The following is a 500,316-nucleotide window of genomic DNA, read 5'->3' on the forward strand; positions in this document are numbered from 1 at the left end:
TTCCTAAGCTGGTAGAATGGCATTTTATGCACCCCCTTGCCTATGCAAGTGTTTAGAAAGGGCTAGGATATGACCCTCAGCTGATGTAAACTAAAAAGCTGACCTCGAGCAAGGTGATGCACAAGGGGTGGGGTGGGTGAGGGGGTCATGGGGGAGGTGGTAATCACCCTGATGTTTTGAGTATCTGTCCTGTATCCATTAGTCAGAATAGTTAAATGGAATATTGACATTGGGTAAGCTATCAGCCTGCCAAAAAAAGGGTATATATATATTGGTGTCATACAGGTGGTGGGGAGGCTGAGGTGCTGGCAAGGTGGCAGTGCTTAATGGGCTGCTGCCTTCTTCAGATGGAAGATAGACCAGAGGAGGAGGAGGAAGATCAAGAGATCGAGGAAAGAGTTTCCTAACACTTCAACTAGAGAGCTGAATGCTGTTATCATAAGTTATTATAGGTTATATATTATTTCTGTCTAATTAGGTAACATATCATATCTAAACTGTTGTTTCTTAATAAACTTAATAAACCATCTTAAAATTGCCCATGTCTAGTTGACTGCCTATTTGGTATCTGTGGCCCCCGAACCTGGGAAATCTTACAATTGGTGTCAGAAGTGGGAACCACGATAGTTGAGATTAGCTCGGAATTTGAGAAGCAACAGTCTTAGGTTGTAGTTAAACATGTGATGTAGTCAGTAAGTGAAGCCAGGAGTCACAATGGTATATGCTGGGAAACGACTGATGAGTGATTGACTAAGAAAACAAGCGAGTCTGGAGCAAGAGATTACAAGTGTATTTTTGATAAGCTTTCTAAAAAGGTTCAGAAAGGGAAGGTGAAGTTGAAAAAGTTCCAAAATAAAGTGGTCTACAGTATGCATGTGGATGTCTTATAGCTGAATAAAAAGCATACGGGATTGAGAGAACAGGTCAGTAAATTATAAAAGGGATTGGCCCATTCGATCAGTTCTACTGCGAACAGGGAGCACACAACAGAGTAGGTTATACAAGGTGAACATTTTCTAAATAATCCTCAATGTGCTAAGAATTACGCTGACAACCAATTTAAGATTGTCAGTTGAGCTCGCAGTGTGGAGCATGTGTGTACTGGAAGCTACAAATATTAATACACAGGGCCCCATTCTTTGCAGACAGATAGAACATATACCCACATTGCGTCTGTTTCAGCTAAACAAAATAAGTGACAGCCATTTACTGACTCATTCCTCAGGGCAATGCCTTGATCAATCAGGGTCAAGCTGCCTGGTTTAAATTTCAAACAATGCTTGGCAGTTAACTCTTAGTCACCATCGCTGGTGCATTTTCCATGGCCACGCCACTTGCCAACCAATCAGCACTCTCTTCACATACAATATAAATTGTTGTTTTCCCCTTATATTGGTATTCTTGCGAAGTGTCCTGATGAGTGCAAGACGAAAAGCTTAGACATGTCTCTTTTTTTCAGCAATACACAAGGTGAAAAATTAGGCCAAACTCTGAAACCCACAAGGGTTGAAGTGGTCCTTGGGAAGCCACATGAATCTTTCTTTTCAGTGTTAAACAGGGACCAAGGAGGCTCCAAAGCAGAGTAAGAAAGCAATGATTTTAAACAGGTCCTAGCTGCAGGGTCCCTAAAATCAAAACGAGAGGTGGACCAGGACACTCACAAGGTCCTAATTAGCATCAAACCTCTCCCCACCGAAAGCCCGAGTGTATTCGCAGAGATCTGACCCCGGACCCGTCATCATTCACGATTCTTACCCCGACCCCTATGGAGTACTTTTGCCCAGCTGAAAGCACACAGTACATTCGAGTCAAGTTATTGTTAAAGCAGGGTGTTGTTGGCAAACGTCAAAGATTCAAAAAATTGGATTCAGGAAGAAGCTAAAATGTTTGAAATTCAAATGACACGTTTTACTGACTTTAAACTGCTGTGAAGTTCTGTTTTTAAAAAAATCAAACTGTACTAGTATAGAATTGAGAAGGCCTGTTTTGTTTTATTCATTCATGGGATGTGGGCTTCGCTGGCTGGGCCAGCATTTATTGAGAAGGTGGAGATGAACTGCCTTCTTGAACCACTGCAGTCCATGTGGTGTAGGTACACCCACAGTGCTATTAGGGAGGGAGTTCCAGGATTTTTACCCAGCGACAGTGAAGGAATGGTGATGTATTTCCAAGTCAGGGTGGTGAGTGACTTGGAGGGGAACTTCCAGGTGGTGTTGTTCCCATCTATCACCTGCTCTTGTCCTTCTAGATGGTAATGGTCGTGGGTTTGGGAGGTGCTGTGGAAGGAGCTTTGATGAATTCCTGAAGTGCATTTGTAGATGGTACGCACTGCTGCTACTGTGCGTTAGTGATAGAGGGAGTGAATGTTTGTGGATGTGGAGCCTGCTTTCTCCTGGACGGTGTTAAGCTTCTTTTGTTGTGAAAGCTGCACTCATCCAGGCAAGTGGGGAGTATTCCATCACACTCCTGACTTGTGCCTTGTAGATGGTGGACAAGCTTTGGGGAATCAGGAGGTGAGTTACTTGTCGCAGGATTCCTAGCCTCTGACCTGCTTTTGTAGCCACAGTATTTATATGGCTAGTCCAGTTCAGTTTCTGGTCAATGGTAACCCCCAGGATGTTGATAGTGGAGGATTCAGTGATGGTAATGCCATTGAATGTCAAGGGGCGATGGTTGGATTCTCTCTTGTTGGAGATGGTCATTGCCTGACACTTGTGTGGCCACACTTGCCACTTGTCAGCCCAAGCCTGGATATTGTCCAGGTCTTGCTGCTTTTGGAGATGGACTGCTTCAAGTGTCTGACGTATTCGGTATTTCCAAAATATAAAGATAAGCCTGAAGTTTGGCAGCAATCCAGTTTGCATTTCTCAAAATTTTGTATGAGCTAAAAAAGAACAGCTAAAATTCGAACTGATGACACTTCTTACTGACTATTTCTTTCAAATTTGGTTAAGCAGTGAATATTGGAACTTGAAAATTGTTTTAAAGGAGTTAAAGGATAAACACAAGACATTAGGTGATAAACATCTTACAAAATGCTGCAAGGTTTCAAAAAGATTGAAATTTAGTCTAAAATTTGGGGGAAGTTAAGAAAAAGAATTTAATAGAGCAAGTTTAAAATAGAGCTTTTTTGTGCTTGGGAAAGTTTTCTTTTAAATTACATAATGTGACACAATTGCGTGCCAAATTTTCTCTGCCCCTGCACTCACCACAAGTAGTGGAATTAACTCTTTCTGCTGACAGCTGCTTCTTTTTTATAAATTCATCACACAATCTTCAAATTACTAAAGGTATATTGGGCATTATTAGATTTTAAGTTTCTAAATTTACAGATATGTTTGGATATATTAACCCATTGGGCTCTTGGCCAGAGCCAGGTGGTGATGATTTCTAGCTCCGAGTGAAGGCAGAAGTTTTGAGAATTAAAGCAAAGCAAGAAGACTTTACCTTTCAGAGACTTAGCCTAATCCATTCAGGCCATTTGTTATCTTTGAAGACAAAGTGTTTGAGTATGGGAGACATGGAAGTCATCTCTACACCTCAAAAGCGATGACAATCGCTTTTGTCTCTGATATAAAATCAACATTTAAAACCACCAGGCCTGTTTCTGAAATTGGTATTGATAAATAACTGGACGTGAGTTGCCAGTTCAAGCATTCAAAGGGAAATTTACCTGACATTCAAGGGGATAAACAAATTCTAATTTTTCAAAAATAAAGCTAATGGAAAAACAGTCTAGGTGGTTTCTCAGTATCAAAAAAATAAATTATTTAAGTTTGTCTTTGGAAGAAATAAATTGAACACAAACAAAACCTGCCAGCCCAACAATTCTGCTATTTGAATTTGGGGGGGAGGTTGAGGGGGAGAGGGGGTGTGTGTGTGGAAAGAGAGAGAGGGGTGGGCACATTCCAAATTTTCTCTCCTTTCGGGGGGCCAATGCCCATTTTTTGGCAAGAAAAGGTGCCATTTCAAGCACCAAATATAACTTTATCTCACTATCATTCCAAACAACACCAAAGGGGGAAAAAATGGTAAGAAGGCTAAATTGATTGCTCTTTACTTAAATGCACATAGTATTCGGAACAAAATAAATGAATTAATGGCACAAATAGAGGTTAATGGGTATGATCTTATAGCCATTACAGAGACGTGGTTACAAGGAGATCAAACCTGGGAACTAAATATTCAGGGTTATGTGACTTTTTGAAAGGTTGAGAAGGAAGGGAAGGGTGGTGGGGTAACTTTGTTAGTACGAGATGGAATAAGTGCAATAGCAAGAAAGGATCTTGAATCAGAAGATGTAGAATCCAAATGGGTGGAGGTAAGAAATAGCAAGGGAAGAAGACACTGGTGGGAGTAGTCTATAGGCCCCCAAACAATAGCTATACTGTAGGGACAGAGAATAAATCAGGAGATAATGAGGGCATGTGAAAAAGGCAGTACATTAGTCATGGGTGACTTTAATCTTCATGTAGATTGGGAAAATCAAATTGGCAGAGGTAGGCACGAGCAAGAATTCATAGAGTGCATTCAGGACAGTTTCCTAGAACAATATGTTGTGTATCCAGCCAGGGATTAGGCTATTTTAGATCTGGTAATGTCTAGTGATACAGGTTTAATAAATTATCTCAGAGTAAAAGATACCCTAGGAAACAGAGACCATAATATGGTAGAATTTAGTGTTCAGTTTGAGAGTGAGAAATTTGGGTCAGAAACAATTGTGCTAAACTTAAATAAGGGTAATTACAAAGGAATGATGGCAGAGTTGGCTGGAGTAAACTGGGATAGGATTTTCACAGAAAAAATGGTTGATGAACAATGGCAGACATTTAAGAAAATAGTTCATGACTCACAACAGAAGTATATCCTAGTGAGGAAGAAGGATTCAAGGGAGGGGATAAACCAACCATGGTTAACCAAGAAAGTTAAGGTTATTATCAAATTAACAGAAAACACATACAATGTGGCAAAGATTAATGGTAAGCCAGAGGATTGGGAAAGTTTCAAAAACCAACAAAAGATGACGAAAATAAACTTTGTGGGTAAATTAGCAAGTGACATAAAAAGGGACAGTAACAGCTTCTTTAAATATATAAAAAGGAAGAGAGAGACCAATGTGAACATAGGCCCCTTACAGAATGAGGCTGGGGAAATAATAATGGGGAATCAGGAAATGGCAGAGGAGTTGAATAAATACTTTGCATCAGTCTTCACGGTAGAAGACACTAATAGCATTCCAATACTAAATAATCAGGGGGCAAAAGAGGAGGAGGAAATAAATACAATAACTATCACTAGAGAAAAAGTACTAGGGAAACTAATGGGGCTAAAGGCCGATAAGTCCCCTGGACCTAATGGGCTGCATCCTAGGATTTTAAAGGAAATAACTACAGAGATAGTGGATGCACTGCTAGTAATCTTCCAAGAATCCTTAGATTCTGAAAAAGTCCCAGAAGATTGGAAAACTGCCAATGCAACGCCCTTATTCAAAAAGGGAGGGAGACAAAAAAACAGGTAACTATAGGCCAGTTAACTTAACATCTGTCACTGGGAAAATGTTGGAGTCTATTATAAAGGATGTAATAGCAGAGCATTTAGAATTACATAATCTAATCAAGCAGAGTCAGCATGGCTTCATGAAGGGGAAATCATGCCTGACAAGTTTATTAGAATTCTCTGAGAAGATAACTAGCAGGATAGATAAATGGGAATAGATAGAATATATTTGGATTTCCAAAAGGTGTTTGACAAGGTACCACACGTAAGGTTACTTAATAAGATAAGAGCCCATGGTGTTGGGGGTAGTATATTAGCATGGATAGAGGATTGGCTAACTAATAGAAAACAGAGTTGGGATAAGGGGGCCATTTTCAGGATGGCAACCTGTAACTAGTGGAGCGCCACAGGGATCAATGCTGGGGCCACAATTATTTACAATATATATTAATGACTTAGATGAGGGAAGTGAATGTACTATCGCCAAATAAGTGAAAGATGGAATATACTGTGGGAAAGTGTGAGGTTATGCACTTTGGCAGGAAGAATAGAGGAGCTGAATATTATTTAAATGGAGAAAGACTGCAGAAGGCTGCAACACAAAGGCATTTGGGAGTCCTTGTGCATGAATCCCAAAAAGCTAACATACAAATTCAACACATAATAAGGAAGGCAAATGGAATGTTGGCCTTTATTTCAAAGGGATTGGAGTATAAAAATAGGGAAGTCTTGCTAAAACTATACAAAGCACTAGTTAGACCACACCAAGAATACTGTGAACAGTTTTGGTCCCCTTATCTAAGGGAAGATATACTCGCATTGGAGGCAGTCTAGAGAAGGTTCACTAGGTCGATCCCGGGTATGGAGGGATTTTCTTATGAGAAGAGGTTGAGTAGGTTGGAGTTCAGAAGAATGAGAGACGTCCTTATTGAAACATATAAGATTCTTAGGGGGCTTGACAGGATTGAGGCTGAGAGGTTGTTTCCCCTAGTGGGAGAGTCTAGGACCAGAGGGCATAATCTCAGAGTAAGGGGACCCCCCCAACTTTAAAACAGAGATGAGGAGGAATTTCTTCTCTGAGGGTAGTTAATCTGTGGAATTCTTTACCAAAGTGGGCTGTACAGGCTGTGTCGTTAAGTATATTTAAGGTGGAGATGGACAGATTTTTAATCAGTAAGGGAATCAAGGGTTATGGGGAAATAGCAGGAAAGTGGAGTAGAGGATTATCAAATCAGCCATGATCTCATTGAATGGCAGAGCGGACTCAACAGGCCAAATGGCACACTTCTGCTCCTACATCTCATGGTCTTATGTATCTCTTTGAACAAAATGTAGATGAGAAGGCTAATTATTGCCTTACCTTCGCAGCATGATTGAGCAGTGATTCAGTGAGGCATCTGCCTTTGGTTTTGCTTGCCACAAAAAGTCAATGCCTGCCCACATACTTGCTGTAGCGCCATGGTACATCCCAGACCAAATGCCCATCTGTCAGCCCGTGAAGAGCCCTCCCCCCCACCACAGGCTATATCAGAGTTCTACCACATCTACCTTGCAGGCCAGCCCTTGGACAAGCCTGATTTAGTGGGTTACTTTTGAGAAAATAAAATGTTGTTTAAGTGAAAGAACAGACAAACAAAATGTCTGAAATCAAATGGAAATATTTAATTTCTATCTTAAAGATATTATGCAAACATGTTATTGGGCTATAAAGTTTCCCCAGAACTCCTGAGATACAATGGCAATTAATGGGATGCCCCACTTAGAATAAGAGATGGAATTAGGGAAAAAGGACACAACACCAATTGGGAATTGGAATAATTCACCTTGGGTGTAGTTCAATGGAATATATGAATTTGAGTATTGATATACATTCTAGTGAAAGTGTAGATGAGATGAATAAGGTGGCAGCTTTCTCCTGGAGATACTTGTGTCTTTGCCTATGAACTTCTTAAGAGAGTGCAATTTGATAATCTGGCCACCACCTGAGACATTGGGACCATACAGGGGTTGATAAGCAAAGGTCTTGAGGCAAAAGACTCCTCCCCCTTTGATCTTTTGAGAAGATCACCAGAAAGTCAGGAAGAATTATTGAACGGTGCATCCTTTTAAAGACAGTGAAATCCCATATGATGAAGTTGATTGGCAAATACACAGCACAATCCCTATACACCTGATAAACCTTCCACAAATGCAAAACAAGAATTTGTGGGAGAGGGCAGAGAGATTACCACCAAGCATGCTGAAGTGATGTGTAGCGGAAGGAACATTGCCCAAATAGAAAATTTGGTAAAAAGAAAATCCTGGAGGCCACATCCAACAGATAGGGAAACGTGTGAAGATGACTTACAAAAGTGAAATTCCAACACAGGATTAAAGAAAGAATTGGACGCTGGTGTGAATACGCAGAAGTTATTTGTAACTTGTGAGGTAACTGACATGCGAGGAGAGTACATGGTGCAGCTGCATTGAAGAATAGGTCCCAGACTTGCTCAGCTACTTGACAAACCACGTGGCATGAAATGGTTAATATGGCCGGAAGAATAAGAAAACATTTTTAAACGATCAAGACACTGACACATACTCCATAGAGAAACTGGCTTTAAGACAATTAAGTTTACTCCCCCTGACTATTATTATCTTAGAGTCAAATAAAACAAATGTAAAAGGAATTTTGGATTGGGACAAATGAGGGCCAGGGAGAAATAATACTTAGTAAGAATTATCCACAAGATGGATACAGGTGAAGGGAGGGCTGGAGAATCTTTCAAGTCCATGCATAGTCTGTTGTTTTAATTATATGTACTGATATGCTATGAGCTCAGAAATTAGCAACACTCCTGCAAAAGAATAAGGCCAGGATCTTCCAGCCCTGCCTTGGTGGGACCCACTGCATGGGGATGTGGTGGGCCAGCCAAAGGGTCCATTGACTTTCGGCGGGACCGGACGACCCCGAAGGCAGGCGGGCTCAGAAAATCCCGCCCTAAGAATATTTCTCTCTCAAAGGGGGGAAATGTAAGAGTTGCAGGTGGGGGTGCCAAACCAAGTGATTAGATAATTCTAGTAGTTTTAGGATGCTATCTGCAATATGTAATCAAGAAATTAGGGACACAGCTTGTATTTTAAAAATAACTTATCTAAAAATTAGTTGTGAGAAGTCAATAAGGATACTTCCTTCTCAAAGGGAGGCAACTATAAGAAATTGGGGTCTTTAATAAGCAGGTATTTTCTGCATTTTACGGGATTAGCTAAACAGCCTTGATTTTCTCTCTGGAAAAGGGATCTCTAAACATTTTGACCTCTAAACAGTCTTAGTTAAGGCTGCCATGTTGACATTCTTAAGCTGGTAGAATGGCGTCTTATGCACCCCCTTATCTATGCAAGTGCTTAGAAAGGGCCAGGATATGACCCTCAGCTGATGTAAACTAAAAAGCTGACCTCAAGCTTGACGCACAAGGGGGCTGATAACCATCCTGACATTCTGAGTACCTGTCCTGTATCCATTGGTTAGAATAATTAGATAGATGATTGACACTGGGTTAACTACCAGTCCCCCTGAAAAATAAATTGGTGTCATACTGGTGGGGTGGCAGTACTCGTTGGGCAGCTGCCTTCTTTATATGGAAGATAGGCCAGAGGAGGAGGAGGAAGATCGAGGGAAGAGTTTCCTAACACTTCGACTAGAACGTGGAATACTGTTATCACAAGCTGTTATGAGTCGTATACTTTTTCTGTCTAATGAGTTAATATATCATATCTAAACTGTTGTTTCTCAATAAACTATCTTGAAATTACTTATGACTAGTCGACTGCCTATTTAGGTATCTGTGTCCCCAAACCCGGGAAATCTTATGGACCTGAGATGTACACTTCCATGTTTATTTTCACTCGTGTTACCTAGCCCTTATATTTCAAAATGGGGTAGGACTATTGCCCATCTCCTCTCCCCACCAACTTCCTTTCCCCAAACTCCTCTCCCCTCCCCCCACCTCCCCAGAAGACACACAATCTTTTTGAAAGTTTATTTTTAAATTGTACCTGATGACTTAATTATAAAAAAAAACTCAAGAAACAACTCGTGTGGGGAGGTGGTAGGGAAATCCATCATAAAAACTCCAGGGAACAAATCATTTTAAGTGAACAGGAGAGAACAGCAGAGAATAATGGGCTAAGTGGATAGTTCTACAAAGCTGGCAGCCCTATTAAAGGAAAGTCCATATGGCTCCATCTTTAGTTAGATTTAGCTGTAAAGAAAACATGAGCTCAGAGTATAATGAACATGGTAAGAGTTTTAAACTGTCCAGCTCGCTGCAGTTAAGCAAAATGCACCTTTGGTCTGCTAAATGTTATGCAGGAATCCACCTAGAATCTCAACAACAATAATTTGCAGTGAAAAGAGTTTCTCTAATCACTTTATTGAAAATCTTCATTATTTTGAACACATCTATTAAATCTCCCCTTAATCTTCTCTGCTCTGTGGAAAACAGCCCCAGCTTTTCTAGTCCCTCCACATAACTGAAGTCTCTCATCATTGGGACCATTCTGGTAAATCTCTACATCCTCTCCAAAGCCTTGACATACTCTACAAATGGTGCACAGAACTGAACACAATACTTCAACTGAGGCCTAGCTAGTGATTTATTGTATAAGGGTTTAGCATAAAAGTTTCTTGCTTTTGCACCCCATGGGCTGGATTTTATGGGGTGCCGTGTTCTCTGACGCCTCCAAACTAAAAAGCCAGTCAGGAGACCGCACACGTAAAAGCCGGCTTTGCCCTGTAGCTATTCTACACTTGGTGAGGCATTAATTGGCTCAGGGCGACACGTCCGCCCTCATCTGGGGAGGAAGTCCTGTCTTTAGAGAGCTGCCTGCCAATTGGATTGACAGGCAGTGCCAGGTCCAAGCAGTGGCCACTGCTGGGAACACAGCCAGTCCCCGAAGAAGTGGTGGATATGGATGCCAGACTGGAGGTAGGTCCAGAGTATTGGCAGGGGCTGGCTGGCAGGCCCTAGCAAGGTGGGTAAGGGGCCAGGTTTGAGAGGCCAGAGGAGGAGGGCTAAAGGGGGTGATATGACTTTGGGGGTAAGGGTGCCTCCAATGGCCATGGGGGAATTCCCAAGAAGATAAAAAGAGTAAAAGTAGAAGCTGCCGGGTTACCCGCTTGACATTGGTCTCTCCCTGTTCAGGTAAAATAGCATTGGGGTGGGATGAGGCACGTAAGTGACCATTAATTAGCCACTGAAGAGCTTCAATAGACCGAAGAGTAACTCCACCACCCCTCGTAAAACGGGAGACAGATGGGGGCAGGGGGGAAGATGGCAGGTAGACATTTTATGAACCACCTCTGCATTCAAACACACTGACAGGGGAGTGTAAAATCCAGCCCCACGTCTCTATGTACAAGACCAAGGATCCTGTATGCTTTTTAAAAAGACCATCAACTTGTCCTGCCACCTCCAAAGAAATGTGTACGTAAATGCCCAGGGCTCTCTGTCCCCTGAGCCCCATTTAAATTTGTACTATTTAGTTTATATTGCTTCTCCTTGTTCTTCCTTCCAAAACGCATTACTTCACACTTCCCTATATTAAATTTCATCTGCCATGTGACTTCCCATTTCACCAGTCTACGTGCTCCTGAAGTTATTCTCCTGAATGTTTACTATATTTCCACCTTTTGTGTCATCTGCAAACAAATGAGTGAATATCATGATAAGACTGACCCCTGGGGAACACCAGTACATACTTCCTTCAGTTTGAAAAACAATGTTCACTCTTTGACCCCTGTCCCTTAGCCCCTTTATTATTATTTCAGTTCTTATCTTTGTACAAAATAAGCAACAGCTCAGGGCAAAATTTTATAGTTTTGTAAGAAAAAGGTAGTTAGCATTATATAATTGTGATATTAACTAAACAGCATAAAAATAAATTCATTAGATTCATCCCAGGTTCTATTAACCCAGAAGTGTTCAGGAGGCGGTCTTCAGGGTTTGCAGGGGAGCAGTCTGTAATTTAATTTAGCAGACCAATAATCACTAGCTCGAATTAATGAGAAACTACCTCTACTGACCTTTTTTTTTTAATGTAGATATGACAAATTCATTATAAAATCTTCTTATAATCAAATTGCTGCTGTACTATAAAACCATCAAAGGCCAAAATCTCTTAAATTGACATCACAAAGGTTCCAGGCATTGAGGTGGGGGTGGAAGATGTGGCTTAGCAAATTCCACTTTAACCACCGGTCATGTCTGTCTCACAAATCATGAAGACAGATAAATTGAATAGTTAAGAACTCATACATACTTTCTTTCCCACTGTTAGGGCCAGGCTATTGACAGTAAAATGTAATAAGAGGTCAAAAACAATCAGAAGGAGAAAACATTAGGGTTCTAAGTATAAAATATTGTAAGCAGCATAAACCACACTGGTATCATCTGTCTCTATCCAGAATTACACAGTTGAGTCCAAGTCTGTCACCAACAGCTGTACCTATATTCTGACCTGCACTGCCATTGCTCGTCAGTTATTGATCCAAGGTACACATCGCATTTTGCAATTATGAAAGAATATTACTTTTTAAAAATGGTAATTGAAATTCAAATTTTATTTCACAAAGTTTTTACAGTATTTTGATTAATTCAGTTCTCTTGTTACAACTGAAAAGTGGAAAATATTGTGTCTAATAGATAAATGCCTAGGTCACATCCTGAAAATTCCAAAGTTTGTCTTCTTTGTGGGTGCGTTGAGTGCAGCACTAAGACTTAGACCCAACACCAGCCTTGTGTCAGCAGGGTCAATTATGCCATCATCCCACAGCCTGCAATGACAAGAAAAAAATTATGAAAAGTAAAAAGTAATAAATAGCAATTAAATAGTGATGAGGCCTAAACCCTGGAAATGCCTGGAAAATCAACTCAAAAACCATTCAGGGAATCTCGAGAATCTATACAGTAATCAGATTTGATGCCACTAAACATATATTGATTGACATACATCATCAGAAAATAATGCACTTAAAAGTTACAACAGATGGCAAGGAAAGCAGATCCAAAAATACTGTTCCACATTTTGTTTCTACAATACTGACAGAGGGACACAAATGCTCACTGTGTATAAATTTACTTGCAAGTATTAATCCTATCTACTCACTGGCAATAGTACATTGTGCTCCAAGGCAGGCAATACTGTATAATATAAATTTATTTGATAAAGACAGATTCCATCTGGATAAATAGTACAACTTCAGTGTGCAGCATATCCCAGCAAACAGTGGCAAGGGAGTCTGAGGAATGAAGACAGGGCAGTCTAGTGGTCGAACAAACTGGTCAAAGGCATTAAAGCAATGGGGATGGGGCAGAATCTGGCAGCATTTAGGGCTGGAGATCTGGCAACACTGGCAGATTTGGAGTCTAGCATCCTTGAGGGACAGGAACTCCAAGAAAATGGGACTCATATTACCCTTGGTCCCTTTCAGACCATATAGCTCACCCCCATAAACCTCCTTTCGCAACCTGACTGCAGTCCCTTTTCGACTCTCCTGCACCCTATCCCATCACTTTCCCTGTAGTCAGCAGCTCCAGTCTTTACATTCATGCAATAAAGCATTTAATGGGTACCTGTTCCTTCCCCCGCAATCCAGGAGGAGTTACTAAGAAATAGTATGTGCTGCGTAGACAATGTCTTTTGCTTTCTGATCGTCAATAAAATAATCCACAAACATGTTGTTGACATAGGTTCTGCCCATCTCTGAACAGTTCAAACAAGAAAAGCTGCAAATTATAATAAACATTACTTTCCTGAGATGGAAACTTTGAGAATTCAAACTTCTGTTTTGGAAAAACAAAGATATTCTCAGATGCCCAGAACCTGTGAGGAGTGACCTTTAACAATAAAGGGTGATGCACAGGTGGCTTACAGGAAAATTCTGCAAAGTGGACATGCTCAGAATGCACACTTAAGATTTGAAGCTCTCCCCATTCTTAATTAGAAATATTCAGTTGAAGCCTGGACTTTTGACACAGGCTGAGACCTTGCAGTAAAATCTTTGAGGAGGATATTAAAATACACAAGATAATTCAATGGGTAGATGTTATGCTGCTATGAAATACATACTTTTAAAATCTTCTCTAGAACTTCTTACTTTGCAAATGAGAAATTTCAGTTACTAAGAAAAAAGGACACAAGTTTTTCTAAAATTCAGTTAATTAGACTGGTAAATAAATTAACTGTGATGGCAACTTGTTGCAAACACAAATGCCATCATAAAATATTTACACAGGGGGGAGAATTTTCTCCCTGTCGGGCGGGCCGGTCAGGAGCGTGCGGGCGTGGAGCCAATAGCCGCCCGCGATCGGCTGTGTGCCGCCATTTTACGTGGGCGAGCCAATTAAGGCCCACCCAGTATGACATGCTTCGTGCCTCAGGGAGATTAATTTCATAATGAAACATTGAAAAAAAGAAAAAATAAAATTATTCAGATATGTCCCCTCATTTGACATTGTCACATGAGCTGGGGCATGTTTATGAATTTTCATGAAAACTTTTTACTGAATTAATAAAGCCTTCATGAAACCTCATCCCGCCCGTGGAAGAGGTTTCATGAAAAGTGCGAAGGCCGCCTGGGCTCTTCGCCTTGGATAGGCAGCCCTGAATATTACTTTAATTAGTTTATTAATGGCCTTAACAGGCCTTTGACAGCTCAGCAGGCACGCAGCCGACTCCAGTGCCCGCCAACCGAACTAAAGATCGGAATGGCACATGGTGACGTCGGGACACACGCCCAACGCCACTGTGTGTCATTTTACGTGTCAGCGTGCAGGGGGCCTGCCCCCGCACACCGAACAGAAGATTCTGCCTAGGGTGTTTCTATGTTGACATAAAAGTCTAACCAAAAATCATGATAAGACTAAATAAGGTTTGTGGACTGGTGCACATGCAGAAATTTTTAATAATGGATACAGAATAAATGTATTAATTTAAATTAAAAGCTTTGTGTTCTATGCATACTACCTAGAAGAATCACACTTACTTCTTCAGACATTTAATCAACCCACTGTAGCATCTTAGGAAACTTGCAAATACATCCAAGTCAAAATCCTTGAGATATTTTTGACTTTGGCACGTTTGTGACATTTGGAACATTGAAATCAAAGGTAAGACTGTAACTGTTCTTTTAATTTCCTCAAGTGGTGCATTATTTTTTTTTAAATTATAAGAACACCTGAATTCTAATAGTAGGGAAGTGGTGTACCTCAAGAGTCAATGCCGTGTTACTTTTGTTCTTGATATATGGAGATGATTTGGATGTGTGGTTAGGGAGCATGATATCAAAATTTGAAGATGACATAAACAGCAAGGATAAATTAAAAAGGTTTAGGATGCTAGATAGGTTAACAGGTGCAGGGAAGAATATACCAATGGGCCAATGCAGACACGATGGGCCAAGTGGCCTCCTTCTGCACCACAGCAATTCCGTAATTCTGTGAAGAGATAATTTTGGGTTTTCTAAACGGAAGCATAGGCCTAGATTTTCACCAAGAGGCATGACTCGGAAGCCCTTTAAAAATGGCAGGTAGGTTCCAATTCCAGGATTCCTGACCCCATTTCCGGGTTGTGCGGTTTTCGGGAGTGTCTTTAAAGAGTGTGGGCTGGTTCTTGTCAAAAGCCCACAACTGGCACTCATGACCTGGTTGGTTCCATTGCAGAGATACATATCTCCTACCCCTCTGCAATTTTCATGGAGTCAGGCCAGGTTCTTAAAGAGTTGTGGTTCACGGCCCTTAGAGGAGTCATGAACCCTAGTCTGCATGATGGTACCTTTTATAATATATATAAGGTCCCCCTCATGACCCCTATACCAAGTTACAGCCCCTCCATCCATGCCCAATGTACCCTCATGCCCCCATGCCAAGCTCAGCCCTTACACCCACCCCCTTTGGCCCCTCATGCCCCCAATGCCAAGCTCTGCCCTTCCACATACCACCTATGGCCCCTCATTCCTCCTATGGCAAGCTACGGCACTTCTAGCCCCACTGACCCATGGCACACTTTGTAGAAAAAAGTCATTCATTCAAAGTATCTCCTAACAAAAGTCTGAAGGACAAGCTAATAAAAGTGAATATCATTCAGGCCCTTTGAAGTTTCAAAAGCCACAAACTGCAAACCCTTGAAACCACTTAACTAATGCAAACATTGTGAAATTGACCACAGAGATCAGAGAGCCTGAGCTGTCAATCAAACAATGTTTCTTTTGGGGAGCAGGCATTCTCATATTTTAATAGCTGCCTGGGCTTTCGGCCAAGCCTCAGTATGTCCAGAAGAAGCGTCGTACTGGACTGGAAACATTTCTCTCTCCACAAATGCTAACAGACCAGTTGAGTTTTCCAGAAATTTGTTTTTATTTTAGGTCTCCAGCATTCGCAGTATTTTGCTTTTATGTAATAAGGATTGTTTTGTCACAGGAACTAGCTAAAATAGAGATTACAATATCTTTTAAGGATAGAACACAGAAACATTTAAAGCAGAGGATGTCACAGAGTTAACAGAAGCGAGCTCATCAGTGGAATTAGTTTGTGATTACTCTAGAGTCCTCATCCCCTCTCTGAGCTCATCTTAACCATAAGGCTTGTCCCTGTTCCTTTGACCACATTCTGACTAAACTGTTGATCACCCAACTTCTTCTCCAAGTCCCACAGCTTAGGTGATATGAGGTCTCTTCAGGCACAGTTCACCACCCTTTCAAAACCACCAACATCAGCTTCCCCTCCATAAATCCATCACATCTGACTGCTCTTATCCTTGCAGACTACTACCCAATCACTAATCTTCCTTTCCTCTCCTTGAACGTGTTGTTGCCTCCAAAATCTATGCCCATCTTCCCCATAATGCTGAACAACTCCAATCAGGTTTCCTTCCCTGCCACAGCACTGAAATAGCCATAATCAAAGTCACATAATTCCTCTGTGACCAAAACCATTGTGCACTATCCCTCTTTGTCTTTCTTGCAACCTTTGATACGATCATGGACATCATCCTACTCCCAATGTCTCCAATTTTGCTCAGCTCAGGAGAACTTCTGTTACTTGGTTCATCTCTTACCTATCCAGTTGTAGTCAGTGCAAATGCAACAATGGCACCTGTTTCGACTCCTGCACCATTATCTTTGGTGTTTTCCAAGTATTTATACATGCTACCCCAACATCTTCATCTAAATGCTCCTAGGTGACATCATATGAAGATATGGGATTTGGTTCGACATATACTGTAGCAGCACTCAGCTCCACGTCTCCACCCCATCTCTCTATGCTTCCTCCGCTCAAGTTGTCATATTGTTTGCCTGATACCCAATCTTGGATGAGTCATAATTTCTACTTGTTAAATGTTAGGAAGATTGAAGTCAGCATCTTTGGTTCTTTCCACAAAATCTGTAACTGCTGTACCAATTCCATCCCCCTTCTCAGCCACTTTCTCAGTTTGAACCAGACTATTTGCAACCTCAGCTTTCTACCTGGCCTTGAGCTGAGTTACCAACTTTAAATGCTCTCCATCACAAAGACTGCCAACTTCCACCTCTGCAATATCACTCATACGTGACCTTGCCTCAGCCGATCTTCTGCTGAAATTCACATCCAAAGCTTTGTCACTTGTAAACTTGACTATTCAAATGTTCTTCTGGCCAGCTCCCATCCTCTACCCTTAAATTACTGCTCACCCAAAACACAACTATCCAAATCCGATCTCACGCCAACTTCCTCTCACCCATCATTCTTAGCTAACTGGTCTACATTGTTCTGGTCTTTCAATGACTCAAATTTTAAATTCCCAAGAACTCTGTGTTCCTCCAAATCTGGCCTCTGGTATATCTCCCACTCCCTTAAGTCCCACCTTCAGCAGCCCTGCATTCTGGAATTCCTGCCCTAAACCTCTCCACCTCCTCATATTGATGCTCATTGAAGCTCAACTCTTTGACCAAGCTTTTACCCACATCACCTACTATTTCGTTCTTTAGTTCAGCATCGATATTTTTCTGAAGTGCCCTGGGATGTCAAAGGTGTTATATAAATGCAAGCTGCTGTTGTATTGACATAATGGGCCATATGGCCTCTTTCAATGCAATAAACATGGCCTCCTTCTGTATAATTGATATGTTGTCACCACACATACCTAACTCCAATGTGATTTCGTAAGAAGTAAATTTTATTCTGGGGCAAAAATAGAACACTGAAACTAATTACCCCGATAGAAAAAAGTAAATGCTGTTACATAAGGCTCTCAGGGTGTTTCATTTCACTCACAGACCTGGTATTGAGCGTGAACTAGTCTGCCCCATTACTTTTTCAGAAGCACCGTCCATAGATTCCACTAAATACTTCATTCGGCCTTTAAAGCTATTTGAATATCAAAGATCTTTCACAATATAAAAATCAGAATACAGCTAACATCACTATTACTCAGGTAACTGACTCACACAATTGTCAAGGAAGTATATTCCCAATGGTAACTAACCAGATGGACCACTGAATGCAGTGGGAGGAAATAAGTCTGGCGTTTCATAATGAATGAAAAAGAAATAATTACTCAAGATATATAAAGTAAGGGTTAAAAGAGTTGTTCAAAATATATATAAATTATGAAAGCATTGCAAAGCACCTGGATCCTGAAACTGTGGTAGAGCTTTTACCTCCCTCTTCAAGTACTGCTTTTATACAATAATACTGAATTTGTCATAAAACTGTGGAAATTTAGCATTAATGTTACTCCATCAGCATATCACATACGAACATATGAATTGAGAGCAGGAGTAGGCCATTCGACCTCTCGAGGATGCTCTGCCATTCAATAAGATCATGTCTGATCTGATCGCGGCCTCACCTCCACATTCTGCCAATCCCAATAACCTTTGATTTCCTTGTTAATCAAGAATCTATCTACCTCTGCCTTAAAAATGTTCAATGACCCTGCTGCAGCGCTTTCTGGGGAAAAGAAACCCTCAGAGAAAAAATTTCTTCTCATCTCTGTCTTAAACGGGAAACCCCTTATTTTTATACTGTGTTCCCTAGTTATAGTTTTTTTCCACAAGGGGAAACATCCTTTCAGCATTCACCCTGTCAAGTCCCCCCAGGATCAATCCCAGGCACATTGTATGACATCAAAAAATAACAATATTCTTTGTGTAATAAACAAATGTTGGACACTAATGTGTCATGCATTGATAGTATTTTGGGAGATTTCTGTAACTCATTAGCAGATCAAGACATAAGTTGAACAGAGGTTTTCGGCTTAGGTGAAGCTAATTCTTCAATAAACCTCTAGTAAATTAATGTTAATTGTACATAGTGTATGTACTACCTTCATTTGTACATTACAGCCTCACCTTAAAAATGTACTACATTTCAATGAAACTTCCTGCCTCTTAGATAAAAAGACTTCAAACTCTATTTTCCAGCAAACACCCTTTCACCTAGACATAACATCTATTTTAAACTGTCCCCATTTCTCACAGAAGCATCAGGGAAGGCGGTGGCGTAGTGGTATTGCCTAGTATTGGACTAGTATTCTGGAGACCCAGGGCAATGCCACTGCAGATGGTGAAATTTGAATCAATAAAAAATCTGGAATTAAAAGTCTGCTGATGACTGTGAAACCATTACCAATTGCTGTAAAAACCCATCTAGTTCATTAATGTCCCTTTAGGGAAGGAAATCTGCCGTTCTTACCTGGTCTGGCCTACATGTGACTCCAGACTCACAGCGATGTGGTTGACTCTTAAATGCCCTCTGAACAAGGGCAATTAGGCAATAAATGCTGGCCTAGCCAGCAATATCCACATCCAGGAATATTTTTTTAAAAAATTGAAACCTAGCTACCATTACAGTACCGTACAGTTAGTTTTTCCTATGTACAAAATTCTCTTTAAATTGACATCCACACAAACGGGATTAGAATGTTCCTTTTCTGATATGCTGGAACAAACCATTTCTAAGAGTAAAGAAAACAGAACAAAACATGTTTCCAGTGAGGTGCAGCACAATGTTGTGCTCAGCAGAGCAGATGTACATGATTTGAACAGATTTATCACAAATATGCCTAATTGCTTCTGTCTCCCACAAGGGCTTTACAAAACCAGCCTACAAATCCTGAACTCCTATGCTTTTGGGTGACCTTTGTTTTGTTATAAATACTGCAAACCAACTGCCTCAAACTCTCTAGCATCCATTTAAAAACTCTGGTTGAAACTGAGGCCTTTAGCTAAAGAGGCTGTCCTATGACACACCATCAATTAAGTTTTGTTTAATCCACTAACATAGCTTTCATATATTACTTACTGTGCACCATTAAATGTTAAAAACATTTTAAAATTACTTCTCATAACCACTGAGGTTTAGATTTAGTCTGAATGATTAATTATTATAAAGCTAGAACAATACTGAATTTATTCTAGGCTGTCTACATTTCTTAAAGTTACATTAATTCTTGAATATATTAAACACCTTCTTAGCAGAATTTGTCAGTGATGCAGGAGTTCTGACCAGAGGAAATAAAATGGGTGAATTGACCTGAATTCAGGCTGCTGTTCTGATTGATTTTGACTGAGAATTGTTATTTGTCTTGTTTTGGAGTAGGTGGTAATTAATCTGCACTAGTCACCCATAGACCTCCCAATGAGATATTTTGTAACTGTTTATTGCATGTGGTTTTCTACACATCAATGTTAATTAGAACATACTGGATACTGAACTTTGCACAATTTGCTCCAGGAGCCACTTGCATTTCTGTTGTTAGAAATTTGGCAATTATGAATAGTCATTAATCAATATTAAAAATGTAAATGTAAATCCTTCCATATGACTATATGAAAATTAAAGCCTATAAAAAATAGGTTAAAATGTACAAAGGTCACATCAGTCTGAAGTCCTCTAACAGCTGTGAGTTTCTGTCAAAAGATATCCAGGAACGGGGGAAGCTCCATTAGAAAATTGCTGTTACTTTCAACCTAAGTGTACATCCATAGATTTTGTGATCAAAAGATTAACAATAAGGGATCTATTTTCTCACAAAGCTACATTTGTTTTAATTGTCCATTCTAATTTCTGTGCACAATTTGCAAGATACCAGCACTGAGAAAGGAATACATTTCTATCTTGCACACCCAGTGACAGCATTAAGTATGCCACAGTGCCCTCTGAAGTACTCTCTACTCTGCCCCAACAACAAGTCTTAACCATAGTTTAACATCCTTTTTTTAAAAAAAAAGTTTAACACCCTTTACTGCACCAACGAAATTCCCATATTAGGCAGCCCCAGAGCCTCCCTGAGATTACCAATTTAGCACCAATCAACTCCAACTAAACAGCAGCTTTTTTGCTGTGGTCCCTACCAATCAAGAATAAGGTTGAGTGTCAAATTAATTTTAAGTAGGGCACACTGTTAAGAAACAGACTTGTAATTCTGGATATTATTGAAGTCCAGAGGTGAAAGGACAGCTAATACACACTGCACCTTCTAGTCTCCTCTAATCTATTAGTCCCCATTTTCTATCACAATTTTTAAACCACAAAATATTTGAAATAAAACAATATCAGGTTATTTTCTTCATAATATAGAAAGTGCAAAATTTAAAAATGTTTAACTTTCACAGATGACAAGGAAAAAATAGTTTGTTGTTAAAAAACTGAGTTACTTAAGCTCACAACAATGGCAGGAAAGTAAACATACAAAAGACAAGCTGGTTCCAGTGTAAAAGGATATTAATCAGTAAGTGTTTTCAATGTGACTCAATACCTTCATAGAAATTTTCAGGATAAACACTAGAGGTCAATAGTTGATTGAAAGAAAGAAATGCATCAGTGACCCTTGATCACCCAGTTCCTGAAGAATCAGTGACACTAATCATTAATTTAAATAGTAACAAAAACACAAAATGGAAGGATGGTAACAGAAGGCAAATGTTTTCCTTTCAAGAAACCAAGGTGAAGGGCCCAAATCCATCACACAGAACATCAGTAAGATGGAATAATTAAGTAACTCTGGATTTTAAAAGCCTAAACAGTGATGAACAATGCTGGAGGCAATGTGTTGCAGAGTTTTGAGACCTTGGGAAACAATAGATTAAAATAAGATTACTTTAATTATTGGGTTGGATTCTGATCGTAACAACCACTATAATTTTTAACTCTCTAACTGGAAGTATAATCTATTTTAGACTTAAAAAGCATCTTCCCTAGTTTTTCTTACTGTCTCTGTGGCAAGTGCTGTCTGCGTTTCGCAGGCTTTCATTGGTGCATCTGCAAAATCAGTCACCAAAACCAAGTAAAATCACTTGCAAGAACTCTACCTATGTAGTACGAAACTTAACAGATAGAAGCAATTTCAAGGCTACAATTTAATCTTGATGTTCAGTGGGTGATTAGAAACCACTTCAACTTCATCCTTGCAATTTATGACATTTGAATTTCTCAATTAGGTTCCTACTTGCAATCACTGCATGTGGCCACTACTCTACAAATTTAGGATTATACTTAACAGGAGGTTTAATAGGTAAAATCAGCTTCAAGCTGGACAGCCTAGGCCTGGATACATGCATCTGTTCCACATGAATTGCTGCACTACTGTGAGTGGACACAGTAAGTAGAGTTCATAAAGTTACATGCAATGAGCTGTTGCTTAGGTAGAGAACTAATTATTATTACTACTAATTATTACAGTGTAAAAGTGAAATTTAATGCAGCCAATCCAAACTGAAAATGTCAATTTCTCTAATTTTATCTAGCAATTCTAAACAGTATTCCAACTATGAAATGAAATAAGTGTAAGCCACTTGCTAGCAAATCAAACTTAGTACAGGCCCAGAGCTTATGGTCAGCGGTGAAGCAAGGGTGTTCACTGCTGACCTCAAAGTAAGTCTTGCTGAGGGATCTAACAATCTCTCTGGTGAGAATTTCACTATTGCCATGTAGTAGTACTGCAACAGATTGCAGCCTTCTTTACTGGGCATTTCAGCTTGGGGCTGCAATAATTGTCGTTATGTCCAAGCAGCCACCCAGCCAGGAAACTAGGAGTACTGAAATCAAGTCACTTCTAAAAATTTTAAATGGAACAAATTGGGACACATACATGGAGTGGATTAGAAGGTAAAAAAAATTTTGAACTTATTTAAAAAAAAATTTTGCTTAAAAAATCTACTAATTAATGATTTAACAGCAATCCACAACTACAAAATTACTTTTTCAGGGTCAGTTCTGTTGTTCATCAGATTTTATCTGATCAGCATTAAAAACCTAATTATACCTGACTGAACATGGCGTAACTTTTATGGGGTTTCTAGCAGTGATGTGGTTGCAGGAAAGTTGAAATTCTTGCTGATTTCAGTCATTGCCGGCTCTGGGACAGGGAAGAAAGGGTCCACAGTACAGCCTATACTGGAAGTCTGAGTGACAGACCGCAACTTAAGGATTTCTGTGCTAATCAGCACATGCCTGACACCCTGAAACTGCGGTCAGTTTCAGAGAGGTAATGACAGCGAATCCTGACAGTTCACTGCCAACCCAACCCCCATAAAATCCATCCAATAAAATCTGCTCCTTTTATCTGTATTATATATACTTGGTTACTGGGGAGGATAAAAATTAATTAAGCAGAGTACCTGTGTTCCAAATTTGAATGAGCAAACAACTAACTATCAATAGAATTTACAACTTAGCAGAGAAGACCTTGTTCTGTAATTTTGGGATAATCACTCTCTTATTACAGTCTACAAAGGAACTGGTGAAAGAAACATGTGAGCCAGATTTCGGTTTTGTTTTCAAGCTAACCCATTACATAGCAAAAAGCATATAAAACAATATTATGTGCACTGAGTTACGTACTCAGGATCAACCAACTTCACAGATGACAGGTACCCAATCTATTGTTTAAATCAAATGCCACTTTCTCATAGAACAAACAAACCTTCAGCAATAATTTTGACAGGATGCAGCAGCCGATCTAAATCAACCAAATACCTTTGGTTGTAACAAATGACTTCTATTCTAAGTGCTGACAAAAGTTGGCAAAGCCTCTTTGCTTGCTCTGTCATCAGGTACATGGTGCCACCATTGACAGGAGAAGCATACAAATTCATGGAGTCCTGAGTTCACTGGTGGACGTAACTGAGATTAAGCTATAAAATTGATTAATCGATTACACAGGATAATTATTATATTGTCAGGCAGATCGAAACAAGTTGAAGGCTTCACTGTATTTTATTGGTACACTTTTCAAATGAGCACGGGACTTTAAAGTTTGATTTATTTTCCTCTGATAAGGCAACACAAAAGACACAATTAAAATGAAATTATAATACAGAATTGGAGTTCATTAATCAGTATCATTTTTTAACAAAATGCTCCCATGCAAATAGTGATTGTATCAATGTCATTGTAAAGTATGGTAATCATCTGTTTTAGCCAAAGATTTTTTAATATACATTTATGGGATATGGATGTCACTGGCAAAGCCAGCATTTATTGCCCATCCATCTCACAAGGATCAATGCAGGGGCCTCAACTATTTACAACTTATATAAATGACTTGGATGAAGAAATCGAATGTTTGGTTGCTAATTTTGCTGATGACACAAAGATAGGTAGGAAAGTAAATTGTGAGGAGGACATAAAGAGCCTGCAAAGGGATTTAGATAGGTTATGTGAGTGCACAAAAAATTAGCAGATGGAGTACAATGTGGGAAAATGTGAACTCTTCTATTCTTCCTGCCAGAATGGACAAGCAGTATACTATTAAATGGGGAAAGATTGCAAAACTTTGTGGTACAGAGAGATTTGGGTGTCCTGGTCAAGGTCAGCATGCTAGCACATCAAGTGATTAGGAAGGCAAATGGAACGTTGCTGTTTATTGCAAGGGGAATGAAATATAAAAGTAGGGGAGTTTTGCTACAATTGCATGGGACGTTGGTGAGACCACATCTGGAGTACTGTGTGCAGTTTTGCTCTCCTTATTTGAGAAAGGATATTATAGCATTAGAAGTAATTCAGAGACATTTCACTCGACTGATTCCTGGGATAAAGGGGTTATCTCATGAAGAAAGGTTGGACAGGGTGGGCCTGTATCCATTAGAGATTAGAAGAATGAGAGGTGATCTTATTAAAACGTATAAGATCCTGAGGGAAACTGACAAGGTGGATGCTGAGAGGATGTTTCCCGTTGTGGAAGAGGTTAGAACTAGGGGACAGTTTAAAAATAAGGGGTTTCTCATTTAAGATGGAGATGAGGAGATTTTTTTTATTCTGTCAGGGAGTTGGTGGTCTGTGGAATTCTCTTCTTGGCTAATTAGATAGATTCTTGATTGACAAAGGGGGTGCAAGGGTATAGCAGATAGAGAGGAAAGTAAATCAGATGAGACCACAATCGGATCAGCCACAATCTTATCAAATGGTGAAGCAGGCTCAAGGCGCTGAATGACTTACTCATGTTCCCAATTCGTGGGGAGAATTTTCCACTCCTCAGGGGGGGTTGTGCAGGGGTGAGCACGGACCCAATTGATGCCCCCGATCAGGTCTGTGCCGCCATTTTACATGGGCGGGGCCAATTAAGGCCCGCCCAGTGTGACACACGCCTGGAAGCACTGACCGCTCCCTGTGTGGGCAGGGGGGTGTTCCCCGAGTTGGGGCCTGCGCTCTTTTGCGCATGTGCACAAAACAGCACAGAAATCTCTCTGAGGCACAGAGCTGCCTCGGGGAGATTAGTTTAAGTTCCCAAAATTTTAATAAAGAAAGGAAAAAATTTTAAGACATATCCCCTCATGTGACAGTGTCACATGAGCTGGGACATGTCAATGAACATTAATGAAAAAATTTATTGAATTAATAAACCCTTCATGAAACCTCATCCCGCCCGTAGATGAGGTTCCATGGAAAATGCGAAGGCCGCCTGGGCTCTTCGCCTGACTGTCAACCTTAAGGTTGGACGGGCAGCTCAGTTTATTAGTTTAATTCATATTTAAATGGCCTTAATAAGCCTTTGACAGTTCGGCGGGCGCGCAGCCACCTCAGGTGCGTGCCCGCCGAACTGAAAATCTAAATGGCGCACGGTGACATCGGGACACCTGCCCGACGTCACCGCGGGTCACTGCCCACTCGCCGAGCCATAGATTCAGGCCCATATGTATGTCTCCTAATTGGCCTTGAGGTGATAGTGAGCTACCTTCTTGAAATGTTGAAGTCAATGTGATGAAGGTACACCACAATGCAGTTAGGGATGGGGCTCCAGGACTTTGACCCAGCGGCGATGAAAGACAGACAATACAGTTCCAAGTCAGGATAGTGTGTGACTTGAGGTGGGAATTTGGAGGTGGTGCTGTTCCCATGCAGCTGCTACCCTTGCTCTTCCAGCTGGTAGAGGTCGCAGTCGCAGGTTTGGAAGATGCTGTCGAAGGAGCCTTGGCGAGTTGCTGCAGTGCACTTTGTAGATGGTACACATTGCTGTCACTGTGTGCTGGGGTGGAGGGAATGAATGCTTAAGGTGGGGAGAATAGGGTGCCAATCAAGCAGACTGACTGTGACACTGTAAATTTAAATAAGCAACAATTGCATACTATCAAGACAAGAATATTGGGTGGAGCAATCTTATTTTATCTCGTCGATTTAAAGCACGCACTACTTTAACTAGTTATTTTTGTACCTGGCGCTAGAGTAGTAAGGACTGCCTTCTTCTTCAAATCTCCTGATGATTGGTTCCTTTAGAGCTGCTTCATCTTCTGCAGAGAACTACAGGAAAAGTACAGAAACACTGAAACTAATGGCATATTACAGGATGATATTTAATGCAACACAGTGAAATGTTAATGGCAGTGGTTGTCGTCCTATTTCCTTTAATTTGATTATGTTCCAATTCAATACAAGTAAACAGCAATTCCTGACTTCCAGATTACATACATGACTAAGTCCTGGAAACTCATCATCTAGTTCTCAAGCTTCTAAGAGGAAAACAAAATACTGTAGATGCTGGAAATCTGAAAGCAAAACATAAAATGCTAGAAATACTCACAGGACTACTTGCATGTCAAAGCAAGTGGTAGACAAAGCTAAGCGATTCCACAACCAATGGATCAGACCTAAGCTCTGCAGTCCTTCCACATCCAGACACGAATGGTGGTGGACAATTAAACAATTCGCTGGAGGAGGCTGCTCCACAAATATCCCCATACTCAACGATGGAGGATCCCAGCAAATCAGTGCAAGAGATAAGGCTGAAGCATTTGTTACAATCATCAGCCAGAAATGTCGAGTGGATGATCCATCTCAGCCTCCTCCAGAGGTCGCCAGCATCACAGGTGTCAGTCTTCAGCCAATTCGATTCACTCCACGCTACATCAAGAAACGGCCAAAGGCACTGGATACAGCAAAGGCTATGGGCCCTGACGATATTCTGGCAATAGTATTGAAGACTTGTGCTCTGGAACTTACTGCGTCCTTAGCCAAGCTGTTCCAGTACAGCTACAATACTGACATCTATCTTGCAATGTGGAAAATTGCCCAGGTAGGTCCTGTACTCAAAAAGCAGGACAAATTCAACACGGTCAATTACCGCCCCATCAGTCTACTCTCGATCATCAGTAAAGTGATGGAAGGGGTCATCAACAGTGATATCAAGCAGCACATGCTTAACCATAACCTGCTCACTGATGCTCAATTTCAGTTCTGCCAGGGTCACTCAGCTTCTGACCTCATTACAGCCTCGTTTCAAACATGGACAAAAGAGCTGAACTCCAGAAGTGATTGCCTTTGACATCAAGGCAGCATTTGACCGTGTGTGGAATCAAGGAGCTCGAGAAAAACATGACTTTTCGAAAGGACGGGCAGGGAGGAAAGGGTGGTGGGGTAGCTTTGCTACTATGAGATGGAATAAGTACGATAGCAAAAAATGATCTTGGATCAGAAGATGTAGAATTCATATGGGTGGAGGTAAGAGATAACAAGGGGAAGAAGACACTGGAGCGTTAAAAGCAAAATACTGTGGATGCTGGAAATCTGAAACAAAAACAAAAATACCTGGAAAAACTCAGCAGGTCTGACAGCATCTGCGGAGAGGAACACAGTTAACGTTTCGAGTCAGTATGACTCTTCATCAGGACTAAAGACATATAGAAATGTGGTGAAATATAAGCTGGTTGAGGGGGGTGGGACAGGTACAGCTGGATAGAGGGCTAGTGATAGGTGGAGGCAAAGGAGAGATTGCCAAAGATGTCATAGACAAAAGGACAAAGGGGTGTTGACGGTGGTGATATTATCTAAGGAATGTGCTAATGGTGACATTAAGGTTATCTCTGGTCATCCATGGTTCTCTGGGCTTGTTATTCCTTCCTATCACCCTAGAGGGAACATATTGAGCCTGAACCCTCCCATTTCCTTTTTGAACACCCCCCACCGTTCCTCTGTAGATTTCCCCACAAGTAACTGTTCCCAGTCTACCTTGGCCAGATCCTGTCTTATTTTACTAAAATCCACTCTCCCTCGATCCAAAACATTTTTTTGCAACTTGTCGATTTCTTTGTCCATAACAAACTTAAACTGGACCATGCTGTGGTCACTATCACTAAAATGCTCACCCACTACCACCTCAGCTACCTGTCCGGCTTTATTCCCCAGAATTAGGTCCAGCAATGCACCGTCCCTTGTTGGACCCTCTACATATTGACCTAAAAAGTTCTCCTGTACACATTTCAAGAAATCCACTCCATCCAAGCCCTTAACACTATGTCTATCCCAATTAATGTTGGGAAAGTTGAAATCACCTAATATAATTACCCTATTGTTATTGTTTTTACACACTTCCACAAATTGTGCACATATTTGCTCCTCAATTTCCCGCTGACCATCCGGGGATCTATAATAAACACCTAATAATGTGGTTGCCCCTTTTTTATTCCTAAACTCTACCCACAGAGCTTCATTCGATGCCCCCTCCAAGATATAATCTCTCCTTACTGCAGTAACGGACTCCTTAACTAATATTGCAACACCTCCTCCTCTTTTACCCCCTCCCCTGTCTCGCCTGAAGATTCTATATCCCGGAATGTTGAGCTGCCAATCCTGCCCTTCCCTCAACCATGTCTCAGTAATGGCGACTATATCACAATTCCACATGTCAATCCTCACCCTTAACTCATCCATTTTACCTGTAATGCTCCTGGCATTAAAGTGGAGGCTATCCAGCCTTGCCTTACTCCCTTGAAGCTTATTGCAGCTGTACTCTCTCTGACTTGATTGTTTTACTGTATTATGATGTGTCCCTATTCTGCTAACATTCTATGTCCCCTCCCCCTGCCGAATTAGTTTAAATTCTCCCAACAGACTAGCAAATACACCTACAAGGATGTTAGTCCCGCTCTGGTTCAGATGTAGACCGTCTCGCTTGTACAGATCCCACCTTCCCCAGAAACGGTCCCAGTGATCCAGGAATCTAAAACCCTCCCTCCTGCACCAACTCTTAAGCCACGTATTCATCTGTACTATTCTCCTATTTCTGAGCTCGCTAGCACGTGGGACTGGGAGTAATCCAGAGATTACAACCCAAGAGGTCTTGCTTTTTAGTCTACTGTCTAACTCCCTGAATTCTTGATGCAAGACCTCATCCCTCTTTCTACCTATGTCATTGGTACCAACATGTACCATGACCTCTGCCTTATCACCCTCCCCCTTCCGGATGCCCAGCAAATGTTCAGTGACATCCCGGATCCTGGCACCAGGGAGGCAACATACCATCCTGGAGTCACGTTGACGGCCAGAGTAGCACCTATCTGTTTCCCTGACTATAGAATCCCCTATTACTATTGCTCTTCCTCCCTTCCTCCCCTCCTGTACAGACAGGCTGCTTATGGTGCCAGAAGCTTGGCTCTGTCCGCACTCCCTGGAGGAACGAGCACCCTCCATCAGCCTCCAAAACTGAATACCAATTTGCGAGCGGGACCCCAGGGGACTCCTGAACTACCTGATCGAAATGTGCAATGAGATACTGGGGGGAGTAGTCTTATAGGCCCCTGAACAGTAGCAATAGTGTAGGACAGAGAATAAATCAGGAGATAATGAGGGCATGTAAATAAGACAGTGCATTAATCAAGGGTGACTTTAACCTTTATGTAGACTGGGGAAATCAAATTGGCAGAGGCGGCCATGAGCAAGAATTCATAGAGTGTATTCGGGGCAGTTTCCTAGAACAATATGTTGTGGATCCAAACAGAGATCAGGCTATTTTGGACCTGGTAATGTGCAATGAGGCAGGTTTGATAAATTATCTCAGAGTAAAATATCCCATAGGAAACAGTGACCATAATATGATAGAATTTAGCATTCAGTTTGAGAATGAGAAACTTGGGTCAGAAACAACTGTGCTAAACTTAAATAAGGGTAATTACAAAGGAATGAGGGCAGAGTTGGCTGGAGTGGACTAGGAAAGGAGTTTAGCAGAAAAAACGGTTGATGACCAATGGCAGACGTTTAAGACAATAGTTCATGACTCACAACAAAGATATATCCCAGTGAGAAAGGAGGACTCTAGAAAGGGGATAAACCAACCATGGTTAACCAAGGAAGTTAAGGATAGTGTCAAATTGAAAGGAAAAACATACAACGTAGCAAAGATTTAGTGGTAAACCAGAGGATTCGGAAAGTTTTAAAAACCAACAAAAGATAACCAAAAAAAGTAGAGGGAGAAAATAAACTTTGAGGGTAAACTAGCAAGTAATATAAAAATGGACAGTCAGAGCTTCTTTAAATATATAAAATGGAAGAAAGAGGCTAAAGTGAACATAGGCCCCTTAGAGAATGAGGCTGGGGAAATAATTATGAGGAACCAGGAAATGGCAGAGGAGTTGAATAAATTCTTTGCACCAGTCTTCACAGTAGAAAACACTAATAGCATTCCAAAAATACTAAATAATCAAGGGGCAAAAGGGGGAAGGAAATAAATACAATGACTATCACTGGAGAAAAACTACTAGGGAAACTATTGCGGCTAAAGGCTGATAAGTCCCCCGGAACGTGATGGGTTGCATCCTAGGATATTAAAGGAAGTAGCTACACAAATAGTATATGGACTGGTAGTAATCTTCCAAGAATCCTTAGATTCTGGAAAAGTCCCAGAAGATTGGAAAACTGCCAATGTAAGACCCTTATTCAAATAGAGAGGGAAACAAAAACAGGTAACTATAAGCCAGTTAGCTTAACATCCTTCATTGGGAAAATGTTAGAGTTTATTATAAAGGATGTAATAGCAGAGTATTAAGTTGGTTTTTAAAACCTTCTGAACCCTCTGGTTTACCACTAAATGCATAATATAATCAAGCAGACTTCATGAAGAGGATATCATGCCTGACAAATTTATTAGAATTCTTTCAGGAGGTAAGAAGCAGGATAGATAAAAGGGGAACCAGTAGATGTAATATATTTGGATTGCCAAAAGGTGTTCAATAAGGCTATTTAATAAGATAAGAGCCAATGGTGTTGGGGGTAGTATATTAGCATGGATAGAGGATTGGCTAACTAATAGAAGACAGAGAGTTGGGATGAAAGGGGCATTTTCAGGATAGCAACCAGTAACTAGTGGAGTGCTGCAGGGATCTGTGTTGGGGCCACAATTATTTACAATATATATTAATGACTTAGATGAGGGAAGTGAATGTACTATTGTCAGATTTGCGGAGGACACAAAAATAGGTGGGAAAGCAAGTGGTGAGGATGACAAAAGGTCTACAGGGGGATATAGACAGGTTAAATGAATGGACAAAAACTTGGCAGATGGAATATGTGGGAAAATGTGAGGTTATGCATTCTGGCTGGAAGAATAGAGGAGCTGAATATTATTTACATGGAGAAAGACTGCAGAAAGCTGCAGCACAGAAGGATTTGGGAGACCTTGTGCATTAATCCCAAAAAGCTAACATACAAGTTCAGCAGGTAACGGGGAAGGCAAATGGAACGTTGGCCTTTATTTCAAAAGGAATGGAGTATAAAAATAGGGAAGTCTTGCTAAAACTATACAAGGGCCCACACCTAGAAGACTGTAAACAATTCTGGTCCCCTTATCTAAGGAAAGATATACTGGCACTGGAGGCAGCCCAGAGAAGGCTCACTAGGTTGATCCTGGGTATGGAGGGATTTTCTTATGAGGAGAGGTTGAGTAGGTTGGGCCTATGCTCAATGGAGTTAAGAAGAATGAGAGGTGTCCTTATTGAAACATATCAGATTCTTAGGAGGCATGACAGGATAGATGCTGAGAGGTTATTTCCCCTTGTGGGAGAGTCTAGGACCAGAGTATCTCAGAGTAAGGGGTTGTCCATTTAAGACAGAGATGAGGAGGAATTTCTTCTCTCAGAGAGTAGTTAATCTGTGGAATTCCTTACCACAACAGACTGTAGAGGCTGGGTTGCTAAGTATATTCAAGGCTGAGATAGGCAGATTTTTAATCAGTAAGGGGATCAAGGGTTATGAGAAAAGGCAGGAAAGTGGTGTTGAGGATTATCAGATCAGCCATGATCTCATTAAATGGTGGAGCGGACTCGATGTGACGAATGGCCATTTCTACTCCTACATCTTATGGTCTCATGGAGTCAATGGGAATTAGGGGGAAAACTCTCCACTGGTTAGAGTCATACCTAGCACAAAGGAAGATGGTTGTGGTTGTTGGAGGTCAATCATCTCAGTTCCAGGACATCATTACAGGAGTTCCTCAGGGTGGGGACCTAGGCCCAACCATCTTCAGCTGGTTCATCTATGACCTTCCTTCCATATTAATGTTAGATGTGGCGATGTTTGCTGGTGATTGCATAATGTTCAGCACAATTTGAAACCCCTCAGATACTGAAGCAGTCCATATCCAAATGCAACAAGACTTGGACAATATCCAGGCTTGGAATGACAAGTGGCAAGTAACACTCACGCCACACAATGCCAGGCAATGACCATCTCCAACAAGAGAGAATCTAACCATTGCCCAATGACATTCCATAGCATTACCATCGCTAAATCACCCACTATCAACATCCTGGGGATTACCATTGACCAGAAACTGAACTGGGCTAGCCATATAAATACTGTGGCTACAACAGCAAGTCAGAAGCTAGGAATCCTGTGGTGAGTAATTCATCTCCTGACTCCCCAAAGCCTGTCCACCATCTACGAGGCACAAATCAGGAGTGTGATGGAATATTCTCACTTGTCTGTATGAGTGCAGCTCCAACAACACTCAAGAAGCTTGACACCATCCAGGACATAACAGCCCGCTTGACTGGCACCCCTTCTACAAATATTCACTCCCTCTACCAACAATGAACAGTAGCAGCAGTGCGTACCATCTACAAGATACACTGCAGAAACTCACCAAGGCTCCTTAGACAGCACCTTCCAAAGCCACGATTGCTACCATCCTTAAGAAAAAGGGCAGCAGATACTTGAGAACACCACCACCTGGAAGTTCCCTTCCAAGCCACTTATCATCCTGACTCGGAAATGTATCGCCGTTCCTTCACTGTTGCTGGGTTAAAATCCAGGTATTCCCTTCCTAACAGCACTGTGGGTGTACCTACACCACAGAGACTGCAGCGGTTCAAGAAGGCAGCTCACCACTATCTCCTCAAGGGCAACTTGGGATGGGCAATAAATGCTGGCCCAGGCAGCGAAGCCCATATCCCATGAATGAATAAAAAGAAGTCACACAGTATCTATGGAGCGAGAAACCAATTTCATGTCGATGACCTTTCATTAGGCAGGACAAAATGCCAGAGTGCTAGGAACAGCCCTAAATAAATCAGTGTAAATAACTGTATAAGTATTAGGCAAACAGCCCACATTTATGCAGTGACAGGTCTCAGTGGGACAATCAACACGGGCTCCCATGGAGCCAGTTCTGGCAAACTGTAAGTTCCAGTTCCAGCGTAGGTCGGCTCCCCAGAACCTGCAGTGCCACTGTGGCCCTCAATAGGTGAAGATCCGGCCCAATGGCTTCAGTTTTCCCATTGATTTATTCGGGAAATTTCTACACATCCATAGCAGATAAATATTGCATGGCACTTTTTCAAAGAAGAGCAAAAAGCTAGTCCAGGGCCATGACCATCATTTATCCCTCAACCTACACCATCAAAAAATGTAGTCTAGTGATTCATCTCATTGCGCTTTTATGTGTTGTTGTCCATAAATTATCTGCCATATTTGTCTTCAAATAAATTACTTCAAAGGTAATTCATTGGACGTGATATGCTTTGGGATATGCTGAGGACGTTAAAGGTGCTATAAAAATTCAGATAAATATTTCTATTATATTGCTTCTTATGATTGTGAATTGAATTGATTGTTTAATCAATTGAACGTGCATTTCCATTCAGTATTAACGAGGAGGACTAGAAGTGAAGTTACTTTAAACTTCTAACTCTCTTTTGCCAAGAGAGTTTTTGTTTCTCTCTACTAGTGCCTGAGCCCTATCTAAAGGCCCCAAACCAAACACACAAAAACTGTGCTTCATTCATTTCTAGGATAAAGACAACCAGTATACACTCAAGATACATTTTTCAAAACAGTCTGAGTGTACATATTTACATCATTAATACCAGTTCAGAAATCCCACTCAGGCAGGCAACAAGAATATTGGGCAAGAAATGAGAAGATAAATGCTGTGACAGTACCAGGTGGATTTCCAACAATAGGGCTGTTAGGACAGAGGAGGTTCGTTATGAACTTTATTAAAATCGGACAATCAATTACTGATTCTCAGCTCATGCAAAGTACACACAAAAAATTGGAGCTGTTACAGCCAATTATACTTGTCAAATCAGTGCCTAGATCTAGAAAACAAATTGTTTCTTCATGTATTAGGTTTCTTTTCATATTGGATTGGCATGCTTACCCCAAGATAGTAGTTATTTAAGGAGGTGGATTTACCATGCAAAAAGTAAACTGCGTGCTGTTTGTACCGCCATTTCTGACTTCATTACCTTTTCTTCTTTTTAAACTCGTTCATGGGATGTAGGCAGCGCTGGCTGGGCCAGCATTTATTGCCCATCCCTAGTTACCCTTGAGAAGGTGGTGGTGAGCTGCCTTCTTGAACCGCTGCAGTCCATGCGGTCTAGGTACACCCACAGTGCTGTTAGAAAGGGAGTTCCTGGATTTCAACCCAGCGACAGTGAAGGAATGGCGATATATTTCCAATTCAGGATGATAAGTGGCTTGGAGGGGAGCTTCCAGATGGTAGGGTTCTCATCTATCTGCTGTCCTTCTTCTTCTAGATGGTAGTGGCCGTGGGTTTAGAAGATGCTGTCTAAGGAGCCTTTGTGAATTCCTGCAGTGCATCTCGTAGATGGTACACACTGCTACTACTGTGCATCAGTGGTGAATGTTTGTTGATGTGGTGCGAACCAAGCAGGCTGCTTTGACCTGGATGGTATCAAGCTTCTTGAGTGTTGTGGGACCTGTACTCATCCAGGCAAGTGGAGAGTATTCCATGACACTCCTGATTTGTGCCTTGTAGATGGTGGACAGGCTTTAGGGAGTCAGGAGGCGAGTTACTTGTCACACGATTCCTAACCTCTGACTTGCTGTTGTAGCCACGGTATTTATATGGCTAGTCCAGTTCAGTTGCTGGTCAATGGTAACTCCCAGGATGTTGATAGTGGAGGATTCAGTGATGGTAATGCCATTGTACGTCAAGGGGTGATGGTTAGATTCTCTCTTGTAGGAGACGGTCATTTCCTGGCACATGTGTGGAGCGAATGTTACTTGCCACTTGTCAGCCCAAGCCTGGATATTGTCCAGGTCTTGCTGCATTTGGACATAGACTGCTTCACTATCTGAGGAGTCGTGAATGGTGCTGAACATTTGTGCAAAAATCAGCAAACATCCCCACTTCTGACTCATGATGGAAGGAAGGTTATTGATGAAGCAGCAGAAGATGGTTGGGCCGAGGACACTACCTTGAGGAACTCCTGCAGTGATGTCATGGAGCTGAGATGACTGACCTCCAACAACCATAACCATCTTCCTTTGTGCTAAGTATGATTCCAACCAGTTGAGAGATTTCCCCCTGATTCCCATTGACTCCAGTTTTCCTAGGGCTCCTTGATGCCACACTCAGTCAAATGCGGCCTTGATGCCAAGGGCAGTCACTCTCACCTCACCTCAGGAGTTCAGCTCTTTTGTCCATGTTTGAACCAAGGCTGTAATGAGGTCAGGAGCTAAGTGGCCCTGGCAGAACCTAAACTGAGCATCAACAAACAGGTTATTGCTAAACAGGTCCACTTGATAGTACTGTTGATGACCCCTTCCATCACTTTACTGATGATTGAGTAGACTGATGGGGTGGTAATTGGTCAAATTGGATTTGTCCTGCTTTTTGTGTACAGGACATACTGGGGCAATTTTCCACATTGCCAGGTAGATCGATGTTGTAGCTGTATGGAACAGCTTGGCTAGGGGCCTCAACCTCATCTGTCACAGTTCTATGTATGAAACTATGCTACCTGAAGGGGCCCCACATTACACTGGTACCCACCTCTTTTCCTTCCCTTGTCCTTTGGTCCTTTGTAATTGTAGCTAAAACAGTAGCAGCTTGTTCACCCCCCATCACAGAGATGCGTGCATTTGGCCACATGTAGAGGAATCTTGGGCTGATAGAGAAAACAGAAAATCAAGTTTAATGGCATTCATTAATAAATACAGTAAATAAATATCTCCCCTTCCCACAAAAAACTCAAGGCAAAAAGCAGAATGTACTTAGATTTCCAGAAGGGATTAGATAAATTGCCAGATCAAAGGTCATTGAAGAAAATAAAAGTTCATGGTATAGGGGGTAACATGTTGATATGGATAGAAGATTGGCTGGCTAACAGAAAGCAGAAAGTAGGCATAAATGGGCCTTTTTCAAGTTGGCAAATGTAACAAGCGGTGCCACAGGAATCAGTGCTGGGACCTCAACTATTTAAAATTTATATAAATGGCTTGAATGAAGCGATGGATGGGATGGTATCCAAATTTGCTGATGACACAAAGATGGGTAGGAAAATAATTTGCTTAGAGGACATAAGGAGGCTACAAAAAGGTAAAGACAGTTAAGTGAGTGGGCAAAGATCTAGCAAATTGGGTATAATGTGGGAAAATATGAAATTGTCCATTTTGGCAGGAAGAATAAAAGAGAAGCATATTATCTAAATGGTGAGAGATTGCAGAGCTCTGCGATGCAGAGGGATCTGGATGTCTTAGTGCATGAATCGCAAAAGGCTAGTTTGCAGGTACAGCAAGTAACTAGGAAAGCTAACAGAATGTTATCATTTATTGTGAGGGGAACTGAATACAAAAGTACAGAGGTTATGATTCAGTTCTACAGAGCACTAGTGAAGCCACATCCGTGTACAGTATTGGTCACCTTATTTAAGGAAGGATGTAAGTGCGTTGGAAGCAGTTCAGAGAAGGTTTACCAGACGGACCTGGAACAGTCGAGTTGTCTCATGAGGAAAGGTTGGACAGGCTAGGCTTGTAGCCGCTGGAGTTCAGAAGAGTAAGAGGTGACTTGATTGAAACGTATAAGATGCAGAGGGGACTTGACAGGGTGGATGTGGAGAGGATGCTTCCTCTTGTGGGAAAATCTAGAACTAAGGGTCACTGTTTAAAAATAAGGGGTCAGCCATTTTAAACGGAGATGAGGTGAAATATTTTCTCTCAGAGGGTCATGAGTCTTTGGGACTCTCTTCCTGAAAAGGCAGTGTAAACAGAGTCTTTGAATATTTTTAAGGCAGTGGTGGATAGATTCCTGGTAAACAAGGGGGTGATAGGTTATCGGGTGTAGGCGGGATGCAGATTTGAGGTTACTATCAGATCAGCCCATATCTTATTAAATGGCGGAGCAGGCTCAAGAAGCCGAATGGCCTATTCCTGCTCCTTGTTCATATGTTCAAACTAACAGTACTGCAAATTTTGCAAATCAGAGCTTCTCTTTTTAAAAATAAAATAAATCAGAGATACTCCAAAAGGCAAAGAGTATAAATGTAGTAATCATAAAACATACAGCAACAAACCTGAACTGCAGGACATCAGCTGCCAGAAAAATCATTAATATGTTTGTTTAGCTTTATCATAGAAACTTAAATGTTTAAGACATGGAAATTATTTATTTTTTTAAAATTGACACTTCTAATTCACTGATATTGTGGACCGATCGACTATGCTGTTCTAGATTCTAATTATAGATAGGTTTTATGTACTAGACATCTATAAGGGCATTTTTTTGCTGATGATGTACATTTTTTCCTTTCACTTCTACATAGCCTTGAAAACCAAGTTAATATAACAGTATTCTGCAAAATGAGCATTTTATTTCAGCTTGTAAAACTTTGTAAAACTCTGAAGAAACTTTAAAAATAAATGAAAATGTTATTAGTTTGTCTTTTTCAAGCTATGAATAACGGAAATCTGAAATATAGCCATAAATGCTGTGCCTGAATGAGAAAAGATCGGTCAACATATTGGGTTGAGCCTCTGCTGAAAAGACTCTATCCAAGATTTGACGACCTTTTTTATCTCAGGCACGTAGAGATTTTAATATGTGCATTTAATATTGGACAGGGCAATGTGGTGGTATTGTATTCTGCAGGAATGCAATGTGCTACTATATTACATTAATCCCATTATCTTTACAATTTAATGATGTTTTTGTAATTATCTTAATTGTCATGGCACTGTAGAGCTTAGTTAAACATCTGTTTCCATCAGCTGATATGGAGTACATGCAACTTAATTGTCTGTTCCGTAAAATAAAAATCTGTCTTTGGAGGTCTTGCAGAGAACAATCACAGCTTTGGTTTTTCATTTCTTCTTTTTGAGTATCTACTGAATGTTAATCAATACTAACTGCAGGTTCGAGCAATTTGGTTATTTGGTAAGATCAATTAAATTAGATTGACTGTGGTTGTGGCGCTTCAGTAGTCTTTTCTCTCTTTTTAGGATTTTTCGTTGATGAAATATTATAGCTACATCAATTAACACAATCATTCACATCCACAGCTTTGACCTTCATTATAATTAATCAAAATGGTTACAGGACTCTGTATCAAATTAATGATATGATGATACTTCAAAATTACAATGAATATACATTCCCTTAATGAAAACCCCATTGGAAAAGTGATCTAACTGGCTAACAAGAAGTTAAAGATAGTATTAGATTGAAAGAAAAAGTTTATAATGTTGCTGAAGAGAGCGGTAAGTCTAAGGATTGGGAGAGTTTTAGATACCAGCAAAGGATGACTAAGAAATTGATAAAGAGAGAGAAAATGGAATATGAGAGAAAACTAGCAAGAGACACAAAAACAGATTGTAAAAATTTCTATAGGTACGCGTAAGAGGTTAGCAAAAGTGAACATGGATCCCATACAAGCAGAAACAGGCAGCTGTTCACGATTTTGCCACTCACTCCTCCTCTAGCCACATCTTTCTGCTTACTTGTTCCACAACTTGTCCCATTGATCTTGCATCGCCAACTCTTTTTTGTCATTTAACCACTCCTGCCTTCCACCCAATCACAGATATTCCCTTTGTTTTTTTTTTCCCACCTGCACCCCACCACCACCCTGTCACTTGCTTAAAACCTACTGTATCTCAAACTTTTCTCAGTTCTGATATAAGGTCATTGACCTGAAATGTTAACTCTGCTTCTCAATCCACAGATGCTGCCAGGCCTGCTGAGTATTTCCAGCATTTCCCATTTTTATTTCAGATTTCTATCTGGAACAAACGTCGTATCAAGTAACAGGTAGTACAGCTACTTGCCTATATGCTCTTCCACACATTCCATAGTTTCCTGCACCATAGGAACCACCGACAATTACAGTAATTTTGGGAACATTTGCACATGCAACTGCAGTCACCATTTTGGCTCCATCCTTAGCTATTCCGCCGGCTTCATATTCTCTTCCGACCATGAAACCTTATGTTAGGAAGTAATAATTAATTAGACCATATTTACTAAGCCTTCAGCATTCAAACTCTAAATTTAAAAAACATTTCAAAAGTAATTAAAGGAGAATATAACTCTGGATGAAGGACAGATACTGAGATGTCTGCCAATACAATTCTTTGTTGGCATCTTATTTTTTTTTAATTTTGCAATCTGCCTGTTATAATTATCTTCATTTATAAGGCTTGTCCATTAAGGTTCAGTCAACATTTATTTTGCTATAGAGTGGATAGGCTGTGGCGAAATCATTCGGGGTAAGGCTGCTGTTAAAATGGCAGGAGAAGGCATTTAATATCCATTAATTGCTCTTATAGCAACACTGCTGAAAGTGAAAGAATTATTTCAGATTTTTATTTAAAGCCACAGTACACCAACAGTATTGAGTGCATTAGTAACTGTTAATGTAACACAAGAGGTGTGGCAGATAACATGAATTGATCTGAATATGCAAAAGACAGAGACAGTTTTCAGTATATGTCAAGGCAATGGCTCTGGGGCAGTACTTGATGTCACACGGACAACAGCAGAGATCTGCAGGGTAGAGCTATATGGAGAAAAAAAGCGCACACACAATGTGGAAATGGAATTGACAGAATCTGAATGCACAAGCACAAATACAAAAGTTCGCAGTAATAATAAAAGGGTAATTTTACCTGAGTAAAAGCTCCATCTCAGTTACTTCTCATTGGCCCCATAGAGAAATTTGTTGAGAAGGACTGATTCTTAGGTATGTCTACAGGTGCTAAGTTACCATTTAAACTTTTAAGGGGAGGTGAAAGGATGCTGAGAAATATACTCTAAAAATGGTCCCTTCTATTATTAAAATACAAAATGAAATTGACTAAAAAGAGTATAAAACTGCAAAGATGTAGAAAAGTTTACTGTCTTTGGGACGCATCCTTCTTGGCAATTTTCATCTTTGTGTCTGTATCTCTTGTAATACATGACTATAAGGTATGATTAGGCATATAGTTCACAACTAAATGAACAGATATTGCTCTTATCCTGATTTGCCCTATCCAAAATATGGGGTGAAAATGTTCCTTTTCTTTCCCACCTGTTATGTTCTGTAGAAATATGAGGGGGATGTTCCGCTGACAGCACAGCTCAATAAAATGAGTTCCCTGCAATTAAATAAAGAGGTATATTGGTTTGGAGAGTCTTAAGCAAATAATGATAGCAAGATGCATAGTCCTGATCATTAAAAACATCATACAACATATAAAAAAAATCCTGATGTCAGACAAGTTTACATTGTTATGACACAGCAGTTGGTAAAGGCTGAGTTGTTTAAACCCCAGAGAGAAACTTGAACAACTGTCATAACCTATATTTTCAATTGGTATGTTTCAGGTGCAGCTCTGAATTCAGGAATAAGACCACCGAGCCTCAAGAGGATTTTTATATAAAACTAAATTAAACATTTATTAATTTAACAACAAATTAAACATATACACATCTGCAAATTACCACTATAATAACTTTTAAATAAATCCCAAAATTAATCACTCCTAGGTAAATCTTCACCAAGGCAACAATAACCCATAAATGTGAGGTTATCCATTTTGGTAGCAAAAACAGGCAGGCAGATTATTATCTGAATGGCTATAAATTGAGAGCGGGGAATGTGCAACGAGACCTGGGTGTCCTTGTACACCAGTTGCTGAAGGCATGCAGGTGCAGCAGGCGGTAAAGATCGCAAATGGTATGTTGGCCTTCAGAGCCAGAGGATTTGAGTACAGGAACAGGGATGTCTTGGCTGCAATTGGTGAGACCACACCTGGAATATTGTATGCAGTTTTGGTCTCCTTATCTGAGAAAGGATGTACTTGCTATAGAGGGAGTGCAGCGATGGTTTACCCGGCTGATTCCTGGGATGGTAGGACTGACATATGAGGAGAGATTGAGTCGGTTAGGATTATATTCGCTGGAGTTCAGAAGAATGAGGTGGGGATCTCATAGAAACCTATAAAATTCTAACAGGACTAGACAGGGTAGATGCAGGAAGGATGTTCCCGATGGTGGGGGAATCCAGAACCAGGGGTCACAGTCTGAGGATATGGAGTAGACCATTTAGGACTGAGATGAGGAGAAATTTCTTCATCCAGAGAGCGGTGAGCCTGTGGAATTTGTTACCACAGAAAGTAGTTAAGACCAAAACATTTCAAGAAGGAGTTAGATATAGCCATTGGGGCGAAAGGGATCAAAGGGCTGGAACAGGCTATTGAGTTGGATGATCAGCCATGATCATAATGAATGGCGGAGCAGGCTTGAAGGGCCGAATGGCCTACTCCTGCTCCTAGTTTCTATGTTTAAATGGACACCAGGCAAAGCACATTTGACCTTACAAGTTCAAAATGGGGTTCCTTGCAATTTGGTTCATTTGCAGACACAATTGTAGGCTTACAGGCTGGTTAGATCTTAAATGCCTCTGACTTACACACACAAACTCCTTTCTGTTTACACCTAGCTTTTCCTTTGAATGTAAATTTTCCATTGTATTACTAGGTTTTTAATTTTACCTTTCCACCAACAATATCTTTTCATTCCACCAATTTTATTAGCAAGGTGAAAAAAATAAACACATTGCATGGTGTCTTCTAGCCAGATGCAAGATTTTACTCCCACTCTTGAATGCTTTAATCAACAAATGCAAATGTAAACTTTACCTTTTAACTTCCTTACGTTTATCTAATTAACATCTCAATACTACTATACATCAAAGCACCCAGACTAGCTAGCTTTACTCCAATTAAGACACACACGCTCAAACACACAGGCACAGACCCCACTACAATTCCATTCTAAAAATAATTTCCAATAATATAGATATTAATTTCTCTTCATGACAACTTTTCATTTTATTACTTTCAGGGGAAAATGGAGCACAAGCATCTAGAAGTAACTGGGGTTCAGCCTTTGACCTACCAACTGAGAGTCTCCAGTGTTCTAGTTGCTGGCTCTCCCACAGCTCTGCAGTATGTTGAAAACATGCTAAAACCAATTAGCTATTTCTGTAAGGTGCGATGTTTATTTTTGACTTTAGCACTTTCTTAACATCTAACACTATAGCAATACTCTCTTATAGGTTTTTTTAAATCACACTAGAGATGCACCTTGTAAGATGTGTTTCAGAGAAGTGCTGTAAAAAGGCCAAAGCGCTGACTGAAAGTGAAGCAATATTGCATAGTATTCACAGCACAGAAACAGGCCTCCTTCCACACTTCTTCTTTAACCTCCATGAACATATCCTTCCTTCCATTCCTTTTACCCTCATGTATCTTTAACCCTTACTCTCTGTTTTGTGATTCATAGCCAGCTCACTATCCATTCTGCTACTTGTCCTGACTACATATGTCTGACCTTAAGCATCTGTCTACTATGCTGTGCATTTTGAAAAGTCTGCAGAGGACTGTTTGTGAAGGAAACAATTCCAAGATGTTTTTTTAGACCATTCTGAATTGCTGTTTAGGCTCTAAGCCACTCAATCTACACTGTATGCTTATTATAATTATCATTGTGGACAGCTGATACTTTCATCTTTGTTCAAATTTATTGGAACTGCAATCTTCCACTTCAATGAATCGCCCACATTTACTCAGGCAAAAGTGGCAATTTCTGTATAAATGATTGCTGGTGACTAATACTGTGGAAGCTATAAAAGACAAAAAGTCTGGTAGCTGTTGAACAATGTTATCTTTATTTACGGTCAAAACTCAAATGCATAAAAGCATAAGTAACAATAACCTTTTGTGAAAAATTATGATCAAATTTATTTTAAATTGAACGACTTCATACTGTTGAATCACTTCTAGTCAACTCCCTTGATGCTGTCGTCAAAGAATTTCCCCCAAAAAGTCAACAGGAAGATGAAAAATTAATTAAAGGATGTCAATTATTTGCAGTGTTTTGATAAGTGTTGCTACTTATTTTTTTAATATACTGAGTTTAGACTAAAAGTCTGTGACGGCGTAAGAATTTTACATATTCTTAACTTCTCAGAGAGAACAGCAGAATAAAAATATAAATCACTGATAATTGCAACAGTACAAGAGACTGATATCTGAAAGTATTTGACAGAGTGGTGGAAGCAGATACAACAGTGACTTTCAAAAGGGTATTGATAAATATTTGAAGGAAAAAAATTTTGAAGTTACAGGAACAGAGCAGGAGAGTAAGACTAATTAGACGATCTTTCAGAGAGCTGGCAATGGCACAATGGTCTCCTTCTGTAGTATATCATTGTACAATTCTCTGATGAAATTTTAAACTGTTATGTCAGTGTTCATTAGCTGAACAGTAAAAATGGATTCTACAGCTTAAGGTGCACAAAACCTTCCTTCCTTCATGCAGACATCACACATTTCCAGGCCTAGGGCAAAATTTGATGGGTCCCCACCAACGAGTTTGAAGGCAGGGGGTGTGTGGCCTGCCCGCCACACTCCCGCCCACCCACGACCTGTCTGCAATTTTACAGGGTGGTAGGTAATGCCTAAGGCAATCCATCCATCCTAGCCTCAATTAATGGCCACTTAAAGACTGTTTCCCACCGCGGCATTCATTTTGAGGCTGGCGATATAAGTTCGGGGACAAGGGGTGAGGGTGAAGACCTCAGGCAGGAGAACAGAAGGACACCTCCGTTACTGGGCCCTTATGAGATCGAGCGCTCCTCACCAAGGCTCGAGTCCCCCACGTGCTCCATTCCCACCTGCCAAATCACGACGTCCACACCCCTCCACACTGTGAGACCCTTGACTTCCCTGTGTCCTTGTGTTCAGCACTTTGACTCTGGGGTCTGCTTGTAGTCCCAGCAGTGGCCACCATTCCCAATGGCACTGCCAGGACTACAGAGCTCTCAGCCAAGCAGATTGTCCCGCAGCTCTCTGAGGCGGGACTTCTGCCTCCAGCCAACTAATGCTCCATGGGGTGTTAAATTGGCTGCAAGGCAGCCATGATCAACAGGGATGTGTTCCCTGCAAACTTCTCTGGTGGCTGGGCAGGACACTCTGCCATCAGAATAATTTTGCTCCTTGTTTTGCAATTTCAGTAATATTTAGCTACAAAACCTTGAAACCCTTACGTTTTGCAGCAGAATAGAAAAGCAGAAGCTTACCATTCTTTCTTGGTCTCTAGGTTCGGGATTACAATGTACATTGTGGATTACAAAATAAAACCTACTACCCTGGTGGAGCAAGTATAATACAGACCAATATTTAATAGTAAGGCCTGGTAGCGATTGATACATCACTTCTAGAAGACCAAACTATAGCCCAATGTTGGATTTAAAAACATGTACATTTAAAAATAATTTGTAATTAAGTTAACAGCTGTAGGTACCATTTGGCTCGTACAGACAGTATACCAAATGGCAAATACGTCTTTAATTTAAAAAATGGGAAAAAAATGTAATATTGGAACAAATGTATCACTCATATGAAAAATCAGCCAACTTTCAATTAAGAGTTCTCACGTAAATGCCAATTCAATAATAGTCCAAAATTGGTACAAAAAAATTATTAGGTTATCGCTCCATTTCTCTGGGGATGTAATGCAGCAGGATACGTCCTGGTGAGCAGGTTTAAAAAAAAACAGTCTTGCAAGTTTGAAAAAGGCAAAGAAAAACCTAGAAACATTTACCAGGAAGCAATAGACAAATGGAAAATATCGGTGTCTGAGGGATCGAGTTGACATTTAGATTATAGATCATTCACCAGAGTACAGATCTGGAAAGAAAGGTTGCCTGCATCCCTAGCGTTAGCTGATTTTTTTTTCTCTTTTTAGACTGGGAAAATCATTGGGGGTGAAATTGGTCATGGATGGGGACACAAAGCAGGCAGTATCGCAACTATCACCTGTTATTCAGTTCATAGGAACGTAAGAAATAGGAGAAGTAGGCTATTTCACCCCTCAAGCCTGCCCTGCCATTCAATAAGATCATGGCTGATCTACCCCAAGCCTCAACTCGTCTTTCGTGCCAACTCCTCATAGCCCTCAACTCCTCAATATCTCAAAACTCTTTCAGTGATCTAGTCTCCACAACTCTCTGGAGTAGAGAATTCCAGACATTTACTACCTTTAATTTAATTCCTTTGTATCTCAGTTTTAAATGAGTGTCCCCTTATTCTATAACTATGTCCCCTAGTTCGAGATTCCCCCACTTGTGGAAACACCTTCTCAAAATCTACCCTGTCAAGCCCCCTCAGAATCTGGTGTTCTACTGACTCCTTCAGAATTAAATATCAAATATGCCTTGTAGATTGGAAAATGCAATTTTGCCTGTTTTGTATCGCTGTCGATGTCCAATTTCATCCCCATTTTGCCAGCACTTCTTGTTTTTTCTTCAAAACTATTGCAGTTGTAAGCTTTTTTCCTCTTTCTCCCATTTCCAACATTTGTTTGCTTTTTTTGTTTATGCGATCTTCTCTTGTGCATTTTTAAACATTCTTCTTTTTAAGTCTTTTAGTTTCTGATAGAGCTGGCTATTCTCTTCACTCTTCCCCTCAGCCAACACCACAACCTTTCCCCCCAACTGTCTTGTTACTAAGCTTTATTGCTTTTGGTCTTCAGTTCTAATGAAGGCTAAATATCTGGCATGTTAACCTGACTTTTTTTTACAAATCCAAATTGACCTGCTATCCATTTCCAGTATTTTCTGCTCTCATTTCACATTTTCAGCATTTGCAGTTTTGTTTTATTTACTTTCTTAACAGTGTTCTTTTAAACCTGTTAACTTATTTTAAGGATTTATGTATCTGCACACCCAGATCTCTTTCCTCCACTACTACATTAAGACCTTTAACATTTACGGTGTATTGGGTAGGATTATTAAGGATGAGTAGTGTCCTAGGCCTAACCATCTTCAGCTGCTTCATCAATGACCTTCCTTCCATTACAAGGTCAGAGGTGGTGATGTTTGCTGATGATTGTGCAATGTTCAGCACCGTTCGCAACTCCTCAGATACCGAAGCAGTCCATGTCCAAATGCAGCAAGACCTGGACAATATCCAGGCTTGGGCTGACAAGTGGCAAATAACATTCGCGCCACACAAGTGTCAGGTAATGACCATCCCCAACAAGAGAGGATCCAACCATCACCCCTTGATGTTCAATGGCATTACCATCTCTGAATCCCTCACTATCAACATCATGGGGGTTATGATTGACCAGAAACTGAAATGGACTAGCCATATAAATACTGTGGCTACAAGTGCAGGTCAGAGTCTAGGAATCCTGCGATGAGTAACTCACCTTCTGACTCCCCAAAGCCTGTCCACCATCTACAAGGCACAAGTCAGGAATGTGATGGAATACTCCCCACTTGTCTGGAAGAGTGCAGCTCCTACAACACTGAAGAAGCTGGACACCGTCCAGGACAAAACACAGAATTACACAGTACAGAAGAGGCCCTTCGGCCCATCAAGTCTGCACCGACACATGAGAAACACCTGACCTACCTACCTAATCCCATTTACCAGCACTTGGCCCATAGCCTTGAATGTTATGACGTGCCAAGTGCTCATCCAGATACTTTTTAAAGGATGTAAGGCAACCCGCCTCCATCACCATCCCAGGCAGCACATTCTCGACCGTCACCACCCTCTGGGTAAAAAAGCTTTTCCTCACATCCGCCCTAAACCTCCTGCCCCTCACCTTGAACTTATGTCCCCTCGTGACTGACCCTTCAACTAAGGGGAACAGCTGCTCCCTATCCACCCGGTCCGTGCCCCTCATAATCTTGTACACCCCGATCAGGTCGTCCCTCAGTCTTCTGTGCTCCAGTGAAAACAACCCAAGTCTATCCAACCTCTCTTCATAACTTAAATGTTTCATCCCAGGCAACATCCTGGTGAACCTCCACTGCACCCCCTCCAGTGCAATCACATCCTTCCTATAATGTGGCGACCAGAACTGCACACAGTACTCCAGCTGTGGCCTCACCAAGGTTCTATACAACTCCAACACGGTCTCCCTACTTTTATAATCTATGCCTCGATTGATAAAGGCAAGTGTCCCATATACTTTTTTCAACACCCCACTAACATGCCCCTCTGCCTTCAGAGACCTACGGACACACACGCCAAGGTCCCTTTGTTCCTCAAAACTTCCTAGTGTCATGCCGTTCATTGAATACTTCCTTGTCAAATTGCTCCTTCCAAAGTGTATCACCTCACACTTTTCAGCATTAAATTCCATCTGCCACTTATCTGCCCATGTGACCATCCCGTCTACATCTTCCTGTAGCCCAAGACACTCAACTTCACTGTTAACCACCCAGCCAATCTTTGTGTCATCCGCAAACTTATTAATCTTACCCCCGACATAGTCATCTATGTCGTTTATATAAATGACGAATAATAGGGGATCCAGCACAGATCCCTGTGGTACGCCACTGGACATTGGCTTCCAGTCACTAAAGCATCCTTCTGTCATCACCCTCTGTCTCCTACAACTAATCCAATTTTGAATCCATCTTATCAAATTACCCTGTATCCCATGTGCATTTGCCTTCTTTATAAGTCTCCCATGTGGGACCTTGTCAAAGCTGAAATCCATATAAACTACATAAATTGCATGACCCTCATCTACACACCTGGTCACCTCCTCAAAAAATTCAATCAAATTTGTTAGGCATGACCTCCCTCTGACAAAGCCATGCTGACTATCCCTGATCAAACCTTGCCTCTCCAAGTGGAGATAGATTCTCTCCTTCAGAATTTTCTCCAATAGTTTCCCTACCACTGACGTGAGACTCACTGCCCTGTAGTTCCCTGGCTTATCTCTACAGCCCTTCTTAAATAGTGGAACCACATTAGCTGTCCTCCAGTCCTCTGGCACCTCCCCCGTAGCCAGAGAGGAATTAAAAATTTGGGTCAGAGCCCCTGCGATCTACTCCCTTGTCTCCCTCAGCAGTCTGGGGCACAAATCATCTGGACCTGGAGATTTGTCCACTTTTAAGTCTGCCAACACCTTCAATACCTTGTCACTCCCTATATCAATGTTCTCAAGAACCTCGCAGTCTCTCTCCCCAAGTTCCATGCCTTAATTCTCATTCTCTTGGGTGAAGACAGATGTGAAGTGTTCGTTCAACACTCTACCGATGTCCTCTGGCTCCACCCATAGATTGCCCCTTGGTCCCTTATGGGCCCTACTCTTTCCCTGGTTATCCTCTCCCCATTGATATACTTATGATATCTTGGGATTTTCCCTTTTACCAGCCAGAGCTTTCTCATATCCCCTCTTTGCTCTCCTAGCTTTCTTAAGCTCCACCCTGCACTTTCTGTACTCCACTAATGCCTCTGCTGATTTGCTCCCCTTGTACCTGCTAAAAGCCTCTCTTTTCCTTCTCATTGTATCCTGAATATCGCTGGTCATCCATGGTTCTTTGGGCTTGTTACTCCTTCCTATCACCCTAGAGGGAACATGTTGAGTCTGTACCCTCTCCATTTCCTTTTTGAACGGCCCCCACTGATCTTCTGTAGATTTCCCCACAAGTAACTGTTCCCAGTCTACCTTGGCCAGATCCTGCCTTATTTTACTAAAATCCACTCTCCCCCAATCCAAAACATTCTGCAGTCCGCTTGATTAGCATCACATCCACAAACATTCACTCCCACCACCACCGACGCACAGTAGCAGCAGTGTGTACCATCTACAAGACGCACTGCAGGAATTCACCAAGGCTTCTTAGACAGCACCTTCCAAACCCACAACCACTACCACCTAGAAGGACAAGGGCAGCAAACAGATAGAAACACCACCACCTGTACATTCCCCTCCAAGTCACTCACCATCCTGACTTGGAAATATATCGCCATTCCTTCACTGTCGCTGGGTCAAAATCCTGGAACTCCCTTCCCAGCGGCACTGTGGATGTACCTACACCACATGGACTGTAGCAGTTCAAGAAGGCAGCTTACCACCACCACCTTCAAAGGGCAACTAGGGATGAGCAATAAATGCTGGCCCAGCCAGTGAAGCCCACAACACATGAATGAATAAAAAATAAAAAATTCCAATTATTCTTGTTCTCAAAATGCATTACTTCGCATTTCTGTTTCTACCATTTTAACACTAATTGATCAAAATAGTCAAAGGTGAATGCGAATCCACCATATGTGCTTCCGGTTGATGTGATAAGCCAAGTGTTTTAGCATAGTGGGTGGTGTGAAGTGGCCAGTCTGCTTGTCACCTCTTGCTTTCAGTTCTCATGGCTGATTAGCAGTATAACTATTGTGAAAAGAGAGCCAAGTGGGTAAATCTCTCCCGCCAGGACACAGCCCCTTCATCAGCAAACCCTATGTAGTGCCTCCCTTCATGGTGACATACATAAACTGGGTACCTCGTGGATCCTGGCTAAACTACAGGGAACTCAGAGGAGGCCTGGCCCCCAGATGTGAGGTATACAGGCCCACCAAGGTGTAGTTATGCCCTGGTGCCCATAAACCAGATCCCCAGCTATGGGTAAATAACCCCACTGAGTTGTGGGCATTTCAGGAGAGAAGGCGGCTATGGGAGTAAACCCTCACAGAAAATCATGAGTGGATTCCCGTAGGCAGTAACCTGCTGCCTATCAGGCAGCTTTCTGGCAACACCTGCAGCAAAGCTGGTACCAAAGAGTAACTGGTTCATCCTTTCCTTTGGACAAAACTAGCAATGCCGAGGGGGAGGCCCCTTGATGCTTATGCAACTTGGGGTCCCCATACGATTTGCCCACACCTGCATCTTGGAGAGGACAGTCAAGTTTCATTGTTTATGTTGGCACAGCACAGGAAAAAATAGTTCCTGGTTATAAGCTTTCGCTTAATTGACATAGAGCACGAGCGCCAGAGGTTACTTCCGGTGGTGGGAGAGATCACCGCATCTCATTGGATAGCTATTGCCTGCCTCAAGCTGGGCAGCCCCCTGTCAGTAAGGTGCTTTCCCGCCATGACCTGCTTGCTTCAATAGGTGCTTGAAAATTAGAGAGTCATCTCTTGACAGGTGGGTTGCTAATCAATACACCAGGCAAGACAAACAAAACAAAGAAGGCACCAGTCTTTTGCATAGCAAGATGGAACATAAGGACCATGCGTCCTGCCCTTACTGAGGACCTTCTACAGGTTGATGACGCACGCAAAACAGCTATGATCGACAAAAAACTTACAAAGCTCAATGTGGACATTGCTGCACTGCAAGAAACTAGGCTCGCTCAAAGTGGATCCCTTAAAAAGAAACATTACACATTCTTCTGGAAGGGGAAAACTCAAGAGACAACATGTGAGCATGGAGTGGGTTTCACATTAAAAAACACTCTACTCGGGATGATTGAACTCCCCACAGAAGGCTCAGGTAAATTTCATACTCATTGCTTGTCAACAAGCGCGGGCCTACTTAATCTCATGTGTATATATGCCCCAACTCTCACCTCCACCCCAAATGTCGAGGATCAATTCTGTGTGGCACCTTATGCTGCCAAGAGCAGAATTTTCAGCACTGAGAGACTGTATCTTCTAGGGGTCCTTAACGCAAGGGTGGATACTGACCACACAGCTTGGCCAACATGCACCAGGAATTGGCAAGATGAATGAAAATGTACAGAGGTTGCTGGAGCTATGCTGTTACCATGGATGTTTGTGACTTCCAAACCAAGCTGCGCTACAAGGCGTCCTAGAGGCATCAAAGATCATGTCACTGGCACCAGCTAGATCCCATCATCACCAGATGAAACACCCTCGACAGTGTCCTCATCACTCCTACCTATCACAGCACTGACTGTGACGCTGACAGTGTGTAGCAGGGTCAGGCTTCAACCAAGGAAACTATACCATTCCAAGAAGAAAGGTCATCCTCAGATCAACATTTGCCGTCCCACCGTCCCAGGAGTTCAACATCCTTGATCAGGCTCTTTCAAACAACAAAACCCAAGACCAGAGTGCTATGTCAAAGTGGGATCATCTGCACAACACCCTCTATAATTTTGCACTTGCTGTGTATGGGGAAAAAGATCAGAGGAATGCTGCCTAGTTTGAGGCTCACTGGACTGAAATGGAGCCAGTTACTGCACCAAAAGGAGAGCCCTCATGAACTACAACCAAATCACCAGCAAACAAAACCGAGATACTCTCAGAGCTGCCAGAATCAAGTCTCAGCAGACTTCTCGGCACTATGCCAATCAATACTTGTTGAAATTCTGCAACTGCACACAATCTGCTGAATCCAGGGATACTAGAGGGATATATGAAGGAATCAAAAAATCAACATGTCCAGCAGCAATTAAATCCGCCCCCTTGAATACAAAGACAGGGATGATCACTACTGAACCTAGCAAGCAGATGGAAAGGTGGATGGAGCACTATCTTGAACTCTATGTAATGAAGAACGCCGTCACTGAAGAAGCTTTCAGCGCCATTCCAGGCTTTCCTGTCATGGAGGAGCTGGACAGTGAGCCCACCAATGTAGAGCTCAACAAGGCCACTGACCAGCTTGCCAGTGGTGAAGCCCTAGGAAATGATGGCATTCCACCTGAAATCATCAAAAGTGGAAAACCAGCACTGCTGCAGAATTTCCATGAACTTTTGTATCTCTATTGGAAAGAAAAATTTGTGCCTCAAGTCATGCATGATGCAAAAATAGTCACCTTGTACACAAGGGGGATCGCAGTGACTAACAATTATCGAGGCATCTCCTTGTTAAGTATTGTGGGGAAGGTCTTTTCTCGTGTTGCTTTGACCAAATTGCAGACCCTGGCATGAAGCATCTACTCTGAGTCTCTGTGCAGCTTCAGAGGTGACAGATTGACAGTTGACATAATTTTCTCACTTCAGCAGTTACAGGAGAAATGCTGCGAACAGCGGAGACCACTCCATATTGCCTTCATAGACCTCACCAAAGCCTTCGACTTTGTCAGCAGCAACAAACTTTTTAAACTTCTGCGGAAAATAGGCTGTCTGCCTGGGCTCCTGTATGTTATTTTTTCTTTCCAGCAGAACATGCACAGTTTCATCAGTTATAATACAGCATCATTGGAGGCTTTCAAGATCAGTGGCAGGGTAAAGCAGGGCTGTGTCCTGGCGCCAACTCTCTTTGGCATATTTTTCTTCATGTTGCTATTGTAAGCTTTCAGCACTCAAATGACGGTGCCTACCTGCAGCCAGAGCTGATAGTGAGCTGTTCAATTTGACAAGACTGCGCGCCAAGATCAAAGTGTGTAATGTCCTTGCTGATCAGTTTCAGTTTGTTGATGATGCTGCGCTGGTATCCCATTCTGAAATTCACTTGCAACAGCTTGTAGATCAGTTCAGTTGAGCATGGACCAACAGCTAATTTACTAAAAATACAAACCTCCATGTGTACCAGGCTTGTGTTCTCAGCACTCTCCTTCACAGTGGTGAGTCATGGACAACTTATGCAAGCCAAGAAAATCAGCTGAACAACTTCCAACTCTGCTGCCTCAGATAAATATCAGGCATCTCTTGGCAAAACAGAGTGCCAAATGTGGAAGTACACCAACATGCAGGTATTCTCAGCAGTTTGCTCTCTTGAATAGCGGTGACTCCACAGGCTGGGTCATTTGAGCCAAATAGATGACAGCCACATCCCCAAAGACATGCTCTATGGCAGGCTTGCTATTGGCACAAGACCAACAGGTCGCCCACATCTGCGATACAAGAATGTCTACAAATGAGACTTAAGTTGACCAGGATTGGAGTTGATACATGGGAAGTCCTCACGGTTGACGGGAGTGCCTGGAGACAAGCGGTCAGGAAGAGCATGGAAAAAGCAAAGAACAAAAGAAATAAGCAGACGGCAACAAAGAGAGCATGCCAGAAGGAAAAAAACATCTGTCAATCTCAGGCCAATGCTATTCATCTGTGTCACCTGCAAAAGGGACTGCCACTCACAAATTGGCCTCTACAGCCACTACAGACAATGTTCAATAAAGAAGTGACATACAGCCTGGGCACAGCCCATCATCTCCCAAAATGGTTGGATGCCCTAATGAATGCAAAGCTATTCATCCCAATAAATAAATCACAACTGAGCTGGCTACTAACTCAACTCTTGGGCCATAAAATGAAAATATATATGTCAAGGATCATACAACAGAACTGTTTGAATAAAGGTCTAAATCTTCCGGCGCTATTTATTAAATGCCCAATGAATAGCCTATTCAGCAAAAATGTACATTTCAAATTCATTGAGTTTCAATGAACAGAATTAAGCTTGCAAATCAAATCTGTAAATAACAGCATAACTTGTAAAAGTGTGTACTATTATGTAAGAGGTAAAGAAAGAGCCAGACTTGATTCTGAGTGGAGCTATGGCAGGGACACAATTTTCCTCAGTGTCTTTAAGTGGGGGAGGAGTTTACAGAAGAAGGGCCACCAAGATGTTCACTCCCAATTTCCTTGTAAAAACCCTCTTGGAAAATACACATGTGTAGACATCAGAGTTGAGCTTTGTTGTCATGTTCTTGCCCACACCTAATCGAATAACCTGTTGAGATTCACTGTTGAGGTTCACAAAAATATGGGCAAAGGGAGCTAAGAACTGTACACTGGTAAAAGTCGCATTCCAGCAGAGAAGAGAAAATGGGGGTAGGGAAGGGTGCAGTGAAGAGAAAAATAGTAGGAGTTTATTAATGACCAGCATCTCTTAAAAGTTCATCAAATAATAATTCCCTTTATTTAAAAAAGGACTGGCTGACGCAAGATAATGACAAATTTAATGAAAACATCCATCATCAGCAGCAACCGAAGGTCAATATCAGTCTTCAACCTTAAACCAAGGTAATTTTTCACAAGATGAAACATATTGACTTTCTGACTTGTCTGCACCTCTAGTTAAAGCCTGCTGATGTCACCTGGATTCAATCAGTTGTGACATTTCAAGTCACTGAGCATTTGGACATTTCAATCTGAAGTTGACTAGTGCAAGCAAACATTTCAGAATTCCGTTAGCTCACAAATTGCCTCTATTAATAATGTCATGTTTTAAGTGCACTTTGTTTATACAACTAAAACTTGCTTTTGGTAATTTCACAACTGTACATTGGGTTTAAAAAGGGCAATGCAAGAACTAAAGATCAGTATAATCAAAGTTTTGTACATGTTTTGAATCTTCAGTCCAGACATGGTGTAGTGCTCAAATAGATACTGTGGTGATTTAACAATCCATTAAAGGAGAAATGTAATGATTTCAGTTAAACACAAAGCCTCAAATATTATAAAGGAACAGATATAATGCCAGGTGAAACAGTTCTTTCTGTCACTATGATGTATTTTCAGAAGAAATTTGTGCAGATCTTCCTCTCTGTTGCCATCATAAAGATGGTCCTTTTTCATTCCCACTAATAAATTCCAAGATTGGTGTGTGTTTGTGGATTATCAACAACAGATTTATTTCAGATTCAGAACTGCAAAAGGAAAAATTCCCCGACTTATCAGGTCCTGAGACTTGGGGCTGGATTTAATGCTCCCCCACTGGTGGGTTTGAAAGTAGGGAGCATGTTGAATCTAGCAGGCCGCACCCATGGGTCAACTGAGCCCCTAAAGTGGGCAATTAATTATAACATCATAAGGAAGTAGGCCATTCAGCCCATCAAACCTGCTCTGCCATTTAATAAGTTCATGACTGATCTGATTGTGGCCTTAACTCCACTTTCCTACTTGCTTCTCATAACCCTTGACTCCCTTGTCGGTCAAAAATCTGTCTAACTCACTTGGATATATTCAATTGCCCAGCACCAACTGCTCTCTGGGAAAGAGAATTCCAAAGAGTAACAATGCTCTGGGGGAAGAAATTCCTCATCCCTGTCTTAAATGGGAGACCCCTTATTTTTAAACTGTGCTCCCTAATTCTAGGTTCCCCTATGAGGGGAAACATCCTCTTTGCATCTATCTTGTCAAGTCCTCTCAGAATTTTATGTTTCAATAAGATTACGCCATTCTTCTAAACCCCAATGAGTATAGATCCAATGTGCTCAAACTTTCCTCATAAGACAACTCCTTCGTCCCAGGAATCAGCCTAGTAAACCTTCTCTGAACTGCTCCCAATGCAATGTTTATCCCTCCTTAAGTAAGGAGAGCAAAACTGTATAGAGTACTCCAGGTATGGTCTTCCCAATGCCCTGTATAGTTGTATCAAGATTTCTCTACTTTTATACTTCATTCCCCTTGCAGTAAAGACCAACATTCCATTTGCCTCCCTGATTACTTGCTGTACCTGCATGCTAACTTTTTGTCATTCATGTACAAGGACACCCAGATCCCTCTGTATTGCAGCATTCTGCAGTCTCCATTTAAATAACATTGAGCTTTTCTATTCTTCCTACCAAAGTGAACAACCCCACATTTTCCCACATTATACTCCATCTGCCAAACTTTTGCCCACCGACTTAGCCTATCTAACTCCCTTTGCTGATTCTTTGTATCCTCCTCATATCTTGCTTTCTTACCCATCTTTGTATCAGCAAATTTGCCTACAATACTGTTTGTTCCTTCATCCAAGTCATTAATACGGATCGTAAATCCCTGTGGCACTCCACTAGTTACAGTCTGCCAATTGAAAATTATCCTTTTCTCCCAACTGTCTGTTTCCTGTTCATTTGTCAATGTTCTATCCATGCTAATATATTACCCCCAACACCATGAGCTCTTACCTTGTGTAGGAACGTTTTTATGTGGCACCTTATTGAATGCCTTTTGTAAATCCAAAGAGTACATCTACTCATTCTCCTTTATCCATCCTGCTTGTTACATCCTCAAACAACTCTATTAAACATGATTTCCCTTTCACAAAACCATGTTGACTCTGCCTGATTGTATTATGATTTTCTAAATTCCTACTACTGCTCCATATTAATGGATTCTAGCATTTTCCCAATGATTGATGTTGGACTAACTGACTTATAGCTTCCTGCTTTTTATCTTCCTCCTTTCTTGAATAGTGCTGTTACATTTTCAGTTTGCTGGGTTTTTTCCAGAATCTAGGAAATTTTGGAAGATCACAACCAATGCAAACACAAAAGGAAAAGGAAAGAAAGGAAGGAAAGGAAAGAAAGGAAAGGAAAGAATGGCAGAAGGAAAGATGGAAGAGAGGAAGGAGGGAAGGAAAGGAGGTTCTTTCATGACCATCAGGCAAATCAAAGTGCTTTAGAACCAATGAAGTACTTTTGAAGCATAGTCACTGTTGTAATGTAGGAAACACAGCAGCCAGCTGTGCATAGCAGGTACCCACAAACAGCAAGGTGGCATGATTCAGGAAAGAAGTAATATATGGCTAGCATTTTTGTGGTAATGGAATGAAAGTAATGCAGGTTCTATTAATGAGTGAGTCGCCACCCAAATGGTGAAGCTGAAAATCTACTCTGCTGGAATAATCCATTTTGCTTTAAATTCTCTGCAGTGCCTTTAAGCAGTTTAGTCACTGATGTCTTTCTAACAGACATTATTTAGAAAGAAAGGCTGTAACCAAATTACACATTATATTCCAAACATAACAGTGCTAATGAGTTATGCAGGATTAAAACAATCTGTTTGATTTGTCAAGTGCGGTTTAGCCTTGCTGATAACACCATCACATTTTCTAATGACAAGCTACCTACTAGGTATATAAATTTCATGCTTTATGTTCTAATGAGGAATACTTTACATTTGTGCACTTGGGAATTAATCCCACCTTCATTTGTCCATTTGTTCAATTCATCCTGGTTACTATGAAAACGAGCAAGCTCTCTTAGATTAATCACCTGGCTAATTAGCTTGATTTTATCAGTAAATTTCCTATTCCTAGAAATATCCATTCCAAATCATTTATGAATATTACAATGCGAACTGCAAGGGACCCAGAAGATACCTCACAATAACCTTGTCACTGACTATTTTTTCCCTCATTCCATTTTCTCCAATTACCACCACTGGCTATTATCAATCTAGCTGGCTAAGACAACTGGTTTTAAAATATGATTACAGTGAGGGACACACTTTAATTTGAATACAATGTTATTTGCAGGCATTTCTCTCACACAAAATCCATATAATCATAATTGTAATGCTACAAATGCTGTGTACAAACCTTCTTTGCAGATTCTGAGAAAAGGACTCCATTGTTTCCAATGATGCCGACTGGGTATCCAAAAATCCTTGCAAACCCTAAACATATCCCAGAGGAGGAAAAACACAAAGGATATTTTGAAAAGTATAGCAACAGAACCATGGTCGTAAATTGTTGCATTGCATGTCATAGTCATATTCAGATCCTTATACAAATTTATAGCAAAAAGTGTGAGCAGTACAGCCACTGATATCTTTCTAACAGACATTATTTAGAAAGGAAGAAAGACTTGCATTTATGTAATACCTTTGACAACTTCAGGATGTCTCAAAATCCTCTGCAGCCCATGAAGTAGTTTTGAAGCGTAGTCACTGATATAATGTAGGAAATTGACCAAGTTTACTAAATTAAAACGTACTAAGTAGATACCTTGCAAATTCACAATCATCTGTAGCTATGTCCTCTGCAGCAGTTTTGTGAGAACCAAAGAAGTGTGTTTGAAGGTGATAAATGGGTAAAAATAAATATAATGCAAATTTCATATTGGTGTATAGAAAAATAAAAGTTCACAACGTGGCTTCATTACAAACTCACACCTGCTGTGTTTGGCTCAGATGTTGCCCTGTGGTCTGCTTGCACACTTAACAATGCTGAGATTGCTTCATTATGGCTATAGTTACATGTAAAAAAGTGACTCAAATTTAAAGTTAATGGCTTTTGAATCAATCTAATTAAGTGACAGCAATGTTTTTAGAAAAAGCAAAAATGGCAATGGAAGAAAAATCTGGCAGTCAACAGAGGCTTAGACTATAAAAAATGTGTTTAGACTATGAAAAATGAAAAACAGTGCTTGATGACATTAACTGTGCAAATCTTAAAATCATACAGATTAATGTAGATTAAATGTTACTGGTAATATCAGTAATATTTGAAAGAGCTATTGGAAGATGGCTCTATGTTCCTATAGATATTAAAGACATCAAAGGATATGGGGATAGTGTGGGAAAGTGATGTTGAAGTAAATGATCAGCCATAATCTAGATGAGGCAAGCAGGTTCAAGGGGCTGAATGGCCTTCTCCTGCTCCTATTTGCTATGTTTCTAAGATGAATTGTTGAAAGTACAAAATTAAATAATGTTTGTAATTAACTATTCTCAAAAATATGTCGCAAAGTGTTTGGGCGGGGCAGGCATTTAGCTTTTTTTTTCTTAGAAAATTAAAGACTAGGCTTCAAAATCACAATTAACCATATTTCAAAAGTTACAATTAAATGAGTAAAAGGCTTGAGCAGTCCTCTACACTATTAACATCGAACTAATGACAAAAGGCAACCAGCCAGCAAATTAATCTGACTACTCTGATTATCCCATTTATTACTGGACATAAGTAAAGAAAAGATGTCAACATTATTTTCCACAAGTGCTATTAGGCCTTTTGGCAAGTTACAATTTCATAAACCACCGCCTCGATTTTCATTTTCTGTTGTTACAACCAGGATGGGAGGAGTGTGCAGTTCACCTAGCCCCGCCAACCCCCTCCATAGGTCGCACCATTAGTTTGAAAGTTTGATTCATTCACCAAAATGGCCAACCATTTACCTTTGGTCTGTTACCCAGAATAAGAGAGACTTTAACCAGGCTTTTTTCAACAAACAACAAACTTATTAGTTTATTATAAAACCAGTCTTGTCAAATAGAAAGGCAAAGCTTATCCACATACAAGGTGGAGTATGATAGTATACTAATTGTCTTTCATGGTACAATCAATCAATCAGTCAAACGCACACACAAAAAAAAGAGGAACTCTGCCAAAGCTGAAAAGTCAATGGTTCAAGGGATAAGGAAAGATGGTGGAGTCCTTGAAATGGCCTCTGGGTTATACGGTTGGTTTCTCAGTGCTGATCTGCAAAACAGTTGATGACTCTTGCACTGCTTTTCAGATGGACTCGAGGAACACTTGCAGGTACTCTATTACAGCACATAACTACTTGGGAGCAGCTTATATTCACTTCTGGCTGAGGAGTAGCTCTGGACTGAAAAATGGCTGCTGTTTTCCTTTCACATGCAATTGGTCATTTCTCTTCTCAAAGCAAAATCAAAATCAACTTTTAAACACTGTTTTTCCAGGCATGGTTTTTTCAGAGCCGTAAACCACCATGTGACCCCTTTTGTACACAGTCCACCAGGGTCAAGAGGTTTCCAGCTTCTTAATAATTGCTTAATTACCTTTTCTTGTAAAAGGATTTTTTTCTCTCAGGAATAGCAGAGTCCTGCATTAACCCTTTAAGGGACAGTGTCTTTCAAAACACAAATTCTTCCAGAATGTTATCAGTCCTTGAAGATGAACATTTTCTATGGTTAAAGTGTTCATGACACTGTTGTGATTGATAATTCTTACCTAGTTATTTGAAGACATGGTATATCATGACACAAATGTCAGGAAGATATAATAATTCTCATAATGCTATTGGAATTTATTGCACAGTAATTATGGGGTCTGTGTCTATGGGTCTATTTCTGTGTGTGTGTGTGTGTGTGTGTGTCTTAATTGAATTAAAGGCAACTAGTCTGACGGCTTCAATGTCTTAGAAGGTAAGCGAGGTTTGAAATGTTAAGTAGGTAGACATAAGTGTAAAGGGAACATTAGCATTTTTAAATAAACCAGACTAGATGGATTTCAAAGGGGGAGTGAAATATTACACCTAGCCAAGAGAAGTTCAGAAACAGTGGGCAGAATTTTCTGCCTACCGGGCAGGTGGGCCCGACTCAATCTCCGGCGGGCAGGGAGTCGATCCCCACTGGAGAAGCGGGCCCTGCCGCCATTTTAAGTGGGCGGGCCAATTAAGGCCCGCCCAGCGTGACGCCAGGTGGGAAGTGCTTTGCGCTTCCTGTGTGGGCGGGGGGGATTGCCCAAATGCGAGAGTGCGCTCTTTCGCACATGCGCACGAAAGAGCGCACATCTCCCTGAGGCTAAGTGCTGCCTCAGAGAGATCGCTGAAAGTTGTTCAAACATTAAAAATAGAAAAATTAAAAAATCCTTAACATGTCCCCCTCATGTGACAATGTCACACAAGATGGGACATGTTAATAAATTTGACTAAAACTTTAATTATTAAAGTTTTTTAAACCCTACATGAAACCTCATCCCGCTGGTGGATGAGCTGTCATGTTTTTTCAGAAGCCCACTGGGGCTCCTGGCCTGCCCGCCAGCCAGCCTTAAGGTTGGACGGGCAATTCTTTCAATGAGCTTAATGATCCTGTCAATGGCACCAACTGGCCATTGACAGGTCGGCAGGCGAACAGCTGATTTCGCTGTCCGCCCGCCTTCCTAAAAATTTAAATGGGTTCCTCCCAACGTCATCCCGCGTCATTTTCCTGTCGGAGAGCAAGCCCCGGCCCCAAATCGCCGACGGGAAAATTCTGGCCATAGTGAAACAATGGGAATTTGCATTCAATAGGGAAAATATGTATAAAGGAGCAAAGGTTGTGTGTAAGGACAGGCTTTCTAAGATCTAACAAGTATGAAAATCTCCAGCATCTAAGCCTCAAGCTGCTGTCTACAAAGAGCTGAAGTTAAGAAAACTCACTTTGAATTAGATTGTTCAGGGTACCATGTTTCTTTGCCTGGGTCTTTTAAAATCTGTGTGTCTTACTGTTGCCTTAACAAAAGTGTAACTGGAAGTTCGATTAACTAGGGGATTTAGAAATTATCATAGTAGTAATTTGTAGATCTATGTATCTATTTAATAAAGGTTTAATTTAGTTCTGTAAGAAACCTATAAGACTTGGTGTTCTTATTGCTACTGAATTCAAGGCACGCATCTCGAAATTTATACATATTGCAAAACAGTTGTGGCAGTTATTTCAAGTTTCCCTTTGGGATTTGAGCAGCTCATCATGTACCATTGATTGTGCCATAACACAAATGCCTGCAATGTGGGAAGGCGGCAGCTCACTACCATCTTCTCAAGAGCAATTACAGATGGGAAACTAATGTTGGTCTTGCCAGTGACGCCCACATTCTATGAAAGAATATCTTCTTAAAAATCCATCTGACACGAACTACGTTCCCTCACCATCTCCCTCCTTCGTCACCATATCTGGTTGAACCAGGCTATTCGCAGCCTCAACCTCATATCTGGCACTTAGCTAAGTTTCCGACCCCGTATCCTCTCCATCACAATGAGTGCCTTCTTCCATCCGCCTCTGAATCAGCGCACCAACGGCTGAAACGCTCATCCATGACTTTGCCATCTCTAAACTTCACTATTCCAATGTTGTCCTGGCTGACCTCCCATCATTCATCCTCCATAAACTTCAGCTCATTCAAAGATTCTGCTGCCCATATCATATCATATACTTCCTACCTATCACACCTATGCTCGCAGTTCTACATTGGCTCCTGGTCTTCAGCAAAATTTAATATTCTCACCCTTATATTCAAAACTCTTCATAGCTTGATCCTCTCCATCTAGTCTCCAGCCCTATAACTCTCCAACTCTGGCCTCTTGTGCATTATCACTCCCAATGTTCCATCATTGTTAGCTACACCCTATACTCTGGGATTGGAGGCCTACACCTCTCTGCTGCTCCAACTCAGTCTTCATTTTAGCCCTACTTAAAATCTACGGCCGGAATTTTCCATCCCTGTTGACATCGGGCGTCATGGCAGGCGTGAGCGGACAATATGGCGAGAAAGCCAAACATCGTTTTCACGCCATCGTGAAACCAGTTTGCGATCGTCCGCTCCACCCGTCAATGGTGGGCCGCAATTCCCACTGCCGCACGTCGGGAACGTCATTTTATACATTTGCATTTAATCATAAGCCCTGCTTGTTGGAATCATCCCCCAACATCAAATTTACTGCCCATGTCGGCAGGAAAACATGCTGGCCCAGAGCACGTCTTGACAAGCGTGACGTGCAGAAGCTGGGACTTACCGTGAGGGCCTTGCTCACATCGCGGATAACCGAGGAGCTGAAGATGCTGGAGCCCTACAGCAATCGGAACTTGGAGGAACACATTCACCGCATGCTGGGTGCTGGGTGGATTCTCATGGACATGGCTCTGCCATAAAGCAGCTCGCAGAAGATGGGAGGTCTCCATTGATGTCTGGGGTCTGCTTTGGGACATCACAGTCTTGGCTGTGGGCTGCTAAGGATGACCGTCAAGGTGGAGGAGAGGAAGGTCCAGCTGTGAGTCGGAGAGGAAAGTGTACCGTGGGCAAGGGGGTGAGAGAGGGAGGTCTAGGTTTGACTGGGAGGGAAAGGTGCACGAAGTTGGGGGGAGTGAAGATGTCAGTAGGAGATGAGGTTGGGAGGAGGGAAGGGAGTACAGGGGAGGAGGGTGCAACGGGGGAGAATGCGGCAACTAGGGACGTAGGTGTAAGGGGGGAGGAAGGTAAGAGAAGGAATTCGGAGGGGGGCAGGGCTTCGTGGGGAGGATGGAGTCCAGGGGGAGGAAGGAGTTCAGGGGAGGGGGAGGGGGCAGGGAAAGGTGTTCAGGAAGAGGAAGGAGTCTGGTGGGGGGGAAGAAGGGAATAAGGGTGGAGGAGGGAGTGAGGTTGGAAGAGGGGGTATGGGGGCGATGTCCAGGTGAACGTGCAAGGGAGCTATCTGTGGTGTCAATGACTGCCTCCAAAAAGCGAAATGAGTGTGGTCGCGGTAGGAGGGAAAGGTGTCTATGAAAGGGGCAGAGTGAGCCGGAAGGGTGGGAGGGTGAGAGTGCGACTGTAGCGGTAGAAGGGACGGCGAGGGTGGTTGGTGGGAACTTGGAGGCAGACACGGACCCTGGGGATGGGGAGGAGGAAGTCGGGGAGGTCGATGTGGATTGGGGTGGGATTCTCAGGAAGGTAGGGAATGTGCACGTTCACCTGGTCATCCTGGAAAGAAAAGGGTTCTGACTGGTAGGTGACAGTGGGGAGGTGGAAGGTGATGCCAGGAGGGTTAACAGTGATGGGGGAAAGGACATGGGTATCCGAGGGAGGGGAAAGGACAAGGGAGCTGAGAAAAAAACACTAACACTACAACCATTTTCTTAAAATCGAAAGCGAGAGAAGCCTTGTAATGGACGGGCACAGATGCTGCATGGGAGTGCGATCAGTGGGTGGCCGGAGATGCAGGTCAGCTCGGATAGACAACTGAAAGAGAACCCCGGCAGGTAGCACTGAAAATGCTCAAGACATTGAGATGAGTGTAATGGAGGAAGGTTCCGTGTGCATGAGAGAATGCTTACCCAAGACTCTGAAAGGCCCTGCCACACACACACATTTCTCCCTCCAGAATCACTGCAGAAGCACAGGCTACGTGCAACTAAACTGCTACTTGTGGGGAGGGGGGGATGCAGGGTTAGGACTCACAAAGCCTGTAAATGAAGTGAAAGTGAATATATTTTCAGATTATAAAATGACAAAATGTATTCACCTGTGTTCACCCCTTGTGATCAGAAATTCTTAACTTTTCTAGGCCTACCATTTCTTCTAGGTGCTGCCCTGACATTCACAGGAGGTGTGAAGACAGCCTGTGAAATGGTTGTCTCTGATGACTTCGGTGTGGGTCCTCTGGAGAGCTGAGGCCTCGAGGGCCCCAGATTGCTTTGGCTGTCTTCCTGTGGGCCAGCTGCTCCCTCTGCGGTGACAGAGGACAAGGTTTAGGGGGTCACAGACAGAGAAGACTCGGAGGGAGAGGACAGCCTCTAAGATTCCTGGATGGAATTCCAGGGGTGTCCAATTGCCGCTCCTCCTCCGTGGGTACCCGTGAGCCCCAGCATGACTCCTTGAGGGGAAGGAGCAGCTGGAGGGACATCGAGGTGTCCCATTTCCCTCTTGTTTTGCCAATGCAGGAACTCACCCGCGGCTACCATGATGGAGTGCAGGTTTGTGCACATCTCTGTGAGCTGCTGGACCAGGGTCTCCATGATTTCCGCTCCATGAAGACCTCAATGTGTGTACACGTGGGCACCACTTTATCAGAGAGCAGGCAGATGCACTCCTCCAACTCATGAACCATTCTGTTGAGGGCTTCCAACAGCTCTGCGCGATTTTCCCCCGCCTTCTGCTGACTCTCCACGATGAGTTGGAAGGCTGAATCCAGAGGCTCGTCATCTGACTCGGATCTCATAGATGCCTCTTTCCCAGCAGTCCTCCGAGTGCCGTGGGGGCTGGGATGAACCTGCCTCCTCCTGCTGCGAACTTGTGTCCGTGCGGTGACCACCAGGTTGTGAACCCGAGCCTGCTCTAGATCTAGGTTCCACCAAGGTGTGTATCTCTACGCTGGTGGACAGTGTGTGTAGCGCTTTGATGGGTCTTCCAAGCTGCTTATTTCCAGCTCTTCAATGGAGGAGCTGTCCTCTTGGCTGGAGGTGAGGACTTGGATGGAGCTGAGGGACTGGCTGGCTGAAGGTGTCGGGTTGCTTGGCACAGATGCCTATGAACAAAAGTTGAGATGATTAGTGCATGGCAGCAGAGTCAAAAACAGGAGGGAGAGCACTCTCAGTTGCGTTGAGAGAGGGTTGATGTGGTGCAGGATCCCCACGTGGGTGTTCACCGCCGATCTCACCGTTGACACAAGCAGGGTCCACGTCCTCACCAGTCTGCACAATGGCACACTCCTCAAAGTGAGTGAGGGGTCTAATGTGATCCACTCCACCCCCGGTCTGGGACCTGCCCCTGCTGTTGTGAGCCAGCTTCTCCTGCATGAAAACAGATGGAGAGAGTGTGAGCAGGACACATGGCACTGTGTGGAATGTTTGTGTGGTTTGCAGAGCCATGGACCGAATGAGGACGCAACCTCCAGTGGATATGCCTCTGCTGGAGATGTGAGGGTGTGTGTGAACTTGTTAGCGGTGTTGTCTCTTGAGGTGTGAGATCACTGTGGTGTGTGGTGTGGGGGGTGTGTCTGTGTGTGTGTGGGGGGGGGTGTGTGTGAGAGTGTGATGGAGGGGTGTGTGTGCGCATGCGTGTGATGGGTGTGCGTACGTGTATGCGCATGTGTGTGATGGGTGTGTGTGAGAGAGAGTTGAGAGTGATGAGAAGAGTGGCTTACCCTGGCAGAACGGATGAGAGCATTCATCTTCTTCCTGCACTGGAAGGCTGTCCTCTTTTGAAAGGCATTGGCGCTGACCACTGCTGCCACCACCTCCCATGCTGGATTGGTGGCCTTGCTTACTGGTCTTCGCCCAGAGTGGGGGTAGATTACATTGCAGCGGACCTCCACTGCATCCAATAGGGAGGTGTCACTAAATTTGGGGGCAGCATGTTTATTCCCTTTGGCAGCCGTCAGTTCCCAGTTCCTTGAAGAGTGCTAGCTCTGTGCAGGGGCGGCCTTTAAATACAGTGCCTCGTTTACCAAAGGCCTGAGGTGATGGCCGGGCAAGCGAATCAGAGGCCACTCCGCCAGCAACCCAGCATGTTTCCCGGGAATGAATTATTAATGAGGTGGGACACGCCGAGAATGGGACAATGCGGTGTGAAAAGCCGCCACTGCAGCCAGTGGATGAAACATCCTTTTCCCCACCTGCTACCACACTTAGTGCAAATCTGGAACGATTCCACCCTACCTCTCTGACTAAGATTTTAATTATCCTCCTAACATCTACACTTTAGATCCATTTTTGTCAGATTACACTTCTGTGAAATCTCTTGAGCTCATTTTTCTACATTAAAGGCACTATATAAATGCAAGTTGTTCTTGTTTATCTCATCTAACAGACTAGTTCATGTATAGACTGAACCAGGCAGGTGGAATGCAACAATCAAAAGTCCTGGAGCTCCAACGTCTAAATTGTCCATCTGAGAAGTAACCATTCTATTGCTTATACCAGCAGGATGCTGCTTTTTGCTATAAATATTATCAAATAGGTAGTAGCTAAGTTGCCCTAGAGTTACTGAAATCCCTGTCATCTTCTGTAGTGTGCACCTATTTTCCATTTTTATTCTTCCAAGATACTGGTTACCCGAGAAGTATACTTTCAAAGCAACAGTATGTAACAAACTCTTTCTGAACAACCATAACCTTCTTTGGTAACTGTTCTTATTATAACTATCATTGTACCTTTCCAAAACAATGTAAAAAATATTGTTGCTTTGCATGAGGTGGACCAACAAAGTAAAAGTCTGGTAGTTTATCACAAATATAGACTTTGTTATTATCTGTGCATAATAAAAGTGCAAGTTACACTTTAATTAAATCTTTACATAGATTTGACCTTGATGCATTGAAAGATATGGGTACCTTTTACAGACAGATCTATATTCTAGATCAAAAATTGTACCTGTAACTAAAGTGTCTCCATAAAAGGCTTTGAATTCATTAAATCTGCTTCCATCCACTATCCTGGCAATAACCTGGAAAGATAATAATGTATTATCAGCAACCAACCAACTCAATCTCCATTTTTGATTTTTGTACAGAATTTTATTATGGAACCATGAGCAGAATTTAACAGATGGCGGGGTTCCACCCACCGCCACTCCCCCCACCCCACCCTCCCCCACCCCCACTCCCCCCACCCCAACCCCCCCCCCCCCCCCCCTCCCACCCCAACCCCCCCCCCCACCCACCCCCAGGGCTAAATTAATTGCCTTAGAGAGAAAACACTCAGCAGGCAGTGTGTAGCTTCAGCAGTTGAGGTAGACTGGGAAGTTGTGGCTTGGAAAAGGATCCACTAGAGTTGAAGTCTTAAAGCTGCAAAGGGATTTATATGTATGTTAGAGTTAAGTTGGCTAAGCTAAAATCTCAAACGACGTCGTGATTCAAGAGACCAAGTTCAAGAAACCAAGAAGAGAAAGACCCCTAGAAGTCCCAGGATCCACAGGAAAGACAGAATGACATGCATTGAACTTAGGTATCATGCCATGCCTCGTGAATGAAATGTAAAGTATGAATCTTTATTGTCCAATAAACCTTGTTTGTTCGCATTCTAAATTAGTGATTGTCCTTTTTGCCAATTTGGTTATTCCTCGACAAGAATTTTCCTGCCCTGGATTAGCATAGTGTCCAAATCCTTACAGATGGCAGGAAAGCCACCTGGGGAATTTAACAGGCACACCCACCTGCAACCCTGCCAGAGGAGGTCCATAAAATTCTGCCCCATATATTTTACAGCCCAAATTGTAGCACAATGAAAGGAAACCATGAGTGATATCTATTGGGAAAGTTAAGCCTGAAAACAGGCAAGGCAGCCAAGGTTTAATGTTGCTGAAGTCAGCGCTCATTGGTAGTTTTTCAACAATCAAGATATTTAACAATGGTCTTTCTGGAAATATTTCTGTTTAATAAGCATACTCAAATCAGCAACAACTGGCAGTTATGTAGTGCTTTTAATGTAGTAAGACATTCAAAGGTGTTTCACAGGAGAGTAATCAGATATAAATTGACACCAAACCAAAAAAGTAGACATTAAGGTGGGTTTCTTTTAAAAAATAACTGAAATGTGGGTGTCATTGGGAAGACCAAATTATTGCCTAACCTTAGTTGCCATCAAGGAGATTGCTATGAGCTGCCTTCTTTTATCCCATGAAAGTAACCAAATATTTGGTCAAAGAGATAAGTTTTAAACGGCGTCTTAAACAGAGATGGGTGGAGAGACAAAGTGGTTCGGGGAGGGAATTCCTAAGCAGATGGTCCAAGCTGCCTATAGTTGGGGAAAGGAAATGGAAGATTCACATGAGCCCAGAGCTGAAGGAACACAGAGGTTTTGTAGAGTTGGAGAAATGCAGAGATCTTGGAGGATTGTGGACTCGAGAAATTTACAGAAGTAGGGCGGGATGAGGCAATGAAGAGATTTGAACACAAGGATGAGAATTTTAATTTCAAGGCATTGGCAGACCAGGAGCCAAATAGCAGAGATGACAGGTGGATAAGGCTTGCAAGCAAAACTCTTCCATTACAATGCAGCCCAGCCACATATGTATCTACTGATCAGAAATTTGGTTTACTAAAAGCCTATAAGATACAAGTAACAAGCCTATAAGATAAGATACGGTATAATGGATAATTTGCTGGGCATGCCTTTCCCAACCAATTTAGTGTCTGCCTTGTGAAAATAAAGCCCAAGAAAACATTTTGCGTGTCAATATGTATGTTCAGTGCGTAAATTAAAATGGAAAATCCTGTCTCCAAGCTCCATCTTCTCAAAAATGTTGAAAGATATCTCAATTTAGTGTTACACACATATAAATTACATTCTTAACAGCTTAGGCATGTTCCTTCAAACCCAGATGAACGAACCATGGTTCCATGTTAACTGGAAAACCTTTCATAAGTCTATACCTCTTTGACATCAACACTTTTTTTCAGATTATCACCAACTACTCCATATAACTCTTCAGCAGGGAACAGTGGTTCTTCTGGGGCTTCCACCGTCACCTAGGGAGACAAAGAACAGTGTAATTTGCTGCCTCCAAAGGCAGTACAATTCAGAACCATTTTTAAATTTGCATTTTATTTAACAGCAATAATTTAGTAACAAGAAAATACAACTTGTAACTCTAGAATATCTAAAGAGCCAAGTGTCTGAATCCTTATTAAATTTGGTATTTGAAAAGATGTCCCACAACAAGGAGGCAGGGACCCCATTAGTAAAACCGTTGTTTGCAATTTCCAAACCATTCTGAAAAGTAGGTGTCTTGCATGTATGTCTTGACATATGTGTATAAAATAATATTATTTGTATCGATCCATCTGTCTGTAGTGTCAGCTTTCCGATTAGTTGGTTCACAGTTCATTTACAGGGATATCAACCAAACAGGTGGAAAACATCAACAGAATCCAAACAACATTTGCGTTGTCTGATTGTTACACAAACCGGTTTAAAAATGATGTAATGGAGTGTGTACAGGGCCCATCAACAAGACTAGGAACAGCAGCAATCAAATTCAGTCAATGATATTCACTGAATTATAACTGCGCACGCTCTTTATTAGGTCAGTCTAAAATTAATATCACTGCCCTGCTTTCTCTCTTTCTCCATAGGCATGTACATTTTGTGCCTCAATTTACCTTTAAAATAATCAATGCTCTTTGCCTCAACCATTCCCTTCAGCAAAGCAACAATCTTCAACAATCTTCTGTGTAAGGAGGTTTCTCCTAACCTCACTCTTTTCACGATATTTTGTTAACAACTTCCTGACTGCTGGTAAATAGACTTTCCCTATTGACTCTATCAAAACCCTTAATAATTTTAAAAAACCTCTATTAAATCTTCTCTTAGCATTCCCTGCTACACTAGAAAGTGTTCCTGAATCTCAATTCTCCCTTCATAGCTATAGATTCCTGTCTTTGGAATCAGCCTAGTGCATCTATGCTGAATGCTCTCTCTGGCTTTAATGTACTTTCTAGATTCACACTACCAAAACAGCACCATGCCATTAATAAATCTTCTGTCAAAATCGATTACTTCTTTAATCTTGTACATTATGGCCCACCTATAAAAGCCAAAATTCTCTGCCTTTTTATAGCTTCAACTATCAACACTTGCATTTTCAGGGAAGTATTTGAACTTCTTCATGTTGCTGTTCATTCAGAGGCTTCAATGGATTTCACAATAATCCACCCCGACATCTGAGAGTCAACCAACCTCACTGAAACTTTGTCTCTCTCACGAGGGTTTCCAATTTTTACCTTCGGAGGTCTCGCCTTGGAATTCTGTCCAAAAGTCGCTCCAACTCGGGACAGTTTCAATGACAGCCACTTCTCAGGGTTTTAATGGCTTTCTGAGATTGCATTCTCCTAGATTCGCAAGTACACTCAAACACCAATTCGCAAGCACCATTTCAGCTCTTCAGCCGTGCCAAGCAGAACATTACTGCTCCAAAGAGACACCTTTGTCCCAACGGCCCACAGCCAGAGTCACCAATCTTTGGCTACCTTCTTGGATCTTCAGGGCTTCTCTTGAGCCCTCTTCCACTACCAAGGCTTCTCCCGCAGCACTTTTCTCTAACTGAATCCTGTTTCTCTGCTCCTTCCTTTTAACTGAACTGGGGCCTGTTTCTGTCCCATCTTTGTTCCTTACCTGGGACTCTTCTTCTTAGGACCTCTCCTGTCCCTCTCTCTTATCCCTTAACTGGGGTACTTCTTGGGACCTCTCCCTGTCCCCCTCCCTTGTCCCTTATCTGGGACATTTCTTGGGACCTCTTTCTGTCCCGCTTGCTATGGTGTTCTGTACCCAGTCACCAGGCCTGGGTTTTCATGCCATTTTTCTCCTCTCTCTATGTATAGGCACACAGGGCCTGTCCTGGCCTGAAGAACGTAAGGATGCTGAACTCCTCATGTGCAGCCTGCTCCTGGTCTGTGCATGCGCACAAAGTCCGAGGTCCATGGAGAAACAAAAAGTTCTCAACCTCCGTGCTCGACAAGCTAAGTATAAGTATCATAATACCTATCACCTTGGAAGAAAGAAAGCTTCATTACAGTGAAGGTTTCTTTACAATGGCTTTACAATTTTTTTTACAAGAAGTAATTAACATCATAAACGTATAACAAATGGCTTATTGCATTCTATACAGATAAACTTTTCATTTTGTTCCACATTTACACGTATTGTATTATAAAGTTACAAAAATTTAACCAAGACAAAAGGCAATACATGTAAGAAGAAAGATTAGCAAAATTTAAACAACATAGAATTATTATAACTCAGAGCTTACGTATTTTTTTCCTTTCACTCCCAGGCTTTAACTTGGCAAAGAATGTTTAATTTAAAGCCACAATCCAATTGTCATCCTTAGCTGTAGGCATAATTCCATCTTTAAGCTCATTTTTTGAACTCAATTGTGGTAAATTCTCTTTTAATAGGTAACTTTGGAACAATTCCAACTACACAAGGCCAACTTCAAAAAGCATCTCAAACATCACAAGCATCTTCATCAGAGCACAATTCAAATTGACTTTAAGCAATGAGAGACATGCACTTCCCCTCAATGTCCTTTATTAATACATTCCGATTCAGCGAACTTTCTGAAGAAAGGTTCAAATCTTTTGCTAACAATACGCTCTGAGCTGACCCAGTATCTCTCAGGATAACAATTTTTCTGGGTTCTTTCTTGGACAAAAATGGAGTGACTTCCTCTTCCAATTTAAATCCCTTGTAATCTTTTTCAGCTCTATCTACTCCTACTGTAAAAACATTAGTAGCACTGGGTTTCTCACAAGTTTCACTTCCTGATGCAACTTTCTCTATGGAAGTCTCTATCAATTGCACCAGTGCCACTGTTTTACCATCTATTTCCTTTTCTGGTATAGCCTTTTCTAAAGGCTCCTTAAGCGGTCTTATTACTGCCACCAGCTTACCATTCAATTTCCAAAAATGGGCTTTGAGATGCCCTGTCTTACGGCAATAAGAGAATACTGGTTTCTTTACCTCACTTTTATCCTCTACACTATCATTTTTCTTGCCTGGAACATCTTCTGCCTCCTCCATGAAGCAAGCTTCTTTTCTGTTCCTCCACCTTCCCAGTGGGTTTACCCCCAGCTGCCTATGTGATATATCATACCCATCTGCCAGAACTGCTGCTTCGCATACCCTAGAAATCAGTCGGTCTCCCAAGTGTAACCTCATAGCTCTTTTGATGCTATTTCAAAATTCTTCCAATATCATTAGCTCCCTCACATTCTCAAAATTTTGCTTCAACTTCAACGATTGAAGCTACCGGTCTCACAGCATTTCTTTCTTGCCAGCAAATTCCACAAACCTTTCATTTGGTCTTTCCTGTAAAGTCCAAAATTTCAACTCATATGCTTCAGGGACAAGTTTGTAAGCATTAGGTACTGCAGTTTTAGGTACCTCATAATCTGAAGATTGTTCTTCCAAAAGCTAGAATACACATCCATAGCCTTCCCAACCAAAATGCTTTGCAAAATGAGAGTCCATGTGTCCTTTGGCCACTTTAGCTTTGTAGCCACCTTTTCAAATGAGAAAAACTATCTCTCAATTCCATCTTCAGTGAATTTAGGCAATAGAAGACGACTCTTTGTTACATCAAAACTCGGAATGGGACTCGATTCCTCATCCGAACTACTAGGCCCTGTTTCACTCCGTACTCTTTGCTTTTCTCTAGCCAGTTCATGATGTCTGATTTTTTTTCTCTTTGAAACTCGAGCTCAAGCTTTTGCATTTCCATTTCTTACACTCTTTCTTTTCCAATTCGAGCTTTATCATTTCCATTTCATTTGCTCTTTTTCCTTGTTTTCTAATTCAAGCTTTTTAATTTCTTTTCCTATTTCAAGTTGCTTCATTTGCAACTGAATTCTAGCTAATTCAATTGAATTGTTATCTGGTTTACCTTTTCCTTCTTCTAATGCTGTGAATTATGAATTATGTCTGCTTTCTTAGCCCCTGCTTTTAACTCCAACTTCAACTTTTCTGCTAATGTGATTAACCTAGCCTCGGTTAATTGTTGCAAATCACTCAGGGAAAATCATCCCTCTCAAGAAAAGTCTTAGCAATTAGCAAGGCCATTCTGCTTTTCAATCATTATAGTAAAATTCATCGTGGATCTTATCAACCTCAACAAGTGCCAGCACTTGTATTTGTCTGTGGATTCGAAATCCCGTAAGAGTCCTCAATTTATGTTATGATCCTTGGCCTAAGCTGTTGGTGAGATCTGGTTAAAAGCCAATAATGTTTTGTTTGAAGGAGACAAAATTTGAGATTCAAGACTTGCTAATAGAATACAGCCACAAGGTTCTATGGGTTTTGAACAAACAAAAATAAACTTTACTATACAAGGCTAGAAAGATAAAACAATTTACTATATCTATCTTATACTCTAACATTCAGGGTAGGCATGAAGGACATGTGATTTAACAAGCCATTTGTGGTTAAACACACCACATTACACAATAAATGCAAAATGTGGCCAAAACAGATTCCATGGATTTCACAATAACCCACCCTGACATCTGTAACATGGGCAGAATTGTCCCAGAATTGCACTAAGCGATGTTTTACCCACCAGCCACAATGGCAGGTATTCCCACCTCATTAATTATACGGCCACAGGAAACATGCCGCCTCGCTGGCAGGAGGCCTCTGAATCACCCGCCAGGCTGTTACCTCACCGTTTCCACACTCCGGGTGCCATATCTGAACTTCAGCCACGCACACAGTTCTCAATGCTTGCAGCCCAGGACTGCTCCAGTGAAGACATGGCTCTGAAAGCCAAGAGGAGTTCAGTGACCCGTCACTAGAATATCTTTTGGAGACCCGCCACGATGCCCTCCACCCCCTCTCTGGCTGCAGGAGGTCCAGTTATCTCACCACTCTGGCTTGGGAGGCGGTGGCAGTGGTGGTCAGTGCCAATGCTGCATACAAGAGATTGGCCAGCCAGTGCAGAAAGAGGATGAATTATCTCATCCGTGTCACCAGGGTAAGGGCAACCATCTCATCACTCTAAACTCCCACACGCACAAACCCATCACGCATTCACTGGGATCTCACTCACTACCAGCTCAAGGGACATCACCACTCACTCTCTCTCACACACCCTTACATCTTCATCTGGCCCCATCTGCCCACTCATCCCTCACCATCTTGAGGCTACTTGCACAGATCAATGTGCCCCCACACACACACCTGGGATACCCCCACCTTCCCCAGTACAGCCCTCGCCCTGTACCCTCTTCTCTTGCCTGAGGCCACTTCTTCCCCTTCCCCAAGCAAGCCCTAGCCCTGTAGCAGTTGAAATGCCAGCCCCACCTCACGGCTGGTGTGGTAGGTAGAGACCTGCCTGTGAGGCCCCCTAAAAGTGATGTTGTGCTGCCTGCAAAACCTGGCGCTGATGACCACAAGCGCTGCCTAAGTCAAGGTAGACAAACAAACTTAAAGTCCCGAGCGAAGTGCAGCTTGCCAGGTGCTTACGTCCAGTTGTGAAACACCACGCCAACATGCCTGGATGATCCAGTGTGAGAGAATGATTCCGGTGAGTAGGGCTTATAACGAGATGCTAAAGTATTGAAATTAGGTTCCCGCCGTGTGGTGGCAGGAAACATGGTCTACCATTGATGGGTGGAGCAGTCAAACACAAACTGGTTATAAGGACCACGTAAAACCGAATTTTTGTGATCTCCTGATATTTTCCACTCCCACCGCAAATGGGAGCAGATGATTCTGCCCACTGAGTCAACCAATCTCACTGAAATTTCAACTCTCTCATGAGGGTTTCCAATCTTCACCTTTGAAGATCTCGCCTTGGAATTCTCTCCAAAGGTCACTCCAGCTCAGACAGCTTCAACGATGGCCCACCTCACAGGGTTTCAATCTCACCTTCCAAGGTTCCATTCCCCTGGGTTTCACCTGGAGTAAGCTCAAACACCAATTTGCAAGCATATTTTCAGCTCTTCAGCTATGCCAAGCAGAACACTACTGCTCCAAACGGGTACATTTTCCCCAACGGCCCGCAGCTAGAGTTACCAATCTTCAGTTGCCTTCTTGGATCTTCAGTGCTTCTCTTGAACCCTCTTCGACTTCCAGGGCTTCTCCCAAGCCGGCTTCACTTAAACTCTGCTCCCTGCAGACCTTTTTTCTAATTGGAGCCTGTTTCTCTGCTCCTTCCTTTTAATTGAACTTAACTGGGGCCTGTTTCTGTCCCCTGCCTTTGTCCCTTACCTGGGACTCTTCTTCTTGGGACCTCTCCTTGTCCCCTCTCCCTTGTCCCTTACCTCGGTCACTTCTTGGGACCTCTCCCTGTCCCCCTCCCTTGTCGGGACACTTGCTGGCTGTGGTGTTCCACATCAAATCGCCTGACCTGGGTTTTTGCACTATTTTTCTTCTCTCTCTATGTGCAGGGCCTCTCCTGGGCCTGAAGAATGAAAGATGCCGAACTGTGCACGTGCAGCCTACTCCTGGCCTGCATCTGCGCAGAATGTCCGAGGTCCATCGAGAACCAATGTTCCCGACCGCTGAGCTCAATAAGGTATGAGTTTCATAACAGGTTACTTATTGCTAAGTTAAATTTTTAATGTTAATTATTTAAAACACTGGTCCAAGAGCTGATCCTTGAGGAACTCCTTTTTACCTTCCTCCAATTTAAATAACGACCCTTTATCCTACTCTCTGCTTTCTACTTTTGCCCTGACTCCGCATGTCCTAATCTCTGCCATGAGCCTACCTTGTGGTATCTTAAAGGCTTTTTGAAGATCCAAGTGTATGACATCTACTGCATTATCTACTCTTTCCATTGCCTCTCAAAGAATGCTATCAGATTAGCTAAGCATGACTTAGTCGTTCCGAATCCATGCTGAGTATTTTTGTTACATTTTCTGTCTCCAGATACTCTTCTATCATATGTTTTAGTGTAGCTTTCAATATCTTTCCTATCACTTGGTTTAAGGTGACTGCTCTTTTGGTCCCAGGTGTTGTTCTAGTTCCCTTTTTGTAAATAGCAACAATATTAGCTGCCCACCAGTCCTCTGGTACAATCCCCCATTCTATACAACTTATGCATACAAAAACTAGCAACTCCACTATCTTCACGCCAGTTTCTTTGAGTATATGTGGATGGATGCATGCCTTCTGGATCTGGGGGTTTTATCCTCATCTGGATTTACTAGATTGTCAGTTATGTTCTCCCTTTCCACCCCAACTTTATTAATATAGCTGAAGAGAAAGACATGTGGAGGCATTTAATGATGCATCATGGGATTACTCAGGCTTGGCCAAGTTGCGAATTTAAGTTTTAGAAGTGTCTACAGTTAAAAAAAAACTAGAATGAATATGACCTTCTAGCCAGGCCATGAAGTTGGTGAATGGTCTATGAGTTATACTGTAATAAACAGATAGCTTGATCTCAGGGTCAAGATATGCAAAATGCTAGGCACTGCAGTGAAACGTCAGGACAGATAAGCAAAGTTCATGTTTTGGAACATCGTTTGTGCCAACAGACAGGTCATTCCATGATTGTTTTACGATTCCTCCTGAATAGCGGAGGTGAGGAATAGGTCATTCATTTGTAATTAAGGATGTAACAATTAGACCTAAAAGATGGTATATATATATATATCTGATAGAAACTGTATAACTTCAAATTGCCTTTTAGAGCATTCTGAAAGAGTATTTCCCATGTGTGCACACTTGCAGTAAATAAAGAACTGCTGCTGAGTCCACCCACAGTCGAGTGTCTTTTAGATACTCCACAACAGACATATCACCGAAGCTTTTCAACTTGCACTCATCAGGACAAATGTAAGAATGTCAAATTTCAAACAATCACAACAATTTATACTACAGGAGAAAAGGGTGCTGATTGGTTGGCATGCTGACTCTGAATGGATGAGGCGTTGCCATGACCATGTTTTCTCCACAGCAAGTCTATCGAATACCCCATAAAAATTTCCCATTGTTTTTCTGTCTCATCGTTTTTCAAAACTTTTTCTCCATTAACCTTCTTCAGTTCTACCCTCATTTCTCATAATTTGCTCTATTTCAATCTACTATCTTTGTCCTACTTGAGTCACTTCTAATCCTACTCTTAAACTTCACATATTTACTACTGAGATGTTCTCCTATTCTTATTTCTCCTATCTGTTCTGGTTCATTATTCGTTATAAGATGCAGTTCTGATTATTTTCATGTTGGACTTCACACATACTGAAGTAATTTTATGCTGGGGCAGTGGTTACCATTGACCAGAAACTAAAATGAACCATCCATATAAATACTGGGGCTAGAAGAGTAACTCACCTCCTGACTTCCGAAAGCCCAAGTCAGAAGTGTGTGGAATACCCTCCACTTGCCTGGATGAGTGTAGCTCCAACAACACTCAAGAAACTCGACACCATCCAGGACAAAGTAATCCAATTGATTGGCTCTCCATCCACCAATATTGCACAATGGCAGCAGTGTGCGCCATATGTAAAATGCACTGCAATAACTCACCAAACCTCCTTCAAAAGCAACTTTACCACCTAGAAGGACAAGGCAGCAGACTCATGAGCACGCCACCGCCTGTAAGTTCCTCTCCAAGCCGCACAGCAACCTGGCTTGGTAGTACATTGCCATTCTTTTACTGTCGCTGGGTAAAAATCCCAGAACTCCCTCCCTAACAGTACTGTGGGTGTACCTGCACCAGATGGACTGCAGAGGTTCAAGAATGTGGCTTATCACCACCTTCTCAAGGGTAATTAGCAATGGGCAACAAATGCTGGCCTGGCCAGTGATGCTCACATCTCACTAACAAATAAAACTGCCTGCACTGCCATGTTTTGACTATTTAGTTAATTTGTTGGTTATCTGTTGTTTATTTCTTAAATTAACTGGTCATTGTCAATCTAGATTTAGGCCCGCATTAAATAATACCATTACATGATATGTTAGCCAAGCTATTCCTGTCAATGGACTATTTCCTCCCAAAATCACAGCACAAGCACACCTGACATAGGACATCTTAGCATTCAACATGGTATTCTACCTTTTAGTCTATTGATTATCCCATAAAAATTTCCCATTGTTTTCTGTCTCATCGTTTTTCAATTTTTTTTCTCCATTAACCTTCTTCAGTTCCACCCTAATTTTTCATAATTTCCTCTATTTCGTCAACTATCTTTGGCTTTGTCCTACTATGTCACTACTAATCCTGTTCTTAAACTTTAGATGTTATGATCATTACTACCAAGATGCTCTCCTACTCTTACAGCTCCTACCTGTTCTGGTTTATTATCCATTACAAGATCCAGTAGTGATTATTTTCATGTTGGACTTCTCACATAATGAAGTGAATATTACACTTGGGTACACAACGGCATAAAAGTTGGGGGCGGGCCCGCCTTCACCTGGCCAGCTCTGAAACACTTTCCTTCTCAAACAATTCTCACATTTTATCATGCCGACAGACTACGCTGATAAGTGGCAAGCAACATTCGCATCACATAAATGCTAGGCAATGACAATCTCTAGCAAGAGAGAATCTAATTTTTTTTAATTCTTTCACGGGATGTGGGCTTTGATGGCCGGGCCAGCATTTATTGCCCATCCCTAGTTGCCCTTGAGAAGGTGGTGGTGAGCTGCCTTGAACCACTGCAGTCCATGTGGCGTAGGTGCGCCCACATTGCTGTTAGGAAAGGAGTTCAGGATTTTGACCCAGCGACAGTGAAGGAACGGCAATATATTCCCAAGTCAGGATGGTGAATGACTTGGAGGGGAACTTCCAGGTGGTGGTGTTCCCTTAATCATCTTCCCTTGATTCAAATAGTCACTAATCTACCAACAAAAGTCTAATGGCTCAAGAGGCCATAGTCATACTGATAAGCTGATCACAGGGATAATTAAATGTTTTGTCATATTATTGTGACATTGTGATACACATTGGATTCTGGGTCATTTTGCTAGGTATGGTTGTTAGAATTCAGTGATCTTATAAGCAGGTTTAAGTGAGGGCAATGGAATCAAATTAGTGATTCAGCAGTTTAGGACTAAGATTTGTACGCTCAATAAACACAACCCACAAGTATAAATTCTGTGTTTAAAATGTTGTATAATAAGGGCATGAGGCAAAGCTACAAATTTTACGGGTTTATTCATTCAGTAGTTATGTACTTACATCCACTTTCTTCTGATAGTTGAGATCTCGTACAGCCTTTCGTGCCAAGTGAAGTGCGTGATCATCATCCAAAGCGTAGTGATCGGTTACACCAGACTTTCTGCAGAATTCACGAGTAAATTACAAAGGAACACAGCAACATAGGAAATAGGAGCAGGAGTAGGCCATTCGGCCCCTCAAGCCTGCTCGGCAATTCAACTTGATAATTGGTGATCTTCTACCTCAACTGCATTTTCCCACAATATTCCCATATCCCTTGATATATTTAATATTCAGAAATCTATTGATCTCTACATGAATATATTAAATGGCTGAGCTTCAAAAGCCCTCTGGAGTACAGAATTCCAAATACTCACCATCCTCTGAATGAAGAAATTCCTCTTCATCTCAGTCCCAAATGGTCTCTCTCTTATTTTGAGACTGTGTCCCCTGGTTCTAGGCCCCACAGCCAGGGGAAACATCCACCCTGCATCTACCCTGTTGAGCCCTGTAAGAATTTTATATGCTTCAATGAGATAACTTTTCATTCTTCTAAACTCTAGAGAGTATAGGCTCAGTTTCCTCAATTTCTCCTCGTAGGACAATCCCGTCATCTCAGGGATCAGTCTGGTGAACCTTTGTTGCACTCCCTCTATGGTTTGCAAATCCTTCCTTAGGTAAAGAGATCAAAACTGCACACAATACTCCAGGTGCGGTCTCATCAAGACTGTACAATTGCAGCAAGACTTCTTTACTCCTTTACTCAAATCCTCTTGCAATAAAGGCTAACAAACCATTTGCTGTCCTAACTGCTTGTTGCGCCTGCATGTTGGTTTCAGTGACTTATGAACAAGGACACCCAGGTCCTTTTGGACATCGACACTTCCAAATCTCTCACCATTTAAGAAATATACTGCATTTCTGTTTTTCTTATCAAAATGGATAACTGTCCTTTTTTCCACATTATATTTCATCTGTCATGTTCTTGCTCATTCAGTCTGTCTAAATCGCGTAGAAACCTCTTTGTGTCCTCCTCACAACTCACATTCCCACCTAGTTTTGTGTTATCTGCAAACTTGGAAATATTACATTTAGTCCCACATCCAAATCATTGATCATTGAGAGTAACTGGAGCCCAAGCACATCCTTGTGGTAACCCACGAGTCAAAGCCTGCCAACCTGAGAATGACCCATTTATTCCTACTCTGTTTTCTGTCCGTTATCCAATTCTCAATCCATGCCAGTATATTACCCCAATCCCATGTGCTCTAATTTTGCTTACTAACTCTCATGTGGGACCTTATTGAAAGCCTTCCAAAAATTAAAATACACCACATCCACTGGTTCTCCCTTATGTATTCCTCCAGTTACATCCCCAAAAAACTCTAACAGGTTTGTCAAACATGATATCACTTTCATAAAGCCATGTTGACTCTTCCCAATCCTATCATCATTTTCTAAGTGTCTAGTTATCACATACTTTATAATAGGTTCTTGCATTTTCCCTATTACTGATGTCAGACGAACAGGTCTGCAGTTCCCTGCTTTCTCTCTCCCCCCTTTCTTAAATAGGACTGGGCAGGATACATTTGCTGCCTTCCAAACTGCAGGAACCATTCCAGAATCTACAGAATTTTTGAAGATGACCACCAATAAATCCACTATCTCTACATCCACCGCTTTCAATACTCGGGGATGTAGGTCATCAAGTCCAGGGGATTTATCAACTTTAACCCTCTCAGGTGGACTAAAAGATCTCATGGCACCATTTAAAGCAGAGCAGGGGAGTTCTTAAGTTCTTCCTGGCCAATGTTTTTTTTTTCTCAATCATTAAAACAGGTCAGTGGGTCAGTATCCACTTATTGCTTATGGAACCTTGACTGGCCCGTTTCCTGCATTACAACAGCAAATAAATTTCCAAAGTATTTCATTGACTATAAAGTGCTTTGGGTCATCCCAAGGTTGTGAAAGGTACTATATAAACGCAAGACTTTCTTTTCTGTGCATCAGTTCTCAAATGTGTTTCAATAAAACACACCTGTTGTGGAAGACAACTTATTTGTGAATCAACCAACAGCAGGATTGGTTTCACAGCAGCAGAGATCGAATGCCATGCCAATATGATGGGCTCAATATTCCTGTATTAAACTTGCCTTATTTTCTCCCCCTATCAATATTTGAAGTCAATATACCCCACATCGTGCTCACATAGAACACATGGCCAAGAGGGTTGTTTTTTTCTGTACAAATGTGAGTAGCCTTATAAGTAACACAACAAGTCACCAATCAGCAATAGTTTATATTCAAAACCACCCAAGCCAATCTCCCCTCCTCCCACCCACCTCACTCCAAATTAGATGCATCAGGTATTGATCCAAATCCATGGAAATATGTATCTGCAGTAAAGCTACAAAGTAATTGAGAGAACTAAAACCTAGGGTGCTATTTTTCAGCAATCTGTGCTGCTCATGTGTTACAGTAAGGTTTGTTCATTGCATTAAGTGTGACCTTACACTCTGATCCAAATGGTAAGATCCATATAATAGACTACACTGTGAGACGGTGTACTGTGGATCATAAATCCATAACTGTAACAACTGCCTTAAGAAACATCAATACGTAATGTTTTTATTGATAGACCTTGCCAAAGTACAGTTTTAAGCCTGGCAGAATGACAGGCACATTTGTTTGCACTGAATATGCAGACAGTAAGACTCCCAACAGACACTACATAAGATGGTTTACCTGCAGTGGAGATCAGCACCTCCAAGATCTTCAGCTGTAACCTCCTCACCAGTAGCAGCTTTTACCTGTACAAACACAAGTCAACAATAGTTTCAAATGTTTCTGCTTTCCAGCATGGAAGGTAGCAGAAATGTAGGTTCTTAATAAAGTTTTGCTGAAGGGTTATTTCCTTCAGCATTAATCAACGTATTGCTTTCAAATGCTGCTAACTAACTGTGCATTTCCAATATACTCTATTTTTATTCCAGTATTCTGTGCTTTATTCCTACATCTACTATCAGAAGTTTGGTAATGTTGTCTTACATTTTTAGCTATTTTGTATTGTTGGGGTAGCTTGCAGGTAAGATTTATCACTATCAGACTTCATAGAGTCATAGAGGTCTACAGCACAGAAAAAGGCCATTCGGCCCATCTTATATGTACCGGTCAAACAAGTACCTAACTATTCTAATCCCATTTTCCAGCACTAGGTCCATAGCCTTGTATGTCATGGCATCACAAGTGCACATCCAAATACTTCTTAAATGTTATGAGGGTTTCTGCCTCTACCACCCTTTCAGGCAGTGAGTTCCAGATTCCCACCACCCTCTAGGTGGAAAAATTCTTCCTCACATCTCCTCTAAACCTCCTGCCCCTTACCTTAAATCTATGCCCCTTGGTTATTGATCCCTCCACAAAGGGGAAATATTCCTTCCTGTCTACCCTATCCATGCCCCTCATAATTTTATACACCTCAATCATGTCCCTGCTCAATATCCTCTGCTCCAGGGAAAATAATCCCAGTCTATCCAATCTCTCCTCATAAATAAAACTCTCCAGCCCAGGCAACATCCTGGTAAATGTCCTCTGCACTCTCTCCAGTGCAATCACATCCTTCCTATAATGCGGATTCCAGGACTGCACACAATACTCTAGCTGTGGCCTAAGCGGCGTTTTATACAGTTCCAGTATAACCTCCCTGCTCTTGCATTCTATGCCTCGGCTCATAAAGGCAAGTATCCCATATGCCTTCTTAACCACCTTATCTACCTGTCCCGCTACCTTAAGGGACCGGTGGACATGCACATCAAGGTCCCTCTGATCCTCGGTACTTCCCAGGGTCCTACCATTCATCGTGTATTCCCGTGTCTTGTTTGTCCTGCCCAAGTACATCACCTCACACATATCCAGATTAAATTCCATTTGCCACTGATCAGCCCATCTGACCAGCCCGTCTATATCCTCCTGTAATCTAAGGTTATCCTCCTCACGATTTACCACCCCACCAATTTTCATGTCATCCACGAACTTACTGATCAACCCTCCTACATTCAAGTCTAAATCGTTTATATATACCACAAACAGCAAGGGACCCAACACCGATCCCCGTAGAACGCCACTGGACACAGGTATCCAGTCACAAAAACACGCCTCGAACATCACCCTCTGCTTCCTGCCACTCAGTCAATTCTGGATCATTTGCCAAATTGCCTTGGATCCCATGGGCTCTTACCTTCATTATCATGTGGGACCTTATCAAAAGCCTTGCTGAAGTAGACTACGTCAAATGCATCGCCTGGTCACCTCTTCGGAAAATTCAATCAAATTGGTCAGACATGACCTCCCCTTAACAAAACCATGCTGACTGTCCTTGATTAATCCCTACCTCTCCAAGTGTAGATTAATTCTGTCCCTCAGAGTTGCTTCCAATAGTTTCCCCACCACTGAGGTTAAACTGACTGGCCTGTAGTTCCCTAGTTTATCCTTTCCTCCCTTCTTGAATAACGGTAGCACATTGGCTGTCCTCCAGTGTTCTGACACCGCTCCTGTGGCCAGAGAGGTATTGAAAATTATTGCCAGCGCCACTGCTATCTCCTCCCTTGCCTCACTCAATAGTCTGGGATACATTTAATCCGGGCCTGGAGACTTATCTACTTTTAAGCCTGCCAGACCATTTAGAACCTCCTCCCTTTCTATGCTAATTTCTTTAATTATATCACAGTCCTTCTGCCTGATTTCCATACCCACATCGACCTCCTCACTTGTAAACACCAACACAAAGTATTCATTTAGAACCCTAACTACGTCTTCCGGCTCCACACACAAATTATCACTATGGTCCTTAATGGGCCTTACTCTTTCTCTTCATTCAAACTGATCAAATTTAGAGTACTGGGGTAAGATTAACTGAGAAACACATCATGGTTATTTGTGGTTTTGAAATTACGGGAGAGAAACCTCCATGCTAATAATGACATTACAGTAATTAAGACAGAGAATGTTGAAAATACACGGCATCTGTGAAGAGATGACAGCTTTAATTTTTCAGATCTGGATAAGTGCAGTAACTATTTTCAGTCTCATTATAAATGAAAATTTCCTACAGATAACATACCTCATGGGGCCACCAAATATCTAAACAATGTAACACTGCAACATAACCCATGGACGTGAATCTTGGAGTTATACCAGAAACAGTTTCATATTCCCAGAAATAAATACCCACTCAAAATTAAATTAAGAACACGCACACAAAGCCTCAAAACACAGGCAATCTACTTGAAGTTGTCATTTCCTATCTCCCACTGAGGGCCAACAGCAAAACAGGACAAAATAACAAACGCTGAAAGACTCAATTAGCACATGGTAAATATTAATAACAATGAACCACAACCAATCAATATGATCTAAATAACACAATTTTATTTTTCAGGCACTAGCTTTGATTCACAATCCTCACATTGGGTCCTCATGTTTATTGATTAGTTTCATTCTCTGAGACAACCCAGAACTCATCAATTCCTCTCTTAAATTAAAGTTTTGTAACTTGATAACATGGCAAGTCCCTGTGAGGGAACACCATGGCTATTAGTGGCAAAAGCAACCAAGGAAGAATCCATCCATCCTTTCAACCATAAAATATAAGGAGGCAATAGCTGAACTTCTACTCCACAAAGTAATTCTGGTAAAATTATTGCATTGTACAACTGCTCAAAAAAAGCACAACTGAATTTGTCCTGTGTTTTTAGCATGCCTCACTACTCTAGTATAAAAACAGGTTTGTTTTCCCTCGAGTTCATAAGATTGAGGGGTAATGATTAAAAGAGTTGATAGGATAAATAGAGAACAGCTATTGCTTCGGGTGGGAGAATCCAAACCAGGGGTGGATAACGTTAATGTTAGAACTAGGCTGTTGAGGGGTTGATGTCAGGAAGCAATTCTTTACATAACAGGTAGTGGAAATCTGGAATTCTGTCCCCCACAGAGCTGGTGAGGCTAGGTCAATCAATAATTTTAAAGCTGAAATTGATAGATTTTTGTCAGACAACAGTTACAGAACCAACGTGGTTAGATGGAATTAAGAAACAGGTTAACTACGATTTAACTGGTTGGCAGAACAGGCTTGAGGGGCTGAATCACCTACTCCTGCTCCTATGGTATTTAAAAGAGTACCTTTCCTAACCAATTCTTGAAGTCATGTCTCAAATACAAATTCCATTAATCAGGGACAAGGCCAACAACTGCGCATGTCGGACTGTGCTTCGGTGATTGCTAAACAGTGAAAGAATTCATGATCAGAGATTATGATCAAATGGAGTTACTTAAGACAAAGAGTCTCTAAATCTTTCAGTTAGAGGGCTCGGAACTTGTATTTGTTACTTTCCAAAGTGAAGTGAAATGTAACACGAATGTAAACACTTCAACATCAATTTCAGTGTGCTGGTAAATATAGCCCCTGAAGGGCTTTTGCATTGGTAGCACAAACAGGGAAAACCAACCATAGACAAGAGCAGACTTTAAACAAAATTGATCCTGGTGGCTGATGAGGATACAGGATAATGCAAAAATTTGCAATGGAGTTTGGGAGTTTACTTTTTTTACTTCCCCAAACATAAAGCAATATTGAGGTTATTATATGCATATGTACCAGAGGTGGGCCTCCTAAGAAAATTGTCCCTTGATTCTTCACGATAATACTTTCGTCAGCCATGGCAGGCACATATGCTCCTCCTGCTGTGCATGAACCCATGACCACAGCTATCTAGAACCAAAGGAGAGAATCATAGAATTGAATGCTTTATATATGAAAATGGTTTATTATAAGAAAACAAACATGAATACGATAATTTTCATTCACACTGTACCACTTACTGCCATTTTTGCATTCACTGTTTTGGGACCTCCCCTAAACTTTACGACTACAGACCAGAATTTTACGCTCCCCCGCTACTGCCTTAAGGTCCGGTGGCTTCCGGGCCTCCCACCCCGCATCCCCAGCCTCTCCCCTGAGAATCTGATCACCCCCTTCGCGCCTCCTCAGGCTTTCCCTACCCTCTGGTCCTGGGAACCCTTGAACTTGCCTGGGCCTCCTTTCCCTAAACTTGGGTTCCAACACCCTCCTGAACTTCCTCTTCTCTCCACTACAGCACTGTTGCTGCAGTGACTGGAGAGTTGCCGGCCAATCACAGCTCTCTAAGGCAGAACTTCCTCCCAGGTGAGAGGCGCAAGCCCCACCTACAGCCATTTAATACTCATTCAAGCGTGAAATGGCTGCAGGGCACTCGGAGTTGGCAGGATGTGTTCCCCGACGACTCTTCGGATGGCAGAAAGCGAGACCCCACCATCCAAAAAATTCAGGCCTAGTGTTTTTAGTTGGTCAAACTGCATTCTTCTACTTTCGATTTCCCTCATCCAAAAGAAAGAACACTAACCCTACTTGCAACCTGAAGTAACAGGGAAACCTGCAATTCAAGTTCACAACCTGTTGGTAGGGAGCTGAACACAGTTTCTACTTAGAGCAAAAAGCTCTTATACTGAAGAGGATTTTGCTTATCAAATTCCAAATTTTAATTTCTTATAAAATAGTTAGCCATATCTTAAAATGTCTTAATTGTTATATTTTCACACTTTAATTGCTGGCATCGCAGAATTGTCTCAAATAAAGATCCAACTGGCAGATCGAGCTGTATGCCTGAACTTTCCTAATTTCAAAATGCTTATGGTTCATGTAATTTCAATTTCTAACTAAAAGTGAACAATAGCAGCATATAAATTTTAAATGATTAATTTACCTGCGCAATTCCCATTGCAGACATATTGGCCTGATTATAAAAGATGCGCCCAAAATGGTCTCGATCTGGAAACACATCTGCTTGCCGAGGTAGGTTTGCACCACCAGAATCCACTGAAATGAAGCCATAAAAAAAGACTTGCATTTATAAAGCACCTCCCATGACCACGCTGAAAGTCTTACATAAAAACAGAAAATCTTGGAGATGCTCAGCACATCTGGGAGCATCTGTGAAGCACAAAATTGAGTTAACATTTTAGGTCTGTGACCTTTCACCAGAACTGATGAAAGGCCATTTACCTGAAACATTAACTTGTTTCTCTCTTCACAGCTGCGCTTGACTTGCTGAGTATTTCAGTATCTTCTGTTTTTATTTTAGAAGTATGTAATGTAGGAAATGTAGCAGCCAATCTGTGCAAAAAACAGCTTTTCTTCTTTTTACTTCTTAGGAAGTCCTTTGGGATCAAAGATGATTCACTTCCCCTCCAGTTTGATGGGTTCTAAGATGGCTTGTAAGTCCAATACACGATCTGCAGACTCTGCCACATACAGGGCAGATGGTGCTTGAAGGGACTGGTAGATGAGGTGTTTGCAGGTTTATGTGCTCTCTCCAATGCCTCTACTTTACTCCTGACAAAATCTCTCGATGTGTTCGATGCCTCCCCAAATAAACCTTCTCCACTTTGGTCGGTCACAAGCCAGGGACTCCCATGAGTAGGCAGGGATGTATGATCTCTTCAGGGATGTCTTGAGGACATCCCTAAAGCATTTCTGCTGCCCTCCTGGGAGTCTCCTGTCGTATCTGAGGTCCGAGTAGAACAGTTGCTTCGGGGGTCTGCTGTCAGGCATCCGGATGACATGTCCCACCCAGCAAAGCTGGTTTTGAGTGATTAGTGCCTCGATGCTGGACACGTTGGCTTTGAACAGGACGCTGCTGCTTGCCACTGGATTTGGAGGATCTTGCAAAGGCATCGCTGATGGTACTTCTCCAGAGCTTTGAGGTGCCTGCTGTAGGAGTGCAATATCACAGCCACCAACCTGCAGTGTGCACCCACAAACAGCAATGTGATATTAACCAGGTAATTTGTTTTTTGTGAAGCTGGTTGAGAACACCGGGAATAATTCCTCTGCTCTTCTTAAAGGAGTGCTACTGAATCTTTTACATTCACCTGAGAGAATAGACTGGGCCCCAGTTTAATGTCTCGTCTGAAAGGTGGCATCTCCAACAGTGCAGATTTCTCTCAGTACTGCACTGAAATGTCAGCCTAGATTTTGCACTCAAGGCTTTGAAGACTCTATTCTCTGGGCTCATACAGGACAGAATGGGGCATGAAGACTCAACTTACTGAAAAGGGATCAATTAACAAACTACACTACAAGGAACGTGTTGAAAATTTTCAACATCATTAATAATGGCAGTGCTTTTTCGTGTGAAACTGTTAGTTAGCAGAAGTAATATTCCATAAATTGGGCCGTAATCCGAGAAAAACTGGAAACTTTCCAATATGCACCAGTAGCTTGCAGAAAGATGCAATGTATTCAAAATGTACATCGACTTCATAAAATGCAGTTCAAAAGAAAGACTTAATAAATCTAAAGGAAAATTAAAGTTTCACCTAAATAAACGCAGGGCAGGTGGTTCTGTGTTGCAATCTCCTGTGCTCTTACATGTTTCTTCACTGTGATTGGGTAGTATGATCCCCCTTTTACTGTTGCATCATTGGCAACAATCAAACATTCAACCCTGAAAGCAATATAAATATGGTTCAGAATTAACAATGGAAAAATACATAACTATTAACTCAGCAACAAAAACAAAAAATGCTCTTTTTCTTTAAATAGTCTTGGATAAACTGGGCAAAAACGAGCTGCAAAAAAGCAATACCAGCCAAGGATCCTGAATCACAGAATGATTAGACAATGGTCCCTTAGGGTAAATTTGATGTATATGGTGCAGAATTTGGCTCCCTACTGGCGCTAAACTTGTATAATTTCTGATTGTTTTGTTCAGGCCACACTGATTCTGAAGTGAAGTGAGTTCAATACAAGATTTTATGGGTTATCACTTTATAGACGCCAGTTGCTCTTCACTTGTATTATTAACTCTTGGTCAGGATCCATAACCGCTGTTGGGGGCAGTTCAAAGGAGGTTTGCTAGATTGATACCTGAAATGAGCGGGTTGCCGTATGAGGAAAGGTTGGACAGACTGGGCTTGTTTCCACTGGAGTTTAGAAAAGTGAGAGGTGACTTGATAAGTATATAAGATCCTGTACGGTCTCGACAAGGTGGACGTGGAAAGGATGTTTCCTCTAGTGGGTGAGTCCAGAACTAGGCGGCACTGTTTTAAAATTAGAGGTCACCTTTTTAGGACAGAGATGAGGAGAAACCTTTTCTCTCAGAGGGCTGTGTGACTTTGGAACTCTCTGCTTCAGAAGGTGATGGAGGCAGGGTTATTGAATATTTTTAAGGTGGAGGTACATAGATTCTTTTTAGGCTAGGAAATCAAAGGTTATAGGGGATAGATGGGAATGTGGAATTTGAAACACAAATAAATCAGCCATGGTCTTATCAAATGGTGGAGCAGGTTTGAGCAGCCGAATGGCCTACTTCTGCTCCTATTTTGTATGTTCATATGCTTTAGCAAAAGATCTAGTTTTGTTCTGGTACTTAAATGGTACAATTACATCTTCCAATATTCATATTTCCATGAAAATCTGACTGTGAGCTCCCACTGCGGTTTGCCAGATAAAGAGCCGCTTGCCATCCATGGTTGTAATGGATGATTGTACTGACATCATAGCTTTGAAGGAAACTTGACTCAGGGGTGTTAATACCTTGCCCCTTACTGAAGTCTTCCTGCGTGGTATACTTTCCACCATCTGTGCCACCCAAACCTCTACAGTACAAGTCGGTGGTCCTTCTCATCAAATTACTCTTAATTCTCTGACATATTCTCTTCCATCAAGCATTGCACCTTGTGCCTTCTCCCTTGCACCTCCTTTAAAATATTTGTTCTCTATCGCCCCTGAAGATCACTCCTAAAAATTTCTTCCTCAGTCTCTGTAGTGAGGCATTCATCATCTCTGATGATTTCAATCTTTACTGGCTCTATTTGATCTCTCTTTTCCGATTTCACAGCCCTCTTGTCCTCACTAAATCTTTCCCACCATATAAACTCACCCCATGGAAACCCCCATGATTAAGCCATCTCAAGTGGCCTCTCTATTCACAATTCTTGAGATCTTCACCAACTATTTCCTTGCATTCTTCACCACCCACATTGCCCCTACCAACCCCACTTCTTTCTGTGCCTGCCCCTGGGATAAATTCTGCACTAAGTCACTTACACTATGAAATCCTCACCACGTATCCTTTGGTTCTCCATTAATCATGATACTTCCACAGCTGTTGAACCTCTAAATTACTCTCTCCCATCTGTTTTTAATGCCTATCTCCCTGCAAAACCATGACTCTCTCCAATCCAGGTCGTTCATTGGGTTGTCCCAATCTTCACTCCCTCAATTCCATTGGCATCACCCTTCTCCTCAAGAAAAAAACAAAACTCAACCCCTCTGCCCTTGAAAGCCACAATCCCATTTCCAACTTCCCTAAAGTTCTTGAGCGTACTGTCATGCCCAGCTTTCCCATAGCTCCATGTTTGAATCTCCTCAATCAGGTTTCTTCTTGAAACAAACAAATCAGTCACAAATAACATCCTCCGTCACTGTGATGCACTATACCTCTTTGTCCCTTTGGATTTCTCTGCAGCCTTTGACATGTTCAACTATCTCTTTCTCCCACAAATTCACTATGGAAATGGAAATTGGAAGGAGCTGGATAGCAGGTGGCTGAATTGGGATTATCTATTTTACATTATCACCCAAAATCAAAATTATCCCCAATGGCTTCAAGCATTACTTGTCAGCCCAAACCTAGATATTGTCCAGGTCTTGCTACATTTGGACCTGGACTGCTGCAGCATCTGAGGAGTCGCGAATGGTGTTGAACATTGTGCAATCATCAGCAAACATCCCCAAACTCTGTACCTTCACCACCATTTCCCTCCCATCACCCTAATTCCATTCCCCTCCACATCACTATCTCAGACTGAATAAGACCGTTCAAAATCTAACCATCCTGCTTGACTAGAGCTGAGATTTAAACCCCACATCCTCCTCATCATAGAAATAACCATATGGTTGAAAAACAAAATCCATCAAGTGTTGAAAATTTGAACCATGAAAAGAAAATGTGGAAATACTCAACAGGTCAGTTAGCATCTGTAGAAAGGACAGATATGTCTTTTTTTTATTCATTCACGGGATGTGAGCTTTGCTGGCTGGGCCAGCTTTTATTGCCCATCCCTAGTTGCCCTTGAGAACGTGGTGGTGAGCTGCCTTCTTGAACCGCTGGAGTCCATGTGGTGTAGGTACACCCACAATGCTGTTAGGAAGAGAGTTCCAGGATTTTGACCCAGTGACATGAAGGAACAGTGATTTATTTCCAAGTCAGGGTGGTGAGTGACTAGAGGGAAACTTGCAAGCGGTGGTTCCCATCTATCTGTTGTCTTTGTCCTTCTAGATGGTAGTGGTCGAGGGTTTGGCAGGTGCTGTCAAAGGAGCCTTGGTGAATTCCTGCAGTGCAACTTGTAGATAGTACACACTGCTGCTAACTGTGCTTCGGTGGTGGAGGGAGTGAATGTTTGTGGATGTGCTGCCAATCAAGCGAGCTGCTTTGTCCTGCACGCTGTCAAGCATCTTGAGTGTTGTGGGAGGTGCACTCATCCAGGCAAGTGGGAAGTATTCCATCATGTGTCTTGTAGATGGGGGACAGGCTTTAGGGAGTCAGGAGTTGAGTTATTCATCACATGGTTCCTAGCCTCTGACCTGCTCTTGTAGCCACAGTATTTATATGGCTAGTCCAGTTCAGTTTCTGGTCAATGGTAACCCCCAGGATGTTGATAGTGGGGGGTTCAGTGATAGTAATGCCATTGAACATCAAGGAGCAATGGTAGGATTCTCTCTTGTTGGAGATGATCATTGCCTGACACTTGTGTGGCACGAATGTTACTTGCCACTTGTCAGCCCAAACCTAGATATTGTCCAGGTCTTGCTGCATTTGGACATGGACTGCTTCAGCATCTGAGGAGTCGCGAATGGTGCTGAACATTGTCCAATCATCAGCAAACATCCCCACTTCTGATCTTATGATGGAAGGAAGGTCATTGATGAAGCAGCTGAAGATGGTTGGGCCGAGGACACTACCCTGAATAACTCCTGCAGTGATGTCCTGGAGCTAAGATGACTGACCTCCAACAATCACAACCATCTTCTTTTGCGCTAGGTGTAACTCTTCCTCAAAAATAAAACAAGAATTCAAATCACAAATGACAAACCCTTCGCAGATCTAAACAAAAAGGAATGGTACTACTCTGTTTAAGTGATAAAACACAACCAATAATGGCCCATGCAGCACTGGATTCTAAACCTACCATGAAACAATCTAACTTATAGTCTTGACCAACATTCAAAACTGCTGTCACTGGGCACGTTAAGCCAGCTGTCTGAAAGATTGAAAAAATATATTGTACAGCAGAGGTGCACTTCAATTTTAAGGATTTAAAAACTATCAGAATTGTAACCCAGGAGTAGTGAACTGCGTTTTTAGATAAGAATACCCAATATGACAAATAAATTTTTAGTTCTGGCTGGTTGATATATTGTGGTTTTCTGGTTGGATAGGTCAGATTTGCAGACTTATGTACACTTGCTTACAGGATAAACTGTTACTAAGCTTAAATTTGCCCTACGCACAGTTCCTCGCGGACATAATTTATCATCTCCCAGAGAAGAGCATCTTCTCCACCTGATCACAGAGAAGTATGTAACCCAACCCCCAACTGAAAAGGCGCATGACAATAGAAATCCCTCATAAGAGATTTCAATGAGGAAAGAGAAGATGATAAATAAATATACAGTACATTATCATTGGAACAAAATGTGAGCAGCTAGGGGCTAAATTAAAAAGCAAAACCTAAGGTAATAATCTCTGAATGATTACCTGTGCCACAAGCAAATTGAAGTAGGATAAATAAGATTAGAAAGATAAAAGTGTGGCTCAAAGATTGGTGTCGGAGAAATGAGTTTCAATTCATGGGGTACTGGCACCAGTACTGGGGAAAATGAGACCTGTACCACTGGGACAGTCTCCATCTGAACTATGCTGGGACCAGTGTACTGGCGAGTTGTATAACTAGGGTGGTTGCCCTAGCTGTTCGCCAGACTGAACCCTGGGATAACTGGATGGTCCTGTAAGGAGAGATTGAGGAGACCGGGCCTATATTCTCTAGAGTTTAGAAGAGTGGTCTCATTGAAGCATACAAAATTCTTACAGGGCTCGACAAGGTGGATGCAGGAAGGATAGTTCCCCTGGCAGGGGATCTTGAACAAGGGGACATAGCGTCAGAATAAGGGGAAGGCCATTTGGGACTGAGTTGAGGGGGAAATTCTTCAGTCAGGGGGTGGTGAATCTTTGGAATTCTCTATCCCATAGGGTTGCCGAGGCTCAGTCATTGAGTATGTTCAAGACAGAGATTGATAGTTTTCTGGAATCTAATGACATCAAGGGATTTGGGGACAGTGCGAGAAAACGGCGCTGAGGTAGAAGCTCTACCTCACGATCTAGTTGAATGGCTGAGGAGCTGAATGGCCTACTCCTTCTCCTATTTCTTATGTTCTTAAATGTCCAAACATTTAAAAAGCTAAAGCTAAATAGGGCAGGTAATGTGGCTGCTTGATTTTTTGCCTTGCTACCCTTCTAGCTTTTAGTGTGGTGCCCAACACATATACAGATTCAGCGAAGTAGCTTGGCAATACAGGCAATTCTAGATTTAGTGTTGTGTAATGAGGCAGATTTGATAAGGGAGCTTAAGGTGAAGGAACCCTTAGGAGGAAGTGACCATAATATGATAGAATTCACCCTGCAATTGGAGAGGAAAAAGCTGGAATCAGATGTAACGGTATTACAGTTGAATAAAGGCAACTACAGAGGCATGAGGGAGGAGCTGGCCAGAATTGACTGGGAGATGAGCCTAGCAGGAAAGACAGTGGAACAGCAATGGCAGGAGTTTCTGGGAGTAATTTGGGAGACACAGCAAAAATTCATCCCTAGGAAGAAGAAGCATACTAAAGGGAGGGTGAGGCAACCATGGCTGACAAGGGAAGTCAGGGACAGCATAAAAGCTAAAGAGAAAGCATACAATGCGGCGAAGAGCAGTGGGAAACCAGGGGATTGGGAAGCCTACAAAGACCAACAGAGGACAACTAAAAAAGAAATAAGGAGGGAGAAGATTAAATATGAGGGTAAACTAGCCAGTAATATAAAAGAAGATTGCAAGAGTTTTTTTAGATATATAAAGGGTAAGAGAGAGGCAAAAGTGGACATTGGGCCACTGGAAAATGACGCTGGAGAAGTAGTAGTGGGGAACAAAGAAATGGTGGAGGAACTGAATAGGTACTTTGCGTCAGTCTTCACGGTGGAAGACACGAGTAACATCCCCAAAGTTCAGGAGAGTCGGGGGACAGAGGTGAGTATGGTGGCCATTACCAAGGAGAAGGTGCTAGGAAAACTGAAAGGTCTGAAGGTGGATAAATCACCTGGACCAGATGGATTACACCCCAGAGTTCTGAAGGAGATAGCTGAAGAGATAGTGGAGGCGTTAGTGGTGATCTTTCAGGAATCACTCAAGTCAGGGAGGGTCCCAGGAGACTGGAAAATCGCTAATGTAACCCTCCTGTTTAAGAAGGGAGTGAGGCAAAAGACGGGAAATTACAGGCCGATTAGCCTGACCTCGGTCGTTGGTAAGTTTTTAGTGTCCATTATTAAGGATGAGATTTAAGGATGGAAGTGCATGGTAAAATCGGGCAAATTCAGCATGGTTTTATCAAGGGGAGGTCATGCCTGACAAATCTGTTAGAATTCTTTGAGGAGGTAACGAGTAGGTTAGACAAAGGAGAGTCAATGGATGTTATCTACTTGGACTTCCAGAAGGCCTTTGACAAGGTGCCGCACAGGAGGCTGCTCAGTAAGATAAGAGCCCATGGTGTTAGAGGCAAGGTACTAGCATGGATAGAAGATTGGCTGTCTGGCAGGAGGCAGAGAGTGGGGATAAGGGGGTCCTTCTCAGGATGGCGGCCGGTGACTAGTGGAGTTCCGCAGGGGTCAGTGTTGGGACCACAACTTTTCACTTTATACATTAATGATCTATATCAAGGAACTGAGGGCATTCTGGCTAAGTTTGCAGATGATACAAAGAAAGGTGGAGGGACAGGTAGTATTGAGGAGGCGGGGAGGCTGCAGAAGGTTTTGGACAGGTTAGGAGAACGGGCAAAGAAGTGGCAGATGGAATACAACGTGGGGAAGTGTGAGGTCATGCACTTTGGTAGGAAGAATAGAGGCATAGACTATTTTCTAAATGGGGAGAGAATTCAGAAATCTGGAGTGCAAAGGGACTTGGGAGTCCTAGTCCAGGATTCTCTTAAGGTTAACTTGCAGGTTGAGTTGTTAATTAGGAAGGCAAATGCAATGTTGGCATTTATTTTGAGAGGACTAGAATATAAAAGCACGGATGTGCTGCTGAGGCTTTATAAGGCTCTGGTCAGACCATATTTAGAATATTGTGAGCAATTTTGGGCCCCGTACCTCAGGAAGGATGTTCTAGCCCTGGAGAGGGTCCAGAGGAGGCTCACGAGAACGATCCCAGGAATGAAAGGCTTAACATATGAGGAACGTTTGAGGACTCTGGGTCTATACTCGATGGAGTTTAGAAGGATGAGGGGGGATTTGATTGAAACTTACAGAATACTGAAAGGCCTGGATAGAGTGGACGTGGGGAAGATGTTTCCCCATGCAACTAAGGAATTTGACTGAAAATATACCCATGAACATAACAGAATTTAAAAAAAACATTGACAGTTGCAAAGGTATTCAGCATTTAGTGAAAGCAGTAGACCGAAAATTAAACAATTTCAAATGAGATTAGAATTCTAGGTGCTTGAAGGCCAGTTCAAGATAATACGCTGAGCATACCACACCCCACAAATGGTTCTCAGATTCCACCCCTTTCAAGGAATGATTGTTGGACGGACTCTAACCATTCTGGTTCCATCCTCACTTTCAGCCATTCTGAGAAGCCACAGAAAGCATCATAAGACCTTGCACTCTCTGCAGACAAAAGGCCAATGCCTGCCGGGCTTGCCTATTGAAAAACCTGCTCCTCCTGGATCACAGAGCCTAGTGTAACTGTCATCGCTCACGACAAGATATTCTCCCCACTGTAACAAAACACAATTCTCTCCACAACAAACATGTGGGAGAAACGTTTACCAATCAGAGCAGTTATAGGCTCTGCTTAGAACTCAAAAGGCAACACTTAGACAATCGTCCAAATTCAGAAAGTGTTACAAACACACAGCCGCCAAACAATGTGCTATTTTACAAGTAGGCAGCACCCTGAATATCCTTGTGAATCAATTGTACTCCACGGACCCAACAAAGCATCCAAACCTCCAAACAACATGTAGTTCCCAATCCGTGAATAGCCTTACCAAATTATTTTTTTTTTAAAAATCACATTTCTTATGAACACATTGGCACATTCGGGATTATCTGTGTGTGAGGCATTTGGAGGGGGTGGCTAGTTTTCAGCCCTATTCTGACTTTACAAGGTGGCCTGGTTAAGGATGCTGAGTTTCTGTTATCTTCATTTATAGATAGACTGATGTCAAGATAATGGCCAGAATTTTCCCGGCGACGATTTGGGGGGCGGGGCCCGCTCGCCACCGGGAAAATGACGCGGGATGATGTCAGGAGGAACCCCCGACGTCATCTTGGTCCATTTAAATTTTTAGGAAGGCGGGCGGACAGGGAAATCAGCTGTCCGCCCACCGACCTGTCAATGGCCAGTTGAGGCCATTGACAGGATCATTAAGCTCATTGAAAGACCTGCCCGTCCAACCTTAAGGCTGGCGGGCAGGCCAGGAGCCTCAGCGGAAGAGCGCACTTTGACAGATGAGGAATCCCTCCACTCCCTGCACAGGAAGCGCTATGTCGGGCAGGCCGCTGGGCGGGCCTTAATTGGCCCGCCCATGTAAAATGGCGGCCGGCCCCATTTTGGCAGCGGGGGTCAGCTACCCACCCACCGCCGAGTCGGTGGGGCCCACCCGCCCATCAAGGTCAAAATTCTGGCCAATCAATAAGAGTCAAATCTATTCTAGCATTCCTTTCTTTTAAAACTTTTTAGTGGTAGAGCAAATGAGGCGGGGTGGGGAGTTCAGTTAGCGAGACAGTTAGCATGCAGTTCAGAGTAACGCCAACAGTATGAGGTTTGATTCCCGTTCTGGTTGAGATAGATTTGGTGCCTACCTCCTTGCCCTGCCCCCTAGTAAAATCATCGTATAAGCTATGGTTCAGCAACTCTCAAATAATTGAGGGCGCTACCTGAGAAGAAAAAGAGCAAATGAGAGAGAAAAGGAACTCGATCTAATCTCTATATTTAAATAACAGACAGTTTGTACACACAAAAGTAGAGAATGAAAATACCCAGGTCTAGGGACCAGGATTAATATTTGGTCTAAGCACTTACTATACTATAAACAAAGCTTGTAGTACAGGGGTAAAGGCTGACAAGATTATAAACCAGGTAAACACCTAAAAATGCAGCTCAGCTGAATGTGCATAGTGCATATTACTTATCTATCTGTTATACAAGCACAGACCATGGTTGCACTATAGTATAAAAATTGAACCAGGTCCCCTTTAAGGCAGTGTCTTCTAGAGGATCAGACACAAAGCAGCCACACAGAGAGTGGGAGCTGGTCACTCCAGGTCTTGTGTTTAGAGAGCCTTCTCAAAGGCAGTCTGAGCCTGGGAAACTGTTGATTAATGTGCGTGTCAGTTAACACAAATGGAAGACCAAATCAGTCACTGTAATAAAGCTGTTACTATACAAAACAGTCGTGAATCATAAGTGGGATTAATGCCATCAGACTAATAACCCTTTGTTGCAACGGTAATCACGAAGAAATCAGTTAATAACTAACATTACAGTTGAGCATTGCATTGGCGCCCTCTGGTGGAACCAAAAGTCAAGGCTCTGCCTATTCTAGAAACAGCATCACTGGTCTGAAAAAGCAGCATCAAATGGATATATTAAAACTAAAGCTGGATTCCGAGCTTCGGGTTCCAGGGTTAACCATTCTCATTTGCTTGCTTACAGCCGGGTTCAATTAAGCACATGTTCTGATGAAAGATCACTGATCTGAAACATTAACCTTATTTTGCTCTCCACAGAAGATGCCAGACCTGGTGAGAGTTTGCCGCACTTTCTGTTTTTGTCTCAAGCACATGCTACCGAGGCTTTAAAAGTCACTGGAGGGCTGATTTTCTCGGGTTTAGCATCTGTGTAGAACCTGACAAATGAGCTCTTTGAATACGTTTCTCAAGTTATAATCAACACAAATGATTCTTAAAAGTAGTCTAAAAGGCAGCGGTGTAGTGGTCATGTCACTGGACTAAATCCAGAGACCCAGGATAATGCGTTGGGGACATGGGTTCAAAACCCACCACAGCAGCTGGTGGAATTTATGTTCAATTAATAAATCTGGAATTAAAAGCTAGTCTCAGTAATGCTGACCATGAAACCACTGTCGATTGTAAAAACCTATCCGGTTCACTAATGCCCTTTAGGGGAAGGAAATCTGCCATTCTTACCTGGTCTGGCCTACATGAGATTCCAGACCCACAGCAAGGTGGTTAACTCTTAACTGCCCTCTGAAATAGCCTATCAAGACACTCAGTTGTATCAAAAACCGCTACAAAATCTAAAAGGAATGAAACTGGACGAACCACCCAGGCCTTCATCCATCTAGAATGCTAGGCAAGCCCTGGAGATCCTGCAAAGTCCTTCATGCTAATTATATTACTGCATATTAATATTACTAATATTAATAATTATAATTCTGTCACTGGGTAGAAATCCAGGGACTCCCTTCCTAACAGCATTGCGGTTGTACCTGCATCATATGGACCGTAATGGTTCAAGAAGGCAGCTCACCACCACCGTCTCAAGTGAAATTACGACGGGCAATAAATGCTGGCCTAGCCAACATCCCCATCCCGTGAACGAATAAATTTATGAGAAACCTAAAAATAGTCTGTGCACAGGAAAATTGAGTGCTAACCACCTGCTCCTAATTCATATGTTCATATTCCCTTACTCTGTACGTGAATAACATGGACCCTGAATTTCCTGTATGATTTTCAGTTGACTGCATCTGATAGCACAAGAAGAGTACGCATTGTACACTGCACAAAAAATAAACACCAAATGCTTGACATGTATAGGTCTAACCAGAGCAGCGATCCATGTACCAGGTATATTAGATTTTGAACTATACCTTATCAAAAGGTAAGTGCATAGAAGATGTGCAAGTGCAGTGAAAAGTGTAAGCTATTACTAGCCAAACCAGGGCTCCTAGGATGATGAGGGAGATAGGAAATGATGAAACAAAGAAAAAAATTATCACGCGCATCAGGCTGGTCAATTTAACATCAGTGGTGGGTGGAACTTTAGAAACAATTATCAGGGAAAAAAATAACAGGCACTTAGAGGAGTTTGAGTTAATTAAGGAGAGCCAGCACAGATTTATAAAAGGCAGATCATGTTTGACTAATTTAACTGAATTTTTTTGATGAAGTAAGAGAGAAGGTTGATGAAGGGAGAGTAAGGGATATTGTCCCTATGGATTTTAAGAAAGCGTTTGACAGAATACCACATAAAAAGCAGATTAAAAAAACTGAGGCTCATGAATAGGAGGGCCAGTGCCAGCTTGGATAAAAAATTAGTTTAGGGACATAAACAGCAGGCTGTGGTAAATGGTTGTTTTTCAGACTGGAGGATGGTAGACAGTAGCGTTCTCCAAGGTTCTGTGTGTTTTATTAAAATCTGAAAAAGACTTGGATGTTGGAATACAGAGTGAAATTTCAAAATGTGCCAATGGTATCAAATTTAGAGATGCAGCAAACAGTGAGGATGATACCAATCAACTGCAACAGGACAATAGATAGGCCAGCAGAATGGGCAGACACATAAGGCAGGTGGAATTAAATACAGAGAAGTATGAGTTGATGCATTTTGGCAGAAGGCGTAGGGAGAAGCAATAAAGACTAAATATTGTGTGTAAGGACAGGAGTTCTTGGGGGTCCATGTGTACAGATTCTTGAAGGTGTCAGGACATATTGAGAGAGTAGTATATGAGACCTTGGTCTTCATAAATAGACGCATTGAGTATTAAATCAAGCAGGTTATGCTAAACCTTTATGAAACTCTGGTTAGGCCACAACTAAAGTGCTGCATTCAGTTCTGGTCACCACTCTTAAGGAAGGGTGTGAGGGTCCTTGAAAGTATGTAGAGGAAATGTATCAGAACAATTCTATGAATGAGGGATTTTAGTTTCAAGTTTAGGCTGGGGTTGTTCTCCTTGGACCAAAGGAGATCAAGGAGAGATTTGATAGAGGTGTACATGATTATGACAGGTTTGATAAGGCTGACAAAGAAAAGCACTGCAGGAACTCACCAAGGCTCCTTAGACAGCACCTTCCAAACAGACAACCGCTACCAGCTAGAAGGACAAGGGCAGCAGATACATGGGAACACCCACCTGCAAGTTCGCCTAAAAGCCACTCACCATCCTGACTTGGAAATATATTGCTGTTCCTTCACTGTTGCTGGGTCAAAATCCTGGAACTCCCTCCCTAACAGCAGCATGGGCGTACCTACACCACACGGACTGCAGCGGTTCAAGACGGCAGCTCACCATCATCTTCTCGAGGGCAATTAGGGATGGGCAAATGTTGGCCTAGCCAGCAACACCCACATCCCATGGATGAATAAAAAAGCTTCCCACAAGCAGATGGTACAAAGGCGAGGGGACACAGATTTAGGATTTTGGGCAGAAGATATAGGGGGATGTGAGAAAGAACTTTTTTCTGCAGAGAGTGGCAATGACATGGAACTCATTGCCTATGAAGGTGGTGGAAGCAGAGATGATCACTGATTTCAAAATGAAAATGGATGGGTACTTGAAGGAAATAAGGACAGTGGCTCATGACCACATCAACCCCCCCGCCCCCTCCCGCCCCATTCCTTACATAAGTTATCTTGAATGACTTCCATAACATCCCTTTATTATAGGAAGATGGGGAAAGTAAAAGGTTAATTGAAATATAACACTTACCCAGATACTCTTCCAATGCCTGTGATGATGCCTCCTGCTGGTACCTCCTCATCACCATACAACTGATAACCCGCAAACTGTGAAAACTCCAAGAACGGAGATCTGTGAAATAAAATTAATCCTTTTTAAATTAAAAACTAAATAATTCTAACATGCTTAATATAGCTAATGATAACTAATCTCCTGGTCATTAGCTGGATCGCGTGTGGTTTGTAGGATTTTACTGCACACAAATTGACTGTGGAGTTTGTCCAAAAAAATAACAATTGTTACGAATGCCTAATTTTATGGTTCATGTGTTTTCGGAATCTCACTTTTAGTTTGGGGATATAAATGAAAAATGTTGAGAAACTGATAAACAAACCTGAAGTCATTGCAATACAAAAGGTGACCTATGTTTGTTTTATTGGTAATAGTGGGAAGTATTGGAAACTAAACATTGGACCGCTGAGTTTCTTGGTGGAGGCTGGATGTCTATAGTTGCCTAAATAAGGGGTATAAAATATTCATATGGTTTTCCCAGAACAAAAGGGAAAGTTTGCGAATAATTAATTTAAATCTCTCTCTGGGAGATCCCAGGTGCGCCATGTTGCTGTGGGGATAGGTTGCAGGGAGGTTTTTTTCTTGGCTTTGCGTTTTTATCTGTGATTTCTCACAGAAACGGGCAGTCGAAGTCAACCTGGAAGCAGCTTTGAGACGAGCAGAGAGAGAATCTGCCAGGAGCTGTAGACCAGTAGCAGCTGGCTATCTGAGAAACAAGGGCTCGAATTTTACGGCCCCTCCCGCCAGGTCCCGGATCTTCCGGTCCCACTGAAGTGAATGGACTTTTGAATGACTTGGCTGCATCCGCTGCGGCAGGACCCGCCGCACCGGGGCCAGTAAAACCCGGCCAAGGGCGTCTTCTGATTTGGAGTCACTAAGCAAGAAAGCAGTGAGGCCCATGCTTGAGCTGGGGATTCCACAATCATGAGGCGCTTAAGGAGAGTTGGAGGGTTCACCTAGCTGGATGCTAGTGAAAAGGCCCTAAGAAGTCTCATACCTCAGAGAATATTGGGAACACTGAGGAGAATCAAAGTCAATTCCTAAGAGCTTTGGCACATCTTGGTTTGGTCCCAAAAGAAGTGAAGTTCCTCTAAAGTATAGGAGAACTCTGGGGTGGAAATAAAAGAGGAGCGGGATGTGTCTTGTTGAACTTTTCGGATTTAATGTATAAGTGGTTAAGAAATATAATTTATTTCTAAATAAATACTATTAAAGTTATTAGTATTTGCTTTGTTTAACTCTTGTGCCATAGAAATTTTTGTTTAAAATGTGAAATTTTGTGCCGTAATTCTTTCAGTTAATAACCGGGAATTCAAATATCTTTTAAAAAGTTACTGATCTCTTCGGAGGTTGTAACACAATGACAGCACTCCAAAGTAATTTAATGGCTGTGAAGCATTTTTGGATTTCCTGAGGACATGAAAGATGGTATATCAATTCTGTATATTTTTCCTTCCAGGCATTAACCATGAAATGGGAAAGCATTAGCATTTAACAGTTCTGAAAATTATGATCTACTTTTGTATTCTATCAGCTATTTATGTTTTTGAGAAAAGGAAGTTGGAATATCTTGTTTAAGAACACAAACAGTGCAAAAGGAAAACGCAGCGGATGCTGGAAATCTGAAATACAAATGGAAAATACTAGAAATAGTCAGCAGGCCAGGCAGCATCTGCGGAGAAGGAAACAGAGTAAATATTTCAGATCGGCAACTTTTCATCAGAACTGGAGATGATTAGAGATGTAAAAGGTTTTAAGCACAGACAGAGGCAGGATAGGGCAGGAGAAAGTAGTAAAGAACAAAAAGGGAAGCTCTGTGATAGGGTGTAAGGCAGGAATGATTTAATGACAAAAGATGATGCAAGGCAAAAGGAGGTGGTAAAGGGACAATAAAAGAAACAAAGGGCAGAATTTTCTGCCTATCGGGTGGGCAGAGCGGGAGGGCGCGGACCAGATCGCTGCCCGCAATTGGGTCTGCACCGCCATTTTATGCAGGCGGGCCAATCCAGGCCTCACCCAACGTGAATCGCAGCTCCCGAGGACAGTGGGAGTGGGTGGGCAGCGACGGGGCTGTTTTAAAAAGTTGTTGCAGCCTTTCAAAGGCTGTGAATCATGGCCAGTGGAAGGGCTACCCAGAGCGCTGCTGGTGAGCAGGCCAGGCAGGAGGGTAGGGCAGGGGGACACTGTGCCCCTCGTTTTTCTGATGACTGCCTTGCTGCCCTCCTCGAGGAGGTGGCAGCACGGCAGGAGGTCCTCATACCCCAGGACGGGAGGAGGAGGCACCCCCCACATGACCAAACGTGCCTGGGAGGAGGTGGCGGAGGTGGTGAGCTCCCGCGACATGGTGCGACGCACCATGATAAATCACCATAGATAAATCTATACCTGTAATGCCCTGTCAGTCTTTCCACCCCACTCCCACTAGAGCTGTACCTTGAGAGTCCTGCCATCCATTCTTAATTAGCACATTCTCTTAGAAAATATCACCACCTTTAACACGTCTTTGTTCCTTTGTCTGTGACATCTTTTGATTATCTGCTCCTATCACTGCTTGCTCATCCCTACAACCATCCCCCCCGACCCCTCCAATTTCTCTCCCCCCACCCCACCCCCCACCTTAAACCAGCTTATATTTCACCCCTCTCCTAACTTTACTCAGTTCTGCTGAAGGGTCATGAGGACTCGAATTGTCAACTCTTTTCTTCTCCGCCAATGCTGCCAGACCTGCTGAGTTTTTCCAGGTAATTCTGTTTTTGTTTTGGATTTCCAGCATCCGCAGTAGTTTTTTGTTTTTTTCTTTGTGTGAGTGTTCGGCAGCAACGGGGTGAGAAGACACTGGAGACCTGCAATGTCCCACTCTGGTTGGGGTGGGCCGTCCACGAATAGAGTCCAGGTACAAGTAGCTCTAACCAATGCCCTTCTCTCCTTTTCAGGAGAAGAATGCACATATTGCCGCAGAGCGGGTGAGGACTGGCAGTGGCCCAGCACAGTTGGCGATTCTCAGCTGCTTTGAGCAGGAGGCCCTAGATTTGGAGAGGTGCCATGCGCCCAGGTCCACCGGTGTTGGTGAGGCTGGGGTGCCATGGGCAGGTATGTTTGCCCAGCAGTGAGGTCACCATTGTTCTCCCAGCAGCCATGGCAGTGCTGAATGCTCAGTAATTGAAGTTTGCAACATGGCTTGACCATTGCTTATGGAAGGATGAGCGCATAATGATCTGGGGGACAGGGGTGCACATTGACATTGTCTCCACATTAACAGATCCAATGTCCTTGTTCTTTCTTTCAGCATCATTGGAGCAGGGCCGGGAGGAGGAGCAGCAGAGGCCCCCTGAAGGCCCTGAAGTCACACCAGCGTCACACCATCTCTGCCAGGCAGGCACCAGCGCAGATACTAGCACCTCAGTGGTAATTAGAACATCAGCTAGTGCCCCGTGGCACAGCAGTGAGGGCACTTCACAGTCGTTGGAGGAGCTGGCAGAGACACAGTGCCCATGGCACCAGCAGTCGGAGAACTGCAGGGGACCAGGCACATGCTCAGTCGGTGGCTGATGATGTGCCTCTGTCAACGCAGCAAACCCAGGAAATGCGGCCGGGTGTGCGGGAGCATCTGGTGGAGATACATGAGGCTATACTTGGCTTGGTGTCCGCGGTGGAGGAGTCTATGCGGACAATCGCCGAAGCAATGAGCCTCATGGCCAAGCGCCATGTGTCCTCCATGGAGAGAGTGGTGACTCTCGAGAAGAGGCTCTACCAGGAGACCAATCAAGGCTCCCTGGGGATGCGCTCAGGCCAGCAAGCCCTCACATCGGCATTGACCTCAGCTGGTCATTGCCAATGTGGGAGATGGTTTGGGCATCAACTTTCCCAGCTCAGTGCCCATCCATCCACAGTGAACAGGGAGGTCCGAAGCGACTGCACGTCGGTGCAGCAGCTGCCTGGCGTCTCTGCGGGCACCTCTCAGGGTGCTCCAGGTGAGGGCGGCAGCTCCTCCACCGCTCTGCCAGTGACCGTTGCATCCAATGAGGCTGTGACGACTCGGGAGATGCCAGCTGTGGAACTGGCATCTCCCTCCCAGGCGGGGCCAGCACAGGCTCCACGGGCCAAAGGACGACCGCCAAGGTCAATGAGGCCAACAGGACAGCAGAGTGAGCAGGCTGTCTCAGATGCCATTCCCAGCGAGGGGTCAGCACCAAGACGCAGCACCCGAAAATGTAAACATAAGGCATCTTAGACACACCACAGGTTTATCACTGGTGCTTTTGTGTTGGCCCGCAATGAGGTCTTTGTGAGTTGGTGTGATTTTTAACACCTTTGTCATTTTGTTTAAGTTTCTGTGCTTGTAATATTAAATTCAGACATGTCACCATGGCTGAGGGTGCCTCTTTTCTTCTGCTGGTGGATGGTTTCCAAAAATGTTATGGGTGTTTTGTGAGGCATTCAGCTTTATTGACAAGGACCTTAGTTAATGTTCCTAACCTGGAAGATTTTGCACTTAGATATCAAGTACGGGGCTTACAGCCCAGGCTTGTCCTGGAGGTCCATCTGTGGTGTGCTAGCTGAAGGTTCATTGGATTAAAGCCTCCCAGTGTCCCTGCCTCCCTGGAGTATGCCCGGGTCAGCGTCTACCCCCTCAGCATTTCCCTGTGTGTGCTCATCCTCAGACTCACTGCTGGACTCATCGTGTGCAACCACAGCCACTGTGTCAAAGTCCTCATCGTCCACACCGTCCCCCCTTTCCAGTGCAAGATTGTGGAGAGCACAGCATGCAACCACTATCACCGAGACACGATCTGGGGGGGTACTGGAGTGCACCCCCTGAGCGGCCCAGGCATCGGAAGTGCATCTTGAGAAGACCAATGGCTCTCTTCACCACAGCCCTTGTGGAGGCGTGGCTCCTATTGTACCGCTGCTCAGCTTCTGTTCTTGGATGGCGGAGAGGCGTCATGAACCACCTTCTGAGGGGATAGCCCTTGTCACTCAGCAGCCCTGATTCAGCTCATCTGTTGCTGTGATCCTTTTATTATTTCTAGATGTGATTATTCCAATTCCCATGTCAGAAGATTATGGGTAGGATTTTTAGGTCCGTGTGTGGGCTCGATCGGTAGGCCTGGGAGCGGCCAGGGAATGAACCACCGCCGGCGATCGGCCCCCAACCGCAATTTCATGCTGGCTGGCCAATTAACGGCCAGCCAGCGTGAAGTGCGTGCCAAAATGCTCAGCGCTGCCGGGGTGAAGACGGGAGGAGGGCGGGCACTGACGTAAGTGCAGGTGAGCACTAAATGGAAGCTCCCTGAAGGCAGAGAGCTGTCTCAGGGGGCTGAACACTTCAAAACAATTAAATAAAGATTTTGAAATCCAGAAAAAAATATCCACGCATCAGAATCAGTCACCTGAACATATACATGATGACAATTCTGCCCATACATTTTTAAAGTTTAATAACGCAAACCTCATCCCGGCCTTGGATGAGGTTTCATCGAAAATGCAAAGTCCGCCTGGCAGATTCGCCCGTCTGCCAACTGTAAGGCTGGATGGACCACGAAAAATCGGGGACAATTGGAACCTTAACAACTTTAATTGTCTTCTTGATTGTCAGTGGGCGCGCTTCCAACACTCGCGTGCCCACCCCGCCGACCAAAATATCACACGAGCGCAGAATGCTCGCCCAACGTCATCACGCAAAAGTTCCCATCCGATCAGGTCAGGCGCGCGCCCACACACCAACCTAAAAATTCTGCCCTGTAGGTTCAAGCCCCCACTCTCGAGATTCAAGCAGAAAAATCTAAGCTGACACTCCAGTGAAGCACTGAAGAAATGCTGCATTGTTGGAGTGCCATCTATCGGACAAGAATTTAAACTAAGGCTCCATCCACTCTCACAAGTGGGTGCAAGAGATCCAAGACACTATCATGAAGAGAAGGAGAGTTATCGCTGGTGCCCTGACCTTAATTCCCTCGATCAATATCACAAAAACAGGTCATCTGGTCATTATCGCATGGCTGCATGTGGGACCTTGTTGTATGCATTTTGGCTGCCTTGTTCCTACATTACTACAGTGACTACACTTCAATGGCTAGAAAGTATGATGTTCCAAGATCCTGAATGGTGTTATATATATGCATGTCTTCTTTTCTTTTCACTCCTGGTTGGCCTTCTACAATCTATCACAACTTTAACTCACCTAAAACTCTGCTGCTCATATCCTAATGCATACCAAACCCCATTCTCCCTTTGCTCAATGACCTACATTAGTACCTGGTTGAGCAATGCTTCAATTTTAAATTTCTCATCTTTGTTTCTAAATCCCTTCATGGCCTCATCCTTCTCTGTAATCTCCTCCAGGCCTACAGCCTTCAGGGTTAACCGCACTTCTCTATTTCTGACCTCTTGCACACTTCCAATTTCACTGACCCTATCAATGATGGCTGTATCTTCAGCTGCCTAGGTCCTAAGCTATGAATCCCTCACTACATCTCTCCGCATCTCTAGCCTCCTTTAAGATGCCCTTTAAAACCTACCTATTTGACCTAGGGCCCAGGAGAGGGGGTGCAGACAGTGCCAAACACCAGGGTCCGGGGACTGTGGCAGGGGGAGAGCCCTGGCTCGGTGTTTTAAACTGAGTTCTCGTTGTCCTTCAGACGAGCTTCAGATCTGAAAGGACGGCTTTAAAAACAAATCAGAACTGTCAGCCTGATAATTCTGATTTTTTATTCCAAGCTGATCTTTCGGGTCAGTTTCACTGAGTTGATTTTTAAAATCCCACCAGAAAACCATAAAGCTGTTTAAAGCTCAGAAGCAACAGCGCAGCAACTGAGTGTGCTCTTGGTTGAAAAATTATAAGTCAAATCTCTAATTATTTCAGAACCAATTGGATGGGTGACACGGGGTGGGAGTTGGAGGGGGAGATTGAGGGGGCTGGGTGGATGAGGGAGGAAGAGGTGGATGGGGTGGGGGAGGTTGGGGTCGCAGTGTCTCTTTAAGGTTTAATACCACAAAATTAAATATTGTACACTTCTAAAAATTGTCTTTTGAATTTGAACCACCATATAAATAGCAGTCTAAATTTTCATGATGCCCTAAAAGTAAGGGCAATTCTGATGACATCCTTTGATGATGTACCAGAGGTTTGAAAATCTTGGCCTCATCAAAATAAATGTAGGACACTAAAAACCAGGAGTGATGCAAAACAGGGTGATGACTCACTATCGCTCATTTTATTACTCTTGCACTCTGGGAATGAAATGGCAATTGTCACTAAGAGGTTACATAAAGAAAGGTTTTACAAATCACTACTCGATCCTGTTTAAAATGTAGCAGACGGTGGTCACACTGTGGGACTATAATTTCTCTGGGGGGCAGGATTCCTGATCATCCATTGTAACTCTGGCAAAAAAAAAATCAATTGAAATCCCAAAGAAACAGCATAAAGGGCTTTTACCATAAAGGCCTTAATAGAAACCCAATCCTATGACTTAAGTGCTTCTAGAAATTATTTCTCTCAGAATTTTGCTGCCACATTCATTTTTTGCTGCAGTTTATTTATTAACTACATTTTTCTATTTTGGGCTGTAAATGCATAGTGTACAACACAATTTGTATGATGGCTTCTGTGGGAAGGGGACACAATCCTGTTCTTGAGTGAAGGCTACACTGAATTTTTATATCATTCTTCTCTGAAATATTCAGATCAACGATTCAATCTACGTTTTCCCAAAGCCGCTGGTAGATGTCTAATTGACAAATACTGGGGTTAGTGTCATTAGCGTAAAAGGAGCAGGTGCCATTTATGGCATTTTGTGGGCTGGCGCCAGAGAAGTAAGGATGGTAAGGCTGTATTAGCTAGAGTTGAACTGTTTTGTAAGTGTAGTGATTTCTTTGCAGCCGCTTTCCTAACATCAGTTGATTGTTCTGTGATTAATTATCCTTAGAGAATCAGCACTGTGCCTCCAATTTCACCATTGCTACAGTCACTCTGCCTACTGCAATGCAGGTGTAATGAAAGAAAGACAAAACCTACATTTATACAGCACCTTTCACAATGTCGCAAATCGCTTTGCATCCAATTAAATATTTTTGAGTTGTAGTCACTGATATAATGTTATCAAATGGTGCAACAGGCTTGAGGGGCCAGAGGGCTTAGTCCTCCTCCTAATATGTATGTTTGTATGTCATTCTGGATGGATGAGATAAACTGGGCTAGATGGCCTTTGTCATCCATAATTATCTTGCAAACAGAGGGTGGAATCATGGCTGAAGTTCTGTTCATTTTGTTGCTAATGAAAATTTCCTGTGAGCAGGCTTTGTGGGGTGAAATTGCCAGGACAGGAGTGTATAATGGGTTCACAGTGAATAAGTAACCTGTTTTACCCTGCACATGATTCTCAAGAGTCTTTTCCATTGACTTCAATCTTGTCCTTTTGTCTGCTTACCTATTATCCCACTCTATCTTGGTGCTTTTATGAGTTTTTTGAGGAATAAAATATTGTGATAAAGTAGTGTTGCATAGTAGATGTTAAAAACATACTTTAGTGAGAAACAGCAATAAGCAGTCTTCAGATTTGCTGGTCAGAAAAACACTGATACAACTGTGAACCATTCAGTCTTTGTTCCCTGGCCCCTTAAAAGATTAAAAATCACAGAGTCACCTGAGCGCTCCAGTGCATCTCACTGATAGTGAAGGTCTATGTTGTTCAATCATTCCACTTTGCTGCTCAGGAGTAATTTGATCTTTCTACCCTGTGAGATTACTGATAAAATAGAATCCAATTACACTCCTTCTCTGAAATAATAATATTGAATAATATCATGTACCCAGGCAGGAGAATGTCTTCCAATTCTTCTACAGAATGGAAAAGATCTTGTGCAGTTTATCTGGGGTTCAAGTATTGAATCTTTCCCCCAAAATATGAATTTACTGCCACTGTGTTCATATGGTACAATGTGTAAAACATGTTAACGAGGGCTGAGGCAGCCACCAAATCAGTGTTATCATCTGCACAGTGTTATAAATAACTAATGGGGTATTTTCCTGTCAAATTAACAATATTGCACTATGCTGTTAAAATAAAATTTCTCTAGGCTGTTTAATAGTCAAGATGAGATCACCTATAGGGCGCACACAAACTAACATTGCATTATATCATTGCTGCTCTTAATATTAATGACCCATACCTCAGATCCCATGATTTCTCTCCCTGGCCCTGATTTTACCAAGCTTTTTATTGTCTCGTCTTATGTGATTCTGTGTCAAATTTTGATTTCTGACGCTCCTATAGAGTACCTTAGGATGTTTTGAACCATGTTAAAGGTGCTATATAAATGCAAGTTGCTATTAGAAACAAAGAAAATAGGAGCAGGAGTAGGCCATTCAGCCCTTAGAGCCTGCTCCGCCATTCATCATGATCATGGCTCATCATCCAACTCAATAGCCTGCTCCCGCTTTCTCCCCAATCCTTTGATCCCTTTCGCCCCAAGAGTTATATCTAACTCCTTCTTGAAAACATACAATATTTTGGCCTCAACTTTCTGTGGTAGTGAATTCCACAGGCTCACCACTCTCTGGGTGAAGAAATTTCTCCTCACCTCAGTCCTAAATGGTCTACCCCGTATCCTCAGACTGTGACCCCTGGCTCTGGACTCCTCCACTATCGGGAACATCCTTCCTGCATCTACCTTGTCTAGTCCTGTTAGAATTTTAACGGTTTCTGTGAGATCCCCCCTCATTCTTCTAAACTCCAGCGAATATAATCCTAACCGACTCAATCTCTTGTTGGATATACAAGAATTACAAACCCACTTTTTAAGCGCCAACATAGTCTGCCACACTGAAGCAATGTACCCATACAAGAGTTAAGGAAAACCAGGAATGCTGGTTGATGCTGGATTTATAGAAAAGGAGGAAACTGAGGATGTTGAAAATCTGAAATAAAAACAGAAAATGCTAGAAATAGTCAGCAAGTTTGGCAGCATCTGTGGAAGGAGAAACAGAGTTGACATTTCAAGTTGATGACATTTCATTAGAGCCTGGACTTATACTGGATTTAGAAATTGTATTATAACAAAATATTTCTGAAAAAAAGAGCTTTCTGTCTTGCACTCATCTAGACAGACGCAAAAATGCCAAATTTCAAAGGGAGAAACAATTTATACAGCAATTTGTACTGCACGAGAAAAGCGTGCTGATTGGTTGGCAAGTCGACTCTGATGGGTCAAGGCATTGCCATGGAGAATGCACCAGGGAACCACTGTCCCCCACGCTTTTGTTTAATTCAAAAAATGTGCAATGCCTGGACATGTTCCTTTTGCCTCCAAAGGACAAGTCCCTGCAAATGAATATATGTAGCTTCTAGCGAGTGTATGTAAGCCACATTGCAAGCCTGACTGACAATCTTAAATTGGCTGTTAATGTAATTCTTAGCACACTCAGGATTGTTCAGCAAGTGCTGTCCAATTGCAGAATCACATCTAACATTCAACATTCAATTCTGAGTTTTGCAAGCATGGACTAGTTGAGTACGGTCAGTACTCTGCCTGTTGTGAGCAGCTGAATGGGCATGCTGTTTAATACAACTCCTGGTGCATTCTCCATGGAAACACCTCAACCAGAGTTGACTTGCCAACCAATCAGCAACCTTTTCCTACGCAGTACAAAATGTTGCTCCCTTTGTAATTTGACATTCTGGAGTCTCTCCTGATGAGTGCAAGACCCTCGAGCCTGCTCCGCCATTTGAAAAGATCATGATTGATCTGATTGTAACCTCTATTTTCCTGTCTACCCCCTGTGTGTCAAGAATCTATCTATCTCAGCCTTAAAATTATTCAATGACCCTGCCTCCGCTGCTCTCTAGGGAAGAGAATTCCACAGATTAAACGACCCTCAGACAAAAAAAAATTCTCATCTCCATCCAAAATGGGAGACATCTTATTTTTAAACTGTGCCCCCTAGTTCTGCTCTCTGCCACAAGGATCCATTCAACATCCACCTTGTCAACTCCCTTCAGGATGTTATATGTTTCAATAAGATCACCTCTCATTCTTTGAAACTACAATGGATACAGGTCCAACCTGATCAACCTTTCCTCATAAGGCATATTGAGTGATATGCAATTTCGTGATGACAGCAAGCCATAAGGCCAGCAAACAGTATGGGGAGATTGATAGTAGTTATAAGGATCTAGACAACTTAAGTGGATATGCTAAGGAAAAGCCAGGTGCAATTTAGCATGTAAACATAGGGTGGGATTTTCAGAGCCAGCTGGTGGTGGGCGTGATAGGTGGCATGCGCAGGAAATATGGCGCAACCTGTTTCACGATGGCGTGAAGACAGGTCGCGATCGTCCACTCACCCCTGCCATCGGTCAGTGTTCAGGTTCTTGGAACACCGCCGTATCATCTGTCCACGTCAGTGGGAAAGCACGCCGACATGTTTCATAACAGCACGCAGGCGATGTGCACTTGGCGACCTTCACTTTGGGGGAAATGAGGTGAGTGAGCAGTAGTGTTCTCCACGGCTTGCCTGTTGTTTCCAGGCCTCAGTGATGCTGGGGCGCAGGGGCAACTGATGCCTGGCCCCGGAAGCGACTGTTTGGTGGGGGGGGGAGCAGCGGTGTCCGGGTGCAAGTGCTGGCCAGCCTAGGAGGCGACTGCTGGGGGGGTGACTGGGGGCAAGGGCTGGCCAGCCTAGGAGGCGACTGCTGGGGGGTGACTGGGGGCAAGGGCTGGCCAGCCTCGGAGGCGACTGCTGGGGGGTGTCCAGGGGCAAATGCTGGCCAGCCTCGGAGGCGGCCATTGTTGGTGGCTGGAGGCGTCAAGTGCTGCCCTGGCACTGCATTCCGCATACAGGCAATCGAGGTGGGGGTCAGTGTAAGCGAGGGTAGTGGTCACACATCAGGGACACCTGTATAAACTGACCATGCCTCTGCAAATAAGACAGATTAGGCACAGTCACAGTGATATGATTAGGGTCGGGTCCTAGCCTGCCCACCCATGCAAGCAACGCGGTGGCACCAAAGGGCCCCCAAGCGCTCCATACCTTACCACCCACCCCCCCTCCCCACTAACCCCCCCAATCCCCCTGGCACAGACTTGGAGTCTGCTGCCACTTTATTGGACCGTGGAGCAGTTGGACTGCACAGGTTGTACACTCTCCTTGCCAATGCTGGCCATATAGCAGTCACTGCTGGAGACGCTCACAGCCCTTTGCAATCTCAGCATCTCGGAGCATCTGCTGCCAGTGGCTTTGAAAGTGATCGCGGCGCACAATTCCTATGCCAGTGGCTCTTTTCAAGGCTCCACAGGTGACCTCTGTGGGATTCCACAATCCGCCACCCACAAATACATCCATGAGGTCACAGATGCCATCTTCTCCATGGCACAAAACTTTGTGCATTTCGCCCGGGACCAGGACAGCCAGGATATGACAGCCATTGGATTTGCCCTGATGTCGGGATTTCCACAGGTGAAGGGTGCGATTGGCTCATGTGGCGCTCAGGTCTCTGTTGCTACACTCGGTGGACTTCATCAACCGCAAGGGCTTCCTCTCACTGCACATGCAGCTGGTATGTGACCACCAGAAACGCATCCTGCAGGTGTGCGCATGGTTTCCAAGAAGTGTGCATGGCGCCTACATCCTCAGTCATTCACAGATCTCTGCAGTCTTCCAGGGTCCACAGGGGCTGCAGGGTTGGCTCCTTGGGGACAAGAGGCCGTGGCTGATGACACCTGTGCGGCGGCAACAGACTGCAGCAGAGCAACCCTATAATGAGGCTCATGCAGCAGCTCACAACTGGTGGAGCAGACCATCAGGATGCTGAAGATGCGGTTCCAGTGCCTGGACCAGTCTGGTGGTGCCCTGCAATACAGTCCTCAGAGGGTGTCACACATCGTCATTGCCTACTGTGCCCTTTACAACCTGGCGCTCCAACCGGGGTATGAGCTGGCTGAGATAGAGGAGCTGGAGATCTCGGATGAGAAGGACGCTGACGGGGACAAGGGTAAGGGTGTCCTTGGTGGTGACGATGAGGATCTCACACTGGATAGATGAGGCAGGAGGCCAGATTTGTGGAGGATGATGATGACATGCTGACATGCAGTGAGGTGTCCTCATAGATCCTCACATCGCAGTTGTGAACGTTTGACTCCAGTCTAGCTTATGGCAGCGCCAATACCCTCTGCAAGAATGTTCCTGTCTTGGAGATGCAAGGGAGGCCCTAATAGTCGCTCCATCGCAGGAGAATGATGACAACATGCAGTGAGGACGATCCATAGTTCTTCAGGTAGCCTCTGAGAATGTCTGACCCATATTTAGCCGAGGGCAGCTCACTTGCGCTCCATGATCAGGGCCATCTCAGAGATGCATCTGATGCTGTGTTCGCCTACAGCACCTCAGCCCTTCAGGAGCTGGTGCACAGTATCACTGGTCGCAGATGCTGGGGTGATGGGAGCCAGCCCCACCTTAAAGGTGCTGAGAGCACGCAGAGAGAATGAGAGGACTCTGTGGTACCTGCCCACTACATTCTGGCAGCAATGACCAGAACCGCTGGGGTGCAGGCATCAGTAATGTTTCCAGGGAGCGTGAGGCTGGACCATCACTGGTCTGAAGACTGCACAGAGCACAGGGAAGAGGCCCTGGACTGAAACACCTGCCTTTTATCTTGTGCAGAAACGTTTCACATCTGAGTGACAAGAACTCTGCTCATCAGAACAAGGAGCCACAGGCAGGGAGACATTCTTCGGAGTTTATTGACAATAGTGAACAGTATTTTCGAGTGATCAACACCCATGCCCAGGCTGTGCAACTACTTTTGCCTAACTGTTCTAATCCTGCCGCTAAGTCTTGGTGCTCCCCGGACATCTACAACAGAGGTGGAGGCAGCCTGCTGACAGTGACGCCCTGTCTGTGATGACTTTGGTAGGCGTCCTCTGGAAGGCCGAGACTTGGAGGGCCCCGGCCTGCTTTCGGGGTCCTGCTGTATGGCAGCGGCACCCTCCTCGGCCTGCGAAGGCGGAGCTGCAGAGGTCACAGGAAGAGGGCATTTGAACGGGCCAGTCAATCCCAGCGTTACCTAGGTGGATGGTCCCGGAGCGTGCACCTGGTGATCTTCCTCCCTGTGGCAGTGGCCTGTGGAAGAGGACACGTTACTCACAGCATGATTGTCTGATGCACGATTGTCTGATGGATGTTGTACTGCTGGATCCTCACTTGGTAAAGCAGCACCGACCTCACCATCAGCACAGGACTGGTCCCAGTCATCGCCGGCCAGCTGGATGGCTCTGTTTTTGAATTCTGTCAGGACTCTGATCTCCGGCATTCCTCCAACTGTCTGCGAACTTTCCCTCCTGTTGTGTGCCAGTTTGTTCTGCATGAATAGAGACGGGGAGAGTGTATCAGGTTGCCTGTCGGGCCAGATGATAAGTATGAATGACCTGTGTGGGTGGTGAGTGGTCCCATGGACGGGATGAGGACAATGAAGGTGTGTGTGAAAGAGTGAATGGTGATGGCCCTTGCACTGGCAGTGAGTGAGGGCCCTGTGGATGTGTGATGGGTTTGTGAGTGTGAAAGTTGGGAGTGATGAAAAGAGTGACTTACCCTGGTGGAATGAAGGAGATCATTCATCCTTTTGCGGCACTGGATGGCTGTCCTCCTCTGCAGTGCGTTTGCGTTGACACACCGCTGCCACCGTCTCCAAAGCTGGGTTGGTGACTTTGCTACCCATCCTGCGGCCAGAGCAGAGGTAGAGCACATCCCAGTGGGCCTCCACGGCATCCAGCAGTTGCTCGAGAGGCCCGTCATTGAAGCGGGGGGGGCTGCAGTTTTTTTTCCTTTGCTGGCCATGACTCCTGGGCAGCGGTGGTGAGCTGGTGGGAATGAGAGCCCGCCTGCCATGGAAACGGTGTGTTTTGCGGGGCTGAATAAATAATGAAATGGGCTCAGGACAATACATCGTGAAAACCTGCCACTTTCCTCGGAGGGTAGGACTCCATTTTAGTTGCCCACTACCTCACTTAGTGCAATTCTGGGAAAATTCCACCCATAACATCAGTGGCACAGATTCATGAAAAATGCAAAGTAGCCGGATATTGTTTTAGATATTATTTTAACTATTGAGAAAATGATCCAGTTAGTGTGAAGCTGTTGTCAACATAGTAAAAGAAATTGTAATCAAAGTAACACCATCTGAACCTAATTCAAAAACATTTTTAAAAAATATATAAAGCCTAGTAAATTTCACTGATAGCACAATTTATTCCTGTGTAGAATTTTGGACACCACACTTTCAAAAAAATAGAAGCTGGAGAAGATTTAAAGAAGAATGTCCATACTTCGTTTCCATCACAGTTCAATGAATCCCTGAGCTATTGTATTACCTACCTCTCCTGACTTCATTCTGTACTCCACTCTCCAGCTTGAAATAGGACCATGTTAAACATCACAAATACGTTCTGGGCACCAGAATATCAGCAAGCAAACCCACAGAAAATCAGTCAATGAGGGAGAAAATTAAAATGGCAATTGTGAATACCTGTCTTCAGGCAAGTTTCTCGCTTTCACAGAAACTACACAGGTTTCATGTTGTTGAAAGTTGTTTCCAACTTGCTCTTTGCAGTGATTCACCACATAACAATATTGTTAAGTACGGTCATTTGGTAGTACAGAACTCGACCACTGCTGATAAAAAGAGACTTTTTTGTTGAAGCTTTTTGTCTTGCACCCATCAGGACAACTCACAAGAAAACACTAATCTCAGGGGAAACAACATATTTATACCATATAGGAAGAGAGTGCTGATTGGTTGGCAAGTAGACTCTGATAGGTAGAGGCATTGTCATGGTGAATGCAGCAGTTGATGGTGACTAACAATTAACTGCCAAACATTGTTTGAAATTTGAACTTGACTCCGACTGGTCAAGACATTGACCTGGGGAATGAACCAGTGAATGGGTGTCACTTCTCTACCATGGTCTACCATAAGCCTACCTTCACTGGTTGGACTCTTACAGTTCCACGAGCTATAGGATTGGCCTTATCAGCAACCTTGTAAATAGGGCCCGAGCCATTTGCTTAGCATGCAGGTTTGATGCTGAAATAGGGCGCATCAAAGACATCCCACAGGATAATGGCTACCCTGATCAAAATCATTTCACATTGTATATCGTGCAAACTCATGAACAGGCCCGAAGCCATCACTTTAGCCCCTGAAGTGCCCAGTCTACCTCAGATTACCCTGGAAGGCAAGGTATCTCAAAGTTTTGAGCAACAGGTGAAGCTAGCTGTTTCACACTGCTACTATACAGTAGCAACACAAGTGTTATTCGCCACTAACAGGATAATGCCATCAAGCCAAAAAGATGTTCTGCCTATCACACAAATGAGTAATGTGGTGTATGAATTTCAGTGCCACTGTGATGCTAGGGATGCAGGCCATGTGTCCCAAAGACTGGCAGGTCATATCAAACAGCATGTCCCTTCTGCTGAAGGGTCATGAGGACTCGAAACGTTAACTGATTTCTTCTCCACCGATGCTGCCAGACCTGCTGAGTTTTTCCAGGTAATTCTGTTTTTGTTTTGGATTTCCAGCATCCGCAGTAGCTTTTAGCTTTTTGTTTTTATGTCCCTTCTGCTGTTCGCAACGGGCAAGATACAGACCATACCCAACCAGCCCATGCTTACAAAAATCAAAACAAAGTGTCCAACATTATATCTGATTCTGCGATTGGACAACATTTGCTAAATAATCCTCAGAGTACTACAGATTATACTGACAACCAATTTAAGATTGTTAGTCGGGCTCCCAGTATGGTGCATTTGCATGTACTGTAAGCTACATATATTAATACACAGGGCCATGCTCTTTGCAGATAAAAAGAACATGTGCACACATTGTGCCTGTTTCAGCTAAACAAAATAAGTGACGGGCTTTCAGTGGTTCATTCCTTAGGGGAATGTCTTGACTAATCAGAGTCAAGCTGCCTCGTTTAAATTTCAAACAATGCTTGGCAGCTAACTGTCAGTCACCATCAACTGATGCATTCTCCATAGCAATGCCTCTACCAATTAGAGTCCAATTGTCAACCAATCAGCACTCTCTTCTCATACAGTACATGTTGTTTCCCCAGGCACTGGTATTTTCTTGTGAATTCTCCTGATGAGTGCAAGACAAAAAGCTTTAACAAAAGATGTCTCTTTTTTCAGCAATATTGTTAAGTACACCAACTGCTTTTTCCCTTTATCAGTTCTGACACTGCCACAGTATTACAATTTAGAAACAGGAATGAGCCTGTCATGCATGTTTTGGCTGAGATTAAAAAATGCTCCACAATTTTAAACCCATTTCAGCCATGTAATGGACAAAGCTGTTAAAGACAGTAACCAACAATTAGGTTTTCAAGACTATCAGCAGTGGAAATTGAAACTTTCTGCAGCAACAGAAAAAGCAATGATTGTACAGTGCCACTAATTTTCACAAGCAGTAGCACAGGCAGAAACCTATACAGAAACAATTTCCTCAGCGAGTTGATCCAAAAACAATCTATTCATCCTTAACCGTCTTTTAATTCATTTGCAGCGTAACAAGTGATGCAGGATTTTCGATGATTGGAAGTGAGTAATAAGTCTACAATTTAATTAAGGAATTCATATCATTGTTTCTACACGTCACCTGAACCAGAGGTTAAATTACAGCCCATTGTCTACTTTTTTAAATGATATAAATTCAATAAATTGAATTTATGAGTGATAGTCAATAACCATCTTATACTTATACAGGTTGGCTTCTGTGCAAAGTCACCATTATCAAATACAGTCGTACCTTTCACACAAGGGGCATAACAGGGCACCTTTTTTTTAGTACCAATGTAGAATTATAATGGAATTAAAAGCCTAGCATGAACCAAATTTTTATCTTCACTCAACTTATTCAAAATGCTCAAAATACTAGGGATGGGCAATAAATGCTGGCTTTGCCAGCGATGCCCACGTCCTGTAAAAGAATAAAAAAACTGAGGGACAGGGCAATATTGATTTTCTTTAAGGGGAAAAGCCAATGACACAAATATATTAACAGAAGAAACATTTAAATTAGTGCGGTAATTATCTCTGTATTAATGTTGAATTTCAATGTTCGGAAATTCTAAATATTTGATTATTTCCAGGACAAAGGTTAAAAAACTTAAGAGGGCAATCATTTCTATAGGGCTCTGCAGTGTGCAGAGTACAGGATGCCTGTACGCCATTGACAAGCGAAGGTTCAGGAAAATCAAAATTGGAGGATAAATTTCAATGAGATAAATTATAAAAAAAAAACGTTCTTTTAAAATATAAACAAGTTCTTTAAAGACATAGTCTAGCATGCACTTACCATCCTGCATTTTTGAACAAGATTCCACCTCTCCATCACAAGCAGAGAAGAGAATGTGCTCCAAAAAAAATGCTTAATTCTATCAGGAATTCAACTACAAAATTATTGATCCGCAGATAGGCAAAAATATAACCCTTTATTCCTAAAATGCATTTGCATTGTTACAGTACATTATTCTCTCACTTCTCGGACAGCCTACACCAGAACTAGAGTAGGCTGACATTCTAGTGCAGTACTGAGACAGCACTACATTGTTGGAGATGCTGTCCTTGGGACATTAGTCCAAGATCCTATATGCCAAGATCCAGTGGTTTGGATGGATACTACACTTCAGCAAGTAATTCGCTGTGTGAAACACTCTGAAAATGTTTCACTGCTAAGATATTATACAAATACAAGCATTTATTTCTTTGTATCGTTTACCCCCTAAAAAGTAACATTTGTATGTTTGGACCTCAAATGTTAATTTTTTTTTTGATTAGTTTAGTAGAAGCACGAGTATGTTGTGTCAAGTCTTCAAAAGTTAAAAGATTTAAACAAACAGCTGACTTGTTCTGGCTGCAGTGTGTCAGAAAAAGTACTGCCTGTACACCACTCGTTATATTTGTGTCATTGTTATGAAAGGGTGACTTAGTGCCAAAAGTACAAAATTATAAAGTAATTAAGAATGCACATGAATCAAAATAAAACTTCTCAGTAAACTAGATGAATTGAATTATGAGAATCTCACATACATGCTCATACTGCTTTGGAATTACTTGGCAAGATTTTCCACATTGAAAAAAAAATTCTCGTGATCAGGGTGACATTGGCAAGGCCGCACTTATTGTACATTCCTAACTTCCCTGAGGTGGTGATCCTTCTCTTTGAATGGCTGGAGTCTTTGTGGTGATGGTGTTCCTAGAATTGTAGGGAATTACAGGATAGTGACTCAGCTGAAATATCCTGATATGATTGTTGCATTCAATTTTCTTACAATTGAACTTTGTTTATTACTGGGTGATTTGTTAGGCAGTACCAATGTTAGGGTGCTAATCTATGACATAGGGTTGAATTTTACCACCAGCATTGGGAACCTGATGTCAAGAGTCATTTCTGGGTTGTGAATCCGGTTCAAGGCTGAATTTTACAAGAGGCAGCCAATTAATAGATTGCCTCTATGTTCATCGTCCAATTGGGGACAATGGGCAAATGGGCAGGTTCGGGAGACAGGAGCTGCAGACAGCATGGTCAACGGTAAGGGAGGCCAGCAGCTCCTTCTGTGTGACCAGTGGTAGCGCTGCTGAAGCCCAAGCAGGGAAGCACTGAAGCCGCCATCAGTATCGGGGGTAATCAGTATCAGTGGTTCTAAAGAGGAGTCGTTTTCAACTCGAAATGTTAACTGTTTCTCTCTCCACAGATGCTGCCAGAGCTGCTGAGTTTTTCCAACACTTTCTGTTTTTATTTCAGGTTTCCAGCATCCACAGTATTTCACTTTTATATCAATATCAGGGGTTGACATCTCATTAAGGCCCATGATGATCAGAGCCATCCATTGCCCGGAATTGCGCACACAATGGCATGAATTTGACAGGAGAAGATAGCAGCTTTGCCATTTTCTGCTAGAAACATTTAGATCTCCTTTAACATTGACATAGCCTTGACCTCCTGCTGTGCAGCCACCTCCTCTCACGTCGGGAATGGAGGAACTGCATAACACCAGCAGAAATTGCCATGTGGTGTATAAGTAGCCGACAATTAGTCTCTCAATAAACTTAACTGGCATCCTACTGCAGACACACAGGTTTCCGACATCTGACCCAAATTGCCCCTTGGAAAAGTGGGTGAAGGCATATCAGCATATCAGCCTGACACCATGCTTTCAGAATTTGCTTGACATTCCTCCACAAAACCTTCATGGGCCTGGGAAAAATTCAACTCATAGTATGAGGCCACAATCACATGTAGGGAGTAGGCTCCCTTCCTTTAAGGCATTAGGGAACCAGCTGGGCTTCTATGACAATCTAGAAGCCTTCAGGGTTATTTTTCTAATGCTAGCTCATAATTAACATATTTATTGAATTCAGTTTGACAACTTGCCATGGTGGGATTTGAGTTCACAGCTTCTGGGTAGCTCGTCCAGTACCATGGCTACCATGCCATGACAGCCTTTGCAACTGCTCACTTCTCCTGTTGCTGACCCCAATAAATCGTTGGGGGTTAGCCTCATTTTCATACTTATGGCAGGCTCACAGTGAGATTCCTCTGTGCATCGAGGACCTTGCCTTGATAGGGAAACCATGAAAATGATTGCCTGAAGTTAAGGACCAACTTGTGAAAAGAATTTAAAATTCCCGCACTTTGGGAATGCAACTGGTCACTCTGCAAACAACTGCACTCGTATTGGGGACTTTTAAAGTTGTAACTTCCCTCACATCCATCATAGCAACCCGAACTTTGATCGCATGCTTCTATGCATCCAAAATTCCTATGGCAGCAACATTAAAAAAATTTAACATATGACATGATGTTAATCCAAACTGTGAATTTTTTAAAATTCATTTATGGGGTATGGATGTCACTGGCTAGGCAAGCATTTATTGCCCATCCCTAATTATCATTGAGAAGGTGGTGGTGAGCTGCCTTCTTGAACCACTGCAGTCCCTGTAGCGTAGGTACACCCATAGTGCCATTAGGGGAGTTCCAAGATTTTGACCCAGTGACAGTGAAGGAACGATGAAATATTTCCAAGTCAGGATGGTGAGTGGCTTGGCAGTGGTGTTCCCATGTATCTGCTGCCCTTGTCCTTCTAGATGGTAGCTATCATCGATTTAGAAGGTGCTGCCTAAGAAGCCTTGGTGAGTTCCTGCAGTGCATCTTGTAGATTGGACACACTGCTGCCACTGTTCGTCAGTAGTGGAGGAAATGAATGTTTGTGGAAGGGGTGCCAGTCAAGCAGGCTGCTTTGTCCTGGATGGTGTCAAGCTTCTTGAGTGTTGTGAGAGCTGCAGTTATACAGGCAAGTGGAGAGTATTCCATCACACTCCTGACTTGTGCCTTGTAGGTGGTGGACAGGCTTTGGGGAGTCAGATGAGTTTCTCGTTGCAGGATTCCTAGCCTCTGACTTGCTCTTGTAGCCACAGTATTCATATAGCTAATCCAGTTCAGTTTCTGGTCAATGGCAACCCCTAGAATATTGATAGTGATGGATTCAGCAATGGTAATGCCACTGAAAATTAAGGGGTGATGGTTAAGATTCTCTCTTGTTGGAGATGGTCATTGCCCGCCACTTGTGTAGCGCGAAGGTTACTTGCCACTTGTCAGCCCAAGATACCTGGATATTGTCCAGGTCTTGCTGCATTTGGACATGGACTGCTTCTGTATCTGAGGAGTTGTGAATGGTGCTGAACATTGTGCAATCATCAGCGAACATCCCCACTTCTGACCTTATGATGGTGGCGGGGGGGAAGGTCATTGATGAAGTAGCTGAAGATGGTTGGGCCTCAGACACTATTGTTCTTTACCTGGGAAGCCATACTTTAAAGTTTACTAAAACATGTGAAAAGGGAGCAGAAAACCTTCACTACATCATCAGAGAGATATTCCATTTATTAACCCCTCGAAACTTAATGCCAGTTTTAAAAGAAAGAACCTGCATTTATATAGTACTTTTCATGACCATGGGATGTCCCAAAGCACTTTACAGCCAGTATTAAATTAATTATAGAACACTACACCAATTCAGTTAAAGTGAAGTTGTAAGAAAACTGCTTTTATTTAACTTTCTTAAGATTAATAAAAGGGAAACATAGATTATTGACTTGGTTATTGTCGGAATCTGAATAAAGACTTTTTTGAGTATTGTTTTGTAAAGGGCACAAAAGGACTGTCAGTCCTACAGGTTATTTTCTGTACTGAGTTTAACATACCAGCCTTCAACTGTGAAGTAGTTAATTATGTCAATTCCATTAGCTCTTAGACTTCTGAGAGATCCAAAGAAAATCCAGGACCAGCATTTTTATTTTTACACTTTCACACACCTAGTTGAGCACTGCTAGCTTACTCACCCCGGATCTACCAGTCGGTCAACACGTTCTCTAGGGAGCAACTTTCCTCTGGATGTATGACGCTGTCGAGCTTTTTCTCCTCCCCCTAAGTTGTAACAAAAGCAAGTTACAAACTCTTGCTTGAATATATTCAGGTTAAATTTACAGCTTACTAATAAATCTTTTCATAGGTAATACTGATGCAGTTATGAACTTCCAACTCGAGTTATTCTCATTTGCTATTAACCACAGGTGCCTTTTAGACATAATATAGGATCTGCAAGATAAAACCTGAAGCTTCTGATCTGCTCTAGATTGCCACCAACCCTATTCATGGGTGGTAAAATGGTCCAAAATTTACTGTAACCATGGAACATCAGACTTGCCCTTTTTTAGTTAATTCCAGAAGATTTTGCATGGCAAGCTGCTGTAAGTGTCAAACAATGCAGCTGGGACCTGTGTGAACAAGACAAGCAATTATGTGTCTCCTTAACCAGATAGAAGAATTGTTCATGAACAGCTCATAGTCTGAAACTGAAGTGTAAATTAGAACAGTGAATTCTATGTCAAATCAGGTATAGAAAGCACAATATGGAGGAAAAGATTGGATTAAGAGAAGAAAAGGATGTGAAAAAGGAAGTAAAAGGGTTTTACTTATTTTTTTAAAGTCTCCAACAAGAGTTAAAAACTGAAGGGCTGATACTCCACATTTGTATAAGTTAATCAGTGCCAGAGGTTGTTTTGGAGTAATTAAGGCTTATCACACTGATAAAAAGGATACTTAGACTGAAATGGGCAAGTCAAAACTTTCTGTAGCAAGCAAGTCGGTATAAACTTCAGGAACTTCACATTGTTTAATGCATTTGAATGAGGCAGATGGTGTGATGCTATTATCATGCAGCTTGTGGCAGAGTGGCACATGTCAGACACCATATTCTGGATTTTCACATGTAACTAAGATCATAAGAAATAAGAGTAGGAGTAGGCCATTTGGCACATCGCACTTTCTCTGCCATTCACAAGATCATGGTTGATCTATTACGGCCTTAATACCAGTTTCTTACCTGCCCCCAAAACCCTGGACTCCCTTGTAAATCAAGAATTTGTCTAACTCAGCCTTGAATATATTCAATGACCCAGCCTCCGCTGCTCTGCACATCTAGCCCCGTCTGAAACTGTTGTCCAATTTTCACATAAATAATGTTGAGTGCCATTAGTTTCACCATTATTTTTACAGAAACATTTTGGCCTATTGTTTTGCTCTCCTCCACCAAGAAACATTGAGAACTAAAAAGAACTGTAATACCAATTAATGGAATTATAAGTCCAGCACAAAAGACTGGAGAGCAATCATCAAGCCCTAATTCCGGCCAGGCAAAAAGGAAAAGCCTATGGGGAGAGTAAAAAAATTCTTCCGATATAAAATATTTGAAAGAAGACAACAAATCAGTGAAGTTCCTAATGAATAGTTTGTGACAAAAACAAGATGTAAGCTAATCTCATACCCAAGTGAGATCAACAAGAGGTTTACAGATTTCAATGCCTCACTATACACTTCAGAGTCCAAGGTCACTCCTTCGGCAATATCCCACCTCCCATTAAGCATGATCACTGGAGTCTCCAAAGACAGGCAATGCAACCCATACAGCAGTGCAAAGATTCCAATAAGGAAAATGCTACAGAACAGGCAACAACCGAGCAGAGTTATTAAAAATCCCTGCTCCCTGAACTGATGTCCTTCCTGTCTAACTCTTCCAACACATTGCAGATGCGAAAAACCTTATCCTGTGCTCATCTTATCAATCCATGCTCCTGCTTAATACCAATTACAAAATTCGAGCCAAGATCCTGGCCACCAAGCTGGGCAAAGTCAAGCCAGCTGAATCCACATGGACCATCAGTCTGGGTAACAACACCAGATGCCTGCACAATATGCTTTATTCTACAACAACTACCTTCCCTAGTATTTACATGGAGAGAGAGACAATTTTTGACATTGTGAAGTAGGAATTTCTTCTTGCTGTACTAGGACTGATTTAGCAACACATTCCGGAAGTGGACTTTAATCTTACACCTCAACCCTACATCTACCATCTGCACCAATGGCGTCAATTTGCAATGCCCACTGAATGAGGCACCAGACAAAGATATTCCTTATCCTCTCTCCTCTTTGCCCTGGTGGTAGAGCCCCTGGGGACATGCATCAGTGACAGCTTAGACATTCATAGGTAAAAGCTAGAGGAGCTAAACATAAAATATCATGGTAGACTGATGTCAAACCACCTTACATAGCAAACCCCTCTACTTCCCTTATCAACACTGTCAAAGAATCAATAACATTTTCCTCCTCCAGGGAATCCCTATGAACCATCCCTTAGAATGATCAGGATCTAACCGCAGATACCTAGAGGTGAAAGTAATGCCCAAACTCACTCGGCTAGACAAAGAACTGCCCCCACCCTAGTCAGTATATATATGCCGATCTAGATGGGCCAATTTGCCATATCCCTCCTGGAGTAAGAAGCACAATAAAAATGAATATACTTCCCACCTCATCTACCTTTCTGAGGTTGCCAGAAAGGGGACTATTCCACCAATTCTGAGTGTTTGACAAAGCACTTCTGCCTGGTTCCTTCAGGAAAGCATGAAACTCTAAATGACTCCAAATTCCTAAGCAAGCAAGCTCAGCTTTTCATATCTGAAGCATCATTTCTGAGCAGGCCAATTCCAATTAGATGCTGAAAGTCTCATGTAGAGCAGTGACCCAGTCTTGCAATACCCCCAGTGCAGGCAGGACTCAGCCGAATTTTAGGATGCCATTAAATTACCCTGACCACCCACCACCCCTCCCCCACCAAAGTGGTTCACAACTTACTCTGAACTATAATGTTATGATCCTCGTAGAGACCGATAGCTTTTAAAAAGAAATTCGAGCTTCCAGCTAAAAGCTAAAAGGATAACGACAAGATTTCATGTTGCGAGGTGTTTACTGTAACAAACAGACTAAAAGCATTCTTGACTAAACACTAATTTTGTAGACGACTTATACTTGAAACTACAAAACAGGACTTTCAACATAATCAAGTTGTCCTTTAAGTAGACATTCAATTCTGCCAGAATCAATCCAAAACAATTCTTAGTTCCCGAGGATTAACTTTTCTTTTCCTTTCTCAGCCTGATAACCTTTAACCCCAAAAATGTCCTTCACAATGAGAGTATTACTGGAGATCTTCCCTCTAGCGCAAGCTAGGTGAATCTTTCAGCCTCACTTTAACTCCTCAAGATATGGTCTTTTCAATCCAAGCGCAAGCTTCCACCTGCATTCCGACATCATGAAACATCTCTAGTTGCTGCCTCTCTCTCCTGGACCCTGGCAGACTAACTGTGTTTGTTTTATTCAGTGATATTTTAGGAAAACCTGTAACCCAATATCATAATGATTTCCTCTGTACCATTCCCAAGTCAAAGTCCATCACCATGGCAATGTGAATCACATGGGTCTTGCATCCAGGTAGAGATATCGATTAGCTATCCTTGAGACCCCAATTCTCTTTTATCTTGGAAGTAAATGGACATTTTAAAGCACAAATTGGTTTACAGCTTGACATTCTCAATACTTTTCTGGGAGTCTGGAGGCTCACAGTCTATCCACTGTATTAGCAGACAGGCTGCTGCCATTGTCTCCAAGCGTAAAATCCTTGCACCTTCTTCCCAGCAAAAACAATCTGGGCCCCCTTTAATCTCTAACACTCAAACCACCCAGGGCTTGCTGTCAGACAGGCTTCAGGGCAAGTCGCATGACCCTCTTCATTTTACCTTAAAATAAAGACACAGTCCCAAAATATAACAATCTTATAAACCTCATAATTTGAACAGTAACAACAGCTAATTGTTTCACCAACTGAAAGTACCATGTAACAAAATTGTACGATTACATCACAAAATGCTTGTTTAACTTTTTTTGATTAAATAATAAAAAGGCTTAACCAAAGAACCACAGACAATGCATCACTTCTTCAGTTCTACACTACAGCATCAGGCTTACGTGCTCAGGTTCTGCAGTGAGGCATGAATCAACAACCTTTTGATTCAAAGGAGACAGTGCTGCCAATTCAACTACACTGAACAGTATCTGTCACCACATAATGCATATGTGATATGATATCTCAAACCCAAACTATCTTTGTTAAATTCCAGCTAGATGACACAGCCGAGAAAGTTGTGCTGATTTTATTTGTTATCTGCTTGTTTAGTTGAAGATGGAATTTTAAGTGAACAGTTCTAATTTGGATGAATTTGCAGTTTACCTTTTATATCAGTCTCATTTGTACAAATAATTGCAACTTGTTACTAGCATTTATACCATTGGCCGGGCATCATAGATGACTGGCTGGTGAGTAAAAAGTTAAATTCAGCATTCAGAAAGAACAAACTGTCATTTAGATCAACACCATCACCATAGAGCACTTCACAACCAATTCATTATTTTTTAAGGTGCATTGTTTTTACTTAGGCAAATATGGTAATCAATTTACATTCAGCAAGGTCCACAAACAGCAAATAAGATGAATGACCAATAAATCTCTTTTTGGTCATGCTGCTCATAAAGAAATATTGGCAAGGGCTTTTCAAAGAGTGCCAGAGGAGCTTTCTTCTAAACAAGTAGACAGGACCTCAGCTTATTGCCTCATGTGAAAGATAGTCCCTCTGACAATGCCATACACCCTCAGTACTGCACTGAAGTGTCAACTCAAATAATGTGGAGGAGTGCAACTTGAACACATAAGCTTCTAATTTGGAGAAAAGTTGCTAATATCTGAGCCATAAAAAATGTGGATGTTAATAAAATCTCATACTTTGTGGTGGACTTACATATTTTGGTGAAAATTGCTGACGTTGGCAAACAAAAAGTAGGAAAGTAATCAATGATAAGTAAGTTTAACATTACTGTTTTTTTCAAATACTTACCCAATCTGATTTTCTCTGCTCGCTCATTCAATTCTGCAACTAGTATCTTCATTCGTTCATAATTTTCCTTGAAGATAACAAAGATTTGATAAGGCTATGCTTTGTTCATTTGGATTTTTATTTTCTCTTCACTCCTTTCACAGTAATTCACATCTACAACATCCAATTCTAACCACACGATAAGGTAAAGAAGAAAAAGGTTATTCACAGTAATCCAGCCAATTCAAATGGATTTATGCATCAAAAACAGAATGCTTGAAGCACAATAGGTTACTCAGCATCCATGGAGAAAACAGAATGTAGCTATTTCAATTCTGAAGAAGGATATGCAACCCAAAACATCGACTCTTCTCCACATTTTCTGATTGACCTGTTGTGTGTTCAAATTTCCAGCATCTAAAAGATTTTGCTTCTTTGCCAAGTGAGCAAAATAGACACAGTCAACTACAGATCCATTAGTCCTACTTCCATTCCACATAAATTTAGTAGTAAACTTCAGGATCATCAGTACAATGTAAGTACCTAGTAATCAGTACAGTACCTAGTAAACAGCAGTCAGCATGGATTCAGAAGAAGATCCGGTCTGACCAGCCCCTTGGGTTTTTGAAGAAGCGTCATCCCAAATGGATTATGGAAATCCCCAAGATATAGCGTAAGACGTTCCACACAAAGGTCTTTTAGCTAAACTAAATCTAAATGTGTACAACAATAGATAATTTTTTATGCTGACAAATGTAAAGCATCAGGAAAAAAATAAGCCACAGGTGTATTCCAAGAACAGTGCTGAAATAACTAAGAATGAAGTCAAAAATGATGTCACACCCTTACCAGGCTTGAAGCTCAACATGTCCAACCACTGGAAAGCCAATAGAATGGTGAACTACATAGCCAAAACCTATTCTATAAAATGAGGCCATTTTGACTTTTAGAAGGATGAGGGGGGATCTGATTGAAACTTACAGAATACTGGAAGGCCTGGATAGAGTGGACGTGGGGAAGATGTTTCCATTAGTAGGAAACATCTAATTGTTTCCTACTTCCATTCCACATAAATTCAGTAGTAAACTTCAGGATCATCAGTCCTGAGATACGGGGCTCAAAATTGCTCACAATATTCTAAATGTGGTCTGACCAGAGCCTTATAAAGCCTCAGAAGCACATCCCTGCTTTTATATTCTAGTCCTCTCAAAATAAATGCCAACATTGCATTTGCCTTCCTAACTACCAACTCAACCTGCAAGTTAACCTTAAGAGAATCCTGGACTAGGACTCCCAAGTCCCTTTGCACTCCAGATTTCTGAATTTTCTCCCCATTTAGAAAATAGTCCATGCCTCTATTCTTCCTACCAAAGTGCATGACCTCACACTTCCCCACGTTGTATTCCATCTGCCACTTCTTTGCCCATTCTCCTAATCTGTCCAAATCCTTCTGCAGCCTCCCCGCCTCCTCAACACTACCTGTCCCTCCACCTATCTTTGTATCATCTGCAAACTTAGCCAGGATGCCCTCAGTTCCTTCATCTAGATCATTAATATATAAAGTGAAAAGTTGTGGTCCCAACACTGACCCCTGCGGAACTCCACTAGTCACCAGCCGCCATCCTGAGAAGGACCCCCTTATCCCCACTCTCTGCCTCCTGTCAGACAGCCAATCTTCTATCCATGCTGGTACCTTGCCTCTAACACCATGGGCTCTTATCTTACTGAGCAGCCTCCTGTGCGACACCTTGTCAAAGGCCTTCTGGAAGTCCAAGTAGATAACATCCATTGACTCTCCTTTGTCTAACCTACTTGTTACCTCCTCAAAGAATTCTAACAGATTTGTCAGGCATGACCTCCCCTTGATGAAACCATGCTGACTTTGCCCGATTTTACCAAGCACTTCCAAGTATTCTGAAATCTCATCCTTAATAATGGACTCTAAAATCTTACCAATGACCGAGGTCAGGCTAATCGGCCTGTAATTTCCTGTCTTTTGCCTCACTCCCTTCTTAAACAGGAGGGTTACATTAGCGATTTCCCAGTCCTCTGGGACCCTCCCTGACTCCAGTGATTCCTGAAAGATCACCACTAACGCCTCCACTATCTCTTCAGCTATCTCCTTCAGAACTCTGGGGTGTAATCCATCTGGCCCAGGTGATTTATCCACCTTCAGACCTTTCAGTTTTCCTAGCACCTTCTCCTTGGTAATGGCCGCCATACTCACCTCTGCCCCCTGACTCTCTTGAACTTTGGGTATGTTACTCGTATCTTCCACCGTGAAGACTGACGCAAAGTACCTATTCAGTTCCTCCACCATTTCTTTGTTCCCCACTACTGCTTCTCCAGCGTCATTTTCCAGTGGCCCAATGTCCATTTTTGCCTCTCTCTTACCCTTTATATATCTAAAAAAACTCTTGCAATCTTCTTTTATATTACTGGCTAGTTTACCCTCATATTTAATCTTCTCCCTCCTTATTTCTTTTTTAGTTGTCCTCTGTTGGTCTTTGTAGGCTTCCCAATCCCCTGGTTTCCCACTGCTCTTCGCCGCATTGTATGCTTTCTCTTTAGCTTTTATGCTGTCCTTGACTTACCTTGTCAGCCATGGTTGCCTCGTCCTCCCTTTAGTATGCTTCTTCTTCCTAGGGATGAAATTTTGCTGTGTCTCCCAAATTACTCCCAGAAACTCCTGCCATTGCTGTTCCATTGTCTTTCTTGCTAGGCTCATCTCCCAGTCAATTCTGGCCAGCTCCTCCCTCATGCCTCTGTAGTTGCCTTTATTCAACTGTAATACCGTTACATCTGATTCCAGCTTTTTCCTCTCAAATTGCAGGGTAAATTCTATCATATTATGGTCACTTCCTCCTAAGGGTTCCTTCACCTTAAGCTCCCTTATCAAATCTGCCTCATTACACATCACTAAATCTAGCATTGCCTGTTCCCTAGTGGGCTCCACCACAAGTTGCTCCAAAAAGCCATCTCGTAGACCTTCCACAAATTCCTTTTCTTGGGATCCACTACCAACCTGATTTTCCCAGTCTACCTGCATATTGAAATCCCCCATGATCACTGTAACCTTGCCTTTCTTACACACCTTTTCTATCTCCTGGTGTATCTTGTGCCCCACATCCTGACTACTGTTCGGAGGCCTGTACATAACTCCCATTATGGTTTTTTTTACCTTTGTGGTTCCTCAACTCTACCCACACAGATTCTACATCTTAAATGGGCATAACCTTGGTTTTATTAATAAAGGCATAAAGTACAAAAGTTATACTAAGGAAATAATACCAAACATTTACAAAACAGTGTTTGGCTTCAGCTGGAGTATTATGTTCACTACACTTTATAAAGGGCGTTATGGCCTTACAGCAGGTGTGCAAGAGATTTACTGGAATGTTACAAGGATGAGGGACCTTAGTTGTATGAGGATTGAAGAAGCTGGGCTTGTTCTCCTTAGAGCAGAAAAATGTAAGAGAGGATGTGACAAGAGTTGTTCAAATTCATTAACAGTTTTGATAGAGTAAATAAGGAGTATCTGTTTCGGATGGCAAAAGGATCAGTGATCCGAGGATACAGGTTTAAGATGAACCAGAGGAGGCATGGGGAAAGGTTTTTTTAAGAAAACACAGTAAGTTGTTGTGATCACAGTAGAAGACACAGAAAGCATATCAAGAATACCACAGATCATGGCATATAAGCTGACCAGGCAAAATCGTGTTTTTTCATACATTCGGCATATAAGTTGACCCCCTTTTCAGCCATGAAACACGATATTCACATCAGTAGTGTCAATTTTTCACTCCTCAAGTGCATATTTTACTTGTCTTATAACTGGGCACAAGGAATCGAGCAGGCGATACGGGCTGTGTGTGAAGATGCAGGGGAGTTTAAGACACACCAACATAGAGCAGACCCGCATGGCAAACGATGAACAGAAATGGGTCCACCAGCAAAAAGAATGAAGTACGAAGCTAAAAATCATAACATTTGCTAATTTGTCAAATAACTGTACTGCAGCAAAAGAATTCGCTGTTAGCAAAAAATAATGGTGTGAGAATGGAAGAAGAAATACATCCTGAAGAAAAATTGCCCAAGGCCAAATGCGCCATGAGAACGGGGACCAGCCACTGGCCTGATCTTCGAAAATTATCAGCATGGTTTCAGCAGAAATGCAATGCAATGCATCTATACACACTTAAGTAGGCCAAGCCAAATCCTGGGTTCAGCAAAGATTTCAGAGCAACAACCAGTTGGTGTAGCCGCTTTGTGGAAAAAAAAAATCTAATGCTGCAGCAGCAGGCCAAGATCACTCAGAGACCACCAAAAGACCTCGATGTCAAAATCACCAGTTTCCAGCAATTTGTCATCAAACAGCAGCAAAAAGACAAGTACCCATTACGTCACATTGGCAACACGGATGAAATGCATGAAACAAATTTCAATATGCCAAGCAACCCTATGGAGTGGAAAGGTTTCAAAACATGGGCCCATAGTCATTGGAGTTTAGAAGAATGAGAAATGATCTTATTGAAACATAAGGCTTCAACAGGATAGATGATTGGTATTTCCTCTTGTGGGGGAATCTAGGACTGGGGCACAGTTTAAAGATAAGGGGTCTCCTATTTAAGAGGGAAATGGGGGAGCATTTATTTTCTCAGAAGGCCGTTAGTCTTTGGAATTCTCTTCCACAGAGAGCAGTGGAGGCTGGGTCAATGAATATATTCAAAGCTGAGTTAGATAGATCGACAAGGGAGTTAAGGGTTATGGGGGACAGGCAGGAAAGTGGAGTTAAGGTCACAATCAGATCAGTCACGATCTTATCGAATGGTGGAGCAGGCTCAATGGGCTGAATGGCCTACTCCTGCTCCTACTTCCTATGAAGTGGAATGCCTGAAAGGGTGGAGCAGATTCAATAGTAACATTCAAAAGAGAATTGAATAATACTTCAAGGGAAAAAATTGCAGGGCTACACGGAAAGAGCTGGAGAATGAGACTAGTTAGGTCGCCCTTCCAAACAGCCAGCACAGGCACAACAGGCGAATGGCCTCTTTCCATGCTGCATGATTCTATGACTGTGACCAGAATCTTGGTACTGTGGCAGGAAAGATTCAAACTTGCACCAGTAGCGCATGTAAATATGGAGCTATATGGCAACCACATTAAGTCCCCATTTTAAGTTGCCCCCTTTTAGGTCGTTTTGCTTTAACATCAGTTAGGTAATGGGGCCTGTATTCTCATATAGCGTTGCAAGTTTCATTTTAAAGTCATTTCATGCCAGGTCTGACATAGGGCCACATGACCCAATCGGCGCCATTTTTGAGCAACCTCTGCCACTCTCCGAGAGTGTGTTATAGATTGTTTCTTGGAGCAATATGTTGTGGAACCAACCAGGGAGCAGGCTATTCTGGATCTGGTTTTGTGTAATTAGATGGGATGAACTAATGATCTCATAGTAAAGGATCCTCTAGAGAAGAGTGATCATAGCATGCTAGAATTTCAAAACAAAAACAGAATTTCAAGTTCAGTTTGAGAGTGAGAAACTTGAGTCCCACACTAGTGTTCTGGAGTTAAACATAGGCATGAGGGCAGATTTGGCCCTAGTGGACTGGGCAGGAAGACTACAAGGTAGGACAGTTGATGAACAGTGGCAGATATTAAAGGAGATATTCAATTCCTCCCAAGTAAAATATATTCCAAAGAGGAAGAAAGATGGTAAGAGGAGGGGGAAAAGCATCCATGGCTAAGCAAGGAAGTTAAGGATAACATAAAGGCAAAAACTAATGCATACCAAATTGCAAAGGTCAGTGGCAGGCTGGAAGATTGGGAAACTTTTAAAGATCAACAAAGGGTTACTAAAAAAAAATAAAAAGAGCAAAGGTAAATTATGAAAGAAAACTAGCGCAAAATGTAAAAACTGATAGCAAAAGCTTCTACAAGTATATAAAAGGAAAGAGAGTAGCTAAAGTGAATGCTGGTCCCTTGGAGGATGAGATTGGGGAGTTAATAGTGGGGTACGCAGAAATGGCAGAGATGCTTAATCAATATTTTGCCTCAGTTTTCACATGAAGGACATTAGTACCACCCCAAGAGTAACAGGTAGTGCAAAGAGTATAGAGGAGGAACTTAGAACAATCACCATCACTAGAGAAAAAGTACTGAGCAAACTATTGGGATTAAAGGGTGACAAGTCCCCAGGACCTGATGGCCTACATCCCAGGGTCTTAAAGGAAGTGGCAGCAGAGATAGTGGATATATTGGCTATAATATTCCAAAATTCCCTGGATTCTGGAAAGGTTCCAGTGGATTGGGAAAATGCTAATAAAACGTCCTTATTCAAGGAGGGGTGGGGGGGGGGGGGGGGGCAGAAAATAGGAAACTATAGATCAGTTAGTTTAACGTTTGTCGTTGGGAAATTGTTGGAATCCATTATTCAGAAAGTAGAAATGGGGCATTTGCAAAGTCAAAATGCAACCCATCAGAGTCAGCATGGTTTTATGAAGAGTAAATCGTGTTTGACTAATTTTCTAGAGTTCTTTGAAGATGTGACAAGCAAAGTGGATAATGGGGATCCTGTAGATGTCGTATATCTGGACTTCCAGAAGGCCTTTGATAAGGTGCTGCACAAAAGATTAATACACAACATAAGATCACACGCAGTTAGGGGTAATATATTAGCTTGGACAGAGGATTGGCTAACCAACAGAAAGCAGAGTCGGGATAAATGGGTCTTTTTCTGGATGGCACAGGGTCCGGTCCTTGGGCCCCAACTATTTACAATCTATATTAATGACTTGGATTCAGGGTGAGAAGGTACTATAGCTAAATTTGCAGATGACACCAAAATAGGTGGGAAAGTAAGTTGCAATGAAGAAATAAGAAATTTACAAATGGATATGGACAGGTTAGGTGAATGGGCCAAAATTTGGCAGATGGAGTTTAACGTGGATAAGTGTGAGGTTATCCATTTTGGTTGGAAGAATAAAAAGGTGACTTATTATTTAAATGAAGAGAAACTTCAGAATGCTTCAGTGCAGAGGGACCTGGGTGTCCTCGTGCATGAATCGCTGAAAGCTAGTATGCAGGTACAGCATGTAATAAGGAAGGCAAATGGAATTTTGGCATTTATTGCTAAAGAAAGAGTATAAAAATGGGGAAGTGTTGTTGCAACTGTACAAGGCATTGGTGAGACCGCACCTGGAGTACTGTGCACACTTTTGGTCCCCTTACTTGAGGAAGGATGTAGTTGCATTGGAGGTGGTTCAGAGGAGGTTCACTAGATTGATTCCAGAGATGCAGGGCTTGTCTTATGAGGAGAGATTGAGCAGTTTAGGCCTATATTCGCTAGAGTTTAGAAGGATGAGAGGAGATCTAATTGAGGTATATAAGATGCTAAAGGGGATAGACAAAGTAGATGTGGAGCGGATGTTTCCCCTTGTGGAGCATTCTAGAGCAAGGGGCCATAGTTTTAGGCTAAGGGGTGGTAGATTTAAATCAGAGATGAGGAGGAATTACTTTTCTCAAAGGGTCGTGAATCTGTGGAATTCACTACCTCATAGTGAATGCAGGGACGCTGAATAAATTTGAGCAGGAGATAGACAGGTTTTTAATTAGTAATGGGTTGAAAGGTTATGGGAAAGGGCAGGAAATTGGAGTTGAGGCCGGAATGAGATCAGCCATGATCGTATTGAATGGCGGGGCAGGTTCGAGGGGCTGACTTGCCTACTCCTGCTCCTGGTTCTTGTTATGTTCTCTGTTGACCCTCCAGTTCGTGACCTTTTCTACTCCCTGATCCACCCACCACCCACTCACTACCGACCCTCTGGTTCACACCCTCAGCTGCTCCCTGGCCTTTCCTCTTGCTGTTGACCCTCCAGCTTGCGGTTTACCTCCTGCAAGTCAAAGCTGCTCTTCCTCCCTCTCGCCACTTATCTCCTGAAGCCTTCCTCACAATGAGGGGTGGGTGAGGAGAGTGGGAGTGGGAGGTTTGGCAAGAGAAAAGGTTGGCAGCGACTGAGAGGGTCAGGGAGTGGCAGAGGCCACAAACCAGATAGTCTGCAGCAACTAGGAGGATCAGGGAGTGCCAGAGGCTGAAAACCGCAGGGTCAACATGGAGAGGAAGGGTCTTCAGAGATCGGAAAGGTTTGGAGCGAAATATATGGCAAGCAGGGGGTTTGCCAAACAGGTTTGGCAAACAAGATTGGAAGTGAGCAGGAAAGGCAGTGGGCAGGACCTAAGTAGAAAGTTAGCATTTCTTTTATATTTTTAAAATTTATTTTATTTTAAAAATTATTTCATTTACCAATATAGGAATTTAGCAACATAAAGTATTTCAGCATACAGGGTATCAAGTTTTAATGTTTGATCCTACAGAGCCCACCTACAGCTTTTAGGTTGGTTGTAATGGGAAAATCTGATTTGCTTAAAGTAATCATTTCACTTAAAGTTGCACTTTTCAGGAACGCAACTTTAAGTGAGGACTTACTGTACACGTTCAAGGACTTCAGAAAGGGTCACAGAAACATATGACCTGGACTTCTCCAAAACGTCAAAAATTTTATCACTTCTAAAGTCATGTAACTGGTGCTCAGTGGTGTCACAGCGTCTGGTGCATATCTTTCTTTGCACAATTCGGTGCTTTTCATGTGGGTCCATCCTGCCCACAGTGGACAGAGACTGACCTCCCTCCCTCCGGTTGAAGTTTCCATGCGAGTCCGGGGCTCCAGGCGCGGCCTACCTGGAAGAGGGCAGAGTTGGTCTCGGGCTCCGAGCCGACCGTCGCCACTTTGTCCCCGTGGTAACCGCGAGGCACCCGAGCAGCCCAGGCGCGTGCTCTGGGGAAGCAGAGCCGCAGCTTCCGCGCGTGCAGCATCCTGCAGCCGGCTTCAGCTTCTCCAAACCGACTGTGTGTGTGTGTCTCTGTCTGCAAGCCCGGCCTGTACACACCACGAACGTGGGTGGGCTCCCTCCGCCTCAAGCACTCCTGCTCCCACTCCACCAGCGAATGAGTTCCACTTGTTTCGGGCACAACCCTCCCACATTCACAGGGATCGCATGTCCAGCCTCTGATCCCCAGTGCATTCCAGACTATCAAAATAAATAAACTAGTTTACAAGTATTAAGCTGCAAAGAATAAAGATTTTAGAGGGCAGCGATTCTTCAGACAATAACAGTTTATGGAAAAAAGATTAATTTTAAAAATTACACGTAAAAGCAGACATTTATGGAATTGCCCTATTTATGCATAAGCATTCTTGATCTTATCTCTTCAGCTCGTTTGTGGTCAGATTTGTTTCGTTGCTGGCACCTGTTTTAAAGGGATAGTGACAAGGGTTGAAAGGACATGAATGATTGCAGAATATCTAACCCTGAAGAACTATTCCCAGAGCTGCTTATTCATTTTCATGCAAAAACAACTTGCATTTATATAGCACGTTTCATGGCCACTGAACCTATCAAATCACTTAAGCCAATTAAGTACATTGAAGTGTAGTCAACCATTGTAATGTGGGAAACATAGACGCCAATTTGAACACAGCAAACTCCTACATACAACAATGTGATAAATTGTGTCTTGAGAAGCACAAATTCTTGATCTTCAAAACTACAGATCTGCTATTTATCCCCAAGGAGATTCTAGTGAGAACAAAACCACCTTGGAGTCTTCAAGTTACCTATAACTGTTCAGATGGTTCTATAGATCACTGAAGCACATACATTTGATGTATTGGGACCCTGCAGCATAGGTCTAAGTTCTCTGAGGAAGTGATAACTGTTAAGGTACATCACATAACAGGGCTTGACTTTTGACAACTTTCTCCCTGAAAGTATATTAAACTCATAAGCAGTGTAGATTCAGGGTAATCACTGGGAAGGGATTAAAATAAAAACAGGTAATGAGTAGAAACCTGACCAATACTCTCTAGAGGGGTTATGTCAGAGTTGGAGGAGTGGGTGGGTAGCTTCAGGGTCGAGTACTGAAAACCAAAAGCATGAAATATAAATGAAAAAGCTATGCTGGAAGTCACAGTTATGAATGGACTTTCACAGGTTATGATGCACTATTTGTAAATTAAGTGGATAGGCGAGAGAATGGTTGCTAGATTCTAATGAAGATGTAAACACTTCTTATGCAGTGGAATAGGAAACAAAACATAAAATAGTGGGCTGCCTTTAATGATGAAAAATAAAAAATATGTGCATAACTTTTGCTAGAAGTATCCAGTAGCAAAAAGCTGTTAAATTAAATTAGGGCAAAAGAAACGATGTAGCTTTGATCACTTATGAGGCTACACTGGTCAGTATGCATTAACAAAATATCTTCAAGAGTTTGGAACACCTCAAAATTGAGAATGTTGGGAGACAAACATTGTTGTTCATCTATTATAGGATCCTGTCATAAGAAAGGGCCTGGTGGCAATGCCAAATCTCAGCAACATATTAAATAGACAAACAGAAATTATATAAGAATTTTTATTTACACAATTTACAATCAGTCCATAGATGAATTCATCTATGCAGTAATACTGTAATGTTCCTTCCAAACAAGGAAGATGCAGAAATGACTCTGGAGTTAGACATTCAGTAAATAACTACATACATATTTGCAACCAAGTGAACACAATACTGTAACAATAATTTACATATATGCAGAGTGCTGAGTGGTGTGACTGACCCAGTTGCTTAGTCAGGGACAAGCTAAATTCAAACCATTTTTGTGCATTGCCACATATATTAGCATTACTTGTGAAGTTTTACATAATTAACTTGTTATTTACTTCCAGAGTTTTTTCTCAACACTTTGACACTGCTCCCAACACTAGGTGGCACAAATGGGGCAGTATCGGGTCGGCTGCCCGTTGTACGGAGCACGCAATGTTTGGTACCATTAACTGCAATGGGTGACCGATCTGATACCGCCCTAGAGGGATTTCTACCCCTATACATCCAATTAACAGTCAGAATTTGCCACAGATCTTTCATGGAACTCCTGATGCTCAGGTTGTTCCAGAGATTGATGACCAAGATGCAAATAAAAATAGTCAACGTTAAAAGGCCATTTCTTCACCAGCCTGGCTACAAAATTTGTTGCACATAACTATGAGATTTACCTCCAACCAAAATTGGAACCTTGCGCCACAACATGAGATAATGATTTTAGGGTGCATTTCTTCCCATCTTTGAGCCTTTAGATATATCAAAAGTGAAATAGTATTTTAAAGATATACTGCCCCAAGCATCAACATTCTACAGCATGGATTACAGCTGGGTCACTAATCACTTGTAACAAGGCTCACATTTTGAATAGTTAAAAAGAATTTGTGTCCCTCATTTTCCCCTCATTTCTATGTCAATAAAAATATTACAGTCATATCTGTAGTAATATCTAACATTACAGCCACATCTCAAGTGATAATTCATATACAATAAGTGAGATAAATTATCTGCAAATGTGATTGTGAACCCACATTAAAATAGTGGGTAAATTTAACAGCATATCACACGTCCATAATGTTAACTAATGGAACATTTTTAACAGAATACATTTTTCAAAAGGAGTTTGAAAAAAATTAACCAAAAGAACTTCTCATTTAGCACATGAATGAAAACCTAAAAGTAACCTTCTGTATATTTTGTATATAATTGTATTGAAAGGACACAAACACAAGTGCAGGTAATTTCACAAAAAGAAAACTTGTGTATCTCATTGTTGACATGTATGACATGCAAATCAATCTCGGTCCACTGCAATTTTGCACTTAAATCAATCATTAAAAATGTTAAAATTTGTCCGTCAGTGAAGATGCCCGTTTCACATCTAAACTTGCTAGCGTTTCTTTCTTTCAAATGTTCAGCAATCATACTGAAACTTTAAAAGGAATGGCAACTTCAAGCAGAAAATTTTACGCCCTTGAATCTGAAATATGAATATGCTTGCTGGACAAGGCACATTCTTCAAAGAACTAAAGAGGTAATAGAACAAAAGAGGTGATGAAGAGAAAGATCCTGACCATCAGAGATGCTTATCAATGTGCAATTCACATTATTACACCAATGTTTAAATAGAGTGAAGTACAAAAATTTGCAAATTTATCACAGAACAATTTTCTGAATAAGGTCCAAAGTAATTTGTTTAAAGCAAACCTTTAGAATCAGATTTAATACGCAGCTGCTTTTGCAATAATTTGTGCACATACATACCCAGTCCCTAACTCCATTTTCTCCCCGACCAATAAAATTTGCATCCAAGACCTGAAAATTCACAGCTTAGATGCCAATGAATTATTTCATTAATACAGTTTATCCTTTTCAATTAGACTACCTATATGTTTGTATTTTTTTCTGTGTCGTATGGGTTTTCTTGTTTGGTTTCCACTATTGCTACAATATGATGTATTTATCCCATTCAAATCATATTTCTTTAGGAAAAAAAGTAGTCTGCTGAATGCAATTGTAAAAATACATCATAATCCATTAGTATTTTGGATTCTACATTCCAAATTTAAAGTGATCCTGATTAATTACTTAGATGTTAAAGTGCAATAATTTGAGGCTGTAGTTTATAGAGGTATTCCGTTCATTGAAAGGCAATACCAAATTGTGGGTATGAAATAATGAAATAAATTAATAAATTAAACAGAATGAAATAAGCAGAAACATGAGTAAGCACACATCTGCTTTCCCCTTTCTGTAAGAAAAAAAAATCAAAATGAAAATCAGGTTGCCCACTTTGTAGTATGTGCTCCAATTGGGCAAATCCATCCCTTATAACAAAAAATTCATTGGGATTCAAGGAGAACTGTATTGGAGATTCATCAATATTGTAAACATGAACTTATGGTACAGTTAATGAAGTTATAATATATTGAGAATGGTAAAGCAGCAGAGGTTGACCAGCCTTTTGTGTTCACATTCATATCACTAAAGTATTTTATAGAAAATCTCAGTGCAAAAAAAACAGTAAAAGCAAACAAGACCTGTTTATATCCAATATCACTTTTCCCCAAATTCTGTAATTAAGCCACAAATGTATTACATTATGTGATGTACCGGCACCAATTCAATATGCAGCTTCAAGGTTATCTTTCTTCTTCATTCTTGCTCATCCTCATCTACTTCTGTGAAGATGTCACTGAAAAAATATTCAGCAACTCTTGTTGGCTGCATCTGTTCGGTGTCCTGTTCCACTGCACAGCAAGCCTCCTCTGTATAAGACTCTGACTGCCAACTCTGCAACGATGAGTTACATATCACCTGCAGACGGAATGGATTTAAGTAATGACATGGGTTGCACTCCAAATTAGCTTCTTTACTAGAAATGCTTGACTAACTTGAGAAAGTGCTTGTTTATGGATATGGTGCAAAACATGTTGGTGTACAAACATGTTCTCTCAGAGAAAATTGACACACAATTTTCTTGCTTCGAAAGCTTCTAAGCTGAATCAACACCAAGTGAAAGCATGCCATGTCCCAAGCTAAGTCTGTGCATTTAACATAAAGGATTAATCACCCCGGACTCCTTTGGCTCAACACTTTGCAATTGGCACAGGCAGATGAAAAATCGCTTGCTCACCCACACATTGGAGGGTTGACACTGGGGGGTTTACACAACTTTCAAACGTGGAAATTTACACACGGGATCCTTAATACTTCAGCTATCTTGATGCAGACTTCCTATTTAATGACTATCCTGCTTGTATGGTAGATTAGGCATTGAACTGGAAAGGAATGGAGAAATGCACTGGTGGAAAAAAAGAACAGTGCTAATCCAGTTCCTTCCTAGCATTTTATACAAATTTTGAATCAAGCTTCCATAATAAACTTAACATTAAACTGCCAGCCTTGAGCACGCCAGTACAGTTTTAAATGGCATTTTATACTGCGGAAACAAATTTATTTCAAGTTATGCATTACTAAAACAACTTAACAGTAGGTTGGGATACTTCTGCAAGTCATGCTTTCATGCTACTATTTTGTCACTTGATTCTGTAAAGGGCATGCATCACTCCATTCATAATAAATATAATCAATCATACCCTATTCATTAGTTCACTCCCCGTTGTCACCATAAACAAGATGCTGCACCTGAACTAACACTAAAATCGTAAGGAAAATGTAAAGTTAAACTCCATGCATATTTAAAGATGAGTTGATTTGAAAAATGCCTGCAACATTCATTGTATGTACGTTTACTGTGTGATAGAATGGAGTTGAGAAAATATTCCTAGCAAAGAAACAAATTAAAAGTGCCACATTAAAGGTTACTGCACAAAATAAGAGCTTGGTGTAGGGGGTAACATATTAGCATGAATAAAGGACTGGTCAGCTAACAGGAAGCAGAGAGTAGGGTAAAATAGGTCTTTTTCAGGTTGGCAAGCTGTAACTAGTGGAGTACCACATGGATCAGTGCTGGGGCCTCAACTATTTACTATCTATATCAATGACTTGGATGAAGGGGCTGAATGTATGGTAGCTAAATTTGCTGATCACACCAAGATAGGTAGGAAAGTAAGCTGTCAAGAGGAGGTAAAGAGACTACAAAGGGACATAGATAGGTTAAGTGAGTGGGCAAAAATTTGGCAGGTGGAGTATAACATGGGAAAATGTGCACTTGTCCATTTTGGCAAGAAGAATAGAAAAGCAGTATATTATGTAAATGGAGAGAGATTACAGAACTCTGTGGTACCGAGGGATCTGGGTGTCCTGGTACATGAATCACAAAGTCAGTATGCAGGTACAGCAAACGGTTAGGAAGGCAAATGGAATGATGGTGCTTATTGCAAGGGGAGTGAGATATAAAAGTAGGGAAGTTGTACTGAAGCCGTACAGGGTGTTGGCGAGACCACATTTAGAGTACTGTATACAGTTTTGGTCTCCTTATTTGAAAAAGGATATGATTATGTTAGAAGCATTTCAGAGAAGTTCCACCTGACTGATTGCTGGGATGAAGGGCTTAAATTATGAAGAAACACTGAACAGATTAGGCCTATACCCATTGGAGCTCAGAAGAATGAGGAGAGATCTTATTGAAACATACAAGATCCTGAACAGACTTGATAGGGTGGATACCGGGAGGATGTTGCCTCTTGTCGGGGAGAACTATTGGACACGATTTAAGAATAAGAGGTCTCATTTTTAAGATGGTGGTAAGGAAAAATATTTCTCTCAGAGAGTTATTAGTCTATGGAATTCTCCTGCCCAGAAAGCAGTGAAGGCTGGGTCATTTAATTTATTCAAAGCTGTGATAGATTTTTGATAGACAAGAGAATCAAGGGTTTATGGGGTGGGAGGCAGACAGGAAATTGCAATTGAGACCCCAATCAGGCCAGCCATGATCTTATTTATGGGTGGAGCAGGCTTGAAGGGCCAAATGCCCTACTTCTGCTCCTAAGCCCTACGTTCCTATATTCCTATGTTTTTGGAATTCTAAACACGGAGGGCTGTTGATGCTCACTCCTTGAGTATATTCATGTCTGAGGTCAATAGATTTTTGGGCATTAAGGGAATCAAGGGACATGCACATAGGGCAGGAAGGCGGAGTTGATTTAATAGTTCAGCCAATATCGTATTGCCTTGCAGAGCAGGTTTGAGGGGCTTATTTGGCCTACTCCTGCTCTTATTTTATGTCTCAGACTTAGAAAAAAAATCCCTCAAAGATTGGCACAGTGGTAATGTCACTGATAATGATCCAGAGGCTCTGGCGAATGCTCTGGGGACTTGGGTTGAAATCCCACAATGGAGCTGGTGGAATTTAAATTCAATTGAAATCTGGAATTAATAGCTAGACTCAGTAACAGTGACCATGAAACCATTGTCGTAAAAGCCCATCTGGTTCACTAATGTCCTTTAGGGAAGGAAATCTGGATCCTTATCTGGTCTGGCCAACATGTGACTCCAGACCCACAAAATGTGGTTGACTCTTAAATGTATCAAATAGTTGTATCAAACTGCTACGAAGTCTAAAAGGAATGAAACCGGACAGACCACCCAGCATCAACCTCAGCACTGGAAACAACAATGGCAAACTCAGCCTTGTCGACCCTGCAAAGTCCTCCTTACTAACATCTGGAGACGTATGCCAAAATTTGAAGAGCTGTTCTACAGACTATTCACGTAACAGCCTGACATAGTCATACTCACTAAACCATGAGGGAATTGCCAGGGAGTTCTCAACACTGTCTCTGGGCCCCACAAAGTCTCATGGCATCAGGTCAAACATAGGCATGGAAACCTTCTGTTGGTTACTCATCTACTATTTTCCCCCCAACCCTTCCTCAGCAGAGGAATCATTATTCCTCCATGTTGAACACCACTTGAAGGAAGCGCTGAGGGTGGTAAGGACATACAATATACTCTGGGTGGGGGACTTCAATTTCCATCACCAGAAGTGGCTTGGTAGCACCACTATTGACCGAGCTGCTCAAGTCCTAAAATACATTGCTGCTAGACTGAGTTGGTGAGGGAATCAAGAGGGAGAAACTTACTTGACCTCATCCTCACCAATCTACCTGTGCATCCGTCCATAACAGTACTGGTACGAGTCCTTGTGGAGATTAAGTCCCATCTTCACATTGAGAATACCCTCACTGTGCTAACTGGGACAGATTTCAAACAGATCTAGCAGCTCAAAACTGGACATCCATGAGGTGCTTTGGGCCATAAGGATTGTATACAACCACAATCTGCAACCTCATGGGCCGGCACATCACCCCCTCTACCATTATCATCAAGCTTGGGGATCAACCCTGCTTCAATGAAGGGTGTAGGAAGGCATGCCAGAAGCAGCACCAGGCATGCCTAAAAATGCAGTGTCAACCTGGTGAAGCTACAACACAAGACTACTTGCATGCCAAACAGCAGAAGCAGCATGCGATAGACAAAGCCAAACGATCCCACAACCAACAGATCAGATTTAAGCTCTGTGGTCCTGTCACATCAAGTCATGAATGGTAGTGGACAATTGAACAACTAACTGGAGGAGGATGCTCCACAAATATCCCCATCTTCAATGATGGGGGAGCCCAGCACAACTTGCAAAAGACAAGACTGAAGCATTTACAGCAATCTTCAACCAGAAGAGCCAAGTGGATCATCCATCTCAGTCCTCCTGAGGTCCCCAGCATCACAGATGCCAGTCTTCAGCCAATTCGATTCACTCCACGTGATATCAAGAAACAGCTGAAGGCACTGGATACTGACAACATTCTGACAACTGTACTGAGGACTTGTGCTCCAGAACTAACCACACCTGTGGCCAGGTTGTTCCAGTACAGTTACAACACTGGCATTTACCCAGCAATGTGGAAAATTGCCTAGATATGTTCTGTACACAAAAAGCAGGACAATTTCAACATGGCCAATTACCATCCCGTCAGTCTACTCTCAAACATCAACAAAGTGATGGAAGGTGTCAACAGTGTTATCAAGAAACAATTACTCAGCAATAACCTGCTGCCACTAAGCTCCTGACCTCAGTACACCCTTAGTCCAAAGATGGACAAAAGAGCTGAACTCCAGAGGTGAGTGAGAGTGATTGGCCTTGACATCAAGGCAACATTTGACCAAGTGTGGCATCAAGGAGCCCTAGCAAAACTGGAGTCAATGGGAATCGGGGGAAAACTCTGCACTGGTTGGAGTCATACCTAGCACAAAGGAAGAGGGTTGTGGTTGTTAGAAGTCAATCATCTCAATCCCAGGACATCACTGCAGGAGTTCCTCAGGGTAGTGCTGTGGGCCCTAACATCTTCAGCTGCTTCATCAATGATCTTACCTCCAGCATAAGGTCAGAAGTGGGGGTGTTTGCTAATGATTGCACAACATTCAGGACCAGAGGAGGAAACTCTGTCACTAAAAGGGTTCAAAGTTGATAAGGAGATGGTATTGGATAAACTGTCAGTACTTAAAGTTGACAAGGCACCGGATAAGATGCATCCAAGGATACTGAAGTAGGTGAGAGTGGAAATTGCAGGGGCACTGGCCATAATCTTTCAGTCTTCCCTGGACTCAGGGGAAGTGCCAGAGGACTCGAGAGTTGCAAATGTTACGTCCTTGCTCAAAAAAAGATTGTACGGATAAGCCTAGCAATTACAGACCCAGTTACAGTTTAATTTCGGTAGTTATGAAGCTTCTAGAAACAATTATTCGAGGTAGAATTAATAGTCACATAAAAATGTGGGTTGATTAGGAAGAGCCAACATGGATTTCATAAGGAAAAATCGTGCTTAACTACCTTGGAGTTTTTCGGAAAAGGCAACAGAAAGGGTTGATGAGGGTAATGCTGTTGATGTGGCGTACATGGACTTCCAAAAGGCATTTGATACAGTGCCGCACAATAGCCTTGCGAGAAAAGTTATAGCTCATGGAATAAAAGGGACAATAGCAATGTGGATTCAAAATTGGTTGAGGGGGAGACTTGGGCCTGAGTGAAACAGAGACGAAGTGAATATATTTGGGAATTTGGTTCAAAGTGGGAATTCGGTGCATAGGGGGAAAAGAGGTGCTTTAGGTAGGCGTATACTGCAAAAAGTAGTGTGAAGAGTAGGGAGGATGTGCTTTTTTTCTTGTACTCTTTTTTAGCCTCCAGTATTTGATTTCCACTTTGGTGCAGCAGGAGGAGCCCAGGTAAACCAGTAACTGGCATTATTAGTTTTATCAGTATTGTAAATATTGTATCGTCAGTATTGTAAAGTTTACTGGTAGTGCCAAAACCCATTGCGAGGTGTAAGTTTTATTAATTATAATTAATTAGCAATTATTAATTAATTAACACATTGGCGATGGCAAGGCAGGTGATGTGCTGTGATTGCAGGACATGGGAGTTTCTAGATACTGGTGTGATTCAGGGCAAACACATCTGCAGTAAGCATTTGCGGCTGCTGGAACTTCAGCTCCAAGTTATTGAGCTGGAGGCTGAGCTGCAGACACTACGGCACATCAGGGAGGGGGAAAGTTACCTGCACACTTCATTCCAGGAGGCAGTCACACCCACTTAGGATAGAATCTTCTGCTTTGGTCAGTGGTCAGGAACAGGAGGGTGTGACTGCAAGTGAGGCAGGTAAGGAGACCCAGAGGACAGGAGTGTAGGAGTCTCAGCCCTTGCAACTGTCCGACATGTCTGAGGTTTTTTCAGCTTGTTTGGATGAGAGTGGGGGCTGCAGGGTGGATGAGCTAACTGGCCATGGTACAGGAAGCCATTCAAGTGGGGGGAGTCATGAAGACTGTAGTGGTAGAAGGGGACAGTATAGTCCAAGGAATTGACACCGTTCTATGCAGCAAAGAGTGAGAGTCAGACGGCTGTGTTGCCTGCCTGGTGCCAAGGTTCGGGACATCTGCTCGGAGCTGGAGAGGAACTTGCAGTGGGAGGGGGATGACTCAAAGACATCGTGGTCCATGTTGGTACCAACGACATAGGCAAGACAAAGGAGGTGGTTCTGCAAAGTCAGTATAAGGAGCTTGGCACCAAATTAAGAAGCAGAATCTCAAAGGTCATAATCTCTGGATTATTACCTGGACCATGTGCAAATTGGTATAGGACAAATAACATTAGAGAGATGAATGTGTGGCTCAAAGACTGGTGTGAGAGAAGTGGGGTCCGGTTCATGGGACATTGGCACCAATACTGGGGAAAGTGGGATCTGTACTCTGGGATGGTCTGCACCTGAACCGTGCTGGGACTGGTGTTCTTGCAAGCCGCATAACTAGGGAAGTAGAGAGGGTTTTAAACTAAGTAGTGGGGGCAAGGGTGAAAATTTGGGAAAATGTTGTAAATCAAGGAATAGAGGCAAGGCAAAATACAAAGGTATTATTATGGAAAATGAAAAACAGATGGTGGCAGGAAGGTATAGAAAGTACAAATCTAACAGTGAATCAACAGAACAGACTAGAGGTTATAAAAAGAATAAATGGATCAAACTAAAGGTTCTGTATCTGAATGCACAAAGCATTTGAAACAGATGAATCAAGAGTGCACATAGGAATAAATAAGTACGATTTGGTAGCCGTTACTGAGACATGGTTGCAGGAGGACATGGATTGGGACCTGAATATTAAAGTGTATTGGACATTTAGGAAGGACAGGAAGTGAGGAAAAAGTGGAGGGATGGCTCTGTTAGTTAATGATGGTGTGAGCACAAGAGAGAGGAATGACCTAAGTTCTGGAAACCAGGATGTGGAAACGGTTTGGGTGAAGAGGAGAAATGATAAAGGCAAGAAGTCACTTGCGGGAGTTGTTTACAGGTCCCCTAATAGTAACCACATAGTAGGATGGAGCATAAAGAAAGAAATAATGGGAGCTCGTCAGAAAGGCACAGCAATAATCATGTTAGATTTTAATTGACGTGTAGACTGGGAAAGTCTAGATGAGGAGATGAGGAGTTCAGACAATGTTTCCTGGATAGTTTCTTACAACAGCATGTTCTGTTCTAATATATTAGCATGGATAGAAGATTGACTGGCTAACAGGAAGCAGAGAGTAGGCATAAATGGGTCTTATTCAGGTTGGCAAGGTGTACTGAATGGTGTGCTGGGACCTCAACTGTTTACAATTTATATAAATGACTTGGGTGAAGGGATGGACGGGATGGTAGCCAAATTTACTGATGACACAAAGATAGGTAGGAAAATATGTTGTGAGGAGTACATAAGGAGGCTACAAAAAGATATAGATAGGTTAAGTGAGTGGGCAAACATCTGGCAAATGAAGTAATAATGTGGGAAATTGTCCATTTTGGAAGGAAGGATAAAAGAGAAGCATAGGGCAGAATTTTGCCCTTGGTGGGCATGCAGGCCCCACCGGCTCAGCGGCGGGCGGACAACTGACCCCCGCCACTGAAACAGGGCCCGCCGCCATTTTGAGTGGGTGGGCCAATTAAGGCCCGCCCAGCGGCCTGCCCGACAGGAAGCGCTATGCGCTTCCTTTGCGGGGGGTGGAGGGATTCCCCATCTGTCAAAGTGTGCTCATTTGCGCATGCATGCGAAAGAGCACACTGCTCCCTGAGACAAAGTACTGTCCCAGGGAGATTACTGACAGTCCAAAAAACTTTAAAAATAGAAAAATTAAAAAATTATTAACATGTCCCCCTCATGTGACAATGTCACACAAGATGGGACATCTTAATAAATATCACATAAAATGTATTAAAGTTTTTAAAAACGGACATGAAACCTCATCCCACCAGTGGAAGCCTGCTGGGGCTCCTGGCCTGCCTGCCAGCCTTAAGGTTGGACGGGCAGGTCTTTAATTATCTTAATTACTCTGTCAATGGCCTCAATTGGCCATTGACAGGTCGGCGGGCGGACAGCTGATTTCACTGTCCGCCCGCCTTCCTAAAAATTTAAAGGGAATGGGATGACGTCGGGTGTTCCTCCCGACGAGATCCCGTGTCATTTTCCTGTCGGCGAGCAGGCCCCGCCCCCAAATCGCCGATGGGAAAATTCAGGCCATATTATCTAAATGGTGAGAGATTGCAGAGCCCTAAGGTGCAGAGGTATCTGGGTGTCTTAGTGCATGAATCACAAATGGCTAGTATGCAGGTACAGCAGGTAATCAGGAAAGCTAATAGAATGTTATAATTTATTGCAAGGGGAATTGAATACAAAAGTAGGAAGGTTATGCTTCAGTAATACAGAGCATTAGTGTGACACATCAAGGGTACTGTGTACAGTATTGATCACCTTACTTCAGGATTGTAAATGCGTTGGAAGCAGTTCAGAGAAGGTTTACCAGACTAATACCTGGAATGAGAGGGTTATCTTATGATGGACAGGCTAGGCTTGTATCCATTGGAGTTTAGAAGAGTAAGAGGCGACTTGATTGAAACATAAAAGATCCTGAGGGGTCTTGACAGGGTGGGTGTAGAGAGAATGTTTTCTCTTGTGGGAGAATCTAGAACTAGGGGTCACTGTTTAAAAATAAGGGGTCGCTCATTTAAAACGGAGATGAGATTTTTTTTTTCTCTCAGAGGGACATGAGTCTTTGGAACTCTCTTCCTGAAAAAGCAGTGAAAGCAGAGTCTTTTAATATTTTTAAGGCAGAGGTGGATAGTTTCTTGACAAGCAAGGGGGTGATAGGTTATCAGGGTAGGTGGGATGCAGATTTGAGGTTACTATCAGATCAGCGGACTCAGTTCTGGTGCTCAGTTCAGTTACGACCTGAGTTGTCCCAAATAAGTATATCCCTCACCAATACTGTACACAATACTCTAGGTGTGGTCTCAGCAATGTCCTGTACAGTTGTAGCAAGACTTCCCTACTTTTATACTCCATTCCCCTTACCATAAAGACCAAAATTCCATTTGCCTTCCTAATTACTTGCTGTACCTATATGCTAACTTTGTAATTCATATACAAGGACAACAGATCCCTCTGTATTGCAGCACTCTGCAGTCTCTCCATTTAAGTAATGCTCTGCTTTTCTATTCTTTCTGCGAAAGAGGACAACCTACCATTTTCCCACATTATACTCCATCTGCCAATTTTTCCTGCATTATACTCCATCTGCCAATTTTTTGCATTATTACACTTAACCTATCTATATCCCTTTGCAGATTCTTTGAATCCCCCTGACAATTTGCTTTCCTATATGAGTAGGCCATTCTGTCCATCAAGCCCACTCTGCCATTCAAACAGATAATGGCTGATCATCTGCCTCTACACCATTTTTCCCCACTATCACCATATCCCTTGATGTCATTTATATCCATAAATCTATTGATTTGTGTCTTGAACATGCTCAGTGATTGAGCTTCCACAATCCTCTGGGGTAGAGAATGTCAAAGCTTCATCACTGTCTAAGTGAAGAAATTCCTCCTCATCTAAGTTTTAAATGGTCTGCCCTCATTCTGAGACTGTGTCCCCTGGCTCTAGATTCACCAGTCAGGGGAAACATCCTACCCACATCTACTCTGTCATGCCTTGTAATATTTTGAAAGTTTCAATAACATCATCTCTCATTCTTCGAAACTCTAGAGAATACAGGCGCAGGTTCCTTAATCCCTCCTCATAAGACAATCCCGCCAGCACAGGGATTAGTCTGGTGAACCTCCGTTGTACTCCTTCTTCAGCAAGTATATGCTTCCTTAGATAAGAACAAAACTGTATACAATTCTTCAGGTGCGGTCTCACCAACGTTCTATACAATTGCAGCTGGACATCTTTACTCCTGTACTCAAATCCCCTTGCGATGAAGGCCAGCATACCATTCGCCTTCCTAATTGCTTGCTGCACCTGCATGCTAGCTTTTAGTGATTCATGAACAAGGACACACAGGCCCCTTTGGACATCAACACTTCCCAGCCTCTCACCCTTTAAGAATACTCTACCTTTGTTTGTTCACACTTATTCACAGTATATTCCATCTGCCATGTTCTTGCCCACTGACTTCGCCTCCTCAAATCCCCTGGAAGCCTCCTTGCATCCTCTTCAAAGCTTACATTCCCACCTAGTTTTGTGTCATTGACAAATTTGGAAATATTACATTTAGTCCTCAAATCCAAATCATTGAAATAGATTGTGAACAGTTACGGCCCCAACACTGACCCTTGCAGTACCTCACTAGTAACAGCCTACCATCCTGAGAATGATCTCCTGTGTGGAACCTTATCAAAAGCCTTCTAAAAATCCAAACACACCACACCCACTGGTTCTCCTTTATCTATGCCACAGGTAACATCTTCAAAAAGAACTCAAACAAGTTTGTCAAACATGATTTCTCTTTCAAAAATCCATGCTGAATCTGCCCAATCATATCATTATTTTCTAAGTGTCTAGTTATCACATCCTTATTCTAACATTTTCCCAACTACTGACATAAAACTAACGGGTCTGCAGTTCTCAGTTTTCTTGCTCCCTCCCTTCTTAAATAGTGGGGTTACATTTGCTACTTTCCAGCCTGCAGGAATTTTTCCAGATTCTATAGAATTTTGAAAGATAACCACCAATGCATCCACTATCTCTATAGCCACCTAACTTTGTATCTCAGTCCCTTTATCCAAGCCATCAATATTGATCAAACAGTTAAGGCCCAAGTACTGATCTCTTTGGCACTCCACTAGTTACAGTATGCCACATTGAAAATGACCCATTTATCCCAACTGTGTTTCCTGCTGGTCAGCAAATCCTCTATCTGTGCAAATCTCTCCAACACCATGAGATCTTATCTTGCGCAGTAACCATTTATGTGGCACCTTGTCAAATACCTTTGGAAATCCAAATACATTACATCTACTGGCTCCCCTTTATCCATCCTACTTGTTACATCCCCAAGAACTCTAATAAAATTATCAAACACAATTTGTCTTTCACAAAACCATGGTGACTCTGCCTGATTGCACAGTGGATTTTCTAAATGTCCTGCTACTACCTCCTTAATAATGAATTCTAGCATTTTCCCAGTGACAGATGTTAGGCTACCTGCCCACAGTTTCCTGCTTTCTGTCTCCCTTCTTTCTTGAATAGAGGTGTCACATTTGCAGTTTTCAAATCTGCTAAAACCTTCCCAGAATCTAGCGAATTTTGGAAGGTTACCATCAATGCAGCCACTATCTCTGCAACAGGGTTCTTTTAAGGCCCTAGGATGCAGGCCATCAGGTCCAAGGCACTTATCAACCTTTTGTCCTATTAGGTTTCCTAGTAATTTTTCTCTAGGTGATCATGATTGTTTTAAGCACCTACGTCCCTTTTGTCCCTTGATTTTCTACTATTTTTGGGATGCTGTTTGTGTTTTCTACTGTGAAGCTTGATACAAAATACTTGTTCAAAGTCTCTGCCATTTCCTTGATTCCCATTATTAATTCCCCAGTCTCATCCTCTAAGAAATCAATGCTTTACTTTAGCTACTCTTTTCCTTTTTATATTCTTGTAGAAACTTTTACAGTCTGTTTTTATATTTCATGCTAGCTTTCTTTCATACTCTAAGTTCTCCTTCTTTATTATATTTTATTCAACCTTTGGTTTCTAATACTTTCCCAATCTTCTGTCCTACCACTATTCTTCACCACATTGTCACATTGTACGCCTTTTCTTTCAATTTGATACCATGTGACTCCCCCTCCCATCTGACCTGACTTCACCATCCTATCATCCTACCCAGGTGGCACCCTACCACCATACCCAGCCCAGCATCTTACCCACCCTGACACCGTACCCACTTACCTCACTCACTCATTCACTAATACAGTGAAAATGTCCCAAAGTTTTTCACCTGTTAGTGAATGAAGACTTTCCAAAATATGGCAGCTAGTGCTGTAAAAAGGGGTGTGGCTTGACTTCCCCCAACAATCCTGCACTACAAGGAAAGACTCCCAGAACAAGCACACTCTGCATTTCTGAAGAGGCCCAGTTCAGAAGTTGAGGCGAGAAACACAGCTCCATCTTAGTGTAAAAAAATTAGGAGCAGAGTGGCAATCCGATGCTGTTTGCCACTCAGAGATTTGGCCCCTTATCTCCACCCAAACTGATTCTGCATCCCTTAATGTCACCTATTAGCACATTCCTTAGATAATACCACCACCTCTTTGTCCTTTTGTCTATGACATCTTTTGGCTATCTCCACCTATCACTGGCCCTCTATCCAGCTCTACTTGTCCCACCCCCCTTTAAACCAGCTTATATTTCACCTCTTTTCTATTTTTCCTTAGTTCTGTTGAAGAGTCATACGGACTCGAAACGTTAACTGTGTTCCTCTCCGCAGATGCTGTCTGCTTAGTTTTTCCAGGTATTTTTAATTTTATTTTTGATTCTGCATCTTGATCTTCTGAACAAAGATCATTTCTCACTGCTGTACTGAACTCATCCTTTATTAACAGAGTGAACCCACCTTCTTTTCCTTTCATCCTGTCCTTGCTAAATGCCAAATATCCTCGACTATTCAGGTTCCAGTCTTGGTCACCTTGTAATGAATGTTGCATGCATTCAGATAAATAGCTTTTCCTTCTGTCTTTTTGCCATTTGCCCTACTGCGACCTATGACTGCTGCATTCTTACGTTTGTATGCGTTGTCTCTTCCTGTCACACTCTGGTTATCATTACCCATATTATTACCCTGCACTATTGCTTCGTCTTTTCTCTTTAATTTTCCAATTCTCCCCTCATCTCGCTCCACTATTTAGTTTGTGAAGATTAATTATATTTCTTTTTATTCATTCATGAGGTGTGGGCATCGCCGGCTAGGCCAGCATTTATTGCCCATCCCTAATTGCCCTCGTGAAGGTGATGGTGAGATGCCTTCTTGAACCACTGCAGTCCATGTGGTGCAGTACACCCACAGTGCTGTTAGGGAGGGAGTTCCAGGATTTGACCCAGCGACAGTGAAGGAACAGCGATATATTTCCAAGTCAGGGTGATGAGTGGCTTGGAGGGGCACTTCCAAGTGGTGTTACCATATGTCCACTGCTCTTGACCTTCTAGATGGTGGCAGTTGTGGGTTTGGAAGGTGTTGTCTCCTGCAGCGCATCTTGTAGATGGTACACATTGCTGCCATCGTGTGTTAGTGGTGGAGGGAGTGAATGTTGTGGATGGGTGCCAGTCAAGTGGGCTGCTTTGTCCTGGATGGTATCAAGCTTCTGGAGTGTTGTTGGAGCTGTACTCATCCAGGCAAGTGGAGAATATGCCATCACACTCCTGACCCGTGCCTTGTAGATGGTGGACAGGTTTTGGCGAGCCAGGAGGAGAGTTACTTGCTGCAGGATTCCTAGCATCTGACCTGCTCTTCTGCCAACAGTATTTATATGTGATTGACTCTTAAATACCCTCTAAACAAGGGCAATTAGGGATGGGCAAAAAATGCTGGGGATGCGCTGGTAATGCCCACATCCCATGAACGAATAAAAAAAAAAACATGGCTAGTCCAGTTCAGTTTCTGGTCAATGGTAACCCCCAGGATGTTGATAGTGTGGGACTCAGCAATGGTAATGCCAATGGATGTCAAATGACGATGGATAGATTCTCTCTTGTTGGGGATGATCATTGCCTGGCACTTGTGTGTCGCAAATGTTACTTGCCACTTATCAACCCAAGCCTGGGTATTATCCAGGTCTTGCTGCATTTAGACATAGGCTGCTTCAGTATCTGAGGAGTCGCAGCACAGAACATTGTGCAATAATCAGCAAACATCCCCACTTCTGACCTAATGATGGAAGGAAGGTCATTGATGAAGCAGCTGAAGATGATTGGGCCTACAACACTACCCTGAGGAACTCCTGCAGTGATGTCCTTGAATTGATATGATTGACTTCGAACATCTACAACCATCTTCCTTTGTGCTAGGTATGATTCCAACCAGCAGAGTATTCCCCCCCGATTCCCACTGACTCCACTTTTGATAGGGCTCCTTGATGCCACACTCGGTCAAATGCTGCCTTGAAGTCAAAGGCAGTCACTCTCATCTCACCTCTGGAGTTCTGCTCTTTTGTCCATGTTTGAACCAAGGCATTAATGAAGTTAGGAGCTGAGTGACCCTGCTGAAACCCAAACTGAGCATCAGTGAGTAGGTTATTGCTAAGCAAGTGTCACCTGATAGCACTGCTGATGACCACTTTCATCACTTTACTGATGATCAAGAGGAGACTGATGGGGCAATAATTGGCCGGGTTGGATTTGTCTTGCCTTCTGTGTATAGGACATACCTGGGCAATTTTCCACATTGCCAGATGGATGCCTGTGTTGTTGCTGTATTGGAACAGCTTGGCAGCAGATTAATATTAACAAACCCATTTGAAGAATCCAGAGGGGGAAGAAAATTAAAAATAAAATAGTAACTTACTTCAGTTGTAGAACTCCTGCCTGCCTCTTCACATAATTTCCTTTTTGCAGTAGGAGAGCTGTTTGCTTTTGTTTCTTCAGCATCTTCCCCAGATGGCATCGACCTTTTTCCAGCAAACCGTGGGAGATTCATACGGGGCTTCACATATTTTGTCTTTTGAGGTTTTGTTTCACTTTCTTTCTCAGAGGACTTCTTAGATATAAAGGATAAAAATCCTCGTGGTTTACGTCCTGGCCTGTTGAAAACCAGGATCTTCGTTATTACAGATGAATGGTTAGATTTCTTTCATTGTATTATGGGAGGACAGGAGAATATAAAAGTTGTGCATTCAGACTTCTGTATCTGTGCTAATTAAAAATATTGCAACAAAGTTAAATGCCTGGATTTAAATAAAATTTTGCACTTAACCTTTTTTAAATAAAAAAATGTCAGCAGTTAAAAGTTGAGTTAAATTTACAACGTTACTGACAACCATCTTTCAGTCAAGTTAAAAAATTGCTGATGTAATTCAGTAATTTTCATGATAGAGAATAGATTTATGTCTCTAAATGAGAAACGGTATTAAAGAATGGAATGATCAATGGGGCATCTTAAAAAATTATTCAGCAAAAGACCTTCATTAATATAAACAAATTAAGTCTGTGGACCAAGGTCTACCACAGACTAGAGTTCAAGGCCTTTAAGCATTAATCCAAAGTAATATTTTCTCTTCCTCATTACTCATCTTCATTCCAATTCCAATATCTCTCAACCATGGCTTTCCTCTGTGCCATACATAACCTTTCACAAAAATGTGAAGCAAAATAGCAGAGTGGAAGAGGGTAAAGGTCATGTAGTACGCCTTTATTGGGATTTTAAAAATTAAAAGTAAAAGTTTTACTAACAACAATAAAAGATACCTTAAGCACACAAGATTACAATTATACAATTAAGGCTAGTCTTACAAAACATTCCTCCAAAAATTTTCCACTTGGTCAAACCCACCAGTAAACACCTTCCAGGCAACACTCCCTTATAGATGTCTACTATGAAATCCAATAATATTACCTTAAGCAAACTGCTGTAACTTCAATAAAGGTGTACCACATGACCTTTACCCTCTTCCACTCTACGATGGAATCCACTTCTGAATAAAACTACTTTCTGCAGCCCAAGACTTTTCTGGCTTGACTAGATGGGTGATTTAAACTGCATCCTCTCCCAGCCCAGAGCTCCAGCAATGGCTCAACAGCTCCAGCTATATCCACCTATCTTCATAGCTCCAGCTCAACAGCAACTCTTCAAAAAAAAAACCTTTTTTAACCCTTTCATCTTAGTTCCATTGCTCTCACATCTCTTTGAAACTTAAACCCTTCCAAATATAAGATCTTTCATGTTTCCATCTTGTCTTTGCTTTTGGATCAATAAAATATGATATCTCCAATACAATTTACCTATGGAACTCCTGCAAGATGCAAAAATGTTTCTTGAACCTCTGACTCCCTTTTGATATTCAAACCAACTCTCAACTTAACTAAAACACAAATGTTAGATCTAACCTATTTACTTGTATCTCAAACCTAACAACTCTATCCTTGTTATGTTTCAAACCCCCCAGAAAACCTGACTCCTATCAATCTCTTGCCCAGCTTAATTACACACACACATCCACCTCCCCCCCCCCCCACCCCACCCCCCACCCCCCCGCCAAGCTTTCTTTAGATAATAAGACAATATATCCCAAAAGTATTTTTAAAAATCCATTCTCACAAAAATCAAAACTCGTTTTAAACAGCCAACACAAACTGCCAAAAGGTTAAAGAAATAATACAAGGTGCAGATAATCAAAAGGTAGCTATGCTGTTCTTCAACAATGACTTCACAAAATTTAGGAGTCTTACGATCATTATCCCCTTTTAAAAATCAACATATGCAAAGAATTTATCAATAAGCTCTTGGAAATTTTTATTCAGCAATAAAGCTGATGATACTACCGGAGAAGCTGTCCGGGCGAAAAGTGTGATGAGCTGAATTAAAACAATTTATCATGGAAGAACATAATTGACAGTTTGTCTTTATTAGTACAAATTTAGCTTCTTCACACTGTCAAGGGCCTAAGATCTCACTCTATATTTTTATAAAATATATGTAATATACTATAAGTATGGCTAATTTATAGAATCTTTAAACTGGACAAAGGCTTTAAAATGACTGAAGCCATGGCTGGCTATGACTCACTCAAAAGAAAGTTCTGGCCTCAAGAACAGCAGCAACCTAGTTATCTCTAAAGAGATGCTAATGCCCCCTGTGACTGCAGAGATCAAATCCCAAGGAAATGTACAAAGGCCCTTTATAATTTTAAGGCAAGGCCTGGCCAATGGGGTGATCAGACTACAAAGACAAAAGGACCCTGAAACCTCTGCTGAACGTATTAATGGGTAAGCCATTAACTCTCTCAAGAATCCAGACAAGGAATATACATCAAAGTGCTGGAAAAACTCACCAGGTCTAACAGCATCTGTGGAGAGAAAGACAGGGTTAACGTTTCAAGACCGCATGACTCTTCTTCAGAGCTGGAAGAGGAGTCACACGGACTTAAAACGTTAATTCTGTCTTTCTCTCCACAGATGCTATTAGACCTGAGTTTTTCCAGCATTTTCTGTTGTTTCAGATTTCCAACATCCGCAGTATTTTGCTTTTATCTTAAAGGAATGTGCATCCTTTGACCAAACATGAATCATGTCACCTGATACCCCCACACCCCCACCAAAAAGCTGCTAGAACCGGTAATATTGCCTTCTGGACCTCGAAAAGGCAGACTGCCATTTCCATCTAGCTGGCAGCAGCAGAAGAGGGCTCTGTCCAAGTTTTGAATGCCTGGCTCCCACCTACACTGTTTTCGACTGGAACTACTGAACTTTTGTACCAGCGCCTATAAGACTAATACATCTCTACATGCCTCTCCCATCGTGGAAGTCACCACTACTGGAAAAGTGGATTATCCAGCATCCGTCTTCAACCTGCTAATCTCTATGAAGGAATTCACCATTGGACTTGTTTTGATTCTGGACTCACATCAATAATTCTTATTTTGTCTGTGGTATTTGCCCTGTACCACTTTCTTTCCCTTATCCGTCTTTTATTGTATGAACCTACCAGGGGCTATGTAGTGACACTCTCTCCCGCATTTTGTGTGTGAGAAAAATAAAATACCCCTATTAGTTCACCCTATCTCAAGTTTGCTGTGGGGTTATTAACAGAAATTGGATCACACCAAAACTGAGGAGTTGGGAAATATGCGACCGCTTGCAAAAAGTGAAATCATAAATCAAAAATCAAAAACATCTTTCTGCTTACGGACGGGTGGTGAGATGAGAAATCACAGTAGCTAAAATTAAACCCCGTCCTGTCCATAACAACACTATGGAGTTCACTAACTTCAAAGCAAATGGTATTACCGCAACCTTTCTTTGGCAGAATTATGAACAATTTTGGATTTTTTGTGCTCAAGATATGAGACGTCAATGCTGGGAATGAGACATGCTTTTCTACTCTGTCATGTAGTATTCACATCAACTACTCAGAACAAATATGGAACTCATGGTTTAAACAAAAATAGTGGGCTAACTCCACTTTTAAGAACTAAAAGGGTGAAAATCTCTCTCTGCTAACTTGAATGAAAAATTTGAAACACTGCTTTTAAATTCATTTCTACTTTTTTCTGAAAAATAATGAAAATGGAAATTTTTAACCCCAAATGAATGAAAGATGTATAAACTTGTTCAGGTGTTCAGGGAAATGGGAGTCTGAAGCTGTTCTTTACATATGTTAGAAGGGGTAATTACTCATCAGTTTTTTTCCTTCCTGAAGTGCTTTTTAAACCAATCTCATCCAAATCATATTTTCCCAAGTTACCTAGTTAGACTTCTAATAGAAGTGGAAGCTGTATTTTGCAGGGTCATCTCAGATTGTTCCGCAGTCGTGCCCGCATCGCTGGCCGCAGTCGTGCCCGCATCGCTGGCCGCAGTCGTGCCCGCATCGCTGGCCGCAGTCGTGCCCGCATCGCTGGCCGCAGTCGTGCCCGCATCGCTGGCCGCAGTCGTGCCCGCATCGCTGGCCGCAGTCGTGCCCGCATCGCTGGCCGCAGTCGTGCCCGCATTGCTGGCTGCAGTCGTGCCCGCATCGGTGGCTGCTGCCAAAGTCTTTGTAGAATGAACCAATTCAGTGACAGTTGCTGTTCCCTGTGCACCAGTTTGACCCTGGTTATGGTACACAGATCCTGGCTCCCGTTGTGCAAAGTTCGTATCAACTGATAAATTACATGCTAGTTCAGGATGTAAACCTTTTTTAGAAACACAGGGGGAAGGTGTATTTCTTATAGTTCTTGAAAGTTTCAGAGTGTTTTTGTTTTTAGCAGGGAGACTGGTGACAGGAATGCATGTAGCTCTCTTTGTAGAAATATTGGGTTTCACAGTGAGTTTACCTAGAAAGAATAAAGACCCAAGTTAGAATAAACTATGAAAGAATTTCATTTTTAAACCAAGGATTGAAACACAAGGATTCTACATCCTAAACTGTGCAGAATATTGCATAACAGCTTCACGACAGTAAATTTCATTAAAGTGATCTTAAAATTAGTTGCTGATGCACTCTGAATTGTAATGGAAATCAATAATTTAATTTATTGATTAATGAATGATAGGGGCAGGTGCAAATGAGCAATGTAAACTATCAAATAAATAACAGTCTGCAAAGAAAAATGATAACATCCAGGTTCAGTCTCTAAACAGATTGATCCCATTAACACGGGTGGTTATCACAGGCTTACACTCACAGGAAGTTTCCTTATCTCAAGATTTTTTTATTGAGGAGTGGGTGAAAAGTTAAACAGAAATAGTGAGAAAAATGATTGGATAAAGGGTGTGATTCTCCAATTGTTTAATATAATGCAGAGAAAATGACACGGATGAAGACTGTTCTCAACTCTCTATTTTGCTTAATTTATTGCTTAAATAGAACAAATGAGTCAGATAAACCCATTTCTAAGTGTTCACCATGCAGACATGCCATGAAACATTTCACTGTAAAATTAGCCATGTACCTCTTCTTTTCTGTGAACCAGACTTTTTCATTTCTTCAGCAGATACAGAACACGTTTCAGCTGCTGTTTCAACAGGAACAGGGTATACTACATTATCCAGGGGAGTGGATGTGAAGCCTTCAGTGGATTCTGATGGAAGATTTATTTCAACAGCACCATTTGAGGAACAAGTCAAACTTTCAAAATAGGTAACATTTAGTTAAGCATAAACCTGGGCTCAAACAAACTTAAACAGTGTCAGCAGTTTGGAAGTTAACACCCGCAAATGTAGAATTTCTGCTTTGAGTACAAACAAACTAGATGCAAATTGTGCTTCTTCTTTGAAGTGTGTTTATAGTGAAGGAACGTGACAAGTTTGGTGAAAATTAGAAAAATATATTACACAGGTGAAACATGGGGTAGGTTTTCACCTGAACATAAAGCATCTGGATTTAGCACCTAGATGTAAAACATCAGTTAGGTGCAGGGCAGGAGTAAATCACGTGCAAGCATCTCACCTTCCTAATGGCGTCCACCCAAGTTCAATCCACTAATCTTAACAGATGCACAAATTAAATTATTGGAGAAGTTTTAAGAGAAATGAAATCTATTCAATATCTTCACATGCTTTCAGAAGATTCTGAGAAGTCAGGTTGGTGTTCAGCCACACAGAATCAGCAATATTAATCCCATCTCCTTTCCACTTTCTAGCAATAGGAAGGCAAAATGCAATTATGGAAATTGTTACTAACTAGCATTCACAAATACTACCATTATAGTACTTCACATAAAAAGAACTGACTTACCATCATTTCGCAATATACTACTTGTTGCAGTTGCTGGACATTCCTGTGCAAAAGACAACATAGCAGAATTACAGTACTAAAGGAGTTGTTGGGACACTAGATTCATGTTAAGTAACTTACATTGTTGTAGCATATGGCAATTTATTAAAATGAACCTTTTACTTGAGCATCAAGTCATCACAAATTAGCACTAAAGAATCATAACTTTTCTTCTTCACGCCTGGTAGCTGATCAAGTATAGTGAGAGTTAAATAATCATGAACTTCACACTTGATTTTTTTTTTCTCTCTCTTACCAGTGCTCTCAAGTGTCCCTTTTTGGTAAGGTGTTGCTGTGGAAGAAGGAACTCTGCAGCTAATTACTTGCACATTTGCTATTCAGGTTAAAATTGCTGGGGTATTACAGAGTAATAATGCTGCGCACAGGTGCAGTAAGTGCCAAAGAAGCAGATTTACTTTCTCACAAAGCTCAATCCCCAATCCCTTGGTCTGAGGTAAACCAAGCTGGGACAAGAATGAAGCTGAACAGGGTTGTAGCATCCCCAAACACGAGTGTGGGCATGGGGGAGGTGGGGGGTTGTTGTGCAGGGCAGAATTGCACAGACTGCAGGAAGAGAAACTGCCCTTGATATCAAGGCAGCATTTGACTGAGTTTGGCATCCAGGAGCCTTAACAAATTTTAAGTCAGTAGCAAAAAAAAAAATCAGGGGGAAAACTCTCCACTGGTCAGAGTCATATCCAGTACAAAGAAAGGACAGTGTAGCTGTTAGAAGTCAATCATCCCAGTCCCAGGATATTACTGAAGAAGTTCCTCGGGGTAGTGTTCTAGGTGCGACCATCTTCAGCTGCTTCATCAATGACCTTCCCTCCATCAGAAAGACAGAAGTGGGGACGTTTGCTGATTATTGTAGAGTGTTCAGTACCATACACAGCTCCTCAGATAATGAAGCAGTTCCTGTCCATATGCAGCAAGACCTGTACAACATTCAGGCTTGGGCTAAGTGGCAAGTGGCACACATGCCACACAAATGTCAGACAATGACCATCCCCAATAAAAGAGAATCTAACCATCTTCCCTTGACATGCAATGGCATTACTATTTCTGAATACCCCATCATCAACCAGAAACTTAACTGGATCAGCCAGTTAAATACTGTGGCTGCAAATAGGAATTCTATGGCAAGTAACTCACTTCCTGACTCCACAAAGCCTGTCCCCCATCTACAAGACAAGTCAGGAGCATGCTGGAATACTCTCCTCTTGTCTGGATGAGTGCAGCTCCAACAACACTCAAGAAGCTCGAACCACCCAAGGCAAAGCAGCCCTCTTAATTGGCACCTCATCCACCACCCTAAATATTCACTGTCTCCACCACCTGCACAGAGTGGCAGTGGTATGTACCATCTACAAGATGTTCTGCAGCAACTGCCCACTGTTCCTTAGACAACACCTTCCAAACCCACAACCTCTACCACCTAGAAGGACCAGGGAAGCAGGGAAACACCATGACCCGAAGCTCCCTTTAAAGTCATATACCTTACACACTTGGAACCATATCGTTGTTCCTTCACTGTTGCTGGGTCAAAATCCTGGAACTCCCCTCCTAACAGCACTGAGAGTGTACCTACACCACATGAACTGTAGCAGTTTGAGAAGGCAGCTCACCACTGCCTTCTCAAGGACAGTTGGGGATGGGCAATAAATGCTGGCCTTGCCAGTGATGCTCACATCCTATTAATGAATCAAAAAAGTAATTCAACTTGTTGGTGGTGGATACACAGAGAAGTAGATGCATAGCATGAGGCCAATCACCCAACCTTACAGCAACAGAGACACAAATAGAGACCGGCTGAAGGAGAAAGATAACTAACCAATTAAAAAATTTGGAGTAAATTTAGCCAGGCACTTCAGTGGGTACAGTAGGCCTGCTTCACACACTGCATCCATGAACCACAGCGCAGATCTACCTTACAAGCCTTCAGAGTCAAAAGACTTGCAGAAGACAGTGGTGAAGTGGTAATATCAGTGGACTAGTAATCCAGAGGCCCAGGCCAATGCTTCAAATCCCACCATGGCAGCTGGTCTGCCATATTATCATATTGAAAACTGGTCTCAGCAATAGTAACCATGAAGCTACCATCGATTGTCCTTTCGGGAAGGAAATCTGCCATCCTTACCTGGTCTGGCCTACATGTGACTCCAGACCCATAGTAATGTAGTTGACTCTTAACTGCCCTCTGAACTGGTGTAGCAAGCCACTCAGTTCAAGGACAATTATGGATTGGCAACAAATGTTGCCCTTGTCAGCGAGCCCCATGAAAGAGTAAAAAAACGAAATAATAGAAAAAAAAGCACCTACCTCAAGTGAAGTACAGGTAACTAAATTTGACTGAGTAGTTTCTTCAGTTAGTCGAACATTTTCTATTGATTCCTCATCTATTGATGTGATCGTTGGGCTTTTCTTAGCAGGAAAATCTTGATTATCGTTAAAACCGTGAACTTTCCTTTTTCTATCCATTTGTCCAATATTTGATCCTGGCTTATTTAAGCTCCATTGCTGTTGTATACTTTCTGTGAGTGGTACGGATTCAGACACAGTGGGTGCTGTGGTTGTGTCCATTGATGGTTCAGAGCTGTATGCATGAGCATAACTGTTAAAATAAGATCTAATACTTCATGTATATATATTTTTGTTGAAATATTTTTACTGCAAGATAGGGAATATTAATGCTGAACAATGGAACATCGCCTCCTCTTAAAGTCAGGGCAGCACGAAGTGCACACAGCTTGGCAATACAGCAGGTGCAAAGTAAAACTTCACTGCTCTGACAAAATGCACCTTCGTCGTCACATTAGAGAGTGACACATACTGCACTCGTGTAAAGTTATCCACTTCCCATACCAGATAACGCTATGGCCATTCTAATGGGTCTGCAGATTTAGAACCAGAGATATTTACAGTGCGTATTAAAACAGAAAATGCTGGAAAAATTCAGCAGGTCTGGCAGCATTTGTGGAGAGAGAAACAGAGTTAATGTTTCAGGTCAATGACCTTCTTTCAGAGTTCATGTCAACTACGTGAAACATTAATTCCATTTCTCACTCAGCAGGTCTGATAGCATCTGTGGAGAATTTGCAGCATTTGCTGTGTTTATTTGAGATTTTGAACATCCACAGCATTTTGTTTTTATATCACAGTGCAGGCGGAAACCATTCAAATTTACTATATCTGTACAAGTTCTTTACTAAAGCAATTCAAAATTAATCCCACTACCCTACATTCTTCCCTTAGCACTACATGGATAATTTTCTTCAATGCAAAGCTGAAAGCATGTTGGCATTTTCCAAACTCATTTCACATAGGATACAGACAACCTGGAGGGAGAAGGAGCTTTCATCCCTGTCTCAGATAGACGTAAATCCTAACACTAGAAATGAGAGAGCAGTGTTCTACTCTAGAAGTGTCCAAGCTCTCTGTCTTTGGGGACCATTAGGATGCACAGAGCACCATCGACCACATATTAAAATAATGAATGCTCACGTTAACTTACATTGATCTCTTGTTGCTGATCTTGATATTCAAATTTAGGACTTGGCCACCAAAATGGCAATATTGCCAAAAAGTAACCTTTGCCAAACCTCTAAATCCAAGAAAGCCAAACAAACCAACAAACAGCAAAGTAAATTTGAAGTAAAATGGAACAGTCTTTGCGAGTGAGGTGGCCAGAGAGTATAGCCACTTATGTACACTCTAGTTCTAACCTGCTAGAGCAGCCATTCCCTGTGCACCTTCTTCAATTAATAAAGATAATGACATTGAATCTAAACAATTTCTCTAACCCAAGCAATCTTCAGTGTTGGTATAAGCATGTCTATTCCCTTTAATCTATCTAGAAATAAATATATATAATATTCACTTTAAGTCAGGCAATTGAAAAAAACCTGTAACCTGGGATATTAATTACGACACAAGAGTGAGAGTAAAAGTAAATATATTTATTTTTCTGGTCACAACACCACAGAGTCAGATTTATATATACATCCAAGCCTTTGAAGGAGGAGTTGAGCAGGGGACAGGTGCTTCCATATAGGAAGGTGATTAATCCAGTTCTCACACCACAGTCCTTAAGTATTTATTGATTGTATTTACCAGAAATTCTCTACATCTTATATTTTTATTTATTGCATTTAAATAATTTCGTCAGTGCAACTTTAAACTCAATTCTACTGTAAATTAAAATTACATCTCAATCTTGAAATTACAGGACTTACCTCACAGACTCACTAACTTCAACATTTTCCGTTGGCAAAGGTAGAATTGGTTCAGCAACCGTCAAGGTGTCTTCTAAAACAGGAATGACAGAAGTGGAAGATGCATTGTAATCCATTAAGGAGGAGGCTGGGATCTCAACTAGGGTTAATATGAATGTCTCTTCATTTGGGCTTTCCATTGTCATCATATGCTCTAAAACAAAAGTACCACAGAGAATTTAAATTCAAAGTACAAAATAACTAAAGCCATGAGTGATTTGGATATCTACAATTTTTGAAAAGGGACAAGACATATTACTGGCATAGTGAGGTACAGTCATATAGTTACATACCTGTCAACCCATTCAGACTTGACCCACAGGTAAAGTAATAAAAGATCACTATTTGCCATCCTGATTCACTTAAGGATCACCATGAATATTTGTCTGAAAACACAGGCTGCCTTGAGAAAACTTGATACAAGGCAATGTGCTACCCAACTGCACAAATTAGTTCAGCCATCAAAGACCTTTCTATTTTTTCCTGTTTCTATTGTTACTGAACATTTTAAATATTAAACACAGAGGATGTCTAGAGATAAATTTCAAATGATTAGTGGGCCAAAATTGAGAAATTTAACAAAATCTCTGAAATTTCAGTGATTAAAAACTTGATAATTGATATATCATTAATTCATCATCTTCACAAACTCTGGTTCAGTAATTGCTTCAAACCAGTACTCTAACGATACGATCAGCATATGGCACCTAAAACATATAGGGGTAAAATTAATAGACAGAAAATCATGGAATCCAAATTCCCAGTATGCTTTCCCGGTGAGTGAAGCTCCAAACTTGAAGCATGTTTTTGTAAAATTAATCCACTTCTGCAAAAAACTTAGCAGGAAGAAAAAGCAAAATAGAGTACAAGATAAAAATGGACATGGGACACCATTTAGTTCATCAATCTAGATTATCCCTAATGTCTCCCCATTGTAGTGTCAAGTTGATTCTTAAATGATTCAGGGGTTTTTGCCTCCATAGCTCTATATTTTTGTATGAAGGACAACTTCCTGATAATAGTCATAAGTTTGCCTTTAACTGGTTTAAATCTATTCTCTTGCACTACAACTTGAACATTGATTGAAGTAACATTAATCAAGACCCAGGGTGGTCTCTGGGACTAGTTTTAATTGTCTATGTGGATCAGCCTGGATTTATCGCCTCACCCAAGAGATTACATGGCTTCAATGTGCAGTAGGGTGTGGAGTGTTTGTACTGCGTGTGTATTTTCACCTAAAAGACATCACAATTATATGGCACGGGCTCGATGGGCCAATATTTCTTATCCTGTTATATGCTTGTAAAATTGTAGATTTATCTTTTTCATACCCTTAGCTTGTATATCATTGTACGATCACCTCCTTCCAAAACTAAAGGGACCAAGTTTACTCTCTTTCCACACAGCTCACAACCTTAACAATAGCAATCAGCTGTGTGGCCAGGAAACCAGGAGAACTCCCCTACTCATCCTTCAATGGATTCATGAGGTGTCTTACATCCGCCAAGAGGTCAATTAAGACCTCAGTTTAATGTTTCATCAGAAAAACCAAACCTCAGTCATTGCATCCCCTCACCATTTTTGAAGCTATGAAAGCAGCTGTTAGAGAGGCAATCATATAGAGTTAGTGTCAGCCTAGCTTATATGTTCAAATCTTGGGTGGGGCCTGAATGACCAATTGATTCAGAGATAAGCAAAAGTTCACAACTCAACCTCCAACACAAGCACCAAAACATTAATTATTATATATTGTATTATATCAAACGTATAATCCACACCAAGTAATCAGTTAAGGCTGCAATGTTGAGAGCTCCGATGTCATTCACAAACCAGGCAGGAGTTTATAACATGCAGCATAAACTCCTCCCTGATGATGGGTATGGTAGCACAGTGATCATATTACTGGATCAGTAATCCAGAACTGCCACATGGCAGTTTGAGAATTTGAATTCAGATTTTCAAAAATCTGGAAAAGCTGCCACCAACAAAAGCAACCATGAAGCTGTCAGTATGTCAAAATTACAACTAGTTCAAGTAGGAAAGGGAACCCACCATCCTTAGTTGGTCTGGCCTATAGGTGACTCCAACACCAGACCAACATAGGTGGCTCTTAACTTCCCTCTAAAGTGGCCCAGCAAGAAACCCAGTAGTTAAACTACAACAAACATGGATTGCAGCAGTTCAAAAACTTCTTGGGGAAACTAGGGGTAGGCAATAAATATCAGCCTTGCCAGTGACATCCACATCATAATGTTGATTTTTTTTTTAATTGCTTGTAACTCTCTCTCTCTCTCAATTAAATATACACTCCATATTTAAGTTCAAACAGTAAACTTACATAGGTAAGATTGGGAAATCAATTTTTAAAAACTTGCATCAAACTTACCCAAGTTTTCTTCAGATGTGTTCAATGTCTCCTGGTGTCCTACATTTTGAGCTTCTGTGATATCAACCTGTAAAAATCAGATTTTAAAGTGATTTTGTGAAAAACAAACAATTCACTCTTGTATGTTGTGTGTTAATAGCAGTTAACAAAACACGTTTCTACATTTTGCAACCCAACGAAGGGGTGCCTGGAAAGCTGGATCATCTAAGCACTATCCTATTATTATTTCTCAGAACGAAAGCAAAAATTCACAATGAGGGCTCTATTTTCCATCAGTTCAGCACAAACTTGTTAAGTCTGAATTTAAGTGTTGACAGTGTCACGCTGCAGATTCTACTCCACTGGGAACTAGATGTCCTTTCCAAAATTTTTTGTCAGCCTCAAGCAGATGTAAATTTTGATCTTCACACCAGTCACCAATCCATATTCTCGCATCTAAATGCTGGGTTTACACTCTTATTATCCAAAGAACTGAGGTCACCATTAGTTTCTCAAAAGCTCCTCCCTCCTCAATCCTTTTTAAAATTTAGAAAAGTTATTTGTGTAATTTACAAGATGACAAATATAACAAAGGTCATGGTTTGAAACTTTTATTGTAACCTTTCATTTGGTTCATAAGCTTCTCCAAGACCCACCAGAGGCGGCAGCAGTAGTAAACGGGAGGGAATGAGTGGCCCTGGAGGGCTCAACATTGACTTGGACATCATGAAGCCACACAGCACCAGGTCAAACATGGGCAAGGTAACCTCCTGCTGACTACCCACCTACTGCCCTCCCTTAGCTGATGAATCAGTATTCTTCCATGATGAACGTCGCTTGGAAGAAGCACTGAGGGTAGCAAGGGAACACAATGTAGTCTGGATGGAGGACTTCAAATGTCCATCACCAAGAGTTAAAAAAAATGACAAAAACATTCCTGAACGTCATAAAAACCCATCTGGTTCACAAGTGTCCTTTAGGGAAGGAAATCTGCTGTCCTTACCTGGTCTGGCCTACATGTGACTCCAGACCCACAGTGAGTGGTTGATACTTAACTGCCCTCTGAACAATTGCAATCAGGGATGGGTAATAAATGCTGGCCTAGCCAGTGACGCCCACATCCCACAAATGAATAATAAAAAGCATTTTTTTAAATTCATTGGATGTGAGTGTCGCATTTATTGCCCATCCCTAATTGCACTTGTTGATTCTTAAATGCCGTCTGAACAACATAGCTGTGGGTCTGGAGTCACATGCAGGTCAGACCAGGTAAGGGCAGCAGATTTCCTTCCCGAAAGGACATTAGTGAAGCAAATGGGTTTTTACAACAATTGACAATGGTTTCATGGCCATCATTAGACTTTTAATTCCAGATTTCTTTTTTTACTGAGTTCAAATTCCACCATCTGCCATGGTAGGATTTGAACCTAGATCCCCAGAGCATTACCCTGGGTCTCTGGATAATAGTCAAGCGACAATACCACTATGCCATTGCCTCCTCCCAACAAAACTGTATTCAACCACAATCTGTAACAGCAGCAACAAAATTGTATTCAACCTCAATCTGTAACCTCACGATCCAAGCATATTCCTCACTCTTCTATTACTATCAAACCAGGGGACCAACCCTGGTTCAATGAGCAGTGCAGAAAAGTATGAAAATGAGATGTCAACCTGATGAAGCTGCAACAGCTAAATAGCAGAAGCAATATCCTTTTGCCAGAGCTAAGCAATCCCACAACCAACAGATCAGGCTGAAGCTCTGCAGTCCAGTGCCATTACTGATCAAAATTGGTTGACTCCTAAAGGACATATCTGCTACACTGGGCTTGCAGCAGATGGCGAGAGAACCAACACAAGGGAAATACCTACTTGGCCTCATCCTCACCAATCTACCTGTCACGGATGCATCTATCCATTATAATATTGTTTAAGAGTGGCTACTGCTTAGTCCCTGTGAAGATGGTTCCATTTTTATGCTGCGGACACCTCCATCATATCTTTTTCATTACTTATTCTTTCACAGGATGTGGGCATCGCTGGCTAAGCCAGCATTTGTTGCCCATCCCTAATTGCCCTTGAGAAGGTGGTGTTGAGCCACCTTCTTGAACTGATCCAGTCCATCCGGTGCAGGTGCACCCACAGTACTGTTAGGGAGGGAGTTCCAGGATTTTGACCCAGCAACAGTTAAGGAACAGCGATAAAGTTCCAAATATGGAACTACTTGGAACCATACAAATATGTTCTATCACACTACCATCAAACTAAATCGATAGGTCCAGAATAGATCTAGCAACTCAAAACTAGGGACCCTCGAGGTACTGTGGGCCTTCAGCAGCAACAAAATTGTATTCAACCACAATCTGTAACCTCATGGTCAAACATATTCCTCACTCTTCTATTACTATCAAGCCAGGGGACCAACCCTGGCTCAATGAGCAGCTCAGAAAAGCATGAAAATGAGATGTTAACCTGGTGAAGCTACAACAGCTAAACAGCAGAAGCACTATCCTATTGCCAGAGCTAAGCAATCCCACAACCAAAAGATCAGACTAAAGCTGTGCAGTCCAGTCATATCTGGTTGTGCATAGCAATAGACAATTAAACAACCAAGTGGAGGAGACAACTCAGTGAACACCCGAATGATGGCAGACCCAACATGAGAGTGCAACAGACAGGGCTGAAGAGTTTGCGAACATCTTTACCTAGAAGTGCTGAGTTGATGATCAATCATGAAAGAAAAATAAAGTCCTGTATTTATATACGAACTCAGGGCATTTCAAAGTGCTTTTCAGCCAATGAAGTACTTTTGACATGTAGTCACTATTGTAATTTAGGAAACGCAGCAGGCAATTTGCACACTCCAACACACAGCAATATGTTAATGGCCATTTAATCCATTTGTTTACTGATGTTAACTGGCTACTTCGGAGGTTCCCCAGCATCGCAGCTGGCAGTCCTCAGCCATTTTGATTTATTCCGGGTGATATCAAGAAACTGCTGGATACAGCAAAGGCTATGAGCCCTGACAACATTCTGGCTGAGCACTAAACACTTATACTCAAGAACTAGCCATGCATCTAGCCAAGCTCTTCCAGCACAGCTACAACACTGCCAGCTACCCAACAAAGTGGAAAATTGCACAAATGTGTCTATCCACTAAAAGCAAGTCAAGTCCAGTCCAACCAACTGCTGCCCCATCAGCTGATTCTAAATAATCAACAAAGTGATGGAAAGTGTTGTCAATAACACTATCAAGTGACACTTACTCACCAATAACCTCTCACCAATGCTGGGTTTGAATTCCACAATGACTTCTTGACTCCACTCCACTGTCATCTTGGAACACCTCCCTTCTCTTCCTAGACTTCTGTGTCTCCATTTCTGGTGATAGACTGTCTACCAATATTCATTACAAGCCTCCCACACTAACTCCCACAGCTACCTTGACTACAGCTCCTCACACCCCACTTCCTGGAAGGACTCCATCCCATTCTCTCAGTTCCTTCGCCTCCATCACATCTCTTCTGATGATGCAACCTTCCAAAACAGTGCTTCTGACATGTCTTCCTTTTTCCTTAACCGAGAGCTCCCCGCAACTGTGATTGACAGGGCCCTCAACTGTGTCTGACCCATTTCCCACACCTCTGCCCTCACGTCTTCCCCAGAGCAATTATAGGGTCCCCTTAATCTTCACTTTTCACCCCACCAGCCTCTGCATTCAAAGGATCATCCTTCGCCATTTCCGTCAGTTCCAGCACAATGCCGCGACCAAACATATCTTCCCCTCTTTTCGTCTGCCAGCATCCCGTAGGGCCTGTTCCCTCCATGACCCCATGGTCCACTCCCCCATCACCTCCAACTCTTCCCCATGCAATCGCAGGAGGCGCAACACCTGCCCCTTTACCTCCTCACCATCCAAGGCCCCAAACACTCCTTTCAGATGAAGCAATGCTTCACTTGCACCTCCTTCAATTTGGTCTACTGTATTTGCTGCTTCCAATGCAGTCTCCTCTACATTGGGGAGACTAAGCGCAGGCTGAGTGGCCACTTTGCGGATCATCTTCATTCAGTCTGCAAGCATAACCCAGACCTTTCTGGCACTTGCCATTTCAACACACCATCTTGCTCTCATGTCCATCCTTGGCATGCTGCAATGTTCCAGTGAAGCCCAACGCAAAACTGGGGCAACAGCACCTCATCTTCTGATTAGGTACTTTACAGCCTTCCAGACTTAACATTGAGTTCAATAACTTCAGACCATGAATTCTCTTCTCCATCTTTATCTTCTTTTTAATCCAATTTTTAAAAAATTTTACTTTTTATTTTCATTTTTTATTTATTTTTATCCTTTTTACCCACAACACCACCACCCCAACCTCCTCAGGGCCATCTGCCACTGGTTTCTTTGCTGTGCTTTCACAGAGCACTGACCCTTGTTCTGCTATTAACACATTCTGCTCTTACCTTTATGCCATTATCAGCACCTTTAGTCTTTACCACCTCCTGTTCGCACTCCCTTTGTCTTGTGCCCATGACATCTTTGTCATTCTCTTAGCTCCCACCTATCCCTGACTTTCTATCTTGCTCCATCTGCTCTACCCCCTCGTAAACAGTATAAAATTCATCACATTTCTATCTCTCTTTAGCTATGAAGAGTCATATGGACTCAAAACATTAACTCTGTTTCTCACTCCACAGATGCAGCCAGATGCTGAGTTTTTCCAGCATTTTTTGTTTTTATTTCAGATTTCCAGCATCTGCAGTATTTTGCTTTTATCTATCTGACTCTAGGCCTCATTACAGCCTTCGCTCAAATATGGACAAAAGAGCTGAAATCCAGAGGTGATGTAAGAGTGTCCCTGACATCAAGGCAGCATTTGAATGAATGAGACATCAAGTAGCCCAAGTAAAACTAAAGTCAATGGAAATCAGGGGAAAAACTCTCTGCTGAATGAAGTCACACCTAGCATAAAGGCAGATGGTTGTGTTTGTTGGAAGCCAATCATCCAGGCCCAGGTCATCATTGAAGGAGTTCCTCAGGGCATTTCCTAGGCCCAACCATTTTCAACTGCTTCATGAATGATTTCTCCCTCCATCCGAAGATGGGATTGTTTGCCGATGATTTCACAGTGTTCATTTCCACTCAACTTTTCAGATACTGAAGCAATCCATGCCCATATGCAGCAAGACCCGGGTAAGCTTCAGGCTCGGGCTGATAAGTGGCAACTAGCATTCATAAAATACGGCGACATATATGAACGTACGAATTAGGAGCAGGAGTTGGCCACTCAGCCCCTCAAGCCTGCTCTGCCATTCAATACGATCATGGCTGATCTGAATGTAACTTCCTGCCTACCCCCTATAACCTTTCAATCCCTTGTTAATCAAGAATCTATCTAGCTCTGCCTTAAAAATATTCAAAGACTCTGCTTCCACCACCTTTTGAGGAAGAGTTCCAAAGACTCACAACCTTTGGGAAAAAAATTTCTCCTCATCTGCCTTAAATGAGCGATTCCTTATTTTTAAACAGTGACCCCTAGTTCCAAATTCTCCCACAAGAGGAAACATCTTCTCCATATCCACCCTGTCAAGACCCCTCAGGGTCTTATATGTTTCAATCATGTCGCCTCCTACTCTTCAAAATTCCAGTGGATACAAGCTTAACCTGACCAGCCTTTCCTCATAACACCTGGAAGTTCCCTTCCAAGTCACAAGCCACCCTGATTTGGAAATCTAACACTGTTCCTTCATTGTTGTTGGGCCAAAATGCTGGAACTCTGCCCCTAATAGCATTCTGGGAGTACTTTCACCACACGGACTGCAGTTCAAGAGGCAGCCCATCATTATCTTCTCAGGGGCAATTAGGCAATAAAGGTTAGTCTGAGTAGAAATCCACATCCCTTGAATTAATTGAAGAAAAGTAAAACTAACTTTTAAGTGAACTGAGTGTTTGTTTTGCAAAGGTTTTGAATCAGTGCTCCTCCACATTGAACATCACTTGGAGGAAGCACTGAGGGTGGCAAGGGCACAGAATGTAATCTGGATGGGGGGCTTCAATGTCCATCACCAAGATTGGCTCAGTAGCACCACTACTGACCGAGCAGGCCGAGTCCTAACTCACTGCAGGAGTTCCTCAGGGAAATGTCCTTAGCCCAACCATCTTTAGCTGCTTTATCAATTACCTTCCTTCCATCATAAGGTCGGAACTGGGGATGCTCGCTGATGATTGCACAATGTTCAGCATCATTTACGACTCCTCAGATATTGAAACAGTCCATGTCCAAATGCAACAAGACCTGGACAATATCCAGGCCTGGGCTGACAAGTGGCAAGTAACATTTGCACCACATAAGTGTCAGGCAATGACCATCTCCAACAAGAGAGGATTCAACCATTGCCCCTTGATGTTCAATGACATTACTATTACTGAACTTTCCACTGTCAACATCCTGGGGGCTACCATTGACCAGAAATTGAACTGGACTAGCCATATAAATACTGTGGCTATAAGAGCAAGTCAAAGGCTAGGAATCATGCAACGAGTAACTCATCACCTGACTCCCCAAAGCCTGTCCACCATCTACAAGGCACAAGTCAGGAGTGTGATGGAATGCTCCCCACCTGCCTGGATGAGTGCAGCTCCAACAACACTGAAGAAGCTGGACACCAACCAGGACAAAGCAGTCCACTTGATTGGCACCACATCCACAAACACTCACTCCCTCCATCATCAGCGCACAGTAGCAGCAGTGTGTACCATCTACAAGATGCACTGAAGGAATTCACCAAGGCTCCTTCGACAGCATCTTCCAAATCCACGACCACCACCACCCAGAAGAACAAGGGTAGCAGATTGATGGGAACACCACCACCTGGAAGTTCCCTTCCAAGTCACTCACCATCCTGACTTGGAAATATATCGCCGTTCCCTCACTGTCGCTGGGTCAAAATCCTGGAGCTCCCTTCCTAACAGCACTGTGGGTGCACCTACACCACATGGACTGCAGCGGTTCAAGAAGACAGCTCACCACCACATTCTCAAAGGCAACTAGGGATAGGCAATAAATGCTGGCCCAGCCAGCAAAGCCCACATCTCATGAATGAATAATAAAAAACAATGCATACCTTTTGGGAGTAACCAAAATACGAAACTTCTGCAGTTGTTTCTGGAGCCTCTATGGGCAGCCCTGCATCAGGAGTCTGACAAAGGCTCAATGTGGATTGTGTGAAGCGTGCAGCAGAGGAAAATCCAACTTGTGCTTCCTGACTTTGATTTGTTGTCTGTAGTTGATCATGTGCTGGAAACACACTGAAGAAAAGTCTGGCATCAGTATGAACACCTAAAACACCTATGCATTCTATTTCATAAAAATATTCCTTATATTTGTGCTATTATGCCCTGAAATAGGTATCAAAACACCACATCCAGAAAACACATCAAACATAACAATGTTATCCTCTTTTACCTGTCACTTGGATGCTCAGTTCCAGCATCCAGATGCTCAGTCCTACTCAATTGCTCTTCATCTTCCACACATTTGTCTTGCTGTTCAGGTATTGATAACTGTACATCCACATGCTGAGCCTCATCATCCAGATGCTCAGTCCTACTCAGTTGCTCTTCATCTGCCACACATTTGTCTTGCTGTTCAGGTATTGATAACTGTACATCCACATGCTGAGCCTCATCATCCAGATGCTCAGTCCTACTCAGTTGCTCTTCATCTGCCACACATTTGTCTTGCTGTTCAGGTATTGATAACTGTACATCCACATGTTGATGCTCAACATCCAGATGCTCAGTCCTACTCAGTTGCTTTTCATCTGCCACACATTTGTCTTGCTGTTCAGGTATTGATAACTGTACATCCACATGCTGAGCCTCATCATCCAGATGCTCAGTCCTACTCAGTTGCTCTTCATCTGCCACACATTTGTCTTGCTGTTCAGGTATTGATAACTGTACATCCAAATGCTGAGCCTCATCATCCAGATGCTCAGTCCTACTCAGTTGCTCTTCATCTGCCACACATTTGTCTTGCTGTTCAGGTATTGATAACCATACATCCAAATGCTGAGTCTCATCATCCAGATGCTCAGTCCTACTCAGTTGCTCTTCATCTGCCACACATTCACCTTGTTGCTCAGATATTGATAACCGTACACCCACATGCTGAACTTCATCATCCAGATGCTCAGTCCTGCTCAGTTGCTCTTCATCTTCCACACATTTGTCTTGTTGCTCAGGTATTGATAACTTTTCACAAAGGTACTCAGTCTTGTTCATTTGTTCTTTATTTCCCACACAATTGTCTTGTTCAACAGGTATTGATACCTTATCATTTAGTTGCTCGGCTGAAGCTTGTGCCATGCTCGGGTTTTGTTCATCACCTTTTACTGTGACCAGATGAAGCTGCAAGGTGTTATCAAGATTCCCCTCTGTTTCATTACCTGCAAACAAAAATTATAAACTGTTACCATTTCGCTGCATCAACATTTTCTATAGTGGAAATAGTGCCAGGAATATTATTTAACAGTGATAAAAATCATGTACTTAAAGCGCCATGTTTATCACTTTTTAGGCTTGGAAAATGCATTGTATCAGTTAATTCCAAATTTAAAAGCAATCATTTCAAGTCCTTAATTTCCTTAGCTTCCTTAACGATTGCTTTACATTACAAATAAAACCGACAATTATAAACAAATAACATTTTTTTTTAAAGTTGCTAACAGTATCAGATATACACTTTGTACTTAAAGATAATTTATCAATGCAGTCACTCACTCCAATTATATTACGTGTCTTTAAATCACTGTTAACTTACACTTCACTATATATATCCACACACACCGATGCAACCTTGGATTTACAATTGCAAAGAGTCAGTGATGTCTCAGACCAGCAAGTTTCTATCTCATTAACTTCAACACAAAGATTTCCTTTGTTTTGAAGAAAAGGTTTCTTTAGACTCTTGACTATTTTGCTTACCATGTCTCGTCTTCTGCAATGTTGTTTCAGGTGGTTCTACAGAGTTCTGTATTGCTCTACTCTTTGTAACAGGACAAAGATTTTCAGCTCGGCTTCTAGAAGTGGTTTTAGGGAGGTTGGGTTTTGGTTTTCGAAACCTGCATCTTCTTGTGGTTCTGCTTGTCTGTGAATTATCAGACTGCTCAATGACTGAAGAGCTATTAATAAAAGAATTGGATTCCTTTTAGTGTCAGCTCAGATGAAAATACATTTGAAATTATCACAAGGTGCACAACATTTTGAAAAGTCAGGCAGAATGGAAAAGGAGGAGCAGCAGCCCTGATCTTAAAAGATAACATAAGTAGAAAGGGTCCTGGCTCAGAAGATCAGGAAATAGAGTCAATATAGGTGAAAATTAGCAATAATGAGAGTAATTTATAGACCCGCTAACAGTAGTAATACTGTATGTCAGAGCATTAAGCAAGAAGTAATTGAAGTTTGTAATAAAGGTAATGTAATAAATGTGGAGAATTTGAATCTTCCTATAGACTGGACAAATCAATTGGCAAAGGCCAGTTTATAGAATACAAAAACAGAAACACCTGGAAAAACTCAGCAGGTCTGGCAGCATCGGCGGAGGAGAGCACAGTTGACGTTTTGAGTCCTCATGACCCTTCAACAGAACAGTTCTGTTGAAGGGTCATGAGGACTCGAAACATCAACTGTGCTCTCCTCCACCGATGCTGCCAGACCTGCTGAGTTTTTCCAGGTATTTCTGTTTCTGTTTTTGTTTTGGATTTCCAGCATCCGCAGTTTTTTGCTTTTATCTCCGAGTTTATAGAATGATGTTCATGACAGCTTACTGGAACAGTATGTATGGAAACAACTAGGGATAGAACTATTTTAGGCCTAGTATTGTGTAATGACGCAGGGTTAATTAGTAATGTCATAGCAAAAGATACTCGGGGGGCGGGGGGGGTGGGTAAAAGTGATCATAATACAACTGAATTCCATATTAAGTATGACAGTGACATACATAAGTCTAAAACTAGAATCTTAAACTTAAACAAAGATAACTGCATAGGCAAAAGGGTAGGGCTGGCTAAGGCTGATTGGGTAAAAGGACTAAAAGGTATTGTGGTAAATAAACAGTGGGAAACATTTAAATAAATGATTCAAAATTTCAAACAAAAATACGTTCTACTAAAAAACAAAAACTCAACATAAAAGATTCATCTGTGGCTAATTAGGGAAGTCAAGGACAGTATTGGATTAAAAGAAGGGGCTTATAATGTTGTAATAAATAGCAGTAAGCCTAAGGATTGGGAGAATTTTAGAAACCAGCAGAAGGCGACCAAAGAATTGATAAGGGGAGAAAAGTAGAATTCGAGCATAAACCAACAATGAAAATAAAAATTGATTCGAAGATCTTTCACAAGTATATTTTAAAAAGTACCAAAAGTAAATGTTTATTCCTTAGAGGCAGAAACAGCATAAGTGATTGTGGGGAATGAGGATATGTCGGAGACTTTAAACAAATATTTTGTGGCTGTCCTCAATGCAGAAGTCACAAGTTACATACCAGAAACAGATGATAAATGAGGGGCTATTAAGAGTGAGGAACTTAAAGAAATTAATATCAGCAGAGAAAAGGTATTAGAGAAACTTAAGTTTCTAAAAGCTAACAAATTCTGAGTATCTGATGGCCTACATCCTAGGATTCTAAAAGCGGTAGCAGCACAGATAATGGTTATGATTTTTCAAATTTCCCTAGGTTCTAGGATGGTTCCAGTGGATTAGAAGTTAGGAAATGTAACATTATTCAAGAAAGGAGATAAGGAAAAATTTCTTTTTGAGAGACTTTGGAATTCTCTTCCTCAAAAAGTGGTTGAGGCAGAGTCCTTGAATATCTTTAAGGCAGTGGTAGATAGATTCTTGATAAGCAAGGGAGTGAAAGGTTATCAGGGGTAAGCAGGAATGTAAGGTTAAAATCAGATCAGCCATGATCGTACTTGAATGGCGAAGCAAGCTCAAGGGGCCAAGTGGCCCACTCCTGCTCCTATTTCTCATGTTCATTTGTTCATATAGGGAACTACAAGTTAGTTAACTTGACATCAGTCATTGGGAAATGCTGGAATCTATTATTAATGAAGTCTTAACAATGCATTTATAAAATCATAGTATAATCATATAGAGCATGGATAGAGAACCTGTTAACAGACAGGAAGCAGAGTGTAGTGACAAATGGAGCACTTTCAAATTGGCAGGCTGTAACTAGCGGAGTGCCGCAAGGGTCAGTGCTGGGGCTTCCACTATTTAAAATCTATATTAATGACTTAGATAAAGACACAGAGAAATATATTCAAGTTTACTAGCGATAGCTTTCTAAGGGAAAATAATTTATCCTTCCCTACCATATTAGTGACCTCACCTAAAGCTAGCATTGTGAGAATCTTCTTTTGAAAGAGAAGGTTCTTCTGAGTCCAGCCCATCCTTCAGGTCCTTCTCTGTGGGAACACAATGCTCACCAAGTCTGCTAGATTCAGTATACACATCAGGAGCAGTATCATACACTACAATCTGCATGGAAGGAGGATCACTACCAAGGACTGTTTCGTGCTCCATGCTCTTCTCATCTACACAGCTTACATCTGTGTATGCAGTATCCTGTAAACCATCACCAGCCTCTGTACTCAGGTCGTCCTCTTCTAAAGGAGCATTAACAGAGGATAAAATTAACATAACTACAGGAGAAGAACTGCTCTTTTAAGTGTAATGACATCATAAACATTTTTTTGGAATGCATTTACAATGTTACCACACCATCATTGTGTAATGTGGACACAAACGCCTTTATTGATCCCAATGAAAAACTTATATTCAGAGTATTTGCAAACAATATTTATCAACCTGTTTATCAGGATGTTTGATAGAAAATTTAACCAAGCTTCACTGTGCAGTATTTGGAGGCACTAAACAGAATGATGACACTGCAACAAAGTTGCAACAGCATCGACTGATGGGAAAGAAGTCTTCTACTAGAAAACGCACTATTCTCAAAAATACATTGCTTTAGTTAGTTATAATCTTTATGCAAATAAAAAGAAATAGTTAGCTTTAAGGAGTATGTTCAATTCTGAAAGCGCTAACGGAATTTTATGCCAGCAGACCCACACATGGCAGGGTTGTCGGTAGCAGGGGTTGCCAAACAACACAGTCACAGCATTAGCATCCCACTTCCAAGAAATCAGAGGGCAGGCCATATGATGCACTGAATCTGTCAAAGCAAGAATTTCTAGTTAAAGAAACCTCGACAAGTGTCAGAATGGCTGAACTGCACATTGATTCCCATGTGTTAAGCAACCACAGGAATGGAAAGGAGGCCTGAGAAGGCTGCCCCTTCTGGGTTTCTGACTCTTAGTTGGAGGTGCTGTTGCAGGATCTGAGGGACTGAAGTGAGGTGATGTTTGCCAAGAATGGAAAGCTGAGGATAACCTCTCAAACCAATCAGGCAGGGATAACCTCTCAAACCAATCAGGAAGTGGCCAAAGAAGTCAGCAGCAGTATTGTGGTCCCTTGAATCTAGATACAGTGCTCCAAGAGGTGCAAGGTCCTCAGAGGGACAGGAAAGGTTATTCCCCTTCCAGGTCCCAGCATCTTCCAACACATTTCTCAGACTAACACACCTTTCAGCTCCACTCACTTCTCTCTCTCTAAGCAACTCCTCACATCGCCATCTGAACAGCCAACACTCTCACACCCACTCACCCTCATCTTTGTGCTATCCCATGCACACATTTCACAGTCACCCTCCACAAATGTTATCCTTCCCTTCCAATTCATTACATCACTTACAACTCTCTGCTTTCTCTCCTTGCAAGAAAGGGGAGAGAGAACTCCAAGAGAGACTGAGAACCGGGAAGTGGGGATCTCAATGGTAGCCACCACGATGGCCACTGGCAATGTGTGGCCACCTGGTCCACCGGGAAGGAGATCTTGCTTCAGGAGGATACAGATGTCAGCAGCGACTTGGCATGAACACCTGAGGCACTGGTGATGACATGTTAAGAAAGCCGATTATCTGCCTAGACCGTTTTGAGGGTCTTACCTCCCTTCAAGCTAAATCTGTGTTCATCCCCTATGCTCCATGAAGCAGCATGTAGCTGTGAAGCAGCTGGTGCTGCTGCTGGTGTTCCTCCTGCTATTGCTCCTTTCGTTCTTCATCAGAGGTGAACAGTCAAACTACATTAGCTGTTCCAATGCCACATTGAAGGCTGATAGCAGGAAAGTACAGATCAAGGTGAGTGAAGTGCAAGACAGGTCAATTGACTTTGAAGAAGTTGGAAATCACCTGTCTAGTAACAGTGCACTTTCAGAATAAGTGCTGTGAGCACAAACCTCTTACCTAAGCATGGGTGCAGCTATTCAGCAACAAGGTTTCCCAGCATTTTACTGAAGTATTACTCCTCGCTGTTCTCTCGCCTAGTTGACTCTGGTGAGTTCCACACAGCTCAGGAACCCATGCGCATGTTAAAGCCAGAATTTTGGGTTAAATCCTCAGTTAATTGTCTCCTTGAATATCTTACTTACTTACCCAACAGCTCCACGTTTTTTTTTCCTGGTAACCTGGATTAAACCCAATTCAACATCACTGGGCAGTTAAAATTATGCCCCTAATCTCAGTTCAGATGACAGTAAAATTGCACAAGTGTTATTTCTGTATTATATCATTTGAATGGATAAAATGGCATTGTGATTCTATGTTCCATTACTCCAAGCATTTATTAACTATTTTGTTTTATTAAACAGCACATTATTCTACAAGAGAGCACATAGATGGGCTGTTGCAGAAGAGGAAGAAGAACAGAGGAGGAATACATCTTATATTGTTGCAGAACTGGGATGAGCTATATCTCAAACTAAACACTTAATGAAGTTATATTTAAGTCTAGGCATGGTCTAATATCCATTTGTAATTTTCCTCTGGTATAAACTGCACAATTTAGAATTTAACTGTGAATATTCAGTGTTCAAAAGCACAGAGAAACTTAGAAACTCAGTGTCACCTTGACCCTTCTCCTGAATATCAGCACTGTGAATTAAATGAAGGCTTTTCAGTTACAACTACAGTCACTGCAGCTTCTACAACTCCTGTACTGTCACCTTCAGCACAATCTTATAGCAGTAATCATGAATTTGGAATATTGTGAAAACCATAGAAAGCAGAGTAGCATTGTTTTTGCAACAAATTAGCATAAGTAATCATAGAGTAAATGGATAAGTTTAATTATTGGTTTATCTCAAATAGTTAAATAAACAGACACCAATGTCTGGGGAAAAAAGAGCAAAAAGCCAAATTACTAGCCTCAGAGCCATGTGGTGTTAGAGATTATTCTCCTCAGAACAAAAGTCGTTGTTTGGCGAAGTTATGGTCTTAACTATTGGAAGGGAAGATTAAGATATGAACTACCCTCAGCCTCGTCCCTAACTATTCTATTGCTAACATCATTTGGGCTAAGGTATGGGAACAGTTGTTGAGTGAGGCAGTTTGCTGAGCTCAGAAGTCACCTTATACTGAAGCACCAGCACCTAAATTTAATAATGTATAATAATCTTGTACTACAGATGAATAAACTGACATTATCAACATGGATCCATGGCCAATTTATGCAACAGCCCCTCCAAGCCACACACCATCCTGACATGGAACTATATTGTCATTCCTTCACAGTCACTGGGTCAGAATCCTGGAACCCCCTTCCTAATAGCACTGTGGCTGTACCTACACCAGATGGACTGCAGTACCTCAAGGCAGTGGCTCACTACCGCCTTCTCAAGGACAATTAGGGATGAGCAACAAATGCTGGCCTTGGCAGCGATGCTCACATCTCAAAAGAATTAAAAAAACAAACATCACTATTACAATAGGAGCTCCATGGTAGCTAGCCAAAAATCAGTCCTGATATATCAGATGAGGATTAAGTCACAGTAGCAGATAGTGTAGGAGACTTTCAGGCAGAGAAAGTAGATGAGAGTGGGTAAAGCGTGGTTTCAGAGAGGGCAAAAAATATGAAATACAGATCAAGTTTGAAATGGGTTACAAATTCAAATATTAAATGGACTGAATATACAAAGGGTAGAAATGGATTTATATATTCAGAGATCTGGCTATAACCAGAGGGTATTCTCATGTCTATTGGTCAATCGGCAGTTCAATACATGTGCTACTGATGTGAATTCAACTGCTCTTAAGTACTTTATTTATTCTAAGTAATGATACAGAGAAATGCCTAAATGTCTACATGGCAAATTGAAGTAACTGATGATGATTGTTCAATAATAATTTACAATATTAATGTATATTGGAAAAAAAGTGCTCCAAATTAATCAGTACTTTCCTTACCTTGACCTGTATCTTCACTTGCAATTTCAATAACTTCCTGTAAAAAGGTGAATTTCAAAATTCAATGTTCTGGTAAATAAACATGAATTTTAAAAGATAAATTGAACATAAATTAATTGTTCAGGTTTTGGAGCTCTTAAGTACCTGATATTATAATGTGAGGCAGACTACATTCATGCATAATGTAGAATGTTACCAATGCTATTCGGGCCAGTATAGACCAATATAATTTAAAATGGTCAATGGACCAATATTCACCAACTAAAATATTTATAAATTTTTGCAGATTTCTAAAACATCAAATATTATCCACAAATATGCATTTGTGCCTTCAATTTTAACTCAAATATGGAACACACTAAATATCAAAATAATGATTATATTTTCTAAATCAATTTTTATTTTGCTTTCCCTAAGAACTAGTTAGTCAAGGTCACAGTTGGCATAGAATATATCGCTTAAATCTCAACTCTATTATAATAAAAAGTCCTGAAGTAAACAGTTGTGGAAACAACAGACTTAACTTACAACAAAAAGTTCGATCTGATCGGCAGTTGCTGGGTGGTAATCTTCTCCTGGAGCTAAGGTGCATGACTGACTGGGGTCACTTTTATCTGGTAACTCAGGGAATGACTGTTCAGTTTCACTATCATAGTTCTTGTCTGAGACATTGACTGCTATTTCAAGCTGTGTATGATAAATGGGAGTGATAAGGTAGAAAAAAAAAGTTTCCAAACAAAACACATTTTTAAAGTTGCACTATTCTTTGAGGGTCTTTTTAGTCTAGTGTATGGCACCATCCACTTTAGTTTCAGCTTTCTTTAAAGATTGGTTCAACTTCCATCAAGGAATGCAGGTTTGTGGGAAAAACAAAATGAAAACATATATGGTAAGTAATTAAGAATAAATTAACAAATAAAGCAAAATCAAATTATAAAAATGTTTTAATTCCATGCATCATTTTAGTTACTAGAATAAAAACTTGCTACATGATCATAGAAAAAGTCAAGTAATTCCTATGGAACTCGTGCACCAAGCAATGGTGTTCAGAGTGCAAGGTGTAGATTCATTGCTATAGTTCCCAGTAAGGTAAATTCCCACTTTCAAAGCACCAAAAGAGGGTTGCTCCAAATGAAGGGCAAGGTGCTTTGCCAAACCAAGGTTAGGAAGGAGGAGAAAGGAAATTACAGAAGTGGGGCAAAACAGGGGCAAAGGAAGTTTAACAAACAACTATAGGTTTACAAACTAAAACCTACACACAAACACATCTAAAACTGCCTCCATCTCAGATTTAAGTTACAGCTAAGTCACAGGCACACATGCTGTGTTCCGCAAAATCTCATCTACTGGGCAGTAACAACTTAGAATGTGATTATTGCAGCAAAAGCCCAGGTCAATCAGATCCAAAAATGTATTCATTTAACTATAAATGAAAGGTGACAGATTTTACTGCAAGATGTAGGGAAGCAAAGAGATAAAGATGTATTTACACAGCTTAGGCCACAGTCAAGAACACTGAGAACTCCTTTATAGATAGGACATTTAAGGGAGAATTGTGGATGGTGGGTGATAATCTTGAAAAAAGTCAACAGGCGAGCTTAGAGAAAGTTTCCTAAACTAAAGGACCTCGCCTGCTTACATAGGTTTAAGGGCCTTGATATTTATTTTAGAGCAGCATAATCTTAAAAGTCACCTGACAGATGGCCCATAAAGAGCTGGATAGCATCTATAATTGTGGTTTATTGCAGTTCGGAAGGCTAGGGAAGGTCAGGGGAGATGAGCTTAAGTTGTGTAAGAGTAGGAACATACTGAATGTTAGGAGATTCCTCTTTTCCCAGACAGTAGTGAGCCTCTGGAATACACTGCCAGCTGAGTGCCTCATGCTAACACACTGCGTGATTTCAAGAGGGAATCAGGCCAGTTCTTGGGATAGAGATCACAACGAATAGAAAGCAAGTGGAGTCATAGATAACACTGGCCCATGTGATCTCTGGACTGGTTTCAATCACCTAAGGGAATAAGAGAATTTTCCACAGCATTATTCCTCCAGAGGTTTTTTGCCTTTCCCAGGAGATCACAAGGTTGCTGGTGGGAGGGGGGATGGGAGGGGCATAGTGGTTCAGGGAGGAGAATTTAGCCATCAAACTCCAGCCATCATGAGGTGTGGATTGCTATAGCAAAGACCAGGCATTGACATAAGGGGCAAATAGCCTCCTTCTGTGCTGTAAACCTCTACAGTTATGGGGAACCTAACACATTCAACAGAACTCATTTCCGCTACAAAGAACCACCACACAACAGCAGCAAACAAAAAAAGGCAAGAAATTCTAATCATCAGCTCGGTGGAAAAGTTAATAGAATTTGATAAACAAAGGTCATTCCTCTAAAGCACCTTGGTGAAACCAGTAAATCAGAAATGTAACGCAAGTCAATTAGAGATACAACAAAAGGTGTAAAAGGGCCTTCTGAAATAAATGTTCATGTGACATACATTTATCTTGCAATTAAACATAATTTTTCAACTCTTTACACAAGAGATGCAGTGTCCTGTAGCACCAACGTACTTTAGTTAAAGCTATACAGTTTGATATGCCCCAATCCTGTTGAGCACCAATCTCAGACATGCACTTGTGTGGATGCACTCATGAAGCACTTTGGAATCCCTTCAAGGAGATGATTCCCTTCAAGAATGCATTGGAACATCTAGGCTGCTGTGTGCACCTTGCGGCTGCGAAGCAGTATTGGCTTAACCTCTGGGACAGCTGGATTACAGGCCTTCCCAGCCATAAGAATTTTTAAAAATTCATTCATGGGATGCAGGCGTCGCCAGCTAGGCCAGCATTTATTGCCCATCCCTAATTACCCTTGAGAAGGTGGTGGTGATCTGCCTTCTTGAATCGCTGCAGTCCATGTGGTGCAGGTACACCCACAGTGTTGTTGGGGGAATTCCAGGGTTTTGACCCAGTGACAGTGAAGGAACGGCGATAAATTTCAAAGTCAGGACGATGAGTGGTTTGGAAGGGAACTTCCAAATAGTGGTATTCTCATGTGTCTGCTGCCCTTGTCCTTCCAGTTGGTAGTGTTCATGGGGTTCGAAGGTGCTGTCTAAGGAGCGCTGGTGAGTTCCTGCAGTGCATCTTATAGGTGGTACACACTGCTGCGTGTCAGTGGTAGAGGGAGTGAATATTTGTGGATGGGGTGCCAATCAAACAGGCTGCTTTGCCCTGGATGGTGTCAAGCTTCTTGAGTGTTGTTGAAGCTGCACTCATCCAGACAAGTGAGGAGTATTCCATCACACTTCCGACCTGTGCCTTGTAGATGGTGGGCAGACTTTGCGGAGTAAGGGAGTTACTCGCTCCAGGATTCCTAGCCTCTAACTTGCTCCTGTAGCTACAGTACTTATATGGTTAGTCCAGTTCAATTTTTGGTTGGTCCAATTCAGTTTTTGGTCAATGGTAACTCCCAGGGTTGATAGTCAGGGATTCAGCGATGGTAATGTCATTGAACGTCATGGGGAGATGGTTACAATCTCTCTTGTTGGAGATGGTCATTCCTTGGCACTTATGTGGCACGAATGTTACTTGTAAACCTTGGCCAGGTCTTCCTGCTCTGGACATAGACTGCTTCGGTAACTGAGTGCTGAATGTTCTGATCTTATGATGAAAGGAAGGTCACTGATGAAGCAGATGAAGATGGTTGGGCCTACCACACTAGCCTGAGGAACTCCTGCAGTGATGTCCTGGAACTGAGATAACTGACCTCCAACACCCACAACCATCTTCCTTTGTGCTATGTATGACTCCAACCAGCAGAGAGTTTGACCCCCTAATTCCTATTGGTTCCAGTTTTGCAGGACTCCTTGATGCCACACTCAGTCAAATGCTGCCATGATGTCAAGGGAAGTCATACACACCTCAGCTCAGGAGTTCAGCTCTTTTGTCCATGTTGAACCAAGGCTGTAATGAGGTCAGAAGCTGAGTGACTCAGCTGGAACCCAAACTGAGCGTCAGTGAGCAGGTTATTGCTAAGCAAGTGTCACTTGATAGCACTGTTGATGACCCCTTCCACCACTTTACTGGTGATCAAGAGCACACTGATGGGGCGGTAATTGGCTGGGTTGGATCTATTTTGTTTTTTGTGTACAGGACATACCTGGGCAATTTTTCACATTGCCGGGCAGATGGAGTGTTGTAACTGTTGTGAAATAGCTTAGCTAGGGGCGCAGCAAGTTCTGAAGCACGTCTTCAATATGATTGCTAGAATATTGCCAGGGCCCATAGCCTTTGCAGTGCCTTTAGCCATTTCTTGATATCACATAGAGTGAGTAGATTTGGCTGAAATCTGTGATGCTGGAGACCTCCAGAGAAGGCAGAGAAGGATCGTCCATCCGACACTTCTGGCTGAAGATTGTTGCAAATGCTTCAGCCTTATCCTTTGCATTAACGTGCTAGGTTCCCCCATCATTGAGGACGGGGATGTTTGTGGAGCCTCCTCCTCCAATGAGTTATTTAATTGTCCACCACCATTCACAACTGGATGTGGCAGGACAGCAGAGCTTAAATCTGATCCGTTGGCTGTGGAATCGCTTAGCTCTGTCTATTGCTTGCTGCTTACGCTGTTTGGCACGCAAGTAGTCGTGTATTGTAGCTTTACCAGCTTGAGACCTCACTTGTAGATATGCCTGGTGTTGCTCCTGGCATGCTCCCCTGCACTCTTCATTGAGCCAGGGTTGACCCACTGGCTTGGTGGTAATGGTGCAATGGGGGATATTCCAGGCCATGAGATTATAGATTGCGGTTGAGTACAGTTCTGCTACTGCTGATAGTTGAGAGCGTTTCATGGCAGCCCAGTCTTGAGTTGCTAGATCTGTTCAAAATGTATCCCATTTAGCACTGTGGTAGTGCCACACAATACGATGGAGGGTGTCCTCAATGTGAGACAAGACTCTGTCTCCACAAGGACTATGCGGTGGTCACTCCTGCTGATACTGTCATGGACAGATGCATCTGCGGCAGGCAGATTGGTGAGGATGAGGTCAAGTATGTTTTTCCCTCTTGTTGGTTTCCTCACCACCCGTCGCAGGCCCAGTCTAGCAGCAGGCCAGCTCGATCTGTAGTGGTGCTACCAAGCTACTGGTGGTGATGGACACTGAAGTCCCCCGCCCAGAGTACATTCTGCAACCTTGCCACCCTCACTGCTTCCTCCAAGTGGTGTTCAACATGGAGGTGTACTGATATATCAGCTGAGGGGAGGGGGGAGAAAGGATGCGGTAATCAGCAGGATGTTTCCTTGCCCATGTTTGACCTGGTGCCATGAGACTTCATGGGGTTCGGAGTCAATGTTGAGGACTCCCAGGGCAACTCCTTCCCGACCATATGCCACTGTGTAGCCACCTCTGCTGGCTCTGTCCTGCCGGTGGGACAGGACATACTCATGGATGGAGATGGTGGTGTCTGGCACACAGTCATACTCATGGAATCGTACCTTACAGACAATGACAGGTTGTTGCTTGACTCGTCTGTGAGATAGTTCTTCCACTTTTGGCACAAACCTACAGATGTTAATAAGGAGGCTTTTGCAAGGTCGATAGGGTTAAGTTTGCCATTGTCGTTTCCAGTGCTTAGGTCAATGCTAGGTGGTCCATCCAGTTTCATTCCTTATTGAGCAGCTTTTAGCAGTTTGATACGACTGAGTGGCTTAGTAGGCCATTTCAGAGGACATTTAAGAGTTAGCCACATTAAATGAATTGGTAAGACTGCATGGGCTGGGGGCCTTTAACATGAAGTCACCTACACATTTTTGTACCAGTTGTCACCTATCAGTAGTTTCTTGTGAAATGAACTCGGCCACTCAACAGGCTTGCTTTATTCATTCGTGGGGTGTTCTTGCGTCGCTGGCTAGGCCAGCATTTATTGCCCATCCCTAATTGCCCTTGAGAAGTTGGTGCCTGCTTGAACCACTGCAGTCCATTGTGGTGTAGGCACAGTGCTGTTAGGGAGTTCCCAATGGAGTTGGAGATGCTATACACTGCTGCCACAATGCATCAGTGGTGGAGGGAGTGAATGTCTGTGCATGGGATGCCATCTAGTGGGCTGCTTTGTCCTGGATGGTATCAAGCTTCTTCAGTCTTGTTGGAACTGCACTCAACCAGGCAAGTGGAGAGTATTTCATCACATTACTGACTTTGCCTTGTGGATAGACTTTGGAGAGTCAGGGGCTGAGTTACTCACCATGGGATTCCTAGCCTCTGACCTGCTCTTGTAACCACAGTATTTATATGGCTAGTCCAGTTCAGTTTCTGGTCAATAGTAACCCCCAGGATGTTGATAGTGCTTGTTTAGGGAAAAAAGCAATGGTAATCTGTAACAAGTATGAATAAAATGTTTAAACTAGAATTTGAGAGAGTCAAAAACACTACCACTTACACAACAGAAATAGGTGGCAAGCATGGTGGGTTAACAAGAGCTGCCAGTTGCACCAAAATTACACAATAGCCATAACCTTTTATCTAAAATAAAAAGAAACATAAGAATCTTAATGCTTAGATTAAGGCGGCATATTCGTACAGATGCCTAAAACAGCACATTTCCAAGCATTTAGTGCCATACCTCTTCCATGGTTTCCTCCACTTGAGTTTGAACAGGTTCAGGAGATCGTAGGCTGATTGGTACAAAAGCTGGTGCTTTGTTGACCTCCTCAGGATTGATGAGATAGATGTCATCCTCTTCTACTAGCTCAGGCTCATCATCATCGTCATCTTCCTGGGATGCTCTCAATGTCACAAGTCTCATCTTTGATGCTCCCTGACCTTTCCCAGCATTCTTAGTTTGTGTCTCCTTCTTACTCAAGCCTTTGCTGACTTTGAGTTTAGCTTTTTGAGATCGTGCACATCTACTCCTGCCCTTATCCTCATTTTCTCCCTCAGATAATAATGTAGGAGCAGTTGATGGTTTCTGTTCTGCTGGAGATTTATAAAATGCTGTAGGTCTGGGCTGCCTTCCAGACCTATAAAAGAAAACAGTTTCACTTTTTTGTTTAAAGTAACAGTATCCAGAAAATATTTTAATACCATCAATTAACTGGCAGGGCCAACTAAGACTGATTTCAGGCCAGGGGGCAACAAGATACTTTCATTGGCTCTTTCACTAACCAATTTTGCTTACTACAATACAATCCCATTCATACTGTATTTTGAACAATATGACTGAAGATGACACTCATTACTTCACGTTTTCACTAAAATGTTAGTTACCTTTACATCAACCAAGCACTGTAATTGATTCAAACTTCTGTGCTAAGGAGGAAGCTACTACTATGAGGATGAAAGCTTAATAAATGTACTGACAATACTCTCACCTTACTTTGATGGACTGCATCACAAGTGATCAGAACACTCTTACAACTCAACATGGCAGCCATTCTTCATGTCTACATGCTAGTCTAGGATAGAGGCATCATTGCCAATCCAGATTATGTGCTCAAGGGGCTTCCTCACTCATGAGTTTAGCACTTCTAGAAGTGGTCACTGGTAAATGATCAAGTAAGCGTTCATTCACCAATTTTTTCTTCCCTCGATTTAGGGGCACTAAGGCCAATGGTAACATTACCACTGCCATTCCATTTGAGATCAGAAAAACAAGCTCAAAACAGGAATTGAACTAGACATCATTCTTATCTCTATGATGAATATGCTTACTCGTTGATAATGAGGCATCCATTGAGTAAATAGAATAGACAAGGCTTTAGATGGCCTTGTCACTCAGATCTTAAATTTCAAGTCTTCCTTTACATATTCAAAATGGTATATAACTGACTAAAACAGTCTACCCTAAACCCCTTTTCTTTATACAATACCTAGTTGGTTTGCTGATAATATTGTCCTGAATAGAATCCAGCTTTAAATCTTCAAGTTCATCCTGACTGTCACATTCAAATGTCCTTTCCGATTGCTGCACTTTGTTAGAACCCTGGCAACCTCTTCTTGATATTTCAGTATCCAAAGCTATAATATTTTGTCTCTGTAATTCCACAGAATTTGAGGGCACAGGAACTGCCTCTGGAGATTGTGCTTTTGACTGTAAACCAAAATACAAAACAGAATTTTACAGTTGGACAAATGTACAAGTTTGGAACTAAAAAGATGACTAGGAAATTTATATTATCTGCTTCTACACAGTGTACAGATACTAAATTCAGTAAGAGTAATTGAAAAGGGACTGAAATATATATATTTTACTGCATTTTGAGTTTAATATATTCTATTTTAGCTTTTCAATACAAGGAACTGTATAAACATCCGGTTTGAGATGCTATTAGCTTAATTATTGAATATGTAAGTGCTGTGATTGGCTGTCTTTATAGTAGGAATAGCCCCTTGTGTAAATTAAGATAGCATAGATTTGAGTTTACTTGTGAGAGATTATTCTGAGCAGCAAGTGTGGCAAACAGCAGGAGAACGTAGGAGTTCACGTAAGAGGAAGTTTAGCACTGAGGTGTAGTTGGCCTTTTGTAAGACACTTTAAATAATTAAGATAGTGTTTGACTTTCTTTAAACTTTTAAGAGAAATCTATAGAGGAAGGAAAAGCAGAAAATCGCTGAAGCCTGTACTATGAGATACATGCATTGGATGCTTCCAGTATCTTGGAACATCAAACATGCAGGATGCATCTCCTTTGACCTCAAAGATTTAATGCTAGAGGAGCAGGTAAGGGCACACTGGCTCATATAGGAATCTAAAGTGTATCTGAACTGCATATTATAGGTGATCAGACAACTGGGCAAGTGAGTTAGTTAGGAATGGAAGCGGGCGGTCAGCCATCACGGTAGGAAGATGAAATACAAAGTACATAGATTCTGTAAGTGTGCTTAAGTGGCAGGCAAATAGTCAGTACTGAATATCTACTACAACTCAATTAAATTCAACTCCTTGAAGCAAGTGAAGGTTGATCATTTGGATATTCGCACTGTGAATACAATATTTAGGGGGAGGCAGTGGAGTAGTGGTATTAGGAACATAGGAACAAGAGAAGACCATTCGGCCCATCAAGCCTGCTCCGCCATTCAATACGATCATGACTGATCGAACACTCCAATGCCTTCTACCCACACTATCCCCATAACCCTGTATGTTATTGTTAATCAGAAATCTATCAATTTCTACCTTAAACAGTCATTGGACTGGTAATCCAGAGACCCAGGGTAATGGGTTCGAATGGCAGATGGTGGGATTTGAATTCAATAAAAATCTGGAATTAAAAGTCTAATGATGACCATAAAACCATTGTCGATTGGTTCACAAATGCCCTTTAGGGAAGGAAATTTGCCTGGCCTACAGTGATTCCAGATCCATAGTATGTGGTTGACTCAAATGCCTTCTGAAATGGCCTAACAAGCCACTCAGTTGTATCAAACAGCCAAAAAGTCAATAAAAAGGAATGAAAAAGAAATGGACTACAGTGGTTCAAGGCAGCAGCTCACCACCACCTTCTCAAGGGCAATTAGGGATGGGCAATAAATGCTGGCCCAGCCAGTGACACCCACATCCCATAAATTAATAAAAAAATTAAAATCACAACAAAATTAGAAACTTGACCAACAGCAGCAAAAACTACAGGAGGACACAGGCTGGTTTGCAAAATGTGCAGCCAAATGGAACATGAAATTTATCATGGCGAAATGTGTAGTAGTGCACTTTGGGAAGACAGGAATTGCAAGTTTAAATTTCATGGAAAAACACTGAAGTGTATGCTGGAACATAATTTCATGAAAGCCTATGGGGTAGATATAACCATAAATTGGACAACAGCACGAATAGCAGCATAGATTTCAAGGGCAAGAGGTCATAATAAATTTGGGAAGGCAATTGCTAGACCACAATTTATTTTTCTTTATTCTTTCATTGGACATGGGCGTCACCAGCAAGGCCAGCATTTGTTGTCCATCCCTAATTGCCCTTGAAATTAGTGGTTTCTTAGGCCATTTCAGAGGGCAGTTAAGAAACAACCACATTGCTCAATTAGACTGTTGCATTCAGTTTCAGGTGTCATTATAGAAATAGCATTCAAACCAGACAGCATACAGTATAGATTCATCAAAATTATACCAGGAATGAGTGACACTAGTTATTTGATATACCTGAAATACTGGGATGATTGATTCACTGGCTTCTCTTGATGGACCCTGCACTGCATCCTGCTGGATTGGCATGTTGTTAGATATCAAAGTATCTATAGTTCTTGCCTCTGGAGCAAAGTAATCATCAGATCCAGTCTTAATGGCTTCACTGGCATCACTTCCTTCAATAATGGAGATATTTGGACTGAGCTCTGTGACCTCTTTGGTTGTAATACTTTTATCTTGTATTGCAACAACCTTTCCTTCATCAGTTGACACATCTTTCTTTACAATTGCTCTTCCTAAGTTTGGTTTAGGCTTCTGGAATCGGCTCCTTACTGCTAGAGCAGGTTTTGCTCTGGGTTCCTCTGGTTTCTCCATAGACCTGAAGCAGAAAGAAATAATAATATACAAAATCCAAATTTGGCACATTAAAACTGCGGCTGCTTTATTTAATTTTTCCCAGCCTTGTAGATTTTACACTGCAGAACAGGGTTCAAATAACATAGGGGCGGCAGGCAAATTTGCCATCAAAATCTCAAAAGCCCACAAAAAATTTAAAATAGGGAAAGAAAGGTCACACCTGTACATAATTCAGAGTTTGATTGGAGGAGTAGCGAGCTTGGAAGAGAGAATCTGTGAGAAAATGCTACTCCAGTCTCAGATTCAGTATCTCCCATGCTTATTGCTCCAGCTCCACCTATCACAGATTCCATCCCTCCCACACTTGCTGTTCCTCCAGAGACAGAATCTGTGATTGGAGGAGTCGCATGGACAGGAGGGAGGGAGTCTATGATTCGAGGTCGAACAGCAATGCATAAATTAGTGAGCTTTTCTTCATCTGGCTCAAATATATTTTACAATCTATTACATTGCAAGAAAACTCAGAAGCTTGGATGGTAACCAATGAAGAATATATTATGCAAGAAAATTCTTTGCATGCTGTGAGAATGGATGTTTTTAAAAATATTTTGGGGGAATATTGTGTTATTCTGTGAAGAAGGGTGTGTGTGTGTGCGTGCGTGTGTGTGTGCGCGCATGCGTGTGCGCAAGTCTGCATAAATTATTTAATTAAGCTGGGGAAAGGTTACTAGAAACAGGTTATCTGGGAGGTGAACACATGAAAGGATAGAGGCGTTAGATGTGCATTTTCAATAAGATATTATGATGGGTTTGAGGTACAAGCAAATAGGTTGGATCTAACATTTCCATTTTTAGATAAGTTGAGAGTTTATTTGAATATCAAAGGGAAGTCAGAAGTGACAAAATATTTTTGCATCTTACAGGAGTTCCATGGGTAGATTTTGTTGACCCGAAAGCAGAGACAAAATAGAAAGATGAAAGATTTTATATTGGGAGGGATTTGAGTTTCAAAGGGGTGTGAGAACAATGGAACCTACGATGAAAGGGCAGAGAAGGTATTTTAGGGTTTCTTTGGAGAGCTTGGGGATTGGCTGGTGGCGATGTGAGGAAGATCGCCTGGACACAGCACTAGGCGGGGAGAAGATGCAGTTTGAATCAGCCATCCAGTCAAGCCAGAAAAGTCTTGGGCTGTAAAAAGCAGTCTTGATTTTAAGAGGTCTTGTGGTAGGCCTTTAGTAAAGCTATAGCAATTTGCCTTGGGTAATATTACTGGATTTTTATAGTTAAACATCTATAAGGGAGTATTGTTTGGAAGATTTTTACTTGTGGGTCTGACCTAGTCTTCTGGGGAGATGTTTTGTAAGACTAATTTTAACTGTGTAACTGTAAAGTTATAGGCTTAAGTTTTCTTTTCTTCTTGTTAATAAAACTTTCACTTTTAAGTTTTAAAATCTCAAAAGTGTTACTGGACTTCTTGCTGCTGAGATCAGTATGTTTTCTTCTCGTTTTCAGAATACAAAAAGGTTTCCCTCTGGGATTTTGTTTGCTCAGCAATTAACATCTGTTGTGGTCATAACAATGCTAAAACTGAAATACTGTATCACAGAATATTCCCTTCCGATCAACCCTAATTGCTTTACAATTCACAAAACAGCTCTGTTTCACATGAGCCTAGTTATGCTGTGAGCAAGGGGCTCAGGAGAGGGGCGGGGAGGGCAGTGGCAGCATCGAGCAGGAAAAGCGGGGAGGGTAGCGGTGGGCAGGAGAGTTGGGGAGGGAGGTGGCGAGGCAAAATAACTCATTAATCATCCCTTCAAGAAACAAATGCTGGCTTTTGGATGTACTATGTTGGTACCCAGTGTGCAACATTGTGGAATGATGGGAAATGGTTGTATGACATATCTGCCAAAAATACCCAAGTCAGTTGGAGAATATATCAAGTGAAAATGGAGGAAATGCAGACAAAACATTTCCTGACAGTCAATGAGCACGTGACTAAGATGTTCCAACTGATGCCCTTTTCACGAGTGGTTAGAAATCAACAGACCGACGAGGAAGTCAGTCATACAGGCCCCCAAAAGGAGAATGTACCATGCTACAAAAGTGAAGAAATGTGTTGGCCATATCTAAGATAAGAAGGAGCCTCATAGATAGATCCTTCCCTAAAGGACATTAGTGAATCAGATGGGTTTTTACAACAATCGGCAATGGTTTCACCGTCATCATTAGGCTTTTAATTCCAGATTTTTATTGAATTCAAATTTGACCATCTGCTGTGGTGGGATTCGAACCCAGGTCCCCAGAGTGTTCCTCTGGATCTCTGAAATACTGGTCTAGTGACAATACCACCCATGCCACCACTTCCCAGGTTAAGGTAGCCATTTGGCCCATTAAACCTGTTTTAGCTCTTTGAAAGAGCTTCTAATTAGTACTACGCCCATGTTTTTTCCCTATAGTTCTGCAAATCTTTTCTTGTCAAATATTTGTCAAATATCCTTTTGAAGTTATCATGCCGTCTCTCAATGTTTTTCTAATTGTTGTAAATATGTCTTCTGGTGGTCAACCCTCCTGAAGTTACTGAAGTTTTTCTTTATTTACTCTATCAAAACCCTTCATGATTTTAAACAGCTCTCTAAAGCTGACACTAAATAATACAGCACGTATGTGCACAATAAGGAAGCTGATGAAAGAACCCAAACATGGGACAAGCGCCTTTTGGAAGAGCTGCCATATATCTATTTGTCTTATTATATATTTGTAATTTCCACAGTGGGCAGTAGGCTACTGTACAATCAATTTATCCCAGTTGTGGCTGACTTCATTCATGCCAGCTGTTATTATTCTTTTTCTGATTGCATGTTCCATTATCCAAATTCCACATTCTGCAGCTTCCCATTGAATGCCATTGCTTGATTCAATCATTCACGAATGACATAAAACTTCATCAGCCACACTAGGGTCTCTAGAGATGTTGTACATATTACCAAGGTCAACCATGCAGAAAGTCATTTGGTCTGTTACTAACCCCCATAAACTGCTCCTTGTGCCTGATCTCTGTTTCATTGTGTCAAATAGTTGGAATTTGAGACGAATCTGCTCTTAGTTTATTACTATAAATTGGGAATTGTGCATAGAATCCAAATTTCACAGAAAATAACAAAAACCTAAGGAAGAATGGTATCCTGAATGCATGTGAAATGAAAGAGGAGCCCCCAAAAACCAAAATGTAGCCCCGAAAAACAAAAAGTAGCCCTCAGCAAAATTAAGCTAGGCAGTTTTTTTTCAAAAAGAGCCCTTAAAAAAAATATTTTGATCCCTGCTACAGACATTGGCCCTTCACTAAGAAATCCTTAAAAACAGTTTCTTGGTAGTAATTAAGCTTTGCAGTTGTTCACTTTTATATTGTATTATTCATAGGAGCCAAGAATAATTCAGCAGTTGACATAATACCGTTTCATAGAATATGCCTTGTGAAGGAACTGAAAAATCAGATGGCAAAATCACTCTCAAATCTACTAAGCAACGGACTATGCCGCATCACCAAAAACAACCTGAGAGCAGATGATCTGTCTGTCTGCCCAATGAATGGTGCACTCTACTGAGACAAAACAAAAAAGACAAGAAAATGCAATTTATTACCGTGATTCAGTGGCAGCATCTTGTGCTTTACTTGCTAATATCTCCTCAGTTACAGTTTTACCACCTTCTATTGTTTCAGGCATCAGTACACTGCTGACCTCCTATACAAAAGTAAAACCAGTTCAAGGTTATACTGAATTTGGGGGAAAAAAAGCCATTCAGAAAAAGTCATAAAGAGATTAATTTTGCTGCTGGGAAAACAAATCTCAAAGCTCACAAGCCCTTTCCTGATGTCAAAATAGTTGTGTAATTTTGTCCAATACTGTAGGTGCCACTACTGGCATCCCTTCCAGACCGTTTAGGAATCGCATACAAACAAAGTTAATCTTGTAAGTTGAAAATTGATATCAGGCACTGTATTGAAATCCTACAAGGCTGCCATATAAACAGGAGTTTAAATAATCAAACAGCACGAAGAACATGAATTATCCAGTGGACCCAACACTGCTATTAGGTGCACCATGTAAGAATATTTATATAATCATAGAATGGTAATAGCATAGGAGGCCATTCAGCCCATTATGTCTGTTCTGGCTCTCTGAAAAAGCACGTCACCTATTGCTACTTCCTTGCCTTTTCCCTATAGCACTGCATTTTTTTTCCTTTTCAGTCAATGGTTCAATTCCATTTTGAAAACCTCAATTGACCCTGCCTCCACCACACTCTCAGACAGTGCATTGCTAATCACTCAATGCATGAAAATGTTTTTCCTTATGTCGCCATTGCTTCTTTCGACAATCTGTGCCCTCTGATTCTCAATTCTTCCACCAGTGGGAACAGTTTCTCCCTAACTAATCTCAAGATTTTCAATACCTCTAACAAATTTCCTTTCAACCTTCTCTTCTCCTCTTATATTTTTAGACTTACTTCTACTAGCTACTGTTGCTATGCTCTTCATTTCGAGTCCTGTACCACAAAGTTCTGAAGGTGGAAAGAAAATAAATGTATTTATATCTAGCACCTTTCACAATCTTGGACCTCCCAAAGCTCTTCATAGTAAAAGTACTTTTGAAGTGTAGTCCCTATTGTAACATAGGAAATCCCAGTTTGCACACAGCACTTCCACAAACAGTAATGTAATAATGACCAGGCAATCTGTGTTTGTGATTATGTTTGAGGGTTAAATATTGCCAGGGCACAGTGGAGAACTCCCCTACTCTTCACTGAAATTGTGCCACTGGATCATTTACATCCACCTAAGGGGGCAGATGAGGCCTCGGTTTAACGTCTCAACAATGCACTCCTTGAATGCTGCACTGGAGTGTCAATATTGATTTTTGGGCTCTAGTTCTAGAATGGGACTTGAAACCATAATCTTCCAACTCAAGAAAGAGGGCTGCCAAATGAATTGCAGCTGATTTCTGGCTTTAACAAGCACACAGGTACAGCTTGTTAGCCAAAGGATTTCTCCCAACGGTTGGTGCAATTAATGAATCACAGTACAGTGAAAATTATAGAAACGGGCATGCTCTAAAAACAGACACCTGCAAAAATACTTATTGAGACCCCCCAAGTAACTTGTATGATGCAACATACAAGAGGCAATGTGAAACCACAAGCACTCGCAAAGTATAAAACACAAATAGTAGCCTTCAATGCACCAAGCCGTTTTATGACTTTAAACACAGGGCACAACCTATAGAATCGGAATCACATGTACTTCTCCTTGCAAGTTGTTTCCTGTGCAAAGTGGCAGCCATTTTATGAGAGAGACTCCTTTTGTGACCCAGCAGCCATAGCAAAAGAGAAACTGTTCTAACTTGAGGTGAGAATTTCTTTCAGAAAACTAACAACTGCCTCATCCTGACCTGTATGCACAGGCCTTACCACACTTCCAGGTGCAAACAACGGGGGGGGCACCATTCCTTCCTACCCCAACATCAATGCACTCTTTCAGCTACTTCTGGAAGCTGTTCCCCTCTGACTTTGCCATCATCATCTTCTCCTCAGCTTTTGATGGTTGATCTACTTATTTGAAGAGCTTTGGCCTTGGGTAGTGAAGCTGGATACCCATCCTAGGTTTCTTTGTATTTCTGCTGGTCTTGAGTGATAAACAGGCATGTGGATCCCCAGCCACCAGTCAGTCTTCCTGCAGACTCACTGCTCAACCAGAAAACTGCAGTTTCATTCATGGAGTGATTTTTTTTCTGTTTTCCATCTCAAATGTTATCAATCCATTCTAAAGCTTGTTTGTGGAAGCTTCAATGTACTTGCACAATCTGTCATCACATTTCTCTCTCACTCTGATGTGTGACTACCCTAACTTTACTAAGTAGAACTGAGAACTATACTTCATTACTGAAGTTATACTCCAAGTGGGAATTTCAATTGTAGAACTGTGAAATGAACAGAGCCAAATTCTGATGTGTGGGAGGGGGATTCTTAGCATTGTTACAGCTTATTAGGAGCAGATCATAGACTCAGCTGGTTCTTCAATTTTTTTCCTATCCGTTCACGGGATGTGGGCATCGCTGGCTAGGCCAGCACTTATTGCTCATCCCTAATTACCCTTGTTCAGGGAGCATTTAAGAGTCAACCACATTGCTGCGGGTCTGGAGTCACATGTAAGCCAGACCAGGATGGCAGATTTCCTTCCCTAAAGGACATTAGTGATCTAGATAGGTTTTTACGACAATCGGCAATGATTTCGTGGTCATCATCAAACTAATAATTCCAGATTATTTTATTGAATTCAAATTTCACCATCTGCATGGTGGGATTTGAAGCCGGGTCCCTAGAATACTAATATCCTGGGTCTCTGGAATACTAGTCCAGTGACAATACCACTATGCTATCGCCTCCCATTGCTGGGAAAACATTTTACAGTGCATACAATGACCATTTTTAAAATAAGAATACCGGCAAAAAAAAAGATAACTGATGCCAGTCCCCAGAATGTCCATAATTTGCAGGTTTCACTGTATACTTAAAGAACAGTATATATTTTACACACCTTTTCAGACATTTCATTATTCATGATATCAGAAGATTCATCATTGGGAGCATCCTGATCCTGCACAGATGATTCTTTCACTTTGTCACTCTTGTCTTCCTTTACATCATCGTAAGATGCAAAAGCTTCTGAAGCAGTTTTATCACTCCCTTTTCCACCTGCTCTTTTTCTTCCAACCACTTTTAAGTTGGGTTTAGGCTTCTGGAGGCAAACATGTTGTGATTTCTTATCATTTTCTGTTGTAACTGGTGAGGTTGCTTCTGATACTGCTACACTTTCATGGTCACTGAAACAAATATTTAAACACCAGAATAACTTCAAAATGAAATTGACAAATTTAAAATGCAACCTAATTTTCAAGATTCATGCTACACCACTAGCATTGACCAATTAACTTGGAAAAATACAGTGGAATCCTAAGAAATATTTCTCATTGGCATGCAGTTCGCGGCTACAAACCTCCACTTTTACCTTAATTTTGTTTCTTTTTTGTGTTCGCCAAGATTAGGATTTCTGTTTTGGGAATGTGTCGTTTCTACTTTGAACACCAAATGTCAGAATGAAGCACTCCCAGTGCAAACGTAAAGTTCTGTGCAAACAATGTGACTTAACCGCAACCACAAGAAAAGCACTCCTTATCACACCATGATGATTTTCTGTCAATTTTCTATTGCACCCAAGTTCTTGAAACAAAATTAATGAACAAACGCTCCTTGAACAATCATACTATTCAGAGGCGTTGCAGCTTCGTGAGTAGACGCAACAGTCACAAGGATGTCTTTACTCTTCTAAAATTACAGCATTACAATTCCTAGAACAACGTTTCTTTTGGAAAAGGTTTAATCCATGAATTTTACTTTAACTTGTTCTTATGCAGAATATATTATTTGCATTATTTTTGTTTTCTGAAATTACTGTTTCAAGTTTATTTTATTCCATTAGCTATCCAATATAACTAACATTTCCTCAGATACATTACTTAACAAGCTAAGAACCTCAGCTTATCAAGATGTTACATATGGATCTCTGACACTGAGCAATAGCCTCATTGCATACTTTGTACTACCCAAGGCCCTTGCTTCCTTATGCTGCACCAACTAAAAATGCATTGAGTATTCCAGATGTATCCTAACCAGAGTATTGTTCAGCTTCCAAGGATTTGAACTTAACTGGCTTAGCAATATAATTGTTTAGTTTACTTATTATCGCACTGTTTGGCCAACATCTTTGGATCTCTTCCACTTTCTGCATGGAAAGTTCTAGCACATCAATGTGCTTGCTAGCTTTACCTTCATTTCATGTATTGTGTTGTATTTTTCCATTTTGAATTTCAAAATTTCAAAAACCCAGTGAAGTCAAAAGCTTTGTTTTATAGCTTGCATGTCTCCTCTGCCTCCATTGTTTTCCCCCTCCTCACCATCACCACCATTCTGATGCCCACTCCAAATACAACCATATTTAGGACATTTAACCCCAAGTTAGTTATGGACACCTGGAACAGGAAAGATCCCTTAACAAATCCCTGGGGCACTCCACCAATACCTCCCCACCCACCCCATTTGTAACCCAGTTCCCTTCATAACTACCTGCAATTTCCTTTCTTGTAGGAAGGTCATCAGGGACCTTTATTTGTAAAAGAATGTGTTATGAGAGAATTTTATCAAACATTTTGTTGGCATAGGTACATACCTTCATTAGGTCAATTTTTGTCTGCTTTTCACCAAGTGTATATTTATTTGTCAGGCATAAAGCAGAAGGGAAAAAAAGAGCCTGTGTGTATCACTCCCACTTATGGGGCCTATTGGGGTGAGGGACAGTAGAGCATTTGAACTTGGAGTAGGCACAAGCCTGTAAATGTAATTTTAATTCAGCAGGATGACAACAGCATGCCTCACGCATCGTTTTCTGGTTAAAGATGGTATTACAGTACTGGAGAGAGGGGATGTTCCAGAGGGGTCAAGGAGGTCATGTTGATCTTGTATAAGACATTAGCTAGGCCTCAACTGGAGTACTGCGTCCAGTTCTGAGTGCCATACTTGAGGAAAGATGTGAAGGCATTGGATAGAAACAGAGGAGATTCACAAGAATGACTCCTGGGATGAAGAACTGTAACTATGAGGTTAGATTGGAGAGGTTGGGACTGTTTTCCTTGGAGAAAAGAAGGCTGAGAGGAGACTTGATAGAGGTATTTACGATCCTGAGGGCTATGGACAGGGTAAATAGTGAGAAACTGTTCCCACTCAAGGCAGCATCAAGAACTAAAGGGCAAAAATTAAAAATAATTGGCAAAAGGAGTAAATGTGATGTAAGGGAAAACTTTTTCCACCCAGAAGGTGGTTGGAGTCTGGAACAAACTTCCTGAAAGGGTGGTGGAGGCAGGTTCGATCAAGGTATTCAAAAGTGATTGCTACCTGAAAAGAGAGAACGTGCAAGGCTGTGATAAGGCAGGGGAATGGGACTAGGTAGAATGTGCTTTCAGAGAGCCAGTGCAGACTTGATGGGCCAAATGGCCTCCTTCTGCACTGTAACAATACTGTGATTTACACATCATGGAGGCCCAAATGTGGTTGTGCTACAGCAAGTGGGCCTTAATGCTTGCACCCAGTTCCCTCAGCTCAGGTGACAGGTGAATGAACAGGCGAATGGACAGGCAACAAAGAGTCATCAAAAAGGCATGTACCTTTTACTTTAAATAGAAGGACAATTGCCAGGGTGAGGGGCCAGCTTTGGATAGCAGCTAGGAGACCCCAAAACTACAGTCATTACATTAAAAGCACTATATAAACACAATTTACCTTAAGGGTTTATTTTTATCATTGCGCTTCTCTTTTCTCTTAGTTTCTGATGAAGGCCGTTTGTTTTCAGAGGTCCCTTGATTAGTTGATATTTCACCATTGACCATATGGTATTCATCTCCGCCTTCTGCAATTTGCTCCCCAACACTGTCTTCTTGATCAGAATTCGAAGTTGAAGATTTCTGGATTCCTATTCAAATTGTTTACCAAAAAAATAATCTTTATGGCAACTGGAGCCAGAAAAAAGCATTTTGTATTCACTTAACTTCAAATTCATGTGGGTTAGTTTCCCTTCAGGCAATATGCATAGCTTTATAAATCTGTTTGATGTAGCGGCACAACGGAATTGAGTTCAAGCATACTGCTTTATACTGCTTTACAGAGTGCAACTATTGTTATTCTATTATTTTTTTATTCTAAAAGTGTTGTTGCCTTAATGGGACAGGATAGCACATGAGCCAGGCATGCTCCAATGCCTGGTCCAAAATAGTCTGTTTAGCCAAAATGATCTGAGAGTGTTTGTAAGCTAATTGTTTGCAGCTACAACTGCTGAGCCTGATCCGGTCCTCACCTTATGTTTATGCATGCACATCTACAAAAAGTACTGCTAGATAGTAAAGAGAAGAAGGAACTATTACAACTGTTACATTCCTAATCCAGGAATATTGTGGCCAATTGCAGCATGTCTACTATTACCCATGCCAATATCAACTAATTTGACACAGACCAAGAATCTATCTTGTGACATGTAGTGCAGTCTCAGCTACACACTTAATATTCACCCCAGATATTCTATTTGGTTCAGTACCAAAGCAAGCCCTTACTTCCTAGAGTGCACAAAGAATCTAGGATACTGCAGCAATCCCAAGAGCCTAACAAAACCCCATGACACTATTTCAATTTATTGAATAATTCACACATTTAAGTTGCCTTTGACTGTTAACTGCACTTCAAACACAATGACCAAAGCAAGCAGGCAACAGAGTGCTGTTAGAGCATCTAGTGCTGTTACACATGCATGTCTCCCTGATAACTACCAAACTTTCATTATTTGCTCTCTAGGCTGTAATGTATTTCAACAGTCTGAGTTATTTTCTGTAAATGAACTTGGCATTTTAAGTTGATTGGTATCAAAAGAAGAAAAAACCAATGCATCACAGGCAAAAACGCTCAACTTCGGTCAGAATATATTTCGGCCTGCAATTTTCAACTTCCCAGTTGTGGCGTTTTGTAAAGTCAAATAGTAACCAGCCACTTGCTCATGAAAAGGAAACTTGAAGGGGGTCAGTCACAACAGGTATCTCCTGTACTTCCCAGCAGCCAGCTAAAGAGCACCAATGACAGAGGACTAGCAATATCTTGGCTTTTCAATGAAAGTACACTGAACTGGCTTGAGGGGTTGGCTGGAGGAAGAGAACTTCAGAAGAGATGAATGATAAAACGCAACAAAACAAATCACAGAATCACCATCATTGCTACAACAGCGAATACTGCAAATCCTGAAATATGGGCAGGGTCAGAATGAAGAACTGAACCTCTTTCAGCAAGTACAAAGGCAGATTGTACCAGGATGTTAGAGACATAGGCTGTCACTATAATTAAGTTTCTGAACCTTTCTGCTTTTCCCCTTCCAAGTAATTTTATTTAGAAGCTCCTTTTAGATCTGTTGCAGCAGAGACTGTTTACCAAAGTCTCCAATGATGCTCTTCTTGGATTAACACCCTCATGATTTTGTTCTCTGTCAACCATCTTGCCCACAGTTGGTGCATGGCCTGGAGAAGAATGGGGGAAAACAGGACTGATCGCCTTTAATACAATAGATAGAGAACTCAACAATTCTTACCTTTCTTGCACTGCCGTACTTCCTGCTTTGGTTCCTGAGAACAACTTTCCTCCTGAGGTGGTTCTTCAGCAGTTTTTTGTACTGCTGGGTCTGCAGCAACTTCTTTTTTCCGTTTTCGCTTGCGTTTGATTGGGAGGGGCTTTGATATAGTTTCTCTTTTCTGTGTATCTTCCTGACCTTCTCCACTGCAAGATGCATCAGTTCCCTCCACTACAGCATTAGCGTCAGCTTCAACTAATTCAGTGTCACCAACTTCAACTGGATCAGGGTCATCAGGATCACTTTCTATCTCTGTCACTTTCTTTCCTAAATGCACAAGATATGTAAAAAGACATAAGATAACAAGCATTCATTGTTACAGAACCCTTTGCATGTGTACAACTTTTGCAAGTTTACAAGCAAATTATACAACAGGGAAAATGCACACCAAAGGGGCAAAAAAATTCAGTTCAAAAATGCCATACTTCATAGATCCATCAGTTGTTTTCTTTGTCAAAAATTATCCAACTCAGTATCCCAAGGACCAAAAGTTTACTTTTACACATATTTTCTAATGTATAAGACATTATAATCTCATTGCAATGGAATGAGTTTTGATACAATTTATTTCTCTACATTCAGTGTAAAAATGTTTATCAAAAATATTTCAGTAGATAGATTCCACAATGGAAGAGAGAGGTCATTAGCACAGATAGAAATCTAATTTGCATCTGCTGGCACAAATGCAATGATTATGATTTGCTTGCTCATCAAGATGAGCAATAAGTACTGGAAAAGGAACACCTTTCATTCACCAAGTGTCAGCATTAAGGCACACTCAAGTACAGTACAGTCAGAAATAGTTAAAGCTCTGTTACTCTGCCGTAAAAATGCACTTCTGCCCTGTTTATTCAACCCGAACTTTACTAATGCTTCTCATTAAGGTCAGTTGATATCACAGTCAGTGCTTCACAGCAAGTAAAACAGAATAACTCTACTTTAAGAACAGCTCTGAAGCTGAGCAACAGAAATGGTGTGCATATGTATGTTACCTTTTTGATATGAGCACACAGGTTTCTCTATTCAGCACTGTCACCAAAGGATAAGCCTAAAGGCTCCATAAGTTTACATCTGTGGATCTTCTCTTATGAAGTGCTAATGTAAATACCAAGCCATATATCATGATGCTGGTGCAGAGTGGAGGATCAGGTATGGACAATGCGCAACTACACAACAAAACTGAATAGACAGCATTAAACACTTATTTAAAGATACTTGAAAGGGCTTCCCACAACACTCAGCTGGCTAAGGAGCAGCAGAACTACATATATGCATATGGTAGGTTCCAAGTTTGATTGCTGACCATGCTGACCTCAGACAAGGCAACAACTAGGATATCACAAGTAGCTTTGGAACTCTTGGGGTTGGGAAAATGAATTAGGTTACCGTTTCCAATGGCTATCCAGTAACTCCTGCTGAAAGTGTATATGTGGCTACATCTGCTATGACAGGTAAAGGTTTGGCTAAGATGTCCACATGGCCAAATATCCTCTGGCATTCACTCCCTTGGTTACCATCACTTGAACCATATACTGGGTGGAAACCAATGTTTGTGAAACCATATTGAAGTAACGCATTAATGACTTTGGGAGAAGTTGGAGGTGGAAGCATGGAGGGAAGAGGGAGAAAAATGGCAGTAAAAGGGAGCTAACAGGAAGCACTGCGTTCAGTAAATTAGTTTTTAAATGCCCTTAAAAGTCACGATTCCTTCCTCATAAGTTTTATTTTAAAAATATTTGAGCTTTGTCGTAACATGACAGATTTTGACAGCTCCCATTATAACAAGAATGAGGCCATTCTGTCACACACCATCTAAAATGGTCAATTTTCTAAAGCAAGACTTTAAAAAAAAAAGGATAGTATTCTAACATGCCGTCAGAGTACCACATTAGTGCAGTGTCTCAGTGCCTGTAATCCCAACTTCAAATAATTATTTCTAATCAGCCTTTCTCTAAACAATGATCTCAACTTTAGCCTAGTTTAGCCATTAGCAGTAACCAAGGTACGTTTTTACCCAGAGAAGGAAAAATGATCAAGGTCGCTACCTCAGATTATCCAAACAGCCCTTCTTGGTTGGCCATTATGACTCAATGGTACAAGACGTTTAGATCTCTGTTGTTTCACTCTCAACTTTCAATCTCAGTTTAAGGCAAAGGGCCCAAAAAATTCCAAAGATATGGAACTATAGTTAAGGTCTTTAAAAAGAGTATATGTTGATTTTGAAATACAAAATCAATGCTACATAGTAGTTTGAAGAAAGTACCGTCTTTGTTGGTTTGCTGTAAAATGGCCATGACTGAAGATAATTAAATATTTTAAAGCTATTTTACCTTTCCTGTTCCGTTTGGTCGTTGATGGCTTCCTTGGAACTTGGCTTTTGGTTTTCTCATTCCTTTCTTTCTTCCTCTTTGATTCCGCTTCCAAAACGCGGGTTAACAGGTCTCCAAAAAATTCCAGATCAAGTGGCTTCTTCTCCTCTATGTGACAACGAGCAAATTGAAACGTACCAAAGCAAGACACCCATCAATGTAGAACAAACACTGATGGGGTACAAGGTGACAAGCTAAAACTTCAACTTCCAAGCAAAGTAGAAACAATGGAGCAACTGTGTATTATTATTAAAAGAAACACTGGGCCCACAGGGCCATTGAGCCATATGGGAAACCACAGACTCCACACAAAGCAAACAAGTTAGGAAAACCAGTCCAGCAGTAAATCTTCTCTTAAAATTAGCAAGATTTAATAGGCTGATTGCTTACTGCTCATTTTCCCATACCCTTAGCAATCCAAATATCATGATGTTCACTCCTGTGGTATCACTGCTCTCCAGTTACGCTGTTAGTGTTCAAATTGCTTGCTTGGTCTTCACACCTTATGCAAGCATGCAATAGTATCACTGAAGTAGAGAATCTTCTGCCCATTTAAAAACTAGCATACTTACTGAATGCTTTGTCAATCCTCCACGAATTCAATTTTTCTTCACGTTTAAACTTGTTCTGCGGAAAAAAAACTGTTGATAAAAATATTTTTCATTTTTGTAAAAGTGATTGTTTAAACTTTTTTTCCCTGTATCTTGTGTATACTATATAAAATGTTGGTAAAGACAAGGATGCTTACATGTTCCAACTTGCAATAGAGCAACATGCATTTGTTTTGATATACAGGTCAATACCCTGCTTCTGCAAGACCCAAAAATGCATATTCGTTGGGCCAAATGGCCTCCATCTGTATTGTAAAGTTCTATGATTCGATAAACTACTAGATGATTAGAGAACAAGGTTCAGAAGACAATTGAAATTACCTTTATTTCTATTCTTGTCCTGTTGGGGAACAGTTGGCCAATCATAGAAAAATCTGTCCCAACCATACTGATTGCTAGAAAGAACATGTCTGTTTCTGGAAAGAATTAAAACGTAGAAATTTACTAAAAGGAACCAACATATTACAAATAGAATCAACACAAGGCAAAAAAATTACTTTTTTTAAAACAAAAATTATGCCACATTAAAACAAAATAAAAAGAAATTGCAGAACATTAGAAAGAGTTACTAGCATCTCTTTAAATGTGTACGTTACAACACACAACTGTGCCAAAGTCTTAGTACAACACTGTCAGCTCTTTTACAACTTACATTTTTTTTACATTCATGGGATATGGATATTGCTGGCAAGGCTAGCATTTGTTGCCCATCCCCAATTACAGAGAAGGTGGTGGAGGGCCACCTTCTTGAACTACTGCAATCCACGTGTTGTATGTACACCCATACTGCTGATAGGAAGTGAATTCCAGGTTTCCAGCAACAGTGAGGAAACAGCAATATAGTTCCAAGTCAGGATGGTGTTTGACTGGATGAAAGGGAATGCAGATGGTGGTGGTGTTCCCTTGCGGCTGCTGCCCCTTGTCCTTTTAAGTGGTAGAGGTTGCAGGTTTCAAAGTTGCATTCAAAGAAAGCTTCATGAGTTGCTGCTGCACATCTTGTAGATGGTACACACTGCTGCCACTGTGCGCTAGCAGTGGAGAGGGGATGATTGTTTAAGGTGGTGGATGGGGTTCAAGAGTTTGAAAAAGCAGGGGGAAAAATAGTATTATGTCACAGGAAAGTGGTTAAGTGTTTGGTTGGTGGGGATTTCCCTATTTTCCTCACTAAACTAAGCATTAGTTTAAACTAAGAGTCGTGAAATTAAAAATTTCATTTGGGGTGAGTAAAATCATAAGCGAATCAATAATGTGCATGAGCACAGAGCAATTTCACCCGAATGCAGCTTTCATCTGAGTGCAAGGGAATTTACTGGGTTTGGGAATTTGGTGAGGTGGGAATAAGGAGTGTTGCTCGGTATATAAAAGATAAACATAAATAGGGTTAAATTAGGACTGCTGTCTAAGTTACAGTAAAGACCTAAAGCATTGAACAAAATTTAATAAACTTAACAAGGTTCTCGACTAGATTAAAGAGTACAAATAAACAATTTTGTTTTATTTTGAAACTTGAAAACCTAATTAGTAAAATAAAATACGACCAAGATGGCAGGGAGGTGATGTGTTGCAACTGTAGAATGTGGGTGCTGGTGGAAGTGCAATTCACAATAACCATATCTTCAGTAAGTGCTTTCAACTCGAGAAACTTCAGTTCAGAGTTGACCTGAAGTCCAAGTTTTGGACACTGCAATGCATCAGGGAGGGAGAAAGTTACCTGTAAACTTTGCTCCCGCAGGCAGTCACACCCTTTAGGTCAAGTACTTCAGATGTGGTCTCTGGTGAGGGATAGGGAAGGTGTGACTACAAGTGAAGTAGGTACGGGGGTCCAGAAGGTAGCATTGGAGGAGGCTTCAGTCCTTGTACTTGTTCTTGCAGCCTTTGGGAATGAGAGCAGGGAGGATGCAAGGAGGATGCATATACTGACCACAACACAGTGGTACAGGGGGCAATTCAAGTTTTGGTGGGGGGGAATGTAATAATCATGGGGGACTGAGACATTAGCGGAATAGATACTGTTCGCTGCAGCTGAGAGCGCGAGCCCTGAAGACCGTTTTGCCTGCCCGGTGCCAGGGTTAAGAACATCTTCTCAAGGCTGGAGAGGAAGAATCCAGGTGCAGTAGTCCAGGTAGGTACCAAAGGTAGGATTAAAAAAATAGGTCGGCTCTGGGAACATGAGCAGCTAGCAGCTAAGTTAAAAAGCAGAACCACAAATGGTAATGATCTCTTGCTTGCTACCTGAGGCATGAACAAATTGGCATAGAATCAATAAAACCAGAGTTGAATATGTGGCTCAAAGATTAGTGTAAAAAAATGGGTTTCACTTCACAAGATAGCACGTATAGAGAGATGGTCACGCCGCAGGCTAGGAGTCCACAGGCAGGGAGGAAATGAGTGACCACCAGGCAGAGCAAGAGAATTGGCAGGCAGTGCAGGAATCTCCTGTGGCTATTCCCCTGCAAAACAAATATACCGCTTTGGATACTGTTGAGGGGAATGGCCTCTCAGGGGAAAGCAGCAACAGCCAAATTCGTTGCACCACGGTTGGCTCTGCTGCACAGGGGAGGAGTAAAAAAGTGTGGGAATGCAGTAGTTACAGGGGATTCAATTGTAAGGGGGATAGATAGGCGTTTCTGTGGCCACAAACGAGACTTCAGGATGGTATGCTGCATCCCTGGTGCTCGGATCAAGGGTGTCTCAGAGCAGCTACAGGACATTCTGAAGGGGGAGGGTGAACAGTCAGTGGTCGTGGTACACATTGGTACAAACGGCATAGGTAAAAAAAGGGATGAGGTCCTAAAAGCAGAATATAGGGAGTTAGGAAGTAAGTTGAAAAGTAGGACCTCAAAGGTAGTGATCTCAGGATTACTGCCAGTGCCACGTGCTAGTCAGAGTAGAAATAGCAGGATATATCGGATGAATACGTGGCTGAAGAGATGGTGCAAGTGGGAGGGTTTCAGATTCCTGGGACATAGGGACTAGTTCTGGGGGAGGTGGGACCAGTACAAACTGGATGGGTTACACCTGGGCTGATGTCCTAGGGGGGAATATTTGCTAGAGTGGTTGGGGAGGGTTTAAACTAAAATGGCAGGGAGATGGGAACCGGTACAAGGAGTCAGAGGAGGGGAATCAAGGGCAAGAACAAAAGACAGAAAGGGGCATAAGAAAAGTGATAGGCAGAGAAATCAAGGGCAAGAATCAGTGATAAATAGTGGGAACAGGACAAGTAATTTAAAAGACAAGCCTTAAGGCTTAAAAACAAAAAAACTACTGCGGATGCTGGAAATCCAAAACAAAAACAGAATTACCTGGAAAAACTCAGCAGGTCTGGCCACATCGGTGGAGAAGAAAAGAGTCGACGTTTCGGGTCCACACGACCCTTCAACAGAACTGTTGAAGGGTCGTGTGGACCCGAAACATCGACTCTTTTCTTCTCCACAGATGCTGCCAGACCTGCTGAGTTTTTCCAAGCCTTAAGGCTTTGTGCCTTAACACGAGGAGCATTCGTAATAAAGTGGATGAATTAACCACGCCTACAGATGTAAACATACAGAGACATGGCTGCAGGGTGACCAGGGATGGGAACTGAACATCCAGGGGTATTCAGTATTTAGGAAGGACAGACAAAAAGGAAAAGGCAGTGGAGTTGCATTGCTGGTTAAAGAGGAAATTAACACAATAGTGAGGAAAGATATTAGCTCCGACAATGTGGAATCTGTATGAGTAGAGCTGAGAAACACTAAGGGGCAAAAAATGTTAGTGGGGGTTGTACATAGACCCTCAAACTGTAGTGGTGAATGGTGAATGGCATTAAACAGGAAATTAGAGATGCATGCAATAAAGGAACATCTGTAATTATGGGTGACTTTAATCTGCATATAGATTGGGCAAATCAAATTAGTAACAATACCATAGAGGAGGAATTCCTGGAGTGTAAATGGGATGGTTCTCTGGACCAATACGTCGAGGAACCAAATAGAGAACAGGCCATCTTGGACTGGGTATTGTGTAATGAAAAATGAATAATTGGCAATCTAGTTGTGCGAGGCCCCTATCATAATATGATAGAATTCTTCATCAAGATGGAGAGTGACGAGGTTGATTCTGAGACTAGGGTCCTGATTCTTAATAAAGGAACCTATGATAGTATGAGGCGTCAGTTGGCTATGATGGATTGGGAAATGTTACTTAAACAGATGAGGTGGATAGGCAATGGCAAACGTTCAAAGAGCACTTGGGTGAACTGCAACAATTGTTTATTCCTGTCTGGCGCAAAAGTAAAACAGGAAAGGTGGCCAAACCATGGTTTACAAGGGAAATTAGAGATAATATTAGGTCCAAGGAAGAGGCATACAAATTGGCCAGAAAAAACAACAGGCCTGTGGATTGGGAGCACTTTAGAATTCAGCAAAGGAGGACCAAGGGATTGATTAAGAAGGGGAAAATAGAGCACAAGAGTAAGCTTGCGGGGAACATAAAAACTGACTGTAAATGTTTCGATAGGTATGTGAAGAGAAAAAGATTGATGAAAACAAATGTAGGTCCCTTACAATCAGAAACAGGGGAATTTATAATGGGGAACAAAGAAATGGCTGACCAAATAAATACATACATTGGTTCTGTCTTCGCAAAGGAGGACACAATAATATACCAGAAATGTTGGGGAACATAGGGTTTAGTGAGAGGGAGGAACTGAAAGAAATCAGTATTAGTAGGGAAATGGTGTTGGTGAAATTGATGGGATTGAAGGCCGATAAATCCCCAGGGCCTGATAATCTACATCCCAGATAATCTACATCCCAGAGTGCTTAAGGAAGTAGCCCTAGAGATAGAGGATGCATTGATGGTCATCTTCTGAGATTCTATAGACTCTGGAACAGTTCCTACCGATTGGAAGGCAGCTAATGTAACCCCACAATTTAAAAAGGGAGGTAGAAAGAAAACAGGGAATTATAGACCAGTCAGCCTGACATCGGTAGTGGGGAAAATTCTAGAGTCCGTTATAAAAGATTTAATAGCTGAGCACTTGGAAAACAGTGGCAGAATAGGACAGAGTCAGCATGGATTTACGAAAGGGAAATCATGCTTGACAAATCTACTGGAATTTTTCGGGGATGTAACTAGTAGAGTTGATGAGGGGGAGTCAGTGAATGTGGTTTATTTGGACTTTCAGAAGGCTTTCGACAACGTCCCACATAAGAGATTAGCGTGTAAAATTAAAGTGCATGGGATTGGGGGTAGTGTATTGAGATGGATAGAAAATTGGTTGGCAGACAGGAAACAAAGAGTAGGAATAAACAGGTCTTTTTCCGAATGGCAGGCAGTGACTAGTGGGGTACCACAGGGATCGGTACTGGGACCCCAGCTATTCACAATATATATTAATGATTTAGATGAGGGAATTAAATGTAATATCTCCAAATTTGCAGATGACACAAAGCTGGGTGGGAGGGTGAGCTGTGAGGAGGATGCAGAGATGCTTCAGTGTGTTTTGGATAAGCTGAGTGAGTGGGCAAATGCATGGCAGATGCAGTATAATGTGGATAAATGTGAGGTTATCCACTTTGGTGGCAAAAACATGAAGGCAGATTATTATCTGAATAGCTACAAATTGAAAGAGGGGAATGTGCAATGAGACCTGGGTGTCCTTGTACACCAGTCACTGAAGGTAAGCATGCAGGTGCAGTAGGCGGTAAAGAAGGCAAATGGTATGTTGGCCTTCATAGCCAGAGGATTCGAGTACAGGAGCAGGGATGTCTTGCTGCAATATACAGGGCCTTGGTGAGACCACACCTGGAATATTGTGTGCAGTTTTGGTCACCTTATCTGAGGAAGGATGTACTTGATATAGAGGGAGCGCAGCGAAGGTTTACCAGACTGATTCCTGGAATGGCGGGAGTGACATATGAGGAGAGATTGAGTCGGTTAGGATTATATTCGCTGGAGTTCAGAAGAATGAGAGGGGGGATCTCATAGAAACCTATAAAATTCTAACAGGACTAGACAAGGTAGATGCAGGAAAGATGTTCCCAATGGTGGAGGAGCCCAGAACCAGGGGTCACAGTCTAAGGATATGGGGTAGACCGTTTAGGACTGAGATGAGGAGCAATTTCTTCACCTAGAGAGTGGTGAGCCTGTGGAATTCACTACCACAGAAAGTAGTTGAGGCCAAAACATTGTATGTTTTCAAGAAGGAATTAGATATAGTTCTTGGGGCGAAAGGGATCAAAGGGTATGGGGAGAAAGTGCAAGCAGGCTATTGAGTTGGATGATCAGCCATGATCATGATGAATGGCGGAGCAGGCTCGAAGGGCCGAATGGCCTACTCCGGCTCCTATTTTCTATGTTTCTATGAGAATTGGCCGTCCAGTGCTGGGAAAGAGTGGGCTGCTCCACTGGTATAGGCTTCATTCAAACTATGCTGGGACCAGTATCCTGACAAATGAAATAACTAGGGCTGTACACTGGGCTTTAAACTAAATGGTGAGGGGGAAGGGTTCACACGGGGACAAATTTAGAAAGTTAAAGAGAAAGCTTTGTGTTCTGGCACTCCTGCTCTGCACTTCTGATATCACTATTTCAATTTATGTCTGTGCTCCTTCCAGCAAAAGCCTGTTCGGCCACTGGACCTTATATCCTGCTCAACTCCTGCTCCCAGGCTGGCTCTGCTGTGCACCTTATATTCCATTCCACTGCTGCTCAGCTCATTCACCCAGACTTGCTTTGCCACCATGCTTTTTATCCCACTCCACTCTCACTCAGTTCCCCTCCCAGGCTTGCTCTGCTGTCACACCATTACAGCCTTGGTTCAAACATGAATAAAAAAGCTGAACTCCAGAAGTGAGGTGAGAGTGACTGGCCTTGACATCAAGGCAGCATTTGACCAAGTGTGGCTTCAGGAAGCTCGAGCGAAACTGGTGTCAAAAGGAATCAGGTGGAAAACTCTTCGCTGGTTGGAGTCATGCCTAACACAAAGGAAGATAGTTGTGGTTGTTGGAGGTCAATCATCTCAGCTCTAGGACATCACTGCAAGAGTTCCTCAGGGTAGTGTCCTAGGCCCAGCCATCTTCAGCTGCTTCATCAATGACCTTCCTTCCATCATAAGAACAGAAGTGGGGAAGTTCGCTGATGACTGCACAATGTTCAGCAGCATTCATGGACTGCTTCAGTATCGGAGCAGTCATGCCCAAATGCAGCAAGAACTGGACAAAATCCAGGTTTAGGCTGACAGGTGGCATTTGTGCCACACAAGTGCTGGGCAATGGCCATCTTCAACTAGAGAATCTAACCATCGCCCCTTGGCATTACCATCGCTGAATCGCCCACTATCAATATCCTGGGGGTTACCATTGACCAGAAACTGAACTGGACATATAAATACTGTGGCTACAAGAACAGGTCAGAGGCTAGGAATCCTGTGGCGGGTAACTCATCTCCCGACTCCCCAAAGCCTGTCCACCATCAACAAGGCACAAGTCAGGAGTGTAATGGAATACTCTCCGCTTGCCTGGATGAGTGCAGCTCCAACAACACTCAAGAAGCTTGACACCATCCAAGACAAAGCAGCCCGCTTGATTGGCACCCCATCCACAAACATTCACTCCCTCCACCAGCAAAGAACAGTGGCAGCACTGTGTACCATCTGCAAGATGCACTGCAGGAACTCACCAAGCCTCCTTAGGCAGCACCTTTCAAACCCACTACCACTACAATGTGGAAGGACAAGGGCAGCAGACACATGGGAACACCTGCAAGTTCCCCTCCAAGCCACTCACCATCCCAACTTGGAAATATATCGCCGTTCATTCACTGTCGCTTGGTCAAAATCCTGGAACTCCCTCCCTAACTAACTCCCTCTCTCCCTGTACCGACACCACATGGACTGCAGCGGTTCAAGGAGGCAGCTCACCACCACCTTCTCTAGGGCAATTAGGGATGGGCAATAAATGCTGGCCGAGCCAGCAATGCTCACATTCATGAACCAATAAGAAAAAACACCTTCAACCCTCCCTGTTCTGGCTCCTCCTTGTGTCACCTTTTATCAATACTGCATATTGCTAAAATAGACCAGCAATAACATTCAATTTGATATGCAAATTGTGTAGCAGGATTTTAAGTGATTTAACAGTGAAGCCCAACGCAAACTGGAGGAACAGCACCTCATCTTCCGACTAGGCACTTTACAGCCTTCCGGGCTGAATACTGAATTCAACAACTTTAGATCTTAAACTCCCTCCCCCCAACCCCACCCCGTTTCTTCCCCCTCCCTTTTGTTTTTTTCAATAATTTATATAGATTTTTCTTTTCCCACCTATTTCCATTATTTTTAAATCTACAACTAATACCTTGTCAGTCTTTCCACCCCACCCCCACTAGAGCTGTACCTTGAGTGTCCTGCCATCCATTCTTAATTAGCACTTTTCTTAGATAATATCACCACCTTCAACCCCTCTTTGATCCTTTTGTCTGTGACATCTTTTGATTATCTGCTCCTATCACTGCTTGTTTGTCCCTACAACCACCCCACCCTCAACTTCTCTCCCCCCGCCCCCCCACCTTAAACCAGCTTATATTTCACCCCTCTCCTAACTATACTCAGTTCTGTTGAAGGGTCATGTGGACTCGAAACGTCGACTCTTTTCTTCTCCACCGATGCTGCCAGACCTGCTGAGTTTTTCCAGGTAATTCTGTTTTAATATGGAGGCAACACAGGTCCTATGAGGCTTTTAGTGTGGAGATGTATATTCATGTGAAAGATTAACTTTAAAGAAGTAAATTTCTCTTAAAGATTATGTGAACTAGGGACCAACCATAACACTTTTATTCACTGACAGGAATCATCAATCCTGTACTACACTATCAACTGCATGACTGTACTTTCAAAGGTAGGGATGGTTGGGACCAACTATGAACCTCCATTTTGCAGCAAAGGATGGTGCTGCAATAATCACTTTATATAGTATAAAACTGAAAAAAAGTTAGGTAAACTGGAAAACAAACGTTGTGCACAAATAAAAATGGATGCATTTCTTCAACTAATAAGTTTTAGATGTGAATATTGACAGCTCCTTGAAATGCGTGAAATATTTGACTCCAAGCAATTTAATGAAGTTAGAATGCAGCACACTGGAAATTGGATTATTTTTTGGCAATTTTTTTTACCATCAGGAAAAGTAAAATGGTCCAAGAGTAAAATTTGAAGAAGGAAGTTCAGCAGTTTTGTTTCCTTTTAAATACAGCTTAAGTGAGCAAAGAGCAAAACCATTTTTTCTAAATAAGCCGTTAAACTTGTTTCATACGTACCTTTATTAGACCATGGCTTTGTGTGGGTGCTCCTCCTAAAACTGGAATAGGTTGTTTGAGAGCCACGCTCAAAAATAGGATCATTTTCTTCAACTATATTAGGTCCCTTCTTCCTCAAAACCTCAACCGTTAAACTATTTTTTGTTTCAAGAAAAATAAAACAAATAAATTTGCATTCCACAGAAAATTATTGCAAGCTTAAAACAACGCAATATGATCTCCCTCCATTACAAAGCACAGCCTACTTAGTTCTGCCGTGAACTATCAATGCATATTCTCTCATTTATTGCTGTGCTTGTTGCAAAGACTAAATTTATTGGGTGGAATTCATAACTGAGCAAGTGATGCTACAGTTCAAGAGCACTGGTCAGCACTGGAATACTGCACTCAGTTCTAAGCACTGAATCTCAGGAAATCTGTACCCAAGGCCTTGGAATCACCAATATGATACCATGGCTTAAAGGGGTCAATTACGAGTACAGGTTGTATAAAGTTGGCTTGTATTGCGCCTTGCATTCAAATGATAGATGGGTGACTGCTAAAGGATCAAACAGGGTAGTTATAAGTAGGTGAATCTAAAACAAGAGTGTATAATCTTCAAATTGGTGTAATCACACAAGTGGTGGAAATTTGGAACCCCCTCCCCAAAAAGGCTATGGATTTTGGGTCAAATGAAATGTTCAAAATCAAGATCAATAGAGTTTTTTTTCAGTTAGGTTATCAAGGGATGATGGATTAATGACAAGTAAATGGATTTGAGATATAGATTATCCACTGGCTGATTGAATGGTCAAGCAGGCTCCAGGAGTTGAATGGCCTATTTCTGTTGCTACGTTCCACTGAAATGTAACTTTCCCTTTTATTCTATAGGCTTCAACTATGTTGAATAGTCCATTATATGGCACTTCATCAAACACCTTTTGGAAGTCCATGCACACCACATCAACTACATTACCCTCATCAATCCCCTCCGTTGCCTCATCAAAAAATTCAATCAAGTTGATTAAACATGAAAATAAACGCAAAATACTGTGGATGCTGGAAATCTGAAATAAAAACAGAGTGCTGGAAATACTCAGCAGGTCTGGCAACATCTATGAAAAGAGAAACAGAATTAATATGGAGCTAAATATGACTTCTTCAGAAATGATTAAACACTATTTGCCTTTAACAAATCCATGCTGGCTTTTCTTAAATAATCTGCACTGTTCAAATGACTGTTAATTGTTGTTCCGATTTATTATCTCTAAAAACTTGCCCACTGCCAAGGTGGGGAAGCCAATTTAAAGCCCCCTTGAATCTACAAAGCTACAGAATAAATCAACAACATTTATTTTAAACCAAGGTCACTGAGTAGTTTTGACACAGGGATCCAGGCCCTAGACCAAAATACTTGAATTATTACTGAACATCATTGTTCATGTTCATTCATCTAAGATAATTCTAATTGATGACCTGCTAATACAAGGCAAAGCGTTTAAATCATAAATGTTTTAGTATTGTGGGTTTACCTTTCTTCATCAATAATAATAGAGCCATCTTCAGCTACTTTGACTCGTGGACCCAAAACTGCATCATCAGATTCTTCATCTTCATCCTCATTAGGTGGGGGATTAATGGTTCCCTCTTCTGGCCTACAATATAAATAGGAAGATATACTGTGAATGTCAGAGTCTAAACTCTTTCACACTACAATTGTCATGACAATGGGAAATTTAAGAATCGTTAATAATAAATGTGGTGGTGATGACTGGGAAATGCTCTTATTTTCTATCCTTCAATCATTATGTGTTTATTTTTAATTTTTATCATTGATCCAACAGATCCCAGAAAACTAAATTCACACTATTACCAAAAATAGTGTTTTATTATTAATTTAAAATTCCTTTGTTAAAACTTGGTAAGTGAAAAACTGGTGAAAATCACCAAGACATCTACGACTTTCTAAAAGCATTAATTTTAAAATGAAGCTTATTTTTGTAAATGGTTGAACATATACTCACTCTTTGGTTAGAACTGGGAGAGGTGGTCTTTTTTCTTCTTCAAATGAAGATCTGTAAGGAATTGCATTCAAATAACATCAAAACTTCATATTACTTGCACATAAACAATAAATGTAGTATGAAAAGGCTAATTTCATGCCATTAAAATGCATTCTATCAGGAATATTATATAATAAATATACTTAGAATATCACCAGGCCACTTACAGCATTGGATTTGTATCAGGCAAGTAATAGATGAAGTCTCTCATTGTCATTTTAGTACGTTCTGGGGGGCTACCGGTTTCCCAAATTGGAATTGTTTCTCTGCGAGCTTTCTGCAATGTCCCAAAAGAAGAAAAATTGGGTAACAATGCATCATTACCAGGAAAATAAGTTAAAAAGGACAACATTGGTGTGCAATATATCAATCGCAGTGTAGAGAAAAGAATAAACAGAAAATACCAAATGTGCCTGCTGTGATGCTACATTTAAATACAAAGTGCACTGGGTCACATAATACAAGAACAATTGGAATCACAAGTTAACTACTGGATCACACCAGGACCCCTGTGGCATGGTGCTTCAATTATACAGTACACATTGGTCCAAATTTTGCATGGATAGTAACAGTGAGGTTAACAAGACTCACCATAAAACGGACAACAACCTCTGGCATCAGCACACCCAATTAAATGTGTAAATCCAGAACTTGCGTTAGAGATACCCCACTCCTCCACAGGTTGTGCTCCAATGGTACTCACAGTGTCAATGCAAAGCATGAAGTTGCAGTAGTTGCCCACTTATTTCCCACTAAAAGCGTCAGTAAAAGTAAATAATGAATTCACGAGTTTGAATTTTTAAACTGTGACAATTGATCATAGCAACCAGACAATCTCCCTGACCCTGAAAAATTAATTGTGAAGTTTCATTCCTTCATAAGCTATTGAGTATTCAAAAGTTTAAATTTTGTTTTACTTTTTTTTTAACCTCTTTTCCTTATTACCATTTGTATTTCGAACACAGGAAATAGGAGCAGAGTAGGCCTTTTGGCCCCTCGAGGCTGCTCCGTCCATTCAATAAGATCACGGCTGAACTGTTTGTGTTTCATGTCCCGCATTTCCATCTATCCCCGATAACCTTTGATTCCTTTGCCTAACTAGAATCTATCTACCTCGTCCTTAAAAATATTCAGTGACCCTGCCTCCACCACCTTCTGAGGCAGAGGTCCAAAGTTGCACAACCAGAGAAACAAATTCTCCTCATCTCTGTCCAACAAGGGGAACTCCTAATTTTAAAACAATGCCCCCTTGTTCTGGACTCACCCACTAGAGGAAACATCCTGTCGATGTCCAGCTTGTCAAGGCCATTCAAGATCTTATATACTTCAGTCAAGCCACCCCTCACTCCTCTAAACTCCAGTGGAAACAAGTCCAGCCTGTCCAACCTTTCCTCATATGACAACCCACCCCTCATTCCAGATATTAATCGAGTAAACCTCCTCTGAACTGCCTCCAATGCTTTTACATCTTTCCCTTAAATAATGAGAACAAAGCTGCATACAGTATTCGAGATGCAGTCTCACCAATGCCCTGTTTAACTGAAGCATAATATCCTTACTTTTATGTTCAACTTCTCTTGTAATAATAGCATTCCATTAGCCTTCTTGATTACATGCTGTACCTGCATACTAACTTTTTGTGACTCATGTACGAGCACATCTAGGTCTCTTTGCACCTTCGACTTCTGCAGTCGTTCTCCGTTTAAGTAATATTCTGTTTTTTTTATTCTTCCTGCCAAAGTGAACTTCATATTTTCCCACATTATACTCCATCTGCCAGATTTTTGCCCACTCACTCAATCTATCTATATCCATCTGAAAACTCCTTATGTCTTCTTCACAACATACTTTCCTAGCTATCTTGTGGCATCTGAAAATTTAACTGCCATGCCTTCACTCCCCTCATCTAAGTCATTGATGTAAACTGTAAAAAGGTGAGGGCCCAGCATAGGCCCCTGTGGGACTCCACTCGTCACATCTTGCCAGCCTGAAAAAGGCCCATTTATGCCTACTCTCTGCTTCCTGTTCGCCAGTCAATCTTTTATCTATACCATTATGTTAACCCCTATACCATGGACTTTTATTTTCCTCAATAACCTTTGATGTGGCACTTTATCAAATGCCTTCCAGAAATCCAAGTACAGCACAGCCACCGGTTCCCCTTTATCCACAGCACGTTACTTCCTCACAGAACTCCAACAAGTTGGTTAAACACGATTTCCTTTCCACAAAACCAATTGACTAAGAAGTCAGCCTTAATTATGCCATAATTGAAGAATTGATAATTAATTAGTAGTTGTATTAATAATATATTCGAAGTCTATAAGCTTGTTTTAAAATGTATTCATTAGCCGTTGAGAGTTCGGCTTTTGGAAAAGAAAGTGCAATTAGATACTGTGTGCCAGCTGGGAGCTCCATGGCCTTGGTAAAGTTTAGACAAGAAGCAGGTAATGAAAGGAGATTTGTACAAAATCAGATATAGGAAGCATTGTGAACTGTCCCATTAGAGGATACAATGGAACAATGCACGGAGGTGGCAAAATTCAATGAAAATAATTCAGTAATAAAATAGGCCAATTGTTAAGTTACAACAGGCCCAATTCGGGATGAGGTAATGGCAATTTAGGGGTTAAGTGGAGCTTCCGAGAGGCATCTTTGCTAGCCAGTCTCATATCAGAAAGGATAGACATATCCTCTGTAAGATGTAAGATTGGGGAAAGGTGGCAAGTTAAAAGAACTGATAACTCTAAAGGTTGCTTAAATCTACAGATAGGAACATAGGAAATAGGAGCAGGAGTAGACCATTCGGCCAGTTGAGCCTGCTGCGCCATTCAAACAGATCATGGCTGATCTTCGACCTCTACTCCATTTTTCCCCACTATGTCACGATCGTGTCATTTGTGAGTTGAAAAGAATTGAGTTAGTTATTTAAACTTCACCTTCTATATTACATTTCTCAACTAGAATCTATTCAATCTAGAACTTCTGCATCAGTAGTCTTATGTATGACTTCATTATTCCGTTTTCAAATAAACCTTCGTCTAATTTCAGCACTGAAGTCTCATGGTCTACCTATTATGGTTAAAGCCTCAAAAATATATATCTTTATTAAGATAGGTATTGGTAAGTTAATTTATGATTGTGGGATTCTGATGTACAAGTTATGCATCCCAAAAACCTAAGCTAATCAAAAATCTCTCACAACCCGGTCCACAACACAACAAAAACAAATCATTAAAATTTGTATTAAGGGTTTCCACTTTGAGTGACTTTGTTAATCATTTTGAATTGCAATATTTGGGCTTTATAACACTAACTCACATTTATATAGCACCTTTAACATGGGAAAATGGCAGAATGCTCTTGACAGTAGCATAATCAAATAAAATTGATCCAGTGTAAAGGAAGAGATATTAGGAGGGGTGACTAAATACTTAGTTTAAAAAGGTAGGATAAAAAACTATAGGCCAGTTAGCCTAACATCTGCCTTTGGGAAAATGCTAGAATCCATTATTAAGGTAGTAACAGCAGGACATTTAGAAAATCATTATGCAATTAAGCAACATTAACATGGTTTTATGGAAAGGAAATAGTGTTTGAAAAATTTATTTCAGTTCTTTGAAGATGTAACAAACAGGCTGGATGATAGGGGAACAGTAAATATAGTTTTTGAATTTCCAAAAGGCATTAGATAAAGTGCCACATAAAAGGTAACTGCACAAGGCAAGACCTCATGGTGTGGGGCTGATATATTAGCATGGAGAGAGGATTGGCTAATAGGAAACAGAGTGCCGGGATAAATGAAAACAGAATTACCTGGAAAAACTCAGCAGGTCTGGCAGCATCGGCGATGCTTCTCCGCCAATGTTGCCAGACCTGCTGAGTTTTTCCAGGTAATTCTGTTTTTGTTTTGGATTTCCAGCATCTGCAGTAGTTTTTTGTTTTTAGTTTTTTGTTTTTATGCTGGGATAAATGGGTCATTTTCAACTTGGCAAACTATAATTAGTGGAGTGTCACAGGGATCAGTGCTGGGGCCTCAACTATTTATGATCTATATTAATGACTTACGTAAAGAGACTGATGGTATTGCAGCCAAATTTGCTAACTTTGTAAAAATTAAAAAGCAAGTTGTGAGGAGGATAATAAAGAGTCTGCAAAGGGATATTGATAGGTTAAGTGAGTGGGCAAAAATTTGACAGACCAAATAAAACATGCAAAAATGTGAGGTTGTCCACATTGGCAGGAAGAATAGAAAAGCAGTATATTATTTAAATGGAGAGAAACTACAGAATGAAGTGATACAGAGGGATCTGGGAGTCCTCATGCACGAATCACAAAGTTAGGTACATGTAAGTACAGCAAGTAATTGAGAAGGCAAAGGGAATGTTGGCCTATATAGCAAGGAGGATGGAGTATTAAAGTAGGAAAGTCTTGCTAAAACTGAATAGGCTATTGGTGAGAGGACACGTGCGCAGTTTTAGTCTCTTTACTTAAGGACAGATATAAATGCATTGGAGGCAGTTCAGAGAAGGGTCACTCAGCTGTTTCTTGGGATGAGGGGGCTGCCTTATGAGGAAAGGTTGAGCAGGTTAGAAACATAGGAAATAGGAGGAGTAGGTCATTCTGCCCTTCGAGCCTGCTCTGTCATTCAATATGATCATGGCTGATCCTCTATCTCAAAATCATACTCCAACTCTCTCCCCATACCCCTGACGCCTTTAGAGTCCTGAAATCCATTTCCTCCTTAAATATATTCAGTGACTTGGCCTCCACAGCCTTCTGTGGCAGAGGATTCCACAGGTTCGCCAACCTGAGTGAAGAAGTTTCTCCTCATTTCAGTCCTAAATGGCATATCCCATGTCCTGAGACAGTGATCCCTTCTTCTAGACACCCCAGCCATAGGACACATCATCCCTATATCCAATCTGTCCAGCCCTGTCAGAATTTTATACATTACAATGGGATCCTCTCTCATTCTTCTAAACTCCAGTGAATACAGATGTTATGACCGACGCAGTTGGTAAAGTGGAGTTATTTCCTCATACGATAATCCTGCCATGCAGTAATCAGTCTGGTGAAGGAAACTTTAACAACTGTCATTACCTATAAGTTTAAGTGTTATGTTTGAGATGTGACTCTAAATTCAGGAATCAAGCCATCAGTTCTCGAGGTTTTACATTAAACTAAATGAAACATTTTATTAATTTACACAGGTTAAAATATATATACACATAGCTACAAATTACTGCTATCATAACTTTTAACAAATTCCTAAACTAATCTCCATTAAGGCAACAACAACCCACAGACTTAACCAGACACCAGACAAGCATTTTCACCTGACGAAGTCAAAATGAAGTTCTTTTCACTTTGGTTCCTGTGGAGAACAGTTGGAGGCCTACAGCTGCTGTTGATCTCACATTGCCTCTACCCTACACACCCAAAAACTGAAGTTATACCTACCACCGCCCATTGAATATAAATTCTCATTGTATCACCAGCCTCTTATAACAATAAAACCCCTTTCATAGTACCAATTTTATTAGTAACATAAACATATTACTTGGTAGCTGCAAGAAAGGCATCAGTTTTCACCCCATGTCTTGAATGCTTTATTCAAAAAATGCAAATGCACACTATCTCTCTTACATGTCAAAACTAGTACACATCAAAGCACCCAGGCTAGCTGGCTTTAACCCAATTAAGACACACCCACTGACTAAACCTCCATTTTAAAAGAACAATATTTTCCAATAATATTATATACAGTCAGCCCAATCTTTCCTCATACGATAATCCTGCCATGCAGTAATCAGTCTGGTGAACCTTCACTGCACTCCCTCTATGGCAAGTATATCCTTTCTTAGGTAAGACGACCAAACGGTACACAATACTCCAGCTGTGGTCTCACCAAGGCCCTGTACACAGCTGCAGTAGGACATCTTTGCTCCTGTACTCAAGTCCTCTCACAATGAAGGCCAACATACCACTTGCCTTCTTAACTGTTGCTGCACCTGCATGCTTGCTTTCAGTGATTGGTGTACAAGGACACCCAGGTCCCTTTGTACATTAACATTTCTCAATCTATCACCATTTAAATAACACGCTGCCATTCTGTTTTTCCTACCAAAGTGGATAACTTCACACATATCCATGTTATACTGCATCTGCCATGTATTTGCCCACTCACTCAGCCTAAGTCACCTTGAAGCCTCTTAACACTCTCCTCACCGCTCACATTCCCACCAAATTTCGTGTCGTCAGCAAACTTGGAAATATTACATTTGGTTCCCTCATCCAAATCATTGATATATATTGTGAATGCCTGTAGCCCAAGCACTGATCCCTGCGGCATGCCACTAGTCACCACCTGCCACTCTGAAAAAGACCCATTTATTCCTACTCTGTTTCCTGTCTGCTAACCAATTCTCAATCCATGCCAATATATTACACCCAATTAACCAATTATAAACTAACCTCTTATGTGGGACTTAATCAAAAGCTTTCGGAAAATCCAAATACACCACAGCCATTGGTTCTCCCTTATCTATTCTACTAGTTACGCCCTTAAAAAGCTCTAGTAGATTTGTCAAACATGATTTCTCTTTCATAAATCTCGTTGATATTTTCTAAGTGTCCTGTTATCACATCCTTTATGGTAGACTAGCATTTTCCCTACTACTGATGTTAGGCTAACAGGTCTATAATTCGCTGTTTTCTGCCTCTCTCCTTTTTAAAATAGTGGGGTTACATTTGCCACCCTCCAATCTGCTGGGACTATTCCAAACTCTACAGAATTTTGAAAGATGACAACCAACGCATCCACTATTTCCATGGCCACCTCCTTTAGTACCCTGCGATGTGGATTTTCAGGCCCTGGGGATTTATCAGCTTTCAGGGCCTGCGAATGAAATTGAAGGACACTAATAACATACCAGAAATGTTGGGGAACACAGGGTTTAGTGAGAGGGAGGAACTGAAAGAAATCAGTATTAGTAGGGAAATGGCGTTGGGGAAATTGATGGGGTTGAAGGCCGATAAATCCTCGGGGCCTGATAATCTACATCCCAGAGTACTTAAGGAAGTGGCCATAGAAATAGTGGATGCATTGGTGGTCATCTTCCAAGATTCTATAGACTCTTGGAGGGTAGTTAATGTAACCCTACTATTTAAAAAGGGAGACAGAGAGAAAACAGGGAATTATAGACCAGTCAGCCTGACGTTGGTGGTGGGGAAAATTCTAGGGTCCATGCTTGACAAATCTACTGGAATTTTTCGAGGATATAACTAGTAGAGTTGATGAGGGGTAGTCAGTGGATGTGGTTTGTCAGAATCCATGAGGAAAGGCATCATCACCCTCATCTACAAGCACAAGGGGGAAAGGGAGGAAATTAGAAATTGGCGACCCATTTCACTGTTGAATGTGGACTATAAGATTCTGTCCAAGGTCATCGCCAACCGGGTCAAATCCGCTCTGGAATTGGTGATTCACCCTGACCAGACCTGCTCTGTGCCAGGCAGGAAGATCTCTGACAGCCTGGCGCTGCTCAGGGATACGATTGCCTATGTACAGGACAGGGGTGTGGATACCTGCCTCATCAGCTTGGATCAGGAGAAGGCCTTTGACAGAATATCGCACACCTACATGGGGGATGTGCTCTCCAAAATGGGCTTTGGGGAGGGAATTCGAAATTGGATCCAACTGCTCTACACTAACATCAGTAGCGCAGTCTCAATCAATGGGTGGGAAACAGATAGCTTTCCGATTAAATCTGGAGTCAGGCAGGGCTGCCCTCTCTCGCCTGTCCTTTTCGTGTGCTGCATAGAACCCTTTGCCGAGTCCATCAGGAAGGATCCGGGCATAAGAGGAGTGACGATCCCAGGCAGTGGAGGCACTCAGGTAAAAGCCTCCCTGTACATGGACGACGTCGCCGTCTTCTGCTCGGATCCGCTGTCGGTGCGCAGACTGATGCACATCTGCGACCAGTTCGAACTGGCCTCGGGAGCCAAGGTAAATCGTGGGAAGAGCGAGGCCATGTTCTTTGGGAACTGGGCTGACCGATCCTTTGTCCCCTTCACTGTCAGGGCTGACGGCCTGAAGGTGCTGGGGATATGGTTCGGAGGGACCGGGGCATGCGTTAGAAACTGGAAGGAGCGAGTGGCTATGGTGAAAAGGAAACTGGGCATGTGGGAGCGACGCTCCCTCTCCATTGCGGGTAAGAACCTGGTCATCAGGTGTGAGGTACTCTCGCTGTTGCTGTACGTGGCGCAGGTCTGGCCCATTCCAGACTCCTGCGCGACGGCGATCACTCGAGCCATCTTCCGCTTTATCTGGAGGTCGAAAATGGATCGTGTCCGCAGGGACGCGATGTACAAGCCTCTAGATAAAGGGGGAAAAAACGTGCCCAACATCGCCCTCATACTGATGGCCACCTTTGTGTGTGGCTGCATCAAGCGGTGCGTAGACCCTCAGTACGCAAACACCAAGTGTCACTACGTGCTGAGGTTCTACCTGTCCCCGGTGTTGCGAAGGATGGGTCTGGCCACGCTGCCGCGGAACGCTCCAAGTAGTTGGACCGTGCCGTACCACCTGTCCCTGGTGGAAAAATTTATGCAGAAAAACACCTTTGACCACAAGTCCATCAGGCAGTGGTCAGCACGTAACGTCCTAGAGGCCCTGAGGGATAAGGAGAGGGTGGACCCTGTGGGATGGTTCCCCGAGCAGACTGTCAAAGTCATTTGGCAGAATGCCTCATCGCCAGAACTTTCCAACAAGCACCAAGACGTAGCTTGGCTGGTGGTGAGAAAGGCCCTCCCCGTCAGATCCTTCCTACACGCCAGGAAGCTCACCCCCTCTGCACGTTGCCCTCGAGGTGGCTGTGGTGGGGAAGAGACCATTGTCCACCTCCTTGTGGATTGTGCCTTTGCAAAGAAAGTCTGGAGAGAGATGCAGTGGTTGCTGTCGAGGTTCATCCCGAGCAGTTCTGTGACACAGGACTCTGTGCTCTACGGGCTGTTCCCAGGGACACACACCGAGACAAACATCAACTGCAGCTGGAGGATCATCAACTCGGTGAAAGAGGCGCTTTGGTCTGCCCGAAACTTGTTGGTCTTCCAGCACAAAGAGTTGTCCCCGACCGATTGTTGCGGACTGGCACAATCCAAAGTCCAGGACTACGTGCTGAGGGACGCACTAAAGCTTGGGGCAGCAGCCGCAAAGGCGCAATGGGGAAGGGTCGCTGTCTAAGACCTTTCTACCACAGCGCACCGAGAGACTGGGAACTGTTTAGAGCCCCTCGGGCTGTACAGATCAAAATGAAAGGCTGTAAATGATTGTAATATTGTTTGTACTGATGCACCTGGTGATACATTTTGTAAAAGTTTAACCTGGATTGTACCCTTGTAATGTTGTTTTTGAAATGGTTTGGAATGTGATTGAAGATATTTTATGAATAAAGTATATTTTTACAAAAAAAAAGTCAGTGGATGTGGTTTATTTGGACTTTCAGAAGGCTTTCAACGAAAGTCCAACATAAGAGATTGGCGTGCAAAATTAAAGCACTTGGGATTGGGGGTAGTGTATTGAGATGGATAGAAAACTGGTTGGCAGACAGGAAACAAAGAGTAGGAATAAACAGGTCTTTTTCCGAATGGCAGGCAGTGACTAGTGGGGTACCACAGGGATCGGTACTGGGACCCCAGCTATTCACAATATATATTAATGATTTAGATGAGGGAATTAAATGTAATATCTCCAAATTTGCAGATGACACAAAGCTGGGTGGGAGGGTGAGCTGTGAGGAGGATGCAGAGATGCTTCAGTGTGATATGGGCAAGCTGAGTGAGTGGGCAAATGCATGGCAGATACAGTATAATGTGGATAAATGTGAGGTTATCCATTTTGGTAGCAAAAACAGGAAGGCAGATTATTATCTGAATGGCGATAAATTGAGAGAGAGGAATGTGCAACGAGACCTGGGTGTCCTTGTACACCAGTCGCTGAAGGTAAGCATGCAGGTGCAGCAGGCAGTAAAGAAGGCAAATGGTATGTTGGCCTTCAGAGCCAGAGGATTCGAGTACAGGAACAGGGATGTCTTGCTGCAATTGTACAGGGCTTTGGTGAGACCACACCTGGAATATTGTGTGCAGTTTTGGTCTCCATATCTGAGGAAGGATGTACATGCTATAGTGGGAGTGCAGCGAAGGTTTACCAGACTGATTCCTGGGATGGTGGGACTAACATATGGGGAGAGATTGAGTCGATTAGGATTATATTCGCTAGAGTTCAGAAGAATGAGAAGGGATCTCATAGAAACCTATAAAATTCTAACAGGACTAGACAGGATGGATGTTCCCGATGGTGGGGGAGTCCAGAACAGGGGCCACAGGTAGACCATTTAGGACTGAGATGAGGAGAAGTTTCTTCACCCAGAGAGTGGTGAGCCTCTGGAATTCGCTACCACAGAAAGTAGTTGAGACCAAAACATTGTATGTTTTCAAGAAGGAGTTAGATATAGCTCTTAGGGCGAAAGGGATCAAAGGGTATGGGGAGAAAGCGAGAGCAGGCTATTGAGTTGGATGATCAGCCACGATCATAATGAATGGCGGAGCAGGCTCGAAGGGCCGAATGGCCTACTCCTGCTCCTAGTTTCTATGTTTCAGTCCCATTAATTTCTCCAGCACTATCGTTTTAATAATACTAATTTCTTTTATCCCTCCTTCTCACTAGCCCTTTGGTTCCCTAGCATTTCTGGGAAGTTGTGTCTTCCTCTGTGAAGACAAAATTAAAGTACTTGTTTAATTGCTCTGCCATTTCCTTGTTCTCTATTATAAATTCTCCCATTTCAGACTGTAAGGGGCCTACATTTGTCTTCATTAATTTTTTTCTTTTTACATACGTACAGAAGCTTTTACAGTCTGCTTTTATGTTCTTTGCAAGTTTACTCTCATGCTCTATTTTCCCATCTTAATCAATCTCTGGGTCCTCCTTTGCTGAATTCTAAACTGCCCCCAACCCTCAGACATGCTACTTTTTCTAGCAACTTTACATGGCTCCTGTTTGGATCTAATTTCTTTTGTTAGCCATGGTGGGCCACTTTTCCTGTTGTATTTTTGTGCCAGAACGGAATCTATAACTATTGCAATGCAAACATTTGTTCCTTAAATATTAGCTATTGCCTATCCACTGTCATGCCTTTTAATGAAGTTCCCCAATCTATCTTAGCCAACTCGCACCTCATACCTTCGTAGCTTCCTTTGTTAAGATTTAGGACCCTAGTTTCAGATCAGACTACTTCACTTTCAATCCAATGATGAATTCTATCCTGTTATGGTCACTGTTCCCTAAAGGACCCTGCACAACAAGATTATTAATTAACCCTTTCTCATTGCACAACACCAAATCTAGGATAGCCTGTTCCCCAGACAGTTCCTCGACATGCTGGTCTAAAGAACCATATCGTACACACTCCAGGAATTCATCCATCGCAGTATTATTGCTAATTTGGATTGCCCAGTCTAATATGTAGATTAAAGTCACCCATGATTACTATAGCATTCTTGTTACATGCATCTCTCATTTCCTGTTTAATGTCGTCTCCTGCCTTACCACTACTGTTTGGAAGCCTATAGACAACTCTCAATAATGTCTTCCACCCCTTGTTGCTTCTTAACTTCACCCAGACTGATCCTACATCTAGATTATCTGAGCCAATATCCTTTCTCACTATTGTACTGATTTCATCCTTAACTAACAATGCCATGCCATCTCCTTTTCCTTTTTATCTGTCCTTCCTAAATATCGAGTACCCTTGGATATTCAGTTCCCAGCATTGGTCACCCTGCAGCTATGTCTCTGTAATCTTAATCATATCACACCCGTTTACATCTATTTGCACTGTCAATTCATCAACCTTATTGTGAGTGCTCCGTGAATTCAGATACAGTGCCTTTAGACTTGTCTTTTTAACATTTTTAAACATATTTTTTGTACTATGGCTGCTAGCCCTCATCTCCTCTGCCTTCCAATTTTCCTTTCTACTTTTCCGTCTTTCATTCCTATCTTTGTTTCCCTCTTGTGTCTCCCCACTCAGGTTCCCAAACCCCTGCTAGTCTAGAAGTTTAGAAGAATCAAAGGTGATCCTATTGAAACATAAAAGATTCTGAGAGGACTTGATAAAGTAGATGCTGAGAGGATGCTTCCCCTAATTTCTATGGGAATCTAGAACTAGAGGGCACAGCTTAAAATAAGGGTCTGCCATTTTAAGGTGAGGATGAGAAGAATTTTCTTCCCTCAAAGTCATTAATCTTTGGAATTCTCTATGCCACAGAACAGTGCAGGCTGGGTCATTCATATATTCAAGGCTGAGTTATACAGATTTTTTATCAACAAGGGAGTCAAAGGATATGGGGGGCAGGCAGGAAAGAAGAGTTAAGGCTACAATCAGATCAGCCATGATCTGACTGAATGGTGGAGCAAGCTTGAGGAGCCAAATGGCCAACTCCTGCTCCTATTTTTTTATGTCATGTTCTTATGCAGGATTTATGGAGGCCCTTAAAGCAGGAGAGTAGTTTAGAAAGAGGTCCAGACATGGCAGAGATAGCTCTGGATGACGTCTTCTGATAATGTTACTGAGGGTCAGAATGTAGATGATAAAAAGATGGGTCTAAGGAGAGGACCTTTTAGAAGATTCAAAGGTAAAAGTGCAGAGGTCGGAAGAGGAGTAACTGCTGGAAATGCTCAGATTACAATGGGTAAGAATAAAACCAAGCAAAGGCAGCCCCACACAACTGGACAATGGAGGAATTTGGTGAGGTCAACCATGTGAAAGGCTACAGAGAGGTCAAGAAAGATGAGGGGGTATAATACACCAGGATCCTAGAGGGTTTTATTTGTGTCATGTGTTTTTAGTGGTGACTCAATCTTGACATTTCTCATTTGTTCTGATTTCTACAGTTGCTGTTATTTTGATGGTGCGTTACTTATTACAGGTTGTGATAGATGCATAATGTCCAAGCTCATTGTGCTTACAGAGTTGGACATTGATAGCATGCAACCATTCATCAACTAACATTTCAACATTTTGATTTAGATGCTTTCAATTATGACAATATTGTCATGATCCTATTAATGGCTGTTAATATTTAAAGGAGAAATTTGAACATCCAGCAACCATGGGGAAATGGTGGCGTAGTGGTCATGTCACTGGACCAGTAATCCAGAGGCCCAGGCAAATGCTTTGGGGACATGGGTTCAAATCCCATCATGACAGTGGGTGGAATTTGAATTCAATTAATAAATCTGGAATCTAAAGATAGTCTCAATAATGGTGACCATAACCACTATCATCGTTTTGTTGTAAAAGCCCATCTAGTTCCCTAATGTCCTTTAGGGAAGGAAATCTGCCATCCTTACCTGGTCTGGCCTATGTGACTCCAGACCAGCACAATGTGGTTGACTCTTAACTGCCCTCTGAATGGACTAGGAAGCCACAGTTCAAGGGCCATTAAGGATGGGCAACAAATGCTGCCCTTGCCAACGATGCCTGCATCCCATGAAAGAATAAAGAAAAAAATTAACCAACAAAACATGAAATCTTGTGGCATAGTTCTTAAACAAAAACATTGTATGTCAAAAAGAATCAAAGTAAGCCTATTTAAACAGTAACTTTTAAAGATTTATGCTATAAACTTCAATTTTACTTTTTAACTTCCCCACGAGAGTTCCCTTAACTTCTGAAACCTCGAAGGTTCATTCACTTTCCCAGGAACCAACACAAAGGTTTGCTGAGGCCGTTTGGAATTCCTCGCATTATAAATTTCCTGGGGATCTTTTCATTAGTTCCTGGCTAATCCATACTCCAAGCTTCTTTACAGACCACATGACTGTGGACTTCAGCTTTTTGTCTTGGCTTTGGGCATACAAAGGCTACTTTTCCCCAGTCTGCTCCCACAGCTTCTGCACAGTTCTTTCCAAGCTAAATATTCAAGCTGACTGCTTTCTGCCACAAGGCTTTGAGAGGACCACATTTCTTCCACTAGCTGCAAGCTAGACCAAATCTTCCAGCTAGTTTCCCCTCACAAAATCCAAATTGAGCTCGAGCCCCCACCAGCATTCCATTCAGTAAATGATAAAGTTAGTATTTTATCTGCTTAAGTGCAGGCCTGACTAATACCCATTTCCTTTGGCTCTCCCCACTCCATGAGTTGCAGACTACACAAGACCAAATCTGCAACTGCCTCATCAGTATGTTCTCAAAACAAACTGCTTGCTTCTGTCAAACATACAAATACGTTAAGCAAAAGAACCGTCTAACCAAGGCTCCACCCTGAATCACAATCTCTATTGCATCGTGGCATGCTTTTGGATGTCCTCCAACAGAAATATAAATTAATTATTTTTTTACTTTCAACACAATTCTTTGTTCTGTAACCCATATGAATAGTTTATATTTCTTATGGATATAATTGCCCTCTCTCCAGATTCCTTGGCTCCATTACAAGCCTGGAGATGGCTCATTGATTGTTCAATTTTGTTTTTCACTATCAACTCTGACCTTGGAAGACAAACTCAAGTTAGCTTTGAATTGTAATTAACTCCAAGCTTGTTTGAATTGCATTTACTTCAGGGTTGCTTATCAGTTTCTTAATCAGATACACCCATTTTCTACAATTAAAACTAATTTCCTAAAACCAGAAATTATATTCTATAACATACAAGTTATGAACTAGAAATTCATGACAATACAAAGAATGTCACATTAGTCAGAAATTATAGTTGAGCAATATTCTGGGTGAAAGTATTTCATGTTTTTTTAGACCCACCCGGAAATATTGGAGAGTTCTGGCAAAAAAAATCTCTTCCCTGAAAGGAGACTTCCTTTGGTCTGTTCAAAAAAAGCAGTGCCCTAGCGTTCCAAGTCCAAACTTAAATCCCTGCTCACACAGAGCTTTGGAACTGCATTCCTCCACCAACAACTGGGATGTAGCTGACTTCACTCAGCTCAGCTGCAGTTATCAGAGACAAGACTATCGGATCAAAGCCTGAAAATTCCTGTGAACATGCTCACAACAGAAGGGACTGTATAAAGAAGACAGAAAAGAGGACAGAGTTCTCAAAGCCTCTGCCTTTCTGTTCATTGAGCACAATGTTTGAAATTGGTAAAAGGCTTCATGTCAGGCAGTGCAATTTCTCAAGAACTCCAATTAGGCTTCCAAATGCAAATATTCCCATCCAGAATATTTTACAAGGTATCCGGCAACAGTCTTGAAATAAAGCAACTATCCTACATTGCACTGACCTCCCCGATTTAATGAAAGATGGTATTGCATTTTGAAGTTCTAAGCTCAGACAAATTATCTTTATTTTTACTTGCACTCAATTAACAAGTTTCACTTTTTAAGTCTTCATACATTCAGAAACAGCTATTTCAATTAGTCTTATTGCTTCAACAAAATCCACAAATTTGTATATAAATTATTACTGATCGAGTAATATAATAGAGAGTTATTTAAGGTTTAATGTCAAAAAACCCTATAAATGTTCAGGACTTTTAATTATATTTATTGACCGATCAATTTTCATTTTGGCTGCAAAACAGGAATAGTCAGATTGCTTCCTAACTGTTTTCATGTGATTCATACATTGAATTAAGAAAGAAAACAATAAACTCAGCTTGGCAAAGTTATGTTTTTGTATGAGATATTAAAATAAGCCTCGAGGCTAGACACCAGTAATTTTGCCAAGTTGAGTTGACCATTTTATTTCTTGATTTAATATACAGATCACACGAAACAACTAAAAAGCAAACTGAACATTCCCAGCTATCAACTTCATCACTGACCAACAGCAACAACATGATAGATCAATGCAATTCTGCCGCATTACCACCTTTTCCATAAGTCTATCAATTACAGCCATGCTGCCTTTTACATCTCATAGGGCACAGCATTGTGCTATTTATGATCCTAAGGGTATTTGAAGTCAGTGGCGTGTACAGTGTGAGACCACTAGCAGCTTATCCAGAAGCTCCAAGTACATTTTCAGTTTAAGGCAACCACCTATGTCACCCTAACATGAAGGGAAATGAAGAGTGGAAGTATGCCACTACACGGACCAATGCTACCAATGCAGCTATGGTTCATGACATCTAAGTGCCAATCTCATAGAGAAATACAGCAATGGTGCAACAACTCTAAATAGTATTGCATCTTCTGCTCAGTGAGACTGGGGTCAAGGCTACCCCTTACAGTTTTACGAGTCAATCAACTAACCAATCAACAGTCACCCACAACCAGTATCAAACACTATTCTCAACAACTTTCCAGAGTCAACACTAACCATTTATCCAGGTAAGCCTGCAATGACCAGCCATCGGGAGTACGATGAAACTCCAATGGATCAGGAAAATTAATTGCATTTTGTTTACAAATTACTGAATGAATCATAATTCTATAAAACAGCATAATGGCCCAACTTGGGAGTTGGCAAATGCTTTTGTGGCACCCTCTACACAGCTGCAAGATCCATAATCCCCTGCAGCTTCATGCCTTCTACATGCTGTGCCTGGACGAAAAATACACTGCACTACTGAGGAATCCAGCGACCCAGGTATGGCACAGTGCACATTTGAAATTGCTTGATGCTACTCATCAAGCCTGTTGGGAAAGTCAACCTAAGAGATAGATTTTACTTGCTCAAATTGGAAAAGCTGGAGTTTCAATTGTCACTTGGGTGTTGCTCAATGTGCAACAGCACAGACCTAGTCATCTCTGTCAGCCAGTGCGGGGCATCTACTAAACGTGAAAAGAGTCAAGGATCAGTTCTAGTACCACTGCTGTTGAATAACTTGTCTGCAACCAGATTGTGGCACATAGTCAATGCTGATGACAGTGCCATTGGTATTCAAGCTATTAACTTTTCCACCCTGGAAACCACACTCAATGATATAAAACATATGGTAGAGTCCTATCTGAAATGGTGTCTTCAACCAAGTACCACAGAAACAGTGTCTTCCATCTTTCATATGCACAATGCCACTGCTTTCCATGAACTTGTGTCACCCTAAATGGTCAGCTGTTTAAACAAAATCCTCACCCCTACTTATGCAGCATGAAGCAGGTGTCACCTTTGACTGGTCACCAACATACAAAAATTTCTACTGATAGCCATTAATTAAAGACAATACACAAAATAACCTAACTGCCAAGCTTTCAAGCTCTGCCTGCAAAGTAAGGTCTTCCACTTTACACTCATGCACTCTCACACCCTTCTCGTTAGCAGCAGAACAATGCATTCCCGTTTGATTCGCTCACCGCAGACCAAACTTAGGGAGACAACTCCAAAATGGAAAAGAAACGCAGACTTGCATTTACACAGCAAATTTCAGGTGTCACAAAGTGCTCTACAGCCACTTTTTTGAAGTGTGTGCACTTATAATGTAGGGAACACAGCAGCTAATTTGCACACAGTAAGCTCCCACAAACTGCAATATGATAATAACTAGATGATCTCTCTTTTTTAGTGATATCAATCGAGGGAAAATAGTGGCTAGGATACCTTGGATAACTCCATGGCTCTTCAAAATTCTTGCCACAGGGTCTTTTACATCCACCTGTGTGAGCAAACGGTAGTGTAGCACGACCTCAGTCGCACAATGAAGTGCAGAATTTTGTCTCTGAAATGGGACTTGAGCCAACAACCTACAGACTCAGATAAGAGTGCTATCAACTGAGCCACACCTGACATTAACCTCATGTTACCTCAGGTTTTGCTTCAGACAAATTATGCCCTGCTCCCTTCCTACAGTTACCAGTCCTCTGCAGTGTAGTCCCTCCACATCTTTGTCATTCAGGTGCAGTTGCAAAATAGTGGATAAGCTTAGTGATAAAATCATGCTGCCAATTCTTTCCAACTTGCTTTATCTATCAAAAATGTGACTATCATAGACACCCAATATGGTCAACGTTTCCTGATTATGGGGCCTTTGTAACATCACCCCATCTCATCCGCTACTGAAGCCTTCATTCATGCAATTGTCACCTGTGGACTCGATCATGCAAACATACTCTTAGCTGTTCTATCACATTTACCCTCCGTAAACTTGAGGTCATCCAAAACTCTGCTGCTTGTGTCTTTACTTGCATCAAGACAAATTCTCCTATCACCCTGTGCTTATTGACTTACGTTGGCTCCTAGTCAAAGTCTTGATTTTAAAATTCTCATAAAAAAAAAGATTGTCTGTCACAATGGACCAAAGCTAGGAGTATTTACTAACCACTTTGAATAGGGTGTTATTTAGTGTGATCAGGGGCAGAGATGTGACACCCTGTCCCATGACCACTGTCTTCTTGACTCTTACATTAAGGGAGAACAAATTACAGGAATGGGAACGACAATCCATGAGTCTTTGTAGCCAAGTTTCCATGTGGGTGACTAGCCCAGCATCAGTGTAGAGGAGTTCTCTGATCAAGACGTGTATTTTTGTCTTCGCTTTCAGTCTGGACAGATTGTAGAGTTTGCCATCTGACCTAGTATGGAGGCAAATTTCCTCCAGGGAATTCCTTCTGCAGGGAGGGCAAAGGTCAGGAGCATGGAGAAGATGATATCGAACACACAGGAAACTTAGGACACAGCCCTGTTTCACTCCATTCTTCACCCTGAAATTGTTGGAGGTGGTGTTATGAAACTGTGGAAGGAGTGGATGAGACGGAGGAGCTTTGGTGGGCAACCAATTGTAAGATAAAGAGGTACAAGTACAGTGTCTCAAAAGTGGCAACTTTAGGACTGATCCATGCTGGATTTTGGATCTTGCCAGTTTTCGGAGATAAAAACTGGAACTTTAATTCAATCAATAGGAGACACATGACATAAAGTAAGTTTCTTATTATTAAAGTTTGAAAAAAGAATGCATAATAGTGAAGAGATAATATTTGAAAAAAATAAATAATAAGTAAGGCTGACTCGCAGGCTATGCTGGATTCAAAGTACGGACATTATAGTAAAGCTCCCAAAGAACCACAATTTCCTGTATGTATGGAAGTACAACCCCTCAGCTATTTCAATAAATTTCAAGCAACATGCATGAAGTGGATCTCACCTGCTAATAGTCAAATTGAGAACCCTTGGATTGGGGTGGAGTCAAGGGCCGCTCAGGCCATCGGAGGTCAGGAAAAGTACAGCACGCAAAGCCAATAACTAGTCTGGTGCATCACTGCACCAATGCAGCACCTAGCTGAATCGTCCCGGTAAGTTATTTTACTCATTAATAACAATTAAAATTGATGCAATGCAGCTTATAAAAATGTCCAGTTTTTCAGAAAGCCGGATTTAAGACACTGTACATGTATATACATTTCTCTTTCTGTTGTAGTTGGTGAATGCAGAAGATCATGTCCACTGTAGAACTGCCAGCACAGAAACTGTAGTGCTTCTGTTTTGTACAAATTGTAACTTTTTTTTAAACCATTCATGGGATGTGGGCATCACTGGCTAGGCCAGCATTTATTGCCCATCCCTAATTGCCCTCGAGAAGGCTTGGTGAGCTGCCTTCTTGAACCGCTGCAGTCCCTTTGCTGATATATCTCACAATTTTTAAATTAAGTGGAGGGGTTTATCCTCTGCATTGTGGAGTCTGTGAATATTACCAGCTTGAGTTGACACAGTAGTGCCTTTTAATGGTGCTGTTATGTTTCAGCCATGCAACACATGCCCATCCACATTAAGTGATTTCCTGTGGAAGCAGTACTGTGTTAGCAAATTGACAGCCTATTGATATTCTGATGATCTTAGGCCTCTATTTTTGGAACCACACAAAGATATCATGGGATATCTTGTGTATTCCTATGACCGAGAGCTATTCTGGCAGGAGTACCCAGGTCTGTCCAGTTGAAAGAAAGGAAACAGACTAAAGACAGCAAAACCTGTCCTGCATGCTATGAGTCAGACTAAGACTTGTCCACGTAAAAATGCTTTTCATTGGAGAAACAACATGGAGTTGAGTCTGTAACAGAACTGCAAGTATAAAGATTAATTGTACAAGGCAAGATGATACTCCAACAGAAAGAACTATCTTTCTGTACAGAGATTGCACAGTGGAAAAGAATGGGTGCCTCATATGCCACTTGGCACAGAAGACTAATTGATTCATTGCTCGAGAACAATTTCCCAGTTTTAGCCCAGAGATGGGAAATTCTGCATGGGTAATTTCTTCCAAAGCTTATCAGTCCAACATGCTATGATTTAGGCACAAAACTGGAACATCCAAACAATGTGATCAAAGTAATCTTTCATCTATCTAGAGCACCCAACATAGTTTAGCAAAATGTGTGTTTTGTTTTTGAAGAAACATACAAAATAGAAAGTAGTTACTCTTAGAAGAGGGCAATATAAGTTACATTTTCCCTATTTTATTCTTGTAAGAAAGGATGGCTGCAGGAGATGGTTCAGATTTAAAAAGTACTTTCTCCAAAATTGCCATTTAAGTTTTGACTTGGTATTTCAGGGTTTCTTTCCTAAAATATCCTTCAGGAACAGGTGTTGATCTGCAAAAATTGATTCACTCGGTGTATGCTGTGCATGCAAAAGATATGATCAGCAGTTACACACTGATACATAGAATCGTAGATTGGTTCCAACACAGAGGACTGCTATGTCTGTGCCAGTCTCTGCAAGAGCAACTCAGCTAGTCCCACTCACCTGCTTTTTCTCCCACAGCCCTGCAAATCTTCTCTTCAGATTATTACCAATTCCCTTTGAAAGCCATGCTTGAATCTACCTCCACCATACTGAGGCAGTGCATTCTAGATCCTAAACTTATGTTGTCTCTGGTTAATTTGCCAAACACTTTGAATTGGTGTACTCTGGTTCACAACCCTTCCACCAATGGAAACAACTTCTCCCTATTTCCTCTGCACAGACCTGTAATGACTTGACGTACCGACAGGTTTCAATAAGAAACGGTTAACTTTATTACAGTGTTTTTTTCAGAGGCTACATGCTTGAACCAGGTCCTCGACAAGAAAGCCCCACCTGCCGGATTACCTGCGTTTAGCACTCATTGTTTTCGGAGGCTCCAACCAATCACGTGACCCCTGATAAACAGTAGGAGAGGCTATACCTTCAATTACTATATTTCATTCAATTTTTGATTGCTCTGATTTTACTCTACCTTCCTAAGTTTGGAAACACCAACCTTAACCTTGTATGTAGGCGGCATTTCAATAATTAATGGTGCTGAACCCGTAACTGAATGAGGCGTCATTCAGTAATTGAGAAGAATGCGGAAAGTCAAGTTTCTAGAATATCTTCTGATAACCTCTTCTTTCCAGATTTGAAAGTTTGCACAGCTCTTTCAGCTAAACCATTTGATGAGGGATGATATGGTGCTGTTTTAATATGTCTGATTCCATTTAAATGCATGAATCTCAAACTCTGTACTGGTAAAAGCTGTACCATTATCAGAAACGATGACTTCCAGTAGGCCATGTATACTAAAACTATGATGCAGCTTTTCAATAGTTGCACTCCATGTCGGTGATCTGACTTCATACACGTCAATTTAGAATGCGCATCTACAATCAATAAAAACATGGTACCTAAGAATGGTCCTGCATAATCAATATGCAGTCTAACTCAGGGTCAACCAGGCCACTCCCACGGATGCAATGGAGCTGAAACAGGCAACTTCTGTTCCAGCTGACAATGGAGACAGTGCTTGACCATGCTTTCAATGTCACTGTCAATGCCTTGCCACCAAAAATAGCTTCGCGCAAGCATTTGCATCTTCGATATGCCTGGATGCATGCCACGAAGCTCTGTTAAGAGTGGTTCTCTTCTTTGCGAAGGGACAACTCTTGATCCCCACAACAAGATGCTATTTTGACAACTTAACTCTGATTTTCAGGCATGGAATAGCCTCATCTCATCAGACACTGGTGAATTTGACAACCCTTGCAATACAAGGTCTTGGGCTTTTGACAAAATTGGATCTCTGTTTGTTCAATTTCTCATTTGCTTTGCACACACAGGCAAGGAATCCAAGAAATTCAGTACAAGCACAACTTCCTGTGGCACTGGAGCATGTACAATGCTGCCCAGTAATGGGAGGCAACTGAGTGTGTCTGTATTTGTAATATGCAAGCCAGGATGGTGCATGAAGGTATACTCATACGTAGATAGTATCAAAGCGCAACGTTGAATTTTTGTTGATGCTATTGGCAGAATGGCCTTACCCTCAATGAATAAACCCATTAATGGCTTATGGTCTGACACAAGGGTGATGAAATGTTGTCCATGCAGATACTGGTGGAATTTCTTCACTCTGCAGCCAAGAAAGATTATTCCCAACTAGAAAAGGAACGTTTAATCGGTGATATTCAGGGAGGGTTTTTGAGACATAGCCAATTGACCTTTTGAACCATCTTCCATTCTGTGATAACACAGCTCCTACATCATAAGGAGGTGCATCACATGTTAATACCAATTCTTTCGATGGGTCGTAGTGTACCAATAAACACGACGAATGTAATAGCTTAACTTTCACAAAGGCTTCTTCCTGTTGTGAATTCCATGACCAACGATACTTCTTTTTTAACAAGTGTTATGGTGCTAACACTGTTGACAAGTTTGGCAAGAAGCGGCTATAATAGTTGATCATACCGAGGAAAGACTTGAGTTCAGTTACACTGGGTGGAGAGGGTGCATCTTTGATTACCCTAACTTTCTCTTCTACCGGATGCAAACCCATGGCATCCACCCTGTGACCCAGGTAAGTAGCTTCTGGCACTTGGAATGACATTTCTCTTTCTTTAATCGTATGCCAGCTTCCAAGAATCATCTTTGTACCTCTTCCAGGTTGGCCAAGTGTTTGGTTTCAGTTGACCGTGTGATCAGATCCACTTGGGGAAGTCCTTGCAAAAGACTCTCCATTGTCGTTTTGAAGATTGCACCTGCAGATGATACTCCAAAGGGTAGGCAATTATATTGATAAAGACCCTTGTGCGTGTTGATGGTTACATATCCGCTAGACGTGCTATCAAGCTCTAACTGTTGGCATGCATGGCTCACGTCCAGTTTTGTATATGATTTGCCTCCAGCTAGCTTTGCATATTAGTCGTCTATCCTCGGCATAGGGTATTTATCCAGTTTGGCTGCCTTGTTCACGATCAAGTTATAGTCCTCACAAATGCGTATAGTTTGGTCTGGCTTCACCACTGGGACTATGGGCACTGCCCATTCCAAAAATTGGACTGGTTAGATGATGCCTAGCTTTTCTAACCAGCACAGTTCTGCATCCACCTTCTCCTTTAAGGCATAAGGCACAGGTCTGGCCTTAAAGAAACAGGGTGTCAGATGAGAATCCACATATATTTTTGCTTACAAGTCTTTTAATTTCCCTAATTCATCACGAAATACACTGTTGTATTTCCTTAGCAGTTCAGGAACACCTCCTGTTCTCAAGTGAAATATTTCAGACCAGTTAAGCTTGATTTTTTGTAACCAGTCTCGGCCCAGAAGACTAGGTCCTTCACCTGTCACTATGATCACTGGAAGCTTGGCTGTCTGTTGCATATAAGACACAGGTACTGTGGCAATGCCTTTTACCTGTCTGGATTCTCCAGTGCATGTCTTCAATTGAGCAGTTGTCTGCTCCAGATTCAGTGGCTGGGTACCTTCATTTAGGTATGTAACTGGGTGTTTTCCCACTACTGTGGCTGAGGCAGCCATATCTACCTCTATTATTAGCTCCCATTAACTTGGATTGTGACAGTAATAGGTTCGGTTTTTACAGCTGTGACTTTGTACAGGGAATAGACATTGGTATCAGCAGCTTCAGGTTCTGTTGTATTATTCAATTCAGTCATTTTGGTTTGCTGCTTTATAGGCTGTTTTGATTTCACCCTGCAATGCTTTATTATGTGACCTTTCTTATGACAGTAATGGCATCCCGCTTTCTTGAATATGCAAGTGTCCGGTACGTGGTCACACCCACATCTTTAAGAGATTAACCTTGGAGTCGCTGCTGAAATGTTTCTACTAGGCCTTTTCATTTTTCTAACAATGGGCATTGCCTCTTGCTTCGCTGCTGTGTCTCTGGTTTTTGCGCCACGCCCGGTGGTAGTTCCCACCCCATGTGAAGAACAGCAACATGTTGTACATGCGCTTTCCATGGCTAGTGCTATTTCCATGGCACACTTCAAACTGATGTCAACTTCTGCGAGTAAATGGTGCTGAATGGCGTCATCATGAACTCCACAAACTAATTAATCCTGCAGCACGTCTTTGAGCATGTCTCTGAAGTAGCAGTGTTCTGTCAACTGCTTCAACTTCTCTATTTTGGTTGAGATGGATTCTCCTAAGGTCCTTCCTCTGGAATTATGTTTAAACCTCCGCATTATTACGGATGGCTTCGGCTGGAAACTCATTTTCACGAGGTCCACTAATTCGTTAAAAGGCTTAGAATTGGTTGTATTCAAGGCCATCAGGCTGCAGATGAGATTGTATGCCTTGCTACCACATAAACTGAAAAGGATTGCTTTCTGCTTTTCCCCGCAGTAATTTTGTTCACTAAATAAAATAAAATAAAAGCCAAGGAGGTCTACGTACTGGCTCCAGTCTTCCATAGTCATGTCGTATGGATCGATTCGGCCAAAGAGTAGCATGACTGGGTGAGTATTCATTTCTTTTATCTTAAGATTCAATGTACTCACGCTAAAAAGGCAAGGCGCAGTGTCAAAGCTATTTTACCCTCGTCGCCAAATGTAATGACTTGACATACCGGGCAGGTTTCAATAAGAAACTGTTAACTTTATTACAGAGGGCTTTTCAGATGCTACACGCTTGAATCAGATCCTCAACAAGAAAGCCCCACCTCCCAGATTACCCACGCTTAGGGATCATTGGTCAGAGCCTCCAAGAACAATCATGTGACCCCCGATGGGCAGTAGGAGAGGCTACACCTCCAGTTACTACAAGATCCCTCTATTCACAGAACTGAAGTCCATCATTCCTGCAGCCATTGTCATAAATCTTTTCTGCATCCTCTGCAATGCCTTCTCATCCTTCCTAAAGTATGATGCTCAGAATTGAACACAGTACTCCAATTGAGGCCAACCCAGTGTTTCAGAGGTTCACCATACCTTCCTTGCTTTTGTACTTTATCCCTCTATTTATAAAACCCAGGATCCAGTGTGCTTTCTCAACCCACCCTGCCACCAACAACGATTTGTGCATACAATCCCCAGGCCCCTCTACTCCTGCTTCTCCTTTGGACATGTACCCCTTATTTTATATTGCCTTTCCTTCTTCTTACCAAAATTTATCATTTCAGACTTCTCCACATTAAATTTCATTTGCCACTTGTCTGCCCATGCCTGTTTATGTCCTCTTAAACTATGACTATCCCCCTTCCAGTTCACAATATTTACAAGTTTTGTGTCATCTGCAAATTTTGAAATTTTGTACTGTATACCCAAGCCTAGGTCATAACATAGATCTAGAAAAGCAGTCATCCTAATACTGACCCCAGGGACACCCCACGACATATCATCATCCAGTCGAACAAACAGCCATTCACTGCTACTGTTTTCAGTCACTCAGCCAAATTCATATCCATGCTGCCCCTGTCCCTTTTATTCCATGGGCTTTGACTTTGCTGACAAGTCTATCATGTGGCACTTTATCTAATGATTTTTGAAAATCCATGCATACCTCATCAACCACATTACTCTCATCAGCCCGGTTGTTGCTTCTTCAAAACAAAAACTCAAGTTAATTAAATACCATTTGACTATAACAAATACATACGGATTGTTGTTTTTTAATCATACATGAGATGTAGGCTTCGCTGGCTGGGCCAGCATTTATTGCCCAACCCTAGCTGCCCTTAAGAAAGTGGTGGTGGGCTGCCTTCTTGAACCGCTGTAGTCCATATGGTGTAGGTACACCCACAATGCTGTTAGGAAAGGAGTTCCAGGATTTTGACCCAGCAACAGTGAAGGGACGGCGATATATTTCCAAGTCAGGGTGGTGTGTGACATGGAGGGGAACTTCCAGGTGGTAGTGTTCCCATTTATCTGCCGCCCTTGTCCTTCTAGATTGTAGTGGTCGTGGATTTGGAAGGTGCGGTTAAAGGAGCCTTGGTGAATTGCTGCAGTGCATCTTGTAGATGGTAAACACTGCTGCAACTGTACGCCAGTGGTGGAGTAAGTGAATGTTTGTGGATGTGGTGCCAATCAAGCGGGCTGCTTTGCCCTGGACAACGTCAAGCTTCTTGAGTGTTGTGGAAGCTGCACTCATCCAGGCAAGTGGAGAGTATTCCATCACACTCCTGACTTTTGCCTTGTAGATGCTGGACAGGCTTTGGGGAGTCAGGAGGTGAGTTACTCGTCGCACGATTCCTAGCCTCTGACCTGCTCTTGTAGCCACAGTATTTATATGGCTAGTCCAGTTCAGTTTCTGATCAATGGTAGCTCCCAGGATGTTGGTAGTGGGGGTTCAGTGATGGTAATACCATTGAACATCAAGGGGTGAAGGTTGGATTCTCTCTTGTTGGAGATGATCATTGCCAGACACTTGTGTGGTACAATGTTGCTTGCCACTTGTCAACGAAGACTGAATATTTTCCAGGTCTTGCTGCAGTTGGACATGGGCTGCTTCAGTATCTGAGTCGTTGCGAATAGTGCTGAAAATTGTGCAATCTTCAGCGAACACCCCCACTTCTGATCTTATGATAGAAGGAAGGTCGTTGATGAAGCAAATGAAGATGGTTGGGCCGAGGACACTACCCTGAGGAACTCCTGTAGTGAATCCTGGAGCTGAGATGACTGACCTCCAACAACCACAACCATCTTCCTTTGTGCAAGGTATGACTCCAACCAGCGGAGAGTTTTCCCCCGATTCCCACTGGCTCCAGTTATGCTAGGGCTCCTTGATGCCACACTCAGTCAAATGTTGTCTTGATGTCAAGGGCAGTCACTCTCACCTCACCCTGGGAGTTCAGCTCTTTTGTCCACGTTTGAACCAAGGCTGTAATGAGGTCAGGAGCTGAGTGGCCCTGGCTGAACCCAAACTGAGTGTCAGTGAGCAGGTTATTGCTAAGTAAGTGCCACTTGATAGCATTGTTGATGATCCCTTCCATTACTTTACTGATGATTGAGTGTAGACTGATGGGGCAGTAGTTGGCCGGGTTGGATTTGTCCTGCTTTTTGTGTACAGGACATACCTGGGCAATTTTCCACATGGTCAGGTAGATGCCAGTGTTGTAGCTGTACTGGAACAGCTTGGCTAGGGGCACAGCAAGTTCTGGAGCACAAGTCTTCCGGCACAAGCCGGAATATCGACAGGGCCCATAGCCTTTGTTTTCCAGTGCCTTCAGCCATTTCTTGATATCACGTAGAGCAAATTGAATTGGCTGAAGACTGGCATTGTGATGCTGGGGACCTCCAAAGCAGGCCAAGATGGATCATCCACTCGGCACTTCTGGCTGAAGAATATAGCAAATGCTTCAGCCTTATTTTTTGCACCAATGTACTGGGCTCCCCCATCATTGAGGATGGGGATATTTGTGGAGCCTCCTCCTCCAGTGAGTTGTTCAATTGTTCACCACCATTCACAACCAGATGTGGCAGGTCTGTAGAGCTAAGATCTGATCCGCTGGTTGTGGGATCGCTTAGCTCTGTCTATCACTTGCTGCTTATGCTATTTGGCACGCATGCAGTCCTGTGTTATAGCTTCACCAGGTTGACACCTTATTTTAGATATGCCTGGTGCTGCTCCCGGCATGCCCTCCTGCACTCTTCATTCAGCCAGGGTTGAACCCCTGACTTGAAGGTAATGGTAAAGTGAGGGATATGCTTGGCCATGAGGTTACAGATTGTGTTCAAGTTCAATTCAGCTGCTGCTGATGGCCCACAGCACCTCATGGATGCCCAGTCTTAAGTTGCTAGATCTGTTCAAAATCTATCCCATTTAGCACAGTGGTAGTGCCACACAACACGATGGAGGGTATCCTCAATGTGAAGGCAGAACTTCATCTCCACAACGACTGTGCAGCAGTCACTCTTACTGATATTGTCATGGACAGATGCATCTGTGGCAGGTTGGTTTGTGAGGATGAGGTCAAGTATGTTTTTCCCTCTTGTTGGTTCCCTCACCACCTGCCACAGACCCAGTCTAACAGCTTTGTCATTTAGGGCTCGACCAGCTCGGTCAGTAGTGGACATAAGTTCCCCACCCAGAGTGCATTCTGTGCCCTTGCCACCCTCAGTGCTTCCTCCAAGTGATGTTCAACATGGAGGGGCACTGATTCATCAGCTGAGGGAGCATGGTAATCAGCAGGAGGTTTCCTTGCCCATGTTTGACCTGACGCCATGAGACTTCATGGGGTCCGGAGTCAATGTTGAGGACTCCCAGGGCAACTTCCTCCCGACTGTATGCCACTGTGCCGCCACCTCTGCTGCGTCTATCTTGCCGGTGGGACAGGATATACCCAGGGATGTTGATGATGGTTTCTGGGACATTATCTGTAAGGGCTGTTGCTTGACTAGTCTGTGTGACAGCTCTCCCAATTTTGGTACTAGCCCCTGGATGTTACTAAGGAGGACTTGCAGGGTTGACAGGGCTGAGTTTGCTGTTGTCGTGTCTGGTGCCTAATTCAATGCCAGGTGGTCCAGTTTCATTGCTTTTTTGAGGATTTGTAGTGGTTTGATACAACACAGTGGCTTGCTAGACCATTTCAGAGGGCATTTAAGAGTGAACCAAATTGCTGTGGGTCTGGAGTCACATGTAGGCCAGACCACTTAAGGACAGCAGATTTCCTTCCCTAAAGGGCAATTGTGAACCAGATGGGTTTTTACAACAATCAACAATAGCTTCATGGTCATCATTAAACTTTTAATTCCAGATTTTCATTGAATTCAAATTCCCATGGCAGGATTTGAACCCTGGTCCCTCTGAATTACTCTGGCTCTCTGGATTACTAGTCCAGCAACAATACCACTACACTCTCGCCTCCCCCAATTTTGTCCCAGATTATCGTCTCTGAAATCTTTCCCACCACCGGGGTTAAACTGACAGGCCTGTAGATACCGGGCTTATCTTTACACCGCTTTTTCAACAGGGTTGTAACATTTGCTGTTCTCCAGTCCTCAGACTCCATCCCTGCATCCCAGGGGACTGACAGATTATGGCCGGCACTTCCGCAAATCCATCCTTACTTCCGTCAGCATCCACAGATGCATCTAATCTGGTCCTGGTGACTTACCAACTTTAAATACACCCTGTTTTTCTAATACCTCATTGTTAATTTTCAGCCCATCTAGTATTTCAACTACCTCTAAGGGCAACCCTTCTCTGTAATGCTCTTATTAAATAGCACATTATTCAATTTTGTGAAGTTCCAACGATTCAAAAAGATGTGTAAAAATTAGCAAAATGTGCAAGGCTACCAGGAAATGGCAGAGAAGTGAGCTCTTTCAGAGAGCTGGCACAGACATGACTGGCCAAATGGCCTCCTCTTGTGCCATAACCATTCTATGATTCTTCATTTCTTTTCTTAAACAGCATATGCTGCCAACTGAAAAATGAGTCAGTGCAATGGAAATGGTGATCCAGCCATCCAGAGGTTTAAAACTATTACCTGGAGTGACTAGACTTTTGATTTTCCCTCTTCCTCAGAGAACATTCACTTTGTGGCTTCCCTTTATGGTACAGCTGAGTTAGGGAACATCAGTTTTAAGAATTACAAACATAAACTTATGTTTTATCCTTCTGTAGCATAGCACATTGGTGATCCAACCCATAATCATAAACAGTGATCCAATTGCTCAAGTTGAATGGATATAAATTTAGGATTAAATTTGTTAATATCCTAGAAGTTAGTCATTAGTCCTGATTTGTATGACGTACTCAATTTCCAAAGAACAATTTGATATTCTATTGACTTTACAACAGGGTGACATAAATCCAAATAGCTGTGTGATAATGTTTCATCACCAATGGGACACGAAAAGAACCTTGCTCCCACCCTATTCCCCCACTGATTAAGGATCTCAAGCTCAAACTGGTGTTGCTACTCCACTGAATTGCAGGTTAGCACACAATTTGTCAACAATTCACTCCATACCTCTTGAACAGTTAACTTGGTGAGGCTGTTAAAAGTTATAATTGGAACTAATTGCCAACAGAAACAACCACTAAACACGTATTCAAATTTACCTTCTCCTTCCTCAACTCCTCTTTCAGCATTTCACGCAGTTTTCGAGCTTTCCTCAGTCGCTCAAGGTCAGATGGAATTTTTGCTGATTTAGGACGTGCAGGCGAGTGACTTGGGGATGGCACCATTCCTTTTGTATGCGGGCTGCTGGGCGTAACCCTCTCTTTAAGTGGTGAGGACAGTATCTTCCGTGCCGCAGGTGGTCGGGCAGAATTGGTTCCAACAGTTGGATCTTTGTGCACAGGGCTTTTAACTGGAGAGAACTGAGGTACTTGAGGAATTGGGGTTTTCTTTTCTGGCAATTTGTTATCTTGTCCTGAAGAGGGTTTGCGTTTCTCTTGTGATCTGGTAAGTGGTTTGTCAGTAGTAGAGGTCTGTGATGGAGAAGCATTACCTTGAATGGATGCAGCAATGGGCACAGAATTTAATGGGCTTTGTTGCTGAGGAGGAGATTTTGGTGTTACGCTGCTTGATGGTTGCGCAGGCACAGATGTAGACCTGGGTTTGGCCAAATTTGGCATGGTGGAGAAACGTTTCCTTCTTTGCAAAGGTGCCACAGAGAGTTTACTGTTGACACCAGGCTCTCCAGTCTTATCATTTTTGTCATTCCTTAAAAAAAAAGAAAAAGCTTGCAAGTTTTACTTAGCTCTTAATTTTACATAATAAGTTAGAAAAACTGGTTAAAATGCAAATAAAGACCAATCCTATATATAAATAAAATCAAATTTGTCAAATTAAATACCATTTGCTAATTAACATCACATTTTGTTTTTATTTTGGCACTTAATGGAAATAGAAGGCACAAATTAGTTCTATCATGAAGGTAGAATTACTTCCCAGCCATTTTAGTAGTTTAATTAACTGAGAAACCAATTGGCCCACGTTAACAATGAGGTGCAAGAGAGGAAGAGATGCAAAAAAACATGGTTTTCTAACTCAATAATAGATTATGTGGGCCAAGGAGAGGCTGGTCTGACAAAGTATCAACAACATTACCAATAAAATTAAAGGCTAAGTACCCTCAAATTGACCGTGTCCAGCACAGATAAGAAAAACAGATTATGAAAGCTGATATTTAATTGAAGGTACAAGTTTTTACCAAAGCTGAAGTTTATCTACTGATGAATACAACCCTGGAAGATCCAAAGTTCATTCCAAAAGTTAATCACAGCTCCCACTCCCAATTCAGGAGTCAAATAGCCAACCCATGCTCGTCGTAGAGGCTCACAAATCTATAATGCAATGAACTGATGCTCATGGATTTATAATTCAGCGTTCATCCTTCTGGCAAGATACTAAACTGAGCTCCCAGCTGGCTTATTTGTGAATCTTTTAAGAGTCACCTGCATCAATTTCTCATTAAAACTGCAAAAACAAGTCAGAAACAACTAATACCCATCCTTAAAAAGGCAAAATAGTACATATGCCAGAGATCTGAAATAAAACAGAAATTGCTGGTAATACTCAGCAAATCAGGCAGCATTTGCAGAGAGAGAAACAGAGTCAATGTTTCAGGTGATGACGCTTCATCAGAACTGGCAAAAGTTAGAGATATAACAAGTTTTAAGCAAGGCTGCTTTCGCTGCCAATGCGGTGCACGCACAGCTGTATGCCATCTTTACAGGGGCCAAGGAGCAGCATGCACAGTCATCACTAGCCCTGTAATTGCAAATATTACAGCAGCATCAAGTGAACATTTTTAACATCCCATCCATCTATAGCTCACCTCAAACCTCTCAGACAGAGCTGGAAAGAGAAGCGGCAAATGGGATCAACTCTGTCTGCCCATTCTCACCCCCAACCTCCAATTAAAATGACACATCATTAATTAAAAGAAGAAATATCAAAAGAAATGGCTGGGGAGAGAGAGAAAGCAGGAGAGATTCAGGCAGGGAAATGGCCACACCCCAAGTGCCCACCCATTGTGGGGCTCAGGAAGCATTGGGGATTTGCTTAAAATTTCAAACCAGCCATTTAATTAGTTCAGAGGGATGGTCCGCCTGGTTGTATTTTTTTTGTGGTATAAATCATCTTGGGGATACATCAGTAACGAAATAAGATTCATTATTAGAAGTTTGAAGGCTGTCAAAAAGAAGCTGTCACTGTTTATGAGGGTGGATTTGTCTCTCCTCCAAATTACATCATTGGATTCTGCGCAAGCGCCAACAAGGGTGCATGTGCAGGCAGGTTTTGATGGCCATCTTGCGCTGGCAGGAGATACAATGTTTAAGCAATTAAAGAGGAAGGGGTGGTGGGGGGTGGTAGAGGGAAGAAGAAAGAACAAAAGAGAGTCTGTGATAGGGTGGAGGCAGGATTGTTTAAATGTCAAAATGCAGGCTGGTGCAAGGCAAAAGGGAATGTTAATGGAACACGTAAAGAAACAAAAGATGAGTCTAGAGGTGCAAGTACCCAATTTTGCCACATTTCCTGGTGCAAAGAAATATGACATTTCATCACTGTGCTTTAGTTTATGCATCCAGAGCTCTTAGACATGTTTCCAATGAATTTGCAAGTAAAAGGAAAATGCTCCAATTTTCATTCCTGTACCCCAAAAGCATTGACAGATGCTAAGGTTTGATTGTCTCCCATAACTCGGCAGTTTCCTATCCAATTGACTAATTTCCAAAGTATGAATGATAAGTAAATATCAGTGGAAACTTAACTGCAAGTGCCATTATAGTAAATTTTCAGATGGTTTACTCTCTACCCCCACGCAGTTTCAGCAGGGAGGGGATGGGAGGCAATCAAAGGAAAGAGATTAAAAGCAGAAACTCTAAGGGAGCCTGAACTTCCATGAAGCAGCAATCAGAGCCAGATCGCCACTCCGGTCCAAGTTTCTGACCTCAAAATTCAAGCAATCCCTTCTCACCAGACTTTCCAACTCAGGCCCACCGAGAACCGTGTAGGGCAGGACGCTCCCGAGGCCTTCAGTCGGGGGCTGCACAATTGGAATTAAGGAGGCCACGCCCCATTTTCTACAGCGCTAGCTGCCGTGAAGCAGGTAAGTTTAAAGGTCCAGCTACTTACAAGCCAGGGAGAAGTTAGGTTTGTAAGGTAAGTGGGTAGGACTGGCAGGGGCGGGGTTTGGGGAGAGGGTGGCATGTCGGGTGGTCAGTGATGGGGGCTGGGGGGGTCGGTTGGACAGTGTGCTGGGGATGTGGGTCGGTGGGGGTGGCGGTCAGGTAATCAATCTGGGGTTGCGACTGGTCGGGGGGAGTTGGGGGGGGGGGGGGTCAGCGGAGGTGTAGAGGGGGGGTCAGGTTGTCAGTGGGGGCAGGGGCTGGGGGTGTGTCCAGCGGTCAGTCAGGAGGTCGGGTAGACAATGGGGAGGTTAGATGTTCGGTGGGAGAAGGTCCCATTGGGGGTCAGTACTATAGTTACGCAGGAGTTGAGGGTGGTTTTAATTCTTCTCACTTTTCATGGGTAACTATTACTATAAAACAGTCAGAACCATCTGACGTTTGCGATTTGAATCATACTTTCAGATGGTTCTGATTGCAGGGCAATTGCCCAATGAAAGTTTGAACTTCCTGGGCAATATTTACCTGGGCACCTCCAGGAGTGGGGGAGCTCCCAAAACAACTTTGGGGTAACCCCCAGCTACAACTCCAAGAAGCTCAAAAGTTATGGGCCTCCATCTGTTCGTTAACCTGGATAATTGAGGCTTCCTGTAGTATCCCTGCTACTATTCTGTCTGAAATTAGCCAGAAAGACTTGGGTTTAAGCTGAAATATTTCTGGTCCATGTGGTCCTCACATCACGCAATACGTTTGTCTCCAGAAATGTCCAAAGAGTTAAAAGGAAAAGAAAAATATGTATTTTAGAAGTTTAGGCAAAAAAGTAACTTTTACTTAAGACAAACCTACCTAATTATTGGACGCAAGCCAAAAAATGCACGAGAGTGCTATGATCCTGTACCAGAATTCATACTTTGACTCAAAAATCCAGTAGCAATCAATATTCCATATTAATAATGTCACTAGAGGATTTTGATGCATGTACTATTCGTTTTACTTTACATAGTAGTTTTAACTATTCTTTCAGACCATGCCCTTTACTCTCAGTCCCAAAAGACTATAAATTAATGAAGTAATTAGTTTACATATGTCTATTTCAGCTCTTCTCCCCACCTATCAAACCAGAAAAGAAAATGTTTTTTTGTTAACTCATTACAAATATGAACATTTTTAAAATAATCAAAGCGGTAAAAAATTCAACTCCAGGAATGGGAAATAATCAGGAGCAACTCCCGACTTTCCTTCCCTTGACTTCAATGCAAGGCAAATTCTACAGAGTATAATGGTGGTGGCTGATCTTGAACTGTACTCCAGAATGTCCCAATCTGAGAATTTCAATTATTATTTACTGGGATTTTGCAATTTTAAACAGACAAAATCATTCAAGTTTCAAGTGCTTAGTCTCACTGACCAACATTCAACTACCTGCAGTACTGTCCTACAGATTCTAGATGAATTCAGCAATTATTTATGATTCACTCAAAGTTTATGCAGAAAAATGATTTAACAGTGCTTTTTTATTACTATGCTGGGACCAGTGTCTACTGTTGTGACATTATAATGGATGTTGCATTCAGCAACACATCCAAGATGTGACTAACAATGAATCCAAGAGCACAGCACCATCTCACTTCTAGAATGTGTCATAGAGTCAGAGTTACACATCACAGAAACAGGCCCTTCGGCCCATCATGTCTGTGCGGGCCATCAAGCACCTATCTATTCTAATCCAATTTTCCAACACTTGGCCCATAATCCTGTATGCTCTGGCATTTCAAGTGCTCATCTAAGTACTTCCTAAATGTTGTGAAGGTTCCTGTCTCTACCACACCCTTAGGCAATGTGTTGTAAATTCCAAACACCCTCTGGGTGAAAAAAATGTTTTCTCAAATTCCCTCTAAACCTCCTGCCCCTTACCTTAAATCGATGACCCCTGGTTATTGACACCTCCGCTAAGGGGAAAAGCTTCTTCCTATCTACCCTATCTGTGCCCCTTATAATTTTGTATACCTCTATCAGGTCCCCCCTCAGCTTTCTCTGCTCTAAGGAAAACAACCCTAGCCTATCCAGTCTCTCTTCATAGCTGAAACACTCCAGCCCAGGCAACATCCTGGTGAATCTCCTCTGCACCCTCTACAGTGCAATCACATCCTTCCTATAGTGTAGCGACCAGAAGTGCAAACAGTACTCCAGCTAACTAGCGTTTTATACAGCTCGAACATAACCTCCCTGCTCTTATATTCTATGCCTTGGCTAATAAAGACAAGTATCCCATATGCCTTCTTAACCACCTTATCTAACTATGCTGCTGCCTTTAGGGATCCCTTGCCGTGTTAGTCCTCCCAAAATGTATTACCTCACACTTCTCAGGATTAAATTCCAATTGCCACTGCTCTGCCCACCTTACCAGCTCATCTATATCATCCTGTAATCTAAGGCTTTCTTCCTCACTATTTATGACACCACCAATTTTCATCTCACCTGCAAACTTACCTCCTACGTTCACATCTAAATCATTAATGTACACTACAAACAGCAAGGGTCCCAGCACCGATCCCTGCCGTACACCGTTCTTCACAGGCTTCCAATCGCAAAAACAACCTTCGACCATCACCCTCTGCCTCCTAGCACTAAGCCAATTTCAGATCCCATTTGCCAAATTGCCCTGCATCCCATGGGCTCTTACCTTCTTGACCATTCTCCCATGCGGGATCTTGTCAAAAGCCTCACTGAAGTCCATGTAGACTACATCGACTGTACTACCCTCATCTACACAACTAGTCACCTCCTTGAAAAATTCAATAAAATTTGTTAAACATCTCCCCTTGACAAAAGATGACTATCCTGATTAATCCCTGCCTATCCAAGTGGTGAATAATCCTGTCTCTCAGAATTTTTTCCAATAGTTTCCCTACCACTGATGTTAGACTCACTGGCCTGTAATTCCCTGGTTTATCCCTACTACCTTTCTTGAATAATGGTACCACATTCGCACCTCTCCTATGGCCAGAGAGGATTTGAAAATTAGTGTCAGAACCCCTGCAATCACCTCTCTTGCCTCACATAGCAGCCTGGGATCCATCTAATCAGGGCCTGGGGATTTATCCACTTTTAAGCCCACTAAAGCATCTAATACCTCCTCCCTTTCAATGCTAATTTGTTCAAATATATCATAGCCCCCTCCCTGATTTCTATACCTACATCGTCCTTCTCCATAGTGAACACAGATGAAAAGTAATCATTCAAAACCTCACCTATGTCCTCCAGTTCCATGCACAGATTGCCATTTTGGTCCCTTATGGGCCCTACTCTTTCCCTGGTTATCCTCTCGCCCTTAATATATTTATAAAATGCCTTGGGATTTTCCTTTATCTTGCCCACCAGTGTTTTTTCATGCCCTGTCTTCGCTCTCCTAATTACTTTTTTTTTTTAAGTATCCCCCTACACTTTCTATACTTCTCTAGGGCTTCTGCTGTTTTCAGCCCTCTGCATCTGCCATAAGCCTTCTTTTTTTGCCTTATCCAATCCGGTACATCCAGGGTTCCCTGGACTTGTTGGTCCTTCCCTTCACCTTTAAGGGAACATGTTGGCCCTGAACTCTCACTATTTCCTTTTTGAATGACTCCCACTGGTTTGATGTAGACTTTCCTACAAGTAGCTGTTCCCAGTCCACTCTGGCCAGATTCTGTCTTATCATATTGAAATCAGCCTTCCCCCAATGCAGGGCCTTTAATTCTGGTCCATCTTTGTCCTTTTCCATAACTGCCTTAAATCTTACGGAGTTATGTTTCTACGTTATGGCTGTATTCTTTATTTTTTGTCAGTAAGAGTACTTTGGTGGACAGAAACAATTAAAGACATGCAGCATCAAATCACCTGATTTGACTGGTACTATATCAATTTATTTAACTTAATGATAGTGTAGCTTCTATGTACTGTAGGAATGAGCCAATTACAGTAGGCAAAACAGAAACTGCAGTTGGTCCACATACAAAGAGACAAATTTTGAATGGGAAGATAACGATTAAAATTATGATATCTTGGACGTGTATTGGAGTTAAATCAGTACTAACTTGTTAATTGGAACATTCTCCTGTTGTTCATCTGGGTCATCTCTTTCTTCTTGTCCTATACCTAGATTAGGTAGTGGCGCTGGTGGAATTGACAACACAGCTGGAGACTCAGAAGCATCTTTTTCATTGGAAGCCTTTCTTTCTGGACTTGGTTGCTGGACTGAGGTATGAGCCTTGTCATCCTCCTTGGCGGTTTGTGATGAACCTCTTCCACCAGGCTTCACATTGGGTTTTATACTGAGTCTTGAGCGGCGAAACATCCTGCAAGGTACAGGAAGACAAATAACAGATTGCAGAATCTCATAACACCAATAATCTTCAAATTAATCACTTGCATTTGTCTCAGAAAATACTTCCAAATTCTATATTTCTCAAGCTGAAATTCAATGTTCATTCATCAATTGTAGGGATGTTAAAATATAGTCAGGCTCAACTAATTCAACCTGTAAAGGCACTTTGCAATTCAAACTATAAATTAGGTACAGATTAGAACTCCAACAGGGTCCAAAAACTATACTCTGCCCAACTGATTAAATTCCCACATTTGCTTTATTCTGATGGGCCTCTTTAATAAGAATCTAGCTCCTCACCTCACCCATTAAATTACTTGGCATCTAGTGAGCCAGGAGTAACTTGATCATGATGCACAAGGTGTCACAACTGTATGGGACAGACTAGATGGAGCAGGAGGTCTTTCCCAGTACAATATATTCACACGCTCATGTGCTAAATGCTTTGTCCAATAGCTCAATGATTAAAAGTACCCAATACTGAGCTGGATCCCTAAAGCCCCACATTCAATTCTATGTTTGTACTAAGTCATTGAATCTCATCTAAGGCTGGTGAGGTAACAATTACATCAGCACCCTAAGCCAGAGGAGAGAACAAGTACCGGCCAAGTTTCCTATTCCTGTTTCTTATCCAGCTATTTCTGGAGAAGATGTAACACTAGCAGATCAGACTGGCAACTGTGGGGGTGGGGGACAGAGGCAGAAATGCAACTACATTTAAGTAGCTGACAACATCACCCATCTCTGCACCTGCCTCAGCCCATCATCTGCTGAAACCCTCATCCTTGCCTTTGTTATCTCCAAATTTGACTAATCCAATGCTCCCCTGGCTGGACTCCTATTTTCAACCCTCTGTAAACTTCAGCCCATCCAAAACTCTGTTGCCCATATCCTGACCAGCACCAAGTCCCGTTCACTCATCATTCTTTTGTTCAATGGCCTACAAGCTCTCGGTCCAGAAATGCCTCGATTTTAAAATTCTCTTCCGCCTGTTCAAATCCCTCCATGGCCTTGCCCCTATCTAACACGGTAACTTCTTCCAAGAAATCTCCATTTCTCCAATTCTGGCCTTTTGTGCATCCCCGATTTCCTTCATTTCTCACTGGTGGCCATATTTCCAGTGTCTACAGCCTAAGCTCTGGAATTTCCCATTTAAACCTCTCGGCCTCTAACTCTCTTTCCTCCTACAAGATACTCCTTAAAGCCTATCTCTTTGGCCATGTTTTGTTTACCTGTACCAGCATCTCCTTATAATGCCTGATGTGAGGTTTTGTCTGATAACTTTCCTGTGAAGCACCTTTGAACATCGAGCTTCATTAAAGGTACTATACAAACGTAAGCAGTTGCTATGCATCACCTTTTCCAAGACAGACGACATAAGATAGGATAATTTGAAGTGAAAAGGGTAAAAGGTACTGATCACAAATCAAGGTATGTACAATTCCATAATTTAGTAGTGTGACAACTGCTCGCGCATCAAAACTTGAAACAATTTGAGCTTGCTTCTCTAGGCCCTACAAGCTGAATGTCATTTAATAATACATACGCCTTCACATCTGCCTGAGATGGCAGATAAGGCTTAGGTTCACATCTCATCAGAAAGACAGCACCTCAGACAGTGCAGTGCTCCATCAGCAGTACACAAATGTAAGGGAAAGTAGAAGTACAGCAAGCTGGGCAAAATATTAACAACAATAAAACGATACATAATATACGAACATACGAATTAGGAGCAGGAATAGGCCACTTGTCCCCTCGAGCCTGCTCCACCATTCAATAAGATCATGGCTGATCTGAATGTAACCTCAGCCCCACATTCCTGCCTACCCCCCCGATAACCTTTTACCCCCTTGTTAATAAAGAATCTATCGAGTTCTGCCTTAAAAATATTCAAAGTGGCAGGCAACAGAGGATGATGGTCGAGGGGTGTTTTTGTGACTGGATGCCTGTGTCCACTGGGGTTCCACAGGGATTGGTGTTGGGTCCCTTGCTGTTTGTGGTATATAAAAACGATTTAGACTTGAATGTAGGAGGGTTGATCAGTAAGTTCGCGGATGACACGAAAATTGGTGGGGTGGTAAATAGTGAGGAGGATAGCCTTAGGTATTAGGAGGATCTAGATGGGCTGGTCAGATGGGCTGATCAGTGGCAAATGGAATTTAATCCGGATAAGTGTGAGGTGATGCACTTGGGCAGGACAAACAAGGCACGGGAATACACGATGAATGGTAGGGCCCTGGGAAGTACCGAGGATCAGAGGGACCTTGGTGTGCATGTCCACTGATTCCTTAAGTTAGTGGGACAGGTAGGTAAGGTGGTTAAGAAGGCATATGGGATACTTGCCTTTATTAGCCGAGGCATAGAATGTAAGAGCAGGGAGGTTATGTTGGAACTGTATAAAACGCTGGTTAGGCCACAGCTAGAGTATTGCGTGCAGTTCTGGAATCTGCATTATAGGAGGGATGTGATTGCATTAGAGAGAGTGCAGAGGAGATTTACCAGGATGTTGCCTGGGCGGGAGAGTTTTAATTATGAGGATAGATTGGATAGACTGGGGTTATTTTCCCTGAAGCAGAGGAGATTGAGGAGGGACATGATTGAGGTGTATAAAATTATCAGGGGCATAGATAGGGTAGACAGGAAGGAACTTTTCCACTTGGTGATGGGATCAATAACTAGGGGGCATAGATTTAATGTAAGGTGCAGGAGGTTTATAGGGGATGTGAGGAAGAATTTTTTCCACCCAGAGGATGGTGGGAATCTGGAACTCACTGCCTGAAAGGGTGGTAGAGGCAGAAACCCTCATAACATTTAACAAGTGTTTGAATGCACACTTGCGATGCCATGGCAAACAAGGCTATGGCCTAGTGCTGGAAAATAGGATTAGAATAGTTAGGTTTGACCAGCGCGGACTCAATGGGCCGAAGGGCCTTTATTGGTGCTGTAAACCTCTATGACTCTACTTCCACAACCTTTTGAGGGAGAGTTCCAAAGGTTCACAACCCTGAGAAAAAAATTCTCCTCATCTCTGTCTTAAATGAACAACTCCTTATTTTTAAACAGTGACCTCTTGTTCTAGGTTCTCCCACAAGAGGAAACATCCTCTCCACACCCACCCTGTCAAGACCCCTCAAGATCTTAAAAGCAAAGTACTGCAGATGCTGGAAATCTGAAACAAAAACAGAAAATATTGGAAAAACTCATTTGCCAGTTCACTTTAGCTAGCTAGCTCTGCTTTTATGCCCTCATAATTGCCCTTATTTAAGTTTAAAATACTAGTCTTGGGTGCACTCGTTTCTCCCTCAAAGTGAATGTAAAATTCAATCATATTATGATTGGGGCCTTGTGTCAGCTATCTCAAAGTCCAATCAGTGTCTCTTGCTGAAGAATCTTCATTGTCAAGAGACCAAGCTTCTCTCCAGTGGCAAAGCACCACATTCCAATGCTTTACTGTACCTTCTCAGATAGCAAGCTAGAGGAAACCAAATAGCTCAATCTCTGACTTGGTTTTTAACCTCTGATGAATGATGATTTAGTTTTGCCACAACAGTATAGAGATGCACCCATTTATATCTATTCAAATAAAGGCACTAACTAAAGGCACGATAGCCATTAGTTCCCTACTTGTCATTGCAGTGAAAATCCTTGATAGAATTGTCCCAAATCATTACATTGAATTGAGAAATTTTTGGCTAATAATCACTGCGAATTTAGAAAAGGCAGAGGTACTACTGATGAGGTCTTTACAGTCAGATATCTTCAGGGAAAGTGTTGAGATCAGAACTTACATGGGAGATGGAGAACTTTCCAATCCCTTTCTTTTTTTAAAAAATAAGTTTGTTCTCATGTCCATATTTATTGCCCATCACCCATTGCCCTGAGTGTGTTAAAAGTCAACCATATAATTTTGGACAAGAGTCCAGGCTTGATAAAAGTGGCAGGTTCTCTTCCCTGAAGGAACATCAGTGAAATTTTTAGGACAACCTAGCAGCTTTATTGGTCATTTTATGAGGTGCCAACTCAAGAACCACCAGGTTCAATGAATACAGTTTCAAATAGTCATTTGGCAGTACAGAACTTGAGTATTGCTGAAAAAAAGAGACTTGCTTTTGAAGCTTTTCATCTTGCACTCATCAGGGCAATTCCCAAGAATAACAGATGGAAAGGGAACAATAATTTATACTGTATGAGAAGAGAATGCTGAATGGACTCTGATTAGTCGAGGCGTTGCCATGGAGAGTGCACCAATTGAAAAGCTTTGAATGTCTCTCTTTTTTCAGCAATATTCGAATACAGTTTCCCAACCTGTAACCTCCAGATGCTAGTCTAGTACCATATCCACGAGGTTATAATATCCTATATCATACTTTAATTGCTCCCACCTTGTTTAATATCTGTTTATTTCTTAGTTTACTTGTGCCTTCAGGACAAAGCCTTTCTTTTTTTTTATTCATGGGAAGTGGGCATCCCAAATTGCTTTTAAGAGTCAGGCCAGGTAAGGATTTCCCTCCCCAAAGGACATTAGTGAACATTAGATGGGTTTTTACAACAATCGGCAATGGTTTCATGGTCATCATTAGACTTCTAATTCCAGATTTTTATTGAACTCAAATTCCACCATCTGCCATGGCAGGATTCAAACCCGGGTGCCCAGAGCATTACCCTGGGTCTCTGGATTAGTAGTCCAGCGACAATACCACTACGCCATTGCCTCCCCCCAGCCTTTGAACAAAGAGGTGTATATTCACATCAGGGGATGGATGGCAAATTACACAATGTCAGATACATGCAGTCCAAAAATATGAAGAGCGCTTGTTTCTGATGACTGCCACACACAGAAGAGGACCTCCCAAGTTATCATGGGCCATTTCTCAGTTGCTTCTAAGAAATTTGGCCTAACAGAATGAAGACAGAAGTTATACAGCAATCTGCCTCTAAAAAGCCTGGTTACCCAATAGTACCATGAAACCGTCTGCACTGGATTCAGCTATTCACCTATTACCTATAGGTTCACCTATTACGGAAGTATCATGCCACATGACACACTCCGAGATGATGAGGTGAACACAGATTGCTTGAAGCCAGTAATGCTTTTAGAAAGTTCCATGTGAGGTTATGGAATAAATGTGCTGCTAAACTGGCAACAGCATTTAAGATCTACAAAGCAAAATGTACAACATCCTTTGTGTACGCAATAGCTAGACAACTCAATAACCAGATCACAACATTTCAATGATGGTATCAGATTTAATTCACTGGGATCCTCAGAAATGCCTCTGTGCTAGGCACGGAGGCAATGATAGCAAAGGCAGGTGGGCTGAGCACTTATTCAAAACACTTGATATTACATTACCCAAAGTATTCAATGGTGAGCTAAAGCTTAGCTAACGTTAGCGTGGTGGTCAGTTCAAAAGATAAAAAGGGTTGTCTAAAGACCAATAAATGTGGCATCTTAACTGACACATAGGTGCATGATGCTTATGACAAGAAAAAGTGGCAAGGATGATACACAATGGTGCAGTAAAACATAAAGCAAGCTATATTCAGCTAGCACAAGAAAAGAGCCAGAATCAAGAAAAGACTGGTCTGATACCCGAGGCCCTGGGTGTGGTAAAATATTCCTCACAAAAATCAGGCATTACAATGATGAGAACCCGTGGTCAATATTTAATTGGATATGAATCATAGGCTGTAATCACTGACAACTATGGACAAGCTATTAAAAGAAATGTAAGGAAATTGCAGAAGCGTTAGTTATAACTTTCCAAAGCACTCTAGATCCAGGAACTGTGCCTTTGAATTGTACTTGATTATTCAAGAAGGGAGAGGAGGACAGCCCAGGAAACTACAGACCTGCCAGTTTAACATCAGTTGTATGGAAGTTATTGAAATCTATCACCGGCGACAAAGTGGCTGAACATTTAAATAGGAATAAGTTAATCAGAGAGGTAGAATTTTGGAGGATAGGTCATCTTAGGCTAATCTAAATCAATTTTTGAAGAAGTCACTAGAATGATGAATAGGGAAGTGTTTATGGATGTTGCCTATGTGGGCTTCCAGAGGGCATCTGATGAAGTTCAGTAAAACCATAACTGGAGATAACCAAATACAAACCCGTGCCACAAGCTTAAGAGGCCAGGGACAGGGAGTAGAGAGAATATACTCTGACTGGTGGGATGTGACAAGTGATGATGCCCAGGGGTTTGTACTTGAGCAAGCCTCAGCTTTCCACTATATTTATCAATGGTTTGGACGAAGGAAAGTTGTACATCCAAGGTTAAAAATGACAAAATTAGAAGGCACAGTAAACTGTGCAGATGGAAGCAGGAATTAACAAAAGACAATAAGGCAGATTAAGTCAGTGACCAAAATTATGGCAGATGAAATTCAATGTGGAGAAGCGGATCAAAAAAAGACAAATTGAAATATTTTCTTTTAAAGCAATAGACCAGGGAATACAAAGGGATTTGGCATCTATGTGCAGAAATGACTAAAGGCTAGTGCACCAGTACAAAATGTAATTAAAATCACTAATGGAATATCGCCCTTTACCTAAAGGGGGCTGGAATACAAAGGGGAGAAAGTGATTCTTCAGTTGTGCAGGTCCCATCTGGTGTAGTACATTCAGTTTACAGTTTCAAACCTCAGGAAGGAATACAAGCCTGTGCAAATTCATCAGAATGACATGGAGCTTAAAAGAATAAAGTACAAGGACAGATAGAATTGTATTCTCCTAGAGAACAGAGGTGGGGGAGTGATCTAATCAAGGTCCTTAAAACAATCAAGGGATTTGATGGGGTGGATACAGAGAGAAACTATTTCCTTTGTTGGTGGGAATAAAATCAGCATGCACTTTTTCATACAATGAGCATTGGAGATCTGCAGCTTTCTTCCTCAGAATGTTGCAGATGTTGGGTCAATAGCAATTTTTAAACCTGAAAATGATAAGATTTTTGTTCGGTAGTAGTTTCAAGTGGTAGGCACTGATTGATGTTCTGGCTAAATGATGGAGCAGATACAAAGGCCTGTTCCTATATTCCACTGAAGTGAGTCCAAATTGCATGCTCAAGCTTCTGCTGTGGAACTTAAGCACATGAACTCTGACTCAGAGGCAAGAATTCTACAACAGAACCTAAGGTGATGCCTTGCAAACATAAACCAAGTTACAAACCCACGAACATCTAGAAGGACAAGGGCAGCAGATACAAGGGAACATCACCACCTGGAAGTTCCCCTCCAAACCATTCACTGTCCTGATTTTGAAATATATCCCATTCCATCACTGTCACTGGGTCAAAATCCTGGAATTCCCTCCTTAACAGCACTGTTGGTATACCCACAACACATGGACTGCAGCAATACAAGAAGGTAGCTCACCTTAAGAGCAATTAAGGATGGGAAATGGTATTTGATTATCAACCTAATCGCAGGGTTCAGATAGCAATTACAACTACTTGAAGCATCTCCATGATGCAATTACATAGGAATCATTACTCGGTATACTCAAATGGCATCTAAAACATTCATGTTCTATGCCTTGTTAAAACATACAAGTGGCAAGTAACATTTATGCCACACAAGTGCCAAGCAATGACCATCTCCAACAAGAAAGAATCCAACAATCTCCCCTTGACATTCAATGGCAATACCATCGCTGAATTTCCCACTATTAATATCCTGGGGCTTACCACTGACCAGAAACTGAACTGGACCAGCCATATAAATACTATGGCTAGAAGAGCAGGTCAGAGGCTGGGAATTCTGGCTCCCCAAAGCCTGTCCACCATCTATAAGGCACAAGTCAGGAGCGTGATGGAATACTGTCCACTTGCCTGGATGAGTGCAGCTCCAACAACACCTAAGACAACATCCAGGACAAAGCAGACCACTTGAATGGCACCTCATCCACTACCTCAAAAATCACTCTCTCCACCATCAACACACAGTGGGTGTAGTGTATACCATCTGTCAGGTGCACTGCAGCAACTGACCAAGGCTCCTTTGACAATACCTTCCAAATCCGCGACCTCTACCTCCTCAAAGGACAAGCGCAGCAGATGCATGGAAACACCACCACCAGCAAGTTCCCTCCAAGTCATACACCATCCTGACTTGGAACGATATTGCTGTTCCTTCACTGTCGCTGGAATCTGGAACTCCCTCCCTAACAGCTCTGTGGTTGTACCAACACCACATGGCCTACAACAGTTCAAGCAAGCAGCTCACCACCACTTTTCCTTATTCTTTCATGGAATGTGGGTTTCGCTGGCTAGACCAGCATTTGTTGCCAATCTCTAATTGCCCTTGAACTGAGCAGCTTAGTGAGCCATTTCAGAGGGCAGTTAAGAGTCACATGTAGGCCAGACCAGGTAAGAATAGCAGATTTCTTTCCCTAAAGGACATTAGCGAACCAGATCAGTTTTTAAAGACAATCGGTTATTGAGGCTAGCTTTATATGCCAGATTTATTAATTGAATTTAAATTCCACCAGCTGCTGTGTGCCATGTGAACCCACGTTCTTAGCCTGGGCTTCTGGATTACTAGTCCAATGATATTACCACTTCGCCACCATCTCCCCAGACCTTCTCAAGGGCAATTCGGAATGAGCACTATTTTTTTTATTCATTCATGGGATGTGGACTTCGCTGTCTGGGCCAGCATTTATTGCCCATCCCTAATTGCCCTTGAGAAGGTGGTGGTGACTTGTCTTCTTTTAACTGCTGCAGTCCATGTGGCGTAGGTACACCCACAGTGCAGTTCTGAAGGATGTTCCAGGATTTTGACCCAGCGACAGTGAAGGAACAGCGATATATTGCCAAGTCAGAGTGGTGAGTGACTTGAAGGGGAACTTCCAGGTGATGGTGTTCCCATCTATCTGCTGCACTTGTCCTTCTAGATGGTAGTGGTTGTGGGTTTGGAAGGTGCTGTCGAAGGAGCTTTGGTGAATTCCTGCAGTGCATCTTGTAGATGGTACACACTGCTGCTACTGTGCATTGGTGGTGGAAGGAGTGAATGTTTGTGGATGTGGTGCCAATCAAGCAGGCTGCTTTGCCCTGGAGTATCAAGCTTCTTGAATGGGAGCTGCACTCATCCAGGCAAGTGGGGAGTATTCCATCACACACCTGACTTGTGCCTTGTGGACAAGCTTTGGGGAGTTAGGATGCGAGTTACTCGTCGCAAAATTCCTCTGACTTGCTCTTGTAGCCACAGTATTTATTTGGCTAGTCCAGTTCAGTTTCTGGACAATGGTAACCCCCAGGATGTTGATAGTGGGGAATTTAGTGATGGCAATGCCATCGAACATCAAGGAGTGATGGTTGGATTCTCTCATGTTGGAGATGGTCAATGCCTGACACTTGTGTGGTGCAAATGTTACTTGCCACTTGTCACCCCAAGCCTGGATGTTGTCCAGGTCTTGCTGCATTTGGACATGAACTGCTTCAATATCTGAGGAATTGGGATGCTGCTGAACATCGTACAAGGAGGTCAGGAGCTGAGTGGCCTTGGCAGAACCCAAACCTGGCATCAGTGATCAGGTTATTGCTAAGCAAGTGCCACTTGATAGCACTGTTGATGGCCCTTTCCATTACTTTACCGATGGTTGAGAGTAGACTGATGGGGCGGTAAATGGCCGGGTTGGATTTGTCCTGCTTTTTGTGTACAGGACATACCTGGGCAATTTTCCACATGGCCGGGTAGATACCAGTGTTGTTGCTGTACAGGAACAGCTTGGTTAGGGGTGCGATAAGTTCTGAAGCGCAAGTGTTCAGTACTATTACCGGAATATTGTCAGGACCCGCAGCCTTTACAGTATCCAGTGCCTTCAGCCATTTCTTGATATCATGCAGAGTGAATCGAATTGGCAGAAGACTGGAAAAACTCAGGTCTGACAGCATCTGTGGAGAGAAAGACAGAGATAACGTTTCGAGTCCATATGGCTCTTCTTCAGTGCTGAAGAATTTTGCTTTTATATAACAGCTGAAGACTGGCATCTGTAATGCTGGGGACCTCCAAAGGCCGAGATGGGTCATCCACTCGGCACTTCTGGCTGAAGATTGTAGCAAATGCTTCAGCCTTATCTTTTGCACTGATGTGCTGGGCACCTCCATCATTGAGGATGGGATATTTGTGGAGCATCCTCCTCCAGTGAGTTGTTTATTTGTCCACCACCATTCATGACTGGATGTGGCAGGACCGCAGAGCTTAGATCTGATCCGTTGGTTGCGGGATCACTTAGCTCTGTCGATCACTTGCTGCTTACGCTGTTTGGCACACAAGTAGTCCTGTGTTATAGCTTCACTAGGTTGACACCTCATTTTTAGGTATGCCTGGTGCACTCTTCATTGAACCAGGGTGGATTCCCTGGCTTGGCGGTAATGGCTTGATGGTAATGGTAGAGTGGGGGATATGCCAGGCCATGAGGTTACAGATTGTGTTCGGGTACAATTCTGCTGCTGGAGATGGCCCACAGCGCCTCATGGATGCCCGGTCTTGAGTTGCTAGATCTATTCAAAATCTATTCCATTTAGCACGGTGGTAGTGCCACACAACGTGATGGGGGGTATCCTCAACGTGAATGCAGGACTTCATCTCCACAACGACTGTGCAGTGGTCACTCCTACCATGTTTGCCGGAGTCAATGTTGAGGACTCCCAGGGCAACTGCCTCCTGACTGTATACCACTGTGCCACCACCTCTGCCGGGCCTGTCCTGCCAGTGGGACAGGACATACCCAGGGATGGTGATGGTGGTGTTGGGACATTATCTGTAAGGATGACTAGTTTGAGAGTAAGCTCAAACGTGTAGGACAGATTTCCTTCCCTAAAGGACGTGAACCAGATGGGTTTTTACCACAAACGACAACGGTTTCATGGTTCCAGATTTTTATTGAATTCAAATTCCACCATCTGCCATGGTGGGATTCAAACCCAGGTCCCCAGAGCTTTACCCTGGGTTTCTAGATTACTAGTCCAGCAACAATACCACTATGCCATCGCCTCCCCATAAGGCATCTCCCTATGCTGGCCTAGCCAGGGGCACTACAACCCATGAAAGAATAAGAAAACGATCCATAGTATTAATAAACAATGCTGATCATTGAACATGTACAAGCAACCCTTAAAAACAAATACTGCCCTCAGTAAACTCATGTAAGGACACATCAATTTCATTTAGATACAAGTATAATTGAAAATGCACCATCACAAACACCACCTGCCTTTTAGCATGAAAGAGACAGCTTGTGTTCTCCAGCATCTTTCATGACCTTTGGGACATCCCAAAGCACTTAAAAGTGAATGAAGTACTCTTGAAGCGTAGTTACTGTTGCAATGTAGTGAAACGCCTGAACTGACGTGCACACAGTAAGGTTTCACAAACATCATTGAGATAATCATTAGTTAAACTATTTCAATGGCGTCAACGGTTGAGGAACAAATATTCCTTAAAACACTAAGAGAATTCCTCTGCTCTTCTTCAATATAATGCCAAAGGATCTTTTATTCCCCATGAGGGGGCAGACAGGGCCTCAATTCAACATCTCAGAAAAGACCGTGCACTCAGTAACTTAAGGCGAACTGTCAACCTAGATTGTGAGCCAAAACCTCAGGAGTGGGACTTCGAGCCGCAACTTTTCGACTGAAGGGGCCAGAAGGATGCCACTGAGCCACGACTTGTAATCGAAGATGCACATGCAAAAATACAGAAAGCTCGCGACGGATTAAGTTAACAGGAAACAATATGCTTTTAAATATTCTATGGTTCACAATTATCCACGTCTATATTATAAAACTGGCATTCTCCGTATTACATCGTTGAACCACAGGCAGTCAACACTTACACGGTTGCAGTAAAATTTAACTCTAGTCAAAACAAACACAGGGGAAACCTGAGTGAGACATGGAAAATTGTACAAATTGTTAGCAAAAATATATAGTAAAAGTTGTGAGTACAGCCGAAGGTGGCAGGTCCCCCCTCCCCTCCCCTCCCCTCCCCCCCCCCCCTCCCCATCTTTTTATGGGTGTTTCAAGTCCCGTACACACTGGAAATTAGTGCAGACACGGTCCAAACACAGCGCGAAGGACCTGTCAGGGATGAAAGTTTTACACCGAGGCATGGATCCCGCTCGGGGCCTTTCCCACCAGCCAGCCAGCCGAGACCCCTCCCCCCCCCCCCGGTTACTCACCTCTCAGAGCCGGGCCTGGCAGACCCGCTGCTGCTGGCGGTGTGAGCGGCTCCCTGGAACTCTACCACACACGTGTTATCCCCCCCCCCCGCTCCTCCACCTGCCGAGCGCCCTCACAGCCTGTCCGCAATCCAGGCTCAGCCACCCAGCCTCCTCCTCCCTCCCGCAACCTCCTGACACTCTGCCACTATCCCGTCAACCAACTGGAGCCGCATGGCTTCACGGAGGTTGTAGTCCGCCGAGCACCGGCCAACTGCATCTCCCAGCGTGCTCTGCGCCCCAGGTGTTGCACAGTCTTGCAGCAAGCTCAGACCTGCTGAACTAATTCAGCATTTTATGTTCTCAGTTCAGTCTTCATTGCGATGGATGAAAGCAAAATATTGCGTGTGCTGGAAACCTGAAATACAACAGAAAATGCAATGTAGTCAGAGGGCTCGAAACGTTAACTCTGTTTGTCTCTTCACAGATGCTGCCAAGCCTGAGTGTTTTCAGCATTTTCTGGTTTTATTTCATTGTGATTGACCTGTGTCAACAGAATTGTGTCAACATCTCCTACCAGAGAGATGTGATCAGGGAGGCCGGAAACTCATTTATATATAGGTAGCAGCACTTATTTTGAAAAGTGCCACCCATTAAAATGTAGTCTTTAAAGCAACATGGGTGAGTCTTGTTTCCCACGAGTGATTCTGGAGAGGTCTGTAATTACTTTGGGGGAAACACTGGACACAGTGCACAGCGTGAGGTCAGACATTATATAGTTTGATCATGGCATCCTCCAACTTATATTCCATTGTTTGGTTTTAGTTATGTTGCTGAATATTTTTCAAACGTTATTAAAAGCTGCTCTGCATTCTTTGAATATGTTGAGCACCAAGTTGTGACTCACAGTAGCGCTCTGGCCTCTGAGTCAGAAAGTTGTAAGTCTTATATTCCGTTCCAGAGGTTTTAACTCAATCTAGGTTGACACTTCCCTCCACTTACTGAGTGCACAGTCTTTTAGATGAACTGCTAAAATGACGCCACAACTGCCCTCCCAGGTGCAATAGAAACACAGAAAATAGGAGCAAGAGTAGGCCATTACCCTGTCTAGTACTCTGAGAATTTTATAGGTTTCTGAGATTCCCCCTTCACTCTTCTGAACTCCAGCGAATATAATCCTAACTGACTCAATCTCTCCTCATATGTCAGTCCTGCCATCCCAGGAATCAGTCGGGTAAACCTTCGCTGCACTCCCTCTATAGCAAGTACATCCTTCCTCAGATAAGGAGACCAAAGCTGCGCACAATATTCCAGGTGTGGTCTCACCAAGGCCCTGTATAATTGCAGCAAGACATCCTTGCTCCTGTACTCAAATCCTCTCGTTATGAAGGCCAACATACCATTTGCTTTCTTTACTGACTGCATGTTTACGTTCAGCGACTGGTGTATACCAATACGTTGAGGAACCAACTAGAGAACAGGCCATCCTAGACTGGGTATTGTGTAATGAGAAAAGAATAATTGGCAATCTAGTTGTGCAAGGCCCCTTGGGGATGAGCGACCATAATATGATAGAATTCTTCGTCAAGATGGAGAGTGACATGGTTGATTCTGAGACTAGGGTCCTGAATCTTAATAAAGGAAACTACGATGGTATGAGATGCGAGTTGGCTATGATGGATTGGGAAACGTTACTTAAAGGGATGACGGTGGATAGGCAATGGCAAACATTCAAAAAGCGCATGGGTGAACTGCAACAATTATTTATTCCTGTCTGGCGCAAAAGTAAAACAGGAAAGGTGGCCAAACCATGGCTTACAAGGGAAATTAGAGATAGTATTAGATCCAAGGAAATTGGCCAGAAAAAACAACAGACCTGAAGATTGGGAGCACTTTAGAATTCAGCAAAGGAGGACCAAGGGATTAATTAAGAAGGGGAAAATAGAGTTCGAGAGTAAGCTTGCAGGGAACGTGAAAACTGACTGTATAAGCTTCTATATGTATGTGAAGAGAAAAAGATTGGTGAAGACAAATATAGGTCCCTTGCAGTCAGAAACAGGGGAATTTATTATGGGAAACAAAGAAATGCCTGACCAACAATCTCTATCCACCACTACTCTCCTCCATCTGGCTGAACTTGTTCTCTCACTGAACAATTTCTCCTTAAACTCATCTCACTTCCTCCAAATAAAAGGTGCGGCTATGGGTACCTGCATGGGCCCCAGTTATGCCTGTCTCTTTATGGGGTATGTGGAACATTCCTTATTCCAGTCCTACTCAGGCCCCCTCCCACAACTCTTTCTCCAGTACATCGATGACTGCCTCATGATCTCATCTGGACCTGGAAAAATTTATTAATTTTGCTTCCAATTTCCACCCCTCCATCATTTTAACATGGTCCATCACTGGCACTTCCTTTCCCTTCCTCGACCTGTCTCAATTTCTGGTGATATACTGTCCACCAATATTCATTACAAGCCTACCGACTCCCACAGCTACCTCAACTATAGCTCCTCACACCCCGCTTCCTGTAAGGACTCCATCCCATTCTCTCAGTTCCTTCGCCTCTGTCGCATCTGTTCTGATGATGCCACTTTCCAAAACAGTTCCTCTGACATGTCTTCCTTCTTCCTTAAACAAGGTTTTCCACCCACTGTGGTTGACAAGGCCCTCAACCGTGTCCGAACCATCTCCCGCGCATCCGCCCTCACACCTTCCTCTCCCTCCCAGAAGCATGATAGGGTCCCCCTTGTCCTCACTTATCACCCCACCGGCCTCCTCATTCAAAGGACCATCCTCCACCACTTCCGCCAACTCCAGCATGATGCCACCACCAAACACATCTTCCCTTCACCCCCCCACCGGCAGCATTCCGCACGGATCGTTCCCTCCGGGACACCCTGGTCCACTCCTCCATCACCCCCTACACCTCAACCCCCTCCCACGGCACCTTCCTATGCAGCTGCAGAAGGTGGAACATCTGCCCCTTTACTTCCCCCCTCCTCACCGTCCAAGGGCCCAAACACTCCTTTCAAGTGAAGCAGCACTTCACTTGCACTTCCCTCAATTTAGTCTACTGCATTCGCTGCTCCCAATGCAGTCTCCTCCACAATGGAGAGACCAAACGCAGACTGGGTGACCGCTTTGCAGAACACCTTCGGTCTGTCCACAAGCATGACCCAGACCTCCCTGTCACTTGCCATTTCAACACACCACCCTGCTCTCATACCCACATGTCCGTCCTTGGCCTGCTGCAATGTTCCAGTGAAGCTCAACGCAAACTGGAGGAACAGCACCTCATAAGACCATAAGATATAGGTGCAGAAATTAGGCCATTCAGCCCATCGAGTCTGCTTCGCCATTCAATCATGGCTGATAAGTTTCTCAACCCCATTCTCCTGCCTTCTCCCCGTAACCTTTGATCCCCTTACCAATCAAGAACCTATCTATCTTGGTCTTAAATACACTCAATGACCTGGCCTCCACAACCTTCTGTGGCAATGAAATCCATAGATTCACCACTCTCTGGCTAAAGAAGTTTCTCCTCATCTCTATTCTAAAAGGTCTTCCCTTTACTCTGAGGCTGTGCCCTCGGGTCCTAGTCTCTCCTACTAACGGAAACATCTTCCCCACGTCCACTCTATCCAGGCCTTTCAGTATTCTGTAAGTTTCAATCCGATCCCCCCTCATCCTTCTAAACTCCATCGAGTATAGACCCAGAGTCCGCAAACATTCCTCATATGTTAAGCCTCTCAGAACCTCCTCTGGACCCTCTTCAGGGCCAGCACATCCTTCCTGAGATGCGGGGCCCAAAATTGCTCACAATATTCTAAATGTGGTCTGACCAGAGCCTTATAAAGCCTCAGCAGCACATCCCTGCTTTTATATTCTAGTCCTCTCGAAATAAATGCCAACATTGCATTTGCCTTCCTAACTACCGACTCAACCTACAAGTTAACCTTAAGTTAACCTCATCTTCCGACTAGGCACTTTACAGCCTTCCAGACTTAACATTGAGTCCAACAACTTCAAATCATGAACTCTCTCCTCAATCCCCACCCCTTTTCCAATCCCCCTTTTTCCAATAATTTACAATTTTTTAATATATTTTTCTTTTCCCACCTATTTCCATTATTTTTAAATTTATTTCCATCCATTGTTTTATCTCCACCTTTTAGCCTATTTCAATCCCTTCCCCCCACCCCACCCCCACTAGGGCTATCTGTAACTTGCTCGTCCTGCTTTCTACCCTTAATGTCACCATTAGCTAATATCACCACCGTCAACACCCCTTTGTCCTTTTGTCTATGGCATCTTTGGCAATCTCTTCTTTGCCTCTACCTATCACTGGCCCTCTATCCAGCTCTACCTGTCCCACCCCCCTCAACCAGCTTATATTTCACCTCATTTCTTTATTTCCTTAGTTCTAATGAAGAGTCATACGGACTCAAAGCGTCAACTGTATTCCTTTTCTCAGATGCTTAGAGGAACCTGCTGAGTTTTTCCAGCTATTTTTGTTTTTCTTTCAACCAAATACATACATTGGTTCTGTCTTCGCAAAGGAGGACACAATAACATACCAGAAATGTTGGGGAACACAGGGTTTAGTGAGAGGGAGGAACTGAAAGAAATCAGTATTAGTAGGAAAATGATGTTGGGGAAATTGATGGGATTGAAGGCCGATAAATCCCTAAAGCCTGATAATCTACATCCCAGAGTGTTTAAGGAAGTGGCCCTCGAAATAGTGGATGCATTGGTAGTCATCTTCCGAGCTTCTATAGACTCTGAAACAGTTCATACAGATTGGAGGGTAGCTAATGTAACCCCACTATTTAAAAAGGGAGGTAGAGAGAAAACAGGGAATTATAGACCAGTCAGCCTGACAGTGGGGAAAATTCTAGAGTCCATTATAAAAGATTTAATAGCTGAGCACTTGGAAAACAGTGGCAGAATAGGACAGAGTCAGCATGGATTTACGAAAGGGAAATCATGCTTGACAAATCTACTGGAATTTTTTGAGGATGTAACTAGTAGAGTTGATGAGGGGGAGCCAGTGGATGTGGTTTATTTGGACTTTCAGGAAGGCTTTCGATAACATCCCACATAAGAGATTAGCGTGTAAAATTGGGGGTAGTGTATTGAGATGGATAGAAAACTGATTGGCAGACAGGAAACAAAAAGTAGGAATAAACGGGTGTTTTTCCGAATGGCAGGCAGTGACTAGTGGGGTACCGCAGGGATTGGTGCTGGGACCTCAGCTATTCACAATTTTTTTAATGATTTAGATGAGGGAACTAAATGTAATATCTCCAAATTTGCAGATTACACAAAGCTGGGTGCGAGGAAGATGCAGAGACGCTTCAGTGTGATTTGGACAAGCTGAGTGAGTGGGCAAATGCATGGCAGATGCAGTATAATATGGATAAATGTGAGGTTATCCACTTTGGTAGCAAAAACAGGCAGGCAGATTATTATTTGAATGGCTATAAATTGAGAGCGGGGAATGTGCAACGAGACCTGGGTGTCCTCATACACCAGTTGCTGAAGGTAAGCATGCAGGTGCAGCAGGCGGTAAAGAAGGCACATAGTATGTTGGCCTTCTTGGTGAGAGGATTCGAGTACAGGAGCAGGGATGTCTTGCTGTAATTATACAGGGCCTTGGTGAGACCACACTTGGAATATTGTGTGCAGTTTTAATCTCCTTATCTGAGGAAGGATGTTCTTGCTATAGAGAGAGTGCAGCGAAGGTTTACCAGGCTGATTCCTGGGATGGTGGGACTGACATATGAGGAGAGATTGAGTCGGTTTGGATTATATTCGCTGGAGTTCAGAAAAGTGAGGAGGGAATCTCATAGAAACCTATAAAATTCTAACAGGACTAGACAGGGTAGATGCAGGAAGGATGTTCCCGATGGTGGAGGAGTCCAGAACCAGGGGTCACAGTCTGAGGATACGGAGTAGACCATTTAGGACTGAGATGAGGAGAAATTTCTTCACCCAGAGAGTGGCGAACATGTGGAATTTGCTACCACAGAAAGTAGTTGAGGTCAAAACATTGTATGTTTTCAAGAAGGAGTTAGATATAGCTCTTGGGGTGAAAGGGATCACAGGATATGGGGAGAAAGCGGGAGAAGGCTATTGAGTTGGATGATCAGCCATGATCATAATGAATGGCGGAGCAGGAAGAGCAGAGGTGAAAGGGAGGGAGGAACTTAAAGCAATCACAATCACCAGGGAAACAGTACTGAGAAAATTATTAGAAATAAAAGCTGACAAGTCCCCAGGTCCTGATGGACTTTATCCTAGGGTCTTAAAAGAGTGGGTACTGAGATAGTAGATGCATGGTTTTAATTTTCCAATGTCATGAATCTTTGGAACTCTCTTCCCCAGAGAGCGGTGGAGGCAGGGTCATTGAATATTTTTAAGGGTGAATTAGATACATTCTTGATTGACAAGGGAGTCAAAGGGTATTGGCAGTAGGAAGGAAAGTGGAGTTATGGCCACAATCAGACCAACCATGATCTTATTGAATGGCAGAGCAGGCTCAAGGGGCCAAATGACCTACTCCTCCTACTAATTTGTATGCTCATCCAAGCTCCTTCTACAGCACCTCCCAAGCCTGCAACCTCTACCACTTGAAAGACAAGGGTAGCAGATACTTTGGAAGGCGGGGGGGTGCAGATATTGCCACTTGCAAGTTCCCCTCCAAGCCACAAATCATCCTGACTAGAAACTATATTGCCACTGTCAGTGGGTCAAAATCTTGGAACTCCCTTCCTAACAGCACTGTGGGTGTACCTACACCACATGAAATACAATGGTTAAAGGCAGCAGCTCACTACCAGCTTCTCAAAGGCAATTAGGAATGGGCAATAAATGCTGGCCTAGCCAGCAACGCCCATAACACATGAAAGAATAAAAAAGGGCTTTAGCAAAGTTGAAACCCATGAAATTAAAGGGAGAGTGGCAGTGTTGATATGAAATGTGCTAAGGGACAAAAAAAAGTAGCAGCAGTAAACAGTTGTTCTTCAGACAGGAGTTACGTTTCCAGTGGGCCAGTATTAGGAGCACTGTTCTTTTTAAAATGACCTGTGCTTAGGTATGCAGGGCAAGGTTTCAAAGTTTGCAGATAACAAAACTCAGTGTAAGAAACTACAAGGATAGTAACAGACTTCAGGAGGAGATAGACCAGTGAAATGGGCAAACACATGGCAGATGAAATTTAACAAGGTGAAGTAGGAAGAATAAAGAGAAGCAATATAGGATAATTGGTACAATTTTAAAGGGGTGCAGGAACAGAGTCACCTGAGAGTGTTATGTACATAAATCTTCAAAAGTGACATGACAATTTGTCAAGGCTATTAAGAAAGCATAGAAACATAGAAACTAGGAGCAGGAGTAGGCCATTCGGCCCTTCGAGCCTGCTCTGCCATTCATCATGATCATGGCTGATCATCCAACTCAATAGCCTGCTCCCACTTTCTCCCCATACCCTTTGATCCCTTTCACCCCAAGAGCTATATCTAACTCCTTTTTGAAAACATACAATGTTTTGACCTCAACTACTTTCTGTGGTAACGAATTCCACAGGCTCACCGCTGGGTGAAGAAATTTCTCATCTCAGTCCTAAATGGTCTATCCCATATCCTCAGACTGTGACCCCTGGTTCTGGACTCCTCCACCATCGGGAACATCCTTCCTGCGTCTACCCTGTCTAGTCCTGTTAGAATTTTATAGGTTTCTATGAGATCCCCCCTCATTCTTCTGAACTCCAGCGAATATAAAGCATTTGGGATTCTTGGCTAAAGGCAAGGAACTTTGGCTAAACCCTTTATAAAACACAGGTTAGGCCTTAGCTGGTGTTTTGATTCTGGCAACAAACTTTAGGAAGGACATCAATGCCTTAGAGAAGATGCAGAAGATTTGACAGAATGGCATCAGGGATGAGGAACTTCTCTGAGGGTTGAGTGCCTTTGAATTCCCTTGCTCAAAAGGCAGCGGAGGCAGAGTCTTTGAATATCTGGAACACAGAGCTAGATAGATTCTTGATAAGGGGATGAAAGGTTATTCAGCGCAGGCAGAAATGTGTAGTGTTAAAATCAGATCAGCCACGATCTTATTGAATGGCAGAGCAGGCTCGAGTAGACCAGTGGCCTAGTCCTGCTCTTAATTTGAATGTTCATATATAACTTCGCTTCCAAGGAAGGGGCTAGAGAAGCTTGGGTTGCTCTCCTTGGAACAGAGAAGGACATGAGATTTGATGGAGGAGCTCAAAACCATGAAGGGCTTTGACAGGGCAAATAAGGAAAAATTGTTTCCAGTTCTGAGGAACAAAGGGACCTTGGCATGTGTGTCCATAGGTCTCTGAAAGCAGAGGGGCATGTTAGTAGGGTGATGAAAAAGGCATATGGGACACTTGCCTTTATCAATCGAGGCATAGATTACAAAAGTAGGAAGGTCATGTTGGAGTTGTATAAAGCCTTGGTGAAGCCACAGCTGGAGTACTGTGTGCAGTTCTGGTCGCCACATTATAGGAAGGATGTGATTGCACTGGAGGGGATGCAGAGGAGATTCACCAGGATGTTGCCTGGGATGAAACATTTAAGTTATGAAGAGAGGTTGGATAGACTTGGATTGTTTTAGTTGGAGCAGAGAAGACTGAGGGGCGACCTGATTGAGGTGTACAAGATTATAGGGGCATGGACAGAGTGGATAGGGAGCAGTTGTTCCCCTTAGTTGAAGGGTCAGTCACAAGGGGACATAAGTTCAAGGTGAGGGGCAGGAGGTTTAGGGGGGATGTGAGGAAAAACTTTTTTACCCAGAGGGCGGTGACAGTCTGGAATGCACTGCCTAGGAGGGTGGTGGAGGCGGATTGCCTCATATCCTTTTAAAAAGTACTTGGATGAGCACTTGGCACGTCATAACATTCAAGGGCCAAGTGCTGGTAAATGGGATTAGGTAGGTCGGTCAGGTGTTTCTCACGTGTCGGTGCAGACTCGATGGGTCGAAGGGCCTCTTCTGCACTGTGATTCTGCAAGAGGGTTATTAACCAGACGACACAGATTTAAGATGTTTAGTAGAAGAACAAGTGTGACATGAGGGAACTATTTTTTTCTCCACAGCAGCAAGTAGCTCAGAATTAAGGTTACATGCTCAGAATTTCACTTTTCTCTCTTTACTGATGCTGACAAATCTGTGTATTCCCAGTATTTTGTTTCTTTGTTGCTGATTGTACCTTCCCTTTCTACACCACTGGTATCAGCAGATTAAGATCTAGAGAATTTCCACAGCCCATTCATGCCAATACACTGCATAATGACAGTTGTTAACCAAAGTTATTAGTGAGTGATAATTGCGAGGAAACCTTAAGGTTTCCCTCCCTCTTCATGTAGCATTCAAAACAGATCAGTATACAGATTCCCTTATAACAACAAACACAAGAAACAATTGAAACAAAAGAATTTTTTATTCACTATTTAATACAAAGCAGATATTCAATCCCAAGGATCCCCAAAAATGTACTAATGGCTTATTCATACAGATACCGGTAACATTTTAAACATAATCCATTGCAAAAACGTTGCACTCCTCTCCTTGGGAGAGAAACATTCACCTGCAGAAGAAAAACAAAAGGTGTCAATTTTTCCAATTCAAACACAGAAGCAGAGTATGTAGGATGGGTAATTTCACAAAAGACATTTTAAAGCTTTCAGATGCATTTCCTATAGTGCAATTTCAAAGTCACACAGCAAGGCTTATCAGCATAATATTGTTTATGGAAAGATAAACAAGATGAGAGATACGAGGCACTGCCTGCTATTTTGGCCCTTCCAAAACCCCAAACCAGATTCTGTTACACCATAGTTTGGAAAGTTGCAGGGGCTGAGGCAAGTACAGTAAAATAGTTCAATTCATTAACTGGTGTACATGAACTTGAGCAAATTCACTCAATGCTCTGAACTCTTAGACTTGTGGTGGAATGACATTTGACAAATTAAATGGGCCAGTGAAAGAGCTAATCATCAATGACTCAAAACCAGTTCCAACCCTGTCATTTTGCATGAGCGCGGTTTCACAGATCTGTGTTTTTTAATCCTTCAAGTGGAAATCAAAAAGATACAAGGCAGAACAGTGAACCTAGGAGAAATCACAATGCACTGAGCAGACTTTCCAATAAATAAATAAATAAATAATGCAAAGCTCAGAGGTTTTTCTGCGAGCCCAGGACAGAGTACAAACAAGCTGTTAAAAGTCCAGACCTTCCCAGTCTGTGCAGCTTCAGTACCATAACACATTGTCTATTTACCAACTTACCTGGCGGGTTATCCACATACAAAGATGGAATGCTATATTGCGTTAATCTCATGTTTGCTACTGCAATTCTAAAATAGACCAGGAGAGTATCATGTTGTCATCATTTCCTTGTTCAAGAAAATGAATCAAAGCTTCCCAATATTTTGGTCAGTGTAACTTATTGCTTGATCCTGCATTGATGTCACCCAGAAAGGAGACACCAGCTACAAATGTAAGCCTGAACACAACAACTGGGGCTCTACAATTGGCTTCATTGCCCTGGATTAGGTCACGGTTATCAAGAGTCAGCCAGAGCTCCTGCTTCTCATCTGGTGGCCCGTGCAGGAAAGAGCATGTGGATGTTGGACAAGGGGAGAGTTGATTTGGTTCCAATCCCCTCCATAGTTGAATAGCTTGGAGAGTCTCACCATCTAGGCTTATACATAATGAAGTATCAGAGGCTTGATAACATCTTAAACTGCATCCTAGCAAGGCTCAGAATACGTTCAAAAAGTGATTAAGATATGTAAGCTCACCATTCTGACAAACTAAGAACGAGGACTCTTCCCCATGCCCCCTTCCATTCGCCCTTGTTTGAGACCCTGCAGGGGAAAAACAGAATGAGTACCAGTGTCAGGCTTGTCCTTAGCTTCAATGACATCCTTATATGGCACCTTTAACACAATAAAATGTTCCAAGGTGCTTCACAGGAGCATCATAAAATGAAATATGATACATAAGGAGATATTAGGTGAAATAATCCAAGATTTGGGCAAAGAGGTAGGTTTTAAGGAGTGTCTTAAAAGGACAAAAGCAAAGTAGAGAGACGGAGACATATAGGGAGGGAATTCCACAGCTCAAGTTCTAGGCAATTAAATCACCAATGGTGGAGTACTTAAAAATCCATGCGCAAAAGGGCAGAATTAGATGAGTGCAGATATCTCAAAGGGCTGTGAGGCTGGAAGAGATTAGAGGCATGGGGAGCAAGGCCATGAAGGGATTTGAAAACAAGAATAAGAATTTTAAAATCGATACGTTGCGTGACTAGGCGCCATCATAGGTCAGCATGCACAGGAGTACCTGGTGCAAGTTAAGGCATGGACAACAGAATTTGGGACGATTTCAAGTTTAGAGGGTAGAACGTGGGACACTAGCCAGAGGTGCATTGGAACAGTCAAGTCTAGAGGTAAAGGCAGCATGAATGAGGGCTTCAGCAGCTAATGAGCTGAGACAGGGGTGAAATTATGAAGGTAGAAGTAGACAGTCTTAGTGATGGCACAAATGTGTGGTCTGAAGCTCATCTCAAGGTCAAATATAACAACCAGCTTGTGGACAGACTAGTTTATACTCAGACAGTTGCCAGGGAGAGGGATGGAGTTGGTAGCTAGGGACCAGATTTCAGAGTGGGGATTGAAAACAGTGGCTTTAGTCCTCTCAACATTTAATTGGAGGAAATTTCTGCTCATCCAGTACTGGATCTCAAATAAGCTGTCTGATAATTTAGCAAAAGTGGAAGAGTCGAGAGAGGTGGTGGTGAGGAAACGCAGTGTGCTGTCAACGTACATGTGCAAACTAATGCTGTGCTTTTGGATGATGTCATCAAGGGGCAGCATATAGATGAGAAATTGTGGTGCAGGGGGGGTGTCGCGCGGGGCAAGAATCACCAGAGTTAAGTGTGGAAGTAGGAAGAGAAATCATTGCAAGTAATACTCTGCCTATGATTAGATAGCTAAGAATGGAACCAGGTGAGAGCAGTCCCACCTACTGTACATGTCGGCATATCAGTTGACCTCTGAAGTCCCCAAAAACAGCGGTCAACTTACAGGCAGAGTATAAAAAGTGAACCACTGGTATGGGCGGTTGCCATTTTGAAATGTGAAAACAAAAGCATAATGCTGGTAATTCAAATTAAATTGAGATATGGTTGAATAAATTAATTGTACAAAAATACCTTTAACCACAATGAAAGTATTTTACAATCCATCAAATTAATGCCTTTGGCATTTGACAAAGTTAATCAAATTAATTTAAAGTCACTTTGGCATTATCTTTAAGGATTACACTCTGGATCAGATGTGGCATTTTCGTTTCAGAATTGAGGCTGACTACTAATGCGAGTATAATATGTCATAGCTGAAAAGGGAGTTGATTTAAACACAGAGCATATGCAAAAAACATGATTTTGGGGCCAGAAAAATGTGGTTGTTATATGGCAGGTCGACTTATATGCCACTATCTATGGCGGCAGAATGACAGTGGAGGAGGATGGTGTAGTCAACAATGACAAAGGCAGACAAGTCAAGAAGGGTGAGGAGGGATAGTTTACCTTTGTCAAAATCACACACGTATGAGGGCTATTTATTACCTATCATGTATTGAACTAAATCAACGAATCTTAAAGCTATTTACATAAAGTCATTTAATGTACAAAGTATTGATGAAATAAGATTCGCAAAGATGTGTTACTATCAGTTCATTACTGTATAGTGTGTAGGTGCAGTTGCATTCAAAATTAGATCTTGCACTTAAAGACAAATGCAAATTCCATGCTGCCCTTAGCAACATTATAAAGTTGTGAGGGTCAGCTTTCACAAGTACACTGGCAACATCTCACCACCACCTCTCTTATCTCCCCTGTCTGTTGTCAGAAAGCTGGTCCAGAATCCTCCAGTTAAATGTTGTGAAAAGAGAAGCATCATCTTCAGCTCTTGGCACAAACCTGGCAATGTTAGCTACTGATTCCATATTGTTTCCTGGCCTCTAGGCTATGGTTCAAGCACAATTCCAGAGCACAATGAACCTCTAACTCAGAGCTGAAAGCACCGGAGCCAAAGTTGACACATAGATTGATGCAAGATACTCTCAGCCAACACAAGTCAAGGTGAAATGATAAAAAGTAAAAATGGCTTTGCTTTATCTCTTTTTTAAGGGGGAAAAAACAATGATATTTGAAAATCAAGAGTTATGAAGATTTGACATATGGCATCTCATTCCTGTCCAAACACCTCTAGCCTACAATTTTAACACAGTTGCATTGATGACAAAAGAGTATGATGCAACAGATATTGCAACAAAATGGTAGAATCTACTGAAGCCAATTTACTGCAGACACAAGTCAACTTGATTCTTTATTTAAATAAAAATTGTAAAATCTAATACTGCATATTAACATTGCTGCGTGACAGCTGTTTTTTCTAGCCTTAGGAGAAACTTAGTGCATTAAGATAGACATGTTAAGTGACAAAGCTTGAATTATCTTGATTGGTCTAATGTACTTATTAAAGCATTCAGATCTCAATTATAATCACCATTCCTGTAACTTATTTTAGAAAAATTGTTCATATAAAACCCTAGGTTACTTTTTAGTAGCAGAGTCAAAAATGCTCCTAATTATTAATTGAGTCCAGGATTTAGTGTGACTACAATCCCTCAGGCACATTAGTCACACGTGAACTTAGACAGGGTTGAAAGTTCTGAAAATAGATCAACCACCTGAAACATGAACTCTGTTTCATTCTCCACAGATGCTGCCAGACCTGCTGAGTATTTCCAGCCTTTTCTGTTTTTATTTCAGATTTCCAGCATCTGCAGAATTTTGCTTTTGTATTAGGGCACTATTTGATCAAGGCAGGGGTAGGGGCAGGGAAGAAAATGCAATCAAGCTCAATCCTATTCACATCTACCGTCCACAGATGATTACAGGCAAAACTGGATAAAGGCACGGAGCATAAACATGGACAATGTTCACCCTCCAGCAACACAGAAGCAGTGAAGCTCTTACTGTTGTCTCACTAGAAATCACCTAGAATACACATTAGGGAACTGAATTTGTGATTTTACTCATCTGTACACTTCCACTATTCACTGTATAAACTTGAGTGACTGGGAAGACATCTTCTAAAAATTCTTGGCAAGTGACACATGAACATTAAAACCGTAAGACTATAGAAAAGAAAATCAAGGTAGGTGAAGAATTGTGCAAATACTTAAGTTGTGAGCAACTCACTGAACGGTCCTTGTACATAGCTAATATAATTGAAGACTAGAACAGTTTTTTTTAAAAAGTTCTCTTTTAGATTACAAGTACTTACCAAATAATAACCAGTGTGATAGCCACTCATGTACCATGCTATTAGCATGCTTCCTAAAGCTTCATCATCCTCATCAGTTGAATCTGGACCCATTGGAGGTGGAGGAGGAATTAACTACATTTGGAAAAAAATAAAGTTCAGTTCATGAAAGATGGACTTAAAATTTTCAAAGAAAATTCTTGTCTCTGCATTTCAGGATTCAAAAACAATTTCAGAACAAGCTGACAATCTCTTTCAAGCAAACAATTTATCCGTTTTAAAAAAAATACATATTAGATTATATAAACTAAAGATGATTATGTTCTATAGTATTGGTCAGATTTCAACTTTTCTTTCACAAAAATAGCAATTTTTTTCCCCTCCTCCTGTCCGTGCACCTCAATTAAAAAATGGACAGATACCCTCTCCCACCCTACAACTATGGTCTAAGAAAACTCTCACTGAGTGAAATAAGCAAGATTGGGCACTATAAGAGAAAGAAGAGTGGCACCACTACATTCCACAACTTGTTAAAGTCCATCAAGAATTTAAATTATGGAAATAGTTAAACCACATAATTTAGAAACCAAAGATTACACTATTTTGATAGTTACCAGTACAACCAATGAAAGTTGAAGACATATTACAACATTTTACAAATAAAGCATTTTTTGAGCTCATTTTACGTTCATAAACAGACTGATATATAGATCCATTGTACAGTTTTCCTTGTGATGCAAGGAGGCACAGAAGAGAAACAAGTTTAACCAAATTTCATGTTATTTAGACTCAAAACCACAACACACTATTGCTCAAAAGTCAGCAAACACTCAAAAATACCATTCACATAGGCATAAAAATGCTATATACAAATCGAAGTATTTTTCATCTCCTCTACAAAACTGCAATTAGTTATACACAGCAGCCAGCCCAAGAGGTCTATCCGCACTGTTTTTGGTACTGCATAACAAGCAAGAAACTCACTCACCGGTGGTCCGGCTGGAACTGTTGGTAACCAACCAGGTAGGAAAGGCGGTGGGCCATGAAACTTCGCACCAGGCTGGAGAGAACAACAAAAATTACCTACTTCATATATGGAAATAGATAGGAGATACAAGAGAAACAGGCCATTCAACCCAACCAGTCCATGTCATCCTTCATGCAAGCAAATACTCCTAATCACATTTATCCATCCTGTCCCCAAACACTTATCTCCATCTTCCGCTAGCTTGAGGAAGCAGTACCATACACATTAAGAATTCCAATCTCTTTCTCTATTCAATTGGTAAATAAAGTCATTAAAATCTCCTAGAGCAATAATTTTTGTTATTCCTATCCATCTCTCTAATTTGACTTCATATTGTCTCTCAGTTGCTTCCTCCAATTTGGAGTTTTAAAAAATTTATTTTATGGGATGTGGACACCACTGGCGAGGCCAGCATTTGTTGCCCATCCCTAATTGCGCTCGAACTGAGTGGCTTGCCACACCATGTCAGAGGACAGTTAAAGAGTCAGACACATTGCGGTGGGTCTGGAGTCACACGTAGGCCAGATTTCCTTAAAAGAACATTAGTGAGCCGGATGGATTTTTTTTTTAAAATGACAATTAACAATGGTTTGAAATACCATTACCTGACATTAGCTTTCAACTCCAGATTTATTGACTGAATTTAAATTCCACCAGCTGTGGTGGGATTTGAACCCATGACCCCAGGATTACTAACCTTGGTGACATTACCATTATGCCACCTTCTCCAAGTCCTGTGATACACCCTTTAACAAGGCCTTTATTAAAAAAAACTCCACTCCAACTGTCTGTGTCATGTTGTTTTTATCAACCCCTTTTACTGAACCTTTTCCCTCTTTTACCAATGTCGCCCATTCACCTTTCTACATCTTCTAAATAGATTCTATCACAATGCTTATTTACAATTCTTGTCTGGTCTGTGTCCTGATTTCTATTAATGCTATTGAGGCTAGATCTTCCTATAAAATAATATTTGGTTCCAGTTCTCCCAGTTTATTTTTCACAGTGCATAAATAGTTAATACATTCCAAATAACATTTTGCTTATCCTACTGAATAATTACTTAAATGTTGTCTGCCAATAATTTCTAAACATTAATGTCTTAATACAAAGATTGTTCATCCCACTCACTCATCTAGCTCTATTACAGAATGTTGTCTGATCCCCAAATGTCTACTAATTAAATACTCACTAAACAAAGTGACAGCTTACACGAGTCACGAACATTTTAAATTTAATTTAAATCGATGTTTATGGTACGGGTGCTTCTGGCAAGGCCACCATTTATTGTCCATTGCTAGTTGCCCTGGAGATGGTGGTGACCCACCATCTTCAAACACTGCCGTTCACGCAGCATAGGTGTAGCCACAATGCTGTTAGGGAGGGAGTCCCAGGAGTCTGACACAGCATCAACAAAAGGAACATTGATACATGTCCAAGTAGGTAGGTAACTGGAGAAGAATTTGGAGAATGAATGTGGCTGGACCAGTTGAGTTTCTGGTCAATGGTGAAACCAGCACCCTCTCAAAAAATCCAAGCCCAGGAGGTTGATGATGGGAGATCTGGTAATGGAATACCAATGAATGACATGGGAAGGTGGTTAAATCTCTCTCTTATTGCTGATTGTCATTGCCTGGCACTTATGTGGAATAAAAACATTCATTCATTTTTCCCAGCTTTTTTTCCCCTCCATAAAATGCAACAATTTTTTATTTTAAAAAAACCACTTTCTCTCCTAATCTTTTATAACTGAAAAATTGTTGGCTTCAGCTTCCCTAATCATTCTACACAGCTCAATGGGTTAAAAGCTGGTAGTCAACTTTTCAGCCTTTTTCAGAATCCTTTGCAGCACAGATACCAATCTTCAGCTAATTTGATTCACGCCATGTGATATCAAGAAAACAGCTGAAGGCACTAGTGGGCCCTGAAAAACATCCTGGCAATAGTGAAGACTTGAGCTCTGGAACTAACCGGTATCACTTGCCAAGCTGTTCCAGTACAAGTATAACACTGGCATCTAACCAGCAATGTGGAAAATTATCCAGGTTTGGACTGTCCACAAAAAGGAGAAATCCAATCTGGCAATTACCACCCCATCAGCCTCCTCTCAATCAAAGTGATAGAAGGTGTCACTGACAATGCTATCAAGCAACACGAACAGCAATAGCCTGCTCGCCGATGCTCAGTTTGGGTTTCGTCAAGGCCACTCACTTCCTGGCCTAAATATGGACAAAAGAACTGAACTCCAAAGGGAGGTGAGAGTGGGTGCCCTCAACATCAAGACAGCATTTGACTGCATGTGGTATCAAGGAGCCCAGGCAAAATTGAAGTCAATCGGAATCAGGGGAAAAACTCTCCACTGAGCAAGTTGTGAGGAGGATACAAGTCTGCAAAGGGATATAGATAGATTAAGTGAGTGGGCAAAAATTTGGCAGATGGAAAACAATCCTGGAAAGATTGTGAGGTTGTCTACTTTGGCAGGAAGAATAGTAAAGACAGAATATTATTTAAATTGAGAGAGTGTAGAATTCTATGGTGCAGATGGATCTGGGTGTCCTTGTACATGAGTACATACAAAAAAACAGCATGCAGGTACAGCAAGCAATTAAGGCGGCAAATGGAATATCTGCCTTTATTGCAAGGGGGATGGAGTATAAAAGTAAGGAAATCTTGCTATAACTGTACAGGGCATTGGTGAGGCCTTACCTAGAGCACTGTGTGCCGTTTTGGACACCTTACTTAAAGGAGGCATATAATTGCACTGGAGGCAATTCAGAGCATTAAGGAGCGCGGAGAGAGAGAGAGAGAGGCAAGACGCCATGAAAGAGCACGGAGAGAGAGACACGAGAGGCTATTAAAGAGCGCAAGAGGGAAATGAGTGCGGAGAGCAGCTGATTGGCGAGTAGGATTGAAGAATATTTTTAGGCTTTAAAATAAAAGTAAGGTCTTTAGCTTGTGTTTAGATCTCTAGCCTTTTTTCTTTTTCTTAAAAATAGTTTATTAAGTATAGGATCGATACTGTAATTATTTTTTTGCACCAGTAAAGGGTAAAGAGGGGGATACTAGAGTAATTAATTAATAAATTAAATAAAATACAATAGCGATTGCAGGACCGGTGATGTGTTGCTGCTACAGCACGTGGGACTGCTGTACACCAAGGTGATCCAGAGCAAATACATCTGTAGTAAGTGTTTGCAGCTCGAGGAACTTCGGATCCAAGTTGAGGGGCTGAAGCCCAAGCTGCCGACATTACACATCAGGGAGGGGAAAGTTACCTGGATACTTTGCACCAGCATGTGGTCACAACCCTCAGATTAGGTAATTCAAATTTGGTCTGTGATCAGGGACACGAGGATGTGACTGCAGGCGAAACAGATATGGGGGCCTAGAGGGTAGCGTTTGAGAAGCCTTGGCTCCTGCAGCTGTCCAACAGTTATGAGGTTCTTGCAAGCTGTGTGGACGAGAGCAGGGACTGCAGAGAGCATGAGCAAAATAACCACAGCACCATGGTACAGGGAGCCATTCAAGCGAGGGGAAGAAATAGGAACATAGTAGTGGTAGGGGACAGTATAATTAGGGGAATATATACTGCTTCTCTGCAGCCATGAGCATGAATCCCAAAGGCTGTGTTGCCTGCTTGGTGCAAAGGTTAAGGACATCTCCTCAGTGCTGGAGAGGAACTTGGAGTGGGAGGGGAGGGATCCCATTCTCGTCATCCATGTTGGTACCAATGACATTGATAGGACTAGAAAGGAGGTTCTGCTGAAAGAATTTGAACAGTTAGGAGCTAAATTAAAAAGCAGAACCTCCAAAGTAATAATCTCAGGATTACTACCTGAGCCACCAGCAAACTGGCATAGGGTAAATAAAGTCAAGGAGTTAAATGCTTGGCTCAAAGAGTGGTGTGAAAAGAATGGGTTTCAGTTCATGGGGCACTGGCACCAGTACTGAAGTAGAAGGGAGCTGTTCCAGTGGGACGAGCTTCACTTGAACCGTGCTGGGACCAGTGCCCTGGCGAATTGAATAACTAGGGCTCTAAACTAAATAGAGGGGGCGGGGATTCTGGAGAGAGGATACATACACTTACGAAGCAAAAGGATATGGCAGCATTGCAGAGTAGCTACTTAGGTAATGATACCCAGAGTGTGACAGGAAGGGAAAGAGTGTACAAACAAGAAAAGAAAGCAACAAAGAGGGGCAAAGGGGGGGGGAAATGGTAAAAAGGCTAAATTAATGGATCTTTACTTAAATACATGTAGTACTCGGAACAAAATAAATTAACGGCATATAGAGAGGTAAATGGATATAATCTTATAGCCATTACGGATACATGGCTACAAGGAGATCAAAGCTGGGAACTAAATATTCAGGGGCATGATTCTTTTGAAAGGACAGGCAGGAAGGAAAGGGCAGTGGGGTAGCTTTGTTAGTACAAGATGGAATAAATACGATAGCAAGAAATGATCTTGGATCGGAAGATGTAAAATCAATATGGGTGGGGGTAAGAAATAACAAGGGGAAGAAAACAATGGTGGGAGTGGTCTATAGCCCCTAACAGTAGCTATATTGTAGAACACAAAATAAATCAGGAGGTAATGAGGGCATGTAAAAATGGCAGTACATTAATCATGGGTGACTTTAATCTTCATGTAGATTCGGAAAATCAAATTGGCAGAGGTAGCCATGAGCAAGAATTCATAGTGTATTCTGGACAGTTTCCTAAAACAATATGCTGTGGATCCAACCAGGGATCAGGCTATTTTGGATCTGGTAATGTGTAATGAGGCAGGTTTAATAAATAATCTCAGAGTAAAAGGTCTCCCAGGAAACAGTGACCACAACATGGTTGAATTTAGCACTCAGTTTGAGAGTGAGAAACTTGGGTCGGAAATAACTGTGCTAAACTCGAATAAGGGTAATTACAAAGGAATGAGAACTGGGAAAGGAATTTAGCAGAGAAGACGGTGATGGGCAATGGCAGGCATTTAAGAAAATAGTTCATGACTCACAACAAAGATATATCCCAGTGAGGAAGGAGGTTTCTAGGAAAGGGATAAACCAACTATGGTTAACCAAGGAAGTAACAGATAGTATCAAATTGAAAGAACAAACATACAACGTGGCAAAGATTAGTGGTGAGCCAGAGGATTGGGAATGTTTTAAAAACCAATAAAAGGTGACCAAAAAATAACGAGGGAGAAAATAAACTTTGAGGGTAAACTCGCAAATAATATAAAAACGGACAGTAAGAGCTTCGTTAAATATGTAAATAGGAAGAGAGAGGGCAAAGTGAACATAGGCCCTCTAGAGAATGAGGCTGGGGAAATAATTATGGGGAACCAGGAAATGGCAGAGGAGTTGAATAAATACCTTGCATCAGTCTTCACGATAGAAGACACTAATAGCATTCCAAAAACATTAAGTAATAAAGAGGCAAACGAGGGGGGAAAAAATAAATACAATAACTATCACTGGAGAAAAAGTACTAGGGAAACTAATGGGGCTAAAGGCCAATAAGCCCCCTGGACCTGATGGGTTGCATCCTAGGATATTAAAGGAAGTAGTTACACAGATAGTGGATGCACTGGTAGTAATCTTTCAAGAATCCTTAGATTCTGGAAAAGTCCCAGAAGACTGGAAAACTGCCAAAGTAACACCCTTATTCAAAAAGGGAGGGAGACAAAAAACAGGTCAGTTAGCTTAACATCTGTCTTCGGGAAAATGGTAGAGTCTATTATAAAGGATGTAATAGCAGAGCATTTAGAAATGCATAACATAATCAAGCAGAGTCAGCATGGCTTCATGAAGGGAAAATCATGCCTGAAATTTATTAGAATTCTTTGAGGCGGTAACAAACAGGATAGATAAAAGGGAACCAGTAGATGTAATATATTTGAATTTCCAAAAGGTGTGCGATAAGGTACCTCACATAAGGCTACTTAAAAAGATAAGAGCCCATGGTGTTGGGGGTAGTATATTAGCATGGATAGAAGATTGGCTAACTAACAGAAGACAGAGTTGGGACAAGGGGGACATTTTCAGGATGACAACCTGTAATTAGTGGAGTGCCACAGGGATCAGTGCTGGGGCCTCAATTATTTACAATATATATTAATGACTTAGATGAGGGAAGTGAATGTACTATCAAGTTTGCAGATGACAAAAATACGTGGGAAGGCAAGTGGTGAAGATGACAAAAGGTCTACAGAGGGATATAGACTATGTGAGCGGGCAAAAACTTGGCAGATGGAATATAACGTGAAAAAACGTGAGATTATGTACTTTGGCAGGAAGAATAGTGCAGCTGAATATTACTTAAATGGAGAAACACTGCAGAAAGCTGCAGCACAGAGGGATTTGAGAGTCCTCATGCATGAATCACAAAAAATTAATATACAAGTTCAGCAGGTAATAGGTAAGGCAAATGTAATGTTGGCCTTTATTTCAAAGGGAATGGAATATAAAAATAGTGAAGTCTTGCTAAAACTATATAAGTCACTAGTTAGTTTGGTCCCCTTATCCAAGAAAAGATATACTGGCATTAGAGGCAGTCCAGAGAAGATTCACTAGGTTGATCCAAGGTATGGAGGGGTTTTCTTATGAGGCAGGATTGAGTAGGTTGGGCCTGTATTCATTGGAGCTTAAAAGAATGACAGGCGACCTTATTGAAACATATAAGGTTCTTAGGGAGCTTGACAAGGTAGACGCTGAGAAATTGTTTCCCCTTGTGGGAGAGTGTAGGGCCAGAGGGCATAATCTCAGAGTAAGGGGTTGCCCATTTAAAACAGAGATGAGGAAGAATTTCTTCTCTCAGATGGTAGTGAATCTAATGAATTCTTTACCACAGAGGGCTGTAGAAGCTGGGTCTTTAGGTATATTGAGGGCTGAAATAGACAGATTTTTAATCAGTAAGGGAATCAAGGGTTATGGGGAAAAGGCAGGAAAGTGGAGTTGAGGATTATCAGTTCAGCCATGATTTCATTGAATGGCAGAGCAGACTTGATGAGGCCAAATGGCCTACCTCTGCTCCTACATTTTATGGTCTTATGGAGAGGTTTCACTTGGTTGATTCCTGAGGTGAAGGGGTTGTCTTATGAGGCTGAGCCATACTCATTGGAATTGAGAAGAGTGAGAGGTGATTTTATTGAAACATAGGATTCTGAAAGGATGTCTCCCCTCCTGGGGGAAATCGAGAACCAGGGGCACAGTTTCACAATAAAGGGATCTCCCAGAGAAGATGGCAATGAGGAGGAAATTCTCTCAAAAGGTCACCAGTCTTTGGAATTTTCCTCCCTAGTAAGCAGTGCGGTCTGGGTCATGAATATATTCAAGGCTGAGTTAGACAGATTTTTGATTAACAAGGGAGTCAAAGGTTACGTGGTACAGGCAGGAAAGTAGAATTAGAGCCACATCAGATCAGCCATGATCTTGCTGACTGTTGCAGCAGGCTCTAGGAGTTGGATGGCCTATTCCTGCTCTTATTTCTTATGTTCTAATGGGTGGAGTCATATCTAGCACAAAGGTAGATGGTCGTGGTTGTTGGAGGTCAATCATCTCAGTCCCAGGACATTGCTGCAGAGGTTCTTCAGGGTAGTGTCCTTGGCACAACTATCTCCAGCTGCTTTATCAATGACCTTCCATCCCTCATAAAGTCAGAGTGGGGATGTTTGCTCATGATTGTACAATGTTCAGTACCATTCACAACTCCTCAGATACTGAAGCAGTCCATTTTCATATGCAGCAAAACCTGGACAACATTCTGGCTTATGCAAAGTGGCAAGTAACATTCGCGCCACACAAATGTTGGGCCGTGACTATCTCCAATAAGAGAGAGTCAAACCTTCTCCCCTTGACAATCAATGGCATTGCCACCACTGAATTCCCCACTAACACCACCCTCAAGAGTTACCATTGACCAGAAATGGAACCGAGCCAGCCAAATAAATACTGTGGCTACAAAAGCAGGTCAGAGGCTGTGAATTCTGAGGCGAGTAACTCACCTCCTGACTTCCCAAAGCCTGTCCACCATCTATAAGGCACAAGTCAGGGGTGTGATAGAATACTGAAATAAAAAGATAGTGGTGGAAATACTCAGCAGGTCTGGCAGCATCTGTGGAGAGAGAAACACAGTTAACGTCAAATTTGACTCTTTATCAGAATACACAGTGTGATGGAATACTATCCACTTGCCTGGATGAGTGCGACTCCAACAACACGAAGCTCAACACCATCCAGGACAAAGCAGCCCACTTGATCAGCATCCCAATCCACTCTCGCCACCACCAGCACACAGTAACAGCAGTGTGCACCTTGCACAAGATGCACTGTTGCAAATCACCGAGGCTCCTCTGATAGCACCTTCCAAACCCGCAATCTCTACCACCTAGAAGGACAAGGGCAGCAGGTGCATGTGAACACCACCTGCAAGTTCCCCTCCAAGCCCCACCATCTTGACTTGGAACTATATCACCATTCCTTCTTTGTCACCGGATCAAAATCCTGGAACTCTCTTTCCCAGCAGCACTGTGGGTGTACCTGCACCAGATGGATGCAGCGGTTCAAGGCGGCTGCTCACCACCATGTCAAAGGCAATTTGGGATGTGCAACAAAATGCTGGCCTTGCCAACAACACCCACAAAAAAAAAATCCATCTACATTTTTTGTACATACAAACAAAACCAACACAATAATTTAAGTAAAGTTCAACAATACTTAGAAAGTGTTAGCATATGGGCCTGGTAGTCAAGTTTCATTCCTATTGCGTGCATCGTTTAAAAAAAATCTCACCTGGGGCGCTCACTACTCAAAAAGTGCAATGAGGTCAAAGAAAAAAAAGGGGGCAACATGGGGGGGCGGGGGGGAAATGGAATAAAGAGTGCAGGAGACAAGAGAAAAGAGCATTCAAGAGCACAGGAGAGGAGAAAAGAACAAGAGAATGAGGGCCAAGACCATCAAGAGATCAGGAAAAGCAACAAAAAGGATTCAAGATCTGACTATAATCTTGAATTTAGAAGATTAAGTAGAAGCACATATGCAGACCATGAATTGTTGAACCTTTCTTCAAATCGGCTAAAAGTCCAGTGCAAATTATATAAAAGAAACATGCTTTTAAAAATATACTTATTAGGGGACTAGGCAGGAGAGAAAATAAGATACATATACAATTATAATAAAATCTCACTAGGCATTTCTATTCATGCACTTACGAAGCCAAATCCTGACATTTGTGGTGGTTCAGGAGGAAGACAGTGGTTCCAGGTAGACTGATCCATTGGTGATTTTACTTTGGATTCATTTGATTGGCGAGATTTATAGACAGGTGAAACAGCATCACTTTCATCCGTTGATTGCTGGCCAAACCCATTTTTCTAAATACAAAGATAGAAGAGAGTAGCTTTTAACTTGTTCTGCAAGATCTTGGTATCACAGATAATTTTTCAGAGCAAAAATACAAATTAGTATTGCTTACGTGTTTAGGATTCTCATTCTCTGCTTCAGAGCTATCAGCTGGAACCAGCTCTGTCAGATTCTGCTCCTCTTCATTTCCATAGCCAATGTACATCACAACACATGTTCCTTGCTTTTCGTTAACAGACTGAATAGCGGCTGAGTACACGTTGCCATCTTCAGACCACACTGCATTACAAGTATCACCAACCCGCCACTATTTTAAATTGGGACAAGAGAGAAATCAAAATAGTTTAAATTCCAACTTCCCAAGTGTCTTATTTGACACTGAAGTACAATATAATATTGCACGGACTACAGCACACTCTCATTTGAAGAAAAGGGTACTTTATGCATTTGAAGGCAAATTAAAATCCAAACGCTGAAAAAAGTCATTCACAACCTGTTTATGTCTGGCTTAAGTGATCAATCGTTTACACAAATAAGCAACAATTTGAAGAGACCTGAACATGAATTAATAAGGAAAATGTTTTTAAACCCACAGAATTCTGTCCTGACACACCAACACCATTTTGATGTTGCCATCACTGGTATCTTTTGTACAGTATTGTTAATGTTGATACTGTTTATGTACAATTGTGTGCACACATATTAGCAATCTTAGTTCTATTAACTTGTAAAGCTTGAAAACAACCTCAAGATTTTAAAGTCAAAATATGGTGGAAATGTGAAATAAAAACACTCAACAAGTCTGGCAGCATGTATGGAGAGAGAAATGGAGTTCACGTTTCTTTGGAACTTCATATTTGACTGGAAACATTAACTCTGCTTCTCTCTCCACGGATGCTGCCAGACCTGCTGAGTGCTTCCAGTACTTACTTTTTATGCCATCTTTTCTCAAGATAAACTAAGAATAGCTTTATATTCTGCATAAGTGTTTCTTAAAAATCATGCTGACAACATGCCAGCTTAGAAGAGCTGAAGCAGAGAATGTCTACATGTTATGAAATTTTTGATAAATCTTTAGCCAGTTTTCACAAAATAAATATGGACAAGGAAAATCATTCAGCCCATCCTGTATTATTCATCCAGAAGGAATTATAATTCCCCTATCGCAGCAAGCAGCAGATTCTCAAACAATTCCAGGGTTTTTAAAGGGAAACTAGACAAGCATATGAGAGAGAAGGGGATAGAAAATAGATACAGTCAAGAAAAGGCAGGAGGAAGTTTAAGTGGAGCTTAAGTGCAGGCAAGGACTAGTAGAGTCAAATGGTCTGGTTTGCTGTCGTATATCCCATGAAATCCGATCCATGGGTGTTTGAGTATATTAATCTCAATTCAGTTCCAGTAGTGTGACTCAATTAATTCTTAAGGCTAGTACTCCCAATTCTACCAGCATGCAAACACAGAAGGCTCAAATGAGATTCTTTAAAATTAAGTCTTCATCGTGAGCTATCACCCTTGTCTCCAATCTAGAATCATAGAATGGTTACAACACAGTGCGAGGACATGCGGCCCTTCATCTCCATGCCAGCTTGCAGCAAGGGTACTTCTGCTACTCCCAGTCCCTCACCTTTTCCCCGTAGCCCAGGATTTTCTCTCTTTTCAGGTGTTTATCCAATTCCTCTTTTGAAAGCCATGATCAAATCTACCACTAGTATAATCTCATGCAGAGCATGTCAGATCCTAACCACTCGCTGCGCAAAAACTTCATGTTGTCATTGCTTCTTTTGCCGATCACCTAAATCAGTGTCATCTGGTTTTCACCCTTCTGCCAATGGGAACAGTTTCTCTCCACATATTCTGTCCAGACACCTCGATTAAATTTCCTCTTAATCTTCTCCAAGGAGTTCAGCCCCTTTACCAATCTATCACAGGACTGAAGTTCCAAACCCCAGAAACATTGTAAATCTTTTCTGCACCCACTCTGAAACAGTTGTGTCCTTAACTGTGGTAGCAGAATCACTCAATATTCCAGTTGAAGCCAAACAAGTGTTTTATAAAGGTTCATGATAACTTCCTTACTTTTGTACTCCATGCCTCTATTTATAAAGCCCAGGATCCTGTATGCCTTTCTCAACAGCCCTCCTACCTTCAATGATTGGTGCACATAAGCCAGTCAAGCAGACAAAAGGTTTTTTCCCAGAATCATTTTGAAGACTCTGGTGGGGCCGCAGAGCTAAGATTCATGCTTGTGCGTGTCATGGAGCCTCAGCCTTTCGCCACAGCATGTTCAAAATACCTCCAAATTGCACATTCACTGTAACCCCTCTCTTACAAGCGCGCCCATGGAACTCCCCAATTAGCCCATTAGAGCACTGAAATGAACTGCCATGCCCAGTAAAGGCATGTCATATTCATAACTTTACTCATGGGCTAAGTTTACCTGGAAGTTTCTGCATTATTATTTTTATTTAAAATGGATACCGATGAACTGTTAAGATGTCTGCAAAGGGGTCGGGTGACATTTCCCTATTCAACACAGGCTATCAAGCTTCCGTAAAGTTTAGAATTGAATAACCATGGGTGGCGGCCTCCCCCGAATGGACAAATCCAGACAGAATCCCTTTGTGGAATTCACACCTGCCATTGTTTTAAAGCTTACTCAAAACAGAATCAACAGACTCCTCAACTCTAAATCTCTGGGTTTGCAATTCAACAAAGCAGAGCTGATGAGACCATTTATCCACAAGTGTGAAAGACCACCAACTATCTCCAGAGATAAAAACAAAAAGCTAAAAGCTACTGCGGATGCTGGAAATCCAAAACAAAAACAGAATTACCTGGAAAAACTCAGCAGGTCTGGCAGCATCGGCGGAGAAGAAATCAGTTAACGTTTCGAGCCTTCATGGCCCTTCGGCAGAACTGAAGCATAGTTAGGAGAAAGGAGAAATATAACCAGCTTATATTTCTCCTTTCTCCTAACTATGCTTCAGTTCTGCCGAAGGGCCATGAAGGCTCGAAACGTTAACTGATTTCTTCTCCGCCGATGCTGCCAGACCTGCTGAGTTTTTCCAGGTAATTCTGTTTTTGTTACCAACTATCTCCTATTGCATATCAATGGCCCTTTAGCTTTAAGTCATTCTGGGTGGATTTTGGCTGTTGACCATGTGACTGAAACTGGCTTCTGATACTGAGATCCTTTATTATCCCAAGCTCCAGGAGAGACTGGGGCAGACTGCAGAAGAACACAGGTAAGACAACAGCTGCATGAAAAGACTGCCACCTGTGCCTTTTAAGAACCAGTCGTCAGCTTGAGAACCAGATGCAGTTCTCAGGCTGATGGCCATTCAGCCCATTGTGTCCAGCACAGATAATTGGCTGAATGGCCTCTTTCTGCACCATAACCTATGGTTCTAAGCAACCTCCTAGATAATTGGCAACAAGAAACCTCGCAATCTTCTGTGAACCCTTCACTTTTCAAGACCCTCACTTCAATTTTAAATTATCAAATCCATTGAAGAAACCAAAGACTTGCCAGTGGGAGACCAGAAATCATAACGCAGAGACTGAATTAACTGTAATCTGTAAAAGTACATTGCCTTATCTGTATTCAATCTGTGCGTGCATGTGCGTGAGACCAACTGTATGACGTTGTGTTAATTCAGGGTAAATGTGTAAGAATAAACAATTCTATTTTAAACTCATGAAAGCTTGTTGTTGAATTATTTAATGGAATACCCACTCCAAGGGGAAGAAAATCCACACCTCTTTCCACAAAACATATCAATTACAGAAAGTAAGAAAGCACATACATTCTGTCAGTGACAATGGCCAACCAGGCTACTGAAAGAGCGACCAATCAGGGCATCAAAAAGCTATCCCATTGATGAACAGTTTGAGAACAAAGATTCGCACCCAGCCATGTCACAAAGCTTGCAACCCCAAATGATCAGTCCGCAACCCCAAAGGGAGTTGTGACCCACAGTTTGGGAACCCCTGGTTTAGTAGCAACCCACTGGGCCTGTACAGGTCACACCGCCCCCAATGTCCCAGGAATCTAATCCTCCCCCCACCCTTTCATCTGGTCTAGCTTTTTTCTACCTACTTACTAATATGTGGCACTGGGAGTAATCCAGAGATTGCTATATTTGAGGTCCTGCTCACCAGTCTTCTTCCAAGCTGGCCTATATCTGCATGAAGGACCTCTTTCCTCCTTTTACCTTTGCCATTGGTACAGTCACGTATCACAATCTCTGGCTGTTCACCCTGCCCGCTCAGAGTGCTCTGCAGTTGCAACATACTATCTATGAATCACATTGATGGCCGCAGAAAATCTGTCTGTTCTTCTTTGTTCTCTCCAAAGAATACCATCAGATTTAATTTAGGCTGAGCCACAGGACCTAAGTAACATTACAACAAGACTCATTATACCTTTCTATCCAGGTGCACAGTGCTCTTCTTCCTGTTTTTGTTTTTCTTGTGCTTCTGTTTTGTTCCAGTTCCACTGCACTCCTTGGTATATGGCTGAATATATTCACCATTCTTCAAGGCATTCTATACAGAGAAACAGGTGATCATAACAATCAAAAATGCTCTAGGAAATCACTGGGACAAACACTTGCAAAAAGGTTCTTCTTCGTTCCCCCAAAAGCTCAAACACAAATGAACTGAATAAATTACAAACATACATATGAACACACGAATTAGAAGGCCACTCGGCCCCTCAAGCCTGCTCTGCCATTCAATAAAATCATGGCTGATCTGACTGTAACATCAACTCCACATTCCCACCTACCCCCAATAACCTTTCACCTCTTTACTTATCAAGAATCTAACTCTGCCTCAAAAATATTCAAAGGCTCTGCTTCCACCGCCTTTTGAGGAAGAAAGTTCCAAAGACTTGCAGTCCTCAGAGAAAAAAATTCTCATCTGTCTTAAATAGGCAACTCCTTATTTTTAAACAGTGACCCCTAGTTCTAGATTCTCTCACAAGAGGAATTATCCTCTCCACATCCACCCTGTCAAGACCCCTCAGGATCTTATATGTTTCAGTCAAGTCACCTCTTACTCTTCTAAACTCCAGTGGATAGACGCCTAGCCTGTCCAACCTTTCCTCATAAGACAACCTGCCCATTCCGAGTATTAGTCTAGTAAACCTTCTCTGAACTGCTTCCAACACATCTACATCCTTCCTTAAATAAGGAGACCAATACTATCCACAGTAGTTCAGGTGTGATCTTACCAATGCCCTGTATAATTGAAACAAAACCTCCTTACTTTTGTATTCAATTCCTTCAACTTAGACCTTCGACTGCAGCACACATTAGAGCTCTAAGCAGGCCGAGCCCTGAATAGTAGATGCTCTTTCACATCCCGTTAAAAGTTTTCTATCTCCTCAGAAAACAGAGCAGAGACCAGACATTTCCCAGAATGGAAAAAATATATACAAACCTTGTCTGCAAGTTATTCAACAATTGGCAATGAAAATATTTAATTTGGTTTATTGCTCTAAAACAAAAGAGCTCCAGCCATTTTATTGAATAGTATTAGAACACCTCCAGATGAATATCATTTTTCGTCCAGTTGATTTAAGTTGACATCATATTTTGGAACTTATGGCCATTTTCTCTACACTCCCCCCACCCCACCCCCCCCCCCCACCCCCCCACCCCCACCCCCCCCGCCCCCCCGCCCCCGCCCCCCCAAAAAAACCAACTGAATGGAAAGGATTTTAAACAAAGTGAATTTGCACAGGTTGGGAAGGGAGAGGAGAAGCCGGCCTCAGGCACAGGAGTTTTGGATTAAAACTGGATGAGCCGGGTTGTCCCCATTTGATGTGGACATTCCACATCAGGATCTGAGGTTTGATCCAAGGCCCATTAACCAGAACAGTCCCTCTTCTGAGAATACCAAGTGTTTCACAGAGGGAATGGTCCCTACGGAATTCTCCTGGCCGGGGGGTTTAGGGGAAGATGTGTTTGGTAGTGGCATCATGTTGGAGTTGGCGGAAATGGCAGAAGATGATCCTTTGAATGTGGAGGCTGGTGGGGTGAAAAGTGAGGACATGGTTCTGGGAGGGAGGGGACGGCGTGAGGGCAGAGGCACAGGAGATGGGTCAAACACGGTTGAGGGCCCCGTCAACCACAGTGGTGGGGGGAACCTCGGTTAAGCCTTTATTTAGTAGTTCAGTTCAATTTTTAATAGATCACTTCAAATTATGACTGACCATTCTCTGAACAAGCAGTCTTCTGTCTAAGACCCCATTGCACTACTGAAGGAGTTCTTTGTATTATCCAATATCCTTCCCTCAAATACCACCACCAAAAACAGACTGGGCTGGAGGGTCTGAGCTATGAGGAAAGATTGGATAGGCTGGGGTTGTGTTCCTTGCAGCAGCGACGGTTGAGGGGGCCTGATAGAGGTTTATAAGGTTATGACGGACATAGATAGAGTGGATAGGAAGGCACTTTTCCCAATAGTAGAGGGGGGAATAGATTTAAGGTAGAAGGCTAAGAGGGGAGTTGAGGAGACATTTTTTCACCCAGAGAGTGGTGGGAGTCTGTAACTCTCTGCCTGAAAAGGTGGTTGAGTCAGAAACTCTCGTAACATTTAAGTAGTATTTAGATATTCACTTGCATTGCCATAGCCTCCAGGGCTATGGGCCAAGCACTGAAAAATGGGGTTAGTGTAGTCAGATCTTTGTTGACTGACGAAGACCTGATGGGCCGAATGGCCTCCTTCTGTGCTGTAAACGACTGAGGCTGACTGCTTATCAATCACATTTACTGTCTGTTGGGCCTGACCAAGCAAATGTTAACTACTGATGATTGATGATGATTGAAAAGGTGATCTCATTGAAACCTACAAAATACTTAAAGGAATAGACAGGGTAGATGCAGGTAAGATGTTTCCCTTGGTTGGGGAGCCTGGAACCAGGGGACACAATTTCAAAATAATGGGGGAAGCCACTTAGGACTGAGATGAGGAGAAAGCTCTTTATTCAGAGGGTTGTGAATCTTTAGAATTCTCTACCCCAGAGGGCCGTGGAAGCTCAGTCATTGAGCATGTTTAAGGTAGAGATTGATCGATTTCTGATTAACAACAACGTAAAGGGTTATGGGGATAGTGTGGATAAAAGGCATTGAAGTGTTTGATCAGCCGCGTTTCAATAAAATCATTTCTCTCTTCTCAATTCCAATGAGTATGGCTCAGATTCATTTCATAAGACAACCCCTTCACCCCAGGAATCAACCTAGTGAAACCTCTCCATAAGATGTAGGAGCAGGAGTAGGCCATTCGACCCATCGACTCTGCTCCACCATTCAACAAAATCATGGCTGACTTGATAATCCTCAATTACACTTTCCTGCCTTTTCCCCATAATCCTTGATTCCCTTACTGATTAAAAATCTGTCCATCTCAGCCTTGAATATACTTAATGACTCAGCCTCTACAGCCCTCTGCAGTAAAGGATTCCACAGATTCACTACCCTCAGAGAAGAAGTTCCTCCTCATTTCCATTTTAAATGGGCAACCCCTTACACTGAGATTATGGCCTCTTGCCCTAGACTCTCCCACAAGAGGAAACAACCTCTCAGCTTCTACCCTGTCAAGCCCCCTAAGAATCTGTTATGTTTCAATAACGTCACCTGTCATTCTTCTAAACTCCAATGAGTACAGGCCCAACCTACTCAACCTCTCCTCATAAGAAAATCTCTCCATACCCAGGATCAACTTGGTGAACCTTCTCCGGTCTGCCTTCAATGACAGTATATCTTTCCTTAGGTAAGGGGACCAAAACTGTTCACAGTATTCTAAGTGAGGTCTAACTAGTGCCTTGTATAGATTTAGCAAGACTTCCCTATTTTTATACTCCATTCCCTTTGAAATAAAGGCCAACATTCCATTTGCCTTCCCTATTACCTGCTGAACTTGTATGCTAGCTTTTTGTGATTCATGCACGAGGACAAACAAATCCCTGTGCTGCAGCTTTCTCCATTTAAATAATATTCAGCTGCTCTATTCTTCCAGCCAAAGTGCATAGCCTCATATTTTCCCACGTTGTATTCCATCTGTCAAGTTTTTGCCCACTCACTTAACCTGTCGACTCTTTGCGTCACCCTCACCATGACCAATTACTGCCCCATCAGTCTACTCTCGTTCATCAGTAAGTTAATGGAAGGGGTCATCAACAGTGCTATCAAGTGGCACTTGCTTAGTAATAACCTGCTCACTGATGGCCAGTTTGGGTTCTGCCAGGGCCACCCAGCTCCTGCTCTCATTACAGCCTTGGTTCAAACGTGGATAAAAGAGTTGAACTCCCAAGGTGAGGTGAGGGTGACTCCCTTGACATCAAGGCCGCATTTGACTGAGTGTGGCATCAAGGAGCCCTAGCAAAACTAGAGTCAATGGGGAACAGGGGGAAAACTCTCCACTGGTTGGAGTCATACCTAGCACAAAGGAAGATGTTTGTGGCTGTTGGAGGTCAATCATCTCAGCTCCAGGACATCACTGTAGTGTCCTAGGCCCAACCATCTTCAGCTACTTCATCAATGACCTTCCTTCCATCATAAGGTCAGAAGTGGGGATGTTTGCTGATGATTGTACAATGTTCAGTACTATTAGTAATCCCTCAGATACTGAAGCAGTCCATGTCCAAATGCAGCAAGACCTGGACAATATCTTGGCTTGGGGTGACAAGTGGCAAGTAACATTCGCACCACACAAGTGCCAGGCAATGGCCATCTCCAACAAGAGAGAATCTAACCATCGCCCCTTGACGTTCAATGACATTACCATCACTGAATCCCTCACTATCAACATCCTGGGGCTTACCATTGACCAGCAACTGAGCTGGACTAGCCATATAATACTGTGGCTACAAGAGCAGGTCAGAGTCTAGTAATCTTGTGACGAGTAACTCACCTCCTGACTCCCCAAAGCCTGTCCAGCATCTACAAGGCACATGTCAGGAGTGTGGTGGAATACTCCCCACTTGCCTGGATAAATGCAGCTCCCACAACACAAGAAGCTTGACACCATCCAGGACAAAGCAGCCCACTTGATTGGCACCGCATCCACAAACATTCACTCCTTCCACCACCGACGCACAGTAGCAGCAGTGTGAACCATCTACAAGATGCACGACAGAAACTCACCAAGGTTCCTTAGACAGCACTATTCAAACCAGGACCGCTACCATCTAGAAAGACAAGAGCAGCAGATGCATGGGAACACCACCACCTGCAATTTCGCCTCCAAGCCACACACCATCCTGACCTGGAAATATATCATCGCTCATTCAGTGTCACTGGGTCAAAATCCTGGAACTTTCTTCCCCCCCAACTAAACCACTGTGGATTTACCTACACCACATGGACTGCAGTGGTTCAAGAAGGCAGCTCACCACCACCTTTTCAAGGTCAACTAGGGATGGGCAATAAGTGCTGGCCCAGCCAGCAAAGCCCACATCCCAGGAACGAATAAAGAAACCTTACCTTCCCACCTATTTGTGTGTCATCTGCAAACCTGGTAATAGTACATTCACTTACCTCATCCGAATCATTAGCATATATTGTAAAGAGATGGCTTACTAGATTAATACCTGGAATGGGCGGGTTGTCTTATGAGGAAAGGCTGGACAGACTAGACTTGTATCTGCTGGAGTTTAGAAGAGTAAGAGGCGACTTGATTGAAGCATATAAGATCCTGAGGGGACTTGACAGGGTGGATGTGGAAAGGATATTTCCTCTTGTGGGAGAATCTAGAACTAGGGCCCACTGTTTAAAACTAAGAGGTCGCTCATTTAAGACAGAGATGAGGAAAAAAATTCTCTGAGGGTTGAGACACTTTGGAATTCTCTTCCTCAAAAGGTGGTTGAGGCAAAGTCTTTGAATATCTTTAAGGCAGAAGTAGATAGATACTTGATAAGCAAGGAGGTGAAAGGTTATCAGGAATGTGAAGTTCAGATAAAAATTAGATCAGCCATGATCTTACTGAATGGTGGAACGCTCTCCAGGGGCCTACTCCTGCTCCTAATTCATAAGTTCATATGAAGTGTGACCAGCTATAATGTTAATTCTTCATACCATTCCCAGAACAGCTCTTTCAACTAAATTAAAAGCAAAATACTGCGGATGTTGGAAACCTGAAACAAAAATAGAAAATGCTGGAAAAACTCACTAGGTCTAACAGCATCTGTGAAGAGAGAGGCAGATTAACGTTGAGTCCGTTATCTCTTTCAATTAGGCAGATTTACAGGCTTCTGAACTCAACATTGAGTGAAATAATTTCAGAACAGAACCTCTAGCCCCATTTACACCTTCTCTAAACCCATTCTTCTTTCTCTATCTGTTCCATTATCATTTCCTTTTGCCTTGCACAATTATCCCTCTTGTCATTTAATCGCTTCTGCCTTCCTATAACAGAGCTTTTTGTTCTGCCCCCTGCCCATGTCCCCTGCCCCTGTACAAAGCCTGTTACATCTTCAACTTCTTTCTCGTTCGGAGGTCATCCATCTGAAATTTTAACTCTTTCGCTCCACAGATACTGCTGAGTATTTCCAGAACTTTTCTTTATAAATCCGCCGCCTAAACAAGTAAACCAAAGCCGGTTGCTCAATAATACCTTCCAGTCTTCAACTGAAAATATTAGTTACAAGCCATTACTTGTTGTCCTTTTCCTACATCCTGATTGAGATAAAACTTTAGAACGGAATCAGAGAGAACTTGTGATCCAAACCAATTCCCTGTGACACGAGCGTATGAAGTGAACTTACTTTGAACGAGGTCACCGCCTTGTCATAGGCTTTTATCAGCGCCGTATCATCCCAGATATCCGAATCATCACTCTGAAAGAAAAGGAACAAAATGAGACGCCGGCTGGAATGGGAGCGGAGACACCGGGGGCCGAGAGGACAGAGGCCCGGAGGTGAGCCAGAGTTGGGGGGGGTTAGAGCTGGGGGGACAGGAGCCAGGCCCAGGCGAGGGGGAGTGAAGACAACAGGAGCTCGGAGCCGGGCCAGGCCTAGGGGAGGGGTCTGGGGCCGGTGGCGAGGTCGGAGAGGGCATGGCCGGACCGGGCTCCGGCCCCGCTTAGTCTGTTTCTATCGGTCAGTCAGTACCCGCCCGATCGCGGGGCCGCCATTACCTGTCCGCAGCCTCGCCTAAACACCACATCTCCCACTTTACTCTCCTCCCCCATCATCGGCCCGAGCCGCACAACTTAGATATCAGCGTCATCAAACAGCGACCGGTGCTGAGCTACGCTTTTGATAGGCTGAAAGGTCCGTCTACGTCATCATCAGGCGACGTCCTTGGTGCTAATTGAGTCGTCTCATGAACAGGCCCTCCCCTGCTTGGGGGTCTGGCACCTATTCCTCCAGTTTGATGATCATTGTTATTTGAAAGAGGTCAGCTCCTGGATTTGGTCTAAAGTAAAGGTGGTAATAACTCCACCCCTTTACTGCTACACCCTGATTCCCACTTTTCTACACCTCCCCCCATGACCTGTTCAACTTCTCCCCTCACCTCCATCTTCAATGCCTTTGTTCCCAGCAAAGCCATCCCAGTCATTCCCTGATACAGTCCCAATCTTTCCTCCCTCAAATGCAAGGGGCTCAAACCCGAGTGTACCTGCCACACAACCAATTCAGCCGTCCATCACAAGATTTGGCTTAATTGCATCAAGCTTTACCAGGCCTTGCGTCATTTTTGCCAAAAACTATCCACTGCTCTGTTGTGTCACACCTCCACCTCTGTTCAAATCAATTCCATCCCTCCCACAGCACTGAAAAAGCCATAGCCAAAGTCAGAAAAGACATTATTCAGCAGGTCTGACAGCATCTGTGGAGAGAAAGACGTTAATGTTTCGAGTCTGTATGACTTCTTCAGAGCTAAAGGGAGGTGGAAATGTGGTGAAATATATGCTGTTTAAAGGAGGGTGGAATGGGTGAAGCTGGATAGAAGGCCAGTGATAGGTGGAGGCAAAGGAGAGATTGCAAAAGATGCCATAAACAAAAGGGCTGTTAATAGTGGTGGTACTGGCTAAAGGAGGTGCTAATGGTGACAAAGAATGGAAAGCAGAATGTGATAATGGCAGGACCAGGGTAAGCACTCTGGGAAGTGACAGATGGCCCTAGTGGGGGTGGGGTGGGGTGGGGGGAGGGGATGGTGTTGGGAAAAAAGATCAAAAAGGCTAAAAGCTGGGGATAAAACAATGATTAAAAATGGAAATACATGAAAGTAAGTTGGAAAAAATATAAATTAAAAAATAAAAATGAATATAGAAAAAAGGGGGGATCAAAAAGGGATGGGGATGGAGGAGAGTTCATAGTCTGAAGTTGTTGAACTCAATGTTAAGTCCGGAAGGCTGTAAAGTGCCTAATTGGAAGATGAGGTGCTATTCCTCCAGTTTGCGTTGAGCTTCACTGGAACATTGCAGCAGACCAAGGACAGACATGTGGGCATGAGAACAGGATGGTGTGTTGAAATGGCAAGCGACAGCAAGGCCTGGGTCGTGCTTGCGGACAGACTGAAGGTGTTCTGCAAAGCGGTCACCCAGTCTGCGTTTGGTCTCTCTAATGTAGAGGAGGCCGCATTGGGAGCAGCGAATGCAGTAGACCAAATTGAGGGAAGTGCAATTGAAGTGCAGCTTCACTTGAAAGGAGTGTTTGGGTCCTTGGACGGTGGAGGAGGGGGGAAGTAAAGGGGTGGGTGTTGCACCTTCTGCAGTTGCATGGGAAGGTGCCATGGGAGGGGGTTTAGGTGTAGGGGGTGATGGAGGAGTGGACCAGGGTGTCCTGGAGGGAACAGTCCCTACTGAATGCCCATAGGGGGATGAAGGGAAGATGTGTTTGGTGGTGGCATCATGCTGGAGTTGGCGGAAATGGCGGAGGATGGTCCTTTGAATGTGGAGGCTGGTGGGGTGAAAAGTGAGGACAAGGGGGACCCTATCATGTTTCTGGGAGGGAGAGGAAGGTGTGAGGGCAGAGGCGCGGAAGATGGTTCGGACACGGTTGAGGGCCTTGTCAACCACCGTGGGTGGAAAACCTCGGTTAAGGAAGAAGGAAGACATGTCAGAAGCACTGTTTTGGAAAGTGGTCAATTTGATCTACTGCATTCGCTGTTCCCATTATGGTCTCCTTTACATTGGAGAGACCAAATGCAGACTGGGTGACCGCTTTGCAGAACACCTTCGGCCTGTCTGCAAGCAAGACCCAGACCTTCCTGTCACTTGCCATTTCAACACACCATCCTGCTCTCATGCCCACGTGTCCGTCCTTGGCCTGCTGCAATGTTCCAGTGAAGCTCAACGCAAACTGGAGGAACAGCACCTCATCTTCCGATTAGGCACTTTACAGCTTTCCGGACTTAACTTCGAGTTCAACAACTTCAGGCCATGAACTCTCTCCTCCATCTCCACCCCTTTTTAATCCCCCCTTTTTTCAATATTCATTTTTACTTTTTCTGACTTACTTTCATTATTATTTGTTAAATTTATTTCCATTTTTATTCATTGTTTTATCCCCAGCTTTTAACCTTTTCAATCTTTTTTCTCACCACCATCCCCTTCCCCCCACCCCACCCCTACTAGGGTCATCTGTCACTTTTTAGAGTGCTTACCCTGGCCTTGCCATTACCACATTCTGCTTTCCACTTGTAATGTCATTAGCACCTCCTTTAGCCAGTACCACCACTATTAACAGCCCTTTGACCTTTTGTTTATGACATGTTTTGCAATCTCTCCTTTGCCTCCACCTATCGCTGGCCTTCTATCCAGCTTCACCCATTCCACCCCACCTTAAACAGTATATATTTCACATTTCTACCTCCCCTTAGCTCTGAAGAAGTCATATGGACTCAAAACATTGACTCTGTCTTTCTTTCCATTGTTGCTGTCAGACCTGCTGAATATTTCCAGCATTTTTTGTTTTTGTTTCAGGTTTCCAGCATCCGCAGTATTTTGCCCTTATCAGATAAGACATTGTCTGTGACATTGCGCATTTTCCTTTCTTGACCTGTCCAGAGCTTTCCAGTCAACTACCCCATTCTCTTGCCTTTCCTCTGTCAGCACAAAACTCACTTCATTCCGTGCTTACCTATCCAATTGAAGCCATAGAATCTCTACCAATAGCTTACCTTTCCACCCTAGCACCATCATCTTCCAAATTCTACATCCTTGGCCCTTTCCTTCTTTTCATCTAGATGTTGCCGTTTGCAAAAACATTCACAAACGTGTATACCTGATACCACCTCTATAATATCACTCCCTTAGCCAATCCACCACCGAAAATATCACATTTATAGGCCACCTGCAATCTTGATTCATTAAATGCTCGACTGGCCAACCTCCTATTCTCCACCCTTTGCTCATCCAAAATTCTGCTGTCTGTATTTCTCTTCCACACTAAGTTCTGCTTGTCACCTGTCAGCCTTGGCTCAGTACTAGATGGTTGTGGATTCAAGCCCTACTCCAGAGACTGAATCATAAAATCTAGGTCAACTCTACTAATGAAGGCCTTTCAGTGAGACTTTAAAACTAGGGATCTGTTTGTACATTTAAAAAAACTGTAGTGTTTATTGTGTACCAATATGATGATTAGGTTGCAGCTGAGTTGTTTTATTCTTCAGAGCAAATGGGTGACTTACTGGACCATTTCAGAATCAACCACAGGAGTGTGGTATTGGAGTCATGTATAGGCCAGACCTGGCAAAGGCAGCAAATTTCCTTTTCTAAAGGACAATTGAACTGGTTGTGTTTTAATGGCAATTTGGCAAATTCATGCCCATTTTAACTGATGCTACCTCTCTCTATTCCAGATTTATTGATTTTAAACTGAATTCAAATGATCAAACTGCCATGGTGATATTTGAAGTCATACTCTGGTTTATTAATCCAAGATTCTGGATAACTAGTCCAGTAACATAGCCACACTACTGCACCCCAACTCATTTTATAATTGTCTACATTTAGATGGCAAAGCTTTTCCAATAGTTCATTTGGCATGTCACGCACCGAGCAATCAAAACAAGAAATCCTCATATTTTGGTCTGTGTTGAGTTAGCAAATTTCAGTCAGATGGAGTACACCCATAGATTTAGGAAGAAAAATCAACTAGGATTCCATTCTAAATTGCTGTCAGTGACACCTGCTGGAAAGGGTGCATATTACAGACATTGGATGAGGGCAGTATTGCTGTGATGCCTCCATGAATTAACAAACCTACCATTCTTCACTGTGTAGACCCATGTGAAGAATGGTCACTTATGCAAGGTACTGGAAAACATGACCTTAGGTCTTCTGGAGAGGATGTCAGAAGATTAGATAGTGGAAATGTTTTTTTAAAAACTCAGAAAAAGTAAAACCTTAAAAGAAAATTGGCCTTATGGGCTGATTACTTATGAAGCTGCAAATAGAAATATGAAATTCCTTTAGTCACGTTATTTCCATGCCTGCAACTTGTTCTCCCTGACTATAAGCATCAAGAAAATCGTGGTCATGGGACAAGGTGTCACATCTCCGCCCTGATCACATTAAACACCCCCCCCCCCCCCCACTGGAAGTCCTGGGTTCACATGATAGATAATCTGTCCCTTGGTGCAGAGCACTATACACGCATAGGAAAGCTGCTGCCACCTTTGGCCGATTCACAAAACGTGCATGGAATAACATCAAACCGACCCTTAGGACCAGGCTGATGGTTTATAAGGCCTGTATAATAAGGCACCTTGCTGTATGGTTGAGAAAAATGGATGACTTACAGCCGTCAAGAGGCTCAACAATTTCCATTTTCACTGGCTGCAGTGCATTATGGGCACATCCTGGCAGGACAAGATCACAAACGCGGCAGTCCTCTACAAGGCAGAGCTCCCAAGTTTGTTAGCGCTCATTGAACAGAGATGGCTTCGTTGGCTCTGACATGCCCACAGGATGGAAAACAGTAGCATACACAATGGTGAGATAGCCGGAGCTAGACAACCAGGACGTTCAAAGCTCTGCTTCAAGGATGCAACTGACACCAATGCCAAAAACGACAACCCACAATGATACTTAGTAGCTTCAGGTGTGGCACTTGTGGCAGAACCTGCCTCTCAAGGATTAGCCTCTTCAACCAACCAAAGGTGCACCATATGAAGACAACCCATCTGAAATTTGTTTTCTATGTAAATCATCTTTTGTAGATTGAAGGATGACAGAAAGAACTAGGTATTGTAAGAATGAATATTAAATATATTTTATGGTTAAACATTTTAGACATTTTACAGCAAGTAATTAAGAAGGCTAATGAAATGCTATCCTTTATTATGAGAGGAATTGAACATAAAAGTAAGGATGTTGTGCTTCAGTTATAGAGGGTATTGGTGAGACCGCACCTCGAATACTGTGTGCAATTTTGGTCTCCTTATTTAAGGAAGGATGTAAATGCATTGGAGGTGGTTCAAAGGAGGTTTACTGGATTGATACCTGGAATGAGCACATTGTCTTATGAGGAAAGGTTGGACAGACTGGGCTCGTTTCCACTGGAGTTTAGAAGAGTGAGGGGTGATGTGATTGAAGTATACAAGATCCTGAACGGCCTCGACAAGATGGATGTTGAAAGGATGTTTCCTCTCGTGGGTGAGTCCAGAACTAGGGGGCACTGTTTTAAAATTAGGGGTTGCCCTTTTAGGACAGAGATGAGGAGAATCTTTTTCTAAGGGTTGTGCGACTTTGGAATTCTCTGCCTCAGAAGGTGATGGAGATGGGGTCATTGAATATTTTTAAGGCAGAGGTAGAGAGATTCTTGTTAGGCAAGGGAGTCAGAAGTTATCAGGGTTAGATGGGAATGTGGAAATCGAAACACAAGATGATCAGCCATGGTCTTATTGAATGGCGGAACAGGCTCAAGGGGCCGAATGGTCTACTCCTGTTCCTATTTCTTATGTTCTTAGACATTGTCCACTGAAGACTGAGAAAAACAGTTCAACTGACATTATAAATAGTCATTTATTTTAGAAAGATAAGTAAAATGACCATCTGTGTTTTTATGTCACATAATAAAAATACAAATTGTCTTGAATACAATAATTTTACAAAACTTGAAATGGTTTAAGAAAACGCCATTCATTTTGTCACAATTGAGAGAGCACTAGGCTTATCTAATAAACATAATAGCAACATTGCAGCACTAATCTCTTGAATATAAAATAAACAGTACTCAATGGTACTTGGAAGCACATTTACTCCTTTCTAATAAATATTAAATGCTTCAAAAACAAAGGCGGGATCAGCTTCCAACAAATCAACTTGCACAGGGAATGACAAATCAATTTGGGTGCAATCCAACAATTATAAGTTTTATAATAATTACTACTGTTGGCGAAGGCCCATTGTTTATACAGATCAGACTTTAATGGTCCACCCACAAAAAGATGAGTCCATTGAAATGCTGTTAGGATGTAAAACATTAATTTTTAAAATTCCTGTCCAAATACAACCTTGCATTTCTGCATGAGCCTGAATTAAATTTGCATCACCAAAAATGCACTTGGATTTTGGAAAACATTTACATTTTCTTCACGAAGGCAACCTTGATGTCTCTGGACAAGAAAACTACATTTTTCCCTTCCTGTCTGTTGTTTCAATTAAGATTTGTTTACTCAAATTTAAAAGCACTTCCGTAAAACAAAGGGATCATGTATGCAAATATAGTTCACTCCACACACTGGCTTAATAGACAGAACCATTCATTTTGGAAAATGTTACAGCAGCACCATTGTAAGACTGCTTGAACTACAATGTGATGAAACAAGAAGCATTGTAAATACAGGACTCCTCAATTTCTGGAATGATGAGTGGCTTGAAATATTGGAGAGTGTTAGCTCCTAAGTGCTAAAAAATACAAAGCTAACCAGTATCAAACTATACATTTAAACTATAGGTTGTATACATTTATTAGCTAAAAAAAAGGGAACCCCACATGTGTAAAACTAGCAACTGAAACCTACTTTTCACAAATAAGCATTTTTTATACAGTATTCATCTTCTATAGGTAGGTTTTCAACTTTAATTTTGTTTAAATTTCAGAAAGCATTAAATTCCTGATTTTCTTGTGGATAAAGACATTGTCTTGTATAGCAATAAATCACAGAGACCTGAAGTTCCCAGATTCAATTCGCAATTGGTGCCAAGTTAACTAATCGCAACTAGAGGTGCTACAAATTAGGAGCATCAGGGTTTCCATTCAGACTGCTATTCAGTGGATTCTAACTGTATGTACTTGTTTGTCAGTCAAGAGCTGTAATGAGTTTGGCTATAAAACTTCCATGGTTGCTGCAGCAGTGAAACAAAGCAAATTTTAAAATAATCAATCCAAGTGAAATTAGGAAGAAAAACATGAGTTTAATTTTCTAGGTGAAGCTAATGTGGAAAACTAACAAAAACTATGTCTTTGATATTTTAAAAATAAAATAGAAAATAGTACCACCATAAGTACATAGTTTACCCTTCAATGTTGCAGTAGATAATAATGCAGTTGACAGGGGCACAGAAAAATAGATCTTTTTGCTAAATGAGTCAAAATTTCTTTCTTTCCTTCACCCTCGCATTAACTTGCTAACTCAGGCTGGGCCCCATAGATGCTAGGAGACCCCAGATATTGCCCAAATGGTCATTCTTCATGTACAAGACAACTGCTGATCATCTATGCGTTTATGAGGCATGACAGCCAATTCCAGTTCTGTCCAAATTCAATACATGTAATTCCATGCAGAACTCACAGGTTAGGAAGGCTAGCTGCTTTTCTTCTTAGGTACGCAGAAGCCATTTGTAAAATCCTTAGCTACTCCAACTAAAGTTAGCTGATTCACCACAGTATAGAGATTATTGGTCATGTGGTTCAGAGGAACATTGTGAAAAGCACTGACCAACTGAATCCAAGGTACATTCCAGGTCTGTTAATTTTCAGGTGAAACTTAGTAAAAAAAAACTAAACAGAAAATAAATTTGTAAAATTATGAATGGGGAATCAATAAAAACTGAAAACAAAGAAGCTTAACAAGTAGGTAACTTATGTCTACAACAATGTGATCATGACTAATGAAACTTATATAATTGACAGTGTTACAAAACTATTTATTTTAACATAGCTATAATTGTAAAGCTTCAGGTCAGAATCACATTTAGCAGGTCAGGTGGTATATAAGTAAAGTACGTTTCAGCACTTTGAGGCTCTCGGCAATGGTTACAGACAATATTCCCTTAGTTGGTTACTCATTAATCTCATAATATATTTGACAGTCATGAAGGATTGCATTGGTTGTGAATACATCCAGGACAACTATGCAAGGTATCATGAATAAAAATGTCACACTCCACACAATAGACGTTCTGGCACGAATTGCAAATGTATACCTGCAAGAAAACAAGGACAGAATCAGAGAGTAATCTCAAAACCATGAAAGCACATTGGCTATGTATCTTCTTCCTCAATACCATGCACCCCATCTCACCTGGAAGATGAAGGGACAAGTAGAAAATTTTATCAAGTCTGTTAAATATTATTTAGCCAGCTACAAAGATGCAGTTTGTGCTCCAATTTTCCACTGGGAAGTATTTAGTTTAAATATGTCACTGGCTCAAAATCCTGGAACTCCCTTTCCAACAGCACTGTGGGTGTTCCTACAACACATGGACTGCAGAGGTTCAAGGAGGCAGCTCACCACCACCTTCTCAAGGGCAATTAGGGATGGGTAATAAATGCTGGCCTAGCCAGCGATGCCCACATCCCATGAGCAAATAAAAAAGTATTCTTTGATTTAATATATCATGGGAGAACCACATGTTTGACAGAATGCTACAGAAATGTCAAGGGCATCACACCTGAACCCTCTCCTGCCATCATCCAATAGCCACCACTCTCTTCTAGCAGCGAATACTGGATAGTGATCAGAAACAGGATGCTTGATCATTTTTTCACCTTCCTGCACCCTTCTCAACCCCCTCCAAAACAACCAACCAGTTGTGATAGAAGTATTTGTATCAGCCATCTGGCTAGTCTGGCTGAGATTAGCTAATTAAACGTCAACTAGGGAATTAATCTGTGGTCTATACATCTTGATTAAGTCGTGTTTGATGTACTTGTCCATAAACACAGTAAATATACTTCATGATTTTTTTTCTTGAACAAGTGACATCTCAATGCTTTATAGTAAGAAAATAGGTTGCTGGGGACTCATCATGTCAATCGATTAACCAACTGGAAAACACCAAATCAAGTAATTTATTTGGTAGGCCTATCTTCAGCAGACTGTCACAATGTCAAGTAGGGACTGGCAAAAAGATTTAAAAGTTCAGTGCTGGACGGGACTTAATGATTTATAGCACATCATAATCCCCTTAAATGCAACATTCTATTTAATTGATTGGAATTATGTTCATCTGGATTTTAAGTAGGTCCCCTAATGGAAAAGCTGAATTTCACCCAGGCAACCCAATATATCAAATCATATTTCACAATAAAATTCAAGTCAGGATCATTACTTTAATAATATAAATGTGTCATTGAAGGGGCAATTTCTTTAGCTCTAATATTAGGTGTGGCTGCAACATTGACAGCATCCACCATCTTCCAAGTTGTGAAGCTGCAATAGTCTTCCAATTATAATACTTACATTTAGATCTTTCAACTCCCCCTGGCAACCTTGACAATACCTGCAAAAAAAAGACAAGAATATGACTTACCCTTTTCTCTGGCAATTTTTCTTCTTTCTATTTCTCCCCTGAAGTCATGGTTCCTTGCTGAAATCTGGTTCTAGGGTACCTTCAGATTACTTTCCTAAATGCCACTTCTCATATGCAAGCCTCAATTGCAAGTGTTGGAAAGATAACAAAGCATGTCAAATATCAAGCCTTTTCTCATTTGCCCCCAGTGTCTATACTCTCTTCCAGCAGAGGTCACTAAAAGGACTTAGATGCAAGAGCTCTGGCTTGTTTCCTCCTTCCTAAGCCAAGAGTACTGAGGCTAATTATGGTGCTTACTCTGCACAAACCAGACATTGTAACTTGGACCTACTTTTTATGTATGGCTCAGTTAATCATTGGATAAACTTTCTCAGCTGCTAGTGGAGGAAAATTCCATTCTTTAAATACACGTTAGTTAGTGTATTGTTAATCTAGAGAATACAAAAACAAATTACAGATTTGCACACTACAGAATGCGCATCATTCAAAGCTATATGAGTAATAACAGATGAAAAGGTCTGGTAGTTCTGTGAAGTATAGGATGTAGAGGCTACAGAAAGAGAAACACAAACTTACACTTTGTGGTCTGATTTCAGTTATTTAATTAAGATCTTACTGTGTTGTACACAAAATAAAGCCTGGTGCACTCCATTAAGAAAAGAATTTAATCTATATCTAGCCTTATTATGCTCCCCAGGTCTTCCCCATAAGCTTCAAAATGAATGATTGCTTTTGAAGTGCAGTTATTGTTGCTATGTGGTAGCTATTGTGTACACAGCCAATTTGCCCATAAGCAACAAATGAATGAACATGTTTTTGATGTATTTGGGGAAGAAATGTTGGCTCTTCTTTGAATAGTGCCATGCGAACATCTACATTTACCTTAACAGAAAGGTGGAGCCACAATTTAACATTTCCTGAAAGACAACACTTATGATAATGCAGTAGCCCCTCAGTAACACGCTGAAGCATCAGATTAGCCTACATGCTCAAATTTCCATTGGGGCTTGACCCTACAACTGCCTGTCTCAGAGGTGAGAGCACTACTGAGATGAGCTATCAAGGGAGCCATACCGACACTATTTCTCTATTGCTCTAATAAAATAAAAATATTTAAAGAACATTCTCTCTAATAAATGAGGGCTGGTTTTAAGAGGGAAACAATATTGAGACTACTTTTCCATTTTTATTGGATGAAAATGTTCTAATCTTTTTCAACTGCACAGTGTCCTTTACATACCTTTCTCCTTGAATCTCCTCTAAGGAAGTTTCTCTGAATGCATCCAATGGAAACAGGTGGTGGTAAGACCTTGCCAAATGAGGTGCAGACACTAGTGTAAGACCTAAGGTAAATGGAAAACAACTTCCAGTTATGGATGGGATGCTGCCTTCAGGTACACTTAATGTATTGTTTGCACAGGCCAACACCAGTTTAAGTACAAAAAGATTATTAGTAATAGTACACAAATATTCAAAAACAATTTCTGCCCCGTAATGTGTAAAATTCACTTTATCAAAATACCATAATTCAAAAAAAAGACAATGGAACACATACGCGCACAGAGCTACAAAACAGATAGCAAAACTATATATTATACATCAGGATAGATTTACAGCTGCACTAGGGCAAGTCTCATACACTGGATTTGTATGTGCATCCTCCTAGAATATAATAGGAAACAGATTAATAAAGAACTGACTTTTCTGTAATCAATGCTGAATCAATGGATTAGGAATTGATCACATATCGCAAAGGTATCCATGAAGCCTGGCTATCTGGCCTACAAAAGACCTTTCAAAGTTAAACGGTAATGTCACAATGAAACAGTTAGTTTGTAACTTTGCTTAGGGCTTATGTACCATTTGGGGTTTTGTTTTGTAATTCTTTATTCATTGCTCTGTGTTCAGATCCCTCCACTCCACTGTTCAACCTACCCTCAGCACCCAAGATCAACCTTGTCAAAGTCACAACAGCTCTTGACCATGACTCACTGCCCCTCCTCAACTTCTCTGCCAATATTGAACACATCAATTTTCTCTGCTGGCATTCCTCCAGTTTATCTGCATGGCAGTGCTTTCCTCAAGTTTTCATTCTTATCTGCCCCAGTGCAGTTAATGAATGCATAATCTTGGATAAACAATATCCTATCCCAACATGGTCATCTGTCGAGTGCCTCAGAGTTCTGCTTTTTGTCCTCTCTTTTTCATCATTTGCTGGTTACTGTTCTCCATATTATCCACAAGTACAGGATTAGCTTCTGCATGTATACTCAAAACCAAGTTCCATCTTCCCACTTGACCGCTCTGAGTGATTTACTCCAGCCTTAGTTTCTATCTCCACACTCTGCCCCTTTGACTCCAAAATTAGTGACTATTTCCCATTTCCTCAGTTCCACAATCTAAACCAAAGTGACTGGTGTACATGATTCTCTCCAAAAACACTTTACTTTGCTATTTATTTCTCTGCCTTCAAACATCTCCTAAAAACTGATCTGTTCAAGTATGCCTTTAAATTTGTAAGTAAAAGTACTCACCACACACTTTGCATTCCACAGGCAGTTCAGCATATTTAGCTCTGCACTGGGGACAATAATATCCACCAAGTGTTAAGACTGGTCCACTGCTGCTATCCAAATGTCTGAAAATACAAGAAGTTAATTAATTAACTTAATAACACAATTACAACCAGTTTACAGCATCAAGTTTGTAAATTTCCAGACCTTAAAGGAAACATGTCTAGACCAGTACAGAGCAAGGGTGGATACAGATTGATGTTCCACTCTGCTCAGTTCCCAATCTAAATCATTGGGGAGAGAGGCATCAAGATGGCATAGCAACATCTCTCTGGGAGGAGGAGGAGTGAGAAAATTTGACCTGGTATCAGGGGGCACTAGCAGCATCTTGAAAGCAGTTTGCCCAAAGTCTCAGCTGCAGAGTTGCTAGGCAAAGTAGAAAATCAAATTACTGAAATAAGGGAGGAAACTGACCCAAAATATATTTTTTAAAATAATGTAAAATAAGAATAACTATTTCTAATAAAGTAAATTATAGAAAATTAGTCTAAGCCAATTGACTAACAAAATCTTCAAAACAATGTTCAACTTCCCGAATCACCATTGTATAGTTAAATGTGCAGCATTAATTTCTTTCAGTGCTAAAAACATACCAAAGATTTGCATAACTGAATCACTTTGGTAAGCTAACTACCAAACTAAGAGTTTGCATTAAATATAAATTCATATAATGTTCCATACTGCTGCAAATCATTAATCATACTTACGCCATGCTGAAACATGGTTTCGCATCCTGATCTGATAAAGATACCATCGTATGCTGGGGGAAACCTTACAACAGAAAAACTCATTATTTTCTTCCTATTCAAGAATCAAAAACATCTCATTTGCAAAGCTAAATACATTTTATCAAGAACCCTGCCTAATCATTAATGCTAATGCCAGTGTAAATGAGAAGTACCATGATCTGCAAAATCAAATGAAAAAGCAAACAGGAAATGTTCTCAGGGATGAAAAAATATAAATTCTCTCTCTGCAAGACAAAATCTAATTATAATAGAAGTCAATTGCTTTGGCAAACTCAATGTATGCACCAACATGCCATTGCACTTGTCAGATTCAAATATTTACTTTATCCACACCCTGAATCCAGAGCTTGGTTGTTGTGTTGTGAATCAACTTTCACAGGATATCAGGCCTGTTGAAATTGTAAGTAGATTTCACTTAGGAATTAGAGGTTTCAGCTGGACAAATATTGAGCTTCTACTGGATTCTGTTTTAACTAAATTAGTAAACTGGAAATGCCTCCTTTAGTTCAGATTGTTTATCTTGTGAACAGCTGAGGCACACAGGCTACGAACATCTCAGGTTTGTTGCCTAATTTTAGATAATTTAGCAGGAATGATACTTGGTCACCATAAAGGGGATCCCTGGCGTAGGCAAGTGAAGTTGACAAGGGCTTCCACTTCTGGCCATTATCCAGTGATCTCTATTGTCATGTGTGAACGTCAGGTAAGGGCTGAATCACATGGTAAGGATATCTAGTCAATATTTACTTTCTAGTATCCTAGAAAAGGCCATTTGTTCTCGAGCGTCAGAACAAACAACTATCCTCAATTAATTTCCTCTCATAAAATGCAACTTCAGCAGTGTATCAAGATGCTGTGTGCTAATCTCTTCTTTGCCTCCACCTATCACTGGCCCTCTATCCAGCTCTACCTGTCCCACTCCCCTTCAACCAGCTTATATTCCACCTCATTTCTATATTTCTTAGTTCTGTTGAAGGGTCACACGGACTCGAAACGTTAACTGTATTCCTCTCCGCAAATGCTGTCAGACCTGCTGAGTTTTTCCAGCTATTTTTGTTTTTGTTGCTGTGTGCTAATGCCTTCCAAGGCCTCACAATAAACTTCACGAGTGTGAAAAAGTGTTATTGATGAAAAGAATTTGCCCAATGAATACTGAATTCCTTGGACTAACACTGGCCTAAAATAGTCTAAAATAAACTGAGATCACTTTTACAGTTACTGCATGCAAAAACAACATTCCAAGGACAAAGAACAAAAAGACTATCATGTATGAAACAGATTAATTGACTAAGAATGTACTTACCCATACGAATAAGAGAACACTCTGAATTGGAGTTGGCAGGTGGAGGTCTCACGTGATAACTAAGCAGCTCTCTAAAATGGCTCTCATCTAAAATAACATGGTATGTACCTATAAAGGGACCACAGAAAAAATAATCACACATTTAAGATGCTACTATTTTGTGAACTAGATTATTTCATTTTTAATCTTGCTTTCCTGGTCTCTTTCAGCTCCACACTAAGTATTAACAAAAGAATTTTTGTCACTGGCACTAAGAATCTGGCGGTAAAAAGTTCATAATATTGACTTCAGTCCCTCACCCTACCTCTGCCTGCCACTTGCCCAGAGTGACACAGCTGTTGCAAGAGTGAAATCATAACCCAGCTTTTACACAGTACATGTGGAACTACATGCTGCTGTATTTTGAGTTTGACACCATAAATACTCGTGTAAAAGTCAATCTTGTGTAAAAGTCAACCCCATGACTTCTGGCCTTAAAAAAATTGAACTTTTCATATACCTTTTGTAAAAGTTGGCCCTGGCTTCTCAGAAATCAAACCCTGTTGAGTATTACTTACTTACTTACCAGCAATTACCATGGTTCATTAATTTAAAGGTACACTCAGGAACCTTTAGGTTTTCCCTCTGCCAATTCTAGTGGCAATCTCCCAGCCAATCGGCAAGACTAGTGTGTACCACACGATCTATCACAATGTCTTCAAGAAAGAACAACGAGCACGCAGCTCAATTTAAAATGAAAGATATAGCATTCGCCGAGAGGACTAATAATTGTGCAGCAGCAAGAGAGTTTAATGTTTGCAAAAAAATAAGAGACTGGAGAAAGACATCAAATAAACTAGAAAAGGTGTTCAAAAATAAATGTGCCAGCAGAGGAAGACCGAGCAAACGGCCTCACCTGGAGAAAGAAAGTAGCAGAATGGGTTAACAAGCATTAGCAAAACAATATTATCACTGCAGAGCCATCTGACTCATCGCTCTCCGAGAAGCAAAGAAAGATGGTATTCCAGAACTCAGTGCCGCATGGTGCACAAGATTCATGAAAAAGCATGATTTGGTACTCTGTCAGAAAACAAAGAGTCTGTCACCTGAACTCGATGAAAAAAAAAATCAAATTGCACCATTTTTCATCCGACTGAGAGAAGGATGCATATTGGCTGGCTTGCATTGCATGTACGGATGAAACACCGATGAACCTCAACATGCCAAAAAAGACCAAGATTGGTGAAAAAACCATCTGTGTAAAGACAATTGGCCACAGGAAGAGAGGGTTCACAGTAGTTCCATCTTGTATGGCGGGTAGCATAAAATTAAAGCTGATAAAGGTGATATTCAAGCGCAAAACTGTCACCAAAGAGAGGTTTCAGAAAGGTGTTATTTTCCTTGTTCACAAGAAAGGCTGGATGAAGATGGATGGACGGTTTCAAGAAATGGATTAAAGAAGCGTGGAATCTGAGACCAAGAAGACTACACAGAAAAAATGTTAGCTCGTCTGGAATTTCTTCAAATCCCACTTTTTCAACAATGAAGTCATGAAGTGAAATCAACCGACACTGACATGGCAGTTATTCCCAGCGGTCTTATATGTGTTGTTTAGCCCTTGGATGTGTGTATAAATAAACCTCTCAAGGACAGTATACAAAAGATTAGGAACAATTGCATGCTGGAAGGTGAAAGACATTCACTAAGGGTGGAAATGTGCTAGTACCCACACTAGCAACTTTATGTCAATGGGTCATAGATGCGTGAAATGAACTTGATCCCAATATTGTCAAAAAATCATTTCTAAGAATATCCTCGATGGTACCAAGGACGATTACTTGTGGAATGATTGTGCTGAATTTACATAGGATTAAAGGAGCAGGAGTAGGCCATTCAGTCCCTCGAGCCTGCTCCACCACTCAAATAGATCATGGCTGATCTACCTCAATGCCATTTTACCATGCTATCCCCATATCCCTTGATTTTATTAGTGTCTAGAAACCTATCGATTTCTGTCACACATACTCGATAACTCAGCTTCTAAAGCCCTCTGGGGTAGAGAATTCCAAAGATTCAACACCCTCTGAATGAAGAAATTCCTCCTCATCTCAGTTTTAAATGGCTTGCCCCTTATTCTGAGACTGTGTCCCCCGGTTCCAGAGCACCCAGCAAGGGGAAACATCCTTTCTACATCTTCCCTCTCTATGCCTTTGAGAATTTTGTAAGTTTCAATGAGATCACCTCTCATTCTCGAAACTCTAAAGAATACAGGCCCTTTCTCCTTAATCTCTGTTCAGAAGACATCCCAGGGATTAGTCTGGTGAATTGCCATTGCACTCCCTTCTATGACAAGTACATCCTTTCTTAGATAAGGGGACCAAAACTGTACACAATACTCCAGATGCAGTCTCACCAAGGCTCTATACAATTGCAGCAAGACATCTTCACTCTTGTACTCTTATCCCCTTGCGATTAAGGCCATACCATTTGCCTTCCTAATTGCTTGATGCACCTTCATGTTAGCTTTCAGTGACTTATGAACAAGGACACCCAGGTCTCTTTGGACATCTACACTTCCCAATCTCTCAACATTTAAGAAATACTCTGCGCCTCTGTTCCTCCTACCAAAATGGATAACCTCACCCTTATCCATATTATATTCCACCTGCCATGTTCTTGCCCACTTACTTAGCCTGTCCAAATCCCCTTGAAGCCTGTTTACATCCTCCCCACCTGGTTTTGGGAAATCTACAAATTTGGAAATATTACATCTAGTTCCACATCCAAATCATTGATATTGATGGAGAACAGCTGGAGCCCCAGTACTGGTCCTTGTGGTTTCCCAGTAGTCACAGCCTGCCAACCTGAGAATGACCCATTTATTCCTACCCTCTGTCTTCTGTTAACCAATCCTCAATCTATGCCAAAATATTACACCCTATCCCATGTGCCCTAATTTTGTTTACTAACCTCCTGTGTGGGACCTTATCAAAAAGCCTTCTGAAAATCCAAAAACACCTCATCCACTGATTCCCCCTTATCTATACTGCCAGTGACATCCTCAAAAAACTCCAACAGGTGTGGCAAACATGATTTCCCTTTCCTAAATCCATGTTGACTATGCCCAATCAGATCATTATTTTCCAGGTGTCCAGTTCTCACATCCTTTTATAATAGATTCTAGTATTTTCCCTGCTATTGACGTCAGGCTTGCAGGTCTGTAGTTTCCCATTTTCTCTCTCCCTCCTTTCTTAAACAATGGGGTTCCATTTGCAACCTCCCAATCTGCAAGTACCATTCCAGAATCTATAGAATTTTGAAAGATGACCAATGCATCCACTATCACTTACCAGTACTAAAACAATGATGATGATGATGGTGATGAAGAAGAGAAAAATTCATATGATGATGATGTTATACAACCATGTCACTGGGACAAATCGGTTGCTAATTCAGGTGGTGATCAGAGTGATTTTGAAGGATTTCAACATTATTGGATATATTTATGTTGTGTTGGATGAAATGTATATAGTTTGTAATGTTATAAAATAAATAAATGTTAGAGAATTAATACAAATTCTTTAGTGTTGTTCATTTTTGCTTTATTCCATTGTGACAGTCTTTTTTGGGACGAAGTCAAGCATGCATCAATCACTCAAAAACATTACCCGTGTAATAGTTGACCCCATGACTTTTGGCTTAAAAAACTGGTCTCAAAAATTTGACTTTTACTTGAGTTTTTACAGTAAATTAATTTCCCGATGGCAATAGTGATTCCAGGTATCAAAGAATTACACGATTAGAATCACAATTAATATTAGATTTACTGATCTGACTGAATATGGGGAAAAATATTTTACATGATTGAACAATTTTAAAAAGTATTTATTGTGCAATACTGACTTAATGGTTTAAAGTTAGTCGATGGTCATTACATGCTAAGTAATTTGCTTAAATATTTCAAGTTAAGCAGTCACAAAAGTAAACCAGAGTATTAGAAAAATTAAAAATGTATTTCCTTTTGCATGGATGAAAGAATCACTATACAAACCAATTTTCAACAAGATTCTACTCCCAAGAAGTCACTTTTGATGGGAGGTAAAACATTCATTCAAACGTAGCTGACAGAATAAATTCACCAGAACTAATTTCTTCACCACATTTACAGATAATTAATAAAACAAGTTCTTTTTATTTTTCCACCAGTTTTTCCCTTCCCTGGTTCTGAAAGGATTGATACCTACACAAAGTTTTCAGTTACCTTTCACTATCCTGCCTATATATGAGCCCAAACAGTGAGCTTTGGCAGACTATTTGAGCACATGGGACATCATAGCTGAGCCCAATTCTCTAATTACCTAATATTCAGACACACATTTTAAACTAAGGGCTCTAGATATCAATGAAAAGCAGGAAACCATCCCAAATTTCCTCTTCTTAAATGAAGAGCATGGATAACAATTGTAATGCACTTCCAACTGCCTGGCTGCAATCAGGTAAGTCAGCACAGGCCAAAGATCAAACTTAGGAAACTCTTGGTCTATATTGTTCAGCCACTTGCTGTCTTAACGACTGAGAGATTAGGTGAGATTTAAAGAAATCTTTAAGAAATGTTTCTCATTTTCTTTTCTAACTCTAACAAGATGAATCGGATTGTTCAGGTTACCTACCACCAGTCTCGCGGGTGAGAACAGTGCAAACTCGAACTTCTGCCGACAGACCAATCACAGACACTCTGATTTTAGCAGTCTTCAAGCACTTCATAAAGTAAAAAAAAATGTTGGATTAGCATTACTGTTATCAAAAACCTTAAAATACTGCAATGAAAATCTAACAAATTAGAGCAATATTTCTCATCTCCATTTTTCTGCCGGTTCTTTTTCTTCTCAAGGCATTGACTTTTTGCTGAGGTGCCAACCACCCTCCATAATAGTCCTTGTTCATGTGTAAAAAAGCAAGCTATTCAACTGCAGTGAAGGTCAAAGTTTAGCAAAAACCATTCCCCCTCACCACCCACGTCTGCAACTTGCAGCAAAGGTATGCCGGATAGCAATCAGGGGTAGAAACCCTGCTTGATTTTATCCTTCATGATCCATGGCATTCAAGCCAAACGTAGCATCTCTTCCATCATCCCAGACGAGATCACTAACTCAGCACAAAACAAGCAACCAGGCCTCTTGAGAATTCCACTTGTTGAATCAGCCATAGAATGAAAAAATATTTCAATTGCATCTCCGCCAGCTTCTAAAGAGCCATTCCCGGCTTTTTCCCCACATCGCTGTATTTCGAAATGACAACAGTCCACCTTAGGTTGAGAACAGGAACAATGGGGGGTGAATTTTATGTTGCTCAGTGATGGGCGGGAGTCCAACAAGGAGTGGGTGGATCTTGCCCCTGCCTTTGAAAGGCACCCGATAATGCGTCTTTTCTCCAATTAGTGGGCCCCCAGCTGGACACTGGCCAACTGCAGTGAGAAACCGTGGGCAGCATGACCCATCAGCAATGCAAGGCGAGCTGTTCGGGGTGGGGGGGGCGAGGGGTGGGGTGGGGGGGGCAGGCTGTGAACCCGAAGTCGGTCACGTCTACCCTTTTAAAGGCACCCCTGACACAGGACTGTGCAGCACAAATCATACTTTAGAGGCTGAAGATTTTTGGAGGAAACCATTTAAATTCTTTGAAGGATTGCAGCAGGTAAGAGCTTGATTTTACATGTGGATTAATTTATATGCTAGTAGTGAATCATTCAGGACTCGCCAGGGAGGAAAGGACATTTAAGTGCAGCTGACCCATTCCCCTTATGAGTAGCAAGTGTCTAGGAAAAGACTCAAATTCAATCCTTTATCTTTCTTTGTTTCTCCACAGACAGAGTCGAGAATGGGACACCAGCTGCTGAGGGTTCCAGACCCTGGATGGCCCCACAGTTTGATGGCGACTCCCTGCAAGTCTTCTCTAAGCTTTGAGATGGGTAGGAGGTCCTCATTCCATAATACGGGAAGAGGAGACCTCCCAGCCAGACAAAAATCAGCCTGGATGGAGGTCGTAGCAGAGGTAACCTGTTAGCTGGCAAGGAAGATTGAGCCAACTCAATGTTGGCCCCGACAAAGTACATGCTGACCACACATTTGAAGATATGATTGAAGCACAACATTGCAATGACTATGTCCTTTTTCATTTCCAGGAGAAGGCGGTGCACTATGAGAGGAAAAGGGCCAGAACTGGAGGTTGTAATCCTAACCTGCCCATCTTCACCCCGCTACAGGAGTTGTTCCTGGAACTAGACGCCCACCACTGGATCTGATCCATTGGCTGAGGCAGTAAAGGAAGTCCCCGGGGTGGTGAGATCCCAAGGGATCTTAGCTCAATCCTGCAAACTGTGCTTCAGGAGGGGTGGGGGCAACTGTCATGGAAACTGAGGAGTCTGTCAGGAAGGTGGTATTGATGGATTTGGTCTGTGGAGGCTTGCACAATTCAGGGAGCATGGTGTGTGAATGTGGAAGGGTCTAAGGTTCAAATACTGCCTACCATCTCCTAAATGTTGCCAGTGTGTGCTCTGAAGAAGCTAGTCTCTCTGAACTCACCTCAAATATTGATGATGCCCCTCATTCTCCTTGTTTTTGTTTCCCCTAGAGAGCAAACATCAGCAGCAGCAGCCACCTGCCCCAAGGGACCCTCACTAACCTCCGAGGATGACGGCTGAGCCTCAGAGGGCACAGCGTCACATCTCCTTGCCTCACACCCAGCATCAGCTCAGATGCACGCACCTTGGTGGAAATGAGTGATCCAGCTGTAAGAGATCCACACGCTAGTGAGCGCACATCACTGTCGCAAGACAAGTTGTCAGAAAACAAGATGAAGCAGGCCTCTGGCAATTGGAGGAGTCTTAGGGGCCACCTAGATGCCAAGCCCCATCAGATGAAGAGTCTCTGGAGTCATCCGTTAGATACTAGACGTACAGCTCAAGGTGCGTGGAGATGTGGCACATTCCAGAGGGGTTGCACGCACTGGCACGGGTCCTTGCAGGCCATGAGCACTGCGATCACCCACTTTACAGAACACATGGATTCCTCCGTTGAAGGTCAAGGAGTGCCAAACACAGCAGTTCACTAATGGGATACAGAGCACGTGTGCTGACCTACATTCCATCGCCTTGTCTTGGAGCTTGGGGGCCCAGAGGCCAAGAGAAAGGGACAAAGAGCTTGGAATCACATCCAGGACCTGGTTCCTGTCAGGAAAGCAGAGGGCCAAATGGGCCTCACAGCAGCAGATGGGCAGCTGCTGCCGCCTTTGGGGGGCATCTCTCTGGGTGCTTCTGATGGGGGCAGCCTCTCCTCCATACCTCTGCCATTGATATAGAAGCCTCCGAGTGCCACAGCGACAGGTGAGCCTCCCGCCATTGTGCAGAAGACTCCCACAACGTCGGGTCCTCACAACCTCAGGCGACCAGAGGACGCACGCCAAAGGGCCACAAGGGTTGGCAGCCTGTCTCCAGCACAGATTGCAGTGAGTGGGGGGGGAGCACCACACTGTAGCACCTGGAAAAGATGTAAGAAACCACCTCATTAATCACACATGGGTTCACAGTGGTAATTTTGCATATGTCACTTTGGACTAATGCGGTTTTCTCATGTTACTAAACGAGTGTTCTTTGAACATGATGTTCGGGCTGCACTGATGCATTCGGTGTGTGATGTGATGGTTTTGATTCGGATGGACTAAATGGTGTTAAGGGAGCTTGTGTTCATGTAGGTCCCTCTTCATGGCATTATTTGTTGATTCTATGTTAGCAGATGCGACCCCTGTGTTCATGAGAGACAAGAAGGTGGGAAGGGCCAGGGTGTTGGTGTGTTGCAGACATATCGCTAATGGAACCTTATCATAATTAGTGCATCTCTGTCAGCCTGCCATCCAGATCCTCCTGCAGACCGCCATACACACCTGGCTGACATAGCTTCCCCCACTCTTCATCAGAGTCGTCAGAGGGTGGGGCTCTCCACGAAATTGTCATCTGCCAGGGCTTCCCCTCACTGCAGGGCCAGGTTGTGCAGCGCATACCATGTCCATTAGTGACACTCTTTCAGGTGCATATTGCAGAGCGCCGGCTGGTCGGTCTAGACAACGGAATCCCATTTTGAGTAAACCAATGATTTGCACATCCTGATGGATGAGTGGCTCTCATTGTATCTCCTCTCAGCCTCTGTCCTCGGGTTTAGTACTGGCTTCATCAGCTATTTCCTAAGAAGGTATCCAAAGCTTGGCTTCTTGAACATTTGTGGCACTTAGGAAGTATGTAGGTGTTGTGGCTGCTGCCTGGAAAGCATGTGCAAACCTTCATGATGCATCGCCTGTGGTTGTATATCAGCTATACTTTTAAGGGAATGATATCCCTTTCTGTTTATGAATGACCCCAGCTATCCAGAAGGCGCTTTATTGGCCACATGCGTGCACCTATGGAAAACCAGCAATGCTGTAAAAGCCTCTAGCTTTTTCAGCCTGACTGGCATTGTCATCAGTAAATGAAATAAATTCATGTGCACACCTGAACAGGACATCAGCCACTACCTTGATGCAGTGGTGGGCAGCCAGCTGCAAGATCCCACACAGGTCTCCAGCTGAGGTCTAGAAGGGCCCTGTGATGAAAAAAATCAGGGTCACTGTGACCTTTGAGGCCTCAGGCATCAGGTGCCCATCTACACAATTGGATGCAATGTAGGCAGCCAGCATGTCATGGATTGCTGTGACTGTCTCCCTGGACAACTGGAGTCTTCAGAGGCACTGCTGCTCTGTCATCTGTATGTCATTCTTGTCCGGTAGACTCTATTGCAGGATACTGCCTTCTCCTCCGTCTGCCTCCCCTCATCTGGCCCCTGCGCTGCAGCAGATTTCCCACCTTTTCTGGACTACAGGGTGCACCTGTCCCTGGCCACCTACCCTCCTTTTCTTCCTCACTGGATGCACGATTTTCATTTGGGAACAGTGATGTTCAGCACAATCCTGTACTGCAAAATGTTGATTTTTGACCCCTTCCTTCAGGAAAAGCCCTGATACAGTGTTAAAATGAATGAAAATCCTAACTACCATCACCAGCAGGGTCTCCCAGCCCTGTTCTGCTGAAGTCAGCCATAGTCCTGCTTGCAGCCTTGATGCCACCTTTGCAACACTTACTGATAAAAAACGTAACTCCCACTGACTATGTTTCCTGTGCACCCACTGCATTATGGTGTGGGCAATGCAAAATTGTGGCCATAAGCTTCATTAGCAAGCTTAATAGCTTATTAATTTAGTTTTTAGTGGACGGGGTGCCGACTTTGGTGCCGCCCGACTTCCGTATTATGGCAGACTGACATGTTGATGTCGGGTTCACTACCAGACATCATGAAGTAGATTTAATACATGCATGGAATGGCAGTAGTCCGATTTCTGCACGTAAAATTCACCCCCGGATCTTCTAAGAGAAGTGGAAAAGTAGCTCAGGTTGATTCACCCTCCAATTTTCTTTCTAGTCATTTGGTAGTACAGAAAAGTATTGCTGAAAAGAGAGACAAATTGTTTAATTTTTTGAAGCTTTTTGTCTTGTACTCATCAAGACAATTCACAAGAAAATAACAATGCAAGGGGAAACAACATATTTACACTGTATGAGGAGAGAGTGCTAATTGGTTGGTAAGTGGGCTCTGATTGGGAGAGGCATTGCCATAGAGAATTCACCAGTGGATGGTGATTGACAGTTAACTGCTAAGAGTTATTTTAAATTTAAAGCAGGCAGCTGGACTCTGATTGGATTGTTAGGTTCTTGATTGGATTGTTAGGTTCTTGATTGGTATGGGGGTCAAAGGTTACGGGGAGAAGGCGGGAGAATGGGGTTGAGAAACTTATCAGCCATGATTGAATGGCGGAGCAGACTCGATGGGCCGAATGGCCTAATTTCTGCTCCTATGTCTTATGGTCTTATAGTTAAGACATTGCCATGGGGGAATGAACCAGCAAATGGCTGTCACTCACTTTGTTTAGCTGAAACAGGCTCAATGTAAGTACATGTTCTTTCTATCTGCAAAGAACAGGGCCCTGTGTATTAATATATGTAGCTTCCAGTACACGCAAATGTACCACACTGCAACCCCGACTGACAATCTTAAATTCATTGTCAGCGTAATTCTTAGTACATTGAGGATTATTAAGCAAATGTTGTCCAGTCACAGAATCACATTTCTGTGTTTTGAGCTTTGCAAGCACGGGTTGGTTGGGTATGGTATTTTTTTGATTTGTTCTGTTCATGCTGCTATATTGCTTCAATAGTTGACCGCACCACAAACAGTACCCGTTTGAAACACATCTGCACCAAAACCTCACTCATGTGTAAGTGGTTTGGCAACACAATTAACGATGCCACTAAACATGTCTCAAATCTCTCTGACCATGTACCCTCAGAAAGTGAGGTGTTTATTCTTGCGCATGGTTTCAATTTTGGTGTGCCTTCATCCCAAATCAAACAGGAAGAGGTATTTTCAGAGTTTGAACTCCTCTACTCCCAACTATCCCGCCACAAACCAGCGCCCACTGAAGATGCTGAATCCTTGAAAACGCGCCTAGCTGATCTAGCACATGCATATTGCGGGATTCTGAACAACCTGTCTGATTTCCACAGGCAACGCAAATGTCTTACAGCGTTGCGAGGACATAAGCCAACCTGGACATACACATCAGTAAATCTGACAAAGGGGCGGGAATAGTCATCCTTAACAAGCGTTATTATATCAACAAAATTCACACCATTCTTAATAACGATTCAAATGCGTGTCCATTGGACCTGCTGCTCAACTTTACCGGACAGCCTTGCTCAAAAGCAAGCTGAAATAAAAACGCTTGCTGGACATGTGTAAGAGCAATGAGCTGCCACGTGATTTTTATGACAGGGTTCATCATCATGGCTCGTTGCATCTGCATATGCATGGGCTGCCCAAGACACACAAAAGTGATGTCCCTTTATGCCCTATCTTACTTATGACCGGTTTTGCACAGCATGAATTGGCCAAATGGTTGGGCGAAATGTTGCAACCAGTTTTGAGCACGTTTTGCAGATACACAGTTAAAGACTCCTTCACATTTGCAAAGACCATACAGGACTTGCATATCGATAGCAATGCTGTGTCCACGTGCTTATTTGACACTGCTAGTCTATTCACCAATGTTCCACTTAAGGAAGGCATAAATACTTGCGCTGCAGCGCAATAGCATGGCAATCTAGGCAAACCACTATTGCGTGAATCAGTATTCATTGAACTTATGAACTCAGCAACTCACGCAGTTGAGTTCAGTTTTAATGACACCGTGTATGCCCAAATAGATGGTGTTGCCATGGAATCCCCTCTGGGCCCAGCTCTCGCAAACATCTTTGTTGGGTTCCATGATAAACGAGTCTTCGATGGAATAACACCTAACCTCCTACCTTTTGCATGTTTCCTATATGTGGATGATATATGTTTGAAATATTTAAATCCGCAGCTGCATGGAACAATTTTCTTGCATGTCTTAATGGACTCCAAATTCACCTTTGAAATGGAGCAGTCAAATGAAATCCATTTTCATGACGTTCTGATTGAGATATCTGCCAGGGGGCACTCTATCACAGTCTACCGCAAGCCTACCTTCACTGGTCAATACATGCGTTGGACTCTTACAGATCCGTGCGCTATAAAATTGGCCTTATTGGCAACCTAATAAAAAGGGTGCAAGACATTTGCTCACCATGCAAGCTTGATGCTGAAATAGGGCACATCAAAGACATCCTGTGGGATAATGGCTGCCCTGATCAGATCACTTCACACTGTATATTGCCCAAACTCACGAACAGACCTAAGGCTATCACTTCGGGCCCTGAAAAGTACCCAGTTGACCTTAGGTTACCCTGGAAGGGCAAGGTATCTCAAAAATTTGAGCAACAGGTGAAACTAGCTGTTGCTGCTACTATGTGGTAGCAACACAAATGGTATTCACCACTAAGAGGATGCTGCCGTCAAGCCAAAAAAGATGTTCTGCCTATCACACAAATGAGTAATGCGATATATGAATTTCAATGCCAGTGTGATGCTAGGTATGTAGGCCGTACGTCCCAAAGACTGGAAGATCCTACCAAACAGCACTTCCCTTCCACTGTCTGCAACAGAAAGGCATGGACCATACCCAACCAGCCCATGCTTGCAAAACTCAAAACACAGTGTCCAACATGAGATACGATTCCGCGATTGGACATGTGCTAAATAATCCTCAGTGTATTAAGAATTACACTGACAACCAATTTAAGATAGTCAGTCAGGCTTGCAGTGTGACACATTTGCGTGTACTGGAAGCTACATATGTTAATACACAGGGCCCTGCTCTTTGCAGACAGAAAGAACATGTACACACAATGCACCTGTTTCATTTAAATAAAATAAGTGATAGCCATTCGCTGGTTCATTCCCCATGGCAATGTCTTGACTAATCAGAGTCAAGCTGCCTGGTTTAAATTTCAAACAATGCTTGGCAGTTAACTGTCAGTCACCATTACAGGTTATTCTCCATGACAATGCCGCTACCAGAGTCCACTTGCCAACCAATCAGCACTCTCTTCTCATACAGTATAAATATGCTGTTTCCCCTGACATTGGTATTATCTTGCGAATTGTCCTGATAAGTGCAAGATGAAAAACTTCGACAAAAAAAAGTCTATTTTTTCAGCAATATTCAATTTTCTTTCTATTCAGTTGTTCTGTGAAAATGTCCAACCCAGCTAATCACTTCCCCCAAATAACACTTACCAACGGGGAATATGTCATATGGAGAATCTAAATCAGGAGCCCAGGTTCTGGGATGCCAAGGCACAAGAACTAGTTAACTCCCACACACACACACACACACACGAACCACCAAGCCAGGTACACATGGGTTACTTCTACCTCTTAGGAACAAAATATATGAAGCATTTACCTTAATAAGGTCATAAATGTTGGATGGGTCACATGTAGTAAGACTGCTAAAAATGACAAGTATTTCACGACTGGTGTGTCCTGGCATGTGCCTTTTGGGGAGAAAAATTAAAACTAAGATGATGTCATCTGTACTGATCTAGTCCAAAATCTTGTAAAAAATACAGCTCAAACCATCTCAGGTGAAAAAACAACATGCAAACAGGAATAAAACAGAAAAACGAAAGGCGAGGGATGGGGAGAGGACTAGAAATCAAAAAGCTGTTAAACTTCCAAAAACACTTACTTCAAAGTCTCCATGGCCAAGGTGAGTGAATTGTAAAGTGAAGGTTCTCCACTGCATGGCACACCTACAGCTTTCTTCAAAGCTTCTCTATGCTTCTTTGGATTTCCTAATGCAAAAACAATGACAAAATCATAGCCTCAATGCTATGGATTAGAAAACTTGTATGTCTCAAATAAACAAAATATTGAAATTTGTATACTGCTTTGGTATAAAGTTTTATGAGAAGCTGCATGGTATCAGTGAATCCAACTGGTCCAATAGGAACATCAGACTTAAAGTAAATTTCTGCTGAGTTAAAACATTAACATAATGGAAGTAGCCCTGGAAGATAACCTGCTCAACTCATTTTCTTTTTAAATGAAACATGTGTCTACTGTGTATGGTAGATGCCGTTACGATCCCCATGGTGGAACCGTAAACCATAATAACCAAATTTACCAAACGACCCCAAAATGAATTACCAACAAGGCTTCACTTTTTCTAATTTTTACTTTAAAACAAATCAGGACAAACAAATTAAACATGAAATAACAGGCAAGTGATAGTTCAAAGAAAAAGGTAAACACAACAAAGATAAGTCTTACGCGACCTCAAGCACCCACATCATTCCCCACAAAATGTCGCACCACGTGCAATTCTGTCTTTCCAACTCCAACCCTCGAGTCGCATTCACTGGCAGGCATATTCCATCTGGGGTCCCCAGATACGGTTAGCACTGACACGGCGCATGTCTACCAACACTCTCTCACTCAGGTCACGTCAGTCTTGATGGTGTAACTTTCCAAAGTTTCTTTTCAATCGACCACAAACAACATGTGTTCCACAATCTTGTCCTCTGATACAATCTCTCAACTCTTTCGCATTCAGTCCCTTTTAGCTTGCTTGTACATCACTGCCCCAAGAGCTTCAGGAATTTTATTTTTCTGCTTACTGCCAAACAGAAAACTGACCTTTTTTTTTTTATAAAGAGCTTTGCTGGCTTCTCCTCACAAATTCTGTGTTCCTCTTCCTGTCTCAGTCTTCTTTCTCTTTGTGTCTGCATCTTTGTGCTGATCAGCTTCATCCCCAGCTCTCCTGTTTGTGGCTGTTTTGTGTCTGGCCACACCACTTCTGTCTTAACTTCCTTCCTGTTGGTACTGCTTCCAGATCAAGCGTTGCCAGGTCACATGGACCAGTATTTATTATCCAAGAAAATGACAATTGATCCCTTTACATTTGATGCAAACTCTCCAGAATATTTGTTGGAATTTGGAACGTTGTTGGAACGTTTAGAAACATTTACAGACTCCACAAACATTTTTTTAAAATTACAAATTTTCCTTAATGTGCTGCTTTCAGGTCAAAAGGATTCACAATACCACTTTATGTAATTTTTCCTAATAACTTTGTGACAGCGCACAAATGCACTACACATTATCAAATTTGAAGAAATAATTGGAAGCAAAATGATCCTAGGAATACACATGAGAGCTGACCAAATTGGACATAGATCTTACTGAAACACTGTATAATTATGAGTTCACTTGATTGCTATGCAATCCGCTAATATTATTCGCGAGGCATATTTCAAAAATTCCATTCACAAAGTAGGCAGGGAAATGGAAAAATGCTCAAGATTAGATGAGGCGAGTTCTAGGTCTTTCGGCTCTTCAGCAAGATTTTAAATCTAATTTTACAATGGGCAGGATTTTCTTGTGGGATTCTGAACCCCGGCATTAAACTCAAATGGTGGTCAGAAAATCCCCCTTCGATCAGCCTCAATAGGCCTTTAACTTCCTTAATAGGCTACCCACTGCTTGCAGGTGGGTAGTCCTGCTGCTCTGGCCTCTGGGAAAATGATCTGGTGCAGGATGGAGCAAGAGAACTGGCATGCAGACCAGCAATGCAAAATTATTGGGTGGGGCGGGGGGTAAAAATCTTACAATGCTACGTAGTTGATTTTACACTTCATATAATTAATTCTTCAGTACTATCTTAAAATATGAAACACATAAGAATAAACTACATTACCTGCGAGTTCAGTAAGTTTTTCTGCCCTTTTGTTTTTTGTAGTAACGATACCAATCTAAAAATAAAAACAAAATATTGCAATTAGTAATTGACAATATTTTGCTGCCAAGAAAAACATGCAACACATATAACTGGAACACCAGTGCAGCACAGAGGGTGCTGTGTATGAAATGCAAAAGGTTAGCATGCAGGTGCAGCAAGTAATTAAGAAGGCAAATGGAATTTTGGCCTGTATTGCTAGGGGGTTGGAGTTTAAAATTAGGGAAGTCTTGTTACAACTGTACAGGGTGTTGGTGAGGCCACACTTGGAGTACTGTGTACAGTTTTAGTCCCCGTATTTAAGAAAGGGTATACTGGCACTGGGGGCAGTTCAAAAGAGATTCACTAGGCTGATTCCTGGGATGAAGGGGTTGACTTATCAAGAATGGCTAAACAGGTTAGGCCTTTATTCATTAGAGTTTAGAAGAATGAAGGGTGATCTTATTGAAACATACAAGATTCTGAGGGGGCTTGATAGGGTAGATGTTGAGAAGATGTTTCCACTCGTGGGGGAATCTCAAACTAGGGGACATAGTTACAGAACAAGGGGGCCCTCATTTAAAACTGAGATGTAAAGGAATTTCTTCTCTCAGAGGGTAGTGAATGCCTGGAATTCTCTAGTCCAGAGAGTTATGGAGGCTAGATCACTGCAAGTATTTAAAGAGGAGGTAGGTAGATTTTTGAAATATCGGGGACTTGAGGGCTATGAGGGGCTGGCACGAAAGAGGGGTTGAAGCCTGGGGAAGATCAGCCATGATCTTATTGAATCATGCAGGGAAAGCTTGAGGGGCCAAATGGCCTACTCCTGCTACTATTTCTTATGTAAGACCCTTGTCCAAAGGCTCATAGGGAATAAACTACTGCTGGGCCCATAATGTAAGGCAAAGGACCCTATAATACAATTAATTCCACTGATCAGGGTGATTTAAGTTAAGTGAAACAAAATTCGGAATGATACATATTTGTTCCACAAATTGTGCTTCTGTTAGAATGCACAAGAGAAAATTACACTAATAGTCCAATGCACATTCATTAGAAAGGTACCAGGAATAAGAGAATATAGTTCTGATGAGGGCCATGAAAAGCCGAAGACTGCATTCACACAACTAAGAGGATTAAGGGGATCAGATAGAAATAAAAACTTGCATTTACATAGTGCCTGTCATGACTTTCTGGCATCCCAAAGCATGCTACAGCCAACAAAATACGTTTGAACTGTTACAAAGAAATAATGCAGGGAAATGCAGTAACCAGTTAATGTACAGCAAGGTCCCACAAAATGATTAGATAAGATGTTTTTATTCATATGGGTTGAGGAATAGGTATTGACCTACATATCAAGAGAGATCCCCTGATCCTCTTGGAATAGTACCATATTTAGCATACAGCTGAGACAGCAGACAGAACCTCCATTTAAAGTTTCACCAAAAAAATTCCAATAGGGAAATACTCCCTTCAATACTGCAGTGAAGTGTCTAGATATGTGCTTAACTCTTAGGAGTGGGACTTGAATCCACGGCCTACTGACTCAGAGGTGAAAGTGAGCTAAAATTCAAAATTTTGAAAAGGTTTGAGAGAGTACATAGTGCAAAATTATTTCCATTGATTTTTTTTTTTATTTGTTCATGGAATGTGGGTGCCACTGGCTAGGCCAACATTTATTGCCCATCCCTAACTGCATTTAAGAATCAACTACATTGCTGTGGGTCTAAAGACACATGTAGGCCAGACCAGGTAAGGATGGCAGATTTCCTCCCCTAAAGGACATTAGTGAATCAGATGGATTTTTCTGACAATCAGCAATGGTTTTGTGGTCATCATAAGACTTTTAATTCCAAATTTTTATTGAATTCAAATTTCGCCATCTACCATGGTGGGATTCGAACCCAGTTCCCCAGAGTGTTACTCTGGGTCTCTAGAATACTAATCCAGTGACAATACTACTATGCCACTGCCTCCCCAATTAGGGCATCAAATTAAATTAGTACGATAAGCATAAAGGAAAAAGGTATTTCCCCCCCACAGAAAGGGTTATTAAATTATGAAATGTAATGCAAATGCCGACTGAAATGGAATCAATCATCAAATTTCAGATGGAGTTAGATAACCTCCTGAAGAAAAAAGTAACGAGTGCAGGGAAAGGACAGAACGCTGGGGTTAGAATTGTTATCCAAAATTCAGAGCCAGCTCCAACCTAGGCCAATTAATTGGAACACAACTTGTATTTATACAGTATCTTTGACATAGAAAAACAAACCTAAGGTGTTTCATAGGAGCGTAATCAGAAAAAAAACAGGCACCAAGCCAAAGAAAGAAATATTATGAAAGGCAACTAAAACCTTCGACAAATATGCGCGCTTTAAGGAGGGTCCCAAAAGAAGTCAAGACAGGTAGAGGCACAGAGGTTTAGGGAGGGAATTCCAGAGCTTAGGGCCTAGATAGCTGCAGGCATGGCCAGCAATGGTAGAGTGAAGGGAGTGGGAAATGCACAAGACTCGACTTGGAAGAATGCAAAGTGCCCAGAGGGTTGGAGTGCTGGAAGATTTTACAAAAACAATTATATTTGAGCCCATGAAGGAATTTAAACATAAGGATGAAAATTAAGATGTTCCGTGTCTGGGTGCCAATGGAAGTCAGCGCAAAAGTGTGATGTGTGAACACATTTTTGTGTGGACTGGGAAACAGGCAGCAGAATTTTCAATGAACTGAGGTTCATGGGAGATGAAAGATAGGAGGCTGACATAAGAACACTAGAATTTTTGGATGGCACCAAGATTGCAAACAAACTGATTGAACATGAGACAGTAACCAGAAAGGGGGATAAGAGCAGTGGCAAGGGTGCAGAACTTATTTCACATGAACTAAACATGCTTGATACATACTAAACATTAGCCAGATGGACACATTCATCAAAATTATACCAGGCCTAGGTTTAAATTAGGAAATGAGCTTGGGGTGTATTCCCTTTAAGTTCAGAAGGTTGAGAAGTGATCTAATTAAAGCCTTCAAAATTATGAAGTAATTTAATTGTGTAGGAACAACTAATCATTTCCTCTGCTGGAGGAGTAGAAAAGAGGGAGGCACAAACATAAAATTAGAGCTAGGCATTTTAGGAGTAAAATTAGGAAGAGCTTATTCACATAAAGACACTCCTGAACTCTCTTCCCTAAAAGCCTGTGGATGCCGGGTCAATTGATATTTTCAAGAATGAGATTGATAGATTTTTGCAACATAAGGGTATTGAGGGACATAGAGCAAAGACAGGTAAATGGAGATGAGGTAAAGATGTGAGATGGTCAAATAGTATGGGCTTGAAAAGCTGAATGACCTACTCTTGTTCCTATGCTGTAGAGAAGATGAGCATAAATTTGGGAGGCAACAACACATTCGAGGACTTTGGAAAGAAAAGGCACATTGGAGTTGGACCGTAGTCTGCAAGGACAAATGTGCTCGATGGTGGTTTCTTTGTGGGCAAATGTGATGTCAACAGTTTTGAAAGTGACGTGGACAGTGTATAGAGAGAGGGAGCCACTTACAATATAATTAGCATGGGGACCAGAAAGGAAAGTTGGGTTGCCAGCATTTTAGTGCCAATGCACCAAAATATCAGGAGATAGGTTGCATAAACAAGACAAACTCTGAGACAGAATGAGGAGAGACAGGAGAGAATCTAGAGAATGGTGCAAGAAACAGTAACTTGTCCTGATCCACAAATGCTTGCATTCATACCTGACTAATAGGATTTTGATCAAAATATTCTTCTACAAAGTATTCCAGCAACTGCAAAAAAAGGGAAAAAAACTGATTTAGAAGTGGTAAAATACTGCAGATGTCTAAAATCTGAAATAAAAACAGAAAATCTGGAACTACTTAGACAACATCTGTAATGAGAGAAACAGAGTTAACATCTCAGGTTGATGACCTTTCATCAATCTGAAACATGTTCCAATGAAAGGTCATTGACTGAAACTTTAACTTTGTTTCTTTCTCCACAGATGTTGCCTCACAAGCTGAGTATTTCCAGCATGTTCTGCTTTTATTTCTGATTTTGAAGTTGTTTGCTTGTTAAACTGTAATATAAAGCTAATAGTATGCACAAAGTACAAGCCCAAAAAAACTCATGTCCATTGACAGCGATGTTGCACAGCCTTGCTGCAAGCTTCTAATTGCGGCATGAAAACTGGTACGCTGACAAACACAGGAAAAGAAATCTGGCTCTAGATTTAAACCATCTGGTTCCACTCCAAACGGAACATTTTAACCAGGCCAAACTCCCCTAATAATATGTAGCAGAACTGTACAGACCAGAAATCTCTCATTCCTTGCCTAGTCTATGCTATCCAGTACATTTGTGTAGATTGTTAGGTGAAGCCAGGACCAGGCACAGCTACTCTGTCTTTCTCTCCACAAATGCTGTCAGAACTGCGGAGTTTTTCCAGCAACTTTTGTTTTTGTTCTAGGCACAGCTATGATGCTCTTGAATTGTGAAATAGCTTGACAAAAATCACCATGACAAATGGCTATTTTTTTTTCATTTACAGAATGTGGGCTTCGGTGGCTGGGCCAGCATTTATTGCCCATCCCTAGTTGCCCTTCAGAAGGTGGTGGTGAGCTGCCTTCTTGAACTGCTGCAGTCCATGTGGTGTAGGTATACCCACAGTGCTGTTAGGAAGGGAGTTCAAGGGTTTTGACCCTGTGACAGTGAAGGAACGGCAATATATTTCCAAGTCAGGATGGTGAGTGACTTGGAGGAGAAATTCCAGGTGGTGGTGTTCCTGTCTATCTGTTGCCCTTGTCCTTCCAGACGGTAGTGGTCATCGGTTTGGAAGGTGCTGTCTAAGGAACCTTGGTGAATTCCTGCAGTGCACCTTGTAGATGTACACACTGCTGCTACTGTGGGTCGATGGTGAAGGGAGTGAATGTTTGTGGATGTGGTGCCAATCAAGTGGGCTGCTTTGTCCTAGATGATTTCAAGCTTCTTGAGTGCTGTGGGAGCTGCACTCATCCAGGCAAGTGGGGAGTAATCCATCACACTCTTGACTTGTGCCTTGTAGATGGTGGACAGGCTTTGGGGATTCAGGAGGTGAGTTATTCGTTGCCATTTGAGCAAGGTATTACACTTTTGTTCTGTAGAACTATACCTGTGCAGCAGTTAAAACCTGCAGAAATACAGTGAAGCAATAGGAAACAGTGAGGCACCCTGAGTTCAGCTCCCCACAATTTTGTCCTCTTAACCCTAGAAGGATGAAATATCTGTATTCCACTCCCTCTCTGTCACATTCAAGCAAACAATTTCATGAAAATAAATTGCAGTTCCCCTAGTAAACAGTAGATGCACCCTGTGACGTGGTACTCAGCCACACGGAGCAGGCAATCTCAGGTTTGGTCCAACTTTCTGCTGAGTTAGTTAATCGGAGGCAAGCCAGTGGTGAAGGTGCTACAACTGATCCAACATAATAGGTTTAGTAGAAGAAGCAAATCAATTATCCAAAGTTTGTGTTCCTCATCAGCAAACAATCGCCTGCATTGTAAAGTACACAACTGGATGTCAGCAGCAACGGAGGATTAAGCTCAGCTGTAATGCCCTCCTTACACACCAGCATCCCTGCTTACTCTTATGGCCTGACCCAAACATTGGTTACCATCAGTCATAGAATTATACTTCAGTATAAGTGAGAAAATTACGTTTGTGGAAAGCAAAACTTGTAATGCTGTTAATTAAGATTCCATTCCTCCTCCACCCAGAAAAAGACACATGATGTCTGCCAAATCTTTAGTTAAGGTTTTAGTAACCCAAATAATTTGTTTCAAACTACTGCACAAATTCTGCTTCTGCACTGAGGGCCATCTGGCAATCTTCCTCCCATTTAATTTTATGCATGGAAATCTGTAGCCGAATCAGAAAATCAAAGCCATTAACTTTATCTCTTCCCAATTTCTTAGCCTAACAAAACCTTTCCCATTGCACTGGTATAAAACAGATCAATTCATCAGGATAAGTAACACAAAAGGGGGAGGTGGTGGTTCATGCAGGATGAATACAATAGCAAATACAAAGCTCAAAAGTATTAATTTTTGTTCCACGTATTTTCAATTACAAATCAGAGAGCTTTTCATACTTAAAAGTTACAATGTTGGGAGATCATCCAATGTGCTATTAAAATGAAAAGTGACTGATATGATCTATAAATATTAAAAATGAGAGGTCCCCAACATAACGATTTTAATTTACCTTTAACGTTGAGGTAAGTCGGTTCGGTTTCAAATCCTGATCTTCCATTGATCTTGACATGTCTATTATCACATACATGTGCCGCATCTATAAATTGGAAGATCAATCTAAGAGAAACCACCCTGCAGAATATCTTACAACAATAACAACTTGTATTTACATAGCACCTTTAGTGTAGTGAAAGGGTTCAGGGTGCTTCACAGGAGCATTATGAAACAAAATTTGACAACAAGTTACATATTAGGATAGGTGACCACAAGCTTGGTCACAGAGCTAGGTTTTAAGGAACATCTTAAAGGTGGAGAGAGTGGCAGAGAGAGATTTAGGCAGGAAATTTTAGGTAGGGGGTCTTCACAGTTGAAGGCACAGCCACCCAGTGGTGGAGTGAATAAAATTAGGGAAGCTCAAAAGGCCAGAATTGGAGGAATGCAGATATCTCAGGGTTGTAGAGCTGGATGAAACTGCAGAGTTAGGGAGGGGCGAGGCTATGAAAAGATTTGAAAACAAGGACAAAAATTTTAAAATAGAGGCATTGCTCAACCAAGAGACGAGGTAGGTTAGGAGTACAGGGCAGATGGACGAATGGGACTTGGTGCAAGTCAGGACATGGGCAGCAGAGTTTTGAAATTACCTCAAGTTTACAGAGCACAGATCATGGTAAACTGGCCAGGAGCACATTAGAATAGTCAAGTCTAGAAGTAACAAGACATGGATGAGAGCTTCAGCAAGCCGATGAGTTAAGGCAGGGTGGATTTCAGCGATATTGCATTTGTACAGTACGCAAACTGCAGTTTGATATAATTCTGTTTTTCAGAAAAAAATGACGACAATCCACTTAATCATTTTTGGTTAGAGATCACATGTAAATGACTTACCATTCCAAGTCTAACTTGTCCATGCTGCTCAAATACTCTACAAGGAAGGAAGGAAGGAAGGAGAGACAAGATTACTTAAAGAGAAACTGCACCAAATTAAAGTCAGGATCCTCCAGTGGCACACTGATAAATAAACTCATTTTAAAATGAAGAAGGGCTTAATGGATAGCGTGTACAATAAAAAGACTCTGATTGGAGAATCAGTGAAGAGGAGGGTCTTGGGAGATTAGAATTTCACAACATAAAATGAGGCCATTATGCCTGCAGGACTCCCTGAAAGAGCTAATATCAAATAAAAAGCTCTGAAGAGGTGTCATATGGACTTGGAATATTAGCTCTGTTTCTCTCTCCACTGATGCTGCCAGACCTGCTGAGTTCTTCCAGTATTTTGTTTTTATTTCAGGTTTCCAGCATCTGCACTACTTTGCTTTTGTATCCCTGAAAGAGCTATTGACATAGTCCATTCCCTTTCTCCACATCTATTTAACATTTTTTATTTTTCAAATATTCATCCACTTTTAAAAGTTATTATAAATTCTGATTAACATTTGTTATATAGTATGTATCTGTAATATAGTATGAATAGTATGTAAGTAAAGTTGTCTTTCTTCCTTTCTTTTAAGATATAAACTGCTTTCTCTTTTCAATAAAGTTTTCTTTTTATATCAATTATAATTGTTATATCATTATCATTATTCAATATTCAATGAAATTGTTGTTTTAAAACACTACTTGGCATTGTCACTCATTCCTGCTATGTCTAGAGTATGGCTTCAAACCTAAGTGAGACTCCACATGGGACTCTTATACCCTTACAACATTTTGTACTAAATTTAATGTCAAATTCCCCAATCAAGAATTAAAATGCATTCCCTGGTCTATTTGGCTATTTATCATTCATCTGTTACTACATTTAGTTGTCTCACACGCTGTAGTGTTAATTTAAAGTCTTGTGAGCATCAAGCACATGGGTCACGCTCAATTCCACAGTACACAAAAAGAATTCTTATGCTATTGTACTTCAATAAAGGTTACCTTTTTCTTTTTTCTTTGAAGAGAAGATCATCAACAGTAGCTTTAAGAGAACCTGACTCATCTTCTTTCAGGACTTCCCTGCAAACAGAAGTAACAGTGGGAGGAATTTCTAATATTGATACAAGAGATTCTAAGCAAAGGCAAAGCTTTACTTTATTAGATAGGGCATTCAAATGCTGTATTTCGGATGATCTAATTTGGCTACAATCATTTAAAATAGGGTATTGAATAAAGCAAATAACTGTAAATGTCTGATGTTGAATGCTTATTCATTCAGTTAGTAGCACGATTGGTTCAAAGTCAGATGATTGTGCAATTAAGCCTCAATAAAGGCTGAAGCATAGAATACAGTTTGACATTTAATTCAATATTGAGGTGGGAGCGCATCACAGAATTGTTACAGCACAGAAGGAAGCCATTTGGCCCATTGTGTCTGAGCAGGCTCTCCATACAAGTAATTTACCTAATGCCACACCCCACGTTCTCCCTTTAGCCCTGTACATTCTTCCTTTTCAGATAACAACAAACCTGCCTTGAACACACTCTCAGGCAGTGCATTCCAGATCCTAACCACCCGCTGCATGAAGAAGTTTTTCCTCATGTTACCTTTGCTTCTTTTGCCAATTACCTTAAATCTGGTTCTCAATTCTTCCATCAGTGGAAATATTCTTTCCACACCTATTCTGTCCAGGCCCCTCATAATTTTGAATATCTCTGTCAAATCTCCTCTCAACCTTCTCTTCTTCAAGGAAAACAGTCCCAGCTTTTCTGATCTACATAACTGAAGTTCCTCATCCTTGTACCATTCTCTTGAATCTTTCCTGCATTCTCTCTAATGCCTTCACGTCTTTCCTGAAATATGGTGCCCAGAACTGGACGCAATACACCAGCTGAGGCTGAACCAGTGTTCTATATGCAAGTTTAATATAACTTCATCGTTTTTATACTCTGTGCCCATTCTGAAAAAGTCCAGGATGCCAGACGCTTCATTAAACCCCACTGTCCCAATCTGTCCTACCACCTTCAATGATTTATGCATGTATACACCCCAGTCCCTCTGTTCCTGCACCCCATTTAGAATTGTACCCTTTATTTCATATTCTCTCTCTGCATTCTATCAAAATGAATCACTTCATACTTCTCTCCGCGGAATTTCAAGTTTTGAAGATCTACACCATCCTCTTCATGGTTTACAATACTTCCAAGTTCCATATCATCCCCAACTTTTGAAAATGTGATCTGTACACCAAGGCCGAGGTCATTAATATGTATCAGAAAGAGTAAGGATCCCAACGCTGTTTCTTGTAACTTGACAAATTTTGTATCCGTATTGCTACTGTCTCTTTTATTCAATGAGCTATAACTCAACAAGTCTGTTGTGTGGTATTTTATCAAATGCCTCTGGAAGTCCATTTACACCATATCAACAGCATTACCCTCATCAACCCTCTCTGTTAACTCATCAAAATAAATCCAGCAAGCTGGTTAAAGACAATTTACCCTTAACAAATCTGTGTGGCTTTCCTTAATCAACACACATTTGTCCAAGTGACTATTGATTTTGTTCTGAATTATCTTTTCTAGAAGCTTCCCCACAAGGGCCGGCTTGTAGCTGCTGGGCTTATCTTTATACCTTTTTTGGAACAAGGGTGTAACATTTGCAATTCTTCAGTTCTCTGGCACCATTCCAAGTCTAAGGAAGACTGGAAAATTACAGTCAGTGCCTCTGCAATTTCCACTCTCACTTCCCTCAGTATCCTTGGATGTATCTCATCCAGTCAAGGTGCCTTATCAACTTTAAGCACAAACAGCCTATGCAATACCTCCTCCTTATCAATTTTAAACCTTTCTAGTGTCTGAATTATCCCCACTTTCACCATGTCCTGGGTAACACCTTCTTCCTTGGTAAAGACAGATGCAAAGCATTCACTTATGCCTCGTTTTGGTCCCTAACCAGCTCTACTCCTCCTTTTACCACCCTATTATTATTTATATGCCTAGGGAAGACTTTGGAATTCCCTTTTATGTTAGTTGCCAGTCTTCTTTTCATGTTTCTCTTATTTGCTTTATCAATTCCCCTCTGAACCTTCTACATTCAGCTGGATCTAGATTGCATTGTCCACCTGACATTTGTCATAAGCACACCTTTTCTTCTCTATCTTAATCCCTCGTCTATCAGCCCGGGAGCTCTGGATTTGTTTGCCCTGCCTTTCCACTTCCAAGAGAATAAAAATTGCCTGTGCCCGAACTCTCTCCTCTAAACGCAGCCCATTGTTCACATACTGTTTTGTCTGCCAACCTTTGACTCCAATTGATCTGGGCCACATCCATTCTCACCCCACTGACACTGGCTTTCCCCTAGTGGCTTTCCTACTCTGGGTTGTTCTTTGTCCTTTTCCATAACCAGCCTAATCCTTATGATACAATGATCATTGTCCCTTAAATGTTCTCCTACTAACACTTGATCCACTTGGCCCTCCTCATTCCCAAGAAACAGGTCCAGCAATGCCTCCTTTCTCATTGGACTTGAAAAATACAGCCGTAGAAAATTTTCCTGAACACATTCCAGGAACTCTTGCCCCTCTCTGCCCTTTCCACTACTGCTATCCCAACCTATATTCAGGTAATTAAAGTCTCCCATTATAACCAATATATAATTCTTGCACTATACAGTTTCCTTGAAAATTTGTTCTCTATATTTTTCCCAATGGTTGGTGGCCTATAGGCTACACCGATCAACATAATTGCACTTTTTGTTCCTTAGCTCAAGACAAATAGATTCCCTCTGGGACACCCTCTCTCTCTAGCACTGCAATATTCCCCATGATCAATGCAGCCACCCCTCCCCTTTTCCTTCCTTTCTTCTCTTCCCTGAACACCTTGTATTCAGGAATATTTAACATGCAGTCCTGTCCTCCTTTGAGCCAAGTCTTTGTTATAACCACATTATCACATTTCCACGTGGCAATCAGCTCACCAGTCTTACTTACTACACTCCATGCACTCACATACATGCACAGTAACCTTAATTTAGACTAATGTCCCTAATGTACCACCTTTCAAGTGAGTTATTAAATGGACCCCACATCTGCCTAAGATGGGATTTAAAGATCATGTGGCAATATTCAAAATCGTGTGGAAATTCTCAATTTTTAACACATACCAAGTCCGTTCATAACCTCCTTCCCAACGTTTGGTTTTTTCTGGCTCATCATACATTTTTTCAGGGAGTTTGTTTGATAACTGTTACCTTTAAAATAAAAAAAAGGTTGCTAAACATTGCATCTTCTCTGTACTGTCCACAAAGAATAACCATAACGCTCCCTCTACTCCACTTAAAAGAACACTTCTATTTCCCATACAGTCACTCAAAAAATGTAGAAATGAATACAATTCCTCAATCTCTGGCTAGACTCACACTTCTCCAGAGCTATGAAGGTCAGGGAAATTTTAAGAGCAGGATTTGTAATCAATATTGGTAAGATTTTTTCAAAAAAAATGAAAAGTTCTGATCTTCTTGTAATCCAAAGAGTTTATCCAGTCAGGAGCTTAGCCATATAGGCCAAGGAAGTCCCATGTTTGTGCTGATTTACTTGACTTTAGATGGGCAGCTAAAGGCCTGCTACAAATGTCATCAATCCAGATTAGCTGTTATACTTCCAACACCAATTAGTCTACCTGCTAACACTCACTATCTATATCTACACATCAGTAATAGCAACTGAGACAAGAAACAAAAGGTGATCAGGCTTTATGGAACTGTATTCCAAGGAGTTGATGGCTTCAATACAGAAGGCAGGGAGGCAAAATTGGTGCAGAAATTTGTCAAGGAGAAATAAAAGCAGATATGGTGAGGCAGAATTTATCCAGTAGTCCAGCAACAAAACTCACAGGATCCACAATCTCTGCTTACCCCATAGCCCCTGGCTAATCCCACAGATCCATAACTCCACAGCCCTCGTCCCTCCCCCCATCCCTGACCTTTCCCCCCAGCCCCCCGTCCCCCCCATCCCTGACCTTTCCCCCCAGCCCCCTGTCCCCCCCATCCCTGACCTTTCCCCCCAGCCCGTCCCCCCCATACCTGACCTTTCCCCCACGTCCCCCCTCCCTCCCCCCTCTCCCAGCCCCCTCCCCACCTCTCCCAGCCCCCTCCCCACCTCTCTCTCCCAGCCCCCTCCCCACCTCTCTCCCAGCCCCCTCCCCACCTCTCTCTCCCTCCCCACCTCTCTCTCCCAGCCCCCTCCCCCCCTCTCTCTCCCTCCCCACCTCTCTCTCCCAGCCCCCTCCCCCCCTCTCTCTCCCTCCCCACTCCCAGCCCCCTCCCCCCCTCTCTCTCCCTCCCCACTCCCAGCCCCCTCCCCCCCTCTCTCTCCCTCCCCACTCCCAGCCCCCTCCCCCCCTCTCTCTCCCTCCCCACTCCCAGCCCCCTCCCCCCCTCTCTCTCCCTCCCCACTCCCAGCCCCCTACCCCCCTCTCTCTCCCTCCCCACTCCCAGCCCCCTCCCCCCCTCTCTCTCCCTCCCCACTCCCAGCCCCCTCCCCCCCTCTCTCTCCCTCCCCACTCCCAGCCCCCTCCCCCCCTCTCTCTCCCTCCCCACTCCCAGCCCCCTACCCCCCTCTCTCTCCCTCCCCACTCCCAGCCCCCTCCCCCCCTCTCTCTCCCTCCCCACTCCCAGCCCCCTCCCCCCCTCTCTCTCCCTCCCCACTCCCAGCCCCCTCCCCCCCTCTCTCTCCCTCCCCACTCCCAGCCCCCTCCCCCCCTCTCTCTCCCTCCCCACTCCCAGTCCCCTCCCCCCTCCCAGCCCCCTCCCCCTCCCCCCTCCCCCCTCCCAGCCCCCTCCCCCTCCCCCCTCCCCGCCCCCTCTCCCCCTCTCAGCCCCCTCCCCCCCTCTCAGCCCCCTCCCCCCCTCTCTCCCTCCCCGCCACCTCTCCCCCTCTCAGCCCCCTCCCCCCCTCTCTCTCCCTCCCCACTCCCAGCCCCCTCTCCCCCTCCCCACTCCCAGCCCCCTCTCCCCCTCCCCACTCCCAGCCCCCTCTCCCACTCCCAGCCCCCTCTCCCCCTCCCCTTTCCCCCCCAGCCCCCGTCCCTCCCCTTTCCCCCCCCCCAGCCCCCGTCCCTCCCCTTTCCCCCCCCCCAGCCCCCGTCCCTCCCCTTTCCCCCCCCCCAGCCCCCGTCCCTCCCCTTTCCCCCCCCCCAGCCCCCGTCCCTCCCCTTCCCCCCCCCCCAGCCCCCGTCCCTCCCCTTCCCCCCCCCCCAGCCCCCGTCCCTCCCCTTCCCCCCCCCCCAGCCCCCGTCCCTCCCCTTCCCCCCCCCCCAGCCCCCGTCCCTCCCCTTCCCCCCCCCCCAGCCCCCGTCCCTCCCCTTCCCCCCCCCCCCCCCCCCAGCCCCCGTCCCTCCCCTTCCCCCCCCCCCAGCCCCCGTCCCTCCCCTTCCCCCCCCCCCAGCCCCCGTCCCTCCCCTTCCCCCCCCCCAGCCCCCGTCCCTCCCCTTCCCCCCCCCCCAGCCCCCGTCCCTCCCCTTCCCCCCCCCCCCAGCCCCCGTCCCTCCCCTTCCCCCCCCCCCAGCCCCCGTCCCTCCCCTTCCCCCCCCCCCAGCCCCCGTCCCTCCCCTTCCCCCCCCCCAGCCCCCGTCCCTCCCCTTCCCCCCCCCTTCCCCCCCCCCCCAGCCCCCGTCCCTCCCCTTCCCCCCCCCCCCAGCCCCCGTCCCTCCCCTTCCCCCCCCCCCAGCCCCCGTCCCTCCCCTTCCCCTTCCCCCCCCCCAGCCCCCGTCCCTCCCCTTCCCCCCCCCTCCCCTTCCCCCCCCCCCAGCCCCCGTCCCTCCCCTTTCCCCCCCCCAGCCCCCGTCCCTCCCCTTTCCCCCCCCCAGCCCCCGTCCCTCCCCTTTCCCACCCCCCAGCCCCCGTCCCTCCCCCCAGCCCCCGTCCCTCCCCTTTCCCCCCCCCCAGCCCCCGTCCCTCCCCTTTCCCTCCCCTTTCCCCCCCCAGCCCCTGACCTTTCCCCTGTCCCTGACCTTCCCCCCCCAACCCCGTCCCTGACCTTCCCCCCCAACCCCGTCCCTGACCTTCCCCCCCCGACCCTGACCTTTCCCCCACAGCCCTCATCCCCCCCCAATCCATCCCCACCCCCCCCAATCCATCCCCACCCCCCCCAATCCATCCCCACCCCCCCCAATCCATCCCCACCCCCCCCAATCCATCCCCACCCCCCCCCCAATCCATCCCCACCCCCCCCCCAATCCATCCCCACCCCCCCCCCCAATCCATCCCCACCCCCCCCCCAATCCATCCCCACCCCCCCCCCAATCCATCCCCACCCCCCCCCCAATCCATCCCCACCCCCCCCCCCAATCCATCCCCACCCCCCCCACCCCCAATCCATCCCCACCCCCCCCCCCAATCCATCCCCACCCCCCCCCCCAATCCATCCCCACCCCCCCCCCCAATCCATCCCCACCCCCCCCCCCAATCCATCCCCACCCCCCCCCCCAATCCATCCCCATCCCCCCCCCCAATCCATCCCCATCCCCCCCCCCAATCCATCCCCATCCCTGACCTTCCCCCCACCAGCCCCCGTCCCTCCCCCAGCCCCCGTTACTGAACCCCTCCCCTCCTCAGCCCCCGTTCCCCCCTCCCCCACGTCCCCTGTCCCTGACCCCCAGCCCCCATGGATCTCTATCACCAATCCCCACCCCAATCTTTCTCCTCCGCTCACCCTGGTTCCGTTTAACTGACTGACTCCTCGCATTCCCCCCCGGACCAACTTTAAAGTCACACCAAGCAGCCACTCACAGTGTCGCACACAAACACATCCGCACTCACACACAGGAACAGGCTAAAGGTTCCGCCTGGAGGCGGGGGAGTCATTGAGCTGTGCGCGTGAGCAACCACCAGAGGGAGCAATAGAACTGAAGTCACTTCCAAATCTCAAATAGTCCTCATTAGGATGGAAATATCTTAATGAGTTCAGAAATAATCATTATTTACACACTATATGATGTATGTGATTCTGCAAAGTTGTACTTCTATTTAAAATATGACAAATGTATGAGTGAGTAAAGAATAAAAAGATATTTCAATGGAGTTGAATGAAGTAGGGCAGGAGGAGGCCCTTGTGGATTTTGAATGGCTAGTTTCTGCGCTGTCAGTTTTATTATAATATAAATCATGGATCTGATTTATATACAGCTAAAAAAAATTCTTTGTGTCTACTAAATTCCATTTAAAATTAGATAATCCTTGAATCCAGTACATAATTTATATGGATTTAATGTTCTCTGTGGGGAAAAAAGCTATCAAATCCACGGTCATGGTGGCCTACACCCCAGGGAGTTAAAAGAAGTGGTTGCAGAGATAGTGAATGCATTAGTTTGATCCTCAAGACTTCCCTAGATTCCAGAACATTCCCCATTGATTAGTATGCAAAAAATGTAACATCTTGGACATAGTCAACATGGATTTATAAATGGGAAATCATGTTTGATGAACCTGTTGGAGTTTTTTGAGGAAGCTACCAACAGAATTGATGAAGGGGAGTTAGTGGACATATTATACTTGGATTTTCAGAATGCTTTTGATAAAGTCCACCACAGGAGGTTGGTTAGCAAAATTAAAGCACATGGGATAGGAGGTAATATACTGGCACACATTAAGTATTGGTTAACAGGCAGAAAACAGAGTAGGAATAAACATTTCGAGTCACGTTTTCTGTTTTTGTTTAGGAATAAATGGGTCATTCTCACATTGGCAGGCTATGACTAATGGGGTGCCACAAGGATCAATACTCGGACCCCAGCTGTTCACAATATATATCAATGATTTGGATGTGGGGACAAAATGTAATATTTCCAAGTTCGTGGGTGACACAAAGCTAAATGGGAATGTGTGCTGTGAGGAAATGTGAAGCAGCTTTAAGGGGATTTGGACAGACTTAGTGAGTGGGTAAGAACATGGCAGATGGAATATAATGTGGAAAAATGTAAGGTTATCCACTTTGGTAGAAGGAACAAATGTGCAGAGTATTTCTTATTGAGAGATTAGAAAGTGCAGATGTACAAAGGGACCTGGGTGTCCTTGTCAATAAGTCACTGAATTAGGCTAACATGCAGATGCAGCAGGCAATTAGGAAGACTAATGGTGTGTTAGCCTTTATCGCAAGAGAATTTGAGAACAGGAGTAGCAAAGTCTTGCTCCAATTGTATAGAGCTTTGTTTAGACTGCACCTGGAGTACTGTGTGCAGTTTTGGTCCCCTTACAGGGACCAAGGAGGAGTGCAGCAAAGGTTCACCAGCCTTATTCCTGGGAGGGCAGGACTGTCCTATGAAAAGAGATTTGGGAAACTGGGCCTATATTCACTAGAGTTTCAAAGAATGAGAGGTGATCTCATTGAAACATACAAAATACTTAAAGGGATAGACAGGGTACATAAGAACGTAAGAAATAGGAACAGGAGGAAGCCATTTGGCCCCTCAAGCCTGCCCTGCTGCTCAATAAGATCAAGGCTGATCTGCCCCAGGCCTCAACTCCTCTTTCATGCCAGGTCCTCAGCCATCAACTCCCCGATATTTTAAAAATCTATCTACCTCCTCTTTAAATACTTTCAGTGATCTAGCCTCTACAACTCTCTGAGGTAAAGAATTCCAGGCATTCACTACCCTCTGAGAGAAGAAATCCCTTTGCATCTCAGTTTTAAATGAGTGCCCCCTTGTTCTGTAGCTACATCCCCTAAATTCGAGATTCCCCCACTGATGGAAACATCTTCTCAACATCTACCCTGTCAAGCCCCCCCCAGAATCTTGTACGTTTCAATAAGATCACCCCTCATTCTTCTAAACTCTAATGAATAAAGGCCTAACCTGTTTAGCCGTTCTTGATATGTCAACCCCTTCATTCCAGGAATCAGCCTAGTGAATCTCTTTTGAACTGCCTCCAATGACAGTATATCCTTTCTTAAATACAGGGACCAAAACTGTACACAGTACTCCAGGTGCGGCCTCACCAACACCCTGTACAGTTGTAACAAGACTTCCCTATTATTAAACTCCAACCCCCCGGCAATACAAGCCACAATTCCATTTGCCTTCTTAATTACTTGCTACACCTGTATGCAAACCTTTCATGTTTCATGCACAAAAACACCCGATCCCTCTGTGCTGCACTTTTTTGGAGTTTCTCTCCATTTAAATAATAGTCTGCTTTTTGATTTTTCCTCCCAAAGTGCAACATCTCACGTTTTCCTACATTTAACTCCATCTGCCAAGTTTTTGCCCACTCACTCTGATGCAGATACGATGCTTCCTCTGTTTGGGGAGTCTATAACCAGAGGACACAATTTCAAAATAAGGGGGAAGCTACCTCCGAGATGAGGAGAAATTTTTTTTCTCAGCGGGTGTGAATGTTTGGAGTTCTCTACCCCAGAGGGCTGTGGAGGCCCAGTCATTGAGTACGTTTAAAGTAGAGATTGACAGATTTCTAAATAACAATGATGTAAAGGGATATGGGGATAGTATGGGGAAAAGGCACTGAAGTGGATGATCAGCCATGATCACATTGAATGGTGGGGCAGGCTCCATGGGCTGAATGTCCTGTCCTGCTCCTATGTTCCTATCTTTAGTCAGGAAAGGAGGGAGTGAGAAAACAGGGAACCATATGGCAAATAGCATGGCATCATGAGTATGGAAATTTCTGGAAGTTATTTTTAGGTGCATGGTATAACAAATGGTAGAAAATCATGATGTGATCAGGCAGAGTCAACATATTTTAGTGAAAGGGAAATCATATTTGCTGAACCTATTAGAATTTTTGAGGGTGTAACCAGCAGGACAGATGAGGGAAACCTGTAGAATATTTGGATTTTCAGAAGGCATTCAATAAGGTTCCAAATAAGAGGTCATTAGCTACAATTAGGGCTCATGGGATTGGGGGGTGATATTAGCATGGATTATAGATTGGTTAAGGGGCAGAAAACCGAGAATAGGAATAAAAGAGTAATTTTGGGCTAGCAGGTTGTAACTAATGGGGTGCTGCAAGAATCAATGTTTGAGCCTTAGCTATTTGCAATCTAATCAGTAACTTAGATCAGAGAACTGAGGGTATTATACCTAAATTTACTGACAATACAAAATTAACTGGGAAAGTAAGCTGTGAGGAGGATACAAAGAGCCTGCAGAGGGATACAGGTAGGTTAAGTGATTGGGTAGGAATGTAGAAGATGGAGTATAATGTGGGGAAATGTGAAATTATCCACTTTGCTAGAAAGAATACAAAAGCAGGATATTTTTTTAAAGGCGAAAGAATAATAAATGTTAGTATTCAGAGGAATTTGGGTGTCCTTGTACACAAATTGCCGAATGCTAACATGCAAAATAAAGAAAACAAATAGAATGGCAATGGTACATTAGGCTTTATTACAAGGAATGGAGTAGAAGAGTAAGAAATTTGTGCTGAAAATTAAGTGGGGCTTTGGTAAGACCACACTGAAGTATTGCCTCCTAATCTATGGAAGCATATACTTGCCTTAGAGGGGGTGCAACAAAGATTCACTAGATTCCTTGGATGAAAGGATTGTCCTATGATGAGAATTGAGCAGAATGTCCCTATATTTTTTGAAGTTTAGAAGAATGAGAGATAATCTCATTGAAGCATATGAAATTCTTAATAGGCTTGGCAGGGTAGAAGAAGATATGTTGTTTCTCCAGCTGGAGGTCATAGTCTCAGGTTGAGATGAGGAACAATTTCCTAACTCTAAGTTATGAATCTTTATAATTCTCTGCCTCAAAGAGTTGTGGATGCTCAGTTTTAAAATTTGTTCAACACTGTATTGATAGGTTTTTAGACACTAAGGGAATTCAGGGATATAAGAATAGGGTGAGCAAATGGATTTGAGGGAGAAGATCAGCCATGCTCTTATTGAGTGGCTGAACAGGCTCAAGGGGCTGTATGGCCTAAATCTGCTCATATTTCTTATGTTCTTATGATCTTATCTTCAAACTCTAGTGTGCCGCTGCTGTGCAGTGGAAGAAAGCAGTAGCCAATGTTTTTCTGCAGGGAGGAGCAATCTGATCTGCACTTGCAAATCTCTTCCTCAGTGATCCTTATTGAAAAGTGAACACCACAGGTAAGGACAGAGTTACATTCAGCTATGATCTCCCCAAGGTTGAATAGTTTGCCTATTCTTACCATCAGGCCTACATATGAAGAATGGTCCCTTTGGTGAGATGTCAGAGGGCTGCTGGAACCCCAACCACAGCATAAATCAACACATCCTGGAATCAGGGCAAGGGGAGAAAGTTGAAAAAAATATTTACCCTTCACTATTTTCAAAATCTGTGTATTTTTTTAAATTTTTCATTCACAGGATGTGAGCTTTGCTGGCTGGGCCAGCATTTATTGCCCATCCCTAGAGAAGGTGGTGGTGAGCTGCCTTCTTGAACTGCTGCAGCCCATGTGGTGTAGGTATACCCACAGTGCTGTTAGGAAGGGAGTTCCAGGATTTTGACCCGGTGACAACGAAGGAACGGCGATATATTTCCAAGTCAGGTGGTGAGTGATTTAGAGGGGAACTTCCAGGTGGTGGTGTTCCCATCTATCTGATGCCCTTGTCCTTCTAGACGGTAGCGGTCGTGGGTTTGGAAGGTGCTGTCGAAGGGGCCTTGGTGAATTCGTGCAGTGCATCTTGTAGATGGTACACACTGCTGCTACTGTGGGTTGGTGTTAGGGGGGAGTGAATGTTTGAGGATGTGGTGCCAATCAAGCAGGCTGCTTTGTCCTGGATGGCGTCAAGCTTTTTGAGAGTTGTGGAAGCTGCAGTCATCCAGGCAAGTGGAGAATATTCCATTACACTCCTGACTTGTGCCTTGTAGATGGTGGACAGGCTTTGGGGAGTCAGGACGTGAGGTACACATCACACAATTCCTAGCCTCTGACCTGCTCTTGTAGCCACAGTATTTATATGGCTAGCCCAGTTCAGTTTCTGGTCAATGGTAGCCCCCAAGATGTTGATAGTGGGGGATTCAGCGACGGTAATGCCACTGAACGTCAAGCGGTGATGGTTGGATCCTCTCTTGTTGGAGATGGTCATTGCCTGACACTTGTGTGGCGTGAATGTTACTTGCCACTTGTCAGCCCAAGCCTGGATATTGTCCAGGTCTTGCTGCATTTGGACATGGACTGCTTCAGTATCTGAGGAGTCGCGATTGGTGCTGAACTTTGTGCAATCATCAGCGAACATCCCCACTTCTGACCTTATGATGGAATGAAGGTCATTGATGAAGCAGCAGAAGATGGTTAAGCTGAGGACACTACCCTGAGGAACTCCTGCAGTGATGTCCTGGAGCTGAGATGACTGACCTCCAACAACCACAACCATCTTCCTTTGTGCTAGGTATGACTCCAACCAGCAGAGAGTTTTCCCCCTGATTCCCATTGACTCCAGTTTTGCTAGGGCCCCTTGATGCCACACTCAAATGCGGCCTTGATGTCAAGGGCAGTCACTTTCACCTCACCTCAGAGTTCAGCTCTTTTGTCCAAGTTTGAACCAAGGCTGTAATGAGGTTGGGAGCTGAGCGGCCCTGACGGAACCTAAACTGGGTGTCAGTGAGCAGGTTATTACTAAGCAAGTGCCACTTGATAACACTGTTGATGACCCCTTCCATTACTTTAATGATGACCGAGAGTAGACTGATGGGGTGGTAATTGGCTGGGTTGGATTTGTCCTGCTTTTTGTGTACAGGACATATGTGGGCAATTTTCTACATAGCTGGGTAGATACCAGTGTTGTAACTGTACTGGAACAGCTTGGCTAGGGGCTCGGCAAGTTCTGGAAAAACAAGTGTTCAGTACTATTGCTGGAATATCGTCAGGACCCATAGCCTTTGCAGTATCCAGTGCCTTCAGCCGCTTCTTGATATCACATGGAGTGAATCGAATTGGCTGAAGGCTGGCATCTGTGATGCTGGGGACCTTGGGAGGAAGCCGAGATGGATCATCTACTTGGCACTTCTGGCTGAAGATTGTTGTGATTGCTTCAGCCTTATCTTTTGCAGTGCTGTGCTGGGCTCCAGTCTACCATCCCATCTCACCATCAACATGCCCTCATAAAATAGGGTTAATCTAGGTTTTAGGTACAAATACTGAATGAGCTATTAACATTTGATTGAAGCATATTGACCAAAGCTGGTATGACCTAATTGTCAAACTAAGAGAATTTGCTTTCCCTATGCCTCTATCTTTGCATGTAAACAAATGTATGCTTACAGAGCTCTCAATAACAACTTGCATTTATATAATGTGTTATAAAGCCATGTTTTATATTGAAAATCACTTTATTTATTGAGAGGGCTGAATCCCCAGGTTAAGTTTAGAAAGACTGGCAACAGCATTCTAAATGCCTGAGGCAACAGCCCTTAAGATAGTCGAGTAATTACATAATTTCACCTTCCAAATTACAAAACTATCAGAAAGCAGCCAGGCTGTCTGGAAGTAACTCACCAGAGACAATCAACTTAAATGAGTGTAAATGAACCCAATGAACCATTCACAGACATTCAGACATAATCTGTTATTCAGGTGGGTGCAGACCAAGCTGTTAGACTCAAAAACAAAAATACCTGGAAAAACTCAGCAGGTCTGACAGCATCTACGGAGAGGGATACAGTTGATGTTTTGAGTCCGTATGACCCTTCATCAGAACTAAAAAATATAGAAATGAGATGAAATATAAGCTGGTAGAGGGGGCGTGGGACAGGTAGAGCTGGATAGGGGGCCAGTGATAGGTGGAGGCCAAGGAGAGATTGCCAAAGATGTCATAGACCAAAGGACAAAGGAGTGTTGAGGGAGCTGTTAGACTCAATCACTATGGACAATATGGACCCCGGCTGAGATGGGGAACTCCACCAGCTATGTAATTTAATCACGTTAAACAATGGACCTGGAATGAGGGTTCCACAGGTTACAGTTAGTAACTGGCCTGTTTGTGAATTAAGGTCATGTAGTGAGCAATCTAACCATCTGTGCTTAAAGAAACTGTTTTTCCAAGGTCAGTCAATCAAGACAAGAAAGACCATGAGCTTCCAACTGCAAGAAAAGAACTCATTTCCCCCCCACCCTCTCTCTATCTCTCCAGCCATTCTGCAAGCACGTGCACTACCTGTACCTGACTAAGCAAACACCAAAACCAGTGTCTTCAATGTTAACCAAGCAGCTGCTGACTCCAGAGGAAAAGACAGAGATAATCTGCCAAGTCTTTAAACCGTCTCGACGCAGAATCCGGAAAAATGAAACCGAACATGGCCTGAAACCATCCAACACATCAATCAGGATCCGTATGTGATTGACACTCTTAAACAATTAAACCTACCCTTAGTAACTAGCTTCTGTGTGCGTGTGATTCTCTTGAATGCATGTGTGGATGGGGTTTTCCAGTCCAAATTATCCTGTCTCTCCTGTAACGATGCCCACCGCTAACGGGACCGGAAAATATCGGCTTGTGAGTGTGAGTTGGAACGATTTTTAAAAATATATATTTTTTATAAATTAGGTAAGTGCAATGGATACTATTTCCTTTCATAGAGTCTTAGAGTTATACAGCGCAGAAACAGGCCCTTCGGCCCATCGTGTCTGTGCCGGCCATCAAGCACCTATCTATTCTAATCCCATTTTCCAGCACTTGGCCTGTAGCCCTGTGTGCTATGGCATTTCAAGTGCACATCTAAATACTTCTTAAATGTATTTAAGGGTTCTTGCCTCTAACGCCCCCTCAGGCAGTGTGTTCCAGATTCCAACCACCCTCTGGGTGAAAAGAATTTTCCTCAAATCCCCTCCAAACTCCTGCCCCTTCCCTTAAATCTATGCCCCCTGGTTATTGACACCTCCACTAAGGGGAAACGTTCTGGTCAACATTCCTCCCTCAAGCACCACTGCCAAGCACCAGTTCAATTGGTCATTTCATGTGGTTGCTGTTTGTGGGATCTTCTTCTGAGCAAAACAGCTGTCATTCTGAGATGGAACCCAAGCATCAAAGTGTAAATTTCGAAAAGCCTTTTAAAGCTTACAAGGAAACCTGTCTGTTTGTGTCTTTCAAAGTCAAAGCACTTCAACAGTTACATACTCACTAAATTGGCAATTAAATTACTTTTTAAATACCCGAGCGGTCAACCCAGAGGTAGAAAGAGAGGGGAGCCATTCTGCCACTCCTCACCTGGCCGTATCAAATGTAATGCAGCAAATACCCAAAGGCACTTCATGAAGGAGAAACAGATGCCCAAAAAATGAAGAAGAATTAAAAATAACCTAAATCATAGTCAAATTGAAAGCTTTGAGGAAGTTTTTAAAGGCAGCAGAAGTAACCAAGACTTCAAACAATATAGGGTCATAGTTGCTGACGGCTCTGCTAACTAAGGTGGAATGGCTGGACGCCAGGATAGTAGGATTGAATGGCACAGGTTAGAACATAGAATGAAAAGGTGGAGAGATAGGGTGGGGCAAAAGGGAGGAGGGATCTGTAAACAGCAAGGAGGAATTTGAATTCAGCATTTTGGGCGTCAGGGAGTTGATCAGGTTAGCAAGAATCAGGTGATAGGGAAACTGGAGGTATTGTGAGACAAGAGGTGGCCAGTGGGATTTTAGGCATGCTGGAGTAGGTGGTGTTGAATTTAAATTGATTTATCAGAGTTAGGGACAATTAGTGCACAAGTGAATCTTCTTGCAACTTCACTCTATTCGTCATGTATAAGTGTGAATACAACTGTATGGCAGTGCTGCACTTTCCCATGCCTTCTTATGGATATAACTTTGTATCTTTGATCATGGGATGTGGGAATTGCTGATAGGGCCAACATTTATTGCCTATCCCTGATTACCCTTGAGACGTGTTTGTGAGCTGCCTTCTTGAACTGCTGTAGTCCACGTGCTGTAGCGAGGGGGTTCCAGGATTTTGACCCACTGATAGTGAAAGAACAATTATATATTTCTAAATCAGGATGGTGTGTAGTGCATCTTGTAGCTGGTACACACTGCAGCTATGGCATGCTGGTGGTGGAGGGAATGAATGTATAAGATGGTGGTTGGGATGCCAGTCAAATGAGTTGCTTTGTCCTGAATGGTGTCAAGCTTTTTAAGTGATGTTGGAGTTGCACTCATCCAGGCACTCACTCAGGGGACTCCTGCACTCCCTGCTTGATCCTTCTTGGCTGCCTAACAGTCATTCATCCCCTCTCTGCCTGCACACCTTTAAGTTGCAGGGTGACCACATCCAGAAACATGATATCCACGTAGTTCACAGCCTCACAAATGCACCAATGAAGCCATCAGCTGCTCAGGCTCTGCAGCCTGAGAGCTCCTCCAGCTGATGACATTTCCTGGACATGTGCTTATCCAGGATGCGTTCTGGAGTTCTCACATGGCACAGGATGTGCAGTGTAGATGATGGACAGGCTCCAAGGAGTCAGAAGTTAGATACTCAGTGCGGAATTCCAAGCCTCTGACCTGCTGTTGTAGCCACAGTAATTATATAACTAGCCCAGTTAAATTTCTGGTCAATGGTAACCTGTACAATGTTAATGGTGTGTGCTGTTGAATTTCAAGGGGAGGTGGTTAGATTCTCTCTTGTTGGAGATGGTTATTGCCTGGTACTTGAGTGGCGCAAATGTTACCCGCAACTTATCAGCCCAATCTTGACTATACATTCACACAATATCCAAATAAACTATAGAAATAAAACAAAATATAGAATACAAATAAAATATAGAAAGAATGAAACAGTTACAATATTTTTATCTAGTTCACTCCCTCCCCAATGAAAAATGGAGTAAGTAGCTGAACTGTACGAGTACGGTCCCAGGTTCAATTCTCAACTGTTAGCTAGCTAACCTCAGCCAGGACAATAGTAGTCACTGCATTTGGCCTCAGGCACTGTGTTACAGTGAAATAAATAGGCTAGGAATTTTGTTTCTATTCAGTGACTCCTGCTGGAAGTATGTACATGTGAATGCCATGTCAGAATAGGAATGAACTTGGCTATGATATCCCTTCCAAGAGAATAGTTGCTGACACTCACTGTTAAGGTTAATAACCGGACAGTGGGCGTTAAGCATTAAGAAAGTCCTGTATTTATGTCTTGCCTTTCTACATGTTTTAGGCACATCTCAAAACACTTCCAGTACACAACAAGGTCCCACTGACAACAATGTTAATCTGTTTTGCTTGAGGTACTGGAGGACTGACTACCCTCTCATTAATATGGGTCAATGTTTTCAGGATACAGTCAGTTCTCAGATTCAAATTATAGTGAGCACATTGGCACTAGTGCTATTTGCCCACATTTTGCATTGGACAGTTTAAAGGGGTAGAGGAGTAAAATATTGGACAAACTGAAGCAAATCATAGCTGAATAAACTAAACAAGACTATACACTGTAACTAGTTTTATTTAAACCATGCCTGCTTAAAAATTCAAACACAGCAACTTGCATTTATATAATTTTGACAGGGTAGGATCTAACAATATTTGACATCAAGCTATATGGTGACATTAAGACAGCTGTCTAAAAACATGGTCAGAAATATTAATTGTATTGAATCATATACTAATTGTTTGCAGGTGGTAGACATTAACTGGGAATTCACTTGTCCTATAAATAGGAACAGACCGAAACTTTGGTTGTTGGGGGAGCAAGTGCATGTTTGTAATGTCTATTTCTGTAATAACACTGTGTCGGATTGGCAACAGTACTGTCCTTCAACAATTGGCTTTCTGGAATATAATTAAAAAGGTAGATTATAAGAAGTGTCTAAAGGAGAAGCGGTAGAGAAGCAGGGTGGTAGACCTGAAGTTTGGGAGGAGCAGCAGAGCGAAAGTGAGTGCAAGGATCAGGGACCAAGGTAAAAAATAACTAAAAGGGATGTTAGCACATGGGAAGATGCTAATTGATGTGTAGCTGGTGAGTTCCTTATTTTGAAGTATTGAGAGGGTATAATGTTTGTTTAAGTTTAGTTAGTTTAATAAACAGAGGTATGGCAGGGCACCTCAGTCCCTTGGAGTGCACATTCTGTGCCATGTGAGAACACCAGAATGCTTCTTGCATCCTGGATAAGCACATGTCCAGGAAATGTCATCAGCTGGAGGAGCTCTAGCTCCAGGCTGCAGAGCCTGAGCAGCTGATGGCTTCATTGGTGCATTTGTGAGGCTGTGAACTATGTGGATATCATGTTTCTGGATGTGGTCACCCTGCAACTTAAAGGTGTGCAGGCAGAGAGGGGATGAATGACTGTTAGGCAGCCAAGAAGGATCAAGCAGGGAGTGCAGGAGTCCCCTGAGTGCATCTCTCTCCGTGCTGAGGTTCTACCTGTCCCTGGTGTTGCGCAGGATGGGTCTGGCCACGCTGCCGCGGAACGCTCCAAGTAGTTGGACCGTGCCGTATCACCTGTCCCTCGTGGAAAAATTTATGCAGAGAAACAGCTTTGACCATAAGTCCATCAGGCAGTGGTCGGCACGTAACGTCTTAGAGGCCCTGAGGGAAAAGGAGAGGGTGGATCCTGTGGGATGGTTCCCCGAGCAGACTGTCAAAGTCATTTGACAGAATGCCTCATTGCCAGAACTTTCCAACAAGCACCAAGACGTGGCTTGGCTGGTGGTGAGAAAGGCCCTCCCCGTCAGATCCTTCCAACACGCCAGGAGTCTCACCCCCTCTGCACGTTGCCCTTGAGGTGGCTGTGGTGGGGAAGAGACCGTTGTTCACCTCCTTGTAGATTGTGCCTTTGCAAAGAAGGTCTGGAGAGAGATGCAGTGGTTTCTGTCGAGGTTCATCCCGAGCAGTTCTGTGACACAGGACTCTGTTATCTACAGGCTGCTCCCAGGGACACACACCGAACATCAACTGCAGCTGGAGGATCATCAACTCGGTGAAAGACGTTCTTTGGTCTGCCTGAAACTTGTTGGTCTTCCAGTGCAAAGAGTTGTCCCCGACCGAGTGTTGCAGACTGGCACATTCCAAAGTCCAGGACTACGTGCTGAGGGACGCACTAAAGCTTGGGGCAGCTGCCGCAAAGGCACAATGGGGAAGGGTCGCTGCCTAAGACCTTTCTGCCACAGTGCACCGAGGGACTGGGAACTGTTTAAATCCCCTCAGGCTGTACAGCTCAAAATGAATGTCTGAAAATGATTGTAATATTCATTGTTTGTACTGATGCACCTGGTGATACATGTTGTAAAAGTTGAACCTGATTGTACCTTTGTAATGGTGATTTTGAAATGGTTTGGAATGTGGTTGAAGATATTTTATGAATAAAGTATATTTTTGCAAAAAAAAAGCATCTCTCTCCCCAACAGGTGTTCTGTTCTGAATACTGGTGAGAGTGATAAATCATCTGGGGAGTGTAGCCAGAGCCAAGTCCGGGCACCTCAGATGGCTCAGCTGCACACTGGGGGAACATGGAAGATTGGGAAAGCAACAGTGATAGGGAATTCTATAGTTAGGGCAACATACAGGCATTTATAGAGTCATAGAGTTATACAGCACAGAAACTGGCCTTTTGGCCCATCATGTCCATGCTGGCCATCAAGCACCTATCTATTCTAATCCTATTTTCCAGCACTTGGCCCATAGCCCTGTATGCTATGGCGTTTCAAGTGCTCATCTAAATACGACTTAAATGTTGTGAGGGTTTCTGCCTCTACCACCCCCTCAGGCAATGTGTTCCAGATTCCAACCACCCTCTAGGTGAAAAAACTTTTCCTCAAATCCCCTCTAAACCTCCTGCCCCTTTCCTTAAACCTATGCTCCCTGGTTATTGTCACCTCCATGAAGGGGAAAAGTTTATTCCTATCTACCCTATCTGAAGTCCATGTAGATTACATCAACTGCACTACAACTCATCTACACAACTAATCACCTCCTCAAAAAATTCAATCAAATTTGTTAGACATGATCTTCCCTAAACAAATTTTGTATACCTCTATCAGGTTCCCCCTCAGCCTTCCCTGCTCTAAGGAAAACAACCCTAGCCTATCCAGTCTCTCTTCACAGCTGAAACGCTCCAGCCCAGGTAACATCCTGGTGAACCTCCACTGCACCTTCTCCAGTGCAATCAAATCCTTCCTATAGTGTGGCAACCAGAACTGGACACAGTACTCCAGCTGTGGCGTAACTAGTATTTTACACAGCTCCAACATAACCTCCCTGCTCTTATATTTTATGCCTCAGCTAATAAAGGCAAGTATCCCATATGCCTTCTTATCTACCTGTGCTGCTGCCTTCAGGGATCTATGGATATGCACACAAAAGTCCCTCTGATCCTCTGTACTTCCTAGGGTCCTACCATTCATTGTGTATTCCCTTGTTGTGTTAGTCCTCCCAAAATGCATCACCTCACACTTATCAGGATTAAATTCCATTTGCCACTGTTCCGCCCATCTTACCAGCCCATCTATATCGTCCCGTAATCAAAGGCTTTCCTCCTCACTATTTACCACACCACCAATTTTAGTGTCATCTACGAACTTACTGATCATACTTCCTATATTCATGTTTAAATCATTAATATACACATCAAACAGCAAGGGTCCCAGCACTGAGCCCTGTGGTACACCACTCGTCACAGGCTTCCAATCACAAAAACAACCTTTGACCATCACCATCTGCCTCCTGCTTGTAAACCAATTTTGGATCCAGTTTGCCAAATTGCCCTGGATCCCATGGGCTCTTACCTTCTTGACCATTGTCCCATGCAGGATCTTGTCAAAAGCCTTACTTTTGTAGACTACATCAGCTGCACTACCCTCATCTACACAACTAGTCAACTTCTTGAAAAATTCAAACAAATTTGCTAGACATGATCTCCCCTAAACAAAGCTATGCTGACTATCCCTGATTAATCTCTGCCTCTCCAAGTGGAGATTAATCCTGTCCCTCATAATTTTTTCTAATAGTTTCCCTATTACTGATGTTAGACTCACTGGCCTGTAATTACCTGGTTTATCCCTAATACCCTTATTGAATAATGGTACCACATTCGCTGTCCTCCAGCGCTCTAGAGCCTCTCCTGTGGCCAGAGAGGATTTGAAAATTAGTGTCAGAGCCCCTGCAATCTCCTCCCTTGCCTCATGGAAGCCTGGGATACATCGCATCTGGGCCTGGGGATTTATGTGGGCATAGACATGAATCCAGGATGGTATGCTGCCTCCTTGGTGCCAGGGTCAAGGATGTCACTAAGAGGCTGAAGAGTACTCTGGGGAGGATGAACAGCCAGAGGTTGTGGTCCATATCAGTAGCAATGACATAGGTAGAAAAGGGGATATTGCCCTACAGGCAGATTTTAGGGAGCTAGGAAGGAGATGAGCATGAAAGTTAGTAATCTTCAAATTACTCTTGGTGCCACACATTATGTATAGAAATAGGGTACATCAGCTAAATGTGTGGCTGGGAAGATGGTGCAGGAGAGAGCTTTAGGTTCCTGGCATATTGGGACTGGTTCTGGGAGAACTGAGACCTATACAAACCGGACGGGTCGTACTTCAACAGAGCCAGGAGCAATGCCCTTGCGGGGTAGATTGCCTGTACTGCTGGGGAGGGTTTAAACTCACAGGGGTGAGGGGGTTGGACACCATCTAAAGATATAGAATTAGAAAGGAAAATCAAGGTGCACACAAAAACATTAGGAGGGACAGACAGCACCAAAGTAAGAAATATTATGGCATCAGGTAGTGTCAGAGTAAGAAGGACTGCAATCAGGTCTAAATTAGTTTTACAGTGCATTTAGGTAAACACACAAAGAGTGGTAAATAGAATGGTGAGCTGCAGGCGCAGGTAAGGGAGACTTTCCTCAGAAAGGGTAGTACTGGAACAAAGTGTTCCTGGATATAAGGTATTCAGGAAAGATAGGGAAGGAAAGAAAGGAGAGAGAGAATGTTCTGGAGGGATCAAGGATATTATCGACTTGATTAGAGTTAAGAAATACCATACCTTACTGAGTGTCCTGGAGTGTGCTAACTCTATCATACTCATTGCTTAGTCAATGAGGTCTGCGCTGGCTCAGCCACGTTCATCAAATGGATGATGGCAGCAAACCCAAAGACCTTCTGTACAGTGAACTGACCACTGAGTCGTGACCTCCTGGGCTTCCATACCTCTGCTACAAGGACACCTGCAAGCGAGATTTGAAGATGTGGACATTGACACTGACAGGAGACAGTTGAATGCAGTGACCCCTGGAGGCTTACTGTTTGGAAGGGCATTGGGAGGCAAGGGGAAACAAAGAGCTCAGCTGGCCCAAGAAGGCTCAGAGAAAACAGAGGCCAGCAAATTCTGCATCATCTCAGCTCACTGTCTTCCTCAGCAGCAAATGTGGTAGACAGCCACGCCAGAGTGGAGCTCCTGAACCACACCACGTGATGTTTAACGCAGATTGAGCACAACTGTGCAAACCATCCTTTCACAAGACAGAAGGCTGCCACCAAGACTGAGTGTAATCTATAGACCACCAAGCTATAATCAATTTTTCAAAAATTACACAGAGGTAAAACTATTAATTAGTAATAACGGGGGACTTTAATTATCCTAATATAAACTAGGATGGTAATAATGTAAAGATCAGAGAGGGGGAATATTTTCTGAAGTGTGTTCAGGAGAATCTTCTAGATCAGAATGTTTCTAGCCTAATGAGACAGAAGGCATGGTTGGATTTGGTGCTGGAGAATGGCTGGGTGAAGTGGATCAAGAGTTAGTAGGGGGACATTTATGAAACGCTGATCATAGAATCAGAAAGTTTAGGTTTGCTCTGGAAAAGGACAACGAGCAAACCAGAATAAAAATAATTAATTGGAGGAGAGTCAATTTCATTGGAGTGAGAAGGGCCAGGTAAATTTAAATCAAAGATTGACAGGCAAAACTGTAGCAGAACAATGGGCTGCTTTTTAAAGAGATGATCCAGATACGGTTGAGATACATTTCCATGGGGGGTGGGGAAAGTAGGACAACCAAAGTCAGGTCTCCCTGGAAACAAAAGAGATAGAATAAGATGAAGCAGAGGAAATGTTTGTATGACAGGTGTCAGGTTAATGATACAAAGTCAGAACCAGGCTGAGTATAGAAAGTTTGGGTGGAAGTGAAAAAGGAAATAAGAAGTGAAGAGAGAGAGCGTAAGAATAAACTAACCCACATAAAAGGGAATCTAAAAGTCTTCTGTAGGCATACAAATAGTAAAAGGGTAGTAAGAGGAGGGGTGAAGCAGAGAGTAGGCGTAAATGGGTCTTTTTTAGGCTGGCAAGGTGTAACGAGTGGTGTGCCACAGGGATCAGTGCTGGGATCTCAACTGTTTACAATTTATATAAATGACTTGGATGAAGGGATGGATGGGATGGTTGCCAAATTTGCTGATGACACAAAGATAGGTAGGAAAATAAGTTATGAAGAAGACATGAGTAGGCTACAAAAATATATAGATGGTTAAGTGATTGGGCAAAAATCTGGCAAATGGAGTATAATGTGGGAATATGTGAAATTGTCCATTTTGGCAGGAAGAATAAAAGAGAAGCATATTATCTAAATGGTGAGAGATTGCAGGGCCCTGAGGTTCAGACGGGTCTGGGTGTCCTAGTGCATAAATCACCAAGGCTAGTATGCAGGTACAGCAAATAATTAGGAAAGCTCATAGAATGTTATCATTTATTGCGAGGGAAATTGAATATAAAAGTAGGGAGGTTATGCTTCAGTTGTACAGGGCACTAGTGATACCACATTTGGAGTAGTGTGTACAGTATTGGTCACCTTATTTAAGGATGTAAATGTGTTGGAAGCAGTTCAGAGAAGGTTTATCAGACTAACACCTGGAATGGGTGGGTTGTCTTATGAGGAAAGGTTGGACAGACTAGGCTTGTATGCGCTGGAGTTTTTTTTTTAGAAGAGTAAGAGGAGACTTGATTGAAACATATGAGATCCTGAGGGGTCTTGACAGGGTGGATGTGGAGAGGATATTTCCTCTTGTGAGAGAATCATGAACTCAGGGTCACTGTTTAAAAGGCATCAACTATTTAAAACAAAGATGAGGCAACATTTTTTCACTCAAGGGGGTTGAGTGTCTTTGGAACTCTTTTTCTGAAAAGATGGTAGAAGCAGTCTTTGAATATTTTTAAGGCAAAGATGGATAAATTCTTGGTAAGCAAGGGAGTGATAGGTTATCAGGTGTAGGTGGGATGCAGATTTCAGGTTACTATCAGATCAACCATGATCTTATTAAATGGCGGAGCAGACTCAAGGGGCTGAATGGCCTACTCCTGCTCCTTGTTCGTATGTGGGACCAGAAAGGGATCCACATGTGGAGACAGAGGGCATGGCTGAGACACTAGATAAGTACATTGCATCTGTCTTTACCAAGGAAGGTGAAACGAGGGAAGGGGAAAGGGGTGGTAGTTGAGACACTGGATGGGCTATAAATGCAGAACGAGGAGGTATTAGGCTGTACTTAAAATGGATAAGTCACTGGGAGCAGATGGGATGCACCCGAGGGTATTGAGAAGAGTAAGGGAGGAAATTGCGGAAGCAGAGGCCACAATCTTCCAATCATTCTTAGATACAGGGGTGGTGCCAGAAGACTGAAGAATTGCAAATGCATACAAACATATGAATTAGGAGAAGTAGGCCATTCAGCCTCTCAAGCCTGCTTTAACTTTTGTTAAGATCATGGCTGATCTGATTGTGGCCTCAAGTCTACTTTCTTGTCTTGTTACACCCATGTTCAACAAAGGGTGTAAGGATAAACCCTACATTCCAATCAATTTAAACTCGGTGTTGGGAAAGCTTTTAGGAATGATAACCAAGGACAAAGTTAATAGTCACTTAGACGAGTTCAGATTAATTAAGGAAAGCCAGGATGGATTTGAGGAGGTCTTGTGGCTCAGTGGATAACGTCCCTGCCCCGAGCTAGAAGCTGTGTTCAAGTACCCCCAGGTCTTGTTGGCCAAGGAAGGTGCATTCATAATGTGGCCAAAAAGGTTGAGTATCTACTTGAAAATCCTTCCAACACACGCCAATGGCAGGCAGCAAGAGCAGCATATATTTCTGGTAATCCACGTGATGGAAAGAAATTGGTACCTCTACAATCACTATTCTTACCTCCAGGCTACAACATGCATGTTGCCACAGCAACTCATACTCACTTGTGGGGCCAGTTGGCTCAATTGACTGGTATGGATTAGATGGTGCCAGTTGGCTATATGGCTGGTATAGATCAGATTGGTGCCAGTACCCATTCTAGCTAGGTTGGATTTGGGACCTGCCTCCTTGCCCTGTTTATGGTGGAGACTGTGGCGCAATGGGTTGGACCTGCCTTTGAGCAGAGAACTGAAGAAGCAGCATGGATTTGTTAAAGGTAAATCATGTTTAACTAATTTGGTTATATCTTTTGATGAAGTAATAAAAGAGGATTGATGAGGGTAATACTGTTGATGTTGTGCATGTAAGCTTCCAAGGAGGGTTCAATAAAGTAACATACAATAGGCCTGCCAACAAAGTTGAAGCCCATAGAACAAAAAGGAAAATGCAAGCTTGGATATGCAGTTGGCTGAGTGACAGGAAACAGTAGTGCCAAAGGTTTTTTTTGGACTGGAGGAGGCTATACAGAGGGGTTTCCCAGGAGTGAGTACGAGGACTGCTGCTTTTCTTGATATATAGTGATGACCTAGATTTGAGTGTGCAGGGCACAATTTCAAAATTCACAGATGGCACAAACACTTGGAAATATAGTGAACTGTGAGGATTGTGATAAGACTTCAAATGGACGGACACAGGCTGGCAGATGAATGTTAGTGCAGAGATATATGAAGTGATACATTTTGTTAGAAATGAGGCTACAGGAACAAAAAGATCTAGGGGAACTTGTGCACAAATCATTAAAGATGGCGGGGCAGGTTGAGAAAGCTACTATAAAGGTATAGAGTACAACAGCAAGGAAGTTACGAAGAACCTTCAAAAAACACTGCTTCGGCCTTAAGTGAATTATCGTAGCCAATTCTAGGCACCACATTAGGAAGGATTTGAAGACTTTAGAGACATTGCATAAAAGATGTACGAGGATGGTTACAGGGATGACACACTTCAGTTCCATGGATAGATTGGAGATGCTGGGTTTTTTCTCCTTAGAAGGAGAGGCCTTCAAAATCATGAGGGGTCTAAACAGAGTGATAGAGAGAAACTGTTCCCATTGGTGGAAGGGTTAAGAACCAGGGTACACCAATTTAAGGTGAATGGCAAAGACAACATGAGGAAAAGCTTTCTTATTCAGCAAGTGGTTAGAATTTGGAATGCACTGCAGGTGGGTATGATGGAGGCAGATTCAATCACGGCCTTCTAAAGTGAATTGGATAAATACCTAAAGAGAAAAGAATCGCAGGGCAGGAAGTGGGTCTAGCTGAGTTGCTCTTGCAGAAACCCAACATGGACACAATGGGCCAAATGCTTCTTCTGTGCTACAGCTATTCCAGGAGTCTATGAATTTGTACTCTTAGACTGTTACTCTCATTGTAACGACCTTTGAAAAAGTTATACCTTGTTGAATGTGACCAGTTCAAAGTAGCCTTCTGTCTCAAGGTCAGCATATTATGCAAGACATCCAAATAAAGTAACTCACTAATAGTCCAAAGTCTCCCAACCACATTGAATGTGATCAGAAAGCAAAGGATGCACCATACTATTCATAACTAATTGATCACTTGTTGTCTCATTCTGGACCCCCATACTGATTAACTAATTGATGAACCTCAGCACCATGTAGCTTCTAAGGAAAAACACAAATCCTATAAATCAAAACCTAGACACCTTAAAATTTGCCTTTATGTAGAAAAGGTGTAGCCGAGTACATCTTGACTTCCATTACAGTTAGGTCCTAACCATGATCAGGGTTCTATCCCTGACCACATTTGTAACAGGTTTGATTGGTCTTTCAATTACTTAATAACAATGGGACTCTTGGTGATGCTTGGTGACCATTCCCAGATTCCCTATAAATTAAGAACTAAAAATAGAAGCCTGATATCTGACTTATATCACTTAAGTTGACATGGGAGGCAAGATGTTTGAGGGGAGTCCTTCTGCTTCTGTGACAGAGTGATTAGTGAGGCAAGTTGATGGTGTTGGCTTACGTATTGGCAAAAAGCAAAATGAACAACGTATTCCATTCCATTCCTGAATCTTTTAAAGGTCCTTATGCTACATTATATTCATGCCTCTCCAGAGCAGTATCTCACCTTTGAAAGCTACCGCATATAAAATCATGTCCTTCCCTTTAGACCCAGTTGCAGCCACACGGGCACTGATGAGAAAATCTAGCATTGCTCTCCAGGCCATTTTTTAAAATATAAAGTGCAGTCCACCTGCCCCACACAAGCAGATGTTTTAGGGTGATAGCTATTGAAAGCTTTACATTACTTCACTCACAGGCTGATTCATTTATTAGTTAGAACACTTTCTTTAAAACAAGACCTTCAAGACTGTCTGATTCGTGCATATACAAGAACATGGTAGTCATCCAAGATGGAAATTTCAGTTCATAGGGAGCTCAGTTTCCTTACGGAAACTGCTATCTAGCTGTAATGTCGGGAGAGACACAAAACATAGCAGTGCAGTTTTAATGAAATGGTAGGAACTGGGAATTTTCCTAATCAAATAAAAATTGGATTTAAATATCAAAGGGGTTAGCATATTATAAGCTTCCTTGTGCAGGCCCTTCCCTCTCTCTAAAGGTGTATGTTTGTAATTTATGTAGAAACTCAAGACTTTGGCCAATGGCTGCCAGAAGCCAACACCTTCAAGCGGGAATGAAAACATGATATATTTAGGGGTTTGGTGTCCCTGAATATATATCATTGGGATACAGAAAGCTTGAGCAACTGCCTCTTAAGCGTCACACCCCCAACCATTGCCAAAAGCATTTACTGTGCTTTCATTACCTGCAGCCTGGCCTCACCTGTTCCCAAGTTCTACCCTCATTAATCCCCAACTCATCCACAACCATCAACAGCGTCCAATCTTGCACCTCATAAATCAATGACCTCAATTGATTTCCTTGCAGCACACCCACAACACCCCCCACCCCCACCACATGTGCACACACACCTGTGCATTCAAAATTCTCACCCGTGTTTGAAAATTTCTCCACTTTCAAAACCTCTTCTGTCGCACATGCTTTGGTCCTTCAACTGTGACCTTTTACATAAACTCTCATCCTTACTCTAATTCTCTCCCTAAAACCTCTTTGCTTTGCTGCTGCTTTCTCCTCCTTTAAAAGCCTCCTTTCTGACCATGCTTTGTCATTCTCTTGTAACCCATCACTTGGCATTAATTTTTCTTCTATAAAATAACTAAGGTGCTACATAAATGCAAGCTGTTGTAAAATAATGAAGATATTTCAATAAGCAAATGCATTAGTATTAAAATTGAAGAACATTATAACCTAGGGTTTGTGATCAAACCATTGGAGTATTTATTTAATGGTTACAGATGATTTAAAAAACAATTTAAAAATGCATATTGCCAAATTTTAGCAATAGATAAAAAAAATTAATTTTAAGAATTCATACCGGTATATGAAAACAGAGCAGGCAACTATTAAAATGAGAATTTTTATATTCAGAGGTTTCACTAAGACATTCTGCAAATTTATCTTAAGTATCTTGAAAATACAGCAAAACTCCTTGTAATGTAACATTAAAAAAAGATATGTACTTATTATGGAAACAAAATATTGAATTTGTCCAACAATAAAAAAATAACTTGCATCTAAGTTTCAGCTGTATTTCCTTTCAGTTATTTACCCTGGATATGGTATAAAAGGTAGGCTATTATAACATTACTTGTACTGATAAATAAGTACCCATCTTTTAATTATATTGCCAAAAAATCCCTGATTAGTTGTCCAGTATTAAAACATAGTTAAAGCATTTTTACAAATCTGAACATTTACATAATCTTAAAACTTATATATGTAACCACAACTGAGCTTCAACTGTTGTTGACTCACATCAACAGATGTTGCCTGAATAGATTATTTCTGATGCATTATCGGTAACAGTCTATAGTACTTCTTCCAATTTCAATATTTGCAGAATGAGATGTTTAAGAAGAATTTTAATGCTATTTATGTGACTAAATAGCATCAAAAACTTGGTCAGAGAATCAGCCCTGATGATTTAGGCAAATCCCTCACAATGAGAAATAATCATTGCACATAACAAAATGAACATACATCTACATATAACGTGTTCTATTTAAGCTGGATGTATGGAGCTTTAGTAGACCCAAGTACCAATAATCATTTCAAATGCCTCATGCAAAAGTAGATCTTTTGTCCTATTTACAAATCACATTAAAAATGTTTTCCATCAAACAATTCAAATTATAACAAAAGTTTACCAAGTTCTAATTGTTTAAAAATTCTCACTATGCCTCAGTAAGAGAAAAAATGTTTTAAAACTTGTCAGGATACTCTGTAGGAAAAGATTTAAATCATGCAATTGTTTTTTTTGGCCCATAAAACTTCTGGCATTACATTTCATGTGATACAATAAATGGCCACCCTGCAGGGAAATGAATGCTCAGTTTTAATTTCCAGTGAAACTGTGACAGTAGCTGCAGAATTTGGCATTCAGGATCTCTGGCTGTCATAGTTGCTGACCATTTGTTTGATGTGAGACAATTTCATCTTAAGCTGCTTGCAAAGCTTCTTCCTCTCCCGATAATCAGCAGACTGAAAAAAAAGAAAGAAAATCAAATGTCTGGAGAATGTAGTATAATATTAATAAAGATGACCAATATTTACCAAAAATTCCTATGACAAGAGAAAAGTCAGATAATCAAATAACAAATTGCAAAGGTGAACTGAATCCTTGAAAGCTTTGTGAAATATTGGTTAGAAAACTGCCTAGCATAGATTCAGCTCATACTGATGTGATCTCCTGTTAATGACACAGCAGTTGGTAAAGGCCGAGTTGTTTAAATTCCAGAGGGAAACTTGAACAACTATCATAACCTATATTTTCAATTGGTATGTTTGAGATGCAGCTCTGAATTCAGGAGTAAGACCTAGATGGTGCCGGAGGGAGGGCTTTAGATTTCTGGGACATTGGGACCGTTTCTGGGGGCGGTGGGGCCTATAAAAGGTGGACGGGTTGCACCTGAACCGGAATGGGACCAACATCCTTGTGGGGAGGTTTGCTAGTACTCTTGGGGAGGGTTTAAACTAACTTGGCAGGGGGATGGGATCCTGAGAGGATGTTCGGCAAGGGAAGATGCACAGCCAAAATTAGAAGAGAAAGCAAGTGAATCTGGAAGACATAGAAATTATAGGCCAGTTAAGGCACAAGGGAGTTTGGCAAGGTTGGATGTTATTTATTTTAATTCAAGGAGTCTGACAAATAAGGCAGATGAGTTGAGGGCACAAATTAACACATGGAAGTATGATGTCGTTGCTGTCACAGAGACATGGTTGAGAGAGGGGCAGGATTGGTAGCTCAATATTCCAGGATATAGGGTCTTCAGGCGAGGCAGGGAAGGAGGTAAAAGAGGAGGGGGTATTGCAATATTGATCAAGGAACCAATTACAGCAGTAAGGAGGGATGACATCTTAGAAGGCTCCTCAAATGAAGCCATTTGGGTAGAACTGAAAAACAAAAAAAAGGAGCAATCACATTGCTGGGAATGTACTATAGGCCCCCAAACAGTCAGAGAGAAATAGAAGAACAGATATGTAGGCAATTTTCAGAGAAGTGTAAAAATAATAGGGTAGTAATAGTGGGGGATTTCAACTTTCCCTAACATTAACTGGGTTAGTCATAATGTGATAGGTTTAGAGAGAACAGAATTCTTAAAATGCATCCAGGAGAGCTTTTTAAACCAGTACGTAGAAGGTCCGACAAGAGAGCTGGCAGTCCTGGACTTAATTTTAGGCAAGTGGTAGAGGTATCAGTGGGGGAGCATTTTGCAGATAGTGATCATAACTCTGTTAGTTTCAAGGTTGTAATGGAAAAGGACAAGGACTGGCCAGAAATCAGAGTTTTAAATTGGGGGGAGGCCGATTTTAATAAGATCAGATATGATTTGGCCAGAGTGGACTGGGAGCAGCTACTTTTAGGTAAATCTGCATCAGAGCAGTGGGACTCACTCAAGAAGGTAATAGGGCCAACATATTCCAGTAAAGACAAAGGGTGGGACCAACAAATCCAGGGAACCCTGGATGTCGAGGGATATACAGGATTGGATAAAGAGAAAAAGGGAGGCTTACAGCAGATACAGAGGGCTCAAAACAGCAGAAACATCAGTGGAGTATAGAACGTGCAGAGGGAAACTTAAAAAGGAGATTAGGAGAGCAAAAAGGGGGCATGACAAAACATTGGCAGATAAAATAAAGGAAAATCCAAAATTATTTTACAAGTACATTAAGAGTAAGAGGATAATTAGGAAAAGAGTAGGGCCCATTAAGGACCATAGTGGTAATTTGTGTGTGAAGCCAGGTAGGGTTCTAAATGAATACTTTGTTATGGTGTTCACAAGTGACAGGGACAACGTGGGTATCGAAATGGGGCAGAAGGACTGTAATATAATTAAAGAAATTAGCATAAAAAGGGAGGAGGTTCTAAGTGATCTGGCAGGCTTAAAAGTAGATAAATCTCCAGGCCCGGATGAAATGTATCCCAGGACTGTTGAGTGAGGCAAGGGAGGAGATAGCAGGGGTGCTGGCAATAATTTTCAATACCTCTCTGGCCACAGGAGAGGTACCAGAAGACTGGAGGAGAGCCAACGTGGTACCGTTATTCAAGAAAGGAGGAAGGGGTAAACCAGGGAACTACAGGCCAGTCAGTCTAACCTCAGTGGTGGAGAAACTATTGGAAGCAATTCTGAGGGACAGAATTAATCTACACTAGGAGGGGCAGGGATTAATCAAGGACAGTCAGCATGGTTTTGTTAAGGGGAGGTCATGTCTGATCAATTTGATTGAATTTTTCGAAGAGGTGACCAGGTGTGTAGATGAGGGCAATGCATTTGACGTAGTCTACTTGGAATTCAGCAAGGCTTTTGATAAAGTCCTGTATGGTAGACTGATAATGAAGGTAAGAGCCCATGGGATGCATTGGCAATTTGGCAAATTTGATCCAGAATTGGCTAAGTGACAAGAGTCAGAGGGTGATGGTCGAGGGGTGTTTTTGTGACTGGCTGCCTGTGTCCAGTGGGGTTCCACAGGGATCGATGTTGGGTCCCTTGCTGTTTGTGGTATATATAAACGATTTAGACTTGAATGTAGGAGGGTTGATCAGTAAGTTCACGGATAACAAGAAAATTGGTGGGGTAGTAAATAATGAGGAGGATAGCCTTAGATTACAGGAGGATATAAATGGGCTGATCAGTGGCAAATGGAATTTAATCCAGATAAGTGTGAGGTGATGCACTTGGGCAGGACAAACAAGGCACGGGAATACACGATGAATGGTAGGACCCTGGAGAGTACCGAGGATCAGAGGGACCTTGATGTGCATGTCCACCGGTCCCTTAAGGTAGCGGGACAGGTAGATGAGGTGGTTAAGGCAGCATATGGGATACTTACATTCTATTCCTTGGCTAATAAAGGCAAGCACAGGGAGGATATGCTGGAACTGTTTAAAATTGTTTAAAAGGCCACAGCTAGAGTATTGCGTGCAGTTCTGGAATCCTCATTATAGGAAGGATGTGATTGCACTAGAGAGTGCGCAGAGGAGATTTACCAGGATGTTGCCTGGGCTGGAGAGTTTTAGTTATGAGGAGAGATTGGATAGACTGAGGTTAGTTTCCCTGGAGCAGAGGAGATTGAGGGAGGACATGATTGAGGTGTATAAAATTATCAGGGGCATAGATAGGTTAGACAGGAAGGAACTTTTCCCCTTGGTGGAGGGATCAATAACCACCAGGCATAGATTTAAGGTAAAGGGCAGGAGGTTTAGAGGGGATGTGAGGAAGAATTTTTTCACCCAGAGGGCAGTGGGAATCTGGAGCTCACTGCCTGAAAGGGTGGTAGAGGCAGAAACCCTCATAACATTTAAGAAGTATTTGGATGTGCACTTGCAATGCCATGGCATACAAGGCTGTGGGCCTGGTCCTGGAAAATGGGATTAGAATAGTTAGGTACTTGTTTGACTGGCACAGCTCGATGGGCCGAAGGGCCTTTTTCTGCGCTGTAGACTCTATGACCACGAGCCTCGAAAGGTTTTTTTATATAAAACTAAATTAAACATTTATTAATTCAACAAATTAAACATACACATGCTTACAAATTACTATCACAATAACCTTTAAACAAATCCTCAAATTAATCATTCCCAGGTAAATCTTCACCAAGGCAACAGTAACCCATAGGCACCAGGCAAAACACATTTGACCTTGCGAATTCAAAATGAGGTTCCTTTCAATTTGTTTCCTTTGCAGACACAGTTGAAGGCTGACAGGCTGGTTAGATCTTAAATGCTTCTGACTTACACACACAAGCTCCTTTCTGTTTATACCTAGCTTTTCCTTTGAATGTAAATTTTCCAATGTATTACTAGGTTTTTTAATTTTCTCTCTCCTAACCTCTCTCCTAACAATAATCTTTTCATTCCACCAATTTTATAAGTAATATAAACACATTGCTTGGCATCTCCCAGCTAGGTGCGAGATTTTACCCATTCTTTTGAATGGTTTATTCAACAAAGGCAAATTGACACTTTATCTTCTCCTCCTTACATTTATCTAAATTAACATCTCAAACTATTATACATCAAAGCAGCCAGACTAGCTGGCTTTAATCCAGTTAAGACGCACAGACACAGACCATACTGCAATTCCAATTTAACAATGATTTCCAATAACTTTATAGACATTAATGACATCTCCTCATTGGTAGCAGAGATCTCCAGGAAATGAGCTTAGTCACTCAGTTCAGTTCCTGAGTTATGTAACACTAAATTGCCTATACAAACACTAAACTAAAAATCTCACCTGAAAAAAATAACTAGAGGATGGCTTTTGGTTGAAGTACCTTGTTGAGGTCAGATGGGACATCGTTATACCTAATCTATGCTTTGAATAGAACTTCTTGACTGGCAAGAAATAGGGAAGTTAAACTTATTAAATAGTTGCTATCTGCTTACTTCTTCAAACCAATGTGAAAATAGTAACAGTGACAAGAATGCTGATTTTGGAAGCTCTGAAGTAAAGGGTCATAGCTTCAGCTGACAGCAGAAAGGTGTGGTTTTACTCAAGTTGACCTGTTAAAACTCAGCTGCAAGGAAACATATACCACACCACTGGGAGAGGCACGCGTACAAATAACATTTCCCTAGTCTACATACCTACTGCACCCCCCACGCTTTTGCACATTGGACAATATCTTCACTACCTTTAATTAAGCAGCAGCTTCATTGGGGCAACAAGCTAAGTGAGAATATGCAAATACTAGAATAAATAAAGTGCTGAAAGAAATATTCCAAGTAGTTAAAGGGTTCATGAAGCTTGAAATTTCCTTGCCGTAGGTATTTCTCAAATTAGTTTTCAAAGTCTCGGACAAATAGTCTACAAAATTGGAGTGGAAAAAGTGATAAGCCCCCAAAGCATCATTTACTGACTAGTTGTTTGGTAGGAGAGAATTACCATGGAAAATAACTAAATTACATGGATACTGTTCCATGATGGAAAACAAGAAGAAAAAATAAATGCAGGTATTTCTTGCTAAGAGCTTGTCAGTGGGAAGAGTTCACCCAACATAATTGAAGTTTTATACTAAACGATTAGTAGATTTTAGATGACTCACATTCTTCATTTCCCTTAGTCTATTATATTCAGCAGCAACAGCCTGAAGACAGAGGTAGAAAAGAAACATTAAGCACAAAGTAATGTTTTCTGGACTTCATGAACATTTTAAAGTTTTGTTTGAACAGTTGAATTATATTAGATTCACAAACTACTATGCAAATATACCATACAAACTCTCCCATCACAAGGCTGTGAATGCTGAGTCCATTGAAATTTTCAAGATTGAGATTGGCCAGCAGCAGCGTCTGTCCCTCAATTCGTGGATGAACCCCTGATCATGTCAGAGTTCAACATTATAAATGTTTCATTTATAATCATTCTTGGGTACCCTGATGGCTTAATTGTCAAAGACAGCACATTACGGAGCCAGGTGTGATCTACAATTTTTGGCAAGATACCAGATTTCAGCCGGGCCAGCAACAGGGGTGCTACAATTGGCTGCAGCTTCTTGGGTTTGCAAAGGAGTGGGGGAAAAAAAATCAGGCTCGCACTCCTGATTGTTATCCTCCAACTCCTCCAAGAAATTATGCACACAAGTCAGGTGAGGATGTGCTTCAGCCAGGCTGTGATGCTGCCCCTTCTATGTCTATCAATACTTATCATCAAACTGTCCAAATGAAGAATGGCCGCTTGGCCATCCAGTGTTCATGTACTCCAAACAAATAGAAGTTTCCTAAAATATGCATATTTGGACTTCAAACTCCCCAAATAATGTTCCTTGTGTCAGCATTGAGATAAATCACAGACATCGCAAATAAATGGATATATTTTCCTCTGGCCTTTCATTTTATGGAAGAAAAGTCAATGCAAGTGTGAAATTGGTATTCCGATTTTCACATTCATACCAACTTTTGCTCACATTATGTATATCCCAGTGAGTTTCCCTCTTGCAAGGACTTAAACATTTAAATATAAGGAGGAAAAGCAAGCAGTCTCCTGTCAGTGTAAATCAAAACATGACCAACACTTAGTGCCAAATGCGAGAAAAACAAGTAAAATCATGCAAATGGCACTTGGGTTCCTTGAGGGTTGTGTGCATCAAATTAGAGTATGAGAGGAAGCTTGCAAGAAATGTAAAAACAGGTAGCAAGAGTTTCCATAGGTATTTAAAAAGGAAAAAAGTAAAGTGAGTGCTGGTCCTCTAGAGAGTGACAGTGGGAAGTTAATAATAGATAAGGAAATGGTGGATGAAATGAACAAATATTTTGCTTCTATGTTCACTATGGAGGATACAAAAAAGCATTCTAGTAATAGCTGTTAATCAGGAGGTGGAAGGGAGAGGGGAAACTTGGTGAAATTACAATCACTAGATTCTGGAAAGGTTCCATCAGACTGGAAAGTAGCAAACATAACCCCTCTATTCAAGAAAGGAAGGCGGCAGAAAACAGGAAATTATAGGCCAGTTAGCTTGACGTCTGTCATGGGAAAGGTGTTAGAATCGATCATTAAGGAGGTTATAGCTGGACACTTAGAAGGTCTCAAGATAATACAAAAGAGTCAGCATGGTTTTGTGAAAGGGAAATCATGTTTAACCAATTTATTGGAGTTCTCTGAAGAAGTAACGTGCACTGTGAATAAAGGGGTGCCTGTAGACATGCTGTACTTGGATTTCCAGAAGACATTTGATAAGGTGCCACATCAAAGGTTATTGTGGAAAATAAAAGCCTATGGTGTAAGGGGTAACATATTAGCATGGATAGAAGACTGGCTGGCTGACAGAAAACAGCATACATAAATGGGTCTTGGCAGAATGTGACAAGTGGAGTCCCACAGAGGGCTGTGCCGGGGCCTCAACTGGGACTGCAGAATTCTGAGGTGCAGAGGGATCTAGGTGTTCTCGTCCATGAGTCACAAAAAGTTAGTATGCAGGTACAGCAAGTAATTAAGGCGGCTAATAGAATGCTATCCTTTACGTTCAATTCCTCATAATAAAAGTAAGGATATTAAGCTTCAGTTATACAGGGCATTGGTGAGGCCGCATCTCGAATACCGTGTGCAGTTTCGGTCTCCTTATTTAAGGAAGGATGTAAATGCGTTGGAGGCGGTTCAGAGGATGTTTACTAGATTGATACCTGGAACAAGCGGGTTGTCTTAGGAGGAAAGGTTAGCAGACTGGGCTTGTTTCCAGTGGAGTTTAGAAGAGTGAGGGGTGACTTGAATGAAGTATATAAGGTCCTGACCAACCTCGACAAGGATGGCATGGAAATATGTTTCCTCTTGTGGGTGAGTCCAGAACTAGGGTTTACTGCTTAAAAATTAAGGGTTGCCCTTTTAGGACAGAGACGAGGAGAAATTTTCTCCAGAGAGTTGTGTAACTTTGGAGCACTCTGCCTCTGAAGGCGGTGGAGGTGGGGGTCATTTAATATTTTTAAGGCAGAGGTAGATAGATTCTTGTTAGGCAAGGGCAGCAAAGGTTATTGGGGGTAGATGGGAATGTAGAATTCAAAACTCGAACAGATCAGCCACGATCTTACTGCGTGGCGGAGTAGGCTTGAGGGGGTTGAGTGGCCTATTTCTTATGTTCGAAGATTCAAGACATACCCGGTGCTGCTCGTCATCCTCAGTCTCATCAATCTGCTTGTCCAACTGTGAAAACTGTTTGTTGATTTCATCCAGTTCAGCCTGTAAACGCTTGTATTGCTGATGATCATTGTCAAACTCCCTCTTATAACTTTGTCTCTGCTGATCTGAGGTGATTGGTGGGTATTGACTGCAAATGAAGTTCAATACTTATTAACACTACAGTTTCACAGAAAGATGGGAGAGAGTTACATTCTTTCATAACTGGCAAAATGGCCTCACGAGGAGTTTCTTAGTACCTTTCCAAATCGTCATCATCCAGTTCATCACAGGATTCTGCACCAGTTGTATAATCTGTTTCGTAGTCCTCATTCTCTGGTCTTTTTGCTCTACCCGGCCTCCTCTTCCTAGGTGGCTTCCTCTGTGAAGATGGTTTGCTTTCATCAGACTCTCTGCTGGATGTAGGTTGAGTTGGCCCCTCATGCATTAGTGGAACCGAAACTTCAGGAATGCTGCAACGAAAGTTTTAAAGCAGAAACATGAAACTTTATGCCAGCCAACGCATTAAACAGATTAGTTTGCAGCACTTTTAACGTGCTCTTATAATTGGAATCTGTAGCAATTGATGCCAAAGATGATCTCAGTGCATCACTCTCAACTGTGCTTAGGAAAAGAACTGACTCACAATGGGGTAATAATTCTATATATATAGTAGCAGGATTTCAGCACCTCACTTGTACTTCAATATGAATCATATTCAAGACAGGATGAAAGAGAACAAAAAACAATGCCTGAGTGATTGTTTTTACACAACTTTAAGGAGCCATTTATAGATGTGTTGTCAGGCTATATGTAATTGAGCAACATTAGGCCTCAAGAGGGCAGAATTAGATGAGATCATCTTGTTTATATTTGTAAGCACGTGAGCATTTAAAATTACAAACAAGCCAGTAAATAAGAATGGACTGAAACTACAGGCAGCAAGAAGTAATACTAATCAAGAAGTCAGAACAACTTGTACTTACTGAGTAGGTCGGACATCATTAGGCTGCGTTCTGTTTTCTCTGTTGGGCTCATAGTCTGGGTCATACAGGGAACCATTAGGTTTGTAAGGATATCCATCGTGTGTTAACTCCTCAGGAACCCCAGACACATTATTTACCTTGAATGGGCAAGAAAATTATGTAGAAATATTCTTTTCAAAAAAAGGTAATACTTTTTCTATAAATATTTATCAAAAGTAAGTCTTTTTCCATTTAGTATTTCCTTTTTTGCAACATATTTTTGATTGATTCAGTCTTGACACCTCCGCTACTGAGTTGCTGAACAAACAGCTATGCCCAAGACTCCAAGTGCCTCCTGTAGCCTGCCATCAGTGACTGCCCAGATTGGGAAAATGAACAGAATGGGGATTGTTCATGGTTATCAATACTCTAACATAACATTATCCAGGAGGGCCAGACACACGTACTGTTTGCACACACACGGATAGAGTGCTTTTACTATTGTAAAGCCTCCGAAGGTGCCTCACAGAAGCATTATCAAACAAAATTTGGTTCCAAACATATAAAAGTAGTAAGAGGGAAGATGAGCAAAAGCTTGATCAAAAATGTAGGTTTTAAGGAATATCTTAAAGAGATGTAGAGAGGCAAAGATGTTTAGGGAGGGTATTCCAGAGCTTAGGGCCTAGATAGCTGAAGCCACAAACACCAATGATGGAGCAATTAAAATCAGGAATGCAAAGAAAGGGCAGAATTGAAGGAGCAGAGATCTACGGGGTTGGAGGAATTATGGGGAAAAAAAAGTGGCTAGGCGGCTTGAAAACAAGGATGGGAATTTTTAAAATTGAGGTGTTGCCTGTCTAGGAGCCAATGTAGTTCAGCAAGCATAGCAGAAAAATGGGTAAATGGTCCCTGCTGCCTGTATTGCACAAAGTTTTAAGCAAATTCAAGTTTATAAAAGGATGAAAGATTGGAAGCCGGCCAGAAAGCAATAGAACACTTAAGTTTAGAGTTAACAAAAGGTATGGATGAGAGTTTCAGCAGCAGAAGAGCTGAGGCCAGGGCAGAATCGAATGAGGTTACAGAGCTGGAAATAAGCAGTCTTGATGGTTTTGTGAAAGGGAAATCATGTTTAACCTATTGGAGTTCTTTGAAGGAGTCACATGCATTGTGGATAAAGGGGAATTGGTGGGTGTACTGTATTTAGATTTCCAGAAGACTTCTGATAAATTGCCACATCAAAAAGATTGTTGCGGAAAATAAAAGCTCATGGTGTAGGGAGTAACATACTAGCATGGATAGAAGATTGGCTACCAAACAGGAAGCAGAGAGTTGGCATAAATGGATCTTTTTCCAGTTGACAAGGTGTGACGAGTGGTGTGCCACAAGAATCAGTGCTGGGGCCTCAACCTTTTGCAATTAATAGAATTGAATTGGATGACGGGACCGAAGGAATAGTTGTTAAACTTTCTGGTGGCACAAAGATAGGTTGGAAAGTAAACTGTGAAGAGGACATAAGGAGGCTACAAAAGGGACTTAGATAGGTTAAATGAATGGGCAAAGATCTGGCAAATATAGTATAATGTGGGAAAATGTGAAATTGTTCATTTTGGCAGAAAGAAACATTATCTAAATGGTGAGGGATTGCAGAGCTCTGAGATTCAAAGTGATCTGAGTCTTCTAGTGCATGAATCACAAAAGGCTAGTATGCAGATGCAGCAGGTAATTAGGAAAGCTAATAGAATGTTATCATTTATTGGGAGGGGAATCGATCACAAAAGTAGGGAACTTATCCTTCAGTTGTACAGGGCACTGGTGAGACCACATCTGGAGTATTGTGTACAGTACTGGTCTCTTTATTTAAGGAAAGATGTAAATGCGTTAGAAGCAGTTCACATCAGGTTTATTAGACTAATACCAGGAATGGGTGATTTGTCTTATGAGGAAAGGTTGTACAGTTTAGGCTTGTATCCACTGGAATTTAGAAGTGTAAGAGGTGACTTGATTGAAACCTTTAAGACCCTGAGGGGACTTGACAGGGTGGATGTGGAGAGGATGTTTCCTCTTGTGGGAGAATCTAGAACTAGGGCGTCACTGCTTAAAAATAAGGGGTTGCTCATTTAAGACAGATGAGGAGAAATTTTCTCTCAGAGAGTTGAGTGTCTTTGGGCCTCGCTTCCTCAAAAGGCAGCGGATGCAGAGTCTTTGAATACTTTTAAGACAGAGCTAGATTCTTGATTAACAAGGGCATGAAAGGTCATCGGGGGTAGGCAGGAACGTGGGGTTGAGGCTACAATCAGATCAGCCATGACCTTATTGAATGGCGGAGTAGACTTGAGGGGCCGAGTGGCCTACTCCAGCTTCTAATTCGAATGTCCATTTGTACAAATGTGGTCAACAGCAACACCAAGCCTGCAAATGACTGTGCTTAGGTTCAGACAGTTGCCAGGGTTAGGCAGCTTACATGTTGGCTGCATTCAAAGTTTGAATTTTCTTTCCTCAATATCCAAATTTTTCACCTTGCAACATTTTGCACATATGAAACACACTAAGGATGATTCTTCCCATCTGAGGTTCTTAAAAGACAATGTAGACATGGTATATTTATTTTGATGAAGGGCCCGTGACTGAAACATTAACCAATCTTCTCTCTTTATAGATACCGATTTGTGTTTTTCCAGAAACTATTTTGGTAATAACCAAAACCATATACAATATATACAGGTTACTTCATTAATATAAGCAAATACTGTAAAGCTCCTGGCATTAAATGTTGGAAAAATATTTACTTCATCAAAAATTAGCTCCTAGCCATAAACAAAAGAGCATTTTGGTGGGCACCAACATATATAATAAAATGATTTGCTATCACCAACCTCCCATTTAATTTGTTATAAACAGTATTGAATTTTCACAAATGCTTTGCACAATGGTTTTTAAAAAAAAAACAATCATCTGTATCAATACAGATCACATACAGCTTCAGCCATATCCCATTTCTTGAATTAAACTGACACAAAACAGACTTAACCTGGTCAGAAGGACCCAACCCAACCATTAATGCCTTTTCTCTCTCTTCCTTTGCAGAGGCCCTGTAACAGATATATGACCTTTTTGTGCACAAGACAGATTTGCACCCTAAACGTGTCATACAATGTATATGAATGGATTTCCAGACTCATCTCTATTTCTACTACCATTTGCATGAGGATTCATTTTGCCAATTCTCCCTCATTTTCTCCTACTATTCTACCAGATTCACCCAAATAACCATTGTTCTGTACAATCAAGAACAGACTGTAGGCTGGCTATTTGACTGTAAGGGCACCATCAACAAATCCTGTCCACTTACTAGTAAGAATCATTGGACAGAAATTAGGAACAAGAACTCTGGATGATTTTTCTTCTCTCGAGCCGGAAACACTGAGGACAGATGCGGTCTTTTGTGAGAACTTGTTAAAACTGCTCTCTACTTCAGTTATGAATAAATCCTAAAAGAATTTCAGGAGAAACTTCTTCAGCCAGAGAGCAGACAGAACGTGGAACTCACTACTACAGAGAGTAGCTGAGCCGAGCAGCATAAATGCATTTAAGGGGAAACCAGATAAGTACGAGTGAGAAATGAAAAAAGGATATGTTGATGGCAATTGGATGAAGTAGAATTGGAGGAGGTCCATATGGAGCATCAACAACGATACAGACTATTTGGGCCGAATGGCCTGTGCTGGAAATTCTATGTAATACATCCAATTCAGAAATCTGACCACGTTTGCAAACTTTAAAAAAAAAATGTACATGCACAATCTAAGCAGTTGATTGGCTCTGAAGCCTTTACAATGCTAATTTATAGCCAGCCAATAATGTTGAGAATCGTCTTGTCTACTTTCTTAAAAAAAATGCTCTGACAAACCAAGTTGGAAGACCAAACACCATTGTACAGGATATGATGGAGGCTGGAAATGTAGAAAGGTAATTGAGAACTAGTGATTAGGTGACACCAAGCTGCTTTTCCATAGCAACATGTCAGAGATTAGTATTTCAGTATGGGAGAGTTGCAGGTACAAATCCTTATGGTATCGCCACAGCAATTTAATCTTTGGTGGGGGTGGGGGGGGCATGAGTAAGGTTGAGGGGGAGAAATAGAATTTGGAAAGGTCAAATCCATTTTAGTTCCTCCAATCAAACGTTGGATAGCTTTGTGGTTTTTAATTTTTCATGTCAATTTTCTTTAAGGATCCACCCTTAATTAATATTTCATTCATTTTAAAAAAATATACACAATAGTACACATAGTATGAAATGTATACATTATTCCCTTGTGATATAGTAAGCTGCAGCACATGCTTATTAAAAATCACTGGCTTTTTCTCTTTCAGGACTGGTAAACCTGCACTACAGGTTGCAAATGTATAAGTGTATGTATATATTTGCCTTTTTCTTTGTATTGGCCTCTCATGCTCTTTTGATCTGTTGATGGCTTTCCATTGCCTCATTGAGATGATCATCCAATCCAACTGTCTTCTATGTAATAAAAGCAAAATACTTCGGATGCTGGAACTCTGAAATAACGTCTTATATTTAGCAATCTGCAGCTCAATCAGTTGATTAACTTCTTCTGTCATTGCCAGCGGCTTCTTTACCCCATTACACCAGTTAAAATATTTACTTTTCTTTCAGTCTGACAAATATTATCTTTTTATAGAAGCAAAATACTACTGGAAATATGAGATGAAAACAGAAAATGCTGGAAAAAACTCAGGAGACTTGACAGCATCTGTGGAGAGAGCAGCAAAGTTAATGTTTTGAGTCCGTATGACTCTTCTTCTGAAGCAGCTTCATACGGACTCAAAACATTAACTCCAGTTCTCGCTACACAGATGCTGTCAGGCCTGCTGAGCTTTTCCAGCATTTTGTTTTTATTATCTTTTATAGATGCTCGGGGACCCGATATGTATTTGCAACACTTTGGTTTTGTTTCGTGAAAAGTAGAAATTACTTTTCCCTCTTTCAACTGTACACAATAAATATTAACAATTTACCTAGGCAACCTTGGTTTCCAGAGGACAGCAACTTAAACCTTTACTATACAGATGTTAAATTCGATTACATTAGCACCCAGAAGACAACCTAGCATAAGAATGGATTGAATGTGAAAGGTGCTACATAAATGCAATCTTAGGATGTCCAAAAGTGTTTTACTGCCAATGAAGTATCTTAAGTGTAGTTGCTATTGTAATGCAGGAAACACTGCAACCAATTTACACACAGCAGGCTCCCAAAAAAGCAACGTGGTGATGCCCATAAAATCTGTTTTAGAGATGTAGGCTGAGGGATAAATATTGGCCACGACACCAGGAATAAATTAGTTTATTGTGTCCTGGTGGCAGAATAACGTACCTGAACTGCTATGGGTCTAAGTTTCTGTTGCTCAGATATGAGAATCAGACTTAGTTGTGTAAATGCCAGCACAAGTCCCCTGGAATCAAATCTAAATAACGCCAATGTAAAGACAGTTTCATATTCGCCTTGGAGGTTTTTTCCCCCTCAGAGCTCCTGGTCATAACCCTATGTTAACCTTTCCAGGTTCATTAAAACCACCAATTGCTGGGAAACCTGTAATAAAACATTTAAATGTAGTAAAGCACACAACAGGCTAAAAAATAATGTGGAGAACGGAAGGTAGGATTAATGTTTCAGGTCCATGATCCGTCAGAAGCCTGTGCTTTGCTGAAGGGTCACAGACCTGAAAAAAATAATTACCTTCCCATCTTCAGCAATAGTGCCCGATCTACCTCATGTCTCGTGCATTTTCTGATTTTAATTTAGATGTCTCGCACCTGAAACATTTTGCTGGGAAGACTTATTTTTGCTTAAATATGAGCCAATAGCAGCCTCCCAGTTCCTTGCAAACACAATTGAGTGACAATGAAGCAAATTCTTAAAACCTTTACACATGAATCCAGACACAGACACACTCGCAATTACAAATTGCTTTTCCTGAGATCCACACTCCGTGCCATGCGCCGCCATATGAACACACTCGACCTCTACCTCCAGCAGCGCCGATGCACCCTATTTCCAAGCTGTCCTTGCCCCAGTTTCATTTTATTCTTCGTCTCATCCGACGCCTCAACAAGAAACTTTGTCTCTTTCTTTCAGATGCAAAGGAACGCAAGCTCGAACAACTCATTGAAACCAACGCCCATCCAGGACCCTCCACCCTTGCCCGTCCCTCTGTCCCCATCCCATCTTCCAATCCCAGCCCTGGCCGTGTATTCACCATACCCTCTGACCTTCCCCTCTCTGATGCTGAACGCTGAGTGCTCAGCAAAGGACTCAGTTTCATACTCTTATGCCCTCATCTCAATTAATTTCAGGCTCGGCACGATGTTGAACTCTTCTTTTGCCGCCTTCGTCTCCGTGCTCACTGCTTTGGACAGGAGTCCTCTCCCCTTTCAACGGATCCTTTTAGCCGCCTCCAATATTCTCCCTCCACCTGGACCCCTCCCTCTGGATTCTTACCTTCTCTTGATCTTTTCATTGAGAACTGTCGGCATGACATCAGTCGTCTCAATTTCTCTGCTCCTCTCACCCACTCTAACCTGTCTCTCTCTGAACTTACTGCACTCCGTTCTCTCAGGTCCAACCCTAACTTTGTCATCAAACCTGCTGACAAGGGAGGTGCTGTTGTTGTCTGGCGCACTGACCTCTACCTTGCAGAGGCTGAGCGTCAACTCGCAGACACTTCCTCCTACCTCCCCCTGGACCATGACCCCACCACTGAACATCAAGCCATTGTTTCCAGGACTGTCACTGACCTCATCTCCTCTGGAGATCTTCCCTCCACAGCTTCCAACCTCAGTCTCCCAACCTCAGACGGCCCGTTTCTACCTCCTACCCAAAAACCACAAACAGGACTGTCCCGGCAGACCGATCGTGTCAGCCTGTTCCTGCCCCACGGAACTCAATTCTTGCTATCTTGACTCCATTCTCTCTCCCCTTGTCCAGTCTCTTCCTACCTACATCCGCGATTCCTCTCACGCCGTACATCATATCAACAATTTCCAGTTCCCTGGCCCCAACCGCCTCCTCTTCACCATGGACGTCCAATCCCTCTACACCTCCATCCCCCACCGGGATGGTCTGAGGGATCTCCGCTTCTTCCTCAAACAGAGGCCCGAACAATCCCCATCCATCACTACTCTCCACCGTCTGGCTGAACGTGTTCTCTCACTGAACAATTTCTCCTTAAACTCCTCTCACTTCCTCCAAATAAAAGGTGCGGCTATGGGTACCCGCATGGGCCCCAGCTATGCCTGTCTCTTTATGGGGTATGTGGAACATTCCTTGTTCCAGTCCTATTCAGGCCCCCTCCCACAACTCTTTCTCCGGTACATCGATGATTGCTTCGGTGCTGCTTCATGCTCTCATATGGATCTGGAAAAATTTATTAATTTTGCTTCCAATTTCCACCCCTCCATCATTTTCACATGGTCCGTTACTGATACTTCCCTTCCCTTTCTTGACCTCCCAGTCTCAGTTTCTCGTGACAGACTGTCCACCAATATTCATTACAAGCCTACCGACTCCCACAGCTACCTTGACTACAGCTCCTCACACCCCGCTTCCTGTAAGGACTCCATCCCATTCTCTCAGTTCCTTCGCCTCCGTCGCATCTGTTCTGCTGATGCCACTTTCAAAAACAGTTCCTCTGACATGTCTTCCTTCTTCCTTAACCGAGGTTTTCCACCCATGGTGGTTGACAGGGGCCTCAACTGTGTCCGGCCCATCTCCTGCGCATCCATCCTCACACCTTCCTCTCCCTCCCAGAACCATGATAGGGTCCCCCTTGTCCTCACTTATTACCCCACCAGCCTCCGCATTCAAAGGATCATCCTCTGCCATTTCCGCCAACTCCAGCATGATGCCACCACCAAACACATCTTCCCTTCACCCCCCCGGTGGCATTTCACAGGGATCGTTCCCTCTGGGACACCCTGGTTCACTCCTCCATCACTCCCTACTCCTCAACCCCCTACCACGGCACCTTCTCATGCAACTGCAGAAGGTGCAACACCTGCCCCTTTACTTGCCCCCTCCTCACCGTCCAAGGGCCCAAACACTCCTTTCAAGTGAAGCAGCATTTCACTTGCACTTCCCTCAATTTAGTCTACTGCATTCGCTGCTCCCAATGCGGTTTCCTCTACATTGGAGAGGCCAAACTCCTTCGGTCTGTCCGCAAGCATGACCCAGACCTCCCCGTCGCTTGCCATTTTAACACTCCACCCTGCTCTCATGCCCACATGTCTGTCCTTGGCCTGCTGCAATGTTCCAGTGAAGCTCAACACAAACTGGAGGAACATCTTCTGACTAGGCACTTTACAGCCTTCCAGACTGAATATTGAGTTCAACAACTTTAGATCATGAACTCTCCCCTCCATCCCCACCCCCTTTTCCAATAATTTTTAATAGGTTTTTCTTTTCCCACCTATTTCCATTATTTTTAAATGTATTTCCATCCATTGTTTTATCTCTACCTTTTAGCCTATTTCGATCCCCCACCCCCCCCACCCCGCCCCCACTCTCCCTTAGGGCTATCTGTACCTTGCTCGTCCTGCTTTCTACCCTTAATGTCCCCATTATCACATTCCTTAGATAATATCACCACCGTCAACACCTCTTTGTCCTTTTGTCTATGACATCTTTTGGCAATCTCCACCTATCACTGGCCCTCTATCCAGCTCTACCTATGTTCCCCCCGCCCCCCCCACCCCTCCACAACCCCCCTCTAAAACCAGCATATATTTCACCTATTTTCTATTTTTCCTTACTTCTCATGAAGAGTCATTCAGACTCAAAAGGTTAACTGTATCCCTCTCCGCAGATGCTGTCAGGCCTGCTGAGTTTTTCCAGGTGTTTTTGTTCTTGGTCTAGATTTCCAGCATCCGCTGTATTTTGCTTTTTGCTTTTCAACGTGTTGGTTTCAAACATTAGAATGGAATCCAACAATAGCCCACAAAACCAGTTTCCCTAGTTTTCATTCCAAATGGTTCGTCATTTCAGGGTTTGTTTTTTTTATTCTTTTATGGGATACGGGTATCGCCGGCTAAGCCAGCTTTTATTGCCCATTCCGAATTGCCCTTGTTCAGAGGGCATTTAAGAGCCAACCACATTGCTGTGGGTCTGGAGTCACATGCAGGCCTGATGAGGCAAGGACAGCAGGTTTCCTTCCCCAAGAACATTAATGAATCAGACTTTTATCATCAGGCTTTTAATTCCAGATTCTTATTGAATTTAAATTTCACCATCTGCCGTGGTGGGATTCGAACCCAGGTCCCCAGAGCATTACCCTGGGTCTCCGGAATACCACTATGCCACCGCCTCCCCCAGTTGAAGTGAGCTAGAGATTCCAAAATGGCTTCAATCAGTAAAGAATTCCTGCTCTTCAATGTTGGGAGCAAACTATAACTCAAGTTGCCAAGATCAAATTGCAATTGAAAAATTCACTTCCAGCAAGTGAGTCTTGTAAGTGCACTGCCAAGGGCTACCTACTGGGACACAATGGTAGTTGTACTTTAAAACACAGGAACGTAGTAGCAGGAGTAGGTTATTTGACTCTTTGAGTCAGCTCTGCCGAGCATGGCTGATCCGGTTGTGGACTCAACTCCACTTTCCTGTCTGCCCCCCATAAACCTGGACTCCCTGGTCTATCAAAAATCTGTCTAAATCAGCCTTGAATAAATTCAATGACCAAGCCTCCACTGCTCTCTGGGGAAGTGAATTCAACATACTGCTGACCATCTGAAAGAAAAAAAATTCTCTTCTCAGTTTTAAAAGTGAGACCTCTTATTCTTAAATTGCGTCACCTAATTCTAGTCTCACCCACAAGTGGAAACAACCTTCCCAGTATCTACATAGATAAAAACAAAAAACTACTGCGGATGCTGGAAATCCAAAACAAAAACAGAATTAACTGGAAAAACTCGGCAGGTCTGGCAGCATCGGCGGGGAAGAAAAGAGTTGACGTTTCGAGTCCTCATGTCATGTCAGTTCTGCTGAAGGGTCATGAGGACTCGAAACGTCAACTCTTTTCTTCCCAGTATCTATACTGTCAAGTCCCCTCAGTATCTCTCATATTTAAATATTCTTCTAAACTCCAAACAAAACTTTTTGGAAATTGATGATTTTATTTTTCCTTCCAACTTCTCTCCCAAGGCACCAACTCACATTGGAGTGTGGAATAGAGGAGAAACAGAGCTATTTCAAAATTAGTCAATTCTGCATTATTACATACAGAAAAATAGACTCATTGTAATTTAGTTTCCAACTAGCACTGGACTAATATCTCTGCCAGGGTTCAGTTAACAAGTTATACCATTGCCTCCAAGTAGATGACGATAAATGTGTTCCCATTTAAAAAGGGTTAAAGATTTTAAAGGTAAAGGCAGTTGGAAATAAATTTTGTACAAAAAGAAAATTCTACCATGGACAAATGAAATCAACTGAAGTGAAAAATGAAGGAGAGGTCATACACAAAAGACCAGAATTTGAGGAATGAATACTTAGGCAGTAACTCAAAGGTTTTGAAATAAGTAGTTTCAGTGAGAGTGAGGTAAGGGGGGAGGCTACAGAAATTAGAGAGATGGATGTTAAGACTTGGTTGTAGCCAGAACATGGGACCTAAAACTGGAGCCAGGGGCAAAGAGGATAGTGATGTTGGAGACCATCTGGCATAGCCTGGGGGAGGGAGTGGAGTCAGTAACAAGATTATACTGTTTCTGGCAGAGGTTCAACATGAAAACCCTTTTTGTACCCAATGCTTAATCAGAGTTTATTCTGGCTTATCTCCGACAGTATTGGACAGGCGGTTTGATAGCAGAGGTATGTGTAGACTGCAGGGAAGTGAAGTGGTTGATCTGGTGTATCAGCAGACAGATGATAACTGACTATGCACACAGATGAAGTTGCCAAAGGGGCAATATGTAAATCAGTAAACGGAGAGGAGAGAAGACAGAACTTTAGTTACAAAGTGGGTCAGTAGGCGAATGAGTATGTGTCGGCTGGGGGGGGGGGGTGAAAAAGACATTACTGGGGAGACATACGAGTCCAGTGCCAGGAGATACACCACAGTGGAGTGCTCAGCAGAACAATAGCATGATTGAACACCATGGAGAAACAAAGAAGAGTGTTACGTTGCAGCCACAGAAGATATCACTGGGGTCTTTAATAAGGGCAGATTCTGTACGCAATGGGCAGAAACCAGAATGATGAAATTCAAACAGAGCATGTTGGGAGAGATAATCATGAAGTTAGAATGTGATAACATTCATAGAGGGAACTGTATGAATGCTTGATTCAACAGGAATGTGGGTTTGATGTAAAAAGAACAACCAGTTTCTGTGCTGAAACATGGCCTGCACGAGTTGATGGGCCTTTTCTTGTTTCTATATTTATTCCAATATTTTTGCATTCATAGGCTGTAATTAAATTGAGTGTCATTCAGAAGCCAAAATAAAATCTGACATGGTGAAAGGAACATGAACAGACATTCCAATGAGTTGGGTTGATGAGGTAGTTCTGCATTTAACCTATATTGTAGGTGACACAAGAGTTCCGGACATAGTGGAAAGCAGCGGAAAAATAGTGGCACTATTTAAGATAAGAGGATATTAAAATCAATTTTTAAATTATAAATAGTGTATTCCATATTCCTCCACAAAAGTTCCACCACATTGTGTCAATTTAGGTGGCCGTCAAATCTGAAGTACATTTCTAGATCAGTGTAGGAAATGACAACTATAAATTTGAGACATTTCACAATTCAAATCACTTATTTTAACAACACCAGCAACCCACATAAAACAGGTAGGAATAAGCCCTAAAACATGTAAAGGGAACAAAAACTGACTCCGAACCAAAGGAACAAATATTAGGAGGAATGACTAAAAGTTTAGTCAAGGAGTAATTTTCAAGGAGGGTGCTACAGGAGTTAAGATTTAGGAAAGAGCTCCAGAGGTTAAGGCCTAGATGTCTGAAGGCATAACCACCAGTAGGGCAAAAGGATTGGAGGATGCCTATAAAGACAAAGTTGGAGGAACAGAGTTAGATGGCCATAAGGCTTGAAAGGCGAGATGAGGTCATGGAAGGAATGTCACAAAAGAATGGGAATTTTAAATTTGAGGCATTGATGGAATGTGGATCAACAAGTACCATGGTGGTGGGTGGGTAGGATTTGGTGTTAGGAGGTACAGAGCAGAGTTTTGGCTGAGTTGAAGTTTATGGAGGATGCAAGATGGGGTGCTGGCCAGGAGAGCATTCGAGTAGTTGAGACTGCAGGTAACAAAAGCACAGTTTGGGGTTTCTTCAGCAGACAGGCTGAAGCAGGAGCAGAGAAAACAAATGTTACAAAAGAGGAGGTTGGTGGTTTTTGTGATGGAGAGAACATAGAGGTTGAAAGCTCAGCTCAGAATTTTCAAGCTATAAAGTTTCAATTCAATTCACAATATAAACCAATAGCATGGCAGCTTTCAAAACTGAACTTTCTGTCAATTAAACTAACTTGTCTAATTTGTTATTTCGTCTTTTTTATACTACAATTGAATGTTGTTTGCAACGTTAGAGAATCATTATAAAAACTAATTTCATAATCCTAATTAAACTCCTTTTGATGTCAAGGAGAACTACTCTCCCTTCTGGACTACAAAATAGTCAAAAGAACCTGTTCTGCACATGCAATTTAATATCATCTAGCATGTGAACAGAGCCAGGATAGAGACAGGTGTTAAATGAGAAATTGTAGTTCACTTCAACCTTTCCAAATGGAATGCAGGTTTCAACTAAGACTTGAAATGACAGTTAAATGTAAATATTATCAAAGTTACAAAAACTTAATTTACTGCTGTAAGAAATGACATTACAAGGGCTTTAATTCCTATGCATAGGATAGCCTCATCTCTTTTAAGTATAAGGTTTAACCACACAAATAAGCACTGGTATCATATTACAGATTCATCCTTCGAAACTTGCTCACAGGCACACCCAGAAACTAACTACATGAAAACATCTCAGTATTGCACAAAATTCATTTCAGCAAGGTGTCTGCATTTTAACATTAGCTAACTAATAATTGGCACACGCCAATTATTCATGTGCGACAATTCCAGAATCCAAATATTTTGCATGATCTTGCTCGATGAATGTGATCCTTTGGCAGAAACTAGCAACCCTCCATTATTAAAGAAAAAAATATTTTCTCAATACCTTTGAAAAAATTAATAATTCAAACAATATCCTGTTTATTTGCTCCCCTCCTCCGTATCAATTGTGGGACCTACTGCTAAGCTCGATCTGTTCTGGACAGCGATCAAGTTCAGGAACCATGATATTTTACCTCCCTCTTAACCAGGCCAGTTTTACAGTCCTACCATATACTGAAGAACCAATAACCTTCTTATAGAGCATCACCTTAATTTCTGAACAACATTTTGTAAATATATACAAGCATTTAGCTCATTACGTCGAAATGTATGTAAACTTGCTATGGACTTGATTTTCCAAATTGTTTCTAATGAAAAACATTGAACTTTATTTACAGGCTGCAGCAGCAGTTACATGCTTCCATCAAGTTCCACAGCTAGAAGAAGAACTCCCATTCTAAGGTTCCCTGTGCTTACAGCTGATTCATTCATAGTGTCATGTGATACTATACAACACAATAAGTCTTAAAAACTTCAGTCTCTACATTCCTTAAAGCTACAATTACTACAAAACTAAACAGAATACTCGAAGGTCTGTGACAACCCAAGGCAGCCCAAAATCCTGGCCTCTACTGAGATTTTATCTGCACAATTTTTTCCTTTACGATGTAAGGTTTGCTGTCCCTTGCTCATTTATCCAGAAAGACCCCATCACATGTTTCTCTTTCTAACTACCATTCCAGATTCCAGGGTTTTGTCCCCAATGCTTTAAGCAGGAATGCACCATGTTAGGAACTTCCATACATTTGTAGCCTTTTAAATAGTTTCATTCTGCATTCCCTTTGCCTGACTTATCATAATTCAAAAAGTAGCAGTGTTTTCTCTGTATCATTTACTCCATACTTCCAGAAGGTCAGTTCTTGGTCATTTTTCAGGGCCAAAAATAGCCAAGCTGCTTCAGTCTTCCCTCAACTCAGTCATCTGATGTGAGGGATCGCCTTCATGGCTTTGTTCTCTATTTCTTCCATTAGGTTGCTTCTAACCAGACCCAATAATAGTTTAAGTGAGACCTCCACCCAAACACACACTACTGTTTTCGCGAAAACCCATACAATGCTTTGGCCCACTGAGCCTTTCAAGAGTGTTTGACACTTTTTTCATTTTATAAACATAATTGATCTCAAAGTGTGAAGACCACAAAAAGTAGTAGTAGTAATTCAGCAGCCACAGGTCACACACTACTATTTATACCTTTCTTTTGGTTACAATTCAGGCTGTGGTGCAGTTCAACCTTTTCTTTGCCCAAATAATTGTTATTTCATGTGTGTCGATCGGAAACATGAAATCTGTTTCTTTTTTCACAGCTGCTGGCTAACCTAAGTATTTTCAGCATTTTCTGTTTCCCAGGCCCATGGGATCACCAGAACCTGCAAGTTGCCCTCCAAGTCACACACCATCCTGATCTGTTTCCTCTTTATCATTGGGTCAAAATTCCGAAACTCCCTACCTAACAGCATTTGAGAAGACCTACAGTGTATGGACTCCAGCGGTTCAAGAGCAATTAGGGATATTCGAAAAATGCTGGCATTGTCAGTGACTTCCACATCCAATGAATGAATTTTTAAAGAAGTTTCATATGTAGGGCTTAACAGCAGCTCATACCTTTCCTTGTAGGATATTCACACCACACACACTTCCAGCAGGGATCATCAAATATCAAGGGTAACTTAAAAGCCAACTGAATTTTCTTCTCCCTAATTGAGAATGGGTCAACTGTACCATTCCTGTGATTTCCCCATATGCAATAATCTGGCCCATTAATATGAGAGTCAGGAAGACAATTTTTGCCATCAGGGGAAAAGGGGCAGGATATGATTCACACAGTTGGGAAACCTGAAGTCTGCTGCTCTTTTGAACTTAGTGCTGAGTTCAGAGTTCGAAAAGATCCCATTTTATTTGTTGCAAGGGCCTTAATCCACAGTTTGGGAGTCATGAATTGATGAGTAGATGTAAACACTCTTGAAGGGTGGATAAGGTCTGTACAACTGTGATGATCTGAAGTTTTTTTTTAAATCCCCTGCTCCTTAAACTTACAAAAAAAATGGGCTGCTGCTTTCAGAGTTTTAAAGAAGCAGCATCTGGTCATGCAGTTTCAATAGAGTTCTTTGTTGACATTTTCCCAAAGGGCTATTATTGTATCATTATGAATGCTTGCCCAAGTTTCAAGAGCTACAATTATCTCTACAGGGGCTTCTGAGTTAGCAGTTTTATTGATGGTTCGAAGAAGCTATTAAAGGATTAGCTGTCTTTGATGGAAGTCTGGAAAGAAGTTTTGTTCTTATAAGAGATTAACCACTTGAGATTTAGTAGCTTTGAATGGGTTTTATGAATGGAAGGTTTTCCCCCCACTATCAAGTGTGCATGAGAGAGAGCTGTGTTAGATTGCTACAGGTTTATTATTCTTCATCGCCATATTGCACCTGAGGTCTTCCCATAGTAGATACTGGGCGAATGGCTATAGGAGCAGCATGGAGGGCATCAGGGGCCAGTGGGGGGTGGGTGACAGGCATGTGTTGGCCTGGAGGGGCCATGGGGGGGGGCGGGGGGTGAATGCAGTGCCTGAGGAATGAGGGCTAGCTAGCCTAACAGCCTCTGAAATAATTGGGACAAAGCTAGAGAATCAAGGCAGGCCTTGGTACTCGCTTGTTGCTGTGGCTGCCTATGCTCGGCTTTTGGGGTTGGCAGGCCCAACTCCACCCCGCACCACCAATCCCTCTCCCTCCAATGAAGCGAAAATTGCATGATTCGGAATGCTTTTTAACTGACGTAGGTCCAGCAAGTTGTGTGTGGTTGAGGACATGACCGGAATTCAATGGATTTGTTTGTAGAGGCTGATTTGGGAGTGGATTCAACAAGAAATGGTGACTTCTATGAAGTCCAAATCACAGCTCTGACACTTTAGGACTTTCCTCAGAGTTCGGCAGGGATACAGGGTGAAGGGAAGAAAGCCTTGCACTGGCTATAACCCATAGCATCGCTGGTCAGTTTGGGCAGACTGAGAAATCGGCCCAGTAGCAGCTGTAGCAAAATAGAAGATCCAATCCAAGTTTCAACAGCTGCCAGTGTTTATCTCAAATAGTTCCTCTCAGTGGGAGTCTTGATGCCTCCAGTGGCATTGGCACCGACTCAATCTACCCGCCTCAGTAGCAAAAATCCAAATCTAACTATACCAAGGACTCAGGGTCAAAGCTAATTTTATAACTTTGTCAATTTAAATTGGTGCGAGAATTATGTGCTAAAGAACCAATATGGTGACCATAGAAACTTTCAACACAGCCACAGAAAATAAAAGGCCCTGCAAATATCCCTCTTCAAACAACTAGTCATAATTCACCATGTTTGATATCAACAAATGTGATCAAGCATTACTTCATCATCCCTATTTAACATGAAGTTGATGATCCTTATTTATCTAAAAATAAGCAAAATAGAAGTTCTGTGTATTTCTAATGCTGAATATTAAGGTTGCAGAAATGTACCACACATCTCATTTATCAATACTAGTGCGAGTATTAAATGTCAGCTTTGACTGTTGCTGAAGTTCCACTGTAGATCTTGGTTTAAAAAAAACATGGAAATGTTTTCAAATCGATGCCAATTCCACTGGATTCCCACTGGGAAGAATTATTTGAGATAAACACTGGCAGCTGTTGAAACTTGGACTGGATCTTCTATTTTGCTGCAGCCTCTACCGGGCCGATTTCTCAGTCTGCCCAAACTGACCAGCGATGCCATGGGTTACAGCCAGTGCAAGGCTTTCTTCACTTCACCCTGTACCCCCGCCGAACTCTGAGGAAGGTCCTAAAGTGTCAGAGCTGTGATTAGGACTTGATAGAAGTCACCATTCCTTGCTGAATCCACGCTCAAATCAGCCTCTACAAACAAATCCCCTGAATGCCAGTCATGTCCTCAACCACACAAAAGCACCACCATCACCCATGTACATGCCCAAAATGACTGGCTCAACAAATTTATTTCAAGCTTCTTGTTCCCACCTTCAAATTAATCACTGACCTCAGTCACCTCCTCCATCTGCATGCCCTAACACAGCAACCATTTCTCTAACATTTGCCTACTTACTTCTTGCTCCACCAGTAGCAGCTACTCCTCCAGCCACTATGTTCCTGTCCTCTTTAACTCCCGCAACTTCCTTCCCAACTTTTCAAAGTCCCTTAAACACCCTCATCTTTGATCATGTTTGCCCTATACCACCATTCTCCTTGTTTCAGTCTCCACATCTGTCCATTGTCCAATAAAGTACACCAAGATGTTTTTCCCTATGCAAGGAGCTCTACAGTATGCAAGTCATCGTACTGCCACACGGGCCTTTTACATGCCACTGAAAAAATGGGAAGAATAAGTCCTACTCTGTATTTATATTTCCAAAAGTGGTGTAACCAATAACAACAAGGGGAAAAATGTTATTAGCACGCCAAAGAAAAAAATACTGACAATTACTTGTTCTACATGAATTTGGTGGGCAGAGTGTTATGTATGCATGTTCTCCCAAAACAGAACAGCGGAACATAATTATTCAAGGAAACAGTTAATCCAATCTGGCATAATTTGCTTATCTATTGTAGTGCAATCTCTCTAAACAAGAGTAGACAGATCGGTGAAGTCCTGTATCCATGCTATACAGAGATTGTTCCTTCCTAACCTGTTTATAGCATGGAATAACTGCAGTGGATAGACTAATGACCACAATAAGATAATAAACAAAAGCTTTTATGGGAAAGCCTGTTGTTTCTTTTGATAATTTAAATATTTCGAAATACTTGCAAGGTTTTATTGGCACCAGAAAAAATAACTGTGGAATTCTGCTACAGAGGATAAAACTTCCTACCATCAGCCTTAATTTGTAACATAAATTTGTAAAATCAAAATACTGCTGGAAATCAGAAATAAAAACAGAAAATGCCGGAAATATTCAGCAGGTCAGGCAGCACCTCTGGAGATAGAGAAACAGAGGTAACTGCGAGAACAGTTCTGATAAAAAGTCATCAAACTGAAACATTAAATCTGTTTCTCTATCCAAAGATGCTGCCTGGCCTGCTGAGTATTCTTAGCATTTTACATCTGCAATTAATGTTCGACTAAATAGAGAGAGAACCTTACCCAATCTTCGACATTAGGAGGTGTCTCATCCTGCATAGGACTCTTATCCCACAGGATGTTTTCTTTACCATATCTCATGATCTTGCTTCGTGTTTTAAAGGCAAAGAAGATGATTAGACCTAAAGCTATTACAATCAGGAATCCCATCACAATTGCAAGGGCCTAGAGAGAGACACCAGAAAAAAGTTAAACAATGACCAGGCCTGTATCGGTACAATCACATTGATCTGGCACTGCTATAAAAGGGAAATAGAAAAGTGTATGTATTAACTGCCTCGTTATTTTAGGAAAATTATTAAAGTGGTTCACCTTTTTAACAATCTTTAGTTGTTGCAGAAATGTGGGTTAAGTGCCAGTGTGAACGATTCCACATAATTCTGCATGTAAATATTGTTTGAGAAGTCACTAACTCATTATAAAAGAACTCTCATCAGAACTGCCAAATAATGCTAGGCACACACAGGACAAACATTCATATGATCTGGTATACATTTAACAGCTTCCACAGAATTGTTACAGTGCAGAAGGAGGCCATTTGGTTCATCATGTCTGCTCCGGCTTCCTGAATGAGCAATTCACTTAGTGCCATTCTCCTGCCTTCTCCCCATAATTCTGCACATTCTTCCTTTTCAGATAACAGTCTAATTCCCTTTCCAGTGCTTCAATTGAACCTGCCTCCATCACAATCTCGGGCAGTGAATTCCTGACCTTAACCACTCACTACATGAAAAAGTTTTTCTCATTTCGTTTTTGCTTCTTTTACCAATTACTTTAAATCATTGCCCTCTCCTTCTCGATCCTTTCAAGAGTTGGAACAGTTTCTCCCTCTCTTCTCTGACCAGCTCCCTCATGATTTTGAATATCTCTAACAAATCTCCTCTCCAAGGAAAACAGTCCCAATTTCTCTTCATAACTGAAATCCCTCATCCCTGGAATCATTCTCTTGAATCTTTTTTGCACTCTATCCAATTCCTTCACATCCTTTCAAAATGATTGGTAAGTTTGACTGGGAATAATTATCCGGAGATGGACATTTTGTATAGGGTATCCTGGCTATGAATTTACCTTTAACATGACATCTTTTGCAAAATATACATTGCGGACGGATTTTTTTTTGTCATCTGACATGCGAAGATGCTCATGAGTGTCCAAACCACCTAAGACATGAGGCAGAGCTCATCCAAATGTTTTCAACAGACCTTCATATTTTTTTAGATATCTCATTGTTAGTATCCTTTCCATTCCAGTATGTCTAAAACGCATGAACGTACACAATTTTCACATGCCTTCAGCTTAACTTTATTTACAAATAGCCAAATCGAGTTTATTATCTTACTTCACATGTTAACCATGGTAAGACTTGATTTTTTATAGAGTTTACAAAACTTTTAATTCTAAAAGGTTATATTACAGAGTCGATAGTTAGATTACTGGAACAACACAATACTGCTGCAGGATGTGGAGGGTGCGGGCTTAAAATTTGTTTACCCATTTAGGAAACTGTAGGTCATTAAAATTGTTCTTATTCATAATGGCTTTAGTGCAAATTCAAAGTGAAGGAACTTAATAGCACAATGCTAGCATTCTATTCCTACTTACTATATTACTTCACTGAGTATAGAGAATATTCTATATATTTATACTAGAGTACACAGACAAAATCTAGTGACAAATGAAACAAGTTTAATTGAGCATATTTACTAGTTGCACATGAATGACATGTAAAATACTTGCCTCTTGTGGTTCTACCACACAGTAGTGATAGAGATATTGATTTGTGTAGACACCAGAGGTAGATGGGATATAGAACTGGTTGCAGAGAGTCAGTAACTGATTGTAGAATACTGATCCTGCAGCCTGCGCTGTTGGATTCACTCCCATGATGTAGACTATTGTAGCCACAAACATTATAAAACCAATGACTGCACACAAAATCATCAGAATTAAATAAAACTTCCTTGTTCTCGAAAGCCTGGCCTTAGAAACGAGTATGATAAAGACAACCAAAAGTCCTATAAAGCTGACAGCAGCTAGTGCGATCATGAAGCCTTTGGCAGCCCGTGGATCAGTGTAGCCACCTCCATATCCATATGCTCCAACTCCAGCACCGTATCCATAACCTGTACCAGATCCAAAGCCTGCACCAACACCCCCGTATCCTCCATATCCACCATATCCCATGCCATTCCCTACCCCCATCCCTCCTCCATAATAGTCCATGTCCCAGGGTAAAGTTGATGCCACACACGCAAAGATTCCGATGCTCATCACAATGATGAGGACTGCTAAAATTTTGATAATTCCTGGAGGGGAGGACCATTTGTAGAAGTACTGTGTTTCATCTGGATAATAGGAACCAGCAGGCTGGGATCGTATCTCTCCATCATATAGATCCTTGCTTGGTGCATAGACTGAACCGTGGCTGTAATGTTGGAGGAAAAATAATTAATACAATGCAGCCTATACACGTCCACAACAAAATGGGTATTATTCTACACAACAGTGTTTCCAAGATTATTTAATCAGAATACAAAATTTATAGTATTCCAAGGACCAGCAATGAAGATCAATGATCAGCAGATTCATTGTTTAAAAGTTGAACATTCTAGACTGTTCAGCTGCTGTTTACTATTCAGACATATGAAAACAGAAAAATTTGATAACTTTAACTAATTTAAAAAAGGACTGGCCGTTGTATTTTTAAAATCATACCAGAGACTAATCAAATTGTGAATTGAGAAAAGTATATTCTACATAAATTTTTCACATCTTTTATCTGGTCCAGATATACACAACCCAGGAAGGTCATGGATTCAAGCCCTGGTCTGTAATAGTTGGAGCCAGCAACAGAGATGTAAAGTATGGCCTCAGTGCTTTGATGGGGTAGAAATCCACCCAAGTTCTCATTAACAACTGCTATTCTGATGCAGAGGAACTAGAGTAGGAACCAACATGTTTATATTTCATCTGATAACCTTCAAACTTGAGAACGTAGCATGTGATAATTATGCAACACTAATGGGAGGGAGAGCAATTAGAAAGTTTGCCATGCTTTACTGTGCCGTTGTGTACATTAAATGAAGCCACATCAAAAAGAACAATTTCATAGACAATCCATGGCAAAAAACACATACGGATTAAAGTGGACAGCTTTTACCATCCCTATTGTAATCCCTGTGGTAGTCCAGTAGATAAATATTCTGCATTGTGGAGCACTGAAGAATTTAGACCAGCATGGTCCCAGTTTCAATCCCTGGTCTATGCAATTAGCTCGGTCAGCAACAGTGCCTGTTAAAATGGCATCAACTGGGACACTAGAGCAGATCTTGTACAGTGCAGCAAGATTCCAGCTTTAGTTACAAAGTGAATATCAGCATTTATAGGATCACTATTAGTTACAGGTGGGGTATCAGGGCAATACTAGCTACATATAACTAATAAAGTTATTATATTGGTTTTTAGGGATGAGCGTACTATTAGCTATCTGTTTACTAACAGCAATTTAGTATTAATTGCTGAGGAATCAAAGTTCATTCCATCCCTTCATTTCACTTTATTTGTAAAATACTCGTGACAGTGAATAGCTGAGCAACGAGTACCAGGAAAATCCAAGATCGAATCCACATTCAGTGCTAACTGAATTGGTCTCACGAAATTGTGGTTACAGGTGCTAAAATTAGCCAAAGTATTCCTGGGTGAGAAAGAGAGGGGTGGGGGAATTCACCCGAGGTTTCCTCCAAATCCTCCTTTTAGGAGAGGGGGGGGGGGGGGGAGGTGTGTGCAGTAGACATCAGACAGAAACAAGGAGGTAAATCAAGCATGGTTGTTCATGGCTTACTTCTTCATGCTTAAAGCTGGGCCAAGTGAGAATCAGGAGCTGAGGTCTGAGGGGCCGAGTGCACCCCAGAGCCTTCAGGAAATTGAGAAAAGGGATGTCAATTGGAAACATTTATTTACAAGTCTGAATTATACCAGCTCAAAGTAGTATCGATTTTGATGTTAAAATTAGAAGTTAAGCAGAAGAGAAAAAAAAAAACAAGTCTCGCAAAGAAATGCCCAGTTTTGTGGCTGAGAAATACTCACTGGTACTCGCTCCCGGAATGGTAGGGAGGTGGGCTGTCGTATATTCGCCCCGACATTTCCACACTTCTAACTACAAACCTCCTGTGACCGTGTGGGGATTTCTTTCCTCTCCAAACTCACAAATTCCGCTCAAACCCTAACAAACACCAAACAAACAGCATCAGAGTCAAAGCAATGAAACTCCCTTCCCCACCCCACCCCCCAATTAAACACAAACAAAAGAACATCTATCCTCAACCTCCACAGTCAACAGATCACCACAACAATTGAATTTTTGCAAACGTGGAATATAAAACCGTTGTGATCTTTGCAGAAGAAAAACAATTTCGAGCATTAAAAATCAACATCTACATTTTTTCTAAAAAGTTACGTCGTCTCCGTACTTAACTGCCGCTGTTGCACCTGAACCAGCTCAACCTGACCTGGGAACAAGCGCCCTCCTCCTGGCCACAGGCTGCATACCAAAAAGACACATCAATCACAGGCAGACCCCCCGCCTCCAGCTCAGTGCAAAACCAACACAAGCAAGAATGCAATACGAGTGAGCGCCTCACCTGATCCGCAACCAGCAGCTTTTCAGCAGTGAAAGAACCAGATATCAAAAGCGGAATTCATTTATTGAACTCCCTTTAAAAAAAAACCTAAAAACCGTAGTCATTTTTTTTTAACAATGTTGATGCATTTTGGTCTTTTAAAAGCTTGCATTCATATGGAGTCTTTAGTGTCCCATGCAAGGAAAATATCCGGTCCTGCCGTATTTTTGTGTTTACTGACGTTTCCTTGACCATTTTATTTATATCGTCCCTTTCAATCACATTTATTTCGAAAGTTTTATGTTCCTCCAGAATAAGTACTCCATCTGTGATGAAGAGGTATCACGAGAGATAGAGACTAGGTGTAATGCAAATGACTCAACGATTTGGATAATTATCTGTAAACAGAAACTGGAAAGCTCTGAAATGCACGTCATCGTGACACTCCCTACTTTAGAGATAGGTAAACAAAAACGTTTATCGAAAGTTATCATCTGGTATTATAAAGGACAGCATACTGTTATTTGGCGAACTGGCCTCTACCTTGCCAAGGCTGAACCATCCAGTATGTCCACCTGTCATGATGGGAACTCATTGTTTTGTGAACTTGGATATTCGATGCTATATTGTACATTCTGCATTCCATGTGGGATCACACAGGCCAAAAGGCACCTGTTTGGGTGACTGCATTGAGGGGAAAAGATGGCTAAATAAAGTCAGTGAATCATATCAACTCTTAATCTCATTAAAAATGTCATCATTGGTGGGTCCAACGCTGCCAATCTCCCCATGCACCACAAATCCACCAGCAACCATTGAGACATTATTTCCCTTACCATCACTGACTTCATGTCCTCTGGAGATCTTCCCCCCTCTTCCCAATCCCACATCCAACCTCATTGTCCCCCAAACTCTCACAACCCACTTCTCCTTTCTGGGATCAAAAAACAGGAGTTCCATCATTTCAGCTTGTTCTTGACCCATGGAATTTATTTCTTCCTATCTTGACTTTTTCTCTTATCCCACCTGCACCAGCAATTCTTAGAACTCCCTCTGCCACTTTACAAGTTTCCTGACCCTAACCAATGCCTTTTCACCATGGATACCCAGTCTATACCTTGAATAGAGGCCCAGTTTCCATACATCACTGCCCTCCTTTGCCTGGCTAGACTTGTTTCTACATTGAGAAACTTCTCCTTTAACTCAACTTACTTCCTCCAAATAAAGGGTGTCACTATTAATACTCTCTCTAAGCTGTGGGCAGTGTGGTGCACAGCCATCTGGAAGTTGCCGCACAGACCGAGTACAAGTCGAGCTCTTTATGTTACAGTTTTTGTGCAACCACGGAAAACATTTAAAAGGCCCATGTTCATAAATGGATAGGCTGTGCTCAGCAAAATATATTAAAGGGAATTTTGGGAATCCAAATGGATCTCAGCCATGCCTGCCTTTTCATGGGGTATGTGGAACATTCTTTGTTCCATTCTACTCAACTCCAGATACCTCTATTTTAAAATTCATTTACAGGATGTGGGTGTCACTGGCTGGGCCAGCATTTATTGCCCATCCATAATTGCCCTTGAGAAGGTGGTGGTGAGCTGTCTTCTAGAACTGCTGCGTCCATGTGATGTAGGTACACCCACAGTGCTGTTAGGAAAGGAGTTCCAGGATTTTGACCCAGCAACAGTAAAGGAACGGTGATATATTTCCAAGTCAGGATGGTGGGTTACTTGGAAGAGAACTTCCAGGTGGTGGTGTTCCCATCTATCTGCTGCCCTTGTCCTTCTAGATGGTAGCAGTCGTGGGTTTGGAAGGTACCGCCTAAGGAGCCTTGGTAAGTTTCTGCAGTGAATCTTGTAGATGGTACACACTGCTGCTACTGTTCGTTGGTGGTGGAGGAAGTGAATGGCACCCCTTCCACAAACAATCAAGCAGGCTGCTTTGTCCTGGACGGTGCCAAGTTTCTTGAGTGTTGTTGGAGCTGCACTCATCCAGGCAAGTGGAGAGTATTCCATCATACTCCTGACTTGTACCTTGTAGATGGTGGATAGGCTTTGGGGAGTCAGGAGGTGAGTTACTTGCTGCAGGATTCCCAGCCTTTGACCTGCTCTTGTAACCACAGTATTTATATAGCTAGTCCAGTTCAGTTTCTGGACAATGGTAACCCTGCCCAGGATGTTGACAGTGGGGGATTCAGAGATGGTAATGGCATTGAATGTCAAGGGGCAATGGTTAGATTCTCTCTTTTTGGAGATGGTCATTGTGTGGTGTGAATGTTGTCAGCCCAAGCCTGGATATTGTCTAGGTCTTTCTGCATTTGGACATGGACTGCTTCAGTATCTGAAGCGTCAGGAATGATGCTGGACATTGTTCAACCATCAGCGAACATCCCCACGTCTGATCATATGATAGAAGGAAGATCGTTGATGAAGCAGCTAAAGATGGTTGGGCCTAGGACACTACATTGACGAACTCCTGCAGTGATGTCCTGGAGCTAAGATTGGAGTTGGATTGACCTCCAACAACCACAACTATCTTCCTTTCTACTGGGTATGATTCCAACCAGCAGACAGTTTTCACCCTGATTCCCATTGACTCCAGTTTTGCTAGGGCTACTTGAAGCCATACTTGGTCAAATGCTGCCTTGATGTCAAGAGCAGTCACTCTCACCTCACTTCTGGAGCTCAGCTCTTTTGTCCATGTTCAAACCAAGGCTGTAATGAAGCCAGAAGTTGAGTGACCCTGGCGGAACCCAAACAGAGTATCAGTTTGACGTATTTGTGGCACTTTCTGAAGAAAACTAGATGAGAGAACATGAGAAAAATATGAGGGGACTTTAGGGAGGATGAGCAAACTGACCATAGCACCATGGTACAGGGAGCCATTCAAGTCGGGGGAGAAAAGAGAAATGTAATTGTAATCAGGGATAGTATAGTTAGGGGAATAGATAGTGTTCTCTGTAGCCAGGATCGAGAGTCCCGAAGGTTGTGTTGCCTGCCTGGTGCCAGGGTTAAGGATATCTCATCTGGGCAGCAGAGGAACTTGGAGTGGGAGGGGAAAGATCCAGTTGTCGTGGTCCACGTAGGTACCAACGACATAGGTAGAACGAGGAAAAAGGTTCGGCTGAAGGGATACGAGCAGCTAGGGGCTAAATTAAAAAGCAGAACCAAAAAGGTAATAATCTCCGGATTACTACCTGAGCCACAAGCTAATTGGCACAGAGTCAATAAGATTAAAGGGGTAAAAGCGTGGCTTAAAAATTGGTGTGGGAGAAATGGGTTCGAATTCATGGGACATTGGCACTAGTACTGGGGAAAGTGGGAGCTATTCGATTCGGATGGGTTCATTTGAATCATGCTGGGACCAGTGTCCTGGCAAATCGCTTAACTAGGGTTGTAGATAGGGCTTTAAACTCAATAGCTGGGGAGAGGGTTCAGTTGCATGGAAATATAAAAAAATCAAAGCTTGAGGAGAGGTTAAGAGTGCAGGTTAGTGATGAGGCTGATTGTTACCAAGAAGTGAAAGGAAGGGACAGAGTGTGTGAATGCCATATTGCACCAAAAAATCATATAAGAGTAGGGAAAATTGACAGTAGGGCAAACTTAAAGGCTTTGTATCTGAATGCACGTAGCATTCGGAATAAAACTAATGAGTTAACAGCACAAATACAGAAAAATAGATATGATTTGGTGGCAATTACTGAGACGTGGTTACAGGGAGAACAGGTTTGGGAGTTGAATATCCAAGGAAACTCAGTGTTTCGGAAGGATAGGCTGGAAGGAAAAGGAGGTAGTGTAGCTTTGTTAGTAAAGGAAGAGATCAGTGCTATAGTGAGGAATGATATAGGCACTGGAGAGCAAGACGTAGAGTCAGTCTGGGTAGAAATAAGAAATAGTAAGGGAAAGAAGTCCCTGGTGGAAGTAATCTATAGGTCTCCAAACAGTAGTTCAGCAGTAGAGCACAGTATAAACCAGGAAATACTGGGAGCATGTAAGAAAGGCACGGCAATAATCATGGGTGATTTTAATATGCATATAGACTGGACTAATCAAATTGGCAAGGGTAGCCTCAAGGGAGAGTTCATAGAGTGTATTAGAGATTGTTTCTTGGAGCAATATGTTGTGGAACCAACTAGGGAGCAGGCTATTCTGGATCTGGTTTTGTGTAATGAGATGGGATTAATTAATAATCTCATAGTAAAGGATTCTCTAAGGAAGAGTGATCATAGCTTGCTAGAATTTCAAGTTCCGTTTGAGAGTGAGAAACTTGAGTCCCACACTAGTGTTCTGGAGTTAAACAAAGGTAACTACATCGGCATGAGGGCAGATTTGGCCCAAGTGGACTGGGCAGGAAGACTACAAGGTAGGACAGTTGATGAACAGTGGCAGATATTTAAGAAGATATTCAATTCCTCCCAAGTAAAATATATTCCAAAGAGGAAGAAAGATGGTAAGAGGGGGAAAAAGCATCCATGGCTAAGCAAGGAAGTTAAAGATAACATAAAGGCAAAAACTAGGCAAACCAAATTGCAACGGTCAGTGGCAGGCTGGAAGATTGGGAAAATTTTACAGATCAACAAAGGTTACTCAAAAAATAATAAAAAGAGCAAAGGTAAATTATGAAAGAAAACTGGCACAAAATGTAAAAACTGATAGCAAAAGCTTCTACAAGTATATAAAAGAGAGTAGCTAAAGTGAATGTTGGTCCCTTGGAGGATGAGATTGATGAGTTAATAGTGGGGAACGCAGAAATGGCAGAGACGCTTAATCAATATTTTGCCTCAGTTTTCATGGTGGAGGATATTAGTACCACCCCAATAGTGACAGAAGGAGGAACTTAGAACAATCACCATCACTAGAGAAAAAGTACTGAGCAAACTATTGGGACTAAAGGGTGACAAGTCCCCAGGACCTGATGGCCTACATCCCAGGGTCTTAAAGGAAGTGACAGCAGAGATAGTGGGTGCATTAGCTATAATATTCCAAAATTCCCTGGATTCTGGAAATGTTCTAGTGGATTGGGAAAATGCTAATATAACACCCTTATTCAAAAAGGGGGGAGGCAGAAAGTAGGAAACTATAGATCAGTTAGTTTAACGCCTGTCATTGGGAAATTGTTGGAATCCATTATTAAGGAAGTAGTAATGGGGCATTTGGAAAGTCAAAATGCAATCCATCAGAGTCAGCATGGTTTTATGAAGAGTAAATAGTGTTTGACTAATTTTCTAGCGTTCTTTGAAGATGTGACAAGCAAATTGGATAATGGGGATCCTGTAGATGTAGTATATCTGGACTTCCAGAAGGCCTTTGATAAGGTGCCGCACAAAAGATTAATACACAAGAGAGGATCACACGGAGTTAGGGGTAATATATTAGCTTGGACAGAGGATTGGCTAACCAACGGAAAGCAGAGAGTCGTGATAAATGGGTCTTTTTCTGGATGGCAAGCTGTGACTAGTGGGGTGCCATAGGATTCAGTCCCCAACTATTTACAATCTATATTAATGACTTGGATGCAGGGATAGAAGGTACTATAGCTAAATTTGCAGATGACACCAAAATAGATGGGAAAATAAGTTGCAATGAAGAAATAAGAAATTTACAAATGGATATGGACAGGTTAGGTGAATAGGCCAAAATTTGGCAGATGGAGTTTAACATGGATAAGTGTGAGGTTATCCATTTTGGTCAAAAGAGAAACTTCAGAATGCTTCAGTGCAGAGGGATCTGGATGTCCTCATGCATGAATCGCTGAAAGCTAGTATGCAGGTACAGCACGTAATAAGGAAGGCAAATGGAATTTTGGCATTTATTGCTAAAGGAATAGAGTATAAAAATGGGGAAGTGTTGTTGCAACTGTACAAGGCATTGGTGAGACTGCACCTGGAGTACTGTGCACAGTTTTGGTCCCCTTACTTGAGGAAGGATGTAGTTGCATTGGAGGCGGTTCAAAGGAGGTTCACTAGGTTGATTCCAGAGATGCGGGGCTTGTCTTATGAGGAGAGATTGAGCAGTTTAGGCCTATACTCGCTAGAGTTTAGAAGGATGAGAGGAGATCTAATTGAGGTATATAAGATGCTAAAGGGGATTGACAAAGTAGACGTGGAGCAGATGTTTCCCCTTGTAGGGCATTCTAGAACGAGAAGCTGTGGTTTTAAGCTAAGGGGTGGTAGATTTAAATCAGATATGAGGGGGAATTATTTTTCTCAAAGGGTTGTGAATCTGTGGAATTCACTACCTCAGAGTGCAGTGGATGCTGGGACGCTGAACAAATTTAAGGAGGAGATAGACAGATTTTTAATTAGTAAAGGGTTGAAAGGTTATGAGGAGAGGGCGGGAAATTGGAGTTGAGGCCAAAATGAGATCAGCCATGATCGTATTGAATGGTGGAGCAGGCTCAAGGGGCTGAATTGCCTACTCCTGCTCCTAGTTCTTATGTTCTTATTATGTTCTTATGTAAAAGGGAATTGAAAGATATGATGAGAGGCTGAGATAAGGTCAATGGAATGGGAGAAGACGCATGTGGAGTAGAAACAGCAGTACAGACTGGTTGGGCTGAATAGCCTGTTTCTCTCATCTATAGTCTATGTAATTCCATTCTTCTTGCTTGCACTCTGAACAGGAAAATTTCATTAACCTTGCTGCTGCTTTCCATCCCTCCCCCACCTTCAAATGATCCATTTGCAGCTCTTCCCCTTTCCTTCCTCAACTTCACTATTTCCATTTCTGGGGATAGGCTGTCAACTAATATCTCCTATAAGTTCACTATCTCCCACAGTCGCCTTAATGACTCCTCCTCCCACTCTACCTCCTGTAAGGACTCTATTCCATTCTGCCAGTTTCTCTGTCAAGCCTGTTCTGATGATACCACCTTCCATATTACTATTTCCTTTTTCCTGATATGAAAATTCCCCTCCACTATGGCTGCCAGGAGCTTTAACTGTGTCCGCCCCGTTTCCCACATTTCTGCCTTTACTCCTCTCCTTCCCTCCCAGAACCATAATTTCCCTTGTCCACTCTCCTGATCCATTAAAAGTCACATTTAATTGATCATCCTCTACAAACTTTGCCACCTCCAGCACCGTGCCCAACAAAGCAGATCTTCTTCCCCTCTTTCTGAAAGGAATGTTCCCTCCACAATATTCATCTATGGGTTCCGTCATGACCAACACTCGTCTCCTTCTTACAGCATTTTCCTGTGCAAGTGGAGGAGATGCAACACTGCCCCTCACTACCTTCTCCCTTCCCACCATTCAGATCTCCAAGTACTCTTTCCAGATTACATACACTTCGTCTAAGTTAGTAATCGCTGCTCATAATGCAGTCTCTGCTACATTGAGGAAAGCAAATGCAGATTGAGTGACCATTTTGATGAACAGCTCCATTCAGTCTGCAAGTATGATTCTGAGCTTCTGCTTGACTGTCATTTTAATTCTCTGTCCCACTCCCACTTTGACCCCTCTGTCCTCGGCCTCCTACAATGTTCCAATGAAGTTCAACAGAATCTTGAGGCACAACAAATCTCCATTTGCTTCTGTACTTGCTTGAAAACTGTTAATTCTCTAGCATTTTCTATTTCTGATGATAGGGCAGTGACCTAAAATATTAACTCTGTTGCTCTCTCAATAGATGCCGCTTGACCTGCTGGATGTTTCCAGCATTTTCTGTTTTTATTGTAAAATACATATTGGTTTAAAATCCAGCATTTGTTTGTGTGTACGCACGTCAAATCATTTGGACATCTCAACATGGTTGCAGTTTACATGTAATAATTAAGTTCAGTGACAGTTCATATCAAGGCAGTTGTGGAAGATCACATGATGGACAAACAAAGAATCTGTTCTCTCCTAACCTGGGGAAGCTGATGGGAATTTTGAGGTTACTGAGGTCTTCCTAACAGAATTTTCTCTATATAAAAAATATTACTGTATTCCAGCAAGTCGTGATCCATTAAAAGTCACCAACCAAACACTCCTGATACAATGTGGCAGCTGAATTATGGAAACCCTTCTGAAAACTTTGAATGGAGCTTTTGTCTCACATGGCCTTGTTCACTGACAAAATAACCTTTTGTACCCATTTAACAGCCTCATACCCCACTCCCAATTCTTAACATCCATTATTCTCTTGCACAACTATTTTTTATCAATCTGCTCTTCCTACAGAGGTTTGTGGCAGTTCTGACAAAGGTTCTCTACCCAAACTATAAACCTACCTTTTCAGTTGCTGGAGAGCCTGATATGTTTGTCCAACATTTTCTGGTTTACTTTAGATTTCCAGTACTTAGCCCTTAAGTTTAGAACTGTTGCCAAACTGGTTGTACTACTCTGGTTTTGCAACTGAACAAAGAACCTTCTTGTCCAAGGGCGGATCTCAATGCCAGGAATTTCACCTGAAAACTAACAATGAATAATCATTCTACACATTTCTAACCCACAATCGAATTTTTTTTACATGAATGAGTACTTCCTTAGTGACTTTCTTCTGTGCGAATTATATTGCTGGTGCTCAAGAGATAAAAACAGAAAATGCTGGAAATATCCAGAAGGAAAAAGCAGTTCGGACCAGTTGAAGCCCGAACTGGCACTAATTGGTGCTTAACTGGTCTCAACTGGATTTTAATGGAAGCGGCTAATAAACTGGCAGTTCTACTGGACTCTTCTGAAATCCAGTAGGAGTTTCAGATTTTGAGCTGTCACCAGTATAGGTGCCAGTGCTTCTTAGCCACTTGAGCTGCTACCTATATTGCACTCTCTGTCAATTCACCGAACACCAGTGAATGCCTATCTCTCATCCCTCTTTATACTTAACTGACTTTGTAATTCTGGCAAGATCTTTCGGTCCTTACCTTGCCCCTTCTCCTCTCACCCCTCCCTTTTCCACACTCACCCCTTCCCCCTCCCCCTTTGCCTTCTCCCCCCTACCCACCCTCCCCCATCCCCATCCCACCCTCCGTTTCCCTCCTACTCCTCTCCCCACCCCCCCCACAACACCTAAACCCTTGCATTTCGCCTCCCTGCCCCACACACCTCCACATTTCCCCCACCCTCAATCCTCCACCACACCCAACCCCAACTACTCTGACCCCCCAACACCCCACCTCACCCCATACCCACACCCCACCACCCTTCCCATCCTCCCCACCCCCAACCATAAGACCATAAGATATAGGAGCAGAAATTAGGCCATTCGGCCCATCGAGTCTGCTCTGCCATTCAATCATGGCTGATAAGTTTCTCAACCCCATTCTCCCGCCTTCTCCCCTATCTATCTCAGTCTTAAATACAATCAATGACCTGGCCTCCACACCCTTCTGTGGCAATGAATTCCATAGATTCACAACTCTCTGGCTAAACAAGTTTCTCCTCATCTCTATTCTAAAAGGTCTTCCCTTTACTCTGAGGCTGTGCCCTCGGGTCCTAGTCTCTCCTACTAATGGAAACATCTTCCCCACGTCCACTCTATCCAGGCCTTTCAGTATTCTGTAAGTTTCAATCAGATCCTCCCTCATCCTTCTAAACTCCATCGAGTATAGACCCAGAGTCCTCAAACGTTCCTCATATGTTAAGCCTTTCATTCCTGGGATCATTCTCGTGAACCTCCTCTGGACCCTCTCCAGGGCCAGCACATCCTTCCTGAGATACGGGGCCCAAAATTGCTCACAATATTCTAAATGTGGTCTGACCAGAGCCTTATAAAGCCTCAGCAGCACATCCCTGCTTTTATATTCTAGTCCTCTTGAAATAAATGTCAACATTGCATTTGCCTTCCTAACTACCGCGTCAACCTGCAAGTTAACCTTAAGAGAATCCTGGACTAGGACTCCCAAGTCCCTTTGCACTCCAGATTTCTGAATTCTCTCCCCATTTAGAAAATAGTCTATGCCTCTATTCTTCCTACCAAAGTGCATGACCTCGCACTTCCCCACTGCCACATCTTTGCCCATTCTCCTAACCTGTCCAAATCCTTCTGCAGCCTCCCCGCCTCCTCAATACTACCTGTCCCTCCACCTATCTTTGTATCATCTGCAAACTTAGCCAGAATGCCCTCAGTTCCTTCATCTAGATCATTAATGTATAAAGTGAAAAGTTGTGGTCCCAACAACGACCCCTGCGGAACTCCACTAGTCACCGGCCGCCATCCTGAGAAGGACTCCCTTATCCCCACTCTCTGCCTCCTGCCAGACAGCCAATCTTCTATCCATGCTAGTACCTTGCCTCTACCACCATGAGCTCTTATCTTACTGAGCAACCTCCTGTGTGGCACCTTGTCAAAGGCCTTCTGGAAGTCCAAGTAGGTAACATCCATTGGCTCTCCTTTGTCTAACCTACTCATTACCTCCTCAAAGAATTCTAACAGATTTGTCAGGCATGATGAAACCATGCTGACTTTGCCCGATTTTACCATGCACTTCCAAGTATTCTGAAATCTCATCCTTAATAATGGACTCTAAAATCTTACCAATGACCGAGGTCAGGCTAATCGGCCTGTAATTTCCTGTCTTTTGCCTCACTCCCTTCTTAAACAGAGGGGTTACATTAGCGATTTTCCAGTCCTCTGGGACCCTCCCTGACTCCAGTGATTCCTGAAAGATCACCACTAACGCCTCCACTATCTCTTCAGCTATCTCCTTCAGAACTCTGGGGTGTAATCCATCTGGTCCAGGTGATTTATCCACCTTCAGACCTTTCAGTTTTCCTAGCACCTTCTCCTTGGTAATGGCCACCATACTCACCTCTGCACCCCGACTTTCTTGAACATTGGGGATGTCACTCGTGTCTTCCACTGTGAAGACTGACGCAAAGTACCTATTCAGTTCCTCCACCATTTCTTTGTTCACCACTACTACTTCTCCAGCGTCATTTTCCAGCGGCCCAATGTCCACTTTTGCCTCTCTCTTACCCTTTATATATCTAAAAATACTCTTGCAACCTTCTTTTATATTACTGGCTAGTTTACCCTCATATTTAATCTTCTCCCTCTTATTTCTTTTTTAGTTGTCCTCTGTTGGTCTTTGTAGGCTTCCCAATCCCCTGGTTTCCCACTGCTCTTCGCCGCATTGTATGCTTTCTCTTTAGCTTTTATGCTGTCCCTGACTTCCATTGTCAGCCATGGTTGCCTCGTCCTCCCTTTAGTATGCTTCTTCTTCCTAGGGATGAATTTTTGCTGTGTCTCCCAAATTACTCCCAGAAACTCCTGCCATTGCTGGAGTCCAACAAGCCCCACATCCACAATCCCTACCCCCCCTAGCCCCCCTCTAGTCCCCCCATATAGAGTGGGGATAATGGCGACATGCTTTTCGCGACTCAGGACAAAAGAGCTTGTTTTTGCCATGGTTTCTGAAATCAATCCAATCCATATCTCTAGGAACCAAGAATGGGCGGTGCAACAAAGTTCACTCTGAGTCCTGGATGATAAGCAAGTCTGCAGGATTGTGACAATTAAAGAGAACATTAAAAAGTTTGATCCTAAGACCCAACATGACTCAAAGATAAATGTGCAAGATAAGGTGGGTCCAGGCGAGTGCCGGCGCCTTGATTGTTTACAATTCAGGGAAGGAGAACTGGCTGCAGAACAATGTCTTTTATAAGGCACAGATCATTTTGCTTGAGTAAATCTCAATGCAAAAGTTGAAACTTTGTGCTCAAGCCGTTGCAAATTAAGTGTGTCTTTGAGGTGTGTTGAGGTTTTCTCTCTTCATTTGCAGAGTCCCGTGAAGGCCTCAAGGAGCAGAAGGAATCACCACTCTTCTGAATCTTAAAGGTTTGGGATACCACTGCAGAGAGTGACACCAGTGCTGACAGTATACCTCTCACAACCCTTCAAGTGAAGAGGGCATTAGAGGATGCTACTGTGACAGAGTACACGTGCAGCTCTCTACTCATTGTTTATCATTGTGTTAGCTAATATTGTATTCTTACAAACTTGCATGAACAATTCTATACCTAAAAGCAAATAGTACATGGAACTTGTAAGCATGCTCACGTCAAAAATGCCAACAACCTTGTTAACATCTAATTTCTTTTTCCTGATAGAAGGATAAGATTTCCTGAACATATGCTGCCCAAGCTGAGAAGCGTGATGTCCCATCATCTAGATTAATAAAGCTAGTACTTCCAGGGCAGCAATGGAGGATTGTGCAGAACCCGCCCAGAACTGGGAAGAACTACTGACCATTCAGAGGCTGGAGGCAGAGAAGGCAGCTCTCCAGCAGAAGCTGGTGGAGTTTTCCGGGATCAATCAAGGCCTCCAGGAAAGGTTGGAGGAGCTATCGAGGCTCAACTGCAGACTCCAGAACCAATTTTTCAGCACCTGCACGCAGAGTAATATATATTAAGATAATTGCAACCTTTATACAACAGCTATCTTAGTGCTGAGGGGCCATTATAAGCTTAACGATTTCTCTTGCTTTCTGTTGCAGCCTGAGGACCACAGCAATTGCTTGTGGGGACCCTGCAGCCCATGACCATGCCTCTCGGAGCAACAACCCTGCCCAGGCCTGCACAGATTGAAGCTGTACCCGCATTTATTTGTACAGTTGGGGCAAGTGGATGTGCGGAGGTGCTTTATACTCCAATAGATGAGAGTGTATGATTTTCTGAATGTTCCAGATAAAAACTGTACCAGTTCACACACCAAGCATCCTTAAAAGTGATAGATATCACAGGGTGTGAACGATGTCATCTGCATCCATGCAGTCTGGATGTGCACTATAATTTAGTCTGTACTACAGATCTTGCACACAGAACATTGATACATTCCTTTATTTCCCACTACAAGTTCAATTGTAGGGCGGTCTGGAGCTCAGTGAGCAGCAGTGTGCGAGCGTGTCAAGCCAGAGGACAAACTCGCTATTCTTCTAACCCTCACCCCATCAGCCACTAGTTATTACCAGCAGGGCATGCACAATTAAAACTGTCGGGATCCTAATTGTGTCAGAAGCCCCCAGTATTTATCTCTGATGAGGACCCTGCCTGACTGTGGCAGATACCTTACCCGCAACTAGAAACAATGTGCTTAAAATGGAGGGGGGAGGGAATGCAGCGGGAATCTGCTTCCACCAGAGAGGACAAAAGGAGCCTTAGTTTAAAACCTCATTTAAAAGAGAGAATCACAGAACGGTTACAGCACAGAAGGAGGCTATTTGGCCCATTGTGTCTGTGTAAACTCTCCAAATGAACAATTCACCAAATCCACTCCCCTGCCTTCTCCCCAAAACGCTGCCCATTCTGCCTTTTCAGATAATAATACAATTGTCTCTTGAAAGCATCAGTTGAACCTCCCTCCACCACACTCTCAGGCAGCGCATTCCAGATCCCAACTCGCTGTGTGAAAGTGTTTCTCGTGTCTCCATTGCTTCTTTTGCCAGTGTGCCCTCTTGCTCTCAATTCTTCCCCTTTGGGAACAGTTTCCCCCTGTCTACTCTGTCCAGACCCCTTATGAATTTGAATGCTTCTATCAACTCTCCTCTCAGCCTTCTCTTCTGCAAGAAAAACATTTCCTAATTCTCCAATCTACCGAAGCACCTGAAGTCTCTCATCCCTGGAATCATTCTTTTCTCCACTCACATCTTTCCTAAAGTGTGGTACCCAGAACTGGATGCAATACTCCAGTTGAGGCCAAGCTAATGACAGCAGCTCAGACAGTGCAACACTCCCTTGGTTCTACTGAAGTGTCAGCCTAGATTATGTGGTCAAGTCTCAGGAATGGAATTTGAATCCACAACATCTGACTCTGACTACAATTGAGAATGAATGCATTTTTACCGATATATATTATACCAAATGTGTATTCAATACAGCTGTTTCTACTTTGCATACATATAGAGTTACTGTTTTAACTGCAAACTTTATTTTAACAATTACACAAAGTTCTTATTCCGTTGATTTGGAAGGAGTTGGGTTATAAATGGGAGATTCATAATGAAGTTTAATGAAACACCAAATTCCAGACTATTGCTTACAACTAGTTTACTTATTTTTGAGAATAGAGTTCATACAAACTACAACATTTTCATGATACTTATGTCAGACTCAAATCATCCATGATTCTCACATGCCCCTTACAGAACTTCTATGAGTTTCAACAGAAGGAAAATCAGGTGGATTTTATTATGGTCATGCAATGCTTCCTGCGACATGTCCCTTTCTGGACCCTGCCCAGGCTGTCCTTGGCACGAAGGCAGTAAACTCAACTTCATACATGGTTTCTGCACTAAACTTTTAATCTCTTTCCTGTTTCTGAAAACAAAGATGAGAATTTTAAAATCAAGATGTTGCTTGAGCAGGAGACAATGTCAGTAAGCACAGGAATGATAGGTGAATAAGACATGGTGTGGGTTAGGACAACACCAGCACACTTTTAGATGACCTCAAATTAGCAGACTTAGAATGTGGGAAACCTGCCAGGGATAGGTTGGGATAGATTTCTTCACTGCTTTCCTCTCTTAGCCTCTGCACAAAATGATTTCTCATCCTCGGTGATTTCAACCTCGACCTCAACTCATCATACACTCTCTCCACTGAATTCGTTATCCTCTTACCCTCCCTAAATCTCTCCCTCCATGTAATGTCCCCAATCCATATTCATAGCCATCCCCTTCAGTTTTAATGACAGTATGTATGCCCAAATAGATGATGTTGCCATGGGATCCCCTCTAGGCCCAGCTCTCACAAATGCCTATTTTTTTGGGTTCCAAGAGAAACGTGTCTTCAATGGAATAACACCTAACTTCCTATCCCTCGCATATTTCCGATTATGTGGATGATATGCTCACTATATTTAAATCTACAGTTGCATGTAATAATTTCCTTACATGTCTTAATGGGCTCCATCCTGTGCTCAAATTCACCTTTCAAATGGAGCAGTCAAATGAGCTCCCATCCCTTGACGTACTAGTTGAGAAATCTGCCAGGGGTTTTTTCTACCATCGTCTACCATAAGCCAACCTTCACCGATCAATATATGCATTGGGATTCTTACAGTTCCACGGTATAAGATTGGTCTTATCGGCAACCTTGTAAACAGGGCCCAATCCATTTGCTCACGATGCAAGCTTGATGCTGAAATAGGGCACATCAAATGCATCCTACGGGATCATGGCTACCCTGATCAGATCATTTTGCGCTCTATATCAGCAAACTCATGAACGGCCCTAAGGCCATCACTTTTAGCCTGAAAAGTACCCAGTTTACCCTAGATTACCCTGGAAGGGTACTTCAAAAATTTGAGCAACAGGTGAAGCTAACTGTTTCACGCTGCTACTTTGCCATAGCAACATGAGTGGTATTTGCCACTAACAGGATGCTGCCGTCAAGCCAAAAAGACATTCTGCCTATTACACAAATGAGCAATGTGGTATATGAATTTTAGTGCCAGTGTGATGCTAGGTATGTAGGCCGAATGTCCCAAAGACTGGCAGGTCATATCAAACGGCATGTCTCAACCACTGTTCGTAATGTGCAAGGTACAGACCATACCCAATGAGCCCATGCTTGCAAAACTCAAAACACAGTGTCCAACATTAGATCTGATTCTGCAATTGAACAACATTTGCTGAATAATCCTCAATATGCTAAGAATTACGCTGACAACCAATTTAAGATTGTCAGTCAGCCTCGCAGCATGGTATGTTTGCGTATACTGGTAGCTACATATATTAATACACAGGGCCCTGCTCTTCGCAGATGGAAAGAACATGTACACACATTATGCCTGTTTCAGCAAAACAAAGTGAGTGACAGCCATTCACTAACTCATTCCTCAGGGCAATGCCTTGACCAATCAGGGTCAAGCTGCTGGTTCAAATTTCAAACATTGCTTGGAAGTTAACTGTCATCACCATGGTGCATTCTCCACGGCAACGCCTCTACCAATCAAAGTCCACTTGCCAACCAATCAGCACTCTCTTCACATACAGTATAAGTTGTTGTTTTCCCCTTATATCAGTATTCTTGCGAAGTGTCCTGATGAGTGCAAGACAAAAGGCTTTGACAGGTCTCTTTTTTCAGCGATGGGATGGTAGCTAAATTTGCTGGTGATACAAAGATAGGTAGAAAAGTAAGTTGTGAAGAGGACATAGGAGGCTACAAAAGGATATCAATAAGTTAGGTGAGTGGGCAAAGATATGGCAAATGGAGTATGAGGGAAAGTGTGAGGTTGTCCATTTTACAGGATGAATAAAAAAAAGAGGCATATGATCTAAACGGTGAAAGATTGCAGAGCTCTGAGGTGCAGAGGGATCTGGATGTCCTAGTCATGAATCGCAAAAGGTTAGTATGAAGGTGCAGCAAGTAATTAGCAAAGCTAATACAATGTTATCATTTATCGCAAGGGGAATTGAATACAAGAGCAGGGAGGTTATGCTTCAGTTATACTGGGCATTGATGAGACCATATCTGGAGTACTGTGTACAGTATTAGTCTCCTTATTTAAGGAAAGATGTAAATACATGAGAAGCAGTTCAGAGGAGGTTTATTAGATTAATACCTGTGATGGGTGGGTTGTTTTAGGAGGAAAGGCTGGACAGGCTAGGCTTGTATCCGCTGGAGTTTAGAAGAGTAAGAAGCGACTTGATTGAAACATATAGGATCCTGAGGGGACTTGACAGGGTGGAAGTGGAAAGGAAGTTTCCTCTTTTGGAAGAATCTAGAACTCAAGGTCACTGTTTCAAAATAAGGGGTCACTCATTTAGGACAGAGATGAGGGGAAAAAAATTCTCTCAGAGGGTTGAGACTTTGGAACACTCTTCCTCAAAAGGTGGCTGAGGCAGAATCCTTGAATATCTTTAAGGTAGAGGTAGATAGATTCTTGATAAGCAAGGGGGTGAAAGGTTATCGGGGTAGGCAGGAATGTGAAGTTGAGGTTAAAATCAGATCAGCCATCATCTTTTTGAATGGTTGAGTAGGCTTGAGGGGCCAAGAGTTCTACTCCTCCTAATTCATATGTTCATATGTTTTTTCAGGTGGGAAGGAGGTTTGTAGTGGAATTTCCCAGGGGTCAGTATAGGGACTCCTGCTTTTCCTGATAGATAGTGTACAGGGAACAATTTCAAAATTTCGACACATTGTAAACTGTGAGGAGGAGAGTGTAAGCTTCAAAAGGACAAAGACAAATTGGTGGAATGGGCAGACAGGTGGCAGATGAAGTTCAATGCGGAGAAATGTGAACTGATACATTTTGGTAGGAAGAACATGGAGACACAATATAAATTAAAGGGTGCTACTCTAAAGGTGATGCAGGAGCAGCTGGTTGTATATGTACGTAAATCATTAAAAATGGCAGGACAGGAAGATAGTGCAGTTAATAAAGCATAAAGTATCCTAGGCTTTATTAATAGGGACAAGAGCAAGGAGGTTATGTTGAACTTATGTAAGACACCAGTTAGACCACAGCTTATTGTGTACAGTTCCGGGCGCTGCATTTTAAGAAGGATCTGAAGGGATTGGAGAGAGCACAGAAGACATTTACGAGAATGGTTCCAGGGATGAGGAATTTCAGTTATGGAGTAAGATTGGAGAAGTTGGGACTCTTCTCCTTGGAGAAAAGAAGGCCGAGAGAAGATTTGATGGAGATATTCAAAACCATGAGGTGTCTGGACAGAGTAGATAGAGAGCGAATGTTCCCATTCAGGGAAGGATCGAAAATGAGAGGACACAGATTTAAAGCAATTGGCAAAAGAAGCAAAAAAGTGATATGAGAAAAAAACTTTTTCACACAGCGAGTGTTTAGGGTCTGAAATGCACAGCCTCAGAGTGTGCTGGAGGGTGTTTAGTGTCTAAAAAGCACAGCCCGAGTATGTCCTGGAGACAGGCTCAATCAAGGCATGAAAGAGGGAATTAGCTGATTATTTGAAAAGAAACAATCTGCAGGGTTATGGGGAGAAGGCAAGGGACTGTCACTAGGTGAATTGCTCACTCACAGAGCCAGTGCAGACACGATGGGCCAAATGGCCTCCTTCTGCACTGTAACAATTCTGTGATTCAGTTGTGTATTGTTTCTGATACAGGACTGATGGGCAAAATGGGCTCTAAAAGTAGGTTTTCTAACTGTTGGCTCCTGTCACTATAAAATATTATTTGTCCTACAACAATAACGTCCAAACGATTCTAGCCCTAGCAGTTTCAAACAACATTAACTTTAATAGATATTGGCTAGTAACAGTATTTTCTATTGCAAATATCCTACATATTACATTAAATAACAAGCAAAATAGTTAAGCAAGTAACACAACCTGACTCTTTAGCCTCAAGTGATCAGTACTTGCTCTCTAAGCTGCAGAATTCTGACCACCCTGAGAATTCTCTAACTTTTGGAGGTAATTATGTCCAACCTTTTTACCTTGTGCTGCACCTACATATCTCTTCATTTTATCTCTTGGTGTGAATCCTATCCCCATCCTAACTCTATGTTAACCATAGGTAGGTTTCATCACATATTGCCATGAATTTTCAGACCTCATCTCTTGGCTGAAGAAAGAGCATGTCCCTCTTTTTAAACCCCTTGCTCATCACCTCCACCTCCAGACCCAAGTATAATTATGAGCTCAAGGACACCTTCACCAATGAGATCAAGGACATTTTATCAGCTCTCCCACAGTCTATCCTTCACTATCCCACTGAGGGAAATCTTCCTCTAAAGATTCCCCCTGCTTGAGCATTGAATCGCCTCTTTCTCTAGTTTCTCTCCTGTTACGATCCTTGACCAGACCCGGGAATGTGGGGAGAGATCTGATTAAACAAAATGTTATCGGTCCCAAAAGTAGATGAAGGTTGAGACTCAAGGCACCTGCTTTTGGAATAAAGCAACAAGATTCCACAGGTTTTGAGCAAACCAAAAACAAACTTGACTGTACATGTTCAGAAAGGTAAAACAATTTATAACATGTATCTTATACTCTAACAATCAGGGTAAGGATGAATTAACAAACTGGTTGAACACACCACACTGCAGAATAAATGACAGATGCAACTAAGACAGAGTCCACGGATTTATCAAGAACTCACCCAGACGTCAGTAAACACTAAGCCAAACAATCTCATTGAAACTCCGTCTCACAAGGGATTCCAACCTCCATATTTGGAGGACTTGCCTTGGAATTCTCTCCAAAAGGCATTCTCACTCGGATGGCTTTAACAATGGTCCACCACACAAGGTTTCAATTTCACCTTCTGAGATCCCTTCTCCCTAGGTTCCTAAGTCTGTGTTTAATGGTGTAATTTCAGCTCCTTGCTGGACAGCTAGCTTCACTGAGCTGGCACTGCCCGAGTTTTTCCAAACTCCTGCCTCCTGGCTGTACCCAGCTACATATGACTCCCAGGGCTTCCCCTGAGCCCTCTTCTCAGCTCCTCTTTAACTTCCCTTTCCTCTCAAGTTCTCAAAGCATTCCATCACATCCCTAATCCGTGCCATTTTATCTGGAACTCCATGCTGGAAACCCTTCTATCAGGTTTCTGAAAGCAGTTGCCGTGAGAAAATGTTTATGGTACTGTAGTGGGAGGTAGAGAACAATGGTTTTGAATGAGAAGCAAAAGGTGTGGAACAAGGCAAGATGTTCAGAAGAGGGGACAGTACCAGAGGAGTGAGGGAGCTATACCATGGTGCAATCTGGTGATAAGTGCTACACCACCATCACCGCAATTTTGTCAGGCAAGCAGAGGCAAATACAGCCAGACCAGGAGGCTTCATTTGGGAGAAGGTGCCATCATCCCTCAGGCCAGGTTTCCATTAAGGCCATGATGTCAATGCAATCAACCACAATAAGTTCATAGGTAATAAGAGCCCTGTTGACAAGCGAATCAACTGGAAGGAGATGCTTAGTGGGACAGAGAGCAGGTCTGCTGGTAGAGTCCAAAGTTGGAGGGGTGAGCTGGAAAGGAAGGAGATTGGCAAAGGTTAGCCCCCAGCTGACGTACGTGGCATGGGCAAGAGAGTATCAGGTAACCTGTTGTTGCTTGTAATAAGCCATCACTGAATGCCTCAGTGGACCCTTTGGAAAATGCCAAGGGAAGCTGTAGGTTTATCCAAGAGGAGTCAAGCCTGGGGCAATGGCAAGACAGCAGCACAGTTGAAGAGTAATGAAAGGTTGAGTTAGGGAATTGGGAGTGCAGAGTAGTCGAGGGGGGGAAAGTCAAAGGAGACATGACAATAGAAGAAAGGGATCTAGGAGGGTTAAAGAGAAAAGTAAAAAAACAACAGCAGCAATAGAAATAGTGATGGGCTCTGGTCTGGAGTGGCAGCCAAAAGCACGAGTGGACTTGGAGAGTTCAAGTTCAATAGGCATGGTTATATAAAAATTAGGATGCATAAAAACTTGATAATAAATGGTTAATTATAATTGATGAGAGATAATAGGAAGGAATCCAGAGTGAAAGTCAGAGGTCCTGTATTGGGATAATGACGACTAGGTCAAGTGGAGCATAGCAGATTAAATGATTATCCCACAAACAGTTCTACTTGGCTCTGGTGCCAACCAGAACTTGGTTAAAAAGTTAATTTTCCATTTGCACCCCATGACAAAAAATAATTGAGGGTGGTCTACACCAAATCAATAGATATACAAGAGATTGATATAAATAACTATTAAATCAGAAGACAAAACTTTCATAAAATTTATTTACAATGTTGCACATTAGTTAAAAATGCTCCAGTTACATAAACTTATGTCACAGTACAGTTTCTACACATTTTTAAAGTTTTTAGTGTAATGTATGCTCTCACAAGCTAAACATAGTTAGTTTGGCATGAATAGCACAAAATGGTTACCAGTATTGTTTTTAATGCATCAGAAGGCACATTTTGTTGTTGAAAAGGCACTGGAAAAAAAGTGGAGGTAGAGAAAAAAAATTCAAAAGTATAATGCTAAGCTTGCATATAAGAAAACAAAGTATCACTAAAATAATATAAAAATCCCTTTAACCTCTATTGACCCTTAAAAAATAAAAACGTACAAATTATAACGATGTGGCTCAAGATAATGAGAATTAATTAAACAAAGTTTCAAAACTTACACAAATAAGTTTCCTCAGGTATAAAAACACAAGTGCTTGACAAGTTGCTTCGAGAAATTGAAAATGGAAATTACTTTGGAGCTATAGAAATCATTTTTTAAAATAGTACACTAGATACAGATCATCCATCCCTTCATGTAATTTGACCAACTCTTGAATAAGCCCAAGGATTTCAGCTTCACTTGTCCAAGATGTTCCTTCCAGGCCTTAATGAGTCTTCGCATGAGGGCCAACCTCACATCCGTACTTAACAGAATGAAACTGAAGGAAAAATTAACTATTTTCTAGTATCCCACTATGTTTAGATTAGCTTTCAATATGCCATTCAATATCCTGTATACTTCTACAAGGTAATTTCTTCCAGTTTCTTTTCAAGGTTAAAACTTTTGAATCTCAACTCAAAACAAAATTCTTTGATTCTAAGGATCACCCTCATGGCTCTTCTCTATAACACTTTCATTGCTTGAATATTTAAAGCTTATAGTTGGTAATATCAGATCAGGGTACAAAGGCAGATATATAAAGTAGACTGTACCCTGTTTGGCATTCAACTTCTGTTTCATTCTTTTAGAAAATAATCTACATTTTGATGCATCTTAAATTCCAAGTTTCCAAGAAGGATCCAAGGTTTGAGAGGGGAGGTGGAGATCTGCACAAAGCTCATTTCAGTCCTTCCAGTTGTTAGTTATGCACCCAATTACACAGATTTACAAGTACATTCTTAAAAGGTTTAGTTGCAGCATTTAATACATTCAGCTTAAACCCCATTCAAATTTGTAAATAATTCAACAAATTCAGTACAGGGTTCTGGCTGAGCACACTGAATAGAAGACATGTAATGAAAAGTCTTGTAAATTTACCCTGTATGCAAAATAGTTTGTATAAAAATATCTCTAACTAGTGCCCATTATAAATATTAAAAAGTTACACACAAATATTTACTATTTGGAATATACTCTACATACACATGAAGGCTGATTCGAATTTCAAGTTAGGAGCAGTGCAACTTAAATGCATTTGGATTCCTTGTTTCACTTAGTCCCATTTCTGTTCTCAAGAAAAGTTCAAATAGAAGGATGGGCTTTTGTAATTATTTATAGAAAGCACAAAATAAGTTGAGTTTTGTCAAATAGTCATGAAGAAAACTTGCTGTAAAGATTTTGCTAAACTTTTAAAGTTCTCTAAAAGTTATCATTCCAGTTCATGACTTTATCATATTCTTGAATTCTCTGTTTGATATGAGAGAGTTTGTTTTTCAAATATTCACAACGCTCTTTTTTCTCCAGGAATGTGGGATCCTGTAAAAATGAAAACATAATGAAGCATTACATCATCCAGCACTGATGCATTAACAATCTTTGAAAATACAAAATTAAAAACTCAAGTTATCAAATGTGCAATGTTCATTTGACAGCACATTATGAATTCTCATTTTTCTTGAATCTCGTTCAACAATTGTGACCAATTCAAAAGAGAAGGATGGAATGGTTATCATTTTTACACGACCTCTATGTTTGGGATATGCCCATTTTCTATTGGAACACATTTTTTCAGCTATGAATTCCATCATTAGGTTCTGCCATACCAGAGTAAGAATTCTCTTAATTACCTGCTTTTGTGTAGTTACAATTCCAAGCTTGTGGAAGCTGGAAAACAAGTCCAAGAGACCACATTGATCACACTTATATTAGCTGGTGTTTCACCTATCTTTTACAAGCAATGATCTCTACTCCAGCTAGGAACTTTGTATACAGGAAGCCAAGGTTCTCGCTATGGTTTAATGTGAAGGTTTTGACGACTGAAGCAGGTTAACTGAATCAGGTGGGCATGGCGCTCATGACAGATGCACAAGCCTTCAAACTCTAAGTTTAGAAAGAATCTAAATAATTCAAAATAAATAAATAAATACAGCCTTTGGAAATTCACTAATGATGGCTAACATTGAACTGGCAGCCTGAAAATGCATTTATTTTCCTATAGATAGGAATTCCTTGCAACAGAAACATCGATATTCTCAAGTTATCACTTGGGAAAAAGTCATCCAGGAGACTGGACAGTCCAACTACAAAATAAAGGTCTTCTATCCACCACCACCTCTTCACATTTCTCATCAGGACGGCATCAATTTTAAATCCAATCCATCAATTTTACAACAGATCAGAGTTTCTTGTAAAAGTGTTACTATTTTATACTTACATTTTTTTTCTTCTGATACTCATGGAAAACTTTTGTGATCCTATCATACTCCTAAATTTAGAAAACATAAGCGTATAATTAGATCTTAATAAAGGATGCCTGGTTGTCTGAATATTAAACATATCATAAAGCTCAGGATTTTTCTCTCCCCATTGTTGGAACTTTTGCAGGTTATCTTCCTCCTCCAAATAGAAAAGTTATTTTTCCCCTCAAAAAATTAAAAACAAAATGCATAAATCCTTGGGAACATTTACTGATCTTAACTAATTTTATGTGGATATAGGTCGTGGTTTCCAATAGGAGTAGAAGGTGTAAGGTAAATCACACCACGTGCTCTGACACCTCCCTCAGTGGCTGACTCAGAGCTCTACAGGTATCCATTCTTAGACAGGAAGGAGCTTTTCCCCTTGGTGAAGGAATCAATAACGAAGGGGCATAGATTTAAGACAAGGGGGAGGAGGTTTAGAGGGGATGTGAGGAAGGATTTTTTCACCCACAGGGTGGTGGGAATCTGGAACTCACTGCCTGAAAGGGTGGTAGAGGCAGAAACCCTCATAACATTTAAGTAGTATTTGGACGCCATGGCATTCAAGGCTATGGGCCAAGTGCTGGAAAATGGGATTAGGTTAGGTACTTGTTTGACTGGCGCAGACTCAATGGGCCGAAGGGTCTTTTTCTGTACTGTAGACCTCTATGACTATGATGTGGGATGTTGGGTTGGCTGGCTGGGCCAGCATTTATTACGCAACCCTAGTTTCCCTTGAAAAAAGGTGGTCGTGAGCTGCCTTCTTGAACCGCTGCAGTGCACGTGGTGTAGGTACACCCACAGTGCTGTTAGGAAGGAAATTACAAGATTTTGACCCAGCGACTGTGAATGAACTGCAATATATTTCCAAGTCAGGATGGTAGGTGGCTTGGAGGGGAACTTCCAGGTGGTGGTGTTCCCATGTGTCAGCTTCCCTTGTCCTCCTACATGGTAGTGGGAAATACAGGACTGAATATGTTGTATCTGAATGCACGCAGTATACAAAATAAGTTAAATGAGCTTGTGGCGCAGATTGAAATTGGCAGGTATGATGTGGTGGGCATCGCGGAGACAAGGCTGCAAGGGAATTAGGACTGGGAGCTAAATATCCAAGGATATACATCCTATCGAAATGATAGGCAGGTTGGCAGAGGGGATGGGGTTGCTTTGTTAGTAAGAAATGAAATTAAATCGATAGCAAGAAACGACGCAGGGTCAGATGATATAGAATCTGTGTGGGTAGAGTTGAGGAATTGCAAAGGTAAAAAACCATAATAGGAGTTATATACAGGCCTCTGAACAGTAGTCAGGATGTGGGGCACAAGAAGGTGTGTAAGAAAGGCAATGTTACAGTGATCATGGGGGGTTTCAATATGCAGGTAGACTGGGAAAATCAGGTTGGTAGTGGATCCCAAGAAAAGGAATTTGTGGAATGTCTACGAGATGGCTTTTTGGAGCAGCTTGTGGTGGAGCCCACTAGGGAACAGGCAATTCTAGATTTAGTGATGTGTAATAAGGCAGATTTGATAAGGGAGCTTAAGGTGAAGGAACCCTTAGGAGGAAGTAACCATAACATGATAGAATTTACTCTGCAATTTGAGGGGAAAAAGCTGGAATCAGATGTAACGGTATTACAGTTGAATAAAGGCAACTACAGAGGCATGAGGGAGGAGCTGACCAGAATTAACTGGGAGATGAGCCTAGCAGGAAGGACAATGGAACAGCAATGGCAGGAGTTTCTGGGAGTAATTTGGGAGACACAGCAAAAATTCATCCCTAGGAAGAAGAAGCATACTAAAGGGAGGACGAGGCAACCATGGCTGACAAGGGAATTCAGGGACAGCATAAAAGCTAAAGAGAAAGCATATAATGCGGTGAAGAGCAGTGGGAAACCATGGGATTGGGAAGCCTACAAAGACTAACAGAGGACAACTAAAAAAGAAATAAGGAGGGAGAAGATTAAATGAGGGTAAACTAGCCAGTAATATAAAAGAAGATTGCAAGAGTATTTTTAGATTTATAAAGGATAAGAGAGGGGCAAAAGTGGACATTGGGCCACCTGAAAAATGACGCTGGAGAAGTAGTAGTGGGGAACAAGGAAATGGCGGAGGAACTGAATAGGTACTTTGCATCAGTCTTCACAGTGGAAGACACGAGTAACATCCCCGAAGTTCAAGAGAGTCGGGGGGCAGAGGTGAGTATGGTGGCCATTACCAAGGGGAAGGTGCTAGGAAAACTGAACGGTCTGAAGGTGGATAAATCACCTGGACCAGATGGATTACACCCCAGAGTTCTGAAGGAGATAGCTGAAGAGATAGTGGAGGCGTTAGTGGTGATCTTTCAGGAATCACTGGAGTCAGGGAGGGTCCCAGAGGACTGGAAAATCGCTAATGTAACCCCCCTGTTTAAGAAGGGAGTGAGGCAAAAGACAGGAAATTACAGGCCGATTAGCCTGACCTCGGTCATTGGTAAGATTTTAGAGTCCATTATTAAGGATGAGATTTCAGAATACTTGGAAGTGCATGGTAAAATTGGGCAAAGTTCAGCCTGACAAATCTGTTAGAAATCTTTGAGGAGGTAACGAGTAGGTTAGACAAAGGAGAGCCAATGGATGTTATCTACTTGGACTTCCAGAAGGCCTTTGACAAGGTGTCGCACAGGAGGCTGCTCAGTAAGATAAGAGCCCATGGTGTTAGAGGCAAGGTACTAGCATGGATAGAAGATTGGCTGTCTGGCAGGAGGCAGAGAGTGGGGATAAGGGAGTCCTTCTCAGGATGGCGGCCGGTAACTAGTGGAGTTCCGCAGGGGTCTGCGTTGGGACCACAACTTTTCACTTTATACATTAATGATCTAGATGAAGGAACTGAGGGCATTCTGGCTAAGTTTGCAGATGATACAAAGATAGGTGGAGGGACAGGTAGTATTGAGGAGGCGGGGAGGCTGCAGAAGGATTTGGACAGGTTAGGAGAATGGGCAAAGAGGTGGCAGATGGAATACAACGTGGGGAAGTGTGAGGTCATGCACTTTGGTAGGAAGAATAGAGGCATAGACTATTTTCTAAATGGGGAGAGAATTCAGAAATCTGGAGTGCAAAGGGATTTGGGAGTCCTAGTCCAGGATTCTCTTAAGGTTAACTTGCAGGTTGACGCGGTAGTTAGGAAGGCAAATGCAATGTTGGCATTTATTTCGAGAGGACTAGAATATAAAAGCAGGGATGTGCTTCTGAGGCTTTATAAGGCTCTGGTCAGACCACATTTAGAATATTGCGAGCAATTTTGGGCCCCGTGCTGCACTCATCCAGGCAAGTGGGGAGTATTCCATCACACTCCTGACTTGTGCCTTGAAGATGCAGAATAGCTTTGGAGAATCAGGACGAATTACTCGCTGCAGGATTCCTAGCCTCTCTCCTGCTCTGGTAGCCACAGAATTTATTTGGCTAGCCCAGTTCAGTTTCTGGTGAATGACAACCCCCAGGGTGTTGATAGTGGGAGATTCAGTGATGGTTGTGCCATTGGGCATCAAGGGGTGATGGTTAGATTCTCTCTTGTTGGAGATGGTCATTGCCTGGCACTTGTGTGGCACGAATATTACTTGCCACTTGTCACCAAAGCCTGGATATTGTCCAGGTCTTGCCACATTTGGACATGGACTGCTTCAGTATCTGAGGAGTCACAAATGATGTTGAACATTGCACAGCGAACATCCGCACTTCTGACCTCATGATGGACGGAAGGTTATTGGTGAAGCAGCTGTAGATGGTTCGACCGAGGACACTACACTGAGGAACTCCTGTAGTGATATCCTGGAACCGAGATAACTGACCTCCGACAACCACAACCATCATCCTTTGTGCCCGGTATGTCTCCAACCAGCGGAGAGTTTTCCCCCTGATTCCCATTGACTCCAGTTTTACAAGATGCCACACTCGGTCAAATGCTGCCTTGATGTCAAGGGCAGTCACTCTCACCTCACCGAGCGAGTTCAGCTCTTTCGTCCATGTTTGAACCAAGGCTGTAATGAGGTCAGGAGCTGAGTGGTCCTGGTGGACCCAAACTGGCGTCAGTGAACAGGTCATTGCTAAACAAGTGCTGCCTGGCAGCACTGTTGATGACTCCCTCCATTACTTTACTGATGGAGAGTGGACTGATGGGGCGGTAATTGGCAGGGTCAGATTGGTCCTACTTTTTGTGTACAGGACGCACTTGGGCAATTTTCCACATAGCCGGGTAGATGTCAGTGTTGTAGCTGTACTGGAACAGTTTGGCTAGGGGCGCAGCAAGCTCTGGAGCACAAGCCTTCAGTACTATTGCTGGAATATTGTCATAGCCTTTGCACTATTCAGTGTCTTCAGATGCTTCTTCATACCATTTGGAATGAATCAAATTAACTGAAGACTGGCATCTGTGATGCTGGGGACTTCTGGAGGAGGCTGGGATGGATTATCCATTCAGCACTTCTGGCTGAAGATTGTTGCAAATATTTCAGCCTTATCTTTTGCACTGATGTGCTGGGCTCCCCCATCATTCAGGATGGGGATATTTGTGGAGCCTCCTCCTTCAGCGAGGTGTTTAATTGTTCACCACCATTCACAATTGAATGTGGCAGAACTGCAGAGCTTAGATCTGATGCATTGATTGTGGGATCGCTTAGCTCTATCACTTGCTGCTTAAGCTGTTTAGCATGCAAGTAGTCCTGTGCTGTAGCTTCACCAGGTTGATAACTCATTTTTAGGTATGCCCTCCTGCACTCTTCATTGAACCAAGGTTGATCCCCTGGCTTGATGGAAACGGTAGAGTGGGGGATATGCCAGGCCATGAGGTTACAGATTGTGTTCTGCTGCTGATGGCCCACAGCACCTCATGGTTGTCCAGTCTCAAGTTGCTAGATCTGCTCGAAATCCATCATTTTGCACGGTGGTAGTGCCACACAACATGATGGAGGGTATCCTCAATGTGAAGGCGGGACTTCATCTCCACAGTGACTGTGTGGTGGTCACTCCTACCGAGACTGTCATGGACAGATGCACCTCCAGCAGGCAGGTATGTTTTTCCATTGTGTTGGTTCTGTAACCACCCAGGAGTACATTCTGTGCCCTTGCCACCCTCAGTGCTTCCAGCGGTGTTCAACATGGAGGAGCACATAATTCATCAGCTGAGAGAAGGTAGTACGTAGTAATCAGCAGGAGTTTTCCTTGCCCATGTTTGGCCTGATGCCATGAGACTTCATGGGGTCCGGAGTCGATGTTGACGACTCCCAGGGCAACTTCATATACCACTGTGCCGCCACCTCCACTGGGTCAGGGCGTACCCAGGGACGGTGGTGTCTGGGACATTATCTGTAAGATATGATTCCATGAGGATGACTAGTCTGTGAGACAACTCTCCCAATTTTGGCACGAGCCCCCGCTAAGAAGGACTTTACAGGTCGACAGGACTGAGTTTGCCGTTGTCGTTTCAGGTGCCTAGGTCAATGCCTGGTGGTCCGTCTGGTTTCTTTGTAGTGGTTTGATATAACTGAGTGGCTTGCTAGGCCTTTTCAGAGGGCATTGCTGTGGTCTGGAGTCACATGTAGGCCAGACCAGTAAGGACAGCAGATTTCCTTCCCTAAAGGACATTAGTGAACCAACAATCAACAATGGTTTCATGATCATCATTAGACTTTTAATTCCAGATTTTTTATTGAATTCAAATTCTACCATCTGTCGTGGAGGGATCTGAACCCGGGGCATTACCTTGGGTCTCTGGATTACTAGCCCAGTGACAATACCACTATGCCATCACCTCCCCTCTATATGTTTTTGGGAGTGTGTTAATGAGCATCGTGTATCTCCTTTTATATAATCTACACCTGTATTCTTCTGTTTATTGTTGATCCTTTACATACCCAGCCTGGAGCTAAATTAATTTTTTTTCAGCATTACCTACTGGAAATATGATCCCTCTGCTGGGTACATGTGCAATTACATAACAGTTTTAGACTTAATAATATGACATTTATATATGACATTTATATCTATCTTGCTGATCTTGAAAGGCCATTTATACAGCACTTTTCAAATCCTTGGGATGTTCCACAGTCAATGAATTATGTTTGAAATTCAGTCACGCGGCAGATAATTTGAGCAGTACAAATTACTGTACAAGCAGCAATAGGAAAATGACTGATTTGTTTTGGTGATGTAGGTTGAAGGGATTAATATTCACCCTGATAATGCCATGAGAGCTTTTATGTTCGAGTGAACATGCAAAGCAGGCCTCAATTTAGTGTCCTATCTGAAGGCCAGACCTTGCACAAAATCTTTCTATTCCTGATCCACGATGAACATCCACAATATTGCGAATGGTATCCTCCAAAAGCAGTCAACATTTAACTAAATTTACCATGTAAAGCTACAATTACAGTTTTTCCAATTGCGCTTGTGAAGCTACCAAATGCCTTAGATTTAAGGCTGTATCTTTTATTTTATGCACTTCAGCTTAAATAAATACTTACAAGATATTCACCTAGGACACCTTGCTAGATTTCATCACCAGATGCACTAACCTGTTGGGTCCCTGCCTGTTGAGGAAGTCTGCTCATCATGGCATCCATTTCACTGAATTTTTTCAGAACAGTTTGTACTTCTGCGTGAAGCTCTTTGTACTCTGCGTGTTGATCATTAAAGACAGCCTTGTAACGGTCACGTTCTTCAGGGGTTCGAATAGAAGGATATTTACTAAAAAAATGCAGAGGATCGACACTTAAAAGAAAATCCATTATCTCACTACAATGCCCCACCACATCCTTTAAAACTTTGTGTACTGCTTATAGTTTCTAACACCTATCAAATAACCTCGTCATTTTTAAGGTGCATACCTAGATACAAATGTCAGAATATCATAGTCGAGCCTGATCCATCAGATGTACAAATACTTGCACTTTCCATTAGGAGACATTCAATAATAATTGTGGAATGGAAAAGAGAAATTGATTAATTTAAATTCATCCTAGATTAATTTAAATTCATCCTAGATTCCCCAAGGTTAATTGTAGTATCCCTGTGAATTCCATCACTAATTAACCTCAGACCAAGAATCAAATATAGATCCTTTTTAAAATTTACTCAATTCTCAGGATGTGGGTATTACTGGGTAGGCCAGGACAACATATGTTGTCCACCTTAGTTGCCTTGAGTAAGCAGTCATCAGCCTGCTTCTTTTAGTGACTATGATACAACTGAATGCCTTGCTAGACTACTTCAAAGAGCAGTCAAGAGTCAATAACGTTGAGATTGGACTTGCCAGGTCAGGTGAGGATGGCTGATCACCTTCCTTAAAAAGAACATTTAACCAGTTGACATTTTACAACAATCCCGTTTTCTCATTTTTAAAAACTGAATCGAATTCTCAAAATGGTGGGCTTTGAACTCATTCTTTACAATTAAAATAAAAAATAGGAGCAGAAAATCATATGGCCTGTCGAGCCTGCTCGACCATTCAATTTGATCATGGCTGAGCTTGAACTTCAACTCCATGTTTCCACTGGCTCCCCATATCCCTCGATTCCCTGAGACACCAAAAATCTGTTTATCTCAGCCTTAAATATACTCAATGGCGCATTCACAACTGGCTGGGCTAGAAAATTCCAAAGATTCATAACCCTATGAGTGAAGAAGGTTCTCCTCATCTCAGCCCTAAACAATCGGTCCCTCATCTTGAAACTGCATGTGTTCCAACCCGTCAGTATCTACCCTGTCAAAGCCCCTTCATAGCTTTGAATGTTTCAATGAGCCCCCTTTCATTCTTCTCAACTCCTGAGAATATAGACCAAATTTACTCTGCCTCTCATCACAGGACAATCCTATCACCCAGGGGCCAATCTAGTGAACCTTTGTATACTGCCATTGCAAGTGTACCCATCCTCCAGAGAACAAGACTGCACACAGAATTCCAGGCCTGGTGTCAAAGCCCTGTACAACTGTAGCAAGACTTCTTTATTCTTGTCCTCTATTGCAAGGGGATTGAAGGGCAACATGCCATTTGCTTTCCTAATTGCTTGCTGTACCTGCATGATAACTTTTTGTGCTTGTTGTACAAGTACACCCAAGTCACTCTGAACATCAACAGATACAAGTTTCACGCTTTTAAAAAATATTCTGTTCTTCTATTCTTATGGCCAGTGAATAACCTCACTTCCTCACATTATACTCCATCTGCCATCTTGTCGCCTACTCACTTAACCTCTCTACATCTCTTTGCAGCCTCTGTGTCCTCCTCACAGCTTGCATTCCCAACTAGCTTTGTATCAACAGCAAGCCTGGGTACATAATTATGTTGCTTCATCCAAGTCATTAATATAGATTGTAAATAGCTGAGGCCCCAGCACTGATCCTTGTAGCACTCCACAAGTCAAACAGCCTGCCAACTTGAAAATGCCCCATTTATCCCTACTGTTTCCTCACTAACGTCGTTATGACATCTTTTATTTTCAGGGCTCCTCCTTTGCCAGTCTGCCTGTCTTTTTGAAATGTGTACTCTGGAATATTTACTTTCCAACCTTGGTCATCTTGTAACCATGTGTCTATAATGGTGGTTATATCTAAATCACTTATATCTATTTGTGCCATTAGTTAATCTATCTTATTGAGGATGTTTTGTGCATTCACTTTTTAAAAAATGTTACTCTTATTCCCTGCATGGCCCTTACTCTCTGACGCGCTATTACTGTGAAACTTTGTCCCTTCCAATCCATTCAACTTGTCTTTGGATAAAATCCAAACTTTTATCTTTGGATTTCTGAATCTCCCTTCCCCCAAACTCTCCAACCCCTTAGTGTAAAGCCCTTTTTCCCCACTCTGATTTTATTTTCTGATGCACTCATGTTTGTACTCTGTCCTTTTCCATCACACTCTGGTTACCATTACCCAGATCACAACCTTGTGCTGTTGCCTTGTCCTTACTCCTCAACTTTCCAAATCCACTCATGTAAACGCTTACCACCCCCATCCCCTATTTAAAGGCTCTCTAAAGCCCTCATTATACAACATGCCAGGACATTGGTCACAGCACAGTTTTGGTGAAGGCCAGCTCCCCCTTTTCCCCCCAGTATTGGTGCCAGTGCCCCATGAATCAAAACCCGTTTCTCCAGCACCAATCTTTGAGCCACACATTTAACTCTCTAATCTTATTTACCCTATGCTAATTTGCTCACGGCTCGGGTAATAATCCAGAAATTATAACCTTTGTGGTTCTGCTTAATTTAGCTCATAGATGCTCATATTCCCTCAACAAAACTTCAGTCCTATCTATGGTGTTGGTGCCCACATGCACCACAACAGGCGATGGTGCAGTGATAATGTCACTGGATCAGTAATCCAAGGGCCCAGGCTATTGCTCTAGGGAGACAGCAGATGGTGGAATTTAAATACAAATAATAAATCTGGAATTAAAAAATAGTCAGTAATGGTGACCATGAAACCATCACAGATTGTTGTTAAAAAACTCAACTGGTTTCTCATTGCCCTCTAGGGAAGGAAATCTGCCGTCCTTACCTGGTCTGGCCTAAATGTAACTCCAGATCCACAGCAATGTGGTTGATTCTTAAATGCCCTCTGAAATGGCCTGGCAAGCCACTTAGTTATATCAAAGCACTACAATACCACCTTCTGAATGAGAATTAGGGATGGCCTAACCAGTGATGCCCCCATTCCGTGAAAGAACAAACAAAAAAAAATGATCCTTCCTCTCCAAGTTCCCCTCCAAGCTGGAGATAACCTTAATCCTGACACTAGGCAGGCAAAAGAGCCTTCAGGAATCATTCTCATGGCTGCAACGAACAGTATCCATCCCCTAAACTATTGTGATCCCTACAACTACATTCTTTTTACTCCCCCTACTTGAATGGCTCCCTGCATCATGGTACTCGGGTTAGTTTGCTTATCCACCGTGCAGTCCCTGCTCTTGTCCACACGAGCTGCAAGAACCTCAAATCCAGGGACCAAAATTTTTCCTGAGGGCTCTTGAAGAAAATAACTGCCCAGCTTAATTTTGTCAAGGGATACATTTTGATTTTCACAGGCATTCAGGATACTATTCTTCCTTAGTTCCACGGTATTTTCTCTCAAAATTGGATTAAATACAATTTCCAATTTACATTAAACCAAGATCAAATTTGTCTCAAATTCCAACTATCTGATGCAACGAAATAGAAATCAGACTTACATAAGAAGCAACTTATGGAGGTTAGTAACAGACCAAATTACTTTCTGCATGGTTGACCGTGGTGATACACACATCTCTGGAGGCCCTAGTGTGGCTGATGCAGTTTTATGTCATTCCGGAATGATTGAATCAAGCAATGGCATTCAAGGGGAAGATGAAGAATATGGAATTTGGGAAATGCAATCAAAAAAAATAAACAGCTGATATGGATGAAGTTAGTCACAACTGTGATAAATTGATTGTACAGTAGCTTGCCCATGGATTGTGCAAACTACAATACAAATATACAACAAGCAAATACATTTCCAGGGGGAGCTTGCCCCTTTGAGTTCCTTCACCAGCTTCCCGATTGTAGTGTGCCCATGCATGCTGTAATAGTTATAGTATCAGCTTCAGAGAGCTGTTTAAAATCATGAAGGGATTTGATAGTCGCAGGAAGGTCAGTCACCAGAAGACACTTTTAAGATAAATAGAAAAACAATGCCAAATGGCATTAAAAATAAAATTCTCAGAACTCAAAGGGTACTCCCAAAAGCTTTTTTGACAAATTCTGGAAAAAAGTTTGTAGAGCTATGGGAAAAGAGCAGGGGTGTAGGACTAATAAGAAGCTCTTTCAAAGAGCTAGAACAGATTTCATGGGCCAAATGGCCTCCTTTGGAGCTGTATCAATCTACGAGGCTCCTTCTTACCTTGGATATAGCCAACCCATTTCTTCACTTTCGTAGCATGCTATCATTCTCCTTTGGGAGGCCTGAATGACTGACTTCCTCGCCAGCCCATTGATTTCTAACTTCCCATGAGAAGGGCATCAGATGGAACATCTAAGTCATATGCTTACTGACTTTTTTTTCCTCTCCCTGTCAGGAGACATCTTATCCGCATTTCCTCAGTTTTCTCTTGATGCATTCTCCAACTGAGTTGGGTACATTTGGCAAATATGTCATTGAACTATTTCCCATCATTCCACACTGTTGGCACACTGGGTACCAACATATCACACCCCAGTGCCAACATTTGTTTCTAGAAGAGAATGGTTAATAAGTTATTTTTGCCTTGCTATCTCTCCCAATCGCCATCTCCCTTCCCTCAACCTCCAACTCTCCACCTCCCGTCCCCACCCTCCTTCACGCCAATCCTCTCCCCAGCCCTCCCTCAACCAAACTAGGCTCATGTGAGACGGAACTGCTTTGTGAATTGAAAAACAAATCATAGCTGGAAGGGAATGTTCTGTGATACAGTATTTGACTGCAAAGAATTGAGTAATGTATTTTATTTCATCATCATCCAAGGGGAGGTTTTAAAATAACTTGGCAGGGGGGTGGGAAGGCAGAAGAAATATCAGAGGAATAGCAAGGTGCACAGAATACTGGGAGAGACAGAGTAGAGTACAGTAAGTTATTAGGTGGGATCAGAGTAAGGGAGAAAGTAATAAAGTCTAAATCAGGGTTAATGTGCATATATGTGAATGCACAGAGTGTGGTTAATGAAACTGGTGAGTTACAGGTGCAGATTGCCATGTGGAAATTTGGTGTTGTGACAATAGCTGAGACATAACTCAAAGGAGGGCAGGACATAAAATATTCCTGGGTATTAAGTGTTCAGGAAAGGTAGTAAAGGAAGAAAAAGGGGGAGGAATGGTAGTATTGATTAAAGGAGAACTTTGCAGTGAGAGTGGATATCCCAGAGGGCTCAAGAACAGAATCTATTTAGCCAGGGCTAAAGAACAAAAAAGGTGCATTACTCTGTGAGTCTTTGGGCCACCAACTGGTGGAAAGGATGTAGAGGAACAAATCTGCAAGGGTGTAGAGGAACAAATTTGCAAAGAAACTACAGGAAATTGCAAGAATTATAAACTAATTATAATGGCGGACTTTAATTATCCAAATATAGACTGGGACAGTAGTAGCAGAAAGGGCAGAGAGGGGCAAGGGTTTCTAGAGTGTGTTCAGGAAAATTTTCTACAGCAGTATGTTTCTAGACCAGAAAGAATGATGGCACTGCTGGATTTGGCTCCTGGGAATAGTGTGGGCCAAGTGAATCAAGTGTTAGCAGATGATTCAGGGACATGGATCTGGCCGAATAAACTAGAATCGAAGATTGGCAAGAAAACAGTAGCTGAGCCATGGGCTGCCTTCAAAGGACAGATAGGTCAGGCACAGTCAAAGTATATTTCCTTGAAGGAGCATAGTAGGACAAACAAGTCCAGAGCTCCCCGGATGACGAGCGAGAGAGCGCATGAAGAAAAAGTTGCTTATGACAGATGTCAGGTGGATAATGCAACGTGGAAGCAGGCTGAATACAAAAGGTTCAGAGAAGGGAAAAAGCAAGAAGAGAGAGAGAAGTAAAAAGAGAGAGGAAGAGAGACTGACAGCTAACATAAAAGAGAATCCCAAAATCTTTTATAGGCATATAAATAGTAAAAGTAAGAGTAGGGCCAATTAGGGACCCAAAAAAAAAGGGATTTATGCATGGAGGCAGGGGGCATAGCTGAGGTATTAAATGAATACTTTGCAATTGTCTTTACCAAGGAAGAAGATGCTACCCAGGCAATTGTGAAAAAGGAGGTAATTAATACACTAGAAGGATTCTAAATTGATAAGGTAGTGGTATTGGATAGGTTATCTGCACTTAAAAGTTGATAAAACACCAGGACCAGATACAATGCAAGCGAGGATGATGAGGGAAGTGAGTCAAAATTGCAGAGGCACTGGCCATAGTTTTTCAGTGTTCTTTAGACTCAGGAGTGGTGCCAGAGGACTAAAGAATTGCAAATGGTACACCCTTGTTCAAAAAAAGGGTATAAAGATAAGTCCAGCAACTACAGGCTAATCAGTTTAACTTTGGTGGTGAGGAAACTTCTAGAAACAATAATTCAAGATAAGATCAATAGACACATGGACAAATGCGATTAAAGAAAGCCAGCACGGATTTGTGAAGGGAAAATCATGTTTAACTAACTTGCAGTTCTTTGAAGAGGTAGCAGAGGGGGCTGATGAGGGCAATGCTGTTGATGTGGTGTACATGGACTTCCAAAAGCATTTGATACAGTGCCACACAACAGACTTGAGAAAAGTTAGAGCTCATGTAATAAAAGAGACAGCAGCAACAAAGGTACAAAATCAGCTGAGTGACAGGAAACAGAGCAATGGTTAATAGATGTTTTTCAGGCTGGAGAAAGGTTTGCAGGAGTTCCCCAGGGATGTGTTGGGATCCTTACTTTTTCTGATATATTAATGAACTCGATCTTGGTGCACAGGACACGGTTTCAAAATTTGTGGATGAGACAAAACTTGGATGCATCGTGAATCATGAGGAGGCTCGTGTAGAACTTCAAAAGGACATGGGCAAGTTGGTGGAATGGGAGGATGGGAAACAAATGAAATTCAATGCAGAGAAACTGTATATGATTAATTTTGGCAAGAAGAACACGGAGGCACAATACAAAATAAAAGCAGAGGGACCTGGGTGTATATGTTCATAAGTCATTGAAAGTGGCAGGACAGGCTGAGAACACGGTTAACAAAGCATATAGTATCCTAGGCTTTATTAATCAGGGCATAGAATACAAGAACAAGGAGCTTCTATTGAACTTGCTACAAGACAATAGTTCAGCCTCACTTGGAGTATTGCATCCAGTTCTGGGCACTGCATTTTAGGGAGGATCTGAAGGCATTAGAGGGAGTGCAGAAAACATTCACAAGAATGGTTCCAAGGATGAGGAACTTTTTTTTTAAAAAATTCATTCACAGGATGTGGGCTTTGCTGGCTGGGCCAGCATTTATTGCCCATCCCTAGTTGCCCTTGAAAAGGTGGTGCTGAGCTGCCTTCTTGAACCGCTGCAGTCCATGTGGTGTAGGTACACCCACAGTGCCGTTAGGAATGGAGTTTCAGGATTTTGATCCAGTAACAGTGAAGTAAGAAAACAATATATTTCCAAGTCAGGATGGTGAGTGACTTGGAGGGCAACTTCCAGGTGGTGGTGTTCCCATCCATCTGTTGCCCTCATCCTTCTAGATGGTAGTGGTCATGGGTTTGGAAGGTGCTGTCAAAGGAGCCTTGGGGAATTCCTGCAGTGTATCTTGTAGATGGTATACACTGCAGTTACTGTGCATTGGTGGTGGAGGAAGTGAATGTTTGTGCATGCGCTACCAATCAAGCGGGCTGCTTTGTCCTGGACGGTGTCAAGCTTCTTGGGTGTTGTGGGAGCTGCACTCATCCAGGCAAATGGGGAGTATTCCATCATACTCCCAACTTGTGCCTAGTGGACGGTGGACAGGCTTTGGGGGCTCAGGTGGTGAGTTACTCGTCGCATGATTCCTAGGCTCTGGCCTGCTCTTGTACACACAGTATTTATATGGCTAGTCCCCCAGGATGTTGATAGTGGGGGATTCAGTGATGGCCATGCCATTGAACATCAAGGGGCAATGGTTGGATTCTCTCTTGGAGGTGGTCATTACCTGCTACTAGTGTGGCACGAATGTTACCTGCCGCTTGTCAGCCCAAGCCTGGATACTGTCCAGGTCTTGCTGCATTTGGCATGAACTGCTTCAGTATCTGAGGAGATTGCACAATGTTCAGCACCATTTGCAACATCAGCAAACATCCCCACTTCTGACCTTATGATGGAAGGTCATTGATGAAGCAGCTGAAGACGTTTAGGCAGAGGACACACCCTGAGGAACTCCTGCAGTGATATCCTGGAGCTGTGATGACTGACCTACAACAACCACAACCATCTTCCTTTGTGCTAGGTATGACTCCAACCAGCCGAGAGTTTTCCACAATTCCCATAGACTCCAATTTTCCTTGGGCTCTTTGATGCCACACTCGGTCAAATGCTGCCTTGCTGTCAAGGGCAGTCACTCTCACCTCACCTCGGGAGTTCAGCTCTTTTGTCCATGTTTGAACTGAGGCTGAAATGAGGTCAGGAGCTGAGTGGCCCCGGCAGAACCCAAACTGGCCAGTGAGCAGGTTATTGCTAAGCAAGTGCCACTTGATAGCACTGTTGATGGCCCTTTCCATTACTTTACTGATGATCGAGAGTAGACTGATGGGGCAGTAACGGGCTGGGTTGGATTTGTCCTGCTTTTTGTATACAGGACATACCTGGGCAATTTTCCACATAACCAGGCAGATGCCAGTGTTGTAGCTGTAATGGAACAGCTTGGCTATTGGTGCAGCAAGTTCTGGAGCACAAGTCTTCAGTACTATTGCCGGAATATTGTCAGGGCCCATAGTCTTTGTAGTATCCTGTACCTTCAGCCATTTCTTGATATCATGTGGAGTGAATCGAATTGGCTGAAGACTGGTATCTGTGATGCTGGGGCACTCCGGAGGAGGCCGCGATGGATCATCCACTTGGCACTTCCGGCTGAAGATTGTTGCAAATGCTTCAGCCTTATCTTTTGTGCTGATGTGATAGGGCTCTCCTATCATAGAGGATGGGGATATTTATGGAGTCTCCTCCTCCAATGAGTTGTCTGATTGTCCAACACCATTCACTACTGGATGAGGCAGGACTGCAGAGCTTAGACCTGATCCGTCACTTGTGGGATTGCTTAGCTCGGACTATCACTTGCTGCTTATGCTGTTTGGCATGCATGCGTTGTTATAGCTTCACCAGATTGACACCTCATTTTTAGGTATGCCTGGTGCTGCTCCTGGTATGCCCTCCTGCACTCTTCATTCAACCAGGGTTGATCCCCTGGCTTGATGGTAATGGTAGAGTGGGGGATATGCCAGGCCATGAGGTTACAGATTGTGTTCGAGTACAATTCTGCTGCTGATGGCCCACAGAGCCTCATGGATGCCCAGTCTCGATTTGCTAGATCTTTTCGATATCTATCCCATTTAGCACGGTGGTAGTGCCACACAACACGATAGAGGGTATCTTTTTAAATTGTGAAGGCAGGATTCATCTCCACAATGACTGTGTGGTGGTCACCCTGGACGATACGGTCATGGAGAGATGCATTTGCGGCAGGCAGGTTGGTGAGGATGAGGTCAAGTATATTTTTCCCTCACCACCTGCCACAGGGCCAGTCTAGCAGCTATGTCATTTAGGACTCGGCCAGCTCGGTCAGTAGTGGTGCTACTGAGCCACTCTTAGTGATGGACATTGAAGTCCCCTACCTAGAATATATTCTGCGCCCTTGGCACCCTCAGTGCTTCCTCCAAGTGGTGTTCAACATGGAGGAACACTGATTCATCAGCTGGGGGAGGATAGCATGTACTAATTAGCAGGAGATTTCCTTGCCCATGATGCCATGAGACTTCATGGGGCCCAGAGTCGGAGTCGAGGACTCCTAGAGCAACTCCCTCCCCACTGTATACCACCGTGCCGCCACCTCTGCTGCATCTATCCTGCCAGGACATACCCAGAGATGGTGGTGGTGGTGTCTGGGACATAATCTGTAAGGTATGATGCCGTGAGGATGACTGTGTCAGGCTTGACTCGTCTGTGAGACAGCTCTCCCAATTTTGGCACTAACCCCCAGATGTTAGTAAGGAGGACTTTGCAGGGTCGACAGGGCTACAATTGCCGTTGTCTTTTCCAGTGCCTAGGCTAGGTCAATGCCAGGTGGTCTGTCCGGTTTCATCACTTTTTTGCGACTTTGTTGCGGTTCGTTACAACTGAGTGGCTTGAGAGGCCACTTCAGGGGGCATTTGAGAGTCAACCACATTGCTGTGGGTCTGGAGTCACGTGTAGGCCAGACCAGGTAAGGATGACAGATTTCTTTCCCTAAAGGACATTGGGACATCAGTTATGGAGATAGATTGGAGAAATTGGGACTGTTTTCCTTGGAGAAGAGAAGGTTGAGGGGAAATTTGATAGAGATATTCAAAATCACAGAGAGATCTGGAAAGTGTACATACAGAGAAATTGCTCCGACTTGAGAGATGATTGGGAACTAGGGGGCAGATTTAAAGTAATTGGTAAAAGAAGCAAAAACACTGAGGAAAAACTTTTTCATGCAGCAAGTGTTTAAGGTCAAGAATGCACTGCCTGGGAGTGTGGTGGAGGCAGGTTCAATTGAGGCATTCAAAAGGGAATTAGACTGTTGTTATTTGAAAAGAAACAATGTGCAGGGGATGGCAATAGGTGAATTGCTCAGAGAGCCAGTGCAGACATAATAGGCTGAATGGCCTCCTGTGCTGTAAAGATTTGTGATTCTGTGAAGCTTCTGAAGTTTCCTGCAAAGTAATGGGCATAATTTCAAAGCTTATTTGGGCTGGATTAAAAAAAACCTAACTTGTATAGTAACTGCTCATCGACCTCAATTAACCTCCCGCTCTTGCTGCTCCATTCTGTCTCTGGAGAAGCAGCAAGAATAGGAGGGAGGGACCGACCCTGTAATTGGAGGAGCTGGAGCATGGGAGACACAAAGTCTGAGATTGAAGGAGCGCAGCCCTGTCTCTCCTGCATTTGAATACAGGATATCAGAACGTGGCAAAGGACAAACACAGGGAAAGGAACCTTACTGCTGTTTACCACCTACTATACCCCCGCACCCCCCACTGCATTTAGCTGATGAATCAGCACCCAATGCCAAACAGCACTTGGAAGAAGCACTGAGGATGCCAAGTGCACAGAACGTACTCTGGGTTGAAGCATACAACGTCAATCACCAAAAGTGACTCGGTAGCACCACAACTGATTGAGCCCTAAAGGACATAGCTTCTAGATGGGTCTGTGACAGGTGGTGAGGGAACCAAGAGGGAAAAACCTACTTGACCTCTTCCTCACCAATCGACCTGTCGTAGATGAATCTGTCCATGACAGAATTGGTAGGAGTGACCACTGCACAGTCCTTTTGGAGGCAAAATCCTGTCTTCACATTGAGGATACCCTCCAACATTATGTGCGGCACTACTGTGCAAAATATGATAGATTCTGAACAAATCTACCAAATCAAAACTGGGCACCTGTGAGATGCTGTGGGCCATTAGGAGCAGCAGAATTGCATTCAACCACAATCTGAAACTTCATGGTTCAGCATATCCCCCACTTTACCATTACCATCAAGGAAGGGGATCAACCATGGTTCAAAGAAGAGTGAAGAGGGCATGCCAGGAGCCGAGTGAATGATCCATCTCGGCCTCATCCCAAGATCCTGAGCATCGCAGATTCCAATTTTCAACCAATTCAAATCACTCCATGTGATATCAAGAAAAGACTGAAGGCACTGTTTACTGCAAAGGCTATGGGACCTGACAACAATCCAGCAACAGCACTGAAGACTTGTGCTCTGGAACTAGCTGTGCCCCTAGCCAAGCTGTTCCAGTACAAATACCAACACTGGCATCTACCCGGCTATGTGGAAAATTGCTCAGTACGTCCTGTCCACAAAAAGCAAGATAAATCCAACCTAGTCAATTACTGATCCATCAGCTTCCTCTTCTGATCATCAGCAAACTGATGGAACGGTTGTCGACAGTGCTATCAAGGGACATTTATTCAGCAATAGCCTGCTCACTGACGCTCAGTTTGGATTCCACAGGGCCACTCAGCTCCTCAACTCATTACATCTGTGGTCCAAACATGGACAAAAAAAGCTGAACTCAAAGAGTTGAGATGAAAGTGATATTGCTGTTGATATCAAAGCAGTATATAACCAAATGTGGCATCAAGGAGCCCTAGCAACATTGGAGTCAATGAGAATCACCATGGAAACTCTCCACTGGTTGGAGTCATACCTAGAACAAAAGGAAGATGGTTGTGGTTGTTGGAGGTCCATTATCTCAGTCCCAAGACATTGTTGCAGGAGTTCTTCAGGGTAGTGGCCTAGGCCCAACCATTTTCAGGTCAGAAATGGGGATATTCGCTGATGATTGCACAATATTCAAACCCATTTACGACTCCTCAGATACTGAAACAACCCATGAACAGAGAAGGCTGAGGGCGGGGGACCTAATAGAGGTATACAAAATTATAAAGGGGCACAGATAGGAAGAAACTTTCACCTTTAGCGGAGGTGTCAATAACCAGGGAACATAGTTTTAAGTTAAGGGGCAGAAGGTTTAAAGGGGATTTGAGAAAAAAATTTTCACCCAGAGGGTGGTTGGAATCTGGAACAAACAGCCGGAAGGGGCGATAGAGGCAGGAATCCTCACAACGTTTAAGAAGTTTTTAGATGAACACTTGAAACGTCATTCATACAGGGCTACGGGTCAAGTGCTGGAAAATGGGATTAGAATAGATAGGTGCTTGATGGCTGGCATGGACATGATGGGCCGAAGGGCCTGTTTCTGTGCTGTATAACTCTGACTATATCCATATGCAGCAAGACCTGGACAACATTCAGGCTTGAACTTATAAATGGCAAGTAACATGTGCACTACACAAGTGCCTGGCAATGACCATCTTCCACAAGCAAGAATCTAACCATCTCCCCATGACATTCGACGGCACTACCATCATTGAATTCCCCCACTATCAACATCCTGGGGGATTACCATTGATCAGAAACTGAACTGGACCAGCCATGTAAATACTGCAGTGAAAAGAGCAGGTCAGAGGCAGGGAATTCTGCAGAAAGCAACTCACCCCCTGACTCCCCAAAGCCTGTCCACCATCGACAAAGCACAAATCACTAGTGTGATGCAATACTCTCCATTTCCCTGGATGAGTGCGGCTCCAACTACACTCGAGAAGCTTGACACCATCCAGGACAAACAGCCTGCTTGACTAGCACCCCATTCACCACCTTGAACATTCACTCCCTCCACCACTGCAAATTGGCAACAAGTGCAAGACACACTCAGGCAACTCACCAAGGCTCCTTCAACAGCATCTTCCATGTTACTCACAATAAGAGGTTGTGGTGGAAGAATTAATCTAGACAGGTCTCTTGGTTAAAGCTGGTTTATTTCCAAGACAACTCCTCAGTGCTACTAACTTGCTAGTAGCTTCCACCCAAAGTGTTCCAGCTGTACCTTTTTATTCTATTTAGTTGGGATAATTAATGCCCATCACCTGTTTAACTACCAATTGGTTTTGACAAGATGATTGTCATGTTAACATTCCATACCTGCGACTCCTACCACCTAGAAGGACAAGAGCAGCAGATTCATGGGGACACTACCACCTGCAAGATTCCCTCCAAGCCACTCACCATCCTGACTTGGAATAATATCACCATTCCTTCACTGTCAGTGGGTCAAAAAATCCTTGAAATCCTTCCCTATCAGCACTGTGGGCGTACTGACACCATAAGGATTGCAGCTGTTCAAGGAGGCAGCTCACCGCCACCAACTACAATTAGGGATGAGCAATAAATGCTGGCGTAGCCAGCAATGCCCACATCCCATGTAAATAAAAACATGCTTAAAATCTTGCAGCTGTGTAAGAAAACGACCACCTATTTCAATTTTACTCATTACATACTCTGTGCAGCCCCACTTACCAACCTTGTTCAAACAAAGTCCAGTGTTCAAAAAAAACATTTAACTGTAAACATATACTCACGCTATGTAGTCAGCCATCACAAGAGGTTTCGGAATATGCCCTGCAGGAATGTATCCACTTAATACCGTTGGTTTTGCTTCAACTTGTCGCAATTCCTGTGATCGTTTCTCTTTGTGATTTGTATCAGCAGCCACAGATCTCTCCCCTCCAATTCCCAAAGCACTCTAAAATTAAAAAACAAACCTGAGTCACTTTGTCGGTATATAAAGGACTGGAAAAGATCAGAGTGGCCCATCTGTTTATTCCAGATGGCTGGGAAATATCATATCCTATAATATCTTTTCCATCAAATTTCCCACCAGGTGATTAGTTAACTCTCGAATTTGTTGATCCAAAAGGAGCAGTAGGGTCTGACTGTAAGTCCATTCTAGGTCATTCAATCCAAGTGGTCTTTTCACTTCCTTCTAAATTTGAGACTGTAAGAACCTGCATTTGTCTAGCAAGTCAAGAGGTTCCAGAGTGCCAACAGCCAATGAAATATTTTTGAAGTATTTGGTCATTGTAATGTACTGAAATACAATCACTGTTGCAACATATTGCCTCTTGTTAAATCCGAGATATAGTTAAACACATTCATGTTTATCTTGTCTATACCTTTTAGGATTTTGAACAGCCTGACATTGTATGCCATGAACTAAACGTTCATGCAAGAGTTGAAATTTTTCTTCCTAGCTGACGGGGTTGGTAAATTAGCTACAAGGTACAGGTCTAAACTATACCTGTCATGAAGGTCTTAGGATTTAAATTCTAGCCTGCCAGGTTAGTTGATTTCAGATAGGATAGCAGGGCGGGCACTATAAATCAGTCTCATGATCTCCAACCTAGAGAACTAGAGGCACGGAATGGGCAGAAACAAGTCAGCCTCAATCCTATTGGAAATTGCACTTATGGACAGTATAATAGGATAGGAGTTAAGTTTAATATCAAGTACTCTGTTGATATTTTCTATCTAGGCTCATATGTAAGTGGTAAACACTGACAACGCCTTGGAAACATCACAACTGTCACTCATTTTCTTCCTTGGTGCAGTACTGTATATTTGTCGGTATTAAATTTAATCTGTCAGTTTTCTTCTCACTTACGTATGTCTAACTCATTCTATAATTTCTAAGCTACCTCTTCTGATTCCAGTGATGTATCTAGTTTGGCACCATCTGCAAATTTAAACAATTTGCTTTGCGTTAATTAAATTACTTAGGTTTAGAAAAATTCTAAAAAGTGGTGGTCCCAAACCATGGTGCCCAGTGCTCCACCCCACATTAACCCTTCTAACAAGTTGTTTTCTACATTTCAAACAATATCTCAAAATTTACTCTAGATTAGAGTTTTAAACCTAACCAATAGTTTCTCATGCACACTGTGCCAAATATCTTTTGAACTACAGTGGGTACGCCATGTAGTAAGGATTTCCCCCAGTCCATCTGGGCTCAAAAGAAAAAAAAAATCAAGATGGTACAATTTTCCTTTTCTGAACCCATGTTGATGGTTGTTTACTAGGTTGTTGTACAGCTCATCCTCAATGAACTGCATTATTCTTACTTGGTGTTCAAAACAAATTTGCTAGCCATTTTTGAAAACAGGCATCGCACTAATTGGTTTTCAATCCATTGGAAAGAAAACAAAGCTCTATCCACAATCCAGCTACATCTGGTGGAAACACATGTATGTTCCAGATGAGGATTAAGATGACACTCCCTGTGAAGCTTGCTGACATTCACTATCTAGGCTCCCGTGTGAATTTTGGGCAAAGTACCACAGGGAAATGAGTGACTGTAGATCTATACCTCATTAAGGTGTAGGCAATTCTGGACAGGAGAAAGGAGTTCACCACATCTAAATTCCACTTATTCACCTGCCCTGAAAGCTATGACTTAAGGATTCAAAAGTAACTCATAATAATACAGCCTCGGAGGCCATTCAGCCCATTATACATTTACTTGCCCTTTGAAAAAGTTATCTAATTAGTTGCACTCCTCTTGTTCTATCCCTATAACAGCATATTTTCCCATTCCAGGTATTTATCTAATTCCCTTTGAAAGTTACTGTTGTCACTAAGTTACCCGTTCTCACCAAGCTCTGAGGCATTGCATCCCAGACCTTAACTCCCTGTATAAACAAAAACTCATGGCCCCTCTGGTTCTTATGTCAATTATCTCAAATCCTTGACTTTTGGTTACTAATCCTATCAGCAGTCAACATTTTCTCTCAATTTACACTACTAAAACCCTTAATTTTGAACACCTCTATCTGGTTATTCTTCATGAGTGACGTATGTAAACATAACACACTTGATCCTGTCATCACTGTTGTCCTTGCATGCCACTGGATAACAACTAGGAATAGGAACTCTAGCTGAATTACCCCATCACGTTCCAATAATGTTGAAGTTAATTGCATGGTCCTGACAGTTCCTCTAACTCAGAGCAGTCAACAAAATAGACCAGGAACTAAACAAGAGATCTTGCTGATCTGTACGGCTAAGGAACAAATTATGCAGATCATTTTCCCACAGAATCATTTTACAATTTTGAAAGCAACTTGAGTATTTTTCTTCTTGTCCATAATGCACATGTAAGACTCCCCTTTTCATCTCCAGATTCATACCCCTACATTACCTGCAGGCCTATGCTTCTGCGCTTATTCCACTGTTGCATCTATCATTCTTTATATTCCTGCTGCCTCAGACTCATCATGACAAATGTGTTGGAAGTGCAAACCTATTATCCATACATCAAAATCCTTTGATTGCTGTTCAGTAACTGAAGAAAGCCACAACACTTAACTATCAAATCCTTACTTCAGTTTCAGACAATGTAATCAAAGATATTATTCAAACATACTCAAACTTATCTTGTTTGCTTTGTATTAAACATAGTAAATTTGATAAGAGCTTGATAAAACCTAGTGACATGAAATCTGAGAACAAACATTAGTATAAAAAATTAAGAAAACCATTTACTTAAAGAGAGTGTAATTATTTCAGCTATCCCCTCCAAAATAGAAAAATTAGCTAAATTGCTCATTGACTGTTTAGGCAATTTAAAACAAAAATCGCCAATGAAAAATGGGAATATAGAAATTAGTCCAAAAGCTGACAAAATGCTCATAGAAGAAAATAAGCCTGGAGATACACAATAGCAAACCGATGACATGTTGCCAGTCTGATTTGGACTTTGAGGTGAACTCGAACAGGTCAGTTTCAACTGCTAAAATAAAAGGATAATGCTGCGGATGCTGGAAAAACTCAGCAGGTCTGCTAGCATCTGTAGAGAGAAAGAGAGCTCATGCTCTGAAGAAGAGTCATACGGATAGTTGCTTGGTAGTACAGAACTTGATTACTGCTGGAGAGTCTACGCTTTTCACCTTGTGCTCTTCAGGACACTTTGTACCTGTTTCAGCTAAACAAAATGAGTGACAGCCATTCACTGACTCATTCCTCAGGGCAATGCCTTGACCAATCAGGGTCAAGCTGCCTGGTTTAAATTCCAAACAATGCTTGGCAGTTTACTGTCAGTCACCATCACTGGCGCATTCTCCATGGCAATGCCACTTGCCAACCAATCAGCACACTCTTCACATACAGTATAAATTGTTTTCCCCCTTGTATTGATATTCTTGCGAGTGTCCTGATGAGTGCGAGACGAAAAGCTGCAGCGTCTTTTTTCAGCAGTCATACAGACTCAAAACGTTAACTCTATTTTCTCTCTCCACAGATGTTGCCAGGTCTGCTCCATTTTTCCAGCATTTTCTGTTTTTAATTTCGATTTCAACTGCCATTTTCTTGACCCATAACCAACACACACTAAAAGATCATTGCTCATCAGGACCTAAAACTCCTCTTACCCATCCATGATTTGTATCCCTTGATACACACACACAAAAAAAATCAATTTCAGTCTTCATGATGCAATGGATATGAAGTCGGAAGCATCGCATGCAACTGAAAAGGATGTTGGAGTTCCCAAGAGCCAAGTTCATTCCGAGATTGTGGTCAGGGATTGAATAGAAGCAAAGTACGGAGACAAAAAGCACAGACTTGTTAATGTCCAGCCAGTTGTTCAAGACTGGGTGTTGGGCAAGCAGGTTGACAACACAAGAAGCACTGAAACAACTGAGAGGCAGAGAAGAGGTGAATATCAATGTAGACATGGAATCTGATACCACTGTTATGAGAGAGTAACAATGTAGATGTGCAAGATCCAGAGATAGACCTTGGGGGAATCCCACAGGAAATGGTACTAGGATGGAAAGAAAAGTCATTGCTCGAGATTCTATAGCTACAATCAGAATTTTTTTATTCTTATGGCTGGGGAATCCGTTACAGTTCGATGTTGAGGTTAACAATCAATTTAACAGCACCAGCTGACGGAGTGTGAATTGTTGCAATGCCACTAAGAATGGATCTCTCAGCACTTAGTTCAGTATGTAGGCGATGGCCTGACTTGGATTGCCAGACTCAATTTGAGCTGCTCCACGTGTAGAACAAGTGACCACATCTTCCCTGGCCCATCCTCAAATGGTTGAGGGCTGTTGAGATTTTTCGGTGGAAGGACCGAAATCTGGGACTTTATCGGTTAGTTACCAGGTTGAGGCTGGCAATGTTTGCCGTCAACCAGGAGGTGCACCATCAAATGGGGCTGTTGTCAGTTTGTAGGGTGGGGAATGTGCTCCAATAGGGACTAGGAGATTAGGGTATTTGAAGTCCAGTGTCAACGGGAGTGCTTCATTAATTGTCAGCCAGTGCTATTCTTGGACAGGGATGTTTTTCCCTGCAGACATCAGAAGGTTCAATACATGCTAAGACATGAAACCACTTGAGCTGTGGTCTCAAAATCAGAGAAATAATCCTCAGTGCTTCCTGGAGGTGGATACCTACCACGTTTGTGAGGCGGTTCCTGGGCCAGGTTGAGCAGCAGTACTCTATTGTTGGGTAGAGGGCAAGTAAAGCAGTGCATACTGTGTTGGTTCTGCTGCCCCAGATGGTATCCGCCAGTTTCCGTATGAGATTCACTCTCGTTTTGACCTTGACACTGGTGTCCTGGAGGTGTTGTTGGTAGGTCAATGTACAGTCAAGAGTGAAGCCAAGATATTTTGGCATTGGGTAGTGGGCAAATCACAGAATTAGGCATGAAGTTCTTCCCTGGCCTTCAAGTTGTTCAGTAGGTAGGCTGAAACAACAGTCTAGGCAATGTTTGGCTGAAGTCTCCATTTTCTGAAGTAGGTTTCCAGGGAACATAGAGAGATACACAGCAACTTTCACATGGCCCTTCTGTTAAAGTTTTCCAATCTGGAAACCTGCAAACTAATGCTGTTAAGGCAGTGACCACACTTCAAGGCTCCAGGTCCAAGCAGTTAAAAACCCAGAAGCAAATCAAAGCGAGCAGAACCAAGCAATAGATACCCCACTGAGCTGAACAATGGAAGAGGTGTAGGAGGATGGGCTGGTTGAAGAGGCATAAAGTACCACTGTTACAATGTTACTTGTGAAGTGGTTAGTGCTGTTTTAGTGGTAATGGGGCAGCGGATGATCCATCTCAGCTTTCTCTGAAGGTCCCCAGCATCACAGATGTCAGTCGTCAGCCAATTCGATTCACTCCACGTTATATCAAGAAACGGCTGAAGGTCCTGGATACTGCAAAGGCTATGGGGCCTGACAATATTCCAGCAATAGTACTGAAGGCTTGTGCTCCAGAACTTACCACGCCCCTAGCCAAGCTGTTCCAGTACAGCTACAACACTGGCATCTACACGGCTTTGTGGAAAATTGTCCAGATATGTCCTGCACACAAAAAGCAGGACAAATCTAACTCAGCCAATTACTGCCCCAACAGTCTACTCTCCATCATCAGAAAAGGAATGGAAGGGGTCATCGACAGTGCTATCAAAGAGCACTTGCTTAGCAATAACCTGCTCACTGATGCCCAGTTTGGGTTCCACCAGGGCCACTTAGCTCCTGGCCTCATTACAGTCTTGATTCAAACATGGGCAAAAGAGCTGAACTTCCGAAGTGAGGCGAGGGTGACTGCCCTTAACATCAAGGCCGCATTTGACCGAGTGTGGCATCAAGGAGCCCTAGCAAAACTGGAGTCAATGGGAATCAGGGGGAAAACTCTCTGCTGGTTGGAGCCATACCTAGCACAAAGAAAGATGGTTGAGGTTGTTGAAGGTCAGTCACCTCAGCTCCAGGACATCACTGCAGGAGTTCCTCAGGGTAGCATCCTCAGCCCAACCATCTTCAGCTGCTTCATCAATGGCCTTCCTTCCATCATAAGGTCAGAAGTGGGGATGTTCGCTGATGATTGCACAATGTTCAGCACCAATCGCGACTCCTCAGATACTGAAGCAGTCCATGTCCAAATGCAGCAAGACCTGGACAATATCCAGGCTTGGGCTGACAAATAGCAAGTAACATTTGCGCCACACAAATGTCAGGCAATGACCATCTCCAACAAGAGAGAATGCAACCAACCCCTTGATGTTCAACGGCATTACCATCTCTGAATCCCCCTTTATTAACATCCTGGGCATTGCCATTGACCAGAAACTGAACTGGACTAGCTATATAAATACTGTGGCTACAAGAGCAGGTCAGAGGCTAGGAATCATGCGACAAGTAACTCACCTCCTGACTCCCCAAAGCCTGTCTACCATCTACAAGGCACAAGTCAGAAGTGTGATGGAAGGAATACTCCTCACTTGCCTGGGTGAGTGCAGCTCCCACAACTCTCAAGAAGCTTGATGCCATCCAGGACAAAGCAACATGCTTGATTGGTACCATACCCACAAACATTCACTCCCTCCACCACCAACGTACAGTAGCAGCAGTGTGTACCATCGACAGGATGCACTGAAGGAATTCACCAAGGCTTCTTCAATAGCATCTTCCAAACCCACGACCACTACCATCTAGAAGGACAAAGGCAGCAGATAGGTGGGAACACCACCTCCTGGAAGTTCCCCTCCAAGTCACTCACCATCTGACTTGGAAATATAATCGCCATTCCTTCACTGTCACTGGGCCAAATCCTGGAGCTCCCTCCCTAATAGCACTGTGGGTGTACCTACACCACGTGGACTGCAGCAGTTCAAGGCGGCAGCTCACCACCACCTTCTGAAGAGCAACTAGTGACGGGCAATAAATGCTGGCCCGGCCAGCGAAGCCCACATCCTGTGAATGAATGAAACAAAATGTTCATTTCACCTTAAAGATTACACCAAATAATCTCCTGATGGAACTCAGCATGGACTAATGCAGGTGTATGGCTCTGACTAAATTAAATCAATAGGGCACAGCAATTTATAATTAAATTCTTGACTGTAAAATTGCATTCCTACCATTTCCTTTGACGCGCCAGCTTCTGTACTTCTCATCTAGGAACGATGTAGAATTGAAACATGTCAAAATAAGTGCAGTTTTTTAAAAATCTAAAAATCAGTATTACTCAAATATTGGATACATTGAGCTGCAACCTATAACATAGTATTGCTTTGGAATTGACAAATTAGCATAATTAACAAACCATTTATTGGCAGCTTCATATAGTAAATAGTAAAATGCAGCTTTGGGCCACATGTTTCATATATAGCAAGTTCTTGTTCTTGATTAAGCCAATAATGGGAGAAAAAAAAAGTTACAATTTCCTCTCTCAATCCTTTCTGAAGGTGTTGATTCATACAGGTGTGCAGCTCCCCCAGCACTAGAATCTTCAGTATAAATGACGAGCATAAACAGGCTCAACTGTTTACCCACTGAGGCTATCAAGGGAATGTCAATTTTTACATAACTTTCATATTGGAATCCTTCTCAAAGGCTCTTCCCAGGTTTCATTCCTGGAAAGAAAAATGACAGCTCTTTGCTGGTCTGTAACTAAACATCTGGTGTGTGCAAGAATGGCCTGAAATTATTCTTTTAAAAAATGTACAGAAACAAGCATAACAGCATTTTCGTTACACACACTAATTTGGCATCATTGGCAACCTCAGGAATGCTATACCTTGCTGGATTTGATTCAGTATTCCACCTGTTTTCACGTGAACAGAAGTTTACAGCCTGTCCTAATTGTACAGCCCTATTCCCTAACTTGTTGCCAAGTTTTTGTCTGTAAATTAAACTTCCCTCCTGTCTGATTTCAATTAAATGTTTAGTATTTTCAGATGACATCATCCCCAGGAATCCTCCATTATACCTTGCTTTTTTCAGTATTGCATCTATTTATACGGCCGTGTCACATCAACCTGTGATGTTAATTTCCTTTATCAATAAATATGCTAACAGAAGACGCTGAGAATCTGGCAACAGTTAGTTGCATGATGGCAATGTAATTTTGTGCGTGAAGCTTGCCATTGCACAAAAGGACCAAGATATTCATTTTTCATCTAATTTGAAGTCTAGCGCAACCAATGATAACATCACACTCAAAGCAATCATGTAGCACACAAAATCATTCATCACTTTCCTGATTGGGATAAATATTAGTTGCTGAGTTAGTTATGCTGATTCACCTGAAAAATGGCCCAATGAACTATCTGATGGGTACAGAAATCAACCTATGAATCACAAAATCATCTTGGCTACTTTCTGACTCACGGTGCTAGATCCTATTCATTCTATAGCATATCAAAATTACATTATTCCTAAAAGAACACTAAATCTACCTACTGTACCATACATATAGCTCACAGCACCTACTTTTCTCAGAGGCTTGCTCCTAGCTGGGTTCTGGATGTTGAATTCTCTGCTGTTCACAAAGTTAGCAGTTTTTATCTCAATTTCATTTCTCAGCCCATTTTTGTACCCATAAGTGTACAGGCCTCTATGTAGGGAAGGAATAGGGCTATGTTTGCAGTGGGTCAGAAAGCAGGAAAGGTAGAAGAAAAATAAAGTGCCAATTAATGACAACCAAGTAAACTTTAACAAATTTCTATAAGACCGTGAGACATAGGAGCAGATGTAGGCCATTTGGCCCTTCGGGTCTGCTCCACCATTCAATGAGATCATGGCTAATCTGATAATCCTCAACTCCACTTTCTTGCCTTTTTCCCCCATATACCTCGATTAAAAATGTATCTTGGCCTTGAATATACTTAACAACCCAGCCTCCACGGTAAAGAGTTTCACAGATTCACTACCCTCAGAAAAAATTCCTCCTCATCTCTGTCTGAAATAGGCGGCCCCATACTCAGCCCTCTGGTCCTAGACTCTCCCACAAGGGGAAACAACCTCTCAGTATCTACCCCATCAACCCCCTTAAGAATCTTATATGTTTCAATAAGGTCACCTCTCATTCTTCTAAACTCCAATGAGTACAGGCCCAACCTACTTAACCTCTCCTCAGAGAGTCAGTATATCTTTCCTTAGACAAGGGGACCAAAACTGTTAACAGTATTCTAGGTGTGGTCTAACTTAGTGCCTTGTATAGTTTTATCAAGACTTCCCTATTTTTATACTCCATTCTCTTTGAAATAAAAGGCCAACATTCCATTTGCCTTCCCTTTTACCTGATAGGTATGTATATATGTTAGCTTTTTGTGATTCATGCACGAGGGCTCCCAAATCCCTCTGTGCTGCAGCTTTCTCCATTTAAATAATATTCAGCTCCTCTATTCTTCCTGCCTCACACTTTCCCACATTATATTCCATATACCAAGTTTTTGCCCACTCACTTAACCTGTCGATATCCATCTGTAGATTCCTTGTGTCATCCTCACCACTTGTCTTCGCACCTACTTTTGTGTCATCCGCAAACTTGGTGATAGTGAATATTGTGGCCCCAGCACTGATCCCTGTGGCACTCCACAGGTTACCATCCTGAAAATGCTCCCCTCATCCCAACTCTGTCTTCTATTAGTTAGCCAATCCTCTATCCATGCTAATATACTACCCCCCTGCAGTACCTTATCGAACTCCTTTTGGAAATCCAAATTTATTACATTTACTGGCGCCCATTTATCTATCCTGCTTGTTACCTCCTCAAAGAATTCTAATAAATTTGTTAGGCATGATTTCCCATTCATGAAGCCATGCTGACTCTGCTTGCTTATATTATGTATTTCTAAATGCTCTGATATTACATCCTTTATAATAGACTAACATTTTCGCAATGACTGATGTTAAGCTAACTGGCCAATAGTTACCTGTTTCTTGACCCCCTCCCTTTTTGAATAAGGGTGTTACACTGGCTGTTCTCCAATCCTCTGGGACTTATCAAGAAAATAAGGATTCTTGGAAGATTACTACCAGTGCATCCACTATTTCTGTAGCTACTTCCTTTAATATCCTAGGATGCAACCTATCAGGTCCAGGGGACTTATTGGCCTTTAGCCCCATTAGTTTCTCTAGTACTTTTTCTCTATGATAGTTATTGCATTTATTTCCTCCCCCTCTTTTGCCTCTTGGTTATTTAATATTTTTGGTATGCTATTAGCGTCTTCTACCATGAAGGCTGATGCAAAGTATTTATTCAACCCCACTGCCATTTCCTGGTTCCCCATTATTATTTCCCCAGCCTCATTCTCTAAGGGGCCTATGTTCACTTTGGCCTCTCTCTTCCTTTCCATATATTTAAACAAGCTCTAACTGTCCATTTTTATATTACTTGCTAGTTTACCCTCAGTTTATTTTCTCCTTCTATTTTTTTTTGGTCATCTTTTGTTTGTTTTTAAAACTTTCCCATTCCTCTGGCTTAACACTAATCTCTGCCACATTGTACTTTTTTTCTTTTCTTTTGATACTATCCTTAACTTCCTTGGTAAACCATGGTTGGTTTATCCCCTTCCTTGAATCTTTCTTCCTCACTGGGATATATCTTTGTTGTGAGTCATCAACTATTTTCTTAAACATCTGCCATCATTCATCAACCGTCTTTTCTGCTAAACTCCTTTCCCCGTCCACTCCAGCCAACTCTGCCCTCATTCCTTTGTAATTACCCTTATGTAAACTTAGCACTGTTGTTTCCGACCCAAGTTTCTCATTCAAGCTGAATGTTAAATTCTACCATGTTATGGTCACTGTTTTCTAGGGTATCTTTTACTCTGATCATTTATTAAACCTGCCCCAGTACACATTACCAGATCCAAAATAGCCTGATCCCTGGTTGGATCTACAACATATTGTTCTAGGAAGCTGTCCTGAATATGCTCTGAATTCTTGCTCATGGTTACCTCTGCCAATTTAATTCTCCGAATCTACATGAAGATTAAAGTCATCCATGATTAATATACTGCCTTTTTTTTTTACATGCCCTGTATCTCCTGATTTATTCTCCGTCCTACAGTATAGCTACAGTTAGGGGGGCTATAGACTACTACCACCAGTGTCGTCTTCTCGTTATTTCTTACCTCCACCCATATAGATTTGACATCTTCTGATCCAAGATCATTTCTTGCTATTGTACTTATTCCATTTCGCACTAACAAAGCTACCCCACCACCCTTTCCTTCCTGCCCATCTTTTGAAAAGTCACATACGCCTGAACATTTAGTTCTCAGCTTTGATCTCCTTGTAACTATGTCTCTGTAATGGCTATAAAGTCATACCCATTGACCTCTATTTGTGCTGTCAATTCGTTTATTTTAGTCCGAATATTACATGCATTTAAGAGCCAATAATTTTGCCTTTTTTCTCCCCCCCTTTGACCCGATTTGCTGTTTTTTTTTTAAATGTTTGTACACTCTGTCCCTTCCTGTCACATTACCTAAATAGCTGCCCTGCAATGCTACCATGTCCTTTTGCTTTGTAAGCCTACATACATCCCCTTTCTAGAACCCCCCCCCCCGCCTATTTAGTTTAGAGCCCTCTATACAGCCCTAAGTATTCAATTCACCAGGACACTTGTTCCAGCATGGTTCAAGTGAAGCCCATCCCACCAGAACAGCTCCCTTCTACCCCAGTACTGGTGCCAGTGCCCCATGAACTGAAACCTAACCTTCCCACACCACTCCGAGCCATGCATTTAACTCTGATTTTATTTACCTTATGCCAGTTTGCCCATGGCTCAGGTAGTAATCCTGAGATTATTACCTTGGAGGCTCTGCTTTTTAAATTTAGCTCCTAACTGTTCAAATTCTATTAGCAGAGCCTCCTTTCTAGTCCTTTCAATGTCGTTGGTACCAACGTGGACTACGACAACTGGATCCCTCCCCTCCCACTCCAAGTTCTTCTCCAGCCCCGAGGAGATGTCCTTAACCCTGGCACCCAGCAGGCAACACCGCCTTCGGGACTCACGCTCATGGACGCAGAGAACATTATCTCTCCCCATAATTATACTGTCCCTATCACTACTACGTTCCTATTTCCTCCCCCCACTTGAATGGCTCCCTGTCTCATGGTCAGTTCACTCATCTTCCCTGCAGTCCCTGCTCTCGTCCACACAGCTTGCAAGAACCTCATACCTGTTGGACAATTGCAGCAGCCGAGGCTCCTTGAACGGTACCCCCTGGGTCCCCATATCTACCTCACCTGCAGTCACACCCTCCTGTCCCTGATCACAGACCAGATTTGAATTAACTAAGCTGAGGGGTGTGACTGCCTCCTGGAGCGAAGTGTCCAGGTAACTTTCCCCCTCCCTGATGTGACGTAATGTCTGCAGCTCAGACTCCAGCTCCTCAACTTGGATCCAAAGTTCCTCGAACTGCAAGCACTTGGTACAGATGTGTTCGCTCTGGATCACCTTGGGTATCCAGCAGCTCCCACATGATGCGGCAGCAACGCATCACCTGTCCTACCATCACTATCATATTTTAATTAATTGCACTAGCATCCCTGCTCTTTATATTTAAAGAATCCCCCCCTCTTGACTTTATTGTAATTAATTGTTTTAACACCATTATCGATCTTATACTTAACAAGCCACTTTTATGAAAAAGAGAGAAAACTAGAAACCTAAATACAAACTAAAGACCTTACTTTTATTTTAAAGATTAGAAACCAGAAATACTCACCAATCAACTGCCTTCCCTGCACTCGCATTACACTGTGGTTCGTGAAGTCACTCCACCGCTGGTCTCACTGCCTCAGAGCTGTTTAGTGACAACACTGGCTGACTTGGAAGATTTCCAAAGCCAGGCAGCGAGAGTTCAGCTAACACATAAATAAAGCTGAAACATTCATTCAGTTTCCACCCACTCAGAAACCCCTTCACTCTTCGCTTAACCAAAAGGCATTTTTGCATCAGTGCTGTGGCTCCAGTTGGGCAGTGCACAATGGAAGATTCCAAGCACCACTCTTCCTTTTCACTTCAACAATATAATGGTCTCTATGGGGAGTACTTTGGCATATGCAAAACAAGAACATAGTTGGATAACCAAAGCACACCCAATAGGGAGAGAAAATAGCTTAATTTTAACAAAAAGTTTATTACCTCATATTCTGCATATTCTTTTTGTCTCCTCTTTGCCTCCTGCCGCCACAGCTTTAAGCACACAATTGAACTGATCAGATAAAGGAACATGGTAGCAAATAGGAAGATGACTGCAGCGATTTGTCCCCCTTCTACACGGCAAAATGTAGAGTTTATTGGAGTATTGAAGAGAGGATAATAACAAAGCCCACCACGGTTCATATCATTTAAATACACTATAGCAGCAGCCAGGAAGAGAATAAACATGACAATGTTAATGGCGAACTCAGTCAATGGCCACCAGTTGGAATCAAGTAAGATAGTTCGATAGTACATGGACATGCCCAGTACAAGTAAAATAATGGTGATTACCCATGCCAAGCCTGCAACAACAATGACAAAAGGAGTCTTTGGTCCATCATAATAGTATCCTCCTTGCAAACTGTTGGCAACATGACTGTATGGACGGGAGTAACCAAACATATTGTACCATTCGTTGTCCTTATGTATGTAAGCACAGACACAGGCAAATACAGCTGCTCCAGACAGTAACTGAACTACACACAAGATTCTCAATAAGCCAGCCCATGACTTCATGTAGGAGTACTTCATGTGGTACACTTGCACCTTCTCACTATAGCTCTGCACTGTGCGGGTTTGACGATCCAATGAATCATAGGGATCTCGAGGAAGCATGGCTTCAGTTTCTTTCCGTGAGTTGTAGCTTCCTCCAGAGCCACCATATGGATCCTTGTAAGAGCTAGCAGCTGATTTATGTTCATCTACTCTGGATTGCTCTCTCGAAGAAGGAGAAGGGGAGGCAGGTGGTGAACACTCCACTCCATCACTAATGTAATTGGTAGAAGATGCCATATTCCACTGTTGATTGTTTTTACCTTTGAACAAGTTCTTCACAGAATCTGGGATGAAACGTCTTACTGGTTTCAATTCTAGAGCAGTCACAGGTTCATCACTTTCAGCCAAATAAAATTCAGGGCCAACAGGTGGCTGTAGAGGAAGAGGAGGCGGTGGCAGTGGATCTGCACTTACTGCTAAATCACAGTCCTGCAGAGATTTGGAACGTGATAAAGGGAGAAAGTTCTCCTGATGAGATGGATTCAAACACTGGCCTTCTCGTGGGACCTCGTCATATTGGTACACTCTTTCTCGGTTTCTACGAGCGTCATGAGAAACTCCTGACCTTTGACCTGAAGATGCTCCCGAGGACATTGGTACTATTTCCCCCTGCAAATTAAAAGTACCAAATTGATTTGAATTTGTATGTCCATAATAAGTATTAGCCCTAATAAAACCTAGTAATTAAATTGTAAAAAGAATATTAATAATCACAAATATATACATGAAAAGTGTATAATGGATTTTGATAACTCAGAGTCAGCTCTACTGACAGAACATGTGTGAAAAAAGTTTCTACCAGTCCTGTTGATTGGCCAAAATCAGAACCATATGATGGTCTATCATGCTACAAAACTGTACCTTCCACTCTCAATGTAGCAAACTTTTAACATGCTATTGTATGAATGGAAATCAGGAAATGTACTGAAAGAAAACAGAGTTTGCTCGTGGGAGGGAGAAAGACACTGGCAGAGGACAGGAAGTTGGCATAAATGGCCTCCTCTCCTTGGGGACTGAAAATACTTTCCTTTCAAAACCACCACCATCCCTTTCATGTATAGCCTTCGGCAAACTTCAAACATCAATCTGGGAACGAAGAGGGGTAACTCCGTTACCAAACTGAAAGCCTGTAGAGCAATACTCTGGCCCACTCTGCTCCAGGCATGCAAGACTTGGGATGACGCTAGTAAACTTTCACTTGAGCTGCCTTCAGAAGCTTCTGAAGATCGGATGGCAGGACAAAATACCAGACACTGGGGTGCTCCCTGAGCTGACATACCAAGTATCCACACCATATTGAGACAGTCACAACTGAGTTAGGCTGGTTATGAAGCCAGAATCTCCGACACTCGCTTATCAAAGCAAATCTTCCATGGACAGCTTGTGTCTAGGGTGCACTCTCATGGCAGTCTAAGGGAGCGCTACAAGGACATTCTGAAGGCTTCACTTAGGAGGTTAGATATCCACTTTGAGCTCTGGGATAAGCTCACCCAGGATCGTTCACCTGACACAACCAAATAAAAAATAGTCCGGCCTCCTTTGAAAGGAAGTACATATCCCAAGGCAGAAAGAAAATGCAAGGAGAGGAAACCCCGAGTCAGCAAGTCATCCAAAACTCAATCTCTGGTATCCTTTCCTATTTGCAGCAGAGTCTTCCGGGTGCAGACTGGCCTTAACAGTCACCTATGTACCCACTAGAACTCTATCAAATACCCCAGATGATGAACATGGTCATCTTCACCTCAAAAGGAAAAACAAGCAAGCACCCCTATCTATCTTACAAAGTGTTAAAGTACTTGCTGCACAGAGACAGGTCATTCAGCCCAATAGGTGTAAATGCTCCAATTGAATCTACTCCCACCCCCTCTATAACTAACTCCAACATATCCTTCTGTTCCTTTATTCCTCATATGCTTATCTAGTTTCCTCTCGAAAGCATTTATACTTTTCTCCCGAATTTCCTATTGGATTGTGACTCTCATATTTATGGCCCCTAGTTCCAGTCTTCCCTGCAAATGGAAATATCTTCCCCATGTCTACCTTATCAAGCTCTTTCATAATCTTGAAAACCTCTATCAGGTCACTCCTCAGTCTTTGTTCTGAAGAAAATAGCTCCAGCTTCCAATCTTTCCTGATAGGTATAACCTCTCTGGTAGCATTCTGGTAAATCTTATTGCACCTTCTCCAGTGCCTCTATCTTTTTTTTATAATATAGAGACCAGAACTGCTCACAGTACTCCAAGTCTGGTCTAATCAAGGTCCTATACAAGTTTAGCATAACTTTTCTGCTTTTGAAATCTGAGAAATGAACCCCAGTTCTGGATTTTGTTTCCAAATGGTCTTATTTAACAGCATCACTATTTCTAATGATCTTCGTAGCAACGCCCCCAGATCCCTGTTCTTCCACCCTATTTAGAGGCTTATTTTCCAAGAAGTACATGGCCTCCATTGCTTTTACCTATACTGAAGTTCATTTGCCAATTAAATGCCCATGTATATTTTGTTGCAGTCCTCTTCTGTATCAACTACAGACCCCAATTTGGCAGTAACCCCAAATTTTATAATTGTACTTTTGATTGCCGAGTCCAAATCATTTATGTAAATGGTGAACAACGGTGCCAGCTCCAATCTTTGTGGAAAAGCACTTCCCACCATTTGGCAATCCAAGTAATTACTCTCATCTGTTTTGCAGCCAGCTTGCTATCCATTCTGCTACTTGACCCCTGACTCCAGATATTCTGATGAAAGATCACTAACCTGAAACTTTAACTCGATTCATCCCCAGTATTTCCAGCATTTTCCATTTTTATTCCAGATTTCTAACATCAGCAGTATTTTGCTTTTGTCCACATATTCTGGCCTTAGTCATGAGTCTACTATTGGTACCTTAACTATGGATTTTTGAAAATCCAAACCTATTATGTCTACTGCGTTAGCCTTATTTACCGTTACTTCTTTAATGAATTCAATAAGGTTAGTCAATTTTTACCCTGCAATGTTTGAGATAGCCGACCACACCATCCAAAACATCTATTATGAGGTAAGAGTGCTCTCCTTAGCTCCACTCTTGCCTATTCAATTGTAGCTAGAACATCTCCAATGACACCTTCCCTTCTTGCTCATATACAACTCCTCTTGAAAAGATCTATACTTGGCTGCTTCTGGAAACCATCATCAAAAACCATGGGATCACCTTCCACATTAACACAAACGTTAGAACATTATAGAATGTGGATGATACCCAGTTCTACCCTCCACCACCTCAGCACTGTCTAACATACAGTCCCTTATAAGCCACATTTTTTAAATAGAAACATTGTAAAGACCAAATACCCTCTTTTTGCACCCCCTCCCCAATCACCACAAACCCCACATCCTTGTCGCCAATCTATTTCCCTCCCTAACTACTGCCTTATGTTGAACTGGACTGTTTGCAACATTGCCTTCTAATTCAACCCTAACCTGTTTCTCACCCCACATCCTCAAGGAACAGGCCACCCTTCTGCCATTTAGATTACAATGACAATGTTACACATCTGCTGAAATACTCACCCAGGCCTTTGTAACATGTGGACTTGACCATTCCAGTCTCCTGGCCAGCTCCTATTTTGCACACTGAAGTTCAACTCATCCAAAACACTGACCATATTCTATCCTGCACCAAGTTTTGCTCACCCATCACTCTTACCTTTGCTGACTTACATTGGCTCAGTCTCCTAGCACTTCCCAATTTAAAATGCTCCTCAGGTTTAAATCCCTTTGTGGCCCTGTTGCTCCCTATCCCTGCAATCTTCTCTAACTCTATACTCTCACTTCCATCACCACAAAAGTCTGATCTCTTGTGAATCCCCCTCACTTTACCTTAACATTGGTGGCTACACCTTCAAAAGTCTAGACTCTATGCTTTGAAATTCTCTCCCCAAACCCCTCCACTTTTTCATTTGCCTCTCTTCCTTCAAAGCCAATCTTTTAATCACCCCTTATAATATTTAATTCTTTGGCTCCTCTATTTTTGGCTGATTAACCTGTCCTATGGTGCTGCAGGGGATTAAAGGTGCAACAAGTGTTTAAAAAAAAAATAAATCATTGACATTATAAAAATACTACTTATGTTCAGAAAATCTACTTCATGGCAATTAATCATAGAATTGTACCCTTTCTGTTCATTTTGCCATTTCTTCTTCAAAGGTCCAGAAAGATCACCTGCTTCTAAAGCTCTAACAATACAACGTGTGAACAACAGCATCTTAGCCAGTATCCCATCCCCACTTCAACCTCTATCTCCTACATTGTGAGCTTCTGTGGAGCATCATTGGAACATAGAACAACACATCTTTCGATTGTGCCCTTTACAACCTTCTGGACTCAACAGAGTTCAACAATTTCAGATCAAAACGTCTGCTCCCATTTTTTTCAGACAACAGGTACCATTAACATAAAAGCAAAATACTGCAGATGCTGGAAATCTAGAACAAAAACAAAAATACCTGGAAAAACTCAGCAGGTCTGACAGCATCTGTGGAGAGGGATACAGTTGACGTTTCGAGTCCATATGACCCTTCCTTCATCAGAACTAATACATATAGAAATGAGATGAAATATAAGGGGGGTGGGTGGGACAGGTAGAGCTCGATAGGGGGCCAGTGATAGGTGGAGGCCAAGAAGAGACTGCCAAAGATGTCATAGACCCGGTAGCTTCTCACTGGGTGTCTGAATCCTCCAGAAGGAGTTTGTGAAATATCCCTGTCCAGCCACCAGCTCTGCCTGGGGACATTTCTCACCCCCTGCAGAGTCCACACCCATTCACAGTTCTGCTTTTCTCACTTATAGCTCCCCTGGACCCACCTTTTGTTTTTTGTCCCATCCACTTTTGCCTTACACCATTGTCCCTTTTGTCATTTAATCTCTCCAGCCTTGGAAACTGTTTCAGCCTTCCATTTTGTTTTTTCTTCCCCTCCCCCTACCTCCGTACTTGCTTAAAACCTGTTACATCTCTTAACTTTTGCCAGTTCTGACAAAAGGTTTGAACCCAAAGCATCAACTGTTTCTCTCTCCACAAATGTTGCCTGATCTGAGTATTTCCAACATTTTCTGTTATTATTTCAGGTTTCTAGTTTCCATAGTATTTTGCTTGTATCATAGCCTACATTAACATCATCTTTCCTTTCTGGTGGAGCTTCCTCCCACCCTTATTATTTTCAAAAAGAAACAAACAAGGGGAGCTTTACTGTTTATGGAAGCCACAGCTAGAAAGCTGTTCAACCACTCCCTGCAGCAAATATGATCTAAAAATGAGCTTTACTAGATTTCAGTTAGTGCCATTTATCATTTTGTGATGTTTTTTGATTGCAGTTAAAGGAACTAATAATGTAGTTCAATCTTTGCTTTGCAGAATTGAAAATTATAAATGACATGAATTACAACAATTTAAAAATCAATCCAAGAACATGAAACATTAAAGATAAGTAATGTTTAAACAAAGCTAATTCTGACATTTCTACTGCATGGAACTCAACGAGAAATATCCACTAACTCTACAGAATCATCGCTACAAGTAACTTCCAATCGGAGTTTTTTAAAAAATTACTTTTTCTTTTACACAAAAAAGTTATAAGTTAACAAATAAAATTACAACCGAATTCCACTCATTGCCTCCCTGGGAAACCCAGCTCCGTAAAGGTGCGGCTCAGTTCTCAGGGGGAAGCACCACTACTGACATAGATGGATGGGCGCACGACCCCCCCTCCCCCCTTTCCCCGATCAGAGTGCACTCATTCCCTGGTAGACCTGGACACAATTAAAGAACACATGTCCTCACCCTTACAAGTTGACCAAAAGAAAAGGAATTGCTATTAGCGAAACCGACTACGCCTCACCTGTCGGATCCACAGAAGAAAAACTTTTCCCCTCCCACACCCCCTAAAAAATGGCGGAAATTCCAGATCACGTGTCCTTCTCACCTCCCCCACAAGCCGAGAGTGACGTCACACCGAAACCCCACACCAGGTATCAGCAGGACCTCCACCTGGGAGCATGCGCACTGCCGAGACACAGTACCTACAGCTGGCGCATGCGCACCGAGCCGCAACCCCCCTCCGCCTCGGGGCATGCGCTGCGGAGCCGCACCGCTCCACCTGAGAGCATGCGCACTGCCGAGCCGCAGCCCCTTCACCTGGGAGCATGCGCTCTAGAAAGCCGTAGTCCCTCCACCTGCGAGTTTGCAGACTACCGAAACTCAGCATAATTGACCAGCGTCCTGCTCCTGTTGCGCGACTTGGTTTCTTAAGTCCTTAGGTAAGGACATCTAAACTGTCCACAATACTCTAGGTATGCTCACTCTCAGGCGCTATACAATTGCAGTGAGATATCTTTACTCTTGTACTCAAATCTTCTTGCAATAAAGTCTGACATACCATATGCCTTCCCAATTGTTTGCTGCACCTGCATTTTAGCTTTTAGTGACTCATGAACAAGAACACCCAGGTTCTCTTTGGACATCAACACTTCCCAATCTCTCACCATTTGAGAAATACTGTGCGTTTCTGTTTTTCCTACCAAAGTGGATAATTTCACATTTTTCCACCTTATATTCCATCCACCATGTTCTTGCCCACTCACTTAGCCTGTCTAAATCGCTCTGAAACCACTTTGTATCCTCCTCACAACTTACATTCCCATCTGATTTTGTGTCAATAGCAAACTTGGAAATATTACATTTGGTCCCCACACCCAAATCATTGATATAGATTGTGAGTAGGTGGGGCCCCAGCACTGATCCTTGCCGTACCCAACTAGTCACAGCCTGCCAACCTGAGAATGACCTGTTCATTCCCATTCTGTCTTCTAAATCCATGCCAATATATTACCCACATCCCATGTGATCTAATTTTGTGTACTAACCTTTTGTATGTGACCTTATTGAAACAGGGAAACAGAGTTAATGTTTCAGGTCAATGACATCTCATCAGAACTGGGAAAAGTTAGAAACGTGATTGACAGGATCTGGAATAGCCACTATCCAAACACAAAGTAAGAGAAAATCAAGAGAAAAGGAAACAAGTCAGCAAACAAACACAAACCAAAATGGGGGCAGAGGTTATGATCTAAAATTGTTGCACTCAACTTTGAGTCCAGAAGGATATAAATTTCCCAGTTGAAAGATGAGACACTGTTCCTCGAGATTGCATTGAGTTTCATTGGAACACGAGCAGACAAAAGACAGAAAGGTCAGAGCGGGAACACGAGAGTAAGAAATAGTAAGACATTAGGCGGAGTCTTTTTATTTATTCTTTCTTGGATTGTGAGCATCACTGACAAGGATAGCATTTGTTGCTGGGCCAGAGTAAGACGTAAAGCAATAAGATCTAAACGAGGATAAAAGCAATAAGATCTAAACGAAATTAAAAGCAAAATACTGTGGATGCTGGAAATCTGAAACAAAAACAAAAATTGCTGGAAAAACTCAGCAGGTCTGACAGCATCTGTGGAGAGTCATATGGACTCAAAACATTAACTCTGTCTTTCTCTCCACAGATGCTGTCAGGCCTGCTGAGTTTTTCCAGCAATTTTTGTTTTTGTTTAAGATCTAAACTAGGTTTAAAGTGCATGTATGTGAATGCACATGGCAAATAAGGTTGGTGAGCTGCAAGCACTGATGGTCATTAGGAAATATGCTGTTGTGGTGTTAATACAGAGACCAAAATCTAAAAAGGACAGGACTGGGAACTAAATATTCCTAGATACAGGGTGTTCAGGAGAGATAGGGAAGTAAAAAAAGAAGACATGGCAGTAATGATTCTGGAAAATATTATTGTGTTGGAGAGGGAGGATGTCCTAGAGGGGTCAAAGCACAGTATCTATTTGGATAGAGCTAAGAAATAACAGATGTATCATTATACTACTACGTGTATTCTATAGGCCACCAGATAGTGGGAAAGATACAGAGGAACAAATTCACAAGGAAATTACAGAGAGGTACAAAAACTATCGAGTAATTATTATCCTAATATAGACTGGGATAGCAATAGTGAAAAAGGCAGAGAAGGGCAGGAGTTTCTGAACTGTGTCAAAGAATTTTTTCTTGATCAGTATGTTTTGGCCCAACAAGTAAGGAGGCATTTTTGGATCTGATTCTGGGAATGAGATGGGTAAAGTGGATGAAGGGACAGTAGGGAAAATTTAAGGGACTGTGATTGCAGTACTTTTTTATATACATTTACAGGATGTGGGTGTCGATGTCTAGGCCAGCATTTGTTGCCCATCCTTAATTGCCCTTGAAAAGGTGGTGGTGAGCTGCTGTCAGGGAGGGAGTTCCAGGATTTTGACCCAGCGACAGTGAAGGAACAGAGATATATTTCCAAGTCAGGATGTTGAGTAGCTTGCAGGGGAACTTCCCCGATGGTGGTGTTCCCATGTATCTGCTGCCCATGTCCTTCTAGATGATAATGGTCGTGCGCTTGGAAGGTGCCACCTAAGGAGCCTTGGTGAGTTTCTGCAGTGCATCTTGTAGATGGTACACGCTGCTGCCATTGTTCGTTGGTGGTGGAGGGAGTGAATGTTTGTGGAAGGCGTGCCAATCAAGCAGGCTGTTTTGTCCTGGATGGCATCAAGCTTTATAAGTGTTGTCGGACGTGCATTCATCCAGACAAACAGATACACTCCTGACTTTTTTTTAATTCATTCACGGGATGTGGGCTTCCCTGGCTGGACCAGCATTTATTGCCCATCCCTAATTTCCCTTGAGAAGGTGGTGGTGAGCTGCCTTCTTGAACTGCTGCAGTCCATGTGATGTAGGTACACCCGCAGTGCTGTTAGGAAGAGACTTCCAAGATTTTGACCCAGCGACAGTGAAGGAACGGCGATATATTTCCAAGTCAGGATGGTGAGTGACTTGGAGGGCAACTTCCAGGTGGTGGTGTTCCCATCTATCTGCTGCCCTTGTTCTTCTAGATGGTACTGGTTGTGGGTTTGGAAGGTGCCACCTAAGGAGCCTTGGTGAATTCCTGCAGTGCATCGTGTAGATGGTACACACTGCTGCTACTGTGCATCAGTGGTGGAGGGAGTGAATGTTTGTGGATGGGGTGCCAATCAAGTGGACTGTTTGTCCCGGATGGTGTCAAGCTTCTTGAGTGTTGTGGGAGCTGCACTCATCCAGGCAAGTGGGGAGTATTCCATCACACTCCTGACTTGTGCCTTGTAGATGGTGGACAGGCTTTGGGGAATCAAGAGACGATTTACTCGTCGCATGATTCCTAGCCTCTGACCTGCTCTTGTAGCCACACTATTTACATGGCTAGCCCAGTTCATTTTCTGGTCAATGGCAACCCCCAGAATGTTGATAGTGGAGGAATCAGTGATGTTAATGCCATTGAATGTCAAGGGGTAATGGTTGGATTCTCTCTTGTTGGATATGGTCATTGCCTAACATTTGTGTGGCGCGAATATTACTTGCCACTTGTCAGCCCAAGCCTGGATGTTGTCCAGGTCTTGCTGCAATTAATCATCGACTGCTTCAGTATCTGAGGAGTCGTGGATGGTGCTGAACATTGTGGAATCATCAGTGAACATCCCCACTTCTGACCTTATGATAGAAGGAAGGTCATTGATGAAGCAGATGAAGATGGTTGGGCGCAGGACACTACCTTGAGGAACTCCTACAGCAATGTACTGGAGCTGAGTTGACTGATGTCCCAACAACCACAAACCATCTTCCTTTGTGCTAGTTATGACTCCAACCAGCAGAGAGTTTCCCCTCTGATTCCTATTGACTCCAGTTTTGCTAGGGCTCCTTGATGCCACACTCGGTCAAATGCGGCTTTGATGTCAAGAGCAGTCACTCTTACCTAACCTCGGGGGTTCAGCTCTTTTGTCCATGTTTGAATGAAGGCTGTAATGAGGTCAGGAGCTGACTGGCCCTGGCGGAACCCAAACTGAGTGTCAGTGAGCAGGTTATTTCTAAGTTAGACAAAAGTTAGAGAATTCTCAGGATAGTCAGAATTCCGCAGCTTAGAGAGCAAGTAATGGTCACTCAAGACTAAGGAATCAGGTTGTATTATTTGCTTATTTTTTTTGCTTGTTATTTAATGTAATATGTAGGATATTTGCAATAGAAAATACTATTACTAGTCAATATTTATTAAAGTCTGTTGCTTGAAACCACTAGGGCTAGAATCATGTGAACATTATTGTTGTAGGACAAATAATATTTTATAGTGACAGGAGCCAATAGTTAGAAAACCTACTTTCAGAACTTATTCTGCCCATCAGTCCTGTAGCAGAAACAATACTTCAACTGAGTCACAGAATTGTTACAGTGCAGAAGGAGGCCATTTGGCCCATTGTGTCTGCACTGGCTCTGTGAATGAGCAATTCACCTAGTGACAGTCCCCTGCCTTCTCCCCGTAACTCTGCAGATTGTTTCTTTTCAAATAATCATCCAATTCCCTCTTTAACATCTTGATTGAATCTGCCTCCAGCACACTCTCAGGCTGTGCATTTCAGACCCTAAACACGCGCTGTGTGAAAAAGTTTTTTTTCATATCGCTTTTGCTTCTTTTGCCAATTGCTTTAAATCTGTGTCCTCTCATTTTTGATCCTTCCCTGAATGGGAACATTTGCTCTCTATCTACTCTGTCCAGACTCCTCATGGTTTTGAATATCTCCATCAAATCTCCTCTCGGCCTTCTTTTTTCCAAGGAGAAGAGTCCCAACTTCTCCAATCTTATTCGATAACTGAAATTCCTCATCCCTGGAACCATTCTCGTAGATGTCTTCTGCGCTCTCTCCAATCCCTTCAGATCCTTCCTAAAATGCAGTGCCCAGAACTGTACACAATAAGCTGTGGTCAAACTGGTGTCTTACATAAGTTCAACATAACCTCCTTGCTCTTGTAATCTATGCCCCTATTAATAAAGCCTAGGATACTGCATGCTTTATTAACTGCACTATCTTCCTGTCCTGCCATCTTTAATGATTTATGCACATAATACAACCAGGTCCTTCTGCTCCTGCATCGCCTTTAGAGTAGCACCCTTTAATTTATATTGTGTCTCCATGTTCTTCCTACCAAAATGTATCACTTCACATTTCTCCACATTGAACTTCATCTGCCACCTGTCCGCCCATTCCACCAATTTGTCTATGTGGTCTTGAAGTTTTACACTGTCCTCCTTGCAGTTTACAATGCTTCCAAGTTTTGTATCATCCATAAATTTTGAAACTGTTCCCTGTACACCAAGGTCTAGATCCTTAATATATATCAGGAAAAGCAGGTGTCCCAATATCCCTGGGAAACCCCATTACAGCCCGAAAAAACATGCAAACGTATGAATTAGGAGGAGGAGTAGACCATTTGGCCCGTCAAGCCTGCTCGACCATTCAAAAAGATCATGGCTGATCTGATTTTAACCTCAACTTCACATTCTTGCCTACCCCTAATAACCTTTCACCCCTTGCTTATCAAGAATCTAACTACCTCTGCCTTAAAGATATTCAAGGACTCAGCCACCTTTTGAGGAAGAGAGTTCCAAAATCTCTCAATCCCCTGAGAGAATAAAAAAATCCTCATCTCTGTCCTAAATGAGTGACCCCTTATTTTGAAACAGTCACCCTGAGTTCTAGGTTCTTCCAAAAGAGGAAACTTGTTTTCCACATCCACCCTGTCAAGTCCCCTCAGGATCCTATATGTTTCAATCAAGTCGTCTCTTACACTTCTAAACTCCAGCAGATACAAGCCTAGTCTGTCCAGCCTTTCTTCCTAAAACAACCCACCTATTCCAGGTATTAATCTAATAAACCTTCTCTGAACTGCTTCTACTGCATTTACATCTTTCCTTAAATAAGGAGACTAATACTGTACACAGTGCTCCAGATGTGGTCTCACCAATGCCCAGTATAACTGAAGCATAATCCCCCTGCTATTGTATTTATTTCCCCTGCAATAAATTATAATATTGTATTTGCTTTGCTAATTACTTGCTGTACCTTCATACTAACCTTTTGCAATTCATGCACTAGGACACCCAGACCCCTCTGCATCTCAGAGCTCTACAATCTCTCACCGTTTAGATAATATGCTTATTTTTTATTCGTCCTGCCAAAATGGACAACCTCAAATTTTCCTACATTATACTCCATTTGCCAAATCTTTGCCCACTCACCTAACCTATCGATATCCTTTTGTAGCCTCCGTATGTCCTCTTCACATCTTACTTTTCTACCTATCTTTGTGTCAACAGCAAATTTAGCTACCATCCCATTGCTGAAAAAAAAGACCTGTCAAAGCCTTTTGTCTTGCACTCATCAGGACACTTCACAAGAATACCAAAATAAAGGGGAAACAACAGTTTGTACTGTGTGTGAAAAGAGTACTGATTGGTTGGCAAGTAGACTCTGATTGGTAGAGTCATTGCCATGGATGGCACCAGTGATGGTGACAGACAGTTAACTTCCAAGCAATGTTTGAAATTTAAACCAGCAGCTTGACCCTGATTGGTCAAGGCATTGCCCTGAGGAATGAGTCAGTGAATGGCTGTCACTTACATTGTTTAGCTGAAACAGGCACAATGTGTGTATATGTTCTTTCTATCTGCGAAGACAAGGCCCTGTGTATTAATATATGTAACTACCAGTATATGCAAATGTGCCACACTGCAAAGCTGACTGACAATCTTAAATTGGTTGTCAGCATAATTCTTAGCACATTGAGGATTATTTAGCAAATGTTGTCCAATTACGGAATCAGACCTAATGTTGGACACTGTGTTTTGAGTTTTGCAAGCATGGGCTCATTGGGTATGGTCTGTACCTTGCACATTGTGAACAGTGGCTAAGACATGCTGTTTGATATGATCTGCCAATTTTTGGGACGTACAACCCATCTACTGAGCATCACACTGGCACTGAAATTCAAATACCACATTGCTCATTTGCGTGATAGGCAGAATGTCTTTTTGGCTTGACGGCAGCATCCTGTTAGTGGCAAATACCACTCGTGTTGCTACGGCATAGTAGTAGCATGGAACAGTTAGTTTCACCTGTTGCTCAAATTTTTGAGGTACCCTTCCAGGGTAATCTAGGGCAAACTGGGTACTTTTCAGGCCAAAAGTGATAGCCTTAGGCCCGTTCATGAGTTTGCTTATATAGAGCACAAAATGATCTGATCAGGGTGAGCCATGATCCCGTAGGATGCATTTGATGCGCCCTATTTCAGCATCAAGCTTGCATCGTGAGCAAATGGATTGGGCCCTGTTTACAAGATTGCCAATAAGATCAATCTTATACCATGGAACTGTAAGAATCCCAACACGTACATTGACCAGCGAAGGTTGGCTTGCGGTAGACCATGATAGAGAAACACCTGGCAGATTTCTCAACTAGTACGTCAAGGAAGGGGAGTTCATTTGACTGCTCCATTTGAAGGGTGGGTTTGAGTGCAGGATGGAGCCCATTAAGACATGTAAGGAAATTATTACATGCAACTGCAGATTTAAATTTAGTGAGCATATCATCCACATATCGGAAATATGCGAGGGATAGGAAGTTAGGTGTCATTCCATTGAAGACACGTTTCTCATGGAACCCAAAAAAAGCAATGTTTGTGAGAGCTGGGCCTGGGGGGATCCCATGGCAACATCATCTATTTGGGCATATGTGGTGTCATTAAAATTCAATTCAACTACGTGAGTTGCTCAGTTCACAAGTTAAATGAATACTGATTCATGCAATGGTGGCAGGTCTAGATCACCATGATATAGTGCTGCAGTAGAAATACCTATGACTTCCTTCAGTAGAACATTGTTGAATAGGCCAGCAATGTCAAATGAGCACATGGAAACAACATTGCTATCGATTTGCAAGTCCTGTATGGCCTTCGCAAATGTGAAGGAATCATTCACCATGTATGTGGAACATTTGGTCAAAACTGGTTGTAACAATTCGCCCAGCCATTTGGCCAATTCATGTTGTGCAGATCCGGTCATTCATAAGATAGGGCATAAAGGGACATCACTTTTGTGTGTCATAGGCACATATGCCTGCATATGTATGGGCTGTCCATATTTTAAAGAGTTGAGGGCTCAGCACTGATCACTGTGGCACACCACTCATCACATCCTGCCAACCAGAAAATGATCCATTTATTCCTACTCTCTGTTTCCTGTTAGCTTGCCAATCTTCTATCCATGCCAATATGTTACCCCATACACCATGAGCTTTTATTTTCCACAATAACCTTTGCTGATCGAGGCAACTTATCAAATGCCTTCTAAAAATCTAAGGACAGTACATCCACTGGTTCCCCTTTATCCACAGCCACCTCTTACTTCTTCAAAGAACTCCAATAAGTTGGTTAAACATGATTTCCCTTTCACAGGGCCATGTTGACCCTGTCTGATTACCTTGAATTTATCTGAGTGCCCTGTTATAACATCCTTAATAGCAGCTTCTAACATTTTCCCCATCACAGATTTTAAGCTAACTGGCCTATAGTTTCCTGCTTTCTGTCTCTCTCCCTTTTTGAATAAAGGTGGGCAATGGGGAAGGAAGGCTGTGGAATGTCAGTGAGGGGGAAGGGTGAACACAATTGGGGCTGTGGGCACATCTGGGAGGGAAGGCTGTGGAAGCTGGAAGTTCCCCTCCAAGCCACTCACCATCTTGACTTGGAAATATATCACCATTTCTTCACTGTTGCTGGGTCAAAATCCTGGAAGTCCCTCTCTAACAGCACTGTAGGTGTACCTACACCACAGGGACTGCAGTGGTTCAATAAGGCAGTTCACCACCACTTTCTCAAGGGCAATTAGGAATGTGCAATAAATGCTGGCCTAGCCAGTGACGCCCACATGAATAAGAAGAAACTGATTGGTCATTAATATGCCACACCAGAGATTGGAGCACAGAGCAAGGTTGGGTCACTCATCTTAATAAACTTTAGCATCCCACACAGGGCCCAAGATGTTACATATCTGTGGTGCCATCTTGGTCACCTCAATGTGTGTGCTAGAGTCTCAGGGACAAGGCAGCATCAGCTACCATGCAAGTAGGGCAGGAAAAACTAAGGACCCTTACAGTTTCCATATATTTCATCTTCTGAACTTCACTTTCTTGCTTCTTGAATCATTAATGTCTTCACTGTTTCCTTTCAAAGAGAAGGCCAAAGAAGATATGGATCCAGGGCTCAATGCTGCCTTTGTCAGGGTCCTAATGCAATGGAGGAGGCAAAGGGGGGAGAGGTGACTCTGTGCACAGCTCCAGCAGGAGGTACATGGTCAAGCAGAGCCAGAGCATGAACAGGAGAGTCAGGAAGAGAGACCCAGATAATGGGAAAGACTCGCCAGACCTAGGGTTTATCGTAGAAGAGTCTCCTACTTACAAATGAGTGAGAGGCAATGCCGTGCATGTCTATGCTTGTCCCAAGCTCTGGTACATCACATATGCCTCATACTTCATGAAGACCTGACGCCATGTGGAGTTGTACGGTATCCCCTACCAGTGGCTTTGAAGGTGACCACAGCGCTCAATTTCTTTGCCTCCGGTTCTTTCCAAGGATCAGCAGGGGACCTGTGCGGCATCTCTCAGCCGGCAACACATTGATGCATAAAGGAAGTCACAGATGCCCTTTACAGGAAGGCCCATCATTATGTCAGGTTTCCAGTGGATGAAGATAGCCAGGCTGCAAGATTCACTGGCTTTGCCGCCATCTCAGGCTTCCCAAGAGTGCAGGTGACTATGTAGCTATACGGGCCCATGGCAGTAGCCCCTAATGTTTGTAAACCACAAGGACTATCATTCCATCATTGTACAACTGGTGTGTGATCACCGGAAGCATATACTGCTTGTTTGTGCGTGATACCCTGAGAGTTGCCATGACTCCTACATTCTGAGTCACTCCCAGGTGCCTGAGATTTTCGAGGGGCCATTACGTCTGCAGGGATGGCTGCTTGGGTATATGGCATACCCACTGAAACGCTGGCTGATGACACTAGCGCATTGCCCTCAGAGCCCTTCCGAGGAGAGGTACAACACTGCTCACAGCTCCACACGCTCCCTTATAGAGCAGACCATAGGCCTTCTGAAGATGTGCTTCGGATGCTTGCACCCCTCAGGTGGCTCACTGCAATACACTCCCGACAAGGTTTCCCGCATCATCAGTGTGTTACGTCCTTCACAGTCTGGAAATACAAAGAGGTGAACCTCTGCCAGAGGATGAACTGGAGGAGGATGAGAGCTGATCGGAGGATGAAGGTCCAGAAGCCCAGGAACCTCAAGAGGCTGCTGAGGGTGAGTATGAGCGCGATCACGCTATGAAGGAAGGAAGATTTGGGACATGTGCCTGAATTGCTGACAGGTTCCAGGAAGATTAAAATTAAGTGAGGGCATATAGCCACATCTCTCCTACCCCTCAATGCCATTTACTTTCATCTCAGGGGACGCCCACCCATTTGCAGCGAGAATAAGTCCTTCATTTACACTTTCGCGTTCTGGCCTCATGAATTGCCAGGCCATGATCTTTGCTTTGGTCCATGCAGCCCTGTGAGTGAGCTCACTTTGGGAACTGAGAGTCCACTGGGAACAAGAGTGATGCAAGAGAAGACTTGAAGACTTCACCGCTATCTAATGATGCAAACACTGCTGCGACTGAAATGTGGACGTGCCCAGGGATCTCCTCCTCCCGTGCATGTCTCTTCTTCTGCCACTACTACTGAGGAGACACAAATGCCACTAGATTATCAATGCTGATGAACTGCCCTCAATGGCATTCCTTGAAGAAGAAGGGTTAGAAACGCTTACATCACACACTTCAAATAAAGATTTAAACACATCTCCCTGACATCACACAAGGGTACAGAGACTAGTTCAACTGAGGTTGACATCACGGGAATGTGAATCTCACAGTGGGACACTATCACTGAGTGGGAGGATGGCTAAACCTCGAAATAAGAGGATTCCAAAGAACAAAATCACAATGCCTTCAGTTGCCCAAAACATTCACATAACCATCAAATATATTCACAAAAGCGCAATTTCTTTACATGTATAGCACACCCGTGACCCAAAAGTGACATCTATTTTTCTTAACTTTCCTAACTCTATCGCTACGCCTGGGTGCAGCACTGACATCCGCAGGAGAGGTGGAGGCAGCCTACTGACTGCTACATCCTGATGTCTGTGATGACCTTGGCGGATGTCCTCTGGGGGCCTGAGGCTTGGAGGGCCCCAGCCTGATAAGGGTCATGTGCTCAGTGGCAGAAGTGCCTTCGGCCACCTGAAAATCTGAAGTGGATGGGGTCACAGGCAGAGGGGGCTGTGAAAGGTTGCACACCCTTGGAGTCTTCTGAGAGGAGGCCCTCAGGGTGTCTGACTGATGCTCATCCTCCCTCTGGGTGCCCAAGGGCCCTGCCCTGACTCCTGCAGGGGATGGACGCCTGGAGGAAGGTCAAGGTGCCTCATGCCCATCTTGATGGTGCCCACCCGCTTACATCTTGATGGTGCCCACCAGGGTGTATGGCCATGGAGTGCAGGGCTGAATGTAAATCCAGCAAGACCTGCTAGGCCAAAGTCTCCATGGTGGTCGCCAGCCTTCCCATGGTGACCTTGCGGCGCTCACATGTCGGAGCCACGACATCAGACAGAACGCAGATGCACTCCTCCATCGTTCGCTCTAGTCTGCTGAGTGACTGTCGAATCTCTACCTGATGTTCCGCCGCCTGTTGTTGCATCTTCAGTCTTGGTTTGGCGGCCGCTTCCAGAGACTCATCATCTGACTTGGACTGAGTGAGTGGCTGGTCTCCAGCAGCCCTCCAAGTTCCGGAGACATGGGCTGTCTCTGCCTCCGAATGCCGCGGGGATGTGTCAGTGAGGTGTTCTCCAGAAAGTGAGCCCGAGCCTAATCTATAGCTGTGTCCCACTGACGTGTGTGTCTCTGGGCTTGTGGAGGGTGCGTGTGAGCAGAGTGATGGTTCTCCCAGAGCTTCCTCTTCGGACATGGTCTGGCGGCTTGCACTGGTGATTGACTGGCTTGGGGACCTTGATCTTCTGATGTCTAGAGAATAGAAAATAGAGTTTCAGTTGATGAGCATGAGCTATGTAAGACTGCATGTGACTCACTATGATTGTCAAGATTTGATGAGTTGATGGAGCTATGATCTGTACTGTTTTTGCTGGGAGCAGCCAATCTCCGCTCCCCCACAGGAGAGATCCCTGTCCTTCGCAGCCAGCTTGGCTGCAGCCTCCTCAAACTCAGTGAGGATAATGATGTTGGCTGTCCCCCCCCCCCCCCCCCCCCCCCCCCCCGCCCCCCGCCCCCGGTCTGTGATCTCTTGCGCCTGTCGTGCACCAGCTTGGCCTGTATGAAAAAGTAAGAAAGACATGTGATGAGAAAGGATGGAGCAGAGGTTGGGTGAGATGCATGTCCCTCTGTGTGTGGTGAGCCCTCACCAGAAGGGCCAGAGGATGGAGTGCGAGCAACATGATAGATGGGATGGTGTGATGTGAAAGTCTTGGTGAGGGAATGAGTGTTGATATGTGTCCCCAGCTAATAGTTGTGTAAGATCCCTGAAGAGAGTAGCTGTTTGAGTGCATGATGCCATGAAGAGTGTTTGATATTGGAGGGAGTTGAAGGATGACTTGCCCGGACGAAGCGGATGAGCTCATTCAACCTCTTCCTGCACTGGATGGCATTTTGGGCGCGGTTGCCAGCAATGCTGACCTGCTCCTCAGGCCGGAGAGGTGAGGCAGCTACACTCCCTCCAGCCGTCCCTGGGATACAGGACTTGCCTGTGCGTCTGCACTCCTCTGATCAAGGCCTGGAGGGCCTGGTGGGTGAAGTAGGGGACTGCCTTCTTCTCAAGGCTTTCGGCCTTCTTCTGGCTGCAAGACATCTCTGCACATGTGCGGAAGACAGGTGGACTGGAGAGAGTGAAATTATGTGTTGGACTGACCTTTAAATATGGTGCCCGGACCTTTGACCCTGCCAGCTGATGGGCGGGCGGATGAATCAGCTCCTGACCCATCAGGTGATTTGGCCCAATACTCGCCCATGTATAATTAATGACCCTCGAAGTGTGGAATTGGACACGAGTTCCCGCCATTCCAACCAGGGGGGGTGCGTGCTGCCGAACCCACCCGCCACTGCACTTAGTTTCATAAATGGAAAAGTCTGCCCTGTGTCATTACTCTTTGATCTCTCTATTTCTTTGTTTTGTTAAGAGTTTGGCCATTGTATTAATACTTCATTTCAATGTTCTTTTTCCTAAGAAGAGCTGCTCCACATTTCTCTATATTGAATTCCATCTGCTACCTGTTTGATCATTGCAAAACCTATGTCTATGTCTTTCTGCCTTATTCTGTATTCTTCTTCACTCATTACCATGTCCTGGAATTTAGCATTAACAGTTCCCTGGGCACAGTTCCCTGGATATAGACAGATCCCTAGGCATACCAATAGTAGCCAAATGTAAATATAGGAGGATAAAGCTGTTGAAAAATAATACCTGGCATAGAGTAGAAAAGTAAAGAGGACATGCTAAACTTAGGCCACATGGTGTCCACTTTTCAGTTTCTTATTTTGGTACGGTGGTATGCCCAGTGATCTGTGTTAGGATTCCTTTTGTTTTCCATCTATATCAGTTACATGGACATAGGTGCAAGAGGAAAGTATTTAAATGTGTTGCTAATATTAAATTCCAGGACATGGTAATGAGTGAAAAAGAATATAGAATAAGGCAGAAAGACATGGTGTTATGATCCCAGCTGATGTTACAACTGGACAAGCTAGATCCTAGGGTGGAACCCAGCTTGATAGATCCTAATTTTATTTGTTTGTTTAGATACGTGGAGAGTAGCTACTGAACAGAGTCACAGGAGTCAGCTGATAAGCTTTTAACAAAAGAATAAAACATTTATTAAACAAAAAAAGATGAACTGTATTACAATACTTCTTCACCCACAGCTATACCTTTACAGATATATACAGATTTGTAAGGATAACACAATTTACAAAAGCTACCTTATACTCTAATCTCCACAGTAAGTACACAGTCCACGTAAACCAATAGGCGACCTGTGGTCAGACACACCACACTCTGAAACCAAGTGACAGATGCTACCCCAGACAGATGCTATGGATCTCTCCTCAACTCCCCCCAGATGCTTGTCACACCGTGAGCCAACCAGTCTCACTGAACTTCATCTTTCACATGAGGGTTTCCAATCTCCACTCTCCAAGACCTTGCCTTGGAATCTTCTCCCAAACTGACGCTTTCTCTCAGATGCCTTCTGAAAGCATTCACCTCCAGGGTTTCAAACTCTCTTTCCAATGTTCCTCTCCCCTGGGTCACCACATGCATTCAAGATTTCCTCCATTCACTGTCTCTCACTGACTCAGCTGTCAACTGTACACCACTACTTCACACGTCCATAACAAAGAGTTACAGACCTTCAGTTTTCTCTTTGGACCTTCTGGCTTTTCACAAACCTTTATCTCTTTAAGCTTGAAACTTGGAGCCGTTCTCTGTTCCTCACTCTTAACTTCGCTTAACAGGGCCTTTTCCTGGTTCCTGCCCTTCCTTCGGCTAGAAAGTCTGCTTGGGACTTTCTCCTGTTCCACTCCTCTGGATTTGGGGACTTCCTTCTTTAGCTTGGGACTTGCTATATGTCCCTTTTGCTCCAGTCTCTGTCTGTCAGCTCCTTTCAACCAACCTTGGCATGGGACTGGCTATCTGCCCCTTGTTGGTTGCCTTTGCTTGGCAGCTGTCTTCAAACTGGTCTCAAAACTGCTGTTTCTTTAGTTTTGTGTGTGTGTGTGTGTGTGTGTGTGGGTGGATGTGTCTTGCCTCTCTGGACCCCTGGTTGCTTGGCAACAGCAGTTTTTCTACTCTTGCGTTTGCTTAACTTCTCTTCAGGAGTTGTAAAACTCATTAGAAATGCAGGTACCTTTTAAAGTGAAACTAAAACTCAACCTGACCTTTTCTGAACACACATACAGCAATACAAATCAAACTTAAACTTTAAAGCTAAAACTCATTCCTAACACTCACAAATACAAGTATAACTTACTTAAACAGTCTCTATTTCCTACCAATACACATAGGTCATTGCAATGGCCAAACAGGTAGCAATTCAATATAGAGAAATGTGAAGCAGCACTTAGGAAAAAGGCTTTGAAATGAAGTATATTTAATGCCTCTTTATTTTTGAAAATATGATTTTTCAACTTTCAACTGACTGGAAATTTTACAATTTGAAACGAGACAGAACAAACTACTTAAAAATGCAAGGCCACCTTCCAAGGTGAAGGTGAAAAACAAGCAAATCCAGAGACCCATCAAAAGTCACCACTGTCTAAGGAAGAGACATTAAAATGCTAAGTGCTGGATATTGAAACAATAGCTGACACAGACAGACTCACCCAAATCCCCTTGGAAATACACAATGGGTTTTGCAACATTTGTAACATCTTCTACATCTCACCACATCCATGAAGCCAGCTAATCCAAACCAGCCGCAACATTTAAATATCTATGCCTTAAGGACAATCAAAAGGCACTTAACTGTATATTCTTTGAACTTTTAAAAATTGGAGTCTAACTTCCCGTATTTCTGTTACCTGTGTGTGTGACGTCGCTTTTTGATTATTTTTTCTCGGGTTTAGTGGTTCATAAATTTGCCTTTTCTTTAGCTCAAGAAAACCTTGTTTGATTGGCTCCTTATTGCTCACTGCAAAACTAGTTAAACACATTTGGATTTGGAAAAGGCATATCCTCGAGAAAAAAAAATTAAACCTTTGTTGTGACCAACCGAGGAGGTTGAATAGAGGGGAGCCAGTTCACTCCTTCTCACCTGGTCAAAACACTATTAAGGCCACGCATAGCGTATAGGAGAGTTATCAAGATGACACTCGTGATGAAACTTTATGAAGTGACATTGGACAAACCAGCATTTTATTCACTTGAATAGGTTAATGGGTTAACTGTTTGAGAAAAAGGGGAAAAAAGCTATTTCAGTTAGCTGGTCGTCACCAACTAAACCCTGAGCTGAATCAGAATCACATCTCTTTGGGGCTGTTAGACTGTCACTAATAAAGATGGCAACTTAAGGCCATAAACTTAAGATTACCATCAAAAAAATCAGGGTTAGAAAATTTGTTTTGTGCAGAGGATTGCTGTCATATGGAACAACAACAACTTGTATTGTTATAGCACCTTTAATGTAGTGAAACGTCTCAAGGAGCTTGAGCTATTACCAAAACTTTAACATCACACTGCATAAAGAGATTTTAGGACAGGTGAATTGGTTGGTAGGTTTTAAGGAACATTTAAAGGAGGAGAGAGAGGTGAGGCAATTTAGGGAGGAAATTCAGGCTCTTTGGGCAGCTGAAGGCATGGCCACCAATGGTGGAGTGATGAAAATCAGGAATGGGTAAAAAGCCTGAGTTTGAAGTGAGCAGAGATCTTGGAAGATTATAGGGCTGGAGGACGTTACAGAGATATATTGCAGTGAGGCCATGGACAAATTTGAGCACAAGGATGAGAATGGTAAAATCAGAATGCTTCTGGACTGGGAGCCATTGTAGGTCAGTGAGCACTGTGGACAGGACTTGGTCTGAGTTAGTATGTGGGCAGCAGAGGTTTGGATGATCTCAAGTTTATGGAGGATGCAAAGTGTGAGGCTGCCCTGTACTGCATAGGAATAATTGTGCTAGGAAGTAACAATGGCATAGATGAGCTTTTCAGTACAGATGAGCCAAGGCGGGGTGGAGACAAGAGACATTATGGAGATGGAAACAGGCAGTCTTGGTGGAAGCTCAGCTCAGGTTTGGGTAGGACACCAAGGTTAAGAGCCGTCTTGTTCAGTCTCAGACAGTGATTAGGGAGAGGGATAGATTCGATGGCAAGGGAATAGGGTTTGTGGTAGGGACCAAAGTTAATAGCAGTGGTCTTCCCAATATTTATGTTGAGGAAATATCTGAACATCCAAACCAATACTGAATGTCGAGCAAGCAGTGTGACAAATTAGAGACGGTGGAGGGGTCAAGAGGTGATGGTGGGGTAGAGCTGGGTATTGTCATCATAAATTTGGAACCTGACATTGTGTTATAAATGAGAAATAGGAGGGGTCATGGATACATCCTGGTGGGGGCAGAGGGGTGGCTTCAATGTTAATAGTACCGGAGTGGGAAGAGAATGATGGTGTGGTCAATTGTGTCAAAGGCTGCAGGTAGTTTGGGAAAGATGAGGAGGAACTGTTTACCATGGCCACAGACACAAAGGGCAAATTTGTCTTGATTAGCGTTGTTTCGTGCTATGGAATCAGTTATCAAATATCTTTAAAAGGCAAGGTAGAAAAATTTTTGAGAAAGAAGAATTGTAAAAAATATGGTATGGAAAAAGAAGGGGAAAGGGTATAAGTAAACCATTCTTTCAGAGAGCTGGTAGTAACATGTGGGCCAAATAATCTCCTTCACCAAAAATTCTGATGGATTTACATCATTTCAATCTAAAAAAAAAACACCCATGTACCCTGCTCCCAATCTTTCTATTCTGGTAGATACCTTCTTTTAATACATACAAATCAATTTTTGCAATATTTTTCTTGTCACACCTTATCAAATACCTTCCAGAAATCCATATACCAAACACTACCCTGTGGCTATATAATTTACTGACCATACCCAAATAACCTATACTTTTCTAAATTATCGCTGACTTCATCTTGTATTATAGGGCGGAATCGTCCCAGATTTGCAATGAGGTAGCGGGTGGGAAGAAGGAAGTTTTACCTGCTGGCCATATTGGCAGCTTTTCACGTCGTATCGTCCCAATCCCGCCTCATTAATCGTGCATTCCCAGGAAACACGCCGGATCGCTGGAGGGGCATCCTCTCATTTGCCCAGCCCACCATCACATCAGGCCTTCAGTAAACTGGGGGTGCCATATTTAAAGGCCACCCCGGCAAAGAGCTAGCACTCTTCAATGGATAGGAAGCTGCTGTGAAGTGATGGATGCTAAAGGGAGAAAACATGCTGCCCTCAGATTTAGCGATGTTTCCCTCGAGTGCCTACAGGTCGCAGTGGAGGCCCGCCATGATGTCTTCCACCCCTGCTCTGGGCGGAGGCCAGCAAACAAGGTTACCAATCCTGCATGAGAGGCGGTGGCAGCAGTGGTCAGTGCCAACACCTTGCACAAGAAGGTAGCCATCCAGTGCTGAAAGAGGATGAATGGTCTAATCCGTTCTGCCAAGGCAAGTCACTCTTCTCATCGCTCTTAATTCACACACTCACAAACCCATCACACATCCACAGGGATCTCACACCTCAAGGGACAACACCACTAACTCTCACACACACCCTCACATCTTCATCAGGCTCATATCCTGTGGAACTGGCATCCTCATCCCGTTCATGGCTCTGCTCATCAGACAAACATTCAGTGCCATGTGTCCTGCTCACACTCTGCATCTGCTTTCATGCAGGAGAAACTGGCTCACAGCAGTGGGGAGAGGTCCGAGACAGGAGGGGGGTGGAGTGGCCCACATTAAACCCTTCATTCACTTTGAGGAGCGTGCCATCGCACTGACAGGCGAAGACGTGGACTATGCCTGTGGCAATGGTGAGGTCAGCAGCGACCATCCATGTGAGGATCCTGTGCAACATCATCTCTCTCTCCTGCTTTTGTCTCTGCTGCCATACTCTAATCATTTCTACTTTGGTTCACAGGGCACTTTGCCAAGTGACCGATATCCTCAGCCAGGCAGTCCCTCAGTTCCAACCAGGTCCTCACCTCCAGCCAAGAGGACACCTCCCTCCATTGAATAGCAGGAAATAAGCAGCCTGAAAACCCAACACAACACTTACCCACACCCTCCACCAGTGCAGAGACACACACCAGTGGGACCTAGATGTAGAGTAGGCTCAGGTTCACAATCTGGTGGTCACTGCACAGGCACGTGTCTGCAGCTGGAGGAGGCAGGTTCAGCCGAGTTCCCCAGCACTCGGAGGGCTGCTGGTGAAGAGGCATCTGTGAGGTTCGAGTCAGATGATGAGCCTCTGGGCTCAGCCTTCTAATTCATTCTGGAGAGTCAGCAGAAGGTGGGGGAGCATCACGCAGAGCTGTTGGAAGCCCTCAACAGAGTGGCATGCCAGTTGGAGGAAAGTGTCCGTTTGCTCTGATGAAGTGGCGCCTGCATGTACCCGTATGGGAAGCATGGTGGATGCCATGGAGACCATGGTCCAGCAGAATGTGGGGATGCACACAGATCTGTGCTCCATCATGGTCGCCATGGGTGAGTTCCTGCAGTGGCAATGCAAGAGGGAAACGGGGGCACCTCAACATCCCTCCAGGTGCTCCTTCCCTTCAAGGAGTCAGGCTCAGGCCTCCGGGCACCCAAAGGGAGGAGGAGAGGCAGCTGGACACCACAGGGTCATCTACTCAGGAATCTCAGAGCCTGTCCTCTCCCTCCTTTGCCTGTGATCCCCTCAACTTCATTCTCTATCACCACAGAGGAAGCAGCTGGCCCACAGGAGGACAGCCAAAGCAAGCTGGGGCCCCCAAGGCCTTGGTTCTCCTGAGGACCAATGCCAAAGTCATCAGAGGCAACAGGGCCAACCATTGTACAGGCTTTCTCCACCCCTGCTGTGGATGTCAGGGCAGCACCGAGAAGAAGTGGTACATATGAACATAAGAAATAGAAGCAAGAGTAGGCCATTCGGCCCCTCAAGCCTGCCCTGCCATTCAATAAGATCTGCCCCAGGCCTCAACTTCCGTTTCGTGCCAGCTCCTCATAACCCTCAACTCCCCGATATTTCAAAAATCTATCTACCTCCTTTTTAAATACTTTCAGTGATCTAGCCTACACAACTCTCTCGGGTAGAGAATTCCAGACATTCACTACCCTCTGAGAGGAGAAATTCCTTCGCATCTCAGTTTTAAACAAGTGAAATGAATTCTGTAATTATGTCCCCTTGTTCAAGATTCCTCCACTAGTGGAAACATCTTCTCAACATCTACCCTGTTAAGCCCCCTCAGAATCTTGTATGTTTCAATAAGATCACCCCTTGTTCTTCTAAACTCTAATGAATAAAGGCCTAACCTGTTTAGCTGTCCTTGATAAGTCAACCCCTTCATCCCAGGAATCAGCCTACTGAATCTCTTTTGAACTGCCTCCAATGCCAGTATATCCTTTCTTAAATACGGGGACCAAAACTGTACACAGTATTCCAGGCGCAGCCTCACCAACACCTGTTCAGTCGTAACAAGACTTCCCTATTTTTGAACCCCAACCCCCTGGCAATACAGGCCAAAATTTGCCTTCTTAATTACTTGCTGCACCTGCACGCTAACTTTTTTTGTTTCATGCACAAGAACATCCAGATCCCTCTGTGCTGCACTTTTTTGGAGTCTCTCTCCATTTAAGTAATAGTCTGCCTTTTGATTTTTCCTACCAAAGTGCATGACCTCACGCTTTTCTACATTAAACTCCATCTGCCAAGTTTTTGCCCACTCACTCAACCTATCTATATATCCTTGCAGGTTCCTTATGTCCTCATCACAACATGCCTTCGCACCTATTTTTGTATCATCAGCAAATTTGGATATGTTGCACTCTGCCCCCTCCTCCAAGTCACTAATATAGATAGTAAATAATTGAGGCCCTAGGACTGATCCTTGTGGCACTCCACAAGGTCTTTCCAACCTGAAAAAGACCCATTAATCCCGACTCTTTGCCTTCTATGTGTTAACCAATCCTCGATCCTTGCTAATATGTTACCTGCAATATCGTGAGCTCCTATCTTATGCAATAACCTTTTATGTGGCATCTTATCGAATGCCTTCTAGAAATCCAAGTACACTACATCTACCGGTTCCCCTTTATCAGTTTGGCTTGTTATATCCCCAAAGAGCTCTAGCAAATTTGTCAAACATGATTTCCTTTCACAAAACCATGTTGACTCTCTTTGATTGTGTTAAGCTTTTGTAAATGTCCTGCTATTTCTTCCTTAATAATGGACTCTAGCATTTTCCCAACTACAAATGTTAGGCTGACTGGCCTATAGTTTCCCGCTTTTTGTCTCCCTTCCTTAGTGAACAGGGGTGTCACATTAATGGTTTTCAAATCCTCTGGGATCCTCCCGGAATCTAGTGAGTTTTGAAATATTTCGACCAATGCCTCCACTATCTCTGTAGCCACTTCCTTTAAAACCCTTGGATCCAGGCCATCAGGTCCTGGCGACTTGACTGCCTTTAGTCTCATTAGTTTGTCAAACTAATGTATGCCTTAGTTACCGTATGTCTTAGTTTTTGATTAGATACTTTTCTTGACCACCTTTGTTAACCACGGGTGCATCATCCTTCTTATCGAGTCCTTCTTTTTGACTGGGATAAATTTATGCTGAGCGTTATGAATTATCTGCTTAAATGTCTGCCACTGCTCATCCACTGACCTTTTGTCCATCGTGATAGAGACTGTTATAAGATCTTTTCTCCCATTAGCTCCCATTAGCTCCTTGCTTAACTGATATCTTTGGAATGTTTATAGTGTCCTCCACCATGAAGGCCAATGCCAAGTATTGGTTTAAATTATCTGCTATTTCCCTGTTCCCCATTTTCAATTTCCCAGTTGCATCCTCCAAGGGTCCCACGCTCACTTTAGCTACTCACTTTCTTTTTATATATCCGTAGAAGCTCTTGTTGTTTGTTTTTATATTTCTTGCCCATTTACTTTCATAATCAATTGTCTCCCTCTTTATTAGCTTTTTAGTCATCCACTGCTTTCTCCTAAAAAAATCCCAATCCTCTGACCTACCACTAGTTTTCGCTGCTTTGTATGCGTATGTTTTTGATTGGATACTTTCCTTGACCACCTTTGTTAACTACGGGTGCTTCATCCTTCCCATTGAGTCCTTCTTTGTGACTGGGATAAATTTTTGCTGAGCGTTATGAAACATCTGCTTAAATGTCTGCCACTGCCCATCCACTGACCTTCCCCTTAGTCTTTTTTCCCAGCCCGCTTTAGACAACTCTTTCTTCATACCTCTGTAATTGCCCTTATTTAAATTGAGGACACTGGTTTGAGTTGCTCGCCCTCAAACAGAATGTGAAATTCCACCATATTGTGATCACTACCCCCTAGAGGATACTTAACTACGAGATCTCTTATTAATCCTACCTCATTACACATTACGAGATCTAAAATGGCCTGTTCCTGGGTAGGTTCTGCAACATATTGTTCTAAGAAACAACCCCTGATGCACTCTATAAATTCGTCTTCCATGTTACCCCTGCCAATCTGGTTTGTCCAGTCAAAATATAGATTAAAAGCACCCATGACAATTGTAGCGCCCTTCTTACACGCCACCATTATTTCTTGATTTATACTTTGTCCTACAGTGACACAACTCTTCGGAGGCCTTTAGCCAACTCCCACCCGTGACTTCTTCCCCTTGCTATTCCTTATTTCTACCCAAACTGATTCCACATCACAATCTATGGCACCAAGATCACCACTCACCACCGCAATGATACCTTCCTTTATTAACAAAGCTACCCCACCTCCTTTTCCTTTTTGCCTATTTTTCAGTAACGTTGAATACCCTTGAATATTGAGTTCCCAGTCTTGGTCACCCTGCAACCATGTCTATAGCTATCAAGCCATATCCATATATTTCTATTTGGGTCGTCAACTCATCTATCTTGTTACAAATGCTGCGTGCATTCAGATAAAGAGCTTTAAGCTTTGACTTTTTACCATTATTACTCATTCTGGTTCTAATTTTTGCTGCACTCTACTGCTTATATTTTCTGTCCCTTCCTGTCACACTTTGATTATCGTTCACCTTTTCACTACCCTGCACCTCTGCTCTCTCATTTCTTATTGATTTTTTAAAACTTCCCTTCAATTGCATCCTCTCCCCCACTAATTAGTTTAAAGTCCTATCTACAACTCAGTTATACAATTCACTAGGACACTGGTCCTAGCATGGTTCAAATGAAGGCTATCCCAACAAAACAGCTCTCTCCTTCCCCAGTACTGGTGCCGGTGCCCCATGAATTGGAACCCATTTCTCCCACACTAATCTTTGAGCCACGCATTTACCTCTCGAATTTTATTTACCCTACACCAATTTACCCGTGGCTCAGGTAGTAATCCGGAGATTATTACCTTTGTGGTTCTGCTTTTTAATTTAGCCCCAAGCTGCTCTTAGTCCCTCAGCAGAAACTCTTTCCTAGTCCTACCTATGTCGCTGGTATCTATGTGGACCACGACAACTGGATCCTTCCCCGTCCACTCCAAGTTCCTCTCCAGCCCAGAAGAGATGTTCTTAACCTTGGCACCAGGTAGGCAACACAGCCTTCGGGACTCCCTAGCTTTGCTGCAGAGAACATTATTTATTCCCCTAACTATGCTATCCCCTATTACTGCTATATTTCTCTTTTACCACCCCCCCGCCCCCTCCCCCCCCCATCCCCACTTAAAAGGCGCTCTGTACCATGGTGCTGTGGCCAGTTTGCTCATTCCTCCTGCAGTCTGTGCCCTCATCCACACTGAGAGCAAGATCCTCGTACCTATAGGACAAGGGCACTGCTGAGGCTCCTCTAAAGCTAAATTCTGGATCCCCATACCTGCCTCAGTCACAGTCACACCCTCCTGTCCCTGACCATGGGCCAAATTTGATGTAATTAGTCTAAGGGGTGTAACTGCCTCCTGAAACACAGTGTCCAGGTAACTCTTCCCCTCCCTGATGTGTCACAGTGTCCGCAGCTCGGACTCCAGCTCATCAACTCTGAGCTGAAGTTCCTCGGGCAGCCAACACTTGCTGCAGATGTGGTCACTGTGGATCGCACCAATGTCCACTAGCTCCCATATACTACTGGTAGGCTGAGAATAATTTTGTTACTTTATAATCTGAAAATATATTCATTTGCACTGAATAATGTGTAGTGGTGTCTTTAAATTTAATTTACATGCTTCGCGAGTCCTCCCCCTGCATCCTCTCCACCCCCACCCCCCACCCCCCCCACCGCCACCCCCGCCCCCGACTAGCAATTCAGCGGCATGCAGCCAACCCACAAGTGAATCTGGAGGGAGAAGTGTGTGTGTGTGACAGGGTCTTTCGGAGCCTCGTGCAAGCACTCTCCCACACAAGCAGAGCCTTCATCCATCACACTCATCTTAATGTTCTGAGCATTTTCAATGCTGCCTGCTGGGGTTCTTTTTCCATTGTCCATCTGAGCTGACCTGCATCTCTGCCCGCCCACTGATCACACTCCCATGCAGCTCATCTTCCACCCCAACACAAGGCTCCTTTCACTTTCGATTTTGCATGATGGTACTACTGAAGTATGTCTTTAAGCTCTTCCATCCTTTCCTCTCCCCGAGTCACCCATGGCCTTTCCCCCATCACTGTTGACCCCCCCGGTATCATCTTCCACCTCCCCATTGTCACCTACCAGCCAGAACCCTTTTCTTTCCAGGATGTCCAGGTGAAAGTTCACTTTCCCTATCTTTCTGAGAATCCCACCCCCATTCACATTGACCTCCCGAACCTCCTCCTTCCCAACCCCAGGGTCCATGTCTGCCTCCGAGTCCCCAACGACAACCCTCACCATCCCTTCTACTGTTACCGTCGCACCCTCATGCATCCGCCTTATTGGCTCACTCTGCCTTCTCACCATTCCCTCCTACCACGCCCACTCTCATTTCCCTCCCCAGGAGGTAGTCATCGACTCCACAGACCCCTCCCTTGCACTTTCACCTGGACATCCCCCCACCTTTACTCCTTCCTCCACCCTTACTCCTCTCTTCCCCTGGACTCCTTCTGCCCTGTGAGCTCCTTCCTCCCCCTGGACTCCCCCGGCAAACTTCTTCCTCACCCCGGACTTCCTCCTCCCCCTGGACTCCTTCCTCCCTCCGAACTTCTTCCTCCCCTCGGACTCCTTCCTCCCCCCGAAGTCCTGTCCCCCTCCAAACTCCTTCCTCCCCCCAAAGTTCTGCCCCCTCCAAATTCCTTCCTCCACCTGAGCCCCTTCCCTCCTCCTAACTCTTTCCCTTAGACTTTCCTACCCCCTACTCCTACCTCCCCAGTTGCTGCATTCTCCCCCGTTACACTCTCCTCCCCCATGCTCCCACACTCTGTACTCCCTCCCCGCTCCCAACTTCCAACCTCAACCCCCCCGACACCATTGTTCCCCCCTTCCCAACCTCACCCCCTGGTGCACCTTCCTCTCCCACCACAGTTGGACCTTCCTCTCCACCCCCTCAACGATCGACAGTAGCAGACCATGGCCAGGACACTGATGTACTGAAGCAGACCCTCAATGGTGACCTTCCACCTTCCATGAGCCGCTTCGTGGCAGAGCTGTGCCCATCAGAATCTACCCAGCGTGTGATGCACATGTTCCTCCAGGGCCTGGTGCTGCAGGGCTCCAGCATCTTTTGCTGCTCGGTGTCCGCATTATGAGCAAGGCCTGACGGTAATTCCTGACTTCTGCATGTCACACTTGTCAAGATGTATTCTACACTGGCATGTTTTCCCACTGACGTGGACAGTAAAGTTGACGTGGCGGGATGATTCCAGAGAACAGGGCTGATAATGATATGCAAATGCATTAAAATGGAGTTCCTGATGTCCGGCAACAGGAAATGCCGTTGTTGGGCTGAGCAGATGATTACAAACTGGTTTCATGATGGCGTGAAACTGATTTTTGGGCTTCCCACCATATTGTCAGCTCATACCCACCATGATGCCTGATGCCAACGAGCTTGGAAAGTTTTGCCCATAGACATACAATGAATATAAGACTTACTAGCCTAAAGTTCTCTGTATCCATTCTTTCTTCTGCTTCTAACAAAGATGTAATATTTCTCACCCTCGAGTACTTTGGTACAATCCAAGTATTAAAACAATCCAAGGAAAGGAATAATTTTGACTGTCCAAGGACAGAGGTACAAACTTGGATATTTCTTAACTTTTAATAGAGGAATTAAACTACTTACCTTTGATTGCTAAACTATGAAAACAGATTTAGGGGATTGAGACTTCAGCAAAATGCAGCATTAATTTGTTTAATCACTGACTGTAGAGAAGTGGAGGCAGACATTTATTAAATTAAACTGAGAATGTCGGACATGAGAGATTATTTTCAAAATTAGGAAATATAAATTATGTAATAGTTTGTTGATTGACTCTTCTGCAGACGTAAATGTTTTGCTTGGAGAATGATTCACTGAAGCTGCTCCACCTCTGATACCTCATCCAAATTCCCAGACAGATGAGTATTGAGAGACTGGTTAACAACAGGGAGGAAAATATGATACAGATCCTCTTCTCACCTAGCATGCGTTAATTTGCACTTCCAACATGAGTAATTTAGAAATAATTGGAAGCAGTAACCCAAACTTAATTTTCTTCTTTCCGATCTGGGGACACTGTGGACCTTGCAGGCACTTTCTCCTGAAGCAGGCGGGGCAAGCCAGGTCTATTCCTGACTCCCGCTACCTGACTGGAGGATGGGAATCCGGACCTATCAAGTATACTGAAAAATAATATGCTTCTGATTTTGCAACATAAGACAACAAAGGCTTTGATATCTCACCCTCTCCACCCAGGTGGTGCATTAGCACATTCTCAGATGACATGTCAATCAATCGAACAGTCCTGCCAAACTTGGAAATCTTACAAAACCAGGCATGAGTAGAGTAAAATGAAATGGCAAAATGCATCTGATAAAAATTTTCCTGGAGCAGCAATGAGTGGGCTGCTCTTACTGGAAAGCTTGCTGTTGAGACAGTGAATGGATTTTCTATCGGCTTGATTTGTATTCTTCCTTCCCCACCCAGATATTTAAGACATTCTATAATCTTGGTGTAGTAATAGGTATGTTGAATTTGTTGATGAAAATTGAAAGGGATTTTACCTTGTGTATATATATATATTTTTTTTTTAAGTTGTAGATTTGTCAGTCACAAACCCTAGATTTCAGAATGGTCCTGATGGATTGGAAGGTAGCAAAAGTTAGTCAATTAATTAAAGGAAGGAGGGAGAAAGAAAATAGAGCTACAGGCCAGTTTGTCTGACATCAGTAGGAGGGAAAATATTAGTATCTTTTATGAGGGACTTGATAACAAGGCACTTAGAAAATCATAATACAATTGTGAAGAGTCAACATGGGTTTGTAAAAGAAAAATTGTACTTGATAATTTTTTTTAGAATTTTTTGAGGCTGGGACTAGCAAGGTGGATAAAGGGGAACCAGTGGATGAAGTGTAACTGGATTTCAAAAGCATTTGATAAGGTGTCATATAAGTGCCTGTTACACAAAGTTAGGTCTCATGGGATTGGGAGCAGTATATCAACATGGATAGAGAATTAGTTAATGGATAGAGAAGAGAGAGTAGGAATAAATGGGAAATTTTTGGATCGGCAGGCTGAGTGCCATTAGGATCAGTGCTTCGGCCTATCTATTTACAATCTATACTAATGACTTAGATGAGAGGGTCGGGTTTGTTGACAAGACAAAGCACTGGAAAAGTAAACTTTGAGGAGGATGAAAAATGATGTAAAGAGGTTCAATGAGTGGGCAAGCCCCTAGTAGATGGAATATAATTCAAAACCTGAGTGCATGCAGAGTGGTGTCGGCAACCATGGCCTTCCGAACATTCTGATCATAGCAACAGCGGATGACCTCATTGTTGGAGTTCTGGTTAAGCCAATCTTTAATGTTGTCTAGCTGCTCCTTCACTGCTGACCTCTTGCTGTTCCTCCCTTAATCCTTCCGGTGATGATTGGGCACTCCCAGCTCTTCTGCACAGATAACATGGCCAAAGAACTCCATTTGTCTTCTTTTGATATTATTTAAGAGTTCTCTTGTTCTTCTGGCTTCATTCAGTTATTCTGTGTTAGTTCTTCTCTCCACCCAGCTTACCCTTAGGATCCATCTTAAGCACCACATTTCAAAGCTGTTGATTTTCTTTTCTTCCTCTTTTCTAGTGCTCCAGGCTTCACATCCATAATTCATTACTGACCAGATATAACATTTTAATACATGGATTCTCATTTCATGACTCAAACTGCTGTTTCTCAAAATGTTGCTTAATTTTGTAAAAATACTTTTGGCTTGTCCAATCCTATTTTTAGACTTCAGTACTACTTTTGACATCGGATGTTACTGTGCTTCCTAGATGGTTGAATTGATTGACATGTTCTAACTTGCTACTATTTATTGAGATGCTGCATATTGGAATGTTCTTTGTTATGATTGTGAGGGAGGCCATCAACTTTTAAAAAGAAATTCAAACTCCCAGTTATTAACTGAAAGAATTACACCAAAAGTTTTCACATTTTAAACAAAAACTCTTATTGCACAAGAACTAAACATAGCAACTCTTACTAACTTAACACTATCGTAAACATTTTTTTAAGCCAGAAAATCGCAACGAATTATTCCCTGTTCTATTTATATTTCCACCCAAAAGATCCCCTATATTTTCCAGTATCTTGAAGGTTCATTCACATCCCCTGGGACCAAACCAAGGGGTGCCATTACTCTTAGGAATTCACTTTGATTCTTCTGTGTGTTCCTGCTGTTCTCCGAGGTATGAGGTTTCTTGGGCTTCTTCTACTTGTATTCAGCTAGGGGATCCTCCAACTCTCTTTAAGCACCTAATGATTGTGGAGACCCCAGCTCAGGCACGGACTTCACTGTCTTCTTGCTTAGTAGTCCACAGTTCCTGGCAACATTTTCTCTCTGTCTGTTCCCAAACTGTTCCAGCTCCAGATGTGAACTGCCTGTTTCCTGCGAAAAATCACACAGATACACCCAAAATAAAAGGGTAGCTCCCCGCAACCTATCCCCATGGCAACGTGGCATATTTGGGATGTCCCAGAGATTTCAATTAATTAACTTCAATTCCCAAACTTGTCCTTTGTCTGAAACTTACATGAAAACTTTAAGAACTTCCCTTGTTTACCAGTTGCTTTCCAGACTTTCTTCATTCATGTAATTTCCCAGATCAATTTAATCCCCTTATGATGTAATTGTAGATATTTCGTCTTCACCAAGACTCAGAAAGGGGTCCCTTTTGTTGAGGGGTTTCCCACTTCAACTTTGCCCTTATTAACTAAACATTGAGAGAATCTGGAAGGCAGAGGAAACAAAGTATAGAAAATAAAAAGAGAGTTTGACAGTGCTCAAGGGTATGTACTTCAATGCAAGGAGTAGAGCAAATAAAGCAGATGAGCTGAGGGCACAGATAGAAATGTGGCAGTATGATATCATAGCTATTAAAGAAACATGGCTTAAAGAGGGACAGGAATGGCAGGCCAACATTCCTGGTTACAGGGTTTTCTGACAAGATTGGGTGGGGGGGGGGGGGGGGGGGGGGAGATAAAAAGGGAGGGGGTGGTAATTTTGGTTAGAGAAACAATTACACCTGTGAGGAGGACTGATATATTAGAAGGATCATCTATTGAGGCCATATGGATAGAGCTTAGGAACGGAAAAGGGGCAGTCACACTGCTGGGAGTGTAGTATAGACCCCCAAACAAACAGTCAGAGGGAGATAGAGGAGCAAATCTCTGAGAAGTGCAAGTAGGGCGGTAATAGTAGGGGGTGTTACCTACCACACCATTAACTGGGATAGTTTTAGTGTGAAAGAAATGGAGGGAACAGAATTTTTAGGTGCATTCAGGAGAACTTTTTTGGCCAGAATGTAGCAAGTCCAACAAGATGAGCATGGTTCTGGATTTAGTTTTAGGGAATGAAGCTAGACAGATGGAAGGAGTGGCAGTGGGAGAGCATTTTGGTGGTAGTGATCATAATTCACTTCGTATTAACATAATTATGGAAAAGGAGTTAAAGTTCTAAATTGGGGCAAGGTCAATTTTACTAAGTGATTTAGCAAAAGTGGACTGGAAACAGTTATTTGAAGCTAAATCAGTGTCAACAGTGGGAGGCATTCAAAGGGGAGATTCAAGGAGTTCAGAGAAACATGTACCCACAAAGGAAAAGGATGGGATGGCCAAATCTAGAGCCCCCTGGATGTTCAGGAGCTTGCAGGGTAAGATACAGCAGATAAGGAAAGTTTATGTCAGGCATCAAGAACTCAATACTACAGAAAGCCAAGAGGAGTATAGAAAGAGGAGGGGTGAAATCAAAAAGGAAATTTTTAAAGCAAAGAGAGGGCATGAGAGAATAATGGCAAGCAAAATCAAGGAGAACCTAAAGATGTTTTATCAATACATCAAGAGCAAGAGGATAACTAAGGAAAGAGTAGGGCCCATAAAAGACCAAAAAGGTAACTGATCTGTGGAGGCAGAGGATGTGTGTATGGTTCTTAATGAATACTTTGCGTCTGTCTTCACAAAAGAGGGGGACAATGCAGACATTGTAGCTAAGGAGGAGGAGGATGAGTGTGAAGTCTTGGCTGTGATGAACATAGGGAGAGAGGAATTATTACAGGGATTAGCATCCTTGAAAGTGGATAAATGCCACAGGGGCAGTGAAATGCACCCTTGGCTGTTAAAAGCCAGGGAGGAAATAGCAGAGGGTCTGACCATCATTTTCCAATCCTAATTGGATATAGGTGAAGTGCCAGAGGATTGGAGGTCTGCTAATGTTGTACCTTTGCTTAAAAAAGCTAGGGATAGACCAAATAATTACAGGCCAGTCAGTTTGACCTCAGTAGTGGGCAAATTATTGGAATCAATTCTGAGGGACAGGATTAACTGTCACTTAGAAAGGCACAGATTAATCAAGGACAATCAGCATGGATTTGTTAAGGGCAGGTCATGTTTGACTAAATTGATTGAATATTTTGAGGAAGTAACAAGGAGGATTGATGGGGGCAGTGCAGTTGATGTGGTCTACATGGATTTTAACAAGGCTTTTGACAAGGTCCCAGATGGCATACTGATTAAAAAATAAAGGCCCATAGGATTCAGTGGAATGTAGCAAGCTGGATACAAAATTGGCTCAGTGGCAGTAAACTAAGGATAATTGTTGATGGGTGTTTTTGTGACTGGAAGGCTGTTTCCCATGAGGTTCCACAGGGCTCAGTACTAGGTCTCCTGCTATTTGTGGTATATAGTAATGATTTGGACGTGAATGTAGGGGGAATGATCAAGAAGTTTGCAGACGTCACAAAAATTGGTTGTGTGATTGATAGAGAAGAATTGTTGTAAACTGCAGGAAGATATCAATGGACTGGTCAGGTGGGCAGAAAAGTGGCAAATGGAATTCAACTCAAAAGTGTGAGGTGATGCATTTGGGGAGGTCAAACAAGGCAAAGGATTACACAGTAAATGGGAGGATATGGAGAGGTGTGGAGGAAGTGAGGGACCTTGGAGTGAATGTCCACAGATCCCTGAAGGTAGCAGGGTAGGTTGATAAGGTGGTTAAGAAGGCATATGGAACCCTTTCATTTATTAGCAGGGAGCTTATGCTGGATCTATATAAATATTAATTAGGCCACAGCTTGAGTACTGTGTACAATTCTGGACTCCTCATTACAGAAAAGAGAGGCTACAGAGGAGATTTACAACAATGTTGCCAGGACTGACTAGAAAATTGCAGCTACAAGGAAAAATTGGATAGGCTGGGGTTGTTCTCCTTGGAACAGAGGAGGCTGAGGGGAAATTTGATTGAGATGTACAAAATTGTGAGTGGCTTCGATAGAC

General features: G+C 42.4%; 5 protein-coding genes across 11 annotated transcripts; all 5 read right to left on the bottom strand.

Annotated features, from left to right (window-relative positions):
- Positions 1–12,079: 12,079 nt before the first annotated feature.
- On the bottom strand, positions 12,080–137,459 carry mccc2 (methylcrotonyl-CoA carboxylase subunit 2). The gene is made up of 17 exons (XM_078564268.1): positions 137,218–137,459; positions 128,502–128,568; positions 123,555–123,639; positions 101,111–101,212; positions 88,432–88,559; positions 86,817–86,929; positions 85,673–85,786; positions 81,766–81,830; positions 79,042–79,141; positions 68,780–68,875; positions 66,780–66,852; positions 57,532–57,608; positions 40,535–40,601; positions 39,291–39,447; positions 36,022–36,136; positions 26,167–26,252; positions 12,080–12,310 (listed from the first exon to the last, which is right to left on the bottom strand). The coding sequence occupies exons 1-17, from the start codon at positions 137,350–137,352 to the stop codon at positions 12,193–12,195; spliced, it is 1,698 nt and encodes a 565-aa protein (XP_078420394.1). The 5' UTR covers positions 137,353–137,459; the 3' UTR covers positions 12,080–12,192.
- Positions 137,460–140,822: 3,363 nt separating this feature from the next.
- Positions 140,823–270,186, bottom strand: LOC144693924 (uncharacterized). 4 transcript variants are annotated; one of them, XM_078564154.1, is made up of 31 exons: positions 269,993–270,186; positions 257,519–257,779; positions 250,431–251,037; positions 220,384–220,493; positions 220,178–220,228; positions 219,686–219,808; positions 218,175–218,308; positions 209,199–209,293; positions 208,839–208,893; positions 208,228–208,374; positions 205,859–206,164; positions 204,016–204,205; positions 201,221–201,506; positions 198,268–198,368; positions 194,287–194,650; positions 192,006–192,226; positions 190,760–191,156; positions 184,680–184,838; positions 184,152–184,188; positions 180,180–180,453; positions 177,770–177,966; positions 176,247–177,231; positions 175,906–176,089; positions 168,799–168,865; positions 166,374–166,566; positions 164,461–164,734; positions 162,103–162,145; positions 161,318–161,446; positions 160,132–160,699; positions 156,238–156,472; positions 140,823–141,734 (listed from the first exon to the last, which is right to left on the bottom strand). In XM_078564154.1, the coding sequence occupies exons 2-31, from the start codon at positions 257,776–257,778 to the stop codon at positions 141,573–141,575; spliced, it is 6,954 nt and encodes a 2,317-aa protein (XP_078420280.1). In that variant the 5' UTR covers position 257,779; positions 269,993–270,186; the 3' UTR covers positions 140,823–141,572. The 4 variants fall into 4 exon arrangements, with proteins under 4 accessions (XP_078420280.1, XP_078420272.1, XP_078420289.1 ...); XM_078564146.1 differs by having other exon boundaries at positions 180,180–180,456; XM_078564163.1 differs by lacking the exon at positions 184,680–184,838 and having other exon boundaries at positions 180,180–180,456.
- Positions 270,187–279,418: 9,232 nt separating this feature from the next.
- smn1 (survival of motor neuron 1, telomeric) lies at positions 279,419–306,001 on the bottom strand. 2 transcript variants are annotated; one of them, XM_078564187.1, is made up of 9 exons: positions 305,861–306,001; positions 305,490–305,561; positions 299,144–299,266; positions 294,831–295,025; positions 294,568–294,729; positions 285,323–285,394; positions 284,356–284,469; positions 280,801–280,866; positions 279,419–279,584 (listed from the first exon to the last, which is right to left on the bottom strand). In XM_078564187.1, exons 1-8 carry the CDS (start codon positions 305,915–305,917, stop codon positions 280,813–280,815), a joined length of 849 nt encoding a protein of 282 aa, XP_078420313.1. In that variant the 5' UTR covers positions 305,918–306,001; the 3' UTR covers positions 279,419–279,584; positions 280,801–280,812. The 2 variants fall into 2 exon arrangements, with proteins under 2 accessions (XP_078420313.1, XP_078420323.1); XM_078564197.1 differs by lacking the exon at positions 299,144–299,266.
- Positions 306,002–311,679: 5,678 nt separating this feature from the next.
- gtf2h2 (general transcription factor IIH, polypeptide 2) lies at positions 311,680–350,296 on the bottom strand. 3 transcript variants are annotated; one of them, XM_078564286.1, is made up of 17 exons: positions 350,187–350,216; positions 347,169–347,257; positions 346,640–346,726; positions 343,477–343,554; positions 342,442–342,478; positions 341,567–341,653; positions 339,064–339,114; positions 335,296–335,350; positions 333,286–333,391; positions 333,001–333,091; positions 324,708–324,795; positions 320,059–320,166; positions 318,714–318,777; positions 317,968–318,071; positions 316,674–316,776; positions 315,364–315,403; positions 311,680–314,104 (listed from the first exon to the last, which is right to left on the bottom strand). In XM_078564286.1, exons 3-17 carry the CDS (start codon positions 346,693–346,695, stop codon positions 313,991–313,993), a joined length of 1,182 nt encoding a protein of 393 aa, XP_078420412.1. In that variant the 5' UTR covers positions 346,696–346,726; positions 347,169–347,257; positions 350,187–350,216; the 3' UTR covers positions 311,680–313,990. The 3 variants fall into 3 exon arrangements, with proteins under 3 accessions (XP_078420412.1, XP_078420422.1, XP_078420404.1); XM_078564296.1 differs by lacking the exons at positions 347,169–347,257; positions 350,187–350,216 and adding an exon at positions 350,264–350,296; XM_078564278.1 differs by lacking the exon at positions 347,169–347,257 and having other exon boundaries at positions 350,187–350,276.
- A 21,617-nt stretch (positions 350,297–371,913) lies between these two features.
- On the bottom strand, positions 371,914–468,595 carry LOC144690010 (uncharacterized). Its single transcript, XM_078557545.1, has 15 exons — positions 468,467–468,595; positions 462,034–463,257; positions 456,011–456,046; positions 448,676–448,839; positions 434,552–434,723; positions 427,984–428,034; positions 426,973–427,085; positions 418,846–419,019; positions 401,899–402,586; positions 400,165–400,326; positions 381,815–381,951; positions 381,089–381,301; positions 380,811–380,979; positions 378,268–378,309; positions 371,914–373,200 (listed from the first exon to the last, which is right to left on the bottom strand). Exons 2-15 carry the CDS (start codon positions 463,240–463,242, stop codon positions 373,099–373,101), a joined length of 3,432 nt encoding a protein of 1,143 aa, XP_078413671.1. The 5' UTR covers positions 463,243–463,257; positions 468,467–468,595; the 3' UTR covers positions 371,914–373,098.
- Between the last annotated feature and the right edge of the window lie 31,721 nt (positions 468,596–500,316).

Source organism: Cetorhinus maximus, chromosome 2 (assembly GCF_964194155.1).
Source record: "Cetorhinus maximus chromosome 2, sCetMax3.hap1.1, whole genome shotgun sequence".
Classification (NCBI taxonomy): Eukaryota; Metazoa; Chordata; class Chondrichthyes; order Lamniformes; family Cetorhinidae; genus Cetorhinus; species Cetorhinus maximus.

Bases quoted from the DNA above. Each gene is read 5' to 3' on its own strand.
- LOC144693924 (XM_078564146.1), bottom strand. From the start codon at position 257,778: ATGTTTCGCCGCTCAAGACTCAGTATAAAACCCAATGTGAAGCCTGGT. The intron at 208,894-209,198 runs GTAATTTCAATT...TTTTTTCCGCAG, and splicing joins GGACAAGAATAGAAATAAAG to AACAAGTTTAAACGTGAAGA. The intron at 166,567-168,798 runs GTAAGTTTGATG...CTTTTGTTTTAG, and splicing joins CACATCTGAAGAAAACTTGG to AGCATATGATGACAATGGAA.
- mccc2 (XM_078564268.1), bottom strand. From the start codon at position 137,352: ATGCTGCACGCGCGGAAGCTGCGGCTCTGCTTCCCCAGAGCACGCGCC. The intron at 66,853-68,779 runs GTATAGACTTAT...TTATCTTTCCAG, and splicing joins AAAGTGTTGATGTCAAAGAG to GTTATTGCCAGGATAGTGGA. The intron at 12,311-26,166 runs GTACAAAAATAA...TTGTCATTGCAG, and splicing joins CCTTACTACTCTAGCGCCAG to GCTGTGGGATGATGGCATAA.
- LOC144690010 (XM_078557545.1), bottom strand. From the start codon at position 463,242: ATGTCCTCGGGAGCATCTTCAGGTCAAAGGTCAGGAGTTTCTCATGAC. The intron at 448,840-456,010 runs GTAGGAATGCAA...TTTTAATTTTAG, and splicing joins CTGGCGCGTCAAAGGAAATG to AGTGCTTTGGGAATTGGAGG. The intron at 434,724-448,675 runs GTGAGTATATGT...GCATTTTTTTAG, and splicing joins GTGATGGCTGACTACATAGC to TAAATATCCTTCTATTCGAA.
- smn1 (XM_078564187.1), bottom strand. From the start codon at position 305,917: ATGATGGGGGAGGAGAGTAAAGTGGGAGATGTGGTGTTTAGGCGAGGC. The intron at 299,267-305,489 runs GTAAGTTCACTT...TTCTCTGTATAG, and splicing joins AGGCGGTGACCTCGTTCAAA to AATGCCTTGAAGAATGGTGA. The intron at 280,867-284,355 runs GTAAGTACTTGT...TTTCCCCTGCAG, and splicing joins ATCACACTGGTTATTATTTG to GGTCTCAAACAAGGGCGAAT.
- gtf2h2 (XM_078564296.1), bottom strand. From the start codon at position 346,695: ATGTATGATGAGCCAGAAAAAACCAAACGTTGGGAAGGAGGTTATGAA. The intron at 333,392-335,295 runs GTAATGTAGTTT...TTTTTGCATTAG, and splicing joins AAAACTTACTGAACTCGCAG to GAAATCCAAAGAAGCATAGA. The intron at 324,796-333,000 runs GTAAATGCTTCA...TACTTTATGAAG, and splicing joins ACATTTATGACCTTATTAAG to TGCTTGAAGACTGCTAAAAT.